The sequence below is a fragment of the Neovison vison genome, chromosome 11 (assembly GCF_020171115.1).
Source record: "Neovison vison isolate M4711 chromosome 11, ASM_NN_V1, whole genome shotgun sequence".
NCBI lineage: Eukaryota > Metazoa > Chordata > Mammalia > Carnivora > Mustelidae > Neogale > Neogale vison.
The window spans coordinates 122,135,934-122,712,649 of NC_058101.1; the positions used below are offsets into that span (position 1 = coordinate 122,135,934).

Below are 576,716 nucleotides of genomic sequence, written 5' to 3' on the forward strand. Positions count from 1 at the left end.
GATAAAAACAATAACTTAAATTCATTGAAAATAATTTTATAAAAAGGCATAAGTGATAATGATATTCCAACAGAGAGATATAGCCAAAAACAAAAAATTAACAAGAATTTATCAGAAATCATTGGAGGTAGTAAGAGCACTGACTCATTACTTTGAAATGGGAATTAATAAGAAAGATATAAGCTTTTATCACATCAATTCTGTGTAAAACATTTAAAATCATCCTCATTGATAAGGGAAAGTTACTTAGAGAAAAAAATCCAGAAAATAAATGTAAAAGAATTAGTGGGCTAGAAAAATGCAATAGGGGAAAAATTGATAGGACCCCTTAACAATGGGAGGACTGGGGTACTTGGGTGACTCAGTTGGTTGAGTGTCTGCCTTCAGCTCAGGTCATGATCCCATGATCCCAGGGAGCTGGGATCGAATTCCAAATTGGACTCCCTGCTTAGCTGGAAGTCTGCTTCTCCCTCTACTCTTCACCCCCTGCTCATGATCTCTCTCTCTCTCAAATAAATGAAATCTTTTTCTTAAAAGATTTTTCTTTAAAAAAAATCTTTTTCTTTTTCTTAACATCTTTGTCTTAAAAGTAAAATTTTTTTTCTTATTTATTTGGCAGACAGAGATCACAAAGAGGCAGAGAGGCAGGCAGAGAGAGAGGAGGAAGCAGGTTCCCTGCTGAGCAGAGAGCCTGATGCGGGGCTCTATCTCAGGACCCTGAGACCATGACCTGAGCTGAAGGCAGAGGTTTTAACCCACTGAGCCACCCAGGCTCCCCTCAAATAAATAAAATCTTAAAAAAAAAAATGGGAGGACCAATTTGCCACTACCAAAACCAGTGATCAAACTTAAGCATCAAAAAAAGTTGGATAGCCATATATCATGTTCCTTCAGGTATGATGCAATGTGGAGTATACAGCACAAGCAGTCTTGCAAAAAAAAATCTGAATCTAACTAGAACTTTCAAACAAATTCTAGCTTAAGAAATATAGGGGCTTGAGGTGTCTGGGTGGCTCAGTCTTTGTTAACTGTCTGACCCTTAATCTCAGCTCAGGTCTCATTCTCAAGGTCATGAGTTCAAGCCTCACACTAGAGCTCCACGCTGGGTGTGCAGACTAGCTTAAAAGAAGAAGAAGGAGAAGGAAAAGGAGAAGGAGAAGAAATATATATCTGTATCTATATCTATATATCTATAACTGTATCTATATATTGCCCCTCTAGGGGCTAGAGGACAAGTTAAACAATACCACAAGGAAACAATTAGACAACTGGGTCATTTCTCAAGACTCAAGACAAGTGTCCCAGTTTCACCAATAAATCAATGGCAAGTTAAAAAAAAAAGTGAGACTTCTAAAATAGAGCATATAATATATTAAGTGTGAATCTTGTGTATATCTTTAGTCTAGTAAAACAACCAGGAAAAGGGAGTTTAGATGCAATTAGAGAATTAAAATATGAACTGTGTATCAAATGGATATTAAAATATATTGGCTTTTTTATGATGTTGATAGTTTGTTAGAAAGAAACAAATTCTTATTTTCTAGTGCTACATATCAAAGTATGTATAGATAAAACGACCTAGTGACAGGAATTTATCTTAAACAGAGCACATTTAAGGGGGAAACAAAAACCAAACAAATAAACAAACAAACAAACAAAAACCACACAGAAAAAAGAAGGGGGAAAAGAATAAACTAGTAGATAAAACAAGGATGGTGAATATTGATAATTGTTCAATCTGATGATGGAAATATGGTTCATTATTTAACTCTCCCTGCTTTGGGGTAACTTGGAAAAGTGTAATCTTTTTTCCTCACCCGATACCTACCTTGGTTTTTTTAAGTTTGATATAAGTAATAAAGTGCTTAATATAGCTTAATTCTACACCAAATAGGGTGGATGTTAGAATTTTCTTAAGGCCAAGAGCTTCCAACAAGACAGAGTAAGAGACCTCTCAGGACAAAGGCCAAAGAGTTCAACCTCACTTGGTTGAACCTCCACTTCTCGGTTCTTTATCAGGTAGATTTTAAAGTATTTTGTGAAGACAGTAATAGGGGAAGGTAGGAAAATTATCTAAATATATAGAGAATTTTCTATAATTAGATAGAGAGGGAGAGAGATAAATAGAGAACAGACAGAAAGAACTTAAACTACTTCCATTTCAACCTCAGTCTGCACTTTCAGATTAAGTTCTTCTTTCCAGCTTATCTCTTGACTCAGGCAAAAGACCATGTGGGCAAACCATCCCCTGATGGGAACTGAAACTATGCCTTACACAATAAAGACTGCCTTTATTACTGAGCCAGCAACACCCACGGTGACAGATTCCAAGACAATGATCAACCTGACCTTTACTTCCCACCTGCACAAACCCACCAACATTTGCCCCACATTTTCCTTACATAATGCTGGAGACTATTTTCAGCACTCTAGAGAGGGTCTTTGAGAGACAGGTCTGCCATCTTCCCAGTGCTGGCCCCACTGAACTAAATTCCTTTCGTGTTTCATCAACACTCATTTCTCTGCTTTTGGATTTTGTTAGCAGGGAGTGGATGAATCTGGTCTCTTTGGGACCCCCGAAGCCAGGTCCTCTTGTAACCCTGCACCCCAGTTACAGACACTCAGACAGAGAGACAATTATAAGGAATTTGCTCATGTTATTAGGGAGGGCTAAGAAGTTCCAGAATCTGTAGTCAGCAAACTATAAACCCAGGGGAGCTGATGGTATATGTTGTAATCCAAGAGCAGAAGACCACTGTTGTAGCGCAGGTAGTCAGAATGGCTACTCAGCCTTATTGTTCTATTTGGGTCTCTAATTGATTGCATAGGGTCCAGCCACATTAAGGAGGGCAATCTGCTTTACTTGGTCTACTGATTCAAATGTTAACCTCATCCAGAGACACCCTTACAAACACACCCATAATAATGTTCAACCAAATCTTGGCACCCTGCAGCCCAGTCAAGTTGACGCATAGAATTAACTATCACCCTCTTGATCTAGAATATTGCCTGAATTCCAGGGTGTGGAATACACTATGTGGGTGGCAAAGAAAATCTCCTGAGAATCCAACCTCTTGTGATTTTAGTTTATGCTATCCCAGGATAAGGAAATGTGTTCTGGTTACTAAAATATAAACTTTTCTTTCTGCACCCTCTCATGCTTTCTCTGTTCATCTTGCCCTTTGTCACAGGTCTTTTTTCTTTGAATATCAAGGACTGTGCATGGGGTACTACAATGATGACTGAAAAAAACATTTTTTAAAAATATTTTATTCATGGGCGCCTGGGTGGCTCAGTGGGTTAAGCCGCTGTCTTCGGCTCAGGTCATGATCTCAGAGTCCTGGGATCGAGTCCCGCATCGGGCTCTCTGCTCAGCAGGGAGCCTGCTTCCCTCTCTCTCTCTCTGCCTGCCTCTCTGCCTACTTGTGATTTCTCTCTGTCAAATGAATAAATAAAATCTAAAAATATATATATATATATATTTTATTCATTTATTTGACAGGGAGAGACAGAAAAAGAGAGAGAGAGAGAGAACACAAGCAGGGGGAGTGGGAAAGGAAGAAGCAGGCCCCCCCGCTGAGCAGGGAGCCCCATGCAGGGGCTTGATCCCAGGATCCCAGGATCACAACCTGAATAGAAAGGCAGACACCTAACAACTGAGCCACCCAGGTGTCCTCATGACCAAAAATTTTAATTATGTATAAGGCTTATACATATTGTGTCAGTGAAAAAATTTTAAGTACCGCCCAGTATACTTATAAATTATATACATGTAAACAAAATATGTTGGCAAGATGAAATAGAATTTTTACAAACAACTTTTTATTTATCGAACACGTAAAACATTTTTTGTTCTCACCAGTAGCAATTATCTTAGTGAGATAAATGTTTTTAGAAAGAATAATGTGAATATTTTATTATTCTTAAAATCATTGTTTTAATACTTTGTAATATACCAGTCTAGCTGTCTATATCTTAAGTTCATTTTATTCAAATACTCAGATTTAATAGTTTTTTGGCTGAAAAACATACCATATTCAAATATGTAAATCTTAATCCTTTTTGGCTGAAAAAATACCATATTCAAATATGTAAATCTTAATCCATAAAAGTCATCATTAATTCTGCTTATTAAAGTAATTCAGTTTAATCTACTAGTTAGATAAATATTTTGTTGAAATTTGAAGAGTAAATTTTGACCTTCCATGATTTTGATCACTAAAATCCTACAAATCCATCAAAAGTTAATTTTTATAATTTTTGTAAATTTTTTAAAAATTATTTTGGGGGGGGTGGGGCAGAGGGAGAGAGAGAATCTTAAGCAGGCTCCACACCCAGCATGGAACCCAACATGACGTGGGGCTCGATCTCACAATCCTGAGATCATGACCTGAGCTGAAATCAAGAGTCAGACATTTAGCTAACTGGGTCACCCAAGCACCACTTTGTAAATATTTTCAAAAACATTGGAACTCTTCATAAGGAAGATTTTTTAAAAAGTTAAGAAAATCTGTTTCTAACTTTATAGGTGTGCACAGAGTTTTACTAAGTGATACTTGTTGCAGTTAAGGTTGTCAGAAAACAGACATTTTTAAGTTTGGGGACAAGATGTTTTTCAGGGACCAAAGAAAAGAAAGAAGAAACAGAGGCAGAGGCAGAGGAAGAAGTCAAACTCTGATAGAAGCCAACAATGCTTAGATTACCCCTCAAACAGGGAAGTCAGGAACATTTAACCTGCGTTGGTCAAAAAGGGTTAAGCCTTCATACCCCTGCATCACTCGGTCACCATGTATCCCAGGAAGGGTAGCTCTGTAGCTAAGGCTAACCTTGAAGCAGCTGACCTCAGTCCCCATAGCTAGGCAGGAAGTCCTTTAATCTGATCAGCTCATCTCAGTATCTCCCATACACTCTTATCACAGAAAGGTGGAAATATTTCTAAATATTCATTTTTTTAATATCCATTTTTTTAAATGTACTTTTTATAATACAACTTTCTTTAAAAAAAGAAAAAGTACTAATTTTCTCTCATTAAAATGCCACATTTGCCTCCAAGGGACAAATTAAGTGTGATTTTTAAGTTATTATTATTTGATAGGTGGAAGGTAATGCAATAGTTTAATAGACAGCCCTGTTCATTATATTAGAAAAGAAACATTTATCTTTTTTTTTTAAAGAAAAATGTGTGCTTGTCCATAAATTCAACTTTAAAAAAAAATTTATTTACTTATTTGAGAGAGAGAGAATGAGTGGGGAAAGGGACAGAGAGAGAGGGAGAAGCAGGTACCCCCTCAGCAGGGAGACCAATGTCGGGCTTGATCCCCGGACTCTGAGATCGTGACCTGAGCCAAAGGCAGACACTTAACCAACTGAGGCACCCAGGTGTCCATAAATTCAGCTTTTTCAAATTGTTTGGTACAAGAGAAACAACTAGACCCACTGTAGTATAAAAGATCTTTATGATCATGCCATATGTGATTGCAGTATTCAGAGCTTTTGTTGTAGATTTAAATTTTTCATTTTAATGAAATTAACCATGTTGGGTTGCCTGAGTGGCTCAGTCTATTAAGCATGTGCCTTCAGTCAGGTCATGATCTTGGGCTCCTGAGATGGAACCCCACATCGGGTCCTTGCTCCACAGGGAGTCTGCTTCTCCCTCTTCCTCTGTCCCTCCCCCTGCTCATGCTCTCTCCCTCTTTTTCTGTCTCTCTCTCAAAATAAATAAATAAAATCTTTTAAAAAATAAATTAACCATGTTGATGACACCCTTTATACATGTGTGAATTTAATTTCACTTTATGTTTTCCTGATTGATGGAATGAACAAATTTGAATTGTTTTCTCTTAAATTTGCCTATAATCTAGGTGTACTTTTGAAATTTCAGGCAATACAACTCGGTTATATAAATAATATTTGTAGGAAAATATTGTTTTCATTAAGGAAGTTTTTAAAAGATATCTTTTCTAGTTCATGTTCTTTAGTGACTTACACAACAGTAGTGCTTTTTTTGTGGACTTTATTATTGAAGTAGAATCTAACAAAATACTTCCAGCTTACACTTTGGAGAAACATTGATACTATACTGTATAGCATATCCTATTTTATTGTGAAATTTATTTTAACATTTTTCAAATCCTCAACAGTGTTCACTCGGCATCTTCTGACACTTTGTTGTAAAAGGAATGACTGTTGGCTTGCTACTATATTGGGTACTAATTCAGTAATTTTAGTGTGGCATCATGAATGACTACATGCTGCCTTTGCAATTACATAAGAAATTTTAAAGGAAACTCGGAATTTTCATTAGTTTTTAGAAAAATTTTGTAAAACATTGAGATGAGTTTTACTTCAAACAGAATTTGTCATGTTAGGTACTTAGTGTTAAAATGGCTTACTAACCACTAACCAACATCTCTAGGGAAAATACGCACTTAATGTGATATTCATGAATAACAACAGTGGATATAAATATATATTTTAAATAGTATCCTTGATTGTCAAAAAAAATTTTTTTTTGCTAACTGCTCCTCAGATCACTATTTTATCTTATACTATGTCTGATAAAAGTCTTATATTATGGTGGTGCCTGGGTGGCTCAGTTGGTTAGGCATCTGCCTTCAGCTCAGGTCATGATCCTGGGGTTCTGGGATCAAGCCCAAGTCAAGCTTCTTGCTCAGCAAGCAGGGAGCCTACTTCTCCCTCTCCCCTGCTTATGCTCTCCTTGCTCACTCTCTCTCAAACAAATAAATAAAATTAAATTTAAAAATCTTACATTATGAGTAAGGGAAGTGACAGTTCTGCCATTTTGTAATTTACTTGCTTACGCATTGTTCATCATTATTCCAATATTCGTCTTTGTTACAGGAATCTCTGTATGTCATTTCTTCATTTTGTGGGGATTAAAAATGGGTCATCTTATCCATAAATTCTCTCAATTGGGCACATGTAAACTACTCTGTGACATGATACACGAGAGTAAGCACATAAGAGAGGGGATCCTATGAAGTCATCTATGTGTGGACTCCTACACTTCCATCCAGACACCTCCTGTACCCAGAGTGCCAGAGAGCATGACCACCGGACATACCAACTGTTTGGCATGTAAGGTAAGGGTCAGTCTGTATATTAATATCAGCAAAATTTAATTTCTATATTTTTAAAATTTATTTATTTATTTGACAGAGAAAGAGCACTTTTGTGTGAGCTGGGGAAGGGGAGGAAGGGAGAAGCAAAGAATCCCAAGCAGACTTTGTGCAGAACTGGTTGGGGTGGGGTGGGGGGCTCTATCTCAACATCTGGAGATCATGACCTGCGCCAAAACCAAGAGTCAGGTGCTCAACCAACTGGGCCACTGAGATGGTCCACTATGTTATTTTTATATTTAAAATATAGAAATGATTGTTATTTATTATATCTAGTGGATTTTTTGCACCCCTTTACTATTTGTTTCAAGACCACTAGGGAACCTATGTGCCTTTGAGTAAAAAGAAAAATAGAAAGAAAGAAAAAAAAACTTGGGAAAGTTACTTAAACTCTCTGAGCTTCATTTCATTCATCTGTAAGATGGCAATTATAATGATAATAACATACTGCCAAATTTACTCTATCAAATTGAACATTATATACAAAGTAGAGAATAAAACACTATATAATTATTGATTAATACTAATAAACATTTTGGTGGGAGTTACAAGCCTGAAGGGTATTGAGACGTAAGATGAGTAAAAGAATTGTGTGAGACTATCTGCATAATGTTTTTTGTTTAAAAGTTTAACTGTTTTTAAGACTTTTTAGAAATTTAGGGCTCCTGGGTGGCTCAGTGGGTTAAGCCGCTGCCTTCGGCTCAGGTCATGATCTCAGGGTCCTGGGATCGAGTCCCGCATCGGGCTCCCTGCTCAGCAGGGAGCCTGCTTCCTCCTCTCTCTCTCTGCCTGCCTCTCTGCCTATTTGTGATCTCTCTCTGTCAAATAAATAAATAAATAAATAAAAATATTAAAAAAAAAAAAGACTTTTTAGAAATTTAACATTAAGATGTCCTATTATCACAGTAAAACTGGAGAGGGAAGGTAGGGAGATGCTCTGATATTAGTATATCATGGAGTGCCCCCAAACTGATAAATAATAAATTTCTCAAAGGAAGTTACTATTAAGGTCATATAAAATATGTATAGGAGTAATATGAAATAATAAGGAAAAATATCATCCCTTTCTATAATTTTAAATATCTCCTACTTGGAAAACTATGAGGGTGGATGGAATCCCTTTTATCATCCTTATTTCCATTAATACAGCTTAAATCAATTTAAGACATTTATTTAGAGCGGTTACAACCAAATTAATTTGTCCAGTAAAGTACAAAATAATTATAAGCAATAATTTGATTATCTTATTTTTCTATGTACATTTTCCACAAATAACTATATTTAATATAGATAATCCCAAAGTTTATTTTTTATTACTACTGTTCTCTTAGTATCTCTCTTAGAGATTTTTTCCATTCTCTAAAAAAATCAGCTATCACCTTTATATAGATTACTACCAAATGTTTATTTTTGATACACTTTTCTCCTCAGAATTTTAGTCCCTCATCTTAAACTATGTGTAAGATATTTATATTCACATATTTCTCAATATCCTTAAAATTAAAATATCTAACATTTATTTCCAATGCCTTCCTCTTCCCAGCATGGCACCAGGCTCCTATCTTATTGGCATTTGGAACTAGAGGTGTTTTTGTTATCCTGACTCTGAGGTTGAAAGTCATATTTCACATGGTTCTCTTTTGCTCTCCAAACCAGAACATAACAAAAGTCCTGATGATTTTTTCCTTCAAAACATTTATTCCATCATCCCTACCTTGCTACTCTGGTGCCAACATTCTAGTTCAGGCCTTGCTTTTCTTTATAGTTAAGCCTTTTTGCTCACCTTCCAACCTCCAATCCTTCCCTAATTTAGTCCTTCTAGCATTCAGCAGATAGATTAATCTTCCTGAAGCATTGTTCCTACATGACATTTTTCTGTTACACATAGTTCCAACTTCTTACTATCTATAGAATAAAGACACAAACTCCTAAATGTAATATTCATTCTAGTATTCAAATCTGAACACTTTCGACCTTTCCTAGCATATATATTATACCTTTCCACCAACGTAGGGAAATATCTTTATTGTAAATATCCTTTGCTTTTTTATCCCCCTCCTTTCCATTTTATCACATCATAAACCAATACAAATGCCTTTTCTTCTCTTCTGTTTCCAACTCTTCCATCCATAGCCACTCATTTATTAACCATATATATATTCTGAGTATCACTAGTGGTCCAGACTATGTAAATAAAAGTGAAAAAGCCATGGTCCCCTGACATTTTAATCTGGTGAGTTAAAAAGACAGAAAAAAAACTAATGTAATAATCCTATGTTAGAGACATAAATAAAAAGAACAATGGTCACATAAATTCAGCTACTCAGTCTATTTCATTATATTTCTAAAATTTGAGAGGAAGGCCTCAATCTTCTGAGTTGGGAGTCTTCTTGGCCTGTCATGAAGCTATGGAAAGCTAGGGCATACAATTCAGAAAGGGGGTGAGTGAAGCCAGTCTACCATCACTAAGAAATAGCCAATGAATTAAAATGGATACAAAAGCCAGATCTTCACATATCAAACATGGTAGAGCCCGTGGACCATAGAAGTAGGATACATGGTAGTCTGGCTCTAATATGACTGTTGATCTTAATGCTGCCAATGATCCCTTATGTCCTGATGGAGACCCACACCAACCAGCATTTAATGCATCTGCAACCACTGTTAGGAGTTGGGGTCAGGGCAAAAGAACACATTATTGATCCAATGGACAATTTTCATTCTTCCTTTTGACCAAGATGGTAAGTTTAAAAAAAAGGGAAAATGGTTGTTGATATAATAATGATTATTATAGGTCTAAGCAGTGTTTATAATTTAGTTGATGGTGGTGATTTATCACTTGTTTCATTTGCATCTTGGTGGAAACAATCTAATAAGATAAAGTGTTTATTTTCTGAATTTGTCACGCAAGAGTTTGTCTATTCCCTAGTCATGCTTGCGAGAAGACACAATTCTCATTATTTTTTAAATAGAGTCAGTAACCCTTTTGTATTATGCAGAACCAACCAATCAATCAATAACAATTTAGAGAGGAAGGGCAATATGTTGGGAATAATAACAAAGGAGGAGATTGAGAAAAGATGAGAGGTGAAGCAGATGCAGTGTAGGAGCAGATGTTTTTGTAGGGTCCTCTTAGAAGGGAGTAAAGGAAGCTGAGACAAAGTGGAGTGGACCCTGAGAAGGTAAGCTCTGTCTAGATTCGAGAACCACACTAACGTCTCTATGTGAGACGTTAATGCAGTCAGAGCAGAGACCTCGTAGGTATCAAGAATATTGCACCATATTCCTCCTACAGATGGGAGCGGGAAAGGTGAGGAGAATGGCCAACAAATTCTGACAAGAGGTAGGGAGTCCTCTTCAGTTAGCATCCCTGAGTAGAGAGACTAAATTGCTATGTGTTCCCATCTAAATCATGAAGTAATTCTACATCTGGAGCTGTTATCGAAGCTCCCACTAAGCATATAATATATACAAAGAACTATAAATATTTAGTCTGTGAGCCCCAAGGAATCCATAGTCCAATTAGAAGAACTTCATGTTGACATGAGAAAACAGCAACAACAAAAATCTCTTAGTGCAGCACAGTTATCCCTCCCCAATCTCAAGTTCATTTTGTGAAAGTTTCAATATGCATGATTTTACTTCTGTATAACTTTTAGTGACAAGTTTATCTCCATTTCATATTGAGTGTGCCTTGATGTGGATAACAGAAAAGAATCCAGGGACTGGGTCTAGAAAATAAAGGTAGTGTAGACAGTAAAAGGGTTGATCCATTGTGCAATGATGTTTTGAGAGAGAAAAAATCCAGAGAAAGTAGACTGGGACTTAAACTGCACATGGCGGATAACTTTTAGGGAAATTACATACTGAGCTTACAGTCAACTAAGAGTATTAATGGTTATTAACCCATAGGTCAGCAAACTCTTTTCCTCCTTTAACTTCCTATCATAGTGGAAGCAGAGGAACAAAAGCATCAGATTCTTAGTTTGAACATCAAAGTTCCAAGTCTAGGTTTAAGAAAGAAGTATTTTGACAGGACATGTAAATAAGTACAATGAGTCTCCTGACCACCACATGTTTAACTCCAAGTGTGTAAAGAGCTTCCTGTCAGGGTGGCCTCTTCTTGTGTTTTCTCTCTATCCTCCATAGAGATGGAGAAAAAACAAAGCATGGACACTGGTACAATCTCCAAGGAAAAGCCAAGTGCTCCCCCACCTTTCCATGACTGCCTCCATTCTGATCCTTTAGCTCCTAAAGGAGAGAGGGGATGGTGATGATGTTGCCAGAAGTACTGGGAACCTGGAATCAGGAGAGACTTGAGCTTAGCTTCAGGTCTCGCTGTAGCTGCAAGCTCTTGAGCCCAGAAGTGTTCCTCTACCTTACACAGTGTGGAATAGCTGAGTAAAACCTCTGCCCAACATTTAGGAGTCTAGGTGTGAGAAGGACCCATGGAAAGCTACTTTGTATCCTGGGAAGAAAGGACAGAGGAGCCAAATGTTTTTCTTCTTGCTTGTTTGAATGCTGTCAGGACTGGAGAAGTCTCACAGGTAAAAGAGGGAATTGGGCAGTAGACAGTAATGAAATTAAATGACTAGAAACCAGATAAGGTCAACCAGGACTCAGCTGATGACACTGAGGAGAGGTGGCTAGAATGAGAATTGAAGACAGCTCACCCCATCATACTATGACTACAATTAAGCCCTTTGAAGGTAAATCCTGTCCCAGGGAGATGAAGAGAAAGAGAGACAACAGTCAAGGGAATTATGTCTATGAAAATATTATTTTTCTGCCTTGAAATGTGTGGGGTTTATTTAAAAGATATTTATTTATTTGAGAGAGAGAGAGAGAGAGAACGAGCTAGAGATCATGAGCAGGGAGAGGGACAGAGGGAAAGGAAAAAGGAGGCTACCCCTGAGCAGGGAGCCCAACACGGGAGCCCAACATGGAGCCCAACCAGTGGGGAGCCTGCTTCTCCCTCTTCCTCCGCTGCTCCCCCTGCTTGTGCTCGCATATGCGCTTTCTCTCTCTCGCTCTCTCAAATAAATGGGTAAATATTTTTTTTTAAATACTTTAAAGGGGCGTCTGGGTGACTCGTTGGTTGAGTGACTGCCTTCGGCTCAGGTCATGATCCCTGACTTCCAGGATCGAGTCTCGCATTGGGCTCCCAGCTCCTTGGCGAGTCTGCTTCTCCCTCTGACCTTCTCCTTTCTCATGCTCTCTCTCATTCATTCTCTCTCAAATAAATAAATAAAATCTTTAAAAAACTAAAAATACTTAAAAAAAAAAAACCCGTCTGGGTCGGGTTTCTGGGGAATAGCTATTTTTTTACTGTTACTATTATACATTGACATTTCCAAATTCATTTTTACATCAGTTTGGAACTGTTAGGTCCATTATTAAATGAAACGAGACTGAGACAAAGTGAAAGTTATTTAAAGCTTTATTTTATGATAAGTATTAGCAGTTAGACTGATCAGCCAGGGGAACGAGACTGAGACAAGGTAGAAGTTATGCAAAGTTCTATTCTATGCTAAGCATCAGAAGTCAGACTGACAGGGCCGCCTCCGAAATGGGCTACCCCTTCCAGTCTCACAGACTAACTTTTATAGAGCAAAATCCTGGCCAGACGTAGGTGGCCAATGAGATTGTAACATTGCATAGTCATGTTAGGTCATACGCAGGTGGCCAATTGAATTGCAATTTACCCTTTAGTAGCTGTTTGAACTAACCTATTACTCTGCTCAAGTTTGGCACCCAAAAGGCAGAGTTTACATTCTTTGGTGGTTAGGGAGACAATATGTATACTTTTACTGACTGGATGTCTCCACTTGGCCTGACTCGTCCTTGCATTCTGGGCTCTCTTACCGGGAACTGGCCCACCATATTCTACTGGTTTCCCAGACTTGTTTCTAAGTAAGTTTCTCTGGTGAGGGTGAGGGGGAGCAGGGTCAGTTTAAGTTTTACTGCACAAACAACAAAATGGCTTTTAACCAAGATGGAGTTGCTCTGGCTAAATAGGTCCTTACAGGGACTATTATATTCTCTTAGAAATATCCATTTCAGGGGCGCCTGGGTGGCTCAGTTGGTTAGGCAACTGCCTTTGGCTCAGCTCATGATCTGGGGTCCTGGGGTCCCACATTGGGCTCCCAGCTCAGCGGGGAGTCTATTTCTCCCTTTGACCTCTCCCCTCTCATGCTCTCTCTCACTGTCTCTCTCAAATACATAAATAAAATCTTAAAAAAAAAAGAAACTTCCATTTCATTAGAATTTATGAATTTAATACCATCAAGCTTCCTCTGGTACCATCATGTAATATTTGTCATAATCTCTGTCTCAGTGGTAGAAACCTTAATTCCCAATAGCATACAACTGGTTTTCTGCTCTTCTTTTTTCTCCACTAAATTTGATGGAAGTTTTAAATTTTTATTGATTTTTTAAAAAGATTTATTTATTGATTTGAAAAGAAGAGAGAGTGCAAGTGGGAGGAGGAGCAGAGGGAGAGAGAATCTCAAGCAAACTCCCCAGTGAGCACAGAGGCAGGTGCGGGGCTCACTCTCATGCCCCATGAGGTCATGACCTGAACAGAAATCACCGGTGGGTTGCTTAACTGACAGAGCCACCCAGCACCCCAAATTTTTATTGGCCCTTGAGAAAGAAAGAAAAAAAACAACACATGTTGCATGTAACAATATAGAGTGCAAGTTCTAGTGTCAGAGCCTGACTTATTTGAATCCTGACACAGCCCTTTACCATGAAACTGGGCATAAATTACTTGATTTCTACCTGCATGTTCCTTGTCTGTAAACTAAAAGTTAATAATTGTACCAAAAACTGTAGGAATGTTTTATGCAGATTAAATCAGTTAGTACATGTCAAATGCTGAAAACTGTGCCTGGTATTATTGCTCAGGAAATCCTAGCTATAATGGTAGATGTAAGTAACTAGTACCTAGCATTCATTCCAGCCTGCTCTTAATGTCACTTTTTGACTGAAGCATGTGAAAACCTAAAACCACATTTTCCAGGTCCATTTGAGGCAGGGTTCTGGATGCATCGATCCCAGCTGCTGCTGCTGCCATCTGACCCAGTGGTAGAGATAGGGATGTTTTCTGCAAGAGCAAAGCCTAGTCATGAGTAGCAAAGAGGCAATTGATGATGGCTGCGGGAGCTTCTGATCCAAGATTTTTGACACCTGTATAAAATCTTTGATAAATGTGTTCTTGAACTCAGCCATTCCAATTGTAGGGTCTTAAATCTCCATCTTCTTGGTATGGCATGGATGAAACTGGCAGTATAGTTCAGCAATCCTTTCCAGCAATTCCTCAACACCCAGCCAAAAGCTTTAGTTTCCAGCCCTTTTAATTATGTTGTAGGTATCAGATTCACTGAACTAAATCCTCTTCTACTGAAAATAGTTGGAATAGTTCCTATTTCCTAAAGTTACATATTTTTGATATATTACTATTTTCTAATTCGTTAATACCTGATTTATCTTTATGCATTCCATTTCCCTATATAGCTGTCTATTGTTATTTTTCTTGGTTCTTGGATACATTCCATTCTTTTCCTTCTTTTCTTCCTTCTTTGCTGCTTATCTTTCTTCCTCTTTAATTCTTTATTTGTTAAAAAGTAAATACATTGGAATTCAAACAAAAACTTGAGGGGTGCCTGGCTGGCTCCGTCTGTAGAGCATTTGACTCTTCATCTCTGTTTTGTGAGTTTGAGTCCCACATTGGGTATAGAGATTAGATAGATAGACAAATAGATAGATCAATAGATAGATAGTTGAAACTTTTTTTAAAAAAGGATCAAATACATTGATGACTATGCATTTTTCTCAGTGAATAGTTTTGGGTCCAACCCATATTTTAATATGTAGTATTTTTGTTGTTAATATCCAACTTGTATATAATCACAGGTTTCATTTCTTTTTTTAACCAATGATTCTTTAGCAAAATATTATTTCCAAGGAATTGGATTTTCCTTTTTTGTTGTCATTACTTTTTATTTATCTAATTTTATCGCATCATGATCAGTGAATATGACCTTCTACTTTCCAGAAATCATTGTGCATTTTTTCCACTCGAAATGAAATTAAATTTTATAGATGTTCTTAAGCACTGAGAAATCATACTCTTTGTTTATAGGGTACAAACTGATTTTACTTATATTTTGTATATTTTAATTTTCTTTTGCCTACTCTAAATTAAATTTTCTCATGTGTATTTCTGCTAATTTCTTCTTTTGTTCAAATAGCTTTTGCATAATACATTTTAATATACATAATATCTCATTAAGTTACATTTGTGAATTGTATGTATGTATGTTTTAAGAGAGACAGGTGAGGGGAGAGGCAGAGGGAGAGAGAAAGAGAATATTAAGCAGTCTCCACTCCTAGTGCAGAACCTGCTGCAGAGCTACATCTCATGACCCTGAGAACATGATCTGAGCTGAAATCAAGAGTCGGATGGTTAATCAACTGAGCCATCCAGATAACCTTCCTTTATTTTTTATAAAATGTGTTTAATGCAGGTGGCTTTTTTTTTCTGAAATGCATTCATTTCTTACAGCAATTATGCTTTCTTTTTGCTTGTACTTTTCTAATATATTCTTGGACAATAAACTACAGGCTTTTTAAGTCATTTTGTTCCATATATATCTATAAATAGCATATGGTTGAATTTTGGACATATATATTTAATCGATAATTTATCTTCTCTTTCATTTTATTAGGTGTATATATCATGCTTTTAATTTTATTAATAATTAACAAGACTTATTTATAAGAAAAGTTAGTTTTATAAAAATATACACACATAATCTTTTTTCCTTTATTTTTTTAGGGGAGTGATGGATAGAGGGAGCAGGAGAGAAAATCTCAGGCAGGCTTAATGTTCATGCAGAGCCCAGTGCAGGGCTTGATCTCAGGACCCTGAAATCATGACCTGAGCCAAAATCAAGAGTCAGTCATTTAAACCAACAGAGCCACCCAGGAGCCCCATTTATCATTTTAAAAAATCTAAATAAACAATTCACAAAACTGCAATGGAGATAGGCACAATTTATCTCAAGTCTTATTGCCCCAAAATAGCTATCACTAAACTTTGGTTAGCATAATTTCACTTTTCTATATTCAATTATCCAAACAGAATCCAAATGGAGATTAAAGGACTGTTTTTGATAAATTATTCAATTAAAATTTAATTGAACAAAAGGAGAAACTGAAGTGAAGCTGGAGAAATTGGTGAACTTGACATCAGGGTTTCTCTACTACTAATAATCCATTTTTAAAAATTTTCTCTTGAGTTAATCAAACTGTTAGGAGGTTGGACTCATGACTTCATAAGCCACATGTTGTGACTTTGCAGAGTATCCACGACCTTCTTCTCTGGAAGAAGGGAAGATTTAGGCACTTACAGGTTCTTCCACGACCCTCTCCCAGATTTGCATTAATCATCTTATTAATTATGCAATGTCAACATTAACAACACTTACATCTTATTCTGCAGTCAAAATTCTTGACACTTTTCAGTGGTGGCTTTATACCTGAAGGGATTCAGTGTCCTTATAGCTCCTTTAACCTCAGTTTATTTTTTCTTGAGTTCTATAATTCTCTATACCTCTTAGTTGACTAAATTTCATTGACCCACTTTTTTTCAAAAAGGTCTATGGGCAATGTATCCCCTGAGTTTCTGTACCCTTAAGAATATGTTTCTTTCTCTTTATAGTTGAAGGATAACTGGGATAGGGATAAAATTTACAGTCATACTTTCTCTCCTTCAGAAATGTATAGACTAGTCATTATTTTTCCTGTTTTCTGACATTCAAGTATTGCTATGGGGAAATCCAAGGAGAGCCTGATTTTTTTTTTTCAACTTTGAATGCTTCTTGCTTTCCTGCATATAATTTCCATAGAATTCTGTCTTTCTTCTTAAAATTTAACAATTTGGATATTTTGGGTACTGGGATACTTTTGGGTGCACTCATTTGGCATCAGTTTTTCTCTTGGATAAAGTTTATTCTTTCGATCTGCAAATTCTGGTCTTTATTTCCTGTAAGTGTCAGGTAATTACTTTTTTTGTTATTTATTTAAGTGTACTTCTTCTATTTTCTTCCTCAATTTCTATGTCTTCCTCAAATCTAGTTTCTTCCATATGCCTATGTTACATTTTTTCATATCAAATCTGTTGTTATATTCCTATACTTTTTTCATTTTGCATCATGTGATTTCATTAGATTGTATAGTCAGTCTAATTTTTTTCTTTTCTTAAAGATCTGAAAATTGGCCTTTATTTTTGAGACAAACAAACATATCCAGAGGGAATAAACGATTTAAAGGATAAGCACCAAAATGTTAACTGCATGTTTTGGGGTTTTTCTTTACTGTATTTTTCTAATGTGGCTTTTATCTTTTTTGGTTATTTATTTTTTTTTATAAAGTTTTTTTTTAAATTTATTTGACAGACAGAGATCACAAGTAGGCAGAAAGTCAGGCAGGGCGGGTGAAGCAGGCTTCCTGCTGAGCAGAGAGCCTGATGCAGGGCTCGATCCCAGCACCCTGGGACCATGACCTGAGCTGAAGGCATAGGCTTTAACCCACTGAGCCACTCAAATGCCCCACTTTTGGTTATTTTCTGAGGTCTTTCATCTCAATATTCCCCTCCTCTAATGCCTTAAATTGTTATTTTAAACCCTTGACAATCAATCAATCAATCAGTAAACAAACAAACTCTTGACTCTCTTCTTTGAGTTCTTCTGGCAGAGAACACTGTTATCTATTGCTGCATAACAATATTACCACAAACTTGGGGACTTAAAAAAACATATACTTGTAATCTCTGTGAGTTAGGTATCTGAGCACAGCTTAGTTGAAATCCCACAAAGCTGTGATCAAGGTGTCAGGCTGCTGTTTCATCTGAGGCTTGACTGGGGAAGGATCTACTTCCCAATTCAACATGGGTGTTTGCAGCATCCATTTCCTCGAAGGCTGCCAGACTGAGGGCCTCATTTGCTTGCTGCTATTGCAACCCTCCCCTTGCTTAGTGGTCCTCTCCAAATGGCATAAAGCTCACAAGATGGTAGTTGGCTTCTCTGAAGTTAGCAAGGAAAGTTCTCCTAACAAGATGGGTCAAAGTCTTATGCAATGTGATCATATATATAGCTGACCCTTGAACAACCTGGCTTTGAATCACATAGACCCATTTACATGTGAATTTTTTTCAATAAATACAGTACTGTAATGAGTTTCCTCTTTCTTATGATTTTCTTTTTCTTTTTTTAAAAAATATTTTATTTATTTATTTGACAGAGAGAGATCACAAGTAGGCAAAGAGGCAGGCAAAGAGAGAGGGAGGAAGCAGACTCCCTGCTGAGCAGAGAGCCTGATGCGGGGCTCGATCCCAGGACCCTGGGATCATGACCTGAGCCAAAGGCAGAGGCTTTAACCCACTGAGCCACCCAGGCACTCCTCTTATGATTTTCTTAATAACATTTTCTTTTCTCTAGTTTAGTTTATTCTACTAATACACTATATAATACATATAACATACAAAATATATAGCAGTTGGCTCTTCATGTTTCAGTAAGGCTTTCTTTCAACCATAGGTTATTAGCAGTTAAGGAGTCAAAAGTTTATGTGGATTTTTGACTGCACAGGGGTTGGTGTCTCTAACCTCCTTGTCATGCATATAACCATATACATCCTGTCCCATTAACTGAATTCTATTGATTATAAGCAAATTATGGGTTCTACCTATACTGAAGGAGAAAAAATAATATGAGGCATGAGCACCAATAAGTAGGAACCATGGGAACTACCCTAGAATGTGTCCACCACATTCATGCTCTATTTAATGTCTTGGAGAATGTATTAGTTTCCTAGGACTGCCATAACAAAGTAACATAAACTGGGTGGCTTGGAAGAAAAATTTATTGATTCATAATTCTAGAGGCTGGCAGTCTGAAAGGAAGATGTCAGCAGGGCTATGCTCTCTCTGAAGATATGGAGAAGAGTCCTTCTTTGTTTCTTCCTAGCTTCTGGTAGTTTCCTGATATCCATGGCATTCTTTGGCTTCTAGATACATCACACCAATTTCTGCCTTCATTCTTACATTCCCTTCTTTTCTATATGTGTCTCTGCATGTCCTCCCCTCTCCTTATAAGGATATCAGTCATTGAGTTAGGGCCCACCCTAATCCACCTCGTCTTAACTAATTACATTTGCAAAGATTTATTTCTTATTTCTTGATTCAGTTACATTCTGAGGTTCTGAGTAGGCATGAATTTTGGGGGGAACTTATTCAACCCACTTCCAAGACTATGCAGAAATATATCTTAGTTCTTGGTCTATTTATTAGGTAATTTATTTTGTATTGCATACTCTCCTTTTCTCGCTCATTTATTCTCTTTCTCCTCTTTTTTATTTTTTATCTTTTGATTCCATTCTTCTTCTTCTTTTTTTTTCTAGCAGCAAAAATTGCAGATTTGCTTACCTTTCTCCTTTGCTTGTCTCTACCACAGAGCTATAATAGTTATTTGTTTTCCCTGCCTTCCTTACAGCTAGTCGTTGCCATGACACAAAGTACTTGTAAATGAGTTACTGGCAAAATTTCATTTAGGGCTGAGGAGTGATATGAGATGCTGGCTCCTCACTTCTTTTCCTCGCTCTGCTTTAGCTCCAGCAATCTCCTTGGCTCAGAGAACAGGCGGAAGGCTGTAAAGATGGCATGCCAGCCTGGTGTCTTCTTTAGTTCCTCCACCCCTTCAACTTCAACGTAGACATTCCACTTTTGCTGAGGCTTCTCCAGGCCCAGACCTGGGTATTCAAATCACAGTCTTTCAGGATTGTGCCTCCTCCTTTGAGAGAAGTCCATATCCTGCTCAGGGTTAAAGAGGACATGATTTGGTTCTCAGCACTCAGTCTCTTTCCTCATTTCACTTCATTGCCTGGTAGACCTGTTTCCTATTTTGTAATTTAGGGTTGTATCATTTCCTTGTTTCACTGAAGTGGGCATTCCCTCCCCCACATTGTTTTTCAATTTTTTTTTTATTAGTAGTAGGTTTCAGGAAGGGAAATGAAATAAAAATATCTTTATTTTGTCATCATTAAAAGCCTCTACTAAACGCTTTAAGAGTTTTGAGATAATTCTTTAACCTCTACTTCTGCAATATTCATAGCTGAGAGTAAAATGATGTATTTTTAATTCTCTCTATTTGATACAATGCATTTTGTAAGCTTTTTTTCCTTTTCCAACCATGGAATTTAGATCCAAGGTGTTACTGTATTAATATTTTATTTATCTTTCCTTTTAGGAATTATTTATGATATTTACATTCAGTTTATAAGCAGATTTGCATCCATTTCTTCAGATGTCGCTCTTTTACCAAGTTTCAGTGCTTGTAGTTAGTTGTTTCAAATTCTCATTTTTCCATTAGCTCTTAATTTTGCTTTGTATTTCACTCTTTGGAGAAATATTTAAGGTGTTTATTTGAAAAAGTTACATAAAGATTGTCTGATAGGACTTGCATATCTAAGAACATCTTTCCTTTGCCTTCACACATTACTAATCACATGTATGGATATAAAATTCTCTGGTTAAAACTTCTCCAGTCCCAGCTCTGTCAGTTTAGGCTAGGATGTGTTATGTTAACAAATGACCCCAAAATCAGTGACTAGAATTTTAAAGTTTTTTTTTAGAATTTTAAAGTCACACTATAACTTCTTGGCAGATTGGCTTCATCTTCATGCTATACCTAAGCTGATAGAGCATCTAGAATATTGTTGGTTGTCTTAGTATAGGGCAAAAAGAGCATGACAAACTATGTTCTGGCTCTTTAAGTATATGCTGCAAAGTGACAAGTCATTACACCTGCATTTTATTGGCTAGAGCAAGTCACATGGTCAGACCTATTGTCAATAGGGCAGGGGAGTATAATTGTCTCCCAGGGCTGAACAGTCAATATTTGTAAACGGTAGCTGTAAATAATAATGCAATCTACTACACCCTCCATATGTCACAGATATTGCCCCGTATGCTAGCATTTTCATTCATAAAGAAGGCTAAATGAAGCCTGCTATAACTGAGTCAGGAGAAATAGGAGCAGGAATCAGTTTAGGGAAAAGATAATGATTTTAGTTTTAGAGAGTTGAGTATAAAATATCTAGCAGTAATTGGATATGAGTCTGAATGTATGGGGGGAAATCTAGGTTGGGGGATATCAAGTTATGCAATCAATGCATAGAATTGAATTTCTTTTTGGGGGATTCCTTATTAAATTTAAATTCAATTAATTAACATATAGTGTATTATTAGTTTCAGAGGTAGAGTTCAGTGATTCATCAGTTGCATAGAATACCCAGTGCTCATTCCATCTAGTGCCATCCTTGATGCCCATTACCCAGCTACCCCATTCCCCTACCCACCTCCTCTCCAGCAGCCTGTTGTTTGTTTCCTATACTTAAGAGTCTCTTATGGTTTTTCTTCCTCTCTGATTTCATCTTGTTTTATTTTTCCTGGGTTTATTTCTTTTGCTAATCAGAATCACGCTGTATGTATTGTATGTATTGTCCTTTGATGTGCCTGTTGGCGATGTTCTCAGGCTAGCACACACCTTTTATTCATTATATATTCCACAGAATTAGTGTCACTGTTTGGGTTGCTTCATTCTACTATTAAAATTATGCCCACTTCTGTGCACAAATTTTAGCACAGGGCTGAAATTCAAGGGGAAGAGTGCCAGTTTGAGCCCTTGGCAATGGTGAAGGCATGTTGACTTGGCATTGACAGGTGGCAGGCTGTGCGTGCTGATTTGGGCAGGAGGTCAGCAGGACTGTGAGTATGAGACCCATAAGCCAATGGCATCGTGGGTGACAGGGACACGGCTGGTTTTGCTTTTAACTTTTGTTTTTCTGAGAAATTCTATCTCTCCTTCTATTCTAAATGAAAGCCTTGCTGGATAGAGTATTCTTAGCTGTAGATTTTTTTCCTTTTAGCTGTTGGAATTTATCATGCCGCTTTCTTCTGGCCAGCAGAGTTTCTGCTCAAAAACCCACTGATGGCCGCGGGCGTTTCTCTTGTATGTCACTGCTTTCCTTTCTCTTGCTGCTTTTAAAATTCTCTCTATATCGCTACTTTTGGCCTTCTTATTTGCGTTATGTCTTGGTGCAGACCTTTCTGGGTTAGTTTTGTTGGAGCTTCTCTATGCTTCCTGGATCTGATTTCTCTTTCCTTCCCTAGATTCAGGAAGTTTTTAGCTATTATTTCTTCAGGCAAATCTTCTGCTCCCTTTTCTCACTCTTCTCCTTCTGGGATCCCTATCGTGTGACTGTTATGTTTGACACTGTCACTGAGTTCCCTGGGTCTGTTCTTATTTTGTGTGTTTTTTCTCCCTCTCATCTGCTCAGCTTGATTACTTTCCATGACTGTCCTCCAGGAGGCTGATCCTTTCTTCTACTTCCTCTTGTTTGCTATTCATTCCAGGTGGTCTATTTTTATTTCCATTCAGTGAGTCCAATAGCTCTAATTGGTTCTTTTTTGCATCTTTTTGAGTATCTTTATGAGCATTACTTTAAATTCACTATCAGAAATATTAATCATCTCCATTTTGTTTAGGTCTCTTATTCTGATTATGTTCTGCTCTTTCATTTGGGACATATTCCTCTGTCTCCTCATTCTGTCTATTGCTGTATCTGTTTCTCTGTGATAGGAAAGTCAGCTACATCTCCTGCACTTAAAGTAGAGGCCTGATAAAGAAGAGGTCCTGCAGTGCAGTGTCCCCTGTTCCCCAGAACCTGACACTTCAGGAGTGTCTCCTACATGTGTTGCTACAGGGGTGTCCTACTGTTGTGGCAGAGCTGTGTTTGCCCTCAGTCCAGACTTCAATGGCTCTCTGCATATTGTGGAGAGAGTCTGGTCCCCATGGCATTAGCGGGCTGATCAGGGGCAGCCCGGGGCTTGAACTGAGTCAGACCAGGTGTTAACCAGACATGAAACAGCACCAAACTGCAGGGCACTGTCCCTGTGTGGTCCCCTGGAAAACTTTTGGTGGTGGGCAGGGCCTGCACTGAGACCAACTGCCTGCCCAGCCCACTGGTGGGGCCACTGTGGTTCTCCGACCCTCTCCCCAGAGTAGGACTCACTCCGGAGTGGTGCTGGCCCTCCTCTGGGCTGCACACACACCGTCAGGCTGTGGTAGCGCTTTGATGGGCTCTTGCCAAGAGTGATCCCAGAGGGTGGATCTGCTTCACTGTGGCCTCTTATCTATGTCAGGCTGTGGAGAGTCTGTTCTCCAGAATTGAATTTCTTAAGAATTACTGGAAGAAGCAGTGGAATAATGGTGTCGCCTTGGAAAGCAGTAACTGTAAGGATCAGGCAGAAGAAACAGATTTGGTGAAGGAAACAGAAAGAATGCGTAGAGAATTTGAGAGGAACCAGAAGAAGCCTGTCATATTGTAGCCTGCGCACAGGTTTGTAAGAATAGTCTGTCTCTAGGGGGTTACCAAACAGACCAGGTTCAGCCACTCCCTGCTGGCAAAACCTGAAGACAAAGAGACAAGTGGTGGTGAAACAAGAAAGGAATTTAGTTCGATGAGGCCAACACTGGGAAGACGGTAGACCAGTCTCTCAAAAGATTTTCTACAAAGTGCTGAAAACACTTCCAGGTTTATATAAGGAAAATGTGGGACAAAAGTTGGTAGGTTTGTGCAGGTGGGAAAAGGTCAGGTTAATCACTGTCTTGAAGTCTGTCATTTGGGATCTTGCTGGTTCAGGGCAGTCTTTATTACTTGAGGGGGTAGTTTCAGTTCCCCTGAGGGGATAGTTTGCCCTCAGGGTCTTCCACCTGAGCTAAGAAACAAACTGGAAAGAACTGGAAGGTTTGAGATCAAATTGCAGGCAGCCAAAGTCCTTTTTCAAAATAAACTAAGGAAGTAACGAGTACCAAGGAAAGAAAGTAGCAACATTTCCAAAATAAGGATAGAGAATCTCTCGTAAAAAAATAGAAATTATTTAACACTGCATTAGATTATTGGTGACTTTGGTAAGAACTGTTTCAACAGAATGGTAAAATTGGACCAGTTTCAACAGAGCACTAAAGTAATAGGCAATTGAATGACTATTAGGGATTTGAGTGGAGAAACTTGAGTATAAAGGAGTATATAATAGTCCATTCCTTTGAAAAGTTTAGAGGGAAAAAAGAAGATTGGGAGATTTTTTTCCCCCATTTGAACAAGAGAATTTGAAAGTGTTTAAAAGACCAAAGATTGTGGGGCACCTGGGTGGCTCAGTGGGTTAAAGCCTCTGCCTTCGGCTCAGGTCATGATCCCAGGGTCCTGGGACAGAGCCCTGCCTTCCTCTCTCTCTGCCTGCTTCTCTGCCTACTTGTGATCTCTATCTGTCAAATAAATAAATAAAAACATATATATATATATATATATATATATATATATATATATATATAGGACCAAAGATTGTGTGTGTATGTGTGAGTCTTCATTCTTATTTATAGATGAATATACAAGATAAAATTGCATGAAATTTAAAACTAAAATCAATCCACATAACCATGTTTAAGTGCTATAAAATCTATGACCTATAATCAATCTTTTATATCATGGTAGGTATATTTGGATTCTCCAGAGAAACAGAACCAAGAGGATACAGATAGATAGACAAAATCTATAGATATAATGAAGAGATTCATTATAAGGAATTGATTCACACAGTATCAGAGGCTGAGAAGTCCCAAGATCTGCAGTGAGCAAACTGGAGACCCAGGAGAGTCAATGGTATAAGTTCCAGTCCAAGCCCAAAGCCAGAAGACCAACGTCCCAGCTTGAAGACAGTTACGCGGGAAAAAAATTCTCCCTTACTCTGCCTTTTTGTTGTATTCAGGCCTTCAACAGATTGGATGAGGTTTATCCACATTGGAGAAAGCAATCTGCTTTACTCAGCATACCTATTCAAATGCTAATCTCATCTAGAAATACCCTCATAGATAAACCCAGAAGAATGTTTAACCAAATATCTGAGTACCTGATGGTCCAAAGTTGACACATAAAATCAACCATCTCAGTATGTCCTTGAATGAAATCTGGATTTATTTAAAGAAAAATAAATCTCTGATGTTTATATATAATGTAAATTGATTTTATGTAACCTTGATTTGAATTCAGAATGATTTAGCTTCTTGACAGTGCAAGAGAATAGAAATTTATTTTTAGTGACTGGTTCTATTTAGAAACCCAAGGTATTGTGGGGGCCTGGGTGGCTCAGTTGGTTAACCATCCAACTCTCGACCTCAGCTCAGGGTCTTGATCTCAGGGCGGTGAGTTCAAGCCCCTGTAGTAGAACCTACTTATACAAAACTAAACCAAACAAGACAAACAACACCCCAAGGTATTGAGACAATGTAAAAGTGAAACAAAGAAGCTGTAGATTGTGTTTTTGATTGATTTGTTATTTGTGATTTGTTATTTGTCCTTCTACTCCTATCTCATTGGCTGGAAGTTTCAAAAGTACAGTAAAAAAGGAACTTGATTTTTAAAGGCACATAATGATGGCAGAAATGTCAGGAGATAAGGAACAACAAAAAAGGAAGCAAAGAACATTTTGGTGATGGGGAAAATCTAGAAAAAAAATTGGGTCCATGTTTAACTTTATTTGTAATTTCTCCCCCAGTATAATACTGTCTTGAAATTAGTACACCCCCAAGTTAGGAAGCATTATTATTGAGATAACCAGACCCAGGAGGCAATTTTAAAGAAAACAAATGTGTTTTCTAGTCTCATTGTGACATAGAGGAAAGAAGCAAGGGAAAGATAATAAATTTGTGTTCCATTAAGAGGAAATATTATGTGTTTAGAATCAATAGTCCAGATTGTTCTATTCATTCCTTTTATTAGTATGTGTCATTAAGTAATGATAGCTCTTAATTGCTTGATATAATGCTTTTCCATATGAATTGGAAAATTTTTGTAATGCAAAATAGTGTTTCCAAAATTGGAACAATAAAAAGCCCAAAGAGAGAGTCGTAGTCCTCCTGGAATTTATAGACATAAATCAAGTAATAACATGTTATTACTAACATATAAAACTATAGAATTGCATCTGTGATGAGCGCTATGAAGAAAAGTTGAGCGGCTACATGAAAGCGGGATTTTGTGACTTAGGTAGTTCAGCGAAGCCTTCTTTATAATAAGTGAAGAGCGGAGAGACAGGGAATAGGAAGTGGAAAGGCCCTGTTGCAGAGGGAGCATGCCAGGAAGGATGGATTGAAAACAGGACAGGTGGCAGCAGTGGAGAAAATGCAAGAAAGCACAGTGTGAGCTGATAGTACAGAAGTGTTTGGTGGACCAACCATACTAGGTCTCAAGAGTCACTGAACATTTGCAAGTGGGAACAAGGGATTGGGAGGGGTCCAAGGGAATGTGGGTAGACCAGATAGATAAGAGGTTGTTGTAGTTGTGAAAATGAGACTAGGGTAGTGCCAGGGAAAATAGAAAGAAGCATTGATGTTTGAGAGATATTTAGGGAGTAGATGATGCACAGAATGAGAGAAATCCAAATGTTATGAGTATTGCCTTTTGAGGTTTCTGAGTAAAGCAATAGAAAACATCACCCAGGGAGAAATTTTAAAATACAGTTCTTGCACAAGTGTAAGGATTTTTTTCGGAGATTAAAGCCAGGAACAAATGCCTAATAGGCTTCAGTTGATATGAACTGTTGACAATGATTTGTGTGCCCAACTAGAGCAGAATGAGGTACTCATATAGTATCCTACATATTCTTCCGTTATTGTAAGGGCCTATTTAGCCAGAGAGGTCCCACCTAGGTTGAGCAGCCATTTTGTTGTTTATGGAGTAAAACTTAAATTGACCCTGTCCCCTCCAGGGGAACTTACTTAAAAGCAAGTCCAGGAAACCAGACCCAGGTAACAAAGCCCAAATACAAGGGTGGTCAGGTCACGTGGAGATAACGGCCAATGCAGGGATGAGTCAGGTCAGGTGGAGACGTCCAATCAGTAGAGCTCACATACTGTCTCCCTAGCTACCAAGGAGTGTGGGCCCCACCTTTTGGGCACCAATTCTCACCAAGGTGATAGGCTAGTTCAAATAGCTCTTATGGGGTAAATTGTAATTCAATTGGCCACCCGTGTGGGATCTAGCATGACTGTGCAGCTTTCTCTGTGTGTTACAATCTCATTGGCCACCTGTGTGTGGCCAGGCTCAACCACATGGCCTTTGCTCTATAAAAGTTAGTCTGTAGAGAAGAGAGGGGTCACCTCTTTGGAAGAGACGTCCCTCGCTGGTGACTTTGATTCTCAATGCTTGGCGCGAAATAAAGTTTTGCTTGACCTTCACTTTGTATCAGTCTCACTCATTTGACCATGGACCCATTATTGGGGGACCCAACCATTATAATTCTCAATACATTATAATTTCTGTTTTTTATCTGTTTCCTTCTCTAGACTGTGAACTACATGAAGGCAGACATTAGGTCTGATTTAAATCTCCAGCAGGCAGTGAAATAATTTTTGCAAAGTGAAATAATTAGGTCAAGAATCAAACTTAAAAATTTTCTATTTTTTAAGCAATTTTTAGTGGGATTGTAGATTTTTTTAAAATATTTTATTTATTTATTTGACAGACAGAGATCACAAGTAGGCAGAGAGGCAGGCAGAGAGAGAGAGGGGAGGAAGCAGGCTCCCCGCCAAACAGAGAGCCCGATGTGGGGCTCGATCCCAGAACCCTGAGACCATGACCTGAGCCGAAGGCAGAGGCTTTAACCCACTGAGCCACCCAGGTGCCCCGGGATTGTAGATTTTTAAACAAGAGTCTTTACATACAATTTGCCCAATTCAAAATTGCAAGTTATGGGGCGCCTGGGTGGCTCACTGGGTTAAGCCTCCGCCTTCGGCTCAAGTCATGATCTCAGGGTCCTGGGATTGAGCCCCACATCCAGGCTCTCTACTCAGCAGAGACCCTACTTCCCCTTTTCTCTCTGCCTACTAGCGATCTCTCCCTCTGTCAAATAAATAAAATATTTTTTTAAAATATTGCAAGTTAATAACTTTACTTACTCATTTAAATTTTATCCATAAAAGAAAATGTGGTTTTAGCCAAATACAGTTGTATTACTAGTATGATCAGATTTAACTGTTGGACTGCTTTCAAATGTTGCTACCAAGAACAACCACATGCTAGTATAGAATATAGAATCCTGTTTCTTTAGAGGAGATTGATTAATTTTACATCACCTAGTGTAGTACATGATTAAAAGATATATGGAATAAATTGATACTGTTTTTTTGAATTTCTTTTATCTTCTTACAGAGGTGTCAAAGAGCAATTACTTTTTTCATCTGGTCAGCAGATGGCAGTGTTTTACTTTATTTAGCTAATAGAGGTTTGTCTCAGGCTCACAATTTAGACTTAATATATTAAATAGCACAATATTTTTGAGAGTTAACTTATACTTTTTGCCCCAAAAATGAACATTATAGAATAGGGGGTTGCTCTAGAGTAAAAAAAAAATTTCATAAAGTTTTTAGTTAATTTTTAATTTGCTTTTCACTTCTTTTATTGCAATTATTCTCATTTTTGTAGACAACAAAAAAACCTGTTTTATTTTACCTTGTTTCTTACCTTTATTTTTTAAAAAGGTCAATGCTGAACAGTACCTCTGGAAACAAAGTTTAAATTATATCTAAATTAATGCAGCACAGTTAAACGTTTCACTGGGCTTTAGTTTCCCCCTTCTAAGATTAATCCTTTCAACTCTTTTTTTTTTTTTTAAAGATTTTATTTATTTATTTGACAGAGAGAAATCACAAGTAGACAGAGAGGCAGAGAGAGAGAGAGGGAAGCAGGCTCCCCTCTGAGCAGAGAGCCCGATGCGGGACTCGATTCCAGGACTCTGAGATCATGACCTGAGCCGAAGGCAGCGGCTTAACCCACTGAGCCACCCAGGCGCCCCAATCATTTCAACTCTTAAGTTTCTGAACTGAAGAGTGAGTTAGGAGATCTGGGTTCACTTCAGAGTGCCATAAAGCATGCACTAAATGACTTATAACAAACCATTTGAATTTTTTTTTGCCAACTTTTTTTAATGTGTAAAGTAAATCTAGTCTGCATATCACTATATTTAACTTGTAAAAACATTGCCAAGATATTGGTTTGAAAAGTCTGAACTCTCCATTAAGACATATAGAGGGATGAAGATCAAGGGGAACTTCCACCTTTAAGTAGAAACACAGTTCACTAATAATGAAGTGATAAGCACACCTTTTTCCTATTATCATGATTGTTATGATAAGCAAAAGCAAAAATAGTTTCTTCATGTAGTATGTTACTCTTCAAAATATAAAGCTTTATCTTCTATTTACTTTAAAACATAGAAACGATGCACAAAGCTATGACCTCCTCCCCACCAAAAAAAACAAAAACCAAACCAAAACAAACAAACAAAAAAGCCCCACAAAACAAATGCTTCAGTATCTCCTTCAAATGTATTTACAAGAACAGAAAAAGTCTCTAATTGGAACTTTCTAAAAGCATTTCTCCCCAATTAGAGTGCAGTAATGACTCTAAATGGCACTGTCTCGAGGACAGCTCATCAGTTAATTATAAGGAGTTCTCTAAATTGAGGAGCGAAGAATGATACTAAATTTCAATCAGTGTAGATAAATATGGCTTGCCATTATTCACTTGATATTTTAGACAGTCCCTTTAAAGAGGAAGATGTGGAACAGAAATATTGTCTTTTCTAAAAGAACAGAGATTATGAGACTCACACTGAACATTTACCCTAAGACTATACTCTTGTCTGGAATATGGTTTTTATAGTCATTCAATTTCCATGATCCCCAGAGACTTTCATTTGCTTGCCCATTTATTTTCCATCTGGCTCCTTCAAACAAGAAAAAAATATATATTACTATGGCTGTACTTAACAGCATGGAAAAATGGTTGTGTATTTTAAATACGGTAGTTATGTAATTTAAAAATATGTCGATTAAAGTTTCAATTCCTTTTAGGTTTTGTGTTCCAGCATAATTTAGTGCTCCGTATTCTGGTAATAAATGTCTTAAAATTCTATAATATACTTACGTTTATCTCTGAAATTATCTACCTGCCCAGGTTTAATTTACTTTTTATTTAGTTTTAAAAGCAAATGTAAAGAAAACAATTGTGTAAAAGGCAAGTTGTCACTACATATTATTTATCCTCACAATCTTTCTAAAGTGCCCTATTACATTTTATTTTCTTCCTCTTACTTTTTGGTATTTTTCATGAAGCTTTTATCTTTATTTTCCTTCATTTAAAGTTAAACTTTGCCGGGCGCCTGGGTGGCTCAGTGGGTTAAAGCTTCTGCCTTTGGCTCAGGTCATGATCCCAGGGTTCTGGGATTGAGCCCCGCATCGGACTCTCTGCTTGGCAGGGAGCCTGCTTCCTCCTCTGCCTCTGCCTACTTGTGATCTCTGTCAAATAAATAAAAATCTTTATAAATAAATAAAGTTATACTTTTGCTTATTCATGCTCATAGAATTCTCTTCATGTTAAAAACCAGTATGGTTTTGTTTGTTTATTGTCACAGATAACCTCTTGCTATTCTTCACCATCACCTTATTCATGAATTGTAAGTCGGGGGCCAGGCTCTGCTTAGAAATAGCCCTTCGTGTTTGTTCCTCTATTCCCAGAGGAGTCTGCTGCACATGCCCTTTCCATCCCTTTCCATCTGGCCTCTGCACAAAGGGTTTATCCCACTTTAACACAATTCTTTGTTTTATGGAGGACCTGGAGTTTATCTGAAAGTGAATACATATGAAACAATAATCATGTTATAGGAGAACCTGATCTGACCCTTTTTTTTTTTCATACCTGAACCCTAAGATGACAGAGATACTACACTTAGCCAGTAACAAAGACTAAAGAACGTAAGAGCTGTAACAATGACAGATTTGAAACGGAGCTGCAAAAAAGTAAATGTGCAGGGTGTCATTTCGCTGCAAAAAAGTAAATGTGAAGGGTGTCATTTCTCTTGATACTATCCATTATTACAGTGCTTGTGTTTATATGGCTTCAGAAAAAGAGAAAAAAGCTTACTACATTTTTGTATCAGTGAGGAACCTTTGTGAGATTTTCACTTTTAAGATGTTAACAAGAAGCAGCTGTATTTGCATACTGATCTATCCATGAATTTTATTATATTTCTCTCAACAGAAAAAAATATAATTAAGGTATTAAAATATGTGAACTCCCCTTTCCTTAGTGTAAATAAAATTACAACAAGATTCCTGAAACCTTGTATTTAACTGAAAACCCTCCTTTTAAAATGCATGCTGGTCTTAGTGTTTATAAGACGTCAATTGATTTTCTTACTCTATATTCATGTTATCCCATCTTTATTTCTGCGAATATATGGTTTTATAAGGAAATACTTCAGAATATTGTGGTAATTTTGCCTAGTAATAGGCTAGAGAAACACAAAATCTAAGCACTGAACAACCAAAAAGAACACACACACACACACACACACACACACAATATATATAGGTGCTTTTTTAAAAAGGTGCTTTGTTTTTAATAATTTATTCTAAAATGTATTTGGAATTGAGATGCAAAGCTGTCTGAAAGACTTTATTTGGGTTTGAAAGAGTCTGCGATGCTGATGCAGGTTGTCGATATCAAATAGAATTACTGGTTTGAAAGATGGCAACTGAAATCTAGAACCTAACTGGGTACAGGTTACTTTGTGAGGATCAAAGAAATAGAACCCCACCTCCCTGACCCCCCCAAAGCATACTAATATTTTTTATTGAACATACTCTTCAGAGAGCTTTGAAACACGTTTTTTTGATAACATCATTTTAGATTTAAACTAAAAAAATTACTCATTTTGAAGTAGTTTGAAGTAGCATCTAGAACTACGTTTGAGAACATTTCTCCTATTGGGCCTGCTGAAGGAGTGTAACCTTTGAACACATCTGGTCCTCTTATTCTGAAAGTGTAAGGCTCCATTATCCCTAAGGAGCAGAAACTGTGAGCCCCCAGCTCCACATGCTCATATATAATATCCCTTGTGTTTGGCAGCAGTGCTGAATCTTGTGTGGATCCTTACAAGTGGATTCAACTTGCCAAAGGCAAAGTAGTTAAAAAGAAGCAAACAGCAAGTCCCCCTTGCTTCATATTCCGGGGAGGAAATTCACATGCTTCTGTAGATTGCAGTGTTAGGAAAACCAAATTGGTCATTAGAACAATGTTACCACTTCCCCACTACTAAGCCTGTTTCAGAGTCTCCACTCGTAATTGCTGACTCAGTTTGCCTCCACTGCCAGAACTGAGGCTTGCCCCAGATTGTCTACTGGCTTGATCAGGAACAGACAACAGAGGGACAAACTGATGATCACTCAAAGCGTATTAATTTGGTCTAAACTGTGTTTGTTAGGACTGCAAAGGTATAAATATCCTTCATGGGAAGGGGCGGTAAAGAACCCTAAAATTTTAGGGCAACTGGCTCAAGGTCACTGAGGGAAGGCAACATTTGAGACTGGGCTCTTCAACAATTCGGTCCAATAATGGACCGGAGCCAAACACGACACCATCCAGGAGTTTCAAAGCTGCGTAGTAAAATAGCTAGCGTGGGCAGTCCTTTGTACTCCAGCTAGAGTAAAATTAACGCAGTCTTCCTTTCTTCCATCGCTGCCTGACGGCATCCAGCAAATGGGTGTAGGGTTAAGGAGAGCAGAACCCAGCTGTCCGTTCACAGCTGAGTCTTTTGAGAAATTGGAACTGAGGAGGGTGAGAACCACGGGAGAGGGGCAGTGAGTTGGGAGAGGAAAACGGGAGCAGCTGAGTGCAGGGCGAGGGGAAGGAAGCCGGGGTGTGTGCGTCTGGAAGGGAAGTGGGGAGAGGGGCAAGAGCGAAAACCGGGCCGAACTCCCGCTGAGAGAACCCAGCGGCCGCCGCCTGCGTTAGAGGGTGAAGGCGGCCAGTTAGAGTGAGGGGGAACGCGGGAAGCCGGGGGAAGGGAAGGAAGTAGGAAAGAGGAAGGAAAGGCAGGAGCGGAGAGAGGAAGAGTGGCTGCAATTTCAGCGGCCGGCTCAGTAGGAGGAGCAGGAGGAGAAAGAGGAGGATCCAGAGTCAGTCAGTCAGGCAGCCAGCGGGAGGTGGAGAAAGCAGGAGGAGGAGGAGGAGGATTAAAGATGGCCACCAACAGCTGCGGGAAACGGCAACAACCCCTCACTTTCCGGGATGGTCCCTGCGGGTCGGCCCGGCCTTGATGGAGAGCAGAAGCTCGAGAAGCGCCGAGGCTGAGGCGGCGGCGGCGGCGGGGACCCAGCGAGGAGGAGGTCACGGGGGAGCAGGGACCCGGGCAGGAGAAGGGAAAGGCGGCGGCGTCGCTGCCCGGGCCGCCTAGCGCCGCTGCCCGCCCCGGCGGACCGGTTCCCGCACCTCGCGGCCGCAGAATCGAGGCCGGCCCACGGCTCCGGGCCCCGCCGCGGGGCTCCCGGGCCCCGCCGCGGACGCCGCGCCCGCCTCCCCCTCCCAGTCGCCGGCGCGCACTCGGGCCCTCCGCGGTCTCCGCTCCCGGGCCAGGCCCGCCCGCGCCCGCCTGCCCTCCGGTGAGTGCCCCCCTGTCAGCGCGCCCTACCCCTCCCCGCGCCCCGAGGCCGCTTTGTTTGTGCGGGGCGGAGGCGCTGCCCACTCGCGGCCCTGTGCCCGCTGGCCCTGCGGACAGGCCGCGGCCCAGCTGCCGCCCTCCCCTGGGACCGCGCTGCCCGGAGCCGCCGCTGCCACCCGGGCTGGCCGGCTGCCTGGTGTCCTCCACCGCGGCCTGGAGAGGGCGCCGTCGCGGTGGGGTCGGGGTTGGGGTCACGCGCGGCCGGCGGTGGGGAGCGATGTTGGGGTATTTTGGGGGGGGCGGGGGGGGAGGAGAGGGCTGGACGTTGCCCCTATGAGCAGTGAAGGTGTAACCCGGCGGTCCAGGGATCGGGGTCTGCTGAGGGCCCCTTTTCCAGACCCCGTGGGGTCTGCGCTGCCGGAGCCCCCAGCGCCCGTGCGCAGCCGAGCGAGGCCTCCATCCCCCGGGCGCTGTCTCCCGGGCTGCGGGCCTCTCCTGCTCATTGCTGAGCCCTGCTCTCCCCCAACGCCCTGTGCTGGAAACCCTTCGTTTATGCAAGGAACCAAGATGCTCCTGGCGTGTGCGTTTGCCCTTTTATTCTCTTGTACATGGGATGTGGTGGCCTCGCGAATATTCACAGTTACCATAGGGTTCAGAAAGCAGATGTGACCTTTAGCCATTTGGCCCACCTGGCCAGTGCTTGATCCTCAGGTGCCGCATTTCATTGGTTTGTACCATTGAATTCTGAGATCCACGGCATTAGGTTCTCTTTTTGTTGAAATAACCTGATAAAACCTGATTGAAAGGATGTTTACTATATGAGTGAATCCTTGCCTCTACTTCCAGCGCCTTAAAAAATGGTTGTTTCCTGTGGAAAAGTGATGCTAATGCATAGGAAAAACAATTTTTTGTTCAGTAATGGGCATGAGTTGATTAGTGCCAAATGGTATTGTAGTCTGAAAACCGAACAATTAAAAAAAGATACAAAACCTTTTGCTTTGAGATGGCAGTATGTTTCCAGGTTGGAATTGTTTGAGAGCAGGTTTAAAACAATTAGTTTCCACCATTAGGCTAATATAACAAACATAATGTAAAACAGAACCAAAAATATGTTGGTTAAAAAAAAAACAAACTAGGTGTGTATTAGTGCACAGGTCTAGCAAAACATAAATCCTGTTTTAAAAAAACAACAAAAAACTTTACGGTCGGACACCAAGCACAGGAAATGGCTTGGTATGTTTTTTTATATTTAGAAATACGTATTTCATTAGACTGACTTGAGAACTCTTGCTAGGATTTTTGAGCACAGTAGTACATGTTACACTTTGAACTATTCATTCTCAAGATGCTAGAAATACAGATTTATACTAGTTTCTCTTTCTGAGTTGAAATTGATTCATGTAAAAAATGTTAGATTTCTAACTTAAAATTTCTGCAAAAAGATATGAATTAGAAAACATGACGTCTGGTCTTGCAATATCTATAAACTGGTAAAGAATAAATGACAGCATAGTATTTCAATATTAGTTGGATTATCTACTTGGAAATTCTTAAACTTCACAATTTTAAGAGTCTACATCAAGTTTTCTTAATTTAATGCATGTGCTTCAGAGGGTCGTTGAATTGTTAGAAATCCTATGCAGAATGTAGCATATATTTGGATTTTTTCTGGATAAAGAGTCCGTGGAGTCATCACATTTTTAAAAGACGGCTCCACAAAAGTTTATGAACTAGTGGATATATAATTAATAAATCTCCTGTGTTTGGAAGGTAAAATTCTTAGAGATTTGATAATTTATATCCTTCACTTGGAGTTATGGCTAAGAAATTTTTATTATTGAGAGTTTAGCACATAGAAATCATTTTTCATGCATTCATGAACCCTTAGGAAAATGTTAACCCCATTTTACAGGTGAAAAAATAGATATTTAGAGATGCTTGTCAAAGTCACACAGCCACTGGTAGGCCAACTCTTCAAACTAGGCTGTCTAAGGTCAGAGCCAGCACCATTAGCAAGAAGGCTACACTAAGCTTTGAATCAATGATAACATTCGCTTGATGTTAAAATGAGTAATTTATGTTTTGTTAAAAGTGGATCTGAGATTATCATGACATACTATATCATGGAATTTTAGAGCCACTGACTCCCAAGTAGGAAGAGATCTTAGTGATGCTGACATCTCTTAATGATACTAAACTGAAATCACACCCAAAGTAGGGCCATTTCTGTGGCATCTTTGGACGGATATCCAGCCTCTGATTTTCATTCCTATGTCATTACAAGTTCAGTTCTTTTTTCAACATTTTAAATCTTTTCCTGTTTATGTAAGTTAAAATCTGCCTTCCTGACATTTCTGCTAAGTTCCAGTTCTCCTTTTGTATGTATGATGCATTTATAATCCATAAAGGCATTAAGAGATAAATGACTGCTATTCTAATTTTTGTCATCAGATTTAATGAAGTATAATTTACATGCAGTAAAAGTTTTCACAAATGTATACAATTGGATAATCACCACAGTGAAGATACAAAACATTTCCTTCACACCAAAAGGTTCTCTCCCCCTGCCCCCAGCCCCTGGCAACTATTAATCAAATTCATGCCCCTATACTTTTTTCTAGAATATCATGTAAGTGAAATCCTACAGTATGTAGTCTTTTTTATGTTTTCTTTCCCTTAGCATAATGATTTTGCTATTCATTAAGTTGTTGCATGTATCAGTGGTTTGTAATTTTTTTTTAAGATTTTATTTATTTGACAGATCTCAAGTAGCTAGAGAGGAAGAAGCAGGCTCTCTGCTCAGCAGGAGGGTGGTGGGTGCGATCCCGGCCCCAATTTCAGGACTCTAAGATTATAACCTGAGCCGAAAGCAGAAGCTTAACCCACTGAGCCACCCAGGTGTCCCTGCATCAGTGGTTTGTGTACCAGTGTGTGTATCAGTGGTATGTATGTATCAGTGGTATCAGCATGCATCAATGGTATGCTGACAAATGTAATGACGTGCTCTCCAAAGGAAAAAAAAAACCCTGATTTGTATTATTTACTAGTTATTGCAGCATCAGTACTATTATCATGGCCTATATTAAGGTATCTTGAGTCATGCCTAGTTTGGGTCAGTTATGAATGTAGCTGCTATAAACAATGTGAGGAACAAACGTTTTCAGTTTTCTTGAGTTTGTACCTAGCAGTGGGATTACATGGTCCTAGAAGAAGTATGTATTTGTCATTTGCAGTAACTCTATATTGAATCGCCAAACTTTTCCAAAATGACTACTATCTTGCATTCCTCCAAGCAGTGTTAAGAGAATTTCTGTTGTTCTGCATCCTTGTCAGTACTTATTATTGTCAGTTATTAAGCTTTTAGCCATTATTATGCATGTAGTGGTCCTTTAACATTTTCTACTTTTTTTTTAAAAAAGAGTTTATTTATTTATTTGACAGATCACAAGTAGGCAGAGAGGCAGGCAGAGAGAGAAGGAAGCAGACTCCCCGCTGAGCAGAGAGCCTGATGTGAGGCTTGATCCCAGGACCCTGGGATCCTGGTCCTGAGCCGAAGGCGGAGGCTTTAACCCCCGTGAGCCACCCAGGCACCCCCATTTTCGACTTTTTAACTCTCATTTTCAATAGTGTTTGAACCAACATAGGAAGTTTATGACCCATATTGCTGAATAATTTTCCTTTTTTTTTTTTTTTTTCCCCGACTTGGTCATCTGTGAAAGCTGTAGCATTCAAAGAATGTTGATTTCTTATTATGAAATTGCCTTTCATGTTATTAGAATTGCTTTTTTGAGAGGAGTCATTAGAGAATTCTAAAACTCAGCTGTTGACATTTTTAAAACATGCCTCAGAAAAAGCTACGTAAAGCTTTGTTTTTAGCTTTGCTTTTTTCATAAAAATTCAGAATTTAGAAAACCTCCAGTTAGGGAGAATTTCTTCAACTTTTGCTTGGACTTAAAAAAAAGAGAGAGAGTCTGAAATAATTCAGTCTTGTAGACTTTGAACTCATGCAGGAATTTGTAAGAAGTGTTAATACATAAATGATTGTAGCCTTATTTCTAGAAAAATTAGAAAACTAGAAGGCTAATTTTCCTGTATATTTTTGATTTAAGTATATTTGGGGTTCTTTTTTGCTGTTAAGTTTGTCAAGTTTTATTTTTTATATACTAATGCATAGGTATTAATGCTATCTAGAGTGCTGATTTTATTCTGGAAGATAAAATGGTTTTTAGTTTTTCCATTTGGAGTGACAACACATTTGTAGGTTAATCACTTAAATATAATTAAAAAGTGGTGCATTTTTTAATATTTGAGCATACATTCTTAACTTTCACTTGTTTATTTTACCAGTCCAAACCTTACTTACTTAGCTCTAGATTCATATATCCAACTGCTAGTTAAGACATATGCGACTGAGATGTTCCATAGGCACATCAGCCTCAACCTGCCCAAGCCTTAACTCATAATCGTTTCCACCCTCCTCCTGTCTTCTTAGTTTGAGGAAATACCGTTTGCATCTAGTGTGTTGCTAGGTGGACACCTGGCTCTCATCTTCCATTCCTTTTTCTTCCTCAGTTTCCACTTCCTGTCAAGTTGCTTTTATCTCCTAAGTATTTCTCCTCTACCTTTTCCTCCTCAGAGGCCTTTCTTTATTCTGGCCCGTATTTCTCTGTTGAAATATTACAGTGCTCTTCTGTACATGCTTTCCTTAGCTGTAGTCTCACCTCTGTTCACCAATTTCTCTCACACCCTTTCCGGAACAAATACCCTTTTCTTTTCTAATTTTAAAAAATACACAGTTGTGATCTTTTCAATATGCATTTTTTTCCTCTTTAAAATCTTTTAATAGGTCCTAAGTTATCAAAGAGCCAGTAAAGCATGGGGTTCTAGTCTGTACAAAGCTTTTTGTGACCTGGCTCTAGCTTTTCTGGTCTCACTCTGACAACCATTCATTTGTTCACTTAAAAAAAAAAAAAAAGATTTTGGGGCTCCTGGGTGGCTCATTCAGTTAAGCGTCTGCCTTTGGCTCGGGTCGTGATCCCAGGGTCCTGGGGGCTCAGCAGGGAGTTTGCTTCTCCATCTGCTCCTCCCCTCTCTGGTGCTCTCTCTCTCTTTTAAATAAAAAAAATCAAAAATAAATAAATAAATAAATAATCTTAAAAAAAAGATTGGAGTTTCTGCTCTTTGCTCTGCAGAGTGCTAGGTGAGAGAGTTTTATGAAGGAGATTAAATTCTAGAGGGGGACAGATGACAAGTGTATACTATTATCAGTTGGTAATAAGTGCCTTGAGCAACATAAGGCTGGGTGAGGAGGTAGGGAACAGTAGGTTGCTGGTGTGGGTGCTCGTGCCGTTTATAGAGGGCTGTATGAGAAGGCCTCTGTTTCCGTGACATCTGAGCAGAGACTTGAAATTTTCTCTGGAGTGAGAGTTTTAGATTTGCCAGCAGAGCAGGTGCTGATATTTAGAGAACAGGAAGGGGTTGGCTGGAGGCAGGTCAGAGGTGGGGTCAGGCCTGTGGCGGTGCCTTGCAGACCCAGGAGGCCAGTGAGAGGACTTTGACTTCTGAGCTCAGGGAATTTGAGCCTAAAGTGGGTCCTCTCCATGGACGGAGGTACATTCCTGTCTCCAACTTGAGGTTTCTGAAGTACGCCACCTCTCCTACCTTAAGACTTTACTTCTTCTGGGAATGATGCTGAATTGCCCCTCCCCTGTGTTCCCTTAGCACTGTCATACCCGTACTTAATAGCTGCATTGTTTGTCTCCTCTCCTAGGCTGAGGTCCTAGATTTTTTTTTTTTTTAAAACCTCCAAATTTGTATTTCATTGAATTAATGTCTGTCAAATTTTAGAATTGCTGAAAATGGAGTAATTATTGCAAACTGGGTATGAGATACTCAACAGTACTGCATAGTGACTGCTACCTCATGTGAATGTGGATTCTCTTTTGCTGATCACTGTGCATTTAGTGCCCAAGCAGTGAGCCGTGCATAAAAAGTGTTCAGTAAATACTTGGTGAATGATCACATGGACATCTATGTGCCAGCCTCTCCTTGCTCTTTAATTCAGTTTCCCTGAAACCCACAGGCAAGCTTCCCCCAAATCTCTCAACATCTTTTCCTGCTGCCTTATCCTTTCTGTAATCACAAGCTCAAGAAATGCCAATACTTTGGAAATTCTTTCATTCATTCATTATAAATGAATGTAAATGTAACAAACGTAGATGATCTCTAGGCTAAATAGATGGGGGTTATTGCACAATTTGTGGCTTATTTGCACTTCAGTTTTCTTTGGTGGGAATTTTTTTTTTTTTTTTAGGATTTTATTTATTTATTTGAGAGAGAGAGGGGGCATGAGAATGGGGAGGGTCAGAGGGAGAAGCAGACTCCCTGCTGATCAGGGAGCTGGATGCTGGACTCCATCCTGGGACTCCAGGAACATGACCTGGGCCAAAGGCAGTTGCTTAACCAACTGAGCCACCCAAGCACCCCTGGTTGGAGTTTTTTTGAGGTTATTTTATTACTGAGCCCTTGAATCTTTAATAAACAAGACACTGATAGGTCTAGAATATCCATTCTATAAACAACTCAAGCAGGAGCAGAGTGTGAAACGTCTAGTACCAGAAATAAAATCCACAATATTTCTTAGCATGTTTCATTTGGTTGAACAAACAATTAGAGTTGGTTTATTTACCTCACTATGATGGTGCAGGCCCGTGGGCTTTTTGTGCTCAGCACTGAGTCTGTACAAGTGGCTGCTCCAGCAGTGACTCTTCAGCTCCATAACATCTAGGTATCCTCTCAAGCCTGGAAACCTTACCAGTAACTCTTGAGTCTCTCAGTCCTTACATCTCTGGCTTCTACCATCCCTTCTGACTATGCCATAATACCTGCATGTCTTTGTTTGGGTTTTGTTTTTTAATATTTTATTTCTTTGTTTGAGAGAGGGAGAGAGCAAGAGAGAGAGAAGGAGCAGAAGGAGGGGTGGAGGGAGAGGTGGATTTCCTGTGGAGCAGGTAGCCAGACGTGGGGCTCTATTCCTGGGCCTCTGGGATCATGACCTGCGCTGAAAGCAGACATTTAACTGACTCAGCCACCCAGGCATCCCATGCCTGCATGTCTTTGGGCCTACAGGGAAAGACATTGGGAGACCCTAATTTTTGTATTCGCTGTAAGATGAGGCAAAGGATTTAATTTTTAAATTAAATTTAATTTATTTATTTGCCAGAGAGCACGCAGAGCGAGAGAAAGAGAGAGAACACATGCAGGAGCATAACCAGGGTGAGCTGCAGGCAGAGGGAGAAGCAGGCTCCCACTTAGCAAGGAGCCTGATGTAGGACTTGATCCCAGGACACTGGGATCATGACCTGAGCCAAAGGCAGGTGCTTGACTGACTGAGACACCCAGGCATCCCGAGGCAAAGCATTTAAAGTAACATATGTTGGTGATGGGAGTTTTCTTTCATTTCTGTTTAACTAAAAATCATCGTGTGCAGTAGGCTGTCTTATGTATAATCATAAATACTGGATTCTTGATCTTTAATAGTGTTGCAGTCTATTTTGATAGGCCCTTTAGTTTTTAGTATGTGAAATACTTGGTATATCTTAGTCTGCTTAATGTAGGTACTATTTTTTGTTTTTAAAGATTTTATTTATTTATTTGACAGATAGAGATCACAAGTAGACAGAGAGGCAGGCAGAGAGAGAGAGAGAGGAGGAAGCAGGCTCCCTGTCAAGCAGAGAGCCCGATGCGGGACTCGATCCCAGGACCCTGAGATCATGACCTGAGCTGAAGGCAGCAGCTTAACCCACGGAGCCACCCAGGCGCCCTGTAGGTACTATTTTTATTTTGACCAACAAAATGGTAATTTTGTTATGTGCTGAACGTGTTGCTTTGGGTTTGAGTTTTTGTTGTTGCCATTTTAATGGTTATGTGTGAGTAGGGCCTTCATTTTATTTCTCTAATAGAGTGGTCTTACTATTAAATATATACGTTGGTTTTCTTATGTCAAGGACAATTGTTAGTGACTTAGGTCTAAGTTTTCTCCCACAAATTAAAAAAAAAAATTGTCACCAGCTTCTATGTGTGTATGGTATATTAGTGTATGACTTGGGACAATAGTAATGCCTTTAGTTATTTTAAGTACAGTGTATCATTGTGCTGTTCCACGGAAGAGCACCATGGTGGTCAGGTGCTGTGGGACCCAGGCATGCATGAGACTTGTGGGTGTGCCCTTTCTGTTTTATGCTGACCCAATAACAGACACTGTTAGGCCTTAGGAAAACAGAATCTTAGGTGGTAATGTCATTATCCATTTCGGTGAAGTTACAAGCTTAGATTAGTAACTGTAAGCCAGCTACATTCATGTGAAGCTATAGTGGGTTTAAAGTATGGTACTTGTATGGTGGAGTCTAGAAGACTACTGGGTGAGATTATTTTTTTTCCTAATAAACTAATTATAGTTATTTGATTCTTTTGTGTATGGCCTAATCCCTTTAAAGTATTCTTTATTACTACTTACGAAAGATAAGTATCTATTTATAACGACACTTCAGAGTCCCAGAAATTAAGGGATTTCAGTTCTTGTACTGCCTCTGCCACTACAGAGCTGTGTTACTTAGGGCCCGTGACCTGTCCTGTCTGGTCCCTGGTTCTTCATCTGTTGGCAGTCCTTTTCCCTGCAGGTCCCTCAGAAAATGGTGATAGTTGAGTTCTGACACGAGTTCTGTTTGCTTTCCTGAGTCCTTAAGTCCTTGCTACCGATGTTGTGGTAGGGATCCTGTTACAGGGTACTCTCTGACCTGAATAAAAGGTGTGTCATCAACACTTAATGAATTTGCTCTTTAAAAAAAAAAAAAAGTTTATTTAAATAGATACATGCTGAGGTGCCTGGGTGGCTCAGTGGGTTAAAGCCTCTGCCTTCGGCTCAGGTCATGATCCCAGAGTCCTGGGATCAAGCCCCACATTGGGCTCTCTGCTCCTCGGGGAGCCTGCTTCCTCCTCTCGCTCTCTGCCTGCCTCTCTGCCTACATGTGATCTCTGTCAAATAAATAAATAAAAATCTTTAATAGAAATAAAAAATAAATAGATACATGCTGCAGGGAGGGGTAGAGGGAGAGTCTCAAGCAGACTGTGCTGAGTGCAGTGCCTATGCAGGGCTTGATCCCACAACCCTGAGATTATGACCTGAGACAAAACCAAGAGTCCAACACTTAACCACCTGCACCACTGAGGTACTCCAAATTCGCTGCATTTTAAAATACTAGTTTCAGCTTCCTCTTCCTGTATGTTTCTTCCTAGCTCATTTCCCTCTTCTCCAGCCAGTATGGACTAAAAGAGGGCAATTAATTTAATATTAGCCTAAGAAAAGTAAGCATCTGATTTTGTAGCATCTTTGAGATTGTATTTATTGTATTTATTGTAGTATAGTTGACATAGTGTTGTACTTAGCCATTACTTGATATTAAACCCTCATGCCAAAATTATGTTGGCAGGGGGATGACTGATTTGTTTATATCTGCATAGAACCTTGTAGGTTTATTGCCTTGCTCTAAGTAAAGCATCCACACACATAAATTTTACTTTATAATTTAGGAGGTGATTAATTATTGTATATAGGACTCCACACTTTATGTGTCATCCTTATGCAGGGCCCATGCTAATCTTCTCTGTATCGTTCCAATTTTATTATGTGTGCTTCTGAAGCAAGCAATAGAACTCAACACTTTAAGAAGAATCCCACAAATGGAGTACCTGACTAGCTCAGTCAGTGGAGCATGAGTTCAAGTCTCAAGTTGGGTGTAGAGATTAATTAAATAAAATATAATCTTTTAAAAAATCCCACAAGTATTGTCTCAAAATACTCAGATCTCAGTACGTTTTAAGTGTTTGAATTTAGAAAAGCAATTTATATATTTGTTTTAAACTTTCTAACATTTATTCAAATTGCATTACCTTACATATATATGTGTGTGTATGTGTCTATGTGTGTATATATATATTATATATATATACTTTAAATTTTTTAAAAAAGATTTTATTTATTTGTCAGAGAGAGAGCTCAAGCACAAGCAGAGGGAGAAGCAGGGAGCAAGGAGCCCGATGGGGGACTCAATCCCAGGACCCTGGGATCATGACCTGAGCCAAAGGCAGATGCTTAACTGACTGAGCAACGCAGGCATCCCTGTATTTTAATTTTGAAATAATTATAAACGTATAGGAAGTTGAAGAAATTGTAGAATCCATGTACCCTTCACCCATCACCCTTTACCCAGTGGTAACATTTTACATGACTGTAGTATAATACTGATCTGTTTGTATTTTACTGCTAAAAGAACAATTACCTTGCTCATTTTGAAAAATCTTGACTAATACAAGAATGTTGATATTTTTGTTCCCCTCAGGAGGAAGAGATTAGTTGTACAAATTTAGATTATATGCTTATTTCTATAGGTACCAGACAAAGATGTACATTTCTTCCGTGCATTTGTTGTAAAATGGGTGACGAGTAACTAGGCAAGTGGCTGATTTTTCTTCACTGGGAAGTTCATTCACAGCCCTGGATATGGTCATGTAAAATTTCAGTTACATGGCATTCTTCTTAATCGGCTTTCCTGGACTTCTTTATTTAATCACTAGTATATTTGCTTACTGGGAACTTTCATTCTTAACTTGTAACAGAATATAAAGAAAGAAATATTGGACAGTTAGTCAAGAGATATTAAGTACCCTCTATTACTGTACTGAATATAAAGGAGGTTGTGGAAAAGCAGAAGGCATATTTATAGTGTAGATGAATAAACAGCTGTAGAACATTACCACATATTGTATAATGTATTTCAGCAAGTTTTATTCTCTAAACATGTACACATAGGGATGTAATTGGCCTGCAGTAAGCATTTGTTGAGTGAATGAATGTACTTAGGTAATAAGCATGTTGTCACAAAATTATGTAAGTCTTAAGAAAATAAATGTTTACTGTCACTCTTAGGAATTCTAAAACTATTCATTCTCGACTGAAAGAATGATAATACATGTTTTATTATGTTTCTTTATTCTCTTCACCCTAGAGAGCCTTTGGTAAATTCATAATCAGTTTTCCTTGATAAAAGCTTGGGTCTCTGTGATTCTAAAACCCAAGCATTTTCCCCGTGGAATGTTGCTCATTAAAACACAGTATTAGGTGATGAATGCCATATTTAAGTAAATAAGCATGAAATAAAAATAAACTACCTCTCAGTTATTTTTAGAAAAATCATCGTGTATTGATTCCCTAATTTATTTAGCTTGACTTATTTCTGTAGTGACTAGTAACTATATTATGTCAAGTGTAAGGGATTAAAACCTGGTTCTTATTTCTCAAAATGATGATAAACTGTAAATAAACTCTCAAAGATGCTAAAAATGTATATTAAATATTTTATAATTTCTTTCCTGAATATTTATAAATTTTTTTAAAGATTTTATTTATTTATCAGAGAGAGAGAGAGGGCGAGAGAGCAAGCCCAGGCAGACAGAATGGCAGGCAGAGGCAGAGGGCCCTGCCGAGCAAGGAACCCGATGCGGGACTCGATCCCAGGATGCCAGGATCACGACCTGAGCCGAGGCAGCTGCTTAACCAACTGAGCCACCCATAGTATGCTGTGCTGGGTGCTGTGGAGCTATAAGGATATCTAAGATGTGGATAGTTCTCTCAATACCTCTGTAATACCGTGAAGATAAGATAGACTTAGAAGTAAATGAATAGTATGTGATTAGTCTGTGAGGTACAGAAGTTCTATGGCTGCTTAGTAAGTAGAAAGATTACTTTTAGTTGAGATGATTAGGGGAACCTTAAGATGATGTTTGATCTGAGTATCAGGGAGAGTGATAGAAATTTCCTTAGTGAAAACTGAAATTTACTTATGTCAAAATCATAGAAAATTATAAAATCAATTCATTTTACTATCAGTCAAGTGCATTTTCTTGGGAAAAAAGCAGTGTGATTTTAATATTTAAAGAATGAAGATAAGGATTAGGAATAAAGTAAAACATTTAGGAAAACAAAAACTTTTTTTAACATGAAAACCTTACTTTTGCTACTGAAGCATTTTGCAGCTAGGTTACCCTGAAAAGTGTACTAAATTACGATTTTCCTAGCCTGTATTCTTTTTAAAGTAATTTGATCTGTCAGATTAATGACCAGTGTGCTTTATTTATTTCATTTTAGTTTGATAACTCCAGAAATAAATGAGTTATCTCTTTGGTGAAAATGAAGACTGTTTTATTATTGTTCTGTTATTTCTGGGTTTCCAGTGTTCAGAGTATTTCTGTTTTCTCTGAGTGAAATAGCATTGAAAAAATTATCTTGATGGGGTACCTGGGTAGCTCAGTCGGTTGAGCCTCTCACTCTTGATTTTGGCTCAGGTAATGATCTCAGGGTTGTGGGATTGAGGCCACATCTGGCTTTGCACTCAGTTGGCTTGAGATTCTCTCTCTCCCTCCGCCCCTCCCCCACAAACAAACAAACATAAATAAAATCTTAAAAAAATTATCTTGAAATTGTGAAGCTATTGCTAAGAGGTAGCTCTTGGTGACAGCTTAAGGAAGAGGCTAGAGGAAGAAGGAAAAGGACAGTGTGTGTGAATGGCGACACCGTAGGGGAGTTCTCTGTAGAAGGGAATTGTTTTACCATAGGTCATTCAGTGTAGCTGATGCCATGCTGGACCTAGTTAGACCTGAGCATTTCTGAAAGCTGGTTTCTTGGTCAAACCCATATAAAGAGAAGAAAAAAACCAAAAAACCTCTATGAAGAGCAGAAAATCTTTTGAATTTGCTTTAGTTATATAATATTAGTGGAGAATGGAGTCAACACGTTCGTGTTCCCCACCTCCTTTTCCACAGAGACCTAGATTTAAATCTGAGTCACCAGAGTAAATCGGTTTCAGCGATTCCCATCTTGTGTTAGGTTGCATAACCTAACCAACCACATGGGTTGGCATAGGTGTTTCTACTTTCTGGAGGGTGTGGGGAAGCTGGATAAGACGTGGCAGCTGCTGAAAAGCATGGAGGCTACCATTAATATGGGACACGTACTTGTGTGTAGGGGCCCGACAGGAGAAGGATGTCGTGAATAGCCTTTCTGAGATGACGATATTTAATGCTAGTGATCTGTAGGCAAAGCTTGGAGGAAGAGTATTGTATCTTTCTTAGAAAGTGTATTCTTTTTCTTTATGGATTTACATGCACTTTGAATGTTCTCAGCCTGACTAATACATTCATCATAAAGGAGCCATTTTTTGACTCTTGCTTGCCAGTGTTGAAAGATCTATAAAAAGATATTCACCTTCTGGCCTTTTTTCTTAATCTGCTTGTTGACACCTACTTTAAGTGTAGATTTTAATAGTTACTTGACATATCCTGATGTCAGTCCAGTCAAGATTGTTTAGCAAGTGCTATTTTAATGGAAGAAGACCAGTTGCATTCCAGTACCTAATTGTTGTTTTGGTGTTATTATTTAATACCTAGCATGCTTATATCTATTAGTCACATCTGTGTGTGCTTTTTTCAGTTTTATTAAAGCTTAGAAATGCTTATATAGCATGCTACTTTGGGCATTTTGAAAATTTTTTCTCATATCCTTCTGAATAGCAGAGATAAGTACTATACACAAGTTTTGAGTTTGGTCTCATTTCTTCATCTATTATCATTAAAGGGTCAATAAAATAGTCCTATTTTTATAAAAAAAATTTTTAAGATGGCAAAGTGACTACCTTAGTAAAGAATCCTCTGACTTATTGGAGTTATAGGTAAAACTAAGTTGCATTCTTATTTTCCTATGACATAATCTGTTTTCTTCATGAGAATTCAACTCACTATGTCTGCAAAGAGCAATTTAGAAGATACACTAGCCAGTAACTCATTCCCAGATGCCTGTAATAAAGTGGGTTTTTATTTTTTTTTTAAAGATTTTATTTATTTGACAGAAATCACAAGTAGGCAGAGAGGCAGGCAGAGAGAGAGAGAGGGAAGCAGGCTCCCTGCTGAGCAGAGAGCCCGACGCGGGACTCGATCCCAGGACCCCGAGATCATGACCTGAGCCGAAGGCAGCGGCTGAGCCACCCAGGCGCCCTAAAGTGGCTTTTTAAAAGATAAATATTAAGCACAGTGTTACACTGAGGAAAGGGTTATAGGAATATAAAATTGGAATAAAGGAAAATAATTGCCTGGTGAAAGGGTAAGAGACAATGAAATTAATACATGGTGTGGGATGCATTTTGTCTTTTGCTTACTGATGTCAGTAGGAAGTTGTTTTTGGGAAAGGACTTGGAACTCACATCACATTTGGTTTTGTTAGAGTAAGGTCCTCCCTGGAAATTATCTATCTTGTGACTGTATTGTATCTAAACTGAGTACATTTGCTACTCCTCAACTAGCCATCTGAATCCTTGATTTTTTTTTTTTTTTCATTCAGCAAGAGTTTATTAACTGTCTACTTTCTGTGGTGAAAATGTTAAGATAATAAAATATAATTTCTCTTTTCAGAGAGCTAGTAAACTACTCTAGCATAACAGATAATTATTAAATATTGTGGTAATGACATGTGTGTTGAGGTTTCATCAGCTTTCCTCCCTGGCCACAGTATTTGGGGGTTCCTTTTTTATTCATTGCACTTGTTCTTCTGGTAGCTCTCTTGGCTTATAGCTTCCTGTGGCTCTCTTGCCTGGGGGCCTCAGGCAAGTACACACACCCTTTTCCTTGAACCTTGGGCTACTTGCAGTTTTCCCGTATATCTGTGGATGATCTGATTAGTGGCTTGATCTTTAGTTAGGAATCAAGGTAGAGAAAGCCAGAGAAGGGAACAACTTTAATGAAGATGTAGTATTCAGGTATTCAATGAAGATGAAGTATAATGAAGGCAGAGAAAGTGATGGGAATCCCATTTTGGATACTAAATGGGATTAGAAGTTTAAGTATTCAGCATTGATCAAAAGAGATATTAATTGGGGTGCCTGGATGGCTCAGTTGGTAGAGCATGCAACTCTTGATCTTGGGGTTGTAAGTTTAGAATCACTTTGGGTGGAGAGAGTACTTAAAGATAAATAAAATCTTAAAAAAAAATATACTAATTTATGTGACTAGAAATGTATACTGTTTTACTGCTCTCATTACCTTATCAGTTTTTTTTTTAAAGATTTTTATTTGTTTATTTGACAGACAGAGATCACAAGCAGACAGAGAGGCAGGCAGAGAGAGAGAGAGAGGGAAGCAGGCTCCCTGCTGAGCAGAGAGCCCGATGCGGGACTCGATCCCATGACCCTGAGATCATGACCTGAGCTGAAGGCAACGGCTTAACCCACTGAGCCACCCAGGCACCCCTACCTTATCAGTTTTGTGTCAAATTACTGCTAGAACTCCTAGGACTGAAATGGTCATTTCTGTATGCTGTAATAGAGTATATTTATAAAATGTAATGTAGTCTTTGTCTTTTTCTCTACTTTTAAAATTATAATCTAGTAATTAAAAAATTGGGGGGGGCATGTAAATGTCCAGAAATGATATTATGTTATTTTAATATTACTGTACTACCAAGTTGACAATCCATATCGTTTAGAAAATATTTTCTTTCATTTATCTGTTTAATTGCTTTGTTTCCAAATTCTTTGAGTTTGCTTACTTGTACCATATCTCAAAATGTGATGGAGTTTTGTTGTATTTATGATGATAAAGCATGGCCAAGTTTTAGACTAGGGCAGAGGTTACTGTTAGGACAGAGAAGAAGGGATCCACAGTTAGTAGTGCTGGATGTTAAAGCCGGGCTTGTCAAAACTACAGGTGTGGAGAAAAGGTCTCTTTAGTAAACCATGTCAGGAGTGGAACAGCCAGAGAGCAAACCTTTTGTTACTGTGAATTCAAGGTGAAGAAGCGCATGGAATCTTGGAGAAAGAAAGTGTGAGAGAGAGAGAGAGAGTGTGTGTGTGTATGTGTGTAAATGAATAAAATACCTACAGGTACACATATATGAGTGGCTGTTAGAGAATTCTGTTTGTGGGTAGTGGGCTCTAGATCATGGCCTGATTTCTGTCCTTGGGATTGGGACTGGTAATCAAAAGTAGGTGTCTCAGTTCTAGGAAGAGACAAGATGGGGATCAGACTAGGAACCTCCAAAAGGTGTCAAAACAGAAGCCTAGTTATAATAACTGAGATATCAACAGGGCTAGAACAACGGAAAGGCTAAGAGTAGGACAGAGCTAGGAACCCTTTTCTAATCTGGGGTATAAGGGTTGGGTGAATTAGTGTTAATGACAACTTGATCTAGAGTTGAAGGCTAGGGCTGAAACTGCTTATGCCTCTCCTGCCACAACTACATGTGATCTAGATTTAAGTGACAGGAGAAGCAAGGCACGTGGAAAGCAGAATTAGCCTGGGCTTGACACTTTTATACTAAGTATCTTTCAAGGAAAAAATTCATTTCCATTGTTAATCAGTAATCATTTAGTTTACTTTATTGGCACTGGTAAGGTGTCACGAGTTGCAAAGAACTGCTGATGCTTCGTAGTAAAGTCTTAACAGGGAACAGTTGCTGAAATGAACAAACTGAAGCATTGGAGTAAGTACACTTTCTTGCAAAATAAGAGGATATGAAAAAGCATGGTAGGCATGAGGGTTCTAATGTCATGATTCTGAAGGCAAAAGTACATCATAATAGGAGTTGAGTTCTCGGACAGGGTAAGAGGAAGCAAGGAAAATGTATGATTATGATAATTTGATGTTAAAATGAGAACTTTCCACACCTTTTTTCACTTCCTAGAAGAAGTCCTGTTAGCATGTTTTGGGTTGCAATCAACTGATAATCATTAGCTTGGGGGGGGTACAAAAGCCATTTTTGGAACCCATACTGGACATTGAATGATGAATTGAACAAGTGGGTCCTGAGTAGAAGAAACCAGAGGAGCTCTGGGGATCTCATCAGCAGTTTTTAATACCTTCTTCCTCACCCCTGCCATTAATGTGACTTCACATTGAAGATTTAATCCCTTTGCCTTGACTTTTCAGTTTTTACATTCTAATAAGAAAGGATTAGATTACCCTATTCAGACCAGCTGTCTGTCTCCCAAAGCTAGGGGACGGGAATTATGATACATAGTCATAGCTCCAGAGTCTGTTTATATGCTGGTGACCATCCCCAGGAAGGGACCATCAAATAACCTGTTAGGTCAATAGAGTGAAACAGTTATTTTGTATCTCAGCCTTTTGTAGGTTTTTTTTTTTTTTTTTTAAGATTTTATTTATTTATTTGAGAGAGAGAGACAGTGAGAGAGAGCATGAGCGAGGAGAAGGTCAGAGAGCGAAGCAGACTCCCCATGGAGCTAGGAGCCCGATGTGGGACTCGATCCCGGGACTCCAGGATCACGCCCTGAGCCGAAGGCAGTCGTCCAACCAACTGAGCCACCCAGGCGTCCCAGCCTTTTGTAGTTTAACCACCTCTTTTCCCTTCTTTTCTCTCGCCTCATTTCTCTCCCCACTTTTGTAAATATTGAGATAACCCTGCTATCCCATCTGTTGATGCAGTGTTTCTAGTGGCGCAATGCGAGCTGAGGTACCATATCCAGAGGCAGGGCCATAAGGCCACTGGTTTTGGTGTTATGCTGCCTCTGGTTGCATTGTGATTCTTGATATTTTACAATGTAAATTTAATTCCTGCTAACTTGACATCTGCATGATTGGGGGAAAGGAAAAGGAGATAAAAAGAAAAGGTGTTTAAAGGGAAAGATGGATGTACTTATTACACACCGATGACCAGTAAGGAAATCAGTGGCGGCTTCAGTCTTTAGTTTTGCGTCAGAGCACACACCCTAATCTGTCTCACTTCAGGATTCATACCTTTGGGTAGTATCTTGGCTTATCAGAGTTCTGTTCCTAACAAGCTGACCCTCTTTCATTCTTGGAAGAGTCTGGGCCCCTCACAGTTCCAACTGTATGGAATTGGGAGACTCTTCTACTAACTGTAACATGTGCACTGTGGAAACACACTCCAGGAGATCCTCCGGACTTCTTCTCATGGGCTTCCTAGCTCCCAGAGTTAGAGTAGCAGCCTCACTTCCCCTTGATAGCCAGGTAGAGTCACCCTCAACCAATTCTGTAGCCTCTGTTCTTGTTCTTGTTTTTCTCCTGTCTTGAGGAAATCAAACTGAACTTGATAAGCTCAGCTTTCAATAGAGTGAAACAGTTATTTTGTTTCCTGGCATAAGAACATCTTCCTTGGGTACTGAAACCTTAGATCAGCAGATTTCAGAGTTCTTGAGATAAGAAACAAAACCTTGAGAGCAGAAGAGACATCATTCCACTGTGCTTGTTGGTTCCCTCATTTGTTGTGTTCTGGAGATGGAAACAGCATTTATTGTTTGATGGTTCAGAACCTATTTTATATCCTGTAGCGCTGCAAATTCAGAAGCTTTTAGCTGGGGCAACAATTGGTATATTAAGATTCAAGAAGCCGTTACTTCCTACTAGGGAGATAATGGTGTCTGAGTCAAGAGTCTACCTAATCATGAAGCCTTGAGCTTCCACTCATTGCCATTTGAAGTGAATTCTTGGATCAGAGGTAATGTGATTGATTGTTTTTTTTTTTTTTTGAGTAAGATTTTATTTGACAGAAAGACTGAGAGAGAGCAGGAGAGCAGGGTGAAGCAGACCCCCTGCTGAGCAGGGAGCCCAGTGCAGAGGTTTTGATCCCAGTAGTCTGGATCATGATCTGAGCCAAAGGCAGATACTTAACCAGAGGTAGATGCTTAACCCACTGAGACACCCAGGCACCCTGAGCCCATGTGATTTATATGAACATTCGGTTAATCTTGCATAGTGTTCCTGGCAAGGCAAATTCAGAATCAGTGTCTCTTAGAGCAAAGAACCAGCCATCACCATGTTTTAAAAGTTTTTATTGAAGTTCCAGTTAACATGCAGTGTAATATTAGTTGCAGGTTTGAAATGTAGTGATTCAAACTTCCATACAACACCCATTGCTCGTCACAAGTGCACTTCTTCATCCTCATGACCCATTTCCATGCCCACACCCACTGCCATCACCATTTCTGTAATCCAAGGGTCTTGCAGTACTTTGCCTGCTAAGAAGTAGGGCCTACAGGGAACTCGGGCAAATAGGTTCTATGGTAGTGGCAGTTGAGGTCAGTCTTAGTGAGTCAGGTAATTGATCCCTTGCATAACTGCTCTTCATACCACCTGGTTGTGGTGGTTTTCATGAACTCACTGAACAAGGACTAGCCTGGCTGCAGGAGGAGTTAGGACCTGATCTCTGACGTGGGTCATCTATTCACTGATCATTAAGAGGCTTTATATTTTGATGTATTTGCTTTGGCAGTGCCAGGATTCTGGTGAGGAATTTTTTTTTTTTGGCTATGGCTCCATTGTGTAGGTTCATTCAAATAGCCATTCCTTAGATCTCCCCATGACTTTTCCTCTGATTTTTTCCTTCAAGGCCATTGATCATGGCACAGAAAAGGGAAGGATTGGAGGCTCTCTAGCCACTTTAAGAAGTGCCTACTACAGAAGTAATACTATATTCTATAAGTTCTTAAAACTTAATTATATATTCTAAAAGTTTTCAAAAAAATTTTAGTCTTACTTGATTCAGATCTTTTTTCTTTTTTGATTTCATGTTTTATAGTTTCCTAGCCATAAAGGCCTCACTAAAATTTCTCTTTATTTTTGCTTATAGAATGCTAAAATGTCGTGTATCCTATGTTTGTAAAGGCAAGTATGTATGCATGTGTGTATAGATGTACATCTATGTACATCTATACACATATGTACATGTATATGTACATATGCATCCACACACATATATATGTTCATTTGAGCATAGGAAGCGTCTTAAAAGTGCATACCAGACTGTTATGATTCTCTTTGGAGCATGGATTGGGGGAAAAGAAAACTAGATATTGTGGTGGAGAGCAACTTTTATTGTTTTACTTCAAAAAATGTGTTCTTCTTGACATTTCATATTTTACTGAGCATGCACTTTCATTAATATGAAAAATGCCAGCATATGACTTTTCTTATAGTTAAAGTTAGGAGAGAGAATTTCAGAATGATTAAGGACTAATAATAACTACTTATATATAAAGCTACCTGTGTTGTCAATAAAAACATACGTAGTTTTTAAAAAAAATATTTTATTTGTTTATTAGACAGAGATCACAAGTAGGCAGAGAGGCAGGCAGAGAGAGAGGGAGAAACAGGCTCCCTGCCGAGCAGAGACCCCGATGCGGGGCTTGATCCCAGGACCCTGAGATCGTGACCTGAGCTGAAGGCAGAGGCTTTAATCCACTGAGCCACCCAGGCACCCCTATGTAGTGGTTTTAAATTTACTTTTAGCCTGTGTATTTGACAATCAGCTGCTTATTGAAAGTCATTGTATAAATTAGTTTTTCATGTATTTACACTAAAGTTGATTTTCTTTGCTTTTCTCATAAAGTTTTTATTTAAAACTGTAACTAAGAAAAAGCATAATATATCCTAATCTGAAATGTCTATACTTCAGAGGTCAAATTGTGAAAAGGAGTTGCAGGAGGGAGGCTTTCAACATATTATTCTCCCTTACAAATTTTAGGTTTCATCTTAGGCATCCAGTAGGGATCCAGTGCTATGAAGGGCTCTAAAGTAGATGTAAGAAGATGTATTTTCCAGTTTTTAGTATGGCGTCCTGATTGTATCATCTTAAGACTCTTCAGTAGTTGATGATGATTTTGTCATGTCCCAAAGAGCAGTCTATTACTATTTTTTTTTTAAAAAGGAACCTATTCCTTTAAGTACATATACATAGAGAAAAGTGAACAAATTGTAAGTAAATAGTCTATAAATGAACATTTAAATATACTGTTTTAAAAAATGAAAAGGCTAGCCATAGGCTGGGAAAAATATCTGCGAAACATGTATCTGGCAGAGGATTTGAACCAAAATACTTTAAGAACTGTAATTATTTGATAGTAAGACAAAGAACCCTGTTAAAAAATAGGCAAAGAATTTGCACCAAAGATAAATGAACGGCCAGTACATCCCACATAAAAAGATACAAGTATGTTTAAAGATGCTCAACATCTCTAGTTATCAAGGAAATGCAAATTTAAACCATAGAGTGATACTATTACACACCCACTGGCATGGTTAGGAATAAAGTCGGACAGTGTTAAAATTGGTGAAAAAGTGGAGCAACTAGAATTTTCCTTTCATACATTACTGGTGAAATGGTATTGCCACTTTAGCAATTTCTTATAAAGTTAAACATTTTCTCTATGAACTGTAAATTTCATTCCTAGGTATATACAAAAGAGAAATGAAAGCCTATCTCCACAAAAAAAGCTAATGTTCATATCATTATTCAAAAGGGTTCTAATTTAATTTTAGTGAATAACAAAATTGAATATCCTTTCATGTGTTTCTTTGCTCTATCTACATCTGGCTTTTTAAGAAGTAGTGATATCTTTAGCTCTTTAAGATTAGGTTGCTTATTTTATTTATTTATTTCTTAAACATAAGAGTGTTTTGTATGTTTTGGATATAACTGTCTTTTTTGGTATATGTTTTATAAATTCTCCTGGTTTAGGAGTTGTTTTTTTTTTTTAAATACTTTCTAATTTTTATGTCATTATTACTTATTTTTTAAGTAAACTCTACTCCAATATGGGGCTTGAGCTAAAAACCCTGAGATCAAGAGTTGTGTGTTCTATCAACTGAGCCAGACAGGCCCCCCAGATTTGTTTCATTTTTAAAACTGTCTTTTTGGAATTTAAGAAACAAAACAGAAGACAGGAAAAATAAAACAAATTGAAATCCGAGAGGGAGGCAAACCATTAAGAGAACGCCTGGGTGGCTCAGTGGGTTGGGCCGCTGCCTTCGGCTCGGGTCATGGTCCCAGGGTCCTGGGATCGAGTCCCGCATCGGGCTCTCTGCTCAGCGGGGAGCCTGCTTACCCCTCTCTCTCTGCCTACTTGTGATCTCTGTCTGTCAAATAAATAAATAAATAAATAAATAAAAAGGAAAAAAAAAGAGACTCCTTAAAATTTTTATTTTTATAGATTTTTATTTATTTATTTGAGATAGTGTGTGAGAGAGAGCTAGCAGGAACTGGGGGCCAGGGCAGAGGGAGAGGGGAGAAGCAGACTTCCCTTTAAGCAGGGAGCCAGATGTGGGCTCTAACCCAGGGCTCTGGGATCACAGTCCAAACCAAAGGCAGATGCTCAACCAACTGAGCTGCCCAGGCACCCTGTGAGAGACTCTAAACCATAGGAAACAAACTGAGGATTGGTGGGGGGGTGGGTAGTGAGGGGATGGAGTAACTGGGAGATGGACATTATGGAGGGCACATGATGTCATGGGCACTGGGTGTTATAAGACCGATGGATCACTGACCTCTATATCTGAAACTAATAATACACTAGATGTTAATTAATTGAATTTAAATGAAAAAAAAATTCTCAATAGAGTTTAGAACTACAGGAAAAGCAAATATTTGTGGGTCCTGAAGCATGTAAGATTGTAAGACCGTAAATAGGGAAGATATAATTATGGTTATAAAATTAGGTACAAAAGTGGGCGCCTGGGTGGCTCAGTGGGTTAAGCCGCTGCCTTCGGCTCAGGTCATGATCTCAGGGTCCTGGGATCGAGTCCCGCATTGGGCTCTCTGCTCAGCGGGGAGCCTGCTTCCCTCTCTCTCTCTCTGCCTGCCTCTCTGCCTACTTGTGATCTCTCTCTCTCTGTCAAATAAATAAATAAATAAATCTTAAAAAAAAATTAGGTACAGAAGTTAACATTTGCTATGGACATTGGGTGATAATGATATGTCACTGTAGGTTCATAAGTTGTAACAAAGTTACCATTTGATGGGGGGGATGTCGATAATGGGAGAGGCTATGCGTGAGTGGGGTCAGAAATTATAAGAGAAATCTCAGTAACTTCTATTCCATTCTGTTGTCCCCTAAATTTGCTCTAAAAAAATAAAGTCTAAAAAAACCTATGTCTTTTGAAGAGAGAAGTTAATTTTGATGAAATCAGTGTTTCCTTCTGTGGTTTGTGCTTTATATCTTATCAGAGAATTCTTCCTAACCCAAAGTCAATCTTATTTTGTACTGTTTTCTTCTAGAAGTTTTATTGTTTACATTTAGGTTTACGATTTGAGTTAAATTTTATGTATGTTCTGATGTATGGGCTGGTTGAGATTCTTTTGTTTTGCTTTGGTTTTTACATGTGAATGTCCATTTTTTTCTAGCACCATTTGATGAAACTGAATTCCTTGACATCTTTTTCAAAAATCAGTTGACTGTGTAGGTGTGTTTGTTGCTGAAATCTCTCTTCTTTTCCATTGAGCGAGGTATCTACCTGTCACCAGTACCACACTGTCTTGATTACTATAAATATGAATACTCTTTTGTTTGCTTGTTTTGAAATTGTTTTGGCTATTTTAGTTTCTTTGCTTTTTTTGTGTAAATTTGAGAATCATCCTGTCATTTTCCAAAAAAAAAAAATATATACTAGAATTTTGATTGGGATTGCATTAAATCTGTACATAAATTTGGAGAGAAGTGACCACTATGTTGAGTCTCTAAATCCATGAACATAGTATATTGGTCATCTTTGATTCGTCTTATCAATGCTTTGCAGTTTTCAGAATACAAATCTTGCACATAGTTTGTTCTTGGATGCTGTTATAAATGGCAATATGTATATATGTAATTTTCACTTGTTTCATTGTTGGTATGTGGAAACATGGATCTTTGTATATTGAATTTTGTATGCTACAACATTGTTAAATTTCCTTTATAGATTCTTTGGGATTTTATATGTAGACAGTCATGTTGCTTGAAATAAAGACAGTTTCATAGCTTCCTTTGTAATGCATGCATTTTTTAAATTTTTTATGCCTTATAGCACTGGCAAGGACTTCTAGTACAAAGTTAAAGACAAAAAGCAGTTTTTCACCATTAAATGTGATACTAACTATATTTGTTTTGAGGATGCCAATTATCAGGTTAGATTGCATTCTGTTCCTAGCTTACTAAGAGTTTTTAAAATCCTGAATGGATGCTGTATTTGTTAAATGCTTTTTTAAATATTGATATTATCATATGGTTTTTATTTTTTATTCAGTTGATAACTGAATTATATTTTCTTCTTGAAGATTTATTTGAGAGAGAGCATGAGAGTACACACTCAAGAGAGCAAGAGTCGGGAGAGGCGCAGAGGGAGAGAGAGGGTCTTTTTTTTTTTAAGATTTTATTTATTTATTTGACAGATCACAAGTAGGCAGAGGGAGAGGGGCAAAGGGAGAGAGAGGGTCTTTTTTTTTTTTTTTAAGATTTTATTTATTTATTTGACAGATCACAAGTAGGCAGAGAGACAGGCAGAGGGAGAAGAGGAAGCAGGCTCCCTGAGGAGCAGAGAGCCTGATGTGGGGCTCAATCCCAGGACCCTGGAATCATGACCTGAGCCGAGGGAGAGGTTAAAGGCAGAGACTTTAACCCAGTGAGTCACCCAGGCGCCCCTCTTGAACTCTTTCTGCTGGAGTTTATTTTTGTAATGAAAAGAACAAAGCAACTCTGGGTCATTTTTAGGTGTATTATGCTTTGAGTAAATGTTTTGAGGTTGTTGGAGCCAGGACCCGAGGAAGGAGGGGCCTACAAATACGGAATGGGGAAAGGCAGAAATGAATACTGTGAGGGTGGATTGGAATTGGAGGTATTAATATGAATTCATTATTTTTGAAACTAGTATATGTATATGTACTTTTGCCTACATGTACATCTGTATATACATGTATGGACATGTATGTGTACATGTATTTGCATATGTGTATATATGCACATGTATTTTCTGGTAGCTCTGTCCAACAAAAAGGCTAAGAAGAAAAGAGCAGCGAGAACACTTAATTGCCAAATCTTGATCTTTAAAACTATTACCAGCACAAAGGAACCAGAGATCCTCAGAAAAATTGGCTGATTTCAGGCCCGGGCAGGGTATATGCCAAGTGAACCTGTATCATTTTCCTTTTCGGTAGACTGGAAAATGTGAAAGAAAATATTTTTGGAAAAAAAATGGGAGTGTTTCATAAGAACCCTGTTGGGTTTCCTACTGGTCCAACCTAGATTAATTTAATTGTCTAATAAATATAATAAATTATGAATCCGTCAAAGTAATTCATTATTCATAGTAATAAGCTGATAAATGAATAGCTAAGGGAGGTCTCTTGCTTACATTAGAATTGAGTTCTAGAATTGGTAGATTGTCAATTTGCAGATTATAGTAAAGATAAGACAGGACAAGAAACATAACAAATTGGGGGGGATATGGATGAGGAGAAGTTTATTTCCACAATATTAAAAGTCTCCCCACTTTTATTTTCGAGGTATAAAATTGGGATTATACATTGGTGACAACAACAACATGGGGCAGATGGGTACCATGCGATTCCAGATATGACATCCTCAGGGGGACATATCATCATCTGTGTAGTAGTTTGGCCAAAACTGCATAACCCGAATCTAATCATGAAGAAACATTAGACAGACTCAGACTGAGGAGCATTCTAGTTAATAAAAAGGGGAGGGAGCTGTATCCTTCCAAAAATAATGAATGTCATAAAAGACAAAGGATGTAGAAATGTTCCTTTTTTTTTTTTTTTAAGATTTTATTTATTTATTTGACAGACAGAGATTACAAGTAGGTGGAGAGGCAGGCAGAGAAGGGAGGAAGCAGGCTCCCTGCTAAGCAGAGAGCCCAGTGCAGGGCTGGATCCCAGGACCCTGAGATCATGACCTGAGCCGAAGGCAGAGAGAGGCTTTAACCCACTGAGCCACCCAGGTGCCCAAAAATGTTCCATTTTAAAGGAAGCTAAAGAGAATTACTACCTGCCCCTAGACTGGATCTTCTACTGGATGGGAGGGGGGAATACTATAAAAGGACATTATTGGACCAGTTAAAAAAAAAAATTGGGGATGTGGATGCTAGAGTATATAATAACGTTGTAATACTGTTCAGATTACTGAAGACAATGTACTATGGTTATAAAAGAGAATATTTCTATTCTTAGGAAATGCACATTGAGTCAGTGGAGCAAAGGGCCATGGTGTATATAATTTATCCTCAGTTGGTTTAGAGAAAAAATAGTGTGTGTGTCTGTGTGAATGGAAAGAAAGTGCAAGAGAGCACATGAGCACAGATAATAAAACAAAGAGAATAACATTAACAGTTGGTGACTTTAGATATAATGATGGTTTTGAATTCTTATATTTGCAGCTTTTCTGTAAGTCTGAAACTATTTCCAAACCAAATATTTAAAACATTTTAAAATATCTGCCCTTTATTTTTAGAGTTTTTTTATTTATAAAGAGCATGGTTCTTTGTCTGGAACCAGTTTGGAATGAACATTTTTATAATATTTTCCTGTGTGTTGGTGTTGTGTCTCTGCAAGCCAGCCATTGTTGAATATGACAGCAGTCCATGGAAAATAAATGTCACTGTGTAGACAGTCTAAAAAGTTTGGGGAGGGGAACTATTTACTATAGTGATTACTTTAAATTTCTAGAAGTATTAGTTGCAAAGTCTTCAGAGTTGTTTTCACTTAACTGTTGGAAAATTTAGAATTTTTTATATAAAAAAAATCTTACTGTTGCACCCTGATTAGATTTTCTTGTTTTGTAAACTCAGAAAGATTGTAAATTTTAGCCTAAGAGTGTAGTTGTTTGTTCATTCAAAAAATGTTGGGGCACCTGGGTGGCTCAGTGGGTTAAAGCCTCTGCCTTCAGCTCAGGTCATGATTCCAGGGTCCTGGGACCAAGCCCTGCATCGGGCTCTCTGCTCAGCGGGGAGACTGCTTCCTCCTCTCTCTCTGCCTGCCTCTCTGCCTACTTGTGATCTCTGTCTGTCAAATAAATAAATAAAATCTTAAAAAAAAAAAAACCAAAACGTTAACTGAATACCTCCTGTGAGCCATAACCCTTTCTAGGCATTGAAGATATAGCACCAAACCAAACAAAGCTCTTGCCCTGTGGATTTTATGTTTTTGTGGGAGGATATAAGCAAACAGGAATAGAAGTGAGATAAATGTATGTTAGTAACGCTGAAGAAAAATAAACCAGAGAGACAGATTAGGGAGGGATCTTAGGAGCAAAACTTTATGGTTTTAAGTAGAGTAGCCAGGGAAGACTTAGCCCAGGAGACATTTGGGCAGAGATGACAAGATAGTGCAGGAGTGAGGCATGCAGAGATAATCTGGAAAAGCCTCTAAGGCAGAGAGAATAGCAAATGTTAAGGCTCTGAGATAGGAGTATGCTTAGCATGAATAAGGAATAGCAAGGAGGTCAGTGGGAAAAGAGGTCAGAGGTAATGGGGCCAAATTATGTAGGTTCTTATACAGTGTTTTAAAGATTTTGGCACTTTCTCTGCTGTGAGAAGCCATTAGGAGATTTGGGGTACAGAAGTTACATTATATGAATTATGTAAGATTATCAGGATCACTGACTGCTTTGATGAGAAGAGATTGAAGTAGGGCATGGGTAGAAGTTGTGAGGCCAGTTACTAAACTATGGAAAAAATCCAAGAGAGATTATAGTTACTCTGGTCAGGGTCTTTAGATTTTGAGAAGTGGTCAGATTCTGGATGCATTTTGAAGACAGAGTCAGTACAGTTTGCTAATAGGGTGGAGAGAGGTAAGAACTTTAGTGATGAGTGTGAAGAGGAAAATCAAGCAGCGGAGGTGAGGAGTGGCCAGTGAGATAGGATGAAACCAGGGGAAACCAAGAGAGTCTTTGTTTTGGAAACCAGGTAAAGAAGGTATATCAGGGCTTGGTGAGTCCTGCCAGTTGTGCGGATAAATAAGTAAGTTGAGAACTGACTGGCCTTTGGATTTAACAATATGTAGGTAATCAGTGGCCTTCAAGTTCGATGGCATATTAGGAAGCAAAAGTCTAACTGGAATGTGTTCAATTTGAATTGAAGAATCTTGAAGACAGAGGGTGAGAACAACTCTTTTGTGACCTTTTGCGAAAAGGCAATCAGAAAAATTGGCATAACCTAGAGCGGTGTTTGTTTCAAAAGGTTTGTTATTATTGTTTGTTTTCTAATGATTGGAAATATATGTATGTACTAATGGTTTGCTCTTTCTGGAGGAGGAAACTAGGAAGTTGATGATATAGGAGAGAGAAGTGGGCCTTCAAAGGTAGGGGCATGATATCCAGCATCAAAATGCAGGAGCTAGATAGACTTTGACCCAGAAAGTTCAAGCATAGTAGAAGAAGTGAGTAAGTGTGGTTCTGGAAGTTCTTTTCTGATTGTTTATGTAGGAATCAAGGCCAGCATGTAAGTAATTCAGATTTTATGTGCCTTTTGATTTTTTTTTTTTTTTTTTCTGTATGATGTGGTTTATCAGGTGATCTACCAGGAGTCCTGAGAAGGTATAGCCTTGCTTGATAAAACTTTTTTCAGACATTCAGCTTTTTGTTACTCTTTAGTCTGTCTGATTTGTATAACACTTAGGAACAGATTCCTAAAACCCTTCTGGGGCTATCTCGGATTTTTTTTTTCTTACTGATATTCAAGCCAAGGAGTATGATTTTAAGATCCTTAGAATTTTCGTGTTAGATATAAGAGAAAAGACATATTTAGGCCATGGAGGTGTTGGGACCCCCAAAATTGGGTACCCCAATAATGGGTCTGTGATTAAAGGAGCGAGACTGTTAGAAAGCGAAGGTCACGCCAGGCATCAGGAATCAGACCGACCGTCAAACAGACCGGGTGGGCCTCCCCTACAGAGAGGATGACCCCTCCCTGCTTTCCAGACTAACTTTTATAGAGCAAAGGCCAAGTGGTTGGGCCTGGCCACACACAGGTGGCCAATGAGATTGTAACACACAGGAAACTCCACAGTGATGCTAGGCGACCAGTTGAATTACAATTTACCGTAGTAGACATTTGAACCAGCCTATCACCTAGTTCAGAATTGGCGCCCAAAAATGTGCCCAAAGGGCGGGGCCCATACTCCTTGGTAGCTAGGAGACAGTATGCGCTTCCACTGATTGAATACCTCCACCTGGCCTGACCAACCCTTGTGTTTGGACTTTGTTACCTGGGACTGGTTTCCTGGACTCAGTTTTAAATAAGCTCCCCTGTGGGTGAGGGGCAAGGCCAATTTAAGCTTTACACCAAAATGGCAGTTCAACTGGGGTGGGTCTGCTCTGGCTGAATAGGCCCTTACAGAAGTACAGCTAATTGTCTAGCCAAGTTTGGAATCAGGATCTCTGTTGTCTTCTAATTTATAAATTTAATTTTGAAATTCAGTTTTTATACCTGTGTGCATATTCATACATTCAAACTCACCCCTTTGATAAATAACTGACTTACTCTAAATCGGAGGCAATCAAAGCAGGAAATAAAAATATGTAAAATGTCAGGGTCAAAATGAGAACTCTGTCTAAAGTGTGACTTAAATTGTGTTTTGTATAAAGCTGCTGCTTGAGTTTATATTGCATATTGCAATTAGAATGTATTGAAATCATGTCCATGCATTTGTCCTTGGCTGAGTTTGTATTAAAATAAAGGATTATAGGGGTGCTTGGGTGGCTCAGTCGTTAAAGCATCTGCCTTTGGCTCGGGTCATGATCCTGGGTCGTGATCCCGAGGTCCTGGGATCCAGTCCTGCATTTGGTTCCGCGCTGGCAGGAAGCCTGCTTCTCCCTTTCTCACTCCCCCTGCTTGTGTTCCCTCTCTGGCTGTCTCTCTTTCTCTGTCACTAAATAAATAAAATCTTTAAAAAAAAAATAAAGGATTGTAAAACAGGATTATGTAATATTCTAGATTTCTGGTATTTTAAGACATCTGTAGATTGCATTAATATACGAAAACATTTGGTCCTGTAGTTCGCTTTTACCTATTCTGTCTGGCCTCCTACTGTTCTGTTTCTGCTGCTGCTGCTGCTTCTTCTTTTTTTTTTTTTTAAAGATTTCATTTATTTATTTGACAGACAGATATCACAAGTAGGCAGAGAGGCAGGCAGAGAGAGAGGAGGAAGCAGGTTCCCCTCGGAGCAGAGAGCCCAATGTGGGGCTTAATCCCAGACTCCTGGGATCATGACCTGAGCTGAAGGCAGAGTCTTTAACTCACTGAGCCACCCAGGCGTCCCTCTTTCTGCTTCTTTATCTCAACACTTGCCTGTACTAGTAGTTCAAAATGGGTAAAACCAAATAATCATCTAAAATACTAAAATTTCTATGAAACAATAAGTGGGAACAAACAACTATGAGGAAGTGGCAAAATATGTGAATAGGCATTTCATAAAAGAGGAAACATGAGTTAGCCAATAAATCTGAAGAAATGTTCAGTATCTTTAATCAACAGGAAAAAGCAAAGTTTGACCACAGTTCGTTGCCATTTTATACCCTCATATTAAGTTAGCATTACTAAATATTGAATCTGGTTCAATAAAACAGGTAGTTCAGTATGAATGGGTAGTTCCTGATGGGATTATAAGTTGGGGAAAATAAAAATTGGCATCATCATGAAAAATTGAATGTATGCATATTTCTCAACTCCTGGGCACAAACATAAGAGAAACTTTGGCATATGGAGCATAGGACTTGTGTATGAGAACTTTTATAACAGAAATGCTTAAAATAGAAAAAAAAACCTGGGGGTAAAATTGGATACTATTGTAAGGAAAATGGATAATTATTCTATATTTATCATATATCTGCATATATCATATATTTGCAGAATTTATTTTTCAGTGAAAAGGTATGAGCTACAACTAATGCCAACAACATGGATGAATTTTTAAAACATAATATTGAATGAAAAAGTCTCAAACCCTAGAAGATGGGAGCTGTTTAATATCCTTTCCACAGAATTCAAAAGCAAATAAAATGAAACACTATGTTGTTGAGGGATATGCATGTATGTGATAAAAACTATTTAAGATTTCATTTATTTATTTGAGAGAGAGCGAGCAAGAGAGCATATGCACAAACAGGGGGAGCAGCAGGCAGAGGGAGGAGCAGGCTCTCCACTGAGCAAGGAGCCCGATTGGGACTTGATCCCAGGATTTTGGGATCATGCCCGGAGCTAAGGCAGCCATTTAACTGACTGAGCCACCCAGGTATCCCTGTGATAACCTTTTTTTTTTTTTTAAAGATTTTGTTGATTTGAGGGAGAGGGAGTACCTGTGGGGAGGGGCAGAAAGGGCAGGAGAAAGAATCTGAAGGCAACTGAGCACATAGCCAGGTGCAGGACCTGATTTCCCTACTATAAGAACATGGCCAGAGCTGAAGCCAAGAGCCACCCAGCCACCCCCCGCAACCCCCGTGATACACTTTTTAAAAAACCAAGTAATGATAAACACAGAGGACTGCATAGCAGTTACTGTGGGCAGAAGGGATGAGAGAGGTGGGGCATGGGAGGGGCAAGCAAGTCAGGAAAACGTGACCAGTAAATTCTATTTAGGTCCTTGAGTTGGGTGGTAGGTATCTGGGTGTTCACTCTTTTTCTTTGAATTTAAAACATTTTATAAGTGACTATTGTATTTAACAAGAAGTTAAAATATAGGGAAGCCATATTCTGAAGTCACACATTAGGAGACATGTCATCTCTTTTGCTTATTCCCTTAAGAGCCACTTGAATTCTTAACGTCACTCAGTTTTTCACTAGAGGTATCTTGTTTTATTTATTTATTTATTTATAGAGGTATCTTGTTTTAAAGTATTTTATCTGATTAAGCCTGTGTCTGCCATCTGTCAGATCACTTAGTAGCAACTTGTTGGGTGAATAACCACCTGAATGATTTGGGATAATAATTCAGGATTTTTCTTTAAAACTACCTAAGAGGTACATTTTGAAAAATACTTTTCCTTCCATCTCCAGATAGACCATAAAACTAGGTTATTGTTTGTAGGCTTTTGAGTGATAATTAACAGTGTATTTGAAGGAAGTATTTCTTTTCCTTTTTTTTTTTTTTAAAGTAAAACTCTTGGGGGCACCTGGGTGGCGCAGTCAGTTAAGCGTCTGCCCTTGGCTCAGGTCATGATCCTGGTGTCCTGGGTTTGAGTACTGCATCCTGTTCAGTGGGGGGTCTGGTTTTCCCCTTCCTTTCCACTGGTGCTCTCTCTCACTATCTCTGTCCTTCTGAAATAAATAAATAAATAAATAAATAAAATATTTCAAAAAATAAAGTAGAACTCTCTTTTAACTATTTTTTAAAAGTAATCTTTACACCCATTATGGGGCTTGAACTCTACCCGATATCAAAAGTCACATGCTTTACTGACTGAGCCAACCAGGTGCCCTTTGAAGGCAATATTTCTGATTATGTTTTAACTGTTAATAGCATGATCAGAGAGATTAACAAATACATGACATAAACAAATAGTTGATCAGAAAAACAGAATGTTGCTAAAAGAGGAAGCTGTTTTCAGGTATATTGTTTTAGAGTTAGAATGCTTATGGGAATTATTCCAGGCTCCTCATTTTTGAATAAAGGCACTTTGGGACCAAGGAAGTAATTGATTAAGATCATAGAACTTGTTGAGTACAGAGTTAGGCAAGACCAGAACCTAGATCTCATATTCATATACTGGTGTTTTCATATTGAAATACTGAATGGAAAATAAAATAAACGTTGTTTTCAAAACTTTTTTTTTTTTTTTAAACCATGATGGGGCTTGAACTCACAACTCCGAGATCAAGTGTTGCATGCTCTGCTGATGGACCATCGTGTCCTAAATAAAACAAACATTTAAATATCCTGTATAAGACATGCTAAGTAACTCAAGGTTGGGTTATAACCATTCAGTGAGGAAGCATTGTTTTCTGATTTTAATTTAAAACAAATGACAGTTACCTTTAGATACATGACAAATATACCTAGAAAACTAATAGGAATTTTTTGCTTTTTTTGCTCATATTTGGTTTCCCAAAAAGAGACAGTGTGATCTGTGTTATACAAATGAATACTGGGCTGGATATGGGAAGAATTAGATTCTGAACCTGGCTCTGCCACTAAGTAACTTGAGTTGTTATTGATTCTTTGCATAACTTTTCCTGGTCTCGGTAAAGCAAAGAAGCCGAACCAGATGGTTTATAGAGACCAAATTTAAATGACTCAATATTCTTTATGGATTTTAGGTAGCAGATTTTATCCATCTTAAATAAATCATTGTCATGTGTTCTGCTGTTAAACTGTTGCCAACAAATAAGATAAAGAAGGAATCAGTAGAAAACAGAATGACTTATTATGCCAAAACATGCTCTGAAAGTAAACTGGGTTTTCTTTTCCCTTTCATCACAGGTATAATACTTCTCCACGTCTGCTTCAGGAAGAAAGTGCCTGCCACTCCTACTGTTTCTACGCAGGTTCATGCCAGCCCAGAACAGAGAATCAGGTCAGTTTTATGATTGTTTTATCTGTCAAACAAGGAGCCAGGAGCAAGAATCGTGATAGTCTTTCTCACATCATTGCACTGTAGCAAGACCACTGAACTCTGACCCAGAAGAGCTGGGTTTCAGTCCTTCTTTACCACTAATGGCTGGGTAAGCTTAGGCACACCTGCTTTCCTGAATGGCTTATAGTTTTCTGCACCAAAAAAAGCAATATGTTAGAACAAATAATCTTCAGTTTCAATGTTGGCTTTAAAACATTATTATTTTTATTGTAGGTACCTACATAGAATAAAATCATGGTGTTTAAAACATTTTTTTTTTCCTGGAAAAATCTAGCTGTAAGTGTAGGCTTTGGAACTGTTACTATCTGTTCTGTTGTAATTCCTATGAATGACTAGTTTAAGTGGTGAGCTATGTTGTGAGGCACTTGAGAGTACCACTGCTTTAGTTTTTTTTAGTTTTTCACTTGGCTTTATTGTTACTAAGAAGCATGAGGTTGTTAGTCCTTCAGTAACATTCTTCAGTTTTAGAGAGGGTACCTGTTTGACCATGTTAGTTCTCTATTGATTGCACTTGTTACAGTTCAAATAGATTAAGCAAAAAAGGGGAGTTATCAGATGTTTGGGTGTATATCCCAGGGGACACCAGAAGATCCAGGGACAGGCAAATGCAGCAAAGATGTACAAGAAGAACCCAGGAACCAAATGCAGTCAGGTTTTCCTCATGCTGTCAGTGAGCGCCTCTCCTGTGTGTCTGTCTCACTGTCTTTGGAGAACTGGCTTTCTTCATTTTCCCGTCTTTGTCATGGGAAACAAGTTGTCACCACTTCCCTCACTCTTTGTCCTGTAGTTCAGACTCCAAAGAAAGGCTGACACTTAATTATTTCCCAAAACAGACTGATTCTCCCCCCCCACCCAGTGTTCAGTTTCCTTTAATGACTGAAGGGCAGGTATAGGCAGCTAGGCAATGGCTAGAGATGTTCACTTGAAGATCTTGCCCTGATTGAAGGTTTTGCCCACATGCTGGAAGGCCCTCTCCCAGGAAGAGTACTCTGGAACCATTGCCTAGGTCTTAGACTCTTGATTCTTAAGTAGGGTACCCCAGAATATGTTGTATGTACCGTGGTCATTTTAAAACTTGGCAATGACTTTCTTGACATATTTGTTTCAAATCCTATTCTCTGAAAAAGGATCTGATTTATTCCTCCTAAAATGCAGATGACTCATAATAGAATGTTATCCCTTCCAGGTGTATTTATATTGTAATTGGGATCAAACATTAACCTAAAGTTATATTTCCCAAACTGTGTAGAAGTGAAACCTTGACTTCCAATATATAACAGTGATTAACGTAGCTGAGAGAAAAGCATCAGGGATTGAAAGGCAGTGTTTTAGGGTTTAGGGAGTGGGAGAGAAGGAGCAGTGGTGTTTGTGTAGTCAGAGAAGGGCGGATAGATGATCATACAAATATTTCCAAGGTAGCCACGTTATAAAATTGAATATAGCAAATAGAAGAAAAGCTTTTCTACTTAACTTCCTGAAAAAAAGATTTGAAAGTAAGAGAAAGGACCATTAGGTTTAATCTAACCTCAGCTACTATGATTTTGCTTAAATTCTTTATACTCTGTGTACCTCAGTTTACTAAATCCAGGCCAGTCACCAATTGTGTGACCTTAACTTCTAGACATCAGTTTCTTCATCTTAATATTGGAATTGATAATGTTGATACCTCAAGTTTCTTGTGTGGAATTACTGTATGTTAAGTGTCCTAAACAGCTCCTACCACATCAGTATCCTCAATTTTTGAAATGAGTGGATTAGATTATATGATTGCTGAAGTCCCAGCTGACTTTAAAAAAAACTCTGTGGTCTAAGATTATTCTGATACGGTTAATATATTTTTTCAGAATTAAGACTTGGAAGCTTTGGCCATCCACTTGAGCTCTGCATAAAGGCTAATTTTGGTACTGCCAATAAAAGTTGCTTTGAATCAATTATATGTATTAGTTCTCTCTGGCCATATGTATTAATATGTAGGAGCTGCTATAACAAATTACTACTAACTGGGTGGCTTAAACAGAAACTTATTTTTAGTCTTATGGTCTGGAAGCCAAGAATCTGAAATCAAGGTGGCAGCAAGAGTGGTTCCTTCTGAGGTCCTTGAGGGAAGGCTCTATTCCAGGCCTCTTTCTTTTCTCCTTCACTTTATATCATCATCCTTCTCTGTGTGTCTTTCTCTGTGTCCAAATTTCCCCTTTTTATAAGGATACCAGTTCATGTTGGATTAGGGCCCATCCTAATGACCTCAGTTTAACTTGATTACCTCTGTAAAACCTGTCTCCAAAAAAGGTCACATTCTGAAGTACTGGGGATGAGGACTTCAACATAGGAATTTTCAGAGGTACGCATTTCAACCCATAGCACTATATAACAAATTACACCTAAACTTCGTGACTTAGGACAACAAATGTTATGTTATAGCTTTTGTCTGTTAAGAATCTAAGCTGATTCCTCTGGTTCAGGTCCCTCACAGAGCTGCATTCAGCATGTCCACAGGGTTTTGGTTTCATCTCAGGGCTCTGGGGAAGGATCTGTCTCTAATTCACTCATGTGATTGTTGGGTTGAGGGCCCCAGTTCCTCATATTGGCTATTTGCCAATAACCTACTAATGTTCCTTTATAAAGGTTCCATATGAACCTTTTGTTTTGTAATGTAATCATGGAAATGGTAACCCATTATTCCCTTTTCTCTTCATTGAGAGTGAGTCACTGTGGCCCTTGGGTGGCTCAGTTAGTTAAGCCCCTGACTCTTGGTTTTGGCCCAGATCATGATCTCTGGGTCATGGAATCAAGCCCTGTGTCATGTTCTGTGCTCAGCACAGATTTTGCTTTGTCCCTCTCCCTCTACTCCTCCCCCTGCCTCCATGTGCTCTTTCTCAAATAAATAAATAAAATCTTTAAAAAAAAATTCTTAAAAAACAAAACAAAACAAAAGTGAGTCATTGGGTCTAGCCCATACTCAGGAGAGAGGACTATACAAGGCTGTGTATACTAAGAGGTGGGGTTATTGGGAACCATCTCTGAAGTTCCCTACAATAGTACATAAAAATGAGGAAAGAAGAAAATATGCTAGGTGGAAGAATACATAAGTTATTTGATATTATTCGGAAAGCTTAAGTCTTCAACTTTTTTTTTTTTAAAGTAATCTGTACTCCCGTTATGGGGCTCGAACTCATGACTCCCAAGATCAATAGTCACATGCTCCACTAACTGAGCTAGCTAGGTATGCCTAGTCTTCAACTGTAAACAGAAGTTAATACTCGTATGCCATGACTTTGTAAGAAGAAAGTACCTCCTTACTCTTACAAAAAAAAAAAGAAGAAACATAACTTTTATCTTCAATTCCCCCCCCCCTTTTTAAAGCAAAGTGGTGTTTATTTTGTTTCAGTTCATTAAATCAGTTATTTTTTGGTCCTTTGTAGAAATCCTCACACAGTACCTGACTTTTCACTTTGCTGAGTTGTTAAGCTGTTATTTCTCATAAAATATCCAAAGGCCAAATCTTATTTCTCTAAAAAGATTGAAGAATAAGAGGTCATTGGTAACATTACTTTAATTTTAGCAGCTTTACTACAGTGGCTTTTTACAACTAAGTTACATTTTAAATTGGTAGAAATTGTCAGACATTTGTGAGGATATTTAATACACCATATTGGGAAATTACAATCATAATTACTTCTACAGAATGTAGTGGCCCAGTCATGCCTGCACTGTCTACCAGCTAGTAGTTCTTAATATTTACACTGATGGGGGCATACTTGGAAAATATGCTTATGGGTTCATTTTTGTAATCTTTGTTTTGGAAGGCAGTATGGTATATTATTTTTAATCCACACTAGGTTTGGAAGTTTAAGTCATTTCATGCTGTACAAAAGTAAAATGAGTATGAATTCAATAGAATTTTTATGTGATATCTGTTTTTAACTTGTTAGCGGAGTGTGATTTAACAGAGACCATACAGAATTTTAAATTGAAGACCTTCTTTTGATACGTACAGTGGATTGGGAAATGCATTCTTATTTTTGAGCAAATGGTAATTTTTTTTCTTAGAAAGAAAGCTCTGCTGCATTGATTATGACAGAGAGGAAGTTTTATTTATTTATTTTTAAAGATTTTATTTGTTCAAGAGAGAAAGCACGCACTAGAGAGCGTGGGCCAGGGAAGAGGCAGAAGTTGTCTCCACACTAAGCAGGAACCTTGATATAGGGCTCGATCCTGCAACCCTGGGATCATGACCTGAACTGAAGGCAGATGGTTTTTTTTTTTTTTTTTTTTTAAAGATTTTATTTATTTATTTGACAGACAGAGATCACAAGTAGGCAGAGAAAGGCAGGCAGAGAGAGAGGAGGAAGCAGGCTCCCTGCTGAGCAGAGAGCCCGACGCGGGACTCGATCCTGGGACCCCGAGATCATGACCCGAGCTGAAGGCAGCGGCCTAACCCACTGAACCACCCAGGTGCACTGAGATAGAGAGGAAGTTTTAAACTTACGCTCTTAGGTTTCTTTGTTAACAGAATATTGAACTGCGAGTTTTGTGTATAATTTGTCTTCTTTTTATTATGAAAATTTCTGGGAGTAGATTTATGACTAGATTGGGACTTTAGACTCTCTGAAGAAAATAGTGTTGAGTATTTTACGGTTTAAGAAAATATCACCCAGAAATGAAAGTTTATATAGAATGCATTCTATCTAGAAAGATATTTTGAAAGAGTTTAAAAAGTTCAAGAAATGGTACTCAATACAGTATGAAAAGTACAGGTATATTTAATGTGAAGCTTTTAAAGTACAAAGTTTTAAAAGTTTTTATAATCAGAAAAAAATACAAGTTGAAAAGTAAAATAGCACTAATTAGGGTATTGGGATTTTAAGTTTTATTTATTTATTTATTTATTTATTTTTTTAAAAGATTTTATTTATTTGACAGAGAACATAAGTAGCAGAGAGGCAGGCAGAGAGAGGAAGGGAAGCAGGCTCTGCACTGAGCAGAGAGCCCGATGTGGGGCTCGATCCCAGGGTCCTGGGATCATGACCTGGGCCAAAGGCAGAGGCTTTAACCCGCTGAGCCACTCAGGCGCCCCGGGATTTTAAGTTTTAATTCAGTTCTATTTCAAGAAATGATACCTAAAGTTTGGGACTTAAAAGTATAAATCATTTTCATCACACTTTATCCCCTTTTGTGATCCCCCCTGCCAGCAGACTTTTGGTTATTGACTAGAGCTAGAGGTTTCTCTGACTTTGTCTTTGAGTTATTTTTGACCCTGAGTATCCCTTATTTGGCTCTTGTTTTGAGGACAAATTATGTATTGATCTTCATTGATACTATGATTTTAAAAAATTGTATAAAGTTTAAAAGCAGGGATGAGTGAAAATTGCTGTTTTGGTGAAGGTGCCAAACTTACCCATATTTCTAAGTTTAGATCATGATGTCGTTGCTTGTATCTCTTTGCCCTCGTATATACGTGTCTTAATTTCTCTTATTTCCTCATCTGTAAACTGGGTTTATTAATAGTATTTAATAGAAGCATCATAAGGGTTAAAGGAGGATATGCTTGCAAAGTCCTCAGCAGTATACCTAGCACATTGTAAATAAAAGCTAAATTTATGTTAGCTGCCATTCATTGTTGCAAGCAATGGCCTTAAGTCACTTTTACCTCTGAATTTTTGAATGTTAAAATATAAATAGAATGCTGTCCTGCTAATGATAGTATATAGCACTTAATGTTTCATTGATTACACAACTTATTAGCAAGCCTATTGTCTTTATTTTTGTAAAGTAGAATAGAGTTTGCATAAAAGGATGAGCCACTGCTAAAATTATTGACTTAGGAAGGGGAAGAAGGGAATGGAGGAAATAAGTATGCTGTTTTCACTATAGGTCTGAGGAGCTGTTTTGGCGTTACATATCTCTAACACAGGGAGGTCAACTTTTCTTTCTTTCTTTCTTTCTTTTTTTTCTTTTTCTTTTTTTTAAAGATTTTGTTTATTTTTTTGTCAGGGAGAGAGAGAGTGGCAGGCAGAGGCAGAGGGAGAAGCAGGCTCCCTGCTGAGCAAGGAGCCGGATGTGGGACTTGATCCCAGGACACTGGGATCATGACCCAAGCTGAAGGCTCAACCAACTGAGCCACCCAGGCTTCCCAACTTTTCATTTTTGTTTTCTTTTTAGACTCTTACTGCTAGCCACCCCCTTCTGTTTTTTGTTCTGTTTTGTCCTGGGAGGAGGGAGTGGGAGAAGGCATCCCTATACCCTTCACAGTCTTGTGAAGGATGTGTCTTCTTAGCTGTGATTGGATTGCCCCTTGTCTCAGTTTTCTGAAGATGTTTACTACAGGCTGCCATTTGGTGTATTAACCTGCTTGTGAGATGACTGATCTATGCTTAAGTTAAGGGAAATGTGGAATTTCGGAGGAAATCTCCTGTCTTCTGTTCGCATACGTTTTGCTCCTAATTTGGTAAGAGGTCAACTTTACCTTGCCTGAGCACTTTTTTTTTTTTTTGGTGCTTTATGTGAATGAAAAATAAGAAGGCCTCCGCTCTCCTTAAGAGTTTGTAATTTGGAAGTTTTATACAACAAATGGTATAGAAAGAGAAAAGGAAATGAGAGGAAACCTAAAGCATAATCTCTCAAGCTGTTTTACTGTCTTCCTTTTGTGTGGTGGTAGAGGAACCTCAAAGAGCCTAGCCTAGGAGCATGTGGGGGGATTAAGTCAGTTAAGACTCTCCCTCTGGCTCAGGTCATGATCTCAGGGTCCTGGGGTCCAGCCCCGTTGGGCTCCCTGCTCAGTGGGAAGTCTATTTCTCGTTCCCTCTATCCCCCACTCTTAACACACGTGCACGCACGTGCTATCTCTCAAATAATTAAATAAAATCTTTTTTTTTTTTTTAAAGATTTTATTTATTTATTTGACAGAGAGAGATCACAAGTAGGCAGAGAGGCAGGCAGAGAGAGGAGGAGGCAGGCTCCCTGCTGAGCAGAGAGCCCGATGCGAGACTCGATCCCAGGACCCTGAGATCATGACCTGAGCCGAAGGCAGCGGCTTAACCCACTGAGCCACCCAGGCGCCCCTTAAATAAAATCTTAAAAAAAAAAAAAAAAAAAAAAAAAAAGCTTAGAGGCACCTGGGTGGCTCAGTTGGTTAAACGTGACTACCTTTGGCTCAGGTCACCATCCCAGGGTCCTGGGATGGAGCCCCACATCTTGCTGCTTCTTCCTCTCCCACTCCCCCTGCTTACGCTCCCTCTCCCAGTGTCTCTCTCTGTCAAATACATAATAAATAAAATCTTTTAAAAAAAAAAAGCCTAGTCTAGAATCATATTTGGAAAGTAAAGATTCAGTATTTTTTGATGGAATGAAGGATTGTTGTGAATATGTCCATATGCTGTAGTAGAATGTGAGTTATAGAATGATTTATTTTTTCCTTTTTTAATATAGTTTTAGATTTATAGCGTAATTGAGCAGATAGTACATAGTACATAGACTCAATCTACCGCTATCCCCCGACCCCTCTACACCTTGCACAGTTTCTTCTATTATTTTTTTAAATGAACATACAATGTATTATTTGTTTTAGGGGTACAGGTCTGTGAATCATCAGTCTTACACAATTCACAGCACTCACCATATCACATACCCTCCCCAGTGTCCCATCACCCAGCCACCCTGTCCCTCCCATTTCCCTTCCCTTCCAGTGACCCTCAGTGTGTTTTGTGAGATTAAGAATCTCTTATGGTTTGTCTCCCTCTCTGGTTTCGTCTTGTTTCATTTTTCTGCCCCTTCTCTTATGATCCTCTGTCTTGTTTCTCAAACTCCACATACTAGTGAGATCATATGATAATGTCTTTCTCTGATTGACTTATTTTGCTTAGCATAATACCCTCTAGCTCCATCCATGTTATTGCAAATGGCAAGGTTTTATGTGGGTTTGTTTGATGGCTGCATAGTATTCCATTTTTTAAATTTATATCTATATATCTGTATATAGATATAGATATAGATATAGATATAGATATAGATATCTTCTTTATCCAGTCATCTGTTGATGGTCATCTAGGCTCTTTCCATAGTTTGGCTGTTGTGGACATTGCTACCATAAACATTGGGGTGCATGTGCCCCTTTGGATCACTCACTACATTTGTATCTTTAGGGTAAATGCCCAGTAGTATGATTGCTGGGGGGTAGGGTAGCTCTATTTTCAGCTTTTTTTTTTTTTTTAAGATTTTATTTATTTATTTGACAGAGAGAGATCACAAGTAGGCAGAGAGGCAGGCAGAGAGAGAGAGAGAGGAGGAAGCAGGCTCCCTGCTGAGCAGAGAGCCCGACGCGGGACTCAATCCCAGGACCCTGAGATCATGACCTGGGCCGAAGGCAGCGGCTTAACCCACTGAGCCACCCAGGGGCCCTATTTTCAGCTTTTTGAGGAACCTCCATACTGTTTTCCAGAGTGGCTGCACCTGCTTGCATTCCCACCAGTGTGTAGGAGGGTTCCCCTTTAAAGAATGATTTCAAAACATAAAGGGAAGGAAGGACACATTCTTTCTAATTTTTTTTCTTTTTTCTTTAAAAAAAAATGTTATTTTGGATCTTTAAAAATTAGGCTATCTTGGTTCTTTCCACCTGCAAAAAATTGATATAATTTATAATGGTCTGCCCTCTCTCCCTTCCTCCTTTACTCCTTTCCTTCCTGGTTTCTGTTGACATAATTTTTGACCTTTCAGTTTGGTTCTTCTTTTTTGGCCTTACTGAGCACCCTGTAGGAAGCAAATCACATTATCTTGCGTTCATGATGGAAGAGTTGTTTTTCTCATTACAGTATCTCTAGTTCTTTCTTCATTATGTAATGGCCTCGTCCAAGAAATGTTTCAAAAAGCTCCGTAAGAATGAATTTTTGAAGTTATCTCAGAGCCAATCATGGTTAAAAACTCAAAACTTTTTGAGATCAGAACTAAGACTTGGTTGTTTAAAAATCTTTTAAAATTTAAAAAAAAAATCTTTAAAAATATTTTTACCTTCCTCCATTAACAGATCATCCTGATGCTTAGCTATATCTAAGTGGGCATTCAGGAATAAGGGCTTCTTTTCATGGTCAGTGGTTGCTGAAGGAAAGCTTTTACAAAATATTATGAGAAGGCAGGCTATTCCCCATGAGAGGATACTTCTTGGTTTATTGGTACAGAGTCTATATGATAGAAATTAATTTTTTATGTGGGTTTATCTTTATCTCCCCTGTTTTTTGGGGATCAGTTTTATGTTTTTCATGTCTTATGTCTGCTTTCAAGGAGTTCACTTGTATAATATAGATAAATGAAATCCACCCTTTTCCTTTGAATAATATTTAGTGATAATATTAATTGTGGTATACATTTACTGTTTCCTAGATTTTTCATATATTACATCATTTATTCTTCATAACAATCCCATGAGATTAATTCTATTATTATACTGATTTTTATGCTGTTAGAAAAGCAGGCATAAGAAGTAACTCGCCCACAGTTTCAGAATTAGGTAATGTTAGAACCACAATCGAACCTAGGAGTCTAGCTCTAGGGCTCAAGCATTCACCTGCTCTGCTATCCTGCCTATCCTATCCATGAGGAATGATATCACTTCTTTTCCCTAAAAGAATATGAAGTGTTTGTACTATATCTGAATTTATATTTGAAGATAGTAGCCTGTGAACATTCTTTATATTAAATATGGGCTTCAAATATTTAATTATATTTTTGAGAAAAGCAAGAAAATATCTACTAATAAATACTTGGAGCAGAATGATTTGTTCGTTCTTCTCTGGTGACCCCTCTGTAAGTTTAACATTTTATTTTGGGGAAGAATCTGTTGATTTGAAAGTAATTGAATCCCAGACTTTGCTATATTCCATTTGTATTTTTGATCTTTAGTTTTTTCTTTTAACTCATTTATTTCCTTTGAAAGTTCTGTACCCACACAGATGTCCTTAACCTTTTCCTTTTTTTTTTTTTTTTTTTAAAGGCAATAATTTTGCAAACAATTATCCGGTACTAAAAATTATACAATCCAAGTACAGGAAGTACAGAACTGAGTGTTTTTGTACTCATTCTTCATTTCTTTTTCTGGACTTGCTTATATTATTTTTGTTTCTCTAGACCAAATGCTTTTCTTTGCTTTTTTAATTAGTGTACAGTGGTCAGTTGTGGGTGTTAAGTTGGCCCCCATACTAATTTTCACAGCTACCACATTTAAATTCTAACTTGCTAGGAGAGAGAATCCATTTGTTTCATGTTAGGAAGGATGTCCATCACTGTTCAGTCAGCTATTGCTGGAAAGACCCTGTTATGCATTTATAAGAGAATTGGCTTTTCAGTGAATGGGGGCAGGGCAAATTCTCTTAAGAAGGCCTCATGTGGGAGCGCCACAGTGGCTCATTTGGTTAAGCGTCTGACTCTTGATTTCAGCTCAGGTCTGATCCCAGGGTTATGAGATGGAGCCTGTCAGGTGCTCAGCATAGAGTCTGCTTGAGATTCTCTCTCTCGCCCTTTCCATCTGCCCCAAACCCCATTCATGCTTGTACTCACTCTTTCTCTAAAATAAATAAATAGAATCTTTAAAAAAAAAAAAAAAAGAAGGGCTAGTGTAGGAAGAAATCTCTTTAGTATAATAACTAAAGCAAACTATTATTCATGAGAAAATTTTTGAGGTTCTAATATATTTTAAGTTTATTGATTTGAATTAGCTCTTTGCTTTTTCTAATCTGTGTAGGTATTGGGATTTTTTGGCAGTTTTATTTTCTATGGTTCATAGTTTATGAGTCTGGGATACAGTTGAAGTCTAACTTAATAGTGGAAAATGGTCTGTGAATTAAATGAATGAATATATCAGCCATATCTTATTTTGAAGAAGTATTTTGAAGAAGCATAGGTCCTAAAAATGTATTTTTAAAAATTTTATTATTTAAGTAATCTCTGTACCCTGTGTGGGACTCAAACTCAAAACTCTGAGACCAAGAGTCACATGCTCTTCTGACTGAGCCAGCTAGGCACCCTAGGGCCTAAAAATATTTAAGCAGTGTCCTCTGTGATGTATATTCCATAAAAAAAAAAAAGAAAAAAGTGTGGTGGTGTCAGCCATATTTTTTACTTTAGGTTTATTGTACTTTTTCTGTATGATTTACCACAGAGTTAGGCCTCTGAGAGTAGTAGGGCCTTTTAAGAATAAAAAAGTATCACAGAGTTAGCAGAAAGGAGAACATATATGAGGTGTATACAGATAATTCACAGATAATGGAAATATACTTTGCTCCATGACCTTTTGTGTGTCTTGATGTAAGATGTTCTAATGCAGACTGTGTATAACCACAAATTTTCATATTTGGTAACATGACCAATACTTTAAACAGTATTGGTAATGTAAAATAAATTTGTTTATGTAGGAAAAAGAAAGAGTTATCCTTTTGTGTATTTACAACCTGACCAGAGTGCTAAGATTTATCAGTTAGCGTTTTGTAGACCAATGGGAAGTTTCATATATTTGCTCTTTCAAAAATAAGAGAAATCTAGAAACCATTGGAGACTCCTCAGTGGTTTTATACCTCTCCTTTTATTTTTTAAAAGTATTTATTTTAGAGAGAGAGAGAGGGTATGTGTGCATGAGTAGGGGGAGGGATAGAAGGAGGAGGAGAGGGAGAGAGAGAATTCCAAGCAGACTCCCTGCTGAGTGCAGAGCCCTGACTTAAACCAAAGTTTGCATTTTGAAAATTTTAAACATCCAGAAAAGTTTAGTGAAAATACAGTGTATATCCAAATACTTTTCAACCTTGTACTTCCAAATACTTTTCAACCTTGTGTCAATAATTACCGGTGTGTTGCCACATACATTCCTATTTGTGTTTATATACATTTCAGGGAGGAGAGTGGCATTGCTGAACCATTTGAAAGTAATTTCAGCCATCATAATACTTAACCCAAAAATGATTCAGCACGCACCTCCTAGAAATAAGGGCATTTCTCTACATGACCTTTATACTATTATCATAGGAAACAAAATAACAGTATTTTAATAAACTGTCATGTTATTTTTATTTTTTTATTATTATTTTTTAAAGATGTTATTTATTTATTTGACAGAGAGATCACAAGTAGGCAGAGAGGCAGGCAGAGAGAGAAGAAGGGAAGCAGAGGCTCCCCGCCAAGCAGAGAGCCTGACGTGGGGCTCCATCCCAGAACCCTGGGACTATGACCCCAGCCCAAAGCAGAGGCTTTTAACCCATTGAGCCACCCAGGAGCCCCTATTTTTATTTTTTTAAAGATTTTATTTATTTATTTGACAGAGAGAGACACAGTGAGAGAGGAAACACAAGCAGGGGGAGTGGGAAAGGGAGAAGCTCCCCCCTGAGTGGGGAACCTCGCATAGGGCTTGATCCCAGGACCCTGAGATCACAGTCTGAGCCTGAGACAGATGATGAACCTACCAAGCCACTCAGGCGCACCCCGACAAGATTTCTTTTATAGTTTTTTTTTTTTTTTCAAACAACAATCTAGTTAAGGTCCACACATAACATTTGCTTGTATCTCTTTATTCTTTAAAAACCTAGATTAGTTTTTCTATCCTTTTTCCCTCCCTCCCTCTCTCTCCCTCCTTCCCTCTCTTCCTTCCTTCCTGCCTGCCTGCCTTATTTCTTCTTCTTTTTTTTTTTTCCTTTTTAAATGATATTGACCTTTTGAAGAGAGTCCAGAACAGTTTTCTTGTAGCAGTCCACATTCTGTATTTGTTCTGTCCTGGTGCCTGCCCACTGAATTTGAAAAATATTCCTGTCACAGGAGCAGGAAGTCACATGAGATATATATGACAGAATTTGTAGGGGAATTGAATAGTGACTGGAAATAGTTATTACTGGGTTGAGGTTGACAAATGAGAATAAGGAAGGTTTCTTTCAGGTTAATGGAACAGAACCTGGGAAAAGAAAGAGGTTAAAGGGAACGCATATGGCAGTAAAGGATAGCAGCAGGCAATTTATTTGATAAAGAAAGGAGGGGTGAAAAAAGAGAAAGGAAGGGGTTGCAGAATCACTACCCAGTATTAAGAGGGTTAGATGTTCACTCTGCATTGGCTGAGTGGCTGAACGAATGAAGTCTTTGAATTTTCTTCACTGACTGTAGGCAGGCACAGGGAGCCCAGGTCAGCTTAGTAGCTATTGGAAAACAAAGGAGGTTATGTGCATTTGTATGTTACAAGGTTTTGTGTGGAAGTACAGTGGTTGTATTAATATATTGTACTGCTTCTTGCAAATTTCCAGGGAAAGTTTGGAGTTATGATTTTATATTTTGGCTGTATCTATATGTATTGGAATAATTGTATAGGTACTCTAAGTGGGAACAGTTTTAGTTTTATAAATTTTGTATGCAGTGTACCTATAAAATATATATGCAGTTTTATATAATATATGTTTTGAACCCTTGAACTGTAAAATTAAAAAAAGAAATCTACAAAATGAAAGCAGTAGAAACATGATTCTTTGTTTGCTTATAAATATTTTCACTACTCATAAAATATATTTTAATGATGAATAATACTGATCTCAAGTAACTTCTGATAAAATGTCAGATATTCATAATGAACTCTTCTCTGATTATGTTCAATGCTTTTCAGTTAGGAAAAATTGAGAGATGGCTAGTTAATTCTCAGAATGTTGACATTTTACTGACAGACAAAACTGTTCTACTGTGAAATCCTAGAGAATAGACTTTTTTCCTCCCTTTCCCTTTCTTTCTCTTCTCTACTTTTCCTCACCTTACCTTTAAGTAGTCTACACTTCCCTTCTGCTCCCTACATTTTTCTTTCATCCCTTACTTTTAATGACCTCTCTTTCTAGAGGTCCTATCCTGTGTTATTTGTGTAAGAGCACTGAAGATACTGCTTTTAATAGCAGTTACTTTATGATTGGTTCCAAGAAGGCCCTGTAGTTGTTTCATGTTATACTAGCTTTTAAGCCTCTGGACAGTAATTTTTGCTTATTTGCTTCTGGAGATTCAAAGTAATACATTTTCTCAGTGTTGGGATTTTTAAGTTAATCTAGTAAGTTCTTTCCTACCTATATTCAGGACCAATTGAGAAATACAGAATGACATGATCAGATTTCATTTGGGCATGGACACTGTAGCAGAGTGGAGAGTGTGTTAGAGTGAGGACTGGTGGAAGGGTTATTATTAGTAGATGGTAGTAAATCTGATGAGATATGCTAAATGATTAGTTCCTGAACCCATTCAGTGTGATTGGAGAAAAAAGGACAAATATAAGAGATAACTCTTAGGGTATGGGAGTTGCATATGGGAGTTGAAGGAAAGGAAGAAAATGAATTGAAACCTATGGGTAGGCTAGGTTAACTGCCAGGTGTCTAGCTGGATGACTGATCGACTCTGTATCCCATTTAGCTGTGTAGAAATTATAGATGAAAAAACAGAATTCAGGGAGAAAAATAATGTATTAAATTTTTGAACTTAATGATTTTTGGAAAGAATTTCAAACTTGCAGAGAATTTATAACAATACTATAAAGACCATCCATATGTCCTCTGTCCAGATTTACCTGTTACCTTTTGTCCCAAATGTTTTATTACTCACTTTGTGAATGAATGTTTCTGTGTGTTTATCTATAAATACACACACATGCATATATGTATTCTTATTGAGTCATGCAAAAGTAACGTTGAACATATTATACCCCTTTAGTCCTAAATACCTTAGGGTGGGTTTCTCAAGGATTATCTCTTGACCACTCTTTTAATTTAATTTATTTGAGAGAGAAAGAGCATGGGCATAAGCAGGGGGGAAGGGTACAGGGAGAGAGAGAAAACGACTCCCCACTGAGCAGGGAGCCTTATGCATGACTTGACCCTGGGATCATGACATGAGCTGAAGGCACACCACTAACCAACTGAGCCACCGAACTGCCCTCCTACAGAGCAGTCTTAAAATCTTCGGTAAATTAAGCATCCCCACACTACTTTTTTTTTTTTTTGTAAAGTAGGCTCCATGCCTACCATGGAGGCCAACATAGGTCTTGAACTCATGACCCTGAGATCAAGACCTAAACTGAGATCAAGAATTGGTCACTCAACTGACTGAGCCACCCAGGCGCCCTTATATTACTTTGATCTGATCTACCATTTTCTAATTTTATCAGTTGATCAAATCAGTGTCTTTTATAATAAGAAAGTTTCTTCCCCTCCAGTATGGAATTTAGTCTGTGATCCCATATTGCATTTAGATGTCATGTCTTCAGTATCTCTTAACCTGTAACAGTTCTTCAGCTTTTCTTTGTCCTTTATTACATTGGCATCTTCAAAGAATATAGTCATCCCCCTTTCCCTTTTTTCCTTGTTAACAGTATTTTCCTTATCTTCAGTTTATCTGATGTTTCCCCTTGCTAAGTTTCAGGATATGTATTCCTGGACAAAATATTACATAAGGGTGTGTCTTTCTAAGGCCATCATATCTGGAGGTACGCAGTGGCCATCATATCTGCTCCTCATCTGTAGTATAAATTTTGACCACCTGTTTCATTAACCTGATTTCTTCACTATATAGTTACTATACCCCCATACAGATAATAAGCAGATTGTGAGGAGGTACTTTAAGACAATTAAAATATTCTACTTCTCATCAAAGTTTTGTCCCCTTTGTGTAGGGATCCACTAATGATAACTTGCTTATGGTTGTTATGGTTTTGGTTGTCACATGATGATTTTTTTTCAACTCCAGTTCTCCCTCTCCTTATACCAGTGATTACTCAGCATTCTATTGAAATAAGCCCTTTTATTTGTCTGCATTGTTTTACTTATTATTGAACTCCTGGATTCTTATTTGTTACCCAGTGATTAATAATTCATTTCTGTTCTTAAATATTTTGGTTCTTAAATTGTCCACATTTCATCAGTGGGATCCTCTTTCTCCATGCTGGCTCCTGTGTCCCCCTTCATGCTCCCATCATTTTTATTTTTTGCTTTTCAAGTACTTAATTATTTTCATTATTAAAAAGACTCCTCTGGTATTTTCTCTGGCCCAAGAATCAGTCTCCTTGGAGCCCTGGTCCCTTTTAGTGAGGGACGGGAAATGGTAGTAGAAGCCAAAATCCGGACACAGCTACATATCCTTGCCTCTGGGCCCTATTAGGGGACAAGCTAGAAAACATAGGTATGTTTATATGTATGTGCACATACATGTATATACACATTTGCATGCACGTGCTCATGTAACATGGATATATGCTTCAACATGGATACATATTTTAGAAATAGGAGTTCATACTGATTGCTCTGTTTTCCCTTTTTCTGTAGTGAGAACATGGGTGCCTAACAATATCAGCATTTTTACTCATTTGCCTTAAATGAGCATCATCTAAAATGGTTTCAGAATTGCTTCATCTGTGCCACTATAAAACCCAAAACAGCACCCCATCCTTGTAGATAATTAACTTCATTGGCTTTGTGTTTATCTTTTAGATTTTCCTTTGGCATCAGTAAGCGGATAACATTCTTCATGTGTATGTATGCAAGTTTGTTTGTCCTGTCTTCTGTCCTGTCTTCCCTGGGCTCTCCAAGTGTTTTCTAGTAATTTTGTATTTTTGGAGTGCTGCAATAAATAAGCTTATGCATGTCTTTTTTACTGCCGGAGGTGGATCTTCAGGATAAAATACAGTTGTGGGGTTACTGGCTTAAAGTGTAAATGGATGTGTAGTTTTGCTACATCCCCTTCTGTTGGAGTTGAACTGTTTTGCATTCCCACCAGCAATATATGAGAGTGCCTGTTTTCCACAGCCTTACAAAGAGAGCGTATTGTCAAGCTTTTAATTTTTTTCAATCCAAAGGGCAAAGAAGTAGTATCTCAGTGTAGTTTTTTTTTTTTTTAAAGATTTTATTTATTTATTTGACAGACAGAGATCACAAGTAGGCATAGAGACAGGCAGAGAGAGAGAGGAAGGGAAGCAGGCTCCCTGCTGAGTAAAGAGCCCGATGCAGGGCTCGATCCCAGTACCCTGAGACCATGACCTGAGCTGAAGGCAGAGGCTTAACCCACTGAGCCACCCAGGTGCCCCTCTCAGTGTAGTTTTATTTATTTATTTATTTATTTATTTAATTTATTTATTTTTTAAAAGATTTTATTTATTTATTTGACAGAGAGAAATCACAAGTAGATGGAGAGGCAGGCAGAGAGAGAGAGGGAAGCAGGCTCCCTGCCGAGCAGAGAGCCCGTTGCGGGACTCGATCCCAGAACCCTGAGATCATGACCTGAGCCGAAGGCAGCGGCTTAACCCACTGAGCCACCCAGGCGCCCCTCAGTGTAGTTTTAATGTGCATATTCCTTATGTGTCAAGTTTATAGCTTTCAGATATATAAGAGCCATATATATAGATGTGGATAGCTTTACATGTCTTTTTTCCATTTTTCTTAAAGGATTTGGGTCTTTTTTTCCTAAAATTACTAAGGTCTTTGTATATTAGGAATATTAGTTCTTTATTTATAATAGCTATCTGAAGTTATTTTCTCCCAGTGTGCTTATTTGTCTTTTGACTTTGCTTACAGTATTTTTTGCCATGCAAAAATTTAAAAAAATTTTTATGTAGTTGAATTTATTAATGCATTCTGTAGCCTTGGCATTTTGAGTTGTAGTTAGAAGACATAATGAATTTGGAATGAATTTTAACAGTGAAGCAATGAGGTAGTTATGTATACCAGAGAAATAGGGATAATTCTCTATGCTTTTTCACTGACCTGCAATTTTACATTTTAAAACTTGAACCATAGGAATCTGCTATTTCATATATAGAGGGTGCCATTTTAATTATTTTAACTTTTTATTACAGAAAATTTCAAACATCCATAAAACTAAAACCAGACCTAACCTTCTTCAGGCTCTGCAACTCCACCATCTCGATATATCTGAAGTACATAGAAAAAAGGCAAGAAAGATAGTAGGTTAGAGACTAATGCTGTGTGCTTCAGTGAAAAGAACTAAAAAGCAGTCTGTTGATGGATGCCTTAAAAGTTGTATCTCTTATTTCAGGTCAAAATGAACACTTTATTATATACATATATACTTGTTATTAGAGTAGAAGCTACAAACATCTCTTATCAATGAGCCTGAGATAACTTAGAGACGTTTGCTAGCCAGCATCTAAACATAACAGAAAACACTCAAAAATTCTAATTTGCTTAATGGAATTTTCCTTGTACTACAGTTCTTTTAAACTGAAATAATACTGCTTGCATTTGATAGCCTTTGTGAAAATTGTTTTATTTGGTGTATTCATTTTCAGTTCATCAGGAGTCCATGATTAATTTGAAAGAATGACTAGACATCACAAGGCTCTGGGATTTCTTCATTTTATTTTATGTGCCTGTGTTCTGTTTGAAGCAGCATTCCTAATGCATCAAAACTCAGTTGAAGTATAACATTAGAGTTTTAGAATAGCTTTCCCTCCTCTTTGAGTAGAAGCTGACCAATCACTTACCAGTAAACCATATGCTGAGAGTGTCAATATTCTTTTGAAAAATATTGTAACAGAGGCAGGAGGGGAAACCAGTGAATTCTTAATGATTATTCATCATTTGAATAAGTAAAGTCCACATCTGGTTTCTTTTTCTTTTCACTGAGAATAGTACTGGTAGCGATCGTGGCAGGACAGAGTACTTGTTGGCAAGAAGTAGATGAAGAGGACTGGCACAGTCACAGAGGAATGTTGCTGCATAGGTTTGTAGTCACGGTTTTTCCTGTGGCCATTTGTTTTGAACTTGCCTTGGTGGGCTAGATGTATTTTTTGCTTGTATTTTACATTTCTTGACTTGTCGTTTTTGTATCTTTGTGTTTGGTTTCGTTTATGATGTTGTTCAATCCCTCTTCTAAAATTAGAGTTTATCCACAAAAAAAGTTGGTTTTCTCATAGCTAGCTATCCTGCATGGTGATAAAACAGATCTTTTTACAATTAACATCTTTCTTCTAAATATATGATAAGACTCTACTTTTGTAGATTAGGAACATCAAATGTAATTTCAGGATTAAATTTATTATGAATTAGAGGTTCTATATTAGTTTTTGGGAAATAGTAACATTTCCAAGTAGAAAACAGCATGGTAAGTGATTGGTTTTGTGCTGCTTGCCAAAAGCAGTAAGACACATTGTGGTGTTTTGTGTATACAGGTATGTGTGCACAATTAAGATTGTTCCTCCTTTATTATTTAAGACTTGCAGTAAAATAGATATAACCTACAATTTACCATTTTAACCATTTTAAGTATTTAACAATCCTTAATAAGTGTATAATTCAATGGCATTATGTGTATTCCAAATGTCATGTAACCAGTATCACCATCTGTTTGCGTGAAATTGTTCCATCATCCCAAGCAGAAATACACTGTCCATTAGGCAGCAATTCCTCATTCTCCTTTTTCCTGGCCCCTGGTAATATCTGTTCTACTTTCTATGAATGTCCTTATTCTAGATATTTCATGTGAGTGCGGTCATGTAATATTTGTCCTTCCTTTTGTGTCTGACTTATTTCGTTTAAGAGTTTTCAAGGTTCAATCTGTTTTGTAGCACATATCAGAACTTTGTTTCTTTCTTTGGCTGAATGAGAATCCATTTTATGTATATACCACATTTTGTTTATCCGTTCATGGGTTGATTATTTTACTTTTGCTATTGTGAAAACTGCTGCTGTGAGCATTGGCTTACAAGTATCTTTATAAGTCCCCATTTTTAATTCTTTTGGGTGTATAGCTAGGAGTTGGATTGGTGGGTCATGTGGTTACCATAATAAACTTTGAGGAGCTGCCACACTGTTTTCCATAGTGGCTGAGCCATTTTACATTCTTACTCTGTACAAGGATTCCAGTTTCTCCACATCCTTACCAACACTTGTTATTTTCCATTTTTTGATAATTGCCATCCTAGTGGATGTGAAGTAGTGTCTTTTTGTGGTTTTTAATGTGCATTTTCTTGATAATTAATGATATTGACTATTTTTTCATGTGTTTATTGACTTATATATCTTCTTTAGTGAAATGTTCAGGGTTTTTTTCCTGCCCATTTAAAAAAAAGATTTATTTGTTTATTTACTTACAGAAAGGTGAGATGGGGGGAGAGGGAGAGAGAATCTTAAGGCTCCATGCTCAGCAGAGAGCCTCTTGTGGGGCTCAACCTCTAAAATTAAAATTAAAAGTCAGATGCTTAACTGACTGAGCTACCCAGGCACCCCTGCCCATTTTTTAATTGGGCTGTCTTTTTGATGCTTAATTGTAGGAGGATTTTTTTTTTTTAAGATTTTATTTATTTATTTGACAGACATTACAAGTAGGCAGAGAGGCAGTCAGAGAGAGAAGGAAGCAGGCTCCCTGCTAAGCAGAGAGCCCCATGTGGGGCTCGATCCCAGGACCCTGGGATCATGACCTGAGCCGAAGGCAGAGGCTTTAACCCACTGAGCCACCCAGGTGCCCTGAGCCTCTTTATGTATCCTGGATATTACCCCTTCTCAGAGATATGATTTGCAAATATTTTCTCCTTTCTGTGGGTTGTCTTTCACTGATGATAGTATGCTTTGATGCAAAAAAAGTTTTAATTTTGATGAACTCCAGTTTATCCTTTTTTTTTTTTTAAATGCCATGTGGTTTTGGTGTCATATTTAAGAAACTGTTGCCAAGTCCAAGGTCATGTAGAATTGCTCTTATTATTATTTTTTTTCCTGAGAGTTTTACAGTTTTAATTTTTAAATTAGATCTGTGATCCATTTTAGGTTCATTTTTGTGTGTGATATGCAGTACGGGTCCAACTTCATATGGATTTCCAGTTCTACCAGCACCATTTTTTTTTTTTTAAGTTTTATTTAGAGAAGTCCTTTCGGGGGGTGCCTGGGTGGCTCAGTGGGTTAAAGCCGCTGCCTTCGGCTCAGGTCATGATCCCAGGGTCCTGAGATCGAGCCCCACATGGGGCTCTCTGCTTAGCAGGGAGCCTGCTTCCTTCTCTCTCTGACTGCCTCTCTGCCTACTTGTAATGTCTGTCAAATAATTAAATAAAATCTTAAAAAAAAAAAAGTCCTTTCGGTCTTGGCCCTTGTTGGAAATCAACTGGGCATATATGTGAGAGTTTATTTCTGGATTCTGTATTCTATTCCCTTGCACTGTATGTCTATCCTTATACCAGCATATTGTTTTTATTGCTGTATTAAAGTTTTCTTTTTGATTATCTGGTTTATCATTCTTAATGTGTACCTTTAAAAATGTTTCTAATATGTATCTTTAAGATTTGCTTTTAATAGTTTCATTTAGTTGACAGTATACAAGAACTGCAAGTATCAACTTTATAATGAATCCTGTGAGAGTTAGTACACCAGGAAAATTAATATTAAAGCAAGTGGATTTGGGGTTATTTAATTGATACTACATTTTCTTTGGAAATTATAGGGGAAAACATAAAGACAGAAAGGGAATGTTGTTTGTACTTACTCACAGAAGAAAAAGAATTGGAAAGACCAATTATTTATCTAATCTAGTAAGTGACGCTTTGATTTCCTGTTAAACGTCACTTTATTTTAGTTCCAGAAGTAATCTACTTAATGAAACTCTTTCAGAAATTTCATAAAAGAAAATAATTTGTATTTTGTGAGGAGCATTTTCACTAAGGAGCTAGTAATGGCAGACTCTTAATTATTAAGCCAGATCTGAATGACTATGTTTTTAAGGCTTTTTTTAATGTTACAGATTTCTAACTTAATTTTGTCTCCTTTCAGACTATAGCAAACATTAGAAAATTAGAACATCAGATGTTATTCTTTGTTGATATACAAATTTTTGTTTTTATCACTTTTTTAAGAGGAGGATTATAGCCTCTTCCCCTGTATTATTATTATTATTTTTTAAAGATTTTATTTATTTATTTGACAGAGATCATGAGTAGGCAGAGAGGCAGACAGCGGGGGTGGGGGGGGAAGCAGGCTCCCTGCTCGGCAGAGAGCCCGATGCGGGGCTCGATCCCAGGACCCTGGGATCATGACCTGAGCTGAAGGCTTTAACCCACTGAGCCACCCAGGCGCCCCTCTTCATCTGTATTTTAACTATAGTTCTTAAGTTAGTCTTTTGGGATTTATGAAGTAAAAATATTTTGTAACAAAAATACGGGGTTATAAATTAAAGGCAGACCTCTTGAAGAAAATATAATTTAACCTTTTTACAGTTTGCTATAAATGAAATAATTCTACACCACTGACCAGTATAGATGCCCCTCTATAACTTAGTTGTTTACTTTCACTTTTTTCTGATAAGTCTCCTAATTATTAAAAGTTGTTTAATGGCCTTGCTTCATCTATATCCCCATGCTTTTATTCTCTCTGTGCATAAATAAATCCTAGACATTGTTTCATTAGTAAATATTCTGGTACTGGGGTATATATGAACAGAGTGCTGGTGTATACAGTTTAGGGCAAATCCATTCAGTAAATATTTTTTTAAATTTTACTATGGTCTGGATACAGTAGAACAGTGCTAGGGATAGACAAATGTTTAAAGATCGTCTCTTTCTTACATTACAACTTAGAGCCATTTCTTATGCTGAAAATTTATAGGCTTTGAAGTCCTGAAGAGTTTGAGTCCAGCCTTAGAAAAACAAAACAGAATTCTTGAGCCAAATAAGAACAGTGAATTGTGTTCTGACATACTGACTCATACTCAGGGAGAGGTAATACAGTGTTCTCCTAGCCGTTTTATCTTAAAAGGGAAAAAAAAAAAACAGAACTATGCTTGATACCATCAATAAAAAAAATGTTAGAAATATACAAAGAGTTAGGCTTATCAGTTATAAATGAATATTATGCTTTTAGATTAGGTGAATTAGAATGATGCAAAACCCCTATGTTTTTATCATACTGACTGGATAGTCTCCCCACCCCTTTTTTAGTATAGTGGTAATTTTAAAATTCATTTTCCATTTTCAGAATGTGCTGGTGATTTTTTAAATTTAGAAGCTATGTGACATATACCATTTAAGATTTTCATTCTAAATATTTTTCTATTACTGTAATTTTCCTTTTTTCCCCCAGCTTTGAGATATTGATGGCATTTAATTTCAAATATAATCACAAAATCCTGTTTTTAAACCTTAATATTTATTGATTTTGATTTTACGTACTACTCTGTTCTTCTTGCTGTTAACATTTTAGGCCATCATCCTGTCTACACTGAATGGCTGCACTTTTCCTCCTTTTTTTTTTTTTTTTTTTTTTTTTAAGATATTTGTTTATTTATTTGACAGACACAGAGAGAGAGGGAACACAGGCAGGGAGAGTGGGAGAAGGAGAAGCAGCAGGGAGCCCACTGCAGACTCAATCCCAGGACCCTGGGATTATGACCTGAGCCGAAGGCAGATGCTTAACCCACTGAGCCACCCAGGTGTCCCTGCACTTTTCCTCTTAACTGTCTGGATTAGAGAAAGCTCCATTTGAGCTCTTTTCCACAGTGCAAGAGTCCTCTTTATAGAATGCAAATTTGATTTTCTTACTCTGGGTTTTGAAATTCTCAGTGTCTCCCTGTTGCCTATGGGTGAAGCTCAGAGTATGTCCTATAACATGTTTCTTTACCCAGCTGGTGCTTATATCTCTAGTCCCTTCATACTTAGTCTTTATGCTTTCCTCACCCCTTACATGTATGTATATACACCACATCCATTCTTTCTTCCTGCTGCTTCTCTCTTCTTTTGAAATCTGATACTTGTGCCAGGTATTCTGGTAGGGCCTTGTATTTACCTTTTTAGAACACTTTTACTGTATTGCCAGACTACTTAATTTCTGTCCTATTTAATTTTAGTGTCTTATATTTCCCCTTTATCTTTGGGGCCTCGTGACTGGAACATAATCAGGGACAGATCAATATTTATTGAATGAATGAATGCATATTACTAACCTATTGGTTGTGATATAAATTACCCTAAAATTTAGGAACTTAAAAATTTATTATCTCTTAAGAATCTCTCATGATGTGTAGCCATGAAGATGTTGGCTGGGGCTACTTGAAGGCTTGACTGGCCATCAGAGGGAGGGTACTTCCAAAATGGTTCACTCACATGGCTTTTGACAGAAGGCCTGTTTCTTCCTGGCTTTTGGTGTAAACCATTTCTGTTGACATAGACCCCTCCTTATGGCACCTTGAGTGTTCTCATGATGTGGAGGGCCACTTCCTTTAGAGTGAGTGATCTAAGAGAGCAAGGAGGAAGCTACAATGCCTTTTATGATATGGTCATACATAGTCATTAACACTACATTCTGTTCCTTAGAAACACATCACCAAATTTAACTCACAATTAAAACTCTACCCGTGCAGGGAAGAGAATCAAAGAATTTGTGGATGTATTTTATAATTAACACAGAATAGAACTGATTGGACCCATGGACCCCACCAAATTAGGTCATTTTTCTTATTTATAAAATAAATTTGTTTAGGGATGCCTGGGTGACTTGGTTGGTTAAGCATCTGACTTCAGCTCAGGTCATGATCCCAGGGTCCTGGGATCCAGCCCCACACTGGGCTCCCTGCTCCACGGAGAGCCTGCTTCCTCCTCTCTCTCTGCCTGCCCCTCTCTGCCTACTTGTAATCTCTGTCTGTCAAATAAACAAATAAAATCTTAAAAAAAAAAAAAAAAAGAATGTGACACAGGATTCACCATTTCAAGGCTTATTACAGGTCTTCAAAAGTCAAGCACATTTATCTGTGAACTGTACTTATATACTTTTAAGAGAGACAATGATAGGTTTTTAAACTTGTAGCTTAAAACAATTTAAATTAGTTTTATAAAAATTAAAGTCTTTTTAGCCTAATACAGATATCTTGCTCATTCAAGAAAACTTGGAGTCACTGACATATGCCAGGCATTTTAGTAGGTACTGACTATATATCAGTGAACAGAACAGACATTCTTGTCCACCTAGAGATCATGATCTGGTAGAGAACAGATAGAAACAGAAAAATAGATATTTCCCAACTGTAATCAGTACTGTCTATGGAAAAAATGAAAAAGGTGAAGTGACAGAGAGTTATGGGAAGACAGAGTTACTCCTACATGTGAGAAAAGGGTTGTCAGGAAAGATGACCTTGAAGCTGAGAAGGAAAGGGGTTATCCCTGCCAGGAGCTTATAGGAAGAGCAAACACCCTGCAGTGTGAACAGTTGGTGTATGAGGAGTTGAAAGAATGCCTGGAGATGTCCAACGGGGAGAGTGGAATGGAGTTTGAGAGGTAGAGAGAGATTGTGTTATCTAGAGTTTAAGAGGCTATGATGAAAACCATTAAAAGATTCTGAAGTTCCATATTACAGTTTTGCTAACCAAAGTAAAAAGGCTCTTTGACTGCAAAAGAGAAAATAGGCAAGCAAGAGAAATCATTATAGTAGTCCAGGTGAACCATGATGGCCACTTGATCTAGAGTGGTGGGAGAGAAGATGGATCTGAGATCTAGTCTGTATGTAGAACCAGTGGGACCTAATAGGAAGTGAGGGAGAAGGAATGTAGAGATAGTACCCAGGCTTTTGGCTTGAGCAGACCATTGAATGGTAAGGCCCTTAAAGGAGATTGGAGGTCAGTGAGAAGGGAAATTGAGAGTTTATTTTGACAGTGTTGATTTTGTTCTATTTGCCAGTCATCCAGTGGACCTGTCAGATGGCAGACAGTTAGGCAGTGCTGGAACTCAGAGTTTTAAGAGGAGGTACACAGATGGTATTTAAAGTTGTGGAATAGAGGGGATCTTTTCTAGGGAGAAGATGCCCTGGGAACTCCAGCTTTTAGGATTTGCATACATGGACAGCATTGTTGCTTTCTTTTCTTTTTTTTTTTTTATATAGATTTCTATTTATTTATTTGATAGACAGAGAGAGATCACAAGTAGGCAGAGAGGCAGGCAGAGAGAGAGGGGGAAGCAGGCTCCCTGCTGAGCAGAGAGCCCGACGTGGGGCTCGATCCCAGGACCCTGAGATCACAACCTGCGCCGAAGGCAGAGGCTTAAACCACTGAGGCACCCAGGTGCCCCTGTTGCTTTCTTCTTAAAAAAAAAAAAAAAAAATCACAAAGGACAAAACTGCAACACAGAAAGTTTGGTTTATTTCTATTTAATGTATATTAAAGACATGTTTTGCTTTTTTAGTTTGGCAGCAGTGTGGTTAAATGAGAAATTAAAATCTTCGTCCATCTACCTGTTGAATGAAGAAACCACTTTACCAGCTATGTGACTTTGGAATTTTACTTCTGGGCCTCAGCTTTCTTATCTGCTAAAGGGAGTAACAGCAGAGCTATTTGAGGAAAATTAAATGGAAAACTAAAGGAATTTAAAGTGTCTGGGATAGTGTCTGGTACATACTAAAAACTCAGTGTTCTTTTATTTTCTTTTTCCTTTGCTCTTAATTTCTTTATATGTGTACCTCAACAGGAGAAGGGTTTGAAACAGGTGTTGTATTTATTCTTATACATTGTTAGGTAGGTAGAAATGGAGAGATAAAGACATAACATACAAATATGTGTGTGTGGCATAGTTTCTGAAATATCTGATAACTGTTAATTGCTAAATGTTCATAGCCTTTTTGTCCTCATTTTCTCAGATTGTCATAACTCTTCTGTCTTCACAGAAAGTGATTTTCTGGGGCTCCTGGGTGGCTCAGTCAGTTAAGCATCCAGCTCTTGATTTCAGCTCAGGTCATGATCTCTGGGTTGTAGGATTGAGCCCTGTATCGAGCCCTGTGTCGGGCTTTGCGTTCAGCAGGGAGTCTGCCTCTCTCTGTCTGTGTAGTCCCCCCACCTTGCTTATATGCACTCTCTAAAAGAAATAAATAAATAAAGGTCATTTCTTAAATAATGAAACATTAAAAAGGTTTGTTCTTAAATATTTTGAAGTTTCATGAGTGGGAGAATGAATTACAACAGTATTACAGAAGTCATTTCTACTATGTGTTAAAGCTTTGTAATTATTAATATAGGATTCTCAGTTGCATATTAAGTTGTTCATTGTCAGACATTACCTTGAATAATTGAATACTTTGAAGGCAAAGATAAAATGCTAAATTTGAATCTATGAAGTCTGTTTCTAATTCATTCTTCCCCTCTCTCTCACTTGTTCCCCCTCCCTTCCTTCCAAAAAAAGCAGTGACTCAGACAGACTTTTCATGCGTGTCCTGCTGTGGATTATACTCCAGGGGTATTCTGTTACTTTGAAATACAGGCTCATGTGTCTAATATCAAAGGTAATGTATTATTTCAGTAGTCTCTCACCTAAATGTACTCGGTACAGGTACCAGTGTTTTGGAAGAAGGATATGCTCCTAGTGCCTTGCATGTGGGATAGCCTGCAAAACCTTAGTCCTTTGTTCTCTATTAGTATTTCTTGGTTCCTATAGATATTGGCAAAGTGGTGTAAGAAACTCCTTTTCCCTTCTAGAACCCTCTGATCAAGTGGAAAACCTTGTCCAGTAGATGTGTCATAGCCCTTTTATATATGAATTTATATCACTATAGAGTGATACAGCTCATCAATTCTAAGATACACATTTTTTTCTCATATGCAGTATATATTTTTTTAAAGATTATATTTATTTATTTGACAGACAGAGATCACAAGTAGGCAGAGAAAGAGAGGAAGGGAAGCAGGCTCCCTGCTGAGCAGAGAGCCCGATGCCGGGCTCCATCCCAGGACACTGGGATCGTGACCTGAGCCGAAGGCAGAGGCTTTAACCCACTGACCCACCCAGGTGCCCCTCATATGCACTATTTTGACACTGGAATCATCTTGCAGTAGATGTTTTAGGAAATTATTGTGTCACTTTTTAATTGGCAGTGTTTTTTTCTTGGTACTATAATAGTCATAGTTGGTGGTTTTCTTAGTTTTGATGAAATATGGTAGCCTTTCAACTTTAAGTCTAGCCATAGGATACATAAATTTGATATTAACTTATGCTCATGTCAAATAAGAATCAATTTGGGGTTTTGGTGTTTTTTTTTTTTTTACTTTTTAAAAATTTTCTTTTCAGTGTTCCAGAATTCATTGTTTCTGCATCACACCCAGTGCTCCATGCAATACACCCACCCCCTGTCCCCTCCAAAACCCTCAGTTTGTTTCTCAGAGTCCACAGTCTCTCATGGTTCATCTCCCCCTCCAGTTTCCCCCAACTCACTTCTCCTTTCAATCTCCCCATGTCCTCACGTTATTCCTTGTGCTCTACAAGTAAGTGAAACCATATGATAATTGACTCTGCTTGACTTACTTTACTTAGCATAATCTCTTCCAGTCCGGTCCATGTTGATACAAAAATTGGATATTCATCCTTTCTGATGGAGGCATAATATTCCATAGTATATATGGACCATATCTTCTTTATCCATTAAGAATCAATTTTTTAGTGATCAGAATATGATTTTGCATTTATTTTCTGCTCAGTGTTGGTAAATGTAACAGAGGTCAGCAAACTTTCTGTAAAGGCTACATAATAAATATGTTCAGCTCTGTGGCCCCTATTCAGCTCTGCTGTTGTAGCACAAAAGCAGCCTTAGACAACACAAATGAGCATGCTATGTTCCAGTAAGTTTATTTACAAAAACAGTTTGGGGGCTGGGAATTTTGTCAATAAGCTGTTTGCTAACCCATAGTAGAACATATAATGATCAGCTCACTTCTGAAATATTAGTCCCAAAATATTTCTAGATCATCTTTGAGGGTTTGCCCACATATTCTATACTTAAAAAGTTTCTTTTTTTTTTTTTTTCCTACAGTTGCTTTTCCATTCCATCTATCTGTGTCTTGTGTAAGGTCTTCATACTTACCTTCGTGAACCAATAGACGTTTGTCTTTCTCCCTGTGAATGAATGATCTTTGGTTTAAGTTTGCAAGTGGTAGTTTAGTTTTTCAACAAATGATTTGTTAGATAAAGTTAAGATTATCTAAAGTAGGATCAGTGGAAAACTGATAACAGATTAATAAGTTAGAGAGGTCTTTTGTTGTTGTTTTTTTTTTTTTTGGTTCTGTTTTTGAGAGAGAGAAGGAGTGACGAGGGAGGGGCAAAGAGGCTGGTATGTGGCTTGATCTCACCACCCTGAGATCATGACCTGAGCTGAAATCAGTAGTCTTACCCTTAATCGACTGAACCACCTAGGCACCCCAGTCAGCAGATTTTAATATTGTGTCTGAGAATAATAGTTTACTTTATTTTTTTAATTTTTAGAGGGACAGAGAGAGACACAGCATGAGTGCGGAGGGGCAAATGGAGAGGGAGAGAGAGAATCCTAAGCAGGCTCCATGCTCAGTGTGCAGCCCAAAGTGGGGCTCAGTCTTACCGCCCTGAGATCATGATCTGAGTTGAAATCAAGAGTCAGACACCCAACCTACTGAGCCACCCAAGCACCCTGAGAATAATAGTTTACTTTAATTTAGTCCTCTTCCTTAATTGTCAGAGTTGGTACAAGGAAATTGACTATATTTGGATCCATGCCTATAAAGTTTAAGAGGTAACATAATGAAGTTAGCTGAATATGAGAGGTTGTGTAATGAAGTTAAGAACACTAACTGTGGATCCAAACACCCTGATTTAATGTAGGGTTTATTACTTACTAATCTTGTGACCGTGGGGTACTTAATCTCTCTATGCCTCAATTTTTCTATTCTATAAAATGTGGGTAATAGTACTTTCTGGGTTGTTTTGAGGATTAAATGAATACCTAGAACTTAAGTGTCATAAATAAGTAAAAATGTGATTTTAAGCATAAAATATTTAGAAATATTTCCATTACTACTAAATTTGAATCAGAATAATTTGACACTTTAAATAATAAATATAAAGGAGCTTGTACTACATAGTGTTTTCTCCTTTTTACCATGAACATATTTCAAATATTATTCTTTCTCTGTGTTTACTTCGTGGCCACTATTTAGCACCTGGCTCTTGAATGGTTTGTGCTTTTCTCAAGGTGCTAATTTTCCAATCATTTTTCTGACTTTTATAAGACTCATCTTTTGTCTGAATGGCAGAGAGTGGTCTGTTGCTCACTGAAAAAACATATTTTTTGTATTCCACTAAAAGCTAAAATCTATGAATTGTTCTTAAGTCTTTATTCTGTATCACTTCCCTCACTTTCAGTGCCCCATAGTGATTTTCTGATAGAGAATGCTGTAACTATATATAACTTATATTTAACTTTTATTTGCTGTCAGATGAGACTGGGTTAATAACTGATATATTAATATAGCTATAGAAAAACTATCATTTTGTAGCAGTCTTGAGTTTTATTTTTCTTATACCATAACATGTGAAATATAAATTTAGTTTAGCCTGTAATTTTAAAAAGCCTCTTCAATAATATTTCTGTGGTCATCTGTATTTTCTTCTATAACTGTTAGGTTTAACTATATAAAATTGCTGATACTCTCTACCCCTTCTGACCTAATAAAAATGGCATTTCGTGTGATTCAGCCTAATAGAAAGCAAGAATTTGGTCTAAAAGTCTTTATACTCCTTGTGATTTGGTGTAACTTCACCTGTTTGTGACTTTAATTCATTTAACAACATAAAGAACTTTTTTCATCTCTATTTTATTTTATTTTATTTTTTAAGATTTTATTTCTGGGATCCCTGGGTGACTCAGTCGATTAAGTGTCTGCCCTGGGTTCAGGTTGTGATCCCAGGGTCCTGGCATCAAGTTCTACATCGGGCTCCTTGCTTAGCAGGGAGCCTGCATCTCCCTCTGCCTGCTGCTTCCCCTCCTTGTGTGCTCCCTCTCTCTCATAAATAAATAAAATTAAAAAAAAAAAGATTTTACTTATTTATGAGAGAGAGCACAAGTAGGTGGAATGGCAGAGGGAGAAGGAGAAGCCTACTTAGCAATGGGCTTGATCCAAGGATGCTGGATCATGAGCTGTGCCAAATGCAGACACTTAACTGACTGAAGCACCCAGCTGCCCCATCTTTACTTTTTTTTTTTTTTTTCTTCAAATTAGAGAGCGTGTGCATGCAGGGGAGGGGCAGAGGGCGTAGAAACACAAGCTGACTGTGCTGAGCATGGAGCCGGAAGCAGGGCTAGATCTCACGACCTCGAGATCAGACCTGAACCAACTTTGAGTTGGCTGCTCAACCAACTGTACCACCTACGCACCTCACTTTTTTCATCTTTAAATATTGATAATACACATCTTCCGTGAGATTTTGAGGAATATAAATGGTTGTTTAGAAACTATTTGTTAAGCTTCTTATATTCTGGCACCAAGTAAAAGGCTTTGCATATGTTATCTCTAATTCTGACAACAGACTTGAAAGAAGAATTATTATAAATGGTAGAGCTAGTATTTGAACTCTTTTAATGACCTGCTCCTAGAAATTACATAGCGTTACTCCCAACATTGTATTTGTTAGAAGAGAGTTCTTTTCCAGGAGGGAGATAGACGACTCCTTCTGAAGATAGAAGCGTCTGAGAATTTGTTGACTTTTTTTTTTTTTTAAGATTTTATTTATTTATTTGAGAGAGAGACAGTGAGAGAGAGCATGAGTGAGGAGAAGGTCAGAGGGAGAAGCAGACTCCCCATGGAGCTGGGAGTCCGATGCGGGACTCGATCTCGGGACTCCGGGATCATGACCTGAGCTGAAGGCTGTTGTCCAACCAACTGAGCCACCCAGGCGTCCCGAATTTGTTGACATTTTAAAATCACCACAAAAACCTAAAGACTTTTGGATGTGCTGTCATGATAAAAAATTTATTTTGCCCTTAAAATTTTTTTCTTCTCAAGAATTTTTTTTCTTCCTTTGATTTTGATATAAATGATTTATAGATTAATAATATAATATAGATAATATATTAATTTTATATAGATAATATATTAATTAGTAGTATAATAGTATATAGTATAATATTAATATATTAATAGTTAATATATAATTATATAGTATGTAATAGCACAATATATTTATATGTATATACTGATTATAGATTTATAGTAGTCACTCTTGAGTTCTCTGTCTTGAGATATGGTCTATTAACTATACACAATGAAAGCAATTTGTCTGAATGTTCTGACTGGTACTGGAATCTGATCTTTCAGTTTTTTGTGTGTGATTTTTTTTTGAAATATATTTTATTATAAAATACATAATTTATAAGTTGTTTTTATCATTGATTCTGTATAAGGACTAAACCATATTCCTTGTCTTCCCTGAAAATTATTTTGTATTTACAGGATTTGCCTTTTGCTTAATTCTTGGTAGCAGTTTCCAGACTGCTCCTGGACAACCTACAGGTCTAGTTGCCAGAAAGAAAATTGCAGACCATGTACAAAACGAGACATATGTGGTAGAGTCTTTTGGTGTATGTATGGAATGAGATGCCAGATTTTCTAGACAGCTGGGGTTGTGAAAGAGCTTTGAAAGCAGAGTGAGAAAATGTGAGTATGTAAAAAGGTCTGAGAACTATGATATAAACTACACCTTTATATTTATGAGTAATCTGGGGGGCAGAATGGAAGTATTCTGAAATAAGTTGAATTGCGGTATTTCTTCTAGTAGTACGTCATATTTGACAGGGGAAATATTGTGTGGAGTATTTTATATTCATCCTCAGATATCACCTGTCAAAATATGCATAAAAATCATAGAGAAATAGTGAAATGGGTTGTTGATTTAATGCCTCATAATGAATCAGTGGAAAAACCCAGGAATAAAACCCAAGAATATAGTTAACCAGACCACTCTTTCTGATCTGATCTTTCTTGGCAAACTCTTATTCTTTGCCCTGAATTTTTAGACTATTTTCTTGTTAACTTATTGTTTTTCTTTAAATTATTCTCCTAGTAGACAAGTTTTTTATTTTTTAAAATTTTTATGAAAAAAATTTTCCTTTGGTTGGTATACAGTTCTGTGAACTCTGATAAACATACAGGTTAGTGTAGTCACTGCCACTATGTGGACATCACCCCAAAAACTTCCTTATCCTATCAGTTCCTTGTCCCATCTCCTTTAATCCCTGGTGACCACTAATCTGTCTTCATCAATTTAGTTTTTTCTTTTCAAGAATGATATGTAAGTGGAATCATACAGCATGTAACCTTTTGAGACTGGTTTCTTTCATGGAGAATAATGCCTTTGAAAATCAACCAAGTTATTGTAAGAGTCAATAATTAATTCATTTTTATTGTTGAGTTGTATGCCTTTGCCACAGTTTGCATCTCCATTAATCTGTTGAAGGACATTTGGGTTGTTTGCATTTTTGGACCATAATGAATTGAGCTTCTGTACACTTGTGTTTAGAGTTTGTGTGATCATAAGTTATTTCTCAAGTGCAGGGGACAGTAAAGGACTAGATATTCTGTGTTTTATTTTATTTTTTTATTTTAAAGATTTTATTTATTTATTTGACAGAGAGATCACAGGTAGGCAGAGCAGTAGGCAAAGAGAGAGAGGGAGAAGCAGACTCCCTGCTGAGCAGAGAGCCCGATGTGGGGCTCCATCCAAGGACCCTGGGATCATGACCTGAGCCGAAGGCAGAGGCTTATCCCGCTGAGCCACCCAGGTGCCCTAGATATTCTGTATTTTAGACCACATGATCTCTGTTGTAGTTACTCTGCTCTTGTAACATGAAAGCAGCCATACACAATACATAAATGAATGGATGTAGTTGTGTTCCAAGAAAACTTCATTTGTCAAACAGGAGGTGGGCCAGATATGGCATATGGCCATAATTTGCCAGCCCCTTTTCATTGGTAAATATCTAGTAATGGATTGCCAGGGACATGATAAATGCAGGTTTCACTTGATAGGAAACTGCCAGCCTATTGATTTTTAAATACTCAGTTTAATAATATTTGACTATGGAATGTTGATAAACTCAGACCTTATAGTTCCCACATCAAGCCTACATAATTTATATTAAGACAGACTTTGGTCTTGTCCTACATTAAGGATCTGTTTTGCCTTCTATTTTTATTCATATTCATGTGGGTTCTTTTGGTTTAGGTGGATCTTTCCTTCCCAGATAAAGGGCATATCCTTCTTTCAGTGATTTTTATTTGACTTACTTAAGATACTAAGATATTCAGGGATGTTGTGTCTTTCAGGGATGTATTAGGAATATTGAGACACAGTGAGAGCTGATAGGTCTTTAAATCAAACAGTTGATTTTATCCTTGAAATTGGGTGTAACTGAATAGGCAGCCGTCACATCATGACATGTAGTCTGTTTAGAAGTGTTTGTTCATTCCTTCAATACCAGAACCAGACTGGCTATCCATAATGGAAGCTCATCTAGGAGACCCTTGACTTTGTATTTTGTGTAAGTTCTTGATGACATCTTAGGCATTAAATCTTAGGTTTGTATCCATGTCTTTGGAGGAACAGGATTCTACAGTTGCTCTGGAAGGCTGTTGTTTCTGTTATTTTGTCTGTAGGATGCAGAATTAGCTTTCCATAAGTAACATTTTGTTGTGGTTCCCATGGCTACAAAAGCAGGTATTTGGGGTTGAAAGGGAAGCAAAGAATCTTGGCTATCCCATTAGCTTGGGGATGGTGAATAAAGCAGAAGAAGTGCATCTTTTTGATTGTGGTTTATAGTTCGTTTTGCTCTTCTGGAAAAGCAGTGAAGCCCCAGGATCATGAATGACAGCATTATTGAAGTGGAAGAACATTTTGTACTGATCGTAGTTCCACTTGTCTTAATGTGATGGTTGAAAGGTTATGTCTGAGAGTGGGAAGTGCTCCTGTTACTACATGCTTTTTATAAGAGGTAACTCTTTGGAAAACAACCTTTTTCCTACCTTCTGTGGGCTTGGGCATTGGCAAGTGAATCATAGATGGTCTTCTTTGAGAATCAAATAAAAATTGTAGACCATCTTCCTAGAATATACTGTATTCACAGATATAATAAGCAGTTGCAGAGGTTCATTATTCCCAAGCCAGCACTGTCAAATATATCCTCAGTGACATTTGGTTCTTCATATGCTATTCACTAGCTGCATGTGGGTGTTGGGTACTTTAGATGTGGCTGTTACAGCTGAGAAATTCTATTTTTTATTTAATTAAATCAATTTGAATTTAAGGTTTTTTTAAAAGATTTTATTTATTATTTGACAGAGACACAGCAAGAGAGGGAACATAAGCAGGGGGAGTGGGAGAGGGAGAAGCAGGCCTCCCGTTGAGCAGGGAGCCCAATGTGGGGCTCCGTCCCAGGACCCTGGGATCATGACCTGAGCCGAAGGCAGACGCTTAACGACAGAGCCACCCAGGCCGCCCTGAATTTAAGTTTTGATAGCCACATGTGGCTAATGGCTGCTATGTTGGACAACACAGGTCTAAGCTCTTCCATGTCACCCTGGTTAGAGTCCCTGTAAAAGAAGTTCTTGGGTACGCCACTTCTTGGGAGTTTGTCATGTTCACTTCACTTCTGATCTCTTTGCAGCCAAGCAGTGGTTATTGTATCTGGCTCTGAAGTTACTAAATTTAAACACAAGTTTGGTTGTCGCTAAGTACATAACCTTTTTGTAATTCGGGGAGATTTTCAGAATTTGATCCTGTTTTTCCATAATGTGCTATCTAGAGCAGGCTTGTCCAGAGAATGTCAGGTGAAGAAGACTGCAGTGCTGTACTGTGAGATCTCCCGCGTCACCTTGTCCTGCCTTAGGAACACTCTGATAATTTAGTGCCACCTTTGTTCCTAAGAATTCTATTCATTTATTTTATTTTTTTAAAAGATTGTGTTTATTTATTTGAGAGAGAGGACACGAAAGAGTGAGCACGAATGGGGCAGTATGGGGGGAGGGCAGAAGGAGAGGGAGAAGCAGATTCCCCACTGAGCAGGGAGCCCAATGCAGGACTCTATTCCAGGACCCTGGGATCATGACCTGAGCTGAGGCCAGACGCTGAACTGACTGAGCCACCCAGGCACTCCTGCCCCTAAGAATTTTTAAAGTACATTTCCCATTCTTGAACATTATGTAGTAACAAAATAAAAAGGTTAAGGTTAACTTCCATAAAATCTGATTATAATTTCTATGGTTGGTGATTCTCAGTCCTGGATGCATGTTAGAATTAACTAGGAACCTGTGAGAAAAACACCTGAGCTCTAGCCCCAGAGCTTTCAGTTTAAATATGGATGTGTACTGGGCATTAATATCTTTTTTAAAATCTCTATTTCATTACAGTGTCCAAGCAAGGTTGAAATTCCCTCATGTGTGAGGTAATTGGTGGACCTGGGCTAGCCTTGTTGAGTAAAATATTCTGAATGAGAGACTAATTCATAATCTTTCCCCCTTCCTCTCTTTCTAGTTTGAGCCCAGATTTTAAGGCTTGAGTAAAATATCATTAAGGGAATGGGCCTTATTGTGCTCACACTTTCAGAACCTGTTACCTAAGGAATTCCCTAAAGGTCAGTGTATGGAAAGAGAAATTAGTGGGGTTTTGTTTTTAATCTTTATTACCATTAAATTTATTAGGAAAGTAAAATTACACATTACTCAGGAGCAGAAACATGGTTTTTAATTGATTAGATTCTTGGTCCTGTTATTATAAATTTGATTAATATAATATCATATGTAGGAAATACAAAATGGAGTGCCTGGGTGGCTTAGTTAAGCAACTGCATTTGGTTCAGGTCATGATCGCGGGGTCTTGGGCTCCAGCCCTACACTGGGATCCCGATTCAGGGAATCTGCTTCTCCCTCTGCCCCTCCCCGTTTTACGCCAACACTCTCTCTCTCACACACTCACTCTCTCTCAAATAAATAGAATCTTAAAAAAAAAAAAAAAAAAGGAAATACAAAATACATCTTCTTGGGAATTATTTATTTTTCATCGGCTACTTAAAGGAGCATGCATAGAATATATATGTCTATATACTTACACATATATTGCATATCTTTGCAAAGACGTTCAAGAAATTAGTAATGACGATTGATTCTGGGGAGGCCACCTGGGGTCCAGTGGTGGCATATTTACCTTTTATTGTATATTCTTTTTAGTATCTTTTTAAAATATTTATTTATTTATTATCGGGGCGCCTGGGTGGCTCAGTGGGTTAAGCCGCTGCCTTCGGCTCAGGTCATGATCTCAGGGTCCTGGGATCGAGTCCCTCATCGGGCTCTCTGCTCAGCAGGGAGCCTGCTTCCTCCTCTCTCTCTGCCTGCCTTTCTGCCTACTTGTGATCTGTCTCTGTCAAATAAATAAATAAATAAAAATCTTTAAAAAAAATATTTATTTATTTATTATCTTATTTATTTATTTGACAGACAGAGATCACAAGTAGGCAGAGAGGCAGGCAGAGAGAGAGAGAGAGAGAGAGAGAAAGAAGGAAGCAGGCTCCCGGCTAAGCAGAGAGCCCGATGTGGGGCTCGATCCCAGGACCCTGGGATCATGACCTGAGCCGAAGGCAGAGGCTTTACCCCACTGAGCCACCCAGGTGTCCTGTATCTTTTTTTTTTTTTTTTAATGCCATGTATATTTTATTTTTTTAAAGATTTTATTTATTTATTTGACAGAGAGAGATCACAAGTAGACAGAGGCAGGCGCAGAGAGAGAGAGAGGGAGGGAAGCAGGCTCTCTGCTGAGCAGAGAGCCCGATGCGGGACTCTATCCCAGGACCCCGAGATCATGACCTGAGCCGAAGGCAGTGGCTTAACCCACTGAGCCACCCAGGCGCCCCATATTTTATTTTTTAAAAGATTTTATTTATTTATCTGACAGAGAGAGACAGCAAGAGAGGGAACACAAGTAGGGGGGTGGGAATGGGAGAGGGAGAAGCAGGCTTTTTGCTGAGCAGGGAGCTCAATGTGGGGCTCCATCCCAGGACCCTGGGGTCATGACCTGAGCCAAAGGCAGATGCTTAACAACTGAGCCACCCAGGTGCCCAATGCCATGTATATTTTAAACTTCAAAAAGTCTTTTTCAGTGGCCAAACATGCTTTTTAAAAGTTTTGAAGGGACATCTGGATGGCTCAGTCGGTTAAACGTCCGCCATTAGCTCAGGTCATGATCCCAGAGTTCTGGGGTCAGTCCCCATCATTGGGCTCCTTCCTCAACAGGGAGCCCTTTCTCCCTCTGCCTGACACACTCCCTGCTTGTGCTCTCTCTTCTCTCTGACAAATAAATAAAATTTTTTTTTAAAGATTTTATTTATTTATCTGACAGACAGAGATCACAAGTAGGCAGAGAGGCAGGCAGAGGTGGGTGGGTGGGGGGGAAGCAGGCTCCCTGCTGTGCAGAGAGCCTGATGCTGGGCTCTATCTCAGGACCATGACCTGAGCCAAAGGCAGAGGCTTTAACCCACTGAGCCACCCAGGTGCCCCTAAAAAAAGTTTTTTTTTTAATAAATAAAATATTCTAAAAAAATAAAAGTTTTGCAGCTATGCTTATGGTTTTTACTACTTAGAAAGTAGACATTAACCTCATTGTCAATGAAATTGAAGATACCTGCTTATTATTTGGTATATTTCTTCTTGTTTTGGATGTGTTTTTTGGTTTATATATCTGCTTTTTCCTCTTCTGAACCCAAATCTGGGTTTGCACTTTGCTTTAACATTGTCTTCTGGCCCTTTTGTTAAACCATGTCCATATTTGTCTCTTTTTATCTTTCCCACTAATCCTTATTCCTTTACTGTACTTCCTAACTTAGTTCATGGCACTCTCATTCATCACTAGGGCTGGAAATTTCCATCACCTTCATCCATTTCCTCTGATCCTGAAAGACATCCCATTCCCAGATTGTTTGTACTGTGTTGGTGACATTTCTCATGTTTTCCCGTACTGTTGTTCCTCACCCCTGCCTCCATAGGTACTGCCTTTTTCACTGAAGGGTCATTGAAGTTTCCATTTCACCATTTACATGATGTTTGGAAATATTTTCTCAACATTATTACTCTCCTGCTCCCTAGGAGTTTATTGTTATCTTGGTGTATAAGGCTTTTTATGATCTGCTTTGTCTACCTATTCTGTGCAAGCCTCGCCTCCAGTTTCCCTCCACATTTACCCTGTGCTCCAGCTGTGCCAGCTCTATCAGGGCACAGCAGCATGTCTTGTGCCTTCTCTTCCGTGTATATCTTGTCTGTTCACTAGAAATAAGCTCTGGCTCATTGTCAGCTGAAGGAACTGTTCAGTATCCAAGATTTAGTTCAGATGTCATCTTCTATATTGATAATTCTTGTTTCTATATTTATTGTTTATTTAGCACTTATCACTTCTGTAATATCTTTGGGCTTAACTAACTGTGTGTCCCTAGAGGATAGGGACCCAGCAGTGCACTTGGCTATAGGAAGTATTTGTAAATAAACAAGAAAATAAAAATTGAAACATACAACATTTTTGCACACTTGCTTTATAATTACTTGAACTCACTAATTCAGTGTTTTTGATAATTTAGTAAGAGCTAAACTGCATTTGTAAAGAAAGGACTTACTGAGATTGAGGAAGATGTTTACCTGTTTAAAAGAACTGACTTTAAAATTTTTATTTATTTATTTATTTATTTATTTTAAAAATATTTTATTTATTTATTTGATAGAGAGAGATCACAAGTAGGCAGAGAGGCAGGCAGAGAGAGGAGGAAGCAGGCCCCCTGCTGAGCAGAGAGCCTGATTTGGGACTCCATCCCAGGACCCCGAGATCATGACCTGAGCTGAAGGCAGAGGCTTAACCCACTAAGCCATCCAGGTGCCCAAAAGAACTGACTTTTTTAAAATTTAATTTTATTTTTCCAGTGTTCCAAGATTCATTGTTTATGCAGCACACCCAGTGCTCCATGCAATACGTGCCCTCCACAGTACCCACTAGGAGGCTCACCAACCCCCATCCCTCACCCCTCCAGAACCCTCAGTTTGTTTCTCAGAGTCCACAGTCTCTCATGGTTCATTTCCCCCTCTGATTTCCCCCAACTCACTTCTCCTCTCCATATCCCCATGTCCTCCATGTTATTCCTTATGCTCCACAAGTAAGTGAAACCGTATGATAATTGACTCTCTCTGCTTGATGTATTTCACAAGAACTGACATTTTTTAAAGTACCTGTAGATGATTCGAAAGAATACTTTTTTTTTTTTTTTGAAGGTCAAGCAAAGCTTTATTTCCGGAAGAATACTTTTTATCCAAATCATTTATCTGGTAAGTGCAGGACATTTTGAATATTATTTGAATCAAAACCAAAGTAAGCTCTTATTAACTATAATCAGAGAACAGCTCATGTTCTTCAAAGTAATAATGCTATATTTACTTAACATATATTCTGTTGTTTTGACCTTTTATTCTCTTTGTACTGGGTATTCATTTGGATATTGATACCTATTTGCCTTTTATCATTTTGTAGCTTTAATATAAGTGTCATAGTAGAAATTCACTGTAGTTTCCAGTTTTATGTTTACTTTAAATACTTTCATATGCATTTAAATTGATTTTGTCCTAATTTTTTAAACAAGAATTATCTGCTTATAGATCTTAGTGATCTATAATCTATAGTCTATAGACCTGAGTGATCTGGATTTTCAAATAGGAAAGTCTGTTGATTGAAATTGGAAATGTAGGAATTGAAAAAAAAAAAAAGAAAATGTAGAAGTTGAGAAACTTAAGTTTACTCATCTATAGACATACCTATGTTAATTTATGTCTAAAATAAAGGATTTCCATTTAGAGATAACTGGGTAAAAGCATTTGTATTCTCTTCTTCCTCATACTAACTGAACAAACTAAGAATAAAGAATAGAGAGGAAATCTTTAAACTTTAGTGAAATGAGGAAACCACAATCCCAAGCCCCAGAGTGCAAGATCTGCCAGACACTGTGAACTTTAGAATAAATTGAAGAACTGTGAAAAATCTTAAACACAGCATAGAGCTCTCCTAGAGTAGGTGGCCTATGGACTACAGAGTGGCACGCAAGGAGGAAAGGCTGCAGGAAAAGACACAGACTTTTTATGTAGGAAACAGTGGGGAAGAAGCAGCAGAGTGAGGAGTTAGTTTACTGAGCTGTTGCCTTGGCATCACTTGATGGAAAGCAGCGGATGAGAAGTAAATCCTGAATCACAGTGCAGACAATAGACAGTTTAGAGTTTTCTTCTTCTCTGTGCCTCAGCCATGCTGGCTTCATTACAGTTCTTCGGTCATGCTAAGCACGTTCTTACCTTGAGCCTTTGATTTAGCTTGTCCCTCAGCCTGGAAAATTCTTCCCCTTGAAATGCATATGGATCCCTCCCTCATTCAGGTTTCTACTCTTGTGCTCACTCTTTAGAAAAGTATTCCTTGACCATGCAGACTCAGACAGCAACCCTGGAAACATTTTGTTTCCAAAGCTTACTTTCTTTTCCTTCACAGCCGTCTCACCACCAGGCCTATATGTTGATTTTGTTTTTCCTCTTCCCTACCGGCACCTAAGCTCTAAAAAGACATGTAGTTAGTAGGGTTTTCTATTCCCCTTCTGTGTTCCTGCACCTAGAACAGTGCCTGGCACATAGTTGTTGCTTAATAAATACTTGTTGCATAGATTATTAAGCAAATAAATGAAAACAGAGGTGTTCTAGTAGGCAACATAGAATTAATTCTTGTACTCTATGAAAGCTGGGAGTTCCCTGTTGAGAGGCTTAAGAGACATTATCAGTAAATAGCAGTAATTTGTCTTTATTTTTACCCTGATCCATGTAAAATAATTATAAAAATGGCATTTATGAAATGATTGAAACACTGGATATTTAATGTGTATGTAGTTGTACTATAAATCAGTCAGGATTTAGTAGAGAAGATCAGAATCCATTCTAGGCAGTTACAGTAGGAAGATACTTATTGCAGCTTTTTAGTGGCTTACAGAGATAAGGAAGGGCTGAACAAATAGCTTTTAGGCTCATGGGTCTTGACCTTTTACAAACCTTTCCCACTGCTATACTACAGAGTCGGGCTGTTGAGGGATCTGCTTCTTTCCCTGTAGATCAGAATACTGTTGGCGAGATTAGCAGACTGTCACCAGTAGGCAACCTAAACTGTTTATGTATGTCCCTCTGTTCATAATGGTTTTGCATTTTTTAAAAAAGATTTTACTTATTTATTAGAGAGAGAGAGAGAGTGCACACAAGTGGGAAGCAGCAGAGGGAGAGAAAGAAGCAGGCTCCCCGCTGAGCAGGAAACCCTCTGCTGAACCTGGAGCTGTATGCGAACTGGGGCTCCATCCCAGGACCCTGGGATTTTGACCAGAGCCAAAGGCAGCCACTTAAAGACTGAGCCACCCAGGCGCCCTGGTTTTTGCATTTTTAAATGGTTGGGGCGGCAGGGTGGGGGATGAGGAGTTTTGAAATTCAAATTTCAGTGTTCATACATGAAGTTTTATTAGAACACAATGATACTTACTTATTTACCTATCATTTACGGTTACCTTCACACCACTGTGGCGGTGTTAGCTAGTTATAACAGAAATGACATGGTAAAGTATTGATTACCTGGCTCTTAGCAGACAGAAGTTTGCCAGCTTTGCTCTGAAGACTCACTGTCAGTGCCATTTGAGGAAGCGACCTCTACTACTGCTTGCTTTACAGCCAGTGGGAGGGGCCAGCCAAATGGGATGTGTCATCCCCTGCTTCCCTACTGGATACTGAGATCTCTGCTAACACTGCAGCTAAAAATGTAAATGTCAGCAGAGTGTGGTCTCTGCTTCGCTTATGCCTTTCAGAATTTGGGCAAGTAAGTTTGATTGGCTGAACCTCAATTGCAGCAAGCACCTATTCACATGGAAGTATGAAAACCCTGCCATTTGCTTTATAGCCTCTGTAATGTAGGAAGGTACATTATAGAAGCAGAGTGAGCCTTAACTCCCACCATATTTCTCATCCACTGGTTGCAAGACTTGTTTGGTTTTTGTTTTGTTTTGTTTTTATAAGATTTTTGTTTATTTTTTCTTAAGTAATCTCTACACCCAACATAAGGCTTGAACTCACAGCCCCAAGATTAAGAGTTGCACACTCCCCCTACAAGTCAGCCAGGTGCCCCATTAGTTGTAAGACTTTGAAACAGATAGTCTCTATCTTTGTTCATTAAAATAGGTTTTTTTTTTAAATTCAGAGTTATTGACTTGGTTTAGTTGCAACTCATTCTAATTATGTAATAACTAGACATTGATTATTTAGGTGATAGTCACATCACATGTATTCTGACATACCTTTGTTTTATTTTTTTTTTTTAAAGATTTTATTTATTTGAGAGAGAGAACAAGCAGGGGGAGGAGCAGGCTCCCTGCTGAGCAGGCAACCTGATGTAGGGCTCAATCCTAGGACCCTGAGATCATGACTTGAGCCGAAGGCAGCAGCTTAACCCACTGAGCCACCCAGGCCTCCCCCTGACATTCTTTTCTTAACAGCACTGTAAAGCCAGTACCAATAGTATGTGGCTTACAGTAGTTTGACTCACTTTCCTGAGGTCACACAGTTAGTGGGAGGGACAGAGTTTAAAACCTGTATTTTCCTGACTCCAGAACCCTTTTACTACCATCCCTGACTCTTGCCAGCCTATTCCTTGTCCATCTGTGATGTACCATTTTTATGAATCTGCCAGAAATTTTACATCACATACTGAGGACATTTAAATGCTCTAAATCCGTTCTCATTGCCTTTATAGAAGTTATAGCCTCTTAGCTCTGTTTCTTCAGTAAAAGCAGACCAAGAGATTTTTATCCTCTTTTTTCCCCATAACATTGATTCATACTTAATGCAAAGGGTCTCTGAATATTCAACACTATAAAATCTGTTTCCTTAGAAGACAATAAAAGTTTTAGTATTGATGCTGTATACATTTATATTTTGTGAGAGCACATGTATAAACTTCAAGCACAATATTCATATCAGCAACCTCACAAAAAGTAGAGACTTGGCCCTTAAAGTCACAGAAAACATTTCCTATGAGAATGTTTTGGTGAAAGAATAGTTTTAATTTAGATCCTTATTCATAATATCTTAATTTTTCGAGGTTAAGTTCAAAATATTTTCAAGGCTAGGGCTTGGAACAAAATAATTGAAAGCACATAATCAGACTTGAAGAGAAAAAGAAGAGACATAATGAAGTGCGTAAACTAATAAGCTTCTGAAGTACTCGTGAGGCCCAGGCACAGAGGTGTGCTGGTATATGTTTAACAACTGGCTCTCTAGGGAAAAACCCCAAGAAACCCTGATTCTTAGCATTTGTTGATTTCTTCGGTGTAAATACTCTCATCATGGCTGGTTTCAGGCTATTAATGGCTTGACAACTGGCTTTCTACATTTCTGAAAATTAAGCCATCAGCTCTGATAAGCTGGTATGAACTGGCTCCACCACACCACTTAGCTTAGCCTGCAAACAAGGTAAAAACACTAGACAAGGCAGGGCAGAAATAGTTTACGTTTGTAGTGAATATTCAGGGAAAATATTTTATGAAACTTTGAATTTCTCTTTTTTAATTTTTACTTTTTAAGTTTTTATGTAAATTCCTTCTAGTTAACATACAGTGTAATACTAGTTTCAGCTGTATGATCTAATAATTCAGTCAGAGAAAGACAAATACCATCTGATCTCACTCCTATGTCGAATTGAGTTTGTCTTTTTTTTTTTTTTTTTTAAGAGTTTTTATTTGACACAGAGAGAGAGTGAGACAGGGAACACAAGCTGGGGAGTGGGAGAGAGAGAAGCAGGCTTCCTGTGGAGCAGGTAGCCTGAGGGTGTGGGGGGCTCCATCCCAGAGCCCTGAAATCATAACCTGAGCCAAAGGCAGACACTTAACTGACTGAACCACCCAGGGGCCCCTGAGTTTATCTTTTAAATCAAAGTGTTCATTTATTAAAAAAAAAAAAATACTTTATTCCCCAGAGAATAAGACGAATAGTTTCTATTGATGTTGGAAGAAATTTTTTCTAGGATTAATACCTCATTTTTTCTCTTTAATGAGAAAAATTGTTCAGAGCATGTTAAATCACACAATATAATATATGTAATTATTAATATTCTTTTAATTTGTATTTTTCTTTGATGAATCCTGCCAGGAAATTATTTCCTTAATATTCTGAATATTATTCCATATTTGGTGTTATGTTGTTGAATGCATGGTGTGAGGCCTGGGGAGGACTTTGATTAAAGAGAACAGGAAACTTAAAGGAAAAGAAAATATAGCTAGGTGTATATGGCATTTCCCTTATGTGTCAGATGTATCTAGAGATACTAAGGATTCTCAGCCAAGATATTACTCATGAATCATGTTTCTCATTGCTAGTGTGGTTACACCCATGGTAGAAGATACACAGAGTAAACATGGGCTTTGTGTGTGTGTGTTTTTAACTTCTTGGGGACAAAAATACTTGGGATAATTTTGTCCAAATGTTTTGGGGAAGAACAAATAGTACTATCATTGCTAGGAATCGCTAGAAAATAAAGTCACAGTTGCATTCATAAATAAAATTATTTCACAACGACAAAGAGACAGCTTCCATTTAATAGGAAGAGCAATGGACTTGGAATAAATTGTCTTGAATTCAGATTTCAGCTAATTCTACTTATTGGATCTTTTTGGCAAGTCGCTGTAACCTTTTTGAACTTCAGCTTCTTCGTCTGTGAAGTAAGCTTTATACCATTCTGTGGTAGGAAATAAATGAATACATTTCATTGTACTTGGCTGTGGTTTTCAAGTCTGTACTTCCTAGACAAAAACCGATGCAGAGGCAGGAAACAAGAGTTCCTTAGGGATTAACTCCAGCACTGGCTACTAATTGCTGATGCTGTCCCTTTAGACTCCTAAAATGATTCAAGGGCAGAATGGCTGGTGTTTTCCACTTGGAAAAACTGATTACAAACCAGTGTGTAGAAGTTTGCGTGTGAAGAATTAACATTGAGAGAACAAAGCTGCACAAACCTGATTGGTTAAAATAGCCCGTGGAGAGGCCAGTGAATTCTGTTTTTTTTCCCCTATTGTTGAGAAAAAAATTTTTTAAAGAGGTTTTATTTAGTTATTTGAGAGAGAGACAGAGAATTCAGGGCTTGGGGAGGGAGGGGCCGAAACAGAGGGAGAGAAGCAGACTCCCTGCTGAGCAGGGAACCCAAGGATGTGGGTCCTGATCCCAGGACCCTGAGATCATGACCTGAGCCAAACTCAGCCACTTACAAACTGAGCCATCCGGGTGCCCCTCTCTTATTGAAAACCTTTAAAAAATGTACTTATTTTCCCTGACACTTTTCTTCCCCATAGCCCTATCACCCCAGAGCTCGATCAGGTTCCCTGCTATACTTTTCCCCTAGTGCTGTGTGTTTCCCTGCTATAACATGCTTCACCGTTATGAGACCCAGACTAACCTCCATGAGCTCAGTTACCATGTCATTTTTATTTTATTTATTTTTTTTTTTAAGATTTTTTCTTTATTTATCTGACAGAGATCACAAGTAGGCAGAGAGGCAGGCAGAGAGAGAGGAGGAAGCAGGCTCCCTGCAGAGCAGAGAGCCCGATGCGGGGCTACATCACAGGACCCTGGGATCATGACCTGAGCCGAAGGCAGAGGCTTAACCCACTGAGCCACCCAGGCGCCACTATCATGTCATTTTTAAAAGAGTTGATATATCAGAGCAAGTGGTAAATGAGCATGTGCTAATTGTTATTGACATTCACCACTGCATCCCAAAGATCTTCCTAACAAAATGACTGACATTTTATAATTTACTCTTAATTCAGAATATTATAGTGCAAAAGTCATCATTCTGAGCCATAGTTTCTTAATATATAGCCATAGGAAAAAATGGGAGGGAGATTATGACAAAGTTGTAATGACCGCAAGATACTAATAGAAGCTGATTTTTTTATTAAAGCCAAATCTAGGTTATTGAATACTACAGAATCATCTTGGTATTCCCAATGTGATTTTTTTTTTTTTTTTTTTTATTAATGAAGATCATGGGTAGACTTGTCTGAAGATCAGAAAAAACTCAGGTTTATCATTATAAGTTGCACAGTTTGGGACACCTGGGTGGGCTCAGTCAGTTATCTCAGTTTTGGCTCAGGTCACAATCTGAGAGTCCTGAGATGGAGCCCGGAGTTAGGCTCCACACACAGTATGGTCTTCTTGTCCCTCTCTTGCTCCTCTCCCTGCTCTCTCTCTTTCTCATAAATAAATAAAATCTTTATTTAAAAAAAAACTGCATAATTGGGACACCTGGGTGGCTAAGTTGGTTTAGCAGCTGCCTTCAGCTCAGATCATGATTCCAGGGTCCTAGGATCCAGCCCCGCATTGTTTCCCTGCTCAGCAGGGAGCCTGCTTCACCCTCTCTCTCTGCCTGCTGCTCTGTCTACTTGTGCTCTCTCTGTCAAATAAATAAATCTAAAAAAAAAAACAACAAACCAAACCAAACAAACAAACAAAAACCCCCAAGCCCTGCAATTTTAATGTAATAAAGAACACAGTTTTATTTCTTTTTTTCTCTCTATACTGGAAATCTTTCTGGAAGTGTGGCCCTTCTTTCTCTGAACCATGTCCTACTTCCTTAAGGGTTATGATAATGCCAGATTATCATCTCCAGCTGAAACTTATTCCTTCATCCCCAAGAGGGTGGAGAAGTCTCTCCAGACTTTGTGCCATTCTAACAATCACACATGGTTTTAGAAAAATGTTTAGCCAGATATTCCTACACATACAAGTTTTTTTCTTGTTACTTGCAGAGTGGAAAAAGTCTCCTTTAAAGGATTTTTAAAATGTCAGAGGATTAAAAGGATTAAAAAGGTTAAATTGAGAACTAAGAATCACTTTAGAAAAAAATAGCAACTAGTATGTGATTTAAATGTGGTTCAGTTGAAACTCATTTAAGAAATGAAATGGTTTTTATTTAAGTATTTTATTTTAGTTATAAGGTAAATACACAATTCTTACATAAAATGGCAGTTTGTTGGTTTTTATTTAACTAAATTCAGAAGTATTACAAAGCATTTATTTCCTTTAAAGACCTGTAATTTAATGGGGGACAGGCACAATAATTTTGAGGCATTTAGTATTCTCTTTAGTTAGTATGTGTTCTTGTAAAATACTTGTTTTATGTGCATGTACTTTTAATTTAAAAAATGGTATTGTATTATATACTTGAGCCTATTTTTAGTTCCTTTCACTCATCATTATATTTTTAAGATGCACCTCTGTGGAACGTATACTTTTAAATGAATATATATGGTTGTGTACCAGTCCTGTTTAACTTACTCCTCTTGGTGATGAGCAGTGATGAACCTGTAAATAGCCTCCAGCCCTCTAGTCTCCACAAACAGCAGTATAGTAAACATCTTTTTGTAAGTTATTACCCATTCGAATTTCTTTGGAGTACATACTGAGAAGCAAAATGCAAGATTGAGTAATGCAAAACTGCCCCTTAGAGAGGAGAAATAACAACCAACACCACAGAAATACAAAGAATTATAAGAGAAGATAAGGCAAATCATATGCCAACAAATTAGACAACCTAGATGAAATGGATAAATTCTTAGAAATATACAATCTCTGCAGACTGAATCAGAAAGAAATAAGAAATTTGAACAGATCAATTACCAGTAATGAAATTGAATCAGTAATCAAAAAATTCGCAACAAATAGTAGTCCAAGGCCAGATGGCTGGGGAATTCTACCAAATATTTAAAAGGGTTGATACCTATTCTTTTCAAACTATTTAAAAAAATAGAAGAAGAAAAGTTTCCAAATTCATTCTATGAGTATGTAGCATGTAGCATGACTCTACAAAAAGAACTATTGGCCAATAATTCTGATGAAAATAGATGCAAAAATCCTCAGTGAAATTTAGCAAACCAGATCAAGCAATACTTTTGAAAAATCATTCAGCAGGATCAAGTGGAATTTATTCCCAGAATGCAAGGGGAGTTCAATAGTCACCAGTCGACCAAGGTGATACATCACATTAATAAGAGGAAAAATAAAAAAAACCCATATGATCATCTCAGTAGATGCGGAAAAAAAGCATTTAACAAAGTACAACATCCATTCATGTTTTTTTTTTTTGTTAAAAAAAAGAGCCTCTCAACAAAGTCGGTTTTGAGAGAACATACTTCAACATAATGAATGCCACATATGAAAAACCCAAGACCACCATCATACTTAATGGTGAAGAACTGAGAGCTTATCCTGTAAGGTGTAAGGGCAGGAACAAGACAAGGGTGTCCACTCTTACTACTTTTATTCAACATAATACTGGAAGCCCCAGCCATAGCAATCAGATAAGAAAAAGAAATGCATCCAAATTGGTAAGGAAGAAATATACCTTTCACTGTTTGCAGATGACATGATTTAATATTATAGAAAACCCTAAAGACTCCACCATAAAAACTACTAGAACTGACAGAATGAGTTCAGTAAGGTCACTGGATGCAAAATTAATATACAGAAATCTGTTAAGTTTCCATACATTAAATGAAGTAGCAGAAAGAAAAATTATGAAGACTGTCTCATTTACATTTGCCACAAAAATAATTAAGTACTTAGGAATAAACTTAACCAAAGAGGTGAAAGACCCATACTCTAAAACTATAAACTGATGAAAAAATTTGAAGCAGACACAAACAAATGGAAAGATACTCTATGCTCATGAAATGGGAGAAATCAATATTGTTAAAATATCCATACTACCCAAAGCAATATTAGAGATTTAATGTAATCCCTATCAAAATAACAACAGCATTTTTCAGAGTATTAGAACAGGTAATCGTGTGGAATCACAAAAGATCCTAAGTAGCCAAACAATCTTGAAAAAGAGCAAATTGAGAGGCATCACAATCCCAAATTTTAAGATATGCTGCAAAGCTGTAGTATAGCAAAAACAGTATAGTACTGTTACAGAAATAGACACATTAATAGAAAAGAATAGAGAATCCAGATAAAGCCCCAACTATATGGCCAATTAATCTATGACAACGGAGGCAAGAATATACACTGAGGAAACGATAGTCTCTTCAACAAATGGTATTGGGAAAATTGGACAGCTACATGCAAAAGACTGAACCTGGAACAGTTTCTAACACCATGCACAAAAATGGATTAAAAACATAAATGTAAGACCTGAAACCATAAAACTCCTAGAAGGAAATAGGCAATAATTTCTTCAACATTGGCTGTAGAAGCATTTTTCTGGATATGTCCCTTCTAAAGTTAAACTCCTGGGACTGCACCAAAATGAAAAGCTTCTGCACAGCAAAGGAAACCATGAATGAAACAAAAAGACAACCTACTAAATGGGAGAAGATATTTGCAAATGATATATCCAATAAGGGATCAATATTCAAAATATATAAACTTACACAACTCAACACCAAAAACCAGATATGATTAAAAACAGGCAGAGGACATGAATAGACATTTTTCCAAAGAAGACATACAGATGGACAAGAGATGCATGAAAACATGCTATCACTAATTACCAGAGAAATGCCAATCAAAACTACAATGGAAATACCATCTCACATCTGTCAGAGTGGCTAAAATTAGCAACACAGGAAATAAGAGATGTTGGTGAAGATGTGGAGAAAATGGAATCTTCATACACAGTGGGAATGCAAGCTAGTGTAGCCGCTGTGGAAAACAGTATGGAGAGTCCTCAAGAAACTTAAAAATTGAAATACCAGATAATCCAGTAATCTCGCTATTGGGTATTTACCCAAGGAAAACACAAATACTGATTTGAAAATATATGCAGCCCTGTGTTTCCTGCAACATTATTTACAACAGTCAAGATACGGAAGCGCTGCAAGTATTCCCTGATAGATGAGTGGATAAGAGAGGTGTGGGGGGTGTGTGTGTATAGACACACAGACTGGAATACCACTCAGCCATAAAACGAATGAAATCTTGCCATTTTCAACAAGATGGATGGACCTTGAGGGTGTTATGCTAAGTGAAATAAATCAGAGAAAGACAGACACAGTATGTTTTAGCCATATGTGGAATTTAAGAAACAAAACAAATAAACAAATTAAAAAGACAAAAAGCAGGGCGCCTGGGTGGCTCAGTGGGTTAAGCCACTGCCTTCGGCTCAGGTCATGATCTCAGGGTCCTGGGATCGAGTCCTGCATCAGGCTCTCTGCTCAGCAGGGAGCCTGCTTCCCTATCTCTCTCTCTGCCTGCCTCTCCTTCTACTTGTGATTTCTCTCTGTCAAATTAATAAGTAAAATCTTAAAAGAAAAAAAAAAAGACAAAAAGCAGATCTTAAATGTAGAGAACAAACAGTAGTTCACCCAGAGGGGAGTTGGGGCGGGGGGAGATGGTGAAATAGTTTAAAGGGATCAAGAGCAAATACACTTCTTGTGGTGGTCACTGAGTAATATATGGAATTGTTGCACCTGAAACTAATGTAACAATATGTCAGTTATACCTGAATTTTAAGAAAATGAAAAAACTCCCCACATATTGCCCTTTGTTTAGATCCTCTACCAGATAGTTTTGGGTCTTGTCCACATGTCCAAGAACACAGGGCATTTCCTAACTTGTTGCTTGTTGCTAATCTAAGAGGTATAAAGTGGCATTTCCTTATTTTAGTCTGCATTTCTTTGCTTACTGAGTAAATTAAAACATCTCTTCATTTGTTTGGCCTTTTAGAGTGCTTGTTCTCTGCCTCGCCCACCCCCTTGGGATTGTTGTGATTTGAGCGAGTTTATTTATTTATTTATTGTAAATTCTAAATTATAATCTGTATGATTGTACACATTTTCAAATATCTTTTCCTGTTGTGTTACCTCACTTTTTGCTTGTTTTTTGCAGAGCTAAAATATTAAAGAATTAAAAAAAAAACCTTTTTTAAGAGTGGGGGTAAAGAGGAGGAGCAGAAGGAGAGGGAGAGAAACTTAAGTACATCCATGCCTAACATGGGGCCCAGTGCAGAGCTCCATCTCCCAACCCTGAAATCAGGACCTGAGCCAAAATCAAGAGTTGGATGCTTAATCAGCTGAGCCACCCAGGGGCCCCAGAATATTTAATTTTTGATATGATCCCATTCATTTTATCTTTGCATATGTTATGTAAGTTTTTATTATATGCTTAAGAAATTCTTACCTGTTCATGAAGATATCCTCATTTTCTTCTCTTTATAGTTTTACCTCTCATTGTTGGGTCGTTAATCCTCCTTGAGGTCACTTTTGTATATGGCTTTAGGTAGAAGTCAATTATCAGTACCACTTATATTAAGAATCACATCCTTTCCTATGACCTGTATCATATGTTAGGTTTCTCATACATGCATGGGTCTGCCTCTGACCTCTCTTACCTGCATTTTGGTTTGTTTATTCTTCTGTCAGTCAGCTACTGGTTTTATTACCATGATTTGGCAAGGGTTTATTTTCAAAATTTAAATTATGTAATTTAACATTCAAGTTTCATTAAGTTTTAACAATTTCCATTGTTACCTCTTTCTTAAAGACATGTATATTATGTTTAACACTTCAACTAGTAACCATGATCCATAAAACATTTGTATTGGAAATTCTGAATCAGTTTCTTTAAATATAATTGTATTAGAATTCCAAGACCGTTTCTTTAAATATATATATTATTTTTAATACCTTTATGTGTCTCTTCTTTTCCCCATTTGTTTGAAGTGCTAAGTTCTGCTTTTTAGCAAAATCAACTAAAATGTCTTGGAATGACTGTAGAATAACTTTCTTTTATATAATTTCAGAAAAAAAAAATAAAGTTGAAAGGTAATCTACATTTACTTGAATCCTCAGTCTTCTTATGCTGCACTTCTTTACCTAGAACATGCTGTGCAATACAAATTGCGATTTTTAGAAACTTACATATACGTTGTAGGAAGAAGTTAGGTAACAAAATAAAACTTTACCCCCTTCATTTATAGAAAATTTTATTTCTTACAGGTTATATTTCTTTTTAAAGAAAAAGCCTAGACATTTGAAATAAAATACTTAATATATATGATTTTAACCTCCAAATGCTAAGTCTACTAGCAGGTATCAGAGCTAGGAGACTTCCACTGTATAGCCTGTACTCTTGTTCCCCAGCTCCATTTGAGAGGTTAACTGATAAAAGGGTAAGGAGATGAGCAGAATGAGAATAATGCTGGGTGTGCTTGATCCTCTGGTCCTGAAAGAGTAGTCAATGCTTTTTAAAGATTGTTTCCCCAAAACAATGGAAGTTAGGCTTTACTATGGAATGTTAAAAAAAAAAAAAAAAAAAAAAAACCTAAGAACAGTGATCTCGCCACAATCCATCGTCAGTCAGTGCCAATTTGTTTAAGGAATATTTTATATGTTTTACTACATGGCATTCCTACTGTGAGGAGGATGAAATTATTATAAGAAAAATATGGTAAACTGAGTTCTACTCTGCAAAATTACTCACTTTAGTAACTTATTTCCCTAGAATAAAAGGCAATATATTTAAAATATTATTGTCAATATTTTGGATGGATTTACAAAATGTATTAAATAGCTAACTGTTAAGAATAGCATTTCTCCTCTTATTCTTCCCCAAAGGCATTTTTTAAAATGGGCCACATGTGATCAACAGTGAAATGATGTAATTAGGACATGGCTATTTGTGGCAATCATTCTTACATGTTGGTATTGGAAGGATGGAGAAATATAGTTTTCTTATTCTTTTCTCCTCTTCTTCTACCCCTTCACTCCTCAACTCCCTTTCTTTGACCTCTTTAGTGAGAATGTACCCCTTAGTCATGAGAATGTAAGTACCTTTTCATATTTCATTTGTAGAATAACGCAAGAAAAAATTAGAAGGGAAGCAATAATATTATGGCTAGCAAAAGGTTATATCTGGCAGTAAGTAATTTTTTGTCCAAAAGATTCATATCGGTACCACCTTTTATATTTTAAAGTGTGTTTCTTTACAGATTTTGTAAATTTCATGTTTTCATTCATATACATCTCTTAAATGAATAAAGAGTATTTAAAATAATTTGGATAGAGGAGTTTATGAAAAAGTTAGTGTCAGCAGGAAGATATCTTGCCTCACTCTATCTACCTAACTATCCACGTAGCCATCCATAATACGTTTATTATTCATGTTTGGTATGTGATGTATGTGACAAACACTAAAAAGTTGAATATAAATATATATATATATTTTTAAAAATCTATAAGATAGCTTTATTTTTAAAATCTATAAGGTAGTTCTATTTTTTTTTAAAGTTTTATTTATTTATTTGACAGAAATCACAAGTAGGCAGAGAGGCAGGGAGAGAGAGGGCGAAGCAGGCTCCCTGCTGAGCAGAGAGTCCAATGTGGGGCTTGATCCCAGGAACTTGAGATCATGACCTGAGCCGAAGGCAGAGGCTTAACCCACTGAGCCACCCAGGTGCCCTGGTAGTTCTATTTTTTAAGAAAAATATGTAGGTCTCTAACCTCACAATAGGTTCAGTGTATAGAAATGGTGGTGGAGCTGCCTGTTCCCCGGAAATAATCACCCTAAATACTAAGATGTTTTTACTATACTTGTGATAGTTTTGAGAAATAGCCTCAAGTATGATCAGACTAGGTTATTGGCTGTTGACTGCAGGCTCAACCCTGGCAGAGCTTTATGTGGATCCCTAGAGCGTGTTTCTCTAGGTGTTGAGAATGCGTCCTGTGGACTTGGGGTGGGTAGATGATAGTCAGTGGCATAAACACAAAGGGAAATGAACATACATTCATACCACAGAGCACAAAAAGCTGTCAGAACATTATAAATTTTTATTTCCTTTATTACTGACCAGGTTGTGCAGCCTTTCTTGTATTTGTGGTCGTTTGTTTGCCTTGTTCTGTGAGATGCTTATTTGTCTTTTGCTTTTCTTTTTTTTTGCCCATTTTTTTTAATTGGGTGGTTTACTTTTCTCAGTGATTTGTAGTCATTCTTTATATCTTTTAGATTGCTTTTTTGTTCATTTATAGGTATTGCAGATGTTTCATTCCCAATTTGTGGCTTGTATTTACTTTCTGTTGATTTTTTTATGTACAGAAGTTGTTAATTTTGATAAGGTTCATTTTCTGTGTGTAATTTTTTTATGAAGACATTCTTCCTTACCTTGAGGTTATAAAGATACTTTCCAACATTTTCTTATAAATATTTTTAAAGTCTTGCTTTTCAAATTGCTGTCTTAATTGTTTTAGTGGCAAGGACATGGCGAATATAAGCTACTGAACTAGGTTGCTGGAGGAGAAGAGACTCGGGTGAGGTGGGGAACGTCTTGATAAATACTTAATTGAATCTGTGATCTTGTTACCACCATGGAGGTATGTTTAAATTGTTTTAAGATTAAGATCATGAACTATCCATGAGAGGTTCCCAGGCAGTTAAAAACAAAAAAGGCTGAGGGGGCCATTTCAGACAGTGGAAAGACCATGGGGGGAAGCATGAAGGATTTGAAAAGCCATGGCACGTTCAGGGAACAGCGGTTAGGTGGTGTTCTGTGAGCATAGAATGAGGGGACGGATATTGCAGAAGACAAAACTGCAGAATTGGATGCACAACAGATTTTGAGAAACATTTTCTCTCTTGCAAAGGGTTTTGACTCTGTTCCACTGCAGGCAGTCATGTCAGTTTGAAGGGAAGTTGTACTGATCTGTTAGGAATTTTAGAAAAACAAATATAGCCATTCCGTGGGGGAGGGAGGGTTGGTACTCTCACAGTGCCTTGCATATAGTAGACAGACACCTGCCTTTGCTCTGAAACTAATAGGATATTTTCCCTATAATCAGCTGCACAGTCTGAAGTGCAGTCTTTTGATTATTAGTGCTGATTTTTCAATCTTCTGAAAGGATCTGATATTTAGTAATAGGCAAATGTTATTTGGAGGAAGTTTAGAAACAAAGGCAAATGAACAAGCTGGGTAACTCCATTTTTGCGAAAACATGATATATGATGACACTGATTTTTTGACTTGATCTTAGCCAAAAGGCCAAGAAGCGATGACACTGATTTTTAGATACAGCTTATAAAATACTCTGAAAGCAACTTTGAAGAGGAATTTTAGAAAGTATTTTGAATGATGTTAGCATCATTATGTGGTGGGCAGAGCAAAATTTATCTGAATGTATGAATTCTGATACTTTGAGAAAAATAAATGTGTAGGAATTCACAATGAAAACCTTAACACTGTATAATCAGTCTGTGAAGAAGCCATTCTTGTTTTCATTGATATCATTATTTTTTTCATTTGTGTGACTTTACTGATACCGTTCTGCACCATCTTTGGCATTTCTCATTTCCTTTCCATCGCTCGGATGGAAAAGAGTATACTCCAGCCCATGGGGGAGTGATTTGGTGTTGCCTGTGGTAAACTTCCTCCCTTGGATGTTCCTTGTCTTCAGGATTGTTGTTGATGCCTCAATTCCCTGTGGAAGAGTCTGGCTCACTGCCTTTTGTTCTGTCATCATCTGCTTACCAACCAAGTCTGTTAGTGGTGATTTTGATCCCTTCTGCCTTTGCCTTCACATTCATAGTTCTTACTTTTTGAATTTGCATCAGTTTCCCCTGACTACTTTAAAAAAAATACGTTTTGGGTTACTCAACATTTCTTACCAAAAATGATCATATGGTGATGGTTTAATTTTTCAAGTAAATAAAATTGAATTCAGACAAACCATAAAGAACAAAGTTGTCTTCTAAGCCTTCTTAGTTTAAAATAAACAGAATTTGAGAAAAATTTCCCCCTTTTGGGGGCCTATTTTAAATCACCTTAACTTACCTTTGGCTTGAGCTGCCTCTAGTTCCTTCATCTTATAAACTTTAATCGATCACTTTTTACTCATTTATCAATCATTTGTTGCCTGTTTCTTCTTTGCCAGGTGGTAACTGTTGGAAGAGATAGTTGAATACAACATGATCTTTGCCGTCCATAATCTTGTATAATTTGTCCAGTGTTGGGAAAAACAAATAAAAGTTACATAATATTGTGAGAAATACTATGATAACGATATGCACAGGATTGTGTGGGGACAAAGAAGGGAGCATCTCTGTCAAAATGGGAGATTGGGGAATGCTTTCTAGGGGAGGGACAGTTGACCTGAGATTTAAAGAATGATTAGTAATTAGGTAAATGCAGATTAGCTGGAGGGGGAAGAACCCCCCCCCCAAAGGGTACAGGGTGTACTGAGGCACAGACGTGTGAAATGAAAGCACAGCAGGGAGACCTGTGCCAGACAACGATGGGCAGAGAAAAGTTGGAAAGGTTTTAGATCTTTTTTCTTTTGTAACATATACATTTAGTGCTATAAATTGCCCTCTTACAATAGCTTTCACTGTATTTCATACATTTTGATAAGTTGTATTTTCATTTTGTTCAAAATGTTTGTACATTTTTCTTGACATTCTTATATGTGTTCGTTAAAGGCATATTATTTAATTTTAGGTATTCAGGGCTTTCTAGCTATCATTGTTGCTGATTTCTTGTTTAATTCCATTGTGATCTTAGGGCATACTTTGTGTGATTTCTCTGCTTTTAAATTTGCTAATGTATATTTATGACCCGGAGTGTGATCTGTCTTGAAGTATATGCTATGTAAGTTTGAGAAGAATATATATTCTCTTATTGGATGGAGTGTTCTATAAATATCAACTGTAGAGCCCATTGATTGATCATACTGTTCAGTAAACTGTCTGTATTGATTTACTGCACACTTGATCTGTCCTTTATTATAGGAGGTCTCAACTCTAACAGTGGATTTGTCCCTTTCTTCCTTTGGTTTTATCCATTTTTGCTTCATGTAGGTTGTCCGACTCATACACATTAAGGATTATTTCTTCTTGGAGAGTTGACCCTTTTGTCAGTATGTAATACCCCTCGTTATCTCTGATATTTCTCTGTATCCTCACCAACACTTTTTATTTCTTGTATTTTTGGTTTTAGCCATTCTGACAGGTATTGGCAGGGATGTGGAGAAAAGGGAATCTTCATACACTGTTAGTGGGAGTGCAAGCTCATGCAGCCACTATGGAAAACAGCACAGAGAGTCCTCACAAAACTTAGAGCTAGAAATATCATATGATACAGTAATTTCACTACTGGGTATTTACTCAAAGAAAACAAAACACTAATTTGAAGAAGATATATGCACCTCTATGTTTATAGCAACATTATTTACAGTAGCCAAGATATGGAAGGAGCCCAGGTGTCTGTCCATAGATGAATGGATAAAGAAGACCTATTGTGTGTGGGGTGCACATACAGTGGAATATTACTCAGCCAGAAAAACAAATGAAATCTTGCCATTTGCAACAACATGGATGGAGCTAGAGAATATAATGCTAAGTGAATAAGTCAGGGTAAGACAAATACCATATGATTTCATTTATGTGTGGCATTTAAGAAACAAAAAGAGAAAAAGAAAAAAATTCTCAGACTCTTTTTTTTTAGGTTTTTTTTTTTAAAGATTTTATTTATTTGACAGATAGAGATCACAAGTAGGAGAGAGGCAGGCAGAAAGAGAGGAAGGGAAGCAGGCTCCCCACCGAGCAGAGAGCCTGATGAGCCTGATGCAGGACTGATCCCAGGACCCTGAGATCATGACCTGAGCCGAAGGCAGAGGCTTTAACCCACTGAGCCACCCATGTGCCCCCCAGACTCTTAACTCTAGAGAACAAACTGATGCTTACCAGAGGGAAGTGAATGGGAGATGGGCTAAATAGGTGATGGGGATCAAAATTACACTAATCCTGATGAGTAGTGAGCAATGTATAGAATTGTTGAATCACTGTATTTTATATTTAAAACCAGTATAACACTGTATGTTAATTATACTTGAATAAAAAAATACAATTTTATTTTATGTTTATTTATTCTTCTCTGACATTCCTCCTTTTTTATGTATATACAGTTTTCTGACCTGATCATTTTTAGTAAAGACCACAGATTAAGGAAGTGAGAAAAGTAGATGGATTAAAAATTAGGATCTCAGAGTGAGATTTCACAATTGAAATTTCAGAAATAGAGAAGATTCTACTGGGGGTAAGTGGAGGGTATGGCCCTGAAAGTTTTCAGCTTGCTAATAATGCATCTCACTTCTGAGGTCAGTCTCCCCTGCACTGTGCCATCCACTGAGGATACTGATAAATGATCACTGAGCTGAATGACTCGTACTAGAAGTTAGTCGAAGTGTGTGGAATGCAAAAATGTGTCCATAGTAGGTAATCATCAACTGTGAAAGCATTGCACTACAAATATTCTTTTGCAGATCTTATACAGAATTTGGAACAATTAGCATAAAATTATACTTTCAGAGAATGCTGGGGATTTCAAGTCAGTCTACAGAAGTTTATTTATTCCATAATGTAATTTAATTAAAGTATATTAATCTTATCAAGTAAACTAACTGCCAAAATTTAACTATTAAATTTGCTTTTGGAGCTCCCAAAACAGCAATTGAAGCTGCTAAAAGAAGGGGTTTGAGAAAGGTGTCAGGGAGATGTCAACGGTGGCTACTTGTACTTGGAAATCATATTAAGTGAGAAATGTTCTTAAATGTAAGTGAGTTGTTTTTGACTTTGGAATATGCTTTTGTCTATGAAGAGAGAAAATTAAGCACACCAAAAAGATGCTTTGAGAGGTTGTCTAGTTCAGTATATGTGTGCATGATGAGTGTACAGATGGGATGGGAAGGATGAGGGCATATTGGGAATAGGTCTTTTTTTTTTTTTTTTTTTTAGATTTTATTTATTTATGTATCAGAGAGAGAGTGCGAGAGAGCAAGCACAGGCAGAAAGAGTGGCAGGCAGAGGCAGAGGGAGAAGCAGGCTCCCTGCAGAGCAAGGAGCCCGATGCGGGACTCGATCCCAGGACGCTGGGATCATGACCTGAGCCGAAGGCAGCTGCTTAACCAACTGAGCCACCCAGGCGTCCCGGGAATAGGTCTTAAGTAATTGTATTTTGCCATATAAATGAGGTGGCTGATCTTGTAATATAGATGAGGCTAAAATCTGATAATGACTGAGTTCTAGTAAGGCAAAAAAACTTAAGACTTTAACAGGCAGAAGAATTACATTCTTCCTCACTCCCTCCCTTCCTTCCTTCCTTTCTTTTTAAGATTTTTATTTACTTGAGAGAGAGAGAGAGCACAAGCACGGGGGAGGGGTAGATGGAGAAGCAGACTCCCAGCTGATGAGGGAGTCCGATTCTGAACTGGATTCCAGGACCCTGAGATCATGACCTGAGTGGAAGGCCGACGCTTAACTGACTAAGCAACCAAGGTGCCCTAGGTCTGTTTCAAAGTATATATATGTTAGATTACTGGGTGATAAACCCAGTTTGTTGGGAGCCTCTCCAAGATTTGCTCTTCACTCCTCGAAAGTGAGAAGTTTTGCTTTTGCTCTTCGCAGTGAGGAAAAAAAATAGAATTTTTCCCCAGAAGGTTTAAGAACAAAATAAAAAATCTGAGAAATTACTTGTAGTTCTTTGAAGAAATAAGATTTCCCTTAGCCATGTGAGCTATTTATTTTTCTCTTGTGGAATTAAATGATTTTTTTTTTTTTTTTAAAGGAAAGCTGTTTTAAGCTTTTCGCTGAGCTACTCAAAGGCAGCTAGTTACTTGACAAATATATTTTTAAAATTTAGGCTATTTACTTGTTTTATACCCTGCTGTAATTTAAATAATGGCAGACTTTTTTAAAGAATTTTGGGCGGAGAAGGTTAAAGTATCTGGGGTTTTCAAACATTAGCACAAGAGATTAGAATAAGAAATACTGTCTTGGGCTCATTGCAGTAATTATCTCATTGCTATTTAAATAACCCCCTATTGGCACTATGGCAGTACAAACACTTTTCTCTTGTGAAACAAAATAGGGTTTGTATAAGAAAACTAGTTCTTACGGAGAATAATTATTACAAATATTTTGAAAACTTCCAATAACACTGTCCCCAAAATAATCATTCTGTGGTTTGTCATTATTATTATTATTATTATACATATCTATTCTATATTGCTTTATAAGTCTTATTCAACATCTAATGAAGAAATAAACATTTTGCTCATCTTTTATCATTGTGCAAGTCTCTAAAACATAATACTATAAAGGCTTAAGCTGTTTTCCTTACTTGCTTAAATAGATAAAAATGTAAATGAAAAGGATTAAATGTTTCATGATTAGGCTCAAAGGAAGAAAGAAAGAATTACTGAAAGTAGCTAATGTGCTTGACACTTAATAGAAATGAACTACTTTTATGTATGCATTACAGAAAGGCCATGAGGAACGATTTTACAAACTGAGAGAAACCCAAGATTCAAGAGGGTTCACCTGAAGTTATCTGTGTTGTGTGGATGTTTGTACAAGTTTGCCTGAAAAGTGCTTATTCTTTTTAGTCTTTCACTGCTGAAGAGTATTTAAAACACAATAGTTCTTGGTCTGAATACTACTTTAAATATAAATATTGGAGTGGAGACAAAGGAATGATCCAGCAATCTGATATGCTTAAGTGTTTCTTGCTAAATAAGTAAGGAGAAAGGGAGGAATCTGAATTTTTTCCATCACTGAGATTATCTGAGTAAGTGAGAAATACCAGTAAATTCACTTTGCTGTTTGATATATATCCTTTTGTATCAGACAAATATTAAATAACGATGGTACAATAGTTTCATTACATCTAGTTAATGTTTGTTGTTACATGATCATGTGGTTTCTTTTTTTTTTTTTATGAAAGTTGATTAGTTTGGATCTTAAGAAAAATCAAAAAGATTTATTTCCCATTCTAACTGCTATTTGGTGCTAAATAAAAATATGCTTGAATTACGGTTTCCTAGAACTTTGTAATTTAAAATAGGCATATAAGGGGCGCCTGGCTGGCTCAGTAGAGTATGCAGCCCTTGATCCCCACGTTGGGTGTAGGGATGACTTAAAATCTTAAAGGGGCACCTGGGTGGCTAAGACAGTTAAGCATCTGCCTTCATCTCAGATCATGATCTCAGGGTCCTGGGATCGAGCCCCAAATCTGGCTCTCTTGCTCTGCAGGGAGCCTGCTTCTCCCTCTCCCTCTGCCTGCTGCTTCCCTGCTTGTATTCTTTTCTCTCTGTCAAATAAGTAAATAAAATATATTATTTCTTTTAAAGATTTTATTTATTTATTTATTTGACAGAGAGAAAGAGAACTGAGCCGCCCAGGTGCCCCTAAATAAAATCTTAAAAAAAAAAAAAAAAAAAAAAGGCATGTGAATATATAAGTAAATGGGAAGGACACTTGACTATGAGGTAGGAGGTTTGGATTCTCATCCAGTTCTTTATCACTGTGAGATTTTGAGTGAGTTGCTGTTGTCTTGAGGCCTTATTTAAAGGTAGAGGTATTGAAAAGTAGAGGGCCTTATTTAAAGGTCTTTAATCTTCTCTTACCCACTTGCTTAAGGTAGAATGAAGAGGAAGTCTGAGAGGGCTTTGTAACTCTCATATGGAGTGATAGTTGACTATTTAAAAAAATGACACAGACCTCTGGAAAGCTGGGATATCTTAAAAATTTTTTCGAAGTGTTAGAGGAACGTGACTCGCCTGAATCTTCTCCAGGACTGTCTAAATTAGGAACTCTAGCCATAGGCTAAGGAGAAAGAACAGATAAGCATAATCTAAAATGTCAGCTAATTATCAAAAGTTTTGTAATTTACTTCAAGTTTTATATTTGTTCTGGGGCTCTCTGGGACTATTAAATAGCATACAGGTGATTTGAATGTATTTGTTGAAATCCTTATAGTTGGAGGACTTAAATATTTTCCCAGGATGAAATATGTTAAACAGCTTTGACCTGGACTACATTTTGTTTGTCATTTTGTGGTTTAGAGTCTCTTTCGGCCTTTGCCTGTTTCTGCGTACTCTTCCCCAGGATTGGACCCTCTAGACAGCGGTCCCTCAGCCCAGAGGAGGTCCTGGCAGGGTTCTAGGCAGTGTCTTTCTACTCCTCACTTGAGATGAGTCATCTCCTGGCCTCCTGTTGCAGTCTGCTAGAGCGCATAAGCGGAACCCCGGGGCCAAATATGGAATTCACTCAAAATTCTCAAGGGCAACCATATTTAAGAGGCCAGTTCTTCTTAGAGTTTTAAAAATCAGTAGACAGATGCATACTAAGTAAAGCTCTAGCCTTGCAGTAATCTTTTCATTTCTTAAGAAATGGCATTACTGGCTTATGTGGTTATGCAGAGAAATTAAAAAGTAATCTTCAGGTTATTCCTGCTTTTCTACAGATTAAAAAGCAAATTGCCTTTTATCTAAATTCTGTATATTCATAATGTCCTCCCAGCCTTCCTGGTTCCTTTGTAAAATATTCTCTTTTTGTGTTTGAAATTAGCTAATTGCTGGCACAGTTAGTGGTGGTTGAAAAGGGCTGCTGATGCTTTCTGAATGCTTTGTGTTATTGATTCTTGTACATATTCTAACCCAGTGGTTGCTTTGTTTGTTTCTTAACTGCAGCTCTAGCCAGGGATACATTTTACATTGTGATGTAGTATGTATGAATTGCCTAAAATAAGTCTCATGAAATAATAATCACCCTAACTATGTGTATTCCAGTATCTTGTATTTCACTTCTTTTTTTTTAATGGTCATCATGATCCACTAAATGAATTAACATGACCTGCCAATGGGTTTCAAACTACAGTTTGAAAAAGCGGTCTTCTGGTAAATGAAAGTTTTTACTGTCTTCTTGTGATTTGTAAAATATACTGGGATGTATTCATTTTAATTTGCATGTTTTCAAACTGTAACAAAGTAGACGCTTCAAACAGGTACGTAAACTGTAATCGTTCATCTAGAATAAAAATTAAATAATTAAAGAGAGAAAACTTGATGTTTAGAGGGTAAGATTTTTGTTTTGTTTTGGTTTTTGTTGTTGTTTTGAGATGAGGTTGAACTTTCTATTCTTCATTCTTTTTACCTAAGCTCAGCTATTAAGCAATGTATTAATAGTGAGATCTTTGGCCCCTTTATTTGTTGAGCTTCATATGACTAACTTAATTAGGAACATTTGATACTTGTCCAATTAATGTTTTACACTTAATGTTTTACATTTTATACAAATTATGCCAAAGCCAGTAGGAATATTGGGTGCCATGATTCCTAATTTGTCACTTAGGGAGGCTTAATCAAAATTAATTTTGCCTCTCTACCTTTTCTGTTTGAAGAAGTAGAAAAAGATGTTTTCCTGGCTTTTTCTAAGCTCTTGACTTGGTCAGAATGCTGACATTTTGACTATCTGCATATGAACTTCTTCCCACAGAATCAGAAGTGTTTATCACCAACCAGCCAAGATGAACATGGTGAAGAGGATCATGGGGCGACCAAGGCAGGAGGAGTGCAGCCCCCAGGACAACGCCTTAGGACTGATGCATCTCCGCCGTCTCTTCACGGAGTTGTGCCATCCTCCCCGGCACATGACTCAGAAGGAACAAGAGGAGAAGCTGTACATGATGCTGCCAGTGTTTAACAGGGTAAGTCCATGTTGCTGAGGCCATGCTTTCCAGGACTGGTTAACACTGCAGGAATGTGAAGGTTAGAGTAAATCACAGAGAGGAAGAAATGATAGAATGAGTGTTTAAGAAGCTTGATGTTTTCTTTACTTCCTTTCAACTTACTGTGAGCCACGTAACTTTATCTGAGACCTGGTCGGAGTGAATTCCATTTAGTTCTAACAGATAAAAGGAAGACTGAGCATTCTGTAAAATGTTCCTATAATGGTTGAGTTTTGGAAGAGGGATGCATTATAAATTACCATTTGCTATTTCCATTTTTTTTTTTGAAATGATGGTTTATTGCACCAAAGAATGTAATTGCCCAAGTATATTTTGTATACTTGACGGAATCATCTCAGTTTGCTTTGTTGTTTGGCAGGTTTTCTGTAAGAGATTTTGTAGTTATAGGCCCAAGAGAGTCTAAATAGAGTTAATTTTTAAGGTATTTTGTGAAGTTGATTACATGTGTAACAGTCTTGGTGGGAATATTTAATTTTTATATTTTTATCCAAGGTGTACAAGTACATAGTTCAAAAATTCAGGTAGTTCCAGAGGCTTTCAGACCCCACTGCTCCTCGCTGCCAGTCACTGCTGCTGCTTTTAGCTTTTTCAGCACTGAAGGTCACCCCTTGAAAGAAAGTTGTCTAAAAGTCTGTGGGTATTGGGGAAGGGAGGTTTCCTTCGAGAATGTGATGTAGGGGCACGTGGGTGGCTCAGTCAATTGAACACCCAACTCTTGATTTTGGCTCAGGTTGTGATCTGGAGTGGTGGGATCAAGCCCTGCAGCAGGCTCTGTGAGCAGCAGGGAATCTGCTTGAGAGTCTCTCTCTCTCCCTCTACCCTTTCCCTACTCACGTGCGTGTGCGCATATACTCTTCTTTTTCTCTCTGTCATATAAATAGGTAAATCTTAAAAAAAGAGAGAGACAATATGATGTGATTCTTGAGGACTTAAATGATAACCATTAGCCCATTTGGAATTAACTGGACCAGATTAACCAAGAAGATAATTAGAGTAAGAGATTAAAGCATGAATCAAGATAAAAAGCAACAAATATTTTAATATGTGCCAATATCTCTAAGGAGTCCCAAGAAGTTGATTTTATATCAAGGAGGAACAAAAAAAAAAGACTGTCAAGATTGATAGGAGGTACATCATGATGGGTTTGTATATTGTATTAGAAGTCAGCACTTTTCCAGGAGGCATGAGGAGCCAATGAAGTATTTTAAGCAATAGAATAAGAGAGTAGAAGGGAGCAAGGTAAGCTGTCTATTAGGGTCTAATTTGGGAAACTAACTGGGAATTGTTTTTCCCATTTGCTCAGAAAGAAAATTTTAAAAGATAGATTCAGTTGAATTATTTGCAAGCTTCCCAAGTGAATGTATTCAGTAAGCAGAGTTAGAAGCTCGGGTATAGGATTTGGCTGGATATGTGCTTTGGACACTCTGGCAAGAATGGGGTAGTTGAAATCCTGGAAGGGAATGAGAGAGTACTCATGGCTTATCGTGCCAAGTGAGAAGAGCACTCAACTAAGGATCAACCATGGGGAATAAGAATGTCTAATGAAAGGAGGGGAACACCTGAAGGGTACACAACAGGAATTGGACAGTGGCAGTACAAAAAGAATCAGGAGAGGGGAGGCTATAAAGCCCAAAGATAAATGTATGAAAAGAGAAAGTAGTCAGCACTACCATGTATCATAGAGAGAGACCCAATAAGATGAATGTTCATGAAATTTGATAGTTTGTAAGTTACTAGAATGGCAGAACCAGAAAACAGTGAGTTGATAAGTGAATGGGAGATGAAGAGAGACAATAGGAATATACTGGGCTTGTAGAAATTTGAAAGAAAGGAGAACCAAAGAGACTGATGGATGTGAACTTGATGATAAGAAGGGTTTTTGTGTGTGTGTTTTGCTTTGTCTGTAAAGATGGAGGAGATTCTGGCTCATAAAGAGAAGGGAGAAACCAGCGGCGGAAGAGGAAATGTGGAAATTTTTAAGAGTGAAAGTGATTGAAGTGATTGAGAGAGGAGAGCATGGAGTCAGATTACTGGGGAGCAGGGGCGCAGGTGAGCCTTTCCCAGGAGAAAGATACTCCAACCCGGAGAAGAGCACATTTTGTTGGGTGTGAATATGATTTGTAGTTAGGTGTGAGAAGTTGAATAAGATCTTGCTTGATGACCTCAATTTCTTATAGTCATCAACAGAAGATGTGGTCTATTAAGAGCCTTGGAGTAAGTTAGGGGGTTTAAGAAAATTGTGATGATTTGGAATATTACAAAAGAGAATGAGAGTGATGGTTGAAAGGGATGTTGAAAGAATTAAAGGGCATTGAGGGTCCAGTGAAGGTTGGAGATGATAAATTTGTACTGGATCTTAGCCATGTGGGCGTGTGATTTTTCTCCTGCAGGCACTTGGCAGCATGCATGTAGAAGTAGATCAGGCAGAAAGATATATTATTTATGGGGATTGAGGTTTTGCTGTGCTGGTGGCAGAGGGGCAGGAGTAGAAGGAGGATATTAAGAGAGACCAGTTCATACATCACCCATCGGGTTGAGTAGATGGGAAGAGCGGGTGCAAACATTAGTACATTTAGAGGTTGTTCATTTTTTTAATCTATGAAATAAGAGGCTGAGAATGATGGAGAGAGGAGATGGTCGTGTAGGAACATGCAGAGAGGTGGGGAAGGGTTTAAAATAGCTGCTGTGAAAGTGAGAGAGAGAACAGATTACAGACAAGCCATTTTTTTTCAAGCCCTGGTGAGGTAACAGTCATTAATTTTTATTGGAATCAGTTCTGGGAAGTTGTTTGTTTTTTTTTTAATCTTTTTATTTTTGTTCTATCTCATTGTTACAATGTACTATTGGCCTACTGAATAGTTTGAGGTAATTTTCTTCTCTCAGACTTAACACATTAATGAAGTGATGGTAATGTTCAGAATAGTTAAGGCAGTTGTTCTCAGCTGTTAACACAAATTAGTAAGTAATATCCTACATATGTGTCCCATGTATTTCATCAGTAAGGCTTCTACAGCTAATTCAAGTGAGGCTTAGGCTGGAAGAATCATCTAAATATTTGTTTGTTTGTTAAGTGGAGTTGATATGCTTTAGTGATCTCTATTGCTTAGACTGTGACTTAGTTCTCTTATGTTCTGTATTGTCAGAAGTTTCATTATTCTTTCAAGTCAAAAATTTTTAATTGCCTGAGTAAAAGCACATATATATGCCTTGCCTTACACCTCTAATACAGTGAGTGATTTAAATATCATTAAGATCAGTCAGCTCTTAACTAATAAAAAGATTGGAACTTTTTTCCGTACTATTGTGACCAATTTAAAAATATATAGTATTCACTGGATTGTCATTAGCAAAAGAAAATTATCCTTAGATAAGATATCCAATCCATTAAGTTTGAAATATATAGCTGTATTTCTTTAGTGTTTGACCATTTATACATGAACATTCTCCACTGCTAAGAAAGAGCTTTGATGAAGGGTGTCTGGTTAAGTGTCTGAATTTTGATTTTCGCTCAGGTCGTGATCTCAGGGTTGGGAGATGGAGCCCTGTGTTGGGCTCCGTGTTGGGGTGTGGAGCCTCCTTAAGATTTTTTTTCTCTCTCTCTCTCTCTCTCCCTCCCTCTGTCTCTTCCCAGCTTCCTCCCTCTCTTTAAAAAAAAGAAAGAAAGAAAGAAAGAAAAAGAAAAGAACAAAAAAAAAAAGAAAAAAGAGTGAAAGAATAGCTCAGTATGGTTCTAGAGTTCTGGCCATGATTGTTAAAAATGAAATGTGCTATCAGTTTTTGAGACTGCTTGAATCTTGCTAAATGGCAAATAAACCATATTGCTGTTAGACATGAGCATCTATCTACAGAATCATTATTAAAGAGTGCTCAGTAGTGTTATTTCAATGTGTGATTTTTGCCTTTAAGAGACACAGGTTGAGAAATGGCATGTGTTGAGTCCTTTTTCTGGGCCACGGCTCATGCTGAGGTCTTCAGCTGCCTCCTGTGGTCTTCATCACAGTCCTGCAAGGAGATTGCTGCTGTCATCTGAGAGATGATGATGGAGTCTGAGAAAAGCCGAATACTATTTATCCAGGATTCTTAAAAATAATTCTTAAAAAAATAAATAATCTTAATAATTCTTTTAGTCTTAAGAACAAAAGCTTATTGACAAATACTTGGCTTAAACTATTAAAAAGTGAGTAACATTTTAGTCATCTAAAAATTAACTGCCATTGTTAATTACTGTGGTATATGTTATCATACTTCATTGTGTGTTTTAAAATACAATTACTAACTAGATCTTCTATTAGAAACTCCCTTTTTTTTTTTGTTTTTTTTTTTTTAAAGATTTTATTTATTTATTTGACAGAGAGAGATGAGAGGCAGGCAGAGAGAGGGGAGGAAAAAGGCTCCCTGCTGAGCACAGAGCCCGATGCGGGACTCGATCCCAGGACCCTGGGATCATGACCTGAGCCGAAGGCAGCGGCCCAACCCACACCCAGGCGCCCCTTAGAAACTCCCTTTGGTTTTTAATTATTTATATTTAGAAGCACCTAAGTTGAATATAGTGTTTTTCTTTTTTATCCCTTACAAGTGACCTTTACTTTTAAATTGTTGGCTTTAAAAGAATGCTCAAGTTGAGAATCAAATGAGAGTGTGATCAGGAGTCAGGTGAACTATTTACATTTTTACAGCTTTGTGTTTACATATATACAGTTAAGTTCTTATTACCTAATACCAGTACAGTTGATATTGGACAGTGTAGCTTAGGGCTGTGCAACAAAGGATTTGCTAAATTCACATCTGAAATAGTTATATTTTCTTACCCAGCCATTGGCAAAACTGAATAGTTGCAAGACCCTTGCAGAGCAGATGAGAGTGTGTGTTCTGAGCCAGGAATACTCCGAAGGAGAGAAAGGGACTGAGCATTCTCAGTTTCTTTTGAGTTGGTGGTCCTTCTTAGAAACAGGGAAAATACACATGTTTTCCTAATAATTTATATTAATTAATAAGAAGACTCATTTACTATGAAGTAATGCAATTGTATCTTCATTGTTAATTTTTAAAATGTTATGTATAGCAAATTATTCCAGGACTCCTGATAGTCAGTACTATGTCACTGATTTTTAAATATTACATATGTTTAGGAAACAAAAGACACCATTTTAGAAAACTTTGTAAAAATTACAACCTCTATTATTAGTCATATTTAATTTTTGAGTAGCTTTATTCAGCAACAAATATATATGGAGTTGTTTGGGTTTTTTTTTTTTTTAAGATTTTTATTTATTTATTTGTCAAAGAGAGCATGAGCAGGGAGATTGGCAGACAGAGGGAGAAGCAAGCTCCCAGCTGAGCAAGGAGCTGCACGGACATGGGGCCTCATCTCAGGAGCTTAGGATCATGACCTGAGCCAAAGGCAGATGCTTAACTGACTGAGCCACCCTGGCATCCCTATATTGAGCTTTCGTGCTGTACTTGGCATTAAAATAACACTATTAGTATGTTCTCTCTGAGTATGCCAAAAACATTTAGTTGAGGAAGGGCCAGAAAATTTTCTGTAATTCAGGTGGATATTAAAAAGGACTCTTCTGAAATCAAGTCTAACTGTGCTGTTCCCCTCTTAAGGTAAAACTGTGTAAAGTGACAGGGCTAGGGTTCATACGAAGTTTAATTGAGACAGCACAGTACTGAGTGATAAAAGCACTGCTTGGAATCAGACAGACCTAATTTTGAGTTCTGTCTCCACCACCTTCTGGCTTTAGTTGTTTAACTTTTCTAAGCTTTAATTTCCTTATCTATAAAAATGAGGACACTATATAGGATTTTATGAGATTTAAATGATAATTCTCTGTTAAGTATTTGCATAGTGCTAGGCACATTATAAATGTTCTTTGCTTGGTAACTGTTATTCTTCCTGAATTTGGTAGATAGCATATTTGTTCCTCATTGCTGTTTTTTTTTTTTTTTAATCTGAGTTATGAAGGTCACATAGATGTTCTAGAGTCATTTCTTCTGAGTTGAACAGTCTCTTGCTTAGCTCTGTCCTTTGGCAAATGGGGAGATGGAGAACCAGAAAAATTTGACCAGTAGTGTCTGAGGGTGAGGAGAATCTCAGCCTCCTGGTACTCCCAGTTCATGCTCTATCCTCTGTAGCACACATTTAAGTACATGATTGAAATGTTGCATTTTTTAAAGTAATATTGCTATTTATGGAAGGTGGTTACGTACTAATATTTTTAGATTTAATTGTTGAAGTTAATGACAGAAAAATCTACTCTTTGCTACCTTCTATGTTCAGTATTATCTAAATGTCAGTTCATGTTTTAGTCCCTGTACTTCTCCCACCTTATCTTTCACATTTCCCATCTCATAAAATACATTCCATTTGCACCAGTCTTTGGATTCCTCCCCTACCCCAGTCCCTCGTCCATGTCCACCTCTTAGCACAGCTCTTTGAGGGGTCCAGCACCCTCTTTGTTTGGCAGTCTGAATTGTGTGACTTTGTCTCATCACACAGTGTCATTCCTTCATGGCAGTGTCATCTCAGGGAGACCTTCTTGGACAGCCTGTCCCCACAATAGGCATTCCCTTCTAGTTACCCTGTTTACTTCCTTTAGAACATATCACTAATGTAATTTCTATTCTTAATTTGTCTGATGTTTGTCTCCTGTACTAAAATATGAACTCCACAAGCACAGGAATCCTCTTTGATTCATTTACTTTGGTATTCACCACTCTCTGTTTACCTTTGTATTTATGACTCCAGATATTGCCTGGCATATATACAGATCAATAAATATTTATGAATGAATAAATGAAAAGAATGAATCACTAGACTAAAAGTTGTTTATGTCAAAGAAGCAATAGTTGTTCATTTCAAATTAGCAAATAGGACATAACTCTTTCTGTAATGGTGATTTGGTCAGTTCAAGGAAGGCATATCTTTTGAAAAAAGTTTCTCATGGCAATAAAGCAGTTAAATGTCAGGATTTGTATGAAAATTTAGATTTTTTTCTTTCTTTCAAAGCAGAGTGGGAGGGCGGTAAAGAGACAGAAGGAGAGAGAGAATCTTATGCAGGTTCCATGCCCAGTGTGGAGCCCAATGCAGGCCCTCATCTCACAACCCTGAGATCGTGACCTGAGCAGAAATCGGTTTGGGCATTTAGCTGACTGAGCCACCCAGGTGCCCCACGTTAGTTGCATTTTTAATAATGTATTATTCACCTAGTGTGGAGACTGCTTCAATAACTATATCCATATACTGTCTAAGAAACGATCTTTTTGTTTTATGAAGTTGTCTTCATAACTCTTCAGAATAAAATAATTCTTAATAATTCTTAGTAGCGGGGCACCTGGGTGGCTCAGTGGATTGAGCCGCTGCCTTCAGCCCAGGTCATGGTCCCAGGGTCCTGGGATTGAGCCCGGCATCGGACTCTCTGCTCTGCGGGGAGCCTGCTTCCTCCTCTGTCTCTGCCTGCCTCTCGCCAACTTTTGATCTCTGTCAAATAAATAAATAAAATAAATCTTTTAAAAAAATAATAACTCTTAGTAGCAAAATATGTATTAATATATTCTGAGTAAGAGGAATGTTTGCCTGTTTTAAATTAGTTTGATGAAAAGCTTCATAATTGCCTTAGCAAAATACAAAATTGTTTTTAAAGATTTTATTTATTTATTTGACAGATATTGACAGTGACAGAGGGAATATAAGTAGGGGAGTGGGAGAGGGCAAACAAAGCAGGCTTCCTGCTGATCAGGGAGCCCAGTGCGGGGCTTGATCCCGGACCCTGGGATCATGACCTGAGCTGAAGGCAAATGCTCAATGACTGAGCCATCCAGGCACCTCCACAATGGTTTTATAAATAACAGTTATATACTCACATTTCTGAGTTGGTAGTAGAATGGTTATTCAAGCCTTTGTCATTATTAGGCTTCTCAGTTTCTAGTCTGCCTCCAATTTGTTTGTTAAAGAATATGGGTCCTACTAACAAATGACCCAGTTGAGATATAAACACATAACATTTATCAGTATCTCAGCCAAAAAAAAAAACAATTTATTGAGGTCTTGAAAAGTCCAGTTTATTCTTTGAGATAATGTAAAATTACTCCTATGTAAAGTTAATGAACAGTCCTTAGATAGCCAAACAAAAGTATACCCTGTAGAATTGATTTGTTTGTTTGGTATTATAAGGAATATAGTATGTGTTGTAAGAATGTAAGAAATATATTTGTTATAAGGATATTACATTATAAGCTGTATCCTTTTCTTGAGGATCCTTGGAAAAAAATTTTTATGTTATAGTATAAAAATGGAGATACTTCCTTAGATACATATTTTTTCTTACCTAAGGACATTGTGAACCATGTAGTAGAGTAGGTCTTCTCTTTTGTATATTTGAGCCAAAATTTATGTCCCAAACATGGCAAATACAGAACTGGTCTTTTGGTCTTAGATTTTGTGTTTTTTTCCCCCCACCCATTCCCTAGCCTGATTTATTTCCTTGTTTTTGTTTTCTTTCATAATTTTGTATTCTCATGTTACAATTTATGTAGCCTTCAGTTCTATTTAAGTGTTCTCTAGAATCTGTTGTTGTTTTGGGGGTGGGAAACAGGATATAAACAAACATATTTAGGGAATATCTCCATAAATTAAGGTAAAATAGAATACGAAGATGAGTAAGATATGTTCCCTCCTTTTGAGTGACATTTGAACAGATAATAAGAATACAAAATACTGTGTGATGAGTATTATAATAGAGAGCTGTCATAATAGTTTTAGAAGACCGGATTTCCTTTTAGCATAAAGAACATTTTTCAAAATAATATTTCAGGATACATCCAGTTATATAGCCATTTCTTTTCCTAAGACTGTTGGTCCAGGTTTCATTTCCTTGTCCTCTTTGCTGAGCCCACACTGATTTATCTTTAAGAAGTATGTATTCTAGGGGCGCCTGGGTGGCTCAATGGGTTAAGCCGCTGCCTTCAGCTCAGGTCATGATCTCAGGGTCCTGGGATGGAGTCGCGCATCGGGCTCTGTGCTCAGCAGGGAGCCTGCTTCCTCCTCTCTCTCTCTCTGCCTGCCTCTCTGCCTACTTGTGATCTCTCTCTGTCAAATAAATAAATAAAATCTTTAAAAAAAAAAAAAAGTATGTATTCTAGGGGTGCCTCATGGCTCAGTGGGTTAAGCTTCCAGCTCTTGGTTTAGGCTCAGGTCATGCATGATCAGTGGTCTTCAGATGGAGCCCTGCCCCATGTAGGGCTCCATGCTCAGAGAAATTCTGCTTGAGATTCTCCCTCTCTCCCCTCCCCCACTTGAATGCGCATTCTCGCTCTCTAAATGAATAAAATCTTTTTTTAAAAAGATTTATTCTAAAGTTCATTTGTCTTAGGTTTTTTATTAAAACAAGTATATTTCATGACCCTCATATTCATTTTCTTTAATCTTTTTCCTAACAGTACTATTTTGGAAATTGTACAGTTTAGAAATTCTGAGCTATAGCATGAGTTTAGTAATTCTGTATTCAGTCTAGGACTTAACTATAGATGAATCCCTGCTCTTCACCATCTGATGTAGCTGTGTACCATCATGGAACCTTACATTTTTCTCTAATTTTTTTTTTTTTTAGATGTATTTACTTATTTTAAAGAGAGAGCACACATTTGAATGTGAGTGGGGGGAGTGGAGAGAATCTTCAGGCAGACTTCCTCCTGAGTGCAGAGCCATACTCAGGGTGGGGCACCGCTCAGCTCTACCTCAGGATCCATGGATCATGACCTGAGCCTAAACCAAGAGTCTGAAACTTAGCCCACTAAACCACCCAGGCTTCTCTTTCTCTAAATTCTTAATTTAGATCTCTTCAGAGAAACATGCTTTCTAAAGTTTACCAGTAAGATGGATTTGGATTTTACATACAGATAACTATACTTTGGCTTTTATTTCATTTATTTAATCATTAATTCAAAAGGTTGTGTAATATGTGCTAGGAAATGTGGCTAGATATGATTTATTGAAAGAGTTGTATTTTAAACATACTCAGATTCAAAGTATCTGTATAAGAATACTTTTTTGACTTGATTTTCAAGTCATACCACACTTTGAAATACACAGAATGAAAGTCAGTAGTTGGCAATGCTTCATTAAAATTATGGCTTTTTTTTTTTCATCCACAGGTTTTTGGAAATGCTCCGCCAAATACGATGACAGAAAAATTTTCTGACCTTCTGCAGTTCACAACCCAAGTCTCACGACTGATGGTGACAGAAATTCGAAGGAGAGCATCAAACAAATCCACAGGTATTTTTACTGAAACCAGGAAAAACTATTTGAATAGGCTGTTTGGTAAAAGTGCTATTAAAATTAAAGAGAAAATTGACTCAGTTTTATCCATGTGGATTTTAATTACCTGTCCCCGTTCCCATTCTCACACTCCCTGCTGTTGGTGGGTTCAGCATCTCCCAAGTGGAGCAGCTGTACTCAAGATCATTGTCCTGGGACCTCCGATCCCCACCCCTGCACTCCCAAGAACACTGTTTCCTTCTGAACAAAATCCAGATTCCTAGCATGACATTGAAGGCAAATCCAGGATCTGGCTATATGAAGTTATTTTTAGTCTACAATATTATTTCTTGTTTTCTTTTCTATATTTCAACCAAACCAAGCTGCTTATAGTTGTAAACATGCTGAGCTCTTATTTTTATCCTTTACTTACGATGGTTCACCCAGAGGAGAGACTCTGCCCCCTCCCCCCCACATCGGAACGTCTAAATCTTTTAAGCTTAGATATTAACTCATACCTCTTCGATGGAATGTTTCTTGATTCCCTTAATCAAAGGAAAAACCTCTTTGTAACTACTCTTTGCCTCTCAATTCCACCAGGGGTTATTTGTGTGTGACTTCATCTTCCTATTAGATCATAAACTGCTTAGGGGTCTTTAACCTATAATTTTTACATATAATAAGCTTTATTCGGTAATTTTAAAGTTCCTCAGGTATCATCCCTTTATCCAATATTAAAATAAGTTTCTTGATTTTATTTGCCACTTAGTCATTTTCTAAATTAGCAGTATGTCTGAGGGATTTTTATCTTGACTTTGTTATTTTGGTTTTGTAATGGTTGTTTGGGTGGTAGCTTTCTTATTGAAGCATTAGACTAATAAATTGATGATTTGAATTCTCTTTATAATGTCCCTTTGGACAATCACTTATTTTTTCATCCCATCAAATTTCTGTTTTTCCCATAATAACAATAATGCTTTTATTTAGTAATCTTATTTTTAAATTTATTTTTTATTAACATAATACAGGCATGTATTTAAGGGTCAGATAGTTAAAGGGAGATGCTGTTTTTAATTAACATTTTAAGTTAATTAAAAACAGCATCTCCCTTCCATCATACTAGTTCAACTCCATTTCTCACTCTCACATTAAAAAAAAATTTTTTTTGGCATTTACCTGTGCCTCTAAATGATGTGCTTGCAGTATGTGCCCCTCCTTTTTTTCCACATTTAGGTCTATCTTTTGACTTCCCACAAAAGAAAATGAGACTTTCATTCTCTAAAGTTCACCACCATTGCCCATACATGTGTGCTTTCTAAGTCCCTCCAATATGGTTCTGTCACAATTTGATTAGATCAGTATTATCTTGTATGGACTGTGACCACAGTATTTTAAGATGAGTCATATGGTATGCTGTGATTTCTTTTCTTGACTTCTTTTCTTAAAGACTTCTTTTCCTCCACCTCCAACTGAGTTAATAATTGCCTATATTTTGTTTCCTTTTCTAGATTTTCATCCCACATTCATCCCCTATTGCTAAAATGTTTTTCTGTTTTCCCTTTAATATCATTGAAGGCATCAGATATTCTGACAGTTTCATCTTCTTTCAGATAGCTCTTCTGGAACTTTCTGGCTTGCCTTAATCCATTAATCCATGGTAGTTGCTCCCTAGGCCAGCCACATAGCTGTCCTTTTTATTTTTCCACTCATGTTGTCTGAGGTATCTTTCCAGTTCTTTGGCATGAAACTTCTATTTTCTGAATCTCAAGGCATCTTTCTTTCTCAAACTAACTTTTTCATTTTTTTTTTTAAGATTTTATTTATTCATTTGACAGAGATCACAAGTAGGCAGAGAGGCAAGCAGGCTCCCCGCTGAGCAGACCCTGGGATCATGACCTAGCCACCTAGGCGCCCCTAACTTTTTCATTTTTGTTAAGGCATCTTTTCCAGCAGTTTCCAGAGGAAAGATGCAGGGGAATTACCATTTAAGGTTTAGGTTTTATGTGTTTGTGTGCTTTCATTTTGTTGTGTTTTTTAGAAATCCCATTAGTGAAAAAAATTTTTTTGACTGTTACTGTGAAAGATGGGTTCCTTTCTTTTTATAAAGGACGGTGAAATCTTCAGGTGGACAGCCTTGCCATGGCTTAGAACAACAGGTCATTTAGCATGACTTTATTGCAGAAAGGAGAAACACAAAACCAGGGGTTCAGCAGCAGGCACAGGTCCGCCACTCCCATTATCTCACAGAAAAGTGTGCTTGGAAAATCCCTGATGCCCTTCCATTCCTGAAATACAAACACAAATATGAACTTATCAGTGAAGAAATAAAGAAACTGCTTATGATCTAGGCTTTTGAGTACTGGAATTGAGTATCTCTTGGATGTTTATAGGAGCTGTTTACAGATCCTTGCTGTTTAGCCCCAGGAGACTTTGGGCCCCAGGGGAAGTTACAGGCCCTCCTACCAGACAGCGGAAGCTACCAGTGTCATGGGAAGTTGAGTTTAGGTCTAGCAACTCCCTTGGGGATGTAGTCGGTAGGGGGTGTCTTAGCTAGGTCCTTCTCCAGGCAGCCCAGGTTGAGTCCCGGGGTCATTTTGGAAAATCTTGCAGCTTGCGGAAAATCTTGCAGTTTGCATTACATTTATCCCCCTTTCAGTAGGTATCAGATTCTAGGTTAGAAATAATTTCATGTGAGAATTTAAAAATAATTTCTCCTTCATATTCTGGATTCCTGCACTGCTATTGAGAAATCTGAAGCTACCTAGATTGTTGTTTGTTTCTTTGACCAGCCTTTTTTTCCTTTTTTGAGCATTTAGGATCCTCTCTTTGGCTCTCCTGGTCAAAAATTTCATGATACCATGCCTTGGAGCATATATTCTTATACATTACACTGAGCTTTGAACTGGGACTTCACATCCTTTAACTTTGGGAAAATTTTGGGAATTATTTGTATAATAATATCCTCCACTCAGTTTTCTTTTTCTATTCAGGTGTACCCCTGAGAATGTCCCTCTCATTTTCTTATTTTCTCTCATTTTGTATTTTTGGCTTTTGACCTTATGAGTTTTATCATCCAGCCCTTTTATGAAGGTTGTTTTGTTTTCATTTGTGACTTGTAATTTTAATTCCTAAATGTTTCTTTTTTTATTGGTGTCTATTCTTTCATAGATTCTCTTTTTAGTTCTGTTTCTTTCAGGTGGCCGTTTTTGTTAATTTGCTTTTGTCTGTCTTTTAGATTAGAGGACTCCCTTGGCCATCTGTTCCTATGTAAGAATGGGGCCATAGAAAGCTGCCCGTAGCTCTGCACTTGTGGGTGGGGCTTGAAACTGGGCGTCAGCCCAGCATGCTCTTGTGAGGCTGTTCTGTTGACTCTCTCCCCTGAGCTAGGCAGAGTCCCCAGTTAAGAATGTCCAGTTTCTACTTGGAAGATACATGTCTGCCTCTCAGCATTTTGGAAGCCAAGTAGGGATAAGGTCTGAGGACCTTCGGCATTCAGGGCATAAGCTTCCGCTTCTGCATGATCTCCATGAGCCCGCAGCTGGGCCTGGTGTGACGGCCTCACTCCCTCACTCCCGCCCCAACCTTGACAACCTTGACTCCCTCACTCTTTGCAGTGAGCAAACGCCCAGTGTGGTGCCCACATTAGTGGGGTCTGGGGGGGTGGGTGTCTCAGTGCCCTTTAACATACTTTTACCAGGCCTTCTGTGTACGTTTACTCCGCTTGTAGAAGCACCTGGCACCCACCAATTCCTGAGCCTGTTGGAGGTTCTGTTGTCATTTAGTTGCTTTTTCATTTTTCCTGCACTTGCTTTAAGATTCTAGAGTTTGCTAAGTCAGTTACCACTAACCTCTCTGCTATTTTAGTATCCAAAATGTTGCTTTCATCTTTCCTATTCTCTTTGTCCTTATGGGTTTAGGCTTTTTGAAAAATCCTTTTATAACCATTTTAGTGGGTGTATTAATCTGCTCAAGCTGCCATAACAAAATACCATAGACCAGTGATGTAAATAAGAGAAATATTCCTTCACAGTTCTGGAGCCTGAAAGTCTAAGATCAGAGTGTCAGTGTGATTGGTTTCTGGTGAGATCTCTCTTCCTGGCTTTCAAATAGCACCTTCTCAATGTGGCCTCACCTGGAGGAGAGAAACAGAGAGCGTGGGTGTCTCTTCTTATGAGGGCATTAATCTCATCATGAGGACCCCTACCATCATGACTGCATCTGAACCCTAATTGTCTTTCAGAGGCTCCATCTCTGATACCATCATGTTAAGAGTTAGTGCTTCCACAGAGGAATTTGAGGAAGAGGGGCACAATTCAGTCCATAGCTGTGGGGCTTCAGGAGAGAACAGAGATAAATGCATGTGCATAACCTTCCATCTTTAACCAGAGCCCATCATGGAGTCTTTGGAGCAACAGCCGTTACAATATTTTTAGATCGAGGGACTAAGTCTCTTATTCAGAAGTAGTACATTGTATTAATCGATGTATGGATTTTAAAGTGAGATGATTTTAATTATACTTGCCGTCCTTAAAGCAAGTTCAGTGAAAGGGTGTGAGATAGTTTAAGATAACTTCCCACCCTGTCTTCTCCTTTCTCCACGTACAGTGGGACTGCATTCTTTTTGTCTTTCCTGATTTCAGTTATTCCTGTAGAACAGAGAAGTTGCACTTAAATATAAGATTTGTGTATTTTATGCCTTTTTAGCTATTTTAAACAGGTAACATGAAGGGAAATTTCTCTGTTCTATACTGACTCTTGTCATTGAATTTTCTTTCTTGAGCAGTATCCCTGGATTAGAATAAAATATTCCCCAAATTGTATTTATACTTGCTTTTCTGTTGCTGTCTTTTTAAAATACCTAATCTGCATGTTTGTAGAAAAACACTTTTCTGCCCTAGAGATTTGTTTTCCTAAGTCCTCCTATGATTTTACGTACATAGGGTATGTTTTTCGACATAATGAAAAGTATCTTAAATGAAGTACACGATGTCTTACTGTTAAATACAGTAATAGTTACACAGGGGTTTTTCTTAAACTTTTTATGTTGCAATAATTCTAGACTCAATCAGAAGTTGCAAATATAGCATGACTTCTTGATTTCTAGGTATTTTTAAGATACATTTTTCCAGATCATGTAATTCCATATAATTTTTAGTTTTAAATTTTGAAATTTATTAACTTCAGAGTCCACTGAATTGAAATTCAATTTTTGTAGATATTACTTCCATAAGAGAAACCTTTCCTGTTCACCCTATCTCAAATAGATCCTTTATCCTCTATCCCCACACCAGTATTTTATTCAGTCACCTTAAATGCTGCCTATAGAGCTTTGTCATCTGAAAATATCTCAGTTTACTTAGTTTTACTATCTGTTGTGTTCACCCCTGTATCACTTAGAAGACTACTTGTCACAGATGAGGTGCTCAAAAAAATCTTTACTGATTTTTGATAGAGGATTTCTCTGTTTGGTGGTTTATTTTTTAAAATGCTTTGAGAATTGGAAGTGTTAGAAAAGCCAGACTTACTATGTTTAAGAGAGAAAAGCATAATTTTGGAGTATCTCCTTTGTCAGTCTTAAAGACCCCTGGCTGTGGGAATTCTTATTCTTTTATTTTTAGTGTTTAACATTGGAAGTTTCTTTTAGTGAATGTTATCAAACTTGGATGGGGGCAGGGTGCCTGGGTAGCTCATTCATGTAAGCGTCTGCCTCAGTTGGTTAAGTGTCTGCCTTCAGCTCAGGTCATGAACCCAGGGTCTTGGAATGGAGCCCTGCCTTGGGCTCCCTGCTCAATGGGGAGTCTGCTTCTCCCTCTCCCCCCACCACTGCTTAGTCTTTCTCTCTCTCTCTCTCTCTCTCAAATAAATAAATAAAAGTCTTTTTAAAAAGATACTTTGGAGATTTTTTTTGATCTTTTGGTTTTTCTAGTAAAAAATTTTCAAGATTCCTAGGCATATTCTGAATCATCTTTTTTCTTTTTAAGATTTTGTTAGAAAGAGAGGGAGGGAGAGAGAGCGCGCACGTGAGTGCGGAGGGAGGAGCAGAGAGGAAGGCAGACTGTGCCGGACTCCATCCTGGAACTTCATCCTAGGACACCGAGATCATGGTCTGAGCTGAGTCCATTGCTTAACCAATTGAGCTAGCCAGGTGCCCCTGAATCATCTTATCTCTTGTATATCCTATTCTCATTTTCTGATTGACTAATTGATTTTTATTGCAGCAAAAAACACGTAACATGAGATTTACCCTCCTAACAAAATTTTAAGTGTATCGTACAGTTCCCTCTAAGTGCAGTGTCTTACAGTAGATCTTTTTTTTTTTTTATAGATTTTATTTATTTATTTGATAGACAGGCAGAGAGGCAGGCAGAGAGAGAGAGAGAGGAAGGGAAGCAGGCTCCCTGCTGAGCAGAGAGCCTGATGCAGGCCTCCATCCAGCTTTGGCTGAGATCATGACCATGACCAGCTGAGACCATGACCATGACTGGAGCCGAAGGCAGAGGCTTTAACCCACTCAGCCACCCAGGCGCCCTTACAGTGCCTTTTTTTTTTTTTAAACCTTTTTTCTAATCTTCTATAACCGTTAACTTTATACTCATTGAACAGCAGCTCTCCATCTCCTTCTCTCAGCCCTTGGCATCATTCTACTTTTTGACTCTGAATTTGGCTACTTTTGATACCCTGCTTAAACTTTTATTTCACAGAAAATTATCATTGGAAGTAATTTGCTATAATTCTATGCACATAATTTTTCTCCAGAAATTGAGCCCTCTGTCATTCATTTGAAAGTTGTCTGTATTTGTTGTGCATCACAGCAAGGTTATTTTTTTAGGACTCCTCTGAATTTGGTGTGAAGTACTTGTTATTTAGTTACCTAATTACCACTCACATATCAAGCCTCTCTATCAGATCACTTCTAAAGTGGATTATAGATATCTCAGTAGGAATATAAGCATGTCTGCAATTCTGTTGTTTGAATCCATCCATCAGAAGTTAGTAAAAATGGAAACATGCAAAATGCATATAAAGACTGGTATGTAATACATGAGGGCAACTTGACAGTTCTTGTATTCTCTGCCTCCCATAATTCTCTTTTGGTTGTTGCCTCCATGTGGCTTTTGTTAAAAATATGTAGTGGCCCCAACTAATTTGTGGCCATGTTGTGTACAGGGTATATAGCTTAAGATTTTTTCCTACCTTTTGTAGTTACTTGTTAATAAGTTCCACTATGCAGTCTGCTTAGTGTTAAGGGCACATGGTCCATATAAGTCATTGAAGCAAAAAATCTCCACCCATGTAAAAATAATATCTTCAGTTTATTATTAATGACATCACTGCATGATAGGTGCTGCTGTTAAATACAGTGGTATGGTCCCCAGTAGGCAGTGGCTTGGTGATGGAGGAGCTGGCGGATGCTTACCACAACTGGTGTCTTACACAGCATCTGTGGTGGGATTAGTTTAATACAGTGAATCCCTAAGTAGACAACCCAGCCTCTTTTTTTAAACAGAAAAACAGTGTGCCCCGCTGTCCTCCAAGGATTTCAAAGCCACAACACCGTCAGGTAATTTTATTCCCAAGGTGTGGTTGTGTATTATAAAATGAAAAAAAAAAGAGCATGAAAGCTATGAGTTCTAATACTATTTTTCTGACTAACTTGTGGAAGGTTTTGGGAATGGGAAAGAGTTTTGGGGGCTTGGTTTCTTCATTAATGAAAAAAAATATCATAATACTGTGAATGTGTTTTATATAAGTTGCATAAGTTTGAAAATGACTGTGCTTTAAATGCAAAGGAAATATTGTATTGCACTAAGTTTTGCATTTTGATTGCTCTAAATACTGCCTGACTGAATTCACTCATAGTCTGTCTTTAAATTTCTTTTAAAAATATCTACCTTCTATTACTTAATCTAATAATGAGCTCTACTAACTCCATTTCTACATTTTTTCAGTTGATTGTATGTATTGAAATGCAGTGTGAAAGCTAAAGCTTGAATCAAATGATTGGCAACTCTCAAGATGGATTAATATTAATATATTCCTTTCATTAACTCTTATAACCTTAAGTTAAATCATTTAAATTTGTATTTGTTAACTATTAGTGAAATTGAAAGATTCTACTGCAATTTTTCTTTACTAGAAGTGTTTTTCTTCCAAAGTTTTAAGAAACTGTATTTTCTTGAGGTTTAATTTAAAATTACTTTCTAGTATACATAATTTTTTAAAAGATCACACTCAACGTTCAAGACTTTTACAATGAGCTTCTTGACTCATTTAAAATAAAAAGTGGGAGATCCCATTAAGGTGTTTTGAATGGGAGCAAACTGAAATAAGTAGGTAAGGGTAAAATAGTTCTTATGAATACATTTGTTATGTAAATATCCCTTGTCAATGAGGTCTTCTCCACATTCTTCTCAGAAAAGGGTAGTTGTTATTATTAAGTTGGTAAAGTTGTTAGATGCTGTTACTAATTGCACTCTACTGATCTTTTTCAATATTTATTTTCATGTGTATTTTTTTTTTTTTAAGATTTTTATTTATTTGTCAGAGAGAAGAGGGAGAGAGAGCAAGCACAGGCAGACAAAATGGCAGGCAGAGGCAGAGGGAGAAGCAGGCTCCCTGCCAAGCAAGGAGCCCAATGTGGGACTCGATCCCAGGACGGTGGGATCGTGACCTGAGCCGAAGGCAGCTGCTTAACCAACTGAGCCACCCAGGCATCCCATTTTATTTATTTATTTATTTATTTGACAGATAGAGATCACAAGTGCAGAGAGGCAGGCAGAGAGAGAGAGAAGAGGAAGCAGGCTCCCTGCAGAGCACACAGCCCAATGTGGGGCTCAATCCCAGGGCCCTGGGATCATGACCTGAGCCAAAGGCAGCGGCTTAACTCACTGAGCCACCTAGGCGCCCAGTCATGTGTATTATTTAATCAGCTCAGTGATCCACTGAGTTGTTGTAATGTTTAATAACAATTCAAACATTGAGGTTTTAAAAAATCAATTATTTGTATGTTCTGTGTTCTTTTCTTGCGGAAAATCTTAATATTCATTGTCAGCCAACATAAGAGTAACCACATATTTGTATAAATGCCCATCATCGCTCAGATAAATAGAACTGTTGCAAGCCAAAAGTAGGTTTTTGGTGTTTGGGTTCTCAAAATAAGGATTAGCATTCATTGTTTATAATTGACGACTCACTGAATAACAGTTATTGAGTAGCAGAAAATACATATTTGTCCAGTGTCCTTTTAACATTAATAGCATTATATTGAAAAAGCGTGGGTGGCATTTCAGTTCACTCAGAATGTTGTCTTATCTATAGCTCTCTAGCTTTCATACTGGGAAGGTAATTTTGTTGGTCTCTTCAGCCATTTTCTTTTTGTTCTCTGTCAGAAGCATAGGTAGTATTGACCAGTTCATTTTATTTATTTTTTTAAGATTTCATTGATTTATTTGACAGAGAGAGAGAGAGAGATCACAAACAGGCAGAGCAGCAGGCAGAGAGAAGGGGGAAGCAGGCTCCCCGCTGAGCAGAGAGCCTGATGTGGGGCTCGATCCCAGGACCCTGGGATCATGCCCTGAGCCAAAGGCAGAGGCTTAACCCACTGAGCCACTCAGGTGCCCCGACCAATTCATTTTCTAATCAATGTTTTTGTCGTTGTTATGAAATAGAATTTTGTTACATTGATTTCATGATGGAATAATCAATTTGAAGACTGCAAGTAGTTTTTTAATATATTGAGTTATGAAGTTGGAAGTGCACAATTTAACACCAAAGTTGCCTACCTTGTGCAGAAGCCTAGGAAATGGAAGCACAGCATATCAGCCTTTGAGAATTTTTACTTACTGGAAAGGAGTCATCTTCCTTACACAAGCATTTAGTTCCTATCAAGGAAAGAGCTTATGTAATATAGTGTTAAAGCCTGACCCATTACAGATTTGCAAGAAGAAATTGCAGATCAGTATTTATCAGTGATCTCAAACCACAATTGCTAAAGAATGTTTCTTGGTGAGAGTCTTCTGTTTGCTCCCCTCTCTATTGAGACATTCACAATTTAACTAGCCTTAAACATTACTTTCTTTGTAGTATTATTCTCCTCAGAACTTGCAGGAATCTGTTTTCCATAGTAAACTCCAACATTCTTGATGTTTGTAACAAGTTGAGCTCAAAGTGCCTTCTTTGATCTCCTTAGCTTGATTTATTCACTCATTTAACAGATATGTATTGACTACCCACCTAGTGCCAGTGATGTGCTTCATACAAGGGATTGGCAGTGAACAAGGCAGACAAGGAGTCCTTGTGCTCCCAAGATGTTTACTTTCTAGAGGGGGCGAGAGGGTATAAATCAGTGAAAATATGAATACAATAATTTCAACATTTTTAAGATGTTGAAATATTAGAAATAAGCTAGGATTCTTTTGGCTTCCCTCTTTTCCAGTAGTTTTGTTTTTTGTTTTTTTTAAATCACTGTCTTTATCTCTTACAGGCTAGACAGTTTGGATTTGAATATAAGTTCTGTCACTGACTAGCTATGTGGCTCTAAGCAAATTATTCATCCTCACTGTTTCTCAGTTTATATTATTATAACAGGTATAATGATAGAAAATAACTCATAAGGTTCTTATAAAGATTAAATGAGTTAAATCTTCAAGTACTTAAAAGAGTGTTTGTTAGGGCGCCTTGGTGGCTCAGTGGGTTAAAGCCTCTGCATTCGGCTCAGGTCATGATCCCACGGTTCTGGAATCGAGCCCCACATCAGGCTCTCTGCTCTGTAGGGAGCCTGCTTCCTCCTCTCTCTCTCTCTCTGCCTCCCTCTCTGCCTACTTGTGATCTCTGTCTGTCAAATAAATAAATAAATAAAATCTTTAAAAAAAAAAAAAAAGAGTGTTTGTTGTACAGTAAGACTTGGTAAAATGAGCTATTTAACATTTTTTGTATTAAAATATTCTTTCAAATGGAAGTATACAAAGATGAAATATTCTGAGCACAGTATCCTATGTAAGTCTTGTATGCATTGTTATTTAATGAAAAACTTTATTTATCTTGATTGTCTTAAATGAAAGAAGAAAAAGTATCTCAAAGCCAACCTAAATTCTATTTATTCTACCTTTTGCATTTTTATGTTGTGTGTGAAGTGTACACTAGCAACCCGTCAGGTTGGTTTTGAGAAGTGAACAGATTGGACTTTCTGACACTTTAACTCATCTCATATATTGATAGAAACATTAATGAACTCTGTGCTGATGAAATTAAGCACATGGTTTGGGATTTGTCCCATTTCCCTTACTTCTAAAACCGTAACTGACTAAATTTTCTTTCCTCCGATGCTGTTCTGTGCGTGGCACTCATTATTCCCACTGTCAGGAGTTCAGGACCCCTTTGTGTGTGTCACTGGGGCAGCTATGATTTGGGTCACCTCCACTGGAGTCTCTGCCCCTCCAGTTTGTCCTGCACATCACCACTGTACATCTATATCTATCTCTCTCTCTATATATATATGGTCTTAGACTGATCTTTTCATCGTCTACTTTGCTCAAGAAATTGTGCTGATAGAAAGCATGTGCATAGTAAATGATCATTTTGGGGCAGGTTTTAAGGAAGAACCTCTTTATATGTGATGTCTCCCCACCTCATGGGTTCCCTTTGGTTTTATAGAGGCTGCAAGTCGGGCCATAGTCCAATTTCTAGAAATCAATCAGAGTGAAGAAGCCAGTAGAGGTTGGATGCTTCTGACAACAATTAATTTGTTAGCATCCTCTGGTCAGGTAAGTTCTTTGTTTTTGTGTTTGATAACTTTTTTTTATCCTCATGGAATTTTATGAGATTAAATTTATCATCATATCTAATTAAGATTTTCTGATAATCCTTATGTTCTTCTAATGCTTCTTACATGTTATTTCATGCTTCTTATAACATCTCTATGAAGAGAATTCTGTTTTATTAATTTTATACCTGAGGGAATGCCTAACTTGAATAGCATTTTCCGTCTTTGTCATGTCATAACACGTGGAACATGATACCAGTGCACAGTGTGCCAGGTACAGCACTGGACTTCTGTGACTGTAGGCGAGTAGCCCCGAACTCCGGCTCCATGTGGCCCAGACCAACATTGCTGTGACCCGTGTTAGGGCTCTTGCCTTCTTTCTCCACCCCCCTCTAAGTTTTTTAAACACATTTATTCTTTTTTCTTTTAGGTAATTTACATACCATATAACTCACCCATTTAAAGTGTGTAATTCAGTGGTTTTTAATATATTCACAGAGTTGTGTAGCCACAGGCTATTTCGGAACATTTCCATCATCCCAAAAAGAAGCCCTGTACCCTTTAGCTATCACACCCCCATTCCCTACCCCCACCCCCAGTCTTTATTTTTATTCAATTAATTAACATACAATGTATTTGTTTCAGGGGTACAGGCCTATGATTTATCAGTCTTATATAATACCCAGTGCTCATTATAACACATACTTTCCCCAATGTCTATCACCCAGTCACCCTATCCCTCCAACCCCTCCTCCCCTCCAGCAACCCTCAGTTTGTTTCCTAAGATTAAGAGTCTCTTAGGGTTTGTCTCCATCTCTGATTTCATCTTGTTTTATTTTTCTCTCCCTTCCCCTGTGATCCTCTGTCTTCTTTCTCAAATTCCTCATATCAAGGGCACTTGCCTTAGAAGAATTATCTAATGTCACTTCACTAATAAGGAATAAATGACATGGAAAATACTTTTAAATTCTTTTAACTTTATGGGAAAATAGGGGAATACTGATGTTTTCAGGATGATATGTATTCCCTTCCCACTTGATTTATTCTGGAGATTGCCACTCCCCCTGCCCAGTCACCTTTAAACATCTGCCGTGATCTGTGTTGCATCTACTCAGTGATGATCTGATTGGATGCCTGACTCTTGGCCTGTGATGTGGGCATGAAAGTTTATTCGACCTTCTACAGTTCTGAGTAGAATTACCTATCAAAGTTAGTGCCAGTCTTGAGAATGGTTATTATCTAAATTACAGTGGGGGTTTTAAACAACTTACATCATTTAATAATGGGATTTACAAAGGTGGGTGTGACACTAGTCATACTACAGTGACAGGCCACAGTAGAAACAGTGCATATTTCTTAGTAACCATATCCTGGCAATAGTCATTAGCCTCAAGTAGTAGCCCTGGGACTTTTCTCCCTTAGAATGATCTGTTTTCCTCTTTGGTTTGCTGGTTTAGGTTTGTTTCTTTCTTGCTTGCTTAACATCACAAAAGGAATTAGACCAACTTGCTCTGATGTACCTGGGACTTCCCAGATTTTAGCTCTGGAAACCCCACATCCCAGGCAACCTTTGAGTCCTCGGCTAATGGAGATGTTTGTTTTCTCCAAGTAACCTTTAGATAGTCCTGAAGAGGCCCGCTGTTTCCATGTATCTGTGACCAGACCAGAAGACTATCAAAATGTCAGTTTTGTTTGCTGTTGATGGTAGCTATAAATGCCTCCCTATTAACTGTACCAAAATTTGGTTTGGTTTAGAATAACATGTAAAATAATCATTTTCATTAGAATATTTCTGAGGTTTTGTTTTTTTTTTTTTTTTTTTTTTAAGGATATTTATTTATTTATTTATTTGAGGGAGAGAACAGTAGTAGAGGTGAGGGATTGAGGGGGAGGGAGAAGCAGACTCTCTACTGAGCAAGGAGCCCACCATGGGGCTCGATCCCAGGACCCCAAGATTGTGACCTGAGCTGAAGGTGGACGCTTAAGCTATTGAGCCACCCAGGCACCCTGGAATATTTCTAAGTTTTAATCACATTTTCTGTAGATGCTGTCTTTCTCAAGTGTGAACAAAAAGTGTGTCCTACCAAAATTCCTAACACACTGGAAAGTCAATAAATGTGAATTAGCTTAAATGTGTACAACTGGACAGATTGCCTTAAAAGAGTAAGAAAAGAATCAGGGGGAACCTAATCACTTTTTAAAAAAATTACAAATGTTGCCAATTACTAGTTTGGATGCCAAGTTATACTTTTAGTCTATCAGTTATAAAATGAAAATGAGAAGTCATATATTTTGCCTAAGGGAAAGGGAAAGCTAGTAATAACCTGACTAGAAAAAAACATTTTATTTTATTTTTATTCTGTTTTTAAAGATTTTTATTTATTTAATGTTGAGAGAGAGAGACTGAGATAGTGAGAGAGATGGTAAGAGAGAGCATGAGCAGGGTGGAGAGGGAGAAGCAGGCTCCCTGCTGAGCAGAGAGCCTGACATGCCACTCGATCCCAGAACCCTGAGATCATGACCTGAGCCAAAGGCAGACACTTTACAATTGAGCCACCCAGGTGCCCTGAAAAAGAGACCTTTTAAAAGAAAATTCAGGGTTATATATTTTGAGTTGGCTTGTTTGTTTACTTGCCATTTCCTGTTGGTAGTGGTGAGGAACATAGATGACAAAAACATGTCCTAAGTCAACATGTAGATGACAAAGATGGAGTAGATGAAGATAACACTATAAAATGCAATCATGGGGCACCTGGGTGTCTCAGTGGGTTAAGCCTCTGCCTTCAGCTCAGGTCATGATCCCAGGGTCCTGGCATTGAGTCAGCATCGGGCTCCCTGCTCAGACGACTATCTGCTTCTCCCTCTCTCTCTCTGTCTGCCACTCCCCCTGTTGTGTGCTCTCTCTGTCAAATAAATAAATAAAACCTTAAAAAAAGAAAAAAACCTGAACCATTAAAAAAGAAAATAAAATGCAGTCATGGGGGGTATACATAGTGCTATGAAAATAGAAATGTGAAATGTTAGAGTTCCAAATTTTGTAGGTGGGGGTAGGAGGAAAGATGACGAAGTAAAGCATCTGACATGGGCAGACTTTAAACTGAACATCAGAAATATGGAGATGTCGTAACTAGAAGTAATCATAGTGGGAAGAGTAAAGGGTTTTTAAAATATTTAGAGGCAGGAAATGATACTGGATGTGTAGAAAAGGACCAGATCATGCAAGGAATTGTTCTTTTTTTTTTTTTTTTTGGGGGGGGGTATTGGTTTTTAGTTTTTGGTTTTTTATTTGCAAGGGATTGTTGCAAAGTCTCTCTCCTCTCATCACCCTGCTACTGCATTAGTTCAAGCCCCATCTCTCATATGGTTTTCTGTAAGAGTTTCCTAATTACTTTGGCTTTCTTGCTTTTATATCTAACATATCTAGACTACCACTGGCTAATTTTCTGAAATCTGGTTCTGTTATTCCTTTGTTTGTAACACTTCAGTGGTTCTCCAGTGCCAGGGAAATAAAAGTCAGACCAGATTGGGAGACCATATGCATACATAGGTCATCAGACATATGCACGTGGGGATCATTCAGCTTGTTTTGTCTCCTAGGGCAGGTTATGTCAGTCATGAGTTTCAACTGCTTCATGTATAAAGTCAGGATCATACAATAATAGAATATACCTTGTAGGGTTGATGGAGGAATAGATGAGTAATTAAAATGCTTAGCCTTATGCCTGTTTTATAATTAACACTTGTTAAAGATTTGATGTTGTTATTGTGGCTTTTCAGGAATTAACAGTTTTGGACTCAGGTTCCTGAAACATACTATACTGTAGAGTTCAACCTCCTATATATCTTCCAGATGATCTTTCCCCTCTTAATTCCTATACTTTTCCATTCTGTTCCTGGCAGTGTTGATAATTCCCTTTATATTAGCCAGTGTACTGTCATCACTATGCATAAGAGATTAAATCATAGTCGAACTGACTTCTGCTAGTAGACCGCGGTCTTCTGAAGGGCAGGGGTGCTTTGTCATTGCATGTCCTGTGCCTAGCACACTGCCAGACATACCCTATGCATTCAAAACTTGCTTGATGAGAAAGCTAAGAAACTTAATACAGATTATGCCAGCTCTTGATCTCCAGCGTGGTAAAACTTTTTATTCCAAACTTCACTATGAGAAAATTTGCCAATTATTATAGCATACTTCTTAAGAATACTGGAAGCCTCACCATAACAAGAAGGTGGAATTTTTTGCTTTAGAAATTGTTGAAAATTATACAGAAATGTGTGTGTGTGTGTGTGTGTGTGTGTGGTGGCTTTATCCCTCAAGTGTACTTCCAGCCTCAAGAATGTATTTTAAGAATAAAAATCATGGTCAAGCAACTACTAATACATAATGTAGTGCATAATATAGCTCGTGTTTGTTATATAATGCTTATATTAGCTCTGAGACCTAATTGGCATTATATCTGTTTTATAGGAGAGAAAAGTGAAGTCCAGCAAAATTCGTTTGCCCAAATTTATGGTTAAGTGTCTTTTTTCCAGATTGCAAAGTTTATATTCTTTGAAACATTCTGCCTCTTAATAAGTAAATAGTAAACTTAATAAATAACAAATACATCTCAATCTTTGATTAAAGCAAACTTGTCCAAATGGAAAATGAGTATTTGTCAGCATGGAGTAATTTTTCAGGCATTTAAGAAGTTATTTTGTATGTAATTTTCTGGCTTAACATTTGTAAGTTAATGATTTAACATCTGGCTTAAAATTTGTGAATTTCCTTAGCTGCACCAGTTACAGTTATATCTGTCTGTCTGCTTATTCACTTATTTATTGGTTTGTTTTCCAGAAAACCGTGGACTGCATGACAACGATGTCAGTGCCTTCCACCCTGGTTAAATGTTTATATCTGTTTTTTGACCTTCCACATGTGCCTGAGGCCGTTGGAGGTGCACAGAATGAGCTACCTGTAGCAGAACGTCGTGGACTACTCCAGAAAGTTTTTGTACAGGTGTGGAAGGTGCTATTTGTCTGCCCAGCAATACCAGTCTGTTTAAAATGAAACAGGTGTACTCCTCAAAGAGATGTTCTGCCTATTCCATTTTCTATAATATTCCATGCTCTCATATATTTTTAAGATTTTATTAATTATTTATTTGAGAGAGAGAGAGTTAGAAAGAGTGCACAAGTTTGGGGAGAGGCAGAGAGAAAAGAGAAGCAGACTCCCCGCTGAGCAGGAAGCCTGATGTGGGGCTGTGTCCCAGGACCCTGGCTGGGATCATGACCTGAGCCGAAGGCAGACACTTAACCAACTGAACCACTCAGGCACCCCTTCTATGCTCTTTATTATTGACTTTGTCTCATATAATTGCCATATTTCTTGAATCTGAACACTTACTTTGAGGAGTAATGGAGTGAGGCATTAACAAGTTTATTTCTCTGGACAGATTCAAATATTAAGGTATCCTTTGATAAGGCAATGACATCTCTAAAAGGGAATAAGCAAAAAAACTTCTGTTGACAGTCATATTAAATTTGGGGTAATAGTTTGTTGTTTTTTCTTTTTAATTTTTTTTTAAGGTCTTATTATTTATTTGACAGACAGAGATCACAAGTAGGCAGAGAGGCAGGCAGAGAGAGGGGAGGAAGCAGGCTCCCCGTTGAGCAGAGAGCCCGACGAGGGGCTTGATCCCAGGACCCCGGGATCATGACCCAAGCTGAAGGCAGAGGCTTTAACCCACTGAGCCACCCAGGTGCCCCTGGGGTAACAGTTCTTAAAATACGAGAAATTCTGTTCGTTGCTCTAAATACAGGAAATTCCTAGCCTATAAATATTTCACTTGTTAAAGGCTGCCGCCATCTCCTCTGCTCTCTGCTTATAAAGTTCTTTACTGATGTTGCTGCTATTCCTTTAATAGCATTAGCAGTTAACCAGGGTTTAGTAGACCTTTGTTAGTTTGTCTGGCCATCATTTTGATATCCTTCCTTGGGAGAAAATTTTCAAAACAGAGTACACAAATGTGGAATACAGTCTATCTATGGGACTAATACAGTGTTCAGAAAAACCACATTGACACAAGAGGACAGGTACTGTGTCATTTCACTTCTGTGAATCAAAGTGGTCAAACTCTTAGCAAGTAGGACAGTGGTTCCCAAGTGTCAGAGGGTAATGAACAAAGGGTTGTTGTTCAGTGGGTATAGAGTTTCAGTTTTGCAGGATGAAAATGTGCTAGAGAGCTGTTGTACAGTAACGTGCATGAAATGAACGCTATACTTAAAAATGATTAAGATGGTATATTTTGTGTTACATGTTTCACCTCAATTAAAAAAAATAAAAACAAACGACACCTGTTTGAATTCAGTTCTCTGCAATTACATAATTTAAGATGCACATTTCTCACCTCTGAAGTCAGGAAAATGATACCTACCTAAAGGATTTTTGTGAGGATTAAGTGAAATAAAACGCAAAGCGATGGTTTGTGTGTGGTAGACATGAACTAAAAGACCCTTCGATTGCTGCTCTTTCCACCACCAGGGCCAGTTCCCTCAGTAGCTGAGAGGACAGTGGATCTGCTGTGGTTAAGGTGGAGCTGGATATGTGGTAGTGGGGTCTTTGATGAAGAGCTTTGTGGAGGGGTGAGCAATGAGAGGACAAGAGAGAGGGAGACTAAGGTGGTTTTAGAAAGGAAAAGGCACAGTGCACCTGGGTGGCTCAGTTGTTTAAGCATCTGCCTTCAGGTCAAGTCATGATTCCAGGGTCCTGGGCTTGAGCTCCAGGTCAGTCTCCCTGCTCAGCAGGAAGCCTGCTTTTCCCACCCCCCACCCCAGCTCATGCACACATGTGTGCACTCGCTCTCTCTCAAATAAATAAAATCTTAAAAAACAACAAAAAAAGGGAAAAGACAAGATTATCAGTAAAGTACTAATTCAACAAATATTTATTGAACACTGGATTTCTTAGATACTTTTTGCTAGTAGTTAGGTAAATCCATTATCTCATATCATTTGGAAGGCATCCCATGACTTCAGAGGTTTTGTTTTTCCACAAAATGATGATGAAAGCAAATGGCAGATGGAGGATTAGAAGTTATGTTTATCTGAGTCCTGAATTAGATTGGATGAGAAAAGCAATGGGAATAAACAAAGGAGTAAATCCCATAGGAATTAAAGCTGCTTAAAGACATTGCTAATGAATGTAGTGGGTTAGTCTTTGCTTATAGGCTAGTAACCCTATTTCAATAAAGCTCTTCTAAAGAACTAATTAATACCTTTGGCAATAAACGGAGGCTGAATTTTGTGTTTTTAATGCTAATTAAGTATAGCAAAGATTTCTTCTAAAACTTAAAAAAATGTTTTCTGTATCTGAAGGCCGTGGGTGTTTCCAAATTAATGTGAGATTCATTTCAGCGTATTGGAACCATTGAATGTTAAGGCCAAAAGGAACTTCAACGAGAATTTGGATGAAACTCTCCGTTTAAAGTTACAGAAACTAATAGCTGAGGCTGTAGTCCACAGCAGTTATATGGCAGGGATGGGGGCCTGGCTCTTGCCACCTCCTAATCCAGTGCTCCTTTAGCATCACTTCCTTATTTCATTTTCTCCTCACAGGACACTGTGGTCGCCACTTTGTCTAGAATGCCAGTGGGGACAGACTTACCAGATGTTTTCAGAACACATACTGTTTATGATACATGAAATCCGTATGTTTATGTTATGTGACAGTTGGTTTCCTGGGTTCTTAGCATTGGTACTGGTTGATGTAGGCATCCACTGTGTTGTTTTGTTTGTTTTGTGGTTTTTATGTAGTTGTGTTGATTTGGCCAGTTATTTTCTGCCACACTTGGCTAGAGTTAATAACAGAGTCCCTACAAATAGAAATGGTTAGTATATAGGAGATGAATGAGATATAGACTGGTTTTCTGTTCTATAAAATGAAAGGATTACATGAGGTTATTTCTGAGAATCCTTTTGCCTTTAAAGATTAAGAGCTAGTTATTTTAAAAATCAACAAATTTAAGGAATTAAATCCAGTTCATTTTTGAGAAGAAAGATTTGTTTTGGAGAAAGTATTTTATTTTCAAGTTTGTTTTTATGTTACAAATTAGAGAAATGACATACTTCTCTAATCACATAAGGTAGTGTGAGAACCAGTGAAAAGTATATTCAGTGATGTACTTTTTTGAAGGTAGATAAATTTTGTTGCAGTTGATGATCTTTTTTTCATTTTATTTTTTTGGTTACGTTTGACATGTATGGGGAAACATAATAACCTATTAAAGATATTAAATCAGTATCCAGCAATTTCTCCAGGCATTTTTGTGTGTGTCAGGGGGAATGCCTGTATTTACCTATTTTGTAAATACCTTATTTCTCTGTATTCTTGGTCATTTATTCCCCCCTTCCTCCTATTTGGCAACTATGAATTAGAAAGCCCTTCTATTTAAGTAAATTTTTTCATTGAAGGAAATAGGAGAAGTAAAAACCTAACTTTCTCAGACAAAACATATTTTAAATACTTTTTGTATATTTAGCAGTTTCCCCACAGATGCTGAAATACTCAAATTTCATGAAGCACATTTCTTTGAAGAGAATAAAATTTACATAAATTATAGTTACGTTATTCATTATGATATATATTTTTGAATATTTAGAAAATAAATTTTAGCAAGGAGAAGAAAAGTTAACTTCTGATGCTGAGACAAGATAAGCAGGAAAAAAATCCATTGAAGACAGAAACCATAGCTGAATTCTAAAAGTAGTGGCTCTTAGTGCTTTGAGTACTAGTGTAATGTGTATTCTGCAAATCATAATTAAGGAATAAGTTCTCATTCCAAAGTTTAAGAAGTTTTGAATCTTCTTTGAAAGCCAAGCCTTAGAAGATTTTTGGCTACTAGAGATAGTTGAAAGATGCTTCAGAATTAAGATGATTTTGGGGGCGCCTGGGTGGCTCAGTGGGTTAAGCCGCTGCCTTCGGCTCAGGTCATGATCTCAGGGTCCTGGGATCGAGGCCCACATCAGGCTCTCTGCTCAGCAGGGAGCCTGCTTCCACCTCTCTCTCTCTGCCTGCCTCTCTGCCTGCTTGTGATCTCTCTCTGTCAAATAAATAAATAAAATCTTTAAAAAAAAAATTAAGATGATTTTGTTATTGTAATATCTCCTTCTACCTGTATAGAAATTGGAACAATTTAAAAATACTTTTCAAGACCTGTTTTTACTTTCTCACCTCCCTAAAACTGTCCCTTTTAGAGAAGAAAATTGTTTCTCACCTATGACAATCTACGAATTAAGGAACCAAATTAGAAAACCAAAATGTTGACCTTGAAAGTTACTGTTGATTTATTCCATTTCAGAGTCAGTATGCAAAAATACCACAGAGAAGACAGAATAGTAAACAGAGTTGGGGTTTTTTTTGTTTTTGTTTTTTTGGTGTTTTTTTGTGTTTTTTTGTTGTTGTTGTTTGTTTGTTTGTTTGTTTGTTTTTTGGTTAATTTTAAATAAGCTGATAAAAGTAGGTCTGGCTTACTATCTTAGTATAACACACTTCTAAATTATAGGTTTTTTTTAAACATTGCCTGAGTTAAAGCACCCATCATTGTGGCTTTAATGATATCACTTAATACTAACCCTGAACTTTCAGAGTTTTTAATAATCAGATCTAGCCCTCTTCTGGCTCCTCCTTTACCCAACCACTCATTTATTTAAATACACATTTGTTTTGTTTCTTTAGATCTTAGTGAAACTCTGCAGTTTTGTTTCTCCGGCAGAGGAACTGGCTCAAAAAGATGATCTCCAGCTTTTATTCAGTGCAATAACCTCTTGGTGCCCTCCCTACAACCTGCCTTGGAGGAAGAGTGCTGGAGAAGTCCTTATGACCATATCCCGTCATGGTCTTAGTGTCAATGTAGTGAAGTATATTCATGGTGAATATTTCTTTATGTTCATTTTCAGTGCTCTAAGTTTCTTTCATTTTTCTCTTCTTCATGTGATGACAGACTGCTTTTTATCTCTCAGTTCTCTAAAGATTCTATTTCAAATTAAAAATGGTCTTTGCCAGGAGAAAAAAAAAATTATTTCTGAGACATTTCAAATGTAAGAAGTTTCTGTATGTTCTAAACAATGGATATCTACAAGAGTTGAAATAATTTCCTTGTTTATAAATGTTTAATCAGAATGTCAGTTTGGTATCATAGCCTATTCTTCCCTACTCTTCTCCTGAGGGGGAAAAAAAGTTTTTTTGTGATACTATAGTTTAAAGCCTTTCTGAAGATATTTCATAAGTAGATAGGTAAGTATCTGGCCAATGGGGCATAAGTGAAATTAGGTGGATTCCTTATCATTACTAAGGAGAAATTGTGCATTCTGTTTAACTCCTATGTAAGTGTCAGTTACCCTTTAAAATGTCTTACTAGGAGACAGTGTAGCATCTGAAATAGTTCACTTCTTATATGTTTTTTCCCTGAAAATCTTACAAAATCATTTTTAATACAACTGTTTGTTCACTCACCTAACATCAATCAGTTATTAAATGCTTCTTGTCCACATTCCCATGTTAAATCTTATTAGCTTTTGTTATGTGACATTGGATTTCTTTAGATAAATCAATTTCGTTAAAGATAATAGAAAAAAAATGTTGAGAGTTTACACTCTATTTCATGGAACAACTTATAAATCACAGTGAGTTATGCTTCATTCAAAACCCATCTCTGTTCTTAAATTTGTTCACGATTCATCAGTCAACCGGATTCTGCTCAAACCCACACTCCTCTGTGCCTTTACTAAGTTATGAGTGTTCCGTGGAAAATTTGCTTTAAGTAAAAGATCAGAAGGTGCCATAAGGACAAATGAGTTCTATTCACACCCTAGTGCCTGCCCAGCTGTATGAGGGCTTCTATAACACATGTCATATCCACCCAGCACCTCTCCATAAGGCTCAGAACACTGCCTGTGCTGGGAAAGCGTCTGGAGGTGAGGAGTGTATGACGCCTGCTTGGGGGTCCAGGCTCAGCATCTCTCTGATGGGGAGACTGGGCTAGGCCTGCAGATGTGCCTGCAGGTGGCTGGGAGAACATCTTTTTGAAAAGCCTTTAATCCCCAAAGTTAGTGAGAAGGTATCACTGTGCTTTAAATGAGTAACATAAGTATAAACATAATTGAAAAAATTTTATTTCCTGAAGTATTTCTGTATCTCATTGGTCCATATTCACTCCGATTTGAGCTTTTAAACTAATGATTGGATTTTTCTTTTTAAACTTAGAAGATAGGTTTTTGGGGTCCCCCCCCCCATCCTTTCACTATTCTAACATAAAAGATCAAAAATACTGTTTGGCAGCAAGCAATCATTTTGTTTAATGAAAAACATCTAAGTGTGATGTAAAAACTATAATAATGTCAACTATTTTTCAACATTTCCTGTATTACCCTTTGTTTACTACTTAGTGGCAGAGCTTTTCCAGTGAATTTGAGTCTTATATTTACTTTTAGAATGTGTAATATTTATATTCTAGTGTTTTATAGATAACATTAAAATTCAGTATTTCATTGAGAATAAAATTTTTAATTTAAGAATAAAAATTTTCTTAAGCAATTGATATAAATAATGTGTATTTATTCTTAATTTTTGCAGAAAAAGAATGTTTATCTACATGTGTTCAGAATATGCAGCAATCGGATGACCTGTCTCCCCTAGAAATTGTTGAAATGTTTGCTGGGCTTTCTTGTTTCCTCAAAGATTCAAGTGATGTTTCCCAAACCCTTTTGGATGATTTTCGGATATGGCAAGGATATAATTTCCTTTGTGATCTCTTGCTTAGGTAAGACCCCACAATTTAAGAATATATTTTAAATGTGTATTCAGTCTTTTCTGTCAATGGAAACAGCATGGTTTGGGGCTATGAAAAAAAAAGGGATTAATCACTTATTCAATGTATACTTTATCCCCTTGGCTTTAATCACTTCTTTTTATTCCTGTCTGCAGGCAGAGTATAAAAAGTGAGTTTAAGCTTGCAAATGCAGGCTACAAACTTGGTGGAATCCATGGTTAGGTGTGGAAGTAAATCTGTTCTTCAGTAGCTGAGAGAAGAGCTAACTGACATCTTTCTAAAGTGTAAAGTCTTCATGCTTAATTATATTTTTGGGATTTCTTACTATACCAGTGGTTTATTAATATAGTTAATAACAAGAATAATTATGTAGATTGAATGAGACCTTACAATGTATATATAAAACAAAATGTTTCACAAGCCCCCTTTTCCATCCCAAATGTTTTATGCATATCCTGGGAAAATGGCTGGTTGCAAATTTATTAAGAAGAAAATACTCATGTCTCACTAGTTGTTCCTGGCCCATTACTTACTTTTAAATCATTTGATCTGTTCTAAACCAGCACTATTTTGTAAACTCGTTATTTCTAATACCAGTGTAACGTACTTGTGATTACTACTAAGCAACTCGCCAGAATACACTTTGGCGCATATCTATATCTATATCTATATCATATATATATATATGATATAGATATATCTATATATATATATATCTTAATTTACAGAGGAGGATATAGAAGGTGATGAGGTGAGCATTTCATGTAACTGGGTGGGGGGTGTTAATTGGTATAATCCTTTGAGCCTGCAGATTGATCACTTACGGTCAAGAGCCTGAAAAATGTTGATACTCTCACCTGTGGTTATTAATCCTAGAAATATCCTAAATGTAGACAAAATTAATGCTCCTGTATTCTGATTCCCACTGGCTATCCCACTTCCCTTTCCTCAAATCTGTGGTTGGCTCTTCATGACCATTAAAAGAATATCTATAGGGATTTTATATTAAAAAGGAGAAGCATTTGTGTCAACATTGGTAAATGGAAAAAACAGGTTATAAAATTCTGTATATGGTGTAAAAATAACCATTATTAAGACCAAACTTTTCACAATTAAAAAAGAGCAAGTTTATAAACCATATCAGAATTTTTTTTTAAGATTTTATTTATTTGACAGAGATCACAAGTAGGCAGAGAGAGAGGGGAAAGAAAGCAGGCTCCCTGCTGAGCAGAGAGCCCAATGTGGGCCTCTATCCCAGGACTCTGGAATCATGACCTGAGCCGAAGGCAGAGGCTTAACCCACTGAGCCACCCAGGTGCCCCAAACCGTATCAGAATATTAACAGGTGTCTGAGTTGTGAGGCTAAACATAACTTTTTCTACTTAAGTGTATTCTTCAGCTTTATTTTAATTAGAATAATTAGTTCTGTTATGGAGGAAGCCCCATTAAATCTTACTCTTTTAAAGAGATAGTTTTGCACCTTTTTTGTGTTCTCGATAAAGCCACAGTCAAAATATAATTCCATAATGACTCCAAATGTTCTTTTAAAGAAATATGGTTCTAAAAAATTACTCTTCAGAACTTTATTTAAATGTATTCTAACGAGAGTACCTGAACTAATTAATGAGATACAGATAAAGACTTAGAACTCTTTCGAAGAAGCTCATTTTTAAAAATTGTTAACAGATCTTTTGCTTGGATGATCTGTCCATTTCAGTGAGGGGAGTGTTAAAGTCCCCTACTATTATTGTATTATTGTTGATGTGTTTCTTTGATTTTGTTATTAATTGGTTTATATAGTTGGCTGCTCCCACGTTGGGGGCATAGATATTTAAAATTGTTAGATCTTCTTCTTGGACAGACCCTTTGAGTATGATATAGTGTCCTTCCTCATCTCTTATTATAGTCTTTGGCTTAAAATCTAATTGATCTGATATAAGAATTGCCACTCCTGCTTTTTTCTGATGAATGGATAAAGAAGATGTGGTATATATACACAATGGAATACTATGCAGCCATCAAAAGAAACGAAATCTTGCCATTTGCGACAACATGGATGGAACTAGAGCGTATCATGCTTAGTGAAATAAGTCAAGCGGAGAAAGACAACTATCATATGATCTCCCCGATATGAGGAAGTAGTGATGCAACATGGGGGCTTAAGTGGGTAGGAGAAGAATCCATGAAACAAGATGGGATAGGGAGGGAGACAAACCATAAGTGACTCTTAATCTCACGAAACAAACTGTGGGTTGCTGGGGGGAGGGGGGTTGGGAGAAGGGGGGTAGGGATATGGACATTGGGGAGGGTATGTGCTTTTGGGTAAATTGGAAGGGGTGGTGAACCATGAGAGACTATGGACTCTGAAAAACAATCTGAGGGGAGTGAAGTGGTGGAGGGGTGGGAGGTTGGGTACCAGGTGGTGGGTATTATAGAGGGCACGGCTTGCATGGAGCACTGGGTGTGGTGAAAAAATAATGAATACTGTTTTTCTGAAAATAAATAAATTGGAAAAAAAAAAAAGCCATAAAAATCCCCCCCCCCCAAAAAAAATTGTTAACAGAAAATGTCTTCGGAAAGAAATGGTTAATAAGATTTTAGGTTGTAAACCGTGAAACTTTATAATCTTTGATTTTTTAAGGATCTTAATAGGTATTTAATGTACTTCTTTTATTTTGTGCTTTATACCAAAGATTAGTGATCAATCTAAAATAATGGTGTTATAAATAAAATCTTAAAAAAAATTAAAATAACACTGTTAAATGCAAAATCAGCTGTTATATATGAGGTCTTAGCCTATTACAATTTTTTTTTCATTATGGTGCCTTACAATGAAATTTGTAGATTTTTTAAAGTATGTCTTTATATAAGGAAAAATTGTACAAAGAAACATCTTGGAGTACTTTATACCTTTACTTACTGCATATGCAAACTGAAAATTTCTCCTTATTAAATTTGAGCATACAACAAAAGAGAAAAAATATTTACCAAACGATACTTTTCTTAGATTGGAACAAGCGAAAGAAGCAGAATCCAAAGATGCCTTGAAAGATCTGGTTAATCTGATAACTTCCCTAACAACGTATGGTGTCAATGAACTAAAACCAGCTGGTATTACCACAGGGGCACCCTTTTTATTGCCTGGTTTTGCAGTACCTCAGCCTGCAGGCAAAGGTGAGTCATTTGTTTTCTTCCTATTCTGAGCCACTCAAAGAAGTAGAGACAATAAATCAGTTTGACTTGGATTGCTCCTTGTTACATGTATAAAGGTGTAATAGGCTATTTTTCATTAGAGTTTATGCTTTATTTATGGTGCAAGTTCTTGGGTGACAGCCTTACCAGGTCACATGCTTGAAAATGATATATATGATGAAATATATATGATAATACATATCATCAGCCAATGAAATATACATTTTAGTATTTCATTTTAACATTCAAACAGCCTAGTAATTTAAACATGACCCTTTTTGTATGTTGGCAGGCTAATACATTTCCAGTTTATGTGGTTGGAACTTGATTCACACTCTGATCACTTAGCTTATCTCTATATAAGATGTAAATAGAAAGCCTGAGTCACAAATGCTTGTATTTTAAAACTAAACAAATACAGGTACAAAGACTTTCTCTTTTTTTTGGTGAGGTAGAGAGATCTTAAGCAGGCTCCATACCCAGCACAGAGTCTGCTGAGGGGTTGGATCTCACAACCCCGAGATTGTGACCTGAGTTGAAATTGGATGCTTTACCAACTGAGCCCCCAGGTGCCCCACAAAGACTTTATATTATTTATTTCAGATCGGGGAGTAAATTTTGTACAGTTACGATTTCCCAACTTTGACTCCTCATCTAGTGATATTTTATTAAGAGACCTTTTTTAGTTAATAACATTTATAGTTACATGAGAGTGCAAGCTAGTTTTACAGTTTAATTTTTTTAACTTCATAATAACCTTTCTAAAAGAACCTGAGCTTGCAGGCCTCTCATGGTTTCTTGACTATGATTGTCACTTACTAAATATTCGATACAGTTACGATATTTGCATGTAAAATTTAGACAAAATATCAACATGTCTGGTTATTTAAATTTCAGAGTATGTTATCTTCGTGCTTTATGACATAGAAGTCAGCAGTTATAAATTTATTTCTTCAGTGAGAATAAATGGATTTACTAGAAAGCCCTAAGTTTAATTTATTGGGGAAAATTATATTGAAAACTCATGACTTTGATTGGAGTTGTCAGGTTTCCTGTAGTAAATTGTACTCTCAATGTGCAGTTTTTTAAGTGAGTCTCTGTGCAGTAAGGAGAAATCCAGACATATCTTACTGAGTAGTTCAAGGTTTCACTTTATTAAATATTAAGGAAAAAATAAGAGTCTCAAAAAACTGCTAATATATAGACTGTAGCTTGAGTATTCCACAATTAACTGTTTCTTTGAGTTAATTTAAAAATAGCTCACAGCAGAGGTGCCTCGGTGGCTCAGTCATTTAAGCATCTGTCTTCAGCTCAGATCATGATCCCAGGGTCCTGGGCTTGAGTCCCGCCATCAGGCTCCCTGCTTAGCGGGGAGCCTGCTTCTCCCTCTCCCACTCCCCCTGCTGGTGCTCTCTCTCTCAATCAGAGAAAGACAATTATAATATCATCTCTCTGATAGGAGGAATTTAAGAGCTAGGGCAGGGAGTTTGGGGGCTTGGGAAGGAAAAAAATGAAACAAGATGGGATCGGGAGGGAGAAAAACCACAAGAAATTCTTGATCTCAGGAAACAAACAGGGTTGCTGAGGGGTTGGGGGGTAGGGATAGGGTGGTTGGGTTATGGACACTGGGGAGTGTATGTACTATGGTGAGTGCTGTGAAATGTGTAAACAGCCTGATGATTCACAGACCTGTATCCCTGGGGCAAATAATACATTATATGTTAATAAAAATAATGTAAAAAGAATAGCACAGCATACATAGGTCACAGCATACTTCTTTTAAACTTTATTTTATTTGATTAATTAATCCAATTATGATACTGGCATAATAACTAATTACAATAGCATCATTTTGTAATGAGAGAATTAATGCAGCAAAATTGACCTTCCTCATACGTCTTTCTCATATTGTCTCATCTGTAACAGGGATAATAAATATATAACCTAACACCTTCAGAGGTTACTGGGAGAATCCAGTGACATGTTGTCTACGAAAGCGAGATTAACTAGAAAGGACAGTGCCCTAAGAGTCAGAATCTGGGTGACTCTTGAGTCATTGAACCTTTCTAAATATCACTGTCTTCTTCAGAAAAATTGATGCAGTATTCTATAAAATGAATGTATCAAGCTAGATCATTTTGAATTTAGTTTGTAAGTCAAAAAATACCTATTTCCCATGGCCTGCTTTGTTAAGGTTATTGTGCAGACTAAAGGAGATAGCTGTGTTTCATAAAGAGAATATGGGATTTTTTTTTTCCGTCAGCATTATTGAGGCATCATTTGCATATATTCAAATCTGTACATTTTAAGTGTCGAATTTGATGAGTTTTCATAAATATATATGCTTGTGTAATCACCACTGTAATCATGATATGGAATGTTCCCATCCTTCTAAAGATTTACTTGTTTCCCTTGCGTTCAATCCCTGCTTCCCCTCCCACTTGCCCTGGCAGCCATTGATCTGCTTTGGTTTCACCCTGTGGTTTCGCCCTTTCTAGAATTTCATAAATTAGAATCATACAGTATGTAGTTTTTTTGTATCTGGTTTCTTTCACTTTTGTGATTCGTCCATGTGATTGCATGTGTTTAAAGTTTGTTCCTTTTTTGGAAAGTATTTCATTATGTGGATTTCTTGCACTTTGTTTACCTGTTCATCAATTGATGGCATTTATTTAACTGTCATGACTAATGTTTATATGAATATTTATATGAAACAAGTCTTTGTGGGGATGTATAGTTTCATTTCTTTGGTGTATATTCCAAGCCATAGAATTGCTAGGTCATATGTATCTTTAACTTTATGAGAAACTGTCAGACTGTTTTATAAAGTAGCTATCCCATTTGCCCTCATGTCAGCAGCAGTGTGAGAAAGTTTGCTTTACATCCTCAGCAACACTTGTTTTTAGACATTCTAGTGAGTGTGTAGTAGTATCTAGTTGTGTTTTTAATTTGCACTTTTTTAAAGGATTTCAAACATCTTTTAATGTGTTTATTTGCCATCTCTCAACTTCGGTTCAGATCTCTGTGCCCAGTGTTTGATAGGATTGTTCTTTTCATTGGGGTTTTAAGAGTTCTTTAAATATTCTGGATAAGTCTTTTATAAGATACTTTTTATTTAAGTATGTTCTCCTGATCTTAACTTGCCTTTTATTCTTAGTAGCATCTTTAGAAGAATGGAAACTTAATTTTGATGAAGTCCAACTTATTATTTTAAAAAATATTTTGCAGATATTAACTCATATTGAAAAAATCTTAGTTAACCAAATTAACTAAGATTTGTGTTTTCTTCTAGGAGTTTCATATTTTGATATTTCTGTTAGGGTCCGTGGTACATTTTAAGTTAATTTTTGCACATGGTAGGAAAGAATTTTTTTTCCTTTCAGTATGGCTATCCAAGACCTTTTGTTGAAAAGACCACGTATAACTATACATCTGCGATTCATTTTCACGTCTGCTCCATTGATCAATATGTCCATCCTTAAGGCAATACCATAAGGTTTTGATTACTGTATCTTTTTTTTTTAGCTGTATCTTTAAAGTAAGTCTTAAAATAAAGTCATGTAGGTTGTCCAATTTTGTTCTTCCTTTTCAAAATTACTTTGGCCATTCTATATCTTTGAACTCCACATAAATTTAATAATCATGTCAACTTTTAAAAAAATGAAAATAAAAGCCTGAGACTGGGAGTTGATTGGGAGTGCAAATGGATATCAACCTGGGGGAGAAATAACATTTTAACAATATTGAATCTTCCAATCCATGTAAGATATATATGTTATATATATATAATATATATTATATATATTATATACATATTATTGTATATATAATATATATAATATATATTATATATATATTATATATATCTTTCCATTTACTTGGATCTTATTTTCTCTAAGCATAGTTTTATAGTTTACATACTACAAGACTTTCAAATCTTCTGTTAAGTTTATCCTTAAATATTCTTCTTGATACTATTATGAACAGAATTGTTTTCTTAATTTCATTTCAGATTTCTTGTTGCTAGTTTCTAGAAATGCATTTGGTTTTTTAAAAATACTGACCATTTTTATCTGTGAATTTGTTAAGTTTGATTTTTGGTTTTAGTGGTTTTTTTTTCCTTTGCTGTTGTTACATTTCTTTTTAATCTAGTTTTGGATAAGAGTTGATGGATTCTTGTGAAGGAATAGAGATGAGGAAAGCCAAGTGTGACAGTGTTGTGTGTAGCACTGATAGAATGAAGCAGTGATAGTCTGCAGATTTTAACTCGTTGGTTTGGACTGTTTAGGGGTTGGGCTGGCTATATTCTGATACGTTGACACTGTTTATCTTTTGGTCAGTTATTTCTTCAGGGTACTTTGGGGGAATATTTGCTTTGTTTCACTGGTTTCCCTTTTATCATCTGTGAAAAGCAAATTCCTGTTACTAAGGAATTTTTTACATATTTATTGATTATCACATTTAAAAGAGGAAACATGAATGTACCTACCTTATATTGCTCTATACATATAGTTTACCAACCTTATTTTTAGTGCTGATTTTTAAATCAAATAGAACAGTATAGATACATAAAATTTAAAGAAAAGGGTAAACTGAGTTATTAATGAAGGTGATAAACTTATCTGTGTATGTTAATGCTTGAGAATGACTAATATTCCTGTACTTTATAGTAAGAACTTTAATAAAAATTTGTATCATCATCAGCAGAAAGCTTTTTCTTTTTCTTTTTTTCTTAAGATTTATTTACTTATTTTAGAAAGAGAACACAAGCGGAGGGGAGGGAGAGAGGGAGAAAATCTCAAGCAGAATCCTGAATGTGGAGCCCAAAGCAGGGCTCAATCCCAGGACCCTAAGATCATGACCTGAGCCAAAATCAAGAGTTGGACGCTTAACCAACTGAGCCACCCATGTGCCCCTATATTTGACTTTTAATTGTTTGTATGTGTACACATTGTATTTGGTTCGCCTTTTTATGGTGGACAATTTGTTCTTGGGATTGGTTATTAAGATTCCTTATCTTTTGCCAGTAACATCACTTCAAACCAAATAATGAAGATAAAACTTGAAAAATTCCAAATTTTCCCATATTAGTCTAAGCTCAGCTCGTTTTGACTCCTTTCTTTATAGTGAAAACTGATACATTGTCACTTAGTTGAAAGATGCAAAATACAGGTTATAATTATCCTTTAACTTTATTTGTCATTGTTGGTCACTTGTAGTCAGACTTTAACAATTTGTATGTCCACCAGTCCATCTGAGCTTGGTTTTTGATTTATTACCTGCAGTAATAAAAAGGAAAGATGTCCTCAAAGAGCAAGCATACTATTAATCTGGAGCTGGAAGTAAAAATATATCTTTGGTATTTGCTACACATAGAAGAAATTTTATGTTATAGATAAACAAAATTGAAATCACTTGGACATTCTTTCTAACTCATTTTTTATTTTTCCTAGTTCTGTGTTTATCTTCTTTCTGATACCTGGCTTATGCTGTAAGGTACTATGCTAATTTCTTGGCACTAGATTAATGTTTTGGTCACTCTGACAAATGTCCTGTACTCCTAGTAGTTATGAACCTGGGGACAGTTCTTAGAGCCAATCACTTGTTTTCAGTTGCTTCAAATACTTTATATGTTAATTTCTTTATAATTATTTTTACTAATTTGCCTCACAAGAGCCAGGCGTACAGATATTTTTTCTCGGTTGGTATGTTTAAAAATCAGATGTTAAAAAATACCGCTAGTAGGTAGCTATAAGTGGCTTTAACAAACATATGTGAAGAAATTGCACTCTTAGCCTGAAAACAAAATGCATTTTCAAATTAAAATTTGTGAAAGTTCTAGTGTAGTAATGATAAAGAGACACTGGAACTTAGAGAATTTTCAGCCTCCTATTTTCCTGCTTGCATTCTTGCTGTTCCCTGGCCTTTTACTGCTTCTGGCTAAAAGTCTTTTCATGAGAGGTAACTGTTCTTACAGTCAAGGTACATCTTACAGATAAAAAAAAAAAAAAAAAGAAAGAAAGAAAGAAAGAAAGAAATCCCTGCATATTTCCAAACTCGGAAGGCTGGACTTACATAATATGCTTTATTTTCTGTAAAAATACAGAAAATACAGAAAAATGTTTCAGAAATATTACAGAAAAATGTTTCAGTATATACTATTCTTGAATTGGAGTATTCATAATGATGCATTATAAGTTTTAACAGTATTGTTTTTAATTAAATGACTGAAGTTGGATGGAGAAAAACAGGACTTTTTGTGAAAACAGAATGTGTTTCTTGTTTTCCATTTCAGGTCACAGTGTGAGAAACATCCAAGCCTTTGCAGTGCTTCAGAATGCATTTTTAAAAGCAAAAACCAACTTCCTTGCCCAGATCATCCTTGATGCCATCACAAATATTTACATGGCTGACAATGCCAATTACTTCATCCTCGAGTCACAGCACACACTGTCACAGTTTGCAGAAAAGATTTCTAAACTCCCGGAAGTACAAAGCAAATACTTTGAGATGCTGGAGTTTGTCGTTTTTAGCTTAAATTACATCCCTTGTAAAGAACTCATTAGTGTTAGCATCCTCTTAAAATCTAGCTCTTCTTACCACTGTAGCATTATTGCAATGAAGACACTTCTTAAGTTTACACGACATGACTACATATTTAAAGATGTGTTCAGGGAGGTGGGCCTTCTGGAGGTCATGGTAAACCTTTTGCACAAATATGCTGCCCTCTTGAAGGATCCAACTCAGGCACTAAATGAACAAGGTAAAGCATTTTTCAGAATTCCACCTTTATTTGATAAAGGGGTTTGGGCAGGGTGTTTTGTTCATGTTTTTGCTTTTCATTTGGCTGTTGATTTGAATGACTTAAAAATGGGCGTTATCGTGATATCTTTGTGAATATTTCCCACAATTAACTTGTTGATTCAACCTCTGTTAGGGAATTGGGAAGGAGCAGGGCCCTAGAAATATGTCATTGTGGTGGAAAATAATTGAAGGTAGAAATTGAGGGGAACATTTATGGTCCACATGAGTCATTTGTGCTACTTTCTGCTTCTGAGGGGGAATTTAAAAAGCTCCTAGAAACAATTGGGATGTTTAGGTGCTTCAGAATGTTTTTAATTATAGAGAGCAAAAAATAAATCTTTTTAGTGATGTTATATATGTACACATATATTATCACGTAGGTATCTTAAATTTGATATTTTTTATCCTTTCTAATCTGATAAAGGCATAAAGGTATCTGCCATTTAGTATTAAATATGTGAATGAATTAAAACAGTTTAAATAGATAGCACTATTCATAAATAGTGCCTTAAAATCTAACTTTCTCCTGTTAACCTTAGCCTGGATTAGGTAAACCTTTGTAAGAAGAATACTATGTCATTCCCCCCCCCCTTTTTTTTGAGGTTCTGTTTTAATTCTAGTTAGCATACAGTGTCATATTAGTTTCAGTTGTACAGTGATCCATCAGCCCCATACGTCGTCCAGTGCTGGCATTTTCCTTCTTCCTGTTTGGTAGACAACTCTAACTTTCTAGCCATCCCAAAATAAGATCTTTAAACACTGATTTCGACCTTACTTTTGGGAGTGTATCATTTTTATAGATTGTATTATATCATTTGTATTAATGGTAAAAGTGAATATGAAAAAAAATAATTAAATTATTAAAACCAAATCAAGAGAAAAAAATAAGCTTACAACTTTTGTGATTTGAACCTTTGGTCCTTTTTTTTAGGGGACTCAAGAAACAGTAGTTCAGTTGAAGACCAAAAACACCTGGCTTTGTTGGTTATGGAGACCTTGACAGTGCTGCTTCAAGGATCCCACACAAATGCAGGTGACTAGACAAGCTTCTAGCAAATCCCTCAAGGGAGTGGGGAGTATTCTCTCTGTTTTTGTCTTCTCTAATGACTCTTGCTTCTGAAAAATTCCTATCACTTATAAGAAAAACCGTTGATTCAGTGATAGTACCATCATATCCAGAAATACAATGCTTTTGACCTTTTTAAGTTTATTGGCAAAATATGTAACATTGTCGTTACTATTTCACAATATGTTCTTATATTTTATTGCCTTTTAAAAAAATACAACACCTTGTTTTTAAAGTAGTCTTTTTTAAAAGTAGTCGTTAAAGTATCGATTTTTTAATTTACATAACACAAATGACTTTGTTTAAATGTTTTCCAAAATATCTGCTTCCTATAGTGATTTTCTTAATTTTTAGTAATTCATGTTAGAGTATTATAATGTTACAACTTTAAAGAAGTATTGAAAAATGATTCTGTAGTAAAATTTGCCTCTCCCAGGTAAACTGGATTCCTTAAATCTTTATCTTTGGTCTCAACTTTTCTTCAGTCTTTTTCTGACATGAACAGTCCATTTGTATTTGTAAAATATCACTCTTGCTCTTAAAAAAGAGCACTTAAACCTCTCAGGCAACAATGTCAGCACAGTTTAAGAAGAATAAGTATTGGGGAGATGAATTGAGATGAGTAGGCTGGGCTCAGGTCATACAGAGCCTTTCAGGCCATGCCAAGGAACATGAATTGTATTTTAAGTGTTACGGGACGCCACAGATGGATGAAGGAATGAATGAACAAGAAAATGAACTAATGAACAAACCCATTACCCATTTGCCTGAATGCAAAGGAACTCAGTATTCAACATATTTAAAGTATATTTTGTGTCCCACCATGCTGGGTGTTCAAGACACAAAGATACAAAGACACAAAGATAAGTTAGTGGAAATGAGATTATGCATTATACCATAGATGAAATGTTAATATCATACCCATTAAACTTCACCACACTTATTATTTAAATACTTTACTAAATTCATTCAACTCTGTCTTAGAATTAGTCAAAACTGTACTTAAGTAATGATATATAATTACATGTTTACATCTTTTTCTATCAGGTTATAATTCCTTCAGGACAAGAATTATCTTTGTGTCTTAACTTAGATAAAAGGATAAGGATGTACTATCAAAGATTTATTTGGCAGATTATTTTTTGATGACATGACCTAGTGCTACACAGGAGGGACTGAACAGTTCTGTTGGAGGAGAGTAGAGATCTTACCCCATGTAACTAAAAGTCACTTAACCCATCTCCCAGAGAGCCAGACATTTTCACAAAGCTCTTTCTTAATGACTATCTTTCCTTGTTAAGAAAGGTATTACTTAGCTATGTGATCTGGGGCACTTAGTGCTTTGCTCATAGTAAGTGTTCAGAAAGTATTAGCTATGGTGATTATGTAATGGGCACTCTCACTGGTCACCTGGAAGTAAGTACACATGGCTCTCATGTGCTAAATCTTAGCATGTGACTTACATTCACTTCAGGGCCATGTAATTCTTACTAAGTTTGCAAATAGAAAGTCATTAAATAGGACAGTGGCGACTACAGCAAAATACACAAACATCTTTTCACTTAGGAGTCATTTACTGAAATACAGACTAGAAGTAAATCCCAAGTTTAATGGGGGACCGAACATACAAACAAATAATACTAAACCGCTTGATATAAACTACTAGAATAGCAGCATATACAAGTTGCTTTAAGCTGTTAGAGTACCTTTAAACTGAGCTATGTAGGTATCACTCCTGCTCTGTCATTTGCTAGCTGCGTGACCTTGGCCACGTTATCCAAATTCTGTATATCTCATTTCCTCATCTGTATCTTAGGGGATGAAGATTAAATAAACCAATATACAAAAGTCTTTGGTACAATGACTGATGCCTTTTGTTACAGAATTTGGGGGGGGGGTTGGTTCATGTGCTCTACTCCACCAAAAAGTTTGGTTCCTTGTAATTTTTCTCCTTAAAGAATCACTTATTCCATTCCTTTCTTGCAAATACTTGGGGTGCCTTGTTCAGTTTAATTTTTACATAATTTGATTTCCAGTATTATTCAGCTTAAAGCCTTTACATAAAAATATTGAGTCCCTTCTGTATCTACTTGTGAAATTTCTGAATCTTCTAGATTTGGAGAATTTACTTCTTTGCTGACCTCCCATAGTGTAGTTGTGTGTGGTCTTTTAAAAGGTGAAATGGCTGGGTGGGTTTTATTTGCAGTCTTTTGCGTTACTCTTCCTACAAAAAGATCAAATTTAATCCATCTCACGTGTCTTAGAAGGTTTTAAGTTAGCCCATGTTGTTCTTTCTCTGTCAAGGAATTTTCCGAGAATTTGGAGGAGCAAGATGTGCGCATAATATAGTGAAGTACCCACAGTGCCGGCAGCACGCCCTGATGATCATCCAGCAGCTGGTGCTCTCTCCAAATGGGGAGGATGACATGGGCACTCTCCTGGGCTTAATGCATTCAGCCCCACCAACAGAATTGCAGTTGAAGACTGATATTTTAAGGGTAATTTAATAAGCGTCTTGTTATTGCTCTCTTACCGTTAAAATTTGTGGTTATTTTCAGTAACTTAACATGATCATAAACTATTCTTGCAATTTTTCTTCAAGTTTAAAATGATATGAAAATCTGAATAGTAAGAGAAAAGCTCATGTCTTTTCTAGGCTCCGAGGCCCTCAGGTCACCATCTCCTTCCCCTCTGATACCCTCCCATTGCATCCTCACCCCAGTCTTGGCACTGACATCACAGCAAGTAGAGCTGCCTTCTAGAATCATAGCTTTCTTTTATTAACTTTTGCTTTGTGCAGTGACTTTCTCAACAATGAATAAGTTTTATTCTTTACACTATTGTTTTATTTCATCCTGTTTTGATTGAGTATAAAAACAATTTTGAATACTCATTTTAAAATGCAGTCTTCCCATAACTTATCTCACAGACAAGAAAGAAATCTATAAGCATATCAATATTGGAGAATATTTGTAAATTTGAAGGGATTGTTCAGAAAAAAAAAAAAAAAAGTACCTTCCAAAGATGTTAAGATGGCCACTTTTTTTTAGCATACAGTTTCCTTCTTTCTTGGTACCTTTAATGGATTTGTAAAACATCGATAGATAAAGCCAATAGAGGGTAATGAGCTGACCCGGAATACTAAGGCAGTGTTGTTCTGCAAAATGTTAATAAGTGACTCTGAGACTGCAGGAGGGCAGGAGGGAGGGTCCCCTGTGTTGTACTTACTAATTTCCGTGGTGTAAATACTGCCACGGTAACCTGAAACAGTAACCTGTTTCAGGCCGCCAAAGCTTTACTGAATGTGGATTGGGAAGAGATGAACATAGCACCCCGCTATGTAGTATCTTAAGAGTACAGGGAATAGTAAAATTCAGAAAATAACTAGGAAGTGATAAGCTTTGAGCATTTACTACGTTTGTTTTTAAAATAACTTATCTAGTTGCAAACTTATAGAACAATTTTTAATCACGCCTGTGTTTTAATAAGGCACATAAAATTCCAAAAATACAACAGTTGGCTCTCAAGAGCCAGTATGAGCTGGCTCCAGCACTGCATTGCTTTGAGAGCGTGAAGGAGAGTGGGGAGGCAGTGAGGACGATTGGGGACCTCAATTTCAGTTTCCATTCTTGCTGCTTCCAGAACTGCTTCTTGGGGTGTCTGTTCAGCTGACAAAACCACAGACCTGTGTAATTTAATTTTTAATTATTTGTGCCGAAACCCAAAATTCCATATACAATATTTTATAATTCTCCAGATGCACAAATTTGAATTGTATGCATTATGTTTATGCAAAGTATGCAGCTAATGTATAGCTGTTGGGGATGCCTGGGTGGCTCATTGGGTTAAGTGTCTTTCTTCAGCTCAGGTCATGATCCCAGGGTCCTGGGATCTAGTTGCGCACTGGACTTCTTGCTCAGCAGAGAGCCTGCTTCTCCCTCTGCCAGCCGCTCCCCCTGCTTGTGTTCTCTCTCTCACAAATTAAAATATTAAAGATATATATATATATATATATATATATATATATATACATACATATATTTATGTATCTGATGATTTTGTCTAATTAACCACCTACCATCATTATCGCATTGTAACTTTGGCATCTGCTACTGATCATTAATTATTGATTGAAGCAACATATTCAATTATTCACAGTATTGAAAGTTTTCAGATACTGAGCGGATGCTATGATGATGTCAGAGTGCCAGGACAGTTCCAGTTGGAAGGTAGTAGGAGGGGAACTTACCCAGATCTGTGCAATACAGATGATTAGACTCAGCTTTGATAAGCACTGTTTTTCTAACCCTTATACTAATTCCAACCTGCAATATGGTTTTCTGCACATTACTTTGACTCTGAACTCACCCTTCTTCCTATATAAAATAATACTTGTCCTGTTTTTCCCAGTGTGTTTTTGTTTAAGATTTTTTTTTTTTTTAAAGATTTTATTTATTTATTTGAGAGAGAGAGACAGTGAGAGAGAGCATGAACGAGGAGAAGGTCAGAGAGCGAAGCAGACTCCCCATGGAGCTGGGAGCCCGATGTGGGACTCGATCCCGGGACTCCAGGATCACGCCCTGAGCCAAAGGCAGTCGTCCAACCAACTGCGCCACCCAGGCGTCCCTTGTTTAAGATTTTATTTCTTTGTTTGAGAGGGTGAGAACTTAAGAGAGGGAGCATGAGAGGGGAGAAGTCAGAGAGAGAAGCAAATTCCCCACTGAGCAGGGAGCCGGATGCCTGACTTGATCCTGGGACTCCAAGATCATGACCTGAGCAGAAGGCAGTTGCTTCACCAACTGAGCCACCCATGCGCCCCTCCCCTGTGTGTTTTTAAAGATGAGGATGGTCATGGGCTTATGTCGGGCATTTTGCTAATAGCTTTACTTGTACTTCCTGTGGAGAAAGTTATCATTATTGCCTCGATTTTACACAACCGAAAACTCAAGACACGGGGAGGTTAGGTAGCTGACCATGGTAAAACATTTTGTAACATTGAGGTCAGAATTTCAACCCAAGCATTCTGACTCAAGTCCTTGCATTTAACTTCCAGGCTAGATGATAAAATATTTAAAAAGGAAAAAAAAAGTTGATATTGCAAGTACAGTTAATTGAATTTGACAAGATAGAGAAACTGTCCTGTCAAATCCTGGTAAAATGGAAATTTATTGGCAGAATAATGGAAGGAATGCATTGTATTTTAGATTTTTGTATATATCTACAGATTACATACTTCCTTTTAAAATAATTAAGGCATTGGTACATATCTTAGTTCCTAAAGCAGTGTATTTCAAAAGGACAGTTATATATATTAATATTTAGCCTTTCCCTTCAAATGCCATTAGAAATGTGAGATATCTTAATAAAATGGTCTTTAAATGTAATGATTGGGAACATTATAAATGATGTCTTAAGTTATATTAGAATACCCATGGTGTTCCAGTGGCTGAAACAGAGAAAAGGAGCCCTTGTGTCAGCAAACAGATTTCAGATTGTCGCTTGGGCCAGTAGTGTCATAGTGAAATGCATGAGTGGGGGCGTCATTGGGTTTGGGTTTATATCCTCCCCTTGCCATTGTGTAAGCCGTACAATCTTAGGCAAGTTAATTAACCACATTGAACCACATTTAACCACCATGTATGAAGTGGGGACAATAATGGTGCATAACATGTAGGTTTAAGGAGAGGTTTAAATACGCTAGTACACAACTTGAAGAAGTGCCTTATACAGCTAATTTTGTAATGTGATTTTTAATTATAAACTAAGTTAAAAGCATGACAGTTCAGAAAGTAAGTAATAGTTCTACAAGATTGTTTTACTTGTTTCCTTCAGGTTTTATTTCATAGTACTTACAGCTATTCTGGGCAAGAGCATGCTTTCAGTCATCAGACTCTAACTCATTTTGCAAGAAGGAATGTCTAATAAGTACCCTGAAGTTGCTCCTCTTTCCAAAGCATCAGGATATGGTCACTTTATATGAATTGAAATACTTCAGATCTTTGCTGCCCTGACTTCATATCTTTTCTAGAATAAATCAGCTTGTATACACACACAGTTATAAGTGTTCATGATTGGGTAAAATTATACTAGAATATGTATTTTGTTTATTTAATACAATTACTTTGTAAAAATTACCAAATTCATTGATGTCATTATCCGTCAAAGGAAAAGCTTTTCCATCAGGATTTAGCCTTAGTCTTCCGAAAGAATTATGTGATAATGTTTGCTAACACGATCTTCTGCCTTTAATATGACATCTTTTAATTGAAGTATAGTTAATATACAGTGTTATATTAGTTTCAGATGTACAATATAATGATCCAACAATTACATACATTGCTCAGTGTTCATAAGTGTACTCTTAATCTGTTACCTGTTTCACCCATCCCCTCACCCAGCTCTCCTTGTCAACTACCAGTTTATTTATTTATATATTTAGTCTTCTCTCTTTTTCTTTTTTTAAATTTTTTAAATTTTTTTATTAATATATAATGTATTATTAGCCCCAGGGTACAGGTCTGTGAATTGCCAGGTTTACACACTTCACAGCACTCACCATAGCACATACCCTCCCCAATGTCCATAACCCACCACCCTCTCCCTACTCCCGTACCCCCGCAACCCTCAGTTTGTTTTGTGAGATTAAGAGTCTCTTACCTTGTCTACTACCAGTTTAAGAGTCCCTTTTTGTTTGTCTCTTTTTTCTTGTTTGTTTTCTTTCTTAAATTCCACATATAAATTACAGTATTTGTCTTTCTGTAACATATTTCACTTGTCCTTGTACCCTCTAGATCCATCCATATTGTTGCAAATGGAAAAATCTAGCTCTTTGTTATGATTGATACTCCATTATATACACACACCACGTCTTATTTATCCAGTCATCTATGAGTGGACATTTAAGTTGCTTCCATATCTTGGCTCTTGTAAATAATGCTGCAATAAATAAGGGTCCATACATCTTTTTGAATTAGTGCTTCTGTTTTCTTTTCATAAGTACCCAGTAGTAGAATTATTGAATCATATGGTATTTCTATTTTTAATTTTTGGAGGAACCTCTATACAGTTTTCCATAGTGGCTACACCAATTTGCATTCCCACCAACAGTGCACGAGAGTTTCCTTTTCTCCACATCCTTACCACAGTTGTTATTCTTTGTGTTTTTTATTTTAGCCATTCTGACAGATGTGAGATGATATTTCATTATTGTTTTGGTTTGTATTTTCCTGATGATGGTTGATGTTGAGCATCTTCTCATGTGTCTTTTGGCCATCTGTGTATCTTCTTTGGAAAAATGTCTATTTATGTCTTCTACCCATTTAAAAATTTTGTTTTTTGGGGCTCCTGGGTGGCTCAGTGGGTTAAGCCGTTGCCTTCGGCTCAGGTCATGATCTCAGGGTCCTGGGATCAAGTCCCGCATCGGGCTCTCTGCTCAGCAGGGAGCCTGCTTCCTTTCCTCTCTCTCTGCCTGCCTCTCTGCTTACTTGTGATCTCTCTTTGTCAAATGAATAAATAAAATCTTTAAAAAAATTTTTGTTTGTTTTTTGGTGTTGAGTTTTATAAGTTCTCTATGTATTTTAGATATTAATCCCTTATCAGATAAACCATATGCAAATGTAGCCTTCCCATTCAGTAGGTTGTCTTTTTGTTTTGTTTGTTGATGAGTTCCTTGGCTGTGCAAGAGCTTTTTTATTTTGGTATAGTCCCCATAGTTTAATTTTACTTTTGTTTCCCTGGCCTCAGGAAATATATCTAGAAAAATGTTTATACAGCTGATGTCAAAGAAATTACTGCCTGTGGGGGTTTTTTGTTTGCTTGCTTGTTTTTTAGGAGTTTATGGTTTCACAGTTAGGTCTTTAATCCATTTTGAGGTTATTTTTGTGTATGATGTAAGAAAGTGGTCCAGTTAAATTCTTTCCCATGTGGCTGTCTGTTTTTCCCAGCACCATTTGTTGCCAAGACTGTCCATATATTCTTGTCTCCTTTGTCACAGATTAATTGACTATATAAGCATGGGTTTATTTCTGGATTCTCTATTCAGTTCCATTGATCTATATGTCTATTTTTGTGTAATATGTCATTTTTTAATTAGTAAGATATTTGATATACTTCATAGGGCTGCTGAATGGGGAAGTAACAAAAACATTCCTATTAGATACTCATAGAAATAATATTCCCCCCCTTGACATTCGTGTATTTTGTTTTAATTTTAATTATAAGGGAAATCCTTTGTTTTTTTCTCATCCCCTGTAGGCCCTCCTATCAGTCCTTCGAGAAAGCCATCGTTCAAGAACAGTTTTTAGGAAAGTTGGAGGATTTGTGTACATTACATCCTTGCTTGTTGCTATGGAAAGGTCTTTGAGCTCACCACCCAAGAATGGCTGGGAGAAAGTGAACCAGAATCAAGTGTTTGAACTTCTCCACACTGTGTTCTGCACATTGACTGCGGCAATGCGCTATGAGCCAGCCAACTCTCATTTCTTCAAAACAGAGATTCAGTATGAGAAGTTGGCAGATGCCGTTCGATTTCTTGGCTGCTTCTCAGACCTACGAAAAATAAGCCCCATGAATGTCTTCCCCTCAAACACACAGCCATTTCAAAGACTTCTGGAGGAAGATGTAATCTCGGTGGACACAGTGTCACCCACTTTACAGCACTGCAGTAAACTCTTTATTTATCTCTACAAAGTAGCCACAGATTCTTTTGACAGGTATGGCTTTGCTCTGAATTAAAGGGTGTGCTGTGTATGACTTCAGCAGTAAGGCTTGAATTATAAGTTAACCTGAAAGGAAATGAAAATGAATCTTTTCTCTTATTTGTTTATCTGTCCCTTTATTTGTGAATCTTACTGTTGCTCTGATGTTAAGGTTTTCAACGTGAATATTTGTGTATTACTTGTAAATCCAGAGTCAGTTAGCTCTTGAGGCACTTAATGGAAGTTTGTATAAAGTTTACTTTAATGATGGTGTTTGCTGTTATTCTCTTTTTCCTCTGTTCTCAACGTTAGGTACATCAAGACTTACTGATATTAGTTACCAGTAGGGGAACGTGGTTATGATTATATGTATTTCCAGACAGATGATATATTTTCAGCATTCCTAATCATTCGCAACATTTTGTAATCCTTGAAAAAGAATATTGCTCCATAAGAGACGTTGGTAGTTTGAGAGTCTCTCAGATTTTATTCATTCCTTTATTAAGTCCTTAACGAACACCTGCTGCATGCCGTGTTAATTGTGCTAGTCCTGAGGGGTCAAGCACAAGATGACTTTAGACATGGCCGTCCCTTAGCTTAAATACAGACACAAACAATGAATATGTTGTGATAAAATCTATCAGGAGGGAATTCCAGGGTTCTGAGGGGATCATAGTAGTGCCACTTTACTGGAATCATTTGTTTTTAGTTCTTAAAGTGTTTCTCATTTTGAAAATAATGTAAGATTGGTCATAGTGCTAATTTGTCCTGAGCATTATCACTTTTAACAGCTGCCATAGTTTTATTTCATAAAATAACTGGATTGTTTCTTTATTGTCTTGTAAGTTAAGCAAGTAACTCTGTTCAGATGGAGCTTCTAATGGGTTTTATATCCTTTACCGTAAAGTAATCTACTTTGAAATATCTACTGAAATGTTCCTTGCTTCTTGACAATATTTCTTAGACCTAACCATTTAGATAAGAAAATACAGATAATGTAAGAAAAATTGTTTTCCCATTTTTAACATCTTGAAAATAAAAATGCATATATGTTGTTAAAAGAGACATAGTATGGTGTAGTATTCAAGGAACAAGATATTTGAAATCGAAATTTTTATATTTAGATTCAACCTTTTTTCCTTTTTCTACTTATCCTAGTTAGTATACCTCATTTTTAGTTTTTTTTTTTTTTTGTCAAAAAAAGGGCTTACGGCACTCTGTTTAACAAATGTGTTAAGTGTTAACATTAATAGATAAGCATCTGCCTTAAGCATGCTTTCCTGTTTCCCTCAGTGCATGTGTTGTAGTCTTGTTTCTCGTTCCTGCGGAGTATGGAGGATGTTCCTTATTACACTTTTACTGGTAATTCTTGTGAAACTAACCAGCTGCCAACCTGGTGTTCTCTTCTAACCTCTCTCAACCGCCCTGTCTGTTTTGTCGTCTGTAGTCGTGCAGAACAGATCCCTCCTTGCCTGACAAGTGAGTCTTCTCTCCCCTCTCCCTGGGGTACACCAGCTTTGTCCAGGAAAAGGTACTGATCTTATAACAGAAGTCAATCATTACTTGTGTGGGGTTTATTTTTGTCTGTGCTTAATTATATATATGTTAATGTGGTGATTGTGCTTTGTATAAAACTTTTTTGGCTTTCTATTTTTTTTTTTTTTTAGGTTTTAGGTTTTAGAATCGTCAGCTTCTGAGTATATTTATGAGGATAAACTGCGTTAATGCTATATGAGGAAATGAGGGACATTTAGAATATTGTCATCTGATTCTATTATTCAGAGTAAAATATACATTTTCTTTTAGAGCAGGCATATCTTATTAAAGTTAATTTAGAAATGAGGACTTCGTGCCTCTTTAAGTAGGGTACTTTATTTATTTATTTATTTTTTACTTTAAATATGCTAAGAATCCTTCTTCGGTTTTGCTTTTACTCCAAAATGCACATCACAGCACTGGAAAGGAGCTGCATATTTTCTCAATCAGGTTTAACCAGTTGATATGTGATGCTGTTGTGGAGACTTGTCACGGCCAACCTTTGGAAAAAATGAATTTAAAAAACCATCCTAGGTCTTGTTTTCATTGGTCATGTGTATATCCCTTTTCAAAGCTCATCTAGTCTACCTTGTATATAAAGCTTATGAATATAAAGAACCAGCAGGTGATTGACAAGAGTACAATTAAGATCCATTTAAGATTCCATTTGCAACCTGTGTTTAAAATGATCATAGCCTGTAGAGTTGGGACCAATACCGTTCCTTTCCCAGTTTTTGTCATGACCAAAGTATAAGTCCTTCAGTCTTATATTAATATATTCTTCCATTGCAGCTTTCTAAAAATGAATCCTGAAGTTCAACTGTTGTTAATTTTATTTCTGTTCAGATTTTGTAATTTGAATATTAGTGGAATTTTTATATTGAAACTACTTGTTACAGGTCCTGTATTTCAATATATCATGATAGTAATGTTCATTAGATAGGTGGACTTTGTATTTTCCTTTTTCTCTTATTTTTACACTAGGACTTAGAGCTCATTTTCTGACAATAAATCATGGAATAGTTCAGAATAGTCTTACATGAATTTAGTGTTGTTCAGTATATTTGTATTTTAAAACTATTTTTTTGTTTATCTAAGAGCAGTTTTTAATATAAGAAATTATAAAATCATTGTTAGTTGAAGTGTATTTTTCTGTTGCTAAAATAAATGCAGTAAAAGGTATTCTTTGTGTTTGAGAATTCACATGTGTTCACTATACCACATACTGGATATTAGAAAAATAATTTTAATTACTAAATAATTCTAATTATTGAAAGTCACATTTATGAGTCCATAAATTATGAAGATACAAAAATTGCTGTGTTTAAAAACATTTAACCATTTTTAAGTATTAACCAAAAAGTATAAAATAATTGCAGTAGAAATTCACAGATTAAGGGAACACATGGAAAGGAAACCCATCAGAACTTACTATTTATTTAACTGATAATTTGACAAAGGGGAAATTTTATTCTATCTCATAGAGAGTTACTTAAGGCTTAGATCAAAAACATTTTGTCATCATTTGCATCACAGCTACATGGAATGATGCCGTATTTTTTACTTCAGGGGGAACGGTCACTGACTCAGCAGTCCTGGCTGAGTGAATCTTTTCTATGGGAATTCCAATTAGGCCTTCAGGTTGGTTTTATCCCAAGGAGGTTCCCAGTACTGCTCATAATAATAAGGTCAACACTGACATTTTCAGGTTGACATTCCGGTCAGGTTACTTACATTTTGTTGAGTGATAAGAATCATAAGCCAACAAAACAATGTTTTTATTTTCAAATGCAAGTACAGTAACTTCTGGAATTAGAATATCTTTAGGACATCTCAACAAATTATTTCAGTGTCTTTTTCTTGTGGCAAAATGTGTTTTTGTTGGCAAAAGGAGAAACCAACATTGTATTAGTTTTCATGGCTTGTGGAGTATTCAGACACAAGCAAGTTTTGAGTTTGTGATACTTGTCTGGCACATAATCCTAGAGATTCTTTTCTATTTTAAGAATTGGGGACAAAAACCTAAGAAACCTTTTATTTGGAAAAATAAAACTTACAATACTTTTTATCATTATTCATTATTCAGAAAGAATAACCGAACAGAATTACAGCTGAACAATATTTAATCAGAGCTACGGAAGTGAAAACAAAATACAAAATAAAAACCAAGTCTCTCTAGCGTATATCTGAGGGGAAGAAAAGATGGCTAGTAGTATTACTATTCAAACATGATATCTGTTACTAAGTGCCTGTTCATACTTGGTGGAAGTTAAGGCAAAGGGTATTCAGAATTTAAATATTCAAGAATATATTCCCCAGAGAGGTAGGTGTGTGTGAAAATTTAGGTTGAAATATTAAGTAACAATTTCTCTAAGTTTTAAAAATAGCTGCAACATAAAAGTTAAATTTTTAAATGTCTTATCCTATGTTTGTAAATGATTAGGTCTTGCTTGGGATTATTCATTTAATAAGCTTACTATGATCTCCAAATTTAAAAAATAATACCTGTAGTGATACCTACGTGACTTAGTAAATATTAATAATATTATATAATGCCTATTAAAATAGACCTAATTTTAGTTAATAAATAAGCAATGCTTGCAAAATTTTTCTGATTTGAGAAGAATGAATGTAATTTTTATACCGGTATTGTTATCTTATGGAAGATTTAAAGGTTTGCTACTGTAATAGCTATATATTAATTAGTAAAGAGTTTGGTGTCCGAAGGCATAAAGATTCCTTGCTGGGTGTATCCATAATTTAAGTTCAGTCTGTATTAAATCTGGGAACTCAAAAATAATTTTGGAAGGCCTATGACTAAAATATACAAGTAAGATTGGGTTTTTCTCCAAATTGAGTTATTTTTTATGTGTAATGAAAAACAGTTTTTATGAAATTTCTTAATGAAAATTCCTATTACACTATAATCTTTTTTTCTAGATGGGTCAAAATATTTCATAGAATTAAAGCAGCACAGGTTGAGGATACTTGCTGATAATAATTAGCATTTAGAAATCTATCCTAGTAAGTTTAGAAATTAAATATTTCTGAACAAAACAGCAGGAAAAAAAAATGAAACAAAAACCCAGAGTTGAAAAAATAAGTAGGTGGAAGACATGGTAACTTTAAATAAATTGGAAGAGCCCACGTGCTTTTTTTTTTATAAGTAAGGCTGAATACTTTCCTAGAATCTCTGTTAAAAAGAGAATGGTACTTTAAAAAAAAAAAAAAAAAAAAATGGCCGTGCCAAATCTTTGCTACAGAATCACTGACTTAAAGCATCTGTTTCCCAAGCTGCTCTTGTGCCAGAGAGCTGAAACCACACTGCTCTCAGAGACAGAGCTCAGCATTAGACAAATTATGCTGAAACCAATTCATCGGAACAAAGAGCTCCCATAGGCTGAAGCCACGAGCATCTGTTCTCTAGTGCCAGGATACAAAATGTGCAAAACTCATGAATTGTAGAAGGGTAGTATGAAATAGAAAGTGGAGATCATTGATGAGAAGAAATGTGCTATGTTCAGGATATAGCAAGGCTTTCTACCTCATAGAAGCTTATTATGTAAAATATGCCTTCTATGTTTTTAAAAAATTGTGATGAGTATTTTCATCGGTAAGTAGGTAATGCAAAAGAATGTGACTGTAGTTCCAAATAAGCTAAAGGAAAACTTCCTTGATGCTTAACACTACTTCTTGTCAGGTAGCCAAAATTCTTAACCAACCCTGACTGATTGACCCAGTTAGAGAATAGGCCACTTATATATTGTTAGTCCCTGATTATGTTACCCATGGTATAAGGAAAGGTTACAAACACATAGGTAATTTCAAAAGAAAATCTTATCAAGGGGCACCTGGATGGCTCAGTTGGTTAAATTCCTGACTCTTGATTTTGGCTCAGGTCATGATCTTGGGGTTGTGGGATCGAGCCCTGCATCTGGCCCGCACTGGGCATGGAACCTGCTTGAGATTCTCTCTCTCTCCCTCTGTCCTTCCATCCTCTATCCTCTAAAAAAAGAAAGAAAGAAAAGAAAGAAAAAAAAATCTTATTAGGGAGGATTTGATTGCATTTATATCCTTATCACATAATATCAGAACTTTTACCTTACCTAAAGTTTTGGATCACTATAATTTTACCTGTTTGCTGCATCTTCTAGTACAGGTGTCATTTTTTCCCCCTTCTAGTTTTACTGAGATATAATTGGCATACAGCATTGTATAAGTTAAATTATACAGCATAATGATTGTCTTACATATGTTGTAAAATGATTACCACAATAAGTTTAGCTAGCATTCAGCATCTTAGGGTGCTTGGGTGGCTCAGTCAGTTAATCATCTCTCTTGATTTCAGCTCAGGTCATGATGTCAGGATTGTGGGATCAGGCCTGCATACCAGCTCAGCACAGAGTCTGCTTGAGATTCGTTCATTTTCTCTCTCTCTCTCTTTTTCTCCCCCTCTCCCCCTTTGCCCCTCCCCTCTTATTTGCTTTCATGTGTGCTGTCTCTCAAAAAAAATTTTTTTTTTCATGGTACGCCTATGTAGCTCAGTTAGTTAAGCATCTGCCTTCAGCTCAGGTCTTGATCCCAGGGTTCTGGGATCAAGTCCTGCTTTAGGCTCCTTGCTCAGTGAGGAGTCTGCTTCTCCCTCTGCCTGCCACTCCCCCCCTTCCCCTGATTGTGCGTGCGCTCGCTCTCTCTCTCTCTCTTTGACAAATAAAATCTTTGAAAAAATCTTCTAAAAAAATCCATAATCTCATACAGATAAAAGAAAAAAATGCTTTCCTTGTGATGAGAACTTTTAGGATCTACTCTCTTAGCAACTTCTTAAATGAAACAATCCAGATAACAAATGGTAAAAACATATCAGAGCCTAGAAGAATTAGTTAAATTGTTTATACCTGACTCATTAGGAATTGACAGTATATTGCTCTTTTATATCCCAGGCTTGTAAGTGTTTTGTAACCCAGCATTGAATTACAAAGGTTTTGCTTATCAGTGGATAAAAGTAACAAAAGATGAAAAAATTGAACAGAGAATTTGATTGGAATTTGCTGCTAAATTACCCTTCTTTCTTTTCTGTAGGCATGCGTATCATTCTGTTTCAACTCCCCCTGTTTACCCTCCTAAAAATGTCGCTGACCTGAAACTACATGTGGCCACAACGTCTCTCCAGAGTTCTGATGCCGTCATCATCCATCCTGGAGCCATGCTTGCTATGCTGGACCTGCTGGCCTCTGTTGGATCGGTGACACAGCCAGAAGTAAGCTTGGACATGTTAGCTCCTCTCCATCTTTCATAAGTGAAAGGACATGAATATGACTGTATAATCAAGGAGATTGAGCCAAGAAAGACAGACTGATAGGGAACCATTCCATACCACATACTAAAGCAGAAAAGGAAAAAAATGAGATTTTTAAATTTAGGTCTTAACTTTCTTTGTGAGATAGATACATATTTTTTTGGAATATAATTCATTTGTCACAAATGCAACCAAGACGGGTGCTAAAGTAATTCTCCTCATAAGTCCTGCTTGGCAGTGGAAATTATTAATAAATAGTGCAGAAAGAAAAATGACTGAAGATACCATTTCAAAGCTGTTTATCTGTTCTGACTTATAGCACTCAAGAGTTTGGGTGAATTGGTGCTTTAGTGACTAATTTGTTAAAATGGTGTATGGCCTCTAAGGCCTAAAGGGTCACATATGTAAATGATAGGCTTTCCTTTAAACTGGGTCTTTACCCGTCATGTAAAAGACCTTGCATTCATCTTTTCTACAAAAATCAAAATACTATTGGTTATATAGTCACTTAATACAGAAAAGAGGAGAGAGTGGAGTCCGGCTGGTAGGCTTCCAGCAAAATGACGATAGGAAGCCTTTGCCTAGCTCAGTTCTGGAGTTGCCATGTCACTCCCAGTCAGCTTCTGAACTCCTCTGAAGGTCATCTGAACCGTGTAGAGACAGAGACCTCCTATTAAAAGGTGTGCTTCCTGGGGAAAGAAGGATCAGCTTTCTTACTAAGAATGCCCTCGTGGCGTGGATTTCTTTACCTTTAGCATGCCCTGGACCTTCAGCTCGCTGTGGCAACTATTTTGCAATCCCTGGTGCACACGGAGAGAAACCAGCAGGTCATGTGTGAAGCGGGTCTGCACGCCCGGCTGCTGCAGCGGTGCAGTGCGGCGCTGGCTGACGAGGAGCACTCGCTGCATCCCCCCTTGCAGCGCATGTTTGAGCGCCTCGCCTCCCAGGCGCTGGAGCCCATGGTGCTGAGGTCAGTGTGTTCTCTTCTCCGCACTTGAAGGAGCCCCAGTTAGTAATGGCAGCTCCTAGCGTCTTCAGAGTCAGGAGTTCCTTCCTTAATAGTCTTGTATTCAGGTATCTGTGGACAAAATCAAAGTAACAAAAGTGGTTAAAACGCTTGGCATTTGGTCTTAGGTAGGTCTAGAGGATGTCTGTCCATGGGTTATTCCTTCCACTCGAATCCAGCACTCTCCTTTAAAAATAAAATCACATTTTGTTTATATGACTTGCATCTACTTCATATTTGAGAACTTTTGAAAGGTAAGAACTCATAAGAAATACTTTTTATATGTTCTTATTTTAAAATTCAGATTTAGAGAAAGTTGTAAAATAGATTAGAGAGGTTCTGAGTCCCTTTCACCCAGTTTCTTCCAGTGGTTATATCTTATGTAGCTTTAATACAACCTGGAAACTAGGAAACTGATGTTGCTACACTGTATCCTTTCTATGCTCTGGTCCCCTCTTACTTCCCACAGGCATAGGTTTGTGTGCCCACCACACAATCAGATGTCATAGAGAGCTCCCTAGTGCTGCTACTGCTTAATTGTCACATCTGCTCCCCTGGCCCCTACCATTCCTAATGCCTGGAAACCACAAATCTCCTCCATCTCTGTTATTTTGTCACTTTGAAAATCTTACATAAAAGAAATCATATAGTATGTGACCTTTGGAGATTGACTTTTTTCACTTACTATAATGCCTTGGAGGTGCATCCAAATTGTTATGTTTCAGGAGTTTCTTTTGAATGCTGAGTGTATTCTATATGAATATACTTTCTACAGTTTTAACTATTCAAGAAATATAGATATTTAAATCTTGGTAATGCAAGATAAATAGTCCTCTGTGTTTTAGGAATAAAATCTTTTTTTTTTTTTTTTTAATTAAAAGACTTATTTATTTATTTTAGAGGGAGATGGAGATTGAGAGAGAGAGAGAGAGAGCACGCTTAGGGGGAGGGGCAGAGAAAGAGTCTAGAATCTCCATCAGACTCTCCACTGAGTGCAGAGCCTGACGTGGGGCTTGATCCCAGAATCCTGAGATAATTACCTGAGCTGAAACCATGAGTTGGCCACTTAACCGACTGAGCCACCTAGGGATAAAACCTTTTAAAAAAAAATGCTTTTTCCTTGAGAGGCACCTGGGTGACATCAGACTCTTCAGACTCTGATTTCCGTTTAGGTTCTGGTCTCAGGGTTGTGAGATAGAGCCCTGTGTCAGGCTCCATTCTGGGCATGGAACTTAATTAAGATTTTCTCCCTTCCTCTGCCCCTTTTTACTCCCCTCTCTCTCCCTCTCTTTAATTAATAAATAAATATACATATATTTACTTAAAAATAAATATGTATTTATTTAAATATAAACTTATTTTTATAATACTTAAATATAAATATATTTATAATACATAAATATGTAAATATATACATATATAAATGTATAATACACAAATAATATACATAAATTTATAATACATAAATATATAAAATATATACATAAATTTTATAATACATAAATGTAAATATATAAATACATAAATATATACAAACTTATAAATATATATTAATTTATTTAAATATAAATATTAAAAAGACATTTTTTCCTTGAAATTACCTTGCCAGACAGATTTAATGTATAAATCGTCTTGTCCCCCCCTTATAAAAATACATTCGTACATCTCATCACTTTCAGATATAAGCGGCTCTCTTTATGAGATAATTTTCTTTTCTGCTGAAGTATTCCTTTTTTATATAGCTTTTAAGAACTTTCTTAAAAACGGTTCGCCTTTATTTATAATTTATATTTTTTAACTGGCTCCAAATAATGGTGCATTAAGAATAAACCATGAGAGGGGCGCCTGGTTGGCTCAGTGGGTTAAGCCGCTGCCTTTGGCTCAGGTCATGATCTCAGGGTCCTGGGATCGAGTCCCGCATTGGGCTCTCTGCTCAGCAGGGAGCCGGCTTCCTCCTCTCTCTCTCTCTGCCTGCCTCTCTGCCTACTTGTGATCTCTCTCTGTCAAGTAAATAAATAAAATCTTTAAAAAAAAATAAAGAATAAATCATGAGATAAACATTAAACAGTATTGTATTGGGCAGTGTGTACTAGGCCTTGACAATACCAGGATGAATGAGACTGTTCTGCTCACTTTATCTATCATCTTAGGGATATATTAAAAAACCTAAAATATTACAAACAGCATAGAGATTTTCCCCTGATCATTTTTGGTAATCTGCTGCTTTCAAAGTAGTGAGAGTGAATGAGACAGAGAGATTATCTCCTCCTTAATACTAGTATTTCATTAAATAACTTACACTACTTAGGTAAACGGTAAGCAATGCAGACCAACCATTTGCACTTGCTCAGTTTTCATAGTAAATGAATTTTCAGAACAATGTTTCATGATAGTACAGGTACCAGAGTTGTTGTTGAACTATAGCTATAAGGTTATAAATTAATTGTATATTATATTCCACATGAAAAACTGGCAAACGGTACCTAACTTAAAAAAATTTTTTCTGCTATAGGGAGTCGAAAATGCAGAAGTTTTTTTGTTTTGGGGGGGGGTTTTTTCCTTTTACATGATGACATAAATGACTAGATATGAAGGATTCCTATCTGTGTAACTCCTAGACAATTCAGTATATTTTTGTATATCATATTTTAAGAGAACATGATCCCCAAATTTCATTTTTTAGCCCTTCACAATATTCTGTGCTCTTTTTACTGCTAGGTAATTGAAATGTAAAATTAACATTATATATTATTTTATAATAACTGTTTGGTTTGCTTTTGTATTTTTAAATAGTCTGCTACAGTTCATGAGACCCCATACTTTGTTTGGTTTATGAATTCTGTGATTTACCCAATCAAGGAATAACTGCTTTTTCTCTTCTTCAGGGAGTTTTTGCGTTTGGCAAGTCCATTAAATTGTGGTGCCTGGGACAAAAAGCTGCTAAAACAATATAGGGTCCACAAACCAAGTTCACTGAGTTATGAGCCAGAGATGAGAAGTAAGTTGACCTTGAAAGTTCCCTTTTTTGGTTATTGTGTATATGAAAATCACGTAGGGGATGAATATCATTTTAAGAAATTTTACTCAGAAAGAAAGGAAAGGGATTGTTGTTATATAAATGAGGAAACATAAAATCTGGTTGGTTGACTGAAGAAGGGGGCATATGGGGGTAAGAAAGGAATCACTGATGGAAGCAGGATCCAGAGGACATGAGGATTATGTGCAGAGTAATACTTCGCTTGGAAGGGGCAATCCTTTCTCAGAGGATTCATAATATCTTTTCCTTCCTCAGGTAGCCTTTGCCACCTGAACTAGAGTAGTTAGTTAGCTTGTTGACAGGCTCTGGGTTTGTAGGACAGCTGCTGCAAGTGTGGAGGACAGATTAAAAATACTGCTTTAAAGTAGTTGAAGAGCTACACCGGGCCATACAGGCTGGTTAGGAAAAGAAGTGAAACCAAGCCGCTAGTGATAGACCAGGAGAAAAGGGATAGGTCACTGGACTGGAGATAGTGGCTAGGCCAGAAAGCAAATGTGGTAAGAGAAAAGGAATGAGAGAACTGAGGAATGGGGATAGGTAGAATAATGGCAGTCAAAATTGGAGCAGTGAAACATGCAAGGGAAAGGACCAGGCCAAAATTGTGGCTCTGAAGTAAGGTAGAGGTGAAAGATGATCCTAGAGCTAGAAGTGAGGTGTTAGGTGGGTGGTTCACGTGGACGTGGACATCTCACAGGACGTGGGCAACTGCTAGTACAGAGAAGACTGAGAATGACCTGCCAGTAGCAGCAGAGGGCACTCAGGTAGACAAGTGTGTGGTAGCATTGCTGAGAGGAGCCCCGAAGAGGAGAAGTTTCTGCGTCAGGCTGCTGGAATGATAACCTGGCACGATCACTGCCTACCAGTCTGCCAGGGACCCCCAAGAGGCAATGGGTTCTGTCCAAGCTGTGGACAAGCATGCCCTCAGCGAGAGCTGGGTGGCACTGGACCTCCTCCAAGTGTGAATTCTCTGGTTTTGTTAGGTTTTTTTCCTTTTCAGTTCATTTTGTATAATTTTGAGCCATTAGTGATAGACATTAGTTTTGATGAATTGAAGTAACCATTGCTAGCAAAGCAGGAAACTTAGAAAAGCAGAACAGCTGCCCTGAAAGGATGTTGTGATCGTTTTGTTCATCCCCTCATTCTTTCAGGTGAGAATCCAAGATTAAGCAATCTCCACTTGTTCTTTCAGTCTTAATTTTTTTCTCCTGTGAATTATTCTCAGAGATTAGTGAATACTGTGTTTTGGAAACTAAGATTTTTTTGAGTTCTAGTACAGCTTTACTGGAAAACAAAGTATTGCAGTTTTTCATATATGTCAATGTACCTCCCCTAGATGTATATATTATTTTGTTATTTTTTTTATACTTAACATAATTTCTAGAATTGGACTGTGATTTCCTTTGCAAAGAGTAGACAAGTGTGTAAAGTAGTTCCTTTATCTAAGAGAAGATTGAAATATTCCTATAGTTGCCTGAATGCTTCACACACTTGAGAGAGAAAACAATTATTTATGTTCTTTATCTTGAAAGGGAATATTTTCTCCATTCTTATCATTTGTAATATATTCCTGAATATTAGACCAGTTTGTTTAAAATGTCTTTTTCTTCTTGAAATTGTTACCATTTACGTGCATATAGCAATTTTTAAATTCAGGTACTTTTGTGATCACATATTTAATTATACTAATGGTAAGGGAAAAGTTAAAAGTAGGAAAAAATGGGAGAGAAGCAAGTTTTTGCTATTTATCTGATTATTTTTATGGTAAAGATGACCTATTTCTTTCTATTATAATTCTACTAGAATATTTTGCTTTCTTCTCAAAGATAGATAATAATTTTGTGAAATAAAAGTATAATCTGGCTTTTTAGAAACATCATTATCTATAATTTATGATTAAATTACATTGTAACTGTGGCTTGGATAGTGGTTAGTGGTGATTCTTAACTATTTTTACTCTCTAGTAGCCAACATTTCTGCAATTTATTTATGACTTATAAGTTTAAAAAAAAAACCACATACTATTTAAGTTTAAAAGTGAACATAAAGTACATTAAAACTGGAAAATAGCTTTGGTGTTTAAACATAAAATTGTATACTGAAACTCAAGAGTGGTATTTAAAAATAGGTCTGCTTTGTAAAGTCATTATTTTAGAAATCTACATGATACTTTTCCCAAGAGATTTTCTTTGACTTCACAGGTAGTATGATCACATCAATGGAAGGTCTGGGTTCAGATAATGTTTTCAGCTTACATGAAGATAACCATTATCGGATAAGCAAGAGCCTGGTAAAATCTGCAGAAGGAAGTACTGTACCTCTAACTAGGGTGAAGTGTCTGGTCTCCATGACAACCCCACATGACATCAGACTTCATGGGTCATCAGTTACTCCAGCTTTTGTTGAATTTGACACATCCCTTGAAGGGTTTGGGTAAGGAATTTGTAAGGTAGTCAAGTCTTATTATATGATTTTATGGTTTCTACTTATCTTTGACAAATAGATCATTGGTTTTAAGTATACTTAGTTAAGATATACTATGTATTCTCAAATGATGGAGTTCTTTGAGCATGTTATTTTAAGGCTTTTAGATTTAATTAAAAGTTATTTATTAAATAAGTTGAAATGTTACAGGAGTTCGGAATCTAAGACCCATGGCCTAAATTTTTTTTGTAAATTCTGTTTTGTTTTTTGGCAAATAGTTTTATTTTAACACAGCCACATTCAGTTGTGTATGTATTTTCTATGGCTGCTTTCGTATTAGAATGGAAAAATTGAGTAGTCATGACAGAGACTCTGGTCTACAAAGCATAAAGTATTTATGGTTTGGTCCTCTGAGAAAATGTTTTCACCTCTGATTTAGTACACTAAATTTATAGATGACATACAAATTAAAATTAGATTAAAAATTGTTTGGGGTTTACTCATCCTTTTCCCCAAATTACCTAGCTTACTACCATATACATTATAAATACTCAGTGACTGTCTCATCAAATGAGTACATAATTTCAAGTGGCAGATAATGGTTTAGTAGCAGAAGCAAAAATAAATCTAGAAGAGAATCTAGAAGAATTTTTGAAATGCATCAGCCTCAAAACAGACACAAATGCTAATACTATATAGATCTGTGTCTGTACTAGTTGTCTGTGGGATTCTTATACATCAATCTAAAACCATAAATTGTATTTTAAGAACATTGTCATGTGTTGTTTTGAATGGTGAATTAAAACATTATGGAATAGTGAAAACTAATAAGCACAGAGGAAAACAACACACTGGAAAGAGGAACAAGGGAATTTCTCTGCAGTGACAAAGTTCAATGTCTTGAACAGGGTTCTACATTGGTGCATTTTACCATATGTGGCGTATACTTGGATTTAAAAAAATTTTTTTTAAATAAAAATGATGCCACTGGAGATTGTTAAAGTATATCTTTCTGCACTCTTACATAATTATAAGAAGGGAAGGACTGTTTTAGGCACCCAGGTTTATTCCATGATCTCTTTGTTCTAGTTAACTTTAAATGCTGGCAGTTAATTACAGTGTAGCAAGTACATAGTGGTAGGAGAAGAAAACAGTTGATCTCTAATATGTACATTGTCTTTTCTCTAATAGCTGCTTGTTCCTGCCCAGTCTGGCCCCTCATAACGCTCCCACAAACAATGCTGTCACGACAGGCCTTACCGATGGGGCTGTACTCAGCGGCATTGGTTCCGGTAAATACGAACTTTCTTTGCTCATGCGTCTTTTTTTTTTTGAGATCATATTTTATTTAGTGTTTATTGCCTTCCTTTTAAAATGTAAATCGGAGTCAATGCAAACTCTTTGTTACTTTTTCCTTTTTATTTTAGGTGAAAGATTCTTCCCTCCTCCATCTGGCTTAAGCTACTCTAGCTGGTTCTGTATTGAACATTTTAGTTCTCCTCCAAATAACCACCCTGTCAGACTTCTTACTGTCGTTCGCCGAGCAAATTCTTCTGAGCAGCATTACGTGTGCCTTGCCATTGTCTTGTCCGCAAAAGATCGATCTCTGATTGTTTCCACCAAAGAGGAACTACTCCAAAACTATGGTCAGTATCTATCTGTTTCTTTTTGCATCTTGTGATAATTGAAAGTATTAAATTTCATTATAAGAGCCATCTTTAGGGTCCAGCTGGTAATTCTTTTCCAATCTAAATTATTAAAGAATAGAACAGGTTATATGAAATGTTGAATATTGTTTACCAGTGCATTTTAAGGCACTTTCAAAAGAGACTTAGGTATAAAACAATGGAAAGAGTTCCTAAAATAAGGATTCGTCTCTACTTGCCAAGAAATCACAGCTTTTGCTAGAAAAGCAGATTGCTTGTTTGATATATTTTAGTAAGGATTTTCATTGGCCACAAATTCTGCATAACTAATGAATATTCATTGAGCACCTGCCTACCATATGTGCTGTTCTGTGCTAGACACAATAACATTTTAATTACTTTATCCATCACTTACCTTCAAGGCTTAATGCATACCATTTAATAATCCTAATCTCCTAATTCTCTCCAATATGCTATAATTTTACCTTGCTATCCAATAGAACTTCGAACACAAGACATTCATGAGGCTCTTTATAAATAATGTGAATAACATAAAATAAAAATCTCACTTTACTAATGTTCTTTGCTTTGAATATAAGCATTTGTAACATAAATACACCTCTTCTTCATTGTCTTCTAAATTTATCTTTTAACTAACCAAATACCACATACTGCTTCACGTGTGGTTGGTATTCAAATATTAATTTGAATGTTAACTCAGTTAGATTGTAAGGCCTCTTTTCTTAGTATTCTTTACAACTAGAACAGAGTAGGCATCAATATTGTAGAACTGCTTTAAAATTCTTCCTAGGACGTTGCTTGATCCTTTTGATGTTTTCCTGCTAATCAAACAAACCTGTCTTCAGTCTTGCCGTTTGGGAGACTTACTCTCTCATTCTTGTCCTGGATCTCTGACCTCTCTTATAGCTTCCTTCAACAGCTTTCTTTTCCACCCAGGGTTTCATCTTTAGTCTTTGTATTCAAACTTATCTTTGTGAGGAAAAAAAAGCTATCTTTGTTAGCTTTAGGTCTTTTTAATCCCAGGGATTCCTAAATTAAAATTTTTTTGTTTTCCTGTGTCCTATGTTTTCTCCTCATATTTTACATGCAAATTAGACATCTTAATATGAATAGTCTTTCTGTAAACAACTCAAACTGTAATGTTTATTCTTTATAAAAGCTGCCTCTCTTTCTGTTTTCCTGTCTTGGTAAACGACACCCCCACCACCAGTTAGCTAAGCTAAAAAAGCTCAAGTCTACCTTGATAATACCACCCCTTCCACTAAGTCTTACTGAATTATGCTTCCTTCATAGTTCTTGAATCTTCCCTTCCTCATATGCGTGCTGTCATAAAAATTAATCAGTTTTTTTTTTTAAATCACTGATCTGGACTTCCAAGATTTTAATTCTTTGTCTTTGTCTAGACAAAGATAGAAGTAGAACTATATGCTCGTACACATGATGTGATTTATTACCTTGGTAATCTGGGCAGCCCTGCTACCTAAAACACTTAAAATATTAATGTACAAGTATGACTGACTCACTGACTGAATGAATGAATGAATAAGAAAAGGAAAATAAATATGGATGGCTTGAAAGGGAAATAATGAGAAAAGTGAGTAATAATGGAGAATTTGGGAAAAAGCTAGAATTTAATGGAAAAGTTAAGGAATGGATCTAGGGATATTTCATTAAACTAGGAAAATGTTTTCTAATTATCATTTTCACAAAATTTAATTTGCAAGACTACTATAATCTATATATCACTGTGCATTACAGTAACAGATAACGTCGGTTACAGATGATGTTAGTATTGCACGGATCCAACCTCTGAATAGCTGTAGCCTAAAATGTGTAGGTAAGGGGCGCCTGGGTGGCTCAGTGGGTTAAAGCCTGGGCCTTTGGCTTGGGTCATGGTCCCAGGGTCCTGGGATTGAGCCCTGCATTGGGCTCTCTGCTTGGCAGGGAGCCTGCTCCCCTCCCCCTCACCCCACCCACCCCCTGCCTGCCTCTCAGCCTACTTGTAATCTGTCTGATTAAGTTAAAAAAAAATCTTAAAGATGTGTAGGTAATTAAGAGTTGTCTGAAACCAGTCAGCTCACCAGAATATCCTGACATAATACTAAATGCTAATACGGCTTAGTCTCAGCCTGAGTCAGAATGTAAAACTCTCAGAAAATTTTTGTAGGCTAAATCTTCTACAGTTCTGGAGAAGATTTAGTCTATTAAAAGGAAAGGGAAAGGAAAGAGTTCTTAGTTTTGCCCATACTTTTGATCTTTTCTTTTACATCCTTTGGTCCATACACTAGACCTTTCAAAGCTGTTTGACCCTGCTTTTCATGGTTTCTTTTTTTCTATTTTTTTTTTTTCCTTTCTTCTGTTCCTGTATTAGGTCACCAGTTGTTAAGATTGCATTTCTTAACTCATCAATGGGTGTGTAATTTGTATTATCATTTTAAAATATAACCTTGGCATTTCACTATATCCTATTACTTTAAGATTCCAAAAATAAATATTAATATTTTATTTGTAATTCTTTCTTCATATAATTTAAACTTTTTAAAAAATTATTTTTATAGCATATGACGTATTATTTGCCCCAGGGTTACAGGTCTGTGAATTGTCAGCTTACACATTTCACAGCACTCACCATAGCACGTACCCTCCCCAGTGTCTATAACCCAACCACTTTATCCCTACCCTGTACCCCCCAGCAACCCTCAGTTTGTTTTGTGAGATTAAGAGTCTCTTACGGTTTGTCTCCCTCCTGATCCCATCTTGTTTCATTTTTTCCTTCCCTACCCCACATAATTAAACTTTTAACTTTTAGTGTATTTACTTGTATGTGCTTATCCTAAAAAATTGTGGGTCTGCTTTAAGTTACAGATTAGCTCTTTTTAAAATTTTTTAGGGGATGGGTGGGTGGAGGAATGAATTTTTAACAGCTGGGTATATACACTGTTGTTCCGTCCCTTCTTGAGTGTTTAGAAATGTTAATTTTTAATTAGCTTAACATTAAGATTGAGTTAATATTGATCCATTATTTCCTAGCATCATCTGGCAACATACTGGGTAGCAGAGAGAAGCCAGATGAGAGTCAGGAAGTGATTGCAGAATGTTAGGAAATAATCCAAGTTGTCTGGTGAAGCAGGAAACTTGACTCAAAAAAATACCTTTCCGTGGAGCCACTGTGGAAAACAGTATAAAGTTTCCTCAAAAAAACTTAAAAATAAAATTACCATGTGATCCAGTAATTCCACTACTGAGTTATTAATGAAAAGAACACAGAAATGTTAATTCAGAAAGATACGTGGACCCTTGTGTTTATTGCAGCATTATTTACAATAGCCAAGAAATCGAAGCAACCCGGGTTTCAATCAGGAGATGAATAGGTAAAGAAGAAGTGGTGTGTATGTATATACAATGGACTGTTTCCAGTAGAAAAGAATGAAATCTTGTCATTTGCGACAACATGGTTAGAACTAGAGGGTATCGGGACGCCTGGGTGGCTCAGTTGGTTGGACGACTGCCTTCGGCTCAGGGCGTGATCCTGGAGTCCCGGGATCGAGTCCCGCATCGGGCTCCCAGCTCCATGGGGAGTCTGCTTTGCTCTCTGACCTTCTCCTCGCTCGTGCTCTCTCTCACTGTCTCTCTCTCTCTCAAATAAATAAATAAAATCTTTAAAAAAAAAAAAAAAAAGAACTAGAGGGTATCATGCTAAGTGAAATGAGTCATCCAGAGAAAGACAAATACCATATGATTCTATACATATGTGGAACTTAAGAAACAAAACAAAAGAAACAAAGGGGGAAAAGAGAGAGAGACAAACCGAGAAGCAGACTCTTACCTGTAGAGAACGAACTGATGGTCACCAGAGAGGAGGTTGGTGGGGGCATGGCTGACATCGGTGAAGGGGGCTAAGAGTACCTTATCACAATGAGCACTGAGGCATGTACAGAACTGTTGAACCTTACTCTAGTGTACACCTGAAACTAATATAACAAACCTTTCCACTCCATAAATCACCCCCTTACTACCGGGGTCATCAGGCAAGGGTCAGGGCAGTTAGCCGCAAACTGAGAACAGAGAGTTGGTTCTTTGTGTCATTGTGTAGGCATATAACAAGAATAAAATTTTAAATTTTTAACCAATGCTATAATCAAATCATGGCAAATGAGAGTTTCAAAAGACCTTTCATAACAGATCACGACAGATAATAATCAAATAGTCTCTTTTTGTTGTCTTTTGTAACTTTATTTTGTATTTCATCAACTATTGTAACTTTATTCAATTATAACTATATATTGACCAGAAGAAAGCAACATACATTCCAGGTTTCACTTCTTGCTACAGATAAAGTTATTGAATGAAAAGGGCATTTTCATTTATATCATCATTATTGTTAGAATGAAGATGTTGAGTTTTTTCTTTCCGCTCTTTATTTTAGTTGATGATTTTAGTGAAGAATCTTCTTTTTATGAGATTCTCCCATGCTGTGCCCGCTTTCGATGTGGAGAACTTATAGTTGAGGGGCAGTGGCATCATCTGGTTTTGGTGATGAGCAAAGGCATGCTGAAAAACAGTACCGCAGCCCTCTACATTGATGGACAGCTTGTTAATACCGTGAAGGTAAGCATACTCGTGCTTGTCGGTCTTAACCTGCTTTACAAGAGAGTTGAGGGAGGGGTGTGTGTGTTTGCAGGGGTAGATTACAGATTGACCTTTATTACCCATTTGAACAATATGTTTAAGAGTCATGTGGCTGACTAGTTCATATCACTTGATTAGCGAAGAAGAGAATGAAGGGGTTACAGAGTACTAAAGAAGGTACTGAGTATGTCAGCGCCTGAGCCAGGTTGCCAAGTGATTTTTCCCAACAGAAAACCGGTTGAAGGATGCCTAAGTAACCTATGAGCACAGTGTTTTCGCTTCTTTGTTGTCATGCGTTCCAGTAGACTCTGCATCCCTTTGGAGCTGGAATCATTTTTATTCATCCAAATTTGTTTTCAGATCACCAAAATTAGTCCCTGATGATAATAGTAGGTGTTCCATTATCTTTGCTGAATGAATGAGTGTATAAATATTATTCTACATACAGATATATGGTATCCAGAAGAGAGGCAAGAGAGTTGAAATAACCAGTAAAGAATCAGAAGTTCTTTTTTGTATCAGGATGACTGCCGCTGGTTACTTCCGACAGAACTCAGCTAGGTAGCTGTTAAAATGTTTTAGCTCTCTAAAAGATAGTATCCATTTTTATAGTGATTATCTCTTGAAAGAAGCAACAAAAGCAAAGTTTGTCCTCTTGTGTGAATTAAAGTTTAAAGAACAGTAAAGTCGGCAGCTTCCTTGAATGCATTTCTTTCGTTAATGATATTTTATTGTGACATCGTGTTTCAGTAAGATAAACCCTAAAATGTACTCTGAGGGAACAGTCATTGTTTGTTTTGTACACATGATTGCATTTGAAATGGGCTGTGGATTCTCTAGTAGGTTGTTCTTTTGTTATTTCTAGTATTATTTAAAATAAAAATGTCCTCAGCTTCTAGTCTAGAATTGAGAGGTAGATTTATTACAGGTACATTTACATGGTCGTCATCACCGTGCCTGTGAGGAGTCAGAGGTCCCCTGAAACCACCTTCAGGCCACGTGATGGTCTGCACGCTCACACCGTTGGTGTGTGAGTTACTCACCAGTAACTGTTCTGTGATGTGTGGACTGGTAGATGTAATCTGAGGCCAGGACAGTCGTACCACAAACCGTCCTTCATACCATCAAGCAATAGAAGCAACCTCTACCACAAGAAACTTTGTTATCTCTTATACTCGAAGCATATGTTTATGTGAATGAATTGAACGGTAGTTTTGCACCTTGTCAGTAAACACTAATGTAATTTCAAATCTGAGAATGTAATTGACATTGAGATCATGGGTGTATAAATTACATAATAGACTGTTAAATTTTATAACTTTTAAAGCACTTGGCCCATTATAAAACACGTCTCATGAATAGAATTTTGTTTGACAGACTCATATTGAAGGTTTCGTAGCTAATTTCAAGACTACTTGAATTCCATAGTTTAGAACACTTTCAAATTTCATAGAAGCGTCATTAATTTGATAGGCAAAACAACCAGACAGTAACAGTATCCCTCTGTCTGATTTTTCTCTTTCTTGCATTATCAGAGAGTTGGATAATAACAAATTTCCATCTTCTACATCATGTTCCAGAATCTTGGTCTGCCCTCATGTATCTCTCAGCCCAGCTGCGTTTGTACATTTGTAAAGTTGCATGACATTAGCATGCTGAAACTATACACAAAAGGTGATTAATTTCCTGGTGAAAGTGGGGGATTTGGGGTTCTATCTCATACATTTGCTTTCATTTCTTCTGCAGCTGCATTATGTTCATAGTACTCCTGGTGGCTCAGGTTCTGCTAATCCACCTGTGGTCAGCACAGTCTATGCGTACATTGGCACTCCACCTGCCCAGCGTCAAATTGCTTCCTTGGTTTGGCGCCTGGGACCCACGCATTTTCTGGAAGAAGTTTTACCTCCTTCAAATGTTACTACCATTTATGAACTAGGACCAAATTATGTTGGAAGCTTTCAGGCCGTATGTATGCCGTGTGAGTAACTTAATGTATAAAACTTAGCTTCTGCCATGTAGATCCATGAATAAGTACATGTACGTGTGTAATACGGGTTTGTGGACAGGGTGTGGGTGGGGTTGTACATTATGTTCATCGTAGAAAAAGAGCCTTTTCCTTCACTCTTTTTCAGTGTGATACTGTTGACCACTCACTCCTACTCCAAATAACTCTCCTCCACTGATTATGCTGTACTTTCCTGAGTTTTGTCTTCATGCCCAGTCACTAATTTTCTAGTTTCTCTGATTCGCTCCAAGATATGTATGCTCTCTAGGAGTCTAACACAGCCTTCTTCTCTTCCTATAATTTCTCTTATTATATAAGCATCTTAAAGTGCATCTACTCTGGGGTTGCCTGGGTGGCTCAGTCGTTAAGCCTCTGCCTTCGGCACAGGTCCTGGGATCAAGTCCTGCAGGCTCCCTGATCAGCGGGGAGCCTGCTTCTTCCTCTTCCTCTGCCTGCTGTTTCCCCTACTTGTGCTTTCTCTCTCTCTCTCTCTCTCCATCAAATTAAAAAAAAAATTTTTTTTTAATGTTTAAAAGAAAAGATATATTCTGGTTAGAGGAAAGAAAGATGTTTCCAGACAACACACACACACACACACACACACACACACATACATTTTTCAGTTTAAATGAGTTAACATCGGTTTTCCTGATTTTCCTCATCCCTTTACTCCAAGAGTCTACTTCTTGTTATCCTTTCTCCCAGAAGAAATTTAGAGTCACTGGAGCTGATGTAGTAGTACTCTTTCGAAGTGATGTTCTCCATCCTCCTGTTCTCATTCTCCTAAAGTTCTCAGAAGAGTTAGGACAAGTATATTGTAAATGATGATAATCCTGTGGCTAAGTAATTTGTCTTTCACTTGTGTTCTTTTTTTTTTTTTTTTTAAGATTTTATTTATTTATTTGAGAGAAAGCATATCCAAGCAGTGGGAAAGGGAGAGGGAGAAGCAGACTCACCAATGAGCAGGGAGCCCAGTGTGGGGCTCGATCCCAGGACTCTGAAATCATTTCCTGAGCTGAAGGCAGATGCTTAGGCAAATGTGCCACTCAGGAGCCCCTCTTTCACTCATGTTCTTGATTTAGATAGCATCTAATAATAGCTAACAAGCACTCAGTATGTGCAGTAAGTTAATACACATGAAGGGCAGAGCTGTTCTGAGCCTGTCACATGTATTTGTTCATCTCAAAACATTGGTACTTATGTACTGTTTTTATCATTCCCATTTTACAGATGAGGAAACTGAGGCACAGAGATATATAGGTCACTTATCTTTTAAGTGATAAAGCAGAGTTTCAAATGTAAGCCATCTAGCTCCAAAACTTATATTTAACTACTCTGCTGTGTTGTTTAGAAGAACATAGAGAAGCACAAATGGGGGCTCTTACTGGGGAGGTGACCTACTGTTAGGAAACATACAAGCATTCCACTCCTGTTCATGCTCTTTCTCCTTTGATGCTAAGGGGGAGAAGTGTGTGATTTCTTTGATAACAGTTAAAACTCATTTCCTTTACATTATGCTATTTGTAAAGCATATTTTAAGAATAAAACTTGGATGATACGAAGAATTGGAGAGGCAACGTGTGGGGTTTGTGGGGTAGAGAAGGAAATAATGAAACAAGATGGGATCGGGAGGGAGACAAACCATAGGAGACACTCATTCTCACAAAACAAGCTGAGGGTTGTTGGGGGCAAGGGAGTGGGGAGAGGGTGGTGGGGTTATGGACATTGGGGAGGGTATGGACTGTGGTGAGTACTGTGAAATGTGTGTGTAAGCCTGGCTTTTCACAGACGTGTACCCCTGGGGCTAATGATACATTATATGTTAATTAAAAAATTAAAAATTTAATAAAAGAATAAAACTTGGAATGTAAAGGTCTATGACTTGGTGGTCTTCTGTATTTTCTGAAAAGAAATAAATGAAGAGCTGAAAATTTAAATAAATAAAACAGTTTTTAAGTTTAGCTGTCATGGTCCACTTTAAAAGATTTTTTAGTTTACCCATTTAAAAATGATAGAATAAAAAATCTGGGTTAGGATAAGGAGAAATACTGATGATTTTGAAAAGGATTGTTCTTCGTTTGAAGGTAAAGATGCAAAGTCTGAAGGCGTAGTCCCATCTCCTGTGTCATTAGTGCCAGAAGAAAAGGTGTCCTTTGGCCTCTATGCACTCTCTGTGTCTTCCCTAACGGTGGCAAGAATCCGGAAAGTGTACAATAAGTTGGACAGCAAAGCCATTGCTAAGCAGGTAAGCATAATGATTTCCCAGGAAGCTGTGGCGGGTTCTCCCCAGGAACAGTGTTTCAGGGGGTCGTTACAGGTACCACCAGAGTAGGAATAATCATTGAGAACAGTACCTTTCCTGTATTGCTTGTATTTGTTTTATTTGGCTTTGGACTTAAGCCAAAACATAATTAGATATTTAGCTTAATTTGGAAAAGTGAGAATTTCCTTCTCTGTGCATACTTTATATTCATTTTTTTTTAATTGACTATTAAGAAACTGAACTGCAGAAAAGAAAACAATTGCTCTTCTTAAGACTATAACTTAACTTTTTCCTGGACCACTTACTGTGTGCCACGTACCATCTTGTTTAGGACTCAGAAGTGGGAAGTGAATATAGAGAAAATTCAGAAAGTGAGAATATAGAGAAATATAGAGAATATATATATATATATATATATAGAGAGAGAGAGAGAGAGAGTATATATATATAAGTATAGAGAATATATATATAGAGAGAGAGAATATATATATATATATAGTGAGAATATAGAGAAAAATCAGAAGTGAATATAGAGAAAATTCCTGCCTTTATGGCACTTACATTGCCATGGAAGAGACAATGTTAATACCTAAAGAAATACCTCATCATAGGTCATGTTCAAAGGTGAAGAGTGCTCTGCAGAAAAATAAAGCAAGGAAGTAGAAAGTGATCAGCTTACAGTGTTAAATAGGATGGTCACTATGAAGGTGAAATTGGAGAATAATTTAAAGAGGTGAGGCAGCAAGCCAGGAGAATATGCGGAATGGGATATGGCCCGGAACAGTGGGGTTTTGTCCCAGTGGTGTAAGTGCTATGGCCCTGAGGAAGGTCCATGCCTGCCACAGAGGAGAGGAACTCAAATAGGTGATGGGGACTAGACTGTTAAGGATTTATAGACACTGGTAAAGGCATTGGCTTTAACTAAGTGAGCTGGGAAGCATGATAGGGTCCCAGACCTAATGAATGAAATGTTAGCTAGGATGACTGTGATCTCTGTTGAATAGACTGGAGGGGGACAGACAGGAAGAAGCAAGGAGACCAGTTTTATAATAATTCATAATAACGATGGTGGTGGTAAGAACTGGGGTGATAGCAGAGGCCGTGATGAGAAATGATCAAATTTGAGGTATATTTTGAATATCAAGCCATCAGTTTTGGTGATTAGATGTGAATTGTGAGGGAAAGAAAAGAATCAAGGATAACTCCAAGGATTTTCCACTCCAACACTGAGGAAAATTGGGTCATTTTTTTCTGATTTGGAGAAAACTTTCAGGAAAAAAATTTCAGGAACTTTAGTTTGGGGAGAAATTCTGAGAGCTGTGTTTTGAAAAAATTTGAGAAGCATATTAGACATCTTAGTGGAGATCTCAAAGCCATTGAAAATACGAATCTGGAGTTTGGAGTAGGAGTATGAACCATGAATGTTCAGAGGTGGTATTTAAAGCCACTTGACTAATTGCTTTTACTGTACTGTAGATATGGGTAGGGAAGAGAAAGGTTACAGACTGAGACCTGGGGCATCCAGTACTGTGGAGCTAGCTGGGGAGATGAAGAACAGCGGAAAAGAGTGAGGAGTAGCAGCCAGCAAGAAAGGAGGAAAGACTAGGAGAGTTTGATGTGATAGAAGTCAGTGATTCATTGTGGTGAATGTTTCTGGTCAAAAAAGACTGGGGGTCAGGACCGACAGTAAGTCTAGTGAGGTGGGAGTTACCAGTGAGCTTGGCAAGCTGTTTTGGCTAATTAGGGAAGGCAAAGCCTAAGGGAGGAAATCCAAAGACTGGAAGGAAGGGATTTGGGGACAGTAAGGATTGACATCTCTAGTGCAGTCATATGTCTGTAAATACACATACCGTCTTTAAAGGAACACGAACTGTAGGTAAATTTACAGGTAATAATAGAATTAGAGTCTTAGGATTGTGTTTGCTTTAAAAGCACATTATGCATTCGTGTGTGTGTACACATGCGAAAGTAACATTTATGTAGGCATGTTTTATCTGTAAACACTTGAATAATTTATGTGACATTTACTTGGATATGAAATAAAGCTAATATTATATTCACTGATCAGAAATACTGTGAGACAGCTAGTGGTAAGAACTTTAAATCCATGACAGAATTTCATTCAGAAAGACCTCTGAAATTGTTTCCAAAGACCACCCCCCCACCACCATCTTTATCTCAGTAGATTGTACTTAACTTACTTTCTGTGACTTTCTGACCGTTGGAAGAGCTTGCGCATTTTTAAAAAATGATTGCCCACATTTTTAATATTCTGATATATAGAGAAAGAAATAATATGTTACTAATCATGTTTAATTTCTTTTCTAATCAAAATGTTCAGATTATTCTTCTATAGTTACATTTTATTTCCCTTTCCTATTCTTCAGTTAGGCATTTCCTCCCATGAGAATGCCACTCCTGTGAAATTGATACACAATTCAGCCGGGCATCTAAATGGACCTGCGCGGACAGTTGGAGCTACTCTGATTGGATACTTGGGTGAGTCAGATCGTCTTACTTTATTTGCCTTCAAATCTGCATTCACTTTCCCCACAGGAAGGCAGGTGTTTAAATTCATATTTCATACTGTTCTTGCAATATTTAGAGATGAATGTAACAATCTCAAACTACAGTCAACTTTAAAAATCATAACCTTTTTAAACATCCCATGAACCTTTCCCCCTTTTCTCAGCACTGATGAGTGCAGACTACATACTTCCATGTAATTTCAAGGTAAATTTCACACTATATTTAGGGGTAGATGTAAAGAGTTAGAAGTGTTGATTATTATTACATGGCTTGGTGCAACCGTGGTGGTACCCAGGAGTGCGTCTTGTTATTTGGAAATGAGCTAGAAATAAGAGCTTTGGCATATAAATAGTGAATCCAAATATAGTAAAAGTTAAAGCTGGTATACGTTCTGCAGAGCCTTTTACCTGATGTCTGCTTCTGCTTAAAAAGAGTTGATTTTTTTTGGTTAGATAGAATCCTGAGACATAATCCGGTCACATCATCCAAAATTTAGAACCAGCTATTATATAAATGTACAAATCGGTACATAGTATTGGTTCTTTTTTAGGTTAACAAAATGTTAGTGTTCTTTTGGTCAGAATCCTACATGTTTGTCAGTGAGATACATGGCAGTTTTTCTGGTCTCAGTGGTGTGCATGTATCTTAACTTTAGTTTTCTTCTTTAACCACATTGCATTGATAAAAACAGTTTTCTTTATGATAATGCACATGGTTGTTTATCTTTATTCAATTCAGCAAGTGTTGATTGAGCTCTGCTCTATGTCCTTTGCAAAAAGATAGCAGCATATGGTATAGTAAAAAGAGCAGTGGGTAAAGAGTTGAAAGAGTTAGGTTCTAGCTCCTATTCTGTTACTGTGTGGCATTTTGCCAGACATTTGAGCTCCTTGGACTTCAACTTTCTTATCTGTAAACTAGCAGTGCTGGCCCTAATTACCTTAGAAGGTAGTTTTCAAAATTAAGTGCCATAATATAGTGCCAAATATTACGAATACTGCCAAGCACATAAAATATAAAATGCGTATTAATTTTATTTTTGGAAATCTCAATCTCAGTTAGTAGGCAGACGACATTCAAACAGTACCTTTTTTAAAAAGCAAGGTTAGGAACATAGATGTGAGGTTTTTTAGTGGACCCTAAGTTAGTTCTGATCCTTTCTTTCCACATGGTGATACTTTTTTGGGATCATTGATGTACTGTTACATAGGCTATAGAACTAGGGAAATTGAGTAATAGCCAGTGATGTGCCTTGCTGGCTTATCTTGGGAATACTGGGTCCTTGCCAGGATGGCATCCACACCCCACCCCCCAGTTCAGAGTTGGAGTGCTGTTGCCCTCCTAAGGGTTATTCCCAACAGTACCTAGTCAGGCATTCTCACTCACCTCAGAAATGTGTTCTTTCTCAGGGCCTCTGCACTTTTCCTTCATGTTGCCCAAAGCTACACAGTCAAAACCTTTGAGCTTACACTCAAACCCCAGCCCTTCTCTACTCCTTATTTACCCCCACCTCATCTCTTGAGTGTAGCTATTAGCATTTATTGCCTTCCACATCCTATCTTGAATCTTTTTTATTTTTTAATATTTGTTTTAGGATTAAGGTGGTTTTTTTTTTTTTAAGTAGAATTTAAAATTAAATACTTCTTAAGGTGATTTATTCAGTTCTTATTAACATGGGGAATTTAATTATTTTTCACTGTCTTTTAATCAGGAGTAAGAACATTTGTCCCTAAGCCTGTTGCCACTACTTTGCAGTACATTGGTGGAGCAGCGGCCATCCTGGGCCTGGTGGCCATGGCTTCTGATGTGGAAGGGCTGTACGCAGCAGTCAAGGCCCTGGTTTGTGTGGTCAAGAGTAATCCACTAGCCAGCAAAGAAATGGAAAGAATCAAGGGCTACCAGGTTTGTAACCGTAAAGCTTCACCTTTGCTTTTCTTTGTGTTCAAAAGGAAAAAAAAAAGAATCTTCTAATTTTAATTATTACTCATTTTTTCACTCTGGAAGGATTACTTCATCCAAGTAAACTTTAAAGGTCACAAGTTTTTAGTAAAAGTGATGTATTTCAAGTGAGATTTTTGAATTGTTTATTTTGGCTCAAACTTTTTATTCTATCTCATCAAATCTGCTGGGAAAACTGGACAGCTATATGTAGAAGAATGAAACTCGACCATTCTCTGACACCGTACACAAAGATAAACTCAAAATGGATAAAAGACCTCGACATGAGACAGGAATCCATCAGAATCCTAGAGGAGAACATAGGCATTAATCTCTTCGATACCAGCCACAGCAACTTCTTTCAAGATATGTCTCCAAAGGCAAAGGAAACAAAAGCGAAAATAAATTTTTGAAACTTCATCAAAATCAAAAGCTTCTGCACAGCAAAGGAAACAGTCAACAAAACAAAGAGGCAACCCACGGAATGGGAGAAGATATTTGCAAATGACAGTACAGACAAAAGGTTGATATCCGGGATCTATAAAGAACTCCTCAAACTCAACACACACAAAACACAATCATATAAAAAAATGCGCGGGGACGCCTGGGTGGCTCAGTTGGTTGGACGACTGCCTTCGGCTCAGGGCGTGATCCTGGAGTCCCTGGATCGAGTCCCGCATCAGGCTCCCAGCTCCATGGGGAGTCTGCTTCGCTCTCTGACCTTCTCCTCGCTCGTGCTCTCTCTCACTGTCTCTCTCTCTCAAATAAATAAATAAAATCTTTAAAAAAAAAAAAATGCGCGGAAGATATGAACAGACACTTCTCCAATGAAGACATACAAATGGCTATCAGACACATGAAAAAATGTTCATCATCACTAGCCCTCAGGGAGATTCAAATTAAAACCACATTGAGATATCACCTTACACCAGTTAGAATGGCCAAAATTAGCAAGACAGGAAACAACATGTGTTAGAGGGGATGTGGAGAAAGGGGAACCCTCTTAAACTGTCGGTGGGAATGCAAGTTGGTGCAGCCTCTTTGGAGAACAGTGTGGAGATTCCTCAAGAAATTAAAAATAGAGCTTCCCTATGTCCCTACAATTGCACTACTGGGTATTTACCCCAAAGATACAGATATAGTGAAAAGAAGGGCCATCTGTACCCCAATGTTTATAGCAGCAATGACCACGGTCGCCAAACTGTGGAAAGAACCAAGATGCCCTTCAACAGACGAATGGATAAGGAAGATGTGGTCCATATACACTATGGAGTATTATGCCTCCATCAGAAAGGATGAATACCCAACTTTTGTAGCAACATGGACGGGACTGAAAGAGATTATGCTGAGTGAAATCAGTCAAGCAGAGAGAGTCAATTATCATATGATTTCACGTATTTGTGGAGCATAACAAATAGCATGGAGGACATGGGGAGTTAGAGAGGAGAAGGGAGTTGGGGGAAATTGGAAAGGGAGGTGAATCATGAGAGACTGTGGACTCTGAAAAACAATCTGAGGGGTTGAAGTGGCGGGGGGGTGGGAGGTTGGGGTACTAGGTGGTGGGTATTATAGAGGGCATGGATTGCATGGAGCACTGGGCGTGGTGAAAAAATTAATGAATACTGTTATGCTGAAAATAAATAAAATAAAATAAAAATTAAAAAAAAAAAATATCCACAACCTACTAGGTTTAGCCAGAAAGTTATTTGTCAGAAGAGAAACACAAGTACTTGGAGGAAGCTTAAATCCTGTTAGTGTAGGTGAAGTATAAATGCCTTCTTTTACTATAGTCGGTAGTTCATTGGTAGTGAGTAAATTATTTACTATACTGTTTTCTGTAGATTTATTGACACTATTTTGCTAAGTGTTTTATTTTGCAAAACTTTCAAAATGATTATTGCGGCATTGCTTACCAAATTTCATGAAAATACACAAACCCTCTAAATGTCCCAACATTGTAAGAATGACTAATGAGTCTGTAACTGTTTCAGAGAATATCATTCAACCTTTTAAAATTGTAATTATGAAGACTATGGTGCAAAAGAAATATCTTTGTAATAAAATGTTATGTGGAGAAAAAGTAAAAGATTACATGCACGTGATGGCAACAAATTAAATACATGTGAATTAAAAGGGTTTATGTACAAGAGATTTTAATGATAGAGTAATGGGATTACCCTGCTTTTCAGATTTTCTCTAATGTTTTATTGTCATAATAAAAATTTAGAAATCAGCTTAGAAGTCTCAGGAATTGCTTTGCACAGGTGTGTGTGTGTGTGTGTGTGTGTGTGTGTGTGGTGTATGAGATATGACTAATCAATGGGCATGTGGTATTGCTTTTTTTCAGTTGCTGGCGATGCTTCTTAAGAAGAAACGTTCCCTCCTTAACAGCCACATTCTCCATCTAACATTTTCCTTGGTGGGAACTGTTGATAGTGGGCATGAGACCTCCATTATTCCAAATTCAACTGCTTTCCAGGATCTACTTTGTGATTTTGAAGTATGTATATGAACACTGACTGGTAATATACAGTCAATGAATCCATTTCTTATTCTGTATGTTGATAGAGTTAACTATTAAACAGTTTTTGTCTCTAGGATGTGTTTAAATTTGTACTTTTACGATGCTCCTATTAATGACATTAGTAAAGTATAAAATATAGGATAATGAGGGCGTTTATTCTCTCCAAGGATAGTCCAGTTTACAAGTAGTATAGAAGTGAAATGCTGTAAGGCATTTACCTAACTAAAGCTACTTTGCTGCTTCCTCTGGCTTTATGAGAGGCAAACCTATTTTAATCAGATAATTCTAATACAAGTTTTTCCTCCATAAATATGAGCTATTACACCTGAAATTTTGATTAATAGTAGCTGCATAATAAACTAGCATTTATTTTGTGGAAATAATAAGGTATGACTTAATCTCACATATCTCTTTTCCCTTTAACTTCCCATTCACGGTACTGTGTATATTCATATGCATATATATAGCATACACACGCACACAGTGCTTTGTATCTGTATATATCTTCCTTGTGGGGCTGTAGGCTTCATGTGTGCAGAGACCATGTCTTTGTATCACTACTGCCCACACTGGTGTCTAGTACAAAATGTTTGCTGGCTGTAATCTCTAGGCCACAACTCTTCTTCCTTATAACTACTATAAGCTCTGTCTTGTCACTTATCTTAAATCCCTGACAAATAGGCTGTGTGCTCTATTTTCCTGAAGCTGTATTTGAAAGCATATTAACAGCATGGCCCATACTCAGTCTTCAGTACCCACAGCTCAGAAGTAAATGCTGCAGTATCTCCCACCTTTTTTTTTTTTTTTTTTTAAGATTTTATTTATTTATTTGAGAGAGAGCATGAGCAGGGGAAGGGGGAGAGGGAGAGGAAGAAGCAGGCTCCCCACTGAGCAAGGAGCCCATGTGGGACTTGATCCCAGGACCCTGGGATCATGACCTGAGTCAAAGGCAGACGCTCAAAACCCGAGCCACCCAAGCACCCCAGTGTCCCTCTCTTTTTGTAGCTCCTGACTCTCTTGCTAGCAGTGTCCTATCTTTTTCACTATTTCCCCCTTAATTTTCTGGCTCTGAAATTTTCATTATTTTTTTACATAAAAGTGTCCTATTTATCTTTTTTTATTGTGCTCTTTCCTTTAGGTTCTTACCCCATCCCACAGCCTCATTTCTACAAAGTTGAGCCCCAGATGTGATCTCTAGCTTGACATCTGAATTCTACACTTAGTGCTGATCTCTTGCTCAACATTTCTGTTTTTATGTCCCAGCAACACCTAAACTCAACATTCTTCCCCAAATTAGTTCTTCCTTCTAACTCTGTTTCTATTAATAACACCACCATTTCCCTAGTCACTGAGGCTTGAAATTGAAAAATCAGTTTTCTTCTTCTTCGATGTTTATAAACACTCTGAAATTAAGTCGTCTAGACTGTACTTCCATGTTTCCTGTAGTTGACCTTCTGGTGTCTACTTTTAAAACTTAGCCCAAGCCCTGATCATCTTCTCTTACCAACTAGGATAACTATCACTTCTTTCCCCCTTTCCTCAACCTACCCATAGATCTTTTGACCTCATTCTTTCTAAGGCATAATCATATTATTCAAAACTTCTAGTATAAACTTCCACAATAAAGTATTCACTTCTTAATCTGATTTTCAAAATTGCAATTTTGTATATTTACAAATATTGTAAATATTTGTAAATATTTTATTTACAAATGTGCCTGGGTGGCTCAGTTGGTTAAGCATCTGCCTTCGCTTCAGGGTACTGGGATCGAGCCCCATATTGGGCTTCCTGCTCAACTGGGAGCATATTTCTCCCTCTCCCTCTGCTGCTCCCCCTGCTTGTTTTCTCTGTGTGTCTGTCAAATAAATAAATAAAATCTTTGAAAAAAAATTGTAATATACAAACCTCTCATTCTTTAGAAAATACCTATTAAGCGTCTTTGAGCCAGGCATTGTGTTAGGTGCTAATGATGTGAAAGTAAAAGAATCCTTGCCTCAAGGCATTTAATCTGTTAGAAAAAAAGAGCAAATAAATAGACCATTAAAAATTTGTGAAAGCACAGAGCTAAAGGTATGCAGAATTATGGGAGTACTAAGTAGACCTACTTAATCAAGCCTGGCTTTGTTTTCATCTGGAAACAGGTATGTTTAAATCAGGGTTGATCTTTAGTTTCAAGCATCTGATTAAAATCTAATATGTAAACATCAGAAATTCAGTTGCTGGACACATTTTGGCTTCATTTTAAATTACCTTGCTCACTTTATGGTATTATATAGTATCCCTAATTACTACAAACCATAATAGTCCATAAATAATTGAACCTTATTTTTAAAATAGTATTTCACAGATATAAACAAGATAGTGGTAATAGAATTACAGGTTTTTTCTTTTTATTGGTTGTTTGAGAATTTATAGTATACATCTATAACAATTCAGTTTGTCTTCAGAATATATTATACCATTTTACCCATTGTAAAAACCTTGCAAAGATAACACTGCGATTTTTCCCATCCTGTTCTTCATGCTGTTTTTGTCCAACATTTTATTTCTATATGTTTATGATCTCCACAGTACTTTTCTATATTATATTTGCTTAAATATTAAGTTATCTTTGAAAGACAATTTTAAAAATTCTTTGATACTTACCCACATATATAATGTGCCTTTTTTATTCCTTTATGTAGATCCAGATTTCCATCTTACCTTATTCTTCTAATCTGAAGAACTTTCTGTAACATTTTCATAGTGCCTGTTAGCCTTAAATTCTCCCATCCAAGAAAGTCTTTATTTTTTTCTCTTTTCAAGGGTATTTTTGCATAGAATAGAATTCTAGTTGACTTTTTAAAAATTCTTTTTATGACTTAAAGATGTCAGTCATTCCATTGTCTTTACTGTGTTTCTTCTGCTTGGGATTTGTTGACTTTTCTAGATCTGTGAGTTTGTCATTTTTATCAAATTAGAAATTTTTTAGCCATTATTTCTATAGCTGTTCTTCCTGGTATTCTCCCCCAACCTTTCCTGTACTCCAATTACATGTGTCTTAGATTCCTTAGTATTTTCCCACAAGTCACTGGTGCTATTGTTTATTTTTAGTTCTTTTCTCATACTTGATTTTGAGTAGTTTCCACTGTTGTGTCTTCAGACCCACTGACTTATTTTCTGCAGTGTCCAATCTACTGTTAGTCCCATCCTGTGTAATTTTCATTTTAAATATTTTACTTTTCCTTTGTAGAAGTTCATTTTGGATCTCCAGTTACTTTCTTTTTTTTTTTTTTTTTTAAAGATTTTATTTATTTATTTGACAGAGAGAAATCACAAGTAGACGGAGAGGCAGGCAGAGAGAGAGAGGAAGGGAAGCAGGCTCCCTGCTGAGCAGAGAGCCCGATGCAGGACTCGATCCCAGGACCCTGAGATCATGACCCGAGCCGAAGGCAGCAGCCCAACCGACTGAGCCACCCAGGCGCCCCTCCAGTTACTTTCTATTTCTCCTTCTCATGTTCATATTTTTGGTTATATTATTTAGCATATGGAGCATTTTTTTAAGATTGATTGATTGATTTTAGACTGCATAAGTTGGGAGAGAGGAAGAAGAGAATCCTCAAGCTGACTCCCTCCTGAGTGTGGAGCCTAATGTAGGGCTTGATCCCAGGACCCTGAGACCATGACCTGAGCCAAAGTCAGTGGTCTGCCACCTAACTGACTAAGCCACCCAGGTACCCCTGGAGCATTTTTTTAAAGAAGATTTTATTTATTTATTTGACAGAGAGAGAGATCACAAGTAGACAGAGGGGGAGGGGGAAGCAGCCTCCCTGCTGAGCAGAGAGCCCGATGCAGGGCTCCATCCCAGGACCCCGAGATCATGACCTGGGCTGAAGGCAGAGGTTTATTAACCCACTGAGCCTAGGCGCCCCTGGAGCATATTTTTAATAGAGATTTTATTTTATTTTTTTTAAACTTTTTTTTTTTTAAAGATTTTATTTATTTATTTGACAGACAGAGATCACAAGCAGGCAGACAGGCAGGCAGAGAGAGGGAGAGGAGGAAGCAGGCTCCCTGCAGAGCAGAGAGCCCGATACGGGACTCGATCCCAGGACCCTGAGATCATGACCTGAGCCGAAGGCAGCAGCTTAACCCACTGAGCCACCCAGGCACCCTTTAATAGAGATTTTAAAGTCCTCATAATTCTATCATTTTCTGTCATTTCTGAACTACATATAATAATTGATTTTTCACCTTCTTATGGATCATATTTTTCTTTTTCTTTGCATGCTTGGTAATTTTTGATCGTACGCTAAATTTTACATTGTTAAGTGCTAGATTTTGTCATATTCTTTTACAAAAGTATCGAACTTTGCTCTGTTATTATAGTTATCTTTTTGAGGCACACTTTTAAGATTTGTTAGGGTGGACCTAGAGTAACCTTTAGTCTAGCACAAATTTAGCCCCACTACTTAGATATTTCACTTCTAGGGCCTCTGCCTAACTCCCCAGGTATTAAGAAATCTACGTGCTCTTTGGTGGGTGTGCAAACTAGTCACAGACCTTTGTATGTTCCAAAAATTATTTGGTGTACTCTTCTGCAGTGATTGATTCCAATTTTGGAACTCACATGAGATTCTAGTCACTCAGTCTTTGTCCTCAGGAAGCAGCATTCTTTATTCATTCTATTTCATATGCTCTGTTCAGTATTCAGTAATGATATTCAGTCCTTGATTTCCAAATAAGTTTTCTATACATTTTCCCTTTCCAGTTGTTTACTCTAGGAGGGTAATTTCCGTAACAATATTTTTTAATAAACAGAACCAGAAGTCTTACATACAAGCAGTTTTTTAGGGCTTCACCCTGTGTTCTATTCAGTTAATTATATAGTGTTGGGGTTAATGTAGAGCATGAAATCAGTCATAATACCTGGCTTGGTAAAATGTGACACAGAGGCTGCTGGGGCTGAGGGAAGGTTTCAGAGAAGGGCGTAGGCCTGTGGAATGCCGCGGCCTGTGTGACTACTCTGACATTGGAATGCCATGGAGAGTTGCCTTCCCTGAAGCTTTCTCTTAGTTCATTTAATCCCATGTTACTAATTCTTGTTTAATTTGAATGCAGCTTTAGTTAGTTCTGGAAGTTTTACCCATTTTAGTTTTTTAGGATTTTAAAGATATCAGAAACCTGTATTTCTCCTCAGTCCTTTATATGAACTTCCTTGAAGATGAATCTCATTCTTTAAGAGAATAAAAACAATTTTAAATGATGAAAACCCAGAAATAGACATTGTTAATGTCTGAGAATTCTTTATGATGCCAGTGATAATATAGGTGAAATAAGTTCTGTGTGCTATATTTATGTTTGTTGAATAGTCATTTGGGGTATCTTTTAACCCTAAACATAGCACTGTTCTTTATTTTTATTGTAGGTTTGGCTCCATGCACCATATGAACTTCATCTTTCCTTATTTGAACACTTCATTGAACTGCTCACTGAGTCCAGGTATTAGTTAATATCAATGTAGTTAATTGTTTAATTATAGAAGAGATGATAGCACGGCCTTTATAAACTAAACTCTTCTTTTTCTTACAGTGAAGCTTCAAAGAATGCCAAATTAATGAGGGAATTCCAGCTAATCCCCAAATTGCTACTGACTCTTCGAGATATGTCTTTATCCCAACCCACCATTGCTGCTATTAGTAATGTGCTGAGCTTCTTACTACAAGGTTTTCCCAACAGCAATGATCTGCTCAGGTAGTGAACACTACTGTTGTCTGTTTATTCACTAAAAGTACCAATGAGATGAAAGTGCATGAGACAAATGTAACTGATTCTTATGCCTGTGTAATATCTGTAATGTTAATATTCAGAATATTTATTTCTAAGGCACAAAAAATATGCATGTCTCAGGGTCTTGTCTTTATACAGCAAAACCAGTTATTGCCACTGGTGAATAAGAGAATATGTAGGACTGAGCCCAACAAGATTTTTGTTCTAGACATAAAAGTGTTCAGTATAGGAATTCTTCGTTCATCTTCCCCAAGCCCTGCTACTTCTGAAGTGTATGTGCCCAAGTATGCATGTGCACACATACACATACCCCCTATTGTGGGCATACCACCTCTTTTGTGTATTTATTCTAGATCATCCAAACAGATGGTGATGTTTTATTTTTGTACATTATTTTGCTGCTAATGAGAAATGGCTAAAGGCATATTTGTGGATGGTCTGTAGAATAATTTTAATATCAACATAGTAATTCCCATTTTTTTTCCCAATTTATTTATTTTCAGAAAAACATTATTCATTATTTTTCACCACACCCAGTGCTCCATGCAAGCCGTGCCCTCTATAATACCCACCACCTGGTACCCCTACCTCCCACCCCCCCACCACTTCAAACTCCTCAGACTGTTTTTCAGAGTCCATAGTCTCTCATGGTTCACCTCCCCTTCCAATAACTGAAAAAGAAAGGAGAACGCTCCTTACCCAAAGTATTTTTTTCAAGTACAGAATTGGTTAAACTCAGTTTGACCACTTTTCATGTTATTTCCCGGATATCCAGGTGAAGTCACTCCTACTGATTAGAATATTCCCACTAGACTAATCTCTAATCTGTGTAGCATGTAAATCACTCAGTTTTTACTCACTGACCCCAAAGATATTTTTGTATCATGGCAACAGATTTAAAACTGGAGTTTAAAAATTCTTATTATTTGACAATTTTGTTTACATCTTATTCTAGAAATAAAATGATCACTTTCCTAAAATTACCACTGAAACCTATCAAATTTTTGGTTTTATCTGCTTTATCAATTAAGAAACTAAAACCCAGAGAGGTTAAGCTACTTGCCTCAGGTAATAAGATTAAAAACAGATAGAGCCAAAACTCAAGTTCTTCATTACTAGGCTACAGTGGATCCGTACAGAAAAATGTTAGGACATTTTGATTTGGATCATACTGTTTGGTTCTTAAAAATACATTAAAGGACTCATATTTTTGAAGAAATATTTTGCCCTATGTTTTAAAAGATTGTAACATATAACATTAATTACAATGATCCTAGTGGATGTAAAACTAATACAATCATCTAAAGGTGTGTAAAAAATTAGTTAAAACAGGAAGTAGTATTTTTTCATTTCTTTGTGTTTTGTTTCTTTATATTTTTGTTTGTTTGTTGGTTTGTTTTGGGGAAAGAGAAACCTAAAATCCGTAACTTTTTTTTTGTATTTAAAGGTTTGGCCAGTTTATTTCTTCTACTTTACCAACGTTTGCAGTTTGTGAGAAATTTGTAGTTATGGAAATAAACAATGAAGAGAAGCTTGATACTGGTAAGTCAAGTCTGGACTTGGAAACTAATTTCTATGCCCTGTGTTCTGGCACAGTTTAGAATTATATGTGATTTTATTATATTACTTTTCTCTTAAGTTACTTTTCATGGTCTTTCATATATGTATTTGTCATAAGTCAAGCCTGTAAAGTATATAGAAATACAGAATTCCCTATCTAATTTAATAGGTTGTTAATTTTACTTAAAAAACTAAAATCTTTCCTGGAGGTGGGTAGAGATGGGTGAAGTAAGGGGGATTAAGGTAGACTTACCTTCATGAGCACTGAGAATGTGTGTGGAATTGTTGAATCATTGTACACCTGAAACCAATAAAATACTGGATGTTAATTTTATGTAAATTTGAAAACAAAAAGCTTCTTAAAACAGTAAAAATCGAGAAGTCACAGGGATGAAAGGTACAGTATAGGGAATATAGTTAGTGGTATTATAATAGTGTATATAGTGACAGATATAACTACACGTGTGGTTGAACATAGCATAACATGTAGTTGTAAAATCACTGTGTAAAAAAATTAAAAATGGGAAAACATTAACTTTTTTCTATCATACAGGATTCATAGCAGGTTTCCTTTAAAGTAACAAACTATTCTGTGTGATTTTTGAACATTGATTAATTTTTTAAAATACATCTCTTCAGAAACAGTTGCTATTATGAATTATATGTATATAACTTACTTTCATTTTCTTGTTAAATATTTAGTGGTCATTTAGAGAAAAAGCATTTCACTAGAATCATTTTATGTAAGTATAAAATAAAAATAGTTTCACAATTTGTGGGATACTGGGCCCATGACAACCACTTTTTTTTTTTTTTTTTAATAAAGTTTATTTGTTTGAGAGAGAGAGAGACCATGAGCAGGGGATGGAGCAGAGTGGGAGGGAAAGAGAGACTCTCAAGTGGACTCCCGGCCGAGAGTGCAGCCTGATGACATGGGGTTCAGTCCCCAGGCACTGAGCTCAGGTCTGAGACAAAATCAAAAGCCGATTCAACTGAATTTTGCTCGTTTGCTACATATTTTCCCTCCTCTTCTATATTTTTCCTTTTTGATGTTCTAAGGTAGGGGGTTTGTTTGGAAAGCCTTGAAAGAACCCTTTAGATTGACTTGTAATTAAATTCACAATATCTTATATTGCAAGCATTATTTCCATTATTATCCTGTTACTTTATTCCAAAATGGTATCGTATAAATGACTTCGTTTAGACCACTGTCCACCTAGACAAGTGAAAAATAATACTTGTCCTCACAGAGGTATTCTCCTTGCTAGCTATCCCATCTGGAGCACAGCCTCTCTCTGGTGTTTCATGAATAAGAAGAGTAAGTGTTGTACTCATGTTTTTCTAAAGAGAACCTAAGATTTGGGAGCCTCAGTGAATTCCTGCAGATTATAGCAGAACATTAGGCTGCTGCTGACCACTCACTTAGATGAGCCTGCTCATTTATAACAATGTTGGTATTTCTTCAGTAAAGCAAATTAGCAGTGGACAGATAGCATGAAGATAAAAATGGATAACACTTACTGAGCACTTAGTATCTGACATGCACTGTTTAAGTGCTTCTTATATTCTTGTAAAAATCCTGTGAGATAGGTATTATTGCTATCCTAGTTTTACAAGGGAAGAAACTAAGACCTAGAAAGATTAAGTAAAATAAATTTACCTGAGATCATGCTACTTGCATTTGAACGCAGGTAATCCAAAACAACATTATAAGGTTTTTAACCACTGTGTTTTAACCACTGTTTTAAATGCATATGGTAGATGCAAGGATTATTTCTTAGCTCTGAATTAATTCATATAAGCCAAGTAAGTATTATCGAAAGTCCTTTAAAAATCTTCAGAAATATGTAATGTTTATTTCAAGTATAAAGAAGACGTAGAGAAAAATATTTCTCTAGTCTCCATATTTCTTGCTGGCTATTGAATTCAGTGAGAGGCGCTTGAGTGGCTCAGTGGTTAAGCCTCTGCCTTCAGCTCAGGTCATGGTCTCAGGGTCCTAGGATCAAGCTCTGCATCAGGCTTTCTGCTCATCAGGGAGCCTGCTTCCCCCTCTCTCTCTGCCTGCCTCTCTGCCTGCTAGTGATCTCTCTCTGCCAAATAAATAAATATTTTTTAAAAAATTTTCTTTGAGATGAGTACAGTAGTGGAGATGTGTAAATTGCTAAGTTTTCTGTTATCTACCAAGTTAGATAACAGAAGTTATCTAATTACCAAGTTAATTAGACTAGTATTCTCATCACTTCATGGCCATTTGAAATAAGTCAGAAGTTCATTCCTGGTCTTGTTAGTGTAGGATATTTGCTATTTATTTGATACGGACTGAAGACTGTATTTACTATGATGTTCTAAAAAATTCAAGCCATAGTTTTGTTTTGTTTTGTTTTTTAAGTTGTTTATACAGCATTCAGGATATACCTACAAAAAAGAAAATGATTTGAATAATAATGCTGAACAACAATATAATAATCAGCGCAAAATAAAATAGCATAAAAGAGTGCAGTGTGGAAGAAAGCATCAGTCTGGGGGGAAGAAGTTAAGCTGGAAATTCAGAGTTTATTGTTTTACATTATATTTGAAAATTACGGGAAGCAAAACTGACAGAAAACTAGATATTAATCTAAGGAGAATTTTTTGTTTCTGTGTGGATCGCCATTTTACTAAAAAAAAATTGAAAAGGAAATAATTGAAAGGAAGTAATCTTCATCTCAATTTAGGTTGTATGGTATGTGTTTTAATAAAACAATTTATAAAATACCAGTCTTACCAATTTATAAAATACCAGTCTTACCTCTTAGAAGAGAAGAGAATCCTGAGCTCCTCTTGATAACCTTGAAGCACCCTTCCCAATAATTAAGGCACAAAATTAGCCATTTAAAAGACAGTGTTTAAAGATAAAAAGAATCCCTTGCCCAAACAAGTAAAAGCAAATGACCATAGTTAAGTCAAAGTTCAGCCTGAGTTTCAATTCTAGGAAGGCATTCAAGGAAGGCGTGGGGATTGTGACTTACCAAGCCTTCGCCCGTCATGTCAGGCCTGGGCCTCAACCACTGGCCCATAGATACCCAGTCCTGTGTGCTTCCAGCACTGTTCATTGAGAACCATAAGCTTTCTGTTTTCCTCCCTTTCTTTTCCAATTTCTCTGTGCATTTGTGTGCCTTTATCTTTTATGCTATTTAATTCTAAGTCTCCTTTATATATTACATTTATTGAATATTCTATGCTTCCTATTTTTTCATTTTTACATTTGGTAAATTTAACTATCTATATCCTTCAAAATGAAACTGGAAGCTAAGGATTTGGATTGTTATTTTTATCCATGTGAATACTTTGACTCTGTTGGTGGGGGCGTGGTTAAATATTATATAAAAAAGAGTTTACAACCTTTTATTACTTGTTTAGACAATGTCACATGTAAATGAATAATTTTCAGGATTCTAAAGAGAAGTAAATGAATGGACCCTTTTGTTTGTCCCCTTTAGTGGAAAGTACTCCAGGAGAATATGTTTTCTAAATGATGTATTTTTTAGTGAGATTTCCTAGGACTATGTTGTATATTTTACACTGGCTTATCTACTTAGGCAATTTAATGTATATATTTTCATTGTAGGAACTGAAGAAGAGTTTGGAGGTCTTGTATCTGCTAATCTTATACTTTTGAGGAATAGACTTCTAGATATCTTGCTAAAACTAGTTTACACATCTAAAGAAAAGACAAGCATTAATTTGCAGTAAGTAAAATTTTCTTAGAATTGATGGTACAGGTGCTATTACTAGTTAATTTATAGTAGAGAAAAAAGAACTGCTATTGACTTTTAATAGATTTTTTGAATCCTGCAATTTATAATATCTTGAGAACAAAACTATTCTTACTTTTTAAAAAATTTTGAGTCCTAACCCTTGAAATTAATGTTCTGTTTTTTCCTTCTTAACTCATCTGCCTTTAAATAGAGCTTGTGAAGAACTGGTCAGGACACTGGGTTTTGACTGGATTATGATGTTTATGGAAGAACACTTGCATTCCACCACAGTTACGGCAGCCATGAGGATTCTTGTTGTGCTACTGAGTAATCAGTCTATCCTCATCAAGTTTAAGGAAGGACTCAGCGGTGGAGGGTGGCTGGAACAGACAGATTCTGTCTTAACTAACAAGATCGGAACTGTATTAGGTATGGGACTTGACATCAGCTGCTTTAAAATAAGCTCTCTTGTACTCTTATCTTTCGTTTTGTTTTTAACTCTTATCAAAGCTTATATTCTTAAATTTATCTGACACTCATTAAGAATCATGATTTTTTTTAAAGATTTTATTTATTTGAGAGAGAGAGAACAAGTGAGAGAGGGAGAGGAAGAAGCATAAACAGACTCTGACTGAGCAAAGAGCCCAACGTGGGGCTCCAGCCCAGGACCCCGAGATCATGACTTGACCTGAAGTCAGATGCTTAACTGACTGAGCCAACCAGATGCCCCAGAGTAATGAATTTTAATGAATGAACAAATGAATAAAAAGCTTAGCTTCAAATTTGCTTTTTAAATTACAAAGCAAATGGAAGGCAGACACAGGATATTACAGATGTGGAAACTAAGGGAATTCCTTACAGTCCTTTTGTTTTGTAGTTCCCTTTCTGATCTATAAGTAGGTAGTTAGCAAATTATCAAAACTAAATTAATAGTAGTCAGTATTTTTCATGCTATATCTGTGCCAGTTACTAGATATTTTCATTTTCAACCATTAACTTATTTTCACAATAGTCCATGAGATATAAATAACTATCATACTCATTTTAGAGATGAGAAAACCGAGAAATAGGGATGAAGTCACTTGTCAGCTAGGAAGTGTCAAAAATTGAATCCAGGTTGATTAGATCTAAAGCCCTGCTTTTAACAGTTACATTGTATTGCTTCTCAAATATTTAAGCTTGAAGTTTTAGCCAAAATTTCCTATTGTCTGCTTGCTGGTTCTATGCAGTTTTCAACATAGAACTGAGCATTTAAGTAGTATTAGAAAATTACAGTTTCCTATGTTAGAGAGTCACTTGAACTGCTGTATTTCTGTTCATATTAATGATCTTATTTTGGAGCTATATATATTTAAAATAATGTTTTTATTGAAAATTCTAGGCATCCAATTCTTACTGTTTTTAAATCAAGTATTTAAAAAAAATTGTCTTTATAATACGTCTTAAAATCATATGTAATTGTATTCTAGAATAAACATCAAGAATACATGTTTGCCCTTGTCAATTAGGGATCCAAATTGAATATGCAATTTATCTCTTCAAAAACAACTGTGAAAGCACCAATACCTAGGTGCCACTTGCACTGCTTTCTCAAATTCCAAAGAAAATGATAGGAAGACAGTGTTTACAAAGATTCTTTTATTGTTATTTCATACTGGAAAATGAAGAAACTTTGTACTGAAAGGAATTCACTGTGAAGTGATTTCTCAAGAAAATTTGTTGGCTTTAAAATACGTATTCTTAAGTATCATTATATATACTTTTATGATCCAAAAAAAAATCACTTATTTTGCATCAACCCTAGGAGAGGGATATAGCCTACAAATGTTACTACTATGATCAGTTTGGTAGCAAGAGATTTCACTTATTGACCTTAATGGTAGCTGCTAGGAGAGTGAGCCGGGCATGGGAGTACTGCTGAGTGTAAGAGTTCTGAGTGCCAGTGACAGCCCCGCTTCTCATCGGACATCAAAACCACAGTGGTGGGAACACCTAACTAAGACTCCTGTAGCACAGTGTGAGTTGCCAAAGTCTTTTAACATGTGTCGTCTCGTTTGGGCTTCATGATTCTGGAGACAGGTATATATTTTATAGATATAAGTTATACTTTATAGGCAATAAACCTATTAATTTCTCTAATTAGGAAAGTAAGACTGTTAAATGCATAAGGTTTCTGAACTCAACAGTAATGGAGTCTAAGTAACTGTCTTCTCAGTGTCAATCCCCTTTTCTTTTGTCTGTCCTGTATCACTTCAGTAACATCAGAAAAGGGAGCTTTTCCAATTCTCATCTTAGAATTTACTTGTTCTTCATTGTTAGCTGCTTAGAAATTACATATGCTGCTCTCATTCTAAAAGAGAAATGTAAGAATTTAAGTTTAATTTAAATTTGATTCAGTTTAATTTCCCCTGAGTACCTATATGATAACATACATATGTGCATTTGTATACATACATATATGTATCTCATATAATTTGATTCTGTTTCTCTTTGATGTGATAAGCAACCTAGGGTCTTTGAGTGTTTTATTCACATTTATTAGTTTTTGTCAAATTTTTCTTTATGTCTTACATGTAGCTGTTACTTGAATCTAAATTAAGGCTTAATTGTTAGTAACATACTAAGTATTCTTAAGATTAATTATAGGGAAAAATAGAGTGTGAGAATTTAGAAAGGAAAATAAGTGCTTGTACTGGTTTTCATTTAGGATGTGTAATTTATTCAAAATTTATTTTCCTGTTTAATGTATAAAATACTACTTTATGTCCTTTGACTTCTTAGAGCTCAAGACTTTTTTATACTGATAACTTCACTTAGAATTCACTATAAGCAAAAATCATCCTGTCCTAATGCAGCCAGTCTTTCAGAAATGTGGCAGTGTCATTAGGAAGGCCAAGGGGGACAGTCCAACTTTATAAACTCTGATATAGAGACATCAGGCCCAAGTCCCTGTGCCACCGCTCTTCAACTCGTCGATTGAACAAATTGCCCATTTTCCATGTTATGAAAAGGATCATAGCAATTTCTGACTCACATGTTCATTGTGTTTGAGAAATGAGATAATCTATGAAAGAGGCTGGTAAAGTGCTATATAATTTTTTAATTAGAACATACTTGAGAAGATTAATTCACATCATGCTAAGCAGTTGGTTAGGATGAAATCATTACAAAGCTAGCTAGACACAAATTTCTGTTTTATTATTTTAAATAGTAGCAAGTATGTGCTCACTTCATCCTAGAAAAAAACAAATAGGAAGAAAAAAAATGAATATTCATTTGAAATAAAAATTGCTTCAGAGTAAAAAATCAACCTTTCTTCTCTTGGTTGCTGTTCATACAAGTTTTACATTGAAACTCGGGCCAACATTTTATTCTGTGCTGAGTGCTGCAGTAGGTTTGGGGAGGCGAAAGAACTGAATGTTCGAGTTGTATCCTGATAAGTTATATAATGGAGGGAGCAGGAGTGATGGAAAGGCTGATGCTGCATAAGCCACATCAGTCCCCACTGACCATCTCCTCGCCAGACTATGTTTCTAGGAAGAAGCCTGCCTGTGTGAATAGCCCCAGTCACAGTAGGCTCCCATTTGCTGTCCCAGCACTGGGCAGCTTCCTAACAGAACTACAGATCATGTTGTGAAGAAAGATTATTGTGCTTATTTATTTCATCTTTTCTCAAAACTTGTAGATAATTTACAGTTAACTAGGTTAACAGGATCCAGACAAATGACATATATTAACTAAATATAGTTAATTACATTTATCCACTAAATATGACAGCAGTTTTAGTTTTTTAAGGTACATTGTGATAACATCCTACGTTTTGGCTATGTTTTGAATTTTACTTTATTCTTAGGGAAAATTTGAGCTCATTTGAGGGTATTCTTTGAATGTGTAAAATTTATCTTACCTCTTGTTATCTGATGGTCTCAGGTATTTTCCAAGACCTGTATTCTAAGAGACAGGCTTGCTGAAATCAGAGATAGTAAGAGAACTTTTACCTGGAAGATTAATTCAACAGTGGAATAGTTCATTGCCTATATTAATGTGGATGTTCTGGGGAGAAATGTCACATATACTGAATTACTCCTTTCTTTGTTAATATAGCATGGCAATCGATTGTTCATTTTGTACTTACTGTTACATTTCCTCTCCTCTTAGGATTCAATGTGGGCAGGAGTGCTGGCGGGAGATCGACGGTCAGGGAGATTAACCGGGATGCTTGTCATTTTCCTGGTTTCCCAGTTCTTCAGTCATTCCTTCCTAAACACACTAATGTCCCTGCTCTCTATTTTCTCCTCATGGCATTGTTTCTGCAGCAGCCAGTTAGTGAGCTGCCTGAGAACCTGCAGGTCAGTGTGCCTGTCATCAGCAGCCGATGTAAGCAGGGTTGCCAGGTAGGAATTATCTAGTAAGGCGTAAGTGTAATTCTGTGTGCCAGAAAATCACCGTGTGGTGATGGGTTACTCACAGTAAAACCAAAGGGATTCCATCCCTTCCTCACATTTAGAGTTTGATTTGGGAAGAAAAATCTGAAGATACTATAGGAAACTTTCATGAAAAGAAGTCCTTTGTCTGTTGTTTTGTTTTGTTTTGTTTGATTACTCTGTATGATTCTGTATACATAAAGACTTTGGTTGGTATTGAATGGTGATTTGAAGAATTTGAGTTACATGATTTTATCTAGAAGTGTAATGTCATTTCTGTAGAACTGAAAATAAAGAGATTGGTGTGTATACCATAAATTAATTGGGAAGGATTCTTAGTGCAAGTTCTGATTACAAAAATGTCTTTGATTTCTTGATGATAGATAACATCCACTTTAGGAAAAAATACTAAGGCTTTATTGTGGATAGCTGTATAGAGCTTATGTTTGTGGCACTGTGAGCAGTTAGGAATTCAGATTTGACTCAACTATTAGTATCATAATGCCAAATGCTAATTCAAATCAGTTCTAGTAATTGACAGAAACTTTTACATGAAAACAGAGTCTGTACCCTTACATTAAGTCAGGCTTCAGATTCAGGCTTAACAGTTTGGTTGGTTATGTAATTTTTCAAAATAAGCATGACACCATAGTCATAAAGTGTTATATAAAACTGCTATGAATAAGTCTCCTAAACTGATTTTTATTTCATCAGATCTTATCTGTATATAACCTTAAAGTGAATTAGAATATTGCCAAGGTTGGGGGGGCGGTGAGTCCCACATGCTTTTTAAAAAGATCCTGCTTAATTAAAATCATAGTTCTAAAATGTTATCTCCTGGCTAATTAGCATGTATTTTCTTTTTGTTTGTTTTCATAGAGGAAAAAAAAAGTAGAAAACCTTGATTTTTGCCTACGTACCTAAGACAGGATGATATATAGTATTCTCATTTCTTTACAAATGTGAAAATTTATAAATTTTCAGAATTTAGGAGGGAGGCATACTAGGTCTCTATCTCTCCATCATGGATCATTTTGAAAAAAACCTCATTAGTGTCCAAGACGTTTTCAGAATATTAGAACTTGTGAGGCTCTCTCGCTGAAACAAACTGACGACGGCTAATCTTCCTTCACTCTGATCTCTGCAGTTTGATCTAGACTCCATTTGGACGTTTATCTTCGGAGTTCCCGCCTCCAGTGGCACTGTGGTGTCTTCCATCCATAACGTGTGCACAGAAGCCGCTTTCTTGCTGCTGGGGATGCTGCGCAGCATGCTGAATTCAGTAAGTCTGTGGAGACGCCCCAGCCTGCTGGCGCCGCCTTGGGTTTGTAGTGTGCGCTTAAAGACAGGGCTCCTTAGGTAACGTGACTGTTCACTAAATGCGCAGTCTCCGGAAGCTCAGCCTGTGGTTTTGCTCTCTGCTGTAAGGATGGACCAAGCAGCTGATGAGACCATGGACTCTGGAGCCCTGCTCGGGTCCAGATCCCTTTCTGGTGCTTGAGACATCCTAGCCTCTGTGTGCCTCAGTTTCCTCATGTATGAAATGCTGGTGGCGGAGAACTGATCTCTTAGGGTTGTTGTGAGGATTTAATGGGGAGTTAGCATCTACGTAAAGCACTTAAAAGAGTGCCTGGTATGTAGTAAGTGATTCATAAGTGTTAACTGATATTACTGGTGTTACGAAATGTATATTACAAAAAACTGTATATTACAAGGTATACGTGTATATAACATATTATAGTCTATGTTATTGCAATATGTTATTTGAACTTTGAGAATCACTTCCATTTAAAGGTGAAAAACGTATTTGTTTTTACTATTCTAATTATTTCTAACTTAGATATGAAGAATTGAAAGAATAAGTGGCAAAGTGTATGTTTGTATTTATCCTACAGGAATACTGTGAATAGTAACTTAATATGCTTACACAATTTAAGATCACATTGTAAGAGGAATTACTAACTACCCTGGATTACAAGTACTGACAAACCTAATTTAGCCAAAACTATTCCCATGTCATCTTAGGAAAGAACATTACTATTATATTCATTTAGAATGCTTTGGAATCCTTGTTTTGGCCCCTTTTCATAAACAAACATAAAAATCTAAGTTAAAAAAACTCAGTCTCTGGGCAAGTATCAGATCGGTGTTGTTCACATATATTCTTTTTTCCTTTTCTTTTTTTTTTTTTTCTTTTAAGATTTATTTATTTTAGAGAGGGAGTGGCAGGGGGAGGGGAGGGAGAGGAGCAGAGGGAGGAAGACAGGGTATGCCAACTCCCTGATGAGCACGGAACCCAAAGGCAGTGGCAGACTCCATGGTGGAACTTGTGACCTGAGCTGAAACCAAGAGTCAGACACTTAATGAACTGAGCCACCCAGGCACCCCACTTTTTCCTTTTTTATCATCATCATTATTGTTGTTGTATTGCTCTTATGGAAAAACACACTCCTGTGTGTCTCCTGTACTCCCAATATTCTGCTGTAACACTGCTTCACTTCTGACACTTCTGGTCACCAAATACATGAGGGGTTTTGCCACACTAGCTGGATGTCCCACAGCTCAGTTCAGTTCTGATACTATCTACCTGGAGACAGCGTCCGTTCCACGATTGCCCCCTCCCCAGCACACCAGATGCCAATCACAAGTCCACATTTTCACCTGTGCTTCTGACCTGCCAGCTATAAATTGGAGGTTCCTACAACTCGAGAAAGCATTTTACATTCCTAGATTACCAGTTTATTATAAACGGCTGTGACTCAGCAATAGCCAGTTGGAAGACATGCAGAGGGTGAGGTATGGGGAGGGGCACAGAGCTTCCACACTGTCCACCTGCCATTCTCCCAGCACCTCTGTGTGCTCACCAACCCTGCAGCTACCGAGACCCTGTCCTAAAGGCTTTTTATGCAGGCTTCATTACATAGACATGATCGAACCACTGGTGATTGAACGCAATCTCCAGCCTCTCTCCACCCCCTAGAAGTTAGGGGGTGCATAGCTGTATTTTTAAAAAATATTTTTAAAAAATATTTTATTTATTATTTGAGAGAAAGAGAGCGCATAGAGGAAAGGGAGATGGAGAAGCAGACTCCCCGCTGAGCAGGGAGCCCAATATGGGGCTCAATCCCAGGACCCTGGGATCGTGATCTGAGCTGGGCAGACCCTTTAACCAACTGGGCCCGCCCAGGCACCCGGGGGTGCAGAGTGTTAATCCTGGAAGTTCCAACCCCCTGATGATGTGGTTGGTTCCCCTAGCAAGCCTCCATCTTTCGGGGCTTTCCAAAAGTCTTAGCATTAGCATGAACTCAGCTATGGTTGAAAGGCCTTTGTTTATGATTAAGGGAAGACACCCTTTATGGCTCTTCTTGCTTAGGAAATTCTGAGGGTTTTAGTAGCTCTGTACCAAGAATGGGATGGGACAAAGACCAAGTATGTATTTCTTATTATAAATCATAATATCGCAGTTGCATGTGGTTGAAAGCATTGTTCTTCTTATTTTACATGACAGTGTGAGGTTCGGAAAGGTGGAGTAACTTCCCCATCTTTTCTGTTACTCAGAACTGTCCCATGATGGAGGATGGGACAGCTTTGTGGATTATAACAGCCACTACTGGCAGCAACTGTACTCATGTTTGTAATGATAAATAATCAAAATCACTGACTCAAGTTCCTGAGCTATGAAAACATCAGTGAACAGACAAACATCCTGTCAGTTTCTAGGAGTATTGTTTTTGTGATAGCCTATTTCTAGATTTGTTTCTGTATATTTTCTTGTGTGTGTGGTTCCTAAGTGTTCTGAACCATCGACGTATGTAATGGGTTTTTAAAGCAATTTTTAGCAGTGTCAATTTTTCTGACAAATTATTTCTTTTCTTGTCCTCATGACAGCCTTGGCAATCGGAAGAAGAGGGATCCTGGCTCCGGGAATATCCCGTGACCCTGATGCAGTTCTTTAGATACTTATATCACAACGTTCCCGACCTGGCTTCCATGTGGATGAGCCCTGACTTCCTGTGTGCATTAGCAGCCACCGTCTTCCCCTTCAACATTCGCCCATACTCAGAGATGGTAGGAAGGGGGCAGGGAGTGGGGGAGCTGTCAAACTGGAATTAATCTGTCCTGGTGGTTAGCAGGATTTCTTTCCAGTCTTTTAAGCTTCTGACCAAGTTACAGCCTCACCTCTCCCATTATTCTCTGGTGTCTCCTCCTTACACTGTCCTCTGCTTTCCCCTAAAATAGCAGTGAATCCTGCTTCCTGTTTAATTTACCGTCCTCTTGGAAGTCTCTGGTTAATCACTCCCCTCTCCAAGTCACTGTGGACCCATTTCTTGCTTTATGTGCTCATACATGTCGTTGTGAAACTTCGTATCCAGGTTACAGAACTCTGGTCAGACCGAAATTTGTCTCCACTTTATTTATCTCAGGAATTAGGCATCTCCTGGACTTAGTCTTTACAAATTAATTATAGTCTTTACAAATTAATTTTGTCTTTATACAAAAATGAAATCAGTGTTTGTCAGTTTCTAGGAGTATTCCTTACTTTGTTCCATTTTTATTTTTTATATTCTATGCTAATTTAATAGAAAATTATTAGACTGTAATCACAGGTAGTACAGGTACTTCTTCAGTCCTTTAAAACAAAGCTCCAAAGACAATTATTACTCTGTATACTTTAGAATTTCATGATATCTTCTCTTACTTCCACCACTTACTCTAGGGCCTGGAGTAAACTACTTTGTTCTTACTAATTTTTCTTCATGTATGAAGGTGAAAAACTCATTGTGAAACTATGGGGAATTTTAGGAGAAAGACAAGTAAAACATGACCTGGCTTGTTTCTGATTTTTAAATCCTAATTTTTCTGGTAAGAAAAGACCTTAGGAATTATCTCAGCATCTTTTTTTTTTTTTTTTTTGTCAGCAGCTTATAATCTGTCTTTTGGTCCTTTTTTTTTTTTTTTGGCTCAAAATTGGCTTGGTTTTGGCATTGTTTTATTTAGTTATCGGGGTTTTTTTTAATTTGCAAAAACGGATCATCCCTTAGGTGCTACCATTGTGCCAGATCTTTATCTGGGATTCTGTGATATTCTCAGTAGGTATATTTCAATATGTAGATACAGTCATTCTCATCATTTCATTTACTTTAAGTGCGGTTATCCACCATAGAGAGAAAATTCAACATAGAACAGATAACATGGTTAGTGGCTGATCAGCTTAATACTAGAAAGAGCATGTGTTAAATAATTGTGACCTGTGGTTCCCAGTTCCTACCTTGAAATGAGAGTTGAATAAGCAAAGTGAGGTAATGTTTTGAATAGCTTGATGTGAGGTAAATGTTGAAGGAAAATACTGTTGCTGCTATAATTTGGTTTTTAGGAAACATGGAAGTGAAAATACCACATAAAATCAAATACGACTAGCATATATTTCTGCTTGATTATACCAGGTGACTGATCTTGATGATGAGGTTGGATCTCCGGCAGAAGAATTTAAAGCCTTTGCAGCAGACACAGGGATGAACAGAAGCCAGTCAGAATACTGCAACGTGGGCACAAAGACCTATCTGACCAATCACCCAGCTAAGAAGTTTGTTTTTGACTTCATGCGGGTCTTAATAATAGACAACCTCTGTCTTACTCCTGCCAGCAAGCAGACTCCGCTAATTGATCTTTTGTTGGAGGTAAAGACCAGAAAAATGCATTTACATCTCTTTTGTGTAGTTTTTCTAATTAGAACATTAAAAACCAAGCACATTTGATGCTAGATACTTTTCAGATTTCATATTCTTCTGGGTTGTACAGGCAGAACATATTACAGACTATGGTATTTTTTTTTTTATATCTCAGATGTGCTACATACCCTAACAGTTTGTTCCTCTTCTTTCTATTCCCACAAGCATATCCCTAATTCAGTCCTTTATCGTCCTTTCCCTAGGCCAGGAATTGATGGACTCTTTGTGTAAAGGGCTAGATAGAAAATATTTCAAGCTGTGCAGGCCATGCGGTCTCTGTTACAGCTATTCCACTGTATCATTAGAGCCAGAAAGCAGCCATTGACCATACATAAGTGAATGAGCATGGCTGTGTTTCAGTAAGACTGTGTCTACCAAAACTGACATAGGCTGGATTTGGCCCATGGGCTTCAGTGTGCAAACACCTTCTCTTGACACACAGGCCTCTCCTCAGCTTATAACTCCCTGCTTCCATACCTCTTTCATATTATTGCCAAGTATTATTGCTCTAGGTGTCCTGTACGGCTTAAGACATGGTGCGTTGCACATAGTAGGTGCTTAATATCCACTTACTTAATTTTCCTCAAGACAGCAAAGTTCTAGGTTGCTTGCTACCTAGCTCAGACTGCTATAACAAAATACCATAGACTGGGGGACTTAAATAACAGGCATTTATTTCCCTCAGTTCCAAAGACTGAGAAGTCTGATATTGGGACACCAGTTTGGTGAGGCTCTTGCTATACTCTGACATGGCAGAGAGAGAGAGAGAGAGTGCACGCACATACATACAAGCTCTGGTGTTTCTTCTTACAAGGGCACTAATCTTCTCATGGGCAGTCCACCATCATGACCTCATGTAAACCTCTTTACCTGCTGATGGCTCTGTCTCTTAATGCCATCACATTGAGGGTTAGAGCTTTGCCATATAAATTTGGGGGGACACAGGCATTTAGTCCACCGTACTTGCCCATTCTCCTAATAAATGATGTGAAGCAGCTGACACACACCAGAAAATGAGCCCTCCCAGCTCTAGAAATTGGTCATCCCTGAAAACCAAATATTCACCTAGAAAAAAATCTCAAAAGGTCATAGAAAGAGAATTTAGTATATGACGAGTTGCTGTACACTCAAATTTTTTGTCACTTCCTATAAGTAGGGTCACAGAGTCAGTTACTCCCAGGTCTCTGAAAATAAGATTCAGTCAGTGCAGAAGACTGGCTGCTTGTCTCTCTGGGGAACTCCCCACAGGGTCTCAGCCATTTGGCAACTGAACCTGCACTTTCTCTGCTCCCTCTAGTGGCTAGCACGGTTAACTTTTTATTTGAAACCTTAAAACCACAGGAGATATTTTATCCTACTCATGTGAAAGTATCTCCACTCAGTCAATTAAAAGAAATTGCTAATGTAATTCAGATACCATTCATGCTGAGCATTTTAACCAGGACCACAATGTTTAATATTGGCAGGAAAATCATCATTATCATCAATAATACATTTGGTAGAGTTTAAAAGCATGCCTGGTAGAGTTTGTCCTCATGGAAAACTTGGGAGAAGCAAGATGGCTGTTATCTTAGTGGATTGGGTAGGAATTCGAAGCACTCTACGCAAAATGAGGCGGTGATCAGAACATGACAGGATAATCAAGTTTAGAAGAGTGTGTGCAAAAAAGCATAACCGAGCCAAACAATAAAATACACACGTGTAGAATATATGGGGAGATTTATCCGGTACAGTACTTTCAGTCTTACAGGAATTCTAATAGCTATATTAGATGATATAGATTAGCTGTGTCATCTAATAGATGATATGATTGTCTTTTATCTTGGTTTTCTATATTTTTCAATGGGAAAGTTTGATATAACATGTATTAACCTTGAATTAACATTCTCATTGTTGCAGAGAGTAATTTGCCCTGCAGTGGAATTGTGTCTGGCTATACTGGGAATTAGGGGTGGCTAGGGTTACATTTCAGGGAGAAGTAGGGAATGTCAAGATTGAAACTCCCAGGTACATTGTAAATTCCTTAAATTTAGTCACCACCTTTCACATGTCTTTTAGTCTCTCACAGACTTAGTATTGTTGTTTGGTGTTTCTTCTCTGTATTTTTAAATCATTTAACTATAACTGCATCCTAGCAGTTCTTCTCAAACATGAAGATATGATACCATCTAATAGGAGAGATACACATTGGCTTTTAAAAATTAACTTAATACTTTGAGGAACTTTAATTCTACTACACAGTGTATGTACAGAATAAACATACAAAGCATTTATTGCACTAGATGTCTTCCTTTGGTGTAAAAAATAAGTAGCAAGCATATGATTTTGAATATTGTGATTATGAAGTCTTTATCTCTGAAGAAGTTCAAGAAGAGAATTATCCTGTATATTTACCATTTACCTACATGAAGGATGGGGTTTGAATCAACTGATTTTCAGTTCAGTATATGGGAGGCAGGCCATCTTCAGTATTCAGTCATCTTCAGTCTCACTACAAGATTATCTGCTTACTTGACTAGATCTACAAAAGAATGTGTGAAATTATCTTTGTTAGAAGTTAATGAAAGTAAGATTCCCTTTCATATAAGCTAACCAGAGTGTGCCATTGAGGCTAAGTATAAGGGGGTCAGTGGGGCCTAATTGAAAGAGCATGGGTTTAGGAGGGAGAAATACCTGTTTTGAATTCTGGCCCTGTTATTTATTGTATAAGCATTTTCATCTCACTGAGCTCAATCCATTCTCTGGGGAATGATTTATATACTGCTTTCCCTGCATGATTTTTATGGGAGTTAAACGTATGTAAATCACCAGCAAAATCTATCTTGAGAAATTAAATGTGTGCTGGTTATAGCTGTGTGACTGTGGCCACTCTGAGTTCTCTTTACCCCTTCTAGTTTGCCCATCTTTCAGATGGTATAAAAATAAAACGTGTCTCTCAGGGCTGCTGTGAGGTTTAAAGGAGTTTATATATTTACAGTTCCTACCATGGGACCAGTGGCACGGAAGACTCCCTCAGAAACTGCAGTGGCCTACGCTAGCATCTCCCTAGTGGTCCTCTCTTCTCCCCACTCCCCATGTCTGTTGTCACCACCAGGTGTCGTAGGGAGTTTGCAGCCTGTGAATACCACCATGGTGGCAGGAGCCAAGTGCAAGGGAATGGATAGAAAAGGTTTTGGCTCTGCCTGCAGAAAAGCTAATGAGTCTGTGCTTGTCTGATGCCACACGTGCTTTCCTGTGGTCTCGGGAGTTCGTGACTCTCTGTTCCACCCATCTTCTAAGAGACCTCCCCATTCTCAGCAGTGTGCAGTCCACCCTGGCTGACCCTAGGGCAACAAACAGATGGAAAGTGGGAGAAGGGGGCAAAGAGAACTCTGACATACCTGAGAGAAGAGATCAACTAAAAGGAATATTGTAGCCAGAATGAAGAAGCTCAAAATCCTCTTCTTGAAGGGCTTCAGCCCATGACAAACCACAGAGCGGCCTGCCCTTAGTGCGGGCAGCAGACGCCCAGGGCTGTCTGGCCTTGCACGCGAAGATTCTGCATGGTGTCTGCTGGCTGCAAAAAGGAGGCTGTGATTCTTTGAGTACTGGTGTTGACTGGCTTCCCAGTTTCTGTAGGGAAGATGCCTGATAGCCAGAAGCCAGAGCTGATCACGGTGCTCATTCTTATCTTCCTTCTGCCCTGAACTCATCCCAGTTACCTGGTATAGCCAACCAGGTTTATTTAAAAGATGGCCGAGGAGACAGTAGCAGAGTTGCTCGTGTGCATTTGTTAACTTCAATATGGAGACTTTTAGTAAAGCTGGGAGAGTATGGTATAGCAGGTGAAGCCATGAACTTTTGCCGTCAGAGAAACTGAGGTTTGAATCCTAGTTGTGACTTAACCACTCTAAGCCTCAGTGACCCTATCTCTGAAATGGGGTGATAGTTTTACTTCAGAGAGAGATTTTTGCAGATTGAGATAATGTACAAAAAACTAAGCACGGTGTCTGGTACATAATAGTAAGTCCATAGAAGGTTTAAAAAAAAAAAAAAGAAAATCTTGAGACAGCTGTGCATGCATTTATAAAGTCTTAAATCCTTTAAAAGTTAGGCTATAATAAATCTCAGCAAGAACATTTAAACCCAGCAATTAGAGCCAATAAGTATAAATCCTGGGTCATAATCACTCATATAACAGCTTCTCTCAGGGGATTCAGAGGATTAAATGTGCTTTGGTGACTGAGTCTAGCCTTCAATCCATGCAGAATACAAAAGAATATTTCTTAATTAAGTAAAGATAAATATTGTTGATGAAGCTACTTCTCTTGAGTTCTGTGGCCCTTTTGTTCACAGACTCCAAAACGTTGTCTCGTTAAGATTTGATAAACTCTACTCAGTATTACTTATCCCATTAACCACCTTCAGTTGTTATGATCCAGAATGAGCACTGTCATCTTCAGGAGTGTTTAAATCCTCCTGTGAATGGAGAGCCTTCCTCCGGGAAACTTTGATCGGCTTAAACTATTTGACAAAATGGTCTCTGATCTGATGACAGGGTAATCCTCAAGAGCTCGTCAGTCTGCTTCCCACTTAAACATTCTCACTTTCTCTTCCTTTGGTAGGGCTATGGTCTCTCTGTACCATCAACACGAGGGAGAGGCAGGCGGCGGGGGTCTGTGGCGCTCAAGCTGACCGCCGTGATTCAGCTGTTTGCCTACACAGGGAAATTTATTAAGATTAAAAACAACATGACAGGGGTGCCTGGGTGGCTCAGTGGGTTAAGCCGCTGCCTTCAGCTCGGGTCATGATCTCAGGGTCCTGGGATCGAGTCCCACGTCGGGCTCTCTGCTCAGCAGGGGGCCTGCTTCCTCCTCTCTCTCTCTCTGCCTGCCTCTCTGCCTACTTGTGATCTCTCTCTGTCAAATAAATAAATTAAAAAAAAAAAAAAACAAAAACATGACATGTCCTTTACTTTCTCCCAAATAGATACCAAACCCAGTTCCTAAGCACTAGTACTATTTTAAATGTACTCATTAGGCCCATATTTTGTCATTTTAAAACAAATATGTCTTACCAGCAAAACAGAAAAATGTTTGCTGTAGCTTGGGTTTAGCTGTTGGTTTCCAAATCCCTAGAATAAGATCCTTGATCTGAATATAGAATTTAGATTTTAACTGCTCCTTTAAACCCTTTATCAGTACCACATTGAAAATCAGAATAGAAAGAAATGGGTTTTTTAAAATGGAGCACATTTCAAGTGTAAATGAAGAACAGTAGTCTGAAGCCCACTTTTGTAATGTGGTCATAAACATAGTCCTGGATCTGTCTATTCAAGGATCTGCAAAGCATCAGTACTGTGCCTGTATCTAAAACATCCAGATCTCTTTTTAAGAGAAAATTTTATGTCAGTTTGTTGAATTGTTCAATATGCAACTCCTACCAAAAGCTGGCATTTGAGGATGACAAAAGAATCTTCCCCACCTTTTATCCACTGGGCTTCCAGGGCTCTACCACCCACTTCACAGGTTAGCTACTGGACATTTGTGCACCTGGGTTGTATTACCCTAACTACCAACAGAAATGCCATCTGAGAACTGCACTTTAACTTTGTGCTTGCAAGCTTTAATTCAAGATAATTTTTAAAAACATCTTTGTACTGTATAAAACCTTTATCAAAAGTATTGCCTATAGGGTTATCATTGTCCTCTTTATAAAAACCCATAGAGAACATTCCTCTAAGAACAATTTTAGAAAAACATCCTTACTGACAATCTAGTGTGCTGCTTTTATAGACAATAAAAAGCTTCGTAAACCATATCATCTTTTTTTCCCTCCTTCTTGAAGCGGAGGGAGCTCAGAGCTAAATTGCGTGCTTAGTTAACTTTTTGTTACAAATATTGCCCTCCCCATTGACTTTACCCCCTTGAGTACTAGGTTCCTAAGGTTTTGTATTTGTTTTAATGGCTTTATGATTTTGTCAGTATCTCATAATAAATTGCCAGCTGTCTTTGGAAGTGAGGTATACTAGTAGATTATCAAATATTTATTAAATACTTACAATCTTAGAATACTGTTTTTGGAGGACTGGATTCAAAAGATGATGATGTTTCACTTTTGCTTCTTTTTAATTCTGTGGAAAAGTAAAAGAAAGCATAAGCCTATCTACCATCTCACATTTCTCGTTTTATTATTTACCAATAGGTTTTTCTTTTATATAACTATGTAAACATGATAATATAACTATGCTTGAGCTCTTATCTTTGTTTAGTTGATTTTGTTTCTAATTCTAAATTTCATTGATTAGGCTTCTCCTGAAAGATCTACAAGAACTCAGCAAAAAGAATTCCAGACTTATATTTTGGATAGTGTGATGGACCATTTGCTTGCAGCTGATGTCTTATTGGGTAATACTTTGTTTTATTTTCACTTTATCACAGTACCTAGAATCACTCTTCTCTGTCTAAATTCCTAGTGTATCTCCTTTTTAACTTCATCTTTTCTTTTCTGTGCATTTTTCCTTCATATTGGTATTTTTCTGTAGTGAGTAAGAGGCCTGTCCAGATCTTTCCTTTGAATCTGGGATAAAGAGTCAACAACAGGAAATACTTAAGTTGCTTGTCCACATCTGTACACTCAGGTGGCAGGAAGAGGACAAGTAAAGAGAAACAATGTTTTAAAAACCATAATATGTAAATGGATTACATTTCTATGAATGTCTGATACTTTTAAAAAGTAATTTATTGTGATATACTCGTAAGTAAACAAATTACAAACATAAAGCTCCGTGAATGACCACCCAGACATCATGCCTATGTAAGGCCACAGAGAAATGCATTTCAGGCTCCCCCACTTCCCTCCTGCCCTGACCTCGTTACTGCTCACGGAATCACTGTCCCGAGATCTAAAACAACAGGTTTGTTTGGCATGCTTTTGAACTTTACAAATGGAATTATATAACATGTATTTGTTGCAGTCTAGCTCCTCACACTCAATATATTTGTGAGATGTTTCCATGTTGTTGCCTGTAGCAAGAGTCCATTTATTTTCATCACTATGTAGTCTGTTATAAGAATAAATAAAATGTGTCCAATTTGTTGTGATGGGACATTCAGTAGTTTCTAGGTTGAGACAATTAGAAATAAAGCTGCTATAAATATTCTTGTTCATATGGGCCACATATGTATATAATATTTATATATAGTTATTAGATATATGCCCACGAGTAGAATTGTTCTTTGTAAGGGAAAGGGAGAGAGAACAGGCTGCACATCCAGTGCAGAGCTGGACACAGAGCCCAACGCAGGGCTCCGTGTGGGGCTCGATCTCATGATCCTGAGATCATGACCTGAGCTGAAATCAAGAGTCCGACATTTAACTGACTGAGCCACCCAGGCACCCCTATGTTGTTCTCTAGGATGGCTTCCAGAACGTAAATTCAAAACACATTAAGATGTTTTTTCTGTATGTCCCTATCCGGTTACAATAAAAATACAAAACTTGATAAATTTATAGTGGAGCTAACATTTATATATAAAAAATGATAGAATTTAAAGGAGAAGGAAAAGTAACGGTTTAACATATTGGCTACTTGAGTGCCAAGTAATAATATTAATCAAAGAACTTCCATCCTATTAAATTATTATTATTTTTTTTTTTTTTGCTAAGTAAGTCTGCCAAGAAGTCTTTAGTATTGGCTTAACATGTAACTCTCAAAGCATGCTGTCAAGTCAAACTTTGTGTTTGTTTTTATCACTTAAGAATCTTACTTGCACAGTCTCCGTCTTACTATATAAAGATACAAAATGAAGAGTTTTACATAATGGAGTAATTTAGAGTTAGGTAGGAAGAATATACTCAATGGGGCTCCAGAATTTCTAGAAAGGAGGGTCTTATGGAGGGCATTTTGGTTAGGGGGATTAGTCTTGAAGTAGTGTGTACACAGCAAACACACCGAAGGCACTTGGGAACCTTCTTGAGGAGAAACAGGACTGAAGGTAATCATGGAGGGAAGGAGAGGTGCCCCATGGCCCCACCAGCACTGACTGTAGTTTCATTTTCACAGTTGTTCTGGTCCTCTCCTATATGACTTCATTGCACTTGAAGGTATATTCAGAACAGAGTTGTGTCTGATGGTGTGTTCTACCTGTTATTAGTTGCGCAGAATCAATTCAAAGCTAAGAACCTGACAGCTTTTTTTCTCAGAGATCCTCTGTCGCTGTCAGTTTAAGTTGAGGAACTGTTTGCTTATCACAGACAGTCTCAAGCAATATGAGACTTCACACTCTCAATCCATTAACTCTCTTGTCCTGCAGAAATTATTTCTTTCAACATTTATCAGGATTATCGGCCATAAATATTTTCTTAATGTAGTACATAAGAGCCTAGTTGTCCTCTTTCTAAGTGTAGTAGATAAACTCATTTTGCATTAGCCTCATTTTTGGAGGATCTGGTCTTGTGCTGGTTGATAGCAGTTTTCTTTTATTTATTTTTCCCTCGGCTCAAATTTAGGGGAAGATGCATCTCTGCCTATTACCAGTGGAGGAAGCTACCAGGTATTGGTGAACAATGTGTTTTATTTCACACAACGTGTGGTGGACAAACTTTGGCAAGGCATGTTCAACAAAGAATCTAAACTTCTTATAGATTTTATAATTCAACTAATTGCACAGGTAATCTATTGTCACTGTTGGTTTTAGAGTACATGTTTTTCCTTGAAAAACTTTTCCTAATGTGTCAAAATTATTGGAAATAAATGTAACTAATAAGATAATGTTAATATTTAATACAAAGCTCAGTTTATTAAAAGTGAATAAAAACTGTACACTTGTAACCCTTCTCCCCCATCCATAGCTTTGTGCCAACTTGTCCCTTGTAAAGTTGCCTGGTTCTCTCAAGCTGTGGGCTCTCACTGACCTCCCCACTGCTGTTGCTTTCTGCTACCCAGATACCTGGATAGCTTCCTTTTGGTTTAAATACCTTAAGCTGATACAATTTGATAGGGCTTTTTTCATTACACTATGATACAGTTATGTGTAAAGGTTTACAGAGCAAGAAGAGTTGATAGTAAAAGAATTTTTTCTTCTTGTAATAAAATTTTCACAACGTTCATCGTAGGTCTTTGAAGGTGTCATTTAGTGAGTGTGTGTGTGCTTGCATGTGTGTGAGTGTGCGGTACCTTTGACCAAAGAATGTGGACCTGGTTTGCCACAAGTGCTTAATCTTATTCAACAGGTACTGCAGAAACTAGGAAATGCTGTTATCATGTGTTATTAGCATACAATGCATAGGTTCTTTATCTAAGAATTTTTTTTAAGAGCTAAATTTGTATTTAAGCCAAAGAGAAAAGTTTATAAGTGAGGAAACGAGACTAGACCATCAGAAGAAGTATTTTACTAAGCTTTTAGGTTATTTGTTCTCGCCAGTCATTTTGAGTATAGATCATTCTTACAGACAAGTTGTAGTAGGAGGTTCTCCCTGGACAGCACTTCCTCACATGCTCAGACAGGCCACTCCTCTCTGCTCTGCGTGTCTTTTTTTTTTTTTTTTTTTTTAAAGATTTTATGTATTTTATTTGACAGACATCACAAGTAGATGGAGAGGCAGGCAGAGAGAGAGAGGGAAGCAGGCTCCCCGCTGAGCAGAGAGCCCGATGCAGGACTCGATCCCAGGGCCCTAAGATCATGACCTGAGCCGAAGGCAGCGGCTCAACCCACTGAGCCACCCAGGCGCCCCTGCTCTGCGTGTCTTAACGGCTCTCCTCACTGGGGCATGAGGCTCTCAGCTCATCAAGTTACACTTATGTGTCTCGGGTTCCGATCCTCTTCACAGCTTTTTGGTTTTTAACTTAGCACCCTATACTGAGCATGGCCACTGGTACATAGTAGACCTAATGTGATGTGTGAATGTGAAGCAGACCATTTATTTTTGTCCGTTTTACTAAGTGTAGTTGCTTTCCCATCTTTAGTCCAAACGAAGATCCCAGGGATTGTCACTCGATGCGGTGTATCACTGCCTCAACAGGACCATCTTGTACCAGTTCTCACGGGCACACAAAACCGTTCCGCAGCAGGTGGCTCTCCTAGATTCACTCCGGGTGCTGACGGTCAACAGGAACCTCATCCTGGGGCCCGGGAACCACGACCAAGAATTCATTAGCTGCCTGGCTCACTGCCTTATTAACCTGCATGTTGGGAGGTAACTTTTTCACATTCAGTTTGCTGCATGAATTTGTCTTTTATATTTTTCCACCAAAATTCTTTGCTCTACTTTTTTGATAGTAACATTTCTTTTTCCTCTTAATCTCGGTTTTAAAACGTCACAGAAAATAGAAAAGATAAGGGTTACATTTGTGCACTGAGATTGTGAGCTCTTTTTCCTTTAATTTTCTATGTCTTTAAGTTGAGCATTCATCACCTTATGTCACATATGGAGTTTAAAAATAAAATACACATTGTTGGAGGTTAAGAGGGATAAACAAAAAAGAATGTAATGAATAAATGCAGTTCTCTGCATGAAGTGGGTGAAATTAGGATTTTTCCAATGATTGCTTTGATAGATTCTTATTTAGTGTCTGGACATTGAATTAGGCACTGGGATGAGATGTGGCAGGGTCTTGGAACGTGCAGTCTAGGAGGGGAGACAGACAGTCAGGTGTGCCAAGTGCTCTGCTGGAAGCATGGTGCTTTGGGAGCTTGGAACAGGTGCCCCGAATGGGAAGAAGACACCGGCTGAGTTACAACCTGAGCATGCTTGAGGTGGTTAGCCCTCCACTGAGGATGAGAAAGAGTGATGTGGGAACAGAGAGCCATCTGTGTGAGTTCCCCGGGGAAGGAAAGAATATAGCACTTAGGGGAAACTGCAAGTATCTCCCTGCAACTGAGTGAAGGGTGGTGGGATGAGAGACTGTGGGGGAGGTGGCGCAGAGGCCCATGAGGAAAATGTTCTTAGGAACTTTTGGTAATTTTAAGGTAAAAATGTTAATAGTAAACCAAAAAGCACCTTAAATATTAAGACGCCCATCTTGATGCTGTTGTTTAGTTTCATTACATTTGTCCAGGTGGATTTGTGAGATCACCCTATGAAATGGCATGTTCCTGATGAAGTAGTAGTTCTGTGTTGTGCATCTGCTGAGTATCTGTCTGCCAGTTTGGGAACTTGGTGATAGAGCCAGCATTTGCTTGTGTCTGCAGGGTTATACTTAGTCATTATAGCTTTCAGCTACAGTCATTTCCTTCATAGAGTTTAAACTGACTGGAATTTTTCAGCAACGTGGACGGATTCGGACTGGAAGCAGAAGCCCGCATGACTACATGGCACATTATGATCCCCTCTGACATTGAACCAGATGGTGGTTACAGCCAAGATATTAGTGAAGGTAATTACCTCGACTTGTTTTCTTCCTTTTTTCTCCCAACTCTCCCCATTGCCAAACAGAATTGTTTTTTAAGAGACAGAGATGAGCATAGGAATAGGGAAGGGGAGAGGGAGAGAGAATCTTAAGCAGGCTCCATGCCCAGTGCAGAGCTGGACCCAGGGCTCGATCTCATGACCCTGAGATCCTGACTCAAGCTAAAATTAAGAGTTGGACGTTTAACCGACTGAGCTACCCAAGCACCCCTCATTTCCAATTTTTAAGATAGACTCTGTCCCCTCTCAAAAACCTCACCTCAGATACTGCCAGTATTGGCAACCGGTGCTCCAATAGGTCCCTCCTGAACATACGCCAATATGCCCACCATCGTAAACCAGCCCACCAGCTGGAGTTCTCCTTATGTTGCTAGCCCCTAACATGTCATGGTAACACTGGGAGATTTGATGATACTAACATTTGCACAAATAGTAGTATCAATATTAATGTGGCATTTACCATTAAGAGAGCTGCCTGTTGGTAGTGTTAGATAGGTCTCATTAGAGGTGCAAATATTACTAGAGACAGGTCATCACTACTACCGTTTTTATTCTCTTTTATTCATTTTCTCTTTTAATATAGTTTTCCCAATGCTTTTTATAAGTATTATGCATTAAAATCTTCACAGTGGATTCATTTCTAATTTGCACATTGGTCAAAAAGTCATAACTGTAAAAGTATTTGTCTCCACAGCCATACATTGTGGTAGTTTTGCATATGATTTTATCCTTTGGAAGTACACCACTTGTTCTTTCCTTCATTTAAGCATTAATTTATTCTCTGTCCTTCACTAATACATTGTGAAGCCCAGACACTGAGAACATCCCCCAAGGAACTGACAACCCAGAACACTGTTTCTCAAAGCAAAGTGCTCAGACCAATAACATCAGCATCATTTGGGAACTTGTTAGAAAAGCACATGCTCTGGCCCCACTCATATCTACTGAATCACAAACTCTGTGGGTGGAGACCAGCAATCTGAACAGGTGTCCAGGTGACTCTGATGCTTGCTGAAGATCGGTCTAGAGCAGGAGTCAGACCAATTAGCAAGGAGTCCAAAGCAAGATGGAGTTTAATAGTAAATGTTCTTTTAAAAATACTTGTTTCTTGCCTATTGCAAAATATTAAAGAACAACTAACTTAATCTTGAACTTATTTTAAATAGTCAGATGTAAACTTACTTTTAAATGGGCAAGGTTCTTATACAGAAGAGCTAGACAATGAAATGTGTATGTAATTTCCAGTTTTATAAATAAAAAATGCAATCTCCTGCATACAGATGAAGTGTTGGTTTTTGGGGTTTTTTTTTTTTTTTTTTTTTTTAAGTTCTTCAAGTAACCAACCACATTTTTGGTTATCTGAGCTTAATTTGGTTATTGAACTTAATACTATCTGAAGCTTTTTTTTTTTTTTTTTGAAAATTAAGTACTGTAGATGAGATTCTTAGATGAAAGGCATGAAGAAAATTATTGCCTTTATATTGTGTTTTTGATAAATTGTGTTTTTGTTGTTGTTGATTTCATTTCCTAGGGCGTCAGCTTCTCATAAAAGCTGTCAACAGAGTTTGGACTGAATTAATTCATAGTAAGAAGCAAGCCTTGGAGGAACTTTTCAAAGTCACCCTACCTGTGAATGAAAGGGGTCACGTGGACATAGCTGTAGCAAGGCCGCTCATTGAAGAAGCTGGTTTAAAGTGCTGGCAGAATCATTTGGGTAAGAGAGGCCTCAAAGATCATGTGACTAACAGATTTACATGCATCTGAGTCTGTGGGTGCACTTTAGATACATAATTAAAAACTTCCCCAGAGGATGTCATGACGGCAGCAGAAGTGAAAAGCAACACTCATTCTAGAATGACTATGTTGAGATTTGGCATTTCTTCTCAGATTTTTCTTTTTTAATCTAAAATATGTTACACGTCTGGCATCTATGAATTTGGAAGATAATGCATTGCTCACAGATGCAGTCCCTGGTCACCATCTTGGTTATGAATCCATAATCCGTTCTCTGTAATTCTGAAATTCAAAAAGCCCTAAAAACCTAAGGTTTTTTCATGAATTTGGTGCCCAAAAATCACTTGTTGAAAAACCTAATCTATATTTATCCTACTTACTGTAAATATTCACACATTTTGCTGCAGAAATATTACCTGTTCAGTTATGGTTTACTGCCATTGACCCTCAGTATTATATACTATACAGTTATGTACCATATCACCTTATAAAATCCAAAACCTTCTAAATTCCTGAGTATATACAGCACCAAATATTTTAGATGGGGAGTTGTGAATTGTTATTAACTTAGAAACTGAACAGTTAAAATAAGTTTGCGTTTACTGTAGAGCTGTGAAGTTTCAAACACATCAGTTCAGCTAGTATAATAATTGCCAAGCAGATAATGCTAGTACAAGATCACCAGCAAGTAAATGTGAAATATCTAAGAGAATGTCTGTGTCTATAATGTAAACTGCTTTTGATGACTACAGAATTGTGATGTGTATCCTGGATGCAGAAATGTTAAAAGTAAGACAAATAAATACATGGAGAAATTTTAAAGTAATCTAATTTTGATTTCATAGCCCATGAAAAGAAATGCATAAGTCGAGGAGAAGCTTTAGTGCCCACCACACAATCCAAATTGTCCCGTGTCAGCAGTGGCTTTGGTCTTTCCAAGTTAACAGGATCAAGAAGGAATCGAAAGGAAAGTGGTCTTAATAAACACAGTCTTTCCACCCAGGTACATTGTTTGGTTTCATCGATATATTATTAGAAATCTTTATTTCAAGATTTACTTGTAGTGTTTTATATAACACACTTAACCTGTATAAGCACATGATTTGAAGTGGAACTTTTCTGCATTTTTGCTTTTAGAAGAGATAAAAAAATAACCCAGGTAATGGAAACTTCTCCCAATTTATTATGACGAAATTGCATTGTGAGTCTTGTGTATGCAGACCCACTTCATAACTGGACAGGAGATTCAGATTATTGATTCGTGACCATACAGTGGGTTATTTTTTTCCCCCAGTTTTTTCAAACTTTCAATAATTTTGTTGCTAACCAGTATATAAATTTTAAAGCAGTACCAGCATAAAATGGTTTTTTTATTTTTATAATTTTGTCATATATATTGTGATTGATTTTTTAAAACTCATCTACCTCCATTAATTTCTCCCCCATCATACTTCCTTTGCCATCCTGGAATCTTAGTGGCAGCAGTGAGAAGGGTCTGAGAGAAACTGTATATCATTCATTCCCTATGTCAGGTTGGATTCCCTAGGAAGCACACTGAGAGGGTGTTTGGTGCAGGATGATTTTTACAGGCGCCCTTGTGGTCTGTATTTGTGAAGGGTAAGAAAGGAAGCAGGATTGGTCACAGGGAAATACCAGGTTACAAGGCAGGTCTAGGCTCAACTGACCTAAGTGGAACTTTGGGGCCAAAATGGCCTTTCATAGTTGACATGTGCTGAGCTGAAATGGCTGAACCTGTTTAACTCCAAATCATCCAGCCATTGGGTTTGGGGTTTCCTGGCCGTTCTCTGCATCTGAGTTGATCCCCAGTGGTGCTGATGGCACTCTCAGAAGCTGTGGGAGCCAGCCCATTCTGGAAGGAGCATAGAGATGGGGGAGAAAGCATGTGGATCTCTGTCCAGCACAAAAGCCTCCTCTAGATTCATCACATAATTAATCTTTAGGAGTTTTTTGTTTTGTTTGTTTTATCTTATAGTTGTATCTTTAATGAAATTTTAATAAATTTACTTGGCATTACTTTAAGGCTAGTTAACATTTTTCTAGGAAAATCCATGAAACACTAAGACTCTTTTTCCATCCATTGTTAGGAGATTTCTCAGTGGATGTTTACACATATTGCTGTTGTCCGTGACTTAGTAGAGACACAATATAAGGAATATCAGGAGGTAAGAATTCATAACCACAATAAAGGTTTCTTTTGAGAAAGAACTCTCTCATGATACTTTTTTACCGCTTTTAAGAGTAAGTTGCTGAACTGCATTCATCGTCAGAAGATGTTTTTAATTATTGCTGCCAATGGCTACTTTGGTCACTAGTTTTAAGATAGAAAAATCTGAACTTCCTAGAGGCAGATGGCATTTAAAAAACAACAAACTGAAAATCAGTACAACCGAATTCCATCGACATTAACTACTGACATACATACTGCATGGGTTGTTCCTAATAAATATTAAAATAGAAAATCCCTCTCTTTTGGACTTAACAAGGAGACTGTGAAAATATGCATCCAAGTCTCTGAAAGTCTCTCAAAATTAAAAAAAATTAAATCTAAATAATTTTTTATTATAGGCACTGGGTGTTTATGTTGGTAAGAAATAAATTCAGTGAAATCCTCTTGGTGAATTCATTATTATCCTAAATATTTTATTTCCAAAGTGGCTGATTTAGATCTATTGAAGGTTTCTGAATGATTAACTGCTAATATTTTATGGGCATACACTAGCTAGTTGTTATAGGGGATTCACCTCCTTCCCTCTCCCCCCGAACATGTAAGTACTACTGTGATATCATGTAATTTCAAGATTATTCATTCAGTAATATTCACTATATAAAGAGATTTTATTCTTAGATTGATATTATATACTTATGTTCTATGAAACATTAGATAAGGTAGTCCAATTTATAATCATCTGCTAAATTGCTGTACATCTTGATAAATAGCCAGGAGTTGTACCAGTTCATAAATTTTCATTTTAGTAAAATGGTTTAGATCTATCCCAGTAATCAGTTGAAAATGGTTTTTCTTTCATTTTTATATGAACATCAAGTACTTTATCAGAGCTGCATGTTTATATTCTTTACCTAAAATCCTGGCAAATGTTACCAAGCTGACGAGTAAGCCAGTACACTGGCAGTATTTCTTGTTCTGATTGACTAGATCTTCTCCTGTGCATGTTCAAGTACTTGTTTTGTGACTGGGGATGGGAGGGAGAGAGTCATCCTTAAATTACCATGTTTATCTATTGACTTACACTGGACTAAGCATTGCAGTGTATGTTCATAAGTAATATTTCCAGGTCCTTGCTTCAGTGTCCTTTGTTCAAGTGTACCGCACCCTTGCCCTTGTACCTGTCATTTATTTGGTGTTAAGCACTTGGGCCCCCACAAAAAATCACACCTTCTCACAGAATTCGTAGGCCCCTGTAACCATAAATAAATATAATTTTACTTTTATAATATTGACTGAAATGATATGACTGAAATGATATGCACTCGTTTTGTTTGCAAATATTAACTTGGCTTTAAGTTATTTGTAGACTTTTGATTATTCCTCCTCCTTTTGCTTGAAAAACAACCTGGACTCCCTCCCCTTAGCGTCAGCAAAATGCCCTGAAGTACGTGACAGAAGAGTGGTGCCAAATCGAGTACGAACTGTTGCGGGAGCGAGGGTTGTGGGGCCCCCCCATCGGCTCCCATCTAGACAAATGGATGTTGGAGATGACAGAAGGGCCCTGCAGAATGAGGAAAAAAATGGTGCGAAATGATATGTTTTATAACCATTACCCTTACGTGCCAGAGATGGAGCAAGAGGCAAATGTGGCGGTGAGTATGCGGAATTGAATGTTTGTGATGGCTCTTTAGCGGTCTCTTCCTCTTGGCAGGCATCTTTCTTTTAGGTCAGTTACTGAAAGTATCTAAGTTAGCAAACTCATTAAGCTGTATTCAGTTCATCAGGCAGGGTGGCGGTGGTGGTGGGAGGCAGCGATGACGCGGCGGGGAGACATCAAGAGAAGGGCTAGAGCTTCAAGCCTGTGGAGCCACGCGACCACAGTGGAGCCCAGGCTCTGCCCCTTCACTCGCTGGGTGGCCCGGGACAGGCCACTGGGCCACTTTAGGTTCCTGTTCCCTCCTGCCTAACGGGGAGAAAAAGACAGCTCTGTCTCAAAAGCTGTTAGGATTAGATTGGTTAACATTAGTAAAGCACTTACATGGTGCTTATTTTGTGCCAGACGCTGCTGTAAGTGAAGTTAAGTAAATAGATATTGGCATAAGCAGTGTTCTTGGAAGAAACACAGAAGAGAGCTAAAGAATAATCGCCTGAGTATGTGGATCTTTCTCTGTGTGTTAAGAAACGTCTTCACTGATTCCACAGGTTTAAAGCACAGCATTTGCCAATAAGTTTCCTTTATTCAGATAAGTCCCCCTTCCCCAAAGTCTTAATTCAGACTTGCACATGACCAAGATCTAAGTTGCTGATGGTCTAGGAATCGTGTTTTTAAGTTTAGGAAGATAGACTCTGCCAATAAAGCCACTACAAGTTCAAAAGAGAAAACACAAGAGTATAAAACTCTGCCGAATTTAATTCTGAACATCCTCATAATATTTCTAAGTAGTAATTCAACTCTTCGGTGTCCAATAATAATCCTCTGCCTCCAAAATGAAGATTACTTTTGTCCTTAGAAAACTCATGTTTGTCGTAGAATCACAGCTTTGGGAGTTCAAAGGGGGTCTCACTGGTCATCTCATCCAGCCTCCTATTACTATCATTTTAATGTTTAATTAGTTACAGAGACATTATTGATGAAGTATTTTACATTGTTTTTTGTACCTTGTGTTTGAAATGCAGTCTGTATTTCACAGTAACAGCACGTCTCCGTCCCGACTGGCCACATTTCACATGGGTAGTGGCTGCTATATTGAACCAGGACAGTTCTAGAGAATCCTTGATTCTTAGACCACTGTGTTGTGACTTTTTAAAAATCTGTACTCCTTCTTGATAAATGAAACTCTTTCGTCTTCCTTGAACATCATTTAGATTTTTTTGAGGCATCAGTTAAATTTTTTTTAATTAGTATTATAACTTTTAAAAAATGTAGTCTAGAGAAATATATTCTAAGATTCTCCTCCTTCCCAAGCATCTGACCAACTATGCTTCATGAAGACAGGAAGGTGACTGAGTATCTCTCAAGGTAGTATATCCCACGCTTAGTTTCACTTTAGTGTTCAGCTGCCTCTAAAATCAATCCAGTAGAAACTCCTAAACCCACTTGGAAACCTGGATCACTGCACAGAATCATCTGCTGAAGAAGGCCTGTCCTTGGATGTTTGGTTAATAGGATTTTAGGATCTGTGAGGTCATAAAGTTTGAACTTTTTAGTGTTTGAACCCTTGCCCGCTGTAGAAGTTTTATAATACTTCATTTAAAAACTTTCTTTCAAACCCTTCTTGGGTTTTAAATACTTTCACATTCTTGACTTCATATTTGATTTTGTCAACAATGGAAGAAACGGAGATTTATAAAAGAGGCTTGGAACATGGATCTTCTAATAAATAGTTTGGATTCTATGATGTGAGGGCAGTTTGCATTGTTCTGTGTCTCGTCTCTTTCTGCCAGAACCCTGGCTGTATTTACTTTGTGGTCAGTGATTTCACTTCTGTCCTGATACTTCTTTGAGTATCGATCTTAGAGCTGCTAATACATAGTTATCTAAGATTTTTCACAATAGCTTCCTAAGTTTCACTTTGCTCAAAGCTATTCCATTCTGTCCAGAACGCCATACATGGTACAACTCTAACTCAAAGCACCATAATTTCTAGTACTACTGCACTATGGAAAAAAAAATTAATCCACCCATACCTTGCAGCCTCTACTAGTGCCTGCCTTTGTTAGAGTAAACCAGCAGGGCAGTCTCTAATTCTTAACCTTTTTTTCCCCCAAATAAATACTTTAAGCCGATAACAATTTGATAAAATATTTCTTATTGAGTCAGCAATCATATAAATTGAATCCATTCAAGAATACTAAAATATAAGATGAATATATATGCTCTCCTAGAAATGTGACCAACTCACTATTTTTATTTAACTGAGGCATACACTTTTGAGTGTTTTTATTTAACTGAGGCATATTTTTTACTTATATAACTATAATATTTTTATATTGTTTATTCCTTTTTTTATAACCGTGCCATTCACTTTATAAAAGTATATTTAAACTTCTGTATCAGATAAAAACAAAATAACCTATTTGGGGTTCACACTTACAACCTTAGTATTATTAGCATTTTACATAAGCAAAAGCATTCAGCAGCCTGAAAAATCTAAACAGACAGTCTCAGAAATAAGTGTGTACCATATGGAGCTTATTTTTTAACCAGATGGGTTACATATTGGGAAATACAAGGCAGTCAAGAAATGCTGGAGATACATTAACAAAAAAGGAAAGAGGGGGTGGGAAGGGGAGACAGTTACAGAATGTGGACTTTATGTGGCTTAGTTCATGCACGAGTCAAGGTTGATGTTCTGTGATGAAATTTTCTGGATGACTAATTATTTTGGTCTTGCCAGTTCAGAATACTTTTAATTTGACATGCCATTAAACGTCCACTTTTATTTTGTGGATTATGCACTCTGGCAATGTTGACCATAAAGAAAATTCCCCAAAGTAGAAGCAACTGCTCTCCTACTGACTTCTTTCATCACATCAAACAAGAAGAGCAGATACAAAGCACAATGAGTGTGATGCTAACACTGTTTTCCTGATTTTACAGATGAGGAATCAAAACCTAGAGAAAGGTCCAGGAGCAGCTTCTAAGTAGCAGAGTATGATATAATGAGTATATAGGATGAGAGTTCCTTAGCAGTTGAATCACTTTTGGAAAAGAAGCGATTCCAGCCTTTGGTGGTTTTGTGACCTTATTGGTGGACAGTGAGTTTCTTCCAGACAGAAAGAAACAATATACTAGGTGTTGTCTCTGTAATGCTAACAGATTATTAAGAACTTAATAAATGTTGAGTGAATGGACTACCAGCACTCTTTCTCCTGAAGTTATAGACTTTTTTCATTGCTTTCCCATTTAGCATTCTGTAGAATTTTCCTAATTCTGAAATTTTTCCACTAAATGGGACTAGAGCCAAATTACAAAATTTGGTCCTAAAGTTTGTAACTTGGCAGAGGGCTCTACAAGAAAAAGGGCATAAATTTATGAATATGAAATTACCCAGGCGCCTCTTTCCAGGGTTTTGAAAGGATCCCATGGGAAGTGAAGGCTATTGAAGTTTAAGCTTTATTAACTCTATAGAAAATCTACCTCTATCCCAAACAGTATTCCACATTGCCTCCCAGTTCTTCCATTTCCATTCTCATAAATGTGTTGCCTTCCTTGCCTGCATGTTTATAAAATAGAGTCAGTACTTTTTGCAATGTATGAGGTATGTGCCAACCTAAAAATTACTTTGGAAGCCTCTTCTTGCTAGGTAAAGCAGACTTTATCTGAGCAAGGTCAATTGACTAATCTTTTGCCTTTGTAAGAATAATACTGTTCTAAGTGGCATTTAAATTTTTAGTTCTTTTGATTAAAGAATATAGTGATGATTAAATTTTTTTTCTTGTTTTAAAATCTTTGATGTGTTAGAAATGAATTAACTGACTTTTTTTCCCTCTAGTCATTCAAGTTTTATTTCCTAAACCTTGATATTGTTACACATTGTATACAGGATAGCTTACTTGCTCTAAGTTTTGAACTTCGTTTCTTGATTTTTTTTAAAAAAGATTTTATTTATTTTTTTGACAGAGATCACAAGTAGGCAGAGAAGCAGGCAGAGAGGGGGAAGCAGGCTCCCACTGAGCAGAGAGCCCGATGTGGGGCTTGATCCCAGAACCCTGGGATCACGACCAGAGCTGAAGACCAAGGCTTAAACCACTGAGCCGCTCAGGCACCCCTGTTTCTTGATTTTTAAATTGGATGTTTATAGAATATAGAATGTTCTTTTAGAGTCTCATTTGCCTCGGACTTAAGAGTTTTCACAGTTTATCTACTAAAATTATTTTAATAAAAGTAAGAGTAATAATTTTTGTCATGAGAATAATTAGGTACATATGGAAACATCTATTCTCACATGAAAATGATTCCTCTCTGTACAGTGACTTTCCTTGGGGTTAATTTCCATAACTAAAACAGCTATGCTAAATTGCACCGTAATTTTATATTTTAACTGGTAATGTCAGTTGTAGTTATTGTTAAGGTGTGAGCCGCCTCAAGAATGATGAAAATATAAAATCCAGTGGCTTTTAAACAGTTGTCTCATTGCTATGAATCCTATGGAAGAATGAGATTCCATATTTTTCCATTAAAAAAAATCTTATTTAGATACAAAAACCAGGTTTTAATTTTGTGACCCCCCCCCTTATTTTCATGACTTTATTTTCATGGAGTAATAATCTCAAACAAATTTACTATTGTTTGCAAATACATTGGGGTTAAGACCGTACTGTGTCTACCTTTTAATTTTGGGCTGCTTAGGACAAAAGAGTAATTGACTTGCTTGGAGTTTCCTTTTCTAATTAAGGGAGTCTCCTGTGGCTGCCTCCACATACATTTTTTATGTAATATAGAGATGTCACAGGACTCTTAGAATCTAAGCAGCTCATTCAGGAAATTCCATTGCCAACATTATAGAAAAATTTGAAGAAAAATGAGTAAAGAATTATTTTCTAGAAATTCTGACTTTGAAAATTTAAGATTTCTATGTGAACATAATTACAATAATTAGTTTAAAAATTTTAAGTTGGGACGCCTGGGTGGCTCAGTTGGTTGGGCAGCTGCCTTCGGCTCAGGTCATGATCCCGGCGTCTTGGGATCAAGTCCCACATCCGGCTCCTTGCTTGGCGGGGAGCCTGCTTCTCCCTCTGCCTCTGCCTGCCATTCTGTCTGCCTGTGCTCGCTCTCTCCCCCTCTCTCTCTCTGATAAATAAATAAAATCTTTAAAAAAAAAATTTAAGTAAAAGAGAGCAATGATAATACCAAAGTTATTGTTATAGCATATCTCTATACTATGGGTTGAATGCTTTGCCTTGTAGCAAAATAAGAGCCTTAGTCAGTGAATCAGTGAGTAAGTATGTATTAAACTAGCACTGTGCTGTATGCTGCATGTCAGACCCTGCCCACATTCTGGTTGAAGGTAAATAGTGGACATTAAAATTGCATTCGACAATAGTAATGGGTCCATTTTGCTATATTGGTCTATCACGCATCCAACAATCTATTTTGGAGTTAGTTTCTTTTTTTAATGAATTCCAGAGAAAGTTGCAGAATCAGTACCCTTCACTCCTTAACACTTCGACATATCATTAATTAGAGTTGAGTTTTTGTTTATAATTCTTTTTTTATTTATGTAAATTTTACATACATTGAAATACACAAATCGTAAGTGTACCATCATGTGTTCACATATGTGTATTTTATACTGGTATAGCCAAAACTCCTACCAAGAAAGAGAACATAGATGTATATTTTAAAGGTTATTCTTGATTGCAAGGTATGTTTTTAAAAGTTTGCCTTTAAAGAGAAACATTTATTAAAATATGTGAAGTATTTGAAAGGATGCCAGTAGTCCTGTGTTTGTTTAGCCCAGCAGGAAACATTTGTGAAATCATTTTGTCGATGCATGTTTACTGTGGGGAAAAGTACTAAATGTCATCTCCAGATAAAACTGTGAGAAGGAAGAAAAATTGGAAGTAGTTCTTGGGTGTGTTATTGTCTCTATGTAGCTATCTGTGTATGTTTACATGTATAAGCCATGTACAACAGCTCAACAGAAGTTGCCTTCTCATTAACTGAGATTTTATTCTCTGAATAAAATATCAAGCTACCACTTAATATTTCAAAGTAATTTTTACAAAAACTTTTGATCTGGAGGCTGATGACCCCGTCTCCCTTCTGCTTTCAGCCCTTCTGGGGTTATGGCTATGGAAGTAGTCAAGGAAGTAGGCCATTGGGCTTTTAGGGAAGGATTTTTTTTCACTAATAAGCACCTTGTGATTTCTGTGCTACGGGGTTTTGGTAATGGTATGAACCAGCCGCTTCTGTTACAAAAGAGATGCAGGGATAAGCACAGTGAAAGGTAGGTGGAAGGCAATAGCTGGCATTAGATTCTATTATCCAGTTTTCAGTTTTTTCCTTTTGAAGCTGTATAGAGTTGCCTGTCAATCATCCATTACACTGACCACCTGTGCTGAAGTTTTGTCTGTGATTTTTAAGTTAGTCCTGTTCAGTAGCCTTGAGAAGTCTAGTGTAGTTTCTGCTTTAAAACTACTTTTGATAATAAGAAAAAATAATGACCAGTTGCTAAGTGATTATTTCAAACAACTTAGGGTATCATGTTACTTTTCTTTGAGTGTGCGCATCTTCCATATTTCATATAGTCCTCAAGAAAATTTTATTTTTGTGGTGTTATTTATGTTGCTGTGTTTTGTTTTGTTTTGGTTTGGTGGTTTTTTTTGTTTTTTTTTTTTTCTGATGTATCTGTACTTAATACCCTGTTTTCAGTCTGAGGTCCCAAGTAAACAGCCCGAGACACCTGATGATATCATTCCTCAAAAGGTAAAACACAAATTACTGTAAGATAATACAAAATACTTGCAGTTTTCTTTGTTTTGTTTTTGTTTTTTTAGTGCATGGTAGACTAGACTAACGTAAAAGATTGATGTTCAATTTGTTCTTCCTGTAAATTCCTTCGAGTTGAAAAGTTGGTGTCTTTCATGCTGAGAGATATTCTAGTCTTTCTCGGCTTTGTTCTAATTAGCTTCTTAGGGCCTGTGTGCCCCTCACTAACAGGCTGAGTGTTCACTGCTCTCACCGTAAAATGTGTATCACTTCACATATAAACTAACAAGCTCTGATGCATGTTAGTAATGGGCAGCCTGACACCCTCAACTTTTTTTTTCACTTGCTCGTTTAATTCTTCCACATACTAAACAGTGTGTATCTTGGGAATGCAAGGAGTATCCTCTCTTTTAAAAATTATTTTTTCAATTAGAAGGAACTAAAGAAAATTAAGGGCATATGTAGATCACTTTTTAAAATAGAATTTTAACTTTTTTTAATTAGTTAAAAAATTTACAATTGTTTTCTTTTTCCAGAAAGATTCAGTACATAATTCAGTTAAAAAAAAAAGTACTTCTTTAGAATGCAGAAATATACCTCCAAATATTTAGTGAAAAACACATAGTGCCAAGCTGAAGTCAGTAGTCAAGCCCCACATCTGTTAATTTGTTGTCTTGCCCATCACTAACTATGCTTTCATCATTTTAAAAATGAGCAATTTTGAGTTGAAGATAATTGCAATACCTTACATAGAAGAATTGGTTTGGTGTACAAAGTTTACTACCTTTTTTTCATTTAAAAGATATTATAATATTCTTATTAGTTCGCTCATCAGATTGGTCCTTCCATCATTGTAGTATCATTTTACCTCATTTTAATACTTTCCTATATTATATATCATTCCTGTTAGCTTGCAGCTCTCTCGATTCCCTGACTCTGGGCCTGAATTTAAAAGAAGGGCAGTGTGACTTCAGTTAGGTAGCTTTTTATCTCAAAATAGGTTCAATGTTTCAGTCTAAACATTCCAACAAGGAATATTTGTTTTCCACTTGAGTTGGAAATCGTTCGTTGAAATAAGCATTGTGGTGGATAATACATATAGACTACTTGAGTTGAAGAGTAGACCCACAGGGTATTTTTAATCAGCTGTTCTTATTCATCGGGAAGGAACAGTGAAATAATGTTTAGAAAGTGAACGTTGTTTGTTGTTTTTTGTTTTTTGTTTTAAATTTACTTATTTTAGAGAGAGAGAGAGACCATGAGTGTGAGCAAGGAGAGGGGCAGAGGAAAAAGAAGAGGGAAAAAAATCTCAAGCAGACTCCCCAATGAGCACAGAGCCTGACAGGCAGGGCTCCATCTCAAGACCCATGGAATCATAACCTGAGCCTAAACCAAGAGTTGGGCACTCACCCGACTGAGCTACCTAGAACCCCTAAAAAGGGTTCTAAAGCATATTTCAAGCCCCATCTTTTTTTAACTTTTTTTTTTTAATGAAGTGTTTATTTATTTATTTGTCAGAGAGAGCAAGCAAGTGCACATGCAGGGGAGCAGCAGGCAGAGGGAGAAGCAGGCTCCCTGCGGGGCTCCATCCCAGGACCCTGGGATCACAACCTGAGCCGAAAGCAGATGCTTAACTGACTGGGCCACCCAGGTGTCCCTAGTACTTGTTTATTTCATTATGTTATGGTTTTCGAGGGGGGGGGGAAGGTTTAGATTAGCTAGAGACTGTATTTTTAGGATAAATATTAATTCTGAAAAAGAAATGCTCTTATATCATATGCAAAAATATCAGATCTTTTCTAATATTTCTAGATAATAAATTTCTTCTTCAAGATAGACTTATATTGTTCTTAATATACTAATTTCGTTAGAAAGTTTATGGAGCATATTATTTTACACAGTAAACAACAGGAATGTTTTAGCAAATTGAAGATAACAGCTTGGAGGAGCAGGCCCAGCAGAGAGCTCCATCTGGCCTGAAGCTGGTTGATTCCATGTTGGGTCAGAACTTGGGGAAGGTCTGGGCCATTTTTGGAGTTTTAGTAAGAACTGGGAACATGGGGAAGAACAGTGCAGTTCTGAATCTTTACCTCCAGGTGTCTAAGGTAAATACTGGCACAGATGATTCCAACTAAATGGATTGCCTTTACGCCTGACTACATACTTTATTTGGAGTAGAAGCAAAGTTCCAGGCTCGGCACAAACCAGACATCCTCTTGCACCTTGATGTTCTCCAACACTGGCTGTTCCCTTTACTGTCTAGGAAGGTTTTCTAATACATCAGTGAGGCCATGTGATACTAACGTGAAAATGTTTTTTGACTACAGATGATTTATGTCTATTTCAGGAAGAAAAACTGCTAATATTGTTTTTTTATATGTATGTTTTAAGAATCAGTGCAATTTAAAAATAGAGGTACTTAACCCAAAAGTCTGTGGCTTTACTGTGTATAAACGCAGTTTGTTAAAAAAATCCCTTTGAGAAGGTAACACATAAAGAATTCGTGATACCATACCTTCCTCCGGGAAGCTTATATTTTAATTCTTGAAAATAATCATCTGAATCCTTTTGTTCTGTAATTTCTTAGAAACCTGCTCGATACAGAAGAGCCATAAGTTATGACAGTAAAGAGTACTACATGCGACTAGCCTCTGGCAATCCAGCCATTGTCCAGGATGCCATAGTGGAGAGTTCAGAAGGTGAAGCCGCTCAGCAGGAACCAGAGCACGGCGAAGACACTATCGCCAAAGTCAAAGGTCAGCCTTCCTCTTCCTTGGAAGTAAAAATCACTTTGGAGCATTTGTTAGATTTGTGTTTTCATGAAAACATGAGCTGCTGTAAAGTGTTGGGCCAACTATGTGGATAAAAGTGTCCATATGTATTTTATAATTTCACTCTCTTTAAGATTGATTTCTAGATCTGAACTAAAGGCACTGGCTCTTTACTGCCTACAAGTGATGGAATGTGCCTCTTGGCTTGATAATGTTTTTACTGCATTTGGCAGGATTCTCAGTGACTTTTTTTTAATAACTAAATAAATATTTTGTAAAAATTAAAACAACTGCTAAATGTGTTACCAGCGCATGTTAGACAACAGTTAAGAAGAGTGTTCCACATCTTTGCTTTACAGCTTAGTAAAACATACATGAGATGATGAATTCAGACTTTTTTAAGATTTTTTTTTCTTTTAATTTTTTTCAAATATTTTTATAAACATATAATATATTATTAGCCCCAGGGGTACTGTGAATCGCCAGGTTTATACACTTCACAGCACTCACCATAGCACATACCCTCCCCAGTGTCCATAACCCAACCACCCTCTCCATAGCCCCCTACCCCCAACAATCCTCAGTTTGTTTTGTGACATTGAGAGTCTCTTATTGTTTGTCTCCCTCCCGATCCCATCTTGTTTCATTTATTCTTTTCCTACCCCCCAGACCTCCCACGTTGCTTCTCTACTTCCTCACATCAGAGAGACCATAGGATAGTTGTCTTTCTCCGATTGACTTATTTCGCTCAACATAATACCCTCTAGTTCCATCCATGTCGTTGCAAATGGCAAGATTTCATTTCTTTTGATGGCTGCATAGTATTCCACTATATATATATATATATATATATATATATATATATATATATATATACATACCACATAACGATTTTATTTATTTGACAGAGAGGGGAGGAAGGCTTCCCACTGAGCAGGGAGCGGGATGCAGGGCTTGATCCCAGGACCCTGGGGTCGTGACCCGAGCCAAAGGCAGACACCAACAACTGAGCCACCCAGGCCCCCCTTTGATTCTGTACTTTTACATATGTGTGCCCTCTGCCCTCTTCCTATAGCTTCTCCGTGATGTGGAGCCTAACAAACCCCACCCAGCCTCGAAGACACTGGTCAAATATCCCATTATCCTTCTCTGAAACCTTTTCCCACCGCCCTGTTCAAAGATAGCATTTGCTCATATCATAGCAATTTCAGTGATTTTTCACTGCTTTATGTTTTCTAAATTACAAGTTTTTCAGAGGCAGAGATCATCTTTCTTCTCACTTTATGTTTTGGCACATGCCTAGCACAAAATGGGGATTCAGTCAATATTGAATAAGTAAGTCAATTGTCTTTTAACTCTTTTAAGCCTCTGATTCATGGTAAATTCAAAAGTCCTTGGTATATTCTATAAACAAAGCCTAGGAATATAAATGAAGAACTTTTTTTTTTCATTTTATTTTATTATATTTCTTTTCAGTGTCCCAAAAATTAATTGTTTATGTACCACACCCAGTGCTCCATGCAGTATGTGCCCTTCTTAAGGTCCACCACCAGGCTCACCCAACCCCCCAGCCCCCTCCCCTCCAAATTACTTTCAGATCCCATCGATTAAAAAATTGATAGTATATGATGACAACATGTCAACAAAAGACACCATCAAAAATTGTGATCCATTTATCTTATTATTATAATTTTCCTTTTCTGTCTCATGGTGACTAACTTATTAACCATTTCATTATCAATCTAATATTTTCATAGAATCCTTGAAACTTTTAGTAGTTGAGTAGTTGTATAGTTGAGTGGGTTTGTAGTCTTCTAGCTTTCTTGACATTGTACCAGCAAGTAAAGGTATAATTCACAGTCAGATGACTTGTGTTTGGGTCATAAGCACTTCAGTTGTCTTGGCCCCATTTTCCTAATGTCTACTGACACAAACCCACAAATTTGGTGTCACTACTATGCTGTGTAAGGTGTTATGCTAGACATAGAATTGGAAGTTTTGATTTACTAAAAATAATGCAATGATAGGGGTTCCTGGCTGGCTCCCCAGTGTCCATAACCCAGTAAACGTATGACTCTTAATCTGGGGGTTGTGAGTTCAAGCCTCACACTGGGCATCGAGCTTACTTTAAAAAAAAAAAAAAGGATAATGTACCTGTGCGCTTTTTCCCCTTGTGGATATTCCCGGCAGGACTTGATGTCTCTTGATTATTTATTATACTCTTTCATATGTGAAAAGAAGGTTCTTTCAAGGCAAAGCAGAACTTCTGGTAACTCATGTTCAAAGGATAAGATACTATGAGTTATGCTTCTTTCAAAATTCTTAGAGCAACTATCATTGGTAGGTGTGACAGGATGTTTTTTGGAACAACTAGAGAATATTAATTAAATGTGGCATTTAGAATGTATTTTGAATGCTGCTTATTTTGTCTCCTCCTGTGATTATTAATAAAGTTATCAAAATGTAGACAGTAGAGTATTTCCTTAATCTGCAAGTTGAATGATCTATCCTGTATTTTAAGGAGTTCTATTCCTGGGTACCTGGATGGCTCAGTGGGTTAAGCCGCTGCCTTCGGCTCAGGTCATGATCTCAGAGTCTTGGGATCAAGTTCCGCATCAGGCTCTCTGCTCAGCAGGGAGCCTGCTTCCCTCTCTCTCTGCCTGCCTCTCTGCCTGCTTGTCATCTCTCTCTGTCAAATAAATAAATAAAATCTTAAAAAAAAAACACTTAAAAAAAATAAAGAGTTCTATTCTTTATGACATGATGATTTGATCACCTTCATGCATCTAAGACTGACTATACTGTTGCTTATGACATAAGTCTTGAAATAGTCCTCATGGGCCCTCCAAGTAGGTGGGATCTCTTATAATCATATTTATAACTTTCTGTCTTTAATTTTGGTTCTGATAGTGATTGATTATTTGTGGTGTTCACTCAATGACACCTATCCCTAAGCAGTACTGTTCTTACCATTAATTATGCTAAGCTCTGTTTATCATCTGACACTTACTTAGCATTTACTATTAAACATGATGGTAAGCATGAATAACTCATTAAGTCCTCCCCAATCCTCTAAGATAAACAGTGTTTTTGTTCCAGTTTTATAGATGAGAAAACAAGTTCAGAGAGGCAGATAATTGTCCTGGGTCACACAAGTGTTTAACTCTAGAACCTTTGTCATTCAGCACTGCACTGTGCTGCCTACCTGTACCTTCCAGAGTTATCTCAATTTGGAAATGTGTAGGAGGGACTGCAGGAACCCAAACTGCTTCCCAAATGGCCCTTATGAGGTCACATGGCTCTCATGCTTATGATCCTGTAGGTCTGGTCAAGCCTCCTCTGAAACGGTCTCGGTCTGCACCTGATGGAGGAGATGAGGAGAGCCAGGAGCAACTACAAGACCAGATTGCCGAAGGCAGCTCAATAGAGGAGGAGGAGAAAACGGATAATGCCACCCTACTCCGCCTCCTGGAGGAAGGAGAAAAGGTACTGTGCTTCTAAAAAGTAAGGACTCCGTGGAAGTAATGCGTTTGCATTTCACAACACTAACTGATGGGATATTTACCAGGTGGCCCAAGATATATATTTTACCCTCTCTAATGACATACAGTGCAAATAGTAAGTAACCATTTGGATTCAGTACTCTACCTCTTCCATTTTCAGGGTTTTCTGACCTGTCTGAACACACTAGACAGCCTAGAGCTTCATGAGATATAGTGTTAGTACTTGATAGCTGGTTCACTCTATCCCTGTGCCCTTTATTAGACCGTATTTCTTGCCATCATTCTCTATTTCAAACCCATGCACACAGCGCAGTCATTCATCTACCCTTGTGCTAGTTTTCTGCACTTCCATAGCTCCTCTGGTCATCGACAAGCAGCTTCAGGCCATCTATGCTGTCATCCTCAGGCTTGTATTTAAGCCCCTGTTCTCCTGCACTCACAGAAGACTACCCTACCTTCCTCTTTGCCTCCGGACCTCCTATCCTCTGCCCGCCCGTTTGGGCTCACATCATTGGCTCTTATAAACCGAGGCCCCTACAGCACTGTGTGCCCCGCAGTTCACTACATCCATAATGCTGTTCCTTTTCTCTGCTTTACTCACTGTATTTTCTGTCAAAATGCCGCTCTCTGCATCGCTTGTGTAATCTCTATCCCAGGAACTCCTACTGGGTACAGTTTCACTTCTCCAGATCTCTTCTGATAACTCATGTTCAAAGGATAAGATACTATGATTTATGCTTTTTCAAAGCATATATGCATGCATTTCAAAGATCTACTCCAGATCTCTTGAGTAGATAAAAGGATAAATAAATGAAGGAAGGAATTAATGTGTTGTAGCACCTTTTTTAAAGGATTTTTTTTTTTGCCTCTTGTATTATGTCTTAGTGTAACCCTTGAAATCTTACCCATGAAGATATAGTCAGAAATTAGGGCTTAATTTAAAAATTCTGTTTGACTATAAAACATAATTAATCTTGAATGGAAAAATTTTTTTAAATCATATAATTATAGAAGTTCATTAGGTCTGAAGGAAACACAAAAGAGGCTCCTTGGGAATGTTCTGTTTCTTAGTCTGAATGCTGGCTGCATCATATTTTTAGCATTTGAAAATTCAGTCCATGCACTTTATACTACAATGGAGTAGTATATATGACTATATACAATGTAGTATATACATTGTATATACAGTGTAGTATATGCTACATTTTATATACTACAATGATTTCTTAAAGTATGTTTTTCTGTAACATTCTACCTTTTTTTTATTCAAGTAATTCAGATGTGATGAAAATTGACTACATTTGCAATTTTACTGTTTTCTAATGCTGCCATTTTTTTAAATTTTTAATCTCATGAGTACAGATTTTGCTCTAATTGCTTTAAGTTTGAATAGTGCAGGAAGTGTATTCAGACTGACATTTATTTGACATTTGTTTGGCTCTAGTTTAGTTGCTGATATTTTTTCCTTGACTCATGTCGAACTGAGTTTAAGCAAAAAATCGTTTATAAGCAAGAAAGAACTGAATCCTGCCTGTTGGAAAGAGAACAATACTTACATTGAGAGACTTAGCAACTCTTTCTTCCTACGAGGAAAATACAACTTCTGCCAAATTAGGCTTTTTACAATGGCATAGCAGTCTGCCAGGCAAGCAGGAGCCCAGGTTGGGAGCAAAGAGGGACAAATGCCGTAGTCCCCACCCAGGAGCTGCTGTGGAAAAAGATAAAATTGAGCTGTGTGGAAGGGACGATAGCCAACAGCTTCTAACACGCTTACATATATGATCTCAATAACTCTCACAACAAACCATTGTATATCTGAAATTCACAAACAGACACAGAGGCCCAGAAAATTAAGAAATTTGGCTAAATCCATAACTAAGTGACAGGATTGGGAATTCACTCAGGTTTGTTAGACTCAGCAGACCTGACTGTTTTCATTCTTGTCTCACAAGGGGCACAATCCTAAGCCCCTTACATACACACTTCAATTCTTTTTTTTTCCTGCCCTGTTGATTGTATCCGTCTCCTTCCTTATCTAACACGTTCATCGCCTCTGGAACCTAGTACACACGTCCCTGGCACACAGCTAGTAATGTGAAAAGTGGGAGAAGTGGGTTAGATAGGTAAAAGCACAGGCTGGTGTATGGATGTGAGTAAAATGGTTGTCTGCTTTTACTGGACTCAACTGCAAATCAGATGTCAGTTTTAGCTGATTCTTTTTTAACATGCTTAAACTCAGGTTTCCTGTTCAGGGGATGTTTTGCCCATTAAAACCATATTTAAAAACATTTTGTTTCCATTATATCAAAAAAGAAACTATCAGTTTTTTGGTTAACTCTGTTAATAAACATTTATGGTTTTTTTCATAGATTCAGCACATGTACCGCTGTGCTCGAGTCCAGGGGCTGGATACCAGTGAGGGGCTACTTCTTTTTGGTAAAGAGCATTTTTATGTGATTGATGGATTTACAATGACAGCAACCAGGGAAATAAGAGATATTGAAACCTTACCTCCAAAGTAAGTAAATGAATGAGGAGACACAACGTGTAGCTGTCTTGAAAACAGCAGTCTATTTACCTAGTTTTGTTTTAATCCAAAAATCGTGTTTTAAGTAATGTTATCTTTCAGTTTGTGTGTCATTAAGTATTCACAAGAGTAATAGTTATTTCAAGGTAAGAAAATATTTGCCTTATTTATCAAAATGAGAAACAAAATTTTTTGTTCTGCATTAACAGTGCCAGACACCAAGTTCCTTATAATCTGTGTATTTTATAAACTTACTCAGAACTTTTAAATTTTAGTACAAACACAATTGTAGAGAAAATGCAGGTAGCTACACAATTGTCTAACTAATTGGAAGTGTCCCTGTCCTCTGAGCACCCTCGAAACAGCGCGAGTAAAGCACAGGCAGGATTTAATTGAGTTTTATCTTTCTTGTCCTCTGCCAGTCCTGTGGGATGAGTGTGGGGAACAGAAACCCAGAAGACAAAGCCAGCAGGAAGACAGAAAGTTTAAGGCTTAGAAAACCAACATGCTCTTCTCTCTTTAAGGCAACACAGTCACAAAATATAATTTTTAATATTTTTATGTGGAGCAAGGGGCCCATGGATGTCATAATGTGGCCCTGACTGTTGAGGAAGTATTCGAAACCTGTCCTAGGAAGGAACCGCAGAGACAGTGTCTATATTCAACAGTGTGAGGTGTTCAAAATGTAGAAATTATACTTTGTGACTGTGTTGCTTTAAAGATGAGTATATTCATATTATACATTAAACAGTTTCTTCTACCAAAAAGTTCAATTTTTTTCTTCTGATTTAAAAAAAAAAATTAAAACATTTCCTCGGGCCTCTAAAGTAGGTGGGTCTGGGGCGCCTGGGTGGCTCAGTGAGTTAAAACCTCTGCCTTCAGCTCGGGTCATGATCCCAGGGTTCTGGGATTGAGCCCCACGTTGGGCTCTCTGCTCAGCTGGGGGCCTGCTTCCGCCTCTCTCTCTGCCTGCCTCTCTGCCTACTTGTGATCTCTGTCAAATAAATAAATAAAATCTTTAAAAAAAATAAACAAATAAAAGTCAGTGGACCGGGGCACCTGGGTGGTTCAGTGGGTTAAAGCCTCTGCGTTCGGTTCAGGTCATGATCTCAGGGTCCTGGGATCAAGCCCCGCATCGGGCTCTCTGCTCGGCAGGGAGCCTGCTTCCTCCTCTCTCTCTGCCTGCCTCTCTGCCTACTTGTGATCTGTCTCTGCCAACGAAATAAATAAAATCTTTAAAAAAAAAAAAAGTCAGTGGACCTACGCATGCACTGTACCAGCTGTGCCTAGTACATAAGTTGGACCTGATAGTGGGATTTTTTTTTAATCATATTCACCAAAAGGGCTTCTTTGTTTGCTCACTAGCTAATATATTATTCTCTTAAACATATTTTTTTGGACTTAGTATTGTGATGTATTGTTCCCTATTCATATGTTGAAAATAACACATCCTTTGTTGAACAGTGAATTTATCTCTTGCTGTGTTTTTGTTTATCTTTTTTCTCTTGGCTTCTTGTAGTATGCATGAGCCAATTATCCCCAGAGGAGCCAGGCAAGGCCCCAGTCAGCTCAAGAGAACATGCAGCATTTTTGCATACGAAGATATTAAGGAAGTACATAAAAGGAGGTATCTCTTGCAGGTGGGTTGATTTAGTAGTACTAAACATTTTGTCATCTTCCTTTTTTCAGAGGAGATACTATTTAAAACTCATACTTGCCATGAAAACCCTTAATAGGACCTACCCAGTCCCTTACAGAATTTCCTTAGATGATTTTATGACAGGCAAACTCATGTCTCATGGGAGCACAGCTCAATATAATACATCTCTCTCTCTTTTTAAGCACATCCTAAAGCTTGAATGGTATCTTTATTATCCATCTTTTCATATGCATGCAAATCAACATGTGTCTTTTAATATAAAAATTTTCCAATTAGAGTTTTTGAATTATATTACCAGTATTCTATAAAGATTTTTGATACAAAAATTGAACAGAGCACATTGGCTCTGTTTATTTTGTAATTTAATCTGCTGGGAATTCATGACTCTGAAAATGTTTTTGAAAAAGTTAACTTCTTCAACATTGTAGATATTCATAGTGGAAAAGTTAATATATGACCTTGTGTGTTTTTTTCTTAATGTTTTTCTCTTTGAACATTTCAGCCTATTGCTGTGGAGGTTTTCTCTGGAGATGGACGGAATTACCTCCTTGCATTTCAGAAAGGAATTAGAAATAAAGTCTACCAAAGGTATTGATTAAGAATACTTGATAATGCTCTCATGGGAGGGGAGGTAAGGGAAACTAGTACCGGATAAGCTAGTTTTTGAAAGTCTAGGATCTTGAGATCAGTGAATTCTTGGAGGAAAATGTTTGTTTCATTTTTGGCAACGTGTTGAAACATGATTCTTCTAATTATCTTTTAAAGCAATGCTATTCTCTTGTGAAATACTATTTATCTTTCTGGTCCCTGTGGCAGATACTATCAAAAGCTGCGTATCATTGAATCCTGTGTCTTTAAATGTAAAAGAATGAGGAAACTGTAGCTTAAAAAAATAGTACTTCAGGTTCAAAATAGGCTTCTTTCCTATTTACTAAAAAAGAAGACAGTTCCATTCCTTGCATTGCATGCATTGCATTGAATGCAGAGACTGAGTTGCCCTAGAAATTATATTCATATGAGACCTTCCTTGGCCTTGGAAGAGAGATTGATACCTTCATCCTCAAAAAAGTAGCATAGCCAAATAAACCAGTTTACCTAACCTAATCATATTTTACTTTTGGTAAGCTGTATTCAGAATTTGCCTTATGAAAGAAAAGTAGTATGAAAACATGGTGCTCAAAAATATTTCTGTTGGGGGCGCTCAGTGGGTTAAAGCCTCTGCTTTCGGTTTAGGTCATGATCTCAGGGTCCTGGGATCAAGCCTCACATCTGGCTCTCTGCTCTGCGGGGAGCCTGCTTCCCCCCACCCCCCTCTCTCTCTGCCTGCCTCTCTGCCTACTTGTGATCTCTGTCAAATAAATAAATAAAATCTTTAAAAAAAATATTTCTGTTGGGTGTATGAATAATGAGACTTTTATGAATGGATCACAGATACGAGAGACCTTCTCCTAATTCTTTGAAGGGTAGTTTGGGTAGCAAGCGCTCTACTAAGGGAAGTTTTGTATTTCACCTTATTTCTATGAGGAATGTTTAATGCCAAGCAACATAGCTTATCATTGCGGTCCAGTAATACTACCTGTGAGCACAAGGGAATGAGGGGGGTTCATCAGACAAAGTGCCTGTGGATGGTGATTGGTAATCCAGTCCACATGTGGGAAGAGCCAATAAAGGGACTGAAATTTTAGTTACCTGTTGTATTCACTTCTAAAGGCAATATTGTTTTCAACACTAGGAGATTGTTTGCTCTTCCTAATTAGCAGCTGTTACAAGATGAGTTTGTCTTTCTCTGAAAAATGTCTGTGTATGTGCTAAGTTCAGGGTCCACATCTGTTCTAATAATTTTCCTATAACTCTCTTCCACCTTTAAAATATTTATGTTGACATTGTGGGCAACTCTGAAAAAAATGTAGAAGTGTCACATAAAGTTGCTTATTATGTATGTATCTTCATTTGCTTAGTGTTGTCCCTGTTCTCTCAGTGTTTTGCTATCCTTGTTACTTGCTGTCATGTGAATATTTAGCTGTTACTCACTCGTTAAGACTTCATTAAGTTGACTCAGTTTCTGTGCATCAGTGTTGCAAGGCTTTTTCTTCCAGTAATATGACAGCATATTTAAAATCCAGAATGATAGATTTTGCTGTGGCCTTTTATATTTGGCTTGGAAGCCATCATCTGACCCTTTCTAGTAACAGATTCCAATTATTGTGTGTTCCCTTTGCCTGCTGTTCACTGGGTGGGGGAGGGGTAAATGCAGCAGTCAAGGTCTCGATGTATCCGCCTTTCTGAGGTTCCCATTAAGTCCCGACTTTGGCTTCATTTCTAATTTTATGCTGTTTTTAAATTTTCCAGGTTTCTGGCTGTCGTGCCGTCTCTAACTGACAGTTCAGAGTCCGTGTCTGGGCAACGACCGAACACAAGTGTGGAGCAGGGGTAGGTTGATTGGTTCTTACATCATAGTTTAATAGTGATAGTAGGAAGGTTTGCATCTGCACAGTATTATTTAATATTTTGAATGAGTGTTTTCTCCTCCTAGTGGTTACACAGAATGTTTTAAATACTGAAAACTTTAGAAGAAAAAGGCATGCTGTGCTTGATCATTCCTGTCAGATCAGCACTCAAGGTCTGATCGATTTCCTTGAGTCCGTTAAGCAGCATACAGTCCTGTGTGTGTAACTGAGCTCACACTCTAGACAGATTTTTATTCTGCTTCTTCCATGCAGTGTTGTATGTAACTGTTATCCCTGCGTTTACAAAATTCTTCAGAATATTACTTTTAACTTAATACCTATTCATGCTATGTATAAAGCATTCTCTTATTTTTGGATACTTCATCTTTGTCAGGTTTCCTTGTTCTAATAATGCAAGTATGACTGCTCATGATTTTTTTGGGTAAAATCCCCTTGGTGAAAAAAAGAGGTATGAATTTTAAGGCTTTTGATAAGCAAAACCAACTTGATTTTCATAAAAATTAAACATATCTATAGTTCACCACTAGCGGGTAAATTTATTTCCCTCAGTAGATGCTTGTCAACTTTTTATATTTATCTTTTCGTTTTTACTGGTTTTATAAGATGTTTTCTCAATTTTTAAATGTGTATTTCTTTCATTTTCGTAATCTTGAGCACTGTATATGTTTGTTAGCCATTTAAAATCCTCATTTGTGAGCTATCCATAACTTTGCCTGTTTTTTTCCCGAGTTCTTTTTTGGTGGTGGTGGTGATGGTGGTTTGACTTTCTTTTTTAATTGAGATACAATTGACATATGATTATAGTAGTTTCAAGGTATACAGCATAATGATAGGATATTTGTGTAATTGAGAAATGATCACCATGGTAAGTCTACTTGACATCTTCTCTGAGTTCTTGCTATCCATTTGATGGGATTTTTCTATAATAATGTATTACTACTCCCTTACTTGTTATATTTGTTGCAAATTGCCCGGTTTTCTTCTTAATTTTGGTTTTTAATATTTAAATTTTAACTCTTGTTTTTATGCGTTCAGACCTATCAGTAGTTCCTTTATGCTCATCTTACTTGCTTTTAATATTAGAAAGTCCTTCTGAATGATACAGCCATTTCAAGAATCCATTTATAGTCACTCAGGAACTGGTAGCCATTTATATAATTCATTGGAAAAGAAGCAGTGCTCTTGGCTACGAATGATGCAACATGCAAGAAAGTGATTTAAAACTTTACTGGGGATTCTCTAATTTGTAAATAAAATTTGATTCTGGTCTGTGTGCATCTAACTATATTAAATGTGTGTGTTTCTCTTTTAAATTGTTGCTTTTCTTTTTCTTTAGCTGAGGGTTAGCAAATACAAATGCTAAATGGGTGCTTTTTAATCTGACCTCAGATTATGTTCTGTTTCTAATCATTTGTATTGTTGTTAAGAGAAACAACAGGAAATAAAAGTTCCCCTTCCAGCACATTGAGCCTTTTTTTCTACTTGTAATTAAATTGCCAGTACTTTCACCTGCTTACATAATCTTCAGCTTGTTATGTTATTGTTCTTGCTACTTTCTGTGCTGAGCTGACAGTTCTTTACTTAAAGATCTGTTAAAAGTTCAAAAGCAAGAAGCAGAAATTCATTTCCAACTTCATCTTTTCAGTTGTTCCCTTTCTTATAAAGTGGAGGAGTCAACATAGCTCTTTTTCCAGGGAGAGTTCCTATACATTTGGTTTGCCTGATGGGAAGAACTTACCTAGAAATGGAAAGTGTTACCTCTACTGTTGAGCCAGAAATCTTTAAGAACTAAGGTTTACAAATCTGTTGATTTCTTTTCAGACAGTAAGATACATAGTTCAGTGCTTTCCTATGGTGATTGTGTTCAAATCACAATCTTCAAATCATTAATAACGAATATTATGAAGGTGTTAAACCTTAAAAAGGGTTTTACAGCATTCCAGGAACTTCTGATACCCAAAAAAGTCTATAATTCCAAATGACCCAAACAGCAATGACTTTCCTCTCATAAAATATTTATATTCACTCTCCAGCTTCTCTTTTTTTTTTTTTTTAAAGAGTTTATTTATTTATCAGAGAGAGAGAGGGAGAGAGAGCGAGCACAGGCAGACAGAATGGCAGGCAGAGGCAGAGGGAGAAGCAGGCTCCCTGCTGAGCAAGGAGCCCCATGTGGGACTCCATCCCAGGACGCTGGGATCATGACCTGAGCTGAAGGCAGCCGCTTAACCAACTGAGCCACCCAGGTGTCCCGTCCAGCTTCTCTTTTAAGAAATGTGCTATGTATACTATTTCAGCTATTCCAATTTAATGTCTTCGCACTTCTTTATGTACAGGTTATTGTAAAAGGTAGACAGTTGGACTAGGTCATTGTTTTTCAAGTTCTTGCTATAACCCAAGGTAAAAAATGAACTTTGTATTGTATCCCAGGACCCACAAACTGTGTTACAAATTCTAACACAAAATTGACTGGAAATATTTTGGCTTACTATAAATGCTTTTCAGTGTTCTCTGTTTTCTTCAGTTGAATTCCCTGTTATTTCGTATTTCAAAATGTTGGTTAAAACACACTAAGACTCATTTGTAATAGGTCTTCCATGGTTTGAAAATTTCCTGGACCAGATGTAAATTTTTCAACTTGATTATTGCTCAGATTTAAAATTATATTGCCTGTAACTTAATCTTTTCTTGTTTTTAGGTCTGGGTTGCTTAGCACTTTGGTTGGAGAGAAGTCTGTGACTCAAAGATGGGAGGTAGGCTTAATGAAATTACAAGTTTCATTCATAATTTGCAGTTAGATGGTATAAGTTATACAGTTGAAAGCACTTCAACAATCCATAAAATACATACATTAAAAAAAACTTTGTGTTCTTTTTAGGAAAAATAAAAATACAAAAAAATAAAATTTTTTAAAGTGAACATAGTAGAAATAATGGTCCTGAAATGAATCTTTGTTGATCTTTCCCAAGAGAGGTGAAATCAGCAACTTCCAGTATTTGATGCATTTGAACACTTTGGCTGGCAGGTCGTATAATGATCTCATGCAGTATCCTGTCTTCCCCTGGATCCTTGCAGATTACGACTCAGAGGTAAATAAACATTTTGTGTAAGTGGAACACATCTTCAAAAAGTAATTAAGAAGTACTTAACTTGCTCAGATGTTTTACTTGGTTTATAATTTATAATTTTATAATTTTAATCCCTCAACGGGCACTTGTTACAAGAAGATGAGAACAGTTTTAGCTTGGACTTGTACAAAGTTTAAGTCATTGACCAATTTTTTAGATATTTATTCTTAAATATCTGTTTGGTTTTCTTAAGTGCTAGTTAATTTGTATCCCCTGGTGGATGTCTCTCTGTACTCTACACTGCAGCTGGTTTCAGAAACATTAATTGAGTCATCACTGTTTAAAATTACTCAGTAATGGTCATCACAATTTGGAGAGAATTTAGAAACCTCAGCACAGTACCCTTCTTCCCAGTGTAGCTCCTACATGTATATCCCTTGAGCACAAAGACAATCCTGTATCTGTCAATTCCCAACCCCTAGAACGGTGCCCGATACTTAGCATACAATTTAGTTTTTGTTGAGTTAACCAAAGTTAACCAGTATTGATGAGGGATTTTGCATATAGATTGTGACTTATATTCATGGATGTGGATTCATTTAAAGTACAAGTTTGGCAAAAATGTTTGGCCGTGACGCCCTTTAAAAGGACTTTGATTAAATGCTGCCCCCCCACCCGGTGCATATTCCAGATTTTTACTTTGAAAACCCCAGGTGGTGAATTTGTTTCTCTTTTAAGTATATGAATTAAGTCAGTTAGAAATGAACTTTTAAAATACCAAGTGCTCTAGTTCATTTCACTGCCCGATCACCTCTAAGAAGGGAATACTCAGAAGTGAAGTTGGGGTGAAATGGGGGAGGAGAGAAGAGAACAGAAAGGAGATTCGGTGCTCCAGTTACATGGTTGATGGAGATAAAAATGAGTTCCAGGCTTTTGTGTCGAGCCCCGTGCCATGTCCTTGCCAAGACTGGAAAGGATTTTCCCTTATTCCTCATCTCCAGCCTGGATTCTGAGTGTCTTCTGTGAATTCTTAATTTCCAAAGTAGTTAACAAGCTGCCATGTGCCTGTCTATAAAATACAGATAACCAGTAGGTACATAGCTTGGTTTTGGAGCCCCATTCTGCCAGTGGGACCTCAAACGTTTATAAATCACTGTCATCTGTTATAGCCACTGTACCTACATTGGCGAGAATGAAAGGCCTATAGTAATTTGGAATTGGATTTCATTTTGTATTTTAGGAGGTAGATCTTACTAATCCCAAGACATTTAGAAACCTGGCTAAGCCAATGGGCGCACAGACAGATGAACGATTAGCTCAATATAAGAAGCGGTATAAAGACTGGGAAGATCCTAATGGTAAGTAACTTTTCTTGTCATTGGACTTTGTGCCTCAGTTGCAAACATAAAGCCATTATTTAGTGGTCTGCCATCCCTGTATCTTTTCCTTTATCTTTGCTTATGTATCATTACATCTGTATAAGTTATATATTCACACATGTATACAGCTATCAGATTTTGCATGCCAACTGATGGCCATGCTTAGAAAACATGTTTTAGGTAGCTTATCAGGTACTGGCAGAAAACTGTCTGCTTTGTATAAGTCAGAAATTTCCCACTAGGTAGATAACCTACCTTTAACTCTAATCCTATTTAACCCAGAAACTACAGGTTCCTTAATTAAACTGTCTTTTAATTTTATTGAGAAACTTTTTGGAATCCTTTGCTTTAAAAAAAATAAAATAAAATAACAATGATAATAATAGTAACAACAAGAACAACCACCACCTCCTGAAACTACACTTCATTACTTATTATGTTTAGTGTTTTGATTTTGTGTTTTGTTTTAAAAGACTATTTGAGAAAGAGAGAACATGCATGCACAGGCGTGTGTGAGCTGGGGAGAGGCAGAGAGAGGGGAAGAGAATCCTAAACAGACTCCCCACCGAGCACAAAGCCCCATGCAGGGCTCCATCTCACAACCCTAAGATCACAACCTGAGCCATAAGCAAGATAACCAACTTCACCACGCAGGCCCCCTGTTAAGTTTAATGTTTCTCATGTGTCTGCCCCCCACCACCCCTACCAAATCGGTGAAACAAAGGAGGAAAAGAAAACTAAACTTAAGCCTAAAGGTATTCCCTGTGTGGACCCTTTTTATCCTGCGAAGAAGAGTATGTAATAACAATTACGTAATATTCATAGATAATAATTTAGAGTAATAGATTGTTGCAAAGCCAAAACATCCTAAAAAGTAGCTGTAAGTCAGTATCCTGCTTTAGTGGAAGGTGGTTTGCTGTTAAGGCTTACCTATTACAATAACCCTCAAAACGTGAATTCCTACATGTGCTAAATTTGTGAGGAAAGGCACTGAGTTATACTTAATTTGGATTACTGCCAGATATGTAAGTGAAGGGCAGCAGTGCAGTAATGATCTCACACTACAAACACCAGTGGCAGTTGTGTTTAGTGTTACAGCGATCACAGGCGTTAGCATTTTCAAGCCTATTAATACCAATTTTATTTTTCACATTTACTCTTTTGATTTCAATTATGTTTTAATTTTTTTGAACAGGAGAAACTCCAGCCTACCACTATGGGACCCACTATTCATCTGCAATGATTGTGGCTTCGTACCTAGTAAGGATGGAGCCTTTTACACAGATATTCTTAAGGCTGCAGGTAAAACTCTAAATTTAGCATTTTTCTGTTTTATTCAAGCCTCCTTTCTATTTAAAATTGGTGTGTGTGTGTGTGTGTGTATGTTGTTATCTTGCCTTACAAGAAGTCCTATGAAGTTTCAGTCACAAAAAATAGTGAAACATAATTCAAATGGCATTTCACTGTATCAGAATTGATGAGTAAAACAAGAACCAACTGGGTCCTTTAGTCAAAGAAGCAAATACCATGTGCTTTCCAGCCAGGTATATGGAATTCAGACTTACCTGTTTTAAATTAGCAACAAATATTTAAAAAATATAGTCTAGCTCATTTGCTGTCTTCTTTATTATAATTGCTTCCCTCCACATTCTCTTTCATTTATTCAGCAAATATTTATTGAATATCTACTATGTACCAGACACTGTTCTAGGTACGGGGAACATATCAATGAATAAAAACAAAAGCCCTACTTTGTACAACATATATACTTTAGTTGAGGGAAACAGACAAGAAAAACAAGAAATACATCTTAAAGTGTTTTAAAATACGATACATGCTATCAGAACATATGGATCAGGGAAAGGGACTGGGAAGTACAGAGTACTAGTGGGTGGTAGAAAAGGGTGCAGTGCAGTTTGAAATAGAGCAGTCAGAGTAGGTCTCCTTGAAAAGGTGGCAAGTGAGCAAAAATTTGGAGGGCATGAGGCAGTTACTCGTGCAGCTATCTGGAGAAAGTGTGTTCCAAGCAGAGGGCCCCAAGCCAAGCAAGTGGCTGAGATGTTTTAGGATGAGCAAGGAGCCCACTGTGTCTGGAGCAGAGTAAGTGGAGGGGAAATTCAGAGGATGCCCTCAGACAGGTAACAAATCAGATTGTGGCAGGTCTTGGTGGCATAGTGTATGGACTTTGGTATTTTCCCGCAGTGAGCTTCAGTGTAAAGACAGATACACTGTGTCCACTGAAAACACAGCAATGGGGAGTTTGACTGAGGAAGGTATGTTATATCTGTGAGGCTGTGTAAGAAATCCCTTTTCTATTTTAATTCGTTATATATATCAAAAAGTTATATATAACTTTCTTAGTTTTTCTTTCTTTCTTAGTTTTTCACCTAATCCTTAACATTGTGAACACTTGAATGTCATGTTAATTTATAAAATCAGTCTAATATATATATACACACATATATGTGTATACACACACACAACTTGAATATTTTCAACTGTAGATGGCTACATTAGAATCTTGGTTGGTTTTCTTTAAGAGAGCATCATGAAACTATGGAAGAATTCATATTTCATATTTCATATTCTTGCCCTCTCAATAAAAACTCATTTTTTAGTGACTTTTCAAAGTCTTTGTATTTAGGTTTCACTTTGATTACAAAATACATGTATTAAGCACTTTGTCAGAAACACCTCCAAAAGAATTCATTTTCTTTTTGTGATTATTTAATATTTTGTGTGTTTGACATAGGATGGGGGAAAATGGAATTGTCACCAAATGTATTTACTTGGGTTTATTGAGCCCGTGAGCTTGACAGAAGCCATGCGGTGTGGAATGGGGCTCTAACAGAGCAGTGCCTTCTTCCATCCACAGGGAGGCCACTTCGACCTGGCTGACCGGATGTTCCACAGTGTGCGCGAGGCCTGGTACTCAGCATCAAAGCACAACATGGCAGATGTAAAAGAACTTATCCCCGAATTTTTTTACTTACCAGAATTCCTGTTCAATTCCAACAACTTTGATCTAGGTATGTACAGCTGTGGTGCTGTCATCGGAACACTACCCTAGAAAGGACCAATAGAAATGTGACTTTCCTGAATAGTGTCTGCAGTACGCACAAACAAGGAAAGACTTCCTTGTGGTTTCAGCAGCTGTTATTTACTATAATTGGGTGTGTGGGAGTAAATATAAAAGGAAAAATACATTTATGCCCAAAATAACTGTTTCAAATGTGGAGTCTTGGGAAGATTTAAAAATTGACACAGATTGCATCTAATGCTCAGAATATTATGATTTCAATAAAAACCAAGGGGAGGTGAAAATTTATTTAAAAATCCTTATGGTTGAAATTAATAGCCAAAAATGATATATCCACATTTTTCGTGTATTGTTTTAATCTTATGTATTGCGGGAGGCATTCTCACATTGCATGCTGATATGTTTTTAAATTAGAGTTTTAGAATAACTTCAAGTTAATTTCTCTTTTTTTTATCGTGTTAGGTTAGTATTATCTAGAAAAACAGAAACAAATCAATAGTCCTAAAAAGGAGAGAAATTTCGTCAGTACTCTGCTCTCTTTTTATAATCCAGCAGTTACAGGAAATAGATTTGATTTTGGCTGCAGTTTTTTGGAACATAGTTTGCTGATCTAGGTTTCTGAGTATTTCTTTTAAGACATATCAAAATTCCATTGTTTCTACTTCAGAATATTCCTGCCAGACTTTGTTCTATTTTTGTATATTTTTCATACTTCATATCATATTTAAGTGTTCAACATATAAATCATTTCTATACTACCTCAAAGTTTGTTAACAGAAAATTTAGAGAAATGTTCATATCTGATACATCTGAGTGATTTTTTTTTCTTTCTAAAAATAGTTTTTTAAATAATTTTTGTTGATTATCCTTTGGCAGTTCTAACTTTGTGAAATTATAGCTCCAGAGCTAATCGGAAAGGTAGTAAGACTCTCTTAATAGCCCCAGCAAAAGACCTGAAATTGAGTCTAGTCCAGACCACTTACAAACTGAACTAAATTATCCAGTTTTATATAAATAAATTAAGAAAGAGTCATGTATTTTTGTCATGCTCATCTTCATAATAAATCATCTTCTTTCCATGAAATCACACACTTTAAAAAACACTATTTGCGTATAAGAGCTAAAAGTGTAAACAAAGAAAAAGCTAAAGCTGTAAAACTCTTAGAAGAAAACATAGGGTTAAATCTTAATGATCTTTTATTTGCTGATGCCTTGTTAGGTAGGATATAATAGCACAAGCATGAGCAACTGAAAAAAAATGACTTGGACTTGATCAAAATGTAAAACTTCTACATCTAAGAGCATTATGAAGAAGGTGAAAAGAACACCTCCAGAAGGGAAGAAAATATTTGCAAGTGATGTATCTCATAATGGTCTAGTGTCCTGAAAATATAACTCTTACAACTCAACAGCCAAAAGATAACCCAATTAAAAAATGGGCCAATGACCCAAGTAGACATTTCTCCAGAGAAGTTATACAAATGGCCGTGAGAAGGTGCTCAACATCATTAGTCATTAGGGAAATGGCAGTGAACATCATGTAGGTACCACTTCACATCCACTGGGATGGCTAGAGTGAAAGCAAAAAGCCACAACAACATAAAAGAGCAAGAGCCGATGAGGGTGTAGAGAGAGCAGAAGCTTCATGCACTGCTGGTGGGAATGGGAGGTGGCTTAGCAGCTGTGGAAGACAGCGTAGCTTGGTGGTGTCTCAGAAGTTAAAACTGGAATCACCATATGACCCAGGAGTTCCACTCTGAGGTCTATATGCGAAAGAACTGAAGACAGGGACTCAAGCAGAGTACCTGTCCACACCCGTTCAGAGCAGCATTATGTACAATAGCCAGGTGGTAGGAGCAGGCAGGCCACATGTTTGTCAGTGAATAAACAAATTGTGAAATGTACATACAGTGGAATGGTACTCCATGGAAAAGTGTGAATTACTGATACACGCTATAACACGGATGAACCTCAGAAACATTATGCTAAGTTAAAGAAGACAGACACTAAAGATCATATAATGTATGATTTTCTTTCTATGGAATATCCTATATAGGTCAGTCTTAAAAACAAAGAACACAGAGTGGTGGTTACCCAGGATGGGGGGAGCAGGCAGGAGGAATGGGGAGCCACTGCTTAATGGGTGCAAGACTACCCTGTGGGGTGATGAAAATGTTTTAGGGCTAGATAGAGATGGTGGCCACACAAAATTATGAATGTACTAAATGCCACTGAATTGTTAACTTTAAAGTGGTTAACTTTATGTTAGGTAAATTTCACTTCAATTACTTAAAGAAAGAAAGAAAGAAACCCCCCAAAACAGTGTTTACTATTTTTATTATCTTTAAGTGATATAAAACAAAGAGCACTTGGTTTTTTTCCCTAGCTCTGGGATGAGTAACATTCCCCCTGGTCTTCTTATCTTTATACCCTTGGATATGGATCTACATGGAAGAGAGCTGCAAAGTACCAGAATCAGACCAAAAGTAGACTATAGAGTGTTCTCTTTAAATTTTAAAATTGCCGCTAGTGCAGGTGAAATAAAATGGTACTGTTTAAATATTAGGGATGATTAGCACATTTTTTAAAAAGTAGATTATATGTCAAGTCTGGAGACTTGGGTGGAATTTCAAAGGGAGTGGATGCGGGGTATGAATGAGGGGGAGGGATGGTAATAACTCAATTGTTTTATTTTTTCTTAAGTCATATGGTAATTTTTCCAACCAAGTGAAGACATCACTTTAAACTGATTTTTATGTTTCTCACTTAATATCACTTTGTCAGTAAACCATCAAATACCAGTGACAAGAACAAGATTGTTTCTGTGGGAAATATTTTTATTGGCCCTCACTTGAAACTGCCTTTGTGTTCTAGAATTTGAACAATTGTACTTCTCTGAAAATGTCTAATACAGCTGTTTACCTAACCAACCACTGTTGAGCTAGTGAGTCAACATTATTATTCATAGAGTCTTTTTTTACATTGATCACCTGATTTATATCTGGGAAAGCTGTAGGCTAAAATTAACTTTTTGGCCTTTACTTCCAAAAAATGAAAAGATAGGACCTGTTTCCTGAGATGCCAGTCCCATTTAATATGTTTTGTTGTAGACAGGTTTTATTGCAAACACTTCCTTTAGCATTTTTCAGATTGTCTAGCTATGACTTTTAACAGTTTCCATGGAATAAATATCACGTGGTATGCATTTTTTGTTTCTGCTAGGTAGCCCCATAGTTTTTCCAGATTTTTTTTTTCTGTTAAATGATGTACTAACAGCAGAAACTTAACATTTCAGGTTTTATTTTTTTAATGAGAATCCTTACAGCAAAATATATGTCAGTTCTACAGAGCTCTCTCAAGAGTTTAAGAATCAGAAATAGGAAATACCACATGTGTTGCATATATTTCCAGAAGACTGGTATTTTTATTTCCTCTTTAGCAAAGAGAACACTCAAACTCCTCAGTGACTGAGAAGTTAGGTATTCCTTCAGTAACCTCTTCCATGTGAGATGCAAAATTTTGTCAAAACATTAAGAGAAGAAATTCAGTACTGGTTTACTGCTGATGACTCACCAAGCTCTAAACATTCAGGAAAAGCCCAAATAATGGAAGATTTAAGAGAAATTGCTAATGATCTTCCAAATGCGCAGTCCTGAGGGGATAGAATTTGAGCAGTTTTTACAAACTCAAAACAGTAGGTTCACTAAATGTTTCGTTAAAAAGGAGTCCTGCAGTCAGTTAAATTTCAGGAATATTGTGTCTAATATCCCTCCTGGAGAGGCGCTCTGCCTCTGAAGAGTCTTACAGGAAGAAACATGTTTAACTTTGCATAACTCAGCATTTTCGGAAGTCATTTGACAGGGTGGATCCCTCAGATTTCCTAATGCTTAATAATCTCTCGGAGGGAATTCTCTAAGAAGCAGACCTAGGGAAATAGCAGAGTAGCTGATCTCAGGGTCCTTTCTGATGGTAGTTTCATAGTTCTGGTAATGAATCTAACCCACTATTTCTGTGTTACTTTAATATAAAGTTACTATTTACTTTATTTACCATCTTACTTAACTTTATTTATTTACCATCTTTCATTGTCTTTTTAATTTATCTAATTGCACAGGCTGTAAACAAAATGGCACCAAGCTGGGAGATGTTATCCTTCCACCGTGGGCAAAAGGGGACCCACGGGAATTCATCCGAGTCCACCGTGAGGTAATGGGAGCACCCTTTGTGGTTGAATTTGGATTTCAGTGGGTTGTTGATCACAGTACAAAGAGAGGGCCTTTAGCAAGATACCACCCATTTATTCAAATTACGGATATTGTTCTTACAATTTTTAGTTATTTCAGTTCCTTATGATCACTGGCCAGTTCCTTTTGCTTTCTGAGCAAGTAGTAAAAGTCAGCCTATGACTGAATGTGTGTTTTGAAATTACAGGCTTTGGAATGTGATTACGTGAGTGCCCATCTGCATGAGTGGATTGACTTAATCTTTGGCTATAAACAGCAAGGCCCAGCCGCGGTAGAAGCTGTAAATGTCTTCCACCATCTTTTTTATGAGGGTCAAGTGGACATCTACAACATAAATGACCCACTGAAGGAGACAGCCACCATAGGGTTCATTAATAACTTTGGTCAGATCCCTAAACAGGTATGGATATTCTTATCATTGATGCTCTCAGTTTCATTTTTTAAGCTCTAGTATTGCTGTAGATGAAGAATTACCATATAGCAAGTTTAGGCTAAGTTTTTATTGAAGAGCCCTGCCACATAAAAGGTTCAGTAGCTTCCACGATTATTGTTTTCTCCTCCTGTTTTGCAGGCTAGGTAAATAGAAATGTTGTTCAGAGAATTTCCCCTCAGACGAGTACAGGTAGTGCTTTCCTATATCTGCCCAAGACCTGCAATCAGGGAAGAAGATGGGGTCTGGGGGTCTACAGCACACAGGATGGGGTTCCATTCCAAGACCAGCAGGAAGCCAGTGCTGACACTGAGCAAGGAAAGGCATGGTCATATTTAGACTTTATTATTTATTTATTTATTTATTTAAGAATTTGTTTTTAAGTAATCTCTACACCAGTGTGGGGCTTGAGCTTACAACCCCGAGATCAAGAGTCACATGCTCTACCGACTGAGCCAACCAGGTGCCTCCATATTTAGACTTTTTGTGTTGTTTTTTTTAGGTTTTATTTACTTATTTAACAGAGAATGAGAGAGAGAGAGAGAAAAGAAAAAACACAAGGCAGGGGAGAGGCAGAGGGAGAGGGAGAAGCAGACTCCTCACTGAGCAGGGAGTCCGACGTGACATAGGACTCCTCCCAGCACCCTGGGATCATGACCTGAGCCGAAGGCCAATGCTTAACTGACTGAGCCACCGAAGGATCCCCATACTTAGACTTGAAAGATCATTCTGTCCATGTACATTAACTAGAATTAAAATAAAAACTGAAAAATAAAGATCATTCTGTTCATAGTCTCATACACATGCCCACACTGTAGGGGAACCAAGTTAGGAGCAGAGTATCACCTCGGAAGCTCTTAGTGACAGTGGAGGGGACAGACAACAGTGATCTGGATTAGATTAGTGATGCAGGTGTGATGAGTGCTCTCGTAGGAGGGTGCGTGTGTGGGTGTGCCAAGAACCAGCCTTTCACTGGCTGCTCTGACCACTGTCTGGAACCCAAACAGGAAGACCGAGAGCATGGCCACCTGGCACCCACATGCGGTAGATCCCTCACCTTCACGGTGAGCACAGCCCTGTTAAGAGACTTCATGTGCCGGGCATGTCAGGATGGGGTGATGCACGAGGAGGAGCCAACCCCGAAGGAAAGGCACTCTCTGCTGGCCTTTCAGACTACCTGCCTTTCCCAGGTGCCCCGGGTCTACCCTTTGGCCTCCCCGTCCTTCTCTGTTCCTGCCCCAGATACCTCTCTTGGGCTCCCTTTTTTGCACAGTAACCAACTTAGAGGTTTCCAGGGTCGATGTTTGGGAACAGTCAGAACAACGGCCTTTCTCTGGATGACAGATAGCAGGAGAGCCTGTAACTGCACCGTTCACAGTGCAGTCTGATCTACCAACCGAGTAACTGTGTTTACTTTGGAGGGGTGGTGCAGAGGGAGAAGGAGAGCCCAAGCAGGCTGCACACCCAGCCCGACGCAGGGCTCGATCCCATAACCCCGAGACCAAGATCTGAGCCAAAACCAAGAGTCGGACGCTAACTGACAGAGCCACCCAGGCACCCCAGAATTGTGTTTGCTTTTAAACTTAAATGCTTATTGATAAACTCCAATCGCAGCTGAAGAATTGTAGTTAAGCCTTTCCTTTTTTCTGAGGGTTACAAGCACAGGAACTGTTTTATACCCTCTGAGAAACAAATATTCTGACCAGAAAAATCAAGACACATGCACTGTCACAGATTTTAGTCCCACTTTTGAGTTTAAGAGGCAGACTTAAACTCTGAGCCTGGGAACTATAGTTCGAGAGACTGATAGAGTCCTTCAAAGTATGCCGTCCTAGAAAATCTAGGTCTAACGGTCAGCATATCCATACATTGTTATAAACCCTGGCTTGGTGAGGCGGTCTATCCTTAGGTCCTCTTAAAAGTTCTTCAACAGGAGCTCAGTCGGTGGCTCAGTCAGTTAAGTGTTGGCTTTGGCTCAGGTCATTGTTCCGGGGTTCTGGGATTGAGTCCTGCATCAGGCTCCCTGCTTGGCGGAGAGCCTGCTTCTTCCTCTCCCTCTGCCTGCTGCCCTGCATACTTGTGCTTGCTCTGTCTCTCTGTCAAATGAATAAATAAAATCCTAAAGAAAAAAGAATTTATTAATGTGATATCTGTATAAAAAAAGTTTTTCAGCAAATGTCCATTCATGAACATGCTTTAAAGTAGGGGAGTCCTTTTATACAACTGTAGAGTCTGTGTCATTTAGAGAAAATAACAGAACCCTGAAACATGTAGAAAGGAACAAGGGGTTTAAATGTTTGGGTGCCTAAGATGTCTTTCTCTTTACAAAGCATTTTTTCTTCTGGAAATCCAGAATGTCACATTCATAAAGTATGAAGGTTTTCTAGTCATTTTAAGTCTCATTTTATCTAAGATTGTCCAAATATCTTCCTCAGATAACAGTTTTCTAACAGAAATGGCTCTGTACCTATTTCGAAGATCTACAGTATTTAAAAAATAGTCACCTTAAATGACTATTTTCTTTTTTTCCCCTTAAAGCACTGCAAAGTAAAAAGAAGGCATTCATACTTTCAACAAATTAGTAGCATCTAAAAGACACCAAAATGATGTCACATAAAGAAGGGCCATGTTGCCAGAAATAACTCAAAGAGAATGTCACTCTGCCCTCAGTGGTACAGAATGGTGTCCGAGTATAAAGAACGGGTTACTTTTTAAAATTATTAGAAAGTAATGGTTGATCAACTATAGTTTGAGATTTACTCCTGAAAAGTCAGGAGATCAGAAGAGCATTGAGCATGGTGGTAATCCAGGTTTTCATGGCCCCACCCCTGCTTGCTAAGATGGAAAACGTCCACTATCCTTCTGAGTCTCCTTAAAAGTTCTTTCCTTAAATGGGAAAGGTGATAATGTTGTCCTTAGTGGTCATTGTGAAGTGTAAGTGAAATAAAAACATAATACTTGGCATGTAAAAGGGTTCAATAAATGTTAGCTTTCATTGTAAAACGTGTCATCCTCTCTCATCCCAGTTATTTAAGAAACCTCATCCTCCAAAGCGAGTGAGGAGCCGACTGAATGGAGACAGTATGGGCGCCTCTGCTCCCCCAGGGTCTACAAGTGACAAGATCTTTTTCCATCACCTGGACAACTTGAGGCCTTCTCTAACACCTGTAAAAGGTGAGGTGACAGGAAGTCAGCCTTTGCTTCATGATTCTATGGGAGTAGTTAATGGTCACACGTGTGATTAGCCTAACACATGTGTCTGAAAACATTAGTGTCGGTTTTAATGAGTGCTATACTTTTTGTGATAAATCACCAAATACTTGTTAGATTTTCTCCTTTTCCTTTTGTTTTGTTTTGGTTTGGGTTATTTTGGTCTGTTGGATTTTTTCATCAAAAAGAACCAAACAGATTTCTCCTCCCTGCTAAGATAGCGAAAACTCTAATAGACCAAATCTTGTAGCTCAACTTTATATTATATATGCAGAAAAGCCTTTGTAATCTTCATTTATATGTGTTCTGCCAATTTAGAAATAGCAGTTGAAAGACTGCATTTTTAATATGCGAACTTCAAGTATCTGTCTTTTATCTAATATGGTTATGAGTTATCTAAAAGTACCTTCTCAGGGCACCTGGTTGGCTCAGTCCATTAAGCGTCTGCCTTCAGCTCAGGTCATCATGATCCCAGGGTCCTGGTTGAATCAGGCTCCCTGCTCAGTGGGGAGCCTGATTCTCTACCTCCCTCTGCCCCCCACCCACTCACGCTCTCCCTCTCTCTCTCCCTGTTTCTCTTTCACTCTCTCCCAAATAAGTGAATACAATCTTAAATAAGCAACAAAATACTTTTCCAAGTGGATATTTTTCTTAGAGTGAACAAAGGTTTTTGTAGAGTCTTGAGGTTGCCACTGTTAAATCTAAACATTGGAGTGTCAAAGTCTGGTTAATTAATAGGCTGCCAGCTCCGTGCCATGTTGCCTCCTGACACGGACCGGCCTGTGCCAGCTGCACTCAGCGCCAATGATGGTCATGGAGCACTGGTGTGCTCAGCAGGGAGTCGGACTGCTTGGGGGATGGCATGTCCTTCCTTCAGGAAGTCTTAGGCTGGACTCATGTGGGAAGTGCTGCAGGCCCAGATTGGTTGAAGGTCTGTGTACAGATTCTGGAGAGCATCCCAGATTACTCTGTTCAGTCCCGATGGTCAAGAAGACAGACCAACCGCTAGGAGCCAACCTGAGGGGGGTCAAGAGACAGGAAGGCCGTAAGGAAGCCCTGCAGAACACCTGTCAGAGTCCATGTCCATCATGCAGAAGCCAGCCTCTCCCTCTAAGGTCATTTTGTCCTAATGTGTGTGTTAGGAGGCTTGATTCATAGGAATATTTGAGATGACGGCCTCTGTGGGATCATGAGGTTCATTTTCCTTGTTCCTATTCTGATCTGTTGATTTGTTTTTTACAGAACTTAAGGAGCCTGTGGGCCAAATAGTGTGCACAGATAAAGGCATTCTTGCAGTAGAACAGAATAAGGTTCTTATCCCACCAACCTGGAACAAAACTTTCGCTTGGGGCTATGCCGACCTGAGCTGCAGGCTGGGAACCTATGAGTCAGACAAGGTTTGCATTGTTTCTTGCTCACTCGTTTAATCTTGCTCTTCTGTGGTTTGGATATCCTGCTTGAAAGGGGTGGGAAGAGCCCAGGCCAAGGGTTAGTCACCTGCTCCTCCAGAGCCCAGAGGAAGGGAGAGCTTCACAGCGTGAGATCAGGTTAAAGGAGCTAGTGGACAAGGTGGGTTTCCTACAGAGCAAGCCGCTTTTGAAAAGTTGTGTACTGAGCTCTAACAGTTTCCCTCCCCCACAAAGAGTTCCTCCAAGAGGTCCTTAGCCAGCCAGGTAGTCAATATTTTTGACCACTACAAGAGCCTCTTTGTGGTAAATCACCGAAAAGCCCACTTACTGCTTCAGTACGCCTAAGTGGTAGATGGAAAACCCATCAGCCCATCACCCAGGTGGCAGCAGCCTCCGTGTGGAGTCCCACAGCAGCTCTTGAGAGGCCCTGGGTTGTGCCTGTCCGGTGCCCTGGGCTTGCCCTCTGCTGGTCCCCTCCTGATGGCAGGCAGGATCTAGTTTGTGCAAGTCTGTGCATTGCACTGTGACACAACCCTGTTTAATTAACCTCATTAAACGGCAGCCCTCCTGATTCCCGCTTACCTCTAACTGGATACAGCAAACAAATCCTTCTACCAGATTCTACCAGATTCTCCCTGGTATACAGCATATACAGCATCATAGTCGGAACGTCATTTTCTAGGACTGGAGAAGCTGGAGACACCCACTAGGAGCAAAGTCCTTTTCATTATGGTTTCTCACAGCAGCTGTAGTTGGGAGGCCATAGGGTTCAGGGTTCATGGCAGAGCCTCAGTGGAAATGCTGCAGAGTGAATCCAGCCCGGAGTGCACATGCATTTGCCTGTGAGGCGCCTGCCTGGGGGCTCTCCTTCACTCAGTGTGCTCACTGGGATCCAGAAGTTGATAGTACTTGATGGCACATGTGTCTCACGTCTTGTTTTGTTTTACAGGTGGTGACTGTTTACGAATGTTTGTCTGAATGGGGCCAGATTCTCTGTGCAATCTGCCCCAACCCCAAACTGGTCATCACAGGTGGAACGAGCACAGTTGTGTGTGTCTGGGAGATGGGCACCTCGAAAGAAAAAGCTAAGACCCTCACTCTCAAACAGGTAACAGAATAAACAAAGATGGACATACCCATCCTGGCAGCCTGCACTCTAGAGAAACCTACAAAGCTTCTTTAATTCCAAGGTGCTTCAGATATAATGGACAAAACAAAAAAATGATGTTCTTTTGCTAGAAATGGGTCTTTAAGTAAAGGAAATGAAATCAGGCAGTACTATTTCTAAAAATGATCTAAGCTGGTCCTTTTTTAAAATCTGAAGAAAGCTGTCTTTAGGTAATATATTTTTTAATATGGGGAGCTTGGGGGCTCAGTCAATTGAGCATCTGACTTTTGACTCTTGATTTCGGCTCAGGTCATGATTTCGAGGTCATGGGTTCGATTCCGGCATGGGTGTGGTGTCTGCTGTGAGATTCTTATCCTCTTTCTCTCCCTCCACCTCTGCCCCTTCCCATGCTCACTTGTGCAAGCGCTCTCGCTTTCTCTCTCAAAAAATAAGTAAGGGGTGCCTGGGTGGCTCAGTTGGTAAAGTGTCTGTCTTTGGCTCAGGTCATGATCTCCGGGTCCTGGGATCAAGCCCTGCATCGGGCTCCCTGCTCATCGGGGAATCTGCTTCTCCCTCTTGTACTCTCTCTCTCTCTATCTCTTGATCTCAAATGAATAAATAAAATCTTAATAATAATAATAAGTAAATAAAATCTTAACATACATGTAAATTTTACTTTATCTAAGTAATACATTTGATCCTTAAACAACAGGGGTTTGAACTGTCCTAGTCCACCTATATACAGACTTTTTTTGATAAACCTAGTACAGTGAATGTATTTTCTTCTCCTTACGATTTTCTTAGTAATATTTTCTGTTGTTTTACTTTATTATAAGAATATAATATGTATACAGAATATCTGTTACATTACTATTTTTGTTACCAATAAGGCTTCCAGTCAACAGTAGGCTATTGGTAATTAAGTTTTGGGGGAGTCAGAAGTTACTCAGTTAGAAAGTTAGTCAAAAGTTAGATTTTTTTAAAAAAAAAAAAAAGTTAGATTTTTTTTTTAATTTTTTTAAAAAGATTTTTATTTATTTCTTTGACAGAGAGAGATCACAAGTAGGCAGAGAGGCAGGCAGAGAGAAAGAGGGAAGCAGGCTCCCTGCTGAGCAGAGAGCCTGATTCAGGACTCCATCCCAGGACCCTGAGATCATGACCTGAGCTGAAGGCAGAGGCTTAACCCACTGAGCCACCCAGGCACCCGAAAGTTAGATTTTTGACTGCGTCAGGGGTCGGTACCCCTAACCTCCATGTTGTTCAGAGTCAGCTGTGTTGCCTGTAAATTGGATTTTTCTAATCAAAATTATGTTTGCTATTGATTAATATTATTTTCCTCCTGGGCAATTTCCATTCAGCCAAACCAGTAAATCTTTGATTCTTTATCTCTTTCCTCATTTATCATTTGATTACTTATTATCTACTTTCACAAAATTTTATCTAAAGCAAGATACCGTTTATAATTAGGCCATCCTTTTTTTAACATTTGATTTGTGAGTGAATTTGCTATAAAGTTTTTTTGATGCAATATACATCTAAGCGTATAAGACAAATTTGAGAAACTTAACAATATCTGTCATTTATTGAGCACTTACTATGTTCAGAGTACTATGCTAGGAGTTTAAAAATGTAAAACTCCAGTCCTCACAATTCTGCAGGGTAGTCGATAAACCCTGTTGATTCCTGGAAATACCACCGCTTGAAGAGATTCAGACACATGCCCCAGTCATATTTAGTGTAGAGCCAGGATGTGAATTCAGTTCTGTGGGACTCTAAGGCTATTTTCAAGCCAAATTTAGACAGTGGTGTCTTAAATGTCTGTGGAAGGGATGGAACGCCTTGCATTTACACCACTGGTCATGTGTATCAGCCAGAAACGTCAGTGGTTGCTGAGTCTAAAAATGGGCCACATAAAAAGATAGTGTTGATATGAGCAAATGCAGGGTTCACATTGTAGTTTGCTGATCCAAACTCTCTGGCTCACAATATTTTCCATTTAGAAAATGGACTTTGAAGCTAGTGTCCCAGCCAGTAAGCCCTCAGGAAAAGTCACTTATTTAAAACAGCCTTCTGGGGTTTGCTAAGCATGCAGAAAGGATTTATATATGACCAAAAATTGTAAGCCAACTCATTATTTAAGTAGTTAAATACTCAAGAACTTTTTTTTTTTATTTTTTATTTTTTTATTTATTTTTTTTTTTTAAAGATTTTATTTATTTATTTGAGAGAGACAGTGAGAGAGAGCATGAGCGAGGAGAAGGTCAGAGAGCGAAGCAGACTCCCCATGGAGCTGGGAGCCTGATGTGGGACTCGATCCCGGGACTCCAGGATCACGCCCTGAGCCGAAGGCAGTCGTCCAACCAACTGAGCCACCCAGGCGTCCCAAGAACTTTTTTTTTTTAAAAGATTGTATTCATTTATTTGAGAGAGAGACAGAGTGAGAACACAGGCAGGGTGAGGGGCAGAGGGAGAGGAAGAAGCAGGCTCCCCACTGAGCAAGGAGCCCCATGTAGGCCTCAATCCCCGGACACTGGGATCATGACCTGAGCCGAGAGCAGATGCTTAACCGACTGAGCCACCCGGGTACCCCAATACTCAGGAGCTCTTAACAGTAATCTGAATCTTCTCTGAAATGCTTGTTCTCCCACATTGCCATTTCCGTGGGTCCTGTTTCTCTTCATGTTCTAGCAAAAGACAGAAGTTCCTGTTCTAGTCTGAAGCAGATCTCTTGGGCACAGATGTGTCCAGGTTAGTAACAGGAGCTCGGCACACTTCCCTTCATCTTGCTAGGACCATGTACCATCACCATGCAGGCCTCACCGTGTGTGCATTTTTTTAAAGATCCATCCAGTTGTAGTTCCTTTGATGAACAGGAGACAGTGGCAGAAAAGAATCAATGCCCAGTTTAAATTCTGTCCTTTGCGGGGGCCATAGCTAATGCATTTCCATGTAGAAATGAGAGGAAGAAACACAAACTGAGTGGCAGTGGCCATTCTCCCTTCTAAGATTCTAATCCAGGTGTGGGAAAGAAGTGATGTAAAAAGGGAGGTCAGAGCCTCCAGAGTCCCCCAGACTTCTCTGTTCCCCTGGCAGGTTGAGGCATGTATAGTCGGTAAAGAAGGAAGACATGGCAGACACTGCTACTGCCAGCACACGCTCCCCTCACTCCTAGTACATCCAGGACCTTCCGGAGCCCCTCAAGGAGCACAGTCATGGTGATCAGCCTCGTTTTTTCTGTTCTACTTCATAGGCCTTACTTGGCCACACCGACACTGTCACCTGTGCCACAGCGTCATTGGCCTATCACATAATTGTCAGCGGGTCCCGTGACCGAACCTGCATCATTTGGGATTTGAACAAACTGTCCTTCCTAACCCAGCTCCGAGGCCATCGAGCTCCAGTTTCTGCTCTTTGTATCAATGAGTTAACAGTAAGTATTCAATTGCCCACTTGGTTTATGGTTGGGAAGACAAGTAATTCTAGCTAACATAAACAAAAAATGGCTCTGTTTTCTATGTTGATAGACACTCATTTCATAAATGCTACTACATGTTTTTTGATTTATGCAAAAAGAAAATGGATATTAAAGTTTGTAACTCAAATACCTTAAAATACATTTATTGCTGCATACCTTAAAGAGCAAGATTTGGTTCAAAACTATGTTCTAGAATAGGCTTTTTTTTTAAAATAAGGAATTTGTTGGATCTATTAAGAATGTTAAAATTGCGGGACGCCCGGGTGGCTCGGGGGGTTAAGCCTCTGCCTTCGGCTCAGGTCATGATCTGAGGGTCCTGGGATCCAGCCCCACATCAGGCTTTCTGCTCAGCAGGGAGCCAGCTTCCCCCTCTCTCTCTGCCTGCCTCTCTGCCTATTTGTGATCTCTCTCTCTGTCAAATAAATAAAATCTTTTTAAAAAAAAAAAAAGAATGTTAAAATTGTGTTGAAATTTTTATGAAATACATTCAGATTCTTTATTTACTATGTAAGGTGAAAAGAGTAACATTTGGGTAACCAGATGAGCAGAATTGTTATAGGACTATTTTGCAAAGTTAATCCCAAGCTTACTGAAGAATATTATCTCTTCTCAAAAATAAATATTTTATATATAAATAAGTGAGTCAGCATAAAATAAATGCACAGGCCTGGGAGTCCCCCATGGAGACCACACCCACCTGAGGTGGGGTGAGGGGAGGAGAGTCATTGCTGAGCTGTGTGGGGAAGCAGGAGAAGCTAGGGGTAGGTTATACAAAGACTAAGGTCCCTGTGCCTGCAGGGCAGGTTACCACATCCGTATGTTGGTGATGCCCACGGATGCAAATCAGTCTTGCAGATTGACCGGAACTCCCCAGCCTCACTGCTTTTTCGCTCTGCATACTCATTCCCTCCCTTACCCTTAGCTCTGTCCTGGGGTCCTCTTGTGTCACCCCTCATAGCCACATCATATCATCACCCACACAGACAGCTTTCCTTTGGAGGAACGTAACATCATTAATTTCTGCCAGAAGATACCGAGTAGTATGCTTTTAGTCAATACCTACCTTGTAGTCAGTCAAAGAAGGAAAAAGAAATTTAGTTGTAGTGAATGGCACGTAGAGTATCTGATAATAAGAAGAGTGGTCAGACCAGGCAAAGAAGGGGAAGTATGCAGGGGTAAAAATCAAATTCACTTTTTGGTATATCTGAAAAGTTTGAGATGCTTTTACAACAGCATCTTGGGTTGGTCCTACAAACACATGTCCCTAGGAGCTTTACAGCAGAATAGCTCTGACCTGGCCAGGTTCCTCTGAATCAAAATGCTTCATGGCACAATTTTGAGCACTTTGTTTTAGAGTCATTTTTCACTTAAATGCTGAGAATTTTGTTTATAGTTGGTCATTATTCATGAAGTTATTCTGCAGTGGATTGCAGTAGTTGCAGCAGACACCACAGATGTGTTTGATTTTTCCCTTTTACAGTGCTTTTGTATCTCTTAATAATGCATGAAAAGATTTCTATTTCTGTCCTATTTTTGCAGCCAGTATCAAGTGTGCTTATTTCAGTCAGCGTTTGGGGCATCAGCGACCTTGTGGCTGCCCTTTAGCTCCTCCTATGTTTGGTGCCTGTAGCTGCAGGATTTGCTCTAATGTGCTCTCATTGAGGCACCCTGGAGCGCTGCGCCTCTCACAGGGCAGAATGGAGCAGCGGCCTCTCCTCCATGAGGCCATTAATTACAGCACAGCTGCTCAAACTCACTGTACAAGGTGGTTCGGTGGCTGAATCCCAGGTAGACATAGCAGTGCTTGGCTAAGTAACACTTTTGTCTGGGTTTTGGTTTAGTTCTTGCCATTGTGGTAGAAGGACAGAGGGAAGAAGAGAACAGTAACAAGACCAGCACAGGACGGTTTGGGAAAGCCCCAAGCCTCCTTATCTTGCCACCCTTGGCTCCCCCTTCCCTTCTTCCTTGAGTTGACGCTTCTGTTGAGCTTCTAGTTTCCCCTGCTTTGGATGGCTGCCTTCCTATTTCTGTAGGTCCCCATGTGCCCGAGGACTGTACTGAGATTCCCCAGGGCATTTCTGGAGTCATTACCTAGCATCAGTGACATCCAGGCTGCCTTGGGAATAAGAAAAGCAGCATGGTGTGGTACATAAGCTTTGGGACCAGAAAGGGCTGAATTCAAATCTTGATCCAGTGATGTTAGGCAGATTACTTAAAGTCTATGCGCCTGACTTTGCTCCCTCCCAAAGCAGGGCTAGTAATAGCTAACCTCCTAGGTGTTGACAGGATGAAATGGAATGTCAGAAGTGTCCTCTACTCGAACTGACACACAGTGGATGCTCTGGAAGTGGCTTCATTCCTGTAGCAGGAGTGGGCAGGATTCTCACCAGGTTGGGTAGAGCCCTGCCTGGTTGAGTTTAAGGGAAGAACTTGTTCCTTTCTATCTTTGGAGCTTAGGAAAACCTGAGGTAACAGCTTAGGGAGTCTGCAGGTTTATCCAGTTGGCCAAGAAGTGACCTATATTCTAATTTTCTTTTTTTCCTCATCTCCTCCCCTTATTATGAATACAAACTATAAAGTGGGATGCTACAATGCTGCCAACATTTCATCGTTATTGAAAAGGGAGATACAACTGTATCTAGACTGAGAGATTTCTCTTCTGCCTTATGCTGTTGGTGATTGGACTCATTTTGTAAAATTCAGCAGAGGTGGATTCCGGGCTCTATATGAAAGATAGAAATGGGTTTGTCTACAAAGCGAGGCATGAGAGTAGTGCCTCACGCCTTAGGTCACAGGCATCTTTCCCAGCAGTAAGGCACGATACAGCAGTGTGCTGGGGCATATGCTGAGAGCGGGCACGGGTTCCAGCCTGTGTCTGCGTGTGAGACCACCCCAGCCACAGCATCCGCTCCCCCATGAATTCTTTAAGAGGCCTCTTCGTTGGGTGTGTTTTTAGGTCAGCAAGCACTGAATTCCAGGCTACCTCGGAAATTCCGAGCCACCAATTAAAGAACTTAAAAGGTTTTTTTGAGAGCTAGGACAAAGGTTGACTTTGCTTCTGAAACCAGAATGTGCTACGCAGGGAGCAAAGAGAGTGAAGAGGCTGTGTTTTACTTTCTCAGGGGGACATCGTGTCCTGTGCTGGCACATACATCCATGTGTGGAGCATCAATGGGAACCCGATTGTGAGCGTGAACACGTTCACAGGCAGGAGCCAGCAGATTGTCTGCTGCTGCGTGTCGGAGATGAACGAGTGGGACACACAGAACGTCATAGTCACGGGACACTCAGATGGCGTGGTCCGGGTAAGTTCTCTATAAGGAAATGTGCTAGGCGCTCGCCGCCCTGATTACCTGAGACCCATGGAGCTGTCCACAGTGAAAGATACCTGAGCAGGTGGTGGTGGTAGTGAGCAAACTCTTGCTCAGATTCAAATGAGCCACAGGCACTGGTGTTCTCCGACAAGGGGAACATGGGTGACTCGGCCCCTTTCTTTACTGCTGAGTCAGTCTGTTAGTGCCACTCACCACTGGACAGCTTCACCCAAGGTCACTTAAACATGACTTCCATGTCACCATAGATTGCTAAAAATGGAAATTGCAGAAGTATTGGCTTTTCGGCCTCTCAAATGGCTTCTTGGGGAAAACAGGGAGTGTCTCTTGTCTATAGAGAATCAGAGTTGGGAAATCCTTTCCAGGGACCACGTTGTCCAGTCCCTGTCCCTGACTTCACCTGAATCCTAGTTTATCCCCTGCGTAGTTTTCTTTGTGTTGGGCATCTGCAGGCAATAGAACCCACGGATTATTTACCTTCAGTCTCTCCAAATACTTGGGTCTCTCGGGAGATTTTCCTTCGTGTCTATTTTCTTGAGCTGTGCTCTTTGTAAAAGCAGAGAGCAGCTGATTGGTGCCCTGTCGTCACACTGACTGAGCAAAGATGAGGCTCTCAGCCCCCACCCCACACACCCTGTACCTCAGAAAATAGGCACACCTCGATGTCTGCTGTCTCCAGAGCCGTGTTTCAGAGAACTCCGTTCATGAGGCATTTAGGGGAAAGCTCCACACTCAAATGCGTTTGGGGATCCTGCTTACTGTATGCCTTCATGTGTGCAAGGCTCTTGGGTTGAAGTAAGTGTTCAACCAGTAAGTTGAACCATGTTGTTCCAACTCACTTGACCACAATCCTTTTGCCTCCACCATGAAATACCCATCAACATCTCAAGGAACCCAGTTCGGGAGCATAGTTCTCTCCCACAGTTTTCAAGAGGGAAATTTAATTAGACATAAGACATAGACATAAGAGAAACCTGTTTAACCCCAAGAGATCATCTTCATCCAGTCACATGTAAATTGTTTCTTTAAGCTGCTTAATTTTTTTATTTTCATACTTGCTTAAATTCAGTTTTGGAGAATGGAATTTTTGCAAGTTCCTGAGACACCAGCTCCTGAACCTGTTGAAGTCCTAGAAATGCAGGAAGACTGTCCAGAAACACAAATAGGTATTGGATACTTTCTAATTATGCTATAGTTTCCATATTTCTTGTTTGTTTGTGTAAAGTCACTGTGGATAAACTCACATCAAATAGCATAAACCGTGGCCTAAGGCCAAGTGTGGCTATCAGAGGTACAACTGCCCCCCCAGCACAGGAGGTCGTGGGGTGGGCACCCCGCGACTTGGCCAGCTCACCAGGCAGTACGTGGTGTGTTAGTATCGGTGCCTGGCTTCCTTATCCTAGTAGGGCTGATACAGCCGCTGGCTTCCCAGGGTACCAGAGGCTCAGGCTTTCACTTCAGAAAATACCGAGCACACCTGGAGGGCGCAGGGGTGGACAGGTTGGACGGCCCCAGTCCCACATCTGTTGTGCTTGTCACTTCAGGTTCAATCTTTGTGACAGGCTGGCATCATGTTTGTAAGGCATTCACGGAGGCAGACCAGAATCCCCACCCTAGTCCTGCCTTTGAAAAAGGGCTTTTATTCAGGCTGAAGCTTAGTGCTCTGTACTCTTCTTATTACCTGTTTTTTGTGCAACCCTTAAAGATTTTCCAAAGAATACAGAGATGGATGATTGCTATACAGAGTGACTAGAAGCCGTGCCATAAACCCAGGCTGAGATCTGCTCTGGGTTGCTCATCTCCAAAAACGTTACCCCCGATTGGTTCTAAACCGAGAGGAACAGGGTTTTAACTTTGACCTTCAGATTGTTTCTGTGTGATTAACTTTTGTACACTGAGAATTCCACTTGAGTTTGATGATATGAGGGAAAAGACTTATTATCAGAAAGGCATAAATCACTTCTCTTTGTAAGCCGAAAATAGTTTCTACTTTAATTGCCAGAAAACAGAAATGATCCAATGGGCAGGGCGTTTTAATGCTTATAGTACCTTAGTGCATGTAAGTTTCTGCATAGTCCATTGCAGCTCCACTAAAAAGGTCATCTGGGTGTTTGGGGACATAAAAATCCAATTCAGTTCCATTAGTATTTGGGGGTTACCTGTTGGGTATCAGACAGTGGATTAAGCAGTCCTAGGAGAAGTCTGCCCATTCCTTGAACAAAGGTTTAAGTGAGTAACGGCAGATGATGGGATGAATAAGGTAGAGAGGTCACATTTAGGAAGGAGATACTGGTATGTCTTTTTTCTTCTTACACATTCATATCACGGACAGAGTTTGATAGAAGTGGCAGAGGGGAGAGTGGCCCACAGAGAAGGGTTGGCTTTGGACAGCATAGGACTGGCAGGGCTCGAAGGCAGTTACCTGGGTGAAAAGGAAGGCAAGCCAGTGGTTCAGCGGAAATGAAAGCCATTTCTAAGACTGCTCATCAATGAAGACCTTAAATTTCATGGTCATAAGCCACTGAGATGAAAAAAAAATATCAGCTAACTAGACTACTAGTGTTAGTACAAGGAAGGCAAACTAAGTACTTTCTCTTGCTAAAAATATACTTAGAGTGAGCTAGTGCCTGTACACTTGTTCCTACTTTTCTTTTTTTCTAATTCTATATATTTATTTCTTACAAATTTTCTTTCCAGCAGACTCTATTGCAAGAGAGTAGGGAGTTGGGTTGAGGAAATGCGTAATAACAATGGGAAGAAGGGGAAACCCCACATCAATAGACTAAAGCTTTCATCAATAATTGATTCATCTACATTGTCATTTATACTGACTGCCACATGGAAGGCACTGTGCTTGGGGCCCCTTCTCTCAAGCTGACCACTGTCTTGTAGAAAGATTGTCCAAAAGTAATAGTTTGGGTGGGAGAACTCCGACACGAGAGGCGTGCAACTGTTTGAGGAGTCCAGAAGAGTGGGAATTTCTTTCAACTGCAAGGCACCAGGTAAGATTCTAGAGAAAACAGTGCTGGAGCTGTGCCTTGAGAAACGGGTAACATGGGAACACAAGATTGGTAAGAGGGGTCTAGTAGGGCCAGCCACACGGGCAGCCTTCCCCGTGAGGGGGAGCAGGACTCCGTGGAGAACAAAGTCGGCGCCAGCCGGCTGAACTGTGGTAGGGAGCATGCGGCAGGCGTTGAGAAGTTTGCAAAGGCAGGTTTGGGCCAGATGGTAAAGCAGGAATGTCAACCTAAGAATTTTGGCCAAAGCATTCTTTAAACTCAGAAATTCCTTTTGTGGGGGGTGGTGGTAGTTTTGTTTTGTTTTTCCTTTTTGCTATATGTAATCTAGCGGAAAATTCTGCGGGGTTTTTTGTTTTTTGTTTTTTAATATTGTTCTACTTATTTTAAAATGCTGTGTGTATTGTCTTAACTTAGAGAAGAAAAGCAGCAGTAGGACAAAGCTGGGTCTAACCATAATGTGTGTGTGTGTGTTTCCTCTTTCTCCCCGTGCATTACCCAGGGCAGGAAGCCCAGGATGAGGACAGCAGCGATTCGGAAGCAGATGAGCAGAGCACCAGCCAGGACCCCAAGGACGTGCCCAGTCAGCCCAGCAGCAGCAGCCACAGGCCCCGGGCGGCTTCCTGCCGAGCAACGGCCGTCTGGTGCACAGACAGCGGCTCCGATGACTCTAGGCGCTGGTCCGACCAGCTCAGCCTGGATGAGAAGGATGGCTTCATATTTGTGAACTATTCGGAGGGCCAGACCAGAGCCCATCTGCAGGGTCCCCTTAACCACCCTCACTCCAACCCCATGGAAGTGCGGAATTACAGCAGACTGAAGCCCGGTAACTTGAAGTCCGGTCATTTTGTTGCTCCTTGTGGGTGACATGAGGGCTGGTGGAGTGAGGCTGTGGGCTCTCATTCTCCCAGCACCCCATGCCCCCTGCACTCCATCCCTGTGACCTACGTCAGCCACCCACAGAGAAGGCCTCTTCAGTTTCTTACCCCACAGTGGTGTCTGCTATACATTGGGCATTTCTAAAACTCCTCCCACAAAAAACTTCCTTCCTTCACAAACCATGAACTCTTTTGAAAATGGGCAAGGTACTAATTACAGATAAGTAAATAAACTGTCTGAATGGGTAGCTTTGCCTTTTAGAGAGTTAGAGGCATGGTTCTCAGTGGGAGAGATTCTGTCTTCTTGGGTTGGACATTTCCCCAGTCTTTTCGAATGGGGCGTTCTGACCCGGCCCACGGCTGGTGTTAAGCTGGACTGCTTCACCTGCCATCAAGGCACGGGCTGCTGGGACAGGGAAAGCTGCTCTAACTGGATGTTGCAACCCCCTAGCTTGCGAGGCCACTGTATGAGGGCACACCTACCGAATGCCGGCTTCTCCCACTTCAGGGTGTCCTGTCTTGCCCTTTTGCTCTCCAGGGTACCGGTGGGAACGGCAGCTGGTGTTCAGGAGCAAGCTAACTATGCACACAGCCTTTGATCGGAAGGACAATGCTCACCCCGCAGAGATCACCGCCCTGGGTGTCTCCAAGTAAGTGCCCGACCTTGCCAGCTGTACCCTTCCCCCTCCCCGCCCCAAGGAGTCACTTGCTTAGCCCCGGTCCACACATCCAAACCCATCTTTGGGGAAACATTTCGTTTGCGGTATCAGGCATTGCTTGAACAGGCCAGTCAGCGGAAGAAGGCAGTGCATGGAGTTTAAAATCTCTGTTCTTCGAGGTTACAGCGAGATTTGATCCAGAGAGCTGAGACAGGAGTGTAAATTCAGGCTCCGTTCTATTTTTGTCTCCTCACACACACAGCCCCCACCCCAGCACACGCGTCCACGGAAACCTGCAGAATCTCCTGAGTGACGGGGTGCTCTTCAGCTGTGTGGCTTTGTGGCGGCCTTCCCCAAGGTGACTCCATGGGTTGTGTTGTGTCTCCTGCAGGGATCACAGCAGGATCCTCGTTGGTGACAGTCGAGGCCGAGTGTTCAGCTGGTCTGTGAGTGACCAGCCCGGCCGCTCTGCTGCTGACCACTGGGTGAAGGATGAAGGAGGAGACAGCTGTTCCGGCTGCTCCGTGCGGTTTTCTCTGACAGAGAGACGGCACCATTGCAGGAACTGCGGCCAGCTCTTCTGCCAGAAGTAAGATGAGATGCCAGTATTTTGAATTTCTATGAGCCCGGCCCCTGAGATGTGGATTACACCCCTGCACGGAGCTCCAACTGTGCTCCGGTGTCCCCAGCACACAGTACCATGATGCTCTAAACCAGCCTTCACTTTCCTCTTGTTCTTTTATCACAACTGTGAACTACTTCTGTCCTATTGAAAAATATGGAAAGAATCAACCCAGACACCTGGTCTTGCGTGACTCAGAATGGGGAGGTGCTGCTGTCCCACCGTGTTTGCTTATAAAATATTGTGGTTGTGTGTCCTCACCCCTCCCCTCCAAGTCTTCTACTCTGAGTCTGTGTTGTCTCCATAAACAGTGGTACAGTATTGTTCTGTGGGGTTTCCATTTTACACAAATACAGCATGCTGTCTGTACCTCCTGTAACTTCCTTTTTTTTTTTTTTTTTTTTTTTTAAACTCAACACTGTTGAGTAAAACTCCACGTAGCTGTTTTCATCTGTCTTTTGTGTGAATGTGTCAGAATTCATCCACTTCCCTTTTGGTGGACTCCTAGGGGACTGGTACACATTCCCAGTGCTCTGACCGGGGCTATAGGACACACCCTAATGAACACCCTCCCGAGACGTGAGCTGGAGAGTCCTAGAGGAGGGAGCCCTGACTAGAGCTGACAGATCACAAACTGAGCTGCTGTAGATGCTGTCAGATGGGTCTCAGGAACCGGTGCTGCTTGTCACCATCCCGGGCTGGCTGGGCAGGGTCTCCCAGCTCTGCGGCCCGGGAACTGCCTGCCACCCGCGCTCACTCAGGCTGGGCCGGGAGCCACGTCACTTGCTGTTGTCACTCGCAGCGCAGCTGATGTGGAACAGCTGAGCATTGGCTTGTTGGCTGTTTGAGTTTGCTCTTGGGTAACATGGCCTGTTTTCCTTTTAGGTTTGCTGTCTTTTTTTCCCCTCTGTACTTGAGGAGTTCTTTATTTACTCTGGGTTCTAATTCTTTGTCTTTTCTACAGCTTGCAGATACCTTCTGCTGGTCTGTGGCTTGCATTTTCACTTTATATATGTTTTTTTCTGGCACATAGGTCTTTAATTTTGATGTAGTCACATCTCTTACTTCTTATGATTTTTGCTTTTTGTGGCTTAAGAAATCCTTCCCTGTGACCATAAAGACAGCTTTTGTATATTTTCTTTTATGAGGTTCAGGGTTTTGTTTTTCACACTTAGGTCTTTGGGTCAAATACACTTGGAGTGTATCTGGAGGTATGTTTTGTAGTGAGGATCTGTTTTAATTCCCTTGTGTGGGGAGTCGGTTGTCCCCCACTGTTAATCTGGATGCTGTCTTTCCAAACTGCGGTCCCACACGTGTGTGTACAGTCCTCTTGTTCCGTGGCAGACCACGGAAAGGACCCCACAGGCAGCACTCTCTAATGCTGACACTGCTTAACTCTAGAAATACTTTCACAGAATCATGAGCTATGTGATTGTTTCTGAGCTGGTTACTGAGGTCTCATGGGCACCAGCATATTGGAAATGGTGTGGTCCTTGGTATATACTGACCAGATGCTCCCTGGGTTCCTGTCCATTGTGTCATCTCAGGCACGTTACTGACCCTCTCTAGGCCTGTTTTCTTATCCATAAAATGTGCATAATTATACCTCTCCTCATAGAGGTGCTGAGAGAACAGTGAAACCATGTGTGTGAATTATAAAACACCAAGTGTAAAGTCTGGCAATATAGGTGTTCAGTAAAAGATGTTATTGTAGTGTCTTTTTTTTACCCTCCAGATTAATGTCTTAAACCTTTTTCCTGGGAAGTCCGATTCAAGATGAGGTAAACAGAATGTTGGTGTCAACCTTTCCTTATGGGACTTTCTATGAGGTTGGCAGAGGATTCTGTCTCAGAGTTCTGTGCTTTGAGAGGCCCATTCTACAAAACCTAATAATCTAGTAATTTTTGATAGTAACACCCCCGTATGTACACTGGCACACATTATTCCTTGTCATGTTTTAACTTTCCAAATACTACTTAAGGGCAGATAATTCTTTAAATTATGCATTGCTATCAGATGTCCAGTGGAGGCTGTATTTGAGAAACAAACCCCAGTGATTGATTTTGATAGAGCAGACACAGAAGGCAGAGCAGAGCCCTGCCCACGTTCTTTGTGTCCCTCAGTTGTTGGGAGAGTTTGTCAGCACTTCTTTTTTTTTTTTTTTGAGAGAGAGAGAAAGAGTGTGAGCAGTGGGGAGGGAGAAGGGGAGAGAGAGAATCTTAAGCTGGCTCCACGCCCAACGCAGAGCCCAGTGTGGGGCTTGGTCTTGTGACCTGAGCCGAAATCAGGAGTTGGACATTTAACCAACTGAGCCACCTAGGTTTCCCAACAGTTTGTCAGAACTTCTGGGGCTGTCATCAAAGTCCCAGGTCCAAGAACAGTCCTTTAAACCCCTTAACTGGTGACACTTGTTTTTCCTCTAGACATCTTTCCTGGTAGATCACTGGAGGAAAGTAATTTTCTATTTCAGTCTCATGAAAAGGCAAGCTTAGAGTGGTTAAATGCCGCATCCAAGGTCACACCCTGCTTTATTCCAGGAAGAGGAATATTTTTTAAAGAATTTGAACACCTCTTAAGTAGGGTCTACTTCAAGGAATTCTGTCAAGATAAACAGAAAATAAGAACATTTGGACCAGACAGAAAACCCAAACTACTGTTCAAGAAATCACTAAAGGGTAGATCAAACAGTGTTTAAAAGCCCAGGGGAACTTGATAGTGACCAAAGAGTCTTTCAAAACAAGTAGTAAATCTTCTGCCAAGAGAAAAAAGTTAAGCTCTGAGTAAAGACATTGACATTGCTTCCCATGTTTACAGGGCCTGAGAGCCTATCCCGCATGGGAAGAATGGGCTCACAGCTGTTCAGATCTTTTGGCTTCATCCTGTAGGGAAATCTTGCCTTAAAAAAAAAAAAAAATTCACTTCAGTCACATAGAGAGCTTGCCTTTGTTTAATACTACTTTTCCTCATACAAATAATATGGTGTTTTTTCTGGTCCCGGGTGAGCCACACACCACAAACCTGTATGTCTTCGGTATTCTTCTGGCATTGTACTTCTGTGTCTTGGGCATTACGGTGCCAGCTTTCTGTTCAACTTCTAAGTTTGTGTTTCTCGGCCCAGTGACCAAACTTGTGTGGCGAGGACCTGTAACTACTTGATTGTGCTTTTCTTTTAGGTGCAGTCGGTTTCAGTCGGAGATCAAACGCTTGAAAATCTCATCGCCGGTGCGCGTGTGTCAGAACTGTTACTATAACCTACAGCATGAGAGGGGTTCGGAGGACGGGCCTCGGAATTGTTGAAGATTCCACAAGCTGGTTGCTGATCACGGTCTGTAGACCCCCTTCCTGATTCCCCGGTTACGGCTCACAGCTCGGAGGGCATCGAAGCAGTCTCCGTTTACGCCTCTCTTCATACCACGTGTTTGAAGTGTCGAATTCAAAGGAATCAGTGAATAAACGGGTGTAGAGTGCAGCAGCGGGGCGGACACTGTTCGGGGGAACAGCACAAGAACAACAGGAGGTGGTTCCTAGGAGCGACTTTCCCAGTGTCCGATTCTCCCTGTTACCAGTCGCTGTCTCCAAGAGAAAATCCTCACTTACTAACTGTCTTTTCTTGCGTCTCATTTTTATAGATCTACTCATCCTTATTTGGAAAAACCACCACCAACAAAAAAAGGCTTTTAGAAAATGGTTGTAAATCTGACTTCTTTGCAAGTAACTGTGTATATTGTAAATAGGTATAAAGGCCTTTTTTTTTTTTTCTAAATAAGGACTTAACTGTCTGTAACATGAGACTTCAAACTAAACCACTAACTCAGTGAGCTACTTATGGTTTGTCTGACATCTCTCACAAATTAATTATAAATATGTTTTTTAAAGCCTCAAAGACATTATCTGTGGTCTTTTCTCCCCCCTTTCCAGCCCAGCCTGTGTGCCCGATGTCCTTTCTTTCAAGTTGCCCACAGTATCTCCACTTAAACTAGGCTAGTAACCAAAACGATGCGGACCTTCTTTAGGAAACCGTGTGGGAGACTAAGAGTCCTGCCGTAAGATACCCTGGAAATGTCTGGGCATCTTGCTCCTGGCTTCTCGCCACCTCAGTGTTGTTCCAGTGTCCTAAGGCCCCCCGTAAACTCCTCTGTGGACTGCCACGTGGCCATAGCGTCCCCTTCTGAGCGTTGCACGGTGGCGGTCAGGTGATCGGTGATGCAGGAGACCGCCCTGCCTCAACTAATGGAGATAGATTTGCATGTAACCCACATTAGCTTCTCTTGCATAGAACGTAATAAGGATGTGTCTTCGGTGACACTAATGTTCTACTATAGCTTATTTTCAAAAAAGGGTAAAAAATGAAAAAAGTGTACAGAATTAACATATAAACCTTGTTGTAAAACTGGATCATGTCAGAACTGCTTATAATTAATCTTTACCATTTAATGCCATCTACCTGAAAACAGTGAGATTTATACTGTATCAATGTCTATTTTTTTGTTTTTGCTATGAATATAATTACAGTATTTTAATATTTAGTTATTTAATTTGTTCTACTAGTTGGATACAGAACACACAAATCCAGGGAGACTAAAGCTGGTTGGGGCTTAAGAGAGAAGTTTAGTTTACAGGAAAAAAGGCTTTGGTGGTGGGATTTTTTTAAATGTGTGTTATGTACATATATATAAATATATATATATATACACATATATATAAAAAACAAATGAAACAGTTAATCTAGATTTTAACATTTTCAGATATTTAGTGATATTATGAACAATTCTAAAAGCCCTGTGATTTGAAAAAATGTACACTTATTTATGGCCCAAGCAAGGAAGGACAGGCCTTCACACCCTCCTGGAGGTGTCATACAAGGGACAGTGGCTTCGGCTTTCCCAACTTTCCATCTTTAGGCCCTGGTGACAGGCACACTTATGCACTAAAATGCACATATATGCACATGCATTCAAAAATAGGCATTGGTACAATAGTAATCTTGTACCTAATGGGCTGAAACCAGCTTAAGAACAAATTTGTTCTTCCTGATAACTAGGTCTCCAAGAGAAAATATAAAGGCTGCTTTAGTGCCTTATGCTTACTAAATTTAACCCTTTATTTACCTAGGTTTGAGCCTACCATCTATTTATGATTACATATCAAAATTGATTAATACACTTCCATTTCTAAAACTTCAAATACACTTGTTAATAAAAGGATTATTGGCATTAATACTTTAACTTGAAGAAAAGTTGTGTTCTGTTTTCCTTCCTGTGTCTTAACTCTTCCCCTGATCCTCCCCCACCCACGACCCACCATCTTCAAATTCTAGTAAATAATGCTGGATGTTCAACAGTGGCAGGAATTGTGCTATCACATAGTCGTGGGCTTTGCCCCTGTCCGACCCTATAGATGAGTTGTAGCAGTGTTATTCTACACTTTTTAAAAGAAGCGTCCTCCTTGTGTCTATGAACCATGTTTACCCCAAACCCAATGGCAGAGGTGTTCTTTAAAGACTTGAATATATGAATGTGTGTAATGTAGTTACTTAAAGGTTATTCCTCTATGTAATATGAAGTTCTATGGGATGAACACTTTTAAACTTTCCGACACAACTTCCATATATAGAAGGTGGAAACCAAAACCCTCATGATAGTATTTCCTCTGGCAGCTGGTGCTGTGGGCAACTGTTCCATTCAGTGGGGTTTCTTTTCTTTTTGCTTTCTGATGCAGAAATCACAAATCACTCACACATGCAAGTACACTCACGTACATAAACTCATTGTTTCTACTGCTGTCTTTCTGTGTTTCGTGTACATTGGTTTACCAACACCTGTTCTCAGCATGTACACCCACCTTCTCGTGGTCTGTGTCCCTTCTCGGAGAGTACCTCACAAGGCTCCTGCCTGATCTGTGTAGTTCATTTGTCTGCCCCCACCCCCTCCATTCTAACGTGTGCGTGTAGCGTGCAACCGTAACGTCCTGCTTCGGAAGAGGAAAATAGCTGCCCATAGCAGCCATCCGTCTGGATAATAGCAAAACACTCTAGATAAGTTATTTTGCACTTTCTTATGTATAAAGTTGGTAGAAACTTATTTTTTGCTTTGTATCATTTAAATACATTTTGTTTTGGTAAATGAACTGTGTATAAAATATTTATGCCGTTAAAACTGTTTTTAGAAAGTATTTTTAATTTCAGCAAGTTTGGTTACTTGTTGCATGACTATTAACACAGCTGACTTTTTGTGTCAGTGCAATGTATATTTTTTTGTCCTGTTATTAACTTGTAAGCCCTAGTAACGGCCGATTATTTGTACAGCAACAGAAGTAAATTTGAAGATAACTGGCTAAGACTGGATTGATTGTGGACGTTTGTACTATACTGCGGAATACAATATCTGTTCTTTGGTGGTTTGTAAAAGGCCTGAAGAATTACTATCTAGTGTGCAATCTGTGATAACTGAATGTTCATTGTATATCTGTCTCTGATGCAAAAAGGTAGAGTAACACAATTACAATACATGATTAAATGCAATAGTCCAGGTACTTTTTTTTTCCATTTCCAATAAATACCAACTATTTACCACCCAAAGAAAAAAAGTTGTTTTTAAGCTAGTTTATTCAAGGAAGGAGAAAAAACAAAACAGAAGGCAACTATTTCCCTAACCTTTGTGTAGTCCTTTCCGAGTTGTGAATATCTCTTTCAGAAGCTCCTGCTCACAGAAATGGTGGCTTGTAGGGTCTGGTGCAAGCTCTAGTTTGGTCCACCTGTAGATGCTTCCTGCATTGAGCTTCCCAGTTGTGCAGGCTTCCTGGGGCTGAGGAGTGTGTGTGTGGACGGCTACAGGGAGAGACAGCTGACTTCAGGAGACACGTCTGCAGATGCAAAGGACCCACGGACAAAGCCTGCTTCACGTGGTTTGGCTTTTTCTCGCTGAGCCTCATTCTCTATCCATCACCTTGTGAAAAGTAAGCAACAGTAAACCATCTATCCCCTACCCCTGCCAGAGTCACATCGGGAATATTTTGGTATCCTGCCCTTTTTCTGGAAGCACCACACCTACTATCATAAGCTAGTCTTTCCATTTCGGTCTTCAGGCTGAGAGTTAAGAACTCACAAGTCCATTCTTACTGTGACTAGCGCTTACTTCGTCTTAAAACAGCCTTCGGAGTATAGAAAACACTTTTTAAATTACTTAAGCTGCTTTAGCAACTGTAATTTTCCTCTTTCTAAAGATACTAATAAATTCGCTGTTCCATTTAAGCTTGAACGGCAGAACCCCAGATTAGAGGTGGTTGTGCTTATTACAAATCCCACCTCAGTTCAACCCTTTAGAGGCCAAGACAGAGGAATGCCAAGAACTTCCAAGAAGAAGCAGCCATGTCTTCAACAAAGAAGTCGATAGTAAGAAAACAGGGCTGTTCATTTCTTTAGTGCAGTACTAGCCAAGGTTCTAGTGACCTCAAGAAGCGTTGTAGTCGAGGGTGGACATTGCTGAAATTCTTCCAGAATTTGAAGGACAAACATGCAAATGAAAAGTCCCTTTTCTGCCGTTTGCTTCTCCTCTCTGATAAAAGAACATATGCACCGGTCTTAGCCCCTTTGGAGCCTGAGAGAAGAGACAGGCCAGCGGAACTGGTCTCGCATTGGCTTTGTCTCCTTACCACTATTCTCATTTTCCCCACACGTTGCAAAACTTTTGTATTTACTGTTCCTTTTGACTTTTGCTGGAATGGCAACAAGCCGAGCTCCCATGCTGAGAGCCAGCGTGGTATTTTGGAGAGCCCTGAAATAGGAGTTGAGAGCCCAAGGCTGCAGCCGCTCCCTGCTTGTGAACTTGAGAAGCCCCTGTTGCAGCAGCTCAGCCCATCAGGTTTTCCTGTGTCTTAGGCTGCCTGGGAGCAGGGAGGGGTTGAGAGAGCACTTTCTTGACTTCTTGGTTTTAGGACCTTTTGGTCTTTAAAAACTATCACGGACCCCTACACTTCTGTTTCTGTGGTTTGCATCTATTGAGAGTCATTGTATTAGAAATCAAAACAGATTTTAGAAACGTGTTAATTCATTTAAAAATAACAATGATAAAACCATTATATATTAACACCAATTATATATTTCTATGGGGGAAAATCTTGCAAGCCAAAAAAAAAAAAAATTAGTGAAGAGTGGAATTGTTTTACAATTTTGCAAATCTCTTTAATGTCTGGCTTAATCGAACACAGGTGGATTCTGCTATCTGCTTCTACATTCCATCTGGGGATACTTCATTTTGGTCAAAGCATACGAGGAAAATCCGGCCTCACACAGGTATGTGGTTGGAAAAGGCGGGGGGGAATATAGTAATAGCCTGTCCAGATTATTGTTTTTTTTTAAGATAATAGTTTGTTTCTTAAAGATTGATTACTGTATGGTGTCTGGAACTGCATCAGTGAGCTTTTGGTCTGTCTTGCATGGTGAATCCATCACTAACCTGTGCATAATTTACAGCACACACTGGTCATTTAAACAATATTGGGTCACCGATGTAGTGAACGACATCACTGCTCCAACTAATGTGTGTAGAGATTGTCCACATGTTGACAATACTTCACTACAAAATAGGTATTTTAATAACTAGATATAACATCGAAGTACTACCAGCAGCCTCAAGAAGGTCTAAGCCAAACAGTGATGGATACGCATTTTCTAGAATTGTTGCTTAAAACCGGAAATTTTTATCATTGGCAATAAATAGTTTGCTGTTTCCTTTGAAGCAATAGGCTCACTTTGTTGATTTCAAGGACCTCTCTGCCTAAGAACCACAATTTGTCAGTTCTTTTAAGTAAACGTGGTGTACGGTGAGGAAAAACAGCTAGTTTAGCTCACAATCCAATGACCCCAGTGCTCTTCTTCAAGACCAACATCGTACTCCAGGATGGGGCTGCCTTATGGGTACTTCTCAGATGTGACACACAGCTTAAATTTCAAGATTTAATAAAAGCAGCAATTTTTACTGCTTCTCTAAAGACATTCTTAAGTGAAATGGCACTTTTTTTTTTTTAATAGCAAGTGCTTGAGATAAAAAATACCGTGATCCTAACCAGCAGTTTGGTGCTCCTGGCTTGATTTGTGTGTAGATTCCAGCAGTTTTACCCACCATTGCTTCTGGACCTCTGTTCAGTACAAATATCAGTGCAAATAATGTTCTTAGTGTTACTATGAAAACAGTCTTCTCTTGCAGCCCACACAAGAGGTACTCAGAACTCCCAGGGCTCTGTGAACCAGACTTTGAGAAGCTTTGGTTCAAGGTACCCAAATTGTCCGGAAGCATGTTGTGTGCAATCTCATTCAACAGTGCTCCTCATCATAGGCCTGGGCCTTCCAAATGAGTTCCCACTGAAACCTGCCAAGTGCAAGGCCAGGCCCTGCCACATAGGGCCCGCTGTTGCCAGCCACGCCAGCCACTGGAATACCACCAGCCACTGGAATACATTCACCAAAGCAATACAAAGACTGAGCATGCATCGCTGAAGCATTAAGAGTTTCTAATGTCTTTTTTTTTTTTTTAAGATTTTTTTGAAGATTGATTTATTTGACAGACATAGTGAAAGGGAACACAAGCAGGGGGAGTGGGAGGGGGGACAAGTAGGCTTCCCGCTGAGCAGGGAGCCTGACACAGGGCTCAGTCCCAGGACCCTGGGATCATGACCTGAGCTGAAGGCAAACACTTAACAACTGAGCCACCCATGTGCCCCTCTAATGTCCTATTTTTTTGGTCAGTTTTTTTAGTCAAGACTTTCAAATTTTGATCAAGTAAAACAACTTAATAAGTATTGTTTTTCAGGGACGCCTGGGTGGCTGAGTCAATTAAGCATCTGCCTTCAGCTCAGGTCATGATCCCAGGGTCCTGGGATTGAGTCCGGAGTCAGGCTCCCTGCTGAGAGAGGAGTCTGCTTCTCCCCAGCCCTCTGCTGCCCCCCTGCTTGTGCGCTCATGCACTCGCTCGCTCTCTCCCCGTCAAAAAAAAAAAAAAGGTAATATATTCATGCTAGGGGTAGATCCACCATGTGTCGTACCCTGGTGAGGAGCATGGTGGCAGAGAGTCAGTCTAGGAGTTCAGTTCCCATTCTCCCACTTACTGTGAAATTGGGCTCTTCTGCATTTGAGTTAACCTCACATGTAAGTTTTGTATTATGATTCTACCCCCAGAGAATTGTTACAAATATTAAATCAGATTTAATTACATAGCTATGGGACATGTAGTGCCTGAGACATGTGTGTTCTCAATAATACGGCTGTGTCAGTGTGGAAATAGGAACATAAAAGGAATGCACTCAAACAGTTCTAAAGTAAAGCCACTGACTGGCAGGTTGTTTGATCTTCGGTTAGATGCACAGCAGCCAGCATGTTAGATGTGGGCAGAAGCCTGAGAGATCCCCTGCCCAGACCCTCACTTCATGCAAAAGGAAAGGGATCCAGAGAGGGGTCTGCTGGTCCCAGAGTGCTGGTGCTGAGTGTCCATCCTTCTCACTCCACCCCTCAGCTCTGATTTCCAGGCCGATGTTCTCTACTAATAGTTCCCAGATGCATTTTCCATTTTTGTTTGTTTGTTTTTGGTGACCGCAGTGAAAATGTACTTGGGATTTGTTTTCAGTATCATCCATGCATAATCACGCCTTACTTTATTGAGAAAGTAAAACACTGGAACTTCAGCCTTGGCCTTCGGCTGTCAAACTTCTGCTCTGCTAAGGAAAGGTACGGGCGGCCTTCCAGAGCAGAGGACAGCTATTTAAAGACAAACAACTTATTAACTTGCCCTCAAGTACTACTTCAAATTTCAAACAAAAGCTATACCCTACATGTGATTTCTTTTTTTTTAAAGATTTTATTTATTTATTAGAGAGCACAAGCAGGGAGAACAGCAGGCAGAGGGAGAGGAAAAAGCAGATATCCTGCTGAGTAGGGAGCCTGATGGGGGATCGATCCCAGGAACCCAGGATCATGACCTGAGCCAAAGGCAGATAGATACCTAACTGACTGAGCCACCCAGGCGCCCCTTAAGTGCTATTTCTGTTCTCAAAAGGGAGCCACTCTTTCGCAACCTGATTAGAAACAAAGCCTAGAATGAAGGTTAACCTAAGGAGTTTTTGTAAAGTCAGGCTCTGCAGGCTGTTTCTGCCAAAGGAAGAAACGGATCTATCAAAGCACTGTTATCAAGTATGTGCCTGGCTCAAATTTGGGTCTATCCCCATGGATGCATTTTGCCTTCTTCAAAAATAGAAAGGTAGTTTTTGTTTTTGTTTTTTTTTTTACTTATTTGACAGAGAGAGATCACAAGTAGGCAGAGAGGCAGGCAGAGAGAGAGGAGGAAGCAGGCTCCCCGCTGAGCAGAGAGCCCGATGCGGGACTCGATCCCAGGACCCTGAGATCATGACCTGAGCCGAAGGCAGCGGCTTAACCCACTGAGCCACGCAGGCACCCAGAAAGGTAGTTTTTATGTTCCTGCTGGTACCTCTGCCACTGGGCCTTAAGGATGATAGAACAATGACACAACTACTCTCTTCAAGAACTTTCTAGCCATAAACACAAGGCTTACCTTCATATAGGGATCTGTAACTCCGTTTTCAGCAAGTCTATTCTACTTCTCACTGTTTCTAATTCAGTAGAATGAAACTCTCTTCGCATTGTTTTCTTTGCTCTGCGGTCTTCATATCAATCTGGTATTTCATCATCTCACCTTTGATATGAATTGAATTCATGTTCTTCTAAGTTATAGAATTGAATTCATGTTCTTCTAAGTTATAGTTATATAATACAGAGCCTTTCTAGCACATTCTCTTCTACTGAGACTTTTTTCCCTCCAGACTGGGTTTTGGTCTTTGGCAGATATTTCTCTGCCACTTGCCTGCCTGCCTCTGTTCTACAGAGGAGTTACACCACTAATTTTCATCCTCCTCCTTTGCAATATGGATACTCCCACCCAGGCTGAAGTTCTCTGAGATGCAGGGTGAGTGAATTCTCCTTAACACCGTTCCCACCGTCGGTTTGAGGATGGCTGCTTCTGCCTTTGCCTGCCTCTGATTCCCAGCTGAAGAGGAGCGGCGGGCCTGCTTGATGCCCCACGCATCTTCCCTGCGTGCATCCGGGTGGTAGCCCCCTCACTCGCTGGGCCCAGCTTGCGGGCCTGGCCCACCCCAGGCAGGGCCTCCACCCAGACCCCCGCTGCTGCCTGTGAGGACCCTACCCCGGCAGTGCCCCTCTTCCTCCCTCACCTGCTTCAAGTCTTCAAGCATCACCTTCCAAGGGAAGCATTTTCTGACCAACCTGCACTATCTCTGGTGGCCACCCCCTAACTTTTCCATTCTTGCCGTTCTCTGCTTTCTTCTTTCACGTAGCATCTACCTCCATCTGACCTACCCAACTCGGTGTGTTCGCGGCATCTCCCTGGGGAAGCATGAGCTACACAGAGGCAGAGATTGACATCCGTTGTGGCCACAGCCGGCGCTGGCAGGGAGAATGGGTGCTCAGGGAATTTTTTAAGTGAAGGAATTAGAGGCAGCCTACCGCCCTTTACCAATCTTGAATTTTTAGCTGTTTTTATTACTGTAGGCAGACTCTTTAAGCTGAGATCTTCCCTCTTGATGGATGTTGATGTGTACAATCCCATCTTGTCAGCCTCAGCTCAGTGTGGCCCCATCCACCCCTGGACCTGCGTAACTGAAGCTTCATGCCTGTTGAACAGCGGCTCTCTGTCCCCCTGCACCACCCCCAGCAAGCACCAGGCTATTGTCCACTTCTGGGCATCTGAATTCTATGGAGACCTCACATTAAGGGGTCTCTGTCTCTGTCCTGCAGCCTCAGCCGTTCTGTGACTGGCTTCCTGCACATAGCATAATGTTGTGGAACTTCAACCCTAATGTAATCTGCTTTGGGGGAAGTCTTAAATCCTCTTTCGTGTGTTGAATTTGAGGTTTCATAAGCCACATGCCCAAGTACTTTTGTTTCAAACTCTCAGTGGGGCTGGGGTTTGATCTTAAACATTCAAACTTCCTTAGCCCTTTTTTTTTTTTTAAGATTTTATTTATTTATTTGACAGAGAAAGATCACAAGTAGGCAGAGATGCAGGCAGAGAGAACAGGGGAAGCAGGCTCCCCATCAAGCAGAGAATCCAATGAAGGGCTTGATCCCAAGACTCTGAGATCAGGACCTGAGCCAAAGGCAGAGAATTAACCCACTGAACCACCCAGGCACCCCAAACTTCCTTAGCTCTTGAGAGCACCTTTGAGCAAGGCACCCTGTCCCTAGGGGAAGAACCAGCTGCCTGCCAGCCCAGGGTAGAAGCCTTAAGGTCTTTGCAGTAACATCAGAGAAGAAAGCCAGCCCTCCTTCTCCTAATACCTCCTTCCACCTAACTGGGGAGGTTTAAATATTCCAGCACAGGCACTCACCCCCCCACCCCCATGCCAGTGCTGCCATCAGACAACTCTGAGTAGGACCCGTTGTAGGGTCCCATTATGGAACCAGCTGGCAGATCCTGCCAAGGCCCAGAATAGCCTCCCCTGCAGATCCCATCATTACAGTTCCTGAATCAGATGTTTAAACCTTTTTATTGAGCTATAATGAACATCCTATAAAATTCATCAGTTTACAGTGTATGACTCAACGGGTTTTAGTATGTTTACAGAATTGTGCATCTATCACCACAGTGTGATATTAGAGCGTGTCACCTCAAAAGAAACCCCATACCATGAGCAGTCACTTCCTAGCCTCCCTGTCCCCAACCCCCAGCAACCACAAATGACTTCCTGTCTACAGATTTGCTATTCTGACATTTTATATAATGGAGGCAATATGTGGTCTTTAGTGACTGATTTCACTCAAACAGGTATTTGAGATTCATCCACATCGTGGCATGGATCAGAACTTCGTTCTTTTTTATTGCTGGGTTGTAGTCCACTGCATGGATATATTACACTTTACTCATTTACCACTTGATGTTGCTTCCACTTGTTCACTATTTGTGAATAACACTGCTGTAGACATTTATGCACAGGTTTTTGTATGGATGGGCAGTTGACTTCTCTTGGGTGGAATTGCTGGATCATATGATAACTCTATATTTAACATTTTGATGAACTGCCAGGCTGTTTTCCAAAACCATTGCTCCTTTTTTCCTTCCCTCCAGCAGTGTATCCAGTCAGTTTTTACTCTCACGGTACAGCCCCAACCAACCCGCAATCCCTCAGCTTGTTACATACAGGCCTTCATTAAAATGTCTCTTTCCGAGATGAGCCACTTTCCAACATACCTTCAAGAAGGTCTCTGGTAAGGAATTAGGTGACAGTCTGCACCAGCTGCCTCTGAATGCACCAGAGTCTCTGTTCCTATCTGGGCTTTTCCTGCCACCTCTCCTCAGCATTCCCTCCCCAGATCCAGCCAGGTGAGGTGCCCTGCCTGTAGAGACCACAGTCACAGCACCTTCAACAATGTTGCCCCAAGTAACCTAGAAATACTTCTGAGGGCAGGAGGATGTATCTGAAGGCTCTTTGTTTAGAATTTATAAGAAGTTTTTAGGCACTGGTTTGTTTTGTTTTTTTCATATCAGTGTGTACACTTGGTCTCTATTCCTCAGCTGAGGGGCCATATTTGAATCAAGACCTATCTCTTCTCTTCTTGCTTTAAAATAGAATTGCCAGTGTGACGTTTCCAGCTACAGCTGAGGGAGAGATGGGCATAGCCTCTCCCCAGAAAGGATCTATAAAGCTGGACAAAATTGATTATTTCACTGCTCTGGAAATCAAAGAAATATCTGTAAGAATATAAGAGGCATTTGTGCTTGAACAACTGTTGCACAATGGGAGTCTTTGCAGTTCTTTCCCCAGGCTACTCCCATTCCCTGCCAGCTTAGTTGACATGGAGGTTTGATCAAAACGCAACAGAAGTAGTGTGTTCCAGGAGGACACACTAGATTTGAAATGGTGGATGAAACCTTAACCCAGTAAAGTTGTCAGTGGAAATGGCAATCTCAGAAGAGAGTGGGGTGAGCTAATGGCCCCATAAGCCTGAATTGTGTGGTTGAACCAGGCATATTCTTGGATGAGGTTATGTCCATGCACAGTGGAGACCTGGAGAAGGTCTCAGTTATCTACATACTCCTGGCTGACCTTGACACTGCCCACAGTATCCTCAACAGGCAAAAGTGATCAATAGAATAGCTTCAAAATTAAAAGGCACCAAACTTCAAAAGACACCATTAAGAAAAATAAAAATCAAGCACAACTGATTGCCTATGTGAGGTAAAAACGGGTAGTGCATTCATCTCTTTCTCCTTGAAATTCCATCATAGTTGAAGACTTCAACATGACGCTATCAGAAATGGACAGATCTAGCAGGCAGAAGATCAGCTGGGAATATAGTTGAACTCAACCCCATCAATCAACTGGATATAATTGACATCTATAGACTATTTCACCCCACAACAGCAGAATACACATGCTTCTCAGGCTCACATGGAACATTCACCCAGACAGACCAACTTTGGATCATAAGATATATCTTAATAATTTTAAAAAGCTAGAAATCATATAATCTCTGCTTTCAGGCCACTAATGGATTAAACTAGAAGTCATTAGCTGGAAAATCCCAAAATACATGGTGATCAAATATGACACTTCTAAATAACACATTAGCCAAAGAAGAAATCTCAAGCAAAATTTAGAGATACTTTGAGATAAATGAAAATGAAAACACAAGTTAATCAAAATTTGTGAGGTGCAGTGAAAGCAATTCTTAGAAGAAAATGTATACCATTGAATGCATATATTAGAAAAAATACCAAAGATCAATTACCTAATTTACAGCTTAAGAAAATAGAAAAAGAAGAGCAAATTCAATCCAATATAAGTGGAAGGAGAAAAGAAATAATAAAATTTAGAGCAGAAGTCCATGTATTTGAAAAACAAAATCAGTACAGAAAATCAGTGAAACCAAAAGTTGGTTCTTTGGAAAAATCAATAAAATCAGTAAGCCTTTTGTGGCACCTGGGTGGCTCAGTCATTAAGTGTCTGCCTTCGATTCAGGTCATGATCTCCAGGTCCTGGGATCGAGCCCCACATCAGGCTCCCTGCTCTGTGGGGTGCCTGCTTCTCGCTCTCCCACTCCCCCCGCTTGTGTTCCCTCTCTCACTCTCTCTCTCTGTCAAATAAAAAAATAAAATATTAAACAACAACAACAACCACTACCAAAAAAACCTCCACCAGGCTATTTGCAAAAAGAGAGAAAGAGGGAGGAAAGATGCAGATTACTAATATCAGAAAAGAAAGAGAAGACATCACTACAAATCCTATGGAAATTAAAAGAATAATAAAGTAACACTATGAACAACTCTATGTCCATAAATTTGATAATCTTGATGAAATGGATCAATTCCATGAAAGACAAATTTCCCAAAGCAAATTGCCAAATTGTCTGAATAGTCCTGTATCTATTAAAGAAATTGAGTTAATAATTAATATCCTTACAAAACAGAAAGCACTAGGTTTACATGGGCTCACTGGTGAATTCTACCAAACATTTAAGAAACAAATTCTGTCCATTCTCTACAGTCTTTTTTGGAAATTAGATGCAGATACTTTCTAACTCATTCTATAAGGCCAGCATTACCCTAATACCCAAGCCAGATGAAAACATTAAAAGAAAACTAAAGATCATTATCTGTCATGAATATTAGATGCAAAAATTCTCCAAAAAATATAAGCAAATCAAATCCAACAATGTATAAAAAGAATTATAACCAAGTGGGACTTACCCAATTATGCAACATGAGGCTGGATAAGCATCTGAAATCAATTAATGTAAGCCATCACATCAATAGGCTGAAAACGAAAATTTATATGATAATATCAATAGATGCAAAAATACAACTTGACAAAATCCAACACCCATCCAAATAAACTAGGAATAGAGGGGAACGTCCTCAAATTGATAAAGACTATCTATTAAAAAAAACCCTACAATTAACATCATACCCAATGGTGAGAAACTCACTCAGAGCTTTATCACTAAGATCAGTTACAAGTCTAGGTTTTCCCCACTCACCATTCCTTTTTAAATCATACTGGAAGTTCCACCTCATGCAATAAGACAAGAAAAAGAAATACACAGTCTGAAAAGGCACATAACTGTGTTTGTTGACAGATGATATGATCGTATGTAGAATGTCAAAAGAAATTGAGAAAAAGCCTCCTGAAACTAATAAGCAAGTAAAGAAATGTTGTAGGATATAAGGATAATATACACAAGCCAATCATTTTCCTATAAACCATCTATACACCACCTATATACCTATTTCCTATATACTGTCTATATATCATCAGTGAATAAGAGGAACTAGAAATTAAACCCACAATGCTATATTTACATGAGCATCCCCCAAAATGAAATACTTAGGTATAAATCTAACAAAGTATGTACAAGGTCTCTGAGGAAAATCAAATAAGTGGAGAGATATTCCATGTTCATGGATAGGAAGACTCAACATTGTCAAAATATCAGTTCTTCCCAAATTGATCTATAGACTCAATGCAATCCCAGCTAAAATCCCAGAAAATGCTGAGTGAAATAAGTCAAACAGAGTCAATTATATGGTTTCACTTACTTGTAGAGTATAAGGAATAATATGGAGGAGATTGGGAGATGGAGCACAAAATGGAGTTGGAGGAAATTAGAGCGGGAGACAAACCATGAGAGACTGTGGACTCTGAGGAACAAACTGAGGGTTTTGGAGGGGAGGGGGATCGGGGATGGGATGAGCCTGGTGGTGGGTATTATGGAGGGCACGTATTGCATGGAGCACTGGGTGTGGTGCATAAACAATGAATCTCGGAACACTGAGAAAATTAAAAAAAAAAAAAGTTAACAAATGCTGGTGTGGATGTGGAAGAAGAGGAACCCGTGTACATTGTGGGTGGGAATATAAGTAAGTGCAGCCACTATAGATATATATATAATAGCACGGAGGATCTTCAAAAAATTAAAAATGGAATTACCATATGAAAAAAAATCCTAGAAAATTACTTTGTGGATATCAATAAACTGATTCTAAATTTATGTAGAGAGGCAAAAGACCCAGAATAGCTAACACAATATAATAAGAGAACAAAGTTGCAAGACGGACACTATCCAACTTGAAGACTTCCTTACTTAAGTTATAAGTCATAAGCTTACATATAGTAAGCTGTAAGTTAGACTTATAATAATCAAGACAGTGTGGTAGTGGCAAAAAAAACATACAGGTCAATGGAACAGGACACAAAGCTCAGAAGCAGAAGCACATAAATACTGTCAACTGATTTTGACAAAGGAGCAAAGGTTGTACAATGGAGCAAAGATAACAAAGGACAGTAGAACAAGTGGACATCCACATGCAAAAAAAAAAAAAGAGTGGAGACAGATGTTATACCTTTTACAAAATTTACCTCAAAATGGCTTATAAACCTAAATGTAATGTGCAAAACAATAAGACTAGAATATAACATAGAAAACCTAAATAACCTTGGGTATGGCAATGACAACATCTAAGTTGTTGTATCAGAGTTCCTACATCATAGTAACTACGTAATAGCTACATAGTACGTAGTAATTACATCATAGTTACAATACCAAAAGGCACAATTCATGAAAGAATGAATTGATAAGCTGGACTTAACTAAAAATTTCTGAGGGTACCTTGGTGGCACAGTCATTTGAGCAACTGACTCTTGGTTTCAGCTCAGGTCTCAGGTCATGATCTCAGGATGGTGAGATCAAGCCCAGAGTCGGGCTCAGCACGGAGCCCACTGAAGTTTCTCCCTCTGCCCCTCTTCTCTTCCCCTCCCCTGCATATACACTCTGTGAAATAAAGAAGTCTTTTTAAAAAATAAAATAAAATTCCTGCCCTGCAAAAGATAATGTCAAGCGAATGAGAAGATAAGCCACAGACTGGAAGAAAATATTTGCAAAAGACAGGTGATAAAGGACTGACATCCAAAATATACAAGAACTCAGTAAAAAAAAAAAAAAAAAACACCCAGGGCACCTGAGTGGCTCAGTCAGGGAAGCGTCTGCCTTCAGCTCAGGTCATGATTTTGGGGTCCTGGGATCAAACCTCACATCAGGAAGTCTGCTTCTCCCTCTACCCCTCCCCTCTGCTCATGATCTCCCTCTCTCTCAAATGAATGAAAGAAAGAAAGAGAAAGAAAGAAAGAAAGAAAGAAAGAAAGAAAGAAAGAAAGAAAGAAAGAAGAGGAAGAAAGAAAGCAACCCCATTAAAAAATGGGCCAAAAACCTTCACAGGTGTCTCCGCAGGGAAGGTGAACAGATGACAAGCACATGAAAAGATACACTGGCTCCTGACTCCTGCCGTTTCTGGTGCTGCTCAGGTGCCCGCTGGGTGTGGACCTGGTTCTTCTCTGGGAAGCGGCTGCAGAGGAGACTCTGGCACTCGCCATGGCCAAGGAACAGCCCAGGGATTTTTCATCTTTCGGATTGTTTTCTGTGGCTGAAAACAGCTGTGTGCTCATTTCTCGTACAGAATCAGAAACCTGTTGATTTCTGAAGTGAGTTGGGCTGCTGCTCCTTTGAGAAGGTTTGTCAATGAGGCAGATCAGATTCCTCTTCCCTGAGCCCATCAATGAAACACACACAGTCGGAGATGGAGGATGAACATACAGTTGATGTGTTCCAGCAGCAGACGGGAGGTGTCCACTGAGAAGGGAACCTGCTACCTTCCTGCAGAGCTCTGCTCCACCAGAGGAGATGACATTCTCAATTAGGAAACTACAGTTTTGTCCCACCACATCCTGGCCCCTATATAGAGTTTTCTCTATTCCATCATTTTTTTTCCTTCCTCATTCCTTTATCATAAAGTAACCATATGTGCACAAGCATATTACATTTTTGTAACTAAATGGCCAGTGGTATGTTTAGGTCAACACCAAATGGAGACAGGAGAGGGAAAATACTGGTTCTGTGAAAATATTCACCTCCGTTAGTGGCATGCTCATTCAGTTCTTATCTTTATATTCCAGTAAGTTACTTTGTTCTCACTCTTCAATGATAAAAGAGCAACATAAAAATCCTTATATACCTGGTGCGATTGAGATTGGAGAATGTTAATGTTTTTCATTGATCACTGTAAAACCAAGGACAATGTTATAACTTCTTTTGTATGTAGCAGTTACATGGAGGGCAATCTGTCTTTAAATAGGGATAAATCACTCTAAAATACATTACTCCTAGATCATTTTCCCTTCAACTGTCTTGTTGTTTAAATAAACTTGTTTGAAAAGAAGAAGAAGAAGAAAAGGTTCTCCACAACACACATTATTAGGGAAATGTAATGAAAACATCACACATACCTACCAGAATGCCTAAACTCCAGTACATTGACAAAACCAAATGCTGGCATGGATGTGGAGCAATAGAAATTTCTCATTCACTGCTGGTTAGCAATGCAAATGGCATAGTCATGTTGCAAGAAGCCTAGCAGTTTCTTACAAAACTGAACATAGTTTAGCAACTACATGATCCAGCAACTACAATTCTTGGTATTTATCCAAGGGAGATGAAAAATAATGTCCACCTCAAAACCTGATGTTTATAGCACAGGTGTGTTTACAGCAGCTTTTTCATAATTGCCAAAATGCAAAAGCAAGCAAGGTGTCCTTCAGTTGGTGAATGGATAAACCACAGTACCTCCAGACAATGGAATATTATTCAGCGCTAAGAGGAAATGAACTGTCAAGCCATGAAAAGCCATGGAGGGAACTTAAATGCATATCACTTAAGTGAAAGAAGCCCGTCTGAAAAAGCTACATACAGTATGATTCCAACTGTATTCCTGCTGTAGGACATTGTGGGAAAGGCAAAACTATGATTCCCAAGATGATCAGGGTTAGGGGTACGGGGAGGAATGAATAGAGGAAGCACAAAAGTTTTTAGGGCAGTGAAAATATCTGTATAATACCACAGTGATGGGTACATAGCATCATTCTTCTTTCCAGATCCAAAGAATATATAACACCAAAAATGAACCCTAATGTAAACTATGTACTTGGGTGATTATGATGGGTCAGTGCACGTTTATTAGTTGTAACACATCCATGACTGTGGTTGGGGATGTAAATAATAGGGAGGCTATGAATATCGTGACAGATTGGTGGGGGGGGTACAGAGCAAAGTATGGGAAATGTCTGTACCTTCCTACCTCAGGTTTTTTTGTTTGTTTGTTTGTTTTCACTTGACAAGTTCTTGATTTTATTTGGGTTCATAGGCAAATAAGCCAGGATTTGCAAAATGATGAGATTAATTACTTAAATATATGTGACTTAAACACAGAGGTTACCTTCCCCTCAATTTTACTGTCAACTTTAAACTGCTTTAAAAAAAAAAAGTCTAAGAATGAAAAAAGGAAAAGAACCAAAAAGATTAAAAACAAACAAACCCACAGCCTGGGAGAAAATAATTGCAAGTCATGTATCTGATAAGGGTTTTGCCTCCAGGATATATAGCGATTCTTACAACTCACTACAAAGAAAAACGATCCCATGTAAAAATAGGCAAAGATATGAATGGACATTTCATCAAGGTAGATATACAAACCATGTGGAAATGCCACTAAAACTACTTGGAGATTTCTCTAGATTCCCCTCTAGATCCCAGCTAAAATGGCTATCATTAAAAAGACGAACATGCCAGGGTACCTAGGTGGTCAGTCGGTTGAGTGTCCTATCTTGATTTTAGCTCAGGTCATGATCTCCAGATCTGGGATGCAGACTTGTGTGGGGCCCCACATCACTGAGCCCCGCATTGGGCTCTGCAAGGGGTGTGGAGCCTGCTTAAGATTCTCTCTCCCCCTCTCCCTTTGCCTCTCCCTGACATATGCATTCTCTCTCTCTCAAAATGGACATGTTGGGTTTTGGTGAGGACGCAGAGAAACTGGGACCCATGCACACTGTAAGCAAGGATGTAAGGGTGCCCAGCCACTTTGGACAGTTGGCCATTTCTTTAAAAGTTAAAAAATAAATATCATATGACCCCACAATTCCACCTTTAGAAATCCAAGAGAAATGGAGACATAACCACATGAAGACATGTCTGCAAATATTCATAGAAACATTTTTCTTAAGAACCCCAAATTGGAAACAACCCAAATGCCAGTCAACCGGTAAGTAGGCCAGTACCATATGGTATTCATAAAAAGGAATGAAGTACTGATACATAAAAAAATATTATGCCAGATGCAAAACGCTACATATTGTATGATTCCTTTTATAGGCGACGTCCAGAAAAAGCAAATTTCTAGAGACAGCAGAGCAGTGGTTGCCGAAGCCTGGGGCTGGAGCAGGGGGTTAGGTGCAAACAAGCACCAGGGAACTTAGTGGGGTGATGGAAACAGCGTTAACCTGGATGTGGTGATGCTTGCACAGGGTTACAGAGTGTAAACTGTATCTTGATGAAGCTGTTGAAAAACAGAATTCCTGATGATTCACTTGTGTCTGTCTTAGCTATTCTGGCTAAAACCTTTGGGTTCCTTTTCCTCCTAAGTTTTTGAGATTAAAACTGATCAAAACTATGCTTACTAGATTACTCAAAAATGTTCTCGAACTTCTCACTCTTTTAGGTCCTGTCTGAAGTCTGTCGTCGTACGTTCTTGAACAGAATACCACTGGATCTAGGGAACTCAAGCTGGGCACACAGTGGAAAGGGGGGTCTGAGAACTCGTGCCCTGGAACAGTAAGGTTGTGCTCTAAGTCTGATGGCAGTTGGAGATCTCTGTTTCTCACTGAGAGGACACCTTTGGGTGGACCGTCCCTCAGTGATTTTCACTATGGGCAACAAGGCTTTTGCTCTACCCACCCATGTCCCTTGTACACATGAGAGAAGCAGGCTGCATTTTTTTCAGCTCCTTTTAGAAACTCACCTGCCATTATCAAAAACCATTCCATTCATCAACCCTTACTAAATGACTCTCGATGTTATCTAATGATTCAAGAACGTTCTCCCCTTCCGCACAGGAAAAGAAAGACAAATGGCATTGAGTGAGGTAGGACAGGTTTCTGATTTGGGTTCATTTGTCTAGACCTGCTTTTTATTTGCAGCCACAACATACAGATTCCCAAATACAGCCCCTCCTTCAGGAGTGACTTTTACACCTCGTCAAGTTTCCGGAGCAGATGGAGAGAGCTGGCGGCACACTGTCCATGCGGCAGACAGATCCTACATGGAGGCTAGAACGGTGGTCTCCCATTTCCCCCTCCGCTTTATACATTTGTCACTGTCCCAGTTGACATCTACCTCACAGGGCATTCACCTCTGTCTCCGTGACTAGGCGGAGACCGACTGTTCTTATTCTTGGGGCTGGGACAAAGCCCTGTGCTGGATATCTGGGAAATGCCGCAGGTTTGCTGAAGCCAGGAGACGGGCTGTCTACTGATCAAGGAACTCCTGATGTTAACCCCGCCTAAATCGTAAGTGGCCAAATGTGGTTTTCTCTAGCAGATTGTCCCTTTGCACTGGATCTGGACTAGAGGAGAAGCAGAAGGATGAAGAGAGGACACTAAGGATACAGATCAGCTCCTCTATGCAGGACACAAATCATGGTCCTTTCCTATGAACTTTTATTTACCTAATCCCTAACCCTAAGAACTAGGAATAATGACAACCATTTTAGGGAAATGTAAATGAAAACCAGGATGGGTGGGGAAGGGCTGTCCAATGAAAACAAATAGAAATGTGCACAATTGGGTCTTAAGACTCTAAACCTGTTCATCCATCCAGAAGCTCAAAGGCCTCAGGGGTGCTGGCATGGAGCCAGACACTGGGGACAAAATGGCTGATCAAAACCACTGCCACAGGGGTGCCTGGGTGGCTCAGTCATTAGGCGTCTGCTTTCAGCTCAGGTCATGATCCCAGTGTCCTGGGATCGAGTCCCATGTCTGGCTCCCTGCTCAGTGAGAAGTCTGCTTCTCCCTCTCACTCCCCTGTTTGTGTTCCCTCTCTCACTGTGTCTCTGTCAAATAAGTAATCTTTAAAACAACAACAATAAAAACCCGCTGCCGTTCAGCAGCCATATAGCTTAAAACTCTAGGGGACCAGACTGGAGAGTCACAAAAGTCAATACATCATTAGAAGCCGTGGAAAACCCAAGAATTGAGTACTCTTTCTATTAAGAGGATATCACCTTTCAACACACACGTTCCCTCATAACAGACGTACGGATCCCAGCCCTGAAGGTGTCACTGGAGACGCTGGCAATGGGACACAGATAAGACACTGCTTACATAGCTTTGGTCAGTTTGTAAACGTTGGCTGAATGAATGATTCTCTAGTGAGAAAATGGCACAACAGAGTCAAAATATGATTTGTTTCAATTTTATTTTCCTAGCTCAGTTTTCGTAAAAGATTCAGAGAACTTGACACAAATCATAAGCTATCTTCCACCCATATACAGTGTATGTCCACTTTCTACTTTTTTCTTTTGCACTGAACAAGGTGATACTGTCTTTGTTCAAACCAAAGTCCTGTGGAAGAGAGATGATAAATGAAACAAAAGGGGGTAGGGGTAATAGGTGTGGTCTTTTTATTCACAGACAGTAAATGTATATGTTGTATCACCACAGGGGAAAAGCACTGAGGAAACATTTGCATCCCACATATCCAAAAGTCAAGCAATTAGTACAAGTACAGTCCCTCCAAAAATAGCAAATTTGGAACAAGTAGCCATTACTGTGAAGGAAGTTCCCAGCCTTTTACTTTCCTTTCACCACATTCCCACACTGGAATTTAAGCTCTCTTCACAGCACGAATATAAAAATGATTAAAGTCAGGGTTTTATGGCAATCTTTTGCTAAAATATATTCTATTTTAATATACATGCTATAAAAGTACACTAAAAAGGTCAATCGTTAGAGCTGTTAAAATTAAGAATTTACTTTTTTATATATAGAATAATGTACACCCAACTCTAAAAGTATATTTGATGAAAGCTATTACTGTGACCCCCAAATATTTCTAGCTTCATATTTTGTTTATAATAAGATTGATTTTATAATATGTGTATTCAGTAATGCTCTCTTATAATTCTGCATTGCAGTGTCTCACCAATCACTTTAAAGAAAAATGCAGAGGGAACCACGTATCTCCAAGCAGTTCTTATTGTGCATATCACCAAGTTTTCAATGTAAGTTCCTGTGGCAAATTTTTCATCGTATTTTTTAACCTCTGCTAATCTAAATTCTTTTACGATCAGCATCTGGAGCTTTTAATGAGGCAAATATAAATGAGAGATGCTGAAAATCAAACCTGCAGGTAGCCTGACTCGAAAAGGAATCATTCCCTCCTGTAATAACATTTCCAGTGCCAATTCTAGGTTTTTACGGGACAGTCTTAAATAATGCTGACTGAACACATCCCGTGCAGGCGAACTGACTGCGTGCGTGCCAAACCGAGAACTCAGATCCCCGGTGCGGAGTGTAACTAGATCTCCTGCCGTCCTGTAGTGCACAGATGAAGCTGCCAGTTACCGACTCACATCCACGGATCCTGGGCAGATCCATCATCTCTTATTCCAGGTACCGGAGGAGAACGGAAATAGAAAATAACTGAAATCTGTTTCTGATTTAAATAAAAATATTACTCTTTTCATTAGCAAAACAGTCTTGAAAATCTCTTCTTCTCCCCTCTGAACAGTACGCCACGGAGCACGAGGCCACGTCTGGAAGACTCTGTGCCCCCCACACCTGTGCTCTACAGCAAATATGGTCGCGGAGGCACACGGCAACCGCAGCTTATTTACAGTCACTGATGAGAATACACTTCTCATCAGGTTACAGTGTCCAGTCCCACAGAGGAAAGGTTTGGCATTCGTGTGCTTTTGGTTCTTGATGAGAATCACTTCTGCTTGATTTTCATTCTTGGAAGAAAAAAATCATCAGCTGATGTCCTCAGATTTCATGATGTACCAGAGGAAGGGAGCAAAGATGAGCTGTTAGCAGGGAGCGGGCCTGGGCTTGAGTCTGCGGGCTGATCTTCCTCCTCGCCAGGTGAGTGTCCCGAGGGCTGCCCGCCCAGGATGCCAGCAGGGAGGCTCCCCAGAACACAGGCCTGCAGAGCCCCGGCTGGGGACGGGTCCCTCTAGCTCTGCGTCAGCCACCACCCCAGCTCACTACCCCTACATTGATCTTACAGGCTTGGAGGCTGTAGAACTGATGGACACCAGTTCACTGGGAAACAAAGAAAAGCAGAGGATTCAACCAAGAGGTGGCCAGGGGCCTTCATCTCCATCCTCGGCCTCCTGAGCTATGATCGGCTGTGGAGAGAATCTGTGAAAGATGCCTAAATCATGTCCTTCAGAGCAGAATTCTCCTTTGTTTTCTTGAACACTTTTTTTTTTTTTGCAACTGTCATGTTTTTCCAAATGATTTTATCAGGAGTCGAGTTTGGTATCTGCTCTTTTTGAACCTACCTAAAAATGGCATGTTTTCCCCTGGCAAATGATTACTTATTTCTTTGAAAAACGGACAAGATTTTTTTTCTTTTTTGGATCCAACTCAGCCCTTCAGAAAGGACTTCAGACTGAGAGGAGGAAGTGCAGGAGAACTAACTTCCTATTGTGCCTTACACAAAACATTTTGTTAAAATTAAGAGTAGCTCCAAGTACAAAAGTAAATATTTGTGCAAAGGGCACAATGCCAGATGCAATCTTAAGACATCTTCAATTTACTCTTTTTCCGTTTGACTCTTTAAAACACAAGTCTTTTATATTATGAAACCTAGTAAGTTGGGGGAAGGAAGTTAACATCAGAAAATACACTTTAGAAAAATTACAGGATTTTTTTGCTGATAATTTGCTACTTATTTCATAACTTAGATCAAGTAAGTGTTAAATATTCACAGTAATTTCGAGAAGAGACATTCGTGTCATAAAACTTCAATCTATTGCATTTTCAACCAGTTTTCTGTGCAATTTCAAAATTTCATCGGTCAGTGCTTTCCTGTAGAACTCCTTATGGTTAGTCCTTCCCTTTGTGGATCCAGCTATACCTTCAAGGTGGGCTGTAGAATTCCTTTCTCAATCAGATGAGTCTTCAGGGTTTTATATATATTTAACTGCTGTTCCGGCTGAAGCACCAACAACTGCTGTAGCACTTTGCTGGGATTCGGACCCCTGATAATAAAGCAGAAAAGGCCAAGTTCGTGTTATTTTGAGAGACCTAAAGGAAGCATATACCTCCAACTGAAAATAAATCATGCACGTAAGTGCAGCGTAACCACCTTTACTGATCAAGCTCGCTTTAGTGTCTGGGGAAGAAAAAGCCCCAGAGATATTTGGCACCGAGAGGCATACAGTAGATTTGGGAAGAATGCACAAACACAAAATGCCCGAACAGCAGTAGGCAATCTAGGAAGTGCAGATCTAAGTTCTACAAAACATCTCAAAGGAGCAACCTGAGTTAGAGGTGGGGACAGGGAACGAATCCTGACTGGTCAAGACACAAGGACCATCCTTTAAAGAAGGAAGCAAAGTCCCAGTGGATGAAGATAAGCTATAGAGGACATGAAAATATACCTTAAATTTTTAGCTTCAGAGAAACTTCAGTAAGTGCCCCTAGGGTATTATGAATGTTCTGGAGACAGGACACAAAGGTGCAGGCAGACCTGGCACTGAAGCCCCTACCCGGGATCTACAGTAGATGCACAGGCTTTGTCCAAAGTCTTCAGTGAACCCCAATATAGGAAACAAAAGTGGGTTTTTTCTAGTTGAAAGGAGGACAAAGAGGCGGACAGCCTGCCCTCCTCAGCCACCTGATAGCAGTTCTAGTAGAGGGGAAGTGAGCCCGGGGAGAACCGAGGCAACAACGAGGCAGTGGTACAGCATGCTCACCCTTCTCTCCCGGGAACATCTCCTCCAACAGCCCTGCCCCCCTTACCTCCCCACCCCAGCCCTCTTCTTCCCACCCTTCCATGTTGCACTTGAATCAGAAAAGGTCTTAAACAGGACTCTCTCTTTCCCTGCTCTGACACTCATATAGTCAGGGGTTAGTAACTTCCCCCACCCCCGACTCTGGAACTCAACTCATTTACACCTGTGTGATCTTCTACAGTGCTATTTTGTCAAATTCAGAATGAACAGAATTCCAATATCAATATATATGTATTGTTCTCTGCAATTTCTACAGTCCATCTGAATATGAAAAACAGATTATGGTTCACTTCTTGGAAAGAGACATTAGTAAAATCCAATGGAAAACAGCAAGACATAAATGATATATGGAGAAGGGCACCGAATTCTGAGAAGGATGTTTACACAGATAACTAAATTTCTTAGAACTGTTCAGTTCAAATGGAATTCTAGGAAACAGAAAACCCAGTAACAAGGAAATGTCTGATATTTAGGGATATCCCAACAAAAGTCTTTGATTAAACCAACCACACCAGAGCACAGATCCATCTATACCCTGGGTCACCTTTGTGCACAAGGTTCAGCTCCACATCTGCCAGAAGTGCGCCAGATGTCTCTCACCACCACTATCTACTCAAGTCAGGGCACAGCTTGTCTTTGCTGAATCAAAAGATTCAGCAACTTCATAACAAACCCAGAGTAAGGACCCACAGAGGAAAGGAAGAGTATTGTAGCAAGTTCAGCTAAATACAAAATTATGTCAGCAGGTGCTCCCAGCAAGACGCACCCTGGCACTAGCCCTGTATTTCTATTAGTCTAAATATTTGCTTTCAAATGGTAGACAATGTGGCTCAGCATGACTTTTCTCTACTGAGAGAAGAGGTTAAAAAAAAAAAAAAAAAAAAGTGATTTAATGCCCAGAAGCTGCCACCATCTGAAAACAGAGTCCAAAGGATTCATTAATTACTCATACTCTGATATATCAGGAACTACCATATAAATGGATTAAACACTCCAATTAAAACGATAAAAGTTAGGGACACCTGCGTGGCCCAGACGGGTAAGCATCTGTCTGCCTTTGGTTCAGGTCATGATCTCAGGGTCCTGCGATCTGAGGTCATGATCTCGTCGGGCTCCCTGCTCAGTGGGGAATCTGCTTCTCCCTCGGCCTCTGCCCCTCCCCCACTCATGTGCGCACACATGCGTGCCCTCTCTCTCTAGCGTGCGTGTGCGCTCTATCTCAAATAAAATCTTAAAAAAGAGAAAAATGTTGTCCTCTGGGTTATTAAAAAAAAAACTAAGATCAAGCTATATGCCTGTTAGAAGAGAAACACGCTAAAAAAAAAAAGAAGAGAAACACGCTTTAAATAAGGATAAAGGAATGCTAAAAATAAAAGGATTGACAAGCACTATACAAATACTAACCAAAAGAAGGCTGATGCCATTATTCTAATATCCAACCAAATAGGCTTTAAGCAAACAGTATATAAAGATGGACATTACAGATCAATATTAGGAGTGGTTCAACAGGGAGATAGGACAGTCCTGAATGTGTATATACCTAAAGCCACCACAAAATACATAAAGTGAAAACTGTCAGACTAGGAATAAGTAAATTGACAATCTCAGTGGGGGAGGGGCACCTGGGTGGCTCAGTCAGCTGAGCATCCTGATTTCAGCTCCGGTCATGATCTCAGGGTCATGGGGTCAGGCCTGAGTTGGGCTCCATGCTGGCTGTGGAGCCTGCCTGGGATTCTCCCTCTCCCTCTGCCCTCCCTGCTTGGGCTCTCTCGCTCTAAAATAAATAGATAAATGTTTAAAAAGAAATAGACAATCACAGTGGGATATTTTGACAAAGCTCTCTTCCTGAAAAGATGAAAAATGGAAACAAACAAACAATGAGTACAGAAGATGTAGCTAACACTCACAGCCCTACATCCCCACAATGCAGATGCACACGTACTCCACGGGCACACGGACACATACTCAACAGACAAGAATACTGGACACAAAACAAGTCTCTATAAACAGAAACTGAAATAATAAAGAGTATGATTTCTGACCATGTAAAATGAAGGCAAAAGTCAATAAAGGAAGGAGAATGAGGAAATCCATTTGTTTGGAAAGCCATCAACACACATCTAAATAACCCACATGCCAAAGCAGGTATCGTACTGGAAACCAGGAAGTATTTGTAACTGAGAATGAAAATGCAAACATAACATGTAAGGTAAGAGTAAAGCAGTACTTAAGAGGGAATTTATAGTCTTGGATGACATTTCAGACAAGAAGGCTGAAAATCAATAAACTAAGCTTTTCTCAAGAAGCTCAAAAAGCAACAGCAAATTGTGTCTTAGAAAGATGAAGGAATGAAAGATGCAAGCAGACATCAATGAAACACGAAGTTAACAAAGCCAGAATTTGATTCTTTGAAAAGATTAACGAAATAAACTCCTAACAAACTACTCAAGAAAAATAAAAATTAATATAAAATTCCAACATTGCCCTGGGTATATTTTTAAAACATGTGTTTAGGGATCTACAAATATGCATTTCTGAATACTCTCTGAAGGAAACACATGTTTTCTGTGGTCAGCCACTCTGCAGAAACCATGGAAAATGAAGTTAATATGTGCTTGCTGTGGTTTGTTTTCACACCACAAACTAGCATTTTAGGGCAGATCCCAAACCTTATGGGTTTTTTTAAATTTTTACTTTTTGAAGATTTTATTTATTTATTTGACAGACAGAGATCACAAGTAGGCAGAGAGGCAAGCAGAGAGAGAGAGAGAGAGAGAGAGAAGCAGGCTCCCTGCTGAGCAGAGAGCCCGATGTGGGGCTCGATCCCAGGACCCCGAGATCATGACCTGAGGCGAAGGCAGAAGCTTTAACCAACTGAGCCACCCAGGCGCCCCCAAACCTTATGGTTTAATAACAAGAATAAACCACCCTATACAAAAAAGCAACACCCCTCCATTCACCCCACTTCTCCATACACCCCCACCCCACTCCCCACCCCCTATACAACCATAATCCCCTGGCCTGCTTTATTTTTCTCCATGGCACTTAACCACCAGCTAACAAACTAGATTTGCTTTTTGTCCTTTACTGCCCCTTCTCTCTCCAGCTCCCCAATAAGAACATAAGCTCTGAGGGCAGGGACTTTGTTTTGTTCTTTGCTATATCCATGCCTGGAACACTCCCCAACACTTCACAGGCACTCAAGCAATAGCTGGTGGACTGGATGAATTATTACACCCTCCTCCTTTTTACTTAGTATTCACTACCATTGTATACCACAGAAAATAAGAAATCTGATGAGTCAATTCAGTACCACCCACATTACCTAGATTTTACCTTGGTTCTATTAAATACCATGATATATACTATTACTCAAGTTATGCAAATGTGTGCAAAAATAATTATAATTTAATCATTTCTTCTTAATCATACTTCTCAGGGCTACAATGTGATGCAAACTCCAGGGGCCGCCATTCCCTTTTTATATTATAAATTACCACTGACAGAAAAAGTAATTCATTCAAACCAATGCCTATGAAAATGAGAACTCAAAGAAATCATATTAATAAAACATTTTAAAAATCTAAAAGTACCTTATAAAACTTGTGATGTACACGTGCACAAAAGTTGCCATCAAATACTGACAATCAAATCTGTCCATTATCCCGCCATGTCCAGGAATGGTGTTTGCAAAATCCTTCAGAAACAAACAAACATATGAGCAAATTTTCAAAAAATCACCTGCTATAAAACTTCTACCTGTAAATGTCTCTTGGCACCAGGGGCCTGAAGAAAAATACCACTGGATTTCCTCACTAAAGGCAGATTACTAGAGCACGTCTCACAAGTTAGAACCACGTCTTTCAAATATGTACGCACAATCAAATGACTCGCGAATTGACTAAAAGCAGTCAAGTAACACTAATTAAATATTAATTAAATCTAGTACTAACATTTTTAGTTAGTAAAGCTTTTTCTAAATCAAAAGCGCTACTGGCCATTATTAATCTGATACAGTTCTAGCTTACTTTTCTGTATACCCAGAAATGATTTGAGTGTTGTTGACGGATGTACAACTAGTTCTAACTCATGATAATTCTAACAGTTTTACTCCAAAATAAATATTTTGCTACTATAATGTATATTCTCCTTTAAGTATTGAGGTAAAAGGAAAATCAAATTAGATCATGTGGGGCACATTAGTCCATTAAATGCCCCAAGTGAAGGAAATGGTTAGTAAGTGTCTCAGGTGGATTCTCTGAACATACCCACTGTCTGGTGCTAAGGACATGGAAATGACGGAATGCTCTTCTAACGTACGCAGGCGACCTGAAACCATCTGAATGCAACAGCTATTATACCTTCATTTTGGACACTCAAAATAATCTATCATTCAAGAAGAAACCTCATATTAGAGACCACTAAAGAAAACACCATCCCAAATATAACATTTCTTTGTTTCAAACCATTACTGAAAAATTCTTCGGTTACTTTTTTATAACGCATTTCCTTCCTTCTCCTCCCTACTCTCAGAAGCAACAAGAGAACCATAGTAACTCAATTCCACTCTGCTGTTTGCAGCCTCGACAGGGCAGTCTTCATGGGCAGCTCTTGCTGGGGTTCACTGTGGGCACATGTTGTCTCCCCTAGTAGGTGGTGAGCAGCTTGAGAACAGAGACATTTATACACTTCTGCATGCTGCATTCCACTGAACATAGTGTCTTCTCCATTTTAAGTGCTCACCGAGTGAGTTTTTTTTATTTCCCTGGCTTCCGTGGCCCTGTGTGATCCCCCAATTTCTGCAGTCTGATCGCTGCCTCTTTACCACAGTCACGGTGTTCTCACTCCCCTTCAAACAGGCTAAGCTCCTCCTCTCCTTTGCACTCACTGGAACTCTCTTCCTTCGATTTTTCTATACGACTCCTCTTCTCAGGCCTCTGTTCAAATGCCACCTCCTCCAGAGAGGCCTGCCCTGTTCACCCCACTTTCAATAGCTATTCTCTGACTCCCAATGGCACAAGAGCTGAGATAATAAATACATGTGACTTTCTGAGAATCCAAATTAAATGAAATATAGGGATAATTTTATGTATCATGAAAAGCGATCAGCAAACTGTCCCATAGTCCTAGTCTAGCCCACTGCCTGTTTTATTATTTATTATTATAACTTTATTATAAAAAAGTTTTATTAAAACCCAGTCATGGCCATTCATTGAAATACTGGCCACAGGGCTTTCCATTACAATGGCAGAGTTCAGAGTTGGGTAGCTGCAATAAGATTAATAAATGATTTCTTCCTTTACAGAAAGAGTTTACTGACCACAGATCTAGTAGAATGGATGGTTATATCCAAAGGTTCTCCTGCTTGTCTCTTTAAGTGAGACTGTGGCACAACACATAAACTTTGGACGACTCATAGCTGGATTTTTGGAGGAGCACTTGAAGGACCAAGATTCTGCATTTGTCCCAACACTGACACATGCCAATTCTATAAATGTGGCTGACATAACACTTTAAAATGTATTAACATGGCCTGTCCCAAATTTAACAAGAGAGAATATACTCAAATCAGCCAGGATGCATTTCTCTGAGGCTGAAACAAATGGAATGTAAAAGTTTTTGCCCAGCGGCTTAATATGGGAGACTAAGAGAGAACCAAATTACAACTTTATATATTCTCTAATAATAACAAAGATTCTAAACACACACCTTGATTTTGAATGCTCTTTTGAATCCACTGGCAAAGAAGCCTCCAAAAGGGCCAATCAAAGATGCAAATGTTGAAAGAGCAATGCTGTGTATCTGGAAAGGATACAAGCTCACTGTTTCCTAAAAAGAAAATAAAGGGGGAAGGGATTTAACTGCATTAAAATTGTATTTGAGCATGCCACCTCCACTAAGAACGATGATATAAATATTAAATCAAATCATTATACCACATTTTTGGTAACTTCATAAACTTTCAGGATCATGGGAGAAAAATGTGTTGTAAGCTCTCATTCCCATCCTCTACTTAGCCAGTACTCTCCATTCTCCCTCTAAGCATTCTGACAGCACCTGGCACACCAAAATCTTGCAGTTGGCAGGATACTTTAATTCATCTAGAAACTTCTATACCACTTGAGTTGTAGGTTTACCAAGAATCAGTTGAGTTAATTTCTGAATTTGTTTCTTAGTAGAACTGTGTAACTTTTGTATTTTATTTCACTTTATTTTTTTTTCCAATTTATTTATTTTCAGAAAAACAGTATTCATTATTTTTTCACCACACCCAGTGCTCCATGCAAGCTGTGCCCTCTATAATACCCACCACCTGGTACCCCAACCTCCCACCCCCCCACCACTTCAAACCCCTCAGACTGTTTTTCAGAGTCCATAGTCTCTCATGGTTCATCTCCCCTTCCAATTTACCCAAAAGCACATACCCTCCCCAATGTCCATAACCCTACCCCCCTTCTCCCAACCCCCCTCCCCCCAGCAACCCACAGTTTGTTTTGTGAGATTAAGAGTCACTTATGGTTTGTCTCCCTCCCTATCCCATCTTGTTTCATGGATTCTTCTCCTACCCACTTCAGCCCCCATGTTGCATCACCACTCCCTCATATCAGGGAGATCATATGATAGTTGTCTTTCTCCGCTTGACTTATTTCACTATTCTATTTCACTTTAATTGTATATGACAAAATGAGGGAAAAGTTTGTCTTTTACTTAAAAAAAAAAACAGCAAATTGAGCATTAGCAAGACAGTCATAAGATTCAGAGAGGAGATAATAGAAATTGAGAATAATTCTCCACACAAATTATTTAGTAAATTCTTGGTTCTTGCTCAACTTTAAATAGACTGAAACTACAAACTGCAGATAGTGCATAAATAGATAGGCTTTAGAAAGATCATTCAGAACACCAATCTCTGGACCTGTTCTCAAAGCAAAGGTCTTGTCCCAGTCAAAGACTGGTTGTATCAAAAAGTTTTATAGCGGATAACAGATGGCTTGGACACTGAAAAAAATTCTTAGATTCAATGTATTGCATTCTCGAGGAGAGAAATCATTTGTTGGTTAACCTCCTCCTCAAAAATTATGGACTTCAGTTAAAATATTTCAGATACGCACAGGTACACAGCACACACATGCAGCTGTTTGATTCCTTACTTTAACCAACCACCCACCAGTCTTGATGACATAGATCAGCAGGGTTCTAATGGACAGCATGTCAACATCCTTCAGTGAGAGACCTCAAACATTATCTTCAAATGGCAACAGTATGCTTTTCAAAGGGAAACTGATTTTTTAGAAGCAGCAGCTTTCTGTACTATTAAAGGTCCCCTAAAAGTCAAGGAATCTTTGAGCGGTTGATTCCTTTTTAATTAAGCTTTAAATTGAGTCCATTCCTACCAGTTACAAGTGAAGCTCACTGTAACCCATTTGATTTGCAGAAATCTAAGGAATACTGAAAAATGTTTTCAAAACAAATACAAGATAAACTACCATCAATAATCATTCAAACCACTAGGTAAGTAAATTCCTAATAGACAGCTGGTTTGTGATAGTAATATTCATTTTATGTTCAAGAAAGGGAAATCACAAGGTGACAGAAGTTTAGTGCTACTTTTAAATGAATCTTAATCTTTGGGATACAGGATCTTTAACTATATTTATCTTACCCGTCTCAACACTGCCTTTAGAAAGGGAGGAAGTGAATAACTCTGAAGCTGGAAAAGTTCAGAGGGTTCACATTCTGTAACAAAGGAGTTAACATCACTTCGGTATTCCACTGGGCAGACAAAGTACTGGTATTTGGATAACATGTAGGCAGCCTGAATAACAAAGCAAGAGTCCATGAAACAGTGAATGAAAATAATAATAATTATATATATGCATATATATATATATTCTATTAAAAACTTAAACTTAACAGTTTTTGTATACTTATCTTTTATCCAGCCATTTTATTATAAACTTCGATTCTCACAAGACCTCTTTTAATAAAAACCTAAATTCTGTAACCGTACACTAATTTTTGAAACATTAACAATATCTGTTATGCATATCTAAAAGGAAATGTCAATTATTTTTAACAAACTTTTCCTACAAGTTGGGCTCACAGCAGTACCCACTAAGTGAACTAGGCAGTATGCATTAAGGAGGCAGAGTTCTTTAATATTATTTGCATTCTCTGCTTTACTCAAAGCCAATACTTGTCCCAGTAACTGGATCCCCCTGAAGGCAGAACAACTGTTAGAAACTACCAAAACACAACAGCACAGCAATGGGTCTCAAGCCTAGCTGTTCATTAGAATCAGCTGGGGGAGTTAACAGACTTGGGATAGGGCTGGGACATAGACTTTATAAAAGATCCCCAGGTAATTCTGATATGAGGCCATGATCAGAGCTACTGGGGTACAAAATTGGTTCTGCTTAGTGGGTTTTAATAAATACATTATTAACATTTTGTGGTTCAGTTTTTTTAGGTTTAGAATAGATTAGTAAAATCTGCCATCATTTTCCAAAATGTAAATAAAAATCCCAGCAAGACTCACAATGAATCCAAACACGACTGTGGAAAAGAAGCCGCCAATAAATCCTTCCCAAGTCTTTTTAGGCGACAACTAAAAAAGGTCAAATAAATTGAAAAGAGTTACTCCACTCACAAAACACACAAATACACAGGCAAACTCTCTTCAGTGAATTCCCACAATACCTTATACCTCTCTCCTTTTTTCTTATTGGAATGGCTCTGCAACCCTTTTTCCTTCACTCCATGATCCTGACTTATTTGTGCAAATAATTCTAGTAATATCTAACATATTAGACCCTCAAATATTTGACATACTGTGAATATATGTCTGTTTCTGTATAACCTCAACTTATTTTTTTCTCTCAAAGAACTATAAACTCTAGGTTAAAATCATCATCCCATGACTTTAAAGCTTATATAAACCCCCACAATAGCATAGTTCTTGCAATAAGGATGAGATGTACTCATTCCAAGTACATACGATCTGTATTGACCTACTACTGACAAAAAATAGAATATCACATAACATGGACAATGCAGCACATCAGATTTTTGTATATTCCCCCAAATGCCATGCATATGACAGACCTCTTTCTGAAATGGCAAAACACTCCAGATACAGTATTTGCTCCACAAGTATTCACATATCCTTCTCCCTTTGGTCACAATCTATGTCTGTCTCCATGAAGAAAGGAACATGTTGTGCTTCTAAGAATAGATACTGTTTCAGATTCCGGCTATTGTTTCTCAGTCAATGGGGCATTCAGGCAGAGAAATCTGGAGGAAAGTTTGGAAATCAGTGATGCAGGGGCAGGAGGAAAAGATTTGGGAGTGGACACACTAAATGCCTTATCCTATAAGATAAGGACTGATAAACAGGGACCTGGTCATCAGAAGATCGCTGATGACCTCTGTGATGACCCTTTCAGTGGACGGGTGAGGACAGAGCCAAATAAATATCAGACAGAAGTTTATGCAGACAGCAACAGGTGACAGGCTAACTACATGATCTCTTCATAGACCTCTTGTCTTAATGATGTTCATGAAAGGCCAAAGCCAAAAACGCTGATAGAAACAGTTTCTTGATAAATCTGATAACAATTCTGCCACAGAGACAAGAGTGATACATACCATTTCCTAGGATAATTCAGCATTACTGTCATGAAGTAGGAGCTGACTCAAATTGAAAAGTGACTGTTGATTATTTCAGAGATAACTTAATCAGGAACCTGGGAAACTCAGTAGTTGGCATCTGGCTCTTGATTTCGGCTGGGGTCATGATTTCAGGGTCCTGGGACTGAGCCCTGTGTCAGGCTCTGTGCTCAGCAGGGGAGTCTGCTTGGGGATTCTCTCTCCCCCTTCATTCTGCCTCTCCCCCCAACTTGTGTTTTCTCTCTTTCTCTCAAATAAATAAATCTTCAAAAATATATATATAACTTATCAAATTAAATCGATCTATATCAAACTGATTTAGAGGTTAACTTGTTTAATTACATATGGGTATATTATACAACTAATCCAGCCCTAAATTCACTAGAAATTTATGTTCAAAATCAGACAGTAACATTCTTCTACATTCATAACAACCTCTTTCAAAACTTCCTAAGCCAAAAACTTCTCATCTGATATAGAAGCCTTGAATATTTAATCACATACTCTTATGCTAAAGCAGCTTTAGAAATGTTTAAATATATACATATATAGCTTGCTTGCCTGTATCCCTACAGCTTAGCCCGATGTTGTATGCTAGACTCCTATGTGGGGAAGAATTTATGGAAGATTTTCTTGAAGGATAAGCAGTTCATGCTTTCCTCTGGGAACACTTAATTCTCTCCTGTATCATTCTGATAAAACAGGTTTGGTACCTGCACAACTGTCTCAGTCCCTCCAAACTGCCTTCATGTAGTAATATCAAAAGAGCCAATTAACATATTTGTGGGAATATTATTAAAGATTCTACATGAATGGAGTGAATCTTATCTAAAGCCCCAACATGAAAAGTTTGTTTAAAAGTAATTAGTTCTATGATTTTTCCATGAGGAATTGGTTTCTTCTCCAAAATGAGAACTGTATAACAATTCATTTCTCCTTCTTTGCCTCCACTGACTGTAAGTAGAACCAAATCAAAGGCAAAACCACATGGTCTGCTCATGTGTATTTTTCTTTCCCTTGTCTTAATATTTACTTATTACTTGCATTACCAGTATTTTATTGTAGGGCCTCAGGGTTTTTTTTTTTTAAATGAGTTTGGGTGTAAAAGCTTTACAGATGGACATGAGTATGTGAAGATGGTTAAGTGTACCTGTTCAAAAAAAAATTGCTAAAGGAGCAGAGTCTAGAAAAGACTTGTTTATAGGGTTGCTACAATGGAATGGAAGAAGGAAGACTTGCACTGTAGCTAATAGAAAGAAACCAGCCAAAAGATGAAATGAGCCTTCACAAGATGAAGGATAATTGATAGAGACAGGTCCTTATTGAGCAGACAAGAGACTATCTCACAAAGTATCCAGATGGAATCATTGGGAAATATGGCTCACTGTCCCTACACTGTGGCTGTTAAATACAGCTATGGGAAAATCAAAGCACCTCACAAATAAAAATGTACAACAGCACCAAATTGTTGGAAATTTTCTCCAGTGGCTCATTTTAAGGTTATGGTAATGGCTTGCTCAAGATGTTTTTCCATTACCTTAATTAATGGAGTCCTCCCAAAAAAAAATCCAAAAAGGTAAGCAGTTATGTCATTGCAAATAACACTTGATATTGGAACAAGGAACCTTAAAGAAAATCGGAAAAAAAAAGTCCATATGATTAAGTGTCAAACATTTATACAGGTTATGACTCATAAAGAACCAATGCAATAACCCTTTGGATTATACTGCAGCCTCATCCAGAACATTTGCCAAAACATTAGTAGAAATGATATATATCAAGTAAATTTGCCCAGATCAGCTTAATGCAATTCAGCAGAGAAAAATCTATAAATAAATCAGCATATCAGGAGAATATTGCTATGGAAAATATTAAATAATCAATTTAATTTTAATACTAAGCAATCCATTTCTATAGCTATGGACTTTCAAATTTCAGTTTTATGAGAAACAAGTTATAACAGCACAAAGAATTAAAATAAGCGGTCTTTCAAAATGGGAAGGAGTCATTTGTTTAGACACAATATAATCTCATAAATTTATAACAAGCACTTAATACAAATTCTTTCTCGGGAAGAACTATCAATTTTAATTCTACCTTAGCCTATAGTTATAGTAAACCCTGCTAATTTTATAGAACCCACTAAGTTCAGTAGCTGCCCCGTAACAATTAAAAGTTTGTATATGGAAGACAATCTCAAAATGATTCTGTTCATTTTACACACACACACACACACACCCTGGTATTAAAAACAAGAACAAAACACAAAGCTGTGAAGGATTTTATCTTGACAAAGACCTATTGACTATAAAAGATTTTAACTAATGGGTTTAAATAGAATGTGGGGACAACATTGTCAGATTTCTTAAATCATTTTTCTCCATTCTGTTTTTAACTAAGAATTTTTATAATTTTAAATAAAAAATGCTTTCTGAATATTCAAGTCACTGATAGCAAGTAATTCCATCTGAAATCTGGACACTCCTGTATAAAGGCAGAGGAGAACCCACCCAACTTTCATTCAGCACAGTGTTTGCTCACAAGCCAGCTCTCATGTTCTTTTGCATTCACAAAAATAATACGCTCTTTTTAAAATTTATGTATGCTTTGTAAAAAGGCACATAAAATGTAGTACACCTGAAAATGTAATTAATTTTTGGAGCTTTGATGAGGACTTCCTGCATTTTATTTGGAAGCCGAAAAAGAAGGCTTTTCAAGTTGTTAATGAAGTGTTTGTCTTCAAAGAGTAAAGCAAAACTCAGTAAGATATTTTAGTGATAGAGCAACAACAACAACAAAAAAGAGTACATTTTAGTAGAAATCTATAAGACACTGCCCAACTGAAAGAGCTTTAAAAAGGCTAGGACATAAACACAAAGCAGCATAATGCTGTCCCCTTACCATATCATGCCTTCAAACAGATTTTGGATGACAAGATGTGACTGAGTCACTGTTATCAGTAGAGTGACATGAGTCCATGCGAACTGTTAATAGCCCAACAACACAACAATTAGTGAGCACAGCTGATCAGTGCAGCCCTGGAAGCAAGAGCAATTTTGAAACACAAATTTCTAGCATGACTTTTGGTCAAAGTTTGTAAGATAGGGACATACAAAATAAACGTTGTTAGTAAATTATAGTCATTTGAGGGTCTACTGGAACCTTAAAACCATGAAGACATTTAATAAAGTAATCTTAATTTAAACAAAAATGGAATGCTAACAATACTGGGAAACATTATTGAATTTAAAAACATATACAAAATATACAACAATCCTGAATCATTAGATTAAAATGATAATGAGAAATTTCTGCTGTTCTTACAGCATCTAGAGAGGACCATTTTGCTCTGGCTGCATTCTGCACTAAAAATGCTAAAAGCTATTCCTTTTTCAGAGTTCATTATGGTAACTTTTCCCATAGAGAGTTATTTCTGCCTTTAGATAACTCAAACCAGCAGGGACCAGTTACCCTTAAACACCAGCATTCTATACTTGAAAGTTGGTCTTTACAGTACCATTCAAGGACAGTATTCAATTTCAGAATTTCAAACCTGTGTGTTTCATCAAGTCCATCTAGCCTGATAGATGCCATTTTAGTAATTTTTTTAGCATCACTTGTATGAGTAGAATGTGAATGGGGAAAAAAAAATACCTTAACATTTCTATATCTGTCTCATAATTTTGACTGGAATTTATAAAATGTTCAAACTTGTTAAGATTTGGATTCATAATAAACCTATTTTTCATTTTGGAAAATAATAAATGAGGATTTATAATATAATTGTTTTATTTTAATCTGCATAGAAGATCCAATTCTCTTTCATTTTGGTTGCTTCAAAATGCATAAATGATTTTTTCCAATAAAATTTATGTTTTCATAGGAGATTCTTATTATTTCTAACTCATCTTGATGGTTTCTAGATTTTAATGGATAATTTGACTCTCCTCAAGATTCCCCCAAATTAGAAATTTAAGAAATATTACAGTTTCCCAGTGATGATGCTCAGCAGAATGTCTCAATGTAGAAAAGCAAAGCATAAAGAACAGGAAATATATCCAAATCCAAAACAAGCCTTATTAATACATGAATTCACAGATCTAAATACTATATTTTCCATTTTACATTCTTATAATTAGCTACCTTTTAAGAAAATAAGAAAAATTCATCATACACAGTGATAAATTTCATAAAATACTATGTACAGTTCAATGATAAACTACATAAAACACCTTAGGGCAAAAAGAATTATGCAATTAACTGTGTGACTAACCACAGCTACAAGGAAAATATATGTTCTGTTCTCCTTATGTTCAGCTAAGGACAAATAAAGATACTTATTGTCCATAGAAAAATATCATAGATACTTTGAAACCAGTTAAAATTTTTAAATCTTCAGGAATTGTACAACTTAAAACTTTTGTATGTAACAGTCATCCAAAATTGAAATACCCCTCATATTTAGGCAGAACATCAACTAGCAGATTAGATCTTCTCACAATAGAAAAAAAAAATAAAGGCAAGCACATTTTTATTACATGTAGTTATGGTTAATACAGACCATATAAAACTGCAGACGATAATGTTTCTTCACCAAGCTCAGCACAAACATGCAGAAACCTGTTTAAGAACAAAAAACATGTGTTTGTTGTGCAATGTTATAAAATATAAGATTCATGAGCTCAAATAAACGAATTTTCTCTACCACTTCAAGGTATACTTTAGCATTTACTCAAAGGCCACCTCTCCTACTCATAAAAAGCATTTTAAATTAAAGTTTTTTGAGTGAAATAATCTTGTGTTCTCCAAAATACCTAATATATTCTGTGGTATAAATTCAAAAACTATCCCCTGCATTAATTATGTGAATTAGTCCCTTGCAAATATATGAACACAGAAAAACAGATCCTGAATTTCAGTTGAATGAAAGTTATTTGATAAGAGAGAGAAAAAAGTTACCTACAAGGGAAAATCTATAAGACTATGAGCTGAGTTTTCAGCAGGAACTTTGCAAGCCAGAATGGAGTGGCGTGCCATATTCGAAGTCCTGAAAGGAAAAAAACCTACAGCCAAGAATACCCTATCTGGCAAGGTAATCATTTAAATTTGAAGGAATGCGAAAGAGTTTCCCAGACAAATAAAAGATAAATGAGTCTTAGAAGAAGAGTTAAAGGCACTTCTTTTTTTTTTTTTAAGTTTTTTGTTTTTGTTTTTGCTTTTGTTTTTTTAATTTGAGAGAGAGAGAGAGCATGAGAGGAGAGAGGTCAGCTGAAGAAGCAGACTCCCTGCCAAGCAGGGAGCCCAATGCGGGACTCGATCCTGGGACTCCAGAATCATGACCTGAGCTGAAGGCAGTCGCTTAACCAACTGAGCCACCCAGGCACCCCAAAGGGACTTCTTTAAGTAGAAAAGAAATGGCTATAAGTAGACGTAAGAAAATTATGAATAAAAGACATGGGGCAGGGGCACCTGGGTGGCTCAGTGTGTTAAAGCCTCTGCCTTTGGCTCGGGTCATAATCCCAGGGTCCTGGGATCGAGCCCCACATGGGGCTCTCTACTCAGCTGGGAGCCTGCTTCCCTCTCTCTCTCTCTCTGCCTGCCTCTCAGCCTACTTGTGATTTCTGTCAAATAAATAAATTTAAAAAAAAAAAAACACATGGGGCACTTGGGTGGCTCAGTCAGTTAAGCCTTAGACTCTTGATTTTGGCTCAGGTCAGGATCTCAGGGTTGTGAGATCAAGTCCACACCAGGCTCCACACTGGGTGGTGGAGCCTAAGATTCTCTTTCCCCTTCTCCCATTGTCCCTCCCCCTGCTCACATCCTCTCTAATAAATAAATATATCTTTAAAAAAGAAAAAAAAAGAATGTAGGGGTGCCTGGGTGTCTCAGTTGGTTAAGTGTCTGCCTTCTGTTCAGGTCATGATCTCAGAGTCCTGGGATCAAGGCATGTATGTGTTGGGCTCCCTGCTCAGTGGTGGGGGGGTGGGCGGCTGGTGTCTGCTTTTCCCTCTGGCCCTCTCCCTCCATTTGTGCTCTCTCATGCACACACACACACACTCTCTCTCAATTAAATAAAACATTTTTAAAAAAGTAAAATATGACAAACCATAAGTGACTCATACACATAAAACATGGAGGCGGGAATAAAAAAAGGGGAGGAGGAAAAAGAAAAGGTATTTTTTCTTTTCTTTTTTTTTTAATAAGAATGTATTAGATCTTAAATTACCATTTAATTAACATAGACTGCTATTTACTTAGGATGTTATATATGGATCTCATAGTAACCACAAACCTAAAACCTGTAATAGATAAACAAAAAATAAAAAGAGAGAACACCAAACATAAGACTATAGAAACTCATCAATCACACACACACACAAAAAGAGCAAGAGAATGGAGGTTCCTCAAAATGTTGAAAATAGAACTACCCTATGACCCAGCAATTGCACTACTGGGTATTTACCCTAAAGATACAAACGTAGTGATCCGAAAGGGCACGTGCACCCGAATGTTTATAGCAGCACTGTCCACAATAGCCAAACTATGGAAAGAACCTAAATGTCCATCAACAGATGAATGGATAAAGAAGATGTGGTATATATACACAATGGAATACTATGCAGCCATCAAAAGAAATGAAATCTTGCCATTTGTGACAACGTGGATAGAACTAGAGGGTATCATGCTTAGCGAAATAAGTCAAGTGGAGAAAGAAAACTATCATATGATCTCCCTGATATGAGGAAGTGGAGATGCAACATGGGGGGTTAAGGGGGTAGGAGAAGAATAAATGAAACAAGATGGGATTGGGAGGGAGACAAACCATAAGTGACTCTTAATCTCACAAAACAAACTGAGGGTTGCTGGGGGTAAGGGGATTGGGAGAAGGGGGTGGGGTTATGGACATTGGAGAGGGTATGTGCTATGGTGAGTGCTGTGAAGTGTGTAAACCTGGCAATTCACATACCTGTACCCCGGGGGATAAAAATATATTATATGTTTATAAAAAATAAAAATAAAAAGAGCAAGAGAGGAAGGAACAGAGAAGAACTATAAAAACAATCAGGAAACAAATAACAAAATAGCAATAACTATCGGGGCGCCTGGGTGGCTCAGTGGTTTAAGCCTCTGCCTTCAGCTCGGGTCATGATCTCAGGGTCCTGGGATCGGGCCCCACATCGGGCTCTCTGCTCAGCGGGGAGCCTGCTTCCCCCTCTCTCTCTGCCTGCCTCTCTGCCTGCTTGTGATCTCTCTCTGTCTATCAAATACATAAAAAAATAAATAAATAAAAATCTTAAAAAACACAAAAAAACAAAATAGCAATAACTATCAATAATTATTTTAAATGTAAATGGCCTAAACGCTCCAATCGAAAGATATACAATGGCAAAATGGATAAAGAAACAAGACCCATCTATGTGCTGTTTACAAGAGACTCACCTCAGATCTAAAGACACTGACTGAAAGCAAAGTGATGACAGTGCATTAACCAAAGAAATGGAAGCAGGAGCAGGGGTGGGGGGAGCAGGGTAGCAATACTTAGATCAGACAAAGCAGACTTTAAAATAAAGACTAATGAGAAACAAAGAAGGGCTTTACATAATGATAAAAGGGTCAATCTAGCAAGAAGATATAATAATTGTAAACGACTATACACCCAACACTGGAGCACCTAAATGCAGAAAGCAAATATTAATGGGCATAAAGAGAGAAACTGATGGTAAAACAATAATATTAGAGGACTTTAACATCCCACTTACATCAATGGATAGATCATCCAGGCATAAAAATCAACAAAAGATTCAGTGTTTTTAAATGACACATGGGACCAGATGGATATAACAGATATATATAGAACATTCCATCTAAAAACAGCAGGAGAGAGGTACCTGACAGGCTCAGTTGGTAGAGCATGTGACTCTTGATCACAGGGTTGTAAATTCAAGCCCCCATATTAGGTGTAGAGATTATAAACAAATAAACTTTTAAAAATAAATAAATAATTAAAAAAATAAAAACAACAGAATACACATTTAAGTGCACATGGAACACTCTCCAGAAGAGATCATGTATTAGACCTTGAAACAAACCTCAATAAATTTAACAATTTATTGATATCATACCATGTTATCTTTTCCAATCACAATGGTATGAAACTAGAAGTAAATCATGAGGGAAAAAAAGGAAACAATACAAAAATATGGAGGCTAAACAATATGATTCTAACAACTAAGGACCAAAAGAAATTTGAACAAAAGAATAATAAAAAAAGACCACATATTGAGACAAATGAAAATGAAAACATAATGATCTAAAATCCTCTGGAACACAGTGAAAGCAGTTTAAAAAGAAAATATAGTGATATAGGCCTCCCTAAAGAAAGAAGAGCTCAAATAAACAACCTAATCTTACACCTCAGGGAACTAGAAAAAGAACAAGCAAAGCCCAAGGTCAGTAGAAAAAAAGGAAAAAAATAAAGATCAGAGCAGAAATAAATGACATAGAAACAAAAAAACATAGTAGAAAAAAAAATCAACAAAACCAAGAGCTGGTTCTTTGAAAAGATAAACAAAATTGATAAACCTTAGCCAAGACTACTATCTTTTTCAAGAAAAGAGAAAAAACCCAAGTAAAATCAGAAATAAGATAGTAGTAATAACTAAAACTACAGAAATACAAAGGATCATAAGAGACTATGATGAAAAATTATAAGCCAACAAACTGAGCAATCTAAAAGAAATGGATAAATTTCTAAAAACATACAATCTTCTAAAACTAAATCAGGAAGAAATAGGAAATCTGAAGAAACTGATTAAAAGTAAAGAAACTGAATCACTAATCAAAAACCACTAAAAAACTAAAGCCCTCGACTAGACAGATTCACAGGTCAATTCTACCAAACATTCGTAGATAATTAATACTTACTCTCCTCAAACAATTCCAAAAATAGGAGGAAAACTTCCAAATATATTCTACAAAGCCAGCATTACCCTGATACTAAAATCAAAGATACCACAAAAAAAAAACAACAGAAACTACAGGTCAATATTCCTGAACATAGATGTAAAAATCCTCATCAAAATATTGGCAAATCATATACAATACCCTAAAAAGATTATTCATCAGGATCAAGTGGGATTTAATCTGGAAATGCAAGCATGATTCAATATCCACAAATCAACCAATGTGATATACCACCACCAACACAATGAAGTATAAAAATCATGATCATCTCAACAGTTGCAAAGCATTTGACAAAATCCAATATCCATTAATGATTTTTAAAAAATGTCTCAACAAAGTGAGGTTAGAGTATGTATATATACACATACATTCTCATACACACACACGAAACCCGTAACTAATAGCATATTCAGTGATGAAAAACTGAGAACTTAAGATCATGAATAAGACAGGATACCCACTCTCCTCACTTTTACTCAACACAGTACTGGAAGTCCAAGCCATAGCAATCAGACAAGAAAAAGAAATAAAAGGCATCCATATTGGTAAAAGTTAAATTGATGAGGACATGATTTACAGAAAATCCTAAAAACCCCACCAAAAAACTACTAGATGTAATAAATGAATTCAATAAAGTTACAGCATGCAAAATTAATACCGAGAAATCAGTAGTGTTTCTACATACTAATAATGAGGTAGCACAAAGAGAAATTAAGAGAATTTACCAGAAAAAATAACACTTAACCAAATACTTAACACCAAAAAGTGAAAGACCTGGACTCTGAAAACTATAAAACATTAACAAAAATAAACTGAAGATGACATAAACAAATGGGAAGAAATTCCATGTTCATGGATCATAATAATACTGTTAAAATGTCCATATTACCCAAAACAATCTACAGATTCAATGCAATACCTATCAAAATACACACAGCATTTTTCATAGAATTAGAACAAATAATTTGTATGGAACCTCAAAAGATCCCAAATACCCAAAGCAATCTTGAAAGGGGGGGAAAAAAAAAAGAAAGAAAGAAAGAAAAAGAAAAAGCTAGAGATATCACACTAGTGGGTTTCAAGATATACTACAAAACTGTAGTAATCAAAACAGTATGGTGCAGACACAAAAACAAGACAAATAGATCAATGGAACAGAATAGAGACCCCATAAATAAACCCACAATTATACAGCCAATTAATGTATGACAAAGGAGGAAAGACTATAAAATGGGGAAAAAGATAGTCGTGTTAATAAATGGTGCTGGAGGGCGCCTGGGTGGCTCAGTGGTTAAAGCCTCTGCCTTTGGCTCAGGTCATGATCCCAGGGTCCTGGGATCGAGCCTCACTTCAGGCTCTCTGCTCAGCAGGGAGCCTGCCTCCTCCTCTCTCTCTCTGCCTGCCTCTCAGCCTACTTGTGATCTGTCTGTCAAATAAATAACAATCTTAAAAAATAAAAATAAAAATAAATGGCGCTGGAAAAATGGGATAGCTACATGCAAAAGAAACTGGACCACTACTTAACACCATACCATACACAAGAATAAACTCAAAATGGATTTAAGACCTAAATGTGAGACCTGAAACCATAAAAATCCTTGAAGAGATTTCAAGCAGTAATTTCTCTGACATCAACTACATCAACATTTTTCTAGATGTGTCTCCTAAGGCAAGGGAAACAAAAGCAAAAATAAATTATTGGAACCACCTCAAAATTAAAAGCTTTTGTATAGCAAAGAAAACCATTAACAAAACAAAAGGCAATCTACTAAATGGGAGAAAATATTTGCAAATGATATATCCAATAAAGTATGAATATCCAAAATATGTGAAGAACTTCTATATCTTAACACCAAAAAAACACAGTCTAATTTTAAAATGGACAGAGGACCTGAACACACATTTTTCCAATAAAGATATACAGATGGTAAACATGAAAAGATGCTCAACATCACTAATCATCAGGGAAATGGAGGGAAAAGTTGACAAAACCAAGAGACAACCAACAGAATGGGAGAAGATATTTGCAAATGACATATTAGATAAAGGGCTAGTATCCAAAAGCTAAAAAGAACTTACCAAATGCAACACCCAAAGAACAAATGATCAAATCAAGAAATGGGCAGAAGACATAAACAGACATTTCTGCAATGACATCCAAACGGCCAACAGACACATGCAAAAGTGCTCCACATCACTTGGCATCAGGGAAATACAACTCAAAACCACAATGAGATATCACCTCATACCAGTCAGAATGGCTAAAATTAACAAGTCAGGAAATGACAGATGTTGGCGAGGATGCGGAGAAAGAGGAACCTTCCTACACTGTTGGTGGGAATGCAAGCTGGTATAGCCACTCTGGAAAACAGTGTGGAGGTTCCTCAAAAAGTTGAAAATAGAGCTACCTATGACTCAACAATTGTACTACTGGGTTTTATCCCAAAGGTCAAATGTAGTGAGCCGAATGAGCACATGCACCCCAATATTTATAGCAGCAATGTCCACAATAGCCAAACTACGGAAAAAGCCCGGATGTCCACCAACAGATGAATGGACAAAGAAGATGTGGTATATATACACAATGGAATGTTCCTTGGCCATAAAATACATGAAATCTTGCCATTTGCAACAATTTGGACGGAACTAGGGAGTATTGTGTGAAGCAAAATAAGTCTATCAGGGAAAGACAATTATCATATGATCTCACTGGTATGTGGAATTTAAGAAACAAAACGGGATCATAGGGGAAGAGAGGAAAAAAATAAAACAAGACAAAATCAGAGAAGGAGGCAAGCCATAAGAGACTCTTAAACATAGGAAACAAACTGAGGGTTGCTGGATGGGAGGGGAGTGGGAGGAGGGGGTAACTGGGTGCTGGCCAAAATTAAATGGCCAAAATTAAAAAGACAAGAAATAACAAGTGTTGGCAAGGATGTAGAAAAAAAGAACCCTCATATACTGTTAATGGGAATATAAATTGTTACAACCACTGTGGAAAACAGTATGGAGGTTCCTCAAAAAATTAGAAAATAGACACACCACATGAATCAGTAATTCCACTACTGAGCATTTATCCAAACAAAGACTCTAATTTGAAAAGATACATGCATCCTATGTCTATTGAGCATTATTTACAATAGCCAAGATATGGAAGCAACCTAAGTGTCCATCAAGAGACAATCAGATTAGGAAGATACAGTATATATATGCAATAGAATATTACTCAGCCACAAAAAGGATGAGATCTTGCCATTTACAACAACATGGAAAGACACAGAGTATTATGCTAAGTGAAATAAGTTAGACTGAGGAAGATAAATACCACATGATTTCATGCTTATGAAGAATCTAAAAACAACAAAACAGTAAGTAAACAAACAAACAAAAAAAAAACCAAACCAGAACCAGACCTATAAATACAGGATAAACTGACAGTTGACAGAAGGGAAGTGGTGGGAGAATGGGTAAAATGGGTGAAGGGGAGTGGGAGATACAGGCACTCAGTTATGGAATGAGTAAGCCATGGGAATAGAAGGCAGAGCATAAGCAATACAGTCAACGATATAGTGTAATAGAAATGTATGGGGACAGATGGTAGCTACACTTGTGCTAAACATAGCATAATGTATAAACTTGTCAAATCACTATGTTGTACACCTGAAACTAATATAATGTTGTGTGTCAACTATACTAAAAAAGCACAAAGTATCATTATGAAAAACTTATTTGCTATATCAATCCATCAAGTGTATGTACAGAATGTTTCAATCTCTACATAATATAAAAAGTAATAATAATTATAGGGTAGCTAACATCTACTGAACACTTACTATGTTCCAGGCTCTCATCCAAGCATTTTACAAATATCAACTTGTTTAATGCTTCCAATATCCCTATGATGTATATTATTATCTTCATTTAACAGATGAAGAAAAATACAAAAAGGACTTTATTAATTAACTGAAAAATAAGGGCTAGGAAACAGTTAAAATCCTCAGATCTTATTGACTTTCAAGAGTCATGTGGTTCCATAAACTATTATCAGTAAGATTCAGGTTAAGAATGACTTGAAATTGGGGCACCTGGGTGGCTCAGTCATTAAGCAGCTGCCTTCAGCTCAGGTCATGATCCCGGGGTCCCGGGATGGAGCCCCACAGTGGGCTCCCTGCTCAGCAGGAAGCCTGCTTCTCCCTCTCCCATCCCCACCCCCCACTTATGTTCCCTCTCTCGCTGACTCTTTCTGTCAAAAATATAAATAAAATCTTTAAAAAAAACAGAATGACTTGAAGTTTCTCAGAACCATATTATAATAATTATAGTAAAATATAACACTTTAAATAATGTAAAGATTTACAAACAGCAAACGTTTATGTATTGTGTTTATGTGTATATCCCACAACTTTATTACAATGACATTTTACTAAATAAAAATTCTGCCTAATTGAAATTTAATAATCATATACAAAAATAATGGGAGGCAATGAGAAGCACTTTTTGCCCCATATATCAGTAAACTTCTAAAGAGAAAAATTCTGGGGTGCCTAGGTGGCTCAACTGGTTAAGCAACTCCTTTTGGCTTAGGTCATGATCCTGGAGTCCTGGGATCGAGTCCCATATTGGGCTCCCCACTCAGTGGGGAGTCTGCTTCTCCCTCTGAGTCTCTCCCCTCTCATGTTCTCTCTCACTCTCTCTCTCAAATAAATAAAATCTTAAAAAAAATAAAGAGAAATATTCTTTTACAGAGCTAGATACTGCAAATGCATAAACTAAGCTTAATTTCAGATAAACAGGCGCCCACCGTTCTATTCTGCAATATCGTCACCATGAGTTCTCCAAACAGAAAATGAATTGTCAGATAATCTATCCCATATGAAATAAGTACTAGATTTCAGATTTATAGGTAATATTTACCAAGGCAATTCTACCCACCAGAGTAAGCAAGGTTGTTACTACTCTGACCAGAGCAAAGAATCAACCAGCAACTTCCTTGAGCAACTTTTTGAAGGCTATTTTGAAACGTCAGTGAAAAGGATAATGACAAAAGAAGAGAATACATACTGGCTCCCAGGTCCTATCTCACCTCCTATTTGTCACCTACAGAGTAACCTGACTGATTTGTAAAAGAAACATGGGAACATTTTCAAGTGGAAGCACAACTGAAACCTGTATGTCACTTTCTTGAGACAAAAAAAGAACCTGGGAGGGGGAAGAAAATAACACATGAAATTCGTGGTTTTGAAATCACCAGCAGCATAAAAAAAACTCTTTAAAAATCATTGCTTTTAAGTTTTTATTCTAGAGCAGGTAGACTTATTTCGTGGCTCAAAGAACAATGTAAATTCTGTTTTAAGCCACTGGTTCATAGTTAGAGGTGAATGAATGTAAACTGGACTTAGTGCAGAGGCTAATGTGGTGAGGGCTAAGCAGAGACAAGACAGATGCCTCTGGAACTCCACTTCTACCCAAACGGACTCACAGACTGTCCCAACACAATCTTGGGAACTTCCCAACATCATTAGTTGTGATTATATTCTCACAAATACTGCTTTCAAATGTATGGTTTTCTCATTTTTTAAATCATATAATACCATTAACCCATAAGCATTTCTTCAAACAAAATGACCACAGAATTATTTGGTATTTTCCTAATGGTGATTTTATCCAAGACAGTCTTGGCTACTCACTTTTACCTGCTCTAATTACACTGTTAAATCACCAGTAACATGCAGCTTTTGGGGTGTTTTCATAAGGGATAGAATTGTCTGACTCCTAGATACATTAAGATAATACAATTTTCTGAATTTGGGAAGGGTATAAAGTGTTTTCCAAGAATATCTAAGAAATATTATTTTTAAAGAAAAACCATCTGAAAAACATAAATTTATTTTTCATTCACAACCCTATAGCTATGTGTGTACTTTATGTTTAGATGTGTAAAAATATATTACACTATTTCAACAAATCTATGGAAAGAATAACTTTGTCTATTTGGATCCATAGTTTACTTTTTTCCTAATTAATAAAGAATCTCTGTATGGTTACATTTCCAATTAAAAATGGGATTTCTCGAGTATAATGAAGTACTCACTTAAATGTTTCCCAACATACAGTTTTTAATATGTAACTAGGTGTAGTTGCTATTGCTGATCTCCACCTATGTACCCTGCCCTGCACCTGGTGCTGTCACACAAAGATGTGTACATCCTGTTGTCTGGTATATCAAAGAGTCCCCAGGGAGCTCCGAAGATCCAGTCACCCAACAGACTGAAGAGAGGCAGATTCAAAAAGAACAAAAATGAATGAGATTTCTAAAGGAGTCAGGAGAAGTAAAGGAGAAAGAAGACATTCAAAAGTCCAAAAGATGGGACAGAGGGCATTTCAGGAAAATGGACAATCAAACAATATTTATTGTGTAAAGATAAACAAGATACAAAAAATGAGTATGACAGGCATTTCCATTCAAGGAGCTCAAAATCAAGCTGAAGAGACAGAAAGCATAAATTAATGACGTTGTTTTAAAATTTTTCTATTGGTGATTAACTAATTCAGTAAACACATGCACCCCTTATAAGGTTCAAGAAACAGACATTAATGGGCACCTGAGTGGCTCAGTTGGTTAAGCATCTGCCTTGGGTCATGATCCCAGGGTCCTGGGATGGAGCCCCGCATTGGACTGGGCTCAGGCCCAGTCATTGGACTTTGGCTCAGGCCATGATCTCAGGGTCCTGGGATCAAGTCCCAAATTGTGCTTCTTACTCAGTGGGGAACCTGTTTCTCCCTCCCCCTTTGCCTGCCACTCCCCCTGCTTGTGCTCTCTGACAAATAAATAAATAAATAAATAAATAAAATCTTTAAAAAATAATAAAAAACAAAACTCTTAAGGAGAAGGTATGACTTGAATACCTTGAATTTGAGAAGATCAGTGAATATATAAAATTAAATTTAACTAAAGTTAGTGCATAATTAAGAATTTTTCCCCCAAACATCCTCAATATTATCTCAAAGGATATTGGTGAAATCTTTAGAAAGATGTCACAAATAACTGTTCACAGAGGACTCTACCTCCAGAACCACTTACAGTTTTGGAGTAAAAACTATTAGAATCTGTGCACTGTGCCAGCGTTGTTCTATACTTTAAGCTTATCATGTAGGGGTGCCTGAGTGACTCAGTCAGTTAAGTGTCTGCTTTCAGCTTAGGTCATGATCCCAGGGTCCTGGAATCAAACCCCATGTCAGGCTCCCTGTCCAGCAGGTTTCTCCCTCTTTCTCTGCTGCTCCCCACTGCTTGTGTTCTCTCGCTCATGCTCTCTCAAATAAATAAATATAAAATCTTCAACAAAAACTCAGCACATAGATTAGTAGAAAACTTTATTTTAGCTAATATAATGGTTGGTTTGTGTGACAATTTCCACAACCCAGATGCACTTAAAACTTTTTTAAAACAACTCCATCATAGTCTAGTGTCACAATAGGGGCTACATAATGCAGTGTGTGTCTGAATTTACTTAACCTGACATTTGAAATGTTTTGAAAAATACAACCACATGAAAGATTGATGAAGAGTCATTAAGCTCCAGTTTTTAATCCTGGGTGCCTCTTAATGTCTGTTTCTTTCTTTCTTTCTTTCTTTAAGATTGTATTTATTTATTTGAGAGAGAGAGCGAGCACAAGCAAGGGGAGCAGCAGAGGGAGAGGGAGAAACAGGTTCCCCACTGAGTAAGGAGCACAATTCGGGACTTGATCCCAGGACCCTGAGATCATGGCCTGAGCCAAAGCCCTCACTTAACTGACTGAGCCACCCAAGTATCCCACCTTAAGGGTCTTAAAAAAAAATCACAATAGCCATGCATACATACAAGCAAAAAAAAACTACTAAAAATAACATGTATATCACTGGTCAGCTAAAGAGATGTTAAGGTGATGATATTAAGAGTTAAACATCTTAAGCTTATTCACTCAATACTACTCATTTGTAATCACATGGCTGCTCTATTTCCTAAGGAGTCTCGAATCCAAAACACCAGGATCTTTTAAAAATATACCTAGACTCTAGAGAAAATGTATGCCTTATTACTTTCATTCTCACTGATTATTTCTTTGGTATCAGGCAAATTCATTTTACAACAAAATTATCCAAATGTCAGAATGACTTTCTGGGTCTTTGTCAGTGAGTTGGTCTGTAATTCTCCTTTTTTATGGGGTCTTTGTCTGGTTTTGGGATCAAAGTAATGCTGGCCTCATAAAATGAGCTTGGAAGTTTTCCTTCCATTTCTATTTTTTGGAACAATTTTCAGAATAGGTAATAAGCCTTCATTATGTGTTTGGCAGAATTCCTCTGAGAAGCCATCTGGCTCTGGGATCTTGTGTGTTGGGAGATTTGTAATTACTACTTCAATTTCCTTGCTGGTTATGGGTCTGTTCAGATTTTCTATTTCTTTTTGGTTCAGTTTTGGTAGTTTATACCTCTCTAGGAATGCATCCATTTCTTCCAGATTATCTAATTTGTTGGTAGTTGCTCATCGTATGTTCTTATAATTGTTTATATTTCTTTGGTGTTGGTTGTGATCTCTTCTCTTTCATTCACAATTTTATTTGGGTCTTTTTCTCCTTTCTTTGTGATATGTCTGGCTGGAGGTCTATCAATTTTATTAATTCTTTCAAAGAACCAGCTTCTACTTTCATCCTGTTCTACTGTGCTTTTGGTTTCTACTTCATTGATTTCTGCTCTGATCTTTACTATTTTTCTTCTCCTGATGGGTTTAGGATTTATTTGCTGTTCTTTCACCAACTCCTTTAGGTGTAGGGTTAGGTTGTGTACTTGAGACTTTCTTGTTTCTTGAGAAAGGCTTGTATTGCTATATACTTTTCTCTCAGGACCGCCTTTGCTGTGTCCCACAGATTTTGAACAGTTGTGTATTCATTTTCAATTGTTTCCATGAATATTTTAAATTCTTCTTTAATTTCCTGGTTGACCCATTCGTTCTTTAGTAGGATGCTCTTTAACCTTCATGTATTCAAGCTCTTTCCAACTTTCCTCTTGTGAATGAGTTCGAGTTTCAAACCATTGTGGTCCAAAAATATGCAGGGAATGACCCCTATCTTTTGGTACCGGTTGAGATCTGATTTGTGACCCAGAATGTGATCTATTCTGGAGAATGTTCCATGTGCACTGGAGAAGAATGTGTATTCTGCTCTTTGGGATGGAATGTTCTGAATAAATTTGTGAAGTCCATCTGGTCCAGTGTGTCATTTAAAGCCCTTATTTTCTTGTTGATCATTTGCTTAGATGATCTGTCCATTTCAGTGAGGGGTGTGTTAAAGTCTCCTACTATTATTGTATTACTGTCGATGTGTTTCTTTGATTTTGTTATTAATTGGCTTACATCATCAGCTGCTCCTATTTTAGGAGCATAAATTAGTTATACCATCTCTTAACTTAAAATCACCCAATGGTTTCTTGGGGATAAAATCCAAACCCTTCCTATGACATGTAAGGCTTCTAAAGATATGGCTCCTTCCCCCTTTTCCAACCTTTAATGCCTCCTCCCAGACTGAACATGCAATCCTCCCTCATTTCCAAGCCTTGCTCAGCCACTTCCTCTACCTGGAATGCCCTTTCCCACTATCCACCTAGCAAATGCCTACTTGTTCTTTACTTTTCGTGACACCTTCCATCTCTTCTCAAAGGTCTCCTACTATCTCCAGCAGAGCAAAGTTCTCCTCACCCTTCATGCACTTACAGGTCCTTCTTCACATTTCAGCAGTGCATGAGGGGACCCATGTCCCACCAATTTGAAGACCCCAGAAAGCATGCTATCAGCCTTACTTCCTTCTCCATCCTCAACACCATTCACTGTACCTAGCATTCAGAAAGCGCTCACGTTTGCTGAAAAAATGACACTGATGACTTGCAATGAGCTTTATGATTCCAATAACCTAAAATAACAAGTGATAAGCTATTTATATGACAGAAACTAGTCAGGAAAAAAAGAAGAACTATTGATTTTACTTCAAAAAACAGAGTCAGGAAGCTTAGCATATGAATCAAACAATTACTAAAGATTAGAGTATATATCACATGTAAAATAAAACAAAGAGAAAAATTCCAATGTCTTTACCCACTCAGTTGGGCAGTTATTCTCAAATATTAGTAGTTAGCAAATCCCAAAGGGAAAGTAAGAAAAGGAAATAGTAGTCACCTTATTTTCTCACATTCTACTTCCATGATTGCTATATGCAAATCAATAAAGATATAACTGCAGTTATGAAGAAATGAGATTTATATGTGCTGAAATAAAAAGCATCCATAAATTGCATTAAGTGGGGGAAAGAAATAAACAGGTACAGAATAGTCCATTCTCATTTGCATGAAAAAGAGGGTGGAGAGGATATAAACATATAGGCTTGAATACTCAGAAACTCTCTGCAATACTACTAGCCAGCCCCTGTGTATTATAAATAAGGCTCTGAGGCAGGAGGGGGATTTCACTGAACATGCTATTCTAGTCCAATTTTTTACTATGGGCATGCATTAGGTTTTTATCTTTCATATCTAGTTAAAACAAACACAACCCACCTAAGGACTCCTGAAGCACTTGGCTTTTGGCACACTTCCTATTCAGAACCCAGCCATGGTGCTCTCAGACATCCAAGCCCCAAGGAGAGGCCAGACATGTGTGTTCGGGTCAGCAGCTGGCACAGACTGCGGCCAGGAATGAGCCACCTCAGACATCCAGCTCACTCAAGACTTTAATGACGAGCACTACCTCCATCTGACTGCAATTGTAAGAGAGGCACGAAGTTAGAGCTGCCCAGGGAAGACAAGCCAGTCCACAGGATCAGGAGAGAAAAAGAATAAATTGTTTTAAGTCAAGGGAAAAACAGAAAAACTAGTTAAGGATTTCTGCCTTGAAGTGCAGGTTGATCACATGCATTTATTTCTCTTCTGTCCTGATGGTCCACTAAATTAACATTAAAAGAAATTAAGGTGAGGGGATGTTTGGCTGGCTCAATCAGTAGAGCATGTGACTCTTGATCTAGGGGTTGTGAGCTCAAGTCCCATGCTGGGTGTGAAGACTACTTGAAAAAAAAAAAAGAAATCACAGAGCGAAAAAAAAAAAAAAACTGAAGAAATGTCAAGGAAAAGAGAAGATGCATAGCTACAAAATTGAAAGTTGGAAAACAGGATAACTCTTAGTAGACCTGAAACATCAGGGATGAGTAGTATTTTCTTTAGAGAAAACTGAACAGAAAAGAGTCAGTGGAAAGCCAGGGTACAGCCTAGACTCCTAGAGTACTAAGTAAAAGTCTACTAATAATGAGTGCAAACTCTAGCCAAAGCAGTCAACTGTGACAATATTTTTAGAAATGTATGAACATTAAACATTTACCTTCCAAGATTTCACAGGAAACTATTGGCAGCCATTCTTCTACAAAATAAGGATGTCAACCCAGAAACTGGAAGATGCAGGATAGAAGAAATGAGGTGGCCAAATTAGGAGGATACTGAGGCATTGGGATACAAGCAGACTGTCCACATGACAGGACTACAGAGTTTCTAGGACATACGTCTCAAGGTAAAAAGGAAACTGACACACTGATTCGTATGAACATTGGGAAAAAACTACCAATACACATTGAAAAGATCCAGAAGAGAAATTAAGGATTCCTACATGGAAATTTATAGATGTGGAAAGGAGAAGGTGAAGCAGTTACTAAGTTCAGGAAAAACAAAAAGTTGTGTAAGAATAGAAATATAATCACAGATACTATTCAGTTCTCCAGGAAGTGATATTTTAGGTATCTATTTAACAATGTCAACAATGACAATAACGGTGTGGAGAAGAAAGGTTATAACAAGAAATCAATAAGTAATGCCCAATATAAATTTAGAAATGGGCATATTACTTAGAAAAATGGGGAAAAATCTGTAAGTAATGGGGTGCAGGTTATTCTTTACATTGTGTTTTAGAACTGATTTTTTAAAATAGACATATATTAATGCTACAAATGATTGATATTTTCACTAATCATAATTTTGTTATTCAGCAATTATAAGATCATTTAATGCTACAAATGATTTATGTTGTCATTAATCATAACTTTGTTATTCAGCAATCACAAAATGATCCTATGAAATAAGGGTTCAGCAGCAGAAGCCAGTATAGGCACTTATTGTGCTAATCATTGTTTTTAAAATTCAAAATACCAATACAGTCTCATCAGTCTACATATAAAGTGAGAAGGTATTGAATTCTTCTCTCTTGTAATAGTAAATAATCCATCCCCAAATCTACCTTACTTAACAATGCAAATCAAACCTCTTGGTTGGATAAGTGTGGTAAACCACTCGAAGAAAAAAATGTTACAAATGTGCTTTGATAAACACAGAATCAGAGTCAAGTGCTCTTGACTCTCCATATTTTAGCTATTACCAGTCATCATTAATCTCTCTATAATCATGATTCTTCTAAACTGATTCAAAATTAAAACTGAATGATTACCTAAAATGAGTAATTTCTTATGACCTTGAAAGAACAGGAATCGCTTTAAATATCTTTTCCCAAGAATGTACTTTATTTAGATGCATTAGTAATAATATTTTAAAATATAGTAAGACTCAGAAAACTGGACTACACAAACACACATGCACACACACACACACACACACATGCAAAAACCCTGAATATAAAAAGAGGAAAACTCTTTAGAAAATATAGGTTCCCCCTACCCCAAAAACAATGCTCTGAAAATTACTACTATCATTTCAGATTGTGTTTCACTTTCTGACTTTCTAGATTCAGAAACAAAATCAAAACCATAATATGAAGGCTTTATTAAAGCAGGAACACCATGAAGAACACAACTGAATAAAATGACATACTTCTAGAGGACCTGACGTACTCCCCCACAAACTCTGTATTTCTAGTTTAATGGGAAATGGAAAAGAGTCACCAGTACTGTGCTCAGTTTCCAAAATTGTGCTGAGAAAAATTTATTTATTTAAAAATTCTTAGGAGTTAAAACAGTAACTATTAAGAGCTAGTTCATATCCTCCTTTAAAATGAAAAATAGTGGGGGCACCTGGGTGGCTCAATCGGTTAAGTGTCTGCTTCTTGATTTTGGTTCAGGTCATGATCTCAGGGTGGGCTCTCCCCATGCTCAGTGGGGAGTCTGCTTGAGAGTCTCTCCTTCCCTCTCTCTCTCTGTCCTTCCCCCTGCTCTCTCTCCCTCTCTAAAATAAATACAATCTTTAAAAATAAAATCATAAAAACAGATGATAAAGTATACTATAAACAAATGTATATATATACTTATATATTTATAAATGCATACAAAGGATATATAACAAACCTTGTCAGTAAAACTCAATACCCTGATTAGTTCTATATGAACACTATTTCCTGGGTACAAATAAAGCAATATATATGTAAAAAATTCTTTGTAAATTGTACCTGGTTAACAATCAATAGATATATTTAAGTTTCTTTACTACAATTTCCAAAGAAAATTTTGAAGTCTGTGGACTATTAAAGAACTATGTATTTTTATTAGTCACATGAGGGAGTAACTGCTGTTTAAAACCACAATGAGAGAAACACCTTTATACATGGGGCAAATAAAAAGAGAAGCTGGGTTAAAATGTAACAAATAAAGGATGTTGTGAATTTAAATCACGTGTAAGTAAAAACAGACATGTAAAATATGTAGCTATAAAATATAAATATGTAGCTATATAGCTACATACCAATACTATTTTCCTTACCTGCCAGATAGAGGGCAAACGATATAAATCTATGGTAGCGAATGAGGAACTGAAGTTGCTCTTCTCTTTGAACAAATGTAGCAAAATAATCAGCCACAGTCTCTCCATAAAAGAAGTAGTTTACACACAGTAGAAAGTACCTATAATTTAAAAACAATTCACTTTTTAATATTTGAAGCCTTTTTTTCCCTCTCAAACTCAACAAAACTATTCCCTACATTTTGATGATGACACAAAAATAAAAAACCAAATTCAGTAGACAGGTTCAGGATATTTCAAAACATGTTTTTCTGCTTTTAGTCTTAATTTCAAATGTATCAGTTAACAAAAATTTACGGGATATAGCTCATGCCTCTACTTAGGTAAAAATCGTTTTCTTTTTTCTTTTTATTCTTTACTTAAGGTCAAAGTCTAATGCCAGAGACAGATAACTGGGAAATAACATAAAAAATACTACACATACACAAACACACACGTTCTTTCTCTCACAGACATACACAAAGACACACACACATACACATACACACACATCCAGTACTGTTTATAATGAAAATTCACTCCCAACTAATCACAGCTCTAAAGCTTTTTAAAAGTGGAGACCCTATGCCAAATTTCCACTGCCCTAAAGAAGATCAACTGGGAAAGCAGGAAGAGGTAATCCAACCTCTGACCTCACTCTTCACAGCCCTGTCCACACTGGTGTCTGTCTCTCTCTCCTCCATGCTCCAGATGGACTTCAGTGGCACAGTGATGCTTAAGAGGTAAAGCAGCAGAGGCGCCTGGGTGGTCCAGTGGGCTAAGCCTCTGCCTTCGGCTCGGGTCATGATCTCAGGGTTCTGGGATTGAGCCCCGCATTGGGTTCTCTGCTCGGCAGAGAGCCTGCTTCCCCCACCCCTCTGCCTGCCTCTCTACCTACCTGTGATCTCTGTCTGTCAAATAAATAGATGGAATCTTTAAAAAAAAGAGAGAGAGAGAGAGAGAGGTATAGCAGCCGGTAAAAATCTCTAAGGGAAACTTCTTAAAACTGCATAAATCACCTATCCCTCCACTCAGCTCTGGTATGCCCTTTCCACCCAGGGAAAGGCTGAACCCATGACATTTGGTTGATGGCAGCTAGTGTGAGCCAGGGAGAAAAAAAAAAAAAAAAAAAGACTGAGAAACTCTGCCTCAGAGTTTCTCTGTGCCTCATCCTTTGAAGGGCAAAGTCCCTGGTGGCTGGGAGAGCAGAGGGGGGAAAAAGGAGCAACTTCCTTTCTACATGTCATGGATGGAATCGGACCCCACTGTTTTCAAAGTAAAGTATGTTCATTTCTTATCAGCTGCATAACCATGTTCTACTCTCCTACAACGGAAACTGTCTTTGACTCCAATGTAAGGCTATCAAGGCCTACTCTAGACCACCAGCCCAACTTTTTGCCCAGTTCCCTCAGGAAAGCCAGGAATGTCTCTCCATATGCAGCACATGCCCCTTCAGTTCCCCATCTAGAACCCCATCTAGAAGCTGCTGGATGCAGCTTCGCCAATGCAAAACACACTTCTCTATCCAAAACTTGTCTTTATTTCAAGTGATAGTTTCTCACCTTTTCCTCTCTGTAAAGAATTTTACAATCACGGGAGCCCAACCCGACATGACTTTTTTTTTTTTCCTACACTTAGAATCAATCAATCCCACCTGGTTTAGCATTTAATTATTCTCCAACTGCTTACTCTACCTAACGTTTCCCATAATTTTGCCCTTCATGAAAAAAACCTGTTATAAGGAAAAATTAGCTATCACCAAAACTAAGAAACTATTTTTGACCCCTTTAAACCCCAAAAGTGAAATATTTGTTTTCTTAAGACACTGGCCCCTCTGGCTGATACTAATCAAATAACTATATTCAAAGGCATGGCAGTTAGGTCAATTATGAACAACCATACTAACATGTTTCCTGGTCAAGGTCTTGATAAAAATTGTACCTAAAAAGTTGCAAAAGGATATAGAAAGCTTTAAATATTAAAAAAAAAACCCTTTAACTATTAAAATCACATGACTTTTTTTAAAACTAATTTTTACATGCATTTAGACCTATATAATATTTCATGGGCTGGTCATTGTCAGTGCTACTTACAAGGCTGCCTTACATGGGCCCCCTCAGAGGGTCTTACTCTTCCCTCTGACTACCCTTCATGTAGTGTATCTTGGGGCCAGGGTGTGAAGACAAGATCAAACCAGGAACCAAAGGTAGTAGTCATCTCTCTTCTCACTGCCCTGCGCAACCCTCACGGCCTACCTCCCTGTAGAGGTACTCATCCTGGGCTTTCCTCCCCTTCAATAAACCACTGATCACTCAAAAACTCAAAAAACAGAACAGAAAACTGACAATTATTTTCATATCTCATCTTTGTAGAGATAATCTAAGTGTGAGGTCTCATGTCAACCAAGGCAAACTAAAGCAAAAAAGATCACACATATTTCTAACATATTTTACAAAATGTAACTTTATTAAAATTATAATTATAAATGGTATAAAAATGTGCCCAATATAATGTTTTTTAAAGAGGATAATAGTATATATGTGAGTATATACAGATATAAAGTATCTCTACAAAGACTTAAAGATTAGATATGAAAGTAGTTGTGTTGGGATGGTAAACTTAAAGGTGATTTTCTTCTTTTCAAAATCTAATGCATTATTTTTCTCTTCCTCCAAATATCAATCTACATGGTCAACCGTGTGGTACTGACTGATCAGGATGCTTCCTTTACAAACTGTAGAAGAGAGTCACATTTTCATATCTGAAACAGTATTAAATTACTTACCAGCTTAATGTTCTAAACCATGGCAGGTCATAAGAGCGATAGACTCTATAACCTATAGTGATAATTTCATGGAAGCATTTCACTTGGATGCCTAGAACCTGAAATCAAGAGAACACATTAACACACATCACTTATAGTGTTTACATTTGTGCTTCATCATTTAATATGCACTTTGTTATCAAATCTATTTTAAAAATCTTTAGCCTACCCATTTTTAATTATTCTAAATGTTGGCAGTGGAAATTGAATAGTCTATGCTTTTAAGAACAAGTGATATTTTAAAGAGGTAAGCAAATCGGTGTTTTGTCCAAAAAGTGAGAGCCCCTTCCTGGGGTAGAAGGTGGGGCTATAGCTTAAAGTTTGAGGGATACAGTCTGGTTGGTCACAGAGTAGGCTTTATCCCTCATTACTACTTCATTTCTTGGGTTTGTCCTTCCTACAATGGATGATCTTTTTGTCCATTTTGTTTCTTGAGTTACCCCAGGAAAATGATCGTATGTGCAAGTTTGCTTATATATACTTATTTTTAGCCATATATCCTGGTATCCTTTCCAAGGATAAAGATACTGTCAGAACAAATGATTAAAACATCTTTCCCCTGCCACCCAGCAGGGTTTGGGCATGGTTTTTTCATTCTCCCAGCTGTGCCAACTCTCACATAGCCAGGTGCATATATCTCTCATCAATCCAAGTGGTGCTACATTGGCAGATCTTAAAACAGCCTTCTACATTTGCAGCCACTTCAGCCGGTCACTGGTTCTATACAGTTTTGTTTGCATAGTGTCCTATGTACATTCATAATAAATGGGTTAATATTTATGAATCTTTTTTTGGTGGTCTACTTTGTAGTCCTTCAAACTGTTGTATCCACCAACTAGAGTACAGGTAATCCCTGAGGATGGAGCATCGTAGTCAATGCTTGGCTTAAGTCAATTCTAACACTCAAAGAGCAAGTGGCAAGTTGAACACTTATTACCATGAACCAAGAAATTAAAATCTCTGTGAATAAAGTAGACTATTTCAGCCTCTAGAGAGTATACCCAAGGGCTTGATTTTGTATAGCTCTAGAGCTGAGAATGGATTTTATATTTTTAAAACAAAACCCAAACATGATGTGACAGAGAAATAATGTGGTTCCTTAGCCTAAAATATTTTTACCTGCTTCTTTACCTAAAAAGCTTACCAAACTCTGCTCAAGAAAATACTTTGGTATCTCTTATTTTTTACTTTTTTAAAGATTTTATTTATTTGACAGAGACACAGTGAGAGAGGAAACACAAGCAGGGGGCATGGGAGTGGAGAAGCAGGCTCCCCGCTGAGCAGGAACCTGATCCGGGACTCGACCCTAGGACCCCGGGACTTGACCCCAGGACCCTGGGACCGTGACCTGAGCCAAAGGCAGACGTTTAACAACTGAGCCACCCACGGGCCCCTACTTTGGCATTTCCTTTAAAGCTCTCCCAAAGCCACTGGTCAGGAGGTACTTAGGTTGTGTTTACATGTCCAATCATATACTTAAAGTAATTGTGTCCCCTCAGCCACATGATAAGAAAATATTAGACCAAACTACTATAAATAGGTTTTTTAAGAAAAAGTCATTACTGTTTTATAACATAAAAACAAGAAGAAATTCAAATAGTGCCTTTCAAATAAGCTTTGAATATAACGTCAAAAGTTATTTTCTAAAATAATTACAGAATGAGGATAATGGTAGATGTTAAAATAAAATGGCAAGTCCGTGCTATTTACAGAACCAAGGGCTTTTAAAGATTTTTTATTTTATTTATTTGAGAGAGAGAGACAGTGAGAGAGAGAATGAGCGAGGAGAAGGTCAGAGAGCGAAGCAGACTCCCCATGGAGCTGGGAGCCTGATGTGGGACTCGATCCCGGGACTCCAGGATCACGCCCTGAGCCGGAGGCAGTCGTCCAACCAACTGCGCCACCCAGGCGTCCCACAGAACCAAGGGCTTTTAAAATATCAGATGCACTGATGCAATTTGTTTGCTAAATGAACACATTTGCTCAAGAACAACCATTAGTACTATACATGGTGTTTTACTGCGGGGGGAGAAAACTACTTTTAATAGCACACATATATGTTTATATGATTGTCAATTACAGTTTGCAAGTAGAATCAATACAGAGCAACTGAGAAAAGAGAAAACGGGGGGTTCAAAACAACAAAGCTAAAGTCCTTAAAATATGTGTATATCTTCCAGGCTTGGTGATTACACAGAAACTCATATTCTAGGCCATCAATACCGGCAATGCACACTGGTAGAACTTTGTTGGCCCAACAAATGTGTTAAGAGCCTTAAAAACAGCAACTAATAGGAAAATGCCTACTCTGCTAGTTATTAAGGATTCAGAGAAACAATACGGAACATCTGTCTTCAGAGGGCTAGTCTGGCAGGGAGGACACAAGTGGTTACAACACCACATGGAAGTGGGCACATGCTGGTAAGCACGGCCAGACAGAACACCTGTGGCGGGCACTGGGGACAGGCTGCAGTCGGGACAGAGGAAAAGGATACATAGAATCACAAATACAGGAGAGCATGAGGCATGCTAGGAACTACAAATAGTTCAGAGCGGCTGAGACACAGGGGTGAGAAGCAGAGAGAGGAAGCCTGGTTACAGAATCACAGCAAACAGTATGAAGGACTACACCAAGTTCACCCTGATCAGATATATGTGCTGGGAACAAGAGAGGTGGAAAGAACGGCCTTGAGAGACAGCAAGAGTAAAGACAGGAAGGCAGGCAAATACTATGACCCTGTCGAATGCAGAGGACACTTTACCTGGGCCACTGGCAGAGGGGGGTAGTATGAAGAGTAAGACATTGAGAAGAGAGAACTGGCTGGATTTGGTGGTTGAGAAAATTGGGGAGCTAAGGGTGATGGGGGAACATGGAATAAGAGCAGGGGAGGTTTTGGGAAAGTAGACAGATTTATGCAGAATGACTGGGGATGGAACAGAAGTTCAGATTTGGATATGCTGAGTCTGAACTATGTTATTATGGGTTATCCAAATTAAAGTGCTTATTTTCACTTTGGGAATCCATTCAAAGAAAATAATCCTGCATATGAAAAAGTTTTACGTTCTAATATGTTCAGGATAGTGTTATTCACCATAAAGAGAAACCAAAATAGAGCCTGAATGTCTGAAAATAATACAGTAGTTCATAACTTATAATGCATTCCATGCCACTGAATCCATGAATGTTTTAAACTTGACTGGGGGACGGTGCCTGGCTAGCTGTCGGTTAAAGGTCTGACTCTTGGTTTCCATTCATGTTATACTTTCATTGTCGTGGGATGGAGCTCCACATCGGCTCCAAGCTGAGTGAGGAGTGTGCTTCAGATTCTCTCTTCCCCACCCTGCTCCTCCCCCTGCTCCTTGGCACACATGCATGCTCTCTCTTTTTTTTTTTTAAGTTTTTTTTTTAAGATTTTATTTATTTATTTGACAGAGATCACAAGTGGGTGAAGAGGCAGGCAGAGAGAGAGAGGAGGAAGCAGGCTCCCTGCTGAGCAGAAACCCTGATGCAGGGCTCGATACCAGGACCCCGGAATCCATGACCTGAGCCAAAGGCAGAGGCTTTAACCCACTGAGCCACCCAGGCGCCCCCATGCTCTCTCTTTTAAAGATGTTATTTATTTATTGAGAGAGAGAGAGAAAGAGAGCATGAGAAAGTGGGGGAGGGGCAGAGGGAGAAGCAAACTCCCCACTGAGCAGGGAGCCTGATGTGGGGCTTGATTCCCAGGACCTGAGATCATGACCTGACACAAAGGCAAATGCTTAAATGACTGAGCTGCCCAGGTGCCCCTAAAAAAAAAAAATCTTTTAAAATTAAACTGATGGTTGTAAAGATGGTGGAAAAACACAAAACACTGATATAATATTTAGTTTAAAGAGCAGGATACAAAAGTCCAATCACTTTGAATTACAACTATAATATTTAAAACATAAAAAAGAGATAAAAGAAAATATATCAAAGAGCAGTATTAATTGGGTGTTGGTAGTTGATGATAGGGTTATGGGTGATCTTTGAAAAATTATCAATTTCCCAAAGTAATTTTAACACTCTTGTATAACTCATCATGTGAAAAAATAAACTATTATATAATGGGAATTAAAACTTATAGGAGTTTCTAAGAAGATGAGGGAGGAACCTCTTATACTATCTGCCTTTAAATCAAAATATATTTTAGTACCTCCATCACTTAGAAGGTATGACTTCAAGCCATGAATGTAACAACTAAAAAAGTATTTTAAGTAAAAGGCTGAACATCTTATTATTTATCTTATGCTAAAGAACATCTTATTATTCATTACTCCTATTAGGAGTTCCATCTTAAAGTAGTAGCTATTATTTCCTAGAAATAAGTTTTCTGTGTTTTTTTTTTAAAAGATTTTATTTATTTGTTCAAGGGAGAGAGAGAGAGAGCACGTGCAAACATGGGAACAGGAGAAGCAGACGCCCCACAGAGCACGAGCCCGATGTGGGATTTGATTATGACCTGAGCTGAAGGCAGTCGCTTAACCAACTGAGCCACCCAGGCACCCTAGAAATAACTTTTTTTTTTTTAATATCTTTTCAGCATAACAGTATTCATTGTTTTTGCACCAAACCCAGTACTCCATACAATCCGTGCCCTCTCTAATACCCAGCACCTGGTTCCCCCAACCTCCCCCCCACGCCCCTTCAAAACCTTCAGATTGTTTTTCGGAGTCCATAGTCTCTCATGGTTCACCTCCCCTTCCAATTTTCCTCAACTCCCTTCTCCTCTCCATCTCCCCTTGTCCTGCATGCTATTTGTTATGCTCCACAAATAAGTGAAACCATATGATAATTGACTCTCTCTGCTTGACTTATTTCACTCAGCATAATCTCTTCCAGTCCCGTCCATGTTGCTACAAAAGTTGGGTATTCGTCCTTTCTGATGGAGGCATAATACTCCATAGTGTATATGGACCACATCTTCCTTATCCATTCGTCCGTTGAAGGGCATCTTGGTTCTTTCCACAGTTTGGCATCCGTGGCCATTGCTTTATAAACATTGGGGTACAGATGGCCTTTCTTTTCACGACATCTGTATCTTTGGGGTAAATACCCAGTAGTGCAATTGCAGTGTCATAGGGAAGCTCTATTTTTAATTTCTTGAGGAATTTCCAAACTGTGATTCCCAATACTTTCAATGGCTCCCCAGTGCTTTACAGATAAATCCCAAACTTCTTCACATAGTATTGCAGGGCCCTCCAGAATCTGCTCCCCAATTAGTTCTCCAAGTTCAAAGTCCCTGTGTTCCAGGAAAAGGGCATTGTTCACCTTTCCCTGACTCATCTAGCCATTCAGACCTTTGCTCACAGTGCTCACTCCACCCTGATCTACCTCAGGTCAGCTGAAAGGTCCCCTCCTCCACAAAGCCTTACAGAGCCATCTGCTATCACCCATCCCTCATCCCCCGACCCGCCACTCAGCACACAGTACTGAAAAGTACTCTGCACACACTCACTCCTGAAAGGCCCAAATTCTGAGGCCAGTGGTGGCTGCCAGCACTCATCGCCCTCCGTGGGTTTACCCTGAGAGGACTAGGCATGGGCTCTCCCCAGAAGTCACACCTGGACAATGGTCATACCGGCCTATCTGGCTTTTAGGCTCAACATCTTCTACCCTCACATTAAAGTGTCCTATCCATTCTCCATAAAAAATTTCTCTGTGATGTCAACAACAGAACAGAGAGAGTGATTGCTTACTCACCGCTGTTACCTTGAGATCCCCAAGGAAGTACAAAATTAATGAGGGGACAAAAAGAAAGTGAAAGGGCTTTATGGTACTAATAAGAGCTGCTTTAAGTGCTTTTAGGAGTTGATGGGATTTTTCCCCACTCACTTTTAATTTCACTTCAGAACTTATTCTTTTATAGACTGAAAGGAAAACCACATCGTACTGCCCACGTTTATGACTATGGACAGGACTGAGCATGGAAGGGAGCAGACAGGTCAGAGATAGGCATCTACGTGGGCGAGAGCAGCCAGAGAGCAGGGCGGTGGGTGTTTCACAGGCTAAACTAGTGGAGAACCCATGATGAAAAAGAAACAGCAGAAAAGAAGGACACATGCATCTGGGGGAGAGCAGACTCTCCCCCTGCCCTGCTGAACACGCCAGCCCCCAGACATGCTGGGTGAACCTGGTGAACAAGCACCTTGCTCCTTCTCACTCCCACCACTTTGGGCTTCAGATGCTTCATGCTTCTTTGGATATCGAGGCTTTTATAGATGCGAGTCCTCTGCTGTGACACCTGCCCCCAAGCTCCCCTCTCACCTCACCTGCTCAAGCCTCAAAGTGCAGCTCGCATGTAGGGCAGAACACCTCTGGAAAGCTTCCTGGCTCCCCCCTTGCTCTCACAGCATCTTATTCTTTTTTTTTTTTTTTCCCAAATGCTTATTGCAGTTTGTAACTATAGTTCTGATCTGTTCTTAAAAGTGTAGACAGCAAACTCCCTGAGGGGAGAGACGAGTGTGCTTTTCTCAGCACCCCATATCATACCCCAGAATTAGGGCAATGCCTGGCACATAGCAGGCACTCTGGAAGCATGTGCTAAATGAATGATTTAAAAGCTTAAAATATCTGTTTGGCAGCAGGACTTGTTAGAGTCCCCATACACAACAAAATCCCAAGTGCCCAGAATGGCTTCTGCTTGCCTCTCCAGTCTTATCCCTAGGTACCTCCAATGCACAGCTTGCAAATCCGCCAACAAACCACAGTCTCTCATTTCCCCCATGTCTTGTTTCTGATGTCCCCACCTTGGAATGCCCTCTTCCTTCTTCAGGACTCAACGTTGGCATCCCCTCTTTTGGAAGTCCTCCTTGTTCTATGTCAGGCTGATTAGATACTTCTTTTCCTGTGCTCAACCAACATGTTCTATGACAGCACTCGCCCACTTATTTACTATACTATTTATTCATATGGTTACTTCTATGTCTCTGCCATTAGATTGAGTTCTTTGAAGTGAGGGATCTGGCTAAGAGTCCTACATGATAAGGTCATGTGTGTGTGAACTCATTAGCAGCATCTAATGCTGGCAAAATGTATTTATTATGCATACCTTGGTCTCTGCTGAGTGAACACACTGAATGGGTACTTTGCAAACAGAAAAGATTGGTCCAGCTCATTTCATGAACTAGAAGATGCTTAAAAGAACGACATTCACTGTTACCAAGCCTTGAACTACCTCCTTTTTTATGACAGGCTCAAATTAATTCAATCATATCTGTGCTGAAAAACAAAGCAAGAGATACTCAGGGAAATGTGAAACACTTACAAGAAGCATCAGCATAAATGATCCCATATAGATGATCAGGAAAAACAATGAAATCATAGTTAGAGTAAGAATTCCACGAATCCACCAGTTTTTCCACCTACAAAGAAAATGTTTATAAAGTTAGTATTTAATGTATTCTTTCTTACAGCTTTTTGTGTGGTTTTAGCATTACCAGACTTAAATGGATTTTCCCTAATTCTACTTTAAGAAACCCTTACTTCACCTTATATAATAACCACAAAAACAAAAACCGAACAAACAGTATTTGTTCCCTTACTCAGAGCTAAATGAAGTGTAAAAATTATGTTAGCCAAAGAAAGAAACGAATTTTCATTCAGTGTGATTAATCACTAGAATGACTGATGAATCACTAGGCTAGGCAGTGCGATGGTCAATGTGGATATGTGCACATCCCACCAGGGCATTCAGAACGGAAGAAGGCAGGTGCAAAAGTCCTCCGAAGAGATGCACTATCCTTTAGGGTGGTAGGAAAAAAACAATAATGATTTTATTAAGGTGGTTTAAACAGAGAACACAGATTTCTAATGAGAAAAATTAAAGAAACGTTAATGCAGAAGTGGAACTGCAGAACACAGCGATTTCAATGAAATGAAAAAGATACAAGAAAGTCAGTCACTGAGGTCAACACTAGACTGATGGTTACTTCCTTCTAGTGCTCAGAGTGTGCTGCTGGCTTGTCTCACTTAGGGACAAGGGCCTTAAGTACGAGAAACAGTGTTTTCTCACCCTTGGGCCTTCGCTTGTTCCTTAGAGGGGAACTTCTCTGCTGTATGCCCTGCCAGGCTGAGACTGATCTCCCTTGGTCCCCTGGCTGCCAGGAAGGGCTGGGGTTTTGCCCAGTGTCCCTCTCTCCACACCCAGGAGACTCACTCTTTATTCCCAGCATACTTTACAAATGTCACTCTTTCTGTGGCCATGTCAGGAAAAAACGTCAGCAGCTACAGTGTCAAACTGAAAGGATGCTAATAATACCTATATATGGATGATAATTCTGAATCTAAAATTTCTTCCCCCTGGTTTTATTCATTCTACACTGAACTCACAGTAAAGTTTTTCTTTAAGACCTCTCTGATTTCTATTAATTCAAATGACAGCATTGAAATTATGTTACAAGAGATCTGGGTTCATCTTAACATATAGTAACACACACACACACACACACACACACACAAACAATATACACTGTGTTCTAAGCACATGCCTTCATTCTCCTGTCTACAAAAAGAAATATTTGCTGACTTCATCCATTTATCAGATATTGATTACACTTCCTGCTTTCAACCACTCTCCTATACAGTCTAGATATTTCTTAAATATCCCTTTTATGATGTCATTTTTGCATTCAAGATCTAAAATGCCAACAACAGTTAAGCTGAAACGCTTTCATCTAGCTTCCCAGGTTTTTCAAGAGGTGGTCAAATTGTATTTACCCGACTTTATTTCCCTCTACTGTGTAACAAACTATGTAGACTCGTAAATTTCTCATGAGACCGTAAGTTTTAGGACTGAACTGAAGTGAGAGGAGAGTCAAAAAGTGCTATGGCTGAAAGGTTCCATTTAGTTTTATAGACATAAGTCTTTGTGGATTAATGAATAGACTGGGAACTGGGCTAGATCACAGAGCCAGTCAGAGGTAAATAAAGGACCAAAAGCCAGTCTCCTGATAATAATCCTTCCCTGTCTGCATGAAACCCAGAAGCATATTTAGCTCTCCTTTAAAACTGATCCTCAGACTCGGAATTGTTCAGAACCTACAGAAGAGGACACTACGTAAGTGTCAGAAATCAGTGCCCAGGCGGATGTTGCCAAGGTCCATGTGTACCTTTGTTAGAGGCCTGGCTTTGAACTTCAGAGGATGGTAGCTGCTGAGAACCAGAGATCATAAACAGAAAACCTACTTTCTTCATATCATCCAAAAATCCCATGGTAACTGAAAACCTGAGCCCTCAAGGAACATATCCTATCTGGTTATCTTTTATATGGCTTTTCCCCCCTCCCAGGAAAATTCTTCTCCCCCAAGAAGGGTTAAAGACTTAATTCCCTTGATTATTCTAGCGGATTCCCCAAATGTCCTATGAATACCTAATACAAAGTTAAGCATATAAAAGAACATACTTAAACATAACATATATATCCACTGACGCAGCAACAGAAAGTCATCTTTTAAGAGAAAACCACTAAATTCAAAACAGAGCATGATATGGGGGATAAAAAACAGTGACTAAAAACCAAAGGATAGCCTGATTCTGAATTCAAAGTTCTTGATTTCTTTTGCCATGCTATCATGACCACATAATAAAAGTCTTAATTTTGAGTCCAAGTCATCACCTCATGATTGCTTTGAGAAAAGGAACTCAGAATCAGTAAAGGAGAACTACATTCAAGTCTCATGTCTCCAGGACCTATGTGAGTAAGAAATGAGATTTCTAAAAAGCATATAATTAAGCAGTAGCCTTAAAAGTGATTATCCAAAGTGGTCATATACTTATTGCTCAAATTGCTCATGAGATGTACCATGTTGTACTGCTACTACAAATATCAAGTGGTTTTTATTTCAAAAGTAATGACAAGGTTTTTTAAAAAAAAATTATCTTCCTAGTGGCACAAACATCATGAGTCAAGAATTTGGGTTGGCAGAGACAGTTCACCTGAGCCAAGAACTGGTATACAGAGATACTCGCCAAGAATGAACAAGAATTTTATGGGCCATCTGGCAAAGAGAAGTTTTGAGAAAATCCATCTATCAGCCTTTGGAGGAACTGGACAGGAAGTGTGTAAACTCCTGAGAGAAGGAAAATGCATAATACAGTATAAGAGCACTGAGTATGAAGCTATGTCTGGATATCTTCTTGGCTTCTCAACCTGTGTTAATAACATTTTGAGCCAGAGAATTCTTTGTCACGAAGAACTGTTCTGTGTACTGTAGGATGGTCAATATCCTCCTTGGTCTCTCCCCACTGCATGCCAGCCGCACTATCTCTCTTGACCACCTACAATGTCTCAAATGCCACATGTCCACTGGTGCAGTCTAGGGGGGTCAGGGCATTGTCCCTGGATGAGAACTACTAACCTAGACCGATAGCTGAAGAAGAGATTCACTAACAGACAGAACCAGACTTAACTGGTTAATGACTATTCATTCCCACAGACCCACACACAAACATCACAAACCAGACAGGGACAATTTTCAAAATAACTGAAAACCTTCAGGCCCCTTCCAATTTCAACAACGTATGCTCTGTTTGAATTATATATTAAAGACTTAAAAATGAGCATAAATCTTAGCTACAAAGAAAAATGTTTAATACATTTATTATTTAGTTGTTTTAATCATGAAAATTTGGAAACCAGCTAAATGCCCAGCAATTTATTTTTTATTATTATTTTTTTAATGCCCAGCAATTTAGTTGAGTAAACTGAACTATGGTCATACAAAGGAACATACCATGCAGTCATTAAAAATATTTAAGTATATTTAATGATGCTGTTCCTAAAATCACAGAATGAAAATGTAAATAGAAAGGTAGGAAACAGTACAATGTTATTTTTTATATTATACACCCCCCCACATATTTATACACAATACACAAGGAAAAAAAGTTTCAAACAGTAGCTACCAGAATACTATAAATATCAATGTTTCGGGGGGAGGATTACAGGAGTTCCCCCTCCCCATTCATGTACTTTTTAAATGTAATTAGTATTTTAATCCCATACATCTACAACTTCTAAATCTTTGGAAGACAGACCATTTTGGGTATTAGTTTAAAGAGAGCCTAAAATAAGATAGATTTTGAAACATTCATGTAGCCCTTAGGGCAAAATTTGAGAAGACTGAAACTGGTTATATTGGTTATATTATTATTTATTCTTCATTTTTAAAAACCAATTCTTTTATAAACAGAGCACAGTACTTAGGGTCACAATGTGGTTCTATCACTTACTAAATGCATGACCCCTGATACAGAACATTTCTGTGCCTCAATTTCCTCATTTGTAAAACAGGCTTATATAATTGAACCTGTGCTACAGGGTTGCTGTGAGAACAGTCAACACATGTGAAGCATCTGGACTAGTGCCCAGCACACAGCATATGCTCAATAAATATCAGCTGCTATGATGTGTTATTTATTTATCCAGCATCATTCTTATGTAACATTAATATAAAAAAATTTCTGACCTGAGATAGACCTGTTAAGATTTTAAAGCAAACGTACATCTGTGAATGAGGTCAGAAAAACTGAGATCAAGACCTATTAAAATAATAATCATGTTTTTGGTAATGAACAGCAAAAAGTTGTTCTATTAGTTAGAACAACTAATTGTTAGAACAATAGTTGTTCTATTAGTTCTATTAGTTAAAAAATATGAAAACTTCTGTTTGAACCAATTTATTCTAATATGGTTATCTGCTAGGAATTAAAAACAGAAAAACCTACATTACATTTATTAGATATGACTAACCAGTGTTTTTTGTTATGACCTATGGGGTAGCAAAATCAACTTAGTAAGTCACACCCAGCATTTTTGTTCAATTATATAGAATATCAAACAAAAGAAATCAGAGGGTATCGTGCACAGTAATACAAGAACTGCTTCATAATATTTTTGCAACAGTTAAAACACACATTTGTGTGTCTCTTGGGACATGGTGTAAAATATATTTCCTACTGTGTGTCACGGTCAAAAAAGTTGGAAAAACACTGTTCTATACCAACATTTAAGATTTCACACATTGATCTGGATAAAAGCTTGTATTTACTTTGCTTTTATAAATTTCACAGCTCATATTAGTGAAGCATACAATGGAGGGCAATATAAGAGTAGCTCAAATTTGGTGGTGGCCAAACATTCAAAACCAAAGCAAACATAAATTGGTAAATAAAGGGCTGTAGAGTTTTGGCTGATAATTTTAAACTTAGTTAAAAGAAAAAAATGACCTATTTCTATCTGGCATTTGAAAAACAACGAACAGAGAACACGGAGTTTTCTTTATTAGATGTTCCGATACCAGAAAAGGTAACCTGATGTGGTGAATGGATCACTCACTGGAGAAATGTGACAAATTAGGACAAGAATCCCAGGTCTGTATCATCCTAGCTCTGTAACCTTCCCCAGTTAACCTCTCAGATTCGGTTTTTTCATACCTCACAAGACTGTAAGGACTAAAGGAAAGAAGGTACATCAAGCATTTAGTACCATGCCTCACATATGGTAAAAAAGTATAAGCCTTCCTTTCACAGCTTCAAAACTTAGAAAAAGTGAGATTTATGACATCAACCAGCATAGCTTCACAACTTCTCTTGAGCACCCATTACAGTCATCTTCCTCTTATCATACCTTGAAGATAAACCAGATAGAGCTTTCTTGAGGATCTCAGGGGTTCTATCTGAAGATAGTGGAATTTCAGGAATATCAGAATCTGTTCTGGAATCCAAGTCTCCATATCTGTCATCAATATCTGTTTCCTAAAATTAAAGAAAAAGGAAAATCACTTTGCAAAATTGAAAAAGAAAAAAGGACATGCTTGTCAATGCAAGGTTTATTGCTCAGTGTGTCAAACCTCAGTTATGTAACTTGAAACAAAGAAACAACTATTAACTTATCTTGAATAACCAAGCACTGTTGTACTTCCCTGTTAGGAAAGTTTGATGATATTTGCTAAAATCTATCAATATAAAGGATTAGTTTAAACAAAAGACACAAATAGAAACTTCCTACAGTATCTAAATCAGAAATTTATCAACAAGAATCAAATGTTTGTTGTTTTGCTACTTAACGGGGAGAACATGGGGTTAATTCCATGTAAATTCTGACCAACTGTGCACAATCCCTTTTTTATCTGATTACAATCAAAGCATCAACAATAAAAGCAGATTCTTACACTGTCACAGCATTATATACATATGTATATATGTACTTTCACTTCCCTCATTCTTATTAGATCCTCCAGAGACAATCTCAGTGAAGCAGGTCAAACAGACATTATCATCTCTGTTTTACTGATAAGTAACTAGGATCAAAAGCATTTGCTTTGATGGTAGTATTTTTCACCATAAAGTGAGTTAAAGCCCAAACTGCCTTCTAAGAGTACATGCACAGGAGCTGTGTGTGTATACCGGGGCCTTTAGACAAAGTGGTCACTGTGGAATTTCCAGGTATAGAGTGGCCAAGGAAATTTAAGAACACAGCTGCCTGGGGCACTTGGGTGGCTCCATTGGTAAGTGTCTACCTTTGGCTCAGGTCGTGATCTCAGGCTTCTTGTTCAGTGGGGAGCCTGCTCCTCCCTCTCCCTCTGCCTGCCACTCCCCCTGCTTGTGCTCTCTCTCTCTCTCTCTGTCAAATAAATAAAATCTTAGGAAAAAACAAAATAAAAACAAAAACGAAACAGAGCTGCGTGATGTTGTTTGTTCTGCCATAACGTGTCTCTACTCCTATGTCTTTCCCTCTCCTAAATTCACCCCCCCCAAGCAACCTTGAGTAAGGAGTGCTACACATACGTGGGCTTTGGGAGAGTGGTTTACAGATGGGTAAACTGAGGCAAAGGGGGCTGAACTGGGGAGGATGAAAATACAGGTGAATACAAGTAGAAGGAGCACTGAGCAGAACACTGGGCCTCAAGTGATCCTAGGAATGAGAGTGCCTAGGAATTCAGAGTGTTCAGGAATTTCAAACCCAGCTCCGTCCCTATGGGCAAAAAAATTTTGGTAAATCTCATTACCCCTTTTACCTGTTTCTTCAACCATAAAATAAAAGCATTTAATATAATGCTGAGACCTAAGTCAAAGCAGTAGTAAGCTATGATTATGATTGAAACAAGTCTTCCAATTCCTCATTAAATAGCTCACCAAATAAAATTTTAGCCATGGGGGAGTATTTTCAGTTTTCATAAAGCAGTAAAAAACTTTCATTGACTATAAGTTTCTTATTAAACAATTATTAATTTAAATGTGTCATTATACCAAATATGACAAATGAAATAGACATGCTGAATTCCCACTGTGACAGAGTCAGCTGTCCCCAAAGCCGCTTAAACAGAGAGAGATGCTGACTAATAAACCACCAGACAGAACATCCCCTGAAAATCTCAGAGCACCTGCTGTCAGTCTGACTTGCCAGCGTGTCTCTGACATCCAGAACAATGGAACACATGACTCCCCCCACCCCTTTTCTCTGCTACTCTTCTTTATCCTTCAGTAACCCGGTGTTGCTGGCATGGTGTGAGCAGTAGTAGAGAGGGTGACTAATGGACGGGGTTCCCTAAGGCAACGTCACCATGTTGCCCAAAGAGCATGACTAGGAACCACAAGTGCTGGCACTAATTTCACTTCTACTCTATTAGTGTGATGAAACACAAATTACTTAACCCTTTGGTTAAGAAACTCAGCCTTTGGTTTCCCCATAAAACAAAAGCATTGCACTGGAACACAAACTGCGCTCCTCCAAATACTAAAGATCTCAGCAAGACACTTGAAATTCTACTTGGCAATAATGGTGACGTGCCACAACCCCCCTCGCATGCACACATTCTCCAAATAGCTGCTCTGCTTTCATTTTTATTATTTAAACTTCTGATTTCTATTTTACATACCTTAGAGAAACACAAAATGAAACACTTAAGATTTAACTAGGCTTCTTCAATTCCATTCTAGTAACTAACGAATAAAAGATAATTCTGAAATAATGACATTTTATAGCAACGTTACTCAATACTGCGGTGAATAGCAGAGACCCTCAGATTTCTCTGTTTCTTGTATGGATCCTCTGTTACAAAGACACCAAAACTGGCAAGGAAAAGGAGTGTGATTGGAGATCCCAGGAAAGAAGGAACTAGTACTACAATGACCAACTAGAGCCATGAAGCAGAACATAAAACGTTTAAGAACACCAAATTAGGGGCTTCTTCTCAAGCCTGTAATATAAATATGACAATCATCCACTTTTCCTCTTATGCCCTGTTCTCTTCCAGCCCTACACCCGGTGATTACATGGTAGCTTGCCTCTTCATCTCTCTGTGAACTCAGTTAATTCCCAATAGACCTGCATCTCTAGCTTCCATTTCCGGGTGTGTGGGTGTTCCATGAACATCACCTGAAATCCAACATAAGCAAACCAACCTATCATTTCCACACCAAACCTGCTGCCCATTCTGTATCCCCTACTCAGGTAAAAACACCACCACCAAAACAGTTCAACAATTAACTCAGGTTTGAAACTTGGCTATCAACTTAACACCTGCCAATTCCTTGTACCAAAACTCATTCAGTTGGGCCCAAGTCTATCATTCATCTTTCCCCTCCCTCTCCATCCTCACCCACAGTTCTATCCTTTTTGAGCATCACCCTCTCTCACACAGCTCATCCCCCTGCCCTCTCTAATCCATTCCTTTTAAAGATGTATTTATTTGAGAGAGAGAGAGAACATTTGCACGGGCAGGGGCAAGGGCAGAGGGACAGGGGGAACCTCTCTCTCTCTTTTTAAAGATTTTATATATTTGAAAGAGAGAGGGAGAGTAAGCATGAGAGAGAGTGAGAGAAAACCAGCAGGAGGAGAGGTGGAGGGAGAAGCAGGCTCCCCACTGAGAAGGGAGCCCGCTGTGGAATTTCATCCCAGGATCCCATCGTGACCTGAGCCGAAGGCAGCTGCTTAACCAACTGAGCCACCCAGGCACCCTGAGAGGGAGAATGTCAAGCAGACTCCTTGCAGAGCATGGAGCTCAGTCCTACTCCCTCAGTCCTTTTCTTTTAAACCCTGAGATCATGACCTGAGCTGAAAGTAAGTGTCGGATGCTTAATCAACTGAGCCGCCCAGGCATCCCTCTAATTCATTTTCAACATAAAAAGCGTCTTTATTAATTGCAAATCTGATTTACCACTTGACCGCCTACCAAAATTACCAGGATAAAGTCAAACTACTTAGCATTGTTTTTACTGTTTTTCACATGGGACCCTGCTCTTCCAGCCACTGTTTTCACACATAGAGAGTGCCATCCTCTCTTGAATCCATATGTTTGTTCTATGTACAAAGTACAACTTTACACTTTCTCTCTTGGTCTCATCCCAGTTCCAATCTTCTCTTCCCCATTTCTCAAACCTAGCTACTGCCCACTCATCCTCTGACCTCAGCTTCAAGGTCATCTCCTTTGGAAATGTCTTCCCTCTTCCCTGACCCCCAGCTCCAGGTTGGCTGTTCTTCAACTGTGTTCCCACAATCCTCCTAATTCTTACCTATTAGTTTATATTAAAGTTATTTGTTTGGTTATCTTCATTTTCCAGGAGTCCATAGGCTTAGTGAGAAGAAAAAAATACATTCACTGGCCGCCCTCTTAAATCCCAAGAGGCCAGCAGAGGAACTTGTCCCCATAGCTGACATAATAAGAAGTTCTCATCTGTTCTTGCTAGCTAAGTCTTGGTCAAGTTACCTCATGTGGGACCTCAGCTGCACTTACTTATGTAAAATGAAGGATTCTGACCACAAAGGATTTACTATTTTCCAAATATTAAATTTTAATGAAAATATGTCTAGGAAATGACAGCTGAAAGTTGAAGAAATCAATTTCTTTATTACCTTGTAAATTTAATTTCTATGGTGCAAGTAAACTTAGAAAATAAGAGCAAAACACCTTAAAAACATTGATTTAAGTCTTTGATAAATTTTTGGCTTGTTCTGGTTTCCCCCAATGACACCCAGTTTCATTATACATTAAAATCACACATCTTACATTTTCATTCATATGGGTGTTAAGTTCCAAATCAGAAGTAAAGATCCCTGAAGGCAAAATCCATGGGATAATACAAAAAAACTTAGAAATCTGAGAAGTTCTATTCAAAGGTAAAATATTACTAACACCACAAATTTGCATTCTATCTGAAATCATAATTAGTGCTGAGCTCTCCATCAGCCTAAGGGCTAAGAGAAATAATGCTTTTAGCTCTTCTTGCCTTTTGGAAGGAAGAACAATTTACGTGCACTAAGGGTGATTAAACCTGGCCTTGGATATTTTCTGCAATGTGTGAACCTTGACTGGATCTTGGTTTGAAGGGAAAGGGCAGAGGAAAAGGGGAATGTCAAATACACACTTGGCAGCAAATATGAAAATATGAATATGAACTGCAAATGAGAAAGTTAATTTTTTTAGATAATGATAATGGTATTGTGGTTACAAAGGAGACTGTCTTTAGGAGATGCATGATTTAATATTAGAAGTGAAGAGTGACAAGGTCTTCAACATATTTTCAAATAGGTCATTAACTAAATATTAGCATATGCATATATGGGAAGATAAAGCAAATCTGGCAAAATCTTAACAATTGTTTAGTCTAAGTGCTGAGTGTACAGATAATCACCATACTAGCCTTTTAACTTTTCTAGAGTAGAAACTTTTATAATAAAAAGCTAGGAAGGGGCACCTGGGTGGCTCAGTGGGTTTAAAGCCTCTGCCTTCAGCTCAGGTCACGATCCCCGAGTCCTGGGATCGAGACCAGCGTTGGGCTCTCTGCTTGGCGGGGAGCCTGCTTCCCCCTCACTGTTTCTGCCTGCCTATCTGCCTACTTGAGATCTCTGTGTCAAATAAATAAATAAAATCTTTAAAAATTTTTTTAAAAAAAAGCTAGGAAAAAATTCAAAACTTAAAAATACACTGTTTGGAGATACAAACATGTTGTGAACCTATCAAGAGAAGGAAATACTGAATATAAAGTTCAAGCCATAATTACCTAGGTGCCTAAAAATTGTACCAATTCTATATTTATTAATAACAATATAAATTATTATAAGTAGTACCACCACGTGCAAAATTCCAGGGGGCACCATTTACATTAAACCTTATGTGAACAGCACCCCAGGGCTGTTCAAAGACAACACAGAAACAGTTCCAGTACGGACAGTAAGTGGGTGAAAAGAAAAGAAAAGCCAAAAACTTGAAAGAGATATGATTCGAAATTTGTTTTCCAGATCTGGATTTTTCTATTTCGAGGTAAAATGTAAAGTCTGAGATGGGCTTAATAAACATTTGCTGCCCCACCACACTACACTATTTTCAAATAATCTGCTTGGAAAAAGGAAGGTGGCACTGAGCCCAATCTTAACTGCCAAGGTTTGGTCCCACCTAGGCCAGACAGACGTTGAGGTCAGGCTGGCTTCATCAGCCTTACACACAGCTCTTCAATAGCTGGCTATAGGCACTGGCAAACAAAGGGAACCCAGAGCATAACCAGGAAACAGAAGGACAACGCCGCTTTCCTAGCCACCAAGTTAGCACAAAGGAGCTTTAAATTCCCATTGCTATGAGCTCCTTGTGCTGCCCTAGACTCTTGTTTCTCCCTTTCTGTACACTCCAATTTCATATTTAAAAGAAAACTTACAGTGTGGATAGTTCTGAGTCTTAAGCAAACAAATGTTCAATGACATGATATGAAAAATAACTTTGACCTCTCCCTGTGGATAAGAAAATTAGTAAACACTTAGAAAGATACCTAAACTTGGCCTGTGATCAATAATCAATTGGTCACTAATGAAATTAGTTGCTCTTCCAGAGTCACTTTGAAATGTGGTATCATTCTCATCAAACCGGTTCTGAAACTTTCCCAACTAAATGAATCAAAGTATAAACACTTATAAAATTAAAACAAAGGATTTCTTCTCCTAATGAATCACAAAATAAGTGAATAAGAAACTATTTTGGGGGGCAGCTGGGTAGCTCTGTAGGTTAAGCATCTGCCTTTAGCTCAGATCATGATGCCAGGGTCCTGGGATCAAGTCCCACATCTGGCTCCCACGAGGGAGTCTGCTTCTCCCTCTCCCTCTGTCTGCCAGTTCCCCTGCTTGTGCTTACTCTCTCTCTGCCAAATAAATAAATAAAATCTCAAAAAAAAAAAAAAAAGAAACTATTTTAGGTTTTTTGCTGTTGTTCTGAGAGACCACAATGCACACACACACACTTGCACACACAAGTCATGGAGGTAGGGGCAGAGAGAGAAGAGGAGAGAGAATCTTAGGCAGGATCCATGCCCAGGGCAGAGTCTGATGTGGGGCTCAAACTCATGACCCTGAGATCATGACCGGAGCCAAAATCAAGAGTTGATGCTTAACTGACTGAGCCACCCAGGGGCCCCTAGAAACTATTTTGTTTGATTTGAATCCAGGTGCTTAAAATCACAGATTTATAGGTTTTCAGCTAAAAGGTTCTAACTAAATTCAGAAGAGCCAAATTAGTTTTCAAAAAATCAAACAAAGTGGTAATAGTAACAAAAAGTTCCTTAGTAAATTTTAATTAATCTTATAAATTTAGGGCCACATAATTTTCTCCTTTACATTTTTTTTACTCAGAAAATTTAGGGTAAATCCCAGTTCTTAATACATGTGACCCTGGGAAAGGAATTTAGGTTTCCTCAGGTGTAAACCAAGGTTATCTCCCTTGTCTACACACAACTGTTAAGAGATTCAAATTGGCATTATATACAAGTAAATATTTTGCAAACTATAAATTACTTTATTACTCTTATTCCATATAGTTAAAGTCCACAGTCCAAGAAATTATGATATATTCTACTATTAGTTATTGAGCAACAAACAAATCTCGGCCTCACCCCTTTCCTCAAAGGTACAAAAAGAGCCACAAAAAAAAAAAAGATAACAGTTAATCAGAACCTCAAAAATAATAGGCATCCAACAAGTATTTACTGAATGCATAGAAGCAATGCAAGCTTCACAAAACATGTCTGTATACAATTTCTTAAATGACCTATTTTCCTTATCGTGACTCAAAACCTGTATTTTTTTAAAAGATATTCCTAACCACAGAGGGGAGAAAAACAGAAAAAAAAAAAAACACCTTTGTTTTTAGCTGTGCCATGCATGAAGAAACATGTGAAGTTCTCTTTTACAAAAAGGCATATACATAAACATAAAGGATAATCATACTTTACGTGTATACAACATACTTCTTCTGTATGAGATAATTTTCCAGGGTACTACTTTAAACTGTCCCACTTTCCCCCAGTACATTTATGACAAACAAAATATTTTTTGCATCAAAAAGTTCCATTATACTACACATCCAAAGCCTGATGAGGCTGATGACATCATAAGACAAAATTTCTCAAAATATTAAGAAAATAAACTGTTTTAAGACCAAAGATCACAAAGGGTAAGTAAAAACTCACATGGGGACACCAAGATTTTCTTTAGATGTCCCAAGAATAATATAAAGCATAATTTAAAGACAGGAGAAGAAACTACCCACCCTCACCTCCAAAAGTTTACTGCATACATTAACATGACTTTAAAATGTGACTGTCTACATTAGCAGAACTGTACTATTCCTGGACACTCGATCTGGAAATCAGATTTTCTGAAATACACAGCAACTCTTTAAGGGGAAGCATCAACAAATAAATTTCTTTTTAAGATTCTTTGAACTTGGGCGCCTGGGTGGCTCAGTGGGTTAAGCTGCTGCCTTTGGCTCAGGTCATGATCTCAGGGTCCTGGGATCGAGTCCCACATCAGGCTCTCTGCTCAGCAGGGGGCCTGCTTCCCTTCCCCTCTATCTGCCTGCTTCTCTGCCTACTTGTGATCTCTGTCAAATAAATAAATAAAATCTTAAAAAAAAAAGATTCTCTGAACTTTTGCCTTAAAATCATTACATGACTCTTGCCACCAACCCCAAATTGTTACTTGTGATCTTTACTCAATCCTAAATAAGTCCTTGCATTGAAAGACCTGCCTCAAGCCAAACTTCCAATTCTCACTAAAATCTAACCCTGCCTTTCCCACTCCAACACTCAGCCAATGCTCTGTTAAGGTGCTGTTCTCCCTCAATGCAGGAAGTCATAAACTCACCTTTGTCTTATCAATTGGTTGGTTGGTGACATTTGGGGAGCCAGCATTCAAAAAATGTTGTTAAATAAAATGAATATGCTGCAAATGACAAAAGAATCATGGAAAATTACTTAGGTGGTAATATTGACTAATAACTGATCAACAATTGGGGAGTATTAGTCTAAAAAGTATTCTAGATGTCTATATCTAAATATTAGTATTTATTAATGGCCTAGATTTAAATGAAAAAATAAAAAAGAAAATGGTTATTACACTTACAGTTGATACTAAGACAACCCACAGAGAAGTGTGCCAAAATGCAGAATTTATAGAAACACAAGTTCCAAAACTAAAAGTTTGTTTTAAAAAATACTAAAGTTATTTATGGAAGAAACTACAGACCTCTGAAATGGGGAAGGACAGAAATTAACTGAACAGACCGTTTCACCCTCAACCTCACAACCCAAAATCCGTGTTGAAGTAGCAGCCTCCATACAAGCATGCCAGGGGCTCTGTCCCACAGCACACTATTCCACATGCGCCCCCTTTAATAGCCCAACTTCCACACGCACCCCCTTCTCTCCTACCTTTGGTCCAAGAAATCAGGTCTTAGCTTGACTTCCAACTGCTCAACCCCTCTCAATCCATCCAGAGCTTCAAGAACCCACTCTGGCCTTAAGTCCACTTTCCCATCTACCCTAACTTCCTAACTTGTGGTCGAGCCTTGCTGATTTATTTGTTCGTTCTTTTGGCATTCTTGACCTGGCATTTCCAGGATGAAATCACACCTGGTGCCCTTCTTAGCTATTAAATGGTGGCTACTCCTAACACTCATAGCTGCTGTGAGGAACAAGTCAAGTAAGATGTTACCAAGAGCAGACAGCCCCAAGATGAGCTACTTTGACACAAAGATTATTTTGAATTAAAAGCAATCAAAACCCAGCAGAATGGAAAAAACCTCTTTATCTACACCCCACCAAGTTGCCTGAATAGAATTTAGATCAAGGACGTACTCCAGGTAGAGAGCTATCACCACAGATAACTATATTATACTATGAACTAAGTCTGATAGGAAGGAATCTAGCTACGCCTGTTTGAGCAAAGTCCTCCATGTCCCATTATTTCCCAGTGGCCCAGCAAACATTTTGTTTATTGAACTTTTACTCTTTTTCATCTTTCTGTAAAATTGCCCTCCAAATCCCAGATCCCTACCCCCCTCCTTATATACTATATATACCCTTTTCTCCTTCTGTACCATATAACTCATGTTGCTCATCTTTAGAATTTTCATGTCTAGGAGGTGCCTGGGTGGCTCAGTGGGTTAAAGTCTCTGCCTTTGGCTCAGGTCATGATCCCAGGGTACTGGGATCAAGCCCCTCATAGGGCTCTCTGCTCAGCAGGGAGCCTGCTTCCTCCTCTCTCTCTGCCTGCCTCTCTGCCTACTTGTGATCTCTGTCTGTCAAATAAATAAATACAATCTGAAAAAAAAAAAAGAACTTCCATGTCTATCTCGATTTCCTGTACATATAAAAGTAAAGTTTATTTTGTCCTGTTAATCTGTCTTATGTCAATTTCATTCTTAGTCCAACTAGGAAGACTTTGAAGGGCAGAGGAAAGTCTTCCTCCTTGATAATGTAAAAGTACTCTGCGAACTTTAAATCACTCTACAAGCATCAACTACTATGACCAATACTGCTACTGAGTTAAGAACTATGCTAATTGGCAACATAACAAATTCATGTTATTTTAGTTGAACTGAATCTTCACTGCATGGTAATTCTATTAGTTGCCTCTTGGTCCCTTCATATCACACTACCTAAAATAATACTCCAAACAGGTCCCAGTCAGAGATGACTTCTAGTTACAGCTCTGTTGCTTGCTCTAGGTCATTCTGGGCAATAACAACCACACACTTGACCAAGTTTATTCTTTTCAAATATATATATACATATATATTAAATAGTAAATGTATTATACATTTACTATTTAATATATAAATGTATTATATATTTTTATTTAATACATTTAATATTTAATATATAAATATGTATATAAAGATTGGGTTGAACTAAATTATTTCTAAGATCCCTTGACGCTCTGTGGTTTTGCTCTTCAAAATGTTTCTATATCCAACTTCGTTTCCTTCTTTCCTTTCCTTTTCTTTCCTTGGATACCCGCATCTTCTGTACTCTCCACACCAAGTCTATTCCCTTTTTCCCAGGTCTTCCCATCCCCTTCAGCATCTTCACTCTCACTTGTCTTCTTTCACTCAAATACCTACCTTCTCTTCCTTGCAAAAGTAAGTTTTCAGTTCAACATCCTCTCTAGCTGCTATCGTGAACTCACTCCCCTTCACTGCCACTTCCTGACAGTAATGACCTTCACCTCTCACATTCTTCAACCTAAAACCTGGCTTCTACTACGATCTTTCCCCACTCAGTGTTCTATGCCTCACCTTTATTCCTAAATACTATTGATGATATCCTCTAAGCATTCCCTTTTCCTCTAGTTGGCAGGATCTTGTTATCTTGGTTCCTTCCCTACATCTACAACTCTGCTTTCTACATGGGCACCTCTCAAGGTTCAGTCTTGAGTTTTCTCCCTTCTCTGTTCTAATCAAAAGTTGACATTTCCAGACCCGATCTTTCATCTCAATTCCCAACACCACCTTGAATCACCTCTCTCATTTTAGAGAATGACAAACCCTGCCCAGCCCAATTCACTCACGCTCACTATCAACCTGCAAAACCACCCAAAATTTTTGCTTCTTCCCTTAAAACCTCTTAAGTTATGGATCAAAGTATGCCTGCCAGCAGGCTCTTCCTGTTTTACTCTTACTCTGATCACCCTAGTCTAGGTCCCAAAACCATTATCTAAATTACACATTCTCTCTCAATCCTTATTTCCCTGTCCCTACCAGATCCAGCACAAGCCCTCATCATTTCCTTCTATACAAGTTGGGATACACTCCTATCTGGTTTCTTTGCAGCAGGTATCTCCCGCTTCCAACACTTTCTCCTGACTGCTGCTAGAGTGATAGGCTAATGCCTCTGCAAAAACACTCCAGCAGCTAGCCAGGGTCCGTAAAATAAAGCCTAACCTCCTTCACAAGACTTCCAATCTCCCAACCTCATCTCCCAAACATACACAGTTTATGCTCCAGTATTATCAAGCTAATTTCAGTTCCCTGTGCCTAGAGTGCTGACTCAAGAAACTGTTCCTCATGTCCTTTGCCTAGAATATCCTGCCCCAACTCTTGCACACCTGATGAGTCCCCAGGCATCTTTTCATTCCAAGCTCCACCCTCACCTCCTCTTTAAAGCTTTGCTGTTGTCTCCAATGTAGAGTCCAAATATGCCCTCTATGCTAACAGTGAGCCTTGTTCAGACTTCTAATAAATCTAACTCATATGTCTCCTGGGAGGTTCCTTGAGGGACTAGTCTTGTCTAGTATTACTCCAGCATTTAACAACTAGAAACATTCCCCAGCAGGTAAGACTGACTTTTTCACTGGCTAATCTCCAGAGCACAGAGCCTTCTCCCAGCATGTCTCCAGGTCTGAAGAATGAAAATGTCACATTAACAACACTATTATAAAAAGACCACAAAGTGACACAGGACTGTACTATAGCAGCAGAATGTAATATACCTCCTCCACTTCATTAATTCCCCAAGAGTTCTGCCTTTATTTCTACTTGAACAGAGAAGGGACTTAAATAGTTTAAATGGACCAAATATTAACCAGCTTCTGGTTTGCAAACTGATTTTAAAACAGCCCTTGACCTGGAAATACAGGTGCATTCAAATATACACCCTGATAAGAAAGGACAGATAGGGGATAGAGTTCAATGTCTCAGAGCCTGCCCAGTCAAGAGTTCCTTGTGATAAACTTTCTTGTGTGCAGCAATATGTTAGTTTGAAAGTGCTCATCATTGTCTAAGGAATCTTAACAGACTGGGTTACATATAGCAACATCTACTCTCAGAAAACAAAATCCAGCTGGGTACATATTAATGAAAACAAACAGTGCAGTATTTATAAATAAATAAATATGCAGTGAGGTAACCCGGCCACAGATAGCTAGAAACAACAGTTCTAATGAGTTAAATCAAACCACAGTAGTTCCCATTTTAAATACATTAGGGTGTTAAGTAAATTCATTCAAAAGTTACTTTATGCATGACTTCCTGAACATGTTTTCTCTTATTAAAAGCTTGTTAGCTTCTGCTGGTTAAGAAAGTCAACATGGGGAAGCTGATATTTCCTTGATTCTAAACTATATCAGTGCTAAAACAAAACAAATCCCAACCTAATTAATTCTATTTTTGGTCTAGTTTCCAAGGCAGTTTTCACAAAGACTATTCTCAGCCTACTGTTTCTAGCTTTGTAACACCAACCTTCAGTAACTGGAAACTGTTATACTTTGTGTAATTCCTTGACACATATGTTCTATCACAGATTCTCATTTTATTCCTCCTGCTTTCAAGGGTAGAAAATAAAAGGATCTGTCATTCCACTGATTCTAAAGTTTCATTCCTAAAGTCACTGTAAATTTATTATTTCATGATATCCTGTGAGGTTCCTACCAGGGCTTTGAAACTTGGGTTACATCAAGTTCATCAACATCAAGTTGCAGGTGGAACCCTCCCCAAATCAGAACTGCCAGTGAGTTTCAACAACAGTACAAACCAGAAGAAAGGTATCAGGAAACACCTACTTCACCAAAAGGCCATAGACTTGACCTTGGATAATCCACTTCACTTCTGTAACTCAAACTGCAAGACTTGCTTCTAAAAAACAAGGCTTCTAGGAACTAAATTAAGAGCTTTGAGCTTCCAAAATATAATGGAATTGTATAAACAGATTTTATGAAACAATCTATTCTCTGGCCCAATTTCATAAACCATCTAGTTTAAAAGTTCATAAAAGTGCTTTGTTTTCCCAAAATCCCAATTTTGACCACTGTATTATGGAATAATCTGAAGTCTGCCTCTTTCTCTGCCTTTAAATAGAATGGGATATAGAAGTTCTCATGAATTACCAAGCCAGGTCAAATGAAATCCAATACAGACAGAAAAAATGCAGTCTTGAACTCAAAGGAAGCTGTAGGATTACAACTGTGTCACGTGTATGATACTCTAAACAGCGCTCCCCGCCCCACCCCCGCCAAATCTATCATAGGGCTGAAAGGGCAGAGAAAACGAAAACGTGCCGATGGGGGATCAAGCCCAACAAGCCAAGCTTCCAGCGTCAGGATCCAATGACATGTTGGTGAAGAAATGAAGGTGCATGTCTTAACTTTAATCCTTCCTAACTTTGCTCCTCTGCGGAGGTGTTAGGTGGCAGCTCCTACGGTGGCAGGTTCCTTTCTGATTCTCCTGTCCGTCTCGGATGCCGGGAAGGGGAACCGGAATGGGAAGAAACTAAATTGTAATCAAGTTGAATCATCCAGCTATGCTGGGCAGCGGTCGTGGTCATCCCGGGAAACGCACTATCTCTGGTGCCCGGGTTCGCAACCCGACTTAAGGAGGAAATAATGCCAGGCCGGAGGAAGGCGCAGCGGGCAGTCTGCAGCCTCAGCAGACATTCCTTGGGCCCCACCCTTGCTCCCAAGTGTCCCGGCCCAAACCAGCACCTAGCCGGGGCGCAGGTGTGCGCCTCTCGCGGCTTCACTTACTTTGTCACTGGTACTCTCGGTTTCGTGATCGCCGCCGGCCGCCTCTCCCTCGCGGGGTGGCGGCGCCACCGCTCCCCCGGGGCCGGGACAGCCTCCCCGGTGCCTCAGCTCCAACATCTCCCGCTCCCGCGCGGCCGTGGCGGCCTCCTCCAGCGCCCCGAAACCCGAGCTGCGCGCGGGGTCGCACTGGCTGGCTACTCTGCCTCCCTGGCAACCGCGCACTCGACGTCCGGCAGAGTCGCGGCCACTAACACGCCCCCACCATGGAGGCGCCGCCGTCGCGCCGGGTCACCCCCAAAACGGCATCAACGAGCGAGCGCTCGAGGCCGCCTCCAGCGAGCGCGGCGGCGGCGGAGGGGCGAGCGCCAGCGCCGGGGTCGGCTCGGGGTGCGGGGCAGGCTCGGGGCACCCCGCCCGAGCGGAGAAGGCGGGGACGCGGCGGGGCAGGGCCGCCGGTTGCCAGGTGCGCGTCTCCACGCAGAGGCCCAGGTGGGAGGAGGAGAAGGGGCGGGGAGGGAAGGAGGAAGCGTGACCTGCTTTAACGCTTCACCGGGCGCCCGCCGCCTCTGCCCAGGCACTCCCCGCCCCGCCTGCGGACTCCGGAGTCCGCTGGTCCCGGCCCCCCTACACCTTTCTCTAGGCTCCTGCCTCCCGCAGCCAGGTCACGCGCCGCAGGCCCCGCCCCGGCCCGCCCCTCTGCGCTGCACTGCGGTTCCCACAGCCCCGCCTCCCCCGCGGAGGGGTGACGTCACGACCCCCCTCACGGCTCCACCCCCGTCCCTGCACGCACACAGGTGGGGGCCTTGAGAAAAGGTGGGAGCTGCGCGGGCTGGAGAAAAGGGGAGGAGCGGGGAGGTGGGCCGAGCGCCGAGCTTAGCGGTGAAGTTGAGAGCTGTGGCCTCGTCCCGGAGGAGCCAGAAGGCTGGAAGAACTGCGGGAAGACGCCTGATAAATATTGACAGCAGTATGCGCTACCCCCCCCTTCACATGACTCTACGGCCGCATCAGCTTGGTCCACCGCGGCGTGCCGGAGCTTCAGAGGCGTCCAGAAGCAGAAACTTGTCTGGCAGGCTGGACTCGTTGACTTCGCCGCGTTCTAGCCCAGTGTCATGACCTTGAAAATAGATTTGGAGAGATGCATTTACCCCACTGAGTGTCCTCGGATGGGTTGGTCAGTTTCAGTCACAAACCCAAGCTCTGTCTCCTAGAAACTCGAGTACTGGATCTCACAAAATTCACTGCCTAGGGTCCAAAGAGAGAACCCAGACCCTAAAATGCCGCGGGGTGCAGTTACCAACCAGCTAATCTCTAATCAGTCGTGGACCTTGGGCTGCTAAAGTTGGAACAGGGAGAGCACAAGATCCGCATTAATTCCATTGCAAATCCTGTTAGAAGGTGATTAGTTTTCTTGATATGTATCCACCACCTGGTCAATGTTGATAGACTGACAGATCGGGGGTGGGGGGAAGTGGAGGGAAACAGGCCATCGCACAAACGGAACAACGTTCAGGAAGATGCCCTTAGGAGAAATCAATAAATCAAATTCCTCAAGGTCATTACTAACACATTGAAAATAAGTAAGATCATTACCAACACACTGTTCTGAAAATTTAATAACAAACAAAACTAAAGAGTTACAATAGGATGCATTAAAAAGCCAACGCACAGAGACATCATTTTGTTTCACCAAATTGGGCCAGTCCTTTGAGTGATGGTCATGGCGTGGTTTTCTTTAAGGAACAGAACACTATGGGCTGACTAGTTAGCAATTGTCCTCCATTTCTCTGGAGGACCAGACATGAAGGACTTCCTGCTTGTCAAGTACATAAGGTTGAAGAGGCTGCTGAAGGCAGTAGTGAAGTTTCTATCTCAAGCTCCTTCACCCAACTCAGCAAACAGGGGCATTAAAAGTGCTCCACTTGTCCATTATAGCCTTCATGAACGTTCAGAAGCCTGAGTTCTAGTGTCCTGATAGTCATTGGCTTGAATTAGTCATTAAGCCTCAATGACTAATTGAGAATACTAGGATACTAGTATTCAATGGATACTAGGGAGGATGGCCTCTGTGGTTCCTTCCAGCTCATACATGATTCTGCAACTAAAGTCTCACTTTTTCAGAACCCAGTCCTTTCCCCCATGCCTCAAGGAATGGATACATAGCATAGCAAGATACCTGAACGGTTTCTTTCTTCCCCTTTTCCTAGTCAACCTGAAATCTCCTTTGACTTTCTTCTCCTTTTGCTGCAGGAGGAAAAGAGAGTGAGAAAAGTAGCAGGATGAAACCACAGAGGACAAAAGTGCATGAAAGGAGAGATAGTACTCCCTGACCTAGGAAAAGTGGGACCAGTTCAGAGACTCCCAAAATAGACTGGTTTACTATGTTACCTCACCCTTCCTTAAACTCGGCCTACTTTCTGGATTTCAGCTGGGATAGTCACTTCTTTGTCTTCTTCGTTATAGTTATTGCCACTCGTCTAGTGATGGCACTGAGTCCAGACAGCAAGAACCATAGTTTATTCATCTTCAGGCCAAGCCATTGCCACAGTACTGGCCCCCATCCCGATATAGTTCAACATTTGTTGAAGAAGTGAATGAAGAAATGAATGAGTGGGAAAGGTATAGCATAACCAGGGAAAGACATATGGTATTTGTGGTTTTGTAATGAAAAGATTTTTTTTAGACTTAGATAGGTACTCACTTGTCTTTTATCACTTTATATGAAAAGAGAAAGATTGATTGATTTTAATATGTATTAAAAGGGGGGCCCAGTAATGACTTGCACATTTTACTGAAGATATATTATGACATAGTCAACCACAAATGGCCTTCCTGAGCTCTATGTTCTCAGATTTTCTTGGTGTCTTTTTTTTTTTTGACACGCAATGCTACATTCGTTTCAGGTGTGCCTTTTTGTGTTATCTTTCATTTTTCTTCATTTGAGGAGCTTGTGTTTGGTGACACAAATCTGGCATGTAATGGTTTCTAACTCCTCACCTGTTAGTTTTATGAGAGTTTCATCTAGTAAAGGGCATCATGTACCCCTAACACATGCTGGACTAATCACAAAGGAGACACTTTGCCAATACTTCTTGGTTGGTTTATAGATTTTCTACTTTAGTGATATTGGAATGATTTATAACCCTTCACAAGGGATTTGCAGAGATGAAAGAGGGAGAATACTAACATTATTATTTATATGGTTTTTATTTTAGTTTGATTTTACTCAAAGATGGACAGACCTTTCCTGGAGTGGTAAATGGATGAAATGGAGAGACCTGTTACCACTGTCTTCCCTGAGAATCCTCAGAATGTTCCCAGACTTATAAACATTCTCTTCTGTTGTGGGAATTTGAGCTCCTTTCCACATCGGAGCCTCCAAAGTTCCTGACAGGAATGTCCCCAGCTTGCCAGGGGAAGAATAAATCTTCCTCAACCAAGCATCATTTCCGATTGCTTGGACATCCATGTTATAGCTTTCCTCACCTGACCTGTCTTTCTCTGTTGCCCTCTGTCAGTTGTAAGTTGGAGGTAGGAATTTCTGACACAGGCCTACCAGAGAATTTCTGTGGGAAATTCTTGAAGGGCAATTTATGTTTACATTCTTACTTTTAATGAAATGACACAGGAAATCAATGGTATACCACCAAATATTACAGTGACTGAGCACCAGAGGAGTGAGTACAGAGGTGTAGTTAGAAGCACAGGTTTTGTATATGGACAGCCATGGATTCTGGTCTGCCATCTTCTAGCTTTCACCCAGTTCACTGTGTGGAACATGTAGCCATATGCTAACTGACATGACTATTCAAAGTCTAAGTAATAACTCTTCATGCAATACTTCACAGAGCATTTTACATACATTATTTGTTCTATTCAACAACCAATGAGGTAGGCAGGACAATTACTATTATTCCCACTTTACAAGGAAAAAAACACCTGAGGTTCAGTATGTAAACTGCCCAGGTTTGGGATTGAAAGATAAGTTTCTGTACTTCAAATTCTACCAGGTCCACCCTGTACTGCAAATAGGTAGTAGCAAAAACAAATAACTTCTAAGAGAAGGCATCTTATTTCAACAGCTAAGCAAGCACAAGACTCTTAGAGCCAACCTGAGTTCAAATCCCAGCTCTGCCCCCTACTGGTCTGTGTCATCAGTTAAGTCTCTTAATCCCCTTGTGCCTCAGTGTCCTAGGTGTATAAAATGAAAATAAAGGTTATAATATTTTTCTCCTAGAATACTTACAAGATGACATTGGTTAATATATGTGAAATACTTAGAACTGCATGTTCTCATCATTGAAGCACTATATGAATGTTATCTGTGATCACTATTTATATTCTTAAAAAGCTACATTTCTCAAGAACAGTGTTCAACTTCTAAACTTACTGAAGCTTCAACTCCCCCAGAATACTTTAAGCAGACAGGATATGCTGGCATTGCTTTGGTGAGGTGGGTAAAAATTATAAAATGGAGTAGAGCCACTTTGCAAATATGTACAAAGAAATCATCAGCTTATCACATTGATTAATTTTTGCTTTATCCTTCAGTGGTAGTAGGATTAATGAAATCAGCAGTCCCAATGGTTAACTGGAATTGAGATATCCAGAAATATCAGTCAAGGTTCTTCATTGCGAGTCTGGCTGTTGTAGGCAGACGAGGAATTTACTGAAAGAATAGGAAGCTCACAGAACTGTTGGGAAAGCTAAAGAACCCACACAGAAAACTGGTAGAAACAAAAGATGCTAAGCAGCAGCCAGGATTAGAGTCTAAGCCATACCCCAGACCAGCCAACTGGGGTCCCCAGTGTTGGACCCACTGACACAGGCCACCATAGCTTGCACCATCTCTGTGGGGGTGGCAGCCGCTAGAGGCCATATTTGCCACAACTGGCTCTTTTTCACTTAGGTTTTACTTCACAAACTCTATTTACTTATACTTTTTTAAAAATATATTTTAACAGTGGGGATCATTTCCTTGTAAGATGCAATAATAATGAACAAAGAAACCAAGAGACAGACAAGAAAACAGACTCTTAAATACTGAAAACAAACTGGTGGTTGCCAGAGGGAAGGTGGGTGGGGGGAGGGGTGAAATAGGTGAAGGGGATTAGGAGGTACTTCCTACTAGGGCGCCTGGGTGGCTCAGTGGGTTAAAGCCTATGTCCTCAGCTCAGGATCCTGGGATCGAGTCCTGCATCAGGCTCTCTGCTCAGCAGGGAGCCTGCTTCCTCCTCTCTCTCTCTGCTTGCCTCTCTGCCTACTTGTGATCTCTGTCAAATAAATAAAAATCTTTTAAAAAAAAAACTTCCTGTTGTAAAATAAGTAAGATATGGAGATGAAAAGTACAGCATAGGGAATACTGTCAATAAGATTATAATAATGTTGTCTGGTGACAGATGGTAACTACACTTATTGTGCTGAGCACTGAGTAATGTATAGAATTATTGAGTCATTATGTTGTACACCTAAAGCAAATATAATACTGTATGTTAATTATACTTCAGTAGAAAAAAGGAAAAAATAATTTGAAAAGATGCAATAATAGCCTTAAGATCTCTTTGTTAAAAAATCCTTACTGATTGGAGAAATTAAAGCTATAGCTCGTATCTGTTGGAAGACCTAACAAATGTCATATTTTCTTCTAAGACTCCCTTTTTATTTACATTTCAACCCCTCTGAAATCATACAAATCTTGTCTTCTAGTCTACAACTGTGTCTTACAGTTGATGTGGTAAGAAAACATTGTGTCATATTTGAATTGGCCATTTTATTTGTCTTAGCAGCACATGAAATAATGGTGCATTTAAAAAATGATGGTTTACATAAGAGACTCTTAATCTCATAAAAAACTGAGGCTTGCTGCAGGGGAGGGAGTTAGAAGGAGGGTGGTTGGGTTATGGACATTGGGGAGGGTATGGGCTATGGTAAGTGCTGTGAAATGTCTAAGCCTGATGATTCACAGACCTGTACCCCTGGGGCAAATAATACATTGTATGTTAATTTAAAAATAAAATATAAATAGATAAATAAATAAAAATAATGGTTTAATTGTGTCAATGAAATATAGTTTGGCTATCGTTGGTTAGGAAGATCACATATCTGGAATTTTCCAAATGGTCCTAATTATATGCATCTTTTTTCTTTTCAGTAAAGGGTATTTGTTCAATATATAACTATAATATTATTAGGGTTTCAAAAACTTGAAAAACGTTTTCACATTTATATCTTATAGCAAAACAAACAAACAAACTAAAACCCAAAATATCTTTTGCTAAACTAATTTTTTTGTGACCTAATTTTTGGTTTGGAAAATATCATCAGCAAACATGTTTAAAAAGTTATTTCATGGGGTGCCTGGGTGGCTCAGTGGGTTAAAGCCTCTGCCTTCAGCTCGGGTCATGATCCCGGGGTGCTGGGATCGAGCCCCGTATCGGGCTCTCTGCTCAGCGGGGAGCCTGCTTCCTCCTCTCTCTCTGCCTGTCTCTCTGCCTCCTTGTGATCTCTGTCTGTCAAATAAATAAATAAAATCTTTAAAAAAAAAAGTTATTTCATAAGTGAATCTGTTTGAGTCCTGCACATGAAAAAAGACCTTTTGTCCCCCTAAGATTTTTATTTATTTATTTGAGAGAGAAAGAGCATGAGCAGTAGGGAGGAACAGAAGAGGGAGAAGTGGACTCCCCACTGAGCCTGAGGCCCATTGTGGGGGCCCAATCCCAGGACCCTGAAATCATGACCTGAGCCAAAGGCAGACACTTACCTCACTGAGCCACCGAGGCTCCCCTGGAAAAAGACTTTTAAAGTTAGATGTATCTCTGGTAATATCTATTGTCTATATTTGTTCTACTAAAAATATTTTTATTGTATTTTAAAAGATTTTATTTGTTCCCAAATTAATATTAATATCCCAGTTTATTGCAAAGACTAAATTAATCTCATCCATCTCCTTAACAACAAGTGATGCCTTGATCAATGAGCATTTCATGCATTTTTTTCTTGTGTTTAAATGTATGAGAACAGAAAGGGATTGTAGCCTCTTGACAGTTGGGAAGAGCTTAGAATAGGAGATTGATGAGCATATCTGTGTGGGCCAGAAGAGGTTGTTAACGTAAGACACTTAAGAAAGACCTAATACTGCAGTGTGGTTTTTTATTTTTGTCAACAAACCTGGCCTTGGCAACATATCATTCAGACTATAAATACTATACAGTCTTGTTTAGAGAACAAGTGCCATAATGACTTCAACTGGGTTTTGCCAAATTACTTCCAGCATTTTTGAGGAGATAAGTAGTGCAATAAAAAAATTATGTACAAGGACACTGAAATTTCATTAGGCAAAACTTGCATTTCATAAGGCAAAACTTGATTGCCTTACTTGCAGTCCAAATTTAGACAACCTTGTCATTTGGCAATCTTGTCAAGAGAATGCATGAATAGTGTCAATCTCCATATATATGGATTAAGGAAATTATTCAGAATTATGGAATCATTGACATAGGTTAGAAAAGAGATTCATAAGTGTTTCAAAACATCAAGACAATAGATGATTTTAACATGACGATGTCGGGAAAAATTGACAGTGTTTGGAAGGAGCAAAAGAGATTCTTAGCTGTCCTTGCAGTGGATGTTGGCATTGCCTAGCAGGTTTACTGGGGGTTATCTGATACCACAGAGAGATGCACATGTGTTGTCTTAGTCATCTCAGGCTGCTGTAACAAAAATACCACAGACTGGGTGGCTCACAGAGAACAGAATTTATTCCTCACAGTTCGAGAGGTTAGATGTCTAAGATCAGGGTGTCAACTTGGTCGAGTTCTTTTACGGGCCCCCTCTCAGGTTGCAGACTGCTGACTTCTCAGATCCTCACTTGGCAGAGAGCAGAGAGAAGACACAAACTGTCTAATGAGTCTTAAAAGTTATCAGTCCCATTCGTGAGGACTCTATCCCCCACAGCCTCATCTAATCCTCATCACCTCCCAAAGGCCTCACCTCCTAAGACCATCACATTGGAGCATAGACTGTCAACATATGATTTTGGGAGGCAATTGGGTTAATGACTTAAGCTATTTTATAACTCTGTAGGGATGAAAGTTGATTTGTGGAAAACTAATAATCATGGATGTAGCTCTTGCTCATGATAGTGGAAGTGAATTTTATCTGATACGGGGTATAAGTCATTTTAAGTCAAAATCCCATTTGATTTTAATCTTTCTGGCTCCCTCATTAATAAATACATTGAAATCTTTGACATGCGTCCATTTCCCATTTTTATGAGATTCATGATTCATGATTTTTGGAGATTATACTTTAGCAGCAATAGTAATGCATATCTGTTTTCATTCCATAGATATTCATCTGTTTATGCGACAAATATTTATTGTGTTCCTACAATGTCAATATACTGTGCTAGGCACTTTTTGGGATTCAGAGATAAGAACCAGCTGAAATTCTTTTTTTTTATTATTATGTTATGTTAGTCACCATACAGTACATCATTAGTTTTTGATGTTAATGTTCCATGAATGATTATTTGTGTATAACACCCAGTGCCCATTACAACACGTGCCCTCTGAATATGTGGATTTGTTTTTTATTAGGTATGTACACACACATCCATTTACAAATGATGCATGAATATATTCAAAGTTAAAAAATTAAACAATTGATATCATCTAGAGTATATAGTAACATATAGTCTTCTTTCCTTCTTAAAAATATACCACTTTTTCTAGAAATATCCACTGTTTAACTGTTTGCTGGACTTCCTTGCAGATAAACACACATAGACACAGAAGTATATACGTTATATGTTATATACATATTTGTGTGCTATATACTATTCTGTAACATTCTTTTTAATTTAGTGGGCCTTGGAGCATATTATTTAATAAAATGCCAGCTATCAGGATGGGGAATGAGACTGAAAATGGGCCTCGGAAACCAGCGTATTAAAGAATTAACTTTATCCCATTACATCTCCACCTCATCCTTGTGCACAGAATGCTTGGCAAATATTGAAGAATTTTTTTCTAAAGATAATGGAGTGGTCCAAGGGGGAAAAATCTCTCCACTGCCTGCATCTCATCCAGTTCTCAAAGCAAACAAATTCCGTTTGTTGACCAGCTCCTCTCACAGGCAGTATCAAGCCTGATATTTCCAGCTGGATCTTTAATATGAAGGGGGAAAAAGACATGAGACATTTAAAGAAAGCATGCTACAAAATAAAGATATAGATATTCATGCAGTAACAATTACCTCCTGGCAAAGGTACTTTAAAAACTGGAAGAGGAATTTGAAATAAGAACTGAGTGCTATTTTACTGACACAAACTCTTTGGGTTCCTGGACCCAATTCTGATGTCAGGGGATCCCCCCTCCCCTGCCCAGCACCAAGCAGACAGGATGTCAGAGAATTCAACCCAGTTCTGACACAATCTACCCAGAGATAGCACCAGCTTCTTCAGGTTAAGGGCTCAGTCCAACAAGACTGCCCATAACCCCCCACTTTAGACACCAGTCACGAGCCCTAGGCTGTTACCGGTGCTTCCGACCAGCCTGCTACAGCCTGGGGGTTCCAGCGATCTCCTCCTTGGATTTCAGCTGCCAGCTGCAAGTCCACGTTGGTACCTTGTACTTCAAGGTAACCAATCAGCTATAAATCAGAGGTTTCCAGGACCACCTCTTTTGGTTCTTTCAATTTGCTAGAATGGTTAACAGAACTCAGGGAAACACTTACTGTTTGTTGGTTTACTAAAGGATACCGTCAAGTGGACTGATCAAGAGCCAGATGAAGAGATACACAAGGTATGGTACGGTAGAAGGGTTCAGCACTTCCATGCCCTCTTCAGGAATGCCACTCTCCCTGCAACTCTATCTGTTCACCATCTGAGAAGCTCCCTGAACCCAGGCCTTTTAGGTTTTTATGGAGGCTTCATGACACAGTCAAGATTGACTAAGTCATTGGCCACCGGCTAATTCTACCTCCAGCTCCTCTCCCCTCCCTGCAGGTCAGGGCGGGCGAAGCTGAAAGGTCCAAACTTCTAATCCCATGGTTGGTCCTCCTGGCAACTAGTCCCAATCCTTCACAGGAATCCAAAACCACCTTCATTAGTAACAAGACATCCATGTCGCCTTTATGACTTTTGAAATATGGAAGAAGACCAAATATATCTGAAATATATAGAAATATATATATTTCTCAGAAAGCATTATATCACAGCTTTTGTAAAAAGGGGGAAAAAGAATAAAAAAGAGTTCTCAGAAAATATGATTGTGGAAAGAAACCTTTCAATAGTAGATAAATAAAACCAGTAGGATATATGTATCTAGAAAGAGATATATTATTAATTATTGGCTCATGGAATTATGGAATCCAAAGACCCCAGTATCTGCTGTCTGAAAGCCAGAGGCCCAAGATTGCCAGGTGGTATATTTCCAGTTCAAACCCCAAACCTGAGAATCAGGGAAGCCAATGGTGTAAGTTTCGATCTAAGTCCAAAAACCCAAGAGCCAGGGGACCAAAGGTGTAAATCCCCACCCCAGTCTGAAGGCCCAGGAACCCAGGGTACCAACATCCAAGAGCATGAACAGATGGATATCCTAGTTCAAGCAAGAGCATGAATTCACCTTCTGCCACCTTTTTGTTCTGTCAGCCCTCAAAGGATTAGATGATGCCTATCCATTGACAAGTGTTGTTTTTACTCTGTAGATTCAAATACTGATCTGTTCTGAGAACACCCTTACAGACACACCTAGAAATAAGGTTTTCCCATTATTGGGAAATCCAGGCATCCCTTCACCCAGGCAAGCTGACACACATAGCTAACCATCACAATGGCACAGCCAGGATCCAATCCAGGTTCCACTCTTGAAGAGAAGAGCTTCTCAGAAAACTTCTGTTTTCTCTCGGAGTTCATCTTTGGCTACTTTTCGCTGCAGAAGTCTCCTTAGACTTCCGCTGTCCCATCTCCTCTGTCGCCCTCGACCCGCAAGGACGACAAGAAGCCCCGGTTCAGATGTATCTTCTCTCTCTTTATTTCCACAAGTCTACACACTTATATACGTTTACATGACCAATCAGCGATCAGGGTGACCAATAAGGGGCCAAGCAATGGGGAGAACCAATGAGAGTCCTGTTACTATGCTGATTAAAGTTGAAACAGCCAATGACTATGTCCTCCTTTAGGCGAGCTTCACCAGAACGTTCGTTGTTTACTTGCAGCATATTTTGCTAGCAGTGAGCCAAGCGCCATCTTGTAATGGCGCTGTTTTCCTGGCCGGAGGCGGTCCCCGACACTCCTCCTCCGCATCATCCACCCCATCTCTCATCCTTTTCATGAAGGACAGTTTAACTTTATCTCAGTTCTCTCAATTGTGCTTCCGATTCCTTCTATTCCAAATGTGCAAAAGCCTTTATCCTGAAAATGACAAGCAAAAGATACTCCCATTACCAATCAATATCTACCCTCCTGAGAAGGGCAGAGGGAATGTGTGCATGAGGCTGGAATGCGGGGAGGGGAGGAGGAAGTGGGTGGAGATATAGATTTTTAAATAATAACTAATTTTGTTTGTCACATGTATCTTTGTAAAGATGGTAGTTTTCTTTTTTGTTTTTGTTTTTAAATTACATTTATTAATTTATTACATATAAATTAACATTTTAAAAATGTATTATGAAAGTGTGGCATAATAGTAACAGAAAAGTAAAAGCATAAGCCATGTACTAGACGATGATTTCAATACATATAATCAGAAGAGAATTAAAAGGCAGAATTTAAAAAGACTGTCTATAAATCATTACAATAAAGATTAACAACTCAATAGGAAAACATGACAAGATATCTAAACTTAAGAAGAAATTAAAATGTCTAACAAACGTGTAAAAATGTGCTCAGCCTAACAAGCAATAAAAAAATGCAAATTAAAACCAGAATAAGATACAATTTTGCACCTTATTAGATGGATAAAAACAAACAAAAACCTTGAAGATACCAAGTGTTGGAGAGGAGGTTGAACATTAAGAGAAATCATATTCTTAGTAGTGGGAATACCTATTGATAAACCACATAGAAGATTGTTATAGACTGACTGTTTTCCTCCGAATTCATATGTTGTAGGTCCAACCCCCAGTGTGATGGGATCCGGAGGTGGGCCCTTTGGGAACTAACTAATTAGGTTAGAGGTCGTTTTCTTTTTATCAGGGAGTTTGATTTCTCTCTTCCTGGTATTTGCTAGGTGGCTCAATGCTTTGGTGATCAAGTGAACATGAGGGAGGACAGAAATGGAAGTGTTGAAGGTGACTCCAAAGTTTTTACCTTGAAGACCACTGGAGAATAGACAGTGTTTGCCAAAGGCAGGGAAATCAAAAAGAGCTGCTACTTCTTCTGCAGCCCCAGTGAAAATTAGCAGTGGGTAGGAGCTGGGAATTTTATCTGGACATTCTTGTTTTGAGATGATAGTAATACTCTGAAGTAACAACGCTGTGGTTATGGGAGCTGGATGGGACTGTGCTGTAAGCGAGAGAACAGGGACTGATGGTAAAAGACATAGGAGTTACCAGCATGGAGGAGGGGGTTGGTGGAGAGAGACTGGGTAAGTGTGCGAAAGGGTTATGGACTTCGGCAGGGAAAAGGAAAGCATATGGACAGAGGGCAGCAAGCAAACAGAGCATGAAGGTGTAAGAACAGAATCAGGATGTTAAACCACTGTGGATGCCAAAAAAGAAAAACATTCTACAAGAACAACAATAGCTAACACATATAAAGACTTAATAACAGCATGCATTATAAGAAATATAATATTAGAAATAAGCCAGTCAGAGAAAAATAAATACCACATGATTTCACTCATATGTGGAATTTAAGAAAAAAGCAAACCAGCAAAGGAAAACAAGGGAGAGAGAGAGACAAGGCAAGAAACAGACCTTTAACTGTAGAGAACAGACTGATGGTCACTAGTGGGGGCTGGGTTGAATAGGCGATGGGGATTAAAGAGTGCACTTGGGATGAGCACAGGGGGTGGCACGGAAGTGCTGAATCTCTCTACTGTACACCTGAAATCAATAGGACATGGTGTGTTAACTATACTGGAATTAGAATAAAATAAAAAAAAATGACATCTATTATTTCAGTGAAAATTCTCAATAACCATATGATCAATGTACTGTTACATTATCCCTCTCCTCACTGATGAGGAAACTGACTTATGATAGTGAAATAATTTGTTGAGAGTCACATAGCTGGTAATCAAATCCAGATTAGGGGAAGCCAAGGATCCTGGCTCTTTAAGCTCTACTCTGGAGGATACAATTGAGAATCCAGAGTTTCTATACAATTGTATAATCCTCCTTGTGAATGAAGCTCAGGGATGTGCCTTGTACATACTCTCACATGCTCAGCAGACCTGCTTTTCCCAAATAAATTGGAGATAGGTGTTCATAACTCACCCTAGACTACACAGTTGTTAAATAGTGGGGTTGGGATTGGAACTCTACCAGTCTATTCCAGAGTTTATTTTTAAAAAAATCTTAAAAGGAGAAAATGAGCCATTATTCCATGTTAGTGGTTAAATATATTCCTTGAAACTAAACTTTGAAAGCCACAGCCTCAACCTCTGTCAGGTGGCTCTTATCCTCCTGCCCTGCACTGCCTCTACCTTGCAGGCTCAGCCTCTGAGAAAATCACATCTTGTCCATACCATGGTCTCCTCCCACCTTTTGTCCCTTTTCTTCTTCTCAGCCACCACAGAGAACTTGATATTTCTGAAGGGTCCAATAGTCTTGGTTGGACAGATTTTAGTTGCAAAAAGAAAATAGCTGACTGCCCTAATGTGACAAAATGTTAATCATGAAGGTATTATTTTCTTTTCTCCTTCTCCATTTCTTTTCTTTTCTACTGAAGCCAAGACAAACATTAAATATCTTCCACTCCCTCTGAGGCTAGTATTCTCCCCCACCCCCATGAACGGATAGAGGAGTAGTGGCTAAAATAAAAAGGTATGTGTTTATTATGAGCAGAAAGTAGGATCACCAGATTTAGCAAATAAAAATGCAGGATGCCCAGTTGGATTTGAATTTCAGATAGGCAACAATTTCTGCTTCTTTTTAGTATAAGTATGTCCCATGCAGTGTTTGAAACATACTTATACTAAAAGTCAATATTCACTGTGGATCTGAAGTTGAAATTTAACTAGGCATCCTGTATTTTATTTGGTAACTATACCAGACTATGAGTTCAGATCATCTTTTTTTCTCACTTGACAATTCAGATTAATTCAACCCAGCAAGTCATTGCACAAAATGGGAAATGGTATAAAATGTTGCCTCTGAGATTCTGTTCCATTTGAATTCACTTGGAGATATTTATAAACCACACTTCCTGAGTAGTCTGATACTGTGGACAAAAGGAGACAGGACGCCCACATTCCCCAGGGAATGGAGCATGACATGTAGCTAAACTGAATTTTATTTGTGGTGTAAGTTCAGTCTGGGTGTCTCATGGCTATCTGGGTGCACACTGAATTTGAGCATTCACTGGCTAAATCTATCCAGTTGGAAATTAGGGTCAATTCTGTGATTTTCAAATTTATTTAAACCAAGTAAGTGACTACTCAAAGTCCTCCCAAAGCCTCTCCTCTTTAATTTTAAATACCTGCTTGAAGGCTTGAGGTAACCTAATTGTCTACTAGGTTATTCATTTTCTCACTTCCCATAGTATTCCACGAACTTCAGGCCCCTTTTCTTCTCTATGAAACCATTGGAGATATCTACTTAGAACCAAACATGATGGCAAAAGAGATGGATAAAATATATGTTGACTTGTGGTTTTCCTAAATTGGGCTTCTTCTCCTCTGTTTAGATCTAATATCTTTATACATATTGAGAGTGAAGAGGGCCTATTGTATGTCAATACCATGGAATGGCCATACAGTTTGTATCTGTTAACAAATCCAAAAGAGGAAAAAAAAGGAATTGATTCTTTTTTTTTTTTTTTTTTACAGAGAGAGAGAGAGATCACAAGCAGGCAGAGAGAGTGGGGGAAGCAGGCTCCCCGCCGAGCAGAGAGCCCGATGTGGGGCTCAATCCCAGGACCCTGAGATCATGACTTGAGCCAGGCTTTAACCCACTGAGCCACCCAGGCACCCCAGGAATCAATTCTTTTTCACTCATTGATTCAGCCAACAAGGATTTGTTTTTAGCTTGGCTGTGGATGCAGCTGTGAAGAATGACAGCTGATCTTCATTTGTGCCATCCACTGCTCTGAGTGCTTTCGACGTCAGTCATCCTACTCTTACAGCATTCTGAGTAGGTCCTTTAATAATCATCATCCATGGGGTGCCTGGGTGGCTCAAATGGTGAAGCGTCTGCCTTCGGCTCAGGTCATGATCTCAGGGTCCTGGGACTGAGCCCTGCCTCAGTCTCCCTGGTCAGTGGGAAGCCTGCTTGTCCTTCTCCCTCTGCCTGCAGTTCTCCCTGCTTGTGCTCTCTCTTTGTCAAATGAATAAATGAAATCTCTTAAAAAAAAAAAAAAAGTCATCACCCATTTTACAGAGGGGTGATCTGTAAAATCACCCTTCTGGATATGTAAAGAAAGGTTGAGTAATTCACCAGGGTCACATTCACAGAAAGTGTCAATGGCAGGATGAAACTCCTTGTGCACTCTTGCTCTGTCAAATACATAAATAAAATCTTCAAAGTAAAGTAAAATGGAGTTGGGAGACCAGAAAGGGGGAGTGCTCACATCCTACCATTCCTTGTAGCCCTTTGTAGTTCTAACAGGAAGAGACATATTTTGCAGTCTACTACCCCAGCAGCAGAAGGAAGATTTTCTCCTTGCCTGGCAACTGCTCAGCCAATGAGAGATAGTCACAGCTCAGCCAATGAAAAGTCCTCATGTGTCAAACTCCCAGTTCTGACCAATGGACTCTATGGACTCTATGTTTATAACAGCCCTGCTGTCTCCACCAGCCCTCTCCTTTATTAAAGAGCAGTCCTGGCCTTGTTTCCTGGATTTGCCTATGAATTATGGGAAAACTTGCATATCCCTAATTGCTTGCAACTCCTCTGCTCTTCCCAAATAAACACATTTTGCTGGTAAAAATAACTAGCTGTTTTACTTTTTGGTCAACAGCTTCCAAGACCCAGCTCTGGTTAAGGCCGTGTCATTCTGCGGTCAGGAGCATTTCCCAGGAAGACCGTCCTGGTTTGTAATTCTGGCTCTTTTACTTCCCAACATGTGGCTTTGGGCAAGCTATTTAATCTCCATAAGCCTGTTTTCTCATCTGTAAAATTGAGTGAAGGATACTATAGAACTTACAGGTTTGTCCCACAAATACTTCCTCTTTACTCTAGTATTTAAGACTTTGTACTGTTCTAATTAGCAATTTTACACAGGCCTTCTAGTTACAGAATACCATTGGCTCAGCTCGACAGGCTTAAAAAAAGGGCGCCTGGGTGGCTCAGTGGGTTAAGCCGCTGCCTTCGGCTCAGGTCATGATCTCAGTGTCCTGGGATCGAGGCCCGCGTCGGGCTCTCTGCTCAGCAGGAAGCCTGCTTCTCTCTCTCTCTGCCTGCCTCTCCATCTACTTGTGATTTCTCTCTGTCAAATAAATAAATAAAATCTTTAAAAAAAAAAAAAAGAGAGAAAGGTGCTATTTTAATTATAGCTAGTAGGATGTTACCCTTTAAACATGTTATTCCTGTTTTCATAGGCTGCTCATGGTGCTACAAGTAATTTGCTGCTGTGAAAAATCCTTAAGCATGAACAGTATCTCTTTCCAAGAGGAAGTTAAAAGCAAATAATGACGGCCTAATTTCAAACTCATTTCCAATATATTTGTCAGCAAAGTGTTCTTTGTGTTCTTCTTCTTGAGCCTTGGAATACATGGAAAAGACTGAACCCAGAGAATCAGCTGTCTGTGTGAGGGAGAGACAAAAATAAGAAATATAGGACTCTGGAGTTTCCACTTCTCATACTCTGCTGCCTTCTTCAGACACACCCAGAAACAATCTTAAAGATCATTATCTAAACCAAGAACCAAAGCCCACAAATCAGCGGCCTTGTGAATAATGAGATGAAAAGAACACTAATAGCCTAAGGGTAATTTATCTCATTGTTGTTAAGATGATTACTTTGATTTTTTTTTTCCTGCCCACACTGGAGTGAATTTTATGGGGTTTTGGTTGGTTGGTTTATTAACTCTTACCCTTTCAAATGGTTATTCTTTCCTCAGGATTTGGATTTTTCGGAGGCCTTGCTTTAAACTTTAAATTACTGTTGATATTTTGACGTATTCCTGTCTAGTCATTTATGGAAATACACGCATGCACATACAAATATATGTATCTCTGAATATGCTGCATTTTAATCTATTTTTTCTTCACTTAGTAGTATACCATAAGCATTTTTCTAAGCAGAACTCTTAAGGACTGGACTACACAGGAGTTTTTCTCCTGATTTTCCCTTTCTGTGAAGTGGACCTTCAAGCAGCTGGCATGATATTGCCGCGTCACATCTGTGCCTGGACCGTGGAGTGCCCAATGGTGTCCGTAGGACCCATCTGCCCTTGGTGGTTTCCCAGTGTATCCATTACACTGCATCCTAAGTAGCGCTTTAAGTCTCTCAACCTCAAGTCTGGACAGTCTAGCTCTTCGATCCTTCTCTCCCTGGTCACCCGCACCTACCCCCTTCACTGGTTGTGCCCTTTTATAGTGTGTTTTCCAGACCTTCTTGGAGATGAGAAAATGGAGGGGAAAATGCCGGCCAATTTTCTTCTTTCATAATGCTAAGGTCCCACAGACCAGGTATAATTGGCAGTTATGCACATAGCTTTGAAGCAGTCCAAGGTCTATTCCAGTACTGGATACTGTCATTAGTTTACATGTACCTAAGCTGAGCTTCAGAGAGGGTACAGATAAAAGATTTGCCAAAGACTTAATAGCTAGTAAGCAGCAAAGCTATGCTTTGAACACAGGTCTATTTTATGCTAGAGTCTTCTTCTCGCCACAATGACGATCTGACTCCCAATATATGGTGATATTTTGGAGCGCTATCAAGTTGGTTCACTGACTTCATCAAGTCAGTGAATCCAAGGGTCCTTCTTATTTATTTAATTTATTTTTGAATACTACACATTATTCTGCATCTTTTCTTTTTCTGTTTAACAATACACCTTGGAACTCCTTGTATATGAGGACATATCAATGAGCGTTATAATTTTAATGTCGGAGTACCATGTCATTTTCCATTGTACAGTATTTGTTGTGATTCTTAGCTGTGAATGATAGAATTTCCCTCTGGATGATTTGAACAGAAGAGAATTTGTGGAAGCCTGTTGGGCAGCTGAACAAATCTCTGGGTCTATCAGAGAGCCAGGCTCTGAAGCTCTGCAGCCAGCAACACAGCCCCTGAAAGTCTGCTGGGAATCCTGTGCATGGTAGGCCTTGCTGACCGATGGACTTCATTACTGCATGATCAAGTATTGAATACCGATATCCTTTCCCCCTCCCCGCCCTTGATTTGATTGATTTCCCCAAAGAGAAATCCTTCAATCATCAGCCTACAGATTTAAGTCTGCCTCTCATGCTCTAGAAGCTGTATGGAGGTTGATGGTGGAGGGGAGCAGATTTGGAAGTCTCACTCTTGAGGATGTGGATTTCGTACTTGCTTTCAGTTTAGTCCCGTCCCACTGCTTTCCCTTGTGTCTAGGGTCTCCAAGTGTAGGGGCTCCAGGGTTCAAAGAGAATCGACCTGTCTTCTGCCAGAGTGGGGGATGGTACTAGCCAAGCTACACAGGTGTGGATGAGGATCTTGAACTCCTTATAATTATATCTGCTCCTTATGTAGCATCTCAATAAATCCTCCAGTTTCTCGCCGTACTGCCAACTTCCCATCTACAGGCAGGAGTCGTGTTACCTTGTCTTTAGAGTGGCTGTAATAATAGGTGGAGTTGCCTTGTATGAGAAATACTTTACTCTGTATTGGCTTTTCTCCGTGGTAACAATTCAATTTCGGCTTTCTCTGGGCTGCTACCTTAGTTATTATTATTCATCTATTTACTTCCCGGTTTCTAAAATTTTGTTGGCATTTCATCTGCTTTCTTCTTGTTTCCATTTTTTTTCTTTTATTTCCCACTATCTTTTGGCTTTATATCTTTTTAAATTCCCTTCCTGTAGTTTCAGTGGAGTCTTGGTAGGTAGTGGTGATAAACACGGTATTAAGTATACGATGTGTAAGTGGAGATCCTTATTGCAATAAGACCTATAATAATATTTATCTAAAAGAAGATCCCCAGCCCTGCTCTTTGTTAGCAGGTGATATTTTTGTAACAGTTCTAAACATATCATGTGAAGTTACTTAGCTCATCCCTGAGGAAGCCCGGGTCACTGACTTCAGCATTCCACGAGTGTTGGCCAAGTTGTGCCTCATAATAGTTTATTTGAGTGGTAAATGGGAACTCATAAAGAGATATCCTGGTGCCAAGAAAATATAGTAATAAAAGCATGGGTTTTACTTGCGTCTTAAAACTGATTAAAGAGTCATAAGACAACTTAGACACGATTTCATGTTCTACTTTTTCTCCCTTAGAATTTTTGTAAATTATTCACTTTGTTAGTACAGTAGTCATGATATTTTTCAATTTTTGTAAACAGATTTTGTTTAGAAGTTTTGGAAAAAATTTAATTTGGAGGTTGAAAAAGATGGGCATACTGAGAATTTAGAGAAAAACCATCCAAAAATGTTTAGGCATAAAAGGAAAAATAATCTAAAAGCAAGATACAGTAAGATAATTCACATTATTAGCTTAGGTGTCTCGATATAAATTGAAGTGATTTTGAGATTTCTGTTTTTAGCTATTATTGTATAATGAGGAAAATGGTGAGGACTTTTGAGACCTTCTGTTATAATGAGTACCTAATATGCTTGATTCAATCTGTCTCAACTCCTTGAAGTTAACTTGGCTTGATGAGATGGTTTGATATCTGGGATTTGTTTCAAAATAACCCAGGGGAGGGGGTGAAGGGAAGTGAGTGGGAGTATGGATTAAACAAGATTGGCTAAGTGTTGATAATTACTGAAGCCTGGTCTAATGGATTCAATTTATTCTTCCTAATTTTGTATTTTTGAAAAAAAAATTATAATAAAATACTAAAAAAGAAAAAAATTACTTAAAAAAAAAGACCTTAACGTATGAGGAAATGTGAATGGAGGAAAACAAAAAGTGTTCCTAACCAAAAAAAAAAAAAAAAGAAAGAAAAGAAAAAGAAAGAAAAAGTATTGTGCTATGATTATGTTTGCACAAACAGTAAAACTGTGTGTTCAATAAATTTTAAGAAAATATGGTGGTAATCCTATTGGAAATAATTTGAAAATTTAAATGAACTTCTCTGTAGTTTTATACTATGCATAAAGAATGAAAAATAGAACAAGCTTTTGGCTTTAAGAACTTCAGTAGGTCCTGCAGACAATGAAGTTGAGATAGGTTCCTTAGTTCACTGAAAATACAAAGCTCAGTTTCATGTGTTCAGTGGGGCTCAGAGAAAGACTGGAAAGTTTAACCTAATGTAGTTCTTGAACTCCTTTTTTCATGAAGCATGCGTAACACTTTTGAGAGAGACACGGGTGGCCACAATTTTGTTATTGTTATTGTTTTTATTTTTACAATCTGGGGGACAGATTGAGGAAAAATAGGATGAAAGTGAGATGAGAAATTATAATTAATCTTTTAGAAGAGGATAAATGTTAAGTTTGTAGATTATATCCTTATTTATTAATTCCGAAATAATTAGATGTCTGTAAGGTCTGTATTGTTAGTGAAGCAGAAGGGCATTCGCTGTCTGGAATAAAGCTGTCCTGACGCTATTAAAAAAAAAAAAGACCTTAGTTTTTTTTTTTTTTAAGATTTTATTTCTTTATTTGACAGACAGGGATCACTAGCAGGCAGAGAGGCAGGCGGGGCAGGGGGTGGGGGGAAGCAGTCTCCCAGCTGTGCAGAGAACCCAATGCAGGGCTTGATCCGAAGACCCTGAGATGGCTACCTGAGCTGAAGGCAGAGTTTAAACCCTCTGAGCCACTCAGGTGCCCCAAGACCTTAGTTTTTAAGAGCAGTTCTGGAACAAAGAAAATTGGTCAGAAAGTACAGAGAAGGAGTGCCTTGAGTGGTTCAGTTGGTTAAGATTCTGACTCCTGATCTCAGGTCAGGTCTTTGTTGTGAGTTCAAGCCCTGCATTGGGCTCCACACGGGGCATGAAGCTTGCTTAAAGTAAATAAATGAAAGTGTAGAGAATCCCCATATATGCCTTGTCACCACCCCACAGCCCCTAACACAGCCAACCTCACAATCCACATCCCAGCCCAGAGTGGTACATTTGTTACTATCAACAAACCTACATTGACAGATGATTATCACCCAAAGTTCATAGTTTATACTAGGATTCACTCTTGGTGTATGTTCCATGGTTCTGGACAAATGTATAATGACATGTATTCACCATTACAATATCATGCTGACTCCTGACAACCACTGATGTTTTATCATCTCCATAGTTTTGTCTTTTCCAAAACATCATATAATTGGAATACTTTTTTAGAATCACTACTCAAAATTAAAATCGTATATTGCCATATAAATTTATTTATATAAAAATGAAAAGAATATAAATATAACACAATTTTTTAAAATTTAAAAACCTGGGGCTCCTGGGTGGCCATTAAGCAGGCTGGCTTGGCTCAGAGTCCTGGTCCTCTTCACCACTCAGCAGGGAGTCTGCTTTTCCTTTTCACTCCCTCTTGCCCCTCCCCCCTCCACTCATGCACACATGCTCTCCCTCTCTCTCTCAAATAAATAAAGTCTTTTAAAATAAAATAAAATTTAAAAACCTGGATTTCCCACAAAGCATGAATGAGGAATATGCAAAAGTCATTCCAGAAACTATTGTCCCATCACAGGAATGAATACACACCTATCCCCTGCTTGTCCACTTGAATTTGTTGCTTCCTTTCTCTTTCTCTTTCTCTTTCTCTTTCTCTTTCTCTTTCTCTTCTCTTTCCCTTCCCTTCCCTTCCCTTCTTGTGTTCCAAGATGCCTGCTGATAATTCTCTTAGACTCCTTTGGACTGGAGACTTGATGTGGGCTTGTTTTTCTGGCTTGACCTTAACCCTTTCCTTAAGCCACCAGATTCTGTGACTGACCCAGTTAAAGTCCTTGCTCAGCTGTCCTGACAGAAGATTAGACACCAGACTTAGAAATAAGCCAGGCCATACTATTCTTTGCTAAATAAAAGCCCTGTTTGCTGTTTTTATATTTATTATGGTGAATAATACACTAATAATAAAAAACATCTTTTTAATAGTAACTTATATGCCTTAACTAATTACATTCTCAGAACAACCTTAACAAGGTTGGTTTTAATACTCTGTCCATTTTGTGGATGAGGACACTGAGGCAACAGAAGTTAAATAAATAGGTCAAGTTTGCCCTATTGATAAGCGGTGCATAAACTCTGGGCTGGAGGGGGGCACCTAGGTGGCTCAGTCAGTAAAGTGTCCGACTCTTGATTTTGGCTCAGGTCATGATCTCAGGGTACTGGGGAGGAACCCTGAGTCAGGCTCTGAGATCAACAGGGAGTCTGCTTCAGGATTTTCTCTCTCCCTCTTTCCCCAACCCCCACACTCTCTATCTCAAATAAATAAGTAAGTCTTTAAAAATTAAAATAAATAAACTCTGGACTGGGAGTTTGGAGGCCATGTTTGGTTTTGCCTCTGCTGTGAATCAGCTATGTAACTTTAATAACCTCATAAACTCCCTTCAGAGGCCAGGGTGCTGGACTAGGAATAGGTTATCTTCTGAGTCCTGTGCAGCTGTGTGGTTCTGTGTGTGCTGGTCACTCAAAAGGAGGCACCTCAAAAGGAAACATGCCAGTCTTCAGCTGAGCTCTTTTAGAGTTTTGCTTTTAGTTAATTTTTTGACTACATGAAATGTGTCCAAGCAGTGTATATTGCTTTGCTTCTTGTCTTTCATTCTTGCATCCCCAAACGGTTCCTCAAAGTATGATTTACAACTGAGTGGCTGGGGCAGTTTGTTCTCATGCAATGGCTTCTTTCTTTAAGATTTCAGGAGCATAATGCAATGTATAATTCATCAGGTATCTTTACTTTTAAAGCAAATATCTATCTGGAATACTCATCAGTTACTCAGCAATTCTCCACTCAGCTTTTGTTATGCTTTTGAGGCAAAATAAAAGTCCCAAAGAAGCAAATTTGCACCTCCAGTGGCCGGCATCCAAGATGGACCCCACTTTTTCCCTCTTGGTATTCATGCCCTTATCTCTTTTTCTCCCACATTTTGCCAGGTGGTCTGTGTGACCAATAGCACATGGCAGAAATGATGTTATATCACTTCCAAGGTTGGGTTATAAAAGGCATGGTGGCAACCATCTTGGTTGCACTCCCTAATTTTTTGTGGATCATTTGCTCTGGGGGAAGCCGGCTACTGTGTCAGGAGCACCTGTGGAGAAGATCATGGTGGGCAGAACTGAACGCTCCTCCTTGAGGTGACCAAAGCCCTCACTGACATCTTGACTGCAACCTCACAAGGCACCCTGAACCAATCTACCCAGCTAAACTGCATCTAAGTTTTGGGGTAATTTGTTATGCAGCAACAGGAAATTAATTTTACAGATGAGAAAGCTGAGGTACTGAAAAGTTGAATGAGTTCTTCAAGAACTCTTAGCAAGCAAGTAGTTTTGCTAAGTAAAGATCATAGTTGCATTTTCTTCTCATTTTAACATCACTTACCATGGGCACTTTAAGTAGGCTTTTTATTTGGATTAATGACATGAAAAAGACTCTTGTTACACTTTTAATTTGTAAAATTATTCATTTTTCTTTGAACAATGAAGAACTGAAGTGTTTTTAAGTTCCTTACAATTTTTTTAAAAAGATTTTATTTATTCATTAATTTGAGAGAGTGTGTGCATGTGTGCTGGGGAGCAGCAGAGGGAGAGAATCTCAGACTCTCTCCTGAGCACAGAGCTTGTCCCACGACCCTGAGATCATGACCTGAGCGAAAATCAAGAGTCAGACACTTAACTGACTGAGCCACCCAGACACCCCAAGTTCCTTACAGTTTTTAACTATTCTAAAAGAATAATTACATAAGAATTACAAAAAAGGAAGGTAAATTTAAAGCAACTTTGTTGTATATCACACACGGTGCCTGATTACCAGGGTGCCAAGGTGTGCTCAGTGTAGTCCTGCTTTTTGCCAATTGTACAGCGTAATTATTAATAGTGCTCCCTTAGAAGCTCAAAAACAGACTGTGAATTACATACTCACCGTGGGCTGACCAAGTCAACAAATTAGAATTGCTTGTCTCCTACCACATCAGCTCCTATTTCAACCAGAGCTGCCTGCTTGGCCCTTTAAGGCTTCAGTTCATTCATGTCCATTCTCAGACTGGCTCTGGCCAGCTGAGGCCATCCTCAGTGAATCCTTTAGCTCAGAGTCAAGCAGCACTCTTGGCGCCCATTCCCCACTGGTACTCTGCAGTCGAACAGGTCTGCTCTTAAACCACTGCTCCATGACTTACTGGATCTGGGATCAGGTTGAATTACTTAGATTAGGCTGTCCAGTAGCACTTCTGCAATAATGGAAATGTTCTGTAATTTGGCACTGGCCAATACAGTAACTACCACCCACAGGTAGCTATTGAGTACTTGCTGTGGGGCTAGTATGAATGAAGAACTTGATTTTTAGTCTTTCATTTAATTTGAAAGTAAATAGCCACATGTGGCTAGTGGCTACCCATGCTGGACAGTGTAAAAACTCTTTGAGCTTCAGTTTCTTCTCTTAAGAAATAGAGATGACACCTACTTTTCAAGGTTGTAAAAGACTAAAGAAAATGCTTCACACATAATTGGTACCCAAATTACCATTATGTTTACATGCACGAATTCTTCTCTAGATTCTGTTCTCCAGTTGCCCACACTTGGCTCTATGCCCTGACACCTCCTTCTTCCCCATTGTCCCCATAGGCAATCAATCACTTTCCAGTGTTGCCACACCTCCTGAAAATGCTTCAAGTGTGCCTTATCTCCCATCTAGTGCCACCAGCTTGGCCCAAGCTACCTTCATAGCCGGCTGATTTTGTCTTAAAGAGTCCGTCTGTTTCACTCTTCTCTCCTCCTGATCATTCATGACACCCAAGTCTGAGACATATTTTAAAAAATGCAAATATTATAATTTCCCTACTTAAAGTCCTTCAGTGGTTTCTCAGTTGTTAAGGAGAGATAAAGACCAAGACTTTTCCTGAGACCTAAAAGCTGTGTAAGATCCCAATTCACCTGCCTCTCCAGCTGTCCTTCCCCCTCATCCTCCAACCACACCAGCCTCCTTGCCGATCAAGTACACCAAATCCTTCATGCCTCAGGCCTTTGGCACATACTGTTCTTTTTGTCTGGATGGCTCTCAGTCCTGCCTCTCCTTGTGTAATTAACTCCTACCTATTATTAATACCTCCACTTGGAAATATCTCCTTCTTGGGGAAATGGCTGGCTCAGTCAGTGGAGCATGAGACTCTTGAACTCAGGGTTGTGAGTTGAGCCCCACGTTGGGTATAGAGATTACTTAAAAATAAAATCTTTTTAAAAAAGATTATCTCCATCTCCAGAAACACACTCTCCTGGCACCCTAAATTAGGAGGAAGTCAATTCTCATTGCATCCTGCCTTGTCCCTTTGAGATGCTTATCATAGACTGAAATTCTATATTTATTAATGGGATTTCTTTCTTTTCTTTTCTTTTCTTTTTTTTTCAAACAACAAACACCCAGGCCTCACTGCAAGCTCTAGGAGCACAGGCTTGTATTCTTAGCACCTGATACAACACCTGGCTCATAGCAGATGTTCAATATATATATTTGTTAAGTGAAGGAGTAGGACCATGTAAAATGATAGATTTTTGCAGTAGGAAAACTAAACCTGCAGTTAGGACAATAGCAAAATGGGACACATACACAAAAGCAAAGAGGGGGAAAGAAAGAGAAAAGAAAAGAGAAGAAGGCTGGCAGGGAGAGTAAGGGAAGGAGGGAAAGAAAGAGAGAGAAAAATTTGGTTTCAAACTGTTGCTTCAGAAAAGTCTAGAAATAACAATTCAGTATTAACATGTGTAAGTTTCATGTTTTTGTGGTTGAGAGAGACTTACACTGGGAGTGGACAAGCAATATTTTCAGTGCATAGGGTTTCTAATGTTCATAATGTGGCCCTAGTTTTGAAATTTATATGCATCTTTCAAATAAGAAAAGGAACTATATTACTTAAAAAAACTTTGTTTTAAAGATTAGGTTAAAAGACATTACTTGTATTGATAAATATTTCCAAATCCAGCATCACTTTATGATTTAGACAGCATAAAAAACAGAACAGAACACTAAAATTGCACTGGATATATCCATAATATCTTTTCTTTTTTTAAAGATTTTATTTATTTATTTGACAGACAGAGATCACAGAGAAGCAGGCAGAGAGAGAGGAGGAAGCAGGCTCCCTGCTGAGCAGAGAGCCGGATGCAGGTCTCAATCCCACAACCCTGGGATCATGACCTGAGCTGAAGGCAGAAGCTTTGACCCACTGAGCCACCCAGGTGCCCCTATCCATAATATCTTTTTATTCTTACTTTCAGCACTTTAGACTGAAGTAATCAGAAATCAACATTGAGCGTGTGCTAATTTATGAAATAAGTCCATTTTATACCAAAGGTATACATATACAATCAGGAAAAACATTTGAACAAAAGCAATATTGAAACCTTTGACATACTGGATTTGAGCATCACAGCTTTGAAAAATATATGAAAATAGGAAGGAGCATCATTGGATGGCTAAGTCTGAAATTTTCAAAATAGAAAAATAAAACCACACATATTCAGGAAGAGATTGATATCTTACTGTGTGTAAATGCGTCAATATTATTTTAAAATCATACTAGAAGAACGACACTAATTAGAGATGTCTTTAGATAGGGGTGTGTGGGTGTCTCAGTAGGTTGAGCATCTGACTCTTGGTTTTGGCTCAGATCATGATCTCAGCTTGGTCTCCCTGTCAGTACCAAGTCGGCCTGGGGTTCTTTCTCCCTCTCCCCCTGCCTGCCTGCATGCATTCTCATTCTCTTTCTCTGAAATTAAAAAAAAAAAAAAAAAAAAAAAAAATCTTAAAAAAAAAAAAAAAAAAAGAAAATGTCCTTAGACAAATGTGTGTAAAAAATCTGCAAGGCTAGATAGTAGGTGAAATAGAAACCCTCCCCCAAAGCAGAGAAAGAAAAGTATGCAGAAATTCTTTTTTTTTTTTTTATTGTAATCCTCTATTGTGTATACTTTTTTTCCCCCCAATTTATTTATTTTCAGAAAAACAGTATTCATTATTTCTTCACCACACCCAGTGCTCCATGCAAGCCGTGCCCTCTATAATATCCACCACCTGGTACCCCAACCTCCCACCCCCCCGCCACTTCAAACCCCTCAGACTGTTTTTCAGAGTCCATAGTCTCTCATGGTTCACCTCCCCTTCCAATTTACCCAAATTCCCTACTCCTCTCTAACGCCCCTTGTCCTCCATGCTATTTGTTATGCTCCACAAATAAGTGAAACCATATGATAATTGACTTTCTCTGCTCGACTTATTTCACTTAGCATAATCTCTTCCAGTCCCGTCCATGTTGCTACAAAAGTTGGGTATTCATCCTTTCTGATGGAGGCATAATACTCCATAGTGTATATGGACCACATCTTCCTTATCCATTCATCCGTTGAAGAGCATCTTGGTTCTTTCCATAGTTTGGCGACTGTGGCCATTGCTGCTATAAACATTGGGGTACAGATGGCCCTTCTTTTCACGACATCTGTATCTTTGGGGTAAATACCCAGGAGTGCAATTGCAGGGTCATAGGGAAGCTCTATTTTTAATTTCCTGAGGAATCTCCACACTGTTCTCCAAAGAGGCTGCACCAACTTCCATTCCCACCAACAGTGTAAGAGGGTTCCCCTTTCTCCACATCCTCTCCAACACATGTTGTTTCCTGTTTTGTTAATTTTGGCCATTCTAACTGGTGTAAGGTGATATCTCAATGTGGTTTTAATTTGAATCTCCCTGAGGGCTAATGATGATGAGCATTTTTTCATGTGTCTGATAGCCATTTGTATGTCTTGATTGGAGAAGTGTCCGTTCATAACTTCTGCCCATTTTTTGATGTGTTTGTCTGTTTCGTGTGGGTTGAGTTTGAGGAGTTCATTATAGATCCTGGATATCAACCTTTTGTCTGTACTGTCATTTGCAAATATCTTCTCCCATTCCGTGGGTTGCCTCTTTGTTTTGTTGACTGTTTCCTTTGCTGTGCAGAAGCTTTTGATTTTGATGAAGTCCCAGAAGTTTATTTTCGCTTTTGTTTCCTTTGCCTTTGGAGACATATCTTGAAAGAAGTTGCTGTGACTGATATCGAAGAGGTTACTGCCTATGTTCTCCTCTAAGATTCTGATGGATTCCTGTCTCACATTGAGGTCTTTTATCCATTTTGAGTTGATCTTTGTGTACGGTGTAAGAGAATGGTCGAGTTTCATTCTTCTACATATAGCTGTCCAGTTTTCCCAGCACCATTTATTGAAGAGACTGTCTTTTTTCCACTGTATATTTTTTCCTGTTTTGTCAAAGATTAATTGACCATAGAGTTGAGGGTCCATATCAGGGCTCTCTACTCTGTTCCACTGGTCTATGTGTCTGTTTTTATGCCAGTGCCATGCTGTCTTGGTGATCACAGCTTTGTAATAAAGCTTGAAATCAGGTAAGGTGATGCCACCAGCTTTATTTTTGTTTTTCAACATTTCCTTAGCGATTCGGGGTCTCTTCTGATTCCATACAAATTTTAGGATTATTTGCTCCAGCTCTTTGAAGAATGCCGGTGGAATTTTGATCGGAATGGCATTAAAAGTATAGATTGCTCTAGGCAGTATAGACATTTTAACAATGTTTATTCTTCCGATCCAAGAGCATGGAATGGTCTTCCATTTTTTTGTGTCTTCTTCAATTTCTTTCATGAGTGTTCTATAGTTCCTCAAGTACAGATCCTTTACCTCTTTAGTTAGGTTTATTCCCAGGTATCTTATGGTTCTTGGTGCTATAGTAAATGGAATCGATTCTCTAATTTCCCTTTCTGTATTTTCATTGTTAGTGTATAAGAAAGCCACTGATTTCTGCACATTGACTTTGTATCCTGCCACGTTGCTGAATTGCTGTATGAGTTCTAGTAGTTTGGGGGTGGAGTCTTTTGGGTTTTCCATATAAAGAATCATGTCATCTGCAAAGAGAGAGAGTTTGACTTCTTCATTACCAATTTGGATACCTTTTATTTCTCTTTGTTGTCTGATTGCTGTTGCTAGGACTTCTAATACTATGTTGACCAAGAGTGGTGAAAGTGGGCATCCTTGTCTTGTTCCTGATCTCAATGGGAAGGCTGCAAACTTTTTCCCATTGAGGATGATATTTGCTGTGGGTCTTTCATAGATAGATTTGATGAGGTTCAGGAATGTTCCCTCTATCCCTATACTTTGAAGCGTTTTAATCAGGAACGGATGTTGGATTTTGTCAAATGCTTTTTCTGCATCAATTGAGAGGACCATGTGGTTCTTCTCTCTTCTCATATTAATTTGTTGTATCACATTGATTGATTTGCGAATGTTGAACCATCCTTGTAGCCCAGGGATGAATCCCACCTGATCATAATCTTTTTAATGTGCTGTTGGATCCTGTTGGCTAGGATCTTGTTGAGAATCTTAGCATCCATATTCATCAGTGATATTGGTCTGAAATTCTCCTTTTTGGTAGGGTCCTTGCCTGGTTTGGGGATCAGGGTAATGCTGGCTTCATAGAAAGAGTCTGGAAGTTTTCCTTCTGCTTCAATTTTTTTTCCCAATTTATTTATTTTCAGAAAAACAGTATTCATTATTTTTTCACCACACCCAGTGCTCCATGCAAGCTGTGCCCTCTATAATACCCACCACCTGGTACCCCAACCTCCCACCCCCCCCGCCCCTTCAAAACCCTCAGATTGTTTTTCAGAGTCCATAGTCTCTCATGGTTCATCTCCCCTTCCAATTTACCCAAAAGCACATACCCTCCCCAATGTCCATAACCCTACCCCCCTTCTCCCAACCCCCCTTCTGCTTCAATTTTTTGAAACAACTTCAGGAGAATAGGTGTTATTTCTTCTTTGAAGGTTTGGTAGAATTCCCCAGGGAATCCGTCAGGTCCTGGGCTCTTGTTTTTTGGGAGGTTTTTGATCACTGATTCAATCTCGTTATTAGATATCGGTCTATTCAGGTTGTCTATTTCTTCCTGGTTCAATTTTGGTAGTTTATATTTTTCCAGGAATGCATCCATTTCATCTAGGTTGCTAAGCTTATTGGCATATAACTGTTCGTAATAACTTCTGATGATTGTTTCTACTTCCTTGGCGTTAGTTGTGATCTCTCCCTTTTCATTCATAATTTTATGAATTTGGGATTTCTCTCTTTTCTTTTGGATTAGTGTAGCCAGTGGCTTATCGATCTTATTGATTCTTTCAAAAAACCAGCTTCTAGTTTCATTGATACGTTCTACTGTATCTCTGGTTTCTCCCTCATTGATCTCAGTTCTAATCTTGATGATTAATCTTTAAAATGCCATAAAATTGCTTGGGGAGATTATGAGTGACTTTCATCAGAGTAAATTTATTGGAGTTTTAGAGCAGGAGCCAGACAGCAGCGTGCTGAGTGAAAGACAAGAGATGAGGAGAGCGACTGGGGATTATTCCTTTCAGAAGTCTGGTTTTAAAAGGAAGGAGAGAGAATAAAGCTTCAAGGGAGGGAAAGTTAACGTGAGTTTGTTAGACTGAGAGAGAGCACCAAAGGCTCTCTAAAAAACAAAAAATAAAGAAAAAAATCCAATTGTTACAACTGCACAACAGCCATCAACATCCACCTGGAGGCTGAGTCTCCCCCGTTGCTGTTCTTCAGCTTTGTTTGAAAATTGCAGACTTTCTTCAAATTGCCTTAAGGCTCTCCAGATTTGTGGTTGATCCAATTACCAGAACTGCAGTTAAGGCAAACGCTTCCATCAACAGCTGTGGATAGTGCTATGAATAACACTCAAGTGGTGAAGGCATTGCCTGCGCTGAGAATTTTAGGGTTGTTTAATGAAATCTCAAGAAATGAGTGGCCCAAATCCAGTGGCACCAGCTTGCGGTTGTCATGAGGATTAAGGAACATGATAAGAGTGCTCAGCAAGTGTTACTTTTGTTTCCTTCATTATTTTCCATTTTCTACAATGTGTTTGAAGGACAGCAATCCCAGAAGATGTTAGTAAGTGTCACAACAGCAAAAGTTGTTCCACAGACAAATACATTACAAATACATTTGGGACACATTGGGCTGACAGTTGAATACCCATTTTTATTGCAGAACTTCTTAAAACTATTTACAAGTGCTTTGTGAATTTCCAAGAATATACAGTCGTTTTAAAAATTTCTTCTTTTTTTTTTTTTTTAAAGATTTTATTTCTCTATCTGTCAGATAGAGAGTGAGCCACAAGGAGGGGAAGCAGCAGGCAGAGGGAGAAGCTGACTCCCCACTGAGCAGGGAGCCTAGTGTGGGATTTGATCCCAGGACCCTGGGATCATGACTTGAGTGGAAGGTAGACACTTAATGGACAGAGCCATGCAGTCGTCCCAGAAAATACAACAATTTCCGATTGTTTTAGCCCATGAATTTTTTTTGGAAAGGAGAGTTTCTCGAGACTGTTGTACCTCAGAACCTACTTTGGGAAATAATTGCACTAAATCCTGTGATCTACATAATCATCACATTTAAACATTTGAATGCATTTAAACATTTATTGCCAGCAACATTTCCTTACAGAGATGTGCTCACTTTTGCTTTTCTGGTTTTATCAGTTACATTCCGAACCATGACATGCATCTTCCACGAGTCATTCATAAAGATTTGTGAGGATACTAAATTCCTGTCAGCTGTATCATAATGGGAAGTTTGTTGTTGTCATTGCTATTTTGTTTGTTGTTAGTATCCCAATCTCCCATAGAATCTTAGGAGACAGTTTTCTGCAGCAGTTAAGAATATCAGCTCTGGAATCTGATAACCAATATGGATTTAGAACCAGATGCGAGACTTGGCAAATCTCTTGGAATATGCTGAGCCTCAGTGTTCTCATCAATAAAATGAGGGTGAAGTATAGTGATATATCTTATACAGTTGACCCTTGAACAACATGGGCTTGAACTGTGTGAATCCACTTACATGTGGATTTTTAGAAATAAATACATACAGTGCTATAAATGTATTTTCTCTTCCTTATCATTTTCTTAATAACATTAGTAACGTTTACTTTTCTCTAGCTTACTTTAAGGTTAAGAATATAGTATATAGGGGCGCCTGAGTGGCTAAGTTGTTAAGTGTCTGTTTTTGGCTCAGGTCATGATCCCAGAGTCCTGGAATTGAGCCCTGCACCAGGCTCCCAGCTCAGCGGGAAGCCTGCTTCTCCCTCTCCCACTCCCCCTGCTTGCATTCTGTCTCTTGCTGTCTCTCTCTCTGTCAAATAAAATCTAAAAAAAAAAAATATATATATATATATATAATATAATACATATACAAGATATGTGTTAATTGGTGGTTTATGTTATGGATAAGGCTTTTGGTCAACAATAGGCTATTTATTAGTAGTTCAGTTTGGGGGGATTCAAAATGTAGATTTTTGATTGCACAGGATGCCCCTAACCCCATGTTGCTCGAGGGTCAGCTGTATTTTGTTCTCTCTATATATTTTTCATATACACTTTAGTTAGCCATCTAGTAAATTATATTTTATTAATACCATCTTATAGGTTTAGCTCTCTGTTTCCTTTATAAAGTGTTTTATAGGTATTATTAAAGAGAAGATGAGAGTCTTAAATTGAGAGAGCCTTACCAGCCTGCGATGAAGAAAGACCCAGTTGCTAAGATTAACTGAGCAGTTATGAGTCTCTCCTTAATGACTGGTCAGCCTCCTAGGAACAGGGGTTGAGACTGGGACCTGTTTGAAGAAATGTCCAGAGCAGATAAAGCTAGAAGACATATGTCGCATGTCCATGGGAGCCTGCCAAGGGTTAAGTGGGAGAAACAAAACCTGTCAACAGGTGGTAGAGACAATGGTGATTTAGGGGGAGAGGTGGCAGTCAGAGATGGAACCTGAGGCTAATTTGTATCAGGGTTCTGAATATGTCACCCCCAAACATACCATTTTGGCATATTGACTATTTTGAATTAAATGTACTTGAGAAACAGTTGGTGCGAGAAGTAGGCTCTAAAATGCATCAGATAAATCTGCCACATGAAAGGTGCCCTTCCTGTGCCAGGAGGTTTGGAGACATCCTTATCTTCCGAGTCTGGGAATGTAGGGCTAAGAAGACTATAAAAACAAACATTGTTACTTCTTTGCCATTCTACTAACCCTAGCCCAAACCCCTTTGTCTTGTCAATTCTTCACAAAATCTATTGTTTATTTGTCTAAAAGGTGTGAAACCTTTCTGCTCTGACCACTAATTGGAATCTCATACCTTGAGTCTCATACCTTGAATGGGGCTCCTGTATGTTAATAATGTGTGTGAATAATTAAATTTGTTTTTCTTCTGTTAATCTTTTTATTACAAGAAAATCTCAGCCAAGAACCTAAAAAGGGAAAATTGCTTTTCTTCCCTTACACTTGAATATATTCAAGAAACAAAGCAGAAGCAATTTGGGAAAGTACAAACTTCTGTTGCAAATAGGGCTGAGTCACCCTGAGCTCCCTCTTCCTGTGGGCTGGCTGCATGGTTTAGCCTGGGGTTAAAGCCTTGTGTCACAACTGGAAGGTGCCTCAACTGGTCTGATATCTGTGTGGTTGCCCAATTCGTTACAGATACATGAGCTGCTTAGAGAGTTGCTAATTCCTTCTTGGGCCCATTCCTTTCTCCTTTCCACATGCCTACTTCTAAGTATTATTTGCAAACCCTTTACTATTTGTATTAGTTAGAGTTCTCCAGAGAAAGAGAATCAATAGGATCTATCTATCTATCTAACTATCCATCATCTATCTATCTATCTAATCAACAGGGAAAAAGATGGAGATTTATTTTAAGACATTGGCTCATGGGCTTGTGTGATTATAGGCCTGGCAAGTCCTAAGTCTGCAGAGTTGGCTGGCAGGCTGGAGACCAGGGGAGGGGTTGATGTTGCCATTTCAAGTGCAAAAGTAATCTGCTGGCAGAATTCCCTTTTCTTTGGGAGAGGTGAGTTTTCTTCAACTGATTGGATGGTTTCCTCACCTGACTTGATAAGGCCAACCATGTATGGAGAATAATCTTCTTTGTGCAGAGTCTACTGATTTAAATGCTCATTTCATCTAAAAAATACCTTCACAGAAACGTCTAGAATAACATTCGACCAAATATCTGGGTACCATGACTAGCCAAGTTGACAAAAAATTAATCACCAATCTATTCTTTCTTCTTTCACCAAAAGCCAGCTCACATATTAAAAAGAGAAGTAGTTGGTTCTTGGAAACTTGAAACTCATTGTAGAGATGTGTATTAATTTTTATGTTCTCATTATTGGGCTCTCACATTAGCATGGCCTAATTTCTACTACCAGGAATAGGATGTGTGCTGTGCTAATGGGAAATGATATATTTAGTGTTTTGTAGGATCATTTTTTAATGTCTGTGTCCCTTTTGTTGGATGAGAGCCCACATGGAGTATCTGGATGAAAGTGTCCTTTCTGCTTACCCCTGCATTAGGAATAAAAGAGAGAAAATATGTGTGTGCTAAGGGAAAAAAGATCCATTATTTTGCAGTTATTTATGGTATTATAATCAATATAATAACTTTCAAGTACCTTTTAGTTAGTAAGCTCTGCAGAAGATAAAGTAATTCTGTATCAGCGGAAGCCAGTGACTTCTCCCATGTTGGGTTCAATTCTTGTTGTGTTTTAACTGATACACAAAACTTTATATAAATGCATTATGCTTAGTAGATAAATAATACTTTTTGAATTAGAGAAATTTAAATCAATTCACTATCTCAATACTGCAATCAATTAACTTCTGTAATATGTTAAGTAGCCATATTTGGTTTACAGAATAGTATAATGATATGAAACCAATTTTTTTAAAGCATCTTGACATTTCTTTGATATGTGGGAAAAGATAACATTTTCAAGTTAACCTATTTATTACCATGGGATATTAAGAGAATGATAGACAATATAGATTCCTTTTTTAAAAATAGATTTTATTTATTTATTTGACAGAGAGAGACGCAGTGAGAGAGGGAACTGAAGCAGGGGGAATGGGAGAGAGAGGAGGCTCCCCGCCGAGTGGGGAGCCCAATGCAGGGTTCAATCCCAGGACCCTGGGATCAGGACCCAAGCCAAAGGGATATGCCTAATGACTGGGCCACCCAGGTGCCCTGACAATATAGATTTCTTAAAGGTAGAGACCAAAGCTCCTATTTGCCCAGACAAGGGGAATTAACATGATGTTTTAGCTTAACTGATGAAGAAAAGTTGGTTATTGTTTCAGGGGTCAACTTGGGAACATCTGGTCAACTCCAGTTAGGAACAGCTGTATTGATGCCCTGTGGGTTCCTTTAGCAACAAGAAAAGCAAGTGACCATGGAAATGGGGCATTTAAAAAATCAATGCATTCCCACTAACTCTGTAAGAAGATTCCCCTTTGTCCACATCTTTGCCAATGTCTGTTGTTTCCCGAGGTGTTAATTTTAGCCATTCTGACCAGTGTGAGGTGGTATCTCATTGTGGTTTTGGTTTGTATTTCCTTGATGCTGAGTGATGTTGAGCACATTTTCGTGTGTCTGTTGACCATTTGGATGTCTTCTTTGGAGAAATATCTTCATGTCTTCTGTCCATTTCTTGACTGGATGTTTTGGTTTTGGGGTATTGAGTTTGGTACATTATACATATACTTTATCAGTGAAGACATTAGCAAATATCTTCTCCCATTCTGTCAGTTGTCTGTTGGTTCTGTTGATTGTTTCTTTAGCTGTGCAAAAGGTTTTTACCTTGCTACTAAAAGTGTAGACCCTAGACTGATAGCATCCGCCTCACCTGAGAGCATATAGATCTGCTGAATTATAATCTTAATTTTAACAAGATCCCCAAGTGATTCAGATGCACATTACAGTTGGGAGAATCAATAGCTTAATCAAGAGAATATTTCATTATTTCACAGAACTGGAAGGTCATTGCAGCTTCCCAGGCAGTTTCTCTGTATTTTTCTTAGCTTCCACTCATGTTCCAAAAAAGGCTGCCATAGCTCTGGACATCATGTCTTCACATTACTTTGTTCACAGAGAGGAAGGACAGTTTCTCTTGGTGTCTCTTTTTTGACAAAGAGAAAAATAATTCACAAAAACCCCTACCAAACCTCTTTGGTGTGATTGGCTCCTGCCTGGTGATTCCATTAGCAGGGAGGATGAAAGTGTCAAGATTGGCTAAGACTAATCAACATTCACTCTGAGGCTAAACTAAGATCAGCTTTCCTGTGCACACAATCACACAAGAGCTCTTCTACTGAGAAAGGGGTGGGAAGAGCAGGGTACCAGATGAGCATCAGCAGTGACTGCCAAAGTATTGCTGCTTTCTGATTCTCTAGCCAGACTTGTCTTCAAAGACCTGTCATGAGACTTTGAAATGATATACAGGGATCCATTTCTGTGATCATGACTGTAATTGGAATGTCAAATAAAAGTCTCCTTAAGACTACTTAAAAAAAAATGCAAATTCTTGGGCCCCATTGCAGATCCATCCAATCAGAATCTCAGGTGGGAGGGCTGGCAGTCTATTGTTTGAAGACTCACTAGTTTGGGTACCCCTGAACTTGAAGAGTTTCTCCAGTTGCTACATCTGATCTAGCTCACTGAGGTGTTAATGTGTAGTTCTCTAAAAGAACAATTGGAGTAGCAATAACAATGATATAATAATAATAGCAACAACAAAACAATAGCCAAATACCTTTCTAGTGTTTACCATGAGCCAGATACTAATCCAAAACTTTACATATGTTAACTCATTGAACCTTCCTAGCCACTTTAATATCTCAGCTTTTCAGATGTATAAACTGAGGCACAAAATGATTAAATAATTTGTCCAAGATAGACACAGTTACTAGAGAGCATTTGAACAGAGGCCATCAGGCTCTTGAGTCTGTTACTAAAATAAGGGTTCTATGATCAAATACTTTTTGGAAATTCTGCTCTTTTTTTAAATTTATAATGTGTTAGTGCAAAATTTTGAGATGTCTTTCATAAATAATTGCTGCTCAATATCAAATTATTTAATACAGTTCATAAATTTATCTTTAGAACCCTTTTCTTTATATTGTTTATTAATATCTTGAGGAATTTGTATTTTGAGGGACAACATCCGGAAAACAATAATATAGACAGAAGGTGTCTTGTTACTCTTACTCTTGATTATATTTTCTTTCTGTCTCTCTGTCTGTCTGGCTCTCTCTCTCTCTTTCTCTGTCTCCCTTTTTAGATAGTCTGATGAAGACCTGAAATCTGGAGACTTTGACTGCAGCTCAGGCTATCTCCTCTGCCAGATCTATCACCCTGAATGATGATTCAATACTGTAGACATTAGTTTCCTCATGTGAAATGAGAAGCCTGGACAGATTGCCAAGCCTCCTTCTAGCACACAAATGTTTGAATCTGTGATTTTTCACTGGGAAGCTCCAGGAACAATGTTAAATGGATCCACTTATTTTCACTAAGAAGAATGGAGTTTAATTTTTGCAGGAAGAACTTAGGTCAGTTTTAAGAAAAACTTTCTGAACATGAAGATTATATTACTTTGAAACATTTTACCATGAAATGTTCTTATAATAAGATTAATAGCAACAATGGCAACAGTAACCAAGTAAGTAGTCAGGCTGCTACAGTTTACAAAGTTCTTTTACCTCTTTCTACCTGCTGTATTTGGCATTTCCCCAGGGAGAGATTACTATCATGTCCATTTTAAAGATGAATAGCTACAAAATTCAGTGAAATTAAATGACTCGCTAAGGAACAAGAGCCAGTAGATAAGTGAACTGTTTCAATCCATTGCTTTTAACTCCAAATCCCAGACTCTTTTAAGGTGGTCATATGAATTTTGGTTTACATGGTGACAGATACCCTACTGCTCAGGTTAGATGGCCACCCATTTGGCAGAGTTTGTATGTAGTTTTGGAATACAAGCATGACATTTTGGTTTCAGGGAAGTCCTGATATTCTTCAAGAATGTTCTTTTGCGAGCTGGAGCAAATAATCCTAAAATTTGTATGGAATCAGAAGAGACCCCGAATCACTAAGGAAATGTTGAAAAACAAAAATAAAACTGGGGGCATCATGTTACCTGATTTCAAGCTTTACTACAAAGCTGTGATCACCAGGGCAGCATGGTACTGGCATAAAAACAGACACATAGACCAGTGGAAGGAGTAGACAGCCCAGATATGGACCATCAACTCTATGGGCAAATAATCTTCGACAAAACAGTAAAAAATATACAGTGGAAAAAAGACAGTCTCTTCAATAAATGGTGCTGGGAAAACTGGGCAGCTATATATAGAAGAATGAAACTCGACCATTCTCTTACACTGTACACAAAGATAAACTCAAAATGGATAAAAGACTTCAACATGAGACAGGAATCCATCAGACTCCTAGAGGAGAACATAGGCAGTAACCTCTTCGATATCAGTCACAGCAACTTCTTTCAAGATATGTCTCCAAAGGCAAAGGAAACAAAAGTGAAAATGAACTTTTGGGACTTCATCAAGATCAAAAGCTTCTGCACAGCAAAGGAAACAGTCAACAAAACAAAGAGGCAACCCACAGAATGGAAGAAGATATTTGCAAATGACAGTACAGACAAAAGGTTGATATCCAGGATCTATAAAGAACTCCTCAAACTCAACACATACAAAACAGACAATCATATAAAAAAATGGGCAGAAGATATGAAAAGACATTTTTCCAATGAAGACATACAAATGGCTATCAGAGACATGAAATAATGTTCATCACCACTAGCCATCAGGGAGATTCAAATTAAAACCACATTGAGATATCACCTTACACCAGTTAGAATGGCCAAAATTAGCAAGACAGGAAACAACATGTGTTGGAGAGGATGTGGAGAAAGGGGAACCCTCTTACACTGTTGGTGGGAATGGAAGTTGGTGCAGCCTCTTTGGAGAACAGTGTGGAGATTCCTCAAGAAATTAAAAATAGAGCTTCCCTATGACCCTGCAATTACACTACTGGGTATTTACCCCAAAGATACAGATGTAGTGAAAAGAAGGGCCACCTCTACCCCAATGTTTATAGCAGCAATGGCCACGGTCACCAAACTGTGGAAAGAACCAAGATGTCCTTCAACGGACAAATGGATAAGGAAGATGTGGTCCATATACATACACTATGGAGTATTATGCCTCCATCAGAAAGGATGAATACCCAACTTTTGTATCAACATGGACAGGACTGAAAGAGATTATGCTGAGAGAAATAAGTCAAGCAGAGAAAGTCAATTATCATATGGTTTCACTTATTTGTGGAGCATAACAAATAACATGGAGGACAAGGGGAGATGGAGAGGAGAAGGAAGTTGGGGGAAATTGAAAGTTCATGAGAGACTATGGACTCTGAAAAACAATCTGAGGGTTTTGAAGGGACAGGGGGGATGGGAGGTTGGGGGAACCAGGTGGTGGGTATTATAGAGGGCACATACGGCATGGAGCACTGGGTGTGGTGCAAAAATGAATACTGTTATGCTGAAAAGAAATAAAAAATTTAAATAAAAATAATGTTCTTTTGCTTTTTTTAAAAATATTTTCCATGGATTTCTTTTCTTTTTCAATAAAGGCATAGGTACAGTTAAATACTGTATAGAGCACAAAACAATTCAAAGAGCAGTATCTATTAAGGTGTTAGGATTCTAGCCATAGTTATAATGGTAATGATGTTTATATTTGTGAAAAATTCTTATCACCATCACCATCATTGTCAAGTCCCTGCTTTTCTCTTTGTTAGCTCTAGCTAGGGTATTTCAATGCCATTTTTCTGGATTATCTCTCACCACTGTATCTCTACAAGTTGAGTGATACGATTTTGCCTATTAAAAACTAGGCCCAGGGCACTTGGGTGGCTCAGTTGGTTAAGTGTCTGCCTTTTCCTCAGGTGATGATCCCAGGGCCCTGGGAATCTCTGCACAGTGGGGAGTCTGCTGCTCTCTCCCTCTGCCTCTCCCATGGCTTGTGCTCTTTCTTACTTACTTTCTCTCAAATAAATAAATAAATCCTTAAAAAACAAAACAACATTTTTTGACATTTCAGAATGACATTTGACATTCTGACATTTGAATACACATATTAGTAAGTCTTCTTGGACAGGTGTTTGGACAGGTGTTTGAAAAAAATTTAATTAATTAATTAATTAATTAATTTGAGAGAGAGAGAGAGATAGAGAGAAAGAGAGACAGCACAAGTGGGAGGCACAGAGGGAGAGGGAGAGGGAGAATCTCAAACAGACTCCATGCTGAGTATGGAGCCCAATGCGGGGATCAACCCCAGGATCCCGACATCATGGCCTGAGCTGAAACCAAGAGTCAGATGTTTAACCAACTGCACAACCTAGCAGACACTTCAGAATTTTTACATTTTTATATGAAACAAAAGTAGAGAAAATTCTATAATGAACATGCATGTACTTATCCAACCTTAACAATTCTCAGCTCACAGTCAGTTTTCCTGAATTTATCTCCTAACCCCCTGCCCTGCCACTCCGCATCTTGCAAAACACTAGACATTGTACTATTTATATCAGAACATATTTTGATAATAAACCTTTCCTGTTATTTTAGTTAGACATACCAGTGGGGGAAAAATGAGAAGTAATTGAAGACATACTAAATTTTTAGCTAGAAGGGTTAAAACAAAATGATTTTTAAAGAATAGTCAATTGACACCACTTTTTTTAAAAAAAAATTATTTATTTTTTAAATTTCTTTTCAGTGTTCCAGAATTCATTGTTTATGTACCACACCCAGTGCTCCATGCAATACGTGCCCTCCTTAATACCCACCACCGGGCTTACCCAACCTCCCACACCCCATTCCTCCAAAACCCTCAGATGGCTTTTCAGAGTCCACAGTCTCTCATGGTTCATCTCCACCTCCAATTTCCCCCAACTTCCTTCTCTCCATCTCCCCATGTCCTCCATGTTATTCCTTATGTTCCACAAATAAGTGAAACCATATGATAATTGACTTTCTCTGCTCGACTTATTTCACTCAGCATAATCTCTTCCAGTCCTGTCCATGTTGATACAAAAGTTGGGTATTCATCCTTTCTGATGGAGGCATAATACTCCATAGTTTATATGGACCACATCTTCCTTATCCATTTGTCCGTTGAAGAGCATCTTGGTTCTTTCCACAGTTTGGTGACTGTGGCATTGCTGTTATGAATATTGGGGTACAGATGGCCCTTCTTTTCACGACATCTGTGTCTTTGGGGTAAATACCCAGGAGTGCAATTGCAGGGTCATGGGGGAGCTCTATTTTTAATTTCTTGAGGAATCTCCACACTGTTTTCCAAAGTGGCTATACCAACTAACATTCCCACCAATAGCATAAGTGGGTTCCCCTTTCTTCACATCCTCTCCAACACACATTGTTTTCTGTCTTGTTTATTTTGGCCATTCTAACTGGTGTAAGGTGGTATCTCAATGTGGTTTTAATTTGAATCTCCCTGATGGCTATTGATGAACATTTTTCACGTTTTACACCATTTTCATGACAAAAAAACCAAAAATAAATAAAAATCTATCTCTTTTTGGAATGAGGCAAAATAACATAATCAGACATTAGTAACTTACTTTTTCAGAATGTTAATTAATTCACAAAACACCATCAAATACACTTCACATTTGATACATAAACACATCTGTGAAGTAAGTAGGTTTTTATCATTTTAAAGATAATGAATAAGGCTCAGAGATGGGTACTCCAATGTGTCTTAGTCTGTTTCGGCTGCTATAACAAAATAACATAGACTGGGCAGCTTATAAGCAACAGAAATTTGTTTCTCATGTTTCTGGAGACTAGAAGTCTGAGATCAGGATGCCGGTCAGGTGGGAGCCCTCTCCTGGGCTGCAGACTTCTCATTGTGTCCTCGAATAGTTGAAGGGCAAACATGTTCTCTGGCCCTCTTACAAATGCACTAATTCCGTTCACTGGGGCTCCACCCTCCTAACCTAATCATGTTCCAAAGGTCCCACCTCCTGGCACCACCATCTTGGACGTTAAGATGTCAATAAATGAATTTTATTCATTTCATTTCATTTATTTATTTATTGGCAAAGACATTCAGACCACACCACAATGTCAAGCAACTTGTCAGTGTCAGGACTTGAAACTTAAACTAATTTAAATTCCAGTTTCACTCCCCACCTGACCCCCCCACTATACACTGCAAATGCAATCTGAACAAAGGACCACATTTACATGCAGCCTTTCTTATTAGCAATCTTTTGTTGTAAATGACAGAATGTCAACTCTAATAAGGTTGTGCAAAAGGGGAAATTAAAGGTTTAGGAAGCAGGAAGGGGCCAGGGTAGGTCATGCTCAGATACTGCACAGTCCAGATGCTCAGGCAGAAGTCTATCTCTTGCTATGCCTTCGCTCTGCTCTCTTTTGCTCTGATCCCATATGCCAACATGTTCTTTCCTTTGGTGGCAAAGATGGCCATCACTAATTCCAGGCTTACATTCTAGCAGCTACCAACTCTAGCAGAGAGAGATTTACATTTATTGGCCTCAACTAGATCAAAGGCCCACCTTTGGAATGGGTGTGGGGTTAGCCCTATCTGTACTGTGCTCATTGCTAATGAGGAGAAGGTGCATCTAGAAAGGGACATCTGAGAGCTGGTACTAGTAAAAAGGGGGAGTGCTGGGCAGATTAAAGATTGTTCAAAACTCAGAGAAAAATGACACCATGAAGGAAATTAGAAAAGTTTTAAGTGGGACAGGTGGAAGAAATCTAATCTTTTAGTAAGAGGAATTTCAGAAAGGATGACATAATCACTACAGAAGCACTAATCAAGGAAGTTAAATTTCTTGATCTGAAGAAAGACCCCATTTTGAAAATTAAGAGCACATATCATGTACCAGGCAAATTATTTGCAAAAGCAACATGCCTGAATGTATTCTGACAGAATTGGAAACTTTAAAAATAAATTTTATTTATTTGTCAGAGAGGAGAGAAAGAGAGCGAGCGACTGCACGAGCAGGGGGAGTGGTAGGTAGAAGGAGAAGCAGGCTGAGCACGGAGCCCAGTGAGGGAATCAATCTCAGGACCCTGGGATCTTGACCTGAGCCAAAGGCAGATGCTTAACCAACTGAGCCACCCAAGGGTCCCAACAGAACTGAAAACTTTAATGATAAAGAAGAAATCCTACAAGAATCTAGAAAAATTTTTATCCACAAAGAAATGCCAACATCAGGGAGGCCTCAGCCCTCTTCTTTGTCACATCTAGTATTGGAAAGAATCTCAGCCTTGTTCCTCCCAGAGAGCAGAGCCAGAGACAAGAGTTTGAGTGCAGACAGTTGAGGTAAGGCCCGGGTAGGGCTACATTGAGTGATTTACTTGACAGTCATTTTCTTTTCTTCTAGTACCATGGGTTTGGTTCAGGTTGGCGCATGGCCCAGATTGGTTGTATTGATTCGGTCCCCTGCAGTCTGAGCTCTGACTGGTTGACACAAAGGTAGGAAAACGACCCACATCCTTCCCAGAGGCAGTGCTCTACAGAGCGTCCTCTTTCCTGCCTCCCAGAGCCTGGAGCTGTGAGGGGTTTGGACTCATCCTCTGGTTGTTCAGCTTTTTCTTTGACTCTGGGAGCTACCAAAGGCCTGTTTCAATTCCTTCTTTGTCTAATTTAGGCAGAACTCAGTCTATTGGCTGTAAGAACGCTGATTGACTACTGCTGTACAGTGGCCTGCTTTACTCCATCTGCTCTAACTTTCATGTAATTACAACCAAAACTCCATTTGGAGATAATAAATAGGCCAGTGACAGAATCTATATCATAAAAGGAGTTGGCATTATTGAAGGGTATACCATGAATGAACAGGGAAAATAATAGTATATATTAGGAAAATGGTAATTTGGAAGAAAAAACCCTATTTGGTTTCCATGCCTAATACCATGCATTAAAATAAATTAAAAAAAAAATTCAGGGGCACCTGGATGGCTCAGTCATTAAGTCTCTGTCCTCAACTCAGGTCATGATCCCAGGGTCTTTGGATAGAGTCCCGCCATTGGGCTCCCTCCTCAGTGGGAAGCCTGCTGCTCCCTCTCCCATTGGCCCTGTTTGTATTCCCTCTCTTGTTGTGTATCTCCCTGTCAAATAAATAAATAAAATCTTTTAAAAATAAAATTCAAATGGATTGAAGAATTAAAGCTTGTGAAGAGGAAAAATATACGGAAGTTATATGAAAGCTAAAAAATCTTGAGTAGCTACCTTACTGATCTTTGCACCAAAGATATTATAAGCATAAAACAAAGGAAAGGAATACAATAGAAATAAATTTAACATAAGTATTAAAGGATTATGTTGACCTAAAAATATTAGATGCAATGTACCCAAGCATGGAATGATTTAATGCTTTATCTTCCCTTGTTTTACTAGTGATCACGGATTTACCTGTAAGGTCAAAGGAAAGAAAGGCAATCTTCCAGGGATGGTGGCAGACAATACTTAAAATGGTGTATTGTCTGTATAATCTGAATAATCTGTATAATCTGAATAATGTGTATAATCTGAAATACTTAAAATGGTGAACTTCCTTTAAAGTTCTGTGGCTTATCTTAAAAAGTCATATAAATATGATCATCAATGTTTGTTCAAACATGAAAATGTTTAAAATGATCACAGAATGAAATTTTCCATCTGCTTAAGGATCTCTTATGGTTTCTTTCCTCTGATTTTGTCTTGTTTTATTTTTTCCTCTCTTCCCCTATGATCCTGTTTTGTTTCTTAAATTTCACATACAGTGAGATCATATGATATTTGTCTTTCTCTGATCGGCTTATTTCACTTAGCATAACACCCTTTAGTTCTATCCATGTCATTGCAAATGGCAAGATTTCGTTTGTTTGACAGCTGAGTAGTATTCCATTGTATATATATATGTCACATCTTCTTTATCCATTCATCTGTCAATGGACATCTGGGCTCTTTCCGTAGTTTGGCTATTGTGGACAATGCTGCTATGAACATTGGGGTGCGGATGCCTCTTTGGATCACTACATTTGATCTTCGGGGTAAATTCCTGTGCAATTCCTGGGTCATAGGGTAGCTCTATTTTCAACTTTTTGAGGAACCTCCATACTGTTTTCCAGAGTGGTTACACCAGCTTGCATTACCACCAACAGTGTAGGAGGGTTCCTCTTTCTCCACATCCTCACCAACACCTGTCCTTTCCTGACTGGTTAATTTTAACCATTCTGACTGGTGTAAGGTGGTATCTCACTGTGGTTTTGATTTGTATTTCCCTGATACCGAGTGATGTGGAGCATTTTTTCATGTGTCTGTTGATGATTTGGATGTCTTCTTTGGAGAAATGTCTATTCATGCCTTCTGCCCATTTCTTGATTGGATTATTTGTTCTTTGGGTGTTGAATTGGTAAGTTCTTTATAGATTTTGGATACTAGCCCTTTATCTTCTAAGATGTTTGCAAGTATCTTCTTCCATTCTCTTGGTTGTCTTTTGGTTTTGTCGACAGTTTCTTTTGCTGTGGAGAAGCTTTTTATCTTGGTGAAGTCCCAATAGTTCATTTTTGCCTTTGTTTCCCTTGCATTTGGAGACATGTCTAGCAAGAAGTTGTTGCAGCTGAGGTCACAGAGGTCACTGCCTCTGTTCTCCTCTAGGATTTTGATGGACTGTCTCACATTTAAGTCTTTCATCCATTTTGACTCTATTTTTGTGTATGATATAAGAAAATGGTCAAGTTTCACTTCTGCATGTATCTACACTTTAGTTTTCACTTGTGTTTTAGAAAAGTGATTTCTGTGAATTATTATGTTCCTCAATGACAGATGAAGATTTTATGTTGTAATAAGATCATAGAAACAGCACTGTGACATTCTATTATTATTGTAATGAAAATAATAGAAAGAGCAATATTGCATCTCCTAGAGTGTTTTGATCTCAGATATTTTGTTTATTTTATTGAACTTTTGATCTTAAAAAATATTTCAGACCCCAGAAAAATTATAAGAATATTATAAAGAACTTCTAGATGTTGCCATATTTGCTACACCTCTATTTGTATTAAATGTGGTTATGATATACTAATTCACACAATGTTTTTTATTCTTTTCATTATTTTCTTCCTGAACAAATTAGGAGTTAGAGCTTATGATCTGTTATCCCTAAATACTTCAGCGTTATCTCCTGGGAACAAGAACATTCCCTTATATAACCATGATGCTATTATCATATTCCAAAAATTTAACAGGAAACAATACTAAAACTAATACACAGTCTAAATTGAAATTTTGGCAATTGTCCCAATAATGTATTTTATAAAAGCAACTTTCTCTCCCCAATTCAAGATCCAATCAAGAACCACATATCCAATTTAGTCATGGTGCTTTTTTAGTTTTCTTTGTTCTAGAAGGCAGTTTTTTAGTCTTTCTTTGCCTTTCATGACAGTGACAATTTTGAAGCATACAGACCTATTTTGTAGGGAAAAAACCTCACAGATTTTGAAGTCTGGGGGAAGAGTGTCAACACAGGGCCAGAAATCTGGGATTCTAGTTGATAAGCTACCACAAATGAGTTGTGGTTATTTGTATTCTCAGAACCAATCTACTTGTCTTTAAAATGGGGATCGTGTTGGGGCACCTGTGTGGCTCAGTTCGTTAAGCATCACATTTTTTTTTAATTTAATTTTTTTCAGTGTTCCAAGATTCATTGTTTATGCACCACACCCAGTGTTCCATGCTATACATGTCCTCCTTAATACCCACCACCAGGCTCACGTAACCCCCCATCCCCCCAAAAACCTTCAGTTTGTTTCTCTGAGACCACAGTCTCTCATGTTTCTTCTCCCACTCTGATCCCCCCCAATTCACTTTTCCTTTCCTTCTCCTAATGTCCTCCATGTTTTTCTTTATGCTCCACAAGTAAATGAAACCATATGATAATTGACTTTCTCTGCTTGACTTTTTTCTCTCAGCATAATCTCCTCCGGTCCCATCCATGTTGATAAAAAAGTTGGGTATTCATCTTCTCTGATGGAGGCATAACATTCCATTGTGTATATGGACCATATCTTCTTTTTGCCATTTGTTTGTCAAAGGACATTTTGGGTCTTTCCACAGTTTGGCAATTGTGAGGCAGGAATCTATCAAAATCCTAGAGGAGAACATAGGCAGTAAACTCTTCGATATCAGCCACAGCAACTTCTTTCAAGACATATCTCCAGAGGCAAAGGAAACAAAAGCGAAAATGAACTTTTGGGACTTCATCAAGATCAAAAGCTTCTGCACAGCAAAACAAACAGTCAACAAAACAAAGAGGCAACCCATGGAATGGGAGAAGATATTTGCAAATGACACTATAGACAAAGGGCTGATATCCAAGATCTATAAAGAACTCAAGCTCAACACTCAAAAAACATAATCTCATCAAAAAATGGGCAGAGAAATGAACAGACACTTCTTCAAAGAAGACATACAAATGGCTAACAGACACATGAAAAAATGTTCATCATCATTAGCCATCACAGATATTCAAATCAAAACCTCATTGAGATTCTACCTTGTTAGATTCTACCAGTTAGAATGGCCAAAATTAACAAGACAGTAAACAATAATCGTCCCATTCTTGATTTGGCTCAGGTTGTGGTCTCATGGGTCATGAGATCGAGCCCTGTGTTGGGCTCCACATTCAGTGAGGAGTCTGCTTGAGATTCTCTCTCTCTCTCTCTCTCTGCTCCCCCTTCCCCTCTTTCTAAAATAAACAAATAAATATTTTGTAAAAATGAGGATAATGCTGCCTGACCTGATTGTCTCACAGAGTTCTTCAGTAGATAAGAAAAAAATATGGACCTGGAACTACTTCCAAACTGCAAGGCATTTCATGAAATGAAAAGCATTTTACAGATATCCACCAAGAGATGAATGGATAAAGAAGATGTGGTATATAAATATATAATAGACTATCACTCAGCCGTGAAAAAGAATGAAATCTTTCCATTTGTTACAATGTGGCTAGAAGTAGAGGATATTATTCTAAGTGAAATAAATCAATCAGAGAAAGACAAATACCATACAATTTCACTCATATAGAATTTAAGAAACAAAACAGATGAACATAGGGGAAAGGAAAGAAAACCGAAGCAAGATGAAAAGACAGAGGGAGGCAAACCATAAGATACACTGAACTCTAGGAAGGGGAGGGGGTTGGTGGAAATGGGTAACTGGGTGATGGGCATTAAGGAGGTGATGTGACATAATGAGCACTGGGTGTTGTATGCAACTGATGAATCACTGAATTCTACCCCTGAAACTAATAATACACTATATGTTAGCTAAATTGAATTTATTTATTCTTTATATTTTTTTAAATTTTATTTATTTTAGAGAGAGAATAAGAGAGAGAGAGAGAGCATGAGAAGGGAGAGCATCAGAGGAAAAAGCAGCCTCCCTGCTGAGCAGGGAGCCTGATGCAGGACTCAATCCTGGGACTCCAGGATCGTGACCTGAGCCGAAGGCCATCACTTAACCAACTGAGCCACCCATTAATTAAATTAAAATTAAATTAAATTAAATTTATTTAAATTGAATTTAAATAAAGAATTTTAAAAAAGAAAAGCATTTTAGTTGTGAGTTAATGTTACAGATTTTTTTAAACAATCACATTTTTGGTTCTTTATTAAAAAACAATATTGTGAATTCTGCTAAGATATTCTTAAAGAGCATATGAAATTTAAGTTACATTTTAATGACATACAGAAGAAACACTGTACTTCTTTCAACACTTGCTTCCCGGCTGTATTTATCCCAACAGATTCCCTCCCCCCACCCCGCCGCAATGTTACAGATGTTTAAATGTCATCATTTGTAGGTGTTGTCTTTCTGGTAGACTCTCTGCACAAATGCCAACACATACCCTTACCTCTACTTTCCCTAGAATGGGACATAATACCAAAAGTAAAGCAGCAAGAAAAAAAAAAAGGTAACAGGTGGAACATTTCAAATCCTCTGTGGCTCTACAATTAGAGATCTAATGCCTACTGCTTCATTAGTGGCCAGCTCTGAAAAGCGGTGGGTGTAAATCGTAAAATCATAGGAGGGACCTTCCACAAACTCCAGGCTGACATGTTCACTGGAGGTGGTGTGACTTGCTCAGGTCACACTGCTGATCCGTGGAGCCAGAATCAGCCATGTGCAGACTCCTCCTCTCCTGGTCTAGGGCACTTTACCTTATACCCACTCCCTGGACTTATCCAGGCCACAGGGAACCAGGCAGTTCATTAAAAGAATGCAGCCGGTTTGATCACCTGGCCTCACAGTGAAGGCCTTTGAAAGAAAGGGCCACTGCACAGATGCAGCGCAGAGTAGGGGGGGCTGGGGTGGAGGCGGAGCTGGGCACAGGTGGCCACACCCAGAGGCCACTACCACTCCCGAGTAGCTGTTGCTGTTGCCATCATGTTATTTATATATAAAACTGTATTGGGAAAATGTCAAACTTGCAGAAAAATTACACAAGTACAACTAGTATGAAGAACACCCAAATATCTTTTACCCAAATTCACCTATCCTTAACATTTTCCCGCATTTGCTCTATAATTTGCTTCTTTCTCTCCCTCTCTGTCTCTATGTATGTTTTTTTTTTTTAAAGATTTTATTTATTTACCTGACAGATAGAGATCACAAGTAGGCAAAGAGGCAGGCCAAGAGAGAGGAAGGGAAGAAGGCTCCCCGCCAAGCAGAGAGCCTGACGCGGGGCCCGATCCCAGGACCCCGAGACCATGACCCCAGCTGAAGGCAGAGGCCTAACCCACTGAGCCACCCAGGCGCCCCCCCCCCTTTTTTTTTTTTTTTTAAAAAGATTTTCTTTCTTTGATAGAGAACACTAGGGGGTAGAGGGACAGAGGGAGAGGGAGAAGCAGACTCCCCTCTGAGCTGGGAGCCCCACTTCCAGCTGGATCCCAGGACCCCCAGATCATGACCTGAGCAGAAGGCAGACACTTAACCAACTGAGCCACCCATATGCTCTATCTTAACCATTTTTAAGGCTACTGTTCAGTGGCATTAAGTACATTCACCCTGCTGTGCAACCACACCCTCATCTGACCACGGAACTCTTCCTCTTGCAACCCTAAAATTCTGTACCCACAGAGGTGTACGGACACCCCTTTTTCTGAACCATTGGAGGGTCAGTTATGTACCTCATCACCCTTTCTCTCTACTTCCCTGTATACTGAACCCTATATGCTTCCATGTATGTTTCTTAACAACAGAGATATTATTTTACCTAAGCACAGTGTCGTGCTCAAGTTCAGTGAGTTCATTTACACTGATACACTACTTTTATGTAATCCACCATTTTATTCAATCTACCTATTCATTTGTTAGTTGACCCTGTAATGCCCTTTGGAGCATTTCCCCCTGCTAAGCAGAATCACGTCTAGAAACAGGCATTGCATTTAGTCATCACAACTCCTTAGCCCCTTAACCATGACTGTTTCCACAGCCTTTCTTTGTGTCTTCTAATTTTGATTGTTTCAAAGAATACACTCCCTCCTCCCCTACCTTTAAAAGAGCAGAGCAGTCACCATTTTATCTCCCTGATGTTTCCCTGTGCTTACAGTCAGGTCATGCCCCCTCGACAAGAAAACTACTTCTGTGATATGATTTTCTTAGGCTCTCCCGTCTGGAGGCATGCGATGTCCAGTTGAGCCTCCGCAGTTATGTTGTTTGATCCCCGGCTCAAGGTGCTGCCTTTTTTCTCTACCGTTTAATTCTGTGTCATTTTTCTCCCTCAAAACTGACACATAGGACATGAAAAGACATTTCACCATGCAAATATCCTATTCATCAAAATTTCTTTCTTTTTTTTTTAAAAAAAGATTTTATTTATTCATTTGACAGACAGAGATCACAAGTAGGCAGAGAGGAGGAAGCAGGTTTCTTGCTGAGCAGAGAGCCCGATGCAGGGCTTGATGCCAGGACGCTGGGATCATGACCTGAGCTGGAGGCAGAGGCTTTAACCTGCTGAGCCACCCATGCACTCCAAAATTTCTCTTTTAGATTTGGACTCTACTGATGTTTCTTGTCTGACTCAATCTCTTGCAAAATAATCATTTTTTAACTCCTGCCCTCCCTCCACATTTACTAGTCTGCCCTCAATATTCTCCTGTCAGTAAGAACCCTTCTTTTTTATTTTTTTTTAAATCTGCTTGTTTGCCTGTCTAGCATTAATTTGAACTCATGAATTCTTCATGTTTCAATGTTTATATGGCATCATTTTTGTGCTCAAATTGTCCCAGGTTTGTCCAGAAGTCTCTTCAAGCTGGCACCTGTCTTCTTATTACTTACTCATTTTTTTGCAAAAGAAATTTTCTTACTTTTTCACATTAACAAGTTGCTTGAGGCTCGTCATGTATTTATCCCGCCCCAGCCCTGGAATTAATTTCTACTACTTCTCTTTTTTTTTTAATTTTTTAAAATTTATTTTCTTATTTATTTTCAGCATAACAGTATTCATTATTTTTGCACCACACCCAGTGCTCCATGCAATCCGTGCCCTCTATAATACCCACCACCTGGTACCCCAACCTCCCACCGCCCCCCCTTCAAAACCCTCAGATTGTTTTTCAGAGTCTACTTCTTAACGAGGTGGCAGCTATAGACTCAGGTGGGTGGGCAGAAAGGGGGGAAATTAGAACCCTGAGACAGGAGGACTTTCAGTCTTTTTGTAACATAAGCGAAGTAGAGAGGATAAGTAATGCGATAGTCTGGCAAACAGATTTACTAGACTAAGAAAAACCAGGTTTGAGATATGACTTGTTTTGTAGCTGCATCAACAGAATAGAATAATGGCTCAGGGCGCGGACTCTGGAGTCAGAGTACCTGGCTCCAGATTTCACCTGCCACTTGCTAGCTCTATATCCTCGGTCAAAGACTTAGTTTCTGCATCTGTAAAATTAGATTAGGGGGGGTGCCTGGGTGGCTCAGTGGATTGAGCCACTGCCTTCGGCTCAGGTCATGATCTTGGTGTGTTGGGATCGAGCCCTGCGTCAGGCTCTCTGCTCGGCGGGGAGCCTGCTTCCCCTTCTCTCTCTGCCTAACTCTCTGCCTACTTGTGATTTCTCTCTCTGTCAAATAAATAAATAAAATCTTAAGAAAATTAGATTAGGAATTGTATTAACAACATACATTGATACAAGGATCAAATTAAAAACCCATGTGATAACTGAGCAGAATCCATAGTGCAGAGTGAATTCTCAGTAAATCACAGTTAATATTACCAATCATATTTGCTGACTTCTTTGTTCTTTTCCATTTTTTTGTTTCAAGTTGAATGCAAACGATTATACTATTCTGTTCTAGTTGAAAATCATTCTGCCAATAGGGTTAATTCTGCGAGTGTATGTAAGACTGAAAAGACCATTTGGTAACATAACTTGTATGTGTGATAGAAAATCTCTAAGAAGGAGGGCACATGATGTAATGAGCCCTGGGTGTTATACAAGACTGAGTCATCATAGAACTCTACCTCTGAAAACAGTTATACCCTATATGTTAATTATTGGGGTTTAAATGTTAAAAAGGAAAAGCTTTCTTAAAAAAGAAAATTTCTAAGGAACAGTAAGAAGTATTGAAATTAATAGCCCTAAACGGAGTTCTAAAACAATAGTGGGAATGTTCGCTAGGGGGAGCTATTATAACAAATTATGTGGTATACATTTTAAAAATATTTTTCATAGTTTATTGACAATGTGTCTTTGCCGTGAAGTGAAAATTGATAAGTACTACATTGTAGTTTTGGGAAGACTATAAATATGATAGCTAACTGCTTTAAAAGATAAGCATTAATTTAATTTGGAAAGAATAAGTATTTACTAAACTTTGAAAACTACACTAAGATCTCGTTCCATCTTGGCCAAAAGGTTTTCACAGAAGTTGTAAGAGGTAAATAATCTGTAGTGTTATATACTTAAATAAGGTCACATTAAATAGTAAAATCAAAACAAACCATTTAAAATCATTAACAGCATTCTCTGAAAAAACAAATGACAATTTAAAAGTGGCTCTCCCAAGTCTTGCTCCCCAAAAGAGGAGGGAAGACTTTTAACAGAAACAGAGTAGCTTTGAATCAGAAATAATCTGGCTATTATGGACTCAGTGAGACAGAATGGCAGGAGAAAGGATTGGTCTTGTAGTCAGGTGATCTCGGTTTGGGGGCCAGCTTTTCTGCTGTTTAATGTACCGCAAGTCATTCACCCACAGTTGCCTTCCTTCTAAGAGGAGAAGGGCTGGAGCTCCAAGGGTCCTTCCAGTTCTGACACTCTAGTGTCAGTATGATATGATAGTGACAGTAAAAAGCGGTCAGTTACGTGTAATTATGTTTAAGGTAAGTATTTGCTTAACTCTTAATACCTTAAGTGTTACAGTCATATGGTCCTTGTTTTGCTCTAGACAAGCCTCCCCTAACACCAGAATCAGAGTCATAATTTACTCACACAGATATTTCCAACATGTAATTATGATCACTTGCTTTTTTTTGGTTCTTTTTGGAGGAAAAGAGAATAGTTTCTTAGGACTGGACCGAGCTGAAGAATGTTTAAGCTGGCTACGTTAGTATAGCTGGAAGAATGGATGGGCAGCAGCTTACAGCACAAAGCCAACTACTATAAGAAATATATATTTTTTAAAAATAAGATTGAAGGAACACCTGGGTGGTTCTGTCATTTAGCGTCTGCTTTCGGCTCAGGTCATGATCCCAGAGTCCTGGGATCGAGCCCCAAGTCTGGCTCCCTGCTCGGCGGGGAGCCTGCATCTCCCTCTGCCAGTCCCCCTTTTTGTGTTCCCTCTCTTGCTGTGTCTCTCTCTGTCAAATAAATAAATAAAATCTTCAAAAAAATAAGATTTAAGTTTTCAACTGGAAACTTTCATGTCTGTCATGAATGCGTTTGTAATTGGTAACCCCAGATCATATCTCCACTTTTTATTTTGTTTGAGAAAATACCTTTAATTCAGAAAATTCGTTATACCCTATTGAATTATATTTAGAAATAGTTTCTATTTCAGTCAAAATGAATTTTATACTATCTACCCGACACAAAAAAACTGGTAATTTGCAAAACTGTCTTAAAAATGTCTACTTGTCTCGTTCAAAAAATGATTGGTCCATTTGTAGACTTTGTTAGGATTCCGATACAAACAAACTACAAATAAAATGACATTTACGGGACATTTGAGGATGTGTGAACACTGAAGAATTTTAGGATGGAATTAGGAATCTATCTAGTTTTTAGGTGTGAAAATGATGGTTAATAATATAGTGGGGTTTTTAAAAAGAGTCCTTCTCTTCTAGACATATACATTGAAATAACGACAGATGTAATGATACCTTGTCTGCGATTTGCCTCACAACAAACAGTCCAGTGCTTGAGGAGAGATAAGTGGGAGAGGATACAGAGGAAATAAGCTTAGCCATAAGATGGTAATCGTTGAAGCAAGGTCCTCAGATATCTAGAAGAGGGTCATTACCTATTCTGTCTACTTATGCATATTACAAAATTTTCATAGTAAAAAGCTTAAAAACAAATTACAGGCCAAAAAAACTCCAAAACTCAATGGTCATTATTTAGTAACTTTGAACTTAGTGTGTACCTATGAAGACATCTTTTACAAGAGAAATTTGCAGTTCCAAGTCTTTTTCTTGATGATTGGGTCTGAATGTGTTAATCAATGCTGCCCTGTCGTAGCCCCTGACATAAGGAAAATGCTGAAATGTGATTTTGAAATCATAAAAATATGCCCATAGGAATAGCTCCATCTTTTGCATAATATTTAAATCAATTCATTGATTTCCAGTTGCCTGATACTCTTATTGCAGTAACAAAATAAACGATACATAGTTCAGTAAAGTTGAATCCATTTGAGTTCATTCGTGCTCAGAGTCTGAGGCCAATTAAGATAGGCCTCTTAGCTGCATGTCGGAGTTGAAGCATTCGGTTGCTTTGTAAGTCTTGGTTTTCTTCTTCCTTTATTGTACAGTTGCTAACCATGTTTATGAAAAGAGAAATCAGGAGTAAAACTCATTCATGTCTGACCTTGGTTCTTTGTATACTTGCATCTAAAGAATAACGAATAAAGTGTCTATAAAGATCTTACAAACATCTCAAAAAAAAAAAAAAAAAAAAAAAAAAAACCTCAGAAGACAAAACCACCCAACCCTATATTCTCCTTATCCCTACTTTTCTGTTTCTTTTTATAGCATAACTCCTCAAAAGAGTCATCTGTATTTGCTGTCTCTTATTCCTCTCCTTGTACCCTTTCTTGAATTGACATCATCAGGGCTCTGCCGCGACCATCCTGTTTTTGTCAACGGCAGTGATGACTTTCCCTTTGCTTAACCTGAGTGTCAGCTCTTAGTCCTATCTGACTTGACCTATCAGCAGCCTTGGACATGGTTGACCACTCACTTTGAGCTCCCTGGTATGCTTGTTTGCTTTCTGATCACAGTCATTCCTTAGACTTCATGGTCACCCCTCAGTCTTTCTTGTTGGTTCTTCCTCAGATTCTTGATTTTAAAGGCTCAGGTCTTAGTCCTTGAAATTCTTCTTTTCTCTATCCATACTCATTATCTCAATATCATTTAGTCTCAGTGTAGCTCTAAATGTCATATAAATTCAGATGTTCCCAAATTTACATCCAACCCAGACCTTTCCTCATGAATTCAAGACTCATATTTGACCACTTCCTGACATCTTGTATAAAAAGAGGCATTTCATAATTATCATGTGAACAACAGCTGATCCTCCCACCCATCCAGACCCGGCCCGCCTTCAGCCCACCTCATCTCAGTGAAAGGCCACTCCATTATTCCAGTTGTTCAGGCCAAATCCTTAGTCATCCTCTCTTCCTCTTATAATCCACATCCTGTCCTGCAAATCCTTTTGTTTCTACCATCAAAACATATCTGAACAGTCTACCTCCCACCATCTCTGTGAGTAACACTTTGATCTCTTTCCTGTACCATTTCCAAAGCCTCCTAGCTAGTCTTTGTCTTTGCTGCTCAACAGTCTACTCTCCATATAGAAGCCAAAGTAGCTCTTTTCACCCTAACCTGATCATGCAGTCCTCTGCTCAAAGCTCTTCTGTAGTGACACAGGAAGCCCTTGGATCTTGCCTTTTTCCTCCATACTACTCTCTCTCTTACTCATTTTCTACTACTGTCCCCCTATTTTGCTCTCTACAGGTATCCTACTTCCTTGTTGTACACCAGGCCTCAGGACTTTTGTGCTTGCTGTCTTCTTTGCCTTAAACCATTTTCTCCATGGTAACTGCATCGTATATTAGTTTCAATAACATTGTAGTCATGAAGATTTTTCCTGGTTATATAATTTATCACACCTTCCTCTCTGTCACCAATGCCCCGTACTCTCTATCCCCTTCCCTTCTTTTTTACTGTAGCTCATATAACCCTTTGATGTCATGTTGGTTTTCACCGATTTATCATTTCACCCCCAGCCCCCATTACAATATAAGGATATAATTTTTAAAATGTTTAAAAAAAAATCACATTTGTTAACAATACTATCTGTTGTAGGCAGAATAGTGGTCCCCCAAAGATGCCCACACTCCAATCCCTAGAGTGTGTCAATACTTTAGATTACATGGAAAAGGGGAAATGCAGATGAAATGAAGTTTGCTAATCAGCTGAGCTTAAAATCAGGAGATCAGCCTGGATAATCCAGGTGGATGCAATGTAATCACAATTGTCTTTAAAAGTGAGAGAATGAGTTGGAAGAGAGGGTCAAAGAAAAAACATACAATGACAGAAGCAGAAAGAGATGTCATGTTGCTGGTTTTGAAGATGGAGGAAGGGGCACAAGCCAAGGAAGTCTCTAGAAGCTAGAAAAAGCAAATGAACCAGCTCTCCCCTGGAACTCCCAGAAAGACCTACTGACACCTTGATTTTAGTTCAGAGAGACCTCTGTTGGACTTCTAGCCAATAGAACTATAGAATAAAAAAATTTGTGATGGTGTAAGCCACTAAGTTTATGGTAATTTGTGTTGGCAAGGCATCATTTTTCCAACTCCCAAGGACATCAAAAGGATTTAAATATTAGAAAGTGGTCAAGCTCAAGGTGGCAAATACAAATATTGAGAAGTTTTCTCTGAAACCTTACATTTTATCATTGACAAAAATACTGTCAGTTGTTTTCCTTAAAGTGAGGGGATTACCTTGTTTATATTTGAGAAAATGTCTCCCACATACCCAGGTCTGTTTGTCTCTTAACTGTTCTTTCAAGTAAAAATGGAATTTTTTGGGGGGGGGGTGTCTAGTTCAACTTACTAAGTTAATCATAAATGATGTCAAGGCAACTATCATATTTTGGTTTGCATCAGAAGTGCTATGTGTATACTTCCAATTTCATGCACAGAATCTTCAAAAGATACATACTCAAAGGTCAACATTAATAAGATTGATAATTTTGACAGCTTCATCAGGGACATTATTAAGTAAAACTGTCATTATTTAGTTTTTCTTTTCCTGCAAGTGCATGGTGGTGAAGGACGTAACGACTACTGGTATAGTTTGGTGCCATGACCTAAATTCACTGTAAATTAACGGTAGTCTAATTACCATTTCCTCTATGCCATAAATGTATATGTCAGCACAGTGAAAAAGGCAAAAATGTCCTGGTATTGTTACAAAAATAGTTTGACCTGGTGGACCCCCTGAAAAAGTCTTGAAGACTATTAGGGTTCCATGGACTCCTTTTAGAAACCACTGCCCCACTGTGATTTGAAACAAAAACATTTAAGTAAAATATTATTTGTTTAAAAAATTGATACATTTAAGTAGCTTGGAGAATATTAAAATACTGCTTATTCTTTAGCTTTCTTACTTTCTATTTTTAGGTGGTTTTCAGTTTTCAAGTCATATTCCAAAAATATCTGGGAGGGACTCCCTGGTCTCTAGAAAGGAAACTTTGTCCAGTATTAAAAAAATATTTGGAGTAAATTTTAAAAATAAACCTTGTGGTTGAAGAGTGAAGTCATAAGTTTTGAGTCAAACTGGCCCTGTCATTTTAAGTGAAGTATAACTTTCCTTAAAACCAAACTTATCCATTTATTCAGTAAGTATTTACTAAATGTACTAGACACTATGCTTTGTGTTGAGAGAAAGAAAATAAGAAAGTGTCTTTACCTTTAGCAGAAGACATGAACAGACACTTCTCCAAAGAAGACATACTAGTAGACACATGAAAAAAATGCCCAACATCACTAGCCATCAGGGAAATACAAATCAAAACCACAATGAGATACCACTTTACACTAGTTAGAATGACAAAAATTAACAAAACAGGAAACAACAAATGTTTGCGAGGATGTGGAGAAAGGGGAACTGTCTTACACTGTTGGTGGGAATGTAAGCTGGTGCAGCCACTCTGGAAAACCGCTCCGAGGTTCCTCAAGATGTTAAGCATAGAGCTATCCTATGACACAGCAATTGCACTATTAGGTATTTATCCCAAAGATCCAGATGTAGTGAAAAGAAGGGGCATGCACACCCCAAAGTTCATAGCAGCAATGTCCATAACAGCCAAACTGTGGAAGAAGCCAAGACACCCTTTAAGAGATGAATGAATAAAGAAGATGTGGTATACACATATGATGGAAAGTTATTCAGCCGCTAGAAGTGACGAATACACACCATTTGCATCAACATGGATGGAACTGGAGGGGACTATGTTATGTGAAGCAAGTCAAGCTGAGAAAGACATTATCATATGGTTTCACTCATACGTGGAACATAAGGAATAGCGTGGAGGACCATAGGGGAAGGGAGGGAAATCGGAAAGGGGAGAAGTCAGAGAGGGATGTGAACCATGAGAGACTCTGGACCCTGGGAAACTACCTGAGGGTTTCAGAGGGGAGAGGGTAACAGGGTGATGGGTATTGGGGAGGGCATGTGCCGTGATGAGCACTGAGTGTTATATGTAACTAATGAATCATTGAACACTACATCAAAAACTAATGGTGTACTCTACAGTTGTTAACTGAACATAATAAAAAAATTAAATAAAAAAATAAGGAAAGTGTCTTTATCTTTAAAGAGTTTACATTCTAATGAAAAAGACCAGAAAAGTGACAATTTTGGTAACCAGGGATAATACTATGCTGGACGTGAACACAGGGTGCCATGCAAACACACGGAAAGGGCACACAATGTGGGGAAGGGGGAGGTTCTGGGAGACTTCACAGGGATCTGGCAGGTGCGCAAAGACACAGGTAGTGTTGGAATAGGAACGGGTATGTGAAGGTGAGGAAGAGGTAGCAAGTGGATTCTAGTTTGGGGGAGTAATAGGAAGAAAGGCTTGGTGAGAGATCTTAGCACATTCAGAGCTGGGAGCACTGATTTGGGTGTGAGGGTAAGCCAGTGTTTATAGGCTAGGTAAAAGGTGGCCCTAAATTGACAAGCAGGAGCCAGGGTATGAGTAGAGGACCTTGTCTTCCACAGGAAGGAGTTGTGCTTTATGCTGAAAGCGTTAGGAGAGGGACACTCACATTTCTGAAAGGGAAGTCATCCGGTGCTGGGCCTCATGGCCCCCATATCCTCTCGTAGCCCTTCCCTCATGCTGTCCCGTCTGATCCCTCCAGGCTGCATTTCCCAGGCTCCAGTACCTGGTGGTTTCTGGATGGACTTGGCCAAAGGGAAGTACTGTTAGAAAACTGGATGGTGGTGGGGAGGCAGAAATCAGAGTATTCTTTCTCAACGCATTCCACCTTAGGCAGCATCGCCAGCTGCACTCTGTCTGCCCGGGGCCTTGTCTCTCTCTACACAGGCCAGAGGACATTTTCAGTTGTGCTGGGTGACCCCAGATTGCAGACTCCCATAAGAACCATATTCTCCTTTTCTCTCCTCCTTCCTTGGGTGGTGGTTCTTTCTTCTGCTGTTCCTAATCTGTGGGTTGTCCTTCCAACCTTCTTTTGACTTCTAAGTTCTCTGTCACCTGCATAGTGAATTTTCAGTATGAAATCACATCTACTTTTCCGAGTAGTTTGTTTCTTGGTGGGACACTGGCTGGTACACAAATGATAGACCTGATTAACTTTTGGGAAAGATCACTCAGACCGCAGGGGGGAAATGAACTGCATGGAGGAAGATGGAAGCGGAGAGACCGAGGATGGCTCAATAACCCAGGTGATACGTGCTGAGGGGTTGAATTTAGGAAGTGGCCAGAGTTTAAAATGAAAAGAAGTTAACTGGAAAGATATTAAGAAGGTGGAATCCAGGGGCACATGGACGGCTCAATCTGTTAAACGTCCGACTTTTGATTTCAGTTCAGGTCATGATCTCAGGGTCCTGAGATGGAGATCTGTGTTAGGCTCTGCACTCAGTGGGTTGTCTTTTGGAGATTCTCTTCCTCTCCTCTGCCCTTCCACCCCACCCCATGTTCTCTCTCTCTCTCTCTCTCTCTCTCTCTCTCTGACTCTTTCTTCCTCTAAAACAAATAAATCTTAGAAAAAACAAAAACAAAAACGTGGGATCCACAATAGCTGTGCCTGACTGACTGTGGGGTTGGGGAGGAGTTAAAATAATATCCATGTTTCTAGCTTGGGTAAATGGTAGAAAATGAGGCCATTCCCTGATGTGTGGAAATACTGATGAAGAAAGGAGGAGGAGGCGCTCCATGTTGGCCCTGTGGAGCCTGAGGAGCTCATGAGATCAGTTATTGGACTGGTGAGTGTAGAGCTCAAGCAAGAGACCTGGTGTGAGAGGCATCGATGTCTCACAGTCACAAAAGCAGCAGAGATTATACAGGGTAGTGCATAGAATAAGGACGGAGAGAGGAGAAGGGAAAACATAGATAGGAAGAGAGGCTTTGAGGGGACAACACAATTCTGTCAGCAGCCTGCTTTCAGATTTATGAGAATCTGCCATTATCTCTTAGTCTGTTGATTCAGAACTTCTACTGACCTCAAGAGGAGGGTGTTTAGAAGATGCTTTGGGAAGAACTGGTTTGACCAAAAGAAAGGAGCTAGAAGATGTTCACTCAGGTCTGTCAACCTGGGATCTGATACGTGAAACTGCCATCTCCTCAAACTGCCTCTACTAAGTGAGAAATTCAGTAACTATTGTCAAAACTCCATTTGCCTGAGTACTGATAACTACGGGTGCATCTTTAATTACTACTTAGCACAGAGCATTAGATGTTTGACAAGGAAGAGATTGCTTTGAGTTAGCAGGATGGAAAAATGACTTGTAAAGGTAAGGATGGGCTGAGCCTTTTAGAACAGGCTGGGGTTGGCCTGCAGGAGATGAAGGGCAGGTGATTGCACTTTGCTGGAGAGGTCAGAAAAAAGAAGGCAAAGAAATAGGTCTGTATTGGGGCACCTGGGTGGCTCAGTGGGTTAAGCCGCTGCCTTCGGCTCAGGTCATAATCTCAGGGTCCTGGGATCGAGTCCTGCATCGGACTCTCTGCTCAGCAGGGAGCCTGCTTCCCTCTCTCTCTCTCTGCTTGCCTCTCCATCTACTTGTGATTTCTCTCTGTCAAATAAATAAAATAAAATAAATCTTAAAAAAAAAAGAAATAGGTCTGTATCTATTCACAGAACTGAAAGACAACAATTTGGAAGAAAGCAGAGGGTTTGTGGGAGACATTGGGACAGATTTGGTGGCCCCAGAACACAAATGCCAGGTTGGAAGACTGACATGATAAAGAGAAATCTAACTTCTCCGAAAGACCAAAAGATGGCAGTCAAGCTGTAAGAAAAAGTTAACAGGCATAGGATTTCTGGCTCTGTCAGAGATACTCATGGATGAAATACCCAGCCTTGAGAGGTAGTGAGTTCCCTGTCATTGCAAGTGCTCAAGGTGGACAAAAGATGCTGGAGAAAGTGGTGCAACCAGATGCCTTTTTTTTTTTTTCCCCAAACTTCTCTTCATGGCCCACTAATGGATCATGAAATTGATTTAGCGTGTTGTATTAATGTGCTGGGGCTGATCTGTAACAAAGTACCATGAGACTGGGTGGCTAAAGTAACAGAAATTTATCATCCTACAATTCTGGAGGCAAGAAGTGTGAAATCCAAGCGTTGGCAGGGTTGGTTCCCACTGAAAGCTGTGAAGGAAGGGTCTGTTCCAGGCTTCTCTCCTGTCTTGCAGACGGCCATCTTTTCCCTGTGTCTCTTTACATCATCTTCCCTGTAGGCACGTCTCTGTGTACAAAATCTCCCCTTGTCATAAGGACACCAGTCATATCAGATTAGAGCCCATCCTAATAACCTCATTTGATTCTAACATTTTTATTTTTAAAAAAATATTTAATTTATTTATTAGACAGAGATAGTGAGAACAGGAACACAAGCCAGGGGAGTGGGAGAGGGAGATGCAGTCTTCCTGCAGAGCAGGGAGCCTGATGTGGGGCTTGATCCCAGGACCCTGGGATCATGACCTGAGCCAAATGCAGACACTTAATGACCGAGCCACGCAGGCACTCCCATTTTATCTTTTAAAAAGATTTTATTTATTTATTTATTTGAGAGAGAGTAAGCGAAAGAGAGAACATGAAGGGGGAGCAGCAGAGGGAAATGGAGAAGCAGACTCCCTGCTGAGCAGGGAGCCCAATGCAGGGCTTCATCCCGGCGCTCTAGGATCAGGAACTGAGTTGAGGGCAGATACTCAACCAAGACACCCAGGCGTCCCAGTAACTGGATCTTAACTTGACGACTTCTGTAAAGATACATCTCCAAATAAGGTCACCCTCTGAGGTATTGGAGGTTAGGACTTGAACGTAGGAATTTGGGGTGGGATACAGTGCAACCCATAACATGTATCTTCATCAGAACTTAAAAAGAACGAAATAGATTAAAACAGAATAGGAAACAATAGAAGACACCATATCTAGACACGTGTGTGTGGGTCCTGGGTTGCAATGTGAAATGTCACAGTTCACATTTCTAAACTGAGAATCTGGACTTTGGACTGAGGGAAAGTTCAGCGGAGGATCTCAGAACAGTTTCCACTCCTAGTCAGAAATGGGGAATATGAAGCTGAGCAACTCTGCCTTGCCCCCTGCTACTCAAGGACCATCAGCTCTGTATACATAATGTGGGCCCAGAGTTATCTTGGTAGTTCACCTCTGCAGCTCTGTTCCGGCTGTGTCTGTGCCTTCCTGCTCCAGACTGGAGGGTGTTTGCATACCGCCTGCTTTTCTACTCCTGTGTGTTGTGCTCACATGCCCTTATTAGATTTCATTCTATTGGTGCAGGAATCTTCTTGTGCTTATGTGTGTGTGTGTGTGTGTGTGTGTTTGGACAATGCTTTTACTCTTACTTAAAATTCCATTTGTGGAACTAATTTATTCTAAACCTAACATTAAACTGAATTATATGATATGAACTATATCTTCTCTTTGTTAAGGGAAAATATTGGTTAAAAAATATAGCTGTGTGGAAGCATACCATATTTCAAGTCATTGTGGCGTTTGTCAGGGCTCAAAATATAAATCACATCACCCTCTGGCCAGCTTCTCTAGCAGGTGCTCCAGGTGAAATTCCCAGCGATAGTTCTCTGCCTACTGACTGAGGAGGTAGAACTGGTCTTGGCCGTGTGTATTTTATGGCTGAATAATGCTTCACTTCATTCCGAATTTAATCAAATTTGTGACTTGGCGTCTGTAGGTATCTGGGTGACTGTATTTTTTATGCATTTGAATCACTCGACAAGAAGATATGTCTTTTTATATAATTGGCAGTTTCTCCTAACTATAAAAAGGAGCACTTCTTTGTGGGTGTTGCTTTGCTAATCAAGCTTTGGAAGCCGAGGTCAGGATGCAGTGATGTAATAGGTAGCTTAGACTAGGTTGCCTCTGTCACACAGGATACGTAAACCTCTTCCTCTGGGGTTAAAAAAAAAATGCAGTGTATCATGATCAGTGAAGTGTATAAACATAGTACTTGGGGACGTTCTTCTGCAGGTGAATTCTTCGGGGCCCCAAAGAGGTACATTACGTGATGCATCAATTAAGCATGGCAATGCAAATCTGTTAGAGCTGCTATTTTATGTTTCATCTTCTTTCCTGTTAATTGAATCTTGATTGGAAGTCAAAAAGGATACTGGGAATTTCTATCTTGAATTGCCATTATAATAAGCTCTTTAGGAGAAACCAATAGGTATTTTCCCTGAGTAATAGGTTTAAATGTAACTCCTTTTGTCAGCAATTCTGAATCCAGGGCCCAGCTTCACTTTTGAAACGATACTAATGTAATAAAAGTGAGAAAAGGAACAGCATTTTAACTGGTTGATGGAAAAGGTGAGCATTGCCAATAAGCTACTTAAAAAATACCTCTAATAAAAAATGCAGATAGGGTACCTGGGTGGGTCAGTCATTAAGCTGCTGCCTTCGGCTCGGGTCATGATCCCAGGGTACTGGGATTGAGGCCCACGTCAGGCTCCCTGTTCATTGGGAAGTCTACTTCTTCCTCTCCCACCCCCTCTGCTTGTGTTCCCTCTATCTTTGTCTCTCTCTGTCTAATAAGTAAATAAAATCTTTAAAAAAATGTGGAGATAAAGATGATCGTACTTACTGGGCCACCTCCAGTGTCTGTAAAGTCTGGGATCTGGTCAGGCTGGGGCAGAGAAGGCAGTCTTCCTCTAGTGCACGCCTCCAGCCTAAAAAGATAGGAACCGAGTGCTGGACCAAAAGGGAAAAGAATTCGAAGTTCAGGCCCTTTGCTTTAACAGCCTGGGTCATGAGTCTGGCCATCCACGAATGACTCAACAGTCCAGGTTCCACATGCAGGATGAGTCGGGTAGGGCCAACCAGCCCTGAAGCTTTGGAGTAGTCCCTGCGCAGTTCCACCCCAGCTGTAAGTCACCCTTTTATTCAACTCTTCTTGATCCATTCACATATTTGTTGTGGCAACTGTCTTGACTTCTCTCCCTTCTCATATGCATTACCAACTCCTCCCTGAATTTTTCCATCAAATGGATGTTTCCTACTTACCTGAGAGAAGTTTTCTTATCTATTTTCCTACCCTGAATGTCTGTTTTTTTACACCAGCCTTGCCTCCTTCAACCCCAGAGAAAGGCTTACCTTCCATCTCTTCTCATCACCTTGGATATTGCTTAGCAATCCTCTCCTCTTTCGTTAGAATCTTCAGTCTCTTCCATTGCATTTTCTTCCTTCTGGTTTTCTGCAAAAATACACAGGAACATCTGCTCTAGGAGAAAACACACAAACACATATTCAAAAGTGAAAAGGCCCAGCTTCGATTAGATTCTGTCTTACCTGTGAATTCTTTCTGACCAGAGATTCTCTTCTCAATGAACTCCCATCCATACTCTAGTTGACCGGCCACTGACATGGTTCTTTTCAGTTAGCCTCTGCTGTGCTTTGATAGTTATCTTTTTACATAAATGAACCAAGTTATCAGTAGGCTTCTGTAAGAAGTACTATACCTCTCAGCATCTGGCTGATTTAAAATGAAGGCTATATTCTATGACCCTAAAGTCAATGGGTAAATTGATGTTCTGGATTATCTAAACAAAAAAATCTAAATTATCTAAAATTTTTTATTTATCTAAATAAAAAAATTACTAGGAGCTAGAGAGTATTATGCCGGAAAAAGTCAGTTAGAGAGAGACAAATACCTGTGATTTCACTCGTATGTGGAATGTAAGAAAACAAACAGCCTAGCATGGGGGGGGAGAAAGAGAGAGAGTAGAGAGAGAGAGAGAGGCAAACCAAGAAAAAGACTCTTAACTGTAGAGAACAGTTACCTGAGGGGAGGTGGGTAGGGAGGCTGGGTGAGATAGGTGAGGGGGATTAGGGAGGACACTGTTGTGGGGAACACTGTGTGATGTGTGGAAGTGCTGAATCACTAAATTGTACACCTGAAACTAATATTATATTGTATGTTAACTAACTGGAATTTAAACAAAAATTTAAGGGGCTCCTGGCTGACTCAGTCAGTAGAGCATATGACTCTTGATCTTGGGGTCATGAGTTCAAGCCCCACTTTGGACATGGAACCTCCTTAAAAAATTCTTCTTAAAAAAAAAAAAAGACATAAAAATTACTCTTATGGAAAACATTAGGATAATTCAAGCAGAAGTAGATTCATGTTGTAGCATCCAAATAATAATGCCAGGGACACACCTACAGATCTTTTTAGTAAAGAATTCCAGGTCCCTTCTCAGGCCAGGAAAATTCTTTGTTACCCGTTTCCCATTCCTGCAGACCCCAGAAGTTGAGTTTACATGCCTCTGTTCTTAGCAGCAGACACCACACCCAATTTCTTCACATCAGACTCTGTCAAAGATTGAAAGGGGCACAAGCTACATCCAGTTGTTGAACTTCTCAGTATATTAATGGATAAATGAATTCCAAAATAGGATTATGAAAATTCTAGTCTATTTACCTGTAACAATTTAGCACTTTTAACATACACATTTTTATTATTCACAAGGTAATTGTAAGATTTATTAAAAATATTAATGAAAAAATATTCATGTAGATTCTACAAAGGCTATGTGGTTGGGTCATAGGACATGGGATTAAAATTGAAAGGTGATTGTCTTTTTCTTTCCATTGGACAGTGTATGTGATTATGACTGTGTATGTTTTCTATTTTAGAAGTGACTTACAAGGTCTAAATGTGAGGCGATTTTTGTGGAAGCTAGGGGCCAAACAACCTTCCTCCACTGCATGCCTGCTTTCTCCAGTGCGCACACACAGACCCACGGACACACACCAGGTGATAAGCTCTCCCTGTGATGTGCTCAAGAGTGGTAGAAAGTCTCCCAGGTATCATCCTTGCTTGCTCTCTCTAAATAGAAGGACACAGAACCTCTAAGCTTTGGGGAGGAGGAGGGAATAAAAACAAGTGTGATTAAGTTACTTTTTAAAAAGATTTTATTTATTTATTTATATAGGGGTGGAGGGAGAGAAAGAGGGAGAGAGAGAGAGGATGAGCAGGGAGGAGAAGGGAGAGGGAGAAGCAGACTCCCCGCTGAGCCCAGAGCCCTAGGCCTGGCTCTATCCCAAGACCCCGAGATGGTGACCCAAGGTGAAGTCAGATGCTTAACCAAACTGAACAACCCAGGTGTTCCTACAAAGGCTTTGTATCCCTAGCTCCTGTGCATATCTGCTGACTCCCTGCGCTGATGTGGCACGTGGGAGCTCTGTGATTACGTTCCCCATCTCCATGATTCTGAAGTCAAAGCTTATTGGAGCCATTCCCTTATTCTTAGGCCATATTTGTAAAGTCCCCTTACTTCAGCAGGGCCCCTTTCCCCAGTCCTTAGATGTTTGATGTAGCTAAGAAGTCCTACACCTGTTCCCATCATTAAAGCTTATCTTAGGTGTGGCGCCTGGGTGGTTCAGTGGGTTAAACCTCTGCCTTCAGCTCAGGTCATGATCTCAGGGTCCTGAGAGTGAGCCCCGCATTGGGCTCTCTGCTTGGCGGGGAGCCTGCTTCCCCTTCTCTCTCTGCCTACTTGCGACCTCTCTCTCTCTGTCAGATAAATAAATAAAATCATTAAGTTAAAAAAGAACTCATGGGTAAGGATCTCTAAATTCATTATAACTGGACTTAAATGATTGCTAAAGCATACTGCTCAGTGTTTCCAGGGACTTCCAATATTCACCAAAGGTAGAGCCTTTCTTTTAAAGAGGAATAACTGATCAAGCCCTGGAGTGCTATACAGAGTATGAGCTACTCCTGTTGACTCTTCAGAGATTTAAGCTTCTGAACTGATCGTCAGCCATAAGGCATTCCAGTTTTGATGTAGAAATCTACACAGAACTGACTAGTTGATAACCAGGGTCTCGCTTCTTGCCCTATGCCTTTAATGTATAGAAATAATGAAACGGTCAAAATTCATCCACTTGCTCTGTAGACCGGCCTACTAGTTATATTTATCTATAAAAAGAGGAATATGGTATTCAAGCATTCTTTTGCAGAATATCTAATCCTTCAGGGGAAAAGAATATAGTGTATTCCTGCTCAGAATTTTAATGAAAAACTTTATTATAATTTAGTGTACTATTGGCTTGCATTTTGGTAATTTTACAAGAAAATTTCCATTTCCACATATCCATTAAATATCTGTTCATTTTCTTGGCTCAAGATAATGCCTTACACCTATATCACCAGCAAACCAGTATCTGCATTGGACTAATACAAGACTAATTGTGATTAAGCTATTAAGTATTTTTAACTCCCTTTTACTATTCTTTGAATATAGTTTATTTCTGAGGAAGCAGAAGCAGACTGGAGAAACTTGATATTGTAGAACTTTATAGAGGAAGCATATGGACTTGGATTATTCATCATAATTGGCAGAGATTCTGTTATACTGAACCTTGCGACAACTCAATTTTCTTGCGCTAGTGAATGTCATACAGAGCACATTTACAGTGTGAGTTATGGAAAAGAGTGAAAAACTTTAAATCTTTATAGCATTTTTATGTTCTGTCTTCCTTTTGTGTAATCAGATCTTGATTAAGAGGCAGAATTAACACCCAGTAGGACATCAAAATTTCTTGGCTTGAATCCTCCGCATACCTTTTCCTTGTCTCTAGGGGAGTCAAGGACTGATTTATGGACTCTATGATTCCGAAATAGTAAAAAAGTATCTGACACGCGTATCTGTTGTTTCTACAAGTCAATTATTTCTGTTTACATATGAAACAAGGCAGATCTAGATAGAAAGATAAATAATTTGGTGCCTTTTTTTTTTTCATATTGTGTTCTTACGTTTTACTTTAGCCTTCCTTTTATAAGGCAGTCATTCCCATGCCTTGTCTTTTGGTATCTATTCCTTTAGCTACTGACAATTTGTCATTTCCCTCCCAGCAAATTTCCTCAGGTGAGGACTCTAGTGACTCTTCCTACACAAATAGAGAATTTTCCTTTTAGTACTTTCATACAATCTCTCTGCTTTAAAAAAATAGTTTTATTGAAGTACATTTCATATCCATAAAATTCACCCACATAAAGTGTACAGTTCAGAGGTTTTTAGTATATTCACAGAGTTGTGCAACCATTATCGCAATCTCATTTTAGAGAATTTCAATATCCCCCAAAGAACCCCAATACCCATTAGCAGTCATTCCCCATTTCTACTTCCTCACCCTATTCCATCCCCAATGAACCACTAATCTATTTTCTGTCTCTATGGATTTACCTATTCTGCACATTTCACATAAATGGAATCACAGAATATGCAGTCTTTTGTGACTGGCTTCTTCACTTAGCATAATGTTTTCAAGGTTCGTCCATGTTGTAACATGCGTCAATACTTCATTCGGTTTTATTGCCCAATAATATTCCATTATATGGTTGTGCTACATTTTATTTATCCATCAATTAGTTGATGAACATACAGGTTGCTTCCACTTTTTGGCTCTTGTGAACAATGCTACCATCAACACTAGCATAAAAGTTTTTGAACAGACATATGTTTTAATTTTTTTTTTTTTTAAGAATGAGAAAAACCAGACTGAGTGCTAGAACCTAAGATTCCAATTTCCAATAAAGCAATCTTTCTACTCACTGTATTCCGGAAATTTTAGAAATACAAGTTATTTATAAAACTTCAGTATCACACCTTGCATCCACTTCTGGACTTGATTTGCAACCAAAATGCAGAAACATATTTTGAGTTTGTTCTCAAATATTTTAAACATCTTTGTCTCTGCCCATACATGTTTTCATATTCCAAACTTCAGATAGGTGGTGATGCCATCCTTCTAGTAAGTCTTTGAGGTCTGTTGCCCATAATAGGATTCTTTACAATAATAAATAATTGTGAAGGAATTCTCTGTAGAGTTCTTACGGAATGAGCCACCCACTATCATGGGTATTAGAATGCTGGGAAAGGAAATGCTGTGCTGACCAACGGGACTGTAATACATCAGCATAATGTAAATAGAGTTAGGTTAAAAGTGATGGCCTCAGTGAGCTGTGATCACAAGTACAGAAGCTGCACCCCGCCAATGGGTAGCAGCCTTCCAGAAAGCCAGCCCTCTGGAAGCCGAACCACAGCCGCTGGTTAGCAGTATTTTCATTTGCCTCCTTCTTTGGAGTCTGCTGGGACTCCTCCCTGGTTTCCTAGTTCCAGCCCAGCAGTCTGCTTCATATCAACCTTTAGATGGCTCTTTTGCAAATACCTGGCTGTTGGTTGATTATTAGACCCAAAGAGTATGAGCATCAAAAGGCACCAGAGAAATGACCTAAATCAAATCCCTCCTTTACCCACTGATATTTTGAAGATGAGAAAAATTAGATCTGCCAAGATTAAATAACCCATGCTACTCTGGGACCTCTAAATCTGAATCCATGCTAATCCTAACCAAAGAGAGGCCCCAAACCTGGGAACTGTGGCTGTGACTATAAGACACGATATTTGTTCCTAAGTGGCCTGAATTTTTTATTTGTCTTTGGCTTAGACTTCTAAAGTGGGATTCTCAAGTGTGGCTTAGGAATCCTGAATCTTTCTGTTCTTATTCCTGGGGAGTTTAGTGTCCTAAACTACTGATTTTCCCATGGGCTTTAAGTCTAACTCTCCCATGGGGTTGGGGGAGGTGCTTCTGGTTTTTCCCTTGACCTGATCCTGTGTCATTTGCCTCCATCTGGATTTTGTTTCTTTTCCCACCTGATTGAGGTATGGGCAGTCAAGTCCTGCAAAAGTGGATCCAAGGAATAGTAGGTAAATACTAATGGAAAGAACACAGATATTTGGCACAATTAGAGGGAAATTTGAGGAAAGCTCATATTTTCAGGAAGAACTAAATGTTCCCACCTCTATGAAGCAAACCCTTCTCCTTACCGCTCCATCTATGCCAAGGGCACAGAATAAGTCCCTGCCAAATGCTAAAATATATTTTCATATCATCGCCTTCCTTGCCAACATCACATTCTTTTTTTTTTCCCTTGATTTCTTGACCACATGCTTTCTTTCTACTTACAATGCTCTTCTCTAAAACCAGAATTCTGTTTCTCATTCTTTTTCTGTAGATCTTGTTTCCATTTAAGACCTACTATAAGTGACTGGCTCTTTTTCACAAAGCTTTCTCTTCCAAGCACCACCCTTCAATAACATTGTGTGCTTCTGTATTCTTTCAATATTTAGTTTACACTTTTAAACCCCAAGCTCTACAAATGTTACTTATCTCCAGACATTTCATATGTTATATGTACTCTGTTTCTCTAAGGACAATGGACTGCCATGGGCAAGAACTATGCTTTCTATATCTGTTAAATTTCCGCCATAGTAGTGGGCACAGGGTCGGGAGTTAGTAAATATTAAATACTTTCAATTAAACTAATGCACAAACTGGATTTCAAGATTAGTTTTATTTCTATCCACCTTATGTGAGAGCATGCCTGTTTTCATGATCATTTACCCTGCAAGATAAGGGTCAAAAAAAGAAATGCATGCGAGATAGTATTGACTGGGGGCCCCTGGGTGGCTTAGTCATTAAGCGTCTGTCTTCGCCTCAAATCATGATCCCAGTGTCCTGGGATGGAGCCGCACAACTGGCTCCCTGCTCAGCAGAGAACCTGCTTCTTACTCTCCCGCTGCTGCTCCCCCTACTTGTGCTCTCTCTCTCTGTCAAATAAGTAAATAAAATCTTAAAAAAATAATTAAAAAAAAAACCTGTCTCAAGTTCTAAAACAGTGATTATCATTGAGGACATTTGGCAAATCTGTGAGTGTTTTTCCTTTGCCGGATTGGTTAAGGGCAATACACTGTTAACAGGCAGGACCCAGGGAGGTGAGATGTCCTGTTATACATGGAACATTCCTACAAAAGTAAAAATTTAAATTCTCCTAATGAACATTAATGTAGGTAAAAAAATCTACTTATTATTATTGAACCCAGAATTCACTCTGTTTTATATATAAACATAAAACATTTCTATATGTTTTCAATAAACACTGATTTATCAAAGAAGGTAACTTCCATGTAAATTAAGAGGAGGACGTGCTTTGTATCATTCAAGAGTTAGTCACCAGATTTCTGGGTGGCTCGGTGGGTTAAAGTCTCTGCCTTTGGCTCAGGTCATGGTCCCAGGGTCCTGGGATCGAGCCCCACATCAGGCTCTCTGCTCAGAGGGGAGCCTGTGTCCCCCTCTCTCTCTGACTGCCTCTGTGCCTACTTGTGATCTCTGTCAAATAAATAAATAAAATCTTAAAAAAAAAAGAGTCACCATTTCTGAAAATCAACACACAAATGTCAGTGCCACTAATAATATTTGAAACTCATTAATTAGTCTGTATTTGCAATAGATGCATTTATTGTGATTCTATATATAGGTATGTCTGATTATTTCTTTGTCTTCAGTGAGGATAGTCCCTGTGCATTTACATACAGAGTTATATGTTATATCATTATAAATAGTTTTCCCTTTATTTCTCCTTTGTGTTATAGTTCAAGCTTATATTGATTTTTTTGGGAAATTACATGGATAGGTAGATTATATTACCTACTAATATAATTTCAGAGTATTAAAAGAACTATTACCAAATATTCATTCTACCATGCTGGTAGCACTCGTTTTAATAGGGTTAAAGAGGGTACCTGGGTGGCTCAGTGGGTTAAGCCGCTGCCTTCAACTCAGGTCATGATCTCAGAGTCCTGGGATCGAGTCCCGCATTGGGCTCTCTGCTCAGCAGGGAGCCTGCTTCCCTCTCTCTCTCTCTGTCTGTTTGTGATCTCTCTCTCTGTCAAATAAATAAAATAAATAAAAATTTTTTTAAAAAATAAAAAATGGGTTAAAGAGCCATTGTTTTAAACCAATGTGGTCCTTGTTCTCATTGTTTGCTGTAATCTCTTAACCTGTCAGAGGACTGCACCTTTCTATGAAAATCACAAATTGTCACGTCTTATAGTACACTAATGCTCTCCTTCCTAAGGTGGGGCAATCTTTCTGAACTGGAAGGGAGAAGAGCCTGGATAGCTGTTCAAGTGTGGACAGTGGATTTGTCTCTCCAGGAGCAATTCTTAGACCATGCTAGAACATTTAAACAAAGTCTTACTTCTATATAGAGAAAACTGAAATGTAAAAATGAGTATCATTAAACTAGATCAACCAGTTTATACAACACACTCTTCATCAATTTGGGGTTCCTCACAAGATTTCCTCTTTCCTGGATCAAGTTTTGCAACCAGTGACAGTGCTTATCTTTAACCTCTACCTTAAAAACTCCTTGAAGAGCTCGAAATCCAAACCAAAACTGGGGACACTGAGTGAGGTAAACATTTCCTCTTTTCTAATTATATAAGACCTGCCTTGAATTATCTCCTTCCCTCCTCCTTTCTTCCTTTCAGCCTTTCCATTAATAATTAAGATCAAACTTCGTTTGAGGAAACTTTACCCCTATAGACATAAGGGCAGCAATCACCACAAGATCACCTTTACAAGATAATCTTAGGGGAGATAATGTACTAGACCCAGCATCTCTTCAAGAGTGCCAGTTTTATATAAAAAGTGATGAACTTACCTAGGATCACAGCTAGGAGGGTGTAGGGCATGAACCAGAACTTGAGAGAGTTGCTGAATTCCATGCTGATAAATAGTACATTCATTTTAATAGATAGAGTATCACTTCTGGTTGGGTGATAGCTGTGCTGTGCTGATGTAAAACGACTTTAGTACCACTTGGATTTGCTCATTACTCCATGATACCTGAAGTAACCCAAGTAATTGGAGATTCTCTTGGTGACCAAAGTGAAAGCCTACATCCTTGGCAATTCTGCAGGGTAAGATGGCCAGGATGACTGATTTGTTTTGAAGTCTATTTGGGCTTTGAATGACTTTTTTTTTTTTAAAGATTTATTTATTTATTTGACAGACAGAGATCACAAGCAGGCAGAGAGGCTGGCAGAGAGAAAGGGGGCCGGGAAGCGTCTGGTCCTCGGCAGTGATGGAGGCGGTCGCCCTGATGTCTGCGGGGTTGGGCGGCTGACCGCCCGGATAGGAGCGGGCCCAGTGCCCCAAATCTTGGTGCCCAGTGCTGGAGAGTGGCCTGCGCCATGGCCACCTCTGCCGCCTCCTCAGAGCATTTCGAGAAACTTCATGAGATCTTCCGCGGCCTCCATGAAGTACTGTGAGGGGTGCCGGAGCAGCTCCTGGGGATGGCCGGGACAGAATATAGAAGAAGAGAAGAAGAAGCTGATCAGAGATTTTGATGAAAAGCAACAAGAAGCAAATGAAACGCTGGTAGAGATGGAAAAAGAACTACGTTATGCACCCCCCTCTTTCTGTAACCCTATGATGTCTAAACTCCAAACCTACCAGAAGGACCTTGCCAAACTCCATCAGGAAGTGAGAAGCACCCCTTTGACAGCCACACCTGGGGGCCGAGGACACATGAAATATGGCTCATATGTTGTAGAGAATGAGCACATGAACCAGTTACAGTCTCAAAGGGCACTGCTTCTACAAGGCACAGACAGCCTGAACTGGGCCACACAGAGTATTGAGCGTTCTCATCAGATTGCCACAGAGACTGACCAGATTGGCTCAGAAATCATAGAAGAGCTGGGGGAACAATGTGAACAGTTGGAACGTATGAAGAATAGGCTGGTAAACACAAGTAAAAACTTGAGCAAAAGTCGAAAGATTCTCCGTTCAATGTCCAGAAAAGTGACAACCAACAAGCTGCTACTTTCCATCGTCATCATACTGGAGCTGGCCATCCTAGGGGGCCTGGTGTACTACAAATTCTTTTACAAGCACTGAACTTCCTAGAGGGAAGGGTTTGTGGACCAGAACTTTGACCCTGTGAATGAATGGTGTTAAGATGGGGAATAAGGGGCGCCTGGGTGGCTCAGTGGGTTAAGCCGCTGCCTTCGGCTCAGGTCATGATCCCAGGGTCCTGAGATCGAGTCCCGCATGGGGCTCTCTGCTCAGCAGGGAGCCTGCTTCCCTCTCTCTCTCTGCCTGCCTCTCTGCCTACTTGTGATTTCTCTCTGTCAAATAAATAAATAAATAAAAATCTTTAAAAAAAAAAAAAAAGATGGGGAATAAGCATAGTGCTGCTCTGAGGTAATGGTTCGAGGATGCCCAGTGTAGCCAGACCGTGGGAGGTGGGAGGGAAGACAAAAAACCGCATAACTGTGAAGGAACAGCAACAAGACCAGTGTGATATACCAACGTAATAAATGCTGTTTATGACGTCTTTAAATCAAAAAAAAAAAAAAAAAGGAGGGGGGAGAAGGCTCCCCGCTGAGCAGAGAGCCCCATGCTGGGCTCGATCCCAGGACCCTGAGATCATGGCCTGAGCCGAAGGCAGAGGTTTAACCCACTGAGCCACCCAGGTGCCCTTGAATGGCTTTTAAAGCTATAATCTATACCATCTGTAAAGCAAATCCATGATCAGGGAATGAAGACATGAAGCTGAGGTGTCTGTATGTTAAAAGAAAAATTAAAGTTAAAAAGCAATTAAAAATGCCTAACATGATCTAAAAATAAAATCGATTAGTTTTTTAAAAAATAACTAAAATAAAAATTATTTTGAAACAAATATTTGTCTTGTGTGTAAACTAAGAACTATTATTATTTTCAGGAATTAAATTTGCCTTTGAATAATTTTTTAAAAATTCAAGAATTTTCCAAAATTTTTTTTAAAGATTTTATTTATTTACTTGACAGAGATCACAAGTAGGCAGAGAGGCAGGCAGAGAAAGAGGAAGGGAAGAGGCTCCCCGCTGAGCAGAGAGCATAGAGCCGATGTGGGCTTGATCCCAGGACCCTGAGATCATGACCTGAGCTGAAGGCAGAGGCTTTAACCCACTGAGCCACCCAGGCGCCCCTGGAATTTTCCAAATATTTTAAAATGTTTTTCTTATCTAAGAAAATGTGAATTGTGGGGGTTTTTAAATGATGAAATAAGCCAATATCTGTTTGTCAATTTATAATATTCAGACTGATTTCATATGCATTTAAAATTTTTTTCAGTTGAGAGACTGTGGTCCAGGCAGTTAAGTGTCTGCATTTGAGCTCAGGTCACGATCTCAGGGTCCTGGGACTGAGTCCCGCATCAGGCTCTTTGCTCAGTGGGGAAACTGCTTCACCCTCTGCCTACAGCTCCCCCTGATTCTGTGCTCTCTCTTTCTCTCTCTCTGACAAATAAATAAATAAAATCTTTTAGAAAAAAATTGTTTTCTGTTTTCAGAAGGGCAGTGTAAGCCCCATCTTCCTCAATTAGTTACTATGTAATCTTAAATGAGATACTTAATTTTTCTTGCTTTAATTTTCATCATCTTTTCCCATCCTTATAATGGGGGCAACTATAGTACCTAATTCAGAGATTCAGAGTTGCTGTTGAATTTATACTATACTCAGAATTGTAGACACGCAGTGTTAGCTGTTATTATTACGATGCCATAAAATTCTAAGAACTAGTGACGGTGTCTGAGGATCTGAAGGGGTTAATGGTGAGGGGAAAAGTCAGGCACTGGAGCACACTGCCTCCATGCAAGATCACCTTTTTGTTGGACCCAGGTCTTCTGACACCCAGGTCTTCAGGGCCCTTTTCAGCCCAGAGAAGGCAAAGTCTGGGAGATTTCAGTGCTGAGCTGCACCCTCTTCAATAAGTGAATAAAGCAAGTTATTAAAATGGGCTTAAGGGTACAATATTATACATCTAATGTGCTCTCAACCATTACAACAAAGCATAGTATAAAACCTGGAGAAAAAGACTGCAAGCACCTATGCCAAACATCGGGAGCATTGCCCCTGCAGGAGGGATAATGGGCCACTCTTTGTGTTTCTGTAGTTGTCTCTACTTTCCAAGTGGTGTGTATAGAGCATAGCATTGTTTTGATAACCAGGGAAGAAAAGTAGAAACCTAAAATGATTCCAGTAAAAACAGAAATTTATTTCTGCACCATTGAGTCAAATAAGGGAGCCTCAAGAAGGGTAGGCGAGGAAGAAAGATTTAAAATCGTAAACGCTCACTTTAGAGAGCTTTTGTTTTTTGAGGAAACAAAAGCTGTCAGACCTACACTTCATTTTACGAATTTAGCTTGTCAGATAAAACTAAATGTTAACCCTCAAAAGCTGCCGTGAAACAAAGGCGGCCGCCTCACCGAGGTAAGGAATCCTGCACCGCCCTTGGACAACCCCGGAGGCTCGTTTTTCCCTCGACAGAATGAAACGCTGAGAAGTTTTTTTTCCACAAGAGGGCGGTAACTGCTCAGGATTTTTTTTTTCAAAGGGACTTCTGAAGGACCCAGACGCTTGAAAACCCAGCAGCGACGCGGCTGAAACTTTTTCTCAACGAAGAGTAAGGAGCCGCACGTGTGAGGCACCGGAAGGACCCATTCTGACACACGCACGCACACCCACGTCAGAAGCAACAACTCTAAGCAGGACACAAAGAAGAACTAATTACAGACTCGTTTAAAATGACCTAAATTATGTTGGGTGGACACAGGTGTAAGTTTTTCACGGCACACCAGACACTGTATAATCTGGTGGATCAAACCGGACTAGCATTTTATTCCGTAAGGAAATGGTAATAACCCACAGACGTTCCTTCAAGCGCAGGATTTCCACGCCGGAGCCCGTTTTCCAGAATATACTTGCAAGCAAGGGGTTTTCCTGGAAGCAAACGGGTCTCCGCAGAAAATTCTGGAGGGGAGAGGACTGTATATACATACGTCTACGTGCTTTGCTGAAGTTCAAGACCAGTTTTCTCTCCAGCAAGGTATTTAGCGTTTTCTTGCATTTACTCTCGTTCTTGAATTTGGGCTTTGATATTGCAGGCATTTTGGGATTTCAGTGTTCTCCATCTTCTGGGACATTTCCGAACCCTCCCTTCGGAATGCGTATCCCCTGCGAGAGCTCAGTACCTACCCTGAGACTGTGCAGCAGGAGGGCCCTGCTGCTACTTGGAGGATCCCTGAGGGATGTCCTGGCTTGGGGTTCGAGACCTTTTCCGTAGTGGATTCTACGTCTACACCAGTCGCTTCCCTCACGTATTTTGTTGGCGTCGTTGGGAGATCGCAGACCACGAGACCCTACAACACTCTTGGTCACCGGACCTTTGTTGACCTCTTTCTACTCCAGTACTTCCCAAATCCATCTCCATAATTGCTGATCAGCAGAAGCAGCCACGGATCCAGTTCCCCCTTCAGAGCATTTGCAGGAGGCAAAGAGACAGACAGACAGAAAAGCATCCCCTTTCCTCTGCTCTCCTTCTCGGAGACTGACTTGTTTCAAGCTTGTGGACATTTCTTCTTTCTCCCTTGTGCCGGCTCGACCCCTCTTACAACACTAACGTAAACCCAGCCAGCCTCCAGGTTCAGCCCGCACAGGCCCCACTCGCTGGCGAAGTGGAATCATTAAAGAAGTCTTCAAGGCAAGCCAAGCAAACACATTTCAGAGAGGTTTTTAGCCTGAAACACATACCTAATTCCCTTCATACCCGATTCCCCCACCGCCCGTGTTCCCCGCCTTTTGCGAGTGCAGAACAGACTTCTCGTGGCTACAACTGAGTATCCCGACATTGGAAGTTCATATATTTGGGGAAGAATAGTTACCATTCACCCCCCAACTGCTGCATTTAAGTACATTTATCTGAGCTTTCATTTGCATTCCTTCTGCGATTACCCTGAATTCAACTTAAAGCAGAAGTATCCAAACGCGCCAGGCGTTTCTGAGTCAAGGGTTAGAAGGCTGATGGGGTGGTCAAGGGGATCGCGCAGGCTGTGTTAACTGTAGCAGCAGGCTAACAACAGTAAACTTGAAAACTGCTTCGGTTGTTCACGGGCTCGAGAAAGTCAAAGGAGGCGTGTAGCTTTTCTCATCCCTATCATTTTAGCTTTTTTTTTTTTTCCAACCTCAGAATTTGCCAACACTCTTTCATTTTTTTTTCAATTAAAATGCAAATCGTTCGCTTTCAAATACAGCCCCCTCCCCCAAATATATATTATTGCAGAGATGCGAGGGGGGTGTCGCAACCACGTGTTACACGTTCTACCCTAGAGTATACTCTTAGTCGGACTTAGCAAAGTCCGACTTTATTAGGGCGTGGGCAGAAAAACGTGCTGGTCCTGGGGATTCCTAAGGGAAAGTCCGGACTCTCTAGGGCGTCTGTAAGCCGCGTGCAGGACAGCCCCGACCAGAAACGGGCCTCCCAGGTCAGCATCGGGATCTGTTCTTCGGAGACTCTGCCCCTAAGGTGGTTAAAGTTCTGCGGGGGTAGGGCCATCTCTCCCCTCCAGTGACAGGAGGAGACCACCCCCCACCCCCTCAAGACGCCCCTGGCTCTTCCCTCTCCCAGCTGGAGACAGACGGAGCAGATCGATGACAACAAGCACCAGGCAGGCAGGAGGAACCCACCTTCCTTCAGCGAAGCGCAGTGTGTATCTGGAATACAAGCTGCCCCACGCAGGTTTCGGGCACCCATGGTTCTTCCCCGGGATCGAGGTACACAGACCCCAGAATTGTTTTATTGTCACAAGAAAAAAGTGCTGCTATTTTAATTCATCGATGTGAATGATAAATAAAAGCAAACGATGGAGACGCCTTGCACCCAGCTTTGCAACTATTTACCAATGTCAGTTAAGCCAGAGTTGACTGGATGGAGTTGAATGTCTCTTTCATATTTCTCTGTCTCTTTACTTCACTTCACCCCATATCAGATACTAAATTTACAAAAGGAGAATATCCAATTCTTTCTCGGGTCACAATATTTGCATGAAATAAAAGGGGGATCGTTTTTGGAAACTGGAATCTTTGGGGATCACTGGCCTCCTTCCCTCCCCCCCATTCCTACCTAGTCTTGAGAATGCGGTGTACAGGGGGAATGTGAGGAGGTCGCTGGTGGCCCAGGAGCGGGGTTCAGGAGGTAGATTGTGTGCCACTGTCAACTGGGAGTCTGCGACATAGGGAAAAGTTTAGTTTGTAATGAAGCAAGAGGCAGAGGGGCCCCAGCAACTCTGCCCGGCTGGGATCCCCACCTCCTCCTTCCGTCCCAGTCTTTTGGCCAAAATGGCAGGGCGCTGGGGTTTAGACCCATAGCCTAGCAGAGCATCCTCCCTTGTAGGAAAATGCAGATGGTCCCCGCATGAACTCTCTTCTCTCAGACTCAGCATAATTCACGTGGAGGCAGGAAATCACCTTCCTTCCCGTCAGAGTCTAATGTCTGAGAAGGGATTGATTTAACCCAGTCTCTAAGTTAATGCAGGAGACTGGAGAGGGAAGAGGGGGACCAAATAAAAACAAAATTACTTTTAACTCAGAAATGAATGATAAAAATGGCAAAGGGTAAACAAAGACATTAAAACAAACAAACAAACAGACTCAAGCTCTAGCTGACCCTTAAAAAGACCAAAGCTAGAAATGAGGGCTATCAAAACAGAATAAGCCCTCCTGGCTTTTGGTACTTGGACCCGTATGAGTGCTTTGGCACTCGCAGTCAGGATGGTGCCGCCCAGACTTTATTCTTGAGCGATTTATTTCTAAGAATTAAATTTGGACTTAATGATCTCATCCAAATTGCTCTAGTGAGTACCCCTCACTGGTGTGTTACTTCAACATGCTGAAATCTCAAAACTGTGCAAAGGTCTTCCTCCTCATTTGCACAGCTCAACCCTGCTAGCAATTTCAAGCTCCTTTTACAAGGGAGCAGGATTTGAAGATAGAAAGGGAATAAAGGAAATGACTCTCCAACTCCTAAATCTTAGACATCCCATCAACACAGCCCAGAAACCTGAACATCTCCATCTTTCAAAACAACTCTGGTGTTCAGGAGAAAGGATCAGAGTTTTGGAGACAGTTTTCAAAAACTTACAGTATAATGGGGGGGAGGGGTACCCAGATACTTCTTTATATAGATTTTCCTTTTGGTGGTTCTGCTCCAGTGTAAACTCAACAAATAACGACAATAATCAAAGGAAAGAAAAATTAGGGGGGGAAAAGGAAGAGTTCACTCCTCTCAGGTCTAAACATCACCTGAAAAACAAATATACTCCCATTCAGCTGATTCTGTTCTCCGAGTAATCCTATAAATGATAACATTGCGGAGAAACCTAGGAATGAAAAGAAAAGTAACGTAACGAAGAACGAACAGAGAGGGAAAGAGGGAGGTGGCAAAAATGGAAGAGGACGATCCTTGGGCCTACTAGGGGATTAAGGGCATCTATAGGCTTAAGGAGCAACAAATTAATTTACACAATTCTGGGAGAGCCCAGATGGCCTTTAATTAATCCCTTCAAAAGAAGGAGCTAGGCCGGGGTTGCGCCGGCTGCCCGCTCCATTAGCTCCATTTTACAAGGGACCAGACTGTTCGAGGTGAGGCGTCTCGAGCTGGTAGGCGAAAGGGGGGTGGATAGGGTGACGCGAGCAGGCGACCGGGGAGGCGAGGGAAGAATATGAACTGCTTTTCCATAAAAGGTCTGGGTTTTCATTATTCTTCTCTTTAAAAAGTAATACCCTCTCCGTCTCTGCTCCCCCCTCCACTTTTCCATTTTATTTAACACAATTAATTGAGGCGTCCACTGGCCCCAAGGCGGAACCGCACCACTCGCCAGGCCCCACCCCCTGACCCCACCCACAGAAGGGATGGATGAGGGAGGAGGCGGGAACCAAGCGGGCGAGGCCCTACGGCTCGCTCTCCTCAGCCAATCAAAGGGTGCGGCGCTTCGGGGTGGGCGTGCCCCAGAGGCTACGCGAGTCCCGAGACTGCGCGCAATTGGAGACAGTGGTTACGCCCCCAGCCTGCGCCCCGCTCCTCGGCCCCGCCCCCCCGGCCGCCTCCGAGTGACGTCTCTCAAAGTTCTCATTTTGGACCCCCCCTTCCCCCTCCTTTTCGTCCCCCCAGCTAAAGAGGGGTAGGGAGTGATGCAAATGTTTTATTACCTTTGAGAGCTTCATCTGAACTGTCAGGCCCGGAGGGAGGAGAGGAGAGAGAGGGAGTGGAAGAGCCGGAGAGGGTCAGCTTGGCCAGAGGACAGGACTTAGAAGAACGAGCCTGTAAAGCCGCGAAGAAAATGCGAGAGAGGAGAGGCAAAGGCGGAGAGTGAGAAGAAGAGAGGGTGCTGCGGGGGTGGGGCGGGGGTCGCCAGGCCCGTTTGCAGAAGTGGACAGACGAACGGAGCCGTAGCCGAAGCCATCAGACTTTTCACACTTAAGTCTTTGTTTTTCTGTCTTTCTTTCTTTCTTTCTTTTTCTCACCCTTTTTTCTTTTCAATATTGCAACTCTAGTGCCCCGTGGCCCAGAGGGGAAGGCGGGTTGGCCCGCCGAATTCGGGAACGGCGGGGATTGGTGGCACTGCCCTTTCTGGCGCCCCAGCCCCGGGCAGAGCCCTTGGAGGAAGCCCGCCCAGAGGCGAGATCCTCCTGCGGGCTGGATGCGCTCTCTCCCCGTGAGCAGCGAGCGCCGAGTGCAAATCAGCCTCGCGGCGAAAGAACCGGGCAGTCAAATAAGATTAGAGGAGTGCGTCCGGCGGAACCTGGAGTCCTTTGAACCACCCCAAAGAAAGCGAGCCAGTCCCCCTACTCCAACATCGAAGTGGAGATTCGGTGACTCTTAACTTTGTTGCAAACTCTGGGGCCGGTCTGGGTTTTGCTTTGCTTATTTCTCCCGGGGAGAAGATGAGAAGTAGAGATCATTGAGAGGCGAGGAAAAGTAAAGAGAGAAGAGACTGAGACGGAGTCCACGACTCTAGGAGCGAAAGGACAGCCAAACTCGCCCGGACGCCCGCTGATCTCGGCGAGCCACCGCCTCTCCAGTGGCGTGTTTGGACATTTCTGCTGCGCAGCTTCGAGAGCAACTCTCGGCGGCGGCGTTCCCGGCCCAGTTGGCAGGTCGCCTCGGGGAGCGCGGAGCTACTCTTCGCTCGCGCCCTCCGCACTCCTCGCTTTCCTGAGCCCCACCGGGGCACCCGCGGGCGCCCTCGCTGAGTGGCTGCGGGCTCCGGCCTGGCCGTGGGATGTTAGCGGTGGGGGCGATGGAGGGCACCCGGCAGAGCGCGTTCCTGCTCAGCAGCCCTCCCCTGGCTGCCCTGCACAGCATGGCCGAAATGAAGACCCCTCTATACCCCGCGGCGTACCCCCCATTGCCCGCCGGCCCCCCCTCTTCTTCCTCCTCCTCGTCCTCCTCGTCGTCGCCCTCTCCGCCTTTGGGTGCCCACAACCCAGGCAGCCTGAAGCCCCCGACCGCGGGGGGGCTCTCATCCCTGGGCAGCCCCCCACAGCAGCTCTCGGCCGCCACCCCCCACGGCATCAACGACATCCTGAGCCGGCCCTCCATGCCCGTGGCCTCAGGGGCCGCCCTGCCCTCCGCCTCGCCCTCGGGTTCCTCCTCCTCCTCCTCCTCGTCCACCTCCGCTTCCTCCGCTTCGGCAGCTGCAGCGGCGGCTGCAGCCGCTGCAGCCGCCGCCTCATCCCCAGCGGGGCTTCTGGCTGGCCTGCCCCGCTTCAGCAGCCTGAGTCCGCCGCCGCCGCCGCCTGGGCTCTACTTCAGCCCCAGCGCAGCGGCCGTGGCCGCGGTAGGTCGGTACCCCAAGCCGCTGGCCGAGCTGCCCGGCCGGACGCCCATTTTCTGGCCAGGAGTTATGCAGAGCCCACCCTGGAGGGACGCCCGCCTGGCCTGCACCCCTCGTGAGTACAACCGCCTGACTACAGTTGTGCGCGTTCTACCCGCTCTCGGGTCATGTCTTCTGATGTGCATGGGAATCCGTGCACCCTCTTGGCTCCCCAGTAGTTTGGCAGCGCCAGAATCGCACGATTTAGGCTCTGCCAGGGCATTCATTGAGGGACTCTGACTTCCCTGAGCTCGCTTCCAAGTGCCCCCCCCCCCCCAAGTCTTGGGCACGCCTCGAGGAGCGGGTGTGCATGAGTCCGTGTTGAAAACGCGGTGCTAGGTATGTGTCTCACCCGAGGCCTCGGCTACTTTGGAACCGCCTAACTGCAAACTCAGGCCCTGCTTGGTTGGGTTTAAGAGGTGGGAAGGGCTGGAGAGGCTATTTAGCCCCGGGCTACATCCCCTCTTTCCTGGCTGCCGCCTGTCTGCCAGGGCCCCACTCCACCTACGCCAGCCGAACTGGCCTCTCTGCGAACAGGCGGGGGACCACAGCGGCAAGCCCTCCACGGCCCCGGCCGGAGTGCGTGTACTTGCATGTACATCTCGGCCCAGGGTGTCCCTACCTAACCTCTTCGCCTTCGAGGAGCTCCCCCACCCCCTAGTACTGTCGGGCCGGGTGAGCTCATTGAAGACAGGTCCGCGGCAGCCGCAGTAGCGAGCTCAGTCACTTCGGGCCACTCCCCTCTGCTGGGCTCTCACTTTCCCACCTGCCTCGGCCCTGGGAAGGTGGGGTGGGGGTGGCGAAGGGCCGGGACTTCTTGGGCCTGGGAATTCTGAAAGGCATCTTGGCCCTCAACATCCTAACATGAAAATGAACCAGAGGTAGAACGAGGTGGCGGCAGCACTGGGGAATATGCACATCCCACCAAGATCTTGCTTGAAACCAACTAATTGTGTTGCCCCGAGATCAGTCCAGTCTTCTGGGTAGCTGGCCACCGCCGAGGAGGCTCCTAGTCTTCCAGGTGTAGTTCGAGGCCCAGCCTAGGTTTTTCTCTTGCTCCGGTCTTTGCTCTTGACCCAGTCCCCCAAGTTTCCATTAATTCTCCAGACCTCTTTCGTGTGGGTGAGCGGCAGTCAACTAAGGGAAGTTGCGGGAGCCAAGTAGAGGCTCCCTTGGGAATGGAGGGCTGCCGGGCTAGTGCGGGTGTCGGGGAGACGCTATTGTATTCGTTTTGATATCCGTGTAGGGACCGCCAACAAAGGCGGTACCCCCTCCCCCTCGGCCGCAGCGGCGTTTGACTTGGGGGCGATTTAGCTCTCTTGTGTGCAAAAAACAAGGCGCCCTTTGTTGTGCGGGCACAGGTTAGGAAGGCGCTCAAGGGAAAAAAAGAAAGAAAGAAAAGAAAAGAAAACAAAACAAAATAAAATAAAACAAAACTAGTCATCCTCCAGCAAAGTCTTCGGGGCTGAGCGAGCACTGACTGGACTGGGAGGCTAGACGGGCCTTTATCCCGCATTCTTCAATTTACTGGGGCCTGGTGATTTCGGCTCCGGCAAACTTCAGCAATGCGCTCCCTGTTTGACGTCTCTGTTCGGCAGGTTATTTACTGCTGCTCCAAACACACCCGGCTTTTTAAAACAGGTGGGCGTAAAAAGGCAAAGGGAGGCGCGCGGTGGGACTGGAAGCGCCGGACACTTCTGACGTCTGCTGCGGAATAAGCTTTCCCAAAAAAAACTTCGTGTTTTGAGTTGTTCTCAGTGGAGCCGCTTGTAACCGATTGTTTTTCTCCTTCCCTTGTTTATCTGTTCTCGCAGATCAAGGATCCATTTTGCTGGACAAAGACGGGAAGAGAAAACACACAAGACCCACGTTTTCTGGCCAGCAGATCTTCGCTCTGGAGAAGACTTTCGAACAAACGAAATACTTGGCGGGGCCCGAGAGGGCTCGCTTGGCTTATTCGCTGGGGATGACGGAGAGTCAGGTCAAGGTGAGTAGCAGACCTTACAAACCTCGAGGGATGGTCTCCTAATCCCCAACTCGCGCGCACGCGCGGACACACACACACACACACACACACACACGCGCGCGCGCGAGCGCGCACACACACCCCTCTAACAAACAGCCGCTTGGGGGGTGCGGATCTGAGGAGCCTGGGGAGAAGATGAAATCAGCGAAGGGGGTGGGAGTGGGGGTTACAAAGGCCCTGGGGTCTTGAGGCGGGCAAACTGTTGATGAACAAAAGGAATCAAGCCCCCGCCTTTGAAATTAGGTTAATCTAGATAGCAGCATGTGCTGGGGGAACTCGCCATTATTGGAGAATAAAAGCATGACCGAAATATCAGCCCTTAGAATAGATCACGCCATTTAGATAGCTTCTATGTACTCCGTTTGTAAGGATATTCAAGCTTTTGTTTGTCAATTCAAGCTCCGCTAGTCATATCATTTTCTAATGTAGATCAGCCTTATAGTGCTACTATATTAACTTGCAGGTTTAAAAAAAATGCACAGGATGCAGCCGTTTAGCAGGGGTGAATCTGCTTTTAGTTTAACTGAGGACTATAACTTTGGAATAGTAATTTTCCAAATGAATTGACAAGATTATTATTGTATTATGAAAGAATTCTATCAACAGATGTATACTATTTTACTGTTTGTGACAACAATTTATAATTAAAATGTCACTTAGCTTATAATTGAGTTGTACAGTATATTTCCAGGGAATCAAATTTGAGAAATCTTTTCCCGAAAAATAAAAGGATTGAACGAGTAGGTAAATTAAATCTAGTGGTTTCCTATATTTCCAGTATTCTCTTTTGTGTCCCTTCTTCAATTTATTATATTTGGTATTTTTGGAGGGGAAGGAGCATAAGTCTGTTTTCATTAGTAATCTTGTTGCTCCTTAAATTAAGTGGGAATAACTGTTAGCCACGTCTGCTGGTTAGAGTGTATTTCCCCCGGGGGCAAGCATCATAAAATGCATTTCAGGGGTGATTTTGTACGTGACCATTAGAATACCATCACAGTTAAAATTATTTTTGCAATGGTTGGTACAGAGCCTACCACAGTAATCTGGAAGTCTTCCTTTGTCACCGTAAATATGTCTGTGTGGGTAGAAGTGAATTATTATAGCTGTATAAGGAAAATAAAAATCATTTTCTTAACAATTCTGATTCTCTAGATAAAATACATAACAGATGAGAAAATGGATGAGAATCATAAAAAAAGGATAGTATCTTTAGGAAATTGGTTGCTTATTGCTGATGCTTTAGGTTAAATTATGTATATCAAACATGGTGTCACACATCATGAATAGCTTAAAATATTTGTTATATAAAATGTCTTGGAGAAGAACAATATTAAAATAATATTTGAAAGACTAGGCATGCTAACAGTGGAAAATAATGTAATAAGCCAAATTTCACTTTACAAAATAACTAATGAAAATTCCAGTTTGATGTTTGGTTTTATGACAAACAAACCATAGAGAAAGACTCACACACAAACTACTGGTTTTAGCTAATCTATTCAACATTTTCAAGCATTTATGTTTATTATTATTAGTGATTTGAGGTTTCTGTTTTAGCAAATCTTTCTTTCTTTTTTTTAAAAACTTTAAATGGTACGTTACAAGTGTAAACGGGAAGGGGAGTGTTTACCTACCATGTTTGTGTGGATTCAGACTTGAGATCTGAGAAACAGACAAATATCCAAAAATGAAAAGGAGAACAGAAGTAATTGGGGGAAATGCCGTGCTTTCTCCCACAAATCACAGCTAAAAAGCAAGCACACTTCAAGTTGTTTGCAAGTCTTAGTCTAAGAAAGTAAACAACAAATAAAATCACAAAGTCTTTATGAAGCAAACTTAGGAAGGTAAGAAGTTTTGTACTTCAAACTACAAAGTAGGAAAGTGGACTCGTTTTTAGGGAAGTTTTAAGTTTCCAAGTTTTTTCTCTTCGGAGATAGCTCACTGACAACGTCTATACACTTGTGTTACTATCGCTATGGTAACGGCGGACACTCCGCTGGTGCCCGACGCTCGGAGGAAGCTGGGGCGTTGGAGACTGACTTTGACGGCCGGAACAAGGGAGGTCTCTGAGCGAGGGTCGCAGGCCGTCAGGGGCCCGCCCGCTGGAGCGACCCGGGGATCTGGGGGAGGCAGCCTTGCCTGAATCCGCTCGCCCTCAATTCCTGTCCTCCCACGCCCGCCCCGGTTCCCCTCTCCTCCCCTCTCCTGGCCCCCAGGTCTGGTTCCAGAACCGCCGGACCAAGTGGAGGAAGAAGCACGCGGCCGAGATGGCCACGGCCAAGAAGAAGCAGGATTCGGAGACCGAGCGGCTCAAGGGCGCCTCGGAGAACGAGGAGGAGGACGACGACTACAACAAGCCTCTGGACCCCAACTCGGACGACGAGAAGATCACGCAGCTGCTGAAGAAGCACAAGTCGAGCGGCGGCGGCGGCGGCGGCCTCCTGCTGCACGCGTCGGAGAACGAGAGCTCGTCCTGAGCACCCGCCGCCCCCCACCCCAACCCCCGCCCCCACCGGCGCCTGCCGGGCCTCTGGCCTCCGCCCCGGGGACAGCGCGCGCCCCGCCTGCCCGCCCCTTGGGGCTCGGAGGACCCCGCCCCGCCCGCCGGGGCCCTTTGCTATTTTCTGAGATGTACATATCTATTTTTTTAACCTGGAAGTTGAGGGGGGCGGGGGGGAGCGAGAGAGAGAGAGACTGGGCGTTGATCAGAAGGCAGAAAAGACGTCGAAAATCACTGCATAGATAAGGCAACTGAAACTCGCGGCTGGGCCACTCTCGCAGCCCCGCTTGGTCCCCTAGACCGGTCCCCCCGGCGGGAGCTGCGGGAGTCCCCGCACCGCCCCTTCCAGCCTGGGCCCCCAGCGGCCGGCCGGGGAGGGGCGCGGAGAGGTGTTCTTGAAGGCTCCGCACCCGCCGCAGGGACCTCAGAGCCTCGCGGGCGGGCGACCGCCACAGATGGGAGGAGAGAGGGAGGCTTCTCCCCCCACAAACTGCTGTGCCGACTAAAGCAACCTGTTGAAGGCTCTTTGTAAATAAATCGTGAGTCACACTGACTAGAAGTTACTTTATTGTGAATATTTAAAATGTAAAATGCTTTTTTGAATTTTGGTTTGGTTTGGTATAAGAAGATGGCCCTCCTTCTTCCTTCACCCTGCCCTCTTTTAAAAGCTACTCAAACCCTACGTCTCCCTTTTATTTTGAACTTAATTTGAGAAGCGAGTCAAGAATGTTCTCCACCCCCCACTCCTCTCCCGGTTTGGATTTGTTCAATCTCACTTTTCCCTTTGTCCCTCGTTGCTCGTCCCTGACCACCCCCTGGCTCCGCGCCCCGCTCCCGCCTCCAGGACTTGAAGTAGAAGATGTGGAACCAGGGAAGGCCTCAGACCCGCCTCTCCGTTCCTCTCTGAAATTGCACAGTCGTTTGTTGCTATTTATTAGTGATTTAAAGAAAGTATTGGGGAGGGAGGGGCTACAATAGCTTGTATTTAATTTAATTCCTTTCTGATAAAAATGCGTGTTAAAGTAGATGGTGGGAATTGTTACAACTGCTCTGGGTCAGAAACATAAAAATCCATTTAGTTGCTGTAATTGAATTTGAAGTGTTTTGTATCATAAGAATACTATAGACTATGTATATTGTTTTCTTTTTTAAGCTAATAATGGTGATATATTAGCAACTTTAACCTTTATTAATTTATATAAGGAATTCAGTTTGTAAAGAGAAGAGACCCCCCCCCTTGCAAGACCAGTTAAATGTAATGCACTTTCTGTTTCAAAGGATAAATCAAATTAAAAAACAGTTTGAAGACGTTTGTTGCCTTGAATGGAAGGGTACAGATCATTTGATCTCACCAGAGATCTCAAAAGTCAAGATCACAAAATTATTATATTGGTTCCTTGGGTAGAATAGCTGCTGTTTATTTATTTATTTATTTGAGTGGGGTCACAATCTCCTTCTCTTGGATTAGGAAGATAAAAGAAATGTAGCTCCACTCGTGGGGCTTCTTGAAGAGACTTGTTTAACCGGCTGCTTCTGATGTCTGTGTTGTCTAATTTTTCCCTGATCGCTTTTTCCTTCTGGAAGAAGTCCCCGGAGGGGACTCATTTCCATATATCCAAGATAGCTCCTTGGTGGAGCCCTAGATCCTGTAGCTGGGAGGAGGCAGAGGAGCTTGCTGGCGCAGCAGCACTGCTGGTTTGACGCTAACATTTATCCACGCCTTGCAGCTTGTAAGAATGTAGAAGTTGTTGGAAAGACAGGGATCTTGATTTTGCTAACCATTACAATAAAGGATGAATTTAAAGAAAGCTTCTTCTAACTGATGCGAAAGTCTTTAGGGTTATGTCAAAGCTTCTGCAGCTAAATTTGCAGGGGGAAAAAAAAGGAATCCTACCTAGGGAGAGGGCTGTATCACTGTCTTGGGATCTTTTTGTTTTCAGACACTCAGTTATAGGCTCGGTGAAATATAGTTATCCCCTTAGTGTTTCAGGTTAATGAGCTTGTGTTCAAAGAGAGAAAAATCAATAGAATTCAGTAGATTCTTCAGGCTAGTGTTAGGTAAAGAAAGTGTGGGTCTGTTTTGTTCCCTTGAAAATAAAATTAAAAAAAAAACTGAGGAAACTAGGAATGAGATTGCCTGAAGGAAATTATTATAGATTATATTCCTGATGGCATGATGTAATAGAAAGAAAGGATGCAAATCTGCTCTATTTCTTTTCTCTGGTTTGTCTGTGAAGTTCCCAATAAGTTTTAAACTTCTGAATTTCTGTATTCTTAGCAAGACTGTGGTGTGTATCCTATAGAGAGGCAGCTATTTCAAAAGAGGTTTTGCTGTGCTGGGGTGATGTAATTTGAATCTTAGCTGTAAATAATAAGAATTTCCTTCCTTCCTTCCCTCCTTCCTATCTTCCTCCTTTCCTTCCTTTCTTCCTCCCTCCCTTCTTTCCTTCCTCCCTTCCTTCCTTTCTCTCTCCCTCCCTCTCTCCTCTCTCTCTTTTGATGAAAGAGCCTGGGAAGGGGTGTTGTGGAAAGTCTATTACCATAAACTGCACTTTATTATTTGTTAAATTGCAACAAATGCAAGTGTCTTATCTACTTTATTACTACTTTTTAACCCTTTTTTGCCTTGAAAAGCCAAGCAACTTTTTACTTATTACTTCTTCCTAAGAAAACAAAAATTCACAAGATAATTACAAACGCTCTTCTTGGAATTTAATAATAACAACTCATTATTGTTGTTAGTAGTAAGAGTAATATAGTAGTATTGATCATAGAAACGTGGAACCAAGACTGAAGCTTTCTCTCAAGAAGCAAATAAGGTTACAGTATTTATTCCAAATTAGAAATTTGGAAAGACCTCTTCTAATTCCTTTAGGAAGCATTCTCTCTGAGCACTTCACCTTTACATTGAGAGCATCTGAGAAATGTGAGTTGGTGACCTGGCCTCTGCCCTACAGGCAATTATATGGAAGGCAGACAGGGTCTTCCTGCTTATTGTAAAGTGCTCTGAGTTGTGTAGGCAGCAGCCAGAGTTGGGCTCTGGGGCCATGCTACACTGGCATTCGTTCCCTTTTTTCGGTTGACTGCTGCAGTGACTTGATTTTTCCAGTTAATTTACTTCCACCCAGGATTCCAGCTGGCCACCAGTTGCGACTGGCCCCATAAAACTGGGAATGAAGGATAAGTGGATGGGGGGGGGCGACACTTGACTTAGGTGTTCCTTTATACTGGTTGGTTTGAATTGGGTCTGTGTAGGTGCAACAAGAATTTTTTTTAAAGAGTTAGCATGGTGGGGAAGCTGAGGAACCAGCTCAAGTAAGGCAGAGTAAGAATCATTTTCCATTTAGCTCAAAATTTTTATGACATTAACCAGCATTAAACATCTGATTAAGCCTGCCACCCAGACATTATGGCTAAAGAGGTCATGATTTAAAAACAAAGTAACAGGAAGTGACCTGATGAAATACTTTTATTTTAAAATATTCCTACTTTTATTGAGATATAATTGCTATATAACATTGTATCCATTTAAGGTATAATATAATAATTTGATATATATTTATATATTGTGAAATGATCACCATAATAAGTCTAATTAACATCCATCACCTCACATAGTTACAATTTTCTTCCTTGTGATAAAAACTTTTAAGATCTGGGGTGCCTCGGTGGCTCAGTTGGTTAAGCGACTGTCTTCAGCTCAGGTCATGATCCTGGAGTCCCAGGATTGAGTCCCACATCAGGCCTCAGCAGGGAGTCTGCTTCTCTCTCTGACCCTCTCCCTTCTCATGCTCTGTCTCTCCACTCTCTCTCTTAAGTAAATGAATAAAATCTAAAAAAAATTAAGATCTACTTTCTTAACAACCTTGAAATATACAATAGTTAACTATAGTCACCATCACATCACCAGATGTTTGCTACCTTTGACCACTATCACCTTCTCCCCACCCCCCACCCCACAGTCAACATCTACTTTTAAAAATGCTTGCAGGCAACAAAATGTCAACATGGAAACATGAGAAATGAGAAAAACAAGGATTTTTATGTGTGTAGTGAAAGGAAGGGTAAACCTGCTTTTTCATTTTTGTTTTATAGTGTGTGTGTCTGTTTCTTTTTCTGAAAAGAGAGTCAGTGAGGTTGGCTGAGAGATATAGAATGAAAGGGAAGGGCCCTATACAGGTCTTTCAGATGTCCCAACAGCGTTTACAATTCACAGCTTCTACAGTGTTATTTTCCTAGTCTCCAGAGTCTAAGCTCGGTTCTCCATTGGTGGCTAACCTCTTCAGTTCACATTCAGAGGATTCAGTAACTTCAGTTCTAAGTTACTCTATACCTTCTTTCCCAGAATTTGTGGTATGGTGAGTGGCTTTCTGAGTTTGCAAGCACTTTAATCCACTTTTCCTTTCACTCCTTGGGAGACAGTGGGAAGGGGGAAACAGAAAACCACTCATTCTTTTCTGGAAGGATGTGCATTTCGTCATTGCTGAGTGTGCAGGCCATTTGGACTGGAGGCCTGCTCTTCTTGGAAATAATGTGCTAGGCAACAGAGTCTGAGGGTGTGTTTGAAACATTTTGGAGCCGAATGTCATGTACATGAGTATGTTATTAGACCAGCATCAACTTGGCTAGATCTGCACTGCTTTGTCCTGTATGCTGGTCATCAGTGGACACACACACACACACACACTGGAGAGGTGAAATTCCACTTGGGAACTCATAGCACTGAATAGCTTAAAGAGACAGTGGCTCCTTTGTTAATCATTGACAATACGATCATGTAATAACAACAGAGGTAAGCAGTTGATTTCATCTATAAACTCTATTTTAACCTAGTTTGAACAGCTTTCTCCACACTAAATTTCCTTGCTCTTACCACACACCGAGATACGTGCCCAAATGCTCTTCTCCCCTCCTCCGTATGACTGTTTTTTTTTTTTTTAAAGCCAGTTCCTTAGTACACTTCCCTTTTTTGACAGGAAAGTCTGTATTTTGTTCTGCAGTATTTAGACTGCAAGCTTCACAGAGAAATACACTCTTTTTAACGTAGCCGTTTCTCAGATCTGCAGAAAACACAGTTGTACTGCCCCTCCCCACTCTTAATGTAAAGTCTGACTAGGGAGCAGAGCAATGGTGTGAGGGGATGACAAAGGGGCATGGGGCTGTTTTCCTGAATTCTGGCCTTCAGCATTCCATAGATTGGCTTGGAGTTGCTCCACAAACCGGAAAGTTTTTCTGAGAGTCTCGGTTCTCTCTCTACTCTTCCTCTTTCATCCAGCAGATCATTTATGCCAAAGGTGAAATGTCTACATATGCATCCTTTGTTTTCTGGCCCTGACAAAATGTGTTCATTGAACATTGCACTTGAAGACCTGGAAAAGTACAGCATGATGTCTCTGTGGTGTTTCATATCTAGCGGAGCCTGGCCAGGAGTCTGAAGCAGAAGCCTCATTCAGAGCTTCTATTTTAGTGTATTTTGAATACTAATGTCTAGTTGGAATGAAGATACATTCAAAGATGGATCCCTTCTTCATCCTAGGGAAAGAAAGAGTTTTTTCTACCTAATTGAAAATGAGCATTATTTTTATAGAGGAGCCCTACCACTTCTCTAATGTGATTGCCTCTATCTATCTTGATAAAGCCAAAAGAAATATTAAAATATAATTATACCATATATTTGGTTATTACAAGGGGGACAGATATAACAGATTGAGAAAGAAAACCAGCACACCTCTATAATATAGTTTTATTTTTGGATATGCAAAAATTATGTAAAAATTGTTAATCACCTATAAATTATTTGGGATCTGTTTGTATAGATCACAGAAAGGCAAGGTTGCTGAAAATCTATTAACTTTATTACCAGATGGTCTAACCACCTGCAAATGAAGGCATCCAAGTTTTCATGCCTCAAATATGAGCCTTCTCCATAGGTGCACGGTTTGTAGTAATTCCTCTAGTCATCATGGGTAGCTGTGATTCTGATGCTTGAGGCTATGGCTCAGCTCTATTTTTTTTTTTTTTTTTGGCTTAGCTCTTGAAAAGGATATTGTAAACATTTCCCCCCTGCATACCACCCCTGCCCCCATTTTTCTTTTTTCCTCTTTGAGCCCCTTACTTGGTTTGTAAGAATTTGCCTAATTTTCTCCCAAATCCAAATGGTCTCAAGTGAATTAGAGGGTCTGAGAAATGTTTTACCTTTGCCACAATCAGATCACATAGTGGTTGAGAGTTGGACTGGGAAGCCAGATTATCTGATCTGAATTGCAGTTCTATCACTGACTGGTTGTGTGATCTTGGTCAAATGACTCTACCTCTCTATGCCTCAGTTTTCTCATATGTAAGATGGAGATAACTGTATCCAATCCATAAGATTGATAGGGGAATTAAATGGATTAATATATAGAAGTTCTTAGGACAGTGCCCAGAAAATAGTAAGCTATGCAATTTTTAGCCATTATCATCACCATCATAACCATCATGAAAAGCCCAGTCTCCAGTTGCTCCTAGCTTGGACCCTGCTGTCTTGTGCAGGATAAATATTCAATTGAGGAAAGGTTATGAAAAGTGAAAGTGGGAAGAGAAGTAAGCAAGGGACATATTCTTTTTATGTGAAACTTAAAGGCTAACTACTGGTAGTCGTTTTCAAATATTTCTAAAAATTGCTTGATATTCCTTCCTTTTAAAGGTGGAGCCGTGGGGCACCTGGGTGGCTCAGTGGGTTAAAGCCTCTGCCTTCAGCTCAGGTCCTGATCCCAGGGTCCTGGGATCTAGCCCCACATCTGGCTTTCTGCTTGGTAGGGAGGCTGCTCGCCCACCCTCCCCCACCTGCTTCTCTGCCTACTTGTGATCTCTGTCAAATAAATAAATACAATCTTAAAAAAAAAAAAAAGGTGGAGCCTAATCTCCCTCTTCTTGAGTGTGGCTGTATCTAGTGACTTTAATGAACAAAGTACAGCAGAAGCATTGGTGTATGACTGGGTCATAAAAGGCATTATGGCTCCCTCCTCTCTCTCTCTCTCTCTCACACTCACTCTGGGGGAAGTCAGCTGCCATGTTGTGAGGACACTCAAGCAGCCCCATGGAGAACTCCATCTGGTAAGGAAGTGAGGCCTCTGCCAAAATTCAGTCCTTGTCTGCAAGGAGTGTGAACATGGTGGCACTCCAGCCCACTCAAACATTCACATGACTGTAGACTTGGCCCACATCTTGACTGCAGCCATATGAACCTCAAGGCAGAGTCACCCATCCAAGCTCTCCATGATTCCTTACACAGATTCCTTACCCATGATGTGAGATAATCAGTGCTTATTGTTTTAAACCATTACATTTGAGGATAAGTTGTTATGTAGCATAACTAACTAATACAGTATTTAACAGACCTATCTCTGTTCTCTGAATAAAGAGTAGTGTATTGAAGACAGACTCTTGAGGAAGGCATCTTTCATGATTGCTTCAAGTCATTTGAAAACGCCGCCAGAATGATCCCATGTGGTATGAAAGAAGCCTTTGGGTAACTTCAGCAGGGTCTAAAAACTTGAGCCCTATTGCTGTTTCTATTTCTTGGTGGTAACTTGACCCCAAAAAAGTCACTTAACTTAGATAAGCTTTCATTTCCTTATCTATAAAGTCATCTTAATAATAATTACTACTCACAAAAAAATGAAACAAGAAGAAACCAGAGAGGGAGACAAACCATAAGAGACTCTTAATCCCAGGAAACAAACTGAGGGTTGCTGGAGGGAAGGGGGGTGGGAGGGATGGGGTGGCTATGTGATGGACATTGGGGAGGGTATGGTATATGTTGCGGTGAGTGCTGTGATTTGTGTAAGACTGATGAATCACAAACCTGTAACCCTGAAACAAAGAATACATTATATGTTAATTTTAAAAAGTAAAAAAAAAAAATTACTACCTCACAAAGTTGCAAAAGCAAAAGGGCTTCATAAAGTATAAAGTAGCACATAAATGTAAGAGGCGATGACTATCCTGTAATATAGATGTATAGTTTGGTTAAACGTGTCATACTGTTGTTTCCCATAAAGGAATCTCAGACATGGAAAAAGCCTGAATCTGGCTTTGCAGGGCCATATTATTTCTCTCTCCATGGACCATGTCCCAGATACACTTCCAGCTTTACTCAGACTGGTTGGGTGCTGGGAAACCTAGAGGGGGGAAAACTCAGGAAAAGAAAAAAAAAATAGGTGCAAAGGGACCCTGGATTTCAAGTTAGGACTGAGGATTTGGAATTGCTCCCTTTATACTTCGAGAGCTAGGGACATGACTCTGTTTCCAAGACAGTCCAGGTGGCAAGAAGGCAGGAAAGAGAAGTGAGTGATAGATGCTGTAGCTGCTGCTGGTTCTTTAGGATTAAGGAAGAGAGGCAGCAAGCCCCTAGAAAAACAAAAGGACCCTCCCCCACAACGCCTGACCCCAAAGTCAGGAGAGCTCTTAATTCAGAAGAAATCTCCTGTAGACCTTGCTCCTTCCAGGGAGCTTGGACATTATTTGCCAACTGAAGTTAATGGGCACAAAGTTCCTTCTCCCTGCCTGCCTGCCTACAAGTGACTCTTGCATACCCATTCCAACAGAACAGCACAGAGAAGTCAGTGTACCCTGGGAATAATAAAAGCTGAAAATACAGCTGAAGATTGGGCTTCATTACCTCTGGTGTAAGAAACCATCCCGGTGCCTGCCTAGGTAGTCTGTTAAAAGCAATTACAGAGAAAAGGGACTGCAAAGGCAAATATGAAATCAGCACATTGTCATTAACTTCCATGAGATACAGAGTAAGGCAGAAGTGGATTAATTCAGGGGCCTTGCTTTTAGCACCATTAAGATGACTGACTACATCAGCCAAGGACCCATGCTCTACCTGGAGATCATGATGGCTTCCAGGTAAACAGTCTGACCACCTCCCTTGCTCCCTCCCTTCCTCTGTCTTACCTTCTCTCTCTCCTTTTCTTCTTCCTCTTCCTTCTCCACTCTCCCTTCTCCGCCTATCCCCTTTCTCTTTCCGTATAGTGCTGTGCCATTTCACCCAGGGGAAGAATGTGCCTCAGGTAGATGTGAAAGACCAGAGTGGGTGACAGTTTGGAAAAGCTGTAATTGTATTATTACCTCTTGGAAAACTGAAACCCAGAATAGCTGGACTGCAAGGGCACAGGACTCTACAGTCCTTGCTACTGTTGTATCCCCAGGATGTTGTACAGTGCCTGGCATGAAGAGAGTATTCAAGGAACATTTCTTGAGTGTCTGCACTCCTGTTGGAGCACACACACAAACATCCACACAATGAAGCCACGGGGAACTTTGCATTCTCGTGGGGGGTGGGGTGGGGTGGGGTGGTGGTGGAGAGGATTATTTTATTTTTCTCTTAAAGATTTAAAAAAAAAAAAAAGATAGACCTGTAATATAACCCTTTCTCTTCTCCCAGCCTGGAAGCAGAAAAATGATCTCCAAGTATCAGGAGTCTCTTTTAGTTGTGAGTATATATGTAAATATCTGACAAATTGCTGTAAAAACAAGCACACACAGCTTAAGTAGAATATGGGGGAGTTCAATGCAAAGATTTTCCTTGGGAAAAATGGAAGATCAAGAGGGGGTATTATAATACATTCATTTATCAGCTCACAACAGCTACTTTAAAATAAAATCTTCAGTACCATCATCATTTGTAGAAACAGTACAATCCAATCATCATTTGTAGAAATAAATGTATGTTACTTTCTAAGGCACATGAGTGAAAATAATGCATAAAGCAATAAATAAGAGGAGGACTTATTGGCCATTTAAAATACTCTTTGCAGTTGAGATTCATGTCTCTTTCACTGATCCCATCAGAGAGTAGATACCAAACTTAGTTCTCCAGCAATATTTTCCCTGAGACAAAAATTTAGGATGATATAAATTAATACAACTAACTTGTACATATTTTAACGAGGCTTCCCTCTAAGACTTGGAAACATTTCTCTTGACCACCGTCCATCTGCCTGTCTGTCTCATGCCTGGTTCAGTATCTGAAAAGTCTGGAGGCACTGTGGAGACCTTTGCACCTTTAGATCTCCCTTTGTGGTGGACTGATTTTAGAGGCTGTGTGGGGCTAAGAAGCCTGAAGTAGAACCTGGGGCAGTTAGGTGGTGGTGGGGCTGGAGTCAACTTTCTTTTACCCTGTAGGCCAAGGTTACAATTAAGACTGTTTTCTTTAGCTCACTCCCTCTCCGTTCCCCTAGAACAGGGAAATTAGGAGCTCCTGGTTTTTTTGTTTGTTTGTTTATTCTTTCCAGTTAGCCACTGTATTGAAAGTCAACTGCCAATGACCATTTCTGTTTCCAAGGGGAAGGTTTTAAAAAATGTTTTCCCCCTGATGGTAATGAACACATTTAGGATCCAAGGAGAAGAAGAAATGAGTAAGTGCAGACCTCAGGTCTTTTAAGTAAGACTATAAAATGGGCAGTACCTACCACTCTACCATTCCTATCCCCACTCCCTCCCCAAAGGGGTTCACATTCTTCCACTGGTAAGGGCTTCCTTGGCTTCATCCTTCAACTCCTTTTCTTCAGTATTTTTTTGAGGCCCGGGCAGCCTAGAAAAGCCCTGTGTGTGTGATGCCTTCACTCCCTTGAAATCTGGAGGTCCTTTACCCGGAGAGCGGTAGGTTTGGGGGTCTCAGTTCTACAGGTGAAGTCTGGGCTCTCTTACTTTACCTGACTTTATGCAGCTGGGCGGAAGTTTTCCTTCCCTTTCAAGGAGCTGTTTCCCGGATTCCACCTCTCACCTGATACTGGCCCAAAGAAGGCTCTCTTTAAACAGCTGGGTCTGTAAAGGAGCAGAGAACGAGGACACTTGGCTTTCCTAGGGAGAAAAGGGCCATATTTGGAGAGGAAAGATTTCCCAGGCTGGGACATCTCTTCTTAAGGGTAAAGTCTGGAATGTGCTCAATGCTCCCATCTATGGGCTAGGGCTGAAGTAATCTCCCAGAATGTCTGGTCCAGGCCTCCCACCACTTACCCTTCAGGTGAGGGAAGAAGGGAGGTGCCCTAGGGCCTAAAGGCCTGGACCTCCCAGAGTCCATCCTATTCCAAAAGGACCTGGAAAGAAAAGATGCGGAGTTTGAGGGTCTGAGGCTCCCTTTGAATCACAGGCAGAGGTCAGAAGGAGACAAATCAGAATTTGTCTTGATTACATGGGTAGACAGTTTAATAAACGCTGTTTGCCTGTGTCATTCCATTTGCTCTGAAAGGGTATCCTATACACAGGCTCAAGCTGGGTCCTCTCCATGGTTCTAATTTGCACACTCTGGGTTCCTGAGTCTACCATTGGAAAGGGAGGCAAGGGGGCAAGAGGGCAAGAGCTGTCTGCAGGGTGGAGCTTAATGGTGGTACTTCTTACATGGGTGATGCCAGGACTTTGGCAATAGGGGCCCACTGAATGGGTTTGCTTATGGATATCTTTAAGCCCAGAGGGTGGTGCCTCTGAGGACACTTGCACACCCCACTTGCCCAGGAAGCGCAGGCCTACACACAGAGGAACAGGTGTCGTAGGATCTGGATCCTTCCAGGAGATCCCCCTAGAGCCAGAAAGAGCACCGGTGGCCGCTGCCTTCTGCCATGGAACTGCCCCTTGTTTTAGACGCTCTTCTTCTCGTGTTCTCTTCTCTGTGGTTTGGACTGAGCTAAAATCCAGTCACTGGACAGCGGGTCTCCGGGAACTCATTTCCACACAGCTGCAGACACTTCCTACCACATTCTCTCTTTGGGGGATCGCAGGGCCCAGGAAATTCGAGAGAATTCGGACGTGGCAGGCACCGTATTTCCCTTTCTGGTCCCGGTTCTGCCTTTGGCAAATTCCTTATCGAGCCCAGCTGGACGAAGGCCTTTTTTGATTCAGGACCCTGACCGCCACGCCGGGCCCCAGTTCACTCGTAACTGGGGCAGGGTCGACCTCGGACTCCTCACCCTGGTAGCTGGGCACGCGCCTGTGGGCCTGTGGGCTCCACCTGCCTTTGCCAGGTGTGCTCGATCAGTTGGAGACCCTCCCCTATAAAGGCCTCCCGCTAACCAGAGATGGTTTGAGCAGACACCCCCCCCCCCCCCCGAGACCCTAAAAGTTCTCTGGCACTCTCTGTCTTTGATACTGCCTTCCTCAGGACGGACGCCATTCCTGCCGAGTCACCTGACATTCCGGCTTCAGAGCGGAACAAAATCGGGGCGTCCGGGGCAGAGCTGATCACGGGCAGCTCCCTCGTTCGTTTCCACCTCGAGTTCTTAGCCCGAGCTTGGAGAAGGGCGCTGAGCCTCGGAAGTCTGACCTCGGAAACCAGCATGTTGGCCCACCCGGCCCCGGGCGCACCCCTCTGCGAGTTGGGCGGCTCGTTCCGGCGCTTCGGATCCAGGCCCGGGCTATCCCCACAGAGGCCGAGCGCGCCCCCTGCAGGCCGGGCGGGCCTCAGACGCCCGCGAGCGCCCCAGGTGCAGCCCCCAGTGCCGCCTGCACCTTTCCTGCCCCCCACCTGCGGGAATGGTTGGTTTTGGGGGGCCTCCTGGGGTCACTGAGCTCCAGCCCCGGGCAGCGGTTGCCAGGTCCGGCAATCTGCAGACGAGTGTGGGCCTTCTTCCCCGAGGGGCTGGGCACCCAGACGCCCCGCTCTCGCTTCCGCGGAGTAGTTCTCCGTCTTCTCGCCCCGCTGCCTGGCTTGACGATGAAACCATGAAGGCCGCCGCAGCTACGCTGGACCTCACCATTTAAAAAAAGCTACCAAACGACGTATTTAGAGAAGTGAGTGCACACGTGTGTCCATGTGTTTTCAGACACACACATCCCCGATTCCTCCCCTCATTCCTGCCTCCACCTCCCTCCCCTCCCAGCTCCCACTAGGTATGTTCTAGAACAGATACAGGTTGCCTGCGCCGTCCACCAGCTGTCTCGAACATCCGTTACAAATCTCCGCGAGGGACGGAAACAGCTGTTCGGGCAGAGGCTGGAAGCCCTGGCGGCGGGTGCGGCGCTGCGGGACGCACCCCACCCCAGCGCGGCGCCCGCGGAGAAGGGCCCCTGCCGGTCGCAAATGATTTCCGAGACCGCAGGTACTTCAGGCCGAAGAGCACCGCGACGCGGTCCGAAATGCGCGAGGTGGGGGTGTTCCGCGGTTTCTCTGGTCCTGCGTTACCCACCTTGGCCCTTTGTTCTTATTCCACCACCCACTAGGCTTGGGGCGGGGGCCTCTCCTCCTCCTCCGCTGTCCTCGTCCACTGGAGGTGAAGGTTTGCGCCGGTGCCTCTGGTCGGGAGCGCGCCGAGCCGGAGCGGGTGTTAGGGCGCGGCGCGGTGGCGGGGCACGGCAGGCGCAGAGCTGGGGAGCTGCCCCGTGCCCCTCTCGGAAACCCCGTGAGCAAGCGCGTTCGAGCTGTCCCTTCCGAGACAAGGAGGAAGGCAGGGCCGCCTTCAGTTACAAATAAGTTTTATATTGTTTGCTTATATTTTACTAGATACACACGCACGTAATTAAAACAAATTTAAACAGGACAAAGGGACGCACATGCAAGCAGGCATCTGAATATATTCTGTTGGGTTCCTTATCTAAAAAGAGTCTGAACTTTTGGATCTCTGGGCTCAGAAGGGCTCTCAGGGGTCCATGTGCCACAGAACTGGGAGGATCATTTCCTGAACCATCCGCATCCACCGACAGTTTCTCACTTGGTGGTTTCTCATCGCCTCTGCTCAGCCGCAGTTCGCCTTGCGGTTCCCGGGAGAGCCGCCACTTTTCCTGCCCTGTTCTAGTGGAGCGTAGCCAGCCCTCTGTAACTTCCGAAGTCAGGGATCCTGGTATCAAACTCTCATTATTGACTACCCCGAAGGCTAATGTGGGCGAGGGGCGTATGGGAAAAGAAGCGGCTTCGTTTTTCTTTTTTCATTTCCCCCCATTCCCTTCACATTGAACATTACGAATGGTTAATAAAATGTAGTTTGCGACCGTAATATGGGGACGGATTGGTCCCAATAAATGTCACAAGATATAAGACAGAAAAGTACCCTGCAACTGTACGCGGGACTGTATTGCTCTCATTTTTGGCTACGGGATGCACTGAAATAACCTGTTAACACACACCAAAGTGCATCCCTATAATAACCTCCTCAATCATTTATTAAAAGTCGTGTCAACCAGGCCCGTATAATTCATTTCTATGCAAATATATCAATGTCAGGCCATTAGTGTATTGCTCAGGTTTTTATTAAAGTGCATTCTTTTTAATTCAGCCCCGTAAAATACGAGCCCCATTGCTCAAGAATTATAGCAACTATTAGAGTAACATATGGGCAACATGCACTCAGAAAATAAAAACCAACAGATAAAGTGGCAGGGTCACATCGCAGGAGCAAACACTTAACAAAATGGCAGTGGGGTAATAGATTTTTTTCTTCTAGGGCTTTTGGCGAAAGGGTGTTATGGGCACCCTTATCTCGGAAAAGGCAAGAGGCTCAAGGTTACTCTGCTCTGTCCCAACCCCAGAACCGGCCCCGGATAGATTTCATTAGAGTTGGGAAAAGGAAGGCTTCCAGAACTCCCCCATATCTGACCTCCATCTTTTGGCACCACGATTTCAACATTCACCAGAAAGAAATGTCCATGTAGAGTTTATGGCTGAAACCATTCTCTCTCTCCCCAAATTTCTCGAGCTTTCTCGCTCTCTTTCCCTCTCTCGCTCTCTCCATCGCCCCCAACAAAGCTACTTCTTGGTGCACACTAACCGCACTGGGAGCCACGCGCCACCTCGAGTACTTTCTGAGATGCTCTTTCCTCCCTGTCACAAGATTGAGAAGGAGCAAAGGAGGCCCAAGAAGGCCCGGGGACTTGCTGTCAAATTTCCCCCTCGTGTGTAGAAGACTGGGGAAAAAACTTTCCATTGAAATCAATTTCTGGCTAAATTATCAGAATATCTTCTTTCAGTTTCTACTCAGAAAAAACGTTGATGCCCTCTGCCGGCTCCACCCCCTTCTCTCCCTCCCTTTCCCCAACCTCTCCACTCCCGCCCCCGGCCGCGCCTTTCCTGTTAGAACGCTTTGCAATAAATTTTGCTAAACCTGAGAGAGCCCTAGACTGATCCCGGAGGGACTTCGCTGTTTTACGTACCAAGGACAGAGTGGGGGAGGTAGTGGTGCCCCGTATCCCTTCAACTAACGCCCAGGTTTGAGGTGGAAAAGGGCAAGGTGGGCGGAACGGCTCTGAAACAGCCGCTGACAAATCCACTGGAGAAGTCAACAGGATCAAAATCAGTTTTTTTTTTTTTTAATTTTTAATTGCCATTGGAACAATCAATTTCCAGAGGCCTAAAAATAAACCTCAAATCCAAAACACAACACAACCCTCACAGAAAAAATAGAGAGAAAGGGGGAAAAAACTAAGAACAATCTCCCGGTTTTAATGAGAGAGTCGCCCACATCCTCATCACCCCAGCATGGTAATTGAGCAGATCTATTAACTTGTTACACTAGATTTGTTTAAAGAGACTATTACACAGTCATTTAATCAATTTGTTACACTGGAGGTCCTGACTTATGAGACACTTGCCTTATGATTCCTTAATGACTGAATTAATTTGTTTTAATAAAACCAACATTGTGTACAAGTACATTTCTAGAAATGTAATTTTGGAGACAGAACAGTCCAATGCTTCATCTGATTAGGTTCTTTCTATGGTTTATCAAAGTCTGTAGTTTCTGACATAGCTGCTTGTATGGAGTATTTTTCTTTTTTATAGTGCCATTAATTTAATATGGATCATTAGTTCTTTATACACATGCATGTTCTGACAAATGTACCCAATGAATAATGCAGCTAATGTGCTTAGGCCCAAATGCATCACATCATAAACAGAGACCTCTGCAAAATAACTGCAATGAAATAAAACACCACCTCTGGTCTCCTTGGTCATCATTAGAATAACATTGTGAGTTATACTTAAGTCTTGTTTTGCAGAGCAAGACATGTTTGGCCCCCCCGATTGTATCAATGTAGCCAACTGGGTCTAACTACATCCTGAACACAAATAGATTTATGGTGAATTAAGGTTGTCTTGAGAGCAGATGCAGGACAAGAAAATCGGTTTTGCTCTTGATGGAAACTGACGTGTGTAGAATAAAATGTAAATAAACAGAAAGTCCCCAAGAAAAGGGACTTGATGTTATTGATTATGTAAAATAATTAGAACATTACAAATGATAATGCACTACAAATAGTTGGCATTTATGTCTAGATTTTTTCTGCAGGAAGAAACGATTTAGGCTCTGAAACACAACTTGAAAAATGGGGCATGATCTGAGGGGCAATAAAAAAATTAATAATGGAGGGATTGGAATGATCAGTTTGTAACCAATAACTGATATAAATGATAACTGAATGAGCCTGCTGCTGAGCTAAACATTGGAGCTTAGAGGAATACAAGGCCAGTGATGGCCCTACACGATCACTGGAGGCATAAAGTGCTTCTGCATAATGTTGAGTAACTATGCACAGATGCCAGATATTGACTAAGTAGCTTAACAATTATTACAGGGCAGAGGGAGAAGCTGGATATATTTCCAATAAGGTGATGCTTTCTTTACAAATCTTTCTTAACAATGCTGGACAGGCAGGCATTTGAACTTGATTTCATTTTGAAAAAGACTCTAGACTGCCACGCATATTAACAGTATATTCGAATGCTTTCATGTTCTCCTTTTGGTGTCCTTTTGAAATATAAATGGACATTAAGGTGTTGAATGGAATTTGTAAATAAAAGATATGGCTACTTGTGCTGTATCAAGAGTAATTACGATTATTACATAGGATGAAACTCCACTCGGGGTTTGACAAGTAGAAAGAAACCTCCTCTGCGAATAGTGTGGGAAAAAACCCCCATCGAGATTTCAAGAAGAGGTACAAAATTCAGATGTGATTGTATTTACTAGCTTTGGTTAAGCAATGTATGTGATATTATTCACGGTTGGGATTCTCTTTTGAAACTAATTTCCCCAATGTGGTGCTGTTGATCAAAGAGGCTATTTTTGAGTCATTCACCCTAAGCTTGTGGATAACATGGAGGATGCCACTAGAGTTTTGGTTTTTGAAGCATAAACATTTGTAAAACAAGAAAGAGTTTTAGAAATCATTTAGTTCTACAGTTCTGACATTTTCACAAGCTACATTTATCTTTTCCCTTTCATCATAGCTCAGTGATTTCTCTGCCCGAGACAGGAATGTTTATGATGATAAATCAGTGTTGTTTAATTAGATGCATCTTTACTTCATTTTAATGTTAGCTCGAAATGTATTTCTTTAGTTTATAAAAATGAATAATTTAATCACTTCCTGGTATAAAATAAGTGGCATGAGACCAAAAATCAATGTTGGATCCTTTTGGATTTTTTAAAAAATTTACTTCTAGATTTCTTATATAATATCTTACTTGCTTTGACAAATGAATTTTATGCATTTCTTCCTATTTGTGAGCAGCTAATTCAAAATATATTTGCTATTTATTACAAAGTAAATGAATATGACCTTTTGTCCATTTCACCAGATGCTATTTCTGACCATCCCAAAAAAGCCTGGTCAAAGTCAACAATATGAAGCATTCGAGGTCGCAAGACCAACTCAAGGTCATTTTAATACTGGCAAAAGGTTAATTAGATCAGTGCATTAAAACAGGAATAGACTTTTACTCAAGTTCATCTAAATAAGCATAGACAAGCTTGCCTTACCTTTTAAGGTTTCCTCGGAGATTCTAGCTCATTTCTTAGTATGGTAAAATAACTTTTTGTAAATATAATTTTTAAGTTTTCTTTTCCCAAATTTTAGCAGTATTTGTCATTTATTGAACACTCACTACATACCAGGCACTAAGTAACATACTATACACATCTTCACACATTTTACATCATCTCATGTAATCCTGTCAATAACCAAAAGAGGTAGTATTATTATTATGATTCCCATTTTACGGATGAGGATACTGAGCCTCAGAGACGTGACTTACTTGAAGGAGATTAACAGAGGTATTAATCTGGAATCAAATTTAGTCTCTAAAGCAGTTAAAATGCCTTATGCTACCTTATGAAACACATTAAACCTCATTTAAAATGCTTTCATTTGCAAACTCTTTCTCACCATTTTAGGCTCTTTCTTATCTTAATTGGCAGCTGGTGGCTTTCATATAGTTTAACATGATAGAGGGAGAAGGCCTAAGAAATGTATATAGCTACTTTGGTTCTAAGAAAAATAAGCTTTTGTACTTAACTCAGAAAACACTTTCATAAACAAGTATTGAGTAGGATGATAAACAGTGTTGTCCCATAGAGTTGGGGCGCCTGGGTGGCTCAGTCAGTTGAGCCTCAGATTGGTGGTTTCAGCTTAGGTCATGATCTAATGGGTGGTGAGATTGAGCCCCCTGTGGGGCTCTGTGCTCAGTGGGGAGTCTGTTTGAAGATTCTCTCCTCCTTCTCCTCTCCCAATTTGCACCCGTGCACTCTCTCTCAAATCAATCAATCAATCTTAACAACAATAACAACTATTCCATAGTGAGCATGACAGTCAACACCACTAAATGTAAATGGCCTGCCTGATCTCTGCAGTTAGGAAGTTCTTTGAGGTAACTGAGTGAGATATAAGAGCAGATCGCTGGAAACCCTTTACGTCCACGGTTAAGTAATTTGCCTTAGGATTCCTTGTGGCTCCTGAAGAAAAAAGATATGTACTTGCCAAGGGACAGTTTCTCATGGGACTCTGTCACTCCTAGACACTTCTGTCATAGTAAATGGACTGGCAGACTGTTAATTAGTTCAGATTAGTTCACATGCGTGTCCCCAAAACAAAAAAAATCAAGGTAACTTTCAATGTAATTTAGAAAGTTTTGGATAAGCAGCCTACTTCAGAGTTACTTTTCCTGGTGATTGGGAGAGTTTGTTATTCAAACTCCATACCTCAGCACTGCATTGTTTTCTGTTTGTCTCACCTGCTTATTAACCTGCTTTCCCCATGTAGGCTAGACCAAATCTTTGAAGGGAAAAAAATGCATATTTTGTTCTAGTCTTTCTTCATCCAGACTATTTTTCTACCTAGCCTCTGAAATGCAACCTTCTGGGACTCTTCTAGGTCACAGAATGCAGGGACAATCTGCTCATAAGCTTATATTTAGAATGAATTAGAAATATATTTGGAAAGAGTTAGAAAAGAGAACTATTTCTATTTCCAGATGCTCAATATTCATTATACACCATGGAAGATTTTTCAGTTGGATGAATTTGGGCTCAGAGCCATGGAAGTTTCCTGTTCTGCTTTCCAAATAGCCTTTACCTTCTTTTAGTGCCTCTGAAATTGGACACTCTCTGGGACAGGGTTAAAAGTAAGAAAACTTAAGAGGAGACAAGCACGGTCAGTTAGACACATAATTTAGTTTCAGGGCCCCAGCATAGAATTTTCTTTTTTCCTTGATGAATGACAAAATTAAGGTAATGCAATGAATATACCCATCACTCAGATTCTGCAATTATACTGATTTCTAACATAGAACTTAATTCTTATATATTAAGTATGACAAAATCTAAAATCTGCTCTAAGGGCTGGTGTATAAAATTTATGGTCTCCCAATCACTATTGACAGCTAAATATTTCATCTCCATCATGATGGGCCACAGAGGCAGCAAATCCTATTTCCAAAATCTATGTGTTCAGACTCCATTTAAGTGGCTCTTGGTTAGTACTTCTCAGCTCTTGGCCACTACTGGCAGATTACTTGCCCTTGGTTTAGGCGAGCTCTAAGACAAGATGCTCCATAAAATTACAAGGCAGAACTTGTACCGAAGAGTGAATGTGGATTTTCTTCTTAGGGTTTCTCCTGATTCTACTTTGAGATCTGGGTCTACTCTTTTCCTTTCCTTTTGGAGGCTCTTAGGAGCCATCATGTCCCAACTTACAATTTTTAGACTGGACTGAGGCTCCAGATTGCATGTTAAAGTGTCCCATCTTCTTGCTTTATGACTAATGGCATAATTAAATTAAGTGAGATAATATGTAATTAAGTCTGCAATAATGCTTGGTACAATGTAAGGATGCAAAAACTGGTAGCTGTTATTATTATTACTATTATTTTTAAAGATTTTATTTATTTGTCACAGAGAGAGAGAGAGTGTGTGCACAAGCAGGGGGAGCAGCAAACAGAGGTAGAGAGAGAAGCAGACTCTCCACTGAGAAGGGAACCTGATATGGGGCTTGATCCCAGGAACCTGGGATCAGGACCTGATCTGAAGGCAGACTCTTAACCGACTAAGCCACCCGGGTGCCCTGGTAGCTGTTATTATTATTGATACTGTTACTATGACTATCATTGTTATTATTTTTTCTCCACCTTTATTATTGAGATATAATTGACACATAACAGTATGTAAGTTTAAGGTGTATGATGTGATGATTTCATACACATATAACAATAAGATTAATTAATATATCTTTCACTTTACATAATTAACATTTTTTGTTTTATGGTGAGAACATTTAAGAGTTACTGTCTTAGCAACTTTCGAGTATACAGTTCAGTATAATTATAGTCACAATGCTGTGCAGTAGATCCCCAGAATTTATTCATCCTACAACTGAAAGTTTGTACCATTCAACCAATATCTTCCTGTTTCCCCAGCACCCAGCCCTTGGCAACCACCAATTTACTCTTTGTTTCTATGAGTTCAGCCTTTTTAGATTCCACTTAAAAGTGAGATCATATAGTAATTGTCTTTCTCTTTCTAACTTATTTTACTTAGAGTAATGCCTTCCAGGTCCATGTACATTATTGAAAATGACAGGATTTCCTTCTTTTTTTATGGCTGAATAATATTCTATTATAAAGCAAAAATATTTCACATTCATACATCTATAAATATGTATTTATGGATACAATTTATGACACATTTATATCTTTATTTATTCACCCATTGATGGACACTTATGTTGTTTCCATGTTTTCGCTATTGTGAATAATGCTACAGTGAATACAGGAGTACAGGTATTGTTTGAGATCTTGTTTTAATTTCCTTTGGATATATACCTAGAAGCAAAATTGCTGGATCATATGGTAGCTCTATTTTTAATTTTTTGAGGTACCTTCAAACTGTATTCCATAGTGGTTCTACCAATTTACATTCTAACAGTGCACAAGTGTCCTCTTTTCTCTACATCTTCACCAACACTTGCTCTCTCTTGCCTTTTTGATGATAGCCATTCTAACAGGTATGAGGTGATATCTCATTGTGATTTTGATGTACAATTCCCTGATGACTAGTGCTGCTGACCACCTTTTCATATTCCTCTGTATGTCTTATTTGGAAAAATGTCTATTCAGATCCACTGCCCTCTTTTTAATTGGATTATTTATATTTTTACTACTAAGGTCTAGGAGTTTGCTGTTATTTTTAGTAAGGCCAGGTTATAATAAGAACAACAATGATTATTATGATCCTAATCAACTTCAACTCTTGGGAGTGACTTCTGAATTCTGAAGGGCCTTCCTCTGAGTACAGTGCAATGGCTGACATTTTATTTTTGGTACTCCACAGAAGCAAGAGTCAGTTTGAAGATGGGTCTTCCCCCAACCCAGTTTTATAGGATAGCAATAAACATGGCTGTATCTCATTAAATTTAATGAGTCTTCATAAAATAACCATTACATTCTGAAGGTAATGAAAGAATAGCTTTGATGGCTAGTAAATAAACTACCAAAGGCAGTTTCATCACATTCTAGGGCTGCATAGGATACAGGCAACATCAGGAAGAAGCTGTGACGTTTTTGTGGTAAGATCAAGCCAGGCTATGCCTGGCTTCACTGCGTGAGAGCCCATGGAGCAATCTTCCATTTCAGCCGGGTGTTTCTAGCTATGCTAGCTAGCTATGGTTGTGAGATGTGATTAAATGGATTGGTTTAAAAATCTGCTAAAGATTTTATGTATATCATGTCACTGATATTGAATTTGAATACTATTGTAGTAGGTTAGACTAAATAATTTATCTTATAAACATAGAGGTAGAGCAGATTGAATAGAGTATGCAAATTTATGTAAATAGTCCTACAAATTCAGACTCTTCTGATCCGAGAGCCCTGGTACTTTATAAACAGAGCTGTAACATTGTAAATCAGGAGTTATTAACCTGTGGTCCATGGCCCAGTAGGGTCCTGAATTTATATGCAAAATTGCATGCCTGTGTGTTTTTCTAGAGAGAGGGTCCATATCTTTCATTATATTCTCAAAGAGGTTCAGCACCCAAAGAGTCTAAGAACCATAACGTGGTATAAATATTCTAGTTGGTTCTATTAAATCAAATCATATTCACACACACTGCTTTTCAGAAAGTGTTAACCTAATTAGAATAAATATCTGCTACTTATTTGTGATCCAGCTAGAACTAAAATTTCTTGACTTTTTAAAGAAATCCTTTAGTTTCCTTTGTAAGCATATAAATTAAAGAAATCCTACTGATTTATATACCTGCATTTTTCTACATTGCTTTCTATCCCACTTGACTCTTTTACCATAAGTAGTTTCATAGTATTAATTTTCAATCTTTATTTCTTGAAGTCATTTTTGATACCAAACCACCCAAGGTTTTGGTCAAATGAAATGGATCTAAAAAGAGATGAAACAGTAACAAAGAAAAATGAATCTCTATATAAATGATCCTTTCTGGTGCTCTGTGTTTTTTTCTTCTTAATATTTTATCCATATTATAAGCTTTCCAAATTAATCTAACAATTACCCAAGTATTTCAGATTGACAAATGTAGCAGAAACACTTGTGTCCCTGGATTATCCCTGTGAGATAAAGCACATAGAAGATGGTTTTACAGTTGTGCCAGATGAGATCCAAGGAAATGTAGGGGTGTGTTTAGGACCATAGGGGCCAGGTCTCCATAGGAAGAGCAAAAGCAGAGGCTCAGACTCTTGTAGCTGGAAGAGATCTTGATATTACTGAGTTATTCTTGACCAAATTAGAAGACTTTGAGTTACAACTCGACACTGTATCACCAAAGGCAATTAGGTGTGGGTTTGGAATCAAAGTAAGCCCAGAACTCAATGCATAGTGAGTTCAAAGATAGTTTCCAATTTGGCCGTTACTTTTTTCCTCTACAGTTGTGTGTGTGTGTGTGTGTATGTGTATGTGTACACATATACATCCATACATATACAAATATAAGTACATAAAACCTCAAATGTGTACAGTACTACTTATGTACAGTTAGAGTCAATTATTTCCATTTCTTGTATCCCAACAAATTTCTTTATAAGCAAAATAATTTTCTTTATTTAATAGCACCTAATTGCCCTCAAAATGAAGGCATTCTGGGTCAGGGATATTCTGAAAATGTCACTGGAGTTAGTCACAACTTTTTTATTGTTTTAAAAATAATAAACTTAGAGCGCCTGGGTGGCTCAGCGGGTTAAGCCACTGCCTTGGGCTCAGGTCATGATCTTGGGGTCCTGGGATCGAGTCCCACATTAGGTACTCTGCTCAGCAGGAGCCTGCTTCCCCCTCTCTCTCTCTGCCTGCCTCTGCCTGCTTGTGATCTCTGCCGGTCAAATAAATAAATACATAAAATCTTAAAAAAAAAGTAATAAACTTAGTGGCCACACCAGAAGGACAGAGAGTCTGTAGCCTCTGTTCTTCTGGTGTGGCCACTATGAATAGCCTTGCAATTTCATCACTTTGGGATATTTAACATCATGAATGGTGATTTCATACTGATGGATGGATGGCATTATTTGAGATAACATGTATAAAAGTATTTAGCGCCTGCATGTCTCTTAAACATGGGTTGTTACTAATCTGAAAAAAATTTTTCTCTCTTGATTAAACAAATGTAAAAGAAACCCTAGTATTTATTATTTTATAAAGTGACTGTGAAACATCGTGAGAAAATCAGCAGCTTTCCCCCTGGTTTATGGAACTAGCAACATCTTCATCTCTTAGGGATCAGAGAGCGTTCCAAATCCTGGAACCTATGGTTTTGTTTTTGTTTTTGTCTTTGTCTTTTAAACGATTTTATTTATTTGCCAGAGAGAGAGAGAGAAAACCAAACAGGGGGAGTGGGAGAGGAAGAAGCAGGCTTCCAGCTGAGCAGGGACTCTGATGTGATGCAGAGCTCAATCCCAGGACGTCGGGATCATGACCTGAGCCAAAGGCAGATGCTTTTTTTTTTAGATTTTATTTATTTATTTAACAAACAAAGATCACAAGTAGGCAGAGAGGCAGGCAGAGAGAGAGGAGGAAGCAGGCTCCCCGCTGAGCAGAGAGCCCCACATGGGGCTCGATCCCAGGACCCTGAGATCATGACCCGAGCCAAAGGCAGAGGCTTTAACCCACCGAGCCACCCAGGCACCTCACAAAGGCAGATGCTTAACCACTGAGCGACCCAGGTGCCACTGCCTATGGATTTTTATTCCGTATATTTTCTCTTACCTCTTGTAGTTGCTAATGAGAACATCTACTGGGAAGTTGAAGGCTGAGAATAATTTCTGGTGTTTCTGGGGGTCAGCTCAGATGAAGGGTCCTATTTTAAGGCATTCTGAATGCGATGTGGAGAAAATGCTCAGATGCTTCCTTGTGGCTTGGGTTGCCTAATGAAGCTGTTGGAGATTTTTCATTTAATCTTTAATGTTTTTGTCTCTATATAGTTCCCTCCCTGTCAAATAGTTCGCTACCTTAAAACAGCGCATTCATAAACTGTGAAGTAAACTTGAATTGTGGGACAGTTCTAGAGTCCCTGGATTAGTTTGACTATTACGTAAGAAGTTGGAATATAAAGGTAAGAATAGCTTTTTCTTACTCCTTCTGCTCTTGGAAGCCTAATTAATGATTAAAAAAAAAAAAAGGTACCAAATGCTTATAAAGAGGAGATTCCTGTCTTGCCAATAAATTTTTTTCCACCAGTATTTCCATTTTTTAATCTCTTTTCTATCTTTGGAAGAAGGCAGAGAAATGTGTGAACCCATTCACAAATATAGACTCACAGTAACACCAGGAAGCAGACACATGAATAGCAGTGAATGACTTTAATGGTGAACTATTGTGTGTGTGTGTGTGTGTGTGTGTGCTGCAAACTATTACTTACATATGAAATAACTATTATTTTATTGTAGCATGGTTATAATTTTTGTTGCATTATAAATATCACAGGTCCCTTTTTTTTTCTACTACCACAGCAGTTTTTGAAGACATGTAAACCCATAGTGTTATTACTCTCTAATCTAGTTGAGGTGATGAAATAGTGCCAAAACTCTCATTGCAATTTCATTAGCATATTCATGAGTCGCACTTTTGCAGTGTTGCAGAAACAACACAAATTGGTTTGTGGATTGTGAACTCCCCCTTCTTCTCCTCTCCAGAAGCACAGACTGTAGATTAGCAAATCAAGTTGGCCCACAAACTTCTGTGCACTAAATTGCATAAGTTTTCTGCTCTGCCCTTTATTTCCATATTTTATGATTCTTGTGTTATTGAATGCCATATGAATGGACATACCGCCCAATAGAAGAACAAACATGGGGACTCAAATGGCTTGGAAAAATGGAAGTTCTGAAAAAGCCAGACACTAAATTGCCCTGCTACAAGAAAGCATTTCTTTCTCTCTTTTTATTGTTCTTGATGTTCGTTTTCTTTTTTCTTGTGAATGGGGGTTAAGAGACCGTTTGTAGTTTGGTTGAAACTGGCTTGCAGTCTACCAAGCCAGTTTTCTTCCCTCTTCAGCACATGATCCCTATCACTTCTAGGACTGACACAGAAGGACTTTCTCTGTCATGTTCCACCCTCCCTCTTGCTGCAACTACTGGCTAGATGTTTATTCTTAGGGCAGCACTGACAGCTAATAGTGGAAGACAACAGCCTTCATCAGCCTGGGTCCCTGAATGACTCCATGGAGTTTCTGCTCTCCCTTCCTCCAACCCTTAATGAAAAAGAAATATCCTTTGTGATAAGCCATTGAGATTTCAGATATTAAATGTTATGTCAGTTAACATTATCTTGACTGATTGAATGGTATCTTTATTATCCAGATTTGGTGTTGTTTAAAAAACTCAGTTGCTGTTATTTAAATATTTATTTGACATGAGAAATGGAACTTTGAGGATTAAAACATATGGTTCATTTCTGCTGTTTGCTGTATTTTCTTCCTATGGTTGTGTCTTTTGGCTTCGTTGTAACCCATTTTGACTAATTACATGCCCTAAGGGGATATTATACAATTAAATAAACCCAGTTCCTCAATCTCTTATAATAAATTAAGCATCGAGGGATGTATTTGTGAACATGTTCAAGTACTAGATAGAACACAGGATCCCACCTATTAGTTAACTAGAAAACTCAAAAACCCAATTTAACTCAGCATCCAACATATTTCAGAAGTTAAACACTTGGAATATTGATAACTTAAAAAATTTATGTAGCACTTTTGGCCTTTCAAAGTACTTCCACATATAATGTATAGAATATGTTTGATCAGCTCTTTGAAAGATTTGGATAAGAAGATTTTTCTGAAGCTGAATCATGCATTTTTAAGTGAAAAACCTCTCATAGTAACAACAATCACACACTGCTAACGCATTGAAAAATGGATCTTACTCCTAGCCTTATAAGGCAGCTAGGGAAAGTTACTCAAGGTGACCAGCTCTTCTTTGCTAACACTTACATTGTTTTTGATTTATATGTTCTGTTGTTGTGGCACTTTCAAAAAATGCCAAGCCATCTAGGCTTTGTGTGGGTAAAGATGGGAGATACCAAGGCACAATGAGAAATGGATTATTCAAACTACAAGAGTAGGGGCGCCTGGGTGTCTCAGTCAGGTAAGGGGCTGCCTTGGGCTCAGGTCATGCCGCAGGGTCCTGGGATTGAACCCTACATCTGGTTCCCTGCTCCATGGGGAGCCTGCTTCTCCCTCTCCCTCTCCCTCTTCCCCCTGTTTGTGTTCTCTGTCTCTCTCATAAAACAAACAAACAACGCTGTAAGAGTAGATTATCAGGGTAGGGGCTGGTACTGACAAAAAAACCCCCAGTTTCTGGACTTTTTCTAGCTTATTTGAAAAGGCTGTGTAGAAATCCAATGAAGTTTAAATATGTTATAAAATCTGTTTGGTATCTCTCACCCCGGACAAGAATCCGTTATATTTAGAATTTATGAGTTTTTTTTTTGAAGAGACGACAGACAGTGTATGAGATAGCCCAACCATGTTTATACACATTTGAATTATAAATATGCTTTAATTTTTTCACAGAAAGATCGCTGTGGACGCACAGTGTTCACATGATATAATGCAACATAACTGATTTAATTAAAGCCTGTTTTCTGGGTCTGCAGTCTCTCTATATTGGAGGGATTGCTTTTTCCATAGGAAAAAACTACCAGTGGGTAACATGATTTGTGAGACAACTGCAGAATGCATTCCCTTTGCCTTTTTTTCAGGCTTCAATCCATTGCTCAATTTAAGTATGGAGATACTGCTTGTCAAATACTTCTTGACACATGAATTTTACAACAAAATATCAGCGCACCTACTGCTTGGATTTCTAACTCATTTATTGTACAATATACAGCTAATCCAATCTACTGTTGCAAACATGGTTTGTGCAGTTATGCTCGGCGACAGCACGATGGTTTTCTCTAACCTGGCGGGTTTCCTGAGGTTTTATTTTCCTTCCTTGGGCAAAAAAACATAGATGAGACCTGACTTACTTGATAAAAGTGGTGGTGTTGAGTCCATGCTGTGGGCGAGTGGGGTTTGCAGAACTGAGACGCTCTTGTTGCCTTTGGGACCAGGAAGGCAGAGCCTTCTGAACCGTAAGTGGAGAATCTAGGGAAGTGTGCAGCAAGATTAGAGATGATTCGTAATTAATGTCTGTAAAACTCTGTGAGAGAGATGCTGTAAAGAAGAAGGAATTATTTTACTTGATCTGCGGCGTTATTGGTGAGCTGCGGGACAGTAGCCGTGAAACAAGTATTTGGAATTTACATTGAAGTGTAAAGGGAAAGGGTCAGTTTTTATCTCCTCTTTTCATTATTTTTAATTGTAAGGATACTGTACGTTTATTGTGAGAAATTTATTTTCACCCCCCAGGATAGCCACTGTGAACTGTTCAGTGCGTGGCCTGTCAGACCTTCTTCTTGCATATTTAAACACGTAAATTAGAAACATAAAGGATCACCCTAGACATATGTTCTTTCACCTGCTTTTAAAACATACACCAGTGTATTTACGACAGTCTATCTTTGTTCATGCAATATAGTGTATGTGGTAGACAGAATTCTAAGAAAAATCTACGATGATCCTGGCCTTTTCGTAAACCCCTTCCCTTTAAGTGTGGGTGGAGTCTCTGATTATGATCAGCTCTCAGTTCCTTGTGTAGGTTACAACCTGCAGCAAAAGGGAGATGCTCTGGGTTTTCCTTTAAAGGTAAAGTTTTTCTTTAGCCGATGAGCAGAAGTCGGAGAGATTCGAAGCATGTGGGGGATTCACAGTGGGAAGGATCCTGCTGCTGACCATGAAGGGTTCTGCTGAGGAGATACTGGGAACTGCTTATGGAGGGGCCGCATGGGAAGGAATAGGGGCAGCCTCAGGAGTTGAGAGAAGCTCGATGAAGACCAGCGAGGACTTGCGAAACTCATAAAGAACTGAAATCTGTCACAATCCTAATGGGCTTGGAAGACTTCCCTTGTGGAGCCTCCAGAGAAAAATACAGCCTGTCTGATAGTTTGGTGTCAATCCCATGAGCCCCTGAGCAGAGGACCCAGCTACATGGGGCCAGACTTCTGTCTTACAGAACCATGAGCACACCAGTGGTTGTTGTTTGTGATAATTCGTTACACAGCTGCAGAAAACGAATGCAGTCTATGTGACTGCCCTCAGGGCTTCAGATCCTCATTTGTACTGATTTCAGAGACATAAAAGACCAAACAAAATGACCTTCAGGGTTATAGAAACTTGATCTTCATGTATTCATTCAATCATTTTTTAAAATATTTTATTTATTTATTTGAGAGAGAGAGAGAGAGCATGAGAGGAGAGAGGTCAGCGGGAGAAGCAGATTCCCTGCCGAGCGGGGAGCCCGATGTGGGACTCGATCCCAGGACTCCAGGATCATGACCTGAGCTGAAGGCAGTTGCTTACCAACTGAGCCACCTAGGTGCCCTCATTCAATCATTTTTAATGACCACTGCTATGTGCCCATCACTGTCCTAAGTGCTGGGATACATCTGTGAACAAAAGCAAACAAAATATAGGCAGCAGACCTCTTCAGAAGGGTTGAAGGAATCATTCTAGCGAGAACCCACATGTGTTTGCCACTTTCTATATTACAAGGCATTTTTCTGTACATATTCCTATTCTGCTTCCTACTGAAATTTTCACTGGTTGAGGCAAATATTGTTATTATTGTCTTTTTACAAGTATGTGAAGCCATGCTCTTGTCTTAGAGATGAAAGGACTCCACAAACTCAACTAGCTGTTAATGCAACAGCTGGGACTCTTTGCTCTTTATAGTACATAGATCTGTTGTTAGTAATAGCTACTGTTTTAAGGGGTGTTTGCCACGTGCCCATATGGTGTTGAGTTCTTTACATGGGTTACCTGATTTCATCTTCACAGCCACTCTGTAAGATTGACCCAATATATACCCTCATTTTACAGATGAGGAAATTGGGAATCATGAAGGCTTAACAACTTTTCCACGCTGAAGCTAAGATCCGAACCCTGGGGGGCTGACTCTATGATCCATATTCTTCATCACTAAGCTAACTGCCTTCCCAAGCCAACATTACCCTGGCCAGCCTGGCCATACCCTCCAGGCCAATGTGGCCAAAGATGGCCAAACAGGGCCATGTTCCCTTCTGGCCCAGTTAGGAAAACTGACACTTTCGCTCTGTTGCGTATCACTTTAGGGCCTAGTTATAGCCTCAGTTTTTATGACTTTTTGTGTTTTGGCTAATCTTTCCTATTTTCTCGTGGGTTATTTTTTCAACTCATGAAATGCAGAGGCATAGGTGAATAGAAAATTATAGATTGTGTTTTTTTATAGTTTTCATTAAGAATGTGTGACATAAGGAACAGTATGATAGGGTCAAGCATTATCTGCTTCTCAGATTTTCGTCTCTAACTGTGCCATCAAAAAAGTTTAGGAGGTTAGATTTATACCCCGATGTAACTCTGTTCTCTTAGCTGCCTACTCTGAATTATTAATCCATGAATGTACACTTCTTTCAGACAGATTATAAATCTCGAAAAGAAGGTCCATGTTTTAAACATTTCTGTCATACCTAGTATTGTTCTGGACACAATAACACGTACATCTTCACTAAATTAAATCTTAACTTATTTCAAATTGCACTGAAATTACACATACACGCACACACGCATTTCCCTTAGCCTGTCTCATTTCTTGAAAATAAGAACTTCCATGTTAGCTATCTTCCTTTCTTTGCTCTATAAAAACCTCTTTCCAATTTCAGTTGGTACTCTGGTGTTCTAGGGTTTGATTAATGAGTTCATGTTAAGCTGTCCACTTCATTTAAAACGATAATAACTTTGATTGTATCCCCTTCACCCTTTGTCACTAAAACTAAGCAGTCTTACTTTAAAAAAGTTTAACCTCAGAAAGTATGGCCTGAGCCATCCCATTCATTATTATTGAAATAGTCTTGCCCCAAGGCTTGCTTTTCTGTGCTATGGGGACCAGAATTTTGCACATAGCTTATAATTTTGTATGCAAGTAAGCTACTGCTTCTTAATTTTATTTACCCTGACTCTTGGGTTGATGTTTAATATTTTTGTACTCTTGACTGCAGCAGAGTCCTGGAAAGGCTCACAGTGACTTGTAGGTCCAAGAACTGGATAGTCCACTTTGCCCAGTATCTTTTATATATATTTTGAAATTTTCTTTCTTTCTTTTATTTTTTTAAGATTTTATTTATTTATTTGAGAGAGAGACAGTGAGAGAGCATGGGAGGGGAAAAGGTTAGAGGGAGAAGCAGACTCCCCCTGGAGCTGGGAACCCGATGTGAGACTCGATTCCGGGACTCTGGGATCATGACCTGAGCTGAAGGCAGTTGCTTAACCAACTGGGCCACCCAGGTGCCTGGAAATTTTTTTAACATTGTATTGTGATCCTATTATTTTATGTCTGTTTACTTTATTTTTTATTTTTATTTTTTTAAAAAGATTTTATTTATTTATTTGACAGAGATCACAAGTAGGCAGAGAGGCAGGCAGAGAGAGAGAGAGGAGGAAGCAAGCTCCCCGCTAAGCAGAGAGCCCAATGTCTGGTTTGATCCCAGGACCCTGGGATCATGACCTGAGCCGAAGGCAGAGGCTTTAACCCACTGAGCCACCCAGGCGCCCCAATTTTATGTTTAGTTAAAAACTACATTAAATTTATATAAATGCTATTTGAAAGTGCTTTTTTTCATTTTTCTTTTTTTTTTTAAAGATTTTATTTATTCATCTGACAGAGATCACAAGCAGGCAGAGAGGCAGGAAGAGAGAGAGGAGGAAGCAGGCTCCCCGCCAAGCAGAGAGCCTGATGTGGGGCTCAATCCCAGGAACCTGGGATCATGACCTGAGCTGAAGGGAAAGGCCTTAACCCACTGAGCCACCCAGGTGCCCCGAAAGTGCTTTTTTTCTAGAAGAGGTACAGCCCTTTTAGTGAACAATTTCCAGTGTAAACTGATATCTTTGGAAAGCCAAATCAAATTTTGCCTTAGGTTACAATTTTATAGAATTTGAATGATAGAATCTCAGAGATAATTCAATTCAAATTCCTCCTTTAATAGGTGAAACAGGCTTAGAAAAGGCAAGTGACAGGGCACAGGTGGGCCAGTTTCTTGAGCATTTAAAATTGGGTAAGGAAACTTAAATCTACTAAATGAAAGAAGAGGCAATTGGGTTAAAAATAGGAACTTACATTATACTGCTTTGATTTTTAAAATTTTTGTCTCTTTTCCTTATAAAGTAGGAGAACTAAGAGTCAAAGGACCACCATTTTGAGGAGCCTGGGTGGCTCACTTAAGTGTCTGACTCTTGATTTCCATCCAGGTCATGATCTCAGGATTATAAGATTGAGCCCCACACTGGGCTCTAAGCCATTGGGAAGTCTACTTGAGATTCTCTGCCTCCCTCTCCCTTTGCCCCCTTCTCTTCCTCCCACTCACACACTCACTCTTTTTTCTCAAATAAATAAATCTTTAAAAAAGTCAAGTGTAAATAACTTTTTTTTTCTTTTGTAAAGGAAAAACCAATGAGTGTCAAAGAAAAAGTCACAAACATTTGTTATCAAAGTAGATTGAAGTTTTAGAGCATACGGACTTGGCCCTGAAAAGGCCCTGATTCCCAGATAATGACCTGAAATTAGAAAGGAATGGTCTCCTCAATTCATGCATAAAACCGGGTAGTTGACCGCAGTTAAGAATTAATGTGTAAGTGCTAAATTGTATTTACATATTTAATCTATCCAAATTTTGGGTATTATATGTAGCTTTCAAAATATTCTTCAGTATCGTTATATTAACATTTTGGTAAATAATCACTTTTCTATTTAAAGGAGACAAAAAATGTGATTATGTCCTCTGGTTACCTGGTCATTGAAAGCTTGTCTTCCATGCATAAAACTGCTGCTACTCTTCTAGATCAGGTTTACTCTAACTGCAAACAGAGTATTTAATGAAAATAAGCAGCCTGTTGCTTATTTTAGTTTCTACACCTAAACATGTGAAGTGATGATAGCAAATGTCTCACCACGGAGAAGTTTATCTTCCACTCTCACACTTTTGATTCATGCACTGATGATATCTTTCTAAAGTTTCTACACTTTCTATAGTTATTTATTTTGCTATTTTATAATGCATAGTGTCTCAACAACTTGGATATTTCATCTTGTAGGAGCTTACCTCTATTAACATTTTTTGAACTATTCCACTAAAGACATATTCACTTAACCTCCACCCAATTTTTCCTTTTCTCTTGTTTTTTTTTTTTTTTTAAAGATTTTATTTATTTATTTGACAGACTGAGATCACAAGTAGGCAAAGAAGCAGGCAGAGAGAGAGAGAAAGGGAGAAGCAGGCTCCTTGCTGAGCAGAGAGCCTGATATGGGGCTCAATCCCAGGACCCTGGGATCATGACCTGAGCTGAAGGCATAGGCTTTAACCCACTGAGCCACCCAGGCACCCCATCTTATTTTTATCCTTCCCCATTAATCTCAGAGTGACTCAATTTTAATAACAATTTTCATGGGAATATTTGAAAAGATTTCCAGGCACTTAATGTCAAGATAACTCTGATGAACATTCCTTCCCCACAAAATGTCTTAGCTTCTTATTTTAGATATCTTGTGATCACTTACATGGTGGTCTCAGCCTCTATTGAACCTTCTCTATAATGCATTGATTTTGCTCCTAACTGTTGATGTTGTCTGGGATGTTTGATTTTAGGAGTGGAAAAGGAGCAGTAGAGTGTAGTGGTGGCCCGTAGGTTTAGAATATTTTAAAATTTTGAATTAATTTCCGAAATTCATATGTTGGAGGATTTCATACAAAATATTTACATTTCTGAGATTTGTATCTTCTCTTGAACAATTAGAAGAGCTGAAAACATTTGCTTTGCATTCCCCATGTCAGTAGTCTGTCAGAACTCTTCAGATGGGCCATGTGTTACACAGTTTGCCTCAGTCTGCACCTTGTCCCTTCAACCTTCTAGGTTACCTGTTTGACCCAGGTGGAAGCAAATAATAAAAGGCTTAAATCCATATTAAGTAATTCTGAAATTTTCATCTTTTTATGTGTATACACCTTTAAACATCAATTTTAGTTCCTTCAGTCTCTGTTGTCAATAAAATGGACACAGAAAGCTAACCGGTAACCAAGAAAGGTGATAAGAGTTCAGAGTTTTTGAATCTCCAGGTAAGGAGAGACAAGAACTTTCCTTTGCAGTCAAGAGAGGATACTGTTACAAAAATTGCCATGACCTGATTTTTGCATTCATGACTGTGATAGGAAAACTATATTAAGTCCATGAACTTATACAGATCTTTGTTTTTTAATGCTTCTTTCTTTTATGCACATATTTACTTAAAGATGTATAAGAATATTAAATATTAAATATTAAGAATATTAAACATTTTGGAAAAGATATACCAGTCAATGAAAGGACCTAGTTATTCAGATTAAATAGAGCAAAAACTTTTATACATGTGCTCTGGTCATGACAGGACTTCCCATGGTATGGAACTTGCCCTATCACCATGAACAATTAAAAAATTACAAAACTGAGACAGCAGGCAATCCAGGATGGTGATCCCTTAGAAAAATATAAGCCCAATGAATGCTCTGTCTCTAGAGACAGTTTTCAAACAGTGGCAGAGGGAGAAGGGACTCAAGCCCAGCACATGATAACTTACTGATTTGAGAAGAAAGAGACTGGGGGGCTAAAGCAGCTTGGATTTGAAAACAGAGAAGAAAAAGCTATGGAGAGCAACAGAGCTTCATGAACCTGCATAGGAGGTCCCTAAAGTCTTTGAATGAACACCTATCAGTGCATTTGTTTATGAAGCTAGAAAAAGAACATGTGTCATAAGAAGGCTATAAAATTAGAAACTTCAATAGCTGACACAATGCAGAGAAATGACCAAATTCCACCTAGCCAGATTAAAGAGATCTCATTGAACACTTGGGGCAATTAGTAGAAACCCCAGAGGGGTCATGCCTCAATAACAAGGCTAAATTAGTCTCAGAGTAAAGTTCCTAAACCTGCCTTAACAAAATTGAAACAAAAAATCTTAAAAGGAGTAAGCTATCATTTCTGATTATTAAGACAAATTTCAAAACCAAAATCACCCACCACTTAACAGTATAATATTCACAATGTTCAGCATCAAAATTAGTAGATATGTGAAAAAACATGTGTGGCCATAACCATGACTAGAGAATCAATCAACAGAAGCAGAGCCAGAAATGATAGAGATAATAGAACTAGTAGACAAGGACCTTAACATAGTTAGTATAAATATTTTTTAAGAATATAATAAAAGACATCAGGACGCCTGCGTGGCTCAGTTGGTTAAGCGACTGCCTTCAGCTCAGGTCATGATCCTGGAGTCCCAGGATCAAGTCTCACATTGGGCTCCCTGCTTGGCAGTGAGTCTGCTCTCCCTCTGAGCTCTCCACTCTCACACTCTGTCTCTTGAATAAATAAATAAACTTCTTTAAAAAAAAGAATATAATAAAAGACATGAACACAATGAGGTCAGAAATGGAAGGTATAACAAAACAAAATGGAACTTTTGTACATTAAAAATATGTCAGCCCTTGAAAAACAAGGTTTTGAACTGTGTGGTTCTGTGTCTATGTGGATTTTTTTTCAATAAATTCAATAGAGTACTGAAAATGTGCTTTCTCTTCTGGTTGATTTTCTTTCTTTCTTTTTTTAAGATTTTATTTATTTATTTGACAGAGAGAGAGAGAGAGAGAGAGATCACTAGTAGACAGAGAGGCAGGCAGAGAGAGAGGGGGGAGCAGGGTCCCTGTTGAGCAGAGAGCCCAATGTGGGCTCGATCTCAGGACCCTGAGATCATGACTTGAGCCAAAGGCAGAGGCTTAACCCACTGAGCCACCCAGGCACCCCTCCTCATGATTTTCTTAATAACATTTTCTTTTCTCTAGCCACTTTATTGTAAGAATGCAGTATACAATACACATGAGATACAAAACGTGTTATTCGACTATGTTATTGGTAAGGCTTCTGGTCAAGAGTGGGCTATTACAGTTAAGTTTTTTGGAAGTTAAAAGTTGCATATAGATTTTCAAATGTTTAGGAGATTGGTACTCCTCAACCCCTGCATTGTTCAATGGTCAACTGTAGATTTGAAATAAAAAATCTGCATGATAGGTTTAATAGGATCTTAGGTGCTGTGCTGCATATGAAAATATGCTTGGAAATATAAAATATTCAAATTGAAAAACGGAGAGAAGAAAATATGGAAAAAATACTAAATAGAGTTACAATGAGCTATGGAACAATATTGAGAAATCTGCACCCATGCAGAGTGCCTGGGTGCCTCAGCCAGTTGAGCAGGTACCTTCCACTTGGGTCATGATCTCAGGGTCCTGGGATAGAGCCCCACATTGGGATCCCTGCTCAGTGGGGAGACTACTTCTTCTGACTGCCTCTCTGCCTACTTGTACTCTCTCTCTGTCAAATAAATAAAATATTTTAAAAAACCCTCCTTCTACCCTCCCTCAGAAAAGAAATCTAACATGCATGTAATTGGAGTCTAAGAAGAGAATGAGACAGAAGAAAAATTTGGAGAAATGATGATAAAGAATTTTCCAAATTTGAAGAAATGTACAAACCCACAGATATAACAGTTAACAAATGGTAAGTAAAATAAACATTAAGAAAATATCAAGGCATATTATAATTAAAATGCTGAAAACCAGGGCACCTAGGTGGCATAGTTGGTTGATTTTCTGACTCTTGGTTTTGACTCAGGTAGCGATCCAGGGTTGTGAGATGGAGACCCACGTCAGGCTCCATGCTCAGCACAGTCTGCTTGAGATTCTCTCTGCTTCTTTCTCTGCCCCTCCTGCTTGTGCTCTCTCTTTCTCTCTCTCTAAAATAAAATAAAATATGGGATGCCTCAGTGGCTCAGTTGGTTAGGCATCTGCCTTCAGCTCAGGTCATGATCCTAGGGTGCTGGGACTGAGTCCCACATCAGGCTCCTTGCTCAGTAGGAAGCCTGCTTCCCTCTCGGCCTGTCGTTCCCCCTGCTTGCGCTTGTTCTCTCTCTGACAGATAAATAAAATCTTAGTAAAACAAAATAAAATAAAATGTTGAGAACCAGTGTCAAAAGGCAAACTTAAAGAGAAACTAGAGAGCTAGATCACATTACATGTAGTGAAACAAATATAAAAAAGACTGTAGATATACAGCATAACCAAGTCGGATCAATCCCAGGTATACAAGGCTGATTCAACATTCAAAACCAATTAATGTAATCTAACACATCAGGAGACTAAAAAAGAAAAACTGCATGATCACATCAATGGATACAGAAAAAGCATCTGACAAAATACAATACTCATTCATGATAAAAACTCTCAGAAACATGGGAAGAAAAAGGAACTTCCTCAACTTGATAAAGAATATCTACAACAAATCTACAGCTCACAACATACTTAGCAATGAGAAACTAGAAGTTTTCCCACTAAGATCAGGTATAAAAAAATGATGTTTCCTCCTCTACTCCTTTTCTTTTCTATTTTTAAAAAAGATTGTATTTATTTATTTTAGAAAGAGAGAGAGTGCACAAACAGGAGGGAGGGGCAGAGGGAGAAGCAGTCTCCCTGCTGAGTTGGGAGCCGGAAGGACCCTGGGATTGATGCCAGGACAATGAGATGGTGACCTGAGCTGAAGGTGGATGTTTAACCCACTGAGCTAGCCAGGCACTCCCCACCACCGCTGGAAGTTATAGCTAATTCAATAAGACAAAAAAAAAGGAAATAAAAGATACTCTGATTCAGTAGGAAGAAATAATTCTGTCTTCATAAATCACATGATCATCTGTTTAGAAAATTTGAAAGAATTGACAAAAACCCTTGGAATAAGTGGTTATAGCAAGTGGCTATATAGCAAGATTACACAGTATAAGGTTAATATGCAAAAGTGAATTGCTTCCCATACACTAGCAATGAGAAAACGGAATTTGAAATTAAAAGTATAATGCCATTTACTTAAGCACTAAAAGAATGAAATACATCAGTATCAATATAACAAACTATGTAAAAGACTTATATTTGGAAAATTACAGAACTCTGATGAACAAAATCAGAGAACTAAATAAATGAAGATACATTTTCATGTTCATGGACAGCAAGATCAATATTGTGATGGTATCAGTTTAACCCAACTTGATCTATAGATTCTCTGCAACTCCAGTCAGGTTCCCAGCAAGTTATTTTGTGGATATTGACAGACTGGTTCTAACATTTATATGGAGAAGCAAAAAACCCAGACATCCAACACAATAATGAAGGAGAAGAAGAAAGTCAAAGGACTGACACTACCTAACTTCAAAACTTACTAGAGCTCTTCTGACTGTGCTTGTCAGTAGGCTACCACCATGAGTCACAGAATTCTGGGGGTAGAGAAAAGGTAGCAGCTCACTGTTCTACACCCATAGGAAGCTCTGCCTGTCCGTGCACTGTGGACTTTGCAGAGTCGTCAAGCTACATCAAGGGCATCATGAAGAACATCATTCATGATCCATGCTGGGGTGTGCCACTCACCGAGGTAGTTTTCTGAGATCCATACTGGTTTAAGAAGTGGAGGGAGCTGTTCATGGTCACCAAGGTCATCCATACCAGCCAGTTCATCTACTGTGGCAAGATGAACCAGCTCAACATGGACAGTGTACTCCTGGTGGGCAAATATGCCTGAGGGCATCATTATGTGTTTCTGGAGGAGAAGACTGGTGACTGTAGCAAGTTGGCCTGAGCCTCTGGAAGAAATACTGCTGTCATTTCTCACAACCCTAAGACCAAGAAGACCCACGTGAAGCTGCCCTTTTGGTTCAAAGGAGGTTTTTTCTTCAGCCAAGAGAGCTATGGTTGGTGTGGTGGCTGGAAGTGGTGGCACTGACAAGGCCATTCTGAAAGCTAGCTGAGAGGAATTGCTGGCCAAGCATGTGGGCCATGGCTATGAAACCTGTGGAGCATCCTTTCAGAGGGGGCAACCATCAGCACATTGGTAAACCCTTTACTATCCACAGAGATGCTCCTGTTGGCCACAAAGTGGGTCTTATTGCTGCCTGCCAGAACAGGGGTCCCTGGGAAACCAAGATTGTGCAGGAGAAAGAAAATGAGGTTAAAGGACTCAATAAAGTCTATCTTTCTGCCACTAAACAAAATCAAAAACAAAAACAAACCACAACAACAACCAAACCAACTTACCAGAAAGCTACAGTAATCAAGATGGTATGGTATTGATAAAAGAATAGACAAATAGACCACTACAACAAACTACAGAGCTTGGAAATAGACCCACATAAACAGAGTCAACATCTTTGACAAAGGAGCAAAGGCTGTACAATGGAGCAAAGATAGTCTTTTCAACAAATGGTGCTAGAACAACTGGACACCCACATGGGGGGAAAAAAAAAAAAGAATCCAGACACCGAGCTTATACCCTTCACAAAAATTAACTCAGAATGGATCACAGGCCTAAATGTAAAATGCAAAACTACAAAACTTCTAGAAGATAGCATTAGAAAAAACCTAGATGACTTTGGGTATGATGATAACTTTTTATTTTTTTATTTTTTATTTTTAAAGATTTTATTTATTTATTTGACAGGCAGAGATTACAAGTAGGCAGAGAGGCAGGCAGAGAGAGAGAGGAGGAAGCAGGCTCCCCACTGAGCAGAGAGCCCGACGTGGGGCTCGATCCCAGGACTCTGGGATCATGACCTGAGCCGAAGGCAGAGGCTTTAACCCACTGAGCCACCCAGGCGTCCCTGATGATGACTTTTTAGCTGCAACACCAAAGGCATGATCTGTGTAAGAAATAATTGATAAGCTGGGCTCCATTAAAATAAAAAATTTCTGCTCTGTGAAAGACAATGTCAAGAGAATGAGAAGATAAGTCATAGACTAGGAGAAAATACTTGCAAAGAATCCATCTGATAAAAGACCATATAAAAAATATACAAAGAATTCTTAAAACTCAATAAGAAAACAAACAACTTGACTAAAACATGGGGCAAAATCCTTAACAGACACTCACTAAAGAAGATGTACAGATGTTAGATAAGCATATGAAAAGATGCTCACATCATATGTCATCAGTGAAATTGAAATTTAAACAAAGACATACAATTACACATCTATGATAATGGCCAAAATCCAGGATACTGACAACACCAAATGCTAATAAATATGCGTAGCAATAGAAACTCTTCTTCTTCTTCTTCTTTTTAAAGATTTTATTTATTTTTCAGAGAGAGAAATAGAGAGCACAAGCAGGGGAGTAGCAGGCAGAGGGAGAAGCAGGTTCCCCGCTGAACAAGAAGCCCCACATGGGACCTTGGGATCATGGCCTGAGCCGAAGGCAGATGCTTAACCAACTGAGCCACCAGGTGTCCCATAATAGAAACTCTTAATTCATTGTTGGTAGGAATGCAAAATGGTACAGCCACTTTGGAAGACAGTTTGACAGTTTCTTACAAAATTAAACATACTTTTACCATAAGATCCAGCAATTACACCTTTTGGTATTTGTCCAAAGAAGTTGAAAACTTACGTTCACACAAAAACCTGCACGTGATGTTTATAGCAGCTTTATTCATTATTGCCAAAACGTGGAAGCAAACAAAATGTCTTTTAGTAGGTGAAAGTATAAATGAACTATGGTATATCCAGACAATGGAATATCATTCAGTGCCAAAAAAATGAGCTATCGAGCCATGAAAAGACGTGGAGGGAACGTCAGGGCCTATTATTAAGTGAAAGAATTCAATCTGAAAAGGCTGTATACTGGATGGTTGCAGTTACGTCACTGCAGAAAAAAACAAAACTGTGGAGACAGTAGAAAGATGAGTGGTTTCTAGAAGTGGGGATGGAGGGAAGGATGAGTAGACAGAGCATGGTGGGGATTTTTAGGACATTAAAAACATTCTGCATAATACTCCATAATAACGGATACATGTCATTATGCAGTTGTCTAAATGCATAGAATGTATACTGCCAGGTTAGAATGTGAAGGCCCATCAGTCATAACAAATATATTACTTTTGATAACAAAGGAGACTATGCATTTGTGTGGGCAGAGGCCATATACAAAATCTCTGTACCTCCCTCTCAATTTTGTTATGAACCTGAAACTACTCTTTTTTTTTTTTTTTTTTTAAAGATTTTATTTATTTATTTGACAGCGTGAGATCCCAAGTAGGCAGAAAGGCAGGCAGGGAGAGAGAGGAGGAAGCAGGCTCCCTGCTAAGCAGAGAGCCCTATGCGGAACTCGATTCCAGGATACTGAGATCATGACCCGAGCCGAAGGCAGAAACCTAACCCACTGAGCCATCCAGGTGCCCCACTACTCTCTCTTTTTTTTTTATAGACAGCATTTTTTTTTCTTATTAACATATAATGTATTATTTGCTTCAGGGGTACAGGTCTGTGAATCATTAGTCTTACATAATTCACTGCACTCACCGTAGCACATACCCTCCCCAGTGTCCATAACCCAGCCACCCCATCCCTCCCCACGACCCCCCAGCAACCCTCAGTTTGTTTCATGAAATTAAGAGTATCTTATGCTTTGTCTCTTTCTCTGGTCCCATCTTGTTTCATTTTTTTCCCCTCCCTCCCCTGCCACAACTCTCCCTCCCCTCCCCCCCAAGTCCTCATTTCAGAGAAATCATATGATAATTGTCTTTCCCTGATTGACTTATTTGAACTTGAACCTATTCTTTAAAAAAAAGTCATAGGGACGCTTGGGTGGCTCAGTCTTTAGCCATCTTTCTTTCTCTGGGGTGGTGATGGGATTGAGCTCCAACTCTGACTCGGGCTCCCTGCTCAGCGGGAAGCCTGGTTCTCCCTCTTCCATTCCCCCTGCCTGTGTTGTTGCTCTCACTGTCTTCTCTTGCTCTCTCTGTCAAATAAATAAATAAATTTCTTAAAAAAAAAGTCACAAAAAAATGAAAAGGGGGCACCTGGGTGGCTCAGCCAGTTAAATGGCTGTCTGCAGCTCAGGTCATGGTCCCTGGGCCCTGAGATTAAGCCCTGGGGTCATCAGAGCTCCCTGCTCAGCAGAGAGTCTGCTTCTTCCTCACCTCCCTGATTGTGCTCTCCCGTACTACTTCCGTTGCTATCTCTGTCTCTCTCTCAAATTAAAAAAAAATCTTAAAAAAAGAGAATTTTTAGAGTGGACATGTGTGATATTGCAATTTAAAATAAAAATGTAATTGGTTTTCTATCTTTTCAATCACGGAACTCCTACATCCTTTGGAATTTCCTAAGTGTGGAAAAAGACAAGGTGTCTTTTATTATGTTAATTGACTTTTGGAAAGCCCTAAGAATGGGGGTTGGCAGCCAATGAGGACAACCATGTGATTCGAGGGTTGGACATTTCAGTCTCTTACTCTCCACCTTCTGAGAGGGGAGCGGAGCTGCAGGTTGAATAACCAATGGCCAATCAGTTAACCAGTCACACCTTTGTAAGGAAGCTTCTATTAACACTCAAAAGACAGGAGCCCAAAGAGCTTCTGGTTGGTGAATTCAAGGAGGTGTTGGGAGAGCTGCCTGGTTGAAAGGGCTTCGGAGCCAGGCCATACCCACTACTTGCCCTAGGCATCTGTTCCATCTGCTGTTCCTGAGTTACATCCTGTTGTAACAGAGCAGTGATCTAGCAAGTAAATTGTTTCTCTCTGATGTGTGAAATGCTTTAGCAAATTAGTTGAACACAAAGAGGAAGTCCTGGGAAATTTTGATTTATAGCCAGTTGGTCAGAAGCCCAGGTAACAACCTGGGCTTGCAACTGGCATTAAAGTTGGGGAGTGGTGGGCAGTCTTGTTAGGACTGACCTATAGAATCTGATGCTATCTCCAGCTAGATAGTATCAGAATTGAGTTAAATCATAGGACAGCCAGCTGGTATCTGAGAATTGCTCATTGGTGTGGCATCTACCCCCTGCCCCCATATTGAAATTGGTACCGATTTAACATGGTTCAGAACAGCAGTGTTAGGAGTTAGTAAAAGATGAATTAATATACTATATCCCCAACTTGTTTCGTAGTATAGAGAGATATGGTTGTACTGTGAAAAAGTGGTTCCTTAGGCAAAAATTTTGAGAAATGGTTCATATGTAACCCCTACCTGGAAATCCCCACTGTGTGTCTGGGTCTACTAAGTTCTGCAGAAAAGAGCTTAGCTTCATTTAAACCAGTGGTTTTCAAGCTTAAATGTGGAATCTACCACTCACACCAAAGACTGATCAACATGTTCTGAGAATGCTTTACAGAAGCCACTTTGCAAAATATGCACTTAAGTATTGCTAAACTGTATAAAGGGCCTATCAAAATTAGACAAGGTAGGCAGTATGATGTGTAGGTGGGTGCATAACAGACTCTGTCAGCATCATGTGTAAGCAAGTGTAAGCAATCCCAAAGTGGGAATGGTCACCTGTAAAATGAAAATGTCACTACCCTTTAGTGTCCATGGAATCGAAACAGGGTAGAGAGATGAACTAGATACTAACGGGAAGCAGGAAAGCAGGGAGGCTGGTGGCCTTTATAAAGATGGAGAGCAGGTTTGGTAGAAAGGAGGGAGTGGGGAAGGTAGAAGGACATGGACAGAGAGGGAATTTTGAGAGTTTGAGATCAGAAAGTAGTGACACTCTGAGTCCCATTCTTTAGAGTCCACTGGGATTTTTAAAAGCATTGAAGTTGTTTATTTCAATACGCTATCAAAAGTCATTTCTGTTGTCATTTTTATAGGGATGACTAGAAGTTTGCTGTAGAGACAGATTAGGCGGGTTTTCAATGTGTGTTTGTTGTTGCTGTATCTTTAGCAAAGACCAAATGACATCTAGTCTGAGGAGGCTGACAGCAAACCTTAAATTATTTTGCAATGTAGGATCTGTGTATCTATAGACTGAGGACAATTGCTCATTACTCATATTGATTTATATCAGGCAGTGCAGTGAACATACAATTAATAGTTGACTTCATTGGCAGCCAGCTGTTAGTGCCATAATTTACTATGAGAATGGTTCGGTCCGGGGATGAACAAGAATTATACTGGGAACTGTATTTTTTAGCATTTTAAAGGTCAAACTCAACTCTTATTAATTTAGTCAGAGGTTTTGGTTGATTAAAAAAAAGATTTTTGCTGATGCAGGTTCTCTCACATGCTAATGTGAGACTAAGCTTAGGAAAAGTCTCTTATTCTTTGATTAAAAGTTGCCTTTGATTTTAATGGCTTTGATTTTAAAGCGAGATTTGGAGTAGGTGCAAAATATCTGTATACACTCATGTAGAAGCTTTCAGAGTCTCAGAAATTCTGAAGTCCTATCATAGCAGTCATTTGGCAGCACTAAATATTTTTTGTTTCGTTGAAGAAACACTTAAAGCTACATCAAAGAGATGATCATAGCACAGGTGTGGCTAAAGTTAAAAATCACAAGCAGAGGTTTTCTGTGACCATCCTAATACTTAAAAAAAAAATCATATTTATTGTGTGCTTACTATGTGTCAACTTGCCAAGCCAAGTGCTCTACCTGTGTGAACCCTTTGAATTCTTAAAAAACAGTTCTGTGAAGTGTACTTATTACGACTTCTGTTTTAGATGGAAAGAAACTGAAGCTTGTGGAAGGAAACATCATACTACTTGTGAATGGAAGAACATGAATTAGAATCTAGGCAGCCTCACTCTAATTTCTGTGCAGAAGGAAGTTTGAGGAAGCAGCCATTTGAGTGTTTATCAAGTAGGGTTTCTGCCCACTCTTTAAGAATCTAAGACTTAAGCATCGCTCAGAGGATAAAATCTCTGGAAGCAGATGACCTGGGTTCAAACCCCAGTTTTTCCATTTCTTGGCTGTTTAACCTCTGGGAGGTTTCCCCAGTTGTAAAATAGGCATTATAAAAATATATATGTTTTATGGGTTTATTTTTTAAAGATTAAATGAGGTAGCACATGGACAGTGCTTAGTAATATACCCAGAACACGGAAAATTCTTAATAAATTTAGCCTAAAATTTATTATTAATTTTGTGAATGCACACCAATGACATATATAAGAAAGAACACCATATACAGTCCACACTGTAAGTTCTTTCAAAGCTGGGGTTGGACAGGGCATTTAATGAGGGGTCACACACTATACCATTTTTGGGGATTTATTATTGTATAAAAGTACTATATGGCTCCTTCTGGGACAATCTGAGCATTTTAATGATCATAATGATTTTTACCCCTTGAATTAAACAGGTGTTCATGAGACCACATTGATATAAACAAATGGGAAAAAGGAAAACTTCATTAGAGTAGAATGCCAAATGACACATACAAAAAGGAATGATGGAATTAGAAAATCACCATTTGCCCAATGTCATGGTAATATTGATTCCTGCAAGAATCATCAATACATGTTACAACTAGTTGGTAAAAGTCTAATGATGAACAGGATATTCATGTAGCCTCATAGTATCTTTCTACAAAGTTGTTACTAATCTTGAAGGAAAAGTAGCTATTTGTAGTGGAGAAACCAAGTGATGAAAGTTAATGTCACAGTAATGGTGCAGACAAACATCGTATACTGCTTAATATGATGCACTGAAGGGAATACAACACTACTTCAATGTTAATACTGCAACATAATAGAGCTTTAATCTAATCATGAGGAATTCTTGGATAAAACCAAATTGAGAGGGCTTCTTCAAATTAATTTGCCAGCTTCATTAAAAATAGTCTGGTAAAGAAAGAAAAATAGTTGGAGGAACTATTGCAGATTAATGAGACTAAAGAGACATGGCAGCTAAATGTAATGTATGATACCTAATCAGAGATTTTTTTTTCCCTATAAAGAGCATTATTGGGATGATAGGTAAAATATGAATAACTTCTGCAGATTACATATTAGCATTGAATTAATATTATTTTCTGGGTTCTGATACTTGGTTACACCAGAGAATTTCTTTGTTCTTAGGAAACACACACCAAATTATTTATTTGAAAGGGACAATAAGTTACATTTAAGACCTGTGTCTAGGGGCGCCTGGGTGGCTCAGTGGGTTAAGCCGCTGCCTTCGGCTCAGGTCATGATCCCAGGGTCCTGGAATCGAGCCCCGCATCGGGCTCTCTGCTCAGCCGGGAGCCTGCTTCCTTCCCTCTCTCTCTGCCTGCCTCTCTGCCTGCTTGTGATCTCTCTCTGCCAAATAAATAAATAAAATCTTTAAAAAAAAAAAAAGACCTGTGTCTAAGTTACAATGTTCCATGGGAATTGGATAAGCAGATCTTTAACTTAGGAGGATGTTCCAACATAGACTTTGGAGTCATTGGGATACAGGTGTTTTGAAACCATAGAAATGGATGGGATTTTCTGGGTAGCAAGAATATTGGGTAAAGAAAGTAAAACTGGGAATTTCATTGCTCCAAAGTCTTGTTAACTAGATATATTTTGTGCTTCCATTCTTTCTTTTCTCCATTTTAAGCTCTGAGGATTATTTAACAGGAGAAACAGGTTGTGGGACTGGAGGACATCCAGTCTCTCAGATTGGAGTTGTGTCTGCTCTGATTTTGGTTTTAGAAACAGTAGTAGTTACTATGAAGACATCCAGAATGGTATTGTTTCCTGATTTCAGATTGGAGGGTGCCACAATCAGGAAAGAAAAGATCAGAGCTTTTAAAATTTTACTACACTGAGAAGAGACAATCTATTTTTATTGAGTAGGTGGAAGAATCACATGAGAAAATGGAATGATTCACACTGTGGTCTAAAAATCATTGTAACCAAGAGCCTAACAACAGTCTGGCTCTGCAAGAACAGAATGGGGCCAAGACAAATACCACCATCCCCCTGTCTTCTCTTCCAAGTGTAGGAGGACTCAGGAAAAGAAGGTGAATATGTGCAGAAAGGAAAACTCTGTTTTTACTTATCCTGAAAAGTTATGATACCAGGCAACAGTAAGATATTCCAAACTCCACCAGTTTAAAATTCCAAATGCCTTCATTGTTCGATTGAGACTGCCTTTCCATTACACTGCCCCTTAGGCACTTTTGATATCTGGCTAAAGAGAAGTTGATTGGGGAAATCATTTAGTTTGAATTTAATGGGATACATGTTGAGATTCAGAGTAACTTCCATGCATAGCTGAGTTATTCCTAGCAGTTCTGGGATAGGAAAGGATTCCAGGGATACTTCTACAGTCTATTACATGGATATATATACTTGGTGATGGGATGGTACAAGGCCAGCGATCATATGTCAGTTTGACCCATCCTACAGATCCTGCCTCGGGAAATATGTGGGTAAGGAGGGAGAGAGAAGAGTTAAAACGTGCAGAAACAGAAGCCAGTTTATGGAAATTCTTCCAATCATCAGTTATGTAGAAGTCTAAGTGGGAATCTGGTTCTCATCAATGCGCAATCAAAGTGGAAGTTCTTCCTTGTCAGAACTGTATTCAGTAATACAGTGCTTACAATTATAAACACACCATGACATATATTTTTTCTTTTTGATGGGAATTGTGAAAAATAGTTTTTCACAGAACTCTTGTTTACTCAGATACAAACTGTAGCAGAACTTCAGGCAGCAGGTACCTATCTGTGTTTTATGCACCTGCCATTGATTGGATCATATCTTAGCATATGTCACGCATCTTGTTCTGACAAAGTCTGTTGGTTTCAGATTAAATGGCACACAAAACAACTATTAGTGAAATAGCCTGATGCTTTTAAAGTATTGCTTCAAAAAAATATATTGTCTCAATAAACGTATACAGTTAAAAAAAAAAAAAAAGAGCTCCAGCAGTTTTTATTAGTGTGATTCCTAGATAATTTATACTTTGGGTTTCTGTGTATGTGTTGGTATGTAAACTGATCCCCCTCTACAGAAGGCAGGAGAGAGAGAGGAAAGAGGCGGACCAGTCCAGTTTGGTAGGTGGTAGGTTTAATATGGAGGGAACTTACTTACCAGGCTTGTTTTGGGTGGCGGCAAGAGGAGCAGATCTCCGCACCTGCCTGCCAGAATCGTAAACGTTTATACAGAGGCCTGAACCAGGGGTTCAGTCACATATACCGTATAGATGGTCTGAGCAACACATTACTCTCTCAAGGCTGCATCCTTGGAAACGATCCCCACTGTGGGAATGGTGGGCAGAACATCCATTCCAAGGACAGGGGATGTGGTGAGGAGGCTCTGACTGCCCAGGTCCAGCTCGAGGCTCTGCCAGCGGTTACGTCTTCTCTGAGACCTCCTCAATCAGTACGATGGATGTCTTTTCTTCCACTAAACGGTAGTCTCCCCGTAGGCATGGTTTCAGCTCTGCCTTCCGCACTTTCGATGATAACCCGCTGCCGACGTGGGAGGAAGTGGAGGATTCTGACGAATCGGCTGAAAGCCAATAGTAGCCTAACTCTGCGTCAGGATGCAACGTCATTCCCCTCGCTTCGTCTTATCAGGTAGGCTTTTTTTTCCTTCTCAGGTGAGCCCAAGAAGTGTGAGTACCACAAGTTATTTTGAGAGAACACATTCATATAACTTTTATTACAGTACATTGTTATAATTATCCTATTTTATTATTAGTTGTTTTTAAGCTCTTCCTGTGCCTCCTTTATCAATTAAACTTTATCATAGGTATGCGGTACAGAAAAGAACATAGTGTATTTGCTTGTTCAGCTCTCTGGTTTCAGGCATCCACTGGGGATCTTGGAATGCCTCCTCTTTGGATAAGGGGGATACTATAATCAGCTGTTTATTGTTAGTACATAGGCAATACTAATTTTAAAAATATCTAGCTACTGTAGCAAACTCTCACACTGATGTTATTCTTTTTAATTGATTTTCTTAGGTTTTGGAAGTATTCACACTGTTGTTAAATTTGTAAATAGTAGTAATTTTGCTTTCCACTTCTGACTTTCAAATAGTTATAATATTTAGCTCTCTTTCACACACAACTCAATTATTGGTGGTGACAAGGATAGATTTACTTAAAACTTAAAAGTAATTTAGCCCAATTTGTAAAGTTTTCTACCAAAATCTTTTATAATAAGTAAACAGCAATTGATTATTTTGTCTTTCACCTCATTTTATTTTCTAAGCCCAAGATAGGTTTCTTTTTTTCTTTCTTTCTTTCTTTTTTTCTTTTTTTTCCTTTAGAATTTTGGACAGAAGAGATAGAAAGTCGGGATCAAAATCACAGAGAGAGAGACAGAGTCAGCAGTGAAATGTGGCACTGTGCTTTTATCTCATAGTGCATTATTTTCTTTGTTGTATTGAGTTATTCATGAATATGTCTTCTTTTTCTTACCAGACTCTGAGATTTTCAGACTCGTTTCATATGTTTCTCTCCTGTTCTTGCTCTGTCCTGAAAAACATTTTGCACAAATAATGGGTTTTTTGAGTGGACTTTGTTTTTTCCCAACTGCTGCCATTTACCGTGTTTTTCCTTCCTTGTCCCTTGCCATCTTGGGTAGATTGCATAGCCTTTTAAAAAAATGTTTTCAATTTTAACTAATCAGTCAATTAATATTATTATTTTAGTATTGTTCAATTATAAGAACACTGATTTTTAGTAAACCTAGTCTGGTATACACTAGAACTTTCATTTTACATCCAGTTCCAAACTTGCCCATTTCTTCTTGCTCAGGACTGGTTTGTGGCATAGGCACCTGAGTGAGAAGAGAGACTGGCATATTATTTCACTGTTTGCCCTGGGCCTGTCCCTCCAGCTCTAATCCTGGTGCTGCCACTGCTGTTTCTGTGTTTGGATGGGGAGAAAAGAAGAAAGATAAAAGGAGCACAGGTAGGGGTAAGGGTTTGGTGGTATAATTTTGTCATGGTGTCCTGGAGTACCTGGACCCACATGCTGGGTCTCTCCTGGGGTGCGTTATGGGCTCTTTGGAAGCCTTCTGCGGGCTATCTACTCATTTTTCTGATGGGAACTAAGTATTTCCAGGCATTGTTCATGTAGCCTTCCCTTCAATTCTTGCTCCCAAGTTTAACTCCTGCAGGAGGCTCTTCTGGAATCTGCTCACCCAAAGAGGCCACAAATAAACCCAACTTCCTTTGATGCCATCCACTTTTATTATAGGAAATATAAAACTTTTCTCATGTAAATCCCTAAGAGTGTAGTTTGTCCAATTGCTGCTTCCCTTCCTTTCCTTGCTGAGGTTGCATGTGTTGATTACTTTTTCCCTTCCAAATTTGCCAGGTAAAAAAACATATACCAGTCTAAACGTGCAATTGCTTAAATATGCTGATTTCTTCTTAGAATTTTCTCAGTGGGCTTTCTTTTACCTTTGTGTCACGGCTGAGGCTAAAAATATTGTAACTGGTAAAGGTCTCTCTGAGTGAGAGTAGGTTGTTGTAGTGATAGGGCTTGATAGTACTGGTTGATAGCAGCCTTGTAGTAAGGCTGGCTTTGTTATGATTGTTTCCTCTTTTTAGATTATGAGGGTACTTATTGCCTCTTCCTTTTAACTTTGGGGCTTCAGTTAAATTTTATGACTACAGAGATTAACCTCTTGGATGTTCTATATAGAGTATTCAATCAATATTAAAGTTTAATTATTGGTTGATTATGAATCAAAAGGTAAAATCTGTAGACAAATTTTGGTAGTAACTAAATTAAAACTGAAGTTTTGTTATGGAATTTGATTTTTCTTGGGTAATAAGTTTATGTCTTTGTACTCCTTATTTTTATTAGAAAACTTGAAGTGACTTTAGGGGACTTCAGCTCTGTATTGAGGATACTAAAAGGTAAATCAGGGCATATTAATTTTTCTTTCCTTTTTTTTTTTTTTTTAAGTTTAGTTGAATATGCATCAATTCAAATTGGGTAGTACCAAACCAAGGGTGGTTAGGAGCACTTCCCTAAGAGGAGCTAGGGGAAGCAAAGCAAGAAAGTTACTTTTGGGAAAGTCTGGTTGACTGTTTGTGACTGGTTGTTTTTAGGTTTCATTTTCTTGAATTGGAGTACTTTGATTCTGGCTTAAGTTTTGGTTTGCTTATGTAGACTACCAAAGCGTCAGAGCCATCTCAGTCCAATGGCTTCCTTGTTTGATTACATTAATAAAAATTTGCACATGTGAAAACAAGCTGAGAATAAAGCTCAGCTCATGAGACTCACACTGAGTCTCATGGTCTATACAAGCTAAGTGAGTTGCTGCGCCTTACTCCCTCAAAAAAGTTTGATTCAAGTGCTTGCTTTAGCAAAACTTTAAATCATTGTAGATCTTAGACTGGTGACAGTTCTATAAAAATAGTCAGAACTACAACTCTCAAAGTCACTAATGTTAAAGTGAATTTATTTTGTGAGTCTACTTTTTATTAACCTTATAAAAACACGGGAGACATTTAATCTTAATTTATAATTTTTTCAAAAAAACAGCATAGTGTACCACTTATTACAATGTCATTTGAAGTGTTTAGAAAACATAGTTTTGCCATAATTAAACTCCTCTTCAAACAATCCTGTATTTTATCTTAGTATGAAAAGCCAGTTGGTTGAAAATTGTAAGGAAAATGCAGATGATTTTGAAAGGTTGTTAGCAATGAATCTGATGAAATGTTAGAACAGTCCTGGAAGGAATTTTTTTTTAAGATTTTATTTATTTGTTTATTTATTTATTTATTTAGGGAGTTTGAGCAGTGGGGAGGGGGAGAGGGCAAGGGAGAGAGAGAATTTCAAGGAGATAACACATGGAGACCCATGCAGGGCTCGATCATAAGACCCTGAGATCATGACTTAGGCTAAAATCAAGACTTGGACGCTCCATCGTGTGAGCCACCCAGGTGCCCATGGGAGGAAATACTTAGATATATCTTTTTAACGCTCTTCAAATCATATTAAGTTGTCGTGGGCTGTATGGGTTTTGCTGTTCCTTGAGGCCTTCAGGCAAGAGACTATATTTTTGTGTTTAAAACTATTTTTAAAAAACATTTATTTATTTTAGGGAGAAGGATCAAGGGGAGAGGGAGAGAGAGAATCTCAAGCAGATGCCCCACTGAGCATGGAGCTCAACATGGGGATTGATCCCATAACTCTGAGATAATGACCTGAGCCAAAATCAAGATTCAAATGCTTGACCAACTGTGGCACACAGGTGCCCCCCAAGCCGTTGTTTTTTTAAAGTAGCTCAAAATTCAGTTGTTTTCTGCATGGGAATTTTGCCCACGGATGATGCCTGACTGTTATTAGGTCAAGAGAACTCCAAATATAGAAAATAAAGATCTTATGAATCAAATCTAATTTCTTAAGGAGGTTTGACTCTTTAGGCCCTTTATCAACAAATTAAACTAATATATTTATTGAATGCTTATAAATATTAGTATTTCTTTAAAATCCATCATGTTTGTTTATTTATATATATTTATTTATTTTTAGATTTGGAGCGAGCACAGGCAGGCAGAGTGGCAGGCAGAGGCAGAGGGAGAAGCAGGCTCCCCGCCAAGCAAGGAACCCAATGTGGGACTCGATCCCAGGACGCTGGGATCATGACCTGAGCCGAAGGCAGCTGCTTAACCAACTGAGCCACCCAGGCGTCCCTAAATATTAGTATTTTTATCAATTCCTGGGACAAAGAATGGATATCACCTTGATTCACTGCTAAGATTATTGTATTTTATAACTTGGAAAGAAGGATCTTCAACCTTACATGCTGATTTTCCAAAATTATGCACTTGGCCTGACTGTTATTTTTCCCGTTTGTTTCTGCAAAAAGAGAAGAACCATTGCCTTCTTCAATCATTTGCTCATTCCTTTTTACATTTTCAGCCCTTAAATTTCATTGCCCTTCAAATATTTCTAAGTGAACAAGTGAAAACAGAAAATTTAGGATTTTAGTTTTGAACCTGATGGTCAAGTACTCCAGCCACTAGGAGGAGCTCCATATTCCCAACTGTTTATATACACACAGCCACCACCACCCCCCACCCCCGTCAAAAGAAATGCAGTTTGGCAGTTATTTGGAATTTTTAGTAGGAAGGATAAAAGTATTATAAATAAAATTAAAAGCAGGCTGTGCCTTCTCCTTAGACCTCTCTTTGAAATTTTCTTTTCTTTTAGCCCAGTGAAACTTGTGGGTTAAGGTAGAGCTTCCATGCATCTCTTACTTGGGCAATGCCTCCACTCTTGGAAGGCTAAGCTAGGCCAGTCTGGGATTCAGAGAGAAGAGCACATTGAGAAGAAGCTTTGGCATTTTTCCATTCTAGACCTTTGGAAGAAGGGATGGTGCAATTTTGTATACCTGCCTTCTTATAATGTTACAGGTAGGTGGCCAAGATAAGCTATGTGTGCATGGGTGAAACTGGGCAAGAAGATGATTCTTTGTTCTGTTTCTGGGCTAGATCTTAAGCTAAAGTAACTGACTAAATCTGCAGGCTCCTGCATGGTCCAGCCCAGTTCATCATAATAGGAGCCCCAAAGGCTTTGGTCTAAGGTTCTACCTAGTAATAAATATCATGCACATACTTAGATGACTTTTTATGCTTTACATCTCTCCTCAACCTACTGTAGTGGAAGACTACTATTCAGTTCTGGAGTGTTCTATCCTAGCATCTCTTTTTGTTAGGACACCCAAATAATAGACCTCTGTGCATTCGATTGAGCAATGATGTTCAATCATACAGGTGTCTATGGATAGCTAGTCTACTTTATGTTAGCAGTATGACATCAGGATATAAAGAGCATAAAAAATATATAATAAGTAATAATAAATGCCTGATAAGCACATAATGATTAAATCCTGGGGCTTACTCCTTCATAATTTATTCTAGTTGTGAAGGTAAATATGCTGCTGTAAATGATTTAGACAATTTAGAAATGTTATAAAAAAGTAGATGACCTCCATAATTTTAATTTTCACATTTTGGTATATGTGTACATATATATTAAATATATATTATCTATATGAAATAAATAACGATGTTAATAATATATCTTAGAAATCTTTTCATATCAGTTCACATGGACCTGCATCATTCTTTCTAATAACTGCAAAGTATTCTGTGATATGTAATTAATTTTCTATTCATTATTTTAAAAACATTTTATTGTGAATTTTCCTATATTATCATTGCGTATATATTTATACACAAATATTTAAGTATATTTGTATGATTAACTACTAGAAGTAAAATCACTGGGAGGCCAAAGGATTAGCATATTTAAAATTTTAAATAAATTTAATCAAATTTCTTTCCAAAAGGAAATGTAAAAGTGTTTAATTTTTCTAACCCACAACTACATGATCAATTTATTTTTGACAAAGCAGGAAAGAATACAATGGGATAAAGATAGTCTCTTCAACAAATGGTATTGGGCAAACTGGACAGCATCATGCAAAAGAATGAGACTGGACCACTTTCTTACACCATACACAGAACAAATTCAAAATTGCTTAAAGACCTAAATGTGAGACCTGAACCCATAAAAATCCTAGAGGAGAACACAGGCAGTAACCTTTGTGACATTGGCCATAGCAACTTCCTTCTATATATGTCTCCTGAGGCAAGGGAAACAAAAGCAAAAATAAACTATTGGGACTAGAAAGCTTCTACATAGCAAAGGGAACAATCAACACAACTAAAAGGTGACCTATTGAATGGGAGAAGATATTTGCAAATTACATATCTGATAAAGAGTTACTATGGAAAATACACAAAGAACTTTTCAAACTCAACACCCCAAAACCAAATAATCCAATTAAAAATGGGCATCCACCCCCCCCCCAAAAAGCAAAAAGTCCAGAAGACCAGACCAGGCAGTTCTCCAAAGAAGATGATCAGATGGTCCACAGACACATGAAAAGATGGTGGGAATTTAAACTGATGCAGCCACTGTGGAAAAGAGTGTAGAAGTTCATCAAAAAGTTAAAAATAGAACTACCTTATAATCCAGCAATTGCATTACTAGGTGTTTACCCAAAGAATACAAAAATACTAATTCAACAGGATACATGTGCCCTGATCTTTAGACCAGCATTATCTACAATAACCAAATTATGGAAATAGACAAATGTCCATCAATTGATGAATGGATAAAGAAGAGGTGGTATTTACACAATGGAATATTACTCATCCATAAAAAGAATAAAATCTTGCTCTTTGCAATGACATGGATGAAGTTAGGGAGTATTATGCTGAGTGAAATAAGTCAGAGAAACACAAATACCATGTGATGTCACTCATATGGAATTTAAGGAACAAAACACATGAACAAAGGGAAAAAAAAGAGGCAAACCGAGAAACAGATTCTTAACTATAGCGAACAAACTGATGGTTACCAGAGGGGAGGTGGGTGGGAGGTTGGGTTGATTAGGTGACGAGGATTAAGGAGGGCACTTGTGATGAGCTCCAGGTGTTGTATAGACAAGTGTTCAATCACTATATTATGTACCTGAATATGACACCTGAATATGGCACTGGATGTTAACTAACTGGAATTTAAATAAAAACTTAAACAAAAACAAAAATGTATATTTTTTCTGATAGCAAATGAACATTTTCTCATACCTTTAGACATTTTAAAGCTTTAAAAATTTAAAAATATTTTGGGGCGCCTGGGTGGCTCAGTGGGTTAAGCCACTGCCTTCGGCTCAGGTCATGATCTCAGGATCCTGGGATCGAGTCCCACATCAGGTTCTCTGCTCAGCAGGGAGCCTGCTTCCTCCTCTCTCTCTCTCTGCCTTCTTCTCTGCCTACTTGTGATCTCTCTCTGTCAAATGGATAAATAAAATTTTTTTAAAAAAATTTAAAAATATTTTAAATAAAATCTCAAGTATTTGTTTTAATTTACATTTTAAGTAAGGTTGAGCCATTTAATTGACTGTAGGTCTTTCTCTGACTTTTCTGGTGATGTCCTTTGCCAGTTTATCCATTTTATTTTATCTTATTTTTGTTGCTTTGTATTAGGAAGTTTACTCTTTGATGTATGTATTAAATATTTTTCTCCCAACTATCATTTATCTTTTGGCTTTGTTTATTTTGTCATTGCCATTGTTGTTATGTTGTTATTAATTTAAGAATTTTACTTTGTTCCTAAGTCTATCAGTCTTTTATCATTTTATGATAAATATGTCAGTCTTATTATTTTTAGCTTTCATGAAATGTATATAAAAAGGCTTTCCTAAAAAAAAAAAAAAAGGCTTTCCTTATCACCTTAAGATTATAAAAGAGCTTACATTCTGTCCTATTATTTTTATGATTTCATTTTTTGCATTTCAATCTTTGATTCATTCCGGAGAGCAAGTTCTAGGAGAGCAGGACTCTTGTTTCTTTTGTTTGCCTCTGTATCTCTAGTGCCTAGTTGTCAACTGATGCATGAATGAGTTTAGTGGAAAAACAAATTAAATGGGCTTTTGGAAAATGAACTTTATGGAAATGTGAAAGGTTTAGAAAAGTTCTACTTCTATATTTCTGAAAAACATTTTTTTATGTGATCAAAAAAATGTAGTCTTTAAGGGGTACAGAAAAATTGGATAAATTATTGGTAGCTTGAGAAGGAGGGACATCAATATAGACATTGTACTTCTCCACTATGTACAGGTTCTGAAATCTTATGATTTCTTAATCACAGGACTCAAAACTATTCCTGAGGTATTCTTTGCTGGTGGTGTAAATGGTGAGGATATCACCACTGGTTTGAAACTAGGGCTGCTATTCTTTTTTTTTTCTTTTTTTCCAAAGTTTGTGGCTCATTCTTTAGGTATGTATTAATGTGAAGTATTTGTGTAGAGAAATAGGAATCAAAAGTTGAAGTTTGACTACTCATGCTTTAGTCTTTCATACAGGAGATCAGGTCACTTCTGTGGGAATTAGCCTGTTTCTGTCTGTGGATAATGCTGACTTTGAGGAATTTAGGCATAGTTGTCTGCATCCAGGGGAAAATGTGGGCCACTCAGTTTCCTAGTGAGAGCTGGATATCGGTATTCTATCATACAAATGGATTTTAGAACTTGGGATATTACTTAGTCTGTATGTTTATATTTACTTTTTAACACACTTGAGTTTTTTACTACTATTGGAGGAGGTAATCAAGAGGACATGACTGCCAATTGACCTGTGAGCTAGATCCAGGCAGAGGCTCCTCACTCCCTACTCTTTTCTTGGAATGTGTGTACTACATGTCTTCCCCATGCTAGAAGCTGCCCCAAGGACACAGTCTTGTGAGAGCAATATGTTGTTGAGACCATCTGGACAATATATGTGACTAAACACTATTAAGGCCCCTATATAAACTTTTAAGATTCTGGCAGATGGGTTCAGAAATCTACTTGTCTTGCAGCTGCCTAAGGGAAACCTTGTAAGTAAGTTCCCTTGCCTACTAATGTGCTACCTACAGATCTGGAGTGGTATGCTGCTTTCTTTGGTCTCCCTGCTTTCCATGGTTGGGGGCCAATTTAATAACCAACAACTACATATATAGATTTTTAACCTTATTGCTTCTTTGGAGTATTATGTCATTACCACTTCTTTTTTTTTAAAAATAATTATTTTATTTTATTTATTTGACAGAGAGAAACTAGGCAGAGAGGCAGGCAGAGAGAGAGGAGGAAGCAGGCTCCCTGCGGAGCAGAGAGCCCGATGCGGGGCGCCATCCCAGGACCCCGGGATCATGACCCAAGCCGAAGGCAGAGGCTCTAACCCACTGAGCCACCCAGGCGCCCCTCATTACCACTTCTTGATGTTGTTAAGTATTCTTCGAATAGAATCATTTTTAATGCCTACATAATATTTCACCACACAAACCTACCATAATTTATTTAGGCAGTCCCCTATTTTGGGGGATTTAAGTTTTCAATATTTAACTTTTTCAGTAATACTTCAGTATACAGCCTGTACATAAATCTCTTAGCCATTTCTAATTATTTCCTTAGGATAAATTGTAAAATTACTAGGGCAAAGGTAATAGACATTTTAAATTCAATCCATAGTTTTTCTCCATAATGTCTTCAGCTGAAAATAAAGGATAACAATAACTGTCCTGTTGACTTAACTAATGTTGCCAGATGGTTTAAACTAATGTATATAAAAGTGCTTTGTAAAACATATGGTGCTGTGCAAATACCAAGTATGTTTTTTTATTGTAATGTATATAGGTGTTGCTCTCAGAAGTACCATAAAACACTTCTTTGGAGGCTCGGCATATTTGGATTATGTGGAGAAAAAGAGTATTATTTTCATTTAGATATGTAACTGTGAAGTAGTCAAGAATGTATGGATATTTTATTCAAAGTGTCAAAATGTTGATAGTGTGTTATGTGATGATATTCTGAAGTGCACATCTTATCCAGAATTCTTTATCCCACTTCCTCTTTTTAGTGCATCTATACCAGATTGTAGACTTCCCTAAAGGTCTTAATGAGTGAATCACTATCTATTTCCAGGCATTTTGAAAGCTCTGGAATAAAGGGGTGTGGAATTGCCAAAAGGAACTCATTCTAATCAATGTTCTGTAATTAATGCAGGGACATGTTCCTCCATTCTTTTTGGTATTGATGGGGGGATCATGCTTAGTAATTGGAGAGATGGATGAACCTCTTTAGGTGGCTCTGTTGGTGGCGTCGTAGATATTTCTGATCTCTGGTTATGCCCCTTTCTTTACATAGCAGCACATCTCTGAAGTTTTCATCATCAGGTGACTAAGCAAAGTGACAACAAAATTCTTCACTTTGCTAGGTTGCACCACCACTATCTCATGACAGTACTTAAGAGCCCCCCCGAGTGTCTCTATTTCATGCACTCATATTATATATCTCCAGTTGGTATCATCTCTGTTCCCAAAACCCAGAATCCATCTACTTTCTTTATTGCACTGCTCTCACCCTAGTCAAAATGGCCTCATTCTCACCTGGGCTTGCTCTGTCCTTGTCTTGTCTTCCTGATTCCACACTCATGCCCTTACAATCCATTCTCTATTCATTTGTGACTGATCTTTTAAAAACATAAAACATGCTTGCATGGAGCACTGGGTGTGGTGAAAAAATAATGAATAATGTTTTTCTGAAAATAAATAAATTGGAAAAAAAAATAAAAACATAAAACAGATCACTTCATCCTCCTGCTTAAAGCCTTCAGTGATTTTCCATCACTCTTCAAATGAAACCAAACCTTATAAAATGGCCGGCAACATTATGAATGCTCTGGGTCTAGTCTCCCACTGTAACCTCATTTTGTACCTCTTTTTGCCTTTCTCACTGCACCCCAGCCACACTGGTCTCTCTCCTGGTCTTCTGATCCACCTTGCTCTTTTGTGCCATGAGACTTTCCTGCGTGCTATTCCCTCAGCCTGCCACACTCTTTTCCAGCTTGTTTTATGTTTGCTGATCTTCACATTCACTTCAATTTGAAGACACATACGTAGTTTTCTCTGACCACCCAACGTAAATTGGTTTCTCCTAGTGACTGCCTCTGACTTTTCAACACTTACCTTCATAGCACTTATTATAATGTGTAGTTCTACTTAAAACTTGTGTTTACTTGCTAATTACTCATAGTGATGACCCAAATGCTCAGCTAAGTACATGGCATGTAGGAAGTGCTCAATGACTGAATGAATTAAATTCAAATGTCTTTTATTCAATCATCTAAATTTGTTGAAAGGAAGGTAGAAGCAATAATAAGTGATAATTAGCTAGAATTGGTGAGGAAACAACGTGGAGAAGGAGAAAGGTTTGTGGATAGATTTGAGCTCTTGTTTGTAGTCTTGGCTCGGTCAGTAATACATTTCGTGACTTCTATAAGCCCAACTTTTTACCTGTGGAAAAATGGTTTCTAAGGGGTTTTCAAGTTCTCATATTTATAAGGTTTTTTTTTTTTTAAACAATCTTTAAAAAAAAAAAAGATTTTATTTATTTGAGAGAGAGACACAAGAGAGCATGAACTGGGGGAGGGCCGGGGGGTGGGCAAGCAAACTCCTGGCTGAGTGGGGAGCCCGATGTGGGGCTTGATTCCTGGACCCTGAGATCATGACCCTGGCCCAAGTCAGCAAGTTAACCAGCTGAGCCATCCAGATGCCCCTAATGTTTTTTAGATACCTTAGGGAAGATCCATCTGATTTAGATTCCTTAGGGGAGAGTCTTAAAGCTCTTAAGCTTTTGCAAAGAGGATACCCTTAGAATTTTGTGGTGACCATTCTGTGACCTTTAGAGGGGGAAATCCTTTTCAAAAATCCAGAGGTATAGTACAAAGGCTGGGATGGTGGATTTCTAAATATTATTTCCAACTTCAATCCTTTAGTGATTGGGAGGAAGAGATAATATCTCCGTGAATTATTCAGGGATTCTGAGGAATGAGAGTTACACATGCTAAATGGGAATGGAGGGATTGCCTGGAAATTTGGTTATCTTTTTGGCTGGCTTTCTTAGTGTACATATACAGAGTTTTGAACAAATTTCTTAAGAGAATTGTTCTCTGAAAGAATTTAAAACCATTTTTGTTTGTGTAGTGTGGAATTTGAGTGTGGGGAAGAGAGACATCCTCTTCTGGCGTTCTTGATATCTTAGATGTTGAATTTCAGGAAAAAAGTTGAAATATGCTATAATAGTATTCTGAGAATATCTCTAAAGGGTGTATCAGAGTAAGATTTTAGGAATTCTTGAACGTTCTTGCTTTGCCAATTTTGCTCTCTCATTAGAAATGTAGATATTTCTCTACATTCTAGTTTAGATTTAATAAACTCTTTGAAAACAACCCAAACTGATGGCAAATAATTTCATACAGCTCCTGTGGTATTTTTACATAACTAGACATTTTATGGTGACTTTATGATGATTGGTAAGGGATCGGTACATTATATACAAAACCAAGTTCCAAATATTTAATTGCCCATTCTTTGCTAGATCTTTCATTATCTCATATTTATTAATGTTTCCCCTGGGCTAATAAATTCTTATATTACTAGCATTAGCTTTAATCTTAAACATCTTAAAGTCACAAAGCAAGCTTTAGTCTCCAGATTAGATCTCAACATAATCAGTAATTTAATTCTGTTGCTCCCACTGTATGAAAGAAGAAATTGAGGCAAAGAGAAGGACGATGGCTTTGTCATGCCCTTGAAAGTGTCAGAAGTTAGGTGACTTTAGGTGACTGAGTTGCTCTTATCAGATTTCAGATATTTTACACTCATACAGTGAGGAATTAATTGTTTCACCAGGGAAGACTATTGATTTAGATTTGTGGTCAGGATCAGGAGATGAAGTAGGAGAAGGTGTGGGCAATGGTGTGCTCCTTCAAACAGCCATGATAAATCTTGGAGACAGAAGAGTCCAGAGGGAATTGTTAAAGAAGAAGTAGAAGAATATTAAGTAAGACTTGAGGGGTGCATGGGAGTCCTTCTTAATAACAGCTTTGGAATTTCTGAGTTGAAATGTAAAAGGCTATATATGCATGTGCCCACTCAAATGCACATACGCCCTTCTGAACCCTTCAGGGGTTTCTCTCTCTGTTCTATACTCCTTTTGCTATGTTTTTGCCTCCTTAGCTAGTAGATGTGTACCCCGGGGGTACGTATGCTTGTCACAATGTAGATGTCAAATACATGGTGTATTGTAGAAAGGATAAAGGTTCCTCAACAGGCCCAACACTAAAGTAGTTTTTCCTGGGTCCTTTGATGATAACACAGCCAGATTAAATAACTTGATCTGTTTAAGAAAAACCTACCTTATACCCATTACCAGGGCTATTAATAAAAAAAAAATAACAACAAACAAACAAGATATATGTGTTGGTGTGGAATGTGGAGAAATTGGAACCCTTGTGCACTGTCATGGGAATGTAAAATGGTGTAGAGACTATGGAAAATGGTATGGTGGTTCCTCAAAAAGTTAGAAATGGCATTGCCTTATGACCTAACAATTCCACTTCTGGGTATATGACTCAAAGAATTGAAAGCAGGGAATGTAACCAAGGAGATAAAAATGTGTATACTGAAAATTGTAAAACATTGATTAGAGATATTGAAGAAGACATAAATAGAAAGATATTCTGTGTTCATGGATTGGAAGAATTAATATTGTTACAGTACTACTCAAAGTGATCCACAGATTCAATGTGATGGCATTAAAAAAAAATAGAAATAGAAAAAATAATCCTAAAATTTATATAGAACCACAAAATACCATGAGTAGCCAGATCAGTCTGGAGAAAGAACAAACTTAGATGCATCACATTTCCTGATTTTAAACTGTATCATGAAACTACAATAATCAAAACCAGTATGATATTGTATAAAAACAGAAACATAGATCAATAGAACAGAATAGAGAGCCCAGAAGTAAACTCATGTGTATATGGTCAATTAATTTAAGACAGAGGAGCCCACAATATACAATGGGGAAAGATAGTCTCTTCAGTAAATTGTGTCAGGATAACTGGACAGCAAAAGACTGAAACTGGGCCACTATCTTATACCAAAAATTAATTGAAAATAGATAAAAAATGAATGTGATACCTGAAAATGCATGAAACTTGTAGAAGAAAACATAAAGGTGAAATTCCTTGATATCTGTCTTGACAATGTTTTTTTTTGATTTAATAGCAGAAGTAAAGTCAATAAAAGCAAAAATAAACAAGCGAGGGACGCCTGGGTGGCTCAGTTGGCTAAGCAGCTGCCTTCAGCTCAGGTCATGATCCCAGCGTCCTGGGATCGAGTCCCACATGGGGCTCCTTGCTCTGCAGGGAGCCTGCTTCTCCCTCTGCCTCTGCCTGCCTCTCTGTCTGCCTGTGCTCGCTCTCTCTCCCTCTCTCTCCGACAAATAAATAAATAAAATCTTTAAAAAAAAATAAACAAGCGAGACTACATCAAAAACAAACGCACAGTGAAGGAAACCATCAACAAAATTAAAAGGCAACCTGTGGAATGGGAGAAAATGTTTGCAAAGTACATATCTAATAAAGAGTTAATACCCAAAGTATACAAGGAACACATACAAATCAGTAGCAAAAAACCCAAAGGAACTGAATAAACCTTTTTCCAAAGAAAATATGCAAATGGCCAAGAGGTATATGAAAAGGTGCTCAACATCACTAATTATGAGTGAAATGCAAATCAAACACAATGAGATATCACCTCATACATGTTAGGATGTCTGTTTTCAAAAGGGCAAGAAATTACAAATGCTGGCAAGGATGTGGAGAAAAGGAAACTCTTGTGCATTGTTGATGGGAATGTAAATTGATGTAGCCACTATGGAAACAGTATGGGGGGTTCCTCAAGAAATTAAAAATAGAACTACCATATGATCCAGAAATCCCATTTCTGGGTATAAATCCCAAAGAAACAAAAATTATCTTGAAGAGAGATCTGTATTTCAATGTTTGTTGCAGCATTATTCATAATAGGCAAGATACAGAAACAACTTGGGGCGTCTGGGTGGCTCAGTGGGTTAAAGCCTCTGCCTTCGGCTCAGGTCATTATCCCAGGGTCCTGGGATGGAGCCCCGCATTGGCTCTCTGCTCAGCAGGGAGCCTGCTTCCTCCTCTCTCTCTGCCTGCTTCTCTGCCTACTTGTGATCTCTGTCTGTCAAATAAATAAAATCTTAAAAAAAAAAAGATACAGAAACAACCTAAGTATCTGTTGATGGATGAATCGAAAAAGAGGGGCGCCTGGGTGACTCAGTGGGTTTAGCCGCTGCCTTAGGCTCGGGTCATGATCTCAGGGTCCTGGGATCGAGTCCCGTGTCGGGCTCTCTGCTCATCAGGGGGTCTGCTTCCCTTCCTCTCTCTCTGCCTGCCTCTCTGCCTGCTTGTGATTTCTCTCTGTCAAAAAAAAAAAAAATTAAAAAAAGAAAATATGATTATATATAAGTATACACATATATACAATAAAATATTATTAAGCATTGAAAAAAAGAAATTCCTGTTATTTGTGACAACATGGTTGATCCCGGAGGACATTATGCTAAGTGAAATAACCCAGACAGAGAAAGGCAAATACTGCTTGCTATCACTTATATGTGGAATCTTAAAAAAAAAAAAAAGAAAACTGTTGAACTCAGAAACAGAGTAGAAAAGTAGTTGCCAGAAGCAGGAGGGTAGGGGAAACAGAGGTAGTTATAATATGAGTGGGGTCTGAGGTTCTAATGTATAACATGGTGACTAGAGTTGATAATGCTTTATTGGATAACTGAAGTTTGTTAAGAGAATCGTTGTTAAAATTCTCCACCGACCAACCCCTGCTGCCAAAAAGGGTAACTATGTGAGGTGATTGATGTGTTAATTAACTTGATGAGGGGAATCCTTTTACAATGTGTATGTCACATTGTACACATTGTATACTTTAGATATCTTTCAGCTTTGCCGGTTAATGAAGTTGAAAAAAAGAATTGAAAGAAGGGATTTGAATAGATATTGGTATATACTTATCATCAGAGCAGCATTATTCACTGTAGTCAAAAAGTGAAAGCAACCCAACTGTCCATCAGTGATGAATGGATAAAAATGTGGTATATACATACAACTGAATATTATTGTTCAGCCTTAAAATAGGAAGGAAATTCTGACACATGCAACAACATGGATGAACCATTATGCTAAGTAAAAAGGAAAAATATTGAATGATTATACTAATATGAGTCCCCTAGAGGTCAAATTAATAGAGACAAAAGTAAAATGGTTTCCCAGAGATGAGGGTAGAAGGGGAACAAGGCATTGTTCAATGGGTATAGGCTTTCAATTTTGAAGGATGAAAAGTTCTAGAAATGAATTGCGGTAATAGTTGCATGACACTATGAATGTACTTAATGCCACTGAACTGTACACTTAAAATGGTGGAAATGGTGAATTTTATGTTATGTGCATTTTACCAAATTAAAAATAGAGAAATTTAAAAAGAAAAAATTAAAAGGAGCTGATGTGAGAGGGGCTGTTTACCTCTCCTTTTAGGCTCTACATCTGATTACCTTTGTAATAGCAAAAGACTGGTGTACCTACTAGATGGGTAATGGTAAGTGGGCAAAGGGAGCCACACTTTGAGAACTGGTGTTCATTTTTGTTTCTGAAGAGGGATCCTGCTCTGGATATTCAATTGTCATCCACATTATGGTAAAAATCTCTCTCCAGCATGGTTAAAATTGATCACAGCACTCAAACCCATCATGATATCTATCATCCTTGCTCTGACAAAATCTGCTTTTACACTATTATTACAGAAGGTACTGATTTTTAGATCTTTTGTTTCTTTTTTCCCTCTTTCATTTGCCAACAAAAGAGTTGTCAAAAGTAATGTTTATAATAATTTAACGGATTATTTGCTTATTAGATATTAATCATTCTGCTATGCCTAGGGCCCATGCTGGTGCTTTGCTGCTAGAACAGTGATTCTGATCTCAATTAGATTATGTCTCTCTCCTTTACCTCCCCATAAATCATTCCGGCAAACTGAAATTAACAGCTACTGGAGCGCATTAATAATCTGCCTCACACATTGGAAAATGCATTAGCCGGAACCCTCCCATCGCTCTGACTGTTAAGCACATCATTTTGTTTATGAAATATAAACATTTCATGGAAGAGCTCTCCCACATTTCTCTGGGCCTGTGACAGCTAAAATGATTGCACACAATTGCCAGTCAGTCATGCGCCCAAATAAAGTTTGTTTAAAGTCATGGTTCTATGACTGCCCCATTTTCTCAAGCATTTAAAGCCTACATTAAAAAAAAAAAATCCCCTGTGATCATGAAAATAATAATAAAAATACTTTAAAATTGATACCTCACATGTGTACGGTCCTTTGCATAGTTTACAAAGCGCTTTCACTTTGTTTTGTTTGTGATCTAGCAGGATGCTATCATTATTCACATTTTATTTTCTCCTATAGGGAAACTAAGGCTGAGAGGTGATTTGACCAAGGTCACAAAGCAAGCGTTGGATGGAGGTCTAGAGTCCAGGATTTGCATGTAAGTCTCATGTTCTTTTCAATGTTCTACGTACTTTCCTGTAAGCCACACTCTTTGTATATCTATGTTTACTCTATTTCTGTATGTTAAATATATAATGCAGCTGTGTGTCCTTTCTAGAGAGATAAGTGGTCTGCCTCTGTTCTTACAGATTAAATGAAGAAAAGGCAGAGGTAAATGGACCATTTTATTTATTTTAATTTGCTGCAATTATGTATTTCTTCAGTTCTATCCTGCTGTACAATTTAGTGATGATGTACACAGGCACAGTAACATGGAGATTAGACACATTTTAAAGAAAAGTTTTTACTCCTATAAATAGCCTCTCTGGGTGATTCAAGCACTCAGATACCCTCTTTGCCTCAAGAGCAGATATCATGGTCTTTTTTTTTTTTTTTAAGATATAATGGTCTTAATTTACTTTGGTGGCAGGAAAAGGCAGATGGCAGTAAAGTCGATCTGTACTTTTTGTTGTTGTAATGCCCAAGCAGTCTTACTGTGGAGTTAAATTGATTACTATCCAACCAGTGTCTAAGATCATCAGGAATATTGACTGCAGTATGTTTTGGCTGATTTAATTGTGGCTGGTGAATGACAGTCTCAGGTACTGAATAGAAGAAACAATAATATAAATTTATTGGAATGGTAAAAAGATTTGTTGACAATCCAAACTTCAGAGAGATTTGCATTTAAGCTTTATTATTACTGTTTCTTATTGTTTTTATACTTTTGACTAGTCCCAATATTGTCACTTCCTTACTGTGTGGTTAACCTCTCCAAACTTCAGTTTCTTTATCTAAAAATAAGGATAGTACACACCCTCCTTATCTCAGACATAATGTGAAGATCGAATGGGGAAAAGTATGTGAAAATGCATTGTAACCAGAACATTCTTCAGGATTATATATAATTTTTAGCAATTATGTTATGGTCAAGCAGTTGAACAGATTCTCACAGATGTATTTTTTTTTTTTTTTTTCCTAATGAGTTCAGATAGCTGAGGAAACATAGAGTCTCTTGACAGGTTATTGACTGATGCTCCATGCACCTTTCTCCCTTTGTTCAAACCCTCCCAAAGACACACATTCAATTGTTTGTTGAGCAGAAACAAGAACTGAAATGTCTTTTGTCTAAATTTTGTAGTTTCACAAGTACATGTTACAGGCATATGATTAAATTTGAATATTAAAAGAATAAAAGTGTATTGATTGTAGGTGATAAAATCTTTGAGAACATGACTGGTATCTTTGTGATCCCCACACCCAGCACAGTATTTGGCCTCTCGTAGGCATGGAATATTTATTTCATGAGTTGAAAAAAGTCACACATTCCCATCATGGTTCCATTCCAAAAAACATTTTTCCATATTCCGTTTTTTTTTTTTAATTTCTTTTTTTCAGCTTGGGCTTAAGGGCCACAGGAAAAAAGAATAAACCCCCAAACTAAGCCAGTTTTATTAGTTTATAGCTGAAACCAAGTTTGTATGCTAGCCTTATTTACGTTTCAAAAGAGTTTGTCTAAAATGGTCCCTGCACTTGTGGGGAGCATAGCATAGCATAATGTATAGAGTTGAATTATTAATTGTACACCTGAAACTAATATAACTTTGTGTGTCAAGTATATTCAAATAAAAAAATTAAAAAATATTTTGTCTACTCCTAAAAGGATTTGGATTTGTCATAGAGGTGATATTCAGATGACTTTGAGAAAGCTTTTTGATCACACATTCTAAACACATTTTGTTAAATGTGTGTTTTTACCAGTGTGTATTTTTACCACCATTTTTGTTAAGGGAAAGAAATACCATGTAGGTGAGAGTCAAAATGAATTAAGTTTTATTTAAAAAAATGAGCCTATTTAGACTTCATTGAAATCTGTATGTTTTTAAATATGTTGTAGAGCATGTGGAAGATAATGTCTTCTTTGAATGAAACTATAATGGCTCATTCCTTGAGTGCTTATTAGACATTATCCTGATCCTAATTATTTTCTTTTATACCTCTGGACCCTGTGAAGAGTCACCATTGTGGTTTTCCAAAAGTCTTCAGTGGCAGGGTACTTAAGGTCTTTCATCTAATATTAATTTGTAAGTAAATAATTACTTCTAAAATGGTGCATGAAATTCAGTAATTTTTGCCTAATCTATGCTACTCCCAGTCAGTCTTTAATGAGTACAATATAATAAAACAATAAATGAATTGGTAATTTATTTGTCATTCTTATTAAAAGCTATTTCCTCCTCCTAGCAATAGGAGAGGGTCATTTGGAAAGTGGGCATTAAGTATGCACGATACATACAATATTGCACAGTACTGCCAAGTATCTTTTGGAGAAGCAGCTTCTATGCATGTGTAATAACCAATCTTTAAATGTCAAAGTTGCAGCCATTTTAAGAAAGAAATCCATATTTTGGACTAAATGTCATTTCAGATAACCAAGCGATTTGAAAGCTCCACGAGGTTTTTTAAAAAAAAGGGGGAAAAAGCCAGATCCCTGTAAGCTTTGACTTATTTATTTTTGCATTTCCATAACTTGATAATGACCAAGCCAAACTTCCTAGAAAACCGAAAGCAAAATTGTGCTTTGAGCTGAGACCTGGTGATTCTTGTTTCACCCTGAAGGAAATCTTCAGTTTAGTTATAAATCCCTGAAAATCAGGTTTTATAATGGAAATGCTGAGAGGCTTTCTGCCATTTTAACAGCCAGAGCTAGGACTGCTTTAAAAGAATGTATATGCATGTAACATGCATATATCAGGAGGTTGTACCTATTCTACCAGTGATAAAACATAATATAACAGTCATAGTCAAATATTATAACATAGTCACAATAACAGTCATTAGTTTCATATAGTACATGTAGAACAAATTTAAACTGTTTCTCTTTAGACTGACTTACCTCCCAACAGGAAGGAAACAAACACTATTTTCTTTTGCACCCAGGACTAGAACTCTATGGGCAGAGTCCGTGGCTTTCCTGCCTTATTTTTCTTTCATAGAGCACTTTATTAGATACCTGCAAATATCGATGCAGACTAGGACCCAGCCTCTTTTTTCCTTTGTTTTATTAAACAATAATTGCTTGGTATTTTATGAGTGAAATCTTACATAATTTTTTCTTAGAGTACATTCTGTGCAAATCCATATACAGTATGTCTCATATGTGTGGCAGATTTATGCACACTACATTTAAAGAGGAGGGCAGTCTAGTGACAGGGACTATTGACAGTGTGGAAAGAAAACTTCACATAGGGAGAGGATTTGACTTTTAAATGTATCACCAACCATAGCCCTACAACATGACTGCTGTTTGCTTCTGTCTTCAGATTTTATTTAATTTTGTAGAAAATGATTCACTGTATTTTGGGACCAAAAAGAATTAAGAATCTAGTCAAGTAATGCTTTTCTATGAAGATGGGCAATGGGAAAGAAAAAACCCTATTAATTCTTATTTCTAGTGTATCCCTTGTCCTTTTCAGGAGAGGCAATTAATCTTTGCTCTCCAAACGAACACAAAGAAGAAAAAATAATGTTAGGAGTACCTACAACTTGTCAAATCATATGTTAGTGAATCATATTTTGGAGGAAAGGATTTGCCAGAGAAGAGCTTCCTTCCTTCTGTCCTCCCTTCCCTTTCTTCCTCCCTTCTCTCTCTCCCTCCTTTCCTCCTTCCTTCCTCTCTCCTTTCTCCTTCTCTCCTCTTCCTTTCTTCCTCCCTCCCTTTCTCTCTTTCTTTCCTTCCTTCTTTCTCTTTCTTTTTCTTCCTCCTTCTTTTTCTTTTTCCTCCCTCTCTTCCTCTTTCATTCCCTCCCTCCCTGCTCCCCTTCATCCCTTCTTCCTGCCCTCCTCCCCCTCCTTCCTTTTTCTATCCTTCTCGTTTTAAGGGACTTCAGAATAACAGTCATCATAGTCATATTGTTTATGAATTTCATATTTCTCCCCTTCCCCTGTTTTCCAATACATAGACAATACTTGGGGATTGTAGACAAGTGGCTTCTTCGGGGAGTTAGGAACAGACATAATGACTGTACCTACTCTGTGATGCTGACTGTGTGCCATGTATCTTTATGATTCCAAAAATCCTGCAGCTGGAATCTTGTGCCCTTGAGCAGAAAACAAAGTCATGATGGGACTTGGTATTTTTTCCCCTTTATTACTTCATGAGCATTATCTTCATTAACTAAATAGCATAACCCATTACTTCAAATGGTCAAGATATGGGGACTTACATGATTTGAAATTCAATTTTTCCATTTCCTTGCAATGCAGACAGCCCATTTTATTTTTTCATAAAGAAAGGGATGCCTGAAGGTGAATGATGGATGAATGTTAAATGGGTGGTGTCCAGTTTGAAAAAGCACCTGGAAGTTGGGCTGTTTTGCTGCATTCATATAGATCTTTATTATTACTTAGCATTCATAGAGCATTTGGTATTTGCAAAGGGTTTCGCACTCATTTTTATAAGCTATTCTTCATACCAATCCTGAGAGGCAGGTTCATTTTCCTCAATATGTGGCTGAGGAGACTTGGCAGAGGAATAATTAGCCTCTTGTGTTAGGCATATGCCACCCTAAACACTGCAGGGTTTAAGACTGAGTATTCTATGCCATTGTATTATTAGGGCATATTGGCAAGTGCTTATTTTCGTAGCTGAATTTACTCATAAAGGACATTTTAATTTTACTAAGGCACAGCTTCCAGGGATGGAAAGGTTGATAAATTGGATATTGTACTATGACAAAGTAAAGCATTATTTCCTTGGAATATTCAAGGAGGTCAGATATTTACTGCTATGCCTAGGGCTTAAAGAATACTGGGAGACAACGTAGGTGAAATAGGTTTTAGAGGATATCATCCTTTTATAACCCCCCTTTTCACCTCTTTTCTTCTTTCCCTGTTTCTCTCTCATTCTTTTCCATTCCTTACCTTTTGGCCTGAACCCAACCATTAATTCCTCATTTCTAAAATGTTGCCATAAAGCCTGCCTGAGGTAACCCTGGTGAAATGCCTGGTAGATTTATCAGCACACAGTCGATTGGCGTATCTCATTATATTGGTGATATTGTGTGTTCTGAGATCAGTGTTATTTTCAAATCTCTGGTCCAAATGAGGCTTTAAGCAAAAATAGGTATCCAAGATTTGCACAGAAATAAAGGGGAAGACAGGGTAGGTATCTTGGTAGCTTAGGTATATTGCTTCGTTTTCAGTTGTCTAGGTGATTTAGGCAAAAATCACTGCTAGAAGTTTCCATGAATTAATTTATTTTGGGGGCGGGGGTGGTTTGCTGGAGAGAGGAAGACTGAATTGCCTTTGGCATTATGAAGTAAAGAATGAAGTCTGGATGTGGAGCAAGCATCTTATAATGCGGCTTCTAATACATCCATTGCTTTTCTGTCCATACATTCAGCATAAATTTTATCAAGTGGCCATTGATCAGTACTTACTTTTCCTTCTCCCAATCCTCACTGTAACAGGAAGCATTTGAGAAATGACCTACAATTTATGATGCTTTATCAATGTTTTTACTCACTATGGAGGAAAGTGTGAGGAACATATTTCATGATGAAGTGGGTTTCTAGTTAACAGGACAAAATGAAAGCAAAGTCATAGATCAGTGTAATATGTCAAGCATGGAAAGGATTCAATTTATTGTAAATAATACCCAAGTTGCAAAAGAAATACAGCAACAGAAATCAGTTTATTCTATATGTGAAAAAGGAAAATTACCAGTAAGAGGTAATAGGCTCCATTTATTCCTTGACAGAAATTCATATTGTTTGTGCTTATCCCCTCTGGGAGATCAAGGACTCTATCTATCTTTTGAGATTTTAGAAGGGAGACAAACATATTAGACTCCCCGTGGCAAAGTTGTAATAACTAGCACCTTTAAATTCAAAACATTTTGCAGCTGTTACAAAGGTATATCAGGGAATGGTCCACCATTTAAGATATGTTTCTCAAAGTGCGGTTTCAAGTTGGACTGAGATGGAATCTTCCATTGTGCTTACTTAAAAAGTGAGATTTTCTGACCCCATGATAGAACTATCAAATTCAAGTCTATGTTGTTTGGGGACTGAGAATCTACGTTGTAAACATCCAAGTAATTCTTATTTCTAGGATTGCTACATTTAGCAAACAAAACAAAACATAAAAAACAAGCAAACAAAACCCCCAAGGTATTGGGGTGCCTGGGTTGCTCGGTCAGTTAAGCAGTTGCTGTCTGCTGAGATCATAATCTTGGAGTTTTGAGATCAAGCCCCAAATTGGGCTCCCTACTCCGTGGGGAGCCTGTTTCTCCTTTTCCCTCTGCTCCTCCCTCCTACTTGTGCTCTTTCTTTCAAATAAATAAATAAGATCTTAAAAGAAAAACCACAATGCAGGATACTCAGTTAAATTTGAATTTCAGATAGAAAAACATGTTAAAGGATAAGTATATCCCATATAATCTTTGGAACGTATTTGTACTAAAAAACTATTGTTCTGAAATTCAAATAGAGGCTAGCATCCTGTTTTTTATTTGGCATCTTATTTTAGACACATTGAGGTTTGAGAAACAGTTATTTAGGGGATATCTGTGTTCTGAGCTAGTGCAAAGCTCTGGCTCTAGCTGAAAACTTTTGGGGAGATGAAAAGTGGCAGGGTTTTTGCTGATCTGACCCTAACTGCCTCAGAGGAGCTTTGTAAACTCCTAAAGTGTGCACATCTGGGGTCACTGAAGCCTTGCTTCCACCCTGTTTTACAAGGTAAGTATTTTCCCACAGGAAAAGCAACAACTTTAAAAAATCTGAGTGTTATTGGCACATACCCCATTATCTTTTTAAACCTTGACCTTTCAGCATTGTGTGTGGGGGGGGTAGTGGGGAACAGGTGCTTCCTAGATGGGCATTTTCACTACCTTCTTTGAGAATCTAGGATGATTTTCTAAATATTAGGCCATACAATTTGCTTTTTGTTCATTTCTTTCCTTGTTAGGGGAGTGAAGTTAATTACTTGATAAAATTAGGGTATATCTTTTTAAGGAAAGTTAAAAGGACAAAATGAAAACAGTTTTGGAGTTTGGAATTTTAGAATTCTTTGTGCAAGTTCTAGTTTCTTTTAGAGGAGAATCAGGTTAAATGATTTTTTTTTAAAATACCTAACAATTTAAAGAATCTTTCAGGCCAAAAAGTGCAGAGTTATGAGAGAGTGTTTTCCTGGGTTATCTATGCTCATAGGATGTGCTCTCTCTTCAGGGGCTTGCTGTGATGTGACTCTGTCAGAGTGAAGCCATCTTTTAACTGTATGTGTTTGTATGATATGTGCTTAAAAGCATACTTTGTGAATGGACCGGAAGAAAATCCAATAAAGTCTTCTCTATGGTAGGATCAAGATACCTGATAGAACATTCCTTCTTTCGACCTCATTTTATTACTATTTCTTTCTAGTTGAAGGGAAGAGTTTTCATTGATTTTGAGTGGCTGGGAGCATATTTCTAATTTACATCTCCTGAGTTTACAATTCACTGCAAAGAAGCTCAGATAAAGTGGAAGCAAACAGAGCCTGCTGGAGAAACCCTCAGCATGAATAATATACTGTTTACCTTAATGAAAGTGCTATCAGAAACCAGAGGGCTGACTCTTTTGTTGTTGCTAAACACAAATGGTCTGAAACCTGAAGGAATAATTGCTGCTCCATGTTCTGTCTGAATCTTTCCTAAATAATTTCAATTCTATTGACTTTTTTTTGCCTTTTAACCAAGCCATCAGCTTTCTAGACAGCTTTGCCTCCATTTCTAGAAATCTATAGCCTATGGAAAGAGTGAGTGGCCCAAGACATTTTATAAACCTTACTTCATTAATCCTTTTCATAGCTTTGAGAGATAAAACGTCTATGGGTCCTAATGGTCCCAATTTTCACATATGAAGAACAAGGTACAGAAAGCCATTAAATGACATAGAAGCAGAGAGTCTTCTGAAGAACTAACAGTCTTCATACATTAATCTGTGGCTGTTAATGATAAGCATTGAGTGGCTCTAGTACTAGGATCTGTGAATAAAATAAAACTGCCGCTTTCCCGGAAAATATGTAATATATTATGAGATTTCACTTTGAGTCTGTATTCTTATCATGTTAGACTGATGCACAGAAACCCAGGTCTGCTGTCATTATTGCATAAGTACTTTGACTTTCTCAAATGTATGTGCTACACTTATAAGGTGTGTATATAGGAGCTTTGGTAAGATGGGTGCTTGTAGCCAACTGATCTAAGCTTTCTTTGTCTCTCTAGGTCTGATCAAAAGGGTTTTAGAACCTAAATGATCAATGATTGTACAGTCTTTTCTGTTATTTGGATTCGTTGGTGGGATGGCAAATATTTCCCAGGTTAAGACAGATATCCTCTGAAACTCATACACTGGGTCCAAACCCAGATCTTGACCCTTTGATCTAAAAGTCACAAGTAAAATTGTGGATTGGATGTTGGTGATGGTAGATCAGGGAACTGTTGAAAAGAATAGAAACGGAGAGGAATGCATGAACCTATTTGAATAAGGTGACACATGAGCCCTCCACCTCTGGAGGTTTGTAATGCACCAGTCTCACAGTCAGGGGTAGTTTAGTGGGGAGATATATGTGTCAACAACTTTTACTACTTTTAGTCCTTACTGGTAAAATTAGAGGACTTTTACTACTCAGTGGTAAAATCAGAAGGGTTAACGGTTGAGTTGCAGAGAAGGTCACTAACTATGAGCTGTCTTCTGAACTCTGCTGTGTTTATTGTCTAAGGAAGAGACCTGTGTCTATTAGACAGCTTTTGGGGAAAAGTGACAGGTCAGATTAGATGGGCTTGAGAGAGAGAGGACTGGAGGACTAGATAGAGGGAAATGGAGAAGGCAGGCTGTGTGCAGCCCTAGCAAGATTTATTTTAACGCTTATAAATAAAAACATGAGCAGAGCCTGTCTGCAGAATTATTTACAGAAGAATTTTAAGCTATGGGCCCTTTCCAGGCTAAGCACTGAATGCCAAAGTTTATGATGTAGAATGACTTTGGCTACTGTGGCCCCAATTTGGACAAATCTGCCATTAACACCGGCATGGCAGTTATTTTACTGGGGGTGACAGATTGTGAGGTAGGGAGAGTAATTCAGACTATTACCCAGGTGAAGGCATGAAAGCTCAGTGATATATGAAGACCACTTAAATTCATTGTATCTTGTACATCACATCTTTGATAGATTATAGCTGTGGCATTAAAATGGAAATGGTTTCTCTGAGGCCTGACAGGGGCTGGGGTGACCTGTGACCTCCCTCTGAGGAATGTGACTGACCGAATTATCAGTTAAGAGAAAAATCTACGGGGAATAGACTCACAGTGATGGCGAATCCACCATGCATATATATCTATATTTTTTAAACCTTTGGTTTGATTGAAAGCCTCAGTACTCAAACCTTGTTTCCGCCTCCTCTCCTTTGCCCTCCCCCAGTGCTCAACCCATGCTAACTTTCTCTGCCCAGATTTCATACAGCAAGGCCCCTAATATTGATTGAAAAATTGTTATTAGAGATAGTAGGCCTCCTGCACACTGCCTACTGATTTAATTTGGAAAACATTTAATTTTATGAAGCGGTAAATGATGGTGCCACGCTCCCCTGTGTTAGGGAGCAGCTGGCTCTTTACCTCCTCACCCGCCCAAGTCCCAGGCGTCCTCTTGGCAATCATGTGCTCCCTTCCCCTTTGCTTAACAAGTTATTTCAATTTCTAAACGAAGGCTGAACAAGAGAAAGACAACATGCAAATTGAGATCCAAGCCGCCATTCACACGTGAAAAAGTTCCCCTGGAATTCCCTCAACTCAGCCCACCCCCCCCTGCATCTGTCATGAAAAAAACAGAGCCCTTGTTCTCCTCAGATTGTTTTCACCAATGACCTGACACCACCATCTATAATTAATTACATCATTTACATTAGACTATTGACTAAACAAATACATAAATCATAGGCAGAGTCAATAGGTGCAGACATATTTAATCATGTTCTAAATAATGATTACTGCTCCCATAATGCAATAATTATTTTCAGCAGCTGACTTGAATTAATCTTCTGTCAGTGTGCCATCTGAAAAAAGCAGAGACGAAGATGAAGAAGGCAACACTGATGATGGGGGAGCTGCTCTGTTTCTCCGGGTGTCTCTCCTTTTCATCCTTCCCGGCAGGCACCCTCTGTTCTCCCTCCCTTTTTTCATGACCCCTTCTCTCCTTTTTTCCTTTTCCTTCACTTTTCATGTTCCCCTTTGTCTTTTCCCTTATTCATGCCTATGCCTCATACTCTGTTCTTTTTGCCACCTGTCTCTGTTGCTTTTTCTCTTTATCTTTCACATGTAACTTTGCCATTCTTCTGCTTTTCCATTTACTGTGGGGCTACATGGTGCCCCTTGTGGCATCCAGTCCGGCTCTGTAGCCTCTCCCTGCTGCCCCAAGCCCCCTGCCCTCCCATCACCTTTATTTCTTAAACTCCAAGGACGGTTTAAAGACTCAAAAAACCAGTTTTCTTTTCTTTCTTTTTTTTTTTTTTAAGATTTTATTCATTTATTTGACAGAGAGAGATCACAAGTAGGCAGAGAGGCAGGCAGAGAGAGGAGGAAGCAGGCTCCCTGCTGAGCAGAGAGCCTGATGCAGGGCTTGATCCCCGGACCCTGAGATCGTGACCTGAGCTGAAGGCAGAGGCTTTAACCCACTGAGCCACCCAGGCGCCCCAGAACCAGTTTTCTTAATAACTTATCCAGATTAGATTTTCTTTCTCATCTGTTTGACATCTTTTCTTAAATCATTTTTTACTTTGGAATGGCAAATTGATTAAAGAGGTGGGGGTAGTTATAACACAGGAATACTATACAAATGTAATACTCATAATTTTTAGACTAATTTATCTTTTGCCATCAGAGAGAAGAGAATAAATCAGTGTTTATAGGTATACATGGTGGTTTTTTTTTTTTTAACTTAGAAACAAAATCAACTCTCTGAAGTATTTTATTTGGGACAGAACATACTATAGGTAACGAATGCTTTGTAAATAAAATAATGCCTCCTGTTGTATTACATATTTGGCTTTCAGTAGGCAGGGCCAGAAGTGACAACTTGAGGAAAATATAACCATGCCACAATTTTTAAAAAAAATATGAGTAGTTTGTAATACTGACTCTAGGACACCGTGTTAAAGATAAATGCAGAATAAAATGATATATACCATCTTGTTTGTAGCTATCCCTTGGTTTCTAAGTTTATAGATAATTGTTACATAGAAGGAAAAGTCCTTTGGGTCAAATAGTACCAAAGAATTGAAAATGTTTGTTCCTTTTAGCTGTAGCTAGTTTTAATGCCCTCTTCTGAAAGCTCTTCTGCATGATTTTTTTTTTTTTAAAGATTTTATTTATTTGACAGAGAGAAATCACAAGTAGACGGAGAGGCAGGCAGAGAGAGAGAGGGAAACAGGCTCCCCGCTGAGCAGAGAGTCTGATGCAGGACTCGATCCCAGGACCCTGAGATCATGACCCGATCAGAAGGCAGTGGCTTAACCCACTGAGCCACCCAGGCGCCCCTGCAATGATGTTTTTAATTAATGGTTGTCCTCAGGGATTTGTGACCCCAAAAGTACTGGATCACTCTCCATGAAATAGAGAATACATTTCCTAGTCTCTTTTTTCTCTTCTCATCCCAAAGGGTAAGTTATTTGTGATCCTATGAACATTCATGTGATGTGTCTGTCTGGCCAGGCCCCTTTTAACCTTTTAAGCAATGACATTCTTTCTGGTTATTGTACATACTTGCTAATTTAAGGGCCCTGTAATAGGACCATAATTTGTCCTGATCAGTTGTATAAGGGAAGACTGAATTGGCTAGGAATATTTAGAATCAGAGGTAATAGAATATTTATTTATTAAAAAAAGTATTTACTGAGTTCTTATTTGTATCAGGTATTGTACTAGGTACTGGTTATCCAGAATAATCATGGCTCTGTAGTCATTAAAGCTTTTTTCTTGAGCTCCTGGTTAAGTTCCATACAGGTAGTTTTAAATGAATTCCTTTTACAGTAGCACACTGTCCAGTTGTAATTACTGAATATGCCTGCTAAGATGAACTTTTGTGGTGTGCAATGAGCCAGCTATGTTCCAAACAGTTCAACAAATGTATGAGACTAAAGTGAAACTCTGTGGAAAAAATATTTGAAAGGGACAAATGTGGGGTTTGACTTTTCCCCATTTATCTGCCTGTTCCTAATAAAAAAGTCTAAGAGGGTCAAGAAGGAGAGAGTTAAGAGAGACCTACTAAAGAGACACAGAATTTATAGTAAGAATAAAGTAATTCCCTACTGTTCAAGGGCCAAAACCCTAATGCAGTGTGAAGTGTTTACATTGAATAGGTAGCTTCTACTCCTGAAATAAGAGCACTAGTTTATCATTTCCGCAGGGAACACGGGGAAAGGGGACACACACCTTACATGAATTGTTTGAAATACTTATTTCAAACAATTGTTTGAAATTGTTTGAATACCTTTTCAACATAAACACTTCACACTGCATTATGGTTTTGGTGTCATTTGTATTGCTTATTGAGAACAATAAGTAACTTATAAAAAAGAAAAGCTTGCAAAGCAAAATACAATTTCTTTATGTAAAAATAAGCAATATCTGCTTCATGGGGGACATTGTGAAGTTTAAATGGCAACATATTTATGAGAATGCAATGCACTTGGCAACAAGCCTTACACATGGTAAGGTCTCATTTAACTTCCACTGACATTGTTATTACAGAATGGTCAAGAATGGAGTCCTAGGGTACTTGTAATTAAAGAATTTCCTGCGGCTTTCTCCTTGAGAAAAGCAGTTAACTAACCGTGGGCATCCTAGTTTGCTTGGGGAGGTCTGTTCTTGGTTGCAGTATAATCAGTGACATAGTTTCTGTGTCTGAGCATCTGCTTAAATGCGAAGACATTTGGGGAAGTTATAACAAGCACTTCTTCCTGTAGCAAAGAATTTGTAGTACTTCATAACCTAGCACATCAAGGAGCTTATATAAAAATGGAGGAATTGTGCATTTTGGCTACCCATTTGAAATATTTACAAAGGTAAATGAAACAGGAAACCACCTTTCCATCAGAGCTCCTGTTATAGCCTGGTTAATATTGCATGATGAGTGAGCTATAAATAAACAATAAATAGAAATAAAAATAGTGAATATAAAAATAATTATTGATATAAATAATAAATGAATAAAGCATAAGGTTGGGGCTGAGATGGAATGGAACTAGATGTGAAAATTAATTGAGCTTGATTTTGAGTTTAAGAAGTCTTTCAGAGCCAGTATTTCAGTAAGCATTTCAGGACTTTTTTCCTTTTAATTTTAAATGAATGTGCTCACAGCTCTTAGTTCGTTGGGTCAGTCAACCAAAGATAACTATTACTGTAATTCCAAATAGCTGCCTGGGGGAAAATATTTGGCCTTTGGATGGGTTTAGACCACAGGGACCAGAGATTCCTTTTTTAAAAGGATCATCCCCTGCTCAAACATTTTTACCTGTCTTTTTAGAAGTCTTTTGGGAACTGCACATTAACTGCTTTTCTCAAGGAGAAAGCCGCAGGAAATTCTTTTCTTCAGGGTTGAAATTAGCCTGCTTGAGAGAAAGACTTCCAGATCATTAACCAAATGGGTTGTCAGAACCAAATTTTCTAAAAGAACTTGTTCAGGGGCGGGGAGGGGGAAGAAGTTTTAGTGCTCTACCTGCATGGATTCATTTATTTAATGCTCCTAACAGTTTGATTAATTGAGACAGGCTGTAGAAGTTTACATCCCTGCTTTAGAGGTGAGACCCAGGTCACTTAACAAGATACTTGCCGTAGGTTGTTAAGTGATGGAACCGGCCTTGAGTTGGGCAGTTTCCAGGTGATACACTGAAAGAGGCTGGACCCATGGGTGGGCAGAATCCAAATCTTATGGGGAATTCCAAGTTTGACCGCCAAGAAACCCGAGATGTAACCAGAGATAGAACTCTATTCTTTCATTTTCCCAATTAACTGACACTTCCCAGCCACCTTCCTCTTCTGCTTCTTTCCTGTGCTTTTTGGGATCCACTCTGCCTGCTGCCTGATGCTCCGTGCCCTTATGTCTGGAGCCTGGCATGGATTCTGGTATATAGAAGACAGTAAATATTTACTTCATGAATAATGACTGTTAGGCATGGTGCTTCTGGGTGTAGACATAGTGGTCAGACTGCTTGGGTCCTAGTTCCACCATAGTCATGCCTTATGTCCTTGGCCAAAGTTTCTTCTTGTGCCCCATTTCCTTACCTATAAAATGGAAATAGAAGAATCCTGAGATCATAGGATGGTTGTGAAGACAAATTGACATTACATAGCAATAATGATTAAAGTGATGATGGTGATGACTCCTAATAGTTATTAAGAGACCTCAGGGGGAGAGTTCAGTTTGGTACCCCCCCCAATTTTTTTATGGTAGAATTTTAGGAATTGTAAAATATTTTTTGGGTAGGAAAACCTACCCAAACTATATAGGATGTACTTAAAATTAGGCACATAAAACTATAGCTTATAGTATATTTTCTCTTGTGAGAACTGCTACTCAGTAATATGTTTACTCAGTGCTTATTATAACAGCTAACATTCACTGACTGCTTACTATGCAATCAAGGTATAGAGAGGTTAAGTAACTTAAATAAGGTCACACAGCCATTACATAGTAGTCCTGAGATTTAAACCTAGGCAGTCCAGCTCTAAAGCCAGTACTCTTAAGCCCTGCACTGCTGAGCATTGTGGGTCTGAACAAGAACCTATTGTATCCAGGGGCCCATTGTGCTGCCAAGAGAAATGGGACTTTCCAGCTGATGAGACACTTCAACAAGTCACCAACAGAATGCTATCACTGACTTATGTAAGGCTCTTTTCTTGCTTTCCAAAAAAACCAAAAACTGGAACACCATATTGGGACAGGGTGGTATGAGATGATGGTGATAGGGGAAATTTTTATGTAATTAGTGAATTTTGAATTTTTTTTAGAATTTTGTTAAGTAAATTTTTTGAAAGAAAGCACATTTATGAACTTTATTTTTTATTTTTAAGTTGGAGTAAGAATTTATCTCTGCTGGATATACTGTCTTCTTTACCAAAGACTCCTAATAATTATTCATTCAGATTTCAAAATGACACCAATTATGTACAGCCACACAGAGAGGTAGAGTCAATGTCATGAATATCTAGTCTCCCATTTTCTAGTACCTGATTTATCCAAAACCTTTTAGTGTGGCAGTGACAAAAATAGTCAATTTAATTCAATTTAACAGTTGTTTATTGAGTACCTACTGTGTGTCAAGTACTATGTGGTAAGACCTTGTCCCAGTTTTCAAGGAGGATAAGGAAGAAAGCAAACAAATTTATACATACATATATTGTTGACCCTTGAACAATGTGGGACTAAAGGTGCCAGCCCCCAATGCCATAAAAATCTGCATATAACTTTGACTTTCCCCAACTATTAATACCTGCTGTTGCTTTGCAGTCTTACTGATAACACAGTTGACTAACACACATTTTGTGTTATATGTATATATACTGTATTCTTACATTAAAGTAATCTGGAGAAAAGAAAATGTTAAGAAAATAAGGAAGAGAAAATAATATTTACATTGCTGGACTGTATTTATCATAAAAAATCTTTATAGAAGTGGACCTGTCCTGTTCAAATTCATGTTGATCGTGGGTCAACAGTATATATATATACATATATATGTATATATATATGGATATACTTAGCTTAATAATATAAAATAATATATGATATAAATTTTATATATGCATACATATTTTTAAATATATAATAAGACTGATAATAGGTACACATGCAGCTTAGAGTCTGGATGGTTGACTCCTCTTGACTTGAGAGGGCATGAGAGTAAGCTTCTTGGTAGAGGTAATGTATATGTCTTCTTAAAAGTTTACCAGGAAAGCATTCCAGATGAAAAAGGAATAAAATAGAGGTATAGGAGCATTGTCTTGAAGACTGAAAATCAGCTGACAACTGGAAACTAGGAATCTGACACCTGTTCACATAGGTGGGGATTTTCACCATTTATTCTGCTGCATGAGTATAAAGCTAGATTGAAGATGAGAGATTATAAAACTAATCTGTTGCTGGATATTTGTCAAGTAAATTCTAGAGCAAAATTTTATGTGGGATGTTAGTGAAAAAATAGTTCAAGTGATTGCTATGGAATCTAGGATAGAGAATTCCATACAGTCAATTCCAACAGGTCAATTTAGAGGTCTACAGATTAATCTTACCTATCACCTCAGAATCAACCCAGAAAAGATCAATCAACTCAGAAAAGAACACTGATACATATATATATATATATACACACACATATATATGTATATATATATATACACACACAGACACACACACATGCACATACATATATTAGTATGTATGTATATGTATGTACACACACTCATATATACATACATGTGTATTTTTTGAATAACCTCATTGAAGTATGATGGACACTAAGCTTCATATATTTAAAATTTATACTTTGACAAATATATGCACCCATGAAACCATCACCATATTCAAGATAGTGATCATATCCATCATGCCCTGAAGTTACCTGTGCTCTTTTAAATCCCTCTGTTCCTGTCTTCACCTTGGTAAACATTCTGTGAGCACTTGACAAGAATGAGTATTTGTTGTTGTTTAGGGGATTATTTTGTAATTGTCAGTTAGGTCAATTGATAATAGGTGTTCTAGATCCTCACTGATTTTTCAGGTGTTCTAGATCCTCACTGATTTTTCTGTGAGCTTGTTTTATCAATTATTGAAGTAAGAATATCTGACAGTTCCAACTATAATTGTGGATTTGTCTGTTTCTTATAGTTCTGACAGTTTTTGTTTTATGTCTTTAGAGGCTATGTTATTAGGTGCTCAAACATTTAGCATTGCTATGTCCTGTGCTTGACTTGACCTTCATCATCATTTAATAAGATATTCAATATAAAATTATTATAAATTCAATATAAAAATATTTTATCAATATTTTTTGTTCTGAAATCTACTTTGTATGATACTAATATTGTCATTCTAGTTTTTTTTTTTTTTTTGCTTATTTAAGCATGGAGTACTTTTTCGATCTTTTTTTTCTTTTAACTTGTTTATTTCTTTCTATTTAAAATACGTTTCTTTTAGCAGCATGTCATGGAGTCTCCTCTTTTTTAATGCAGTTTGATAATCTCTGCAGTGTTTAGACCATTTACATTTTATACTGTTAGTGATACGATTAGGTTTAAGTCTGTCATTTCACCATTTGTTTTCTGTTTGAACTGTGCTTTGTTTGCTTTATCCCCCTTTCTTTTTCTGATTTATTCTGGCTCACACATTTAAAAAAATTATATTTTATTTCTTTTTTTGGTTTATTAGGTGTAATTCTTTTGTTATTTTAATAGTTGCTTTAGCATTTACAACAAACATATTTAACTATCACTGTTCACCTTCATGTGATATACAACTTCATGTATAGTGTAAGAAACATACTCCCATTTCTCCTTTTCCTACTTTTATTCTATTGTCAGAATTTTTACTTTATCAACAAAACTAAAAGACAACTTATGGAATGGGAGAAGATATTTGCAAATGACATATCCAGTAAAGGTTTAGTATCCAAAATATATAAAGAACTTATGAAACTCAGCATCCAAAAATAAACAATCCAGTTAAGAAATGGGCAGAAGACATGAGAAGACATTTTTCCAAAGAAGACATACAGTGGCTAACAGACACATGAAAAGGTGCTCAACATCACTCTTCATCAGGGAAATGCAAATCAAAACCCTGATGAGTGGTGCACCTGGGTAGCTCAGTCGTTAGGTGTCTGTCTTCAGCTCAGGTCATGATCCCAGGGTCCTGGGATCAAGGCCCTCACTGGGCTCCCTGCTCAGCATGAAGCCTGCTTCTCCCTCTCCCACTCCCCCTGCTTGTATTCCCTCTCTCACTGTCTCTTTCTCTGTGTCAAATAAATAAATAAAATCTTTGAAAAAAAAAACATGATGAAATACCACCACACACCTGTCAGAATGGCTAAAATAAAGAACACAGGAAACAACAGATGTTGGCAAGCATGTGGAGAAAAGGGAACCCTCTTGCTCTGTCGGTGGGAATGCAAGCTAGTGAAGCCACTCTGGAAAAACTATGGAGGTTCCTCAAAAAGTTAAAAACAGAACTATTCTGTGACCTAGCAATTGCAGTACTAGGTATTTATCCAAAAGATACAGAAATATGGATTTGAAGGGGTATGTGCACCCTGATGTTTATAGCAACATTATCAGCAATAGCCAAACTGCGGAAAGAGCACAAATGTCCATCAGCTGATGAATGGGTAAAGAAGATGTGCTATATATACACACAATGGAATATTACTCAGCCATCAAAAAGAATGAAATCTTCCATTTACAATGACATGGATGGAGCTAGAGTGTATTGTCCTAAGCTTAATAAGTAGTCAGAGGAAGACAAATATACGATTTCACTCATATGTGGAATTTAAGAAACAAAACAGATGAACATAAGGGAAGGGGAAAAAAAAAGAGAGAAAGAGGGAAGCAAACCATAAGAGACTCTTAACTATAGAGAACAAACTGAAGATTGATGGAGGGAAGGTGGGTGGTCTAAATGGGCGATGGGTATTAAGGAGGACACTTGTTATCATGAGCACTGGGTATTATATGTAAATGATGATTCATTAAATTCTACTCTTGAAACCAGTTTTACCCTATATGTTAACTAACTTGAATTCCAATAAAAACTTAAAAAAGTTTTATTTTGCAATAACTCCACAATACATGATTTTTATATTTTGTTTAAACAGTTATTTTTTAGCATAATACTCTCTGGTTCCATCCACGAAATTGCAAATGGTAAGCTTTCATTTTTTGTTGGCTGAGTAACATCCCATTGTGTACATATACACATATATCCATACACACCCCTCCCCCAACATCTTCTTTATCCATTCATCTGTCAGTGGACATCTGGGCTCTTTCCACAGTTGGACTATCTTGGACATTGCTGCTATAAACATTGGGGTGCAGATGCCCCTTTGGGTAAATACTTAGTAGTGCAATCGCTGGGTTGTAGGCTAGGTGAAATAAGTCAATCAGAGAAAGACAATTATATGATTTCACTCATCTGTGGAATTTAAGAAACAAAACAGTGGATCACAGGAGAAGGGAGGGAAAAATAAAATAATATGAAATCAGAGAGGGACACAAACCATAAGAGACTCCTTAACTATAGGAAACAAATTGAGGGTTGCTGGAAGGGAAGTGAGTGAGGGGATGGGTTAACTGATTGATGGGCATTAAGAAGGGTATGTGATGTTAGGAGCACTGGGTATTATATTCAACTGATGAGTAACTGAACTCTACCTCTGAAACTAATGATACATTGTATGTTAACTAATTAAATTTAAATAAAATAAAATTTAAAAAATAAACAGTTATCCTAAGGGGATCTATATCACAAGAAAAGTCACATATTTACACATATAGTTATCACTTGTGATGCTCTTTATTCTTTTATGTAGATCCATATTTTCAATGGCCATCATTTTCTTTCTGTCTGAAAGACTTCCTTTAACATCTTTTTTTAAAGTGTGAGTCTGCTAATGATGAGTAGTTTCAGCTTTTATATATATGAAAAATTGTTTGACCTTCATTTTTGAAACATTTTTCTTGGTAAGAATTCTAGGTTGTTTAGTTTTCTTCAAATATTGTAAAGATAGTGGTGCCTTCCTCTTTGCATTGTTTCCTACAAGAAATCACCTTTTCTTCTTCTTTTTTTTTTTTTTTAAAGATTTTATTTAGTTATTTGACAGACAGAGATCACAAGCAGACAGAGAGGCAGGCAGAGAGAGGGAGAGGAGGAAGCAGGCTCCCTGCAGAGCAGAGAGCCCGATGTGGGACTCGATCCCAGGACCCTGAGATCATGACCTGAGCCGAAGGCAGCGGCTTAACCCACTGAGCCACCCAGGCGCCCAATCACCTTTTCTCTCTCACTGTGTCTCTCTGTCAAAATAAATAAAATCTTTAAAAAAAAAAAAAAGCACCCAGAGGAAAAAAGTCACTTCCCAATCACCTTTTCTTCTGAATGGGAAGTGACTTTTTTCCTCTGGGTGCTTTTTTTTTTTTTTTTTTTAAAGATTTTATTTATTTTGACAGAGAGACACAGTGAGAGAGGGAACATAAGTGGTGGAGTAGCAGAAGCAGGCTTCCTGCTGAGCCGGGAGCTCAATGTGGGGCTTGAACCCAGGACTCTGAGGGGATCATGACCTGAGCCGAAGGCCGATGCTCAACAGCTGAGGCATCCAGGTGCCCCTTCTCTGGTTTAAAGTTTTCTCTCTATGGCTGTTTTTCCACAATTTGGTTATTATTTGCATTGGTATGTTTTCTTCATGTTTCTTGGGCTTGTGGTTCTTTGAAATTCTTGGATCTGTAGATTTATAATTTTAATCAAATCTGGAAAAAATTTTTTGCCATTATTACTTCAGTTTTTTTTCTACACTCTTCCTTAGCCTTTGGGCTTCCAAGTACACATACATTAAACTGCTTGAAGTTATTCAAGTTCACTGATAGTCTTTTCATTAATAAAGAAATATTTTCTCTTTGTATTTTCTTTTGGGTAGTTAATTTTACTATGTCTTTAACTTCACTAATATATTCTTCTGTGATAGTTAGTCCATCATTACTCCCATCAACTATATTTTCTTCTTACACACTATAGTTTTCATAAGCTTCTAGAGACCGAATTGGGGTCTTTATAAAAAGTCTTCTGTGTCTCTACTTAAATTTTGGATAATTAAACAAACTGTTTTAATGACCTTACCTGTTAATTTTAACATTTAGGTCAGTTTCAGGTAACTTATTTTTTTCTCTTATTATACAGAGAATACATCATACTTTGTGACATCATTTTTTTGTTGTATCAATATATATCATATTTCTGTGCTTTTTTTTTTTTTTTTTTTGCATGCCTGGTACTTTGGTTGAGTGCCAGATATGAAAATACTGTTGAACTTTGTTCTGGGATACAGTTAAGATACCCTTGGGTCTTGTTTTCAAGATTTGTTAGTAGGACAAGAGTCATGTCTAGTCTGGGGCTAATTATTCCTCACTACTGAGGCAATACCTTTCTGAGAACTCCACTTAATGCCCTGTGAATTATGAGATTTTTTTCTAGTTTGGCTGGTAAGTACAAGCACTATTCTTGGCTCCGTGTGGGCATCAGGCACCGTTGCATCTAACAGAGAACAAGGTAACAAGGGAAGACACAGTGCTATCCCTCATACTTTGTTAGGAGTTAATGCTGAGTGGTAAGTGCTGACTGATGAGACAACTATGGTGGTATATTGGAGGGAACCATAACCAAAGTAGAAGTACCAAGGGAGTTTTTTCAGAGAAAGTGGTAACTAAATCAAGTTCTAAATGCTAAATATGTGTTATCCAGGCAAAAAACAGGGAAGGGAGCTTTCCAGTCAAAGGAAGTGATATATATACATGTTTAAGCAAAATAGAGCAGGGTCAGTTTGGTTTGAAGGATTGAAACAAGTCCTAGATAGCTCTAGTGAAGGGTGTAAGGAATAAGGGCAGGAGGCTGGCATTTCAGTTGCTTTTAATAAACAATATTCCACTAACAATAGAGGCTCCAGAGTCTGACAACCCTGGTTCAAATTTCAGCTCTGCCACTTATTAGCCTCAATTTCTGAATCTCTATAATGGGGTTGTTGATAACATTTACCTCTTATACTAAGATTAATTTGGGTTACATATAATAGAAAATCTAAAACATCAGTAGCTTAAAAAAAGATGGAGCTTTATATCTCTCCTTGTAAGAGATATCATCAGAACTACCTCAGCTCCTTCTGTCTTTCTCTTCTAATATCCTAATACAAGGTCCAAGAATGGCTGTTGGAGCCTAGCCGTCATATCTGTTTTTCAGACAGAAGGAAGGAAAAAACACAGAAAGGCCAAAAGCAATAACTCTCTTTAAGTAACTATCTCTGAATCCCAAAAAAGTCTTCTTCCTAAATGTCATTGGTTAGAAATTATTTCCATGGCCATTCCTAGTTATAAAGGAAACTGAAAGTATCTTTTCAGTTGGCAATGTTGTCACCATACCATGAATAAAATTAGTGTTCTGTTGCTGAGGACAAAAGGGAGAACGGATATGGACAAGTAAGAAGCAGTTTTTTCCCAACCTATATTATAGGTATAATGTAAGAATTAAATAAAAAATGCATATTAAACATGTGACACAATGTCTGTGCAAGCCAATTCAAAACACAACTCCTTTTCGGAAGCATTGTATAAGGGCAATTACCTGTAAACTAAAGGGTCTCTTACCTACACTCAGATGAACTGGTTTTTCTCCCTCATTGCTGTGGTGTAGATGGAGCCTATGACACCACGCATATGACTAATAGCACAGGATCAAATAATAAGTCTCCTTCACACTGTATTGGTATAATGTACCCCACATCTAATTGCCCTTTGTTGACCTGAAGAGTTATTAATCAGTGTTAGAAAGACATACTAATTGGACCTGATCAACCTGACAAAATAAGCAAGTCATAAAGCCAACCAACTAGAAATCAAACAGAGAGAAAATGAAATTTTTTTTTGTTTGTAAGACTACCATATTTATTCATGATATGAAGTAAACAGTCATTTATTGACTCAAGTTCCTTCATTGACATCTTATCTCAGGCTGTTTGCTTTAATAGTTTAACACCCATCAGTAAGTAGAGAAAGCTGTCTGAATCTCATCTCATATGCTAGCATCAGCATCATCATCATCATTGCCAACATCATTACCTTCCCTGTGCTCATGATTACCCTCATGCAGGAACATTTTCACTAACCTACAATTAGCTTAGCCAAAGATGGTAAACAAAGACAGAAGCACACTTCCTCTTGAACTGCCTGACTGGGGATGGATCTAGCTGGAGTGTTAACTAAGCACTGGGAGATAAGGCTATCACCAGCTGGGAAAGTGAGGCTGGGAGACAAGTCCATTAAAAACACGGGAGACTTATCACTACACGTGACTATATGCTTTTAAATGTCGACAACTTCTATAAAAATTCCATCTTCCTCACATGTGGTCAACTTGACATACTGAAGTGAAAACTGGCAAGGTTCTGACCCTTCACATTTATCTCAGTCAGAGCCAGATAACCTTGCCCTGGAGTCTAAAAATACCCTGCTTTCCCAGGTTTTCTTTTTATCTCTCTAGCAATCATGACAAAAATGAGCCTGGGCCTTGGAAACGACGTGTAGACTTGGAAAACTGTGAATTCCCACCCCTGCAAACCAAACACACTAGACCTTTGTTTTCAGGAATTGTGAGCACAGAACCTTGTGCCAAGAGGTGAGGTGAGGACACCTGCAGGTTTTCTCAGGCTCCTGCCTGTGCCCTGGATTGTAGCTGCTCCTTAGCTCTGCTGATCACGCTGCAGCTTGGCGGCACTTTCAGTAGCTTGTTCTTCCTGCATATTGTTCACTGGGGTAATAGAACTAGGAGTCAGAAGTCCTTGTTCTAGTCCAATTTTGTCACCAAAGCCTGCTGGCCTTGAGAAAGCCACTCAGATTGTGGGTTCTCCACTTGCTCATCTGTAAAGAGAACAATTAATAAATCATTTACAGAGTTTTCCAACCTCTACGTTAATTGAGGTTGTATAAATTACCCTACTGGTGGCTTTCCTTATTTAACACCTTATATTTTCTCCTCCATCTCCATCTGGGAAGCCAATTACACATGCTCTGGGGTGGTCAGTAATTCAATGTGGTGAGCACCCATATCCTCCATGCTGCAGATAAGCCTCCTGCAGTTTCGTTAGTTTCCACGGGTTAATCCGAAATAAACAAAATGGTGTTTTTGGCATAAGGTGGTTGGGGCTACTGGTATGTTCCTGGCAGTGTACAAAATTATGGGAACAGAAAAGCTTTCCAATGTGGTCTTAGTAAACATTCCAGGAAACAAAGCCAGCAGAAAGAAGCCTAGGTGCCTGATTTTGGATGTAATAGTGAGGCTTGGGACTAATCACCCAGACAGTCCTTTCAGTCGTGGTGATAAGGGACAATCCACACTGTGCTTAGTATAAAATGAGATTTAGGCTTTTGGAGGTACTGTGCTTATTTGACCAACCCATGTTCGACACTAATTTGGTTCTGGGGAGTGTAGTATTGACCTGACTGATTTGGAGTGTGTCTTCTGAATTTTGTTCCTCTGGTCAGAGCTGATGCAGGCTTGAAGTGAGCTGAATATGGCCTCAAGCTGATACTGTAGATGGAGCCCGAATGTTTTAAATGGTCTACAAGCAGATTGTTATTAATGAACTTTGTTAATTATCACCTTAAGCTGTATTTAAAAATGACCTTTTAAAGTGATGCTTCAGAGGCACGATCCATAGCAATGTGAGCAAGCCTTTGACTTGATTAGATCCCAATACCTTTCTCTTGATGAAATTGCAACTTATTAACATTCTCAAATGAGATGGAGCTATAAATGTAAGTGGGTTTTAATACAATCATTTTTGAGGAAATGTCAAACTTCATTGCACACCTCTCCCTCCCGCCTCCTCCTTTAATGGCAGAGTTCAGTGAAGGACTGAGCCAGATTAATGAGCGAGGGACGGAGGGGATTTTGGAGCCAAGGAAAAGACCACATGGCAAATCAGTCTTTAATTTAATCATCTCAGTAGCCTATTCAGTGAGTTAGCGGTATTGAACTACCCTGATCATATTTATGTACCTGTGGAAGGAAAAATGAGGGCGAAACTAGGGCTGTGTTTATGGACATAAGGGAGACAGGAAAAGAGCAAAATTGTCAGCCTGAGAAGTCTGTGATCTGGAACGAAAAAGCATAATTGGCTAAGTAAATCCACGTAATTGAATTAAATATGAGTAGCCACTGATTGAGAATTGCACCATGGACAGAATATGCTTGCTGTTAATGACCCACGATTTATTTACACCTTAAACACCGTGTTTCCTTACTGCTCCAAAGTAGTAAAATTGCCTTCTTCCTGGTGAAATTTATTGCCATTTAAACATGCCAAAAGGCCATTCTGGCAGTCATTACAATAATCTATCATTTCTGCAACTGCTGGTATCCTGTTCTGTGGTCAAATTCAATCTGAGAAGGGTCAACAGAATTTTTCCACCAAATGCTTCCCTCTTGACTATCATCAATTTACTTTTGTCAACAAAAAGGGCATTACTATGGAATGAAATAGAAGATCCCCTTAAGACCTCTGGCAAACACCATGAGCTTCTCTACGTCCAGTGTCTTTTCAGTCTGCAGATCTGTCTTTTTGCATGTGCCTGTGTGCACAATTGGACCACCTGGTGCAGAGGCATGAGCAGGAATCCTGCCACTTGTCTGTTTTTCTCTCCACTGACAAAAAAAAAAAAAAAAAAAAAAAAAAACCAACAACAAAAAAAAACAAAACAAAAAAAACCAACAACAACAACAAAAAAACCAACAAAAGAAAGCCCTGACAGTAGCTGACACTCTTTATAGTTGTTTCTGGCTTCCAGTGAGACTGGCATTTTCTCTGCAGGAGGAACTTTTTGGGCTTTAAGGATGAATTGTGGCCATCGTTAGTCACACCTCTCTTTCATACCGTACCCCCTCACTCCTCTTTTTATCTTGTGTTATATGACAATTCTTGTTCAAGTCTCAAGTCACAACATTCCAAACACTACACGGCAGGGAATGCTGGCTCTGTAGTATAGAAAGGGAAAAAATTCCCTCTGGTGTTGAGGTAAGCATTGAGATTTTCTCCACTCAGAAAAAATGAGGTGGAAAATTAAAGAAAAAACTACAGTAAATTCTGGCAGTCCCCTGTATTTTCTCTGACAAACTTATTTAGAAAGGGTGTTGTTTCTTTTTATGGAAGCAAGTCGAGAAACCCTTTCTGTATTTTCTCTCTTGGTTAATGTTAGAGGATTTAGCTCCCATTCCAGCTTTTCTCCCATGAGGTCAGTTGTTGCCTTTTCTGTGGATGGGAGGAAGCAGTAAGGCAGAACAAGTGACTCCCTCTACATTATAATTACATAGTGTGACTGCATCACCTCTCAGCCTTCACCCCTTCACATAGACTGGAAATAGGTTATGATTTATTATCACCAAGCTTAATCCTGAATGGTCAGACTGCAAACTTGAGGATGATATGGTGTTTACAGTGGGGAGAGAGGGGGAATAAAAATTAACTTTTTTTTTTGTTGTTCTTAGTAGCAGCTTTTTATTTCTTTGGTTATATAAAATGTATTTTCACAGTTTATCACTTATCTGTATTTTTACAAGCCCAAGTAGCCTTCTTCTTTCTAAGAAAGAATTTCTAAGAAAGGATTTCCCCCCTAGTTTTATTGGCATTTCCCCCCCTAGTTTTATTGGGATATAGTTGACCTTTTAATTATGTATAAGGACCTTACAAGCAGAGGGTTGCTCTTCTTTGGCCTTTAACACTTTTTTTTTTTTTTTTTGGCCATTTATTAGGTTCTGGTTTATGTATCGTTTGTCAACTTCTGACTCTATATATTGTTTGGGAAAATTCAGAAATTGCGTTAATCCAGATATGCCCATTACTTTTGGTTAAAGTCTAGCTTGAATTTAGGCATAACAACAAATTCATGAATGTTCTATACATTGGATTAAGCTAAACTTAATGGGATAGGGTATTTGACAATTCTCACTATCTAAAACAGTGCCAATCTCCTATTTTTAAACTTCTTTTTTAAAAAAAAGTTTATTTTGTTTAGTAATCTCTGCTCCTAATATGGGGCTCAAACTCACAACCCCTGAGATTATGAGTCACATGCTGTACTGAGTGGGCTAGCTAGATGCCCCAATCTCCTAGCATTTTAGAAAAAAAATATATATATATATATTTTTAAAGATTTTATTTATTTATTTGACAGAGAGAGATCACAAGCAGGCAGAGAGGCGAGAGAGGAGGAAGCAGGCTCCCTGCTGAGCAGAGAGCCCGATGCGGGCCTCGATCCCAGGACCCTGAGATCATGACCTGAGCCGAAGGCAGCGGCTTAACCCACTGAGCCACCCAGGCGCCCTTAGAAAATATTTATGTAACATATAGTGTTATAGTAGTTTCAGGTGTACTGAAATTCCATACATTCAGGTGTACAGCAATTCCATACATCACCCAGTGCTTATTTTTGACAAGTGCATTTCTTAACCCTATCACTTATTTCATCCCCCATCCCCTATAATCATCAGTTTGTTCTCTATAGTTGAGAGTTTGTTTCTTGGTTGTCTCTCTCTCTCTCTCTCTTTTTTTTTTAACTGGTTTTCCTATAACAAAAAATACATGTTTATTGTAGAAAAAATGGAAAATATAAATAAGAAAAAGAAGAAAATCATTATAAAATATCATTAAAATCAATAATAATCCCACAATATAGAGATAATTACTATTAATATCTGAGTATACATAATTCCATATTTTCCTATCTCTCTCTATATATATATATATTCACAGAAAAGAAAAATATATAGGTACACTATGAGTTTTATAGAAGATGTTTATGGGAATACTGTTCATAATAGCAAATACCTGCAGACAACCTGAATATTGATCAAAATAAATTGTAATTCATTTATACCACAGAATATATATAGTAGTCAAAATGAATACATTGAAGCCAGCAGCAAAAATAGCTGAATCTCAGCAATAGATTTTGGAGCACAAAATATTAGTCCTCAAAGATTATATACAGTGTGTTACCCTTTCTGTCATTAAGTCACAAACAACAAAATAAAAAATATTTTTACCTCTGCTTTAGGAATACAGAGGGATGTAACAGAAGTTGGAGGGTTTATGCAAAAGTGGGAATATAAATGGAGTAGTTGCCTGCTGTCCAGATATAGGGAAAAAGCTTGGGGACTTTCAAACCAGTTTCTCTCTTTTCAGTTCTAATTCTCATCTCTGCTTGCAGGCTATTGGTATCTCAATCTTGGCACTATTGACATTCTTAATAAGATAACTGTGTGTTATGGGGGGCCATCCTATGCCTTGTAGGATGTTTAGCAGCAGCCCTGGCCCACACCTTTTCTCTGGTAACGATAATAAAAAATGTCTCCAGACATTGCCATAGGTCTCGTGCTGGGCAGAATCGCCCCTGCTTGAGAACCACTATGTTAGGAGAGTACCTATCAACTGTTACTGGCTCAAGAAGACTATAAATGATAAAGTAGTTTTTAAAATTAAAGTAGTTTTTAAAATTCTAAAAAGTAGTTTTTATAATTCTGTGCTTTTAAAAAGTAGTTAGTCATCACTTAGGATTATTCATGCTACAAACACTACAAAATTTAGTTCCCCATTTGGTTTATTTTAGTTTGGTAGAGCCCACTGAAATAATAAAACACAGGCAACTAAAATGACATGGTACAGAAATGGATTTTATTGTTTTATTAAAAAGTCCTTTGTAAAACCCACTGACATATTTTTGTTGGCTCCTATGGAGCTGCATTCTGCAACATCATTGATTCACTAGGCAGTATGGAAACTTTTGGTAGGGACCCCATCCTGCTGGGTGACCTCAGGAAAGCCACTGTGCTTCATTAGTCCCATATGAGAGAGGAAAAAAAAGAGCAGTCATAACAATTAAACTGGCTAGCCTAGAAGGCCTTCTGAAGAAAGGTCTATGTGAGGACAAACTTGTAATATTTATTGTGATTATCAGCCCCTCAGGGGCCTTTTGAAGAATTCTGTCTGAT

At 38.8% G+C, this 576,716-nt stretch overlaps 3 protein-coding genes, 1 non-coding gene and 1 pseudogene across 8 annotated transcripts; 3 read left to right on the top strand and 2 right to left on the bottom strand.

Moving 5' to 3' along the window:
* Positions 1-33,662: 33,662 nt before the first annotated feature.
* WDFY3 (WD repeat and FYVE domain containing 3) lies at positions 33,663-310,391 on the top strand. Of its 5 annotated transcripts, none has more exons than XM_044224616.1 (67): positions 33,663-33,760; positions 67,076-67,169; positions 131,364-131,574; positions 141,772-141,895; positions 153,530-153,639; positions 158,479-158,640; positions 163,357-163,549; positions 165,253-165,439; positions 168,456-168,622; positions 174,936-175,403; positions 176,376-176,477; positions 178,815-179,008; positions 184,764-185,221; positions 186,654-186,737; positions 191,822-191,999; positions 192,794-193,008; positions 195,930-196,042; positions 198,280-198,511; positions 199,694-199,794; positions 199,930-200,148; positions 204,596-204,777; positions 206,545-206,776; positions 208,888-209,048; positions 211,454-211,565; positions 213,304-213,494; positions 215,878-216,030; positions 221,462-221,535; positions 221,626-221,787; positions 223,271-223,365; positions 226,991-227,111; positions 227,332-227,549; positions 231,279-231,514; positions 232,692-232,826; positions 235,433-235,612; positions 236,989-237,222; positions 243,560-243,659; positions 245,764-245,924; positions 247,220-247,449; positions 248,520-248,629; positions 250,193-250,375; positions 251,241-251,398; positions 252,501-252,578; positions 254,008-254,235; positions 260,961-261,014; positions 263,605-263,773; positions 267,111-267,274; positions 269,661-269,809; positions 271,338-271,458; positions 271,981-272,066; positions 273,828-273,908; positions 276,642-276,696; positions 276,913-277,032; positions 278,252-278,369; positions 279,586-279,692; positions 281,266-281,419; positions 285,545-285,636; positions 285,862-286,074; positions 289,131-289,278; positions 290,557-290,711; positions 291,673-291,831; positions 295,082-295,261; positions 298,429-298,611; positions 299,708-299,804; positions 302,158-302,481; positions 303,072-303,183; positions 303,584-303,781; positions 306,988-310,391. In XM_044224616.1, exons 3-67 carry the CDS (start codon positions 131,395-131,397, stop codon positions 307,109-307,111), a joined length of 10,584 nt encoding a protein of 3,527 aa, XP_044080551.1. In that variant the 5' UTR covers positions 33,663-33,760; positions 67,076-67,169; positions 131,364-131,394; the 3' UTR covers positions 307,112-310,391. The 5 variants fall into 5 exon arrangements, with proteins under 5 accessions (XP_044080551.1, XP_044080547.1, XP_044080548.1 ...); XM_044224613.1 differs by lacking the exon at positions 33,663-33,760 and adding an exon at positions 107,265-107,318 and having other exon boundaries at positions 67,151-67,169; XM_044224614.1 differs by lacking the exon at positions 33,663-33,760 and adding an exon at positions 107,265-107,318 and having other exon boundaries at positions 67,151-67,169; positions 231,279-231,469.
* On the bottom strand, positions 43,357-43,461 carry LOC122890694. Its single transcript, XR_006381144.1, has one exon. It is a non-coding gene; the product is annotated as a U6 spliceosomal RNA (small nuclear RNA).
* A 17,780-nt stretch (positions 310,392-328,171) lies between the features above and the next one.
* CDS1 (CDP-diacylglycerol synthase 1) lies at positions 328,172-394,203 on the bottom strand. The gene is made up of 13 exons (XM_044224617.1): positions 393,785-394,203; positions 379,631-379,758; positions 374,270-374,366; positions 366,942-367,039; positions 364,139-364,278; positions 345,968-346,026; positions 344,308-344,390; positions 342,944-343,031; positions 340,277-340,345; positions 339,401-339,553; positions 337,447-337,566; positions 335,331-335,434; positions 328,172-330,981 (listed from the first exon to the last, which is right to left on the bottom strand). The coding sequence occupies exons 1-13, from the start codon at positions 393,899-393,901 to the stop codon at positions 330,852-330,854; spliced, it is 1,386 nt and encodes a 461-aa protein (XP_044080552.1). The 5' UTR covers positions 393,902-394,203; the 3' UTR covers positions 328,172-330,851.
* A 73,995-nt stretch (positions 394,204-468,198) lies between these two features.
* LOC122890495 lies at positions 468,199-468,962 on the top strand (annotated as a pseudogene).
* Positions 468,963-477,108: 8,146 nt separating this feature from the next.
* On the top strand, positions 477,109-482,228 carry NKX6-1 (NK6 homeobox 1). Its single transcript, XM_044226150.1, has 3 exons — positions 477,109-477,778; positions 479,517-479,689; positions 481,945-482,228. Exons 1-3 carry the CDS (start codon positions 477,109-477,111, stop codon positions 482,203-482,205), a joined length of 1,104 nt encoding a protein of 367 aa, XP_044082085.1. The 3' UTR covers positions 482,206-482,228.
* The last annotated feature ends 94,488 nt before the right edge of the window (positions 482,229-576,716 follow it).

What these genes read in the sequence shown, in the direction of transcription:
- WDFY3 (XM_044224616.1), top strand. Translation starts at nt 131,395, where the DNA reads ATGAACATGGTGAAGAGGATCATGGGGCGACCAAGGCAGGAGGAGTGC. An exon ending in GCAAAGCCATTGCTAAGCAG is followed by an intron (nt 209,049 to 211,453) that starts GTAAGCATAATG and finishes CCTATTCTTCAG; the next exon opens with TTAGGCATTTCCTCCCATGA. An exon ending in TCCTGGAGGAAGGAGAAAAG is followed by an intron (nt 267,275 to 269,660) that starts GTACTGTGCTTC and finishes TTTTTTTCATAG; the next exon opens with ATTCAGCACATGTACCGCTG.
- CDS1 (XM_044224617.1), bottom strand. Translation starts at nt 393,901, where the DNA reads ATGTTGGAGCTGAGGCACCGGGGAGGCTGTCCCGGCCCCGGGGGAGCG. An exon ending in CTATCTGGTTTATCTTCAAG is followed by an intron (nt 374,367 to 379,630) that starts GTATGATAAGAG and finishes TTTTCTTTGTAG; the next exon opens with GTGGAAAAACTGGTGGATTC. An exon ending in GGAGGACTCCATTAATTAAG is followed by an intron (nt 340,346 to 342,943) that starts GTAATGGAAAAA and finishes GACCTTTTTTAG; the next exon opens with TTGTCGCCTAAAAAGACTTG.
- NKX6-1 (XM_044226150.1), top strand. Translation starts at nt 477,109, where the DNA reads ATGTTAGCGGTGGGGGCGATGGAGGGCACCCGGCAGAGCGCGTTCCTG. An exon ending in CCGCCTGGCCTGCACCCCTC is followed by an intron (nt 477,779 to 479,516) that starts GTGAGTACAACC and finishes CTGTTCTCGCAG; the next exon opens with ATCAAGGATCCATTTTGCTG. An exon ending in TGACGGAGAGTCAGGTCAAG is followed by an intron (nt 479,690 to 481,944) that starts GTGAGTAGCAGA and finishes CCTGGCCCCCAG; the next exon opens with GTCTGGTTCCAGAACCGCCG.